Genomic DNA, 574256 nt, shown 5'->3' with positions numbered 1-574256 from the left:
GAGGATTGTCTAGCAGCAACTATGCAGGAGAGGGTGCTTGGTGTGGGCAAAGGGACATGTATTTATTTTTGGAAATGGACATTGACCATGTTCAGAATCTTGCCACAAGTGATTTCCTGAGCAAAGCTGCTGCTAAAAGGGCAGGATGAATTTGAGGAAAACCTGACAGGGAGCGTTATGTCAAACTAAATCAAAGTATTTGCTCCCCTGAGCATTCACACACTTTCAGGTTCAATAATCCTGAAAATTGGAGCAATCAATCTGTTAAATGTAACAATTTGTTAAATCGGTTCCCACGTCATGCTACATTTAGTGCTGGTCTACACACAAAACCCTACAGCAGAGCAACTGGAGAGCTTCTGTGTAGACATCACTTATAACCACAGGAGGGATTCTTCCATCAACTTAGACACTGCTTAGGGGTGTGGACGTTCTACAACCGTAAGTGATATAGTTAAGATGATCCAGTTTCCTAGTGCAGACCAGGCCTGAGTGTTAACTTCCTTTCCCCCCTTCCAATCTTGTATTTCCTGGTGCCTTCTCCACCCACTCACTGACCTCCCCTCTCCCAAAGAGTATAGTCCACAGTGAGAGAAGGATTTTCAGGAATAATTTCATGTAGCGCTAAGCCCAATTACTGCTTCCTTGCTCTCCAATCCTTCCTACCCTGATCCAAAGCAGCATCTACACACAGTGGATAGCTATTAACTGCATCCACCTCTTTATGTCTGCGGTGAAAATCTAAAACATTCTCGTGTTGAGCTCTCCAAGGGATATTGTCATAATTGTGACCGTCTTGTTCTTTCATGTGTATTATCTATTAAAGAATCCATCCAGGACAAGCGAATAGTGGCTCCAATTTTGCCACTAATAAAATTTATACTTACCCATTGCACATCCCTGCTTTGTTGTTGTTTTTAATACCTTTCTGCTAATTAAAGAACATCATGGTCCAATCTCACCTGCACATCAGTGACAGCAGCTGGACAAACACGCTGATGAACCCCTACGTCCCATATCAAGTTTTCCCTTTATTATGCATGTTAGATCTCTCTGGTCCTTTATTGAGCTCTGCTACTGATGCGTTATGTGAGTTTGGGCAAGTCACTTCACCTCTCTTTGCCCTCTCTCTCAGATCTGGTCTGTCAAAGTATAAACTAGCTGGGGCAGGGGCTATCTCTGTGTCTGCATGCCTCCTAATACAATAGGCATAAGGATATGACCAGTCTTCTGAGATTTGCAGACTGGTGAAGGAGGAATCCATTGGTCTGTTCCATCCACAGTTAAGCTCGGGGGTAGCACACAATGGCCAAAAGAGACCTTGGCTCATCTGTCAGACCACAACCAATGGCCTTTAGGGGTGTGGGAACTTTTGCAAATCTCACCCCAAGAATCTGAAACCCAGGAGGGAGAACCCTGGCAGCTGTTCTCTGGAGCAGCAGCATCCCCAATTAGCAGAGAGAAAGCATCACAGTGAATTAGGGTTAAAACTGGGCTTAGGAGCCAGAAGTTCCTTGCTTCCCGTTTTGGATTCAGGCCACCAAACTGTAGCTGCCTCAAAGTCAGTACATCAACCGGAAATCACTATGGAGTAGCCAGAAATTATTTTAGAAGAATGGAGACACAGGCCACTCTCCATCAAAGGGGAAGAGAGAGCAGAGACCAGGTCTGGAATGAAAGGCACATGGCAGAGGAACCAAACTCTAGGGTCAAGTCCTAAGGCAAAACCCTGACTTCAAGAAGGAACCACGTTCAGATCTTTCTTCTGTCCATTTTTTTCTGCGTATGATTTTCAGAGCTAGTTCGAAAGACCCTGGTGACTCACTGCCCTCTGGTTCTGATTAAGGATGTTAAGTATCGACTAACCGACTAAATCGAACAGTCGATGCATTTTTTGTATTGACTATTCGGTTAGTCAATAGGGCGGCTCCGCCTCTGAAGGGGCGAGAGCGCCGTGTGGAGCCTGGGGTCAGCACTGCCTCTTGGGAACACTGCGGGGAGCCTGACGCTGGGCTCCTCGTGGCGTTTCAATGGGGCAGCGCAGCACAGAGCCCAGGGTCAGCGAAGGAGTCCCCAGCTGATCCCAGGCTCCATGTGGCGCTGCCGCTTTGAAATGCAGCAAGGAGCCTGATGCCGGGGTCCCCATGGTGTTTCAAAGTGGCAGCGGTGCGTGGAGCCCGGGGTCTGGCCCCAGGCTTCAAGTGGTGCTGCTGCTTTGAAGTACCCCTTCCTCTTCCCCCCTTGCTGCGTCTTTCTGATAGAGACAGCGGGGGGGGGGGGAGAGAGAAGTGACTAGTAGACTACCCAATAAACATTTGCTCACTGGCTAGTTGACTAGTCCTTCACATCCCTAGTTCTGATCAGCACGGTGAGCAGAAAGGCCTTTGTGATATATTTCACACACAGAGGGTGCTGTGGGAGCTCGCACCATGTGCCAGAGAGAGGTCATCCAGGTTGAGAGAGCCCCGTCAGTGGACCAATGCACCAGTGTTTTCTCTTGACACAGATTTTTTAAATAAATTTTAAATAGACTATGTAAGAGCGACTGGAATTAAAAAATACCCCCCCCCCCCCCAAGAAAAACAAGAGAGCGCCACGTACAGAAACAATCTGTATTGGACCAAAATAAAGGGGAAACGGCCCCTTTGGTATTACAGAAAGGAAGGACAGAGCTATTTACACATAGTAAAAAAGACAAGAGTCTACAAAAGTGTGTAATACTGAGATACAAATGTATAATATAGTGGCACAATATGTTATCAACAAAGTTAAAACAGTACCTCAGAAAAGAGATAGTCCAAGGGATGGGTTTTTTGTGGGGTTTTTTTGTTTTACTTTGATTGTGACTGTTTTGTTGCATGTATTTTTGCATTTTGTAAAGGCAGCCTGTGGTATTTTTGTGTGTGTATTGAGTGTCACATGCTAAGCCATAGAGATCTGTGAGAGCAGAATGGTGTGAACATAGAAAAGATCAAAATCATCTACAAAACAGTTCAGAAGAGAAAAATAAAATATAATCCGAAGCGATTAGTGTTCAAGATACACATGGTAGGGTTTCACAGGCAAGACTGGGAGAATGGGGGAGGAGGAGGGGAAGAGATTGCTTTCTTCTCTTGTCCAGAGTTAAAAGGAGTTAAATTGCACTGTTAATCATCTTAAAGTCATGTCCTTTCAATAAGACAGCGAGTCACAGTTAGTCCCCAAATCCATTGGATTAGTTGGGAAGGGCAAAGTGAAGTGGGAAAGGCTGCCTAGGAGTTACTGTGTCAGAACATTGTGGCCTCCTTAGACAACCCCTTTGGGAAGTGCACCCAAGGCAACAGGTGTCCACAGGCTTCTCTGCGCTTTGCTGAACCCTGGACAGAACCAATAATGTTTCTCCTGGAATGAAATGAACAACTCCAAGCCCTAGGCAGAGACGCTCCGCTCTGCCGTGGGACTTAGTGCTGAGGCTGAAAGGAAGGGCTCGTCATGTCCCGCCTTCCTCTTCCAACAGGGCCTGCGGGAGAGCAGCCAGGAGTGGCGCAGCCCTTCTCAGAGCTCATGGCTCCCACGTGGCTCTCCTAAGTGACATGGCTGGAAATTTACCTAGTCAAGTACCAGCGCTGCTGAGGCAGCAGCTTGTGCCCCTTTGGGACGCACAAACTCAACTAAAGCCACTCCCGGAGGCACAGTGGTGTCTTCCAATTCACCCTCCTCCCCCTCCCCGCTGCCGCCTCTCTCAGCGATGCGGCCTCAGCGTCAGCTCCTTGCGCTCACAAAGGGCCTGCCCTGCCCCCAAGCTTCAGCCTGCAGGGCCGTGTTTCTGCAATGCACAGCTGTGCCCCTCCTGTAAAGCAGACGCCGTCAAGCACCAGTCCTTTACGGTTACCAAAAGAGATCCACAAATGGGCTTGTGCACCCCTGCGCTAACAGGGACCATCTGTGTCCGTCTGAGCCCACAGCCGTTCATCAGGGCTCTAAAGTCTGGCATGAGGAAACATGGCGCCCTTGGCCAGCAGCTAAAGGTCACCAACAGAACCACAGAGGGGCCTTTGTAAACATATCTCAGAACGGTCCGTTTCATTAACTCTCCCTACCCCCGAATCTGTGGGGCTAGTGTCAGGGACGTTGTCTGTGGGGGAGGGGACGTTGTGCCCCCAGGAAAGCCGGGCATATCTTGCTATTTACACACTCATCCTCATGAACAATGGGGGCAGGGGAGGGAATGAAACTGCAACAAGAATTCTCCAGGGAGGAAGGCAGAATATTAACAGCCATCAGTCCAGGTTCCACCTAAAGCTCTGTCCAAAAGAATAAAACACTAGAAAAAGGCCTGTGGTGATCTCCACATTTAGCCCTGTAGTCCACAGGGCAAGAACTCCACAGAGCAGAGGGTTCTGAGTAGGAGAGATGCAGGGCACGTCGGTGAACGGCAGAAAAGTGCACCTTGGGGAACACCCGACTTGAGGCAGTAGGGCTGGGCCTTTTGCACATCCGTGTACTGAAGGCCCCTGGGTTCTCTGTCAGTTTGCCATTGCGCTTCAGCTGTCCTCTTTGCAGTTGGCTTTGGTCCGTTATAGAAGAGAGAGAGAGAGAGAGAGAGAGAGAGAGAGAGAGAGAAAAGCATTTCTTGGCTCCTGCTACCTCTGAACAATATCGCTGATTTCTTTCACTGAGCTGAGAAGTTTGCTAAAGTCCTGCGTGGCCGCAGGGCCGCTGCTAGCAGTGGCTGGACAGATCTGGAGCTCCCGAAGGTTGTTTTCCAGCTTGTTGATGGCCTCGCGGAAGGCAAATTTGTTCCGCATCTGCTGGATGGAGTCCACGTAGCTCACGCAGAACGTGTAGAGGTTTTTGCCGGCCTCCAGAACGGCGCTGTGGCTTGCCATTTGTTCAGAGTTCTTGCTGATGGCGATGCGCAGGGCCTCGGTGCTTTCTAGTACCACACCCTTGGTGATGGTGCCACTGGCTATCCTCTCTGGAGGCTGGCGGGTTTTGCGCAAGGAGACTCTGGTGGTGATGAGGGGGATGAAGGCTGTGGAGGTCGGCTGGTCCCCGCTTGGGGCAGATGGTGCAGGTGCAGAAGAGGGGGCTGGGGTGGCAGTGGTCAGCAGCAGCTTCGTGGAGGACTGTGGCTTTGGTACGGAGGGGATCACAGGCTTTTTTGCCCCTTCCCCTAGCTGGTTTGCCTTGGCGGCATCACTGCTAGTGGGGTCTGCAACCTGAGTCAACAGTTTAGATTTAGTACCAGCCCCTGCCTCTGCTGCTGCATCATGGGTGGGGTTGTGGGATGGTTTTCCAGGCTTCCCAATGGAAGCTGAGGAGAGGGGAGGTGGAGGGGCCGGTTTCAGTTTTGACACCTTCCCCTTGTCCTTCCCCGATGACTCGGAAGTCTGCTTGAGCCGCCTGAGCCTTGGCTCCTCGGTGGAAGCCTTGCTCGCAACCACAACCCCAGCAGGGCTGGGTCTGACAGCAGGACCTTGCTCTGGCTGCACAGTGGAACCTAAGGCACTGGCTTTGCTGCCATCGTCCTTGTGGGCCTGGCTGGAGGAAGGAGTGCTCACAGGTTGCCTGCGGACAAGTTTTGGTGTCAGAGAGGGCGGGCTGGAGCCAGGGCTGGATTCTGGGTCTTTGAACACATCGTCAGTTGCCTCTTCGTTTTTCTTCAGCAGCCGTGGAGGGGGCGTCACCGTCCCCCTGACGGCAAGATCCGCCTTGTTTTCATTCGCCCGCTTCCGTGGCAGGGCTGGCTTTTCGCTCCTGTGCCCGCCAAAGGTGGAGGAATCAAACTGCCGCCCCGTGGACTGCAAATCCCTGGGCAGCGTCACGGATCTCCACTCCGTGTCCTTGGCTCCATGGGGCATGCAGGATGCTGAGCAGGACCTCAGGAAGCGCTTGCTGGCATTAGAACTACACTCCTCTTCCCCCGTTGCCGGCCGGCTGCCCGTCATGCTGCTGGTTTTCTTCCACAGGTGGGGGGACAAAAAGACCGAGTTCCCAGCGATAGCTCCGTTAGTGACACCAGCCCCATTGCTCGGGCCTTGGCACTTGGAGGCCTCGATGGCGTCTGCAGTGGGTGCGATGAAGGCTCCATTGCTGGCATCCCTGCTTTCATCCTCGCCCCCACCCTTGCGGTCCGAGGGGCCGTCCATCTCCCGGAAGGAGCTGCTCCGTTTCGGAGGGGCAGGGGCCGTCTTCTTCTTCTTCTTGATAAGGGCACTGAAGAGGTTGGTCTTTTTGTCTTTTGGAAGCAACCGCTCATCTTCGTTTAAACTGCTCTCCAGGGCAATTCTTTCCTTCCGCGGGAGCAAGGGAGAAACAGCAGGTTCGTGCTCCGGAGGGTCTGCAAGGAACAAAAGATTGGCCTCAGCTTTGCATACAGAAATACAATGGCCTGCTCTCCTTGGGGGTCACAGTGCAGCGCCTTGCACAACGGAGAAAGAGCTGGCTCCCGTGGAGCTGCTTGTAAAGGAGTAGGGAGACGCGTTTCCCACTCACAGGAGAAATACCTGAAAACGACTAGGGGGTTAATACATTGGTTGGGAGCCCTGAAGGTCCCAGTATTGGAACAACAGGGTGTCTCGGTCACAGGCCAGGCATTAGACTAGGGGTGCTCAGACAGCACCCCAATTCAGGGCGGGAGCTTTCAGGGGTTGTAGGCAGTTACAGCTTGAGTAGGCAGCAAGAGGGGGAGATGGAGCAGGACTGAAGAGAATGTTGCATAGTCATATACTGGAAATTATCCGGGGGGGGGGGGGGGTCAGATTCTGCTGGAGAGGCAGGAGGAATTCTTGGAAAAAAGGTTAATTTCAGGATTGCGATGTCACACTTTTGGGATGTGTGTATTTAAACCATTCATATCCGAACTACCCTGGAGAGAGGTTAGCAAAAAGGGCTTTTAAAATTATTTGGAAGTGGACACCCCTTCCTGAGAGCAGATACGGGCATGTGAGCTCCTCTGCTCACAGCAGAACAAACATGAAAGACGTGTCTTCAGAACAGACTTTTTAGGACTCAGGTTTCTAACATCCCCTCCCAGGGGCAAACACCTCAATAATCAAAGACTTAAACTCAATGTTTTTCACGGTGCACTTGCTACTGATGGGAAGTGAGGTACTCTAGGTACCTACTGTAAAAAGGATGCACAGTAAACACAGCGTGTAGGCTCAGAGATAGCACCAAGACTCCTCTTCTCCAGAAGAACCACCAAGCGCCTGCATTAAATTAAAAGCCGCCCCAAAGAGGAATTTCAGGGGTGGCCTCTCTCATGCATGTAGCACATGTGCATATGCACCTCTTCTCTTGGAGGTGTATTAAAGATCTCTGAGATCCAAGTACACAGAACAGGCTGCTCACTCCCGACGGGACAGCTGAACTGGCACATTTAACAGGAGCTGTCAAGGACCAAGAGATCAAATGTTTATTGAGTTCTTTATTTTTTAAACTTTGCATTTTAAAATGCTCTGGATACAAATTAGCTGCCTATGCTTGGTGTTTTGTCATTGTTTCAGCTGTCTCAAAATGGAAACTGCACGCTTTGAGAAACTGACTGAAAGGTTGTTTAATGTCATGGTAGATTCTGTAAATACCTCAGTGTCCCTTGCTGAAACTATATTTGATCTCTGCCAAAAGTAATACCCGTCAGTGTTTCAAACCAGATACTTGGTATGGCGGAGAAATACTTCCCACAAGCAAGTCTGTACTGCACATACCAGAGCTTTGATCCTGAGCAGTGATCCAGCCTCTTTAGACCACCCTGGGGATGTAAAAGGGCTAGCTCCCAGGTCAATTCCTGTCTGCTGGGAATTCCCCCGGCACAGAGCAGCTTCAGGACAGTACAGGGAGTCCTACCCTATTCCTCTGATAGCTCCTGGCCTAGGGAGATACCAGGGTGAAGAAGAGGGTGTGGTCAAGAGTATTCTGTGCTCTGGCCCTGCTCCGCTGGGCAGCAGCTGTAAGCTAAAACAGCCCTCAGGGCTGCTCTAACTTACGGCAGAGGCTGCATCAGACCCTGAACCAACTAGAAAACTAGGAGATACAGATCTAACACAAAGAGGAGATCTCCCCCTTCCTGGGTTGCAGTATGCACTTCAGAATTCCCCAGGGCACTACTGAGTGCTAGCAGGCTACAAGAAGCGCTAGCAGATAGAGCATTGGTCTCCAACCTTTTTAAGCACGAGATCACTTTTTCAATTTAAGTGCAGTCCAAGTTCTACCTCAAATATAAATACTCTTGTCCCGCCTCCCTCCTGTCCCTTCTCCGAAGCCCCACCCCTGCTCACTCCATCCTCCCTCACTTTCATCAGGCTAGGGCAGAGGGCTGGGGTGCAGGCTCTGGTCTTGGATTAAGGGATCTGGAGTGTGAGAGGGGCTCTGAGCTGCTCTTGGGGCAAGCAGTTGGGATGTAGGAGGGGGGTTCTAGGGGCAGGCTCTGGGACAGTGTTTGGATGCATGGGTGCTCAGAGTGCAGGAGGGGGTTAATGACTGGGGTAAGAGTTCAAGCTGGGGGCTCCAGCAGGGCCCTGCCTATCTCAGCTCCTGGGTGGTGGTGCAGTGGGGCTAAGGCAGGCTCACCCCTGCCCTGGCCTTGTACTACTCTCAAAAGCAACCAGCAAATGTTCTCCATCCCAAGTCCTGTTGTGCTCCCTCTCTGCTCCACGGAGAAAGGATACAGATGGGAGGGGGCACCTTGACATCAGCATCCTCCTCTCCCTCCCTGCCCTGCGCAGAAAGCAGAAGGCTCCCCAAGGGAAGGGGCAGGTCCAAGGCAAAGGGCAGGAGTGTGAGGAAGGGAAGCTGAAGTGCCAGCACTTGACAGCCTCTTGGCCAAACCAGTCAGGATCACCTGCTGGAGGCTTCCCGATCTACTGGTTGGTGACCACTGAGCTAGAGAATCGAGTCCCAAACCCATAGTGAACCTAGGAAGAGAAGTGCCTGACTGCAGAGGACATAGCCAGAGAGCTGGTACCTATCACTAGGCACATCTTTCCCCATGTTCTCTCTGGATTTGGGCTTCCGTTTTATTTCAGTCTGTCTCCTGGGAGAAGAACAGCTGTAGCTAGCACATACCACTTTCCGCCTGTCCTTTGGGGTGCCCCATCTCCACACTCTCACTGGCATCTTTGCTTTCAGCAGCTCTCCTGAACGATCTGGTTTTGGTGGGCAGTTCTGGAGCCTGGAGGACGGCACCCATTACGCTTCTCATTCCCTTTTTCCCCAACTCCTTCTCCACCTCTGAAAGGCAAAGAAAAGAACAGTCACAAGGAAAGTGAGGGATGGCAATAAAAAGTAAAAATACTAAGCTCTAAAGGGATAACAGGGGAAAAGACAAGCTGGCAGCACCTGGGGGAAGAGGACTCAGCCAGGGGGATGGCCTGTGGATAACAAAAATAATACAACAAGCAGCTCCGTGCCCGCTCAAGCTTTTGTACACTGGGAACGTACAAGGTTACAATGCATCACTGCAAAGCAAATGCATGAGGATGTTCAGATAGCGTATTGCTCTAAGTTGCAATGCACTTAGCCCATCTCTCCCATTGCTAGGCACAGTGTGATGAATGGAGCAAGTGGTCTTACCGTCTGATATGCTGGATTCTTGAAACATCGTTTCAAATGCTTGGTGGATTTCAGCAAACGAGGGCCTATCGGAAGGGCTCCACTGCCAGCCTGAAAGAATATTACTCCTCAGAATTTCTTACAAATATACATTAAGCCTCACAGTGTGGCTGTGAAGCTAGTGCAATGTCATCAGCCCCCTTTTTACAGACTGGGGAGCTGAGATTTAGATGTTAGCAACCCGATTTGAAGGCCACTGGGCATGCTCAGCTCACACAGACACCAATGGGAGCTATGTCTACACAACACCTCCAAATAATCAACCATAAAAGACATCCTGATGGCCAAGGGGACTAAGAAAAGTTGTCCCCTAGGCAATTAACAAGACCCTCTTCCCCATCCTAGGGCCAAACATGGAGGCACAATCCTTAATTTAGATTCCCAGGAAAGACGGGCCAAAGAAATGACTTAACACCATTTCCCCCAAGATCAGCACAATTTCCATTCCAAGTAGAGAAGAAATGCTCCCAAGCCAAGAATGGGTGACTTCAAAACATTTACATCTTCCTGGGTCAGCACAGTTTAAGATTGCAACCAAGTGCTGTATGTTAAATGGGAAACTAAGACGGGCTCCTTGTGCCACACTGTGTTTAACCATACCCTTGTATAGTGCTACTACGGCTTTGAAGACTTACATGCTCTCATGAGCTCATAGACTTTCTCAGGACAACCTTCAGGTCGCTCCATGCGATAGTCTTTCTCCAACAGTTCATACACCTGAGACAGGTCAATTCCAGGGTAAGGGGACATGCCGTACGTTGCGATTTCCCATAGCAGGACACCAAAGGCTGCAATAGAGAAGCAAAAAGACTTTCTTTCTAAAGAGAAACAAACAAACCAAAAATCTTGCAAGCTTGTTTTCTGTTCTCTGGCACGTAAACAAGCTCAGATTCCACGCTCAACTGCAGCTTGGAAATGAACGTAATCTAACCAGCTTTATCATCAACACAGACAAGTCTCCTGCAAAACAACAAGACAGAATTAGACTAATTTTTTATGTATCAGCTATCTTGAACCTGAATGCCTTGATATCCTTCAAGTCCTGTTAAAGGCACAATTAAGAGGCGCCATTGTGGATTAACTGAAATGCCTTCTCTGCTGCTCTGCAGACTCTCTGTAAATCTGACAGCTCTACTCATCTTTGTCCCCCCTTTTTCTTTTTAGGGCTCCCACATTCACTTAGTTCACTGTTTATGCGCTGCCCCCATTCTAGAAGCATCAAGACATATGGAGCAAGAAGCTGCAGACCCAACATTGTGATGGAATTCACTGTGATAATTTCCAGCTAGGCAAGTACTAAGTGAGACAGTTTGGTTACAAGGAAAGTAACAGAAGGTACCATAGCCAAATAAAACTAAGGTCCATGCCCTGGGTGTCTGATCTGTATTGGACTGTGATGAGGATATGAAAGCGCCCCATGGTTAGACAACTAAACTGCGATTCAGAGTACAACTGGATAGACCCAGCACCAATTCAACAACCTGCATGTAATTAGTTCCGTCATTGTATTCTGTTTTTAGCCTGAAGAGAAGGCAATTACACTCCTGCGTAAGTACAGAAATCACATCTTATTACATGATAAACAACCAAAGGCAATTTAAGCCAGGCACTTCCATGAGCATCTCTAAATTGTGTCCTCAGGCAGCGGAATGGAAGTTTGCAAATTCCTGCACCCATTGTCATTGCTGTGAGTGACTCGGCAAGGGCTCGCTTTATTTTGAGCCAGATCACAAGGCCCTAACTATTACTGAGTAGGATTCAGCCCATTATTAATTCAAAGTCACCTTATATTTTTATAGTACCTTTTCTCACATTATTTAAATGTACACGGGAATCCCTCCAACCACCCGCAAAGTACAGTAGAATCTTTGATGGACCGTAGCTGCAGAGTGGTTCATAGCAACAGTACACAGGCAGCAAAAACAAAAATCAATACCTTATCCAATAGTACTGTACCCAGAGCTCTGCCACCATCACCCGAACATTCACATCAACAATCCCCTTCCAACAGCCAAAGAATACAACCCTCTCCAAGCAGAGCTCTCTGGAAGATGAAAAGGGAGACCAGCCAGAAGGCCACTGGGCACTTCACTGCTGCCAAATTGATTTTACGTGGAAGGCACATGGGGTCAAATCCTCAGAAGTACTTGAGTGCCACTGACTCCAAAATCCCTAAATCACTTATGCAAACAGGTCTTGGACTCCTAAGTCACTTAGACATTGAAAATTTGCCCCTTAGATACTGGGATGATCAGCAGCAGAATAAAACTTCAAGATAGACTGAAAGAGCACTGGGAATTTAGCGAGTCAAAATGGATGGACTTAGGCTATATCATACAGGCTGTCTATTTTTATCGAAAGTACTCCAGACTCTTCAAGTGAATCAACATGTCTTCAAGTTTTCTCTCTGCTTCTCAACTCATTCAAAGAATCCTTTAAAAAATGTATGAAAATGAGCTCAGGGCTATCACTAGGCGCATAAAGTTTATGTTTAAACAGCTCAGGCTCTTAGTCTCATTTTAAAAGTAGCTTACAAAGCCTGTAACTTTCAACAGCATAATACCCCAAAGTACTGTGCAAAGGCAAGATTCAGCGCTGGCTCGAGCATCTATCCTGCTAACACGCATCTGCTTAATTTTTACATGTGAGGATTAACCTTTTGTGCATGAAGTTAAGTATGAATTTAAGTATTTGCAGGGCTGAAATCTCAGAAGGAAAAGTCCTAACCTACTAAAAGTGCATGGTACCTGGGTTTTCCTTCTAGGCCTCAAACTGAAACACTGAAGCAGCCCACATCTGAGTAGCTTGTGAGATCTGACAAGATCACACACCAAAGAGTTTCAGCCACCAGCCACCCTCATTTTGGGATATACTTGAAGAAAGAGTTTTTAATGTCCTGATTTTATAGCCAGAAAAGAAAAAAGCTGTCATCTGTCATGTGCATGTATGTATGTAAATTCTTACCCCAGACATCAGACTTAATGGAGAATTTGTTGTAAGCCAGACTTTCTGGTGCAGTCCACTTGATTGGGAACTTGGCTCCAGCATGAGCAGTATATGTATCACCCGTCATCAGCCTACTCAGACCAAAATCTGCCACCTTCACTAAGTGGTTCTCCCCTACAAGGCAGTTTCTGGCTGCAAGATCCCTAAGAAAATAGACAAGAAATAAACCATGAGGTCTTCACAATACAACACATTTAGCAGCAGAGAGGACTTTGCTTACTATTGAAGAAATCCAAAATGTTGTATGCATTTTTTTGTATTAGAGATGTACAAAGGAGGAGATTATTTGTTCTCTTAACTTTGCAAAGAGAGAAGATAAGCAAATAATACTTCGGCAAGGGTCCAGAAAACAAACCCTTTTTTAGAAAAAACAAACAAACAAAAAACCCTGACTTTTATTGAAAGTTGCTGTTGTCAGAATAAAAATAATCACTAGGTATATGATGATGAGGTACAATTCTACAACCTCTGGCAAAGGCTTTGACACCAACTACAAAATGTATATCCTGAGGGCCTGGATAGTCAAAGGTGGTCAACAAAGACAATCAATCTAGGAAAATCTGATAATGGAATACTCTCTGTGCCTCATCTATAGGATTCTGATTTGCAGAACAGTGGGCAACAATCAACTGAAATCTTCCTTCTATTTATGTACCAGTGTGAGAGGGACACACTGACTGCAGGTCACTAGCTTTCGTATAATGTTAATATGGTCAAAATGCATTACGTATTTAAAATTGTGAAAGTACATGAAAGCATTTCTGCTAGTAATGCATTTTGTAAAACCCACCAGATTTTATCACATATTGTTAGAAAGTGATTCCATTAGCTAACAAGTCTACTTTATATCTAAGCAAGATCCATTCTATTTACTCTTTAAAACATCATTTTCAGAACTCATTAAAAAAAAGTACATTTTACCAAAGGTTCGTTAAGCTGTCAGGTCAAGATCTGAATATCCCCATATCAGTGTTGATTTCTACAATGTGGGTGTAAATAAAAACTCCTCTTTATAATCTCATTCCCACTCCTGCCTGATTCATTCAATAAGGTCATAGTCCAGCATCTGAGTCCATGGATGGGAACTGTGATGACACCCTTGAAATATCTGGGCAGAAGACTGCGGGTGTGGCAGATTTTAAGGAAGAAAGCTACTATTTTCTTAAGGTATTTGGGTTAACAGCAATAATGGGAAATGAAGCGCACAAGCATGCAAACAGGATTCTGCAAAACATTTTGTAGTTCACTTGCTACATTCTGAGAGAACTACAATATTACAACAGCATAAATCAAAAGCCAGAAACTCAGATGCCGCAAATAGGGGTTAACTTTGATTGACATGCACGTGACCCTCGCTCTCATGCAGCATATGAAATGTTTGTTGTACAAGGAACCTCTAGCATTTCACACATGATCCTCATATTCGTCTTTATGAAGTTATATGTACAGATTTTATATTCCAGTTAATTGGGTAGGAAAAGTCACAACTGTGGCATGGAGAAGATCTTGTACTGTATTCAATAAAACAGCAAAGACTTTCATGCCTCCATCCAGGCTATGTCATTACATTGCTAGGAGGCCATTTCTTCAGACAAAGAATGCAAAGCACTAACCATAATTGTAGCTCACTTAAAGGTCAAAATCTCCAGACTTAAAGACTGCACAGATGCTTAATACAGAGATACACGTTATTGATGCAATAATAGAAAAGTATTGCAAAGCAGATGAAAACAGGGAGAAGGGACAAATAAAAGCCCTATGAAAAGGCAGCAAGGTAGCTTTGCTGGGAACCCCAGTATGAGGATAGAATGTCAACAGTTTTGGAGAAGAGGTCATTAAGCTGACCGTTAATTTAACAGGAACGAGATGATTTATTTCACAAAGAGTCATGATTTTTAGGAATCTCTGTATGAGCCTTACCTTTAAATGACAGATGGGCCAATATCTGTATTGATATCTTTACAGTATGGGTAGGTAAGAACAACCACCATGGAAGAATGGCAGTCTTGAGACTGCCTCTTGTAGCGGTTTTCTACCGTGCATCTCGAAATGCAACACATCACGGTGTTACTTAAGTTATAAGACATATTGCACCCAGATCCCATATGGCTATACTCTGAAATTCAAGGGCTTTCTGGAGCTTGAGAAGTTGGTGAACATTCAGTATCATTCTTACCTGTGAATGAAGTTCTTCTTCTCCAGGTATTCCATGGCTGAGGAGATCTGAGTTGCCATGTACAACAGCACCACAGCATTTACCTCTTGCCGGTTACACTCACGCAGATAATCCAACAGATTCCCATAAGTCATGAACTCTGTGATGATGTAGAATGGAGGTTCCCGTGTACACACGCCTATGGGACACAGTTTGGAACACACTGAGTTCCTTCTGGAATGTGTATGTCTACAGATTTTATCCTTTGGGCAATTTATAAGTGTGTGGATGGGGGGAGAGTGAAGGAGAAGAGAGTTTCTTAACTGGTTAGTAGTCTGGTTTATATTTCCTGCTTTAGGCTCTTGCATCTTACATGAAAGGATGAAGAGATAAATATAATCAAGTGCTACTTTTACAAACTGTGAATTTTGCCAGAGAATAAGCGTCTGCAGCTGAAGTCTTGGTATAGTAAAAGAAGCTTATCTGCTCCTTAACATCCATATCACTACACAAGGGTTTAATTCAACTCCCTTTGGTTGGTATTTCTATCACTTACCTAATAATTGCACTAAGTTAGGATGCTTGATCTCTTTCATTACTGCAGCTTCTTTTAAGAACTCCTCTACCTCCATGGTGTCCTCCTGAATAGGAAAAGAAAAGCTTCAGCAAGGATAATATGCACAATGTGGAAACAGATTTTAACATGTGGACTGAAGAGTCACTGCGAACTGTAAGTGTAGGCTGTGACTATCCCCAAACTGTTCCTTACTGCAGCTGCATCATGTTGCTGGGTGTGGACCAATATTTTTTTTAACCGGTCTACTGTCATTCTTATACCATCAGTGGCTTTTGGTACAAAAAGCTATTTCCCCGTTTGTGGTGGGCCCCTCTCTTGCAGGGAAATAAGCCGCTTAGAGAAGCCCATTTCGAGTTCATATCTTAAGAGAAAGACTGACAGCACTTGCTCATGCCAGAAGAAATAGAACTAGGATGACAAAAGGCAAATGAGGCAAGACGACAGATGAAAAGAAAAGGAAAAATGCTGCATACACAGATGCCTGAGGCAAGTATCTTGCATCCATTATGGACCACCATTTCAATTACTCAGAGTCTCCATTGATTGGGTCAGTGACAACTGACGGCGGTTGCTGCACAAGTGAAGAGTGCAGGTTTTATGGCTCATGAATTTGTTCCTAGCTTTTAGAGTCTAATCTGTGATGTAAATACTCTGGCTAGATGCTATTGCTTATTATTTGTTGAGTGTCATTAACTTGCTCGCAATTACACAAAACAAAGGAAGACTGTCTCTGTTTGATGCCATATATATTTCCAAAACAAATGTGCATTGGAAGGCCAAAAGTCCATTTCAAAGTGGTTCAAAAATATATTTTTGAATACAACTCTTCTTTCTATATCAATGTTTCTTTCAATGGTGGATTAATGCTGATAGGCTTCACAGAAGAAGTGTCTGAAAGAGGGATTGCAAAGGGATTTGCTGCTGCTGGCAAGGTTGATAACACTGGGCATGGCTGCTGCTGTAGACCTAGCTGGTACTCAATTTCGTTGTTAGCGCTGATAGAGGTATTAAAACAGCTTTACTCCTTCATTTACTGTTTGTTACAAATTGGTACTGTTTGATTGGCAGCTGTAGTTTCTAGGGACGTTAAAAGAACCTACAATGGTTAATCGGTTAAACAACTCGTTTAACCAGTTAACCACTGGCCATAGGAGGTGGCTGCTCCAGTCTGGCGGGGCCTTCCATGGGCAGGGTCCAGTTGGCTGGGCCAGTGAACCGGAATGCTTACTTGGGTAACTGGTAAAATGATGCCTGGTCCGGGCCGAGCAGACCCCTGCCTGCACTGTGGTGAGATTGGCCTGGCAGGAGTAGCCCCCACCCAGGGTACAGTTGGCTCAGCCCAGCCCGAACAGCCTGTGAGGTGATGCTGTGGGCCCAGCCAGACTAGAGCAGCCCGCCTGGCCTGGTTAAACATAATGCTTAACCGATTAATTTTTTAACTGAAATTTTACATCCCTAGTTAATAATCAGAGTTTCAGAATGATCCTAACTATGTTTCTCTGATGCATAAATTCCACCAAGATCATTCTGCATAGACAATAACTATTCCTGTGTGTTAAATTATTGTAACAATTATTTGTTTGAAGACTAGTGCTCATGAAAGGTACCAGATGTATCCAATTTCAATTTCCAATTATCTCAAGCCACAGATCAGGTATAGCAGTGTCACCAGCAGGACATGCTTCCTTAGCACAACACAGCAATGTCTCAGCTTCAGAGGCGACTGGTAAAAGGGGGCCATCAGCCATGTGACACCCCCCCAAATCCTGGGGAAGGGCCAGGATAACCCCACTCTGCTCTCTCCTCGCTCCTGGCTCTAACCTTCCCCTTGCCAAGCAGTGCGGCCCACGGGACTAGCAGAGCTGGCATCAGTAGCAGAGGTTCGCCCCCCTCCTGCACTCACCAGAAGCTGGGCGGGAAGCAGAGCAAGGCGGCTCCAGCTTGCTCTGCTCCTCAGCCGCATTGCTCGGCTTCCTACTGTGAGTGTGGGGGTGGTTCTGCCCCTCCCCCTGGTGACACGTCCAGAGTGAGCTGGGGCCATTGCTTCGCTTGCCCTGCTGCTGCCGATGAGTGCATGGGGAAAAAGAGTGACCCCCTACTGCTGGTGCCAAGCCCACCCACTAGTTTTTCCCACCAGCTACCAGCTGGCCCCTTGCCTCTACTGCCTATGGCATTTGGGGTGTGTCGCCTATGCTCAACCCTGACCTGGAGAAACCCAGGGGCATAGGGTAGCTAAGGCTGCATGACCATCAACTCACTGGCCTCTTTGCTGAAAAAATGAACAAGGGTTTAACTATGTCAGTCGTGATAGATGTAGACTAGACATCTCTGCACTACGAAAAGGACAGAGATGATCATCTCATTTTACCATGGGCAATGAAAATGCCTTTACATGGCAATAAGGGCATTTTGGTCCTTAGCAGCAGCTGATTGGCTTCAAACTAATGGCCTGGAGTTTTGGAAGCTTTATCTCCAATTGCCAATCCATTCCCCAAGCTATCATCCTCCACCAATTACATTGCTTTTCTACGATCTCAGATCTGTGTGACACACCACCATTCCCAAGTTCAGGAAATAAGGAAGGTGTCTCAGCCTTAACAAAGAATTTTCTTGTTTTAGTGAGCATGTGCCATCAAAGCTATGACCTTGGCTTACAATCAGAACCCTTTCTGATCAACGGCAAAGTGCCCTGTCAGTTCAGTGACTGACTGAGAGGCTGCTCTGTAAGAACTAAGCCTAGTAAGTGAGTTAGTTCTCCATGCAAGGGATATGCCATTCCGCTCATGGCTTTAAATCAGATTGCAAACTGGAATAGCCAGCCACTAGTGAATATTCTTTCAACCCCAAACTACACTGGTTTCTCTTGGCATCTTAAAATACTCAATCCTATTCTGCACAGGATTCTTGATTTTCCAATGGACTATGCTAGGGGGCAGTGCACAAGCACTAACAGATTCTCTAGCATCATGCAATTATACATGCTAGAAGCAGAGGACATGTCACTTTGGGTTCTTATTTTCTTTCTACATAAACTTCTTGGTTAATCAGGCTCTGAGCTACTTCTAACCACTTTAAAGAAGACTGGGTTACAAACAGGATGTAGTAAGATGCAAGGAAATAATTCATCAAGCACTAAGGATATCAGAAGAAGCAATGATGTATTTTCCCCTCGTTTTTCTTTTCATTATGATTTCTACTATGCGGATCTGGGGCAGGGAGAGAGACAAAGAAAGGCCAAAGAGGTTTGGGAAATATGCTCTTAAAAGACAATAAAATGAATGATTTGGTTTTCTCTAAAGAAGCCACTGAACACATGTCTCCTCCTGCAGGAGTTGGAATATAAATGTGAGGTATTAAATATTCCCTGAAACTTTGAAGATAGTCATAATCCTATCTGTCTGAGGTAGACTGATGGATTTAAGGAAGGTGGATTATGAATTTGCTTTTAAGTAAGGTTTAGTGTGCATAATTTCAGATTACCATGTTTCTTCAGTCTCTTTTAGGGTGTTGTAACATTTCCCAGGGGAGAATGCAGCTCTGGATTACATTATGAACCATTTTCAGTCATTAAGTATTTACTTGGCATATTTGAAACAGTCACAGTCCTTATTAAGGTAACTGTTTCTGGCTCACAGACATGGGAGATTTTACGGGATAACAAACTGTGCCTTTGTTGCTGGAGGTTTTCATCAAAGCAAACTAGAAAGGAATGCAAAATTATTTGAGGTAAGGGGGGGAAAATCTGAAAACGTCCCTTTACTCTCAAATACCACAACATCAAGAAGATTGGGGAAGGCTACAATAAACTCAGTGTTTCAGGAAAACAACTGGTGTCTCATTATTCCTCTAAATAGACATTTAATTCTGCTTGTCAAATCCCTATTCTAGCAGGACTATGGGATGCAAGGAAAGGCTCTTCTCAGCATTCTCCTGTGCAAATGAGATATAATCACACTTTAACACTAGGTGTCACTCTCTCCACATATAAACAAGAAAGGAGACTTACAAAGTATTAGTTCTCTTGATGAAACCAAGTGGAGACAGTAACACTTCTAACAAGAATCTTCAAAACCAACCAACCACCCAAATGATCACCTTCTGAAACCATAACAACCCAGGAACGCGCTGATAGCCAGAATTCAAGGGGTTAAAAAATCACTTTTCCGAGGTCCAGGAAGCATTTTTTTCATAGACATGTATTCACATTTCTCTCCATTTCATATTTCTAACATGATAGCTTTCATTTGTTATTGCTTCTGTAGCACCACTCCACACGGCAAATCTAGGAAGGATGGCAAGGTGTTCATCTTGCATCTGAATTCCTAAGAGTTTACGCTAGGTAGATGGAAGACACTAGGGGATCCCCGCATGCTTTTATAAATGACAAAAATCAAATCTTAGTGCCTCTGAGTTAGGTAAGTAGTATCTGCAATGCACTGATGGGAAACCAATGCATAGAGAGACTAAGAAGCAGAGGCAGGAACAGAATCCTGATTCTCTTACTTCTAGTCCAACGCACTAACAATTTAATCTATTTTACTTAGTATAGGAAGTTCTTTCCCCTCATCCTAAATCTTTTAACAGTGAATACGCAATTCTTAAGTGTACAAGGAACTCATCTCTTGGGAAAAGCACATGATGTGAAGTATCAGTGAAGCATGATCTCTAATTACATCACCTGTTTTACATCCCACAATAATCTTTACAAGTCAATGTCAGTTATGTCACAGCTCACCTTTGAAGCTCTCATTCCCAAAAATGTGAGAAACACACACATCCAATACTTTAGCCTGGTTATTGGACACAATAAGGTTTTGCCTATATTACAAGCCTGAACAACATTATTATAAGTCTGACTTAGTTGTAATTATTGTGTAATCTTAGAAATTATTTAATTGGATCCTTGGAAAACAATATAGACCAAATTTTGTATCCACACAGGACTCTGTGCACATAAAGCAATATCCACAGATCATCAGACTCTAATATACAAATAGTCCAGCACTCACATAAGTATAAAATAATTAGAAGAGGCTGACAAATGCAGTTAATTAAATAGCCACAGATGTTCTAGACCAGATGTAAGCAAAGAAAGGATTTCCAACAATTTGCATCATCTGACCCTGATGGAGAAAGACAGACAGAGTGCTGTCAAAGAGCCAGGCTTATGAATGGGTGGCATAAGACTTGCATTCTAATTAAAAGGCTATGAATGTTTTAGTTTCTACCTTTAATGTTTTCACAGCCACTGTAAGGTTATATTTCTTCCAGACTCCTTCATAAACTTCTCCATACTGGCCACCTCCAAGTTTGTGCTTCATGGTGATGTCAGTTCGCTCAATCTCCCACTTGTCATAGTTTGGCGACACTCCATAGATAGTGGGCTTGTTGCGTTTGGGTGCTGGGTAGTGTAGAGTGGTGATGAGCCCGTCTGCTACAGTTGAATGGTGATGGACCAACTCTGCCAAAGTGTTGAAGCGGCTCTCTGAGGAGACATACAGCTGAAAAGCAACCACAGGAGAGGTTTTTCACACAACACAAATAAGGTGCTGATAAAACTGCTTTCACATGCAAGCACATTATATTTTGCTTTCCTATTACAGTTGTTTACGGCAGGCCTGCGGACACACCATCTTAAGCTGCCACATCTGGTTAGATTTCACAAACTAAGCAGAGTTGAGAATGACAAACATTCAGATGGGAAAACCTCTGATGAAGGTGACCAAGCAGGCAATAACCTTTCCTCTGAGTCAATATGGATTCAATAACCTCAAATACCCTACTGCTACTGGAAGTGCTCTCTTTCGAAGGAGTCCCTGGTCACTTGGAGTCATTTAAAATCCTATGTGCTTTTCTGAAAAATGGGACTTTTAGCCCCGATGTCCTGGCCAAATTTCTACTGGGGCAATGACATTCCACCTGCCTAAATTCCCTTTGAAGTTTCAGGAGAACATCATATTCCTCCTCACTCTTGCACTATGTAATTGGATAGTGCTGCTGTGAGCATTAAACAGCGGGACTGTTCCAATCCAGTGACGACTGCAGAGGAACACTACGCTGAGAGATTTTTCTCGATGAGAGGTGCAACACAGATGTGAGACGATCACCACCGAACATGAGCCTCCTGTGGAATGCTGTGAATGCCTCTTGCTAGGTCTCTTACACATTTAGCAAGCCTGATGTATTTTAAAATTTAAAATCCTTTACAAATGTTGACAGAAGAGTAACACACTGCATTCCCAGTATTCCAATTCCAACCCAACTCTGCTTCCAGGGCTCATGGAAGCTAGTAACATAGGAAAATGATGCTGAAGGGGAACAATTCACTCCACCAGCATTCTGGGCTGGGCTGGAAGCAGCATGCTGAAAGTGGCAGAGTTTAACTGACAGACGAAGCCTCGTCATGGAGCCAATTCAAAAACCCAGTCTTGCAGGAGGAGGAGCCTATCAGAAAGGGGAGATGCATCAGGCGCTGGGAAGCTGAAGGGAATCAGATGGATAGTGAGATCTGGCATATCTCTAGTTTAAACCCCACCAATCCTACTGGGCAGGCTCTGGCTTTCTGGATCTGTGTTTAGGACAGTGAACCTCAATAGGGGAGGCACTGGGCTTGACAATGTCTCTCTGAGGCTATGTCTAGAATGCAAGCTTCTCTCAGAAGAAGCTTTTCCGGAAAAGCTTATTTCGAAAGAGAGCATCCACACAGCAAAAGTGCAAGGAAAAAGTGATCTGGTTTTTCTAAAGATAGCATCCACACTGATTGGACACTATCTCGCATTTAAGTTGTGATTAGTATGGACAGAAGTGGCCACCTGGGCACTTGTGTTATTTCCTGGAGGCCTCTTCTGCATCCAAGTACCCCTTTTTCCAAAAAAGCTTTTTCAGAAAAATGCTTCTCTCTCTTAGAAAGAGGTCTACCGCTGTTGGAAAACACCCCCTCCGTTCTTTCAACTTTCTGTCGAAAGAACGCAATTGCAGTGTGGATGTAAGTAAGGTTTTCCTGGAAAAACGCTGCAGTGTAGACATACCCTGAGTGAGTTAGAGAAGGTGTGAGAGGGAAGAGACTGGGAATAAGGAGAAGGGGAAACCAGACAGCAGTTGCATAAAATGAGGAAGCCTTATGGTACAATAAAGGCATTTCCCTCTCTCCTTCCCCACTCTCCCCCCATAAAACACACAAACAAGTCATTCAAATGATTAAATACATATAGTGATTCTTAAAGTAATAAGCCACAAGGGGCAGAAACTGCCAATCTGCATCTACCAGTGCTTTAGGGACTTATTTGCAACAATGCAAAAAAAAAAAAAGGCAAAAGCTCAACCAGACATCGCATAACCCCAGAGGGTAAAACTGAAACGTGTAATCTGCAGTGATGGCCCCAAGTTCTCCTTCTGTCTCTTTACAGCCGCATGAGTCACAAACAGGTTTTGCTGTTGCAGTCCTTTGTGGCTATTATCTTTCAGGCTAAACCGGAGTAACAGGAGCCTTGTCCTCTGTAAAGTTTCTGGGAAATGTGAACATCTACGCAACATTTGATACCTAGAAGGTAACTGTGCTGTAAGGACAGTCTCCTGCACTGATATGAGGCCATAATCTTTGTCTAAAATGGTACTTCCACTGAGGAAATATCCTTTGAACTCCTGGACAAGAGGAGAGGGGCATAAGTACATATATAACTGCTATTCTTTCCAGAAAACCACTTGAACGGAAGCCACAAAATTAACTGTTCAGGGGATAACACGATGACTAATGGATACACTTAGACATTCAGAGCTGGGGAGTTTTGCATAGTGAACCACGGAGATCTACATTTCCTTATTCTTCCTTTTCTTTAGCTGCCTTTGTCATTACTAAGAAGTCTGCTTCTACAGAAGGTGGAGTAGGCTAAAAGGGGACATTTTCTAACCCTCTACAAAAGTCAAGAGAATATTCTTCAGTGTAGTGTGAAAAAACCTTCATAACAGACGAAGTGAAAGCACTTTTAGCACATATAGAAAAATGAAACAACATAAACCATGCATAGCAGCATAGCAAGAAACAGCCAGCTGGTAGTGGAGCAGCCTCAGGCTGGACTAGGACTCCTTTACGAACAACCCAGATCCTACAGCCACCTTATTAAGCAGATAGTATGTGTATAAAAACAACATCTCCCCTGATCTTAACCATTCAGATACCACACTAATGGGTGCAACAAAGAAAGTAAATAGACTATAGTTCAAAATCCATCCGGCATGCAGTGTGCCGACAGCCCTTTACATTAAAAAAACCTGTGCTCTTGGTCTTACATGTTGGCTTTCATTTTAGAGCTTCAAAGCACTTTATATGCAGGAATTAAACTTCACAATATTCCTGTGTGGCAGATATGCCAATTTTACACATGAGAAAAGTGAAAAACAGAAGTTAAAATCATTTCCCAAAGGTTAAATGGAGAGTCCAAGACAAAGCAGGAAACAGATTTCCAGATTCCTTCACCCTCAGCTCAGACCTCAAGGCCACACTTTTAGCTTGTACAAAATTTACTATTCATGAGTGGATCCAAATAAAAACTCACTGTACAACTGTTCTGTACAGAGGGCTTTTCTAACCTCTGGATGTTCAAGTCCTAAATTCAATTCTGAATGCTTTACTTTCCATCAGCACTAATGGAAACAAGAATTATGCTGATGTGTTCAAATCTACATCTGGAATTTGTGGCATGCATCAGAAGAAAATGAACAGCAGCTACAAATAGCTATGCTATGCAATAAGCCACATAAACATTCTGACCAAGTATTCGCTGCTACCTCTCTCTTCCTCAGAGCTCTCCCCGCAAATATTCACCCAACCTGTCTGTCAAAGAAATTGCACCAGGGACCCACTGTTGCTGCTGATAGCAGCCCTTGTATACACATAATGGATTTTAGGCATCTGCGCTGTGTGGGGTCACATGGAATGTTCATATAAATTGTTTACTGGCTGCACTGCTGATACGCTGATCAGGCAATCTTGTATATCCTCAGAAAAACACTAACGCTGGCCCTGCTTCTGCTTGCACAGATTATCTACCCCTCTGCAACTTCTGTCACTAACCTACATTACCTTCTTTGCTATGGCTTAATGTTCACCCACTCCCAGGAAAGTCTCAGTGGATTTCAGGGCAGAGCCATCCTGCCTTCTGATGCATACTTAACCACAATACATTTCATTACTCACAACAGCAAAAACAAATTTAAAATATATAAAAATCACCACAGAATGAAAAGTGCACAGGTAGCCATGATAAAAGCCACCATAGGTTTCCCATCAGGTTCACGCACTGGAAATCCAATAAGAATCAGAGAGAACCATATAAGAGACACAGTCCTGTGACCCTATATACTGAGAATGACAAGATTTTAAAGCTAGATCGACAATGGCATTTGTTTGATTTGGGTACTGAATAGGAGACTTGGCCTCAAGCACAACCAAATTCAGCAAAACCAAACTCACTGGCGCATGGATGTGGCTTATGCTAAGCCTAGTTTCCCTGAGCCAACCACTCAGGAAGGGACCTTAATGTAAAGCAAATATGGGCTGAGTGAAGATGAGCCAGTGAAGTGGGAAGCAAAGACAAAACTCCTTGAAGATCTTATTTTCTAAGTTGTTAACCCCACTGGATTTGATTTAAATGGTGCTAAACTTAAAAAGTAGTCTGAACCTTTCCATACTCTTCCATTTTCCTTTGAAAAAAGTTGAATAAAAGCTGTGCTATATAGAAGGCACATTTTTATGCCAAGCAACAGTAGTTCCACACATTTTTGTAATACCTCCTTCTCCTGATACTGTGTTCACTCAGTCACAGGATATGATCCCACCAAACCCATTCATCCTAACTGTAGTGCTTGCAATATTAAATTCCTCAGATAGGCTGACTAATAATACATACAGCAAGATGAGAAGGCTCCAGATACCCAGAGAGCTGAGGGGAAGGCCTTTGCCATTTGCTTTTCTTTTGGTGAGAGATGATTTACTGCCAAGTAGTAAATACAATTTGATACCCAGTAGTTCAGTGTGAAAGTGTCTGGTCTGTCACAGTTCAGTATCACACATACCACCTTACCTTCCCCCCTCTCCTGCCATAGCTTTTGGATTTCACATGACTTTCAGGGATAGGTTTGTTTTATTGACTTCTGCTTGCCGATGCCTATTCTCAACAATGTCAATTAGAACAACTCTGGGGAAAAGAAACCATTAACCTGCTTAGTATAGATCTAAGCTGATTACCTGAGCTCTGCTTGACTATTTCTTGGGATAAATAGCACTGTCAAGATGCAAACTTCCAAACACTAAGCCCTGAAAAAGCCACCATGGGGATCATGTGGCATGACATCTTGTATTTAACTAAGCATGGAGCTATGCTTATTTGCAACATATGAAGATCTGGTTCAATACCTTCATAAATGAGCAACACACATCCCAAGTACCAACTTGGAAAGAAGCAACAAAAAACTTCTAGACACAGAAGTAAGACAATATTCCCAACTAGGGAGGTAAATACTGTTTAATTGGTTAATCAGTTAAACATTATGTTTAACCAGTTTATTGATTAAAGCAGGGAGTAGGGCGGCTGCCACCCCGCCATGTTCCCAGTGGGCTGGAACATTACCTATGACCTGCTGCAGCTGGGCTGGAGCGGCTTCCCCCGGCCATGCCTGGGTTGAAGTGCTCCCCTCACCCCCACCCGCCAAGTGTAAGGGCTGCTCCAGCTGGCTGGTGGAAGCAGCCCCTGCCTATGGTGGTGGGCTGGGCCCGCCACAGACATGGGCTGCTCCTATGAGCTGGGTGGAACAACCCCTGCCTGTGGTTGGCAGGGAGTTGTTCCAGCTCCTATGGATTAACTGGATACACTGCCACTTTTTTTTTTTTATTCCTCTGTAGGCCCTGTCTACACTGGGCCAAATGTCAGAAAACCTGGTAAGATTCATCCATTAAGACTGAGGCTTATTGGTTAAACAGTTACCCATTCACATTCCTATTCCCAACCGTCCTTTAAACTTCTTTCACAGAGCTTGTCTATGTGAACACTTAGGATTAGGGATGTGAATGTGTACCCGAGTATATGGTTAACTGATGAGCCTGAGCTCACTGATTAACCCTCACGGTTACACGTAGCAGCACCCCCTCCCCTCCGCTGCTACCTTTGTATCATAGGCAGCAGGTAGGAGTGCGGGAGAGGTTGGAGCTGGTGCCCATGGGGAGTATGCTGGTACAACAGCAGCAGCATGGGGGAGTTGGTGCTCATGGGGAACTGGTTTAACAGCTGGCTCCCTGTGAGCACTGGCTCCTGTCTCCCGCCTGTGTGTAAACGTGTAATTGCTGAAAATTTCAACGTATACACAAATAAATGCATTTTAACATCCCTACTTAGGATAAGTCTTTACTGCACGCTAACTACTGGCTCAGATTCAGTTTGGAGTCCAAGCTCCATTTCTGTCAAAACTCAAATGGTCTGACTTTGGTAAGCAAGCAGTAAGGACCCGGATTCTAGAACACTATTGAAAGAAGCAGGGGGTCGGGGAAAGAAAGACCCGAGTCCTTCTGTGATCTGGATCCATCATTTTGCAGGGAAGTTAAAATGCGTTTACCCCAGTGGTCTCCACACTTTTTACGCCCAAGATCATATTTTAAATGTCAGAACAAGCCAATATCTACCCCATCCCTTCCCCAAGACCCCACTCCTTCCTTGAAGCCCTGCCCTCTCTGTGCTCCTCCTCTCCATCACTTGCTATCCCCAGCCCTTATATACTCTCAGGGAACGGCTACACTGCCACTTTTTTTTTTATTCCTCTGTAGGCCCTGTCTACACTGGGTCAAATGTCAGAAAACCCCCTTCTTTCGGAAGCCCCCTTATTCCTCGTGGAGTGAGGAATACAGGGGTTGCTAAAAGAGCATGTTTGCTCTTCCACTAAAATAAGCAAAAGAACAAATGTGTCCCTGGATATGGAAGAGTTTTTCCGGGATACCTCTGGTATCCCAGAAAAACTCGTAGTCTAGCATACCCTCACTGGGTTGAGATAGGAGGTGTGGGAATAAGGGATTTGTGTGTGGAAAGGGGTGAGAGGTGCAAGCTCTGGGAGGGAATTTGGATGCAGGGGGATGTGGAGAAGGGGATGCTGGCTCAGGGAGGGGGCTCAAGGCGGGGAATGTTGGGGTCAGGTGCAGTGCTGGGGTGATGAGCAAGCCACAGGCTTGTGGCTGTGAGGGTGCAGAAGTTTGGGTTGGGGTGTGTGAGGGGCTCAGGGCAGGGAGAGTGGGAGTATAATGGGCTCAGGACACAGATTTGCGGTGTGTGGATGGTGCAAAAGTGTTGTGGCAGAAGACTGGGGATGTGGGGGTGCAGGAGTTTGGGGATGTGAGAGGCTCAGGACAGGGGGTTCCAGTGGATGACAGGCTCAGATTTGGGCTTGGAGGGGCAGTATAGGAGCGTAATGATGCTGCAGTCAGATGAGGGCTTGGCCCCAATTGGGGGTTTGTTCGCCAGGTTTTATTTTTAAATAAAATATTATGTCAAACACAAAAAGTTTCAGCATTGTCTTTATTTATGAGAGGGGCAGGGATCCTGTTATGAGCCAGGGGCCACTAACCCACAGAAAAGTCAGTTGGGGCCACAAAAGTAAGATGCAAAAAAATCCAAAACCTCCCAAGCCTCACTAATGTGGCCCCAACTGTGCTGGTAGGGGCAGGGGACAAGGTACCGGGGAAGGGTGCTAGTGGACACTGGGGCAGGTGGCAGGGTGCTGGTGGGTGCTAAGGCAGATGACAGGGTGCTGCGGCAGGAGACAGGGTGTTGGTGGGGGCTGGGGACAGGATGCCTGTGGGTGTTGAAGCAGGGGACAGGGTACTGGGGCACGTGGCAGGGTGCCGGTGGGTGCTGGGGCAGGGAACAAGGTGCTGCAGCAGGGGGACAGGATGTTGGTGGGAGCGGGGCCCAGTGCCTCCTCTTGGGACTCTTATTTCCCTTCCTCCCCCCATGTGCAGGAGAAGGCAGCCCCTGGTACGTGCCTCCTCCTGGGGCTCCTATCCCCTCTCTCCTCCGCAGGGGAAGGAAGTTGCAGCGTTTGCCTTCTCTGCGGACTCCTACCACCTCCCCTCCCCCCGTGCAGGATGTCCCTAGCATGCCACAGACCTGGGTTCTTGTGACATGCCGGCTGTTTGAGGGAGGGGGAACAGCCAGCACACTTCCTGAAAGCCTGGAAGTAGCGCGCAGCTGCAGGACTTCCATCCACCCCACAGGAAGCTGGCGCCACCTCCATTGTCACTGGGGTAGCATTAGTGGGGCTTCTTGAGGGTGGGGGGAAATGGGGGTGGGGCACCGAACACCTCGCAATCCTCTGGTCGAACCTTCCCTATTGACCAGTCAATCGCGATTGATGGGTTGGTGACCACGGGTTTACACGCAAGAGGGCGCCACCCCCTGGCTGCTGCCTCTGTATCAGTGTGCACAGAGGAATGGGGGGAGGGGGGGAAAAGAGGGGACTGCCTATAACTGTGAAGGTTTACTTGTGAGCCCAGATCATTGGTTAACCGTGTACGTGTTTACACTATCACTATTTTGTGAGTAAGACTCGAGAAGCGATTCTTTCACTCTACTCTGCACTGATTAGGCCTCAGTTGGAGTACAGTTTCCAGTTCTGGGCACCATATTTCAAGAAAGATGTGGAGATATTGGTGAAGGTCCAAAAAACAACAAAAAAAATGATTAAAGGTCTAGAGAACATGAGCTATGAGGGAAGACTGAAAGAATTGGGCATGTTTAGTGTTGAAGAGAGAAGACTGAAAGGGGATATGACAGCAGTTTTCAAGCATCATAAAGGGTGTTACAAGGAGGAGGGAAAAAAATTGTTCTCCTTGGCCTCTGATGATAGGATAAGAAGCAAGGGAGGCTTAGGTTAGACAGCAGGAAAAACATCCTAGCTGTCAGGGTGGTTAAACAATGGAATAAATTGCTTTGGGAAGCTGTGACTCCATAACTGGAGATATTTAAAAGCAGTTTTGATAGACATCTATCAGGGATGATCAAACGGTGCTTGATCCTGACACGAGGGCAGGGGAATGGACTTGACGATTTCTCAAGTTCCAGTTCTAGTGTTATATGATTCTATCCCTAGTGTGGACACAGTTCAAGCTGCAGATAGATGGTCTGAAGTACAGTATGGATACATTATCAGGGCTGAGAGATTTGCGTTAAAGCATGGTACATCAAAGAGTGCTACTTAGAGCGTGGCAGCAAGGGTCCCCATGAACACATAGTAGCAGTAGGCTAGTGTGAGGTACATACAGACTAGTGTGAAACCCCAGCTTGCCACAAACTAAGTGTTACCTATATATGCTCTAAGTATATAGCATAGACCATTTCACTTTGCTAATTTCAATCATGTGGAGCCTGGCTGCATGCTGAATGATGAGAGAAGAGGAGAGGAAAAAGGAAAAAAACGCAGTACCCACACATTACCTTGCAAACCTTATCACATTACCCTAATTACAAAGCTTTCATTAAAGCAGACAAACAGCATTTTCTTTAAAGAACATTTGCTTTTCTAAAAGCTTCTTTCATATTTTGTTTTGCACTGTGATGAGTTAGACAAATAGAGAAGCCATTACACACTCACTGCAGAAACTAGTTTGTTTTGCTGACCTGATCCTGCATCAGTGAAAATCAAATAAAGTTTTGTCATTGATATCAAAAGGCGCAGGCCCTTACTGGGCAAAGGAAAGTTGGCCTCGACCAGGACCACAGAATCTCTTGCTGCTGATTTTTTTTTAAATGAATTTATTTTTAAATGGCAAAGGATCTTTCAGCTACTAGAACTAGATGCTGACAGCAAGGGCCTCGGAGAACAGCAACAGCTAGACCCCCCCAAGTTATACTGCAACATCCAATTTAGAATGGATTTAAAGAAATACTGCATGATGCAATTTGACCTCACATTTAGATTAATTCAAAACAATATTTTCCAAAACAAGCTGATTACAGCAGCACTTGCAAATGCACAAGAACCTGAAAGTGAAAGAGACAAGAACCTGGCCATAAACAAAAGTGAAATTACAGTGCTTAACCTTCCTTTCATTATGTAAGATGAAATGCAGAAGACTAAAAGCAAAAAATGAGTATATGAAATAAGAACTCTGTGGCTGTATTGGACCTGGAATATTAGAAAGGCGCAGTGGGGTACTGGAACAACTTTTATTGGTGAGACGCAAACTTTTGAATTGACAAAGAGCTCTTCTCTAGGTCTGGGATTCCAAGTTTGTTTAAAAGTGTCATTTAACAGGGATTTCCAGACCCAAAGAAGAGCTCTGTGTGGATCTAAAGCTTGTGTCTCTCACCAACAGAAGTTGAACCAATAAAAGATTACCTCACCCACCTTAACTCTGTAATGATAGAACATGATAGTTTTACAATTATTTTGGTTCCAATAACCTGAAGTGGTTACACAGATGAGACTATTTTTAAAATACATTATCTTTAAACTTGACAGTGTCTTTTAAGCCCAACTTGCAGTATTAGAATCAATGGAACAAAATTCATCTCTGATACAACTCCACTCAAAACATTAATGGAGTTACATGGCCCATGGTTTTCACGACTGAGATATACTCATATTTTTTAGGAGTTTGTTAAAGGGAGAAGGTTTTCTCAAAGCTCTGCTGCCAAATGGTTATATCATCATCTGATGTGCTCCTTGTTTAGATGTTGTAGGTCAGTATGTAGGACCTGATTTTACTCCTGCTAAAGTCAATGGCAAACCCTTCAGTTGATTCTGTGGAGGCTGTACTGGGCCCTTTCTACAGCTGGCAGCTGAAGTGGACCATAATGGGTTTTTTGTTTCAGTTTGTGAGGCTTAACTCGTACCTTTCCATCAGAAGCAGTGTTTATCCTGTAGTGGTACACCCTTCCCTCATATCTTAGTGATATAGACCTTTGTCCTGGGCTGCTCTCGCTCTCGCGCACCAGAAAGCTGCCATTGATTCCGCTGCTCAGGAGGTACTCAGCGGCATTGCGTGACACTGGTCCATGGTACCAGGAATGTTTCTCCAAACTATTCACTGGGGTGATGTAGTTACTTGGCACCCAGCCCTGCCCATTCTTCGTTTGGGCCTCACACCATTCCCCGTTATGATTGTAGCCCAAGACACGGAGCTTTTCACCTTCACATAAAAACAAAACATAATTAGACATGGCAAATCTGGGATCCGAGTGTAAAGCTGTATTCCTTCTGGCTCTCACATCATCGTCCAAGATTCTGCAATCAGAACAGAAGTACTGATCCACAAGAGACTTAGGCATGTACATGCTCAAGCATATGCATCAAAGTCATTGGGACTACTTGCATGTTTAAAGTTACACATGCGCTTACATGCCTTGCTAGACTCAAAGGCCTAAAGTTAATGCATGAACCAGAACAGAACCCAGCAAACTCTGCCTGAGCTACATTGGCTCTGCAGGGCTAACAGATGGGAGAAATAGGAGATTAGCAAGGCAAGGAGATATGGTTTCAAGTACACACAGAGCAAAACCTCTGAGTAAGAAGCAGATATTTTTATATTGTCACTTTTCAGAGAAGAGCTCATTTTAATGAAACAGTTATAAAGCTACAGACCATACTCTAAAAAGAACTAAAAAACCATTAAGGTTTAATCCATCTTTAAATCCTTGCTTCCTTTGAAGGGTTTAATTTTTGTATACAATTTTCCTCCCTCAATACATACTTTAAGCAGACTATCTTGTTTCAAAGGCTCTTTGTGAAAGGTTTTCATTTGTTTTAGGACAATTTCCACTACAATGATTACACTGATGTGTTTCATAGGGATTATAAACTCAGATATTCCTGACTGACTTGATTTTCTTATTCCTTCTCACAGATGCTCTAAAGCACCCTCTGGAGATATCTTACCTTTAGTTATGCTGAGAGTGTTGTCTCCACTCGCCACAAAATCATACAGTGCAACAAAAAGATTGGGGTCATTTTCACCAGGACCAGACAGGAGATTTTCCTTGGAGTTCCAACGGGCCGCTTCACTCAGACCCTGGGGTTCAAAATCTGATACTACTGGCCTCTGAAGGGCTTCTAGAATAAAAGGGAGGGAAAAGGGAGGGGAAAAAGAAAAAATAGGTTCATTCTTGCTGATAAAAAGCCATCTGTTTTTTTCACCCATGAGTTTCTTGTTTATTTCATTTCTTAAACATCTGTGGTCCTTATGCATAAATGGGCAGAGGGCAAAAATGGTCACTACCTTAATACAAATCTTATGGAGCATATGAAGCACTCTCATTCCAAAGCTTTATGCCATAGGGTCCCCACATTCTTTACAGTAACATGCAATTTCCCTGCCTCTCCCAAGCCATGGTGAAGAGAGAAGGCATCTTTCCTCCCTCAATAACTTTCTGATCACATTGCCTGTCTGCTGCTTTGCGAGTCAATTGGCTCAAACAGCTACAAGAGGCCAGACTTATTTATTTTTAAACAAAAGTAAATCTGCTAATTTTTCCTCAAAAATAAAACATCAACAATCCCAAATATCACACACAGGACGATGATTATGGGACACAAGTATACATAAGTTATCATCACAAATACTTCTTCCTAGCTGGTCTTCACTGTTAAAACTGTTTTTAAGGCTCCCTGTACAAAGTGGCACTTTATACTGCAGGAGCAACCCAAAACTTCAAGCCCATCCAATCACAGCAGAGAACCTTGAACCTGAAGTGGCAAACCACCTATCAGAGTGGATTAGTTCAGCATACACCCAAATCCCACCCTCCTTCCACAAATTAGTTCACATGACAGCAATTTAGAGGGGGTGTCTCCAGCAAGGAGTCTACTACACACTTTTGCCAGTACAATAATGTCAAAGAGGAATGTGATTCTCCATGACATGTTTACACAAGCAAAAAGCCGTAGTACAGATGCAGTGATACAGTGAGAAAGTCCTTTGACAGTATTGCTTATTTTGGTTGAGGAGCTTGTATAAACTATTCTGGGAAACCCTTTCAAGGGTAGATTGAGCCTCAGAGTCAAGCTCCAACTGGGAGATGCCCAAGACAAGGATGGGGAATGGAATGCCCTTGGATCTGAAGAAAACTGTTCAACATTTCCAAGAAAATACCAGTTCTCTCATCCTCCCTGCCTCCCTTTTATGCTGGATGGAGCTCCCAGAAATCTTTTGTTCGGGTCTCCTTCCTTCCTCAGTTATAACCATTGCTATTACAGCCAGCTGGAGTTTCTCAGGTGCAAGTTGGGCATAGTAATTTGGGAATAACCCCAAACTTTTGGAAACATGATTTTGAAGCACCCTAGGAGCTATTTACAAAGTGAACCAAAACTGGTGAAAGGGAGGATCAGACACACTAGTGGAGTGCATGTGCAGTAAGTGTTAAGACATCACAAAATGGCTAAAATCAAGGCTTCCAGTATGGCCTGCTTGCTTTAAGTACGTGGAGGTAAAAATGTTATTATTCACCAACTGACAAATTCAGTAACTTCAACATGTTGGTGCATGTCAGCAAGATAGATACATATATGCTTAGAGTCTATAGTATTAACAGAGTTTATAGTAATCATTTGGACTGGGTAAGTTCAAAGGTATCTATACACATAATTAAGCCTGTTTTCTTAGACAAATACTTTCAGTTGGGAAGTAAATCCATGTAGCAGATCAAGAAGTCAAATAATATTGCTTCACAAAAGGAAAAACATAAAATGCTGAAAGGTAAAAAAAAAATGATTTTGAAAAAGCATATGTGAAGCTCTGTTTTTCCTTCCTTTTTGTGCAATGCTGATACATAGTTTAATGTTTTGGCCTGCTTTAATAGGGACAATAAAGGAAGAAACAGAAAATTCACTTTCAGAAAATTAAACTATAATTTTACCATGAAAACACTTTGATCTTGTCAAGCCCATTAAGCTCCCTTATCAAATTCAGGGTGCTGCTCTGATTGGAGTTACTCCAAAGTGAGTTACATCATCAGACTGGTAAACACCTGGAATAAACAGATGGCAAACAGCTGGAGGTGACTGATACACAACAGAAGTAAGAAGTGGTTCTGTGATGAAAGAGTTGCTCCTCCCCCCATACAGTGCAAGCAGTATTACTTATGCTGAGGGATAACCTCAGATAGGAAGGAAAATGCCTCCTGTTCAACAGGAAGGCAGGAAATCCAAGATAGTCTCACCTTCAATTAGAATGTGACTGAGGCCTAGCAGGGGATTTGCTTGTGCTTGCCCATAAATCAGGATGCTGGAGTGATGGCACAGTGCCCCAAATCCTCTTCTCACCCCCAGTCCACAGTGATGTCAAAGCTGATTCTTTATGTACAGATACCAAGTTACATGTTTCATTTCAGACCATCAGACAGTGTCAAAACACTAAAAGCTTAAAAGCAACTAACAGTAACTTACAATGCTAAAGTCTAAAAACTAGAGTTTTTTAATACTACATGTTTGTAAGCACCATCTGTGAGAAGTTTTTCTGTGGGGTAAGCCTCAAACCTTCTATAACTTTCCACTAGCCTGGGGACTGGTTAGAAAAGGATTACTGAACAATCTGTAAATTGCTGGCTGGGCATTTTCAATTATTTTCTTTTAAACTGGGAGAGTATTAGAATAGAAACATTCAAAAAGTCTCCCTCACCATATAATTATAGGAAACAAAAAACAGGACTGTGTAGCACTTTAAAGACTAACAAGATGGTTTAATAGGTGATGAGCTTTTGTGGGCCAGACCCACTTCCTCAGATCAAATAGTGGAAGAAAATTGTCACAACCATATATACCAAAGAATACAATTAAAAAAATGAACACATATGAAAAGGACAAATCAAATTTCAGAACAGAAGGGGGATGGAGAGGGGGAAGGGGGGGAGGTAAATGTCTGTGAGCTAATGAACTCAGAACGCGAGTATGCAAATGAAGCCTGGGATATTTAAATCCTAGGCTCATTTGCACTTCCAAAGTGCTTGATTTGCATCCCTCTGTCGGCAGAGGGATGCTGTCTAGACATAGCCTCAGTGTTCTGTGCTGTTATTTAGCACAAATCTGCCCCTAAATGTCCTCTAACAGCCCAGTAAGTAATGGAAGTATTGGTAATCCTGCTAGACAATATTGACCTCCCGTGGTCCAGAAAATTCTCTGGTTCAACACTGGTCAGATCCTGAGGGCACTGGACTAGAGAGGTTCCACTTACATATATATAACAAGATGGATACCGCCCCACTCCCTTGGTATCTTCTTGACTCATTAACTATCAGAACTTCACAGTGGGAGTCACACAGAACACAAATGAAACCCCTATTCAGAACACTGGGTCTAACTTATTAAGGAACAATGGAAAATAATACAAGATAAAGCTGACAGGCTTCAACAGTCCATATCTGACACAGAGATAGACATATCCTGTCTGGAATTCTGAATGTCTAAAAACTCTCTGCAAGACAATATTATGTTGTGATTTTCACTGTAGCATAGACCTGTTCATGTTCTCGCCTGCTGGCTGTGGCCTTCAACCTCTCCTGCTTGCTGCTCCCTACCCTTGGACCAATCAACTTTTTACTTTGGTTTCCACCTCTTGGAAATACCACTCCAACTTTATAACAAAATCCCTTCAATAGCCCAAAGTACCTTTTCAAATGAGATAATTTGGAGCACGGACTACATCTCGTTGTACAGGCAGTCCCCGGGTTACGTACAAGATAGGGACTGTAGGTTTGTTCTTAAGTTGAATCTGTATATAAGTCGGAACTGGCATCCAGATTCAGCCTCTGCTGAAACTGATCAGTTTCAACAGCGGCTGAATCTGGACACCAGTTCTGACTTACATACAGATTCAACTTAAGAACCCCAGGCATCCCCAAGTCAGCTGCTGCTAAAACTGATCAGCAGCTGATTCCAGGAAGCCCGGGGCAGAGCAACTCTGCCTCGGGCTTCCTGTAGTCAGCGCTGGTCAGTTTCAGCAGTGGCTGACTTGGGGACGCCTGGGGCAGAGCAGCTCGGGTGCTGCTGGGTTGGTCCAGTAGCGCGGCCGCTTCTCGGCGCTACTGGACCAACCCAGCAGCACCCCAGCTGCTCTGCCCCAGGCGTCCTGATTCAGCCACTGCTGAAACTGATCAGCAGCGGCTGAATCAGGACTCCTGGGGCAGAGCAGCTGGGGTGCTGCCAGGTTGTTCCAGTAGCGCCAAGGAGCGGTGCTGCGGGACCAACCGGCAGCGCCCCACCTGCTCTACCACAGGCCCCGGGCTTTGTTCCACGTCTCCCTGGTCTGCTGGGGGGGGGGGGGGGGGAGGAGGCACTAGCTGCGTCCCCCCCTCCCCCCCCCCCCCAGCAGACCAGGGAGACGCGGAGCAAAGCAGCGGAGGACCCGGGCCGGACCGCGGCGCTTCCAGATCAGCTGGAAGCGGCCGCGGGTCCGGCCCTGGGTCCTCCGCGGCTTTGCTCAGCGTCTCCCTGGTCTGCTGGCTCCCCCAGCAGACCAGGGAGACGGGGAGCAGCTTTTCTCGCCCCGGAGGAGGCAGGCGGCGGGACCAGGCGTCCCGCCGCTCCAGTCCTCCGGGGCGAGAAAATCCCCGTTCGTAACTGCGGATCCGACATAAGTCGGATCCGCGTAACTCGGGGACTGCCTGTATCTGTAAAGCACCAAGCACTCTCTTCAGTTACAAACATCCTGGGCTGGAACCAAAGATGGGAGATGAAAAACTTTATAAGGCAGTATATCAAGCCGTTCAGCCAGGCAGATCCCTCCTTAACTCTGCTGTGATGCCAATTGAATGATATCAGCTACCAATGACAAAGGAATCGGTGAATTGAGACTACTGCTTATTCTGCAAGAACTCACCTTATTACTACTTTGTTGTCCCAGTGCTCCAAGCCCTCCTGGTTTTCTATTTCTTTCATTGATGTGTCCTGTCACAGACCTGTAAGTTCTCTGGGTTAGGAACTATCTTTTGCTGCTACCTACCTATACAGTGTGGGGCCCAAGGTTCTACTGTAGTACAAATCTCCACTGTGACCAACAACATGATTGATTCTTTATAGCACCCTTTTGCTGGGATAGATGCCCACATACAGACTAAATAAATACATTTTAACAACTGTGGCAGTTCTCTTCAGTCAGGTATTTGCTACAACATTTTCTTCATTTCTTCTAAAAGAAGCCTCTCTCAGCATTTACGTTAATGCACTAAAAGATCTAGTAGTCTTAGCAGTCTCATTTACTGCTAACTTCAGGTAGCAAGTCACTTTCAGAGACCATGTATAAAAAGAATTCTTGGATGCAAAGAATTCTGGTCTAGACCAAAGTGAGCAGATTTCCTTAATTTAAGAATGGAGTCAGGAAACAAAAACGGAAGCACAGCATTATAACAGCCTTTCAAAGCTGACAGCTGGGGAGCCCCTTTGGGAAGGAAGAGATCTCACATCTTCCAACAAACTCACTCCCATGGACTTCCAAACACCACTAACACTTTTTCACATGATCATGTGAGTGGAAGAGTAGTTACTTATCTCCTTGTGTTAGACTGTTAATCTGAATGGTTCCCCCTCTTCTTGACTCCCCAAAAACATCTATGATCAATGACACACAGACTGAATAAGATTAAATACTACTGAGTTTTGTACGTACTTGATGGCTGTTTGAATAGCTGCTTCTTTATTCCCCACTATTTCCTTAGTGGTCACTCACAGATTCTCTCTGCTTCCTGGAATCTTTTTTTAAAAAATCTGTAAAATAGATCCTTCCACAGACAAGGGAAATTTCATGTTTTATTTCATAACCCAACACATTCAGTGAGTTCACACTCAGCCTATCCTGTCAACTAGTTTTTAGCACAATCTCATATAACCTGCTGTAACAAAGGCTTCTACCATAAAGTGTGCTGCCAGTTAACATTTTGCTAGTCCGGTCTAATATTGTCAATACAACAGTTGTTCACCTGAAATGTCACCTAATTCTAAATGAATAGAAGGGTAGATCCAAACTTCCTGAACTTAAACAATTTTATTTACATTTAGTCACACTCTTCCATATCTGCACCATTGTAACTACACTGGTTGAGCTATATATCTCTAAAAAGTCATTCCCTTTTTTCCCACAGGGGGAAGGTGAGACAGTCTGCACTGCTAGGCACAGTCAGAAAAAAGGAGTGGATAATCTCAAGCAGTGTTTCTTAAGCTATGTTCCCCTTTATTTGGCACTGATGAGGCTACATCTGGAGTACTGTGTCCAATTCTGGGCCCCCCAGTACAGAAAGGATGTCAACGCATTGGAGAGGGTCCAGTGGAGGGCAACCAAAATGATTAGGGGGCAGAAGCACATGACCTACGAGGAGAGGCTGCGGGATTTGGGCTTATTTAGTCTACAGAAGAGAAGAGTGAGGGGGGATTTGATAGCAGCCTTCAGCTTCCTGAAGAGAGATTCCAAAGAGGATGGAGAAAGGCTGTTCTCAGTAGTGATGGATTAAGTTACAGTGGGGGAGGTCTAGCTTGGATATTAGGAAAAACTATTTCACTAGGAGAGTGGGGAAGCACTGGGATGGGTTCCCTAGGAAGGTGGTGGAATCTCCATCCCTAGAGGTGTTTAAGGCTGGGTTTGACAAAGCCCTGGCTGGGAAGATTTAGTTAGGGTTGGTCCTGCTTTGGGCTCTTCCAGCCTTAGGATTCCCATGATTCTATGACACTGGCCAATGGGAACTGAAGGACTTTGCTAGGGGGCAGAGGCAGTGCATGAAGTCTCCTTCCTCCCATCCCATCCCATCATCCAGCTGTTTGAAGTGGCACGGGCTGCTTTGTAGTAAGGATCCCAGTGAACAGTGTTTCTTCTAAGGTGTGCACCTGCGTGGCCACGCACACAAAATTTTAAGCCTGACCACCTCTTTCACATACCAGCCCTCACCTTCCTGCTGGACCTGGAAGGTGAGTGGTGTGGCTGCTCCCACAGCCGGGGCCACATGGCAGGTGAGTCCAGGAGGCCACTACTCTGGCTGGGGCTGTATTGGGGGCTATGAGTGGGTTGGTGTCTGCCGCCGGGGTTTGGTGCCATGGAGAGCGGGGTGCTGCCGACGGTTGCTGCCCAGGGCTTGAGGAAGTGGCTGCATGGCAGGCGGGCAGCTGCTCCGGTGCCAGAGCTGTGTGGCTCAAACACTGGAGTCGGGGTGAGGGACAGAAAAGACAGCATCAAATAAAGCGAGAGCAAAATCATCGTTTCTTCATTCTTGAGTGGGACTGATTCTGCTCTCACATCTGTAAATCAGCAACATGATAGGTATGTGAATAAATGTTTATACTTCTTTAAAAAAAACACAAAATAACATTTTGGGAGCTGTTTTACTACAGCGCTAGTTTTGGAGTAGTAATTTACTCTGTTGGTAAATTTATATTCTGATGCATTAGAAATGGAATCACACTGTTTTTAATGGTCTTTGCAGACTAAAATATAGGGTTTTTACGAAGGATGTTAAAGACTAGTCAATTATCCAATAAGCAAATGCTTATCAGATAGTCAGTCGACTAATCGATTCCCCTCCCTTACTGCCTCTATCAAATAGAAGCAGCAAAGGGGGGGGGTAAGGAGGGGTACTTCAAAGGGCAATGCCGCAAAACTAAGCCTGGCTCAGCTGTGAGGTGCTGCTCCTTTGAAATGCCAACGTGGCATTTCAAAGCCCGCTTCCGCTTGGATCCTGGGGTCAGCTGGGGACTCCCCAGCTGATCCCAGGCTCCATGAGGCATTTCCATGGAACCCAGAATCAGTTGGGAAGTCCCCAGCTGACCCCAGATTCTGCGGAAATGCGGTTTGGAACCCATGGTCAGCTGGAGAGTCCCCAGCTGATCCTGGGTTCCGCTGAAATGTCGCACGGAGCCTGGGATCAGCTGGGGAGTCCCCTGCTGGCCCTGGGCTCCATGAGTGCGCTTTCACTTTGAAATGCACAAGAGTCCCCAGCAGGGACATTTCAAAGCTGGCATGCCCGCGGGCAACCCAGAGTAAGCAGGACTTCCCGCTGGCTCCAGGTTGCACATGGTATTCCACATTCCTCCTTTGAAATGTGGGGCTCTTGTACATTTCAAAGGAGAAATGCAGAAGTGCATATCAACTAGTTGAAGAGTCAATGGAAATCCCATCAACTACTAAATTAACCGCAATTTAACATCCTTAGTTTTTAACAGCTGTGGATGGTATGCTTAATGCACTTGATACTAGACTTCATTCTCCAATAGTTGTACTGAAATAAAAGAATCTTTAAAAATAGAAGGAAATTGAGATTTACTGTAGTAATCATAAGCAGTGGAATATGGAAAATCTAAATATTCTTCAATATTGCACAAAGCAAAGCCACGGTCCATCTCACATATACATCTCTGTATTACTCTTAGCTTTAAATGTAGTGTTGGGTGAGGATAAAGGCTGTTTGACTATAAATCAGAAACTAGAAATTGCTGGTTGTGCTTCTAATAGTAACAGTAACAGCGCAGGTAGGAGGAATGCTGTGCAACTCTTCCTTGAAACATTATTCATCTGAAATTACTGCGTGCTTGGTGCTCTCCTTGAAACTATTGACAGTGACATTTTTACTACTAAATGCAACTAAAACTGTTGTCAAATGCATTCTTCATCTCCCAGTACTGGTACAAACATTATTTACCAGTTTACCATAAGCTTCTTGTGCTTTTGACATAAATTATGTGTGTCACAATAGTGCTCATTTCTGGTTACTCTTCCCAATACAATCCAAAAGACACATTCCACTTTCCTCTATAGCTATAGAAAGTAAAACAAGTCCTGTATTACATTAGTGTAATTTTGAGTCTGCGTGTTCCTTTGGAAGACCCAATGAATTAACTGTAGACTGTAGAATAAATAGTTCTCCCCAGCTGGTGGTGTCTTTAACTATACACTGAAGACATCTGTCTAAATACTAAACATGAATTGGCCCAATGATGGCTCAGGTACATGTGACTCTGTTATTGTCAGCGTGTCGCACAGGGTTCTCTGCAATTTTAGGCTGTTGCAGCTCAGCTGTCTGTCAACAGGCTTGGCTGCGTCTGCACTGGCAACTGAACGACAAGTTTATGTCCTTGAGAGGTGTTACCCCACACCTTCCACAACAAAAGTTTTGTGGTGGCAGGTACCAGTGTCATCAGTATGTGGTGTGCAGGAGTGCTCTCCTGACGACAATGTGAATTCCACTCATTAGGGGTGGAAGTATTTTTTCAGCTAAAGAGCGATCGACAACAGCTACACTGTCCGACTTTTACTGGCACGCATGTGTTGCCGTCGATCCCAGGAGCTAGTGCCCCATCGGCCTGTTGGTGTGCGTGGAAACATCAGTTTCCTGGAACTCAGTGATTCTAAAGGACTTGCAAGGGGTGCTAGCCACGGCTGCCACAGTATGAGTAGTGCTGCAATGTGCTTATTCTTGGCCTCCTATGACCTCTATGGAACTATGGACAGTGAAGATTTAGGGTAGCCTTGAGATTAATCTAACATACTGAAAACTTGGCAGCATTAATTTTCTTTTTATTTGACTTCATATTAAATTAACATTTAAAATCATGTACCTTGTTAATTATCCCTTGGTTTAGTATTCTTTCTTCCACAACATTTTAACAACATGGGTGCCATGGTGGCACTCATCCGAACAAGTGCACATGACCCCAATATTGGTGCACAAGACAAAACTCACTCCACTCATGGATGGAAAATCTTAGTGGGAACACTGCCTGTGAAGCAGCCATGGGCTGGATCCGGATGTTTGATGGGCCTGATCTGGCCTGCTGGCCACATCTTGTCCACCTCTACTCTAGAGATTTAAAAATGAGCTTCCACAGAACACACACAATTTATAAGTTTCAGTAAGTATTTTACATAGCACAGCATGCCCTACTAACCAAATGGGTGACAGAATGAGTTCCAAGGGAAAAAGCCACATCTCCACACCTATGAATGGGTTTAACTGCAGTCATCTTCTGAGAAATGTGAAAGCATACACACACACTGGCGAAAAAGTCCTATTGGGTTTTTAACTCCAACCTTCTCCCATCCCCAACAGCACAGGAATGAGCCAGAAATGTATTTTCTAGTATTCTTTCCAGTCAAACTTAAGTGTCTTCCCAGTGATATGGTTTCCAACCATTTCCTCTGGGAGACAATTCCATAGTTTTTATAGGATTCATCATCAGGATGATTCTGGCATTTTCCCCTTTCTAATTTCATCATATTAATTCTGCTTATAGCCCCTTGATACCATGACAAAGAATTCTTGACTCTTGGCATGAAATAATTTTAGACAGGCAATATGACACAGAGGCTAGGACTTAAGACACCACATGGGAGACCTGGGTTTTATTCCTATCTCTGCAACAAACTTATCATGTGATCTTGGATAAGTCACTAAGGGTAAAAAATTAAGAAGTGCCCAAGAAGTGCCCAAGTCTTAATGGACGTTAATGGGACTTGGCATTTCCAAATATTTTTATCCACCTCTGTTAAGATGAAGACCAATGATGCTCACTCACATCTGAGCTACAAAGAAGAGCACTATGTAAGAGCAAAGCAGAATGGCAATTTTTATTCCTCCTTTTGCATTTAACGTACATCCTAGACAGAGTGGATATGCATGACCAGCCCCTGGAAGATCAGTTTTATATCTGAAATAAAATATAATTCTCCCCATGGCATTATAATACCTTCCTCATACCAGCCCAATGTGGAAGGGTAGCAAGCAGCATCCAGTTATGTAATAAAGATGTGACAAGACTAGTGCCACTGGAGTTAGTGGATATCTACTGGCCATAACAATATGAGACACACATATCAGAACCATACTGGTGGGGGGAGCAGAGAGGTCAGGGGATAGAATGGGAAAGGAGGAGACAGACACATGCTGTACTGGTTTGCAACCAAAATTATTTGATTGGATAAAGCCAAATGAAAGCACTTCAGTGGACAGCAGTGGCCACGTAATACACTTTATTTGTTCCAAATATATTCACCACAAAGCCAGACTTTGTTCTGAGTTATTCCAGTGTAAGATCCCATCGGGCTGGAGCAACCCCTTCCCATAGCGTGGGGGGCCGCTCCAGCCTGGCTGTGGTGGATGGGGAGGCTGCTCCAGCCCAGTGGGCTGGAACACCCCCTGCACCTGCCCCAGTTTAATCTGTTAACCGGTTAAACATAACATTTAACCAGTTAACTAAATGGGATTTTACATCCCTACTGCAGGTGGGACCGCCCTAGTCCACCACCTAATGACAGTTTTCCAGACCAGGGAAGGTCAAGGCTTCCCGCTGCAGGCTTGCTGCCTCCAGCCCTGCTGGGGCTGTGCTTCCTGCCCAGGGCCATGGCTACGGTCCCCAGCGCACTCACCCTGGCTGGGGCACTCACCCTGGCAGTGCTCTCACTGCCAGCACAGGCTGCATTCCTGGGCTCCAGACTGGGCTACGCTCCCAAGCGCTAGTCCTGCTGCCTCTGGCTTGGGTGTGGCTACGCTCCCCAGTATGCCGGCCCGTCCAGGACTGTGTTGCCAGCCCCAGCCAGCTCTGCTGTCTCCAGCTGGGCAGGGCCACGCTCCCTGCTATGCCAGCCCTGCTGCCGCTGGGACTGCGCTCCCCACCACCAGCCCAGGCTCTCTGGTTCAGCAATATCCAGAGTGTCCCGGGTTTTAGAAATGCAACCTGTACTGTTTGCTCCAAATAAGACATCTGACTAAAAAGAAGATCCATATAATCTGATGTTTGGGAGTTTAGAAATCACTTCTTCGGCTACCTTAGAAAACAAAGGATTTTACCAGAATGCACAAAATAGTTATCCCGGTTATAGAGAATGTTTTTGGGTTGTAAGTAAGGTTTCTGCTTTTTAGCACTACAACCAGAAGCCTTCCAAAAAAGGAAGAAAGAATATTTTAGCCCCTATTTGGGACACAGACACACTCCATTTTTCAAATCAGATTGACACCAGTACTCACTATGCCTCTGTAAATTGGCAAAGATTTGGTCAGGGAGGGGAGGTGAAGCAGATGACAAATGTATCTTTCACACACACTTTAAAATAATATTTCCTAGTGGGAATAATGTCGTCTTTTAGCCTTACCATCATCTACATGGGGTCAGCACTTTGAATCCTCCTTCATTACAGTCTATCCTGAAACAGTTATTCAGCATCTCCTCTGATAATTAAATGCTTTTGAATGACATCCACCTGTATAATTTTGGGTCTTCCAAACCTTCTCTGATCCTCCACTTCCTAAATTTAACATCCTGCTTCCTATGCATTCTTCAGAGCTATGCCTGAATTACCTTAGCTTTTTTACAATTAATACTTTTACAGTTAATACAATTAACACTTCTCATTCATTTGTTTTGAACATGATCTATCCTTGTAACTCCAAGTATGAATATTAACATTTTAATTTCCTCTCTATTCAAGATCTGTTTACGGTCTTGTAGATCTGACTTTTTCAGTTTGATAGGGATCCTATCAGATCACTCCACTCATTTCTCTCCATTTAGTTTATGTCTTTCGAGTTGTACATACAAGTTCATTGTAGAATTCACCATCATCCTCTAGTATTGAATCTAAATACATGTAAGCCCACTCCTACATAGCAGTGCACTTTGAAGCAATATCCAATCCTTTCTAACTACCCACAAATATGCAAAGGGGACTCATAATGATCTCCATTCCTAGTAATTAAAAGATCAACAGAGAAGTCTCCTACAACTTCAAGGCCATTATGCAACATTTCTGATTATTTACTGACACATGAACAGACAAACATGCACACAGAGAACAACAAGAATTATAGTGGTTCCAACTTAGTATAGTAAATACCTAACAGTATTATGTCTTAGATTAGGTTGGGTTTTTTTTAATACAAAAAAATTATGACTATTAGGTTTTTATAAAATATTTTCATGAATTTGTTAATAATTTAAATGAAGACAGGTTCATTCTGTTATATTCTCCTGTAGTACTCTCAAGCCACACACTATAGCATTTTCATTACCCTATCTGAAAGAAATACAGACAGTAAATAGCATCAGTACAGAAAAATGAGTTGCCTTTTTTCAAAAAATCTTTACCTGAGTCTAGACTGCTGGCGCATTCTTTCGAAAGTAAATTGAAAGAATGCGGCAGTTTTTTCGATCATAGTAAACCTCATTTTACGAGGAAGAACGCCTTTTTTTGAAAGTGCTCTTTCAAAAAAAGGTACTATGTAATGCAAACTGTGCTTTTTCGAAAGACAGCATCCAGACTGTCTGGGTGCTCTCTTTTGAAAAAGCAGCTTGCTTTTTCTCAAGTACTGATTGTAGTCTAGATGCTCTTTCAAAAAAGCCTCTTTCAAAAGAGTCTTGTAGTCTAGGCGTACCCTAAGTCATATTTTTCAGGCATTCTTAGTGACACAGATGAGCAATAACTGCTTTCCTTCATTTTAGATATGATATTCAACCAAAGTCCCTTAAAAAACCCAAAACCAAGCAGTTTTGTTTGACTATGCTTCAAAAAGAGGTTCTCAAACTGAGCTCAGAGGATCACCAGAGGTCTGTGAGCTCTATGGTTATAGGTCATTGGTGGTTCACAGAAAGTCCCCTCTAAGGTCCCCAATTATGGAAGGTTTTCTGTCTGAAAATGAATCGATTATTGAGAATAAAAAAGAAAGACTAGGTACGTGAATGATTACCTGGTTACAGTTAACCGGCAGGGGCAGAGCAGCCCCCGTCGCTGTAGGGCAGGGGGGCTCCAGGCTGGCCAGAGCAGCCATCTCCACCTATTCTCATTTAACAGTTAATTGGTTAAACTTTATGTTTAACTGGTTAACTAATTAAATGGGAGTTTATGTCCCTAAAAGAGACACAGAAGAGCATCTTGTTGCTCTTAAGCAACAGTTTGTAGATAACTTTCCAGTAGAAGCTGAACTAAACCACTGGATACATAATCCTTTCAGAATTGGAATCAGCCAACTGCCCTCTAGCTTGTCCAATGAGGCACAAAAGTGCTTGTTGGAGCTTTGTCACAATGAAACATTATGATTAGAATTTGAAAGACATTTCCTAATTCATTTTTGGATTCACAGAACTAGAGAGAGTACCCAGGAACTTGCAGACAAAGCAGTATGTTTTATGATGCACCTGCTACTATGTACCTATGCAAGACAGGATTTTCATCACTCAAGTCCAATACAGAAGCAGAATGAATGTTGAACATGATCTAAGGCTACAGCTGACAAACATTACACCTGACTTCCTTGAACTATGCTCACAAAAACAGGCATATCCATCGCATTAGAAAGGTAAGACTACTAATATTAAAATACCACTTGTATACTTTTACTTGTAGGACGAAAACATTAATTTTTTTTTTTAATATAGCACTTTTATCCAAAGTGCTTTACAATAGTTAGCTAATGGTAGAAACAAAATCTGGAAACATCATTAAGTGGTCTGCTGAGACCCTCGGCAATTTTCAAGTGGTCTATAAAAAAAAGTTTTGACAAACACTGCTTCAAACTCAATGTAGATTTAGGGAAAACATGACATTTAAGATGAAGTTCAGTGGTATAAAAACAGCTATTTCAGAGTCACATGACCTACAATACAAGGATAACACAATTACATTGCTTCTCTTTTTTGCTGAGCATCTGGTAATGTTAGAGAGCACAACAAAATGGGGTTGCCAGTGACGGCACTATCGCAATTATTTCAGCAGGTTCAACCATCAGCAATGGTCATTTGATGATCAAATCAAAGCCCATCCTTCTGGGTGAGCTCACAGACAGGGCTGGTGGGAGGCATGTGTAGTTGATCCCTGCATGTGGCCCCATGCTTTATTCTTGGCCAAACTTGCACAGACGGTGGGTCCTGAAGCTGTGGGCAGTGCATGGTGATGGTGACCCTCCCCCTTCCCAACCCTTCTAGCCCACAGGAGAAGAGAAGGAGGCTTCTGCAAATGTTGGTGGCACAGGCAGAGTTGGGGCCCTGGGCCCGGGCCACAATGCCCCATTCAAAGTAGGCCCTGCAAATAATCACACCAGCCCTGCTCACTGAGCAGTTCTGTATTAGCATCTCATCCTAGGCAGATAGGTTGGCAAGAAAGTGCAACGAACTCTACAAGACAGTGCAGTAGGAAATGCATCGCCAGGTGTAGCTGCAATTGTTTTCCCATTCAACAAATATAAGCCAAGAAAGCACAAGCTTACCAACTGCTCTTCACCTCTCCTCCCCCCATATAATTCCATATGTTAAGATAGGGATAGCAGAGGAACCCTGATTGGGGTGGAGGGTGTATGTCCTGTGGCACTTTTTTGCAATGTAAGTGGGGAATGATAGAAGATGGCACCCAGCTTGCAAGGAATCAAGAGCAACAGTTCATAATTTATGGCCCTTGAGATATATTCCTCTCCTGGCTCTCTTCATAAAGACAGTCTTACTAGACTATAGGCTCAGGTGAGGACCTGCTGTTTCTATCAAAATGATCAAATCCTTGAATAGAACAGATGGCCTCATTCTTTGTGTAATACAAGCATATGGTTTGCACCTGTCTCTCTGGAATTTGTGGTTTGGATATCCCACCTGGTACTCCAATGAGTCCATAAGACAGAAATGGAACCATACAGAAACAGATACCTTTCAATTCTATTGCAATTTTAGATAACTTTCTTCTTAAAACACTTGATCAAGGCTTTAAGCTTCAGAAATGGATGGCAGGAATCCTACTCCCCCCCCTCCCCCATCAGGCTCTTATATTTCCACTCTTTAATCCCCATCCCAAAAGCAATGCAGAACTGATCAGGATTATGTTGCTATCTGTATTCCCCAACTTCTCCATCCCAGCAAGAGAGTAAATATTATTAAAATGTCAATTTAAATGCTTATTCATGTCCATGCTGACTTCAGCTTCATCTCAGGCTGGACTGGGAAATAAATTTGGTCTAGATATCAGTTTTCTGGAAGAGTGTTTAAACACTGTTTCCAAACTCATTTCCCAGTCCGCTGTACAAAATGAATATATAGATGCAGCTTTAGAGAAACTGAAGGAAGGACATAATTTATAGTGTCAGGAGACCACCTCATAATAATTTGGTCTTGTGTGTGTGCACCAAGCCAAACAGCAACGTAACTCCATTTGGAATGATAAAGACAAAGGCGGTAGTAAATGTCTATATCATCTTTTTAACATGATTTGATTGTATCTACACATGCAAGATCACATTGTACAACAGTGTAATTTGAGCATGTAACACCATCCCTCAGTGGTTAACTTTTTGCTGGGAAAATAGGCCCTAACATCTTACCCACACTATAAAAACTATATGGAAGGATTCAGCTGTACTACAGTTGTAGCCCAATGTGGTTCAAGTCTTCCCATAGAAACAGGGCCTAACCATGCGAACAGGTGAGTGCTAACAGGGAGTTTAGAGAGGGAGTTCTCCAGGTAGAGGAGAAGCAGATACAGGACTCTTGAGGGGAGTGTGTGTTGTGTTTGGGGCTTTCTTGCTGAGCTTGTATTTGTGAGTGAGGGTTGATGTGTGGGGTTTTTTGTTGTTTTTGTTTGTTTGTTCCCCTGTGTTTGAGAGTGAGGCTTCCCCCCCCCCCCCAACTTCCCCTTTGCCCTCCCCCTCCCCTTCATGGAGTGTGTGCTGTGATTGGCAGGTGGAAACTGTTGGCTTCTAATTAAAGTTTGAATTCTAGAAGCCTCTGCTGATTGGCTGAGCCTTGGTAGGGGGAGGGACTTTCAGGCACTCCAGGGCTTTATAAGGCAATGGGCAAGCACCAAGGAGCTTGCGAACAGGTGAGTGCTAACAGGGAGTTTAGAGAGGGAGTTTGGAAGGAGGCGAGGTTCTCTTGCCTTTCTTTTTAAATCCCTTCTCCAGGACAGCAGCAATGGATGGCGATAGGTGTGCTGTTGTTACCTGCACAGCGTGCGCCATGTTTGTCTTCCTCCCGGAAGAAAGAACAGATTTCATCTGCACAAAGTGCAAGCTGGTCGCCATTTTGGAAGAAAAAATTAGAGGACTGGAGGCCCAAGTGTCAACCCTACGCTCGATCAGAGAGGATGAAGACTTCCTCGATAGAAGGCAGCATTTAATCCTTCAAGCATGGCAGGCAGAGGAGCCAGAGAGGGCAGTACGTGACCAGGAAGAGAACTGGCAGCATGTAACTTCTAGAAGGGGGAAAAGGCCAGCATGGGAATCCCCCAATGCTATAGAGGTAAGTAATCACTTTCAGGCTCTCTCCACAGGCTCTACAGTGCTGAATGCTTTGGAAGGGACCTCACAAGGAAGAAACCAGAAGGGAACACTATCTACTGGAAGGCATGGGATGCGTAGTCCTAGGGATGGGGGTTCCACGACCACCACCCCGAAAAGAAAACAACAGGTGGTGGTGGTCGGGGACTCCCTTGTAAGAGGGACTGAGCCATCCATCTGCCATCTGGACCTGGAATCTCGAGAGGGGTGCTGCTTACCGGGAGCTCACATTCAGGATGTGACTGAGAGGCTTACCAAATTGATCAAACTTTCGGATCGATACCCCTTCCTGCTTCTCCACGTGGGAACTAACGATACGGCCAATAATGACCTTGAGCGGGTTACTGCGGATTATGTAGCACTGGGAAGAAGGATCCAAGAATTCGGAGTGCAAGTGGTGTTCTCGTCCATCCTCCCTGTTGAAAGGAAAGGACTGGGTAGGGATCGTCGAATTGAAGACGTAAATGCGTGGTTGCGCAGGTGGTGTCGCAGAGAGGGCTTTGGGACTCTGTTCCGGGCACAAGGATTGTTAGGAAGAGATGGGATCCACCTAACAAAGAGAGGAAGGAGCATCTTTGCAGGCAGGCCTGCAAGCCTAGTGAGGAGGGCTTTAAACTAGGTTCGCCAGGGGATGGTGACCAAAACCCTGAGGGGAGTGGGAAAGTCGGATACTGGGAAGAAATGCAGAGAGGAACGAGCAAGAAAGGAGGACCCCTGATTTGAATGGAGAAGATAGGGCGATCAACTGGTTACCTGAGGTGTAATGCGAGAAGCCTGGGCAACAAACAGGAAGAACTGGAGGCCCTGGCCCAGTCCAAGAAATATGATTTAATTGGGATAACAGAGACTTGGTGGGATGACTTGCATGACTGGAGTGCTGTCATGGAAGGATATAGACTGTTCAGGAAGAACAAGCAGGGGAGAAAAGGAGGAGGAGTTGCACTATATGTAAGAGAGCACTACTATTGCTCTGAACTCCAGTATAAAGAGGGAGAAAAACCTGTTGAGAGTCTATGGGTTAAGTTTAAAGGAGCAAACAACAGTAGTGATGTTGTGGTTGGTGTCTGCTACAGGCCACCGAATCAGGTGGATGAGGCTTTCTTCAGACAACTGAGAGAAGCTTCCAAATCGAAGGCCCTGGTTCTCGTGGGGGACTTTAATCACCCTGATATCTGTTGGAAAACCAATACAGCAGTACACAGGCAATCCAGGAAATTTTGGAGAATGTTGGGGATAACTTCTTGACACAAGTGCTGAAGGATCCAACCAGGGGCCGTGCGCAGCTTGACCTTCTGCTCACAAACAGGGAGGAACTAATAGGGGAAGTGGAGGTGGGTGACAAAATGGAAAGCAGTGATCATGAGATGGTAGATTTCAGGATCCTGACCAAAGGAAGAAAAGAGAGTAGTAAAATACACACCTTGAACTTCAAAAGAGCAGATTTTGACTCCCTCAGAGACCTGATGAGCAGAATCCCCTGGGATGCTAACATGAAGAGGAAAGGAGTCCAGGACAGCTGGCACTATTTTAAAGAAGCCTTATTGAAGGCACAGAAAGATACCATCCCGATGTGTAGCAAGAGAGGCAAACATAGTAGGAGACCGGATTGGCTTACAGGGGAAATCCTTGGTGAACTTAAGCACAAAAAGGAAGCTTACAAAAAGTGGAAACTTGGACAAATGACCAGGGATGGGTTTAAATGTATAGCTCAAGAATGCCAGGGGGTTATCAGGAAGGCGAAAGCGCAAATGGAATTGCGACTGGCTAAGGATGTGAAGGATATCAAGAAAGGTTTTTACAGGCATGTTAACAAGAAGAAGGTGATCAGAGGGTGTGCGGCCCCGACTGGATGAAGGAGGTAACCTAGTGACTGATGATGTGGGGAAAGCTGAAGTACTCAATGCTTTCTTTGCCTCTGTGTTCACGGACAAGGTGGGCTTCCAGACTAATGCGCTAAGTGACTCAAGATGGGATGAAGATGGACAGCCCGTGGTGGGTAAAGAACAGGTTAGGAACTATTTAGAAAAGCTAAACGTACACAAATCCATGGGTCCGGACTTAATGCATCCGAGGATACTGAGGGAGTTGGCAAATGTCATTGAGGAGCGTTTGGCCATTATCTTTGAAAAGTCATGGAGATCGGGAGAAATCCCGGATGATTGGAAAAAGGCAAATGTAGTGCCCATCTTCAAAAAAGGGAAGAAGGACGATCCAGGGAACTATAGGCCGGTCAGTCTTACCTCGGTTCCTGGAAAAATCATGGAAGGGATCCTTAAGGAATTCATTTTGAGGCACTTGGAAGAGAGGAAAGTGATTAGGAATAGTCAGCATGGATTCACAAAGGGAAAGTCATGAGTCTATGATTAGCTTCTATGATGAGGTAACTGGCTCTGTGGACGTGGAAAAGTCAGTGGATGTGATATACCTTGACTTTAGCAAGGCTTTTGATACAGTCTCCCACAATATTTTTGCCAGCAAGTTAAGGGAATGTGGATTGGATAAATGGACAGTAAGATGGATAGAAAGATGGCTAGAAGGCCGGGCCCAGTGGGTAGTGATCAACGGCTCGATGTCAGGATGACGGTCGGTTTCCAGTGGAGTGCCCCAACGTTCGGTTCTAGGACTGGTTTTGTTCAATATCTTTATTAATGACCTGGATGAGGGGATGGATTGCACCCTCAGCAAGTTTGCGGATGACACTAAGCTAGGGAGAAAGGTAGATACACTTGAGGGCAGAGATAGGGTCCAGAGTGACACAGACAAATTGGAGGATTGGGCCACAAGAAATCTGATGAGGTTCAACAAGGACAAGTGCAGAGTCCTGCACTTGGGACGGAAGAATCCCTAGCATAGTTACAAGCTGGGAACCAACCAGTTAAGTAGTAGTTCTGCAGAAAAGGACCTGAGGGTTACAGTGGATGAGAAGCTGGATATGAGTCAACAGTGTGCCCTTATAGCCAAGAAGGCTAATGGTATATTAGGTTGCATTAAGAGGAGCACTGCCAGCAGATCCAGGGATGTCATTATTCCCCTTTATTCGGCTTTGGTGAGGCCACATCTGGAGTACTGTGTCCAGTTCTGGGCCCCCCACTACAAAAAGGATGTAGATGCATTGGAGAGGGTCCAGCGGAGGGCAACCAAAATGATTAGGGGGCTGGAGCATATGACTTATGAGGAGAGGCTGAGGGAGTTGGGTCTGTTTAGTCTGCAGAGGCGAAGAGTGAGGGGGGATTTGAGAGCAGCCTTCAACTTCCTGAAGGGAGGTTGAAAAGAGGCTGTTCTCAGTAGTGACAGATGGCAGAACAAGGAGCAATGGTCTCAAGTTGTGGTGGGAGAGGTCCAGGTTGGATATTAGGAAAAACTATTTCACTAAGAGGGTAGTGAAGCACTGGAATGGGTTACCTAGGGAAGTAGTGGAATCTCCATCCCTAGAGGTGTTTAAGTCTCGGCTTGCCAAAGCCCTGGCCAGGTTGATTTAGCTGGGATTGGTCCTGCCTAGAGCAGGGAGCTGGACTTGATGACCCTCTGATGTCTCTTCCAGCTCTATGGTTCTATGATTCTATGCTTTAACACTGAAAGAATATTTTGTAAGGGACAGGTAGACAGCAAAATAGCAAGATGCCTTCCTGAAGCCAAGACATGAGACATCATTCTATAGGCATCTGACGGCAACAGGCAAGAATCCAATGGTGATTGCTCATATTAGCACTAATAACACTACATCATAGGATCTCTCACAGATATTAGATGACTTCAGGGAACTCGGAAGCATGCTAAAGAAGAATGGCCAAGAGATTTGCTACGAGATCCTTCCTGTCCCACAAGCAAAGGAAGACAGAAGTGAAAAGATACTGAAAGTGATGCTGGCTAAGTAGGTAGGGTGGAGGGCTTTGGTTCTGTGTAACATTAGTTTACCTTCTTTAGAGAGAAGGGGCTGTATTGTTTGGGTGGCCTCCAGCTGAGCAGATGTGGGACCTCTCTCTTCAGGAAGAAGCTGGCTAACGTAGTAGGGAACAGTTAAAATAATAGCAAAAAGAGGAGTGTAAAAAGAGGGAAGATCTCATCACAAAAATCAAGATGTTGAGAACAAAATTAATCAAGGAACCAAAGGACTCAAAAAATCCTTAACTGCCAAAGCTAGAAGCCCGGATAACAAATTAAAGGAACTAGAATTGCTCATTTACGAGCATAAATTCAATCTAGTTCAATCTAATGAAACCCAGTGGATGAGTCACACGATTGCAATGTTAAAATCAATGGTTATAATCTATTTAGGAAGATTGAGTGGGCAAAAAGGGCAAGGGAGTGGCGCTCTACATAAAAAATGACATTACCAGTTTCTGAATCATTGATAATTTTCATCGAAGTTATCTTGAATGCTTAGGGATCACTGTCCTAACAAATAAAGCACAAGATAGGGTATCAGTGTCTGCTATAGACCGCCAAATCATAGTAAGAAACAAGATGAGCATCTCCCTATGTACCTATGTATAGGAAAAAACCTGTGTGATCGGGGGGGGGGGGGAGGACTTCGATCATATTGGAGGTCTCATCCTGTCAGTACTAAAGCATGCTTGGTTTTTTTAAACAATATAGATGACAATCTCCTATGTCAAAAGGTGTGCTAACAACTCTTTACTAGACCATGTCCTAATAGATAAAAAGGAGCTAATCACAAAACGAAAAGTTAATAGTGTTCATGACTTGATCATATTTATACTGTCCAAGCAGAATAAAATACAAACCAACAACACACACACACACACACACACACACACACACACACACACACAGCTTTAATAGGCTCAGTTTCACAAAACTGAAAACAATTATGAGCAAACTGAGCTGGGAAGAAGAATTTAATCAGAAAAATGTATAAAATAATTGGGAATCATTTAAGAAAGATATCCAAAAAGTCACAACTGAGGAAGGCAGCTATAAAAAAATAAATTTTATATATAAATAAAACAAATGGAAAACCAGGAAACTGTTAGTAATTAATAGTTGGGAATTGCAGAAAATAGATAAGGGAAGTAAAGAGATACAAGAAGAAATCTATACTCAGCATTGTTAAGGAGCAGAGGGAGGTTTTATTTATATTGTTTATATATATATATATTTGGAACAGTGGCACCAATTCATTACTAGATGGAAATAATAGAATTATCAAATAATGCAGAAAATGCAAAAGTGTTCAATAAATATTTCTGTTTTGTATTTGAGGAAAAAGGATGACACAGCATAATTATATGATAATGATAATTCTCTTTTCATCCCACTAGTATCTCTGGAGGACAACTACTTTACAACTTTTAAATCAGTAGGTCCAAATAACTTGAATCCAATAGCTTTTAAAGAGCTGGCCAAAGCATTCACTGAATCATTAATACTAATTTTTTGTAAGCCTTGGAGCACTGGGGAAGGTCCAGAAGAAGGGAAGAAAGCTAATGTGCTATTTTTTAAAAAGGGTAAAATGGGTTAGCCTGGGAAACTATAGCTGTCTGTCTGTCTGACATTAATCCCAGTTAAGATAATAAAACAGCTGATATATCTCAAATATTAAAAGGAGGGTAATGTTATTAATACAAATCAACATGGGTCTATTGAAAATAGATCCCGTCAAACTGAACTGATTTTTTTGGTAAAGGTAATACTGTTGATGTAACATATTTATATTTCTGTAGAGCATTTAACTTGTTACTACACAACAGTTTGATTATAAAACTGGATTTCAAAATTAATAAGGCGTATATTACATTAGTTAAAAACTGTCTAATACATCTCAAAGTGCAACTGTGAACAGGGAATTATCAAGGAGGTGTGTTTCCATTTGGGTGCTGCAGGGTTCAGTTCTTGCCATATCCTATTTAATATTTGTATCAATCTGGAAGAAAACAAAATTATCCCTTATAAAGTTCACAGAGGACATAAAAATTTGGAAAGTGGAAAATAATGAAGACAAGTCACTGATTCAGAGGATCTAGATCGCTTGGAAAAATATACATCTAGGAACAAAGAGGCCTTACAGGATGTGGACTCTGTCCCAGGAAGCAGTAAGTCTGAAAAAATGTGGGGTCTTGGTGAATAATGAGCTGAATATGAGCTCCCGGTGTGATGCTGTGGCCAAGAGAGATAATGAAGTCCTGGGATGCATAAACAGGGTAATTTGGAGAACAGAGAATTATTTTTCCTCAGTATTTGGCACCAGTGTGAGCACTGCAGGAACACTGTGACCAGCACTGATGCCATAATTCAAGAAGGATGTTGATAAATTTGAAAAGGTTTAGAGAAGACCCATGAGAGTGATTAAAGGATTAGAAAACAGGTCTTATGGGTGATAGACTCAAAGAGCTCCATGTATTTAACTTAAAGTTCAGGGGTGACTTAATGAAAGTCTGTAAGTACCTACATGGGGAACAAATATTTAACAATGGACTCTTCAATCTGGCATTGAAAGACATAACATGATCCAATAGATAGAAACTGAATTCAGACAAATGCAGACTGGAAATAAAGCACATATTTTTGACAGTGGGGGTAATTAACTATTGGAACAATTTACCATGGATTGTTCTGGATTCTCTGCCACTGACAATTTTTAATCAATAATGTATTGTTTCTAAAATATGTTCACGGAGTTTTTGGAGAAGTTCTCTGGCCTGTGTTACATTGGTCAGACTAGATGATCAAAATGGTCCCCTCCGCCTTGGAATCTATGAGAACAGTTTTAAAGAAGGGTGCTGTATACCTGGATTGCTAGAATTAGTAGTTCTACAGAATAGTTCGGCCCTGTCTACATGGGCCAAATGAAACTTTTATATCCAAGTCTATCCATTACTAGATCTCTTAACATGATAGTTTTTAATTAACACAGAAAATATCTTATTAGGAATGGAAAAAGAAAGAAGCCGGGGAAAGTGAGATTAGAAGTGATGGAGGAGAAGAGGAGAAATGCTTCTGCCATTTGTTCTTGTTGATAGAGCTGAATGAGTAATTCAGAACCAAACAACATATCTTACATATTCAGACTTATTTAGATATGTGCAAGTAAATAATATTTCAATTTGATTTCTTAACAGAAATTATTCATGGTTTTTTCATCTTTAAATTGAGAATATCTCTCTGGTGAATCTTTGAATCTTGAGCAACAGTTGGTTATGGTTGGTCAATTTAAGACACATGGTTTGGTTTTCATTCCCTGATTTGATAAATGAACATACTTCCGGAATTCATAACATTTGAACTTCAGTAGCACTTGGGAGACTTCAGAGATGATCAGGGACCCATGCTCTAGTTTCTTTATAAATATGTAATAAAGACAATGGCTGTTCTGAAGAGTTTATAATGGAAATAAGACAAACAAAAATGGGAGAAAAGAAATATCCCTGTTTTATAGATGTTATTAAGTAATTTGGTTAAGGTCACCCAGGAAGTCTGTGGCAGAGCTAAGAAACCAAATCTTTTAATTCCCAGTCCAGTACCTTAACCACAAGGCCAATTCTGTCTATCAAAACATGAATACAAATTTAAAAATTCAGTTTCCATAAATGCATGTTACTTGGAAATTTGCTTTCCATAAGCATTCAGGGAAGTGAAACTCAGTTGCATAAACTCTTTGAGGAAAGCAAACAAAAGGCATACGAGTCTGACCAAAATGAACTAAAACAATTCAACCGAATATTGGGAGAAAATATTTTTCAGTATTCATCCAGCTCTGCTGATTAAATGTAAGACACCTTCCAAGCATCTAGGCTAATTTATATTTCATTCCTAACTTCAATAGCAGCTTCTTTCCTGGCCTCTCTTTCCCCAAAATAAGGGGATCAACTAGTGCCATAGGTCCTTTCTGCAGGCAAAACTAAAATCAAGGCCTGCAGATATGGCTGTGTTTATTGTATCAGCAGTAAGATCCCTTGAAAATTTACAACCATAAATGGCAGAACCATGTTCCTTTTGTATACTGTAGTTAATGAAAATCACCTGGTTTTGAAAATACATGGAGCCACAAATATCGTTAAAATTCCCCTCATTCTCACAAATAAGAATTAATTAGCTCAATCTAACTTTGAAAATTAAAAAAAAAAATCTCTCCATTCTAGCACCAACTTTAAAGTGGAGGAAGGACTTCTGCGTTAATGTCCACAACCACACAATCTGGCTTCTTCTTTCACAAGGCAGAGCTACACAATATACCAGAGGCCTAAGCAAAGGGATTCCAGCCTTCAGGAATCCAGCTGTTAGGCCTCAAGGAGCCAAGACTTCCCCCAGAATCCACTTCAAACAGCAACAGTTTTGAACTTACCTTCCAAATAGCAGCTGGAGGAAGAGGAAAGTCCTTTTTTCGATTTACAACCCACCAATTTCAAGCAAATCTCCAACATTTTCATTTGTTAGTTTGGCTTCGGCTTGTGTGTTCTCTCCCCTCCCCCTTAGGTTTCACATACACAAAAGAGAGTTTTCCCGTTAAGAAGTCTAAAAATCCAGCACTTTTAAAACCATGAAAAGAATAAGCCAGAGAGGCAGATAATCCAGAGAGGGCCCATAGTACCTGTCCCAGGAACTTTTAACTCAAGTTTTGCTCCCCTCTTGTTAACTCTTTTGGCGGGAGAGGGGAAAAAATCCTACTAAGTTGGAAGCAGTTACTTGCGGCAGCTCCAAAACTCTGCCATTCCTCCCCTTATACTCTGACTCCGTTAGGCACTTCGTGCAGGCAGAACTGCTTACGTTAAACTGCCAACAAAGGGCCCCCTTCAGGCTCTGGCTGTCTGACTTTGTGACATCAGATAGGCTAGTAACGCCCACAGCACACTTAACCCCTCATTGTTCCAACTTGCTTATGATTCAGGTCGACAGCAGTCATTTCCAAAGAACTTCTTCAATCATTTCCAAAGAACAAATCAGCAAGTCTTCCTTGCCCTGGGATCAATGACAGCAGCATCTGAGGCATTTCCTTACAGCCCAGAAACTCCAAACAAAGGGCTAATTATTATTATTTATGTAGCTCCCTTGGAATATATGGGAATTCACAGTAGTAAGAATGCACTGACTGACAGAAGACAGACAATGTCCTAGCACCAGAGAGCAATTGTCCTTTGTATGACAGTTTGAATTTTACTCCTATCCAGAGAAGCAATCCTGACAGTCGTTCCCATTCACCACAGTGTAAGTAGAATGCAGGAGAGGAATAGCAAAATGCAGGACAATGTAGCACTTTAAAGACTAACAAGAGGAATAGGAGAGGAGAGGAATAGGCATTCCCCAGAACAGACAATTCTGACACCACTGTAATATTTACCTTTGTATAGACTCACACACCTAGACATGAAGTAATTCTACTTTTTGAGTACTGATTACGTACTTAGAGGAGAAACACTTCTAAGGATCTCACCCACCCTTAACATTGCCTTGCTTTGCAAGTTTGTACAAGGTATGGTCCTGCTTGTTGCTCCCCAGTTTTGTATTTGTAGTATTTCCAATCAACCTGTGGCTCAGCTCCTCTGTTGTCTACACTGATCAACATCTCTTTCTTTAAATACATACATACTTTTACATCATTCTGCGCCATTGGGTTTCAAACTGTTTTCATCTGTGGACTCCTAAAAATTTTTGAGTGGAGGTGCAGACCCCTTTGGAAATCTGAGAGATAATCTGCTGACCACCACCACCTCTTCCATCCACAGACCACAGGCTGAAAACCACTGTTCCGCCGGGACAACGCTCTTTCGCAGACCCCTTAGCCTGTGGACCCACATGAGTTCGGGGACCACACCTTGAAAACCACTGCTCTACACAGAAGATACAAAATGGAATATGCATAACACTGTCTTTTCTCTAATTCTTAAAAAAATATTTCAACAGTTCACAGGGGTAAACACCATCACAATGTGTGGAGCACGGCTGTTGCAAACATGATTAGAGCTCTTGGGAACCACCAAGCAGACCAACCCCAGCATGATTTCACTTTTTGCCTCCATGTGTTCCCTGCCCTGAAAGCTTCTCTCTGTATTGTTTTAGTCAGTAATCATGCCAAAATAAACTGAACTATTGCACTTCTCCCTTCCCTCTAAAGTTTTCAAACACTGAATATTTCAAGGGAAACTCTGCATGGCTCCAGCACTGGAGAAGCATGTATCCAACACAGCTAAAATACAGCCCAGATTCTCCATATATGTTATTTTACAACATTGTTTTGCTACAGTTCTGATCTGTGGAGATGCATTCTCAAAGAGCACAGCTTGGAAAGACAATACCAGTCCCTCAGAGTATAACATTTCTAAAAACTGTAAGAAACACTTACTGAATACACCACCTGTGGCATTATTTCTATAGCATAAATCACTTTGCACTCATTTCTGGGTTTACCCACAGATCTCAAGACATGGTTTAAAAAAAAGAAAAGATGGGTGAGTACTATTATCCCTGTTTTATAAATAAGTTCTCCGTGACTCAGTTTCCTTAAGCGACTTACTCAAATTCAGTTTAGAGATGTAAAAGGACAATCAGCTAACTGGGTTATGCTTACCAGTAACTGGTTAATTGGTGGCTCAGCTGGGCTGGAGAAGGACCCCCACGCTACACTGTTTTGCAGCAGGCCTGACACAAGCAGCACGAGTGGCAGGAGCAGCCCAAAGCACACAATGGGCAGGGGACTGCTCTGGCCCAGCCGGACCCACCACATTGCACTGTGGGCAGGGAGCTACTCCACAGTTAACCGGTTAAACAGTGTTTAACCAGTTAACATCCCTAGTTTAGCCACTCCGTCAGTGGTAGAGACAAGGATAAAACACTAATCTGTTCACATCAAAATTGGAGCCCAGTCCACTGAACAGTGCTATCTCCCTTCAAAAAGGGGAAAAAAGTATTACAACTCACTTAAGGCTCTGCTTGAGCTTTGTGGAAATATATGAACTTAGCAAAGATGCAAAATGAACTGAGGTCTATCTACTTATTCAGATCCCTTTTTTTCCAAATGGACATCATATACCCAGAGGGTTTACACTTTTGAAAGCTGTACGCTATTGAACTGTGAGAAGGGTTAAACCATGAGATGCGGAGAAGGGTTATGTAAGACACACAAGTGACCCAGTCATCACATGCTGATGCTAGGAGTATCATGTTTAGGGAACTGCTATGGAGTAGCAACACAATCTCCTGTTGTTATGCTTACTTAAACTGACCTATTCTACTTTTCCATGTCATGAATCTTCTCTAACATCCTACTCTTTCAAATGCAGCTAAAGAAATGCAGACTTCTAGTGCAATTACCAAGACAGCCCTCATTAACACTCATCATCCTCATTATGAATAAGGTAATGCAAGCAATGCCAATGGAATAAATAAGGATTACACTTATTTGAAGTGAAGTGGTTTGTGTTCAATGCACTAAAGCCAGGTTTCAAATTCTCTTTCTTCTCTTCCTTATATCAACACCTAAACACACTTCTGAAGAGAGCACATTCAATTCCCTATTATTAAAATCTGAAAATTTAAAATGGGTGGGTTTATTAATGATTTCTGAATAGTTTAAGTTTCTTTTTCAAGATCACAGATATTTCCATCTAGTGTAGTAATTTTAGTTGTTGAGTGGAGTACATACATGGATATTTGGATGTTAACTAATGTAATTTCAATTCCTGACATTTCATTCTTACTATGCATTTAACAAATGAAGATTGAGACCATACTGACACAATATTATTACATAGCTCTAGTTTGCTTGCTCTAGATGCAGTAATTTAACTATATTAAACTGAAATTAATCTAAACTTCTTTGTTTTGTTCCTTTAAAGCACTTTCCTTGTTAATCATTGCATCCACACAGCTGTGCCCTTGTTCAAATTAACAGCAGATACCCCATGGTGCAATGTTCATTGGCTCAGCTCTGTGATCCTTTTCACAGGGCATTGTGGGATGAGTATTGGAAATTAGGAGTTTTGTGACTGATAGGGGCAGGATCTACTTCAGGGGTGGGCAATAATTTTTTGCTGGGGCCCACTTCAAAAAATTGTTGCATCAGAAGGGGTGGGGCCTCAAAAGGAAGAGGAGGAGCCAGAATGCTTCAGGCTTCCCCACCCACAGACCATGATTAGTCTGGGGTGGAGGAGCCCCTTTGCTCTCCCTTCTCACTAAGCACCATGCCCCTGGCAGTGAAAGGAGACTTCCCATGCTCCCCACAACCCCAGGCCAATCAGGCCCTGGGGGTGGTGGAGCACGCGAAGCCTCCTCCTGCACTGCCAGAAGTGTGCAGCACTTCTAAGTGCCGCGTGCTCCTCACAGGACAGGGGCAGGGCAGAGGAAACTTCGCACACTCCTCCCGCCCCCAGGCCAATCAGGATTTGGGGGCAGGGAAGTGCGAGAAGTGTCCTCCTTCAAAAGTGCTGCATGCTCCTGGTAGGGCAGAGGAAACTTTGTGCGCCTCCCCCACCCCCAGGCCAATTAAGGGGAGCGGCAGGGCCTCTGCAAGCTCAACCCGCTTGGCGGGAGGCCCTTTGCCCACCCCTGGTCTAAATAAAATTCCTGTGATTAGTCTCTGGCTTCCATTAATTTTGCCACTGCTATTTTTGAACTTCTGTCAGGTAGCATGGAGGACCCATTGCAGTGTACCATGATCATGACACTAATACAAACGAGATGATGCACATGTTTTGGTTAATAATGAAAGCACACTGGAAAAACAAGGGAACCCGAAGTGCTTCCATACGGAATAGTTAAATTGGCAATGGGACCAGCTCAGAAATATCTTCATTCTGGTGATGTTTCTCCACCATGGATTAAATGTGCTGCTCTCCAAAGAGGGCAATTTAGTCCAGGACTTCTGAAGGTGTCTACAAGAAAGGCATGGGGGGTGGGGGCATGGTAGCTATAATGAGTATGTGAATTCACTACCTGGTATCCAAGAGGATTATTCATGATTGCCTGCCATCCTTTTAATGGAGAGATAACATCAAGTCAAGATGACCCCAAAGCAATGATTGGATGGAAGAACACAGATAGGTCAATCCAGGTGTGAAGCAATGCAGTGTGGAATAGTAACTGACGGCTGCCAGAAGTGAAATAGTTAGGAACGAACACACTCAAAGTGGAGTTACCTCTGTTCCAAGATTGCCAGGACATAATACACCAAACAATTTGGTTTAAAAAACATATTGTGTATGGACGCTAGGCACTTTGAGGTTAATGGACTATAATTATGCCAATGCAACACGGTAGGGAAAAAAAGGTTACTTACCTTTATAACTTTGTTCGAGATATTTTGCTCACATTCATTCCAATAGGTGTGTGCGTGCGTACGTGCATGTTGCTTGCACAATTGCTGGAAGATTTTTTTTCCCTTAGCAGTATCCATTGGACTGGCTGTGGAGCCCCCTGGAATGGTGCTTGCACGGTGTGGTATCTAGGGGTACGTCTAGACTACATGGCTCTGTCGCCAGAGGCATGTAGATTAGGGTACCAGACATAGTAAAATGAAGCGGTGATTTAAATAATCGCCGCTTCATTTAAATTTACATGGCTGCCGCGTGTCCAGACTATCGCGCTGAGCCGACAAACAGCTGATCAGCTGTTTGTCGGATCAGCGCGGCAGCCATGTAAATTTAAATGAAGCGGCGATTATTTAAATCACCGCTTCATTTTACTATGTCTGGTAGCCTAATCTACATGCCTCTGGCGACAGAGCCATGTAGTCTAGACGTACCCTAGGACTCTGCCAACCTTCCTTTCCCTTAGCTTCTTCGGGTATGTCTACACTTGCACCCTCTTTCGAGAGAGGGATGCAAATGAAGACATTCAAAATTGCAAATGTAGTTATTAATAACAGGCCCCACTCTTTAGATGTGGTGCGGAGTCTTGGGAAGACCACAGGTAGGAAAACGTCCTGGTTGATATGGAAGTGTGAGATCACCTTAGGCAGAAAAGCTAGGTGGGCACTGGGTTGCACTGTATCCTTATAAAAGGCAGTGGATGGGGATTCGGAGGTAAAAGCTTGTAGCTCTGAAAGCCTTTTGGCTGAGGTTATCGCCATTAGTAAGGCTATCTTCAAAGAGATAGGACAGGTTGCCAGGACTTCAACGGGGGAGGCATAAGCTAGGACAGGTCCAGGCTGAGATCCCACTGAAGGATGGGTATTTAACCTGTGGATATAACCTTTCCAGATCTTTGAGAAAGTGTCCTACTGTGGCATGGCGAAGAGGGATCTGTCCCCCACCGCCGGGTGGAAGGCTGAAATGCTGTTTTGTTGGAAAACAGACCCACACTTTGAATGGAAGATCCTGGATTGTGTTCTGGACTTCCATGGGGGAGCTCAGATACTTGGAGTCATACATTGTAGCGCATTGTGTGAAGGCATGGATGGAGGACCACAGCACTACACCATGGTTCAAGTAGCTAAGTCTAGCAGCGCCTGGAGGGAGGTGGGGGCCACAGTTTTGTCCTCTTCCAAGACTGCAGTGAATTCGTGGCATGAGCCTGTGGGGAGGAGCTCCTGGAATTTTGATAACATATTCTAGGAGCTGTATGCACTCATCTCAATAGAGCCTGTTAATTCGATATCCAAAGCTGGAGCCTGCCAGTCGAATACCTTACGGACAAAGAGGTACAGCTTGTAGGAGTCGTTCTATCTGAGGGCTGGTCCTGGCTGTCCCTGCCTCTCCTTGTGACTGTGTCGACCACAAGTGACCCTGGTGGAGGGTAGGTAAACAAGTGCTTGTACCCCTGCTGGGGAACAAAGTAGTGTGACTCAACCCCTTTAGTCAGTGGGAGAGAAGCTGGGCTCTGCCACAGCACCTTAGCTGTAAGACTGTATAGTTTTGATTAATAGCAATGCCACACTGGACAGACCCTCTGGGCCATGTCATCTATGATTGGGTCCGTATTGTCTACCGCCTCCTCCACTGGCACACTGAGGTTGTGGGCTACTCACCTCAGGAGGTCCTGATGTACTTTAGCATCTGGGGCAGGAAGGGAGGAGAAAGTGCCCATGACAGCCTCGGCCAGCAAGGAGAATGACACTGCTTTGGGAACTGGGTCCTCCTGATCTTCAGGCACTATGGTATTCCCAGGGACCTTGGGTGCGTGAGTTGCTGGTGACACAAGGGACTGGTGTGGCTGGATGCTCTGGCAGCACCTGCACCAGAACACACTTGGGCTCTTTAGGATGGTCCAGAACAACCAATGTAGCCAAAGGTGGCTGACGGGACGAAGAAACCGCTGCCCTCGACACTGGGCCCCGACATTGATAGTAGGCCCAGAGTGTCCTGAACAGCCACTGCTGACAGGAGCCTGCCATTAGGGGGCCAGGATGCCTGCAGTGCTGGGGAGCTTCCCAATGGCGGTGTTGGAAATGGTGCCAAGAATAGGAAGAGGAGCGGTACCAGGAGACAAATAACTCCATCTCTGACTCTGACGTGCAGAGACGGACCAAGATGGTTTGGTGCCTGAGGGCGCTATGGGGATGGGGAGCTGGTACCAGCATGAGCTGGAATCTGCACCAGCAGTGTCAGTGCCAGTAGAGAGGTCTGCAGTGATGGCGGTGCTGCTGGCTGGGTAGACACAGGGGTATGAGCCGAGTGGTGCCCCGCAGTGGGTGCCACTGCCTGCATCTGTGCCCATGCTACATGCCCCTTCATTTAGATAAGCTGCTTGGCAACCTCAAAAGTATCCAGAGTGGAGAGGAGGTCCAGGTCCTCCTCCAGAGCTAATCGTACATGGGAGTAGAGCAAGCCTAGACTCAACGGTCCCGTCTTCGACAGTCAACAGTGCCAGGAATGCTGCCCTGTTCTTAAGGTGTCCCGACAAGGGACGCAATGAAGTGAGGTGACTGCTGATCTGCCTCTGTCTGACCCGAACTTCTTGTGTGGCACTGGGAACTGGGAGTGGTGTCACACTGAAGAAACAGCCTTATAGGTCTGGGACCCATGCCAGTATTCCTTATGTCCCTCTTTCTGTGGTGCCAATGAAACCTACTCCAAGGCCAACACACAATGCACCAAGAGGCTAGTGTTGGGTCTGGCATAAAGGGGCTGAGTGCCAACTCCACAAGCATGAGTTTCAAGCACTGATCCCTCTCTCACTTAGTCCTCAGCTTGAAACTCTGGCAAATACTGCACTTATCTGTTAAGTGTCCTGCACTTAAACACTTAAGGCAAGCAATACGGGGGATCCCTCTGGGGACAGGCTCGCCACAGGCATCCCAGTGCTTAACCTCCCATTGTATTCCCAGGAGGAAAGAGGAGGTTATTCACCTCAATAGTAACTGATGTTCTTCGAGATGAGTGTCTCCGTGGATGCTCCACATTAGGTGGGTGCGTCGCTGCTGAGCCTCAGAGTGGAGATTTCATAGCAGTGTCCCTGGGACCGCGCAGGCATGTACCAGCAGTCGCATGCTGTTAGTCTGCAGGCATCACACAGGTCTGAGCCCTCCTCCCCCCACTCCTCAATTCCTTCTCTACCCTGAAACCATCACTTGAGAAGGACAGGATCCTGAAGTAGAGGTGAGGAAGGGAGGGTTGTGGAGCACCCATGGGGACACTCATCTCGAAGAACCTCCGTGAGTAACTTCCTCTTCGAGAGAGAGATGTCCCCGTGGGTGCTCCACATTAGGTGACTACAAAGAGATTTCCCTTTAGGGAGGTAGAGACTTTGGATCCGGCAAAAAAGAGGTGGAAAGAACTGCCTTAGCTAGTTACAGGTTGGAAAGAAGTCCTTGCATAAGTGCGTAGTGCTTTGCATGGTCGAAGGACCATGTGGCAGCTGCATATGTCTCTCTTATGGGTACTTTATGGAGGAATGCTATTGAGGCAGCCATGGCTCTGGTTGAGTGTGCCCTTATGCTATCTGGAGGTGGCACATCTGACTGTGCATAGCAAAGCTTGATGCAATCCGAGATCCAATGGAAGACTCTCTGTGATGAGACGGCATGGTCTTTATTGCAGTTTGCTACTGAAACAAAGTCTGGGGGATGCCCGGAATGGTTTTGTTCGCTGCAGGTAAAAGGAAAGAGCTCTGCGCAGGTCAAGGGTGTACATTTTCATCTCAAAAGAGTTGGCATGTAGTTTTGTAACAATATGGTTTTTCTGTAGCCATGTTGGAAGGCCTGTGGTAGGCCTGAACCAAAGCCTTCTTCTGCATCCAGACTGAAAAGCAGCAGCCATTAGCTGTAAGGCCTAGTCACAGACTCACATTCCATCTAAATTGCATTAAAAGTGTCACACCAGGTTGTAAGAAGGGGATTTTGTCCTGTTAACTCCCCCACTGTCACCAGATAAAGAAACAGATTTCAAGATGGATAAAGAAAATTTAAGTAACACCATTCTGTCTGGCAAAAAACTGCTTATTAATACTTGAGGTTGTGGAATCCTCATTCTATAATCATTGTCATTACACTTTCCTATTTGTTTGTCTGCTTTAGCTCTGTCTGGTTTGCAACTGTTTCTGTCTGCTGTATAATTAATTTTGCTAGGTGTAAATCAATTAAGGTGGTGGAGTATGATTGGTTAGTAAAATTATACTAAAATAATTGGTTAAGGTATAGCTAAGCAGGACTCAGGTTTCATTATATAAACTGGGGTCCAAGGAGACCAGGAAGAAGATCAGAAGTAACAGAAGCAGAAGGCTGGAAGAAGACCAAAGGGAGACAAGGAACACCAAGAAGAAGGGGGAAGACCTGGAAGAAGAACTCACCTCCGGGAGACAGCCTAAGCCCAGAGAGACTAATATTGCCTGGCCAACAGAGGAAGTCTGCCAGTACCAGAAGTGGTGAGCATAACACTGTGTGCTTAGCATGTGTATTCTACTTGTTTGGGAATTGTCAATAAATAGAGGATAAGAATATTACTGTGTGAGGCTCTTTCAGTGGCTAAAGATCCTGCAAAACCCGCAGAAGGTTGCACCCTAAGCCCTAGGAACTGGGTAAGGGTGGGTGTGTAAATTAACAGGGTTGCACCTTGAGCCCTAGGAACTGGGTAAAGGTGTGTGTCCCTTCAGTGTAGTAGGGATACAGAAATCTGTGTGGGTAACAGTTTGGGGAAGAAGGTGGGGAGGTGTATTGTCTGTCTGATGTGAAAGGACGAGTGTACTTTTGGGAGGAATTTGGGATACATATTAACTTGTCTTTAAAAAAGGTGATGTATGGGGGATCCGCCAATAGGGCTGTGATCTCTCCACCCTGTCTGACTGAGGTAATAGCTACGAGGAAAACAGTTTTCATGGACAAGTATAAAAATGAGGTGGTCACCAATGGTTCGAAAGGAGGTCTAGATAGAGCATTCAATACTAAATGCAGGTACCATGGTTGCATTGGTGGAATGATACCTGGATAAAGGGCCTGCAGGCCCTTTAAGAACCTCCTGCTGAGTGGATGAGCAAATATGGACGAATCGTCTATCTTAGAGTGGAACATAGTAACTGCAAGGTGAACTTTAATGGAGCTTATCATGAGGCCCTCTTGTTTAAGGTGTAGAAGACAGTTGAGTATAGTGAGTGGAGGTTCAGATGGCCATTGAGAGAGCCTGGGTGAAGGAGGAGATGCCTGATGCAAGATAAGTGGATCGGTGGGGTGCAGGACATCGCCACTAGGAAGGAAAACCATGACTGGTATGGCCATGCTGGTGCTATAAGCATGAGAAGAGCCCTGTCCCTCCTTATCTTGTGAACTACTCTGTTCAATAGGGGTATAGGAGGAAACGCATAGAATAGGTGGGATGTCCATGCAATGAGAAAGGCATCTTCCATTCACTCCTTGACTATTCCCACCCTGCAACAGAATAGGGGGGATTGGCTGTTGGACTGCATGGCAAATAGGTCTATGGTAGGGTGATTCCACAGGCAGAAGATGTCTACCAATATGTACGGTTTCATTTGCCACTCATGTTCGACCAGGAGGGCTCTGCTGAGTGCATCTGCCATTGTATTCAGGGCGCCAGGAAGATGCACTGCGGTGATAAATGTGTTGTATTTTAGGCACCAGCTCCTAAGTGCTATGGCCTCTGTGTAAAGTGCTTCAAGATCAGTCTCCGCCCCGATGATTTAAGCATGAATGACAGTTCAGAGGATTCTCTTTCAAGTGTAGTCTTAAAAGGCCTTTGAAGCAGGATGCAGGTAATCAAGTCGTTGAGACAATGTCCTTTCTGGTTGAAATGGCAAGAAACTGTTTTTTCTTTGTGATCCTGTCTAATATCTGTTTTGTGGGCATTGATCCTTTGGCGAAGTGTCTGAGACGTTTGTCCAATATACATAGCAGACGGACACTTTCGGCACATGATAGCATACATTATATTTCTGGATGCGCAGGAATATGTGTTCTTGATCTTATAACTCACTTGGGGTATGTCTACATTACCACCCTAGTTCGAACTAGGGTGGTTAATGTAGGCAACCAGAGTTGCAAATGAAGCCCAGGATTTGAATTTCCCGGGCTTCATTTGCATATTGCCGGGCACCGCCATTTTTAAATGTCCACTAGTTCGGACTCCGTGCCCGCGGCTACACTCGGCACGAACTAGGTAGTTCGGATTAGGCTTCCTATTCCGAACTACCGGTACACCTCATTCCACAAGGAGTAACGGTAGTTCGGAATAGGAAGCCTAATCCGAACTACCTAGTTCGTGCTGCATGTAGCCGCGGGCACGGAGTCTGAACTAGCAGACATTTAAAAATGGCGGCGCCCAGCAATATGCAAATGAAGCCCAGGATATTCAAATCCCGGGCTTCATTTGCAACTCCGGTTGCCTACATTAACCACCCTAGTTCGAACTAGGGTGGTAGTGTAGACATACCCTTGGTTAGGTCCAATAATGGTATCAACAGAGTGAATATGTGGACAAAGCTGGCAATGGGGTTTGTTGCAAGGGAAGGTACCAGGGTTGGTATTAGTGTGGTACGTCCTGTGGTTGTTGGTAAGAATCATCTTGAGGTTAGGTGGCTGTCTGTAGTAGAGTATGGGTCTGTCTCCCAGAGCCTCTTGGAGTTTAGTATCCTGTTCCAGTATAGGCTGTAGTTTATTGATAATGTGTTGGACAGGTTTAAGTTGGGGGCTGTAGGTGATGACAAGTGGTGTTCTTTTGTTGGTTTTCTTGGGTCTGTCTTGAAGTAGATGGCTTCCAGGTATTCGTCTGGCTCTTTCAATTTGCTTTTTTATTTCTCCGGGTGGGTGGTTGAGGTTTATAAATGCTTGGTAGAGATCCTGAAGTTGCTGTAGTGGGAGGCACGGAGGCTATCAGAGGCTCTGAATCATGCCTCGGTGCCGCGAGCAGTTGTTCCACATCAGGCACCTCTGTGGTGGACACTGAGGTACCGGAGATGCCTGTGATTGGCGCCGCGCTCTCGTGCTGCATTGGCAAGATAGTATCAGTGCCGGACAGTGCTGCAGCTAATGAGGCAGGTAGTGCGCGATTTAGCACATGCGTGCTGTTTGTTTCCGCTGGGGGTTCCAGAGATGCCACCAGCGTCATACATGCTGAGAACTGCTTCGACGCCGTAGCCCCTTGAGGTGCTGAGGCGGCTCGCTTTTTGGATCGCCATTACTTGAAATCCTTGGTCCAGATCAGAAGCTGGGCTAAGCGCGTTTTCCAGCAAAAATAACTTGAGGTAGAGGTCTTTGTCTCTCTGCACCTGCGATTTTAGCTTTGTGCAATGAGGGCATTTCTGAGAGATATGCTGCTTTCCAAGCCATCAGACGCATTGTGAGTGACTGTCCGATATCGGGATAGGCTCTTTACATGAAGTGCAGCGCTTAAACCCTCATGATCTAGGCATGCCTATGGAAGCAGTCAGAGACTGCAGGAAGGGATTAACTGGGAGAAAAAGAAAAAAAACCCTTATACTAATCTAGTTTTTTGTAACTAATGAAGTAATCAACTATTTAAAACTCACTAATTAACTACTATAATGAATTTAACTGGTTTTAAGGAGTATAATGATGTAGACGCAAAGAAGCTAAGGAGCACTGCTGAGTCCGTCTGTAGCCGGAGGCGGTAGGAAAGGAACTGAGAAGTGGGAGGGAGGGGCTTGCGCATGTGCACTGCCTGCAGCCTAACAGCACGCAACTGCCGGTACACGTCAGCGCGGCCCCAGAGACACTGCTATGAAATCTCCACTCTGAGCTCGGTAGTGGCGCACCCACCTAATGTGGAGCACCCATGGGGACATGTCTTGAAGAACACTCCTGACAGAAAAAATGAATAAGGGATGGGGGAGAACCCCCAGTGAGAAACTATTAACTATTACTGGAACAATTAACAACTAACCAACCACATACAGAAAAGAGGGGGAAAACCAGCTAGGGATGTCTTGCAGAGCAAGAGAACAAGTGCTCCAAAGAGTGTCACCAGTGGTAAGGAGGAACTGAGGGGGCATAGGGTCAGCAGAGCCCTATATACAGTACCTTGTCATGCAGGCGCTATTCTAGGGGGCTCCACAGGGGCATGGAACCCAGTGTAGGGTCATGCCTCCCGCTCTGCCTGCCAGGCTACCCTGGCCCCTATGCCTCCTCTCCTCTCCCCTTCTCTCCCCTCCAGCATGCAGTTGTTGCACGGTGACCACAAGGCTCCAGCTGCTGCACGGGTGAGGGTGGAGGGGCTGAACTCTCACTGCGCGTGCCGTATGTTGCCGACCCCGTGCAAGGCAGTATTAGGGAGGATTAATTTGTTGAGTGGCGAACACTCTGTGATCCTTGGAAGGCCAGAGCAACAGAACTAGAAGAGCTTTATTAAAAATATACCTCTTAATATGCCCCTGCTCCAGGGCTGCGCTCCACACAAACAAGACTAAACTGCCTTATAGCACAGTCAAAGAATTACCATATTAAACTGCTCTGCTCTGACATGGAAAGTTTTACAGAGCAGGTGGACCCGATAAAAAGGGATTTACAACAGAGTTTAACACTGGAGCCCTCCACACACCAAAAAAAAAAAAAAATAATTGTCCACTCTGATCATGGAAACCATGCTAAATCTATGAGCACCCACTAATGTTTTAACACACAATTGACGTGTTTCTTCTCCTTCATGAGCCAGTCCAGTCTTCTTTTAGACACTGATTTTACTGTAAGGTTCAACTGGGGATCTCAAACTTTAAACCTTCCTCAAATTGCTGCGCTGGTCTGCCTTTGTCATTTTTTGGCAGCTACTACGGTCTCTGATACTGGGGACTAGCAACTCAGGAGCTGTGGTGGAATTAACTCTGTCTTGCAGCGTGATCAGTCCCATGCAGCACAGAATTCTTTGTCTGAGGCAGACCAAATTTAAATCAGCTTGCAATGAACAAAATGTCAATGCACACTATGCATAATTAAGTAACAGGAACTTCACGTTTATATGCCGAGGAGAATATGGAAAAGTCTCAGACTGGACTCACCATGATCAGTGAAGTAAAAGCTAGCACAGATCATATGAGGTGGCCAAACTTACTGACCCTCTGAGCTGCATATGATAATTTTTAGAAGTTTGAGAGCAAGTAACACTGCACGGGGCTGGAGCGCCAACACCTCCCTCTCCACACTGGGCAGAAGCCTTTAGCCCAGAGGTTTCCAAACTGTGGGGTGCACCCTACTAGACGGGTGCAGAGAAATGTTTGGAAAGGCACAGTGTGTCAACCCCTCCCCCTGCCCTGGCTCCTGCCCCCATGCCTGGCTTGGTCTCCAGCCATGGCTCTCACCTGCCACCCCACTTCCAGCCTTCACCTCTGGCTGCAGTTCCGTTCTCACTGTGGGGCCCAAGCAAGGTATGGGGGCAGGAGCAGAGTTCCACCTGGCTGTGGCCCCAGCTCCTGAAAAATTGTCGGTCCACTACCTTAGCTGCACTCTTCTGCCACAGGGTAGAAGCGACACACTGCCTCTGCCCAGTCTGGTCGGCAGAGAATGGGGTCGGGGGGGGGGGCACCAAGCAGCACTTTCACTGTAGAAGAGCAGCACGCAAACTATGTTCCCACCCTTCCCCCCATTATACAGCCTGCCAATTAAAGGCAGACAATCTCAGATTTAAACCGTATCTCTTAACTGCTTTCTAGTCCTGATAACTACTCATTGATGAGCTGTTAACACACAAATCATTTCCCATGAGATTACTGTTTTAATGCATACTCAAACATTCCTTGCTTAATGCTCATCTAACAGTGGGGTAGCCGAGTCTAGCAGCACCTTAAAGACTAACAAAACATGTAGATGGTATCATGAGCTTTTGTGGGCACAACCAAGCTACTAGACTATTTGTTGTTTTTTAAGTTTTTCCTACAGTAAAAGGTAATTTTGCTTGCAGAAAGTGTTTTAGTTCTAATATCCTACCACCTAACCATAGTTTGTGAGAAAAGGCTTTCTTGGCATTCTAACATGCTAAGTATCTATTAGTTTGCCAAACCTTTTGGGTTTGTTCACAGAGGTAGGGCATGTCTACACTAGAAAGTTAAGTTGATCTATTTTAGGACAACTTACAAACCCGGGTTCGCACTGTCCTCCTCCTGTCAGCTGTATATATCCTCACCAGGAGCATATATGATTTGGGCATAAGCTTTTGTGGGCTGGAAATCATGGCGAAGTGAGTGCCAGTCCATGAAAGCTTATGCTGAAACAAATGTGTTGGTCTTTAAGGTACCAGAGGACTCATCCTAGCTCAAATGAGGGCATGCAGTCTGGGCTGGAAGCAGGGAGTTCAGGGGCCAGACAGGTTTCATGATGGAGCCATTAAATTGACAAGAATGACAGCCAACAGCTGACATAAGTAACAGTGTCTGCTCTACACAGATACTGTCTTGCCCGTTCCCCCCCCCCCCCCCCACACACAAATCCCATGCCTCTGGTGAAGGTGAGTTATGTTGGTGTAGTAGGACACTCGCATCAGTGGGAGCAGGGCTCTGGTGTGTACACTGACATATTTAGGTTAATGTAAGCTGTCCTACGTTAACCTAACTGTAGTGTAGTGCAGTGCAAGTCCAAGAACAGGGCCCCAATCCATCAAGGTGCTAAGTGCCCTCAAGATCCACTGACTTCAGCAGGAGATACAAACTCATTACCTTGCTGGTTCTGGCCCATCAACTAACAACTGAGCAGAGGAATCATTATACACTCCATAGATTCCACTTCTTTTTCTGGAATTCACACCCCCATGCTGTCACAAATGAACCACAATACGAAGACTCAGGATAGAGGTTTTACTCTAAAGCTGAGTAGCAGCAGAGTGCAGAGGGACTGCAGGCCTGTTAATTTAACTAAAGAATTCCTCATCAACAACATGGAAAAACCCTTCTTTTCAATCTCTTCCCGTAATGGTAAACATGGGACTCTCTCACTGCCATGCTTATGGTCTGTTCACACTGACCTTCTTTATAACAGAAAGATTTGTACAATTTTTGTAACAGTGCAGCTGAATCACTGGTAGAGAGGGTGTATGCACTAATGTAGATAGGGCTCAGATGTTTTTACTAACACGCCATGAAAACTTGCTCCACTGAAGCTTCTTGCCACCATCTTCTAAGAGCACTACATAACTCTTCCTCTCCCTACCTGTCCATTCTTGCACAAGAGGCAGAAGGACCTGGAAAGTGGGGGGAAACAGACACCTGAACTGTGGTCACACACCCCATACCATACCACATTGCTCCCCCCCCAGAGGTCCCGCTCCTTCTCCTTAACCCCGTGTATCACTCCTTCCCTCTGAGCCCCTGCACCCTGTTTACTCCTCTTCACCCCGTCCACCACACTGTTTGGCCTTACAGCCAGTAAAAAGTGAGAGGCCATGGCTCCTGGCTCCTCCTGTTCTGGGGCCTTGCAACCTTGTCTTGTTTCACAAGTCTTGTCTATTCTGCCTGATGCCAGTGTTATCTGCCTTCCTTCAAGCTTCTCATTCAGACATCTGTGACCTGTATGCAGTTGCATGCATGAAACGCCTTTCCTAAGTTTATCCACAGACCACTGTCTCTTTGCTGCTTTCACACTCCTCACAGATCCACTTAGACTGCAGCCACTACCAAAAACAGATGACTTACAGGAAGTGTGAGGAGTAATACTGAATACTTTATACAGTCTATTAGCGAACATAACCTCCTACTTCTGCTCTAACAACTCTACACATAGGTACTTTAGTTTGTGAGCTCCATGGGGCAAGACAATGCTTCCTTTGCTGTTGGAAATTGCATGGGTACTTTTGGGAAGACATAAAATAAGTTAAAGCACACAATCATAATGAAATGTTAACAATTTTGGACTTAAATTTTCCAGGAGGCATTCTAATAGGTGAGGCTCAGAAAAGAATCCGGAGCTACTAATCATGCAAATAAAGCACACCAAGCAGTTCAACTGAAAAAGGAAAAGCTTTTACAATACAGCATGTGTATTTGTTGCTTTTACCTCCTTCATCTAACAGATGTTTGTTATTTGCAGTTCTCACAACTGAAGGAGTCAGTTGACAAATGGTGGGATTATAGACATGGGCTGTTAACTCTGAAATTCCTTTCAAGTAACATGCCAGAATCCTTGTCTTCAAGGTGGTGGCAAAGGGGCTATGCCTGAAGCGTAAGTTCTTAAGTCACCATTTCATGATACTCTGAAGTTAGAAAGGATGGGTTGTCAGTAAGAAAGAAAATTGCCTTCAGTATCAGCGTTTGAAGCCTTTAAGGTTTTAAAACCGAAACCAGACATGGCTTTTCAGGTTCACTAAAAGCCTTTTAGTGTCTTCCATTGAAAAGACTTTTTAAACATTTGCAGACAACGCAAGGAAAGAGGATTTTTGGAATTTCTAGCATCAAGTTGGAAGTAGTTCTGAAAGGCATAAATCACAAAACCACACCTTTGTTGTACTGACTTTGCTTTCTTTATCTGGTCAGCACATCAAATAAATAGTTAAGAAGGAAGTGGGAGAGTGATGTGGATAATTGTTGCAAGTTTGGAGATTTTGTTCAAGTGCATGCTATAACATTTGCAGAAAATGAAAAAATAAGTTTTTCCAATTAAGCATTGACTCTTTGGTAACAATAGAAACACTTCTTGTAATTTAAAGAAAATGAGAAGGAAAAGGAAGAATTAAAATGAAACACACCAAAGGGGTTGAAACTGAAATAGGGTTGTCCAAAACTAATGGGTTCATGTAAGGATCATAGTTTAACCTTGCATGATTTATAGTACAACAGCACACACAACAAGCAGCAGAATTGTAAAAGTGTGGTTGAGGCTTGGTGGTGAGGAAGTAGTTAATTTCTTCCATTCGAGGGCAGAAAAACCTGCCAAAGCAGAGGACCAGGCCTGAAAGATCAAATTACATCTGAGGAGGGGGTGGAAGGGGAGAATGAGGAAAGAAAACAAGTATTCTGAACCTCTGCACAGTATTAGACCCAGCAGGGATTAGGAGGAACATGGAGGAGCCAATATTTATCCAAGTTATCTCCAGGGCAGCTGAAATGGACTGTAAACATATATGCTGTTCTTCTTATTAAAATATTTTCAGAGGTATAGGAACCAGAGGCTGTAGCTGGCATTGACAACTATTGTACAAAAATTACTTTTTAAAAATTGTTTGCATGGTTGAGGATCTCCACAACCCTCTCCCCCCCACCCTCGCATACACATTTAATTGCTATTCATTTTGTCCTCAAGGTTAAAAAAACAAACACTTAAAGAGGAAATGAATCCAGCAGAGTGCTCTGCTATTAGTTTGCTCAACAGCACTATTACCATGTACGCACACAAGAAAGTCAAGTTTAAAAAAGCAAAAGCGTTTGAAGAGAACATACATATTGATAACGTATACAGACCTGGTCATCAGTGGTGCATACCAAGTGCCTAATGCTTTTCCAGGGCTAGACAAGTTCTACCCTGGAAAAGCATTAGGCACTTTCTCATTAATTTAAACCTTTGGCTGTTTCAGGAGAAAACAGAAAACAGGTCAGTGGCCAGTTGCTTGCAAGCAAACGCACAGCTGTGAGGTTTGAGAAGATTCTGACCACAATGATAAGCCATCAGGGGCATAGTTTCAGTCTGAACACTTCTGTTGCACTTTCTTCCTCACCAACTGCTGAGAGACCTCATTGCCTAAGTTCCCAAATACACAAAAAAATAAAAATAGTTGACACATTTCCACTTACCCCAAGCAAGAACCAACACTAGAAACAGTTACAATGCTTTGGCCCTGAAGATTCTCAGGATAAATTAAGTCACATAGGAATAGACAATTTTATACCTCCAAATACAATATGAACATTTTATCTATATTTCATGACAGCAAAAGTATGAGCTCAAGAAGCTAACAGCAACCTCCAAGCACAGGTTCACTCCTTGCCAATAGTCCACTCAAACTAGTCCTTACATATTAATGCAATGTTTGCTGGCACGTCCAACAAGAATTAAAAGAAAACATATAGCTAATTGTAGCAAATTTCAAATTCTCATCTATCTTTAAAAATCCCACAAACAATCTGTTCATAGCTCATCTGTATTTGGAGACTTTATGGTAAAAAGTAAATCACGTGGATCATCATTCTCTTGGTCCCAATCCTGGAAAGGATCACACCTGGATATACTGTACAGTACATTATCAGTGGACAGAAGCCTTTCAGGACCAAGGACTTACATGAAACAAAAAACAGGACTATGTTGCACTTTAAAGACTAACAAGATGGTTTACTAGGTGATGAGCTTTCGTGGGCCAGACCCACTTCCTATCTGTCCACTGATAATGTACTGTATATTCCTAGTGGGTCTGGCCCACAAAAGCTCATCACCTAATAAACCATCCTGTTAGTCTTTAAAGTGCTACATAGTCCTGTTTTTTGTTTCAGCTAGACTAGACTAACACGGCTACATCTCTATTACAAGGACTTACATGTTTGCTAACTTTTTAAGAGGCTTGCAAAATGGCTTCCTTTACAAGTCAGTGCTTTGCATGCAGAAACTCAGGGCTTACTTAAGCCTTTAACTGAAGTGTGTGTACAGTCTATGAGAAAATGGAGGTGAAATCAAATCAGGATGATTGTAAACTAAAGATTTTTTTTACTACATTGATATTTAAAAAAAAAATCAGAGTACATATCTTGTTTCAGACTCTCACAGATTTACATACAAAATTTCAGTTTACCTGAAGTATTAATTATTTATTATTTCTAATTTGAGAAACTGAATAAATACTTCTTAGAGGAAAAAGATTCTGCCTGCCTGTGGCAATGCTCTCCTTCAAATATTTCAGCATTTTATTTAGTTGGCTGGAGACAATATGAATGTTATAGTATTCATGCTGGAAATGCGCAATGGGGAAGGATCAGTATTTCACTTTGACTGGTAATGTTATTGAGACTGTAGCTAAAAGGAGAAAATTTGAGAAAAATAGCAGCTACTTTATTGTCAAAGGCAAACAGCAAAAATAGACAACTCTTGTTCACATGCAAATTGGGGCACTGATGCAGAAGAACTGTTCATCATGCTCCCTTATTATTTAGCGAATTGGCACAAGGAAAGCAGTTCAAATGTGGAAAAATGAACCAACAAAGATAAAAATCAAGAGAATATACTTTAAATCTCTAAATAAAGCCTTAATGGAGAAAAATACAGGTTCTAAATATTGTAGTCTTGTGCAGAAGTATACTGATCTTGTCTAGCATTATTTTCTGTGTGATACATTGTTAAAAATGAAACAGAGGTCCACGGATATAACTGAAAAAAGTCCTTTAATTAATCTTCTTCCAGAGTGAGTTTCTTCTGTGGAAGTGGCTAAGCTTTTGATTTTAGGTATCGAAAAATTGCATGAGGACAAGCAGTAGGTCCATATCAGATCTTAACTATTCAGAAAATATGGCATTGAAAGAAAGGATAAGAAAAGCAAGGACAGAGCCTGAAAATAAAATCAACATTCTGATCTTTGAAAAGTCAAAACTCTATACTCCAGCTCGTGAAGAAGATGAGATTCTTTCCTTTCACCCTCTGGCTTTTCCCTACCTGTCCATCATTAATCAGTCCCATTCACATGGCAGATCCTTTACATGTGGTCAGAGAGTTACAGCAGTTGGTATAAATGAAGAATGTAGATTCTTCCCGTCCACATCGTACGCAGAAAATAAAGTGAAGGATAGAAATATAAATAAATAGCAACATCAGACATCCCAGAGATTACCTGACTGTTCCCCTGCTGGAACATTTCCACAGTTTCCAACTCTTACATTTTAGACTCAACTGAGTGACTTAATGGTTGGTTTCCAAGAGAAAGAGATTTCTGAAATCTTACACAAGTAATTAGAAACAAACTAGTCAAGTAAAATGCCTAAATCATTGTTCTGAATACCTGATTTGTACATGCATTGTTCTGAATACTTGATTCAAGTATTCCGAATAATGCATCTTGGAATTTTACCTAACTAGTTTACTTCTAATTACTTGTGTAAGATTACAAAAATCTAATTTTTTTGGAAACAAGTCACGACGTTGAGATTAAAATGTACAACTGTGGTACACCTATTTTGGTGGCATTTAATCTCTCTCTCCATATATATATAAAAAAATAGTTTTTCCAGCTGGGGGACAGAATTACATCATCATGCTCTCATACTCTCTGGTGGCGAAAGCCAGAAAGAGGGGGGAATGGTGAGCCTAGCAAGCACAGGGCACAGCCTGCAAGTTATTCATTATTTAAAAAGATAATCTAGTCTTTATGATTGTGAAATTAACCTTCCAAATATGAGTGAGTGCAATGCTATCTTCTTGAGTTTGTGGGCAGTCTCTTCAAACCAAAGCTCGTACATATGTGCCCTAAATCTATTCCTCTTAGATGATGAGGTGTTGATTTTTAACAACCAATTATATGCAAACAGTATTAGCTATGTTGTTGCTGTTGTTTATTATATCCCAGCTACTGTACTTATCCAGAATGGCTGGACATCCCAAAAGTTAAAAGTGGAAAAGACCCATTAAGGATTGCTGCAGCAGAAAGGCAAAGAAGCTGCAGCTTTATCACTACTTTGTAGGACTACCCCTCTCTGCCAGTTTGAACTGAATTAATCGATTAACCAATATTTAAAAATATTTAACTTCAAAGTAGGGATTGTTTTTTCTGCAGCTGAAGGAGGTAAGCATAAAACCTTTGAATGCAGATGCAGCATCCAACAAAAACATGAGACTGACCGTCATTGCTATATGAAGGGACTGAGAAGGATTACGGCTCATTTTATCAACCATTCAGAGAATTTTAAGGGCACAAAATGTGTGATGTATACAGCCTACTTTCATATGAATCACAAGAAGCTGCATCCAAAGTTCAACTAGAATCTAATGTCTGCATAGCTCCAAACCAAGTATGGTGAAGGAAATTGCTTGAATTTCTAGAGAGCTATGTGACTGAAATCCAGATATGTGAGAGGGCTGCTATTTATTAAAACCTTTTTGAAAGCATTTAAATGTGAGAGACCTGTTTTCACATAAGGAGTGTCACTTGCAACTATCCCTGCAGATATTGTCTAAAAGTTGCATAAAGTGCTGTCTGTGTATATGATGATATATATACATCCTACAGTCCTACAAATAAATGCATGGCTTTTCCCCATCTCTGATCAAAATACAACATATTCATTCTAGTTTTCATACCAGTGACAAATTTCAGATAAACTGCAGAAATACATTTCTGGAAAGGCTATAAATTATTAGTGTATGCTTTCATTAATGCTATCTTGCTGTTCTTACCCTGTATCACCTATACTACATCCTTAAAAGGCTATCAAATCCAGGTATATGGAGAAATCACCCTATACATTTTAACTACTGGTATGATAGACTGTGCATCAAGCATGCTTAGCTTTTTAAATAGCTAATTAAGTCTGCAACATGATAAAAATTGACATCACACACAACAGATCAGACCCTCAGCAGTACTGGGTTGCCAATATGCTACGAAAGGATGGATCTATATCATCATGACTTTCGTGGGTGTCTGAAAAAAATGAAAGAATAATGTAATGTGATCTTACAAAGCAATTTCTAATTCCACATCAATTTTTACTATATTGGATTTAATGGCATGGCTTTACTGCAAATTCAATTGCTTATTTTGGATCAAGTGCCTAAGCTTATAGGCCCCTACTCTCCAGTGTAGGGATGTTAAATATCAGTTAATTGAATAATTGATTAACTTCATGAATTCTTATTCGTTACTGACTATTCTACAATCCCCAGGGGTGGCAGCCAGTGCACTCCAGCCACACTCCCGAAGAGCCCCTGCCACTCTGCACTGCTGCCTCTGATACATGGCTGATACTCTGCCTGTATCAGAGGCAGCAGTGTGGCATGCCTGGTGGGAGCTGGTATGCAAGGGGAGTCAGTTTAAAAACCAGCTCCTCTCGTGAACTGGCTGCCTGTCATGCTGTCTGTCTGGGAGTGGGGGGGGAGGGGGTGTGTGTGTGTCTGAGTTTAGGGTCATTTGTTTGCGGCCTGCAGCGTGGTTTGGGTTTACAAAGGGCTCAATATGCGGCCCACAGGTAGGATCCTTTGAAAGAAACAAGCGGACAGGCTGGATGAAACAGATGGGTACTGGGTGTTGGCATTTCTAGCCCCCAGGGAGGTGGTGCCAGGAGCGCTGAGGCATTGTGGGAAGTACTTTGTATTCGTGTCTGTCAGTGTGAAAGAAGCTATTTGCATATATATTTGCATGCATATGCAACCACACTTAAGTTGCGGCCCTCAGCATGTACTATGAGTATCACTGTGGCCCCTGGGGCTTCCAAAGTTGAGTAGCCCTGGTGTAGTCTATAGCGTTAACCCAGCGTTTCTCAAACTGTGGGTCCCGATCCCCCGGGGGGTCACGAGAAACTTAGAGGTGGGTCGTGAGCAACTGAGAAGGTGGTTGCAGCAAAGGAGAAGGGGGTCGTGGTATCACAAGTTTGAGAACCCCTGCATTAACTTATATGTTTTTGCTTATTGGTTAATTGACAATACTATTACATCCCTACTCCAGTGTCAAACATTCCGTCTTGTATAGATGGTCTGCATGTCTTATATGGCGTTTAAAACCCAAAGTTACAATACAGATTTAACACTAAGTGATATAGTATAATGATTCACTGTACTTCAGTTTCACTACCTGCAAATCCCAATTGGGCACATTGTCTCAAGATATTTTTGGAAAGAGGAAAAAATACAACATTATGAAGAAATAAAGGTTTTGAGTTAAATCACCAAAAGTGAGGAAATCCAGAGTTAAGGACAACTGCTCTGTTAAGCTTCATGTCTGGATTTCTTTGCTTTTGTTGGTTTAGCTCAAATCCTGTATAAGTCTGTACAACTGGAAGATGTCCAGAGGATTTTCATAGAGTGACATTGAGTAAATCTTAAGGGAGATTTATTAAGGGTGCCAGATTATCCCATTTCAAAAACATCCCCCTAAGGAATAGGAGAGGATGGAGAATAGAAATTTACTAGAAAACTTTTGGAGCTCTGGAGTCAAGGAGGGATGAGACCAGCATTTCACCTAGTGTGGGCTGATGAAAGCGGTTGAAGATCTGTTTGTATAGAATTGGATAGACTTTGGTTCTTTGTTACATCGACTGTCAATCCCCAAATAGGATATTTTTTTTAAAAATGGATTTAAGGATTAAGCATAAAACTAGGAGTGCAAATACCTAGGTTTTATTTCCAGCTCTGCCACAGACTTCCTGCGTAACTTTAAGTAAATAAAATACTCTTTGTGCCTCTTTTTCTCCAAACATAAAACAGGGATAATACAACACCTTTGTGATGTAGATATGTATTTCATTAACAGCTGCTAGAATGTTCTGAGATCTCTGGATACAAGATAATAGGCCATAATAAGTATTGTACTACATGCCAGGTTCCAGCTGAAAAAAACCTGTGTCATTACTTCTCAAATGGAATTTCTATTTTTAAAATGTTTACATACTTCTTGCTATGGCTACATGACTATGACACAAAACTGGATATAAAGAATAAGAACGTAAATGAATGATATTGTGATATTGAAACAAACACTTGCATGAGTTTCAAAGAGCAAGTTGTAACTTAAGTTGCAACCATCAAAGGATCTGAAATCAAAGGATAACTGCCTATTTCTCTCTCATGAAAATGCTTCTTTTGTATCTAAGAGGAAGTGAAGATTTTCATAGGTAAGAACCCTCAGAAAACAATGTCATGGGAACAAACAGAAAGCAGATATATTCAATTTCAGACAGCAAGCAGTTCTACATCAATGTTTCGGGCTGCCCAAGGTCTGAATTTTATAAACATATGCTTAGGACTAAAAAGAATGTTGTACTGTAATGACAATTGCTCTAGTCTACTGTATTTGTGAAGATTTTAGAAAGTCAATTAAATGACAACTGGTTAATTGGAAAATACAAAAGGCGTCCACAAATGCTTGTCAATATTGATTTCACAATGCCCTTTTCAGAGTCTGCTCTTCATAATTGCTTTTTCTTATGATAGTGTAAGAAGCTAGGACAACTATGAGGAACAGCTTATTCTGAAACCACTTCCAGGAATAGGGTTTGTTTAAACAAAACGTATTAAGTGAAACCAGCTGTATTAAGGGTCAATGCCATCTGAGGCTGGATGCTGAAAACTAGCCATATTACAACATTTGGGTAATTATCCCTTGTTTTTAACATGAATAATCGTAACATGGTGATACTACTAAAGGGATGATGAATGCTTGCATTTGTGGCAATTGTGTATGCCATCAAAATGTTTGTCATATTGTTAAAAAACTGAATTAATAATGTCATTACCCACACCATTCCTCTAAGCACAATGCTTTCCCCATTACCATTCACCAACCATCCTATCCACTACTACTGTACAAGAAGTAGTCAGAAAGGGGTTATACAAAAGATGCTGGCTCTCTCTCATCACAATGGGAGGGCAGGGGCACTCCCCAGTGACTGGATCAGTAAACCCTCCCCAAAAGTCAGCTGACCTGCACACACGAGATTATGCTTTCAGAAGAGCTTATGGCAAAAAGGCACTTGACTAATTAAAATAGCAACTCTGTAGAAAGTTGATTGGTTTGAAACTTTAAAAAGTGGAGACATAAAATAATCAACAATGTAGTTATACTAATTTCACTAAAATCAGTTACCACTAGAGCTGAGCATGATGGCCACTATCAGGGACAAGGCAGACCACTGCACTCATCCAGCACAGCAATTTCTATATTATTAGCCATTAGCTATCATCATTGAAAAGTCATGGAAGACAGGAGAGAGTCCAGAAGACTTTTAAAAGGGAAAATACAGTGCCCCTCTATAAATAGGAAAATAAGGACAACCCAGGAAACTAGACCAGTCAGCTTAATTTCTGTGCCAGGAAAGACAGTGGAGTAAATAATTAAGAAATCCAACTGTAACTATCTGAAAGGTGATAAGTAACAATCACCATGGATTTGTAAAGAACAAATCATGTAAAACCAACCTGATAGCTCTCTTTCATAGGATACCAAGCCTTGTGGATAAGGGGGAAGTGGTATGGTACACCTAGACCAGTGGTCCCCAACGTTGCGTGGCTGCCGGGCGCCTGGGGGCAGGGCCACGCACGTGCCGGGCGCCCAGGGGCGGGGCCACGCAGGAGCCGGGCGCCCGGGGGCGGGGCCATGCAGGAGCCGGGCGCCCGGGGGTGGGGCCACCCACGAGCTGCGCGCCCGGTGGCGGTACTGCGCATGTGCCGCGCGCCCGGGGCAGGGGCCGGCAACGCACCCCGGGCCGGCACCGCGCATGGGCTGCGCGCCCGGGGCCGCCCACGAGCCACGCGCCCCAGGCCGGCACCACACATGTGCCCTGGGGCCGGGGCTGGGGCCGCCCACGCGCTCCGGGCCGGCCCTGCGTCCCGGGCCTGGAGCCGGCACCATGCGTGTGCCGTGCGCCGGGGGCGGGGCCAACCCAGATATTCCAGCGGGCGCCCAGAAATCCCCCGGCGGGCGCCATGGCGCCCGCGGGCACCGCGTTGGGGACCACGGACCTAGACTTTAGTAAAGCATTTGATACAGTCTTGCATGACCTTATCAATATACTAGAGAAATACACTGTAGATGGGAATACTATAAGGTAAGAGCTGGTGTGCTAGATAGCTGGTGCATAACTGGTTGGATAACCATTCTCAGAGAGTAATCATCAATGGTTCACAGTCTTGCTGGAAGGGCAAAAGAAGTGGGTTTCAGCAGGGATCAGTTTTGGGACCAGTTCTGTTCAATATCTTCATCAACAATTTACATAATGGCGCACCGCAGTCATTTTCAAACTGAGATCCACCTTGCAGGTGGTCCATGGCTCGAGCTCAGTCCCCGTCTCCCGCTCTGCAGCAGGGAGCCTGCGCTAGTGCTCCAACCCCTTTTGTTCCTGCACCCTCCCCCCTGGCTAGGCACCCTACCTCAACCTTGCTCCTGCACCCTCCTCTCGGGCCAAACACAGTACCCCCAGCCTACTCCTGTACCCTTTCCCCTGGCCAGATAACCTACCTCCACTCTGCTCCTGCACTCTCCTCCGGCCCAGACAACATACTCCCAATCTGCTCCTACACCTTTCCCCTCCTCCCCAGCGAGAGACAGTACCCCCAGCCCACTCCTGCACTCTCACTTGCTCCTGCACTGACGCTCCTGGCCAGACACCCTACTTGGGCTCTGCTCCTGCACCCTCAGTCTTGGCCATACACTGGACTCTCCCTTGCTTCTGCACCTTCCCCCCTACCCAGACATCCTACTCCTAGCCTGATCCTGCACCTGCACTCCAACCCCCTCCTACACAGATACTGCACCCTCATTCCTATTCCACTCGCTGGCAGCCCTGTCCTGCACACTGAACCCCTCATTCTGGCCCCACCCTAAAGCCTGGGGGGGAAGGGTTCCACAAAATCCACTAACCCCAGAAGAGTTAATCTGGCCTATGGGAATCCCTGAACCTCAGTCCTCCCTGTCCCTGCCTACTACCATAGGACTGGAGTGCCAGAGGAGTGAGGTGTCTCAGCTGGAGGCCACATCAATGAGGGTTGGGGATTTGGGGTTTTTTTTTTTTTGTGCTTCTCACTTGTGTGGTCGCTGATTGATTTTTCTGTGGGTCAGTGGCCCCTGACCTAAAAAGGTTCCTCACCCCTGCCATAAATTATGACAATGTTGAAACCTTCTGTGCAGGACATAAAATGAAATGTAATAAACATGAGAAAGCTAAAGCATTTAAGTAGGAATAAGAGATCCTCCGGAAAAGGGCTTTATTCTGGAGGATCGCGCCAGTCTGGACGCTCTTTTCTGGCTTTTCCCCAAGCCGGAAAAAAAGCGGCGGCCATGTTTATTTAAATCCCGCGGGGGAAATTTAAATCCCCCGCGGATTTCCCTATTCCAAAGTTCGAAATTAGAATGCCTCTTCTGGAGAAGGGGCCAGTGTAGACGTAGCCATGGTGATCAATATTCCCTATAAGTCGTGCACTTGTGTGGCCACTCAGGAGAGATTCAAATGTCGCCCAAGTGATTAGCAGAGCACCCACAGCTGGGTTTTTTGTTTCTACTGGTGGTGCACATGGACCACGGGTTGGTGCACATAATTTACTCTGCACATAGATGAAAACGATCAGAGGGAACGCTGTTGGTGACCCAAGTGTCATTGATCGCAGAGTGGCAAAGCTACTATACATAGGGGAGCCTGGTCTCCAAGATCTTGTCGATTTTGGCAGAGCTTCCTATTGGCAACTTTATCTGAGCATGCTCTGAGTCATGTGATCAGGAGCAAATAATGTCCAATTAACTTGAAAAGTACTTCTCAATGGCTCATCAATGTAGTCAAACTCTAATCAAATACTGCAGCTGTGAAGAGAGAACCATTAATCGTTTTACTCTGGAAACCAAGGGATGACAACGGAAGTAAAAGCTGCGACTCCTCTGTTTTCACCAAAACCACCTGCAAAGGGGAGGCCAGGAGAATACCTGTATTTTTACATTTACATGCCTACGTGTCTTAAGGCCAGAAAAATTTTAAGCAGAGATGTATGTAATGGCTTCAACATAAATCCAACTATCAAAGTCAAATTGCACAGCTATGATGTAATTAAACAGCTTTGATTATGGGCATGAGGTCAAATTTGAAATGTGGTTTTAGGTTGAAGAAAAACCTTTAATAGAAGGTGCAAAAGTACAATTCAACTACTTATATAAATCTCAATGTTATACATTTTTATTTTTTACTCAAAAAATATACAAAAAAATCATATAGTGCTGCATATACACTCCTGAACTCCAGATCACTCCTCAATAAAGCTGAGTAATCAGGCCAGCATGATTATCTGAATTCCGCATTAGTCAAACCCAATCTTTCGTGTACTACAATATGAAGATACAATCACAAAACTGATAGTGAATATTTGTAGTTGGAATGCTAGTGTATGGTTGTTTAAACAATTAATAAAACTGGGTTTATCAGTTAATCCCAATGACTATACGCACACACACTCCCCCCTTCCCTTGCTGCCTCTGTAGCAGAGGCAGCAAGAGAAAGGGGAGGTAGAAGCCAATGCCCATGGGGAGCTGGCTCCCACAGAGGCCATGTGTGTGTGTGTGTGGAGCGCAGGAGCTAATACAAACAGGGAGCTGGCTTTTAAGCTGGCTCTCCATGAATGCCAGCTCTGCAGAGCTGGGAAGCAGCAAGGGGAGCACTGGCTCTGTAAGCCACCTCTCCCCCTACACCCACACATTGCTGCCTCTGTATCAGAGGTAGCAGCATGGAGGGGACCAGGCAGGAGCTGGTGCTTGCAGGGAGCCGGCTTAAAAGCTGGCTCCTCAGAGCACTGGCTCCCGCGTGTGTGTGTGCCCGCCTGCCCACCCCCCCCCTCGCACGTGTAAGTGTGGAACTGCTAAAAATTTAAGCAGTTACAGGTTTACAAAAAAAACCTCACCATAGTTAACATCTCTAATTTGTAGTGTTGATAACATAGTAGAAGAACAGGCTACACAAATGTACATCCAAAAGAGAGTTTCTGTATATTTGATAGGACAGGGATAAACTGGTGAAATGGACAAATATTCAGCACAGAAAATCTATAGAGCCTAGCAAGTAGCTCTTTGGACTGGTTTATTACAGAGAGAGTTAGAAGTCATGTGCCAGGTATTCAAAAGAGATGAGATCTGAAATGAGTTAAGGGCAGAGAGATTATGGCAAACCATATGGTTTAGAAAGAATTCTAGCCTAGTTTCAGATCAATGTAAGGAATAAGTTAGAAAAGATGATGAGTTCAGGGAAGAAATATCTGTTGATATGAGGCCCCTAAGAAATGCATATCACCCTCTTAGCTAAGTATTAAGAGTCCACCATATACATGGGCTTTTCAAAAGTGCCTGCAAGAATTAGGAGCCCAAATCCCATACTTAACTCCTCTAAGCTGCCTGAAGTTCTAAGTCTTATTTAACAAGGACCAAAGCCTCCTCAGAGGGTTGGAGGTTTTGGAAATTTCCAAGGCGGCCTTATATTTTGATCTCAATAGTCAGACCTGGTCTCATTCTGATCTCCAGCAAAATTTCACATGATGAAGTCGAAGTTGTATCAAGAAAGTTATTTCCAAACAGTGAAAGAGCCTTACTTTGATGTGACTGAAAAATCTCTTGATGCTAACTAACAGGGCACTTCCAGCTCACTCCATTAACCTTATTAGCACCAGGACTACAATTGACAGGTAATTCTTTCCCCTCCCTTTCCCTTCTTATTCTGAGGTCCCCCTTTTTTCAAACACTCAAGATCATCTCATCTGAAGAAGTGGGTTTTCCCCATGAACACTCATTCATATATTTTTTCTCTCCCTACAGAAAAAGAAAGAAAGAAAGAAAGAAAGAAAGAAAGAAAGAAAGAAAGAAAGAAAGAAAGAAAGAAAGAAAGAAAGAAAGAAAGAAAGAAAGAAAGAAAGAAAGAAAGAAAGAAAGAAAGAAAGAAAGAAAGAAAGAAAGAAAGAAAGAAAGAAAGAAAGAAAGAAAGAAAAGAAAAGAAAAGAAAAGAAAAGAAAAGAAAAGAAAAGAAAAGAAAAGAAAAGAAAAGAAAAGAAAAGAAAAGAAAAGAAAAGAAAAGAATTTTCCTGTGGGACAACAGAGTAATGTCACATGCATCCTCATACTGCCCGTCTCCACCTCCGTCCTCAGCCGCTTGCTATGGCCAGCCTGGGCGCTATTTCCTCTGGGCGTGGGCTACTCCAGTTCTGGCTCCCACTTCACACCCTGGGGGACTGCACCGCCTGGGAGCAGCTGCTGGGGCTGGGTTCCGTCTGCCATCTGAGCCCACCCCCATCAACCCTGGACCCGAGGCGGATCTCCTCCCCAATCTGAGCCCCTCCCTCTCCCCCAGGCCACGCCAGGTCCCCTCTGCCTACTTAACCCGATCTCCACATGGGGCCATGCTGGGTCCCCTCCACCATCCAAGCTCACCCCCATCCCTCCTCTGGCCCAAGACAGGTCCCCTCTGCCATCTGAGACCCCCAGCTTCCCCCCCAGGCTGCACCGGGTGCCCTCTGAGCCCAACCCCCTGTTCCCAGGATGCCACGTGTCCCCTCTGCCATACGAGTGCACCCCCCACCCTCCTAGGGTCGCACTGGGTTCCCTCTGCCATCCAAGCACATTTCCCGTCTGTCCCAGGCTGTGCCAGGTCCCCTCCGCCATCTGAGCCCGATTTCTTCTTGCCCCCCGAGCCACCCCACATCCCCTCCACCATCTAAGCCTGAACCCCCACAGGCCGCGCCAAGTCCCCTCGACCCCCCACAGCCACCCCGTGTCCCCTCCATCATACAAGTCCACCCCACAGCCCCCTCACCCCTTCTACTGAGACCCCACACCCCAAGCCCACTCCTGCCCCCTCCCTCCTGGCCAGACATCTACCCCCAGCCTGCTCCTGCACCCTCCCCTGCTCTTGCACACACACACCCAGCCAGACACCTACCCCCAGAAAGGGGGGGGGTGAATTAAGCAAGCAGGGGGTGCAGCCCCCTAGTGAAACTATATATATTTGATACTACAGGCAGTCCCCGAGTTACGCGGATCCGACTTATATCGGATCCGCTGTTACGAACGGGGATTTTCTCACCCCGGAGGACTGGAGCAGCGGGACGCCTGGTCCCGCCGCCCGCCTCCTCCGGGGCAAGAAAAGCTGCTCCCCGTCTCCCTGGTCTGCTGGGGGAGCCAGCAGACCAGGGAGACGGGGAGCAAAGCGGCGGAGGACCCGGGTCTTCCGCCGCTTTGCTCAGCGTCTCCCTGGTCTGCTGGGGGGGGGGGGACGCAGCTAGTGCCCCCCCCAGCAGACCAGGGAGACATGGAGCAAAGCCCGGGGCCTGTGAGCAGGTGGGGCGCTTCCGGTTGGTCCCACAGCACCTCTCCTTGGCGCTACTGGACCAACCTGGCAGCACCCCAGCTACTCTGCCCCAGGAGTCCTGATTCAGCTGCTGATGATCAGTTTCAGCAGCGGCTGAATCAGGACGCCTGGGGCAGAGCAGCTGGGGTGCTGCTGGGTTGGTCCAGTAGTGCCGAGGAGCGGCCGCGCTACTGGACCAACCCAGCAGCACCCGAGCTGCTCTGCCCCAGGCGTCCCCAAGTCAGCCGCTGCTGAAACTGACCAGCGGCTGACTACAGGAAGCCCGAGGCAGAGTTGCTCTGCCCCAGGCTTCCTGGAATCAGCTGCTGATCAGTTTCAGCAGCAGCTGACTTAAGATAGGGACTGTAGGTCTGTTCTTAAGTTGAATCTGTATGTAAGTCGGAACTGGTGTCCAGATTCAGCCGCTGTTGAAACTGATCAGTTTCAGCAGCGGCTGAATCTGGATGCCAGTTCCAACTTACATACAGATTCAACTTAAGAACAGACCTACAGTCCCTATCTTGTACGTAACCCGGGGACTGCCTGTATATATATTTTTTGTTAGTCTCTAAGGTGTCACAGGACTACTCATTTTTAAAAACAGTAGGAGTTATCCTGTTTGGGAGTAAGAAAATGAACTTGTGAAATTGTATCTGTGGGGCAGACAAACCCCCAGTTATTCCAGAATCTGTGAGGCGAAGCTTCCTGCAGACTTGATCTTCAAAAAGAAAGGATCTTAGCCAAACTGGTTGAGAACACTGTATGTGATGTAAGAATCTGGAAGATGCCAGGTGAATACCCTGCTAGTTAAGTTTAGGCTCGAGAAAGTTTGCTGGGATTCTCTTGTGTGTTCAGTATTCTTATTTCCTATCACTTAAATATCATGCTAAGCACAGGTGGTGGCAAGCAACATGTGACGTCTGCTTTTGTTGTTTAGGTGGAGGCAACCTGCGTGTTACAACAGCCAACATCCCCATATGAGGGTTACAGTCAAACACAGGTAAACTGAGGGCAGTAGATTAACCTGAAGCTGATGAAAGCATGAAGTACAGGAGTTAAAGTTCTCAGGTGAGAAGGAAAGAATTAGTCTCTTCGCTAAGTGTAGACAACATCCTTTCTATAGGAGAAATCTGAGTATCCTTAGACAGACAGAAGTAGAACACCTGCCTGAAAGTTTAGCTCCTTTTTAATAATCTGTGACCTGATGTCCAGGGTGAGTGGTGAGATCAGAATACCAGCAATTTACGAAGTGTTTGTCTCTCCCAGTGGTTATTACCTGGGGTGTATGCACCCCCTGGGGGTGCGAGGCATGCCAGATTTTTATGATATATCTTAGGTTTAAAACTGACCTACTTCAGCAATTTTTAATAAGGGGTGTGAGAACATATGTTGAGAACCAAAGGGGTGCAGGCTGCCATAAGGTTAAGAACCACTGGTCTCTCCTATCATAAGAGAACCTCACAGATCCACAGTTTGCTAATCAACAGATACCATTGCACCTGGAAAGACTGCATACATTCTCCATTTTTCATCAAAGATTTAGTGGCAGCAACAGTGCTCTGATTGAAGTCTTATATTACCAGAACTTCATTACATTTATAAAATATGCTAGAGCACATTTACTAGTATACAACTATGTAAAATACTTATCACAATGGCTATGAGTTTGCCGTGACAATGACTTCCCTAATCTCTATGTCACTTCTCTGGAGAGTGTTATATAATCAAATCAGATTTTTCTATCCTCCAGAAGAGAGAAACAGAGAACACCACCACAAATGTTTACAAATTTGTTTCATGTATCCAAAGTGGAGTGAGCATTTAAAAAAAAAAAAGCATTTAAAATTATTAAACACATTTAAAAAACTGTTTTAATAAAACAAATAATTTGACTTTTCTGATAATTTCCAAAGATAAACACTGACTTTTTAAAACTAAAATTATGACTCTTCTTGTTCTTTACTACAGCAACCAATCTATCTTAATCCAGAAACTAAACTAAATTATGCTTGTCTAATTTTATAGCATTTCTTTATTTACTTACTAATTTACAATAGGTCCCCCAGGCTGTGTGAATTACGGAAGGCTTGCTAATATATGCTAGGCAGGAGCAGAGTCAGGATGATCTTGTGGCTGGGCTACCGGACTGGGACTCTAAAGACCGGAGTTCAGTTCCTTGCTCCACCAGTCTTCCTTCCTACCTTTGACTTGAGGTAACTCACTGAACTTCTCCATGCTTCAGTTTTCCCATACACATAATAAGGATCATACTTGTCTACGTCAGAGGTGTTGCAAGAACAAACTTGCTTACATCTGTGTGCTATTCAGATACTAGAGATGAGCAATGTAAGAAAGCCTGTAAATAAAATGAAGTATTATAAATAATGCACCGAGAACACCATAAGAAGGATAAAATCATGAGTCCTTAACCCTCACTAGCTGCAGGGCCTGAGAGTGCTTAAGGAGCCGTGTCAGCTCTTGAAGGCCAAATGTCTTAAATGAGCTCTCATGAGCCAACATTTGCAACTGCAGACACTGGTAAGTTCTGAAGGAAGTGGTGTCTAGCCCCTTTGGCTACATGGAGGAAGGATATAAAGAGGAGCAAGAGCCCATGAAAACAGCAAATGTTCTTGTGCTGTATACATCATGGACAGTGGTGCCTCAAGCAACAGCTTCATCTGTTGTAACTAGGGTATGCAATTATTTAAGTCTTTGCAGAGCTATACTATGGCTCTGTAATATGATTAAACACAGCTTAGCCCCCCTCTTGTGCCTCAGCATAGTTATATGCATTGCAGAAATAGCTCCAAATTTGAAAGTGGATGGAAAAGGTTAAGGAGGGGCGGTGGAAAAAAAACTGATTAAGGCTGGAGCACTGCCTATTTGTGCTCCTTTCTCCCTTACCCTGCCCTCACCCCCATTCATTTACATAACAAAAAACCCATTATAAAGAGTTCCAGATCATCCAGTCTGCCTGCCTGCATATCACAGGCCACCAACAGCACCTAGTAACCACACACTAAACCCAACAATTGAAATTAGACCAAAGTAGAGATGTTAACAAATGTGTTTTTTGTAAACATGCAACCGTTGAATATTTTAGCAATTACACATTGACATGCAGGGGGGCAGGCGGGAGCCGGTGCTCACAGGGAGCCAGTGCTCCTGGTGGAAGCTGGTTCCTGACTCCCCACCCTCTTCCCTCCACTGCTGCCTCTTCCCCCACCACTCTGCACTGCTACCTCTCTATCAGAGGCAGTAGTGCAGAGGGGCAGGGGGGCTCTGTGGGTGACAGTGCTCATGGGGAACCAGCTTTTAAGCCAGTTCCCCCATAGCACCAGCTTCTCTCGTCCCTCCCCTCCCCTCGCATTGCTGTTTCTGTGGGAGGCAGCGGAGGGAAGGGGAGAACTGGTGCGTACTGGCTCCTGCCTCTTAAAGCCAGCTTTCTGTGTGTACCGGATCCTGCCTGTCCCCTCTGTGGGAGGCAGTGAGGAAAGGTGGCTTCCCATGGGTACCAGCTCCCACCTCTCCACCTACAGAGGCAGCAAGGAGGGAGTATGTGTAACTGTTAAGATTAACCAATGAGCGCAAGCTTATAGGTTAATCATGTAACTGGGTACACACTAGCCCACAGGGGACTAGAACAGTGGTGGGCAACCTGTGACCCACCCTGACAAGCTGTGTGTGACATAAAGCTACTGTCAGGGCTGCCAAACAGGTTGTTTGCCTTGCATCTGCAGATACAAGCTTCCACTGGCTGGGAATGGTGAACCATGACCAATGGGAGCTGTGGGCAGCTGTACCTGCAGATGCAAGGTAAACAACTTTGTCTAGCGGACTGCCAGCAGCTTACCCTGACAAGCCATGTGCAACCTGCAAGTTGCCCACCACTGGAGTAGATGATGATGTTCCACAGGCAGAGAACTCAGGGGACTGTGTGTCATGTGATGACAGAAAAATGAATAAGAAAATTTCACAGAGATTTCCTGAATGCCAAAACACTGAGTATAGTAGCAAGTATAACAAGTTTAACACCCTCTTACAGCCATACACCCTAGTCCTAGGTAGATCACTATGTTAAAAAGCTTCCATTATGTTTACAATGGTAAAGTCCCTATTAAACTTCTTTGTCACCAGCATATTTTGTGAATTCAGTATAACACCTCTAAATGAAGCAGTAATCAAAAATACTGTATCTTTAAACTCCATCTTTGTTTCCTTTTCCAAGTTTCTGTTTGGGATTGTTACAGCTCCCTTGGGACTGCACTGACTCATTGCATTTTCTGGATGACGCAAGTGTGCTTTTCTGCACAACTTCAAAACAGGCTGCAAACATTTCCAGGCAAAAGTTGGCGGCTGAAGAGCAAGATAATCTGGGTGATCTCGTAGAGCAGGCATTGTTGCTATAAAGCAGGGAGCAGTCAAGTTTCTTCCTTTACTGAAAACATATTGATCAGTGGCAGTTTTACTCCAGGGAAATACTACTAGGAACGTTCACATTTTCATTCTGAAATCCCAAATCCTGTTAAACAGCTTTACTAGTCCCAAAACACCGAACCCTCTTGGCCATCCAACCAGCACCCCTGTATCCATTTTCATACTCTAGTGTCTCTGAGGGGGGCTGAGTATGTTGTCATTCCAGCTGCACTTCTCCCATACCCAGAGTACCGTCTCTCCAATTTGTATCTGCTCTTCAAATCCTGCTGTAAACTTACAGAGCCTGTCCTGAGTTTTCTCCATCAGAGTGAGTGCCGGGTTCCCAGCTTCTCACTCTACTCATCAGCAAAGGTAGAGAGAGGAAGTAGATGGTCTTATTCCTGGAGAGAGCACTGTGCCTGGTGTCCCTCAATAACCACCTGTCTGGTAGACTTATCAATGTGTGGGTTCTGTAGACGTACTGCCAACTCCTCAGGAAGTGAATTCAGTGGAAGGGAGGTGGCATCTTCAGTGGAGCAAGACTAAATCCCATGCACTTTCTTTTTACTGAACTTTTCATGCTTATTGCCTTTACTCGCTGTATCTCAGGTGTAAGAATTCTTGCCCACATTATTTCTGCTGGAACTAGTGAACAGCAAAGGCAGAAAAATCCTAGGTTTGTGCTTTTTGTTTGTGCTTTAAAATATATAAAAGTGGCCTGAAAAGTTTTAGAATCTGATTTTTTTTTTTAAACACAAGAACTTCAGGTCTCATCTACACTGGAAGACTCTGTGGTGACTGCATAACTAGCAGACAACGGTAACAAAAGTGTCAAAAAATTGAGCACCGAACAACGGAGAAAGGAAGAATTTTTAGTCAGAATAAATAATTTTAAATGACCACAGCTTTTTAAAAATTCTTCTTTATCTTCCATAAGACCTGCTACCTTGTTCTGAGTTTGGTGCCCCAGAAAGCAGCGCTCCGAACGCGGATACCAGTGAAAGTTGGCTTTGTAGAAACTGAAAAATGCAAACTACCTACCTGTAAGAGCCTCAAAGTTTCACATAACCACACATTTCCCCAGAATCAGCACTAATCCAGAATGATGCATTCTTGGGCAAACCAACTTGAATCTAAGTATCACATTTCCTAGAAACAAAATATATATACTTCCAAGTCAAGTTTAAAATCTATATCCTCAACATCCTCCTCCCCATATCCTGATTCCTAAGATACTTATATATTTATGTATTATGTATTTATATATTTATGTAGTTATTTACTTCGGAATTTTGTTGCTCGCCTTTAAAGCAACAGAGAGGAGAAATGCAATTAGAAATACACATGCAACTCTTTGACATGAGCACAGCATGGTGGTGTCAAACAACAAAAATGTAATGGATTTTCTCAATGCTTGAAGACTTACATTTTTTCCAGTAAAAACTCAAGGGACATTTTCAGATCTAGTTTGTAAAGCAAGGCCTTACTGAGGACAGTGATGAGAAAAATATTGGAAAGTATGATTCATGAAGGTGGATCACCACCACCACCACCCTTGGGAGGAATTTAGTATGAGTATGCACCACAACCATAGCTTTATAAAATGATTTAACTCCAATCAGTCAGAGCAGTCTCAAGGATAATTTATAAGGATGTAGTGTGGTCTGATGTACATGGAACTGGAATGAAAGCCAAAAGACCTGGGCTCTATTTCCAGCTTTGCCACCAACCAGCTGTTACCTAACAACAATCACATAACCTCTGTCTTCATTTCCCTTCCCAAGTTTTGTCCATTTTGCCCTCTTACTATGAGTTTGTACACCACCTAAATGCCAAAGAGCCATCAATCTCTAGGGTTTACTGTACTATAAATTATTAAACTAGAGTGACTGGAACACTCAAGCATTCTAAGAAAAGGACCAAAGGCAGGAGAGAAACATGAAGAGATTGCGTAAAATCTCTTTTTCCTTCTCCTCCCACATCCCCTATTTATTTAGAAACTCGACCTTTAATAATTCCATTCATTTGAAGAAGTGGGTTATGCCCATGAAAGTTTGTGATACCATCTACATATTTTGTTAGTCTCTAAGGTGCTGCAAGACTATTTGTTGTTTTTTGGATAAAATAAGGTTCTTCTGGGAGCTTTACAACTTGACATGGTGGAACAATTTCTTCCTCAGAGTCAAGGGCTGAGGAAGAGGAACATCAATGCTGTAAAGTAACTTTGATAGCTCTGTGAATCCCCTCAGCTCCAGGATAGGAGAAAGATGACTGGCATAATTTAAAAACAACAAATCAGCTTTAGTGAAGTTTCAGCCCTGTCATCTTTGTAATCAACACAGGTATTCAAATGTATTAAGTGCACACTACACACACTATAAAGCCCCAGTTGTGATTGCAATTTGGTACTTTAATAGTAAACAAAATCCATAAACCTCAGTATATACTACCAATTGTGTTACTTAGGATCAATTTTAAGTCAACGCATTTTTTATTCTTCATCTACTGGTTATATCTTAAGCTAAAGGAAATCCCCTTCATAAGCTGTGAGGACACCAGTCATCCTATAATGATTTCAAGGGGTATTTTAAAAAATCCTTTGAGTTCCTCTCTGAGCAGAATATCCATATAAATTAACTGTGTTAACAGGTGACTGTGATGATCCAGGGACTGCCACCAATGGAAAATGAAGTCCCTTCTGAATTCAAACACTGAGTACTATTGTGGTATGGTTTACCGCATTCAGTTCAATATCATTTAGATAGCAAACACTTCAAACTTAGGTGGTGGTTTTGTCTCTATTAATTATATAGTCTAAAGTCTCACCCAACCAGAGAAAACAAACTGCAAAATTACATGTGATGGTTTGAGAAAGTGGATTCTGAGAAGAAGAGAATTTTATTAAGAAGTTTTAGATTCCAAAGATGGAAGCAGAGAGCCAAATTCTGCAAGCCTGACTTAAGAAAAACATCATCTGAAGTCAAAGGGTGTTTGCACTGAAATAGGAACAAAGGAATTTGGCTCAGCACTTTACTCAAAAAGTCATCTAATCCCAAGACTTTAACTATAAGCAAGCTGGAGGGAGGAGGAGACCTCGCAGGAAGACTGAGCTTGCCTAGTAAACATCTGAACAGTTTGAAATAAAGGCTATGCTATTTAAAATGAAGCTGTTGCTGCTTTTCCAGTATCTTTTCCTCTGTTTATCTCAGTTGCCATGGCTGCACTTGAATCATCTGAACAAATTGCATACACATGTCCCGGGCCACGCTATTTCCATTCATTCCACAACTCCAGATCAACTTTCACTCACCTGGCAGCCCTGCAGGCCAAAGTCATCATGCCCCAACGATGAGGAACTGCTTCATTGACATCAGTGATTATTAACTGATTTTGATTCCAGAACAGGATGACTTGTTAATACTTCAAGGGAACAGCTCAGTAACAGAGTGCAAAAAAGGAGACACACAAGAAAATTCATACATCCTGTGGACATGTATTACTTGTGGACATTGTGGACAATGGCATGATTGTCTGTACTTTCAGCCCGTTTATGTAGCAGCACTGATCTTAAACTGAAGGGCTATTTACTTGCCTATCTGGGGCAAACTGGATGAACAGAACTAAAATAAAATTTTCTTCCAGTTATAAATCACCTCATTCTACTGCGGGGAAAGCATATTGTCCTATTCCAGCAACCCCATATAGTTCAAATATACCCCAAGTATATATTCCAAGTAGTGAGAAGGATGAGACACCACCTGCCAATTGAGAATAAACCTCATGAGATGGGTATTCCAGATTGGTGAACATGATGTTGCTAACCAATATAGAACTCAGAGAAACTTTACCACAAACACTGTCGGAAAACAGAGACAACCTGAATTTTCTGAAACAGTACAGATAAGATCCATTTTCTGAAAAACACTCTCTAAACTAGAAACTCCGCAAAGATGAAGTGTGTCCCAAATCAGGAGTAGTAAGCAGTTACAGGACTTCCCCTGTCTACCCATCTTCTTTTGTCCTCTCCATAATATTAAGGCAAGGGCAAAGAACTGATTATGTTGGCAAACAGCGGCTGAAAAAGAGGCACTGCAGACAGAGCAGTCTTTGCATAGACATAGAATAATACTGATGCTAGAGACTGAGGGGCAAATCATAGAATACTAGGACTGGAAGGGACCTCGAGAGGTCATCGAGTCCAGTCCCCTGCCCTCATGGCAGGACCAAATACTGTCTAGACCATCCCTGATAGACATTTATCTCACCTACTCTTAAATATCTCCAGAGATGGGGATTCCACAACCTCCCTGGGCAATTTATTCCAGTGTTTGACTACCCTGACAGTTAGGAACTTTTTCCTAATGTCCAACCTAAACCTCCCTTGCTGCAGTTTAAACCCATTGCCTCTTGTTCTATCCTCAGAGGCCAAGATGAACAAGTTTTTTCCCTCCTCCTTATGACACCCTTTTAGATATCTGAAAACTGCTATCATGTCCCCCCTCAATCTTCTCTTTTCTAAACTAAACAAACCCAATTCCTTCAGCCTTCCCTCATAGGCCATGTTCTCTAGACCTTTAATCATTCTCGTTGCTCTTCTCTGGACCCTCTCAAATTTTTCCACAACTTTCTTGAAATGCGGTGCCCAGAACTGAACACAATACTCCAATTGAGGCCTAACCAGCGCAGAGTAGAGCGGAAGAATGACTTCTCGTGTCTTGCTCACAACATAACTGTTAATACATCCCAGAATCATGTTTGCTTTCTTTGCAACAGCATCACACTGCTGACTCATATTTAACTTGTGGTCCACTATAGCCCCTAGATCCCTTTCTGCCATACTCCTTCCCAGACCGTCGCTTCCCATTCTGTATGTGTGAAAATGATTGTTCCTTCCTAAGTGGAGCACTTTGCATTTGTCTTTATTAAACTTCATCCTATTTATCTCAGACCATTTGTCCAATTTGTCCGGGTCATTTTGAATTATGACCCTATCCTCCAGATTAGTCGCAACCCCTCCCAGCTTGGTATCATCTGCAAACTTAATAAGCGTACTTTCTATGCCAATATCTAGATCACTGGTGAAGATATTGAACAGAGCCGGTCCCAAAACAGACCCCTGCGGAACCCCACTTGTTATGCCTTTCCAGCAGGACTGTGAACAATTAATAACTACTCTCTGAGTACGGTTATCCAGCCAGTTATGCACCCACCTTATAGTAGCCCCATCTAAGTTGTATTTACCTAGTTTATTGATAAGAATATTATGCGAGACCATATCAAACGCCTTACTAAAGTCTAGGTATACTACATCCACCAATTCTCCCTTATCCACAAGACTCGTTATCCTATTAAAGAAAGCTATCAGATTGGTTTGACATGATTTGTTCTTTACATATCCATGCTCGCTGTTCCCTATCACCTTGCCACTTTCCAAGTGTTTACAGATGATTTCCTTAATTACTTGCTCCATTATCTTCCCTGGCACAGAAGTTAAACTAACTGGTCTGTAGTTTCCTGAGCTGTTCTTATTTCCCTTTTTATAGATGGGCACTATATTTGCCCTTTTCCAGTCCTCTGGAATCTCTCCTGTCTCCCATGATTTTCCAAAGATGATAGCTAGAGGCTCAGATACCTCCTCTATCAGCTCCTTGAGTATTCTAGGATGCATTTCATCAGGCCCTGGTGACTTGCAGGCATCTAACTTTTCTAGGTGATTTTTAACTTGTTCTTTTTTTATTTTACCTTCTAAAATTACCCCCTTTCCACTAGCATTCACTATGTTAGGCATTCCTACAGACTTCTCGGTAAAGACTGAAACAAATAAGTCATTGAGTATCTCTGCCATTTCCAAGTTTCCTGTTACTGTTTCTCCCTCCTCACTGACCAATAGGCCTACCCTCTCCTTGGTCTTCCTCTTGCTTCTAATGCATTTATAAAACGTCTTCTTGTTTCCCTTTATTCCCGTAGCTAGTTTGAGCTCATTCTGTGCCTTTGCCTTTCTAATCTTGCCCCTGCATTCCTGTGCTGTTTGCTTATATTCATCCTTTGTAAATTTGTCCTATTTTCCATTTTTTATATGACTTTTTTATTTTTAGATTATTCAAGAGCTCGTGGTTAAGCCAAGACGGCCTTTTGCCATATTTTCTATCTTTCCGACACATCGGAATAGCTTCCTTTTGGGCCCTTAATGTCCCTTTGAAAAACTTCCAACTCTCCTCAGTTGTTTTTCCTCTTAGTCTCAATTCCCATGGGACCTTACCTATCAGCTCTCTGAGCTTACCAAAATCCGCCTTCCTGAAATCCATTGTCTCTATTTTGCTGTTCTCCCTCCTATATTTCCTTAGAATTGTGCACTCTATGATTTCATGATCACGTTTACCCAACCTGCCTTCCACTTTCAAATTCTCAACCAGTTTCTCCCTATTTGTTAGGATCAAGTGTAGAACAGCTTTCTCCCTGGTAGCTTTTTCAACCTTCTGAAATAAAAAGTTGTCTCCAATGCAGTCCAAGAACTTATTGGATAGTCTGTGCCCCGCAGTGTTATTTTCCCAACATATATCTGGATAGTTGAAGTCCCCCATAACCAATCTTTGGCTTCGGATGATTTTGTTAGTTGTTTAAAAAAAGCCTCATCCACTTCTTCCACCTGGGTAGGTGGCCCGTAGTAGACTCCTAGCATGACATCACGTTTGTTTTTAATCCCTTTTAGCCGAACCCAGAGACTCTCAACATTTCCGTCTCCTATGCCCACCACCACTTCACTCCAAGTGTGTTCATTTTTAATGTATAAGGCAACACCTCCTCTCTTTTTTCCCTGTCTATCCTTCCTGAGCAAGCTGCACCCTTCTATACAAACATTCCAATCATGTGTATTATCCCACCATTAAAGATTGCTATCCTCTATCATCAGAGAACATGGTATGGACTTCATCAGGGTAGGCTGGTGTGGACCTTAAGGTGCAGAAAGAAAATTCTTGGGAGTTTTAGTGCTGAAGACTCTCTGTCTGGAGTCATATTGAATGGAAATTTGAGAGTTGCTCCTGCAGAATCACAGGAGACCCTCCTGCAATCTGACCCTAGCTAAGTGAGAAAATACTTCTTAGAAGCATACCAATGGCAAGTTATCTGTGCTCCTCAATCATACAGCAGAAGAGAAGTGGATCTTGGGATTACAAAAACCGGAGCCCCACAGTTACACTGACATTCCAGACATTCAATGGCATCAGTCCTGGGAGTGTGAGAAAGTTTAAAAAAATTGAGAATCTGACATACATAAATTAAAATCTTGGGGCCAAAAGACTCCCAGCTATTTACTGTCCATCCATGGATTTCAAAGGAATTATACTGATTTACATCAGTTGAGATTTCAGACAATTAATATTTAGACAATGTTTCTAGCCATCTAGAGTAATATGAAGCACATACACATTTCAAAATGCAGGACAATGTAGCACTTTAAAGACTAACAAGATGGTTTATTAGATGATGAGCTTTCGTGGGCCAGACCCACTTCCTCAGATCAAATATCTATTTGATCTGAGGAAGTGGGTCTGGCCCACGAAAGCTCATCATCTAATAAACCATCTTGTTAGTCTTTAAAGTGCTACATTGTCCTGCGTTTTGCTTCAACTACCCCAGACTAACACGGCTACATTTCTATCACTATTATACACATTTCAGAGAGCTCTGCAGGTTTCTGATTTTACTGACATGCTGCAGGATAATGGACCGTAATTGACATGACACCAGTCCTCTGGTATGGTAACTATTCTTAAGCACACACAATTGTAGGATCTGAAGCAATCTGATCCTAAATTCCTGACATTGCAGATTAGCTGCAGGACTGTATTTGTTAGTAGGGCTCTCCTGGCACCAACAGCATGAAATTAACTAGAATAGCACTATCCTAGATAGTCTGATGTATCCTGGGATAGACAGCTGAAGCACAGGTATGAATTAACTGCTCATACTGATTTTATTCTACTGTTGGGCTGATCAGGAAGAGAGAGAAACTATATTGGGGACAGGAAGATGAAGTGAGACAAAACCAAAATGGCAGAGAGAAGGACCAAACAGAAGATAAACAGAAGGGTGTATAACGGGGCAGGAAAGTTACGGCCTACCCAATCTGGCCCATGGGCCACCCTCCGGAGACCCTGAAGCACAGAGCTGCCAGCAACTTCAGAGCAGCCCCGTGTCAGTTTAAGCATCTGGCTGCTCTCTGTGACTCACTGCTCTAGTTATCAGAGGGAGAGGGAGTCTTCTGGGAAACCAGCCAATGGGAGCTGAGATTTTTTGCAAGGGGTGGGAGCAGCACATAAAGCCTCCCCTTCCCTCAGGCCTCCAGAGCAAAGATCTACAGGGAGCAACCCCCTACCCTCCCCCTTCTGCAACTCCCCAGGACCAGAATCTCCTGCCTCCATACCTCCTCCCAGATCCTGCCCCCAAATTCCAGCCAGTTTAAAAACCAGCTCCCCTTCTGGACTGGCTGCCTGTTGCCCTGTTCTGCTGCCTCTGATTCAGAGGCAGCAGCATGGGGTGGCAGCAGCTCCTGTCCGAGGTGGGGGGAATCTGAGCTCCTGGACATGGTACAAGCTGAAACTGAGCCAGGCTGTCCACCCACCTGGCTCCTAATACACTTTAAATGCAGAGCTGCAGCAGGAGTAGGTCCCAGGCCCAGTATGAGCCAGCACTGAGTCAGGCTGCTGGCCAACCTGCTAAAAAATTTACTAACGGGGAGGGGAAGAGGAGAATGCATGTAATAGCATTAACTTATAAGCTTTTGTTTATCAGTTAATCGACTGCACTATTACATCCCTACTGTCAGTGAGGATTCCTATAAGCAACACTCCAACAATAACAGAAACATACTACTAATTTGTTCTACATAGGCATTCATTAGTATTTCAATTTTAAAAAGATAAGTTTAGCTTCAAATTTCCTCTGGCTTTAACTTATTTCTTATGATTGTTTCAAAAAGAGCTAGCGATGACAACAGAAATGAACAAGGACTAAGGTTTTTACATATTTTACATTATGTAAAAACATTACAACACTCAATTTTCCTCCTTTGCTCTCTCTTTATACACACATACTGTGAACCTGAATTGTTTAGGAAGGCGGTAGGTGCTTGGTCCTGCCATGAGGGCAGGGGACTGGACTTGACCTCTTGAGGTCCCTTCCAGTTCTAGTTTTCTATGAGGTACAAACTGAAGGCTTATGCTGCTAATAGTAAATATTGCACTGTTCAAAATACCTTTTCAAGTAGTGATTTTTATTTTTATTTTTGAAGGATGCCACCAACTGGCAGAAATCATGAACTGCCACTATAAAATGAGCAATACAAAAATTCCATCTGTGTTTTCTACATCTTTGGAACAAAAAAGGCATAAATATTCCACTCTGCGTGACACCAACAGGAGCATAAAGATCAAAATAATCAACATTTCAACATGTTATATGCACTAACGCAAGTCTGAATCTTGTGACATTCCCCTCACCCTGGCCAAGGCCTAGATGTGTAACACAATGTATGACCAAAAAACAAAATAAGCAATGCAAAACAATTATTCATGCAGGAAACATGTTGTGGGATTCAGTCTTGTCAAGTAAAAAATTCTCTTCTAACCTCAGTTTCATAATTATTTACTTCCAATGTAAATGGTTTTCCACAGTTGAAGTGAGAGACAGGACATTTGTATGAAACGTAGGTAACTTTGGGACTCTGTTGAGAAGGCAAACAGAGCAACATTAGTTGTCGTTATCAATTTGCAAAGTAATAGCTTTCTATTTGAACCCACAATGCCAATCAAAATGCAATTTACTTTATATAATATGCAATAATGAAGTTATTTCTTGTTATGCCTTCTCTCTATCATAGGACATGTGGGCAAAACCAGCTTTTAACTTGAAAATTTTCTTTTACTAAAAGAAATTATTGCTTAGTCTTGGTACCGAAATTATCAACAGATCAACTGCCACACAGGGCTTCCCAAAAGAAGCATCTAACCCAAAAGTGAGGAAGATTACTCAATTCCACCATACACACCATGCTTTCCTTTAGGAAGCATCAATTAGTTCCAAGTTCTCATAATACATTTGCACTGAGTGTGTTGAGCAATGTCCACCCCACATATCAAGGCCCAAACCCAGCAGTATGGAAAAATATTTCTAACTATAAGGGTAGTTAAGCTCTGAAATATGCTTCCAAGGGAGACTGAGAAACCTTCATTGGTGGTTTTTAATAACAGGTTGGACAAACACCTGTTGCAGATGGCCTAGGTTTACTTGAAACAAAGAACAGGACTATGTAGCACTTTAAAGACTAACAAGATGGTTAGGTGATGAGCTTTAGTGGGCCAAACCCACTTCCTCAGATCAAATAGTGGAAGAAAATTGGCACAAATTTTCTTCCACTATTTGATCTGAGGAAGTGGGTCTGGCCCACGAAAGCTCATCACCTAATAAACCATCTTGTTAGTCTTTAAAATGCTACATAGTCCTGTTTTTTGTTTCAGCTACGCCAGACTAACACGGCTACATTTCTATCACTATTCTAGGTTTACTTGGTCCTGCTCACTGCAAAGGGCTGGAACTGATGGCCTCTCCAAGTCCCTTCTAGCCCTACATTTCCACTGGACTACAATTAACGGTGAAACTCCAGTGTGGACATGTCCAGCAATGAGTAAGGTCTATGGTGCTACTGCACCAAGAGCGTGTAAGTAAGTATTGTCTTTGCAAGTTACATCTGAAAGTGATGGTGCATGCCTGCTTATACTTAACTCCCTTATTGGTGCAATGTTCTGAACAGCATAGGCATAACATGGCAAAAGCTAATTTAGCTAATCAGTTCTGAGTAGTCACTAAGTTACCCTGTAGGGACACTCTGGGCTACCTACACTTGCTTTTTGGCAAGTATTGTTAGATCCTTGGGTTCTACATTTCAAGACTCAATTACTGTTTCAGGACTAGGGTAACTGTGGGTTAACTTCTAAGGAATTATTTTGGTTCTCTTTGGTAGCTCCTCTGGACTGGACCGCTAATCAATTTCTTCAGCTGGCAAGGTCTGTGGAAGATTTGTTTTAAGACACAATTTCTCAACCCTAAAACGGGCTCACTAAAATACATTAAAAAGCTGTGTGGCTGGCTGAGCTCAGCTGCACGCTCCAGACATAGCAATCTGATAGGAGGCCACAGCACTGCTCAGGGTTGATCCAGCTGCCATTCTGTCACAACGACAGGGCCAAACCTCAGTGGCTCTCAGACTAGGGATGTTAAATATTGGTTAATTGAATAGTCGATTAACCTCATGAATTCTTATCAGTTACTTGACTATTCTATAGTGCCTGGGGGTGGGGCCAGCAGCCAGTGTGGAGGAGCCCCCTGCCACTCCAAGCTGCTGCCTCTCTATCATGTAGTCTATAGCATTAACCTATACGCTTTTGCTAATCGGTTAACTGACCACACTATTACATCCCTATCTGAGACTAAATGCATCAATCCTACTCACATAAATTAGCGGGGGGGGGATGGTCAAACCTGAACATGCTGTAACCTCAGTCCAGGGCAAGAAGTCAAGCCCAACTCTCAGAACAGAAGATAGGAATGTTAGATATAAAGTAAGTGAATAATTGCATAACCGCATCAAATATTAGCAGTTACACTCTTATTCTATAGTCCCCAGGGCGGGGTCAGCAGCCAGTGTGCTCCCGGCCCCACTCTTGGGGAACCCCCTGCCACCCGGCCCTACTGCCTCTGTATCAAAAGCAGCAGCACAGGCTGGCAAGCGAGAGCTGGTCTGTGAGGGGAGACAGTTTAAAAGCCGGCTCCCCCGAGCACCGGCTCCATGGAGCCAGCTTGGCCCTCCCATGCTACTGCCTCTATTCAGGAGAGGTTGTTGCAGAGCAGCCTCTGTCTGCAGTGGGCCTGGGCTCGTCTTAGACAGAGGCTGTGCTGGATACAGAGGCATCAAGGGGGGTTCATGTAATCGAAAGGATTAACCAATAAGCCATCGGTTAATCATGTTGTTGACTACATGTTGATATCCTTTGTAGGAAGGGAATGCTTAGTGTCATGCTCTGCATTAAGTACCAGCCCCCCAATATACACTGCACCCCTCAGATAAATGATGCCCCGTGTTCCATATTACATAGCCTGCCTCCCAGCTTAGGCCCCCTGATGTACCTGTCACCCATAGGGGGAAGTCTCCCCCACTGCTATACAACCCATCCTATCCCCCAATCTCTTGGGGGATAATCCGATGTACCCCCATATCCTTCTCCCCCATCATCCTTTACCCCCAGGATCCCAAATCCTCCCACCTCTCATTTTCTCGACCCCACTGAAGGGGCTCCATATTTTATAGGTGTCTTGGATTGCAGCCCCTCCCCCTAGTAGCCGGTGGGAGAGTTCCCCGTGAGCAAGGTTTGGGGGGGGGGGGGGGGAATCAGGTCTCAGGGCATGTTCAGGTCATTGCAAACTACCAGCATTTACATATGAGTCTTGAGCCAAAAAGGTTGCGAACCACAGTTCTAAGCCATCTTTCTCAATCTAAGGCTCAGATGCTACCCCATGCTATATAGGGTCTTCTGCTCCTCAGTAAGCAGAGCTCCCCAGGAGATGTACTAGAGGTCTTGAAGGAGAAGCATGACAGAATTCAGCCTTGTGTTACTTGTGTGGGGGGCAGCTGCACAACTTCCAGTGCTGCCTAGTACAGAGGCAGAAGTATGTCACAAAATCTGAAATGGAAAAGGCAAGTGACAGAGGGTGCCAAACCTGCTTTTATAATTATGAGCCTAATTAGAGAATCGGGTGGGGAAAAAAAAGGATTGATACATGGCATCCCCGAGCTGAAGAACAAAGGGACCCAACTGAGTTTACAGCTCAAGTTACCTCCCCCTATCCCTTCAATTCTGAATTGGCACTCATGCGTAGTGTGTGACCCTGGATAAAACCAGAAAAGAGGACTGTCACCAAAATGGAGATAAAAAAGCATTAAGGAGTGAAATTGGATAATGCTAAGCTAGTTACTGTGGTCAGGCTTTAATACTGTCTGGGCTAGAGAATACTAATGAGTTTTTCCATTTTCTCCAGGTTGAGGTCCCTGTCCTAGAAAAGGCATAAGCAGTAGACTCTTTAAGGACTTTCTACAAGACAAGTGAGTTCAAGTCTCCTGAAAGGTGTGAGACAGATAGTCCTCAAGACCCATGTTCATTTATCTACAGAATAAAGCAGCAAAGACACTGGCAAGCAAGCTTCCAGAAGCTGCCATACTAGTGTGCCTTAACCCAGACCCAAAATAACAATTTTGAGCAATATGAAAGTAAGGACTAAAAGGGCATGGAAACTGAACTGAGTTCTTGCCTAGGACAAAGTCAGTTGTGCTTGTGTTACAGGCTTCACTACACTACAGACTTGTCTGCTCAGTTCAGTCATTACTGTATCTGCACTGACAAAAACCCACAGTATAGATACACTGCCCTATGTAAAATCCCATTTAATTAGTTAACCAGTAAAACTTTATGTTTAACCAGTTAACTGATTAAACGGTGCAGGCGGGGTGAGATACTGATCCAGCCTAGGTGGCGTGGAGTGCCACAGACGGGCGCTACTCTGGACTCAGCTGCAAATAAACGTTCACATCCCTAATGTAAACCATGATTTTCAAACTGGAGTAAATCTCACAGGCGCAAGGCACAGTTTGTAATGGAGCACTGCGCCTACATTAGAGATCTGCACCAAGGCAGCTACACAGATGACTAAAACAACATTCATGACAAGGCCAAAGATTTGCACTGAGACCCACCAATTCATTCCACGTAGACCATGAAGCATCAGAGAAAGGATTTTCACTCATTAACTAACCTAGCCTGGATTAAAATTAGCAACCAAGAAGCAATAACCAATCATTTGAACCGTCCAACCTTTATGCAATTTAGAAAAAATAAGAAAATCCCTTTACCAAAGCAGATTTGGAGCCCTGAGAGAGTTCCTCAGGGTACAATGTAACATTGCGTTCAGGCCTTTGGAAAAAGCACCAAAAGCAAAATAAAATATTTAGAGCCCCAACATTTCTGACACTATGTTCTCCATAAATGATACAAGACTGACGAGTCTGAAAATGATTGTGTGTGACATGAGGCCCAAATGTGTCTGTAAAAGAAATATTGATTAACTAGGATTATACAGACACTGTAAATAAAAACTCGGTTAAGAGAAAAATAGTGCAAGCACAGTTAAAGATTTCTCTTTGCTTGAGAGTAGAACTGGCCAATCACTCTGGCTTTACTATTTCAAACCAAATCAAGTAAAAAGGGCTTGGGATATTTTCTCAACAAACTTTTTAATGATGTCCAATCCAAGCAGGGATGTTAAATTTTGATTAATTAATTAATCAAATAGTCGATGGAATTTCCATGGACTATTCTATTAGTCAATAAGTACTTCCATGTTCCACCACTGAAATGTACAAGAGCCCCAGCAGGAGATCTTGTGCATTTCAAAGATTGAAACGCTGCATGGAGCCCAGGACCAGCAGGGAGTCCCACTGACCCTGGGCTCTACATGGGCGCTTCCGCATTGAAATGTACAAGAGCTGGGGCCCCAGCTCTTGTACATTTCAGTGGTGGAACATGGAAGTACTTATTGACTAATAGAATAGTCCATGGAAATTCCATCGACTATTTGATTAATTAATTAATCAAAATTTAACATCCCTGCTTGGATTTAGCTTGTGGAATGCAGCAGGGGTCACATTCCAGAACGGGTACCAGCACATGCCACACGTTTCAGTCTGGATGGAGGTTTCTCCAAAATCCTGGGAAACTCACAGTAGGCGATGACCTGCACCCACTTGAGCCTCATTATGCTTAGTGTATCCCAAATACAATGGGATAAATTATGTCAGTTTTTTGCTGTGCCCTCTTGTACATTTCAAAGTTGGCCGCTGCTGCACCCCTGCCCCCTCCCACAGTGCTGGAGCTGGGGGGAACCAGCTTTTAAAGGGGGGAGGGGTGAAGCGACAAATCAACTAGTTGATTAGTCGCTTACATCCCTAAATCCAAGAAGTATATTCTTTATCTAATCCTAATGCAAAATAATTCATTCTGCTTTCCTTTTTCTGATTTTTAGCAAGGTTCCTGCTGTCTACTGAGAGCTTGTCTACACAGTGTTAACTGTGCAGACTGCAAAAGCGATGAGGAGCCCTGTAGCACCTTACAGACCAACAGATTTATTGGAGCATAAGCTTTCGTGGGCAAAGACCCACTTTGTCGGATGCATGCACTACATGCATCTGATAAAGTAGGTCTTTGCCCACGAAAACTTATGCTCCAATAAATCTGTTGGTCTGTAAGGTGTCACAGGGCTCCTTGTCACTTTTGCAGATTCAGACTAACACAGCTACCCCTCTGATACTTGTGCAGACTGTACTTTCTTGGGGATCTATGCCCAACACTCCTTCCCCACCTTGAAAACACACCATGATCTGAGGGTCTGGAGAGATCTGTGTTTGCCTCTAGGATAACAAGGAAAGTGGCAAGTTCTGATCAGAGACATGCATGTTAGTGAAACGTTACAATCTTTATCATGAATAATACAGTCACTGCATTGTTAATGGTTACTTTTCCAGACCAGACCTTGAGAAGTCAGGCAAGCTCACCAGGAGACAGATTCCATCAACTAAGGGAAAAAACCACTGAAGATGATCTGTTCAAGGATGTGTTGAGCCATTCTACACTTCAAACAGAGAAAAGGGAGTGAAGAAGAGCTATGGAGATGTGAGAACACAAACCACTGAGCGCATGCTAAAGCTTGTGGAAGACCACAATGAGATCCTAAAGTGACCTGAACTGAGTGAATAGAACCAAAGGCTTCCCTGTCAGCACATGCAGAACATCAACTCATCTAGATGGTTGCTTAGTTTTACAGCCGTCTAGAGCCCCTCCCCCAGGCCACAATCCTCTCCTGAACCCATATCCCTTCTTGGACCTCACACTCTAAGCCCCTGCCCTAGATCACACACCCCCACATACCCCAATTCCCTACCCCAAGCTCCCTTCTGCACTCCAGCTCCATCCCAGACCCTGCACCCTATCTATAGAAGTGCAGCCCTTGACCACTTGCCAAAATCTTGTAGTGTCCCACCCATCAAAAATTATTGCTCGCCCTTGAGCTAAAGCACTGGCTCCTCCCTGTGGCTCCCAGCAGTTTGTCATTGCTTCTCCACAAGGCACTAGCACCTGGAAGCTACAAGGAAGGGCTGCTGAGGTGGAAGTGGGAGCATCTTTATGGGAATGTTACTCATACTATTGAGGTGGTCAAACCTTAACATTTTGCCTCCCCAGTCTCAGCAGACACCAGACTCTGGCAAAAGCCTACCCCCTACATAGGTCAGAAGCCAAGCTCGCCCCCAGTTTGGTAGATAAAGAATGGGGAGGCGTAGGGGGTTCTGAGAGCCATATTTTAACTGTAAAAAAGCCATATGTGGCTTGTGAGCTGCAGTTTGACTGCCCTTGCAATAGACTTTCATAAATAATCACGGACCCCACCTTATAACAGTATTTCTACAGCACTATTATAAATACCCAGATAAGAAAATTATCTCTATTCTTGAAGCCAACAGTTAACGTGTCTAACTTGCAATGGGCTTTTTCATGTAGCAGCCATGCTGGGTTACCATGGTTCTCAAGCATGACCATGAACAAGCTAGAGAAAGGAGGTGGGGAGAAAAAGGCCAAATTATGCCTGGAATTAGCTTGTGGAATGCAGCAGGGGTCACATTCCAGAACGGGTACCAGCACATGCCACACGTTCCAGCCTGGATGGAGGTTTCTCCAAAATCCTGGGAAACTCACAGTAGGCGATGACCTGCACCCACTTGAGCCTCATTATGCTTAGTGTATCCCAAATACAATGGGATAAATTATGTCAGTTTTTTGCTGTGCCCTCTGTCTTCTAGAAAACAACTTGTGACATGACTGATTGGCACCAAGCTTACCACGGGACTCCTCAGTGATATTTTTCTCAATAATTCTGCTGATGGTATGTAATTCTGTCCATTGCTCCAGCTTCATGCAAAACATTATACTTTATGCTTGTCTTGTATCAACATGAGAAAATTGCTATGTAATAAGAGGGGCTTTTAAGCCTTATACACATTGTTGGTGTGCAGATGTACTGCAGTCATTTCAGATGTGAATTTTTTGGGAAAATATAATGTTTTTATTTTTTTTTATTTTATTAAACAGATTAAACAGCTGAAGACTAAGCAAGCACTAAACCTGAATTCTAATCTCATTACCACAACATAGCCATCTATTGAGCAATGGTGCAACCCAATTACTTACAATGGGCAACAAGTAATCTGCAATTGCAATAAATGCGTTTATGAACATATTAAAGATGCTGTGATACTGTGCCCCATATTTTTATGCTAATGCGTTTTAATATGCGTTTTTATGAAAATGCATAACTTTAATATGCTTTTTGCAAAACAGGACAGGTATCCTATCATTTAAGAGCATGTAATCCCCTGAATGTGTATATTCTATTTGTGTGCACTAAGGACGTGCAATTCAGATTAATTGGCTAATCGAACAGTCGATGCAATTTGCCTCTGAAGGGCACCTCCGCCTCTGAAGTGTAGCAACAGCCCCAGCTGGCTCTGGGCTGCACATGGCATTTCAAAGCAGCAGCACCATGTGGAGCCCAGGGTCTGGCCCTGGGGCTCCACGCGGTGCTGTCACTTTGAAGTGCCCCCTCCACTTGCCCATCCTTGCTGCCTCTTTCTGATAGAGTGTCGACTAGTCATTCACATCTCTAGTGTGCAAATATCTTTCTTGTATGTGAAGTTAGAAATATAAAGTGTAAACCTGTTTATTAATCTAGGTCTTTTAGTAAAAGCCAGTAGTGATACTTAAGGAACTTAATGGCCAAATGCTCAAGATAAGAATCAGTGAAGAGTCTCGTTTTTCCTATAAGCCAAAACTATGGTTGGTGCTACAAAGACATGTGACCATGCCAGCTGGCATTGGAAACCATCTTGAACTTGGTATTTTTTCTAAGGGGTTGGGGGAATGGAACAAAGAGTTCCCACCCTGGGGAAATTCTATTAAGGAACGGGGAACAAACTATGATTGACTTCAGCTGGCTTCAGAGTGCACCTCACAAGAGGACATATGGAAGGATCTGGAAAGAAAAGAACTCTAAAGAGGGGGAAAGCTTTTAGACCCAGTGGAAAAGAGCAGCTCTGGCCTGAAAAAAACTTCACCTGAAATGAAAAACAGAGTGAGAAACTATGATTTGTAACATTAGTTGGTGTGTTTTGTTTTATTCTAGCTTAGTAACTTACTTTGATCTGTAAGCACTTGAAACCATTTAAATCCTATTTAATAAAATCACTTTTGTTTGTTATCAAACCCAATGTAAATAATTGTTACGGGGCGGAAGAAGGGGACAATAGCTAGGCATCTCTCTTTTTCACTGATAAAGGGAGCAAACTTTACGAGCTTTCTTTGTGGAAAACTTTTATTTGGGGGTTTGGTCCCATTGGAGCTGTGCTCCTGGGTGCTGTCATGCCTCTGAAACTGAGCTCTCGCAGAGCTGAGCTGTTCTTAGTTTCTGTTACTCTGATAAGGGCTGTTTCCCCAAATCCGTGCCTTTGCTGGTGGAGATCAGAGTGGGAAGGGCATCCCAGAGGGCAGGTAGGTAGGCTCAATGGTATGATCAACCCATCAGTTGACAGCCTCAAGGACATCTCTGTGACCCAACCCATCAAAGATGCTGCCCAGGAAAATTAGGCAGCATGCCTAAATTAGGGATGTTAAATTGCAGTTATCTGGCTAATTGCATAGTTAATACAATTTGTATTGACCACATGATTAGACGATAAGAACAAATCTGCAGAGCTGCAGCAGGGGTAACTCCTGGAGCTGGCTCAAACCGGGACTCAGCAGCCCCAGCTCATGTCGGCTCCAGAAGCCACCCGTGCGGGAGCTCTGCATTTTAAATGTATTAAGAGCTGCCGAGACCGCCAGAGCAGCCTCCCTTATTCCCCCATACTGCCTCTGATAGAGTCAGTGGTGGGGAGCACGGAGCACAGTCTCTTGTCTTCCCCCCACCCCTTGCTGCCTCTAATACAGAGGCAGCAAGGGGCAGGAAGCGAGTAGTTGAATAGTCAACTACGTGCTAACATCCCTAGCCTAAATACTGTCCTAGTTTGTCAGCCCCTGTGCTGCTCTTAGCAGGGATCTAACACTTAGATACCTGGCATCACTGACCATTACCTAGTGTTGAAGAGGCAAGTTTATTGACATTCATTTATATTATGTTAAGACCTCAGGGACCAATATTCAAGCAGAACACTATACACACTCGAAGAGATATTCCCTCTGCCATATTCAGAGGTCTTATTGTCTTCACTTCCAAGGCAAGGAATAGGGTATAATTTCCCTAAGTGACTCAAAAACAGAAACAAAGTTATACATTATTTCCTCAAGATGACCTGCTGTGTCCCACCTATTCCAATGCACATTAGGATAAACTAAGTGACTGCTGAAATCTAATGTAAAATGACATTTAATTCTGGGAAAAATAAAGTGGACTGTTTACATAAGGTACAATACACTCCTTCAGCTAAATTGTAATCAAAAGAAGAAGGCTGTATGACAGGGCTACTTAACACACGGTGTTTGCAGCCCATGGGTGGGAGCCAAAACAAAAAAATAGTCAATATAATCGTCTTCTGTTGATATGTGTTTTACTAGTTAAATTCCTGGATTGTCATTGCTCATTAAAAGTGCTGGAATATTGGTGGAAATTGGGTAAATATTGCATTTTATTAATATCAGCAGAACTGACTTACATGGGGCCTATGTGTTGTGTAGCCTTGCCTTAATCTTTGTATTCATAGAATCCTAGGGCTGGAAGAGACCTCAGTAGGTCATCGAATCCAGTCCCCTGCTCAAAGCAGGACCAATCCCAACTAAATCATCCCAGCCAGGGCTTTGTCAAGCCGAGACTTAAAAACCTCTAGGGATGGAGATTCCACCACCTCCCTAGGGAACCCATTCCAGTGCTTCCCCACCCTCCTAGTGAAATAGTTTTTCCTAATATCCAACCTAGACTTCCTCCACTGTAACTTGACCTTCCCCACTGTATTCATGCCCATCAGTGTGAAAGAAGCTATTTGCATATATTTGCTTATATCTGAATGTATATGCAACCACACTTAAGTTGCGGCCCTAGGCATATGTTGTGAGTATCATTGTGGCCCCCAGGGCTTCCAAAGTTGAGTAGCTCTACAGTATGATGTTAGAAATTCCTGGTGATTCTGACACAGTGGTTTATATTTCTTAGGATGATTAATTGGGAAAGTTTGGATACATCTGATTGTGCATTTTGCTGGCAGCCTTTCAAAATAGAACCTAACCATTACCAAACAGCAAGATCCAAACTGTGACCGTGACCCAAGTGAAATTACTAAACCAGAACTAAGTGATAGGGAACTACAGAAAACAGAACCACAATCCCCAAAAAATTCTGGCACCAAGAAATGCAGAGATGCTTAAACCTAGTACAGAGCTCTACAGTCACTATTAAAGAAGTAAAACATGACACAACAGAATGGAGAATTTTAGCCTAGAGTCCTAGCAAGGACGTACTGAATTAGGCAATGTGGCTTAATCGACTTGCTGCTTAACACTAATTCTCCTATGGTGAGAGAGTTCAGTGGATCCACATTCAAAATGTGGTTCTGAACGATCACACTAACAGCTGAAGCCAACATGCAAGAAATCACTTGCTCTTTTTGTTACTGGAGGTGACAACGACGTGGCAGGAAGATCACGAGAAGAGGAAAAAATTGGAATATCAAGAATCCCTGTCACAATGAATGTCTAACCTAGAAAGAAAAGAGAATAAACTGGACTTCAGTTTTACTACAGCAGTTATAAGCTCTCTCATTTGGAAAACTTTAAAAGAAGCATCATTTCAGCTACACAATAGAAGATATCATGTGCTGAATAAACAATATTCATACCACAAGGACAAGTGTCACCATTAATACCGTTCCTGCAAATACACTGTACATTCACTGTCATGGGGACAGCTGGCTGTATAGAAGGATTTAACCAAGTTTCAATTTCTTCTGTCGACTGACAATATCAAGTCCAATCCTATACCAGTCCTCTATATAGTCAGTTTCCAGGAATATCATTTAATTTCACTCCCAAGCCTAGAATATCTATAGAATCAACGAGAAGTGATGGAAACAACTGCAAACATGACTGATCGCTTTCTTTGTTCACAGTATCGCTAAGATGAGTCACCCCTGGGTTTCATGGTCAGTAATGACCCAATTTTTAAGTTCTCAGCATTTTACCTTTACATCAGGGGTGGAGAACCCAGATCCAGCCCATGGGTTCTGTCAATCAAGGGGAAGGAAGAGCTATGTGCACTGCAGAGAAGTGTTCCCTGAAGGCACCACTCTCTGTCATTCACATTGGACGGGAATCCCCACCCCAACCTGCTCTTACACCCTACCTCCTGCCCAGGTCCTGCACTCTCACCACCCTCCCACACATGGAACACCTGATTTTTGGCCCAGTCCCATAGCCCTGGGGGGGGGGGGGGGGGGGGCGCACAAAATCAAATAGCCTCAGGTCCCCAGAATCATAGACTACTAGAACTGGAAGGGACCTTGAGAGATCATCAAGTCCAGTCCCCTGCCCTCACAGCAGGACCAAGCACAGTCTATATTGGGGTGGGCAAAAGGGGCTCCGCGGGCCACATTCGGCCCGCCAAGCAAGTTGATCTGGAGCTAATCAGGGGCTGGAGGCAGGAGGAACACATGAAGTCCTGCCCTGCAAGGGGCTCAGCACTTAAAGTCAACTGCCAGCTGCTGCTCGGCTCGCAGTTGACTATAAGCGTGGCAATCCCTTGCAGGGAGTGAGAAACTTCACATGCTCCCCCTCCCCAGACCCTGACTGACCTGAGGGTAGCAGGGGGGAGCACACAAAGGCTTCTCCCGCGCCAGAGGTACGGGTATCTAGAGGGAATCGCCAGCTGTTCCCCCCCCCCCTGCTTCTCAGCTGGGGGTAGGTATGTAAAATCAGTTTAAAAAACACTAACTATGTAACCAATTACAATTCAATCAGTTATGTAGTTAAATGCTCCTGGCCCTATGGGCTCCCAGCTGCTGCTGGGTCATGGGAGTTTAGCTAGTAACTACAAATGATAAGCATTAACTTATCAGTTAACCGGTTGAACTGTTAGAGCCCTAGCTGGGGGGCACATTTCTCAGGAGTTTTTTCTTTGATTCTCACTTGTGTGTGGCCTCCGACTACAGATGAAAAGGGCTAACGCATTACCTGATAATCATTGCCTGACCAGCAAGCTTACGGGGTAACTGGTTAACCAGCATATGGCCCAGGTGAAGGGCTGTGTCAGCACAGCCAGGCCCGCTGCACATGGTGGGCTAGTTAACATGTTAAACATATAATTTAACCGGTTAAGATTTCAAATGGGATTTTACATCCCTGCCCCTGACTGATTTTTTCTGTGGAGCAGTGGCCCCTGAGCCAAAAAAGGTTCCCAACCACTACTTTACGTATTTCGTCAGTACAATGTACAGCTACAGTAAGACATGTATCTATGTGATGCATGTATCTAAGTGTCTAGACCAGGGTAGTCAATAGGTGGACATGGGCCAAATCTGAATCACCAGATGCTTTTGAACAGATCCAAAAAATTTTTACTTACTTATCATTGGTATTGATATTATTCAATTGTTTTCTCTGGAGTCTGGCCCTTGACCAAGAAATGCGGGCCCTGACAAAAAAAAATTGATTATCCCGATCTAGACCATTGTGAGATCAGGAGTAATTCAACCAGGCAGCACGCTTGCCCTCTGGCTAATTTGTATGCAACAATTTCGTTGCTGATATGAGGTAGGGATGTAAATATGCTGGGGAAAAAATAACAGGCTAAATGATTTAATTGCAATAGCAGACCTTCTATTGCACTTTTGAAACACCCTTTTTCGAAACAGCAATCGGACGCGAATATGCAAATGAAGCACAGGTATTTAAATCAGCACTTCATTTACATTTTCAATGTGGCTCATTTACATCCTTCTTTGAACATAGGGATGCAGTCTAGACGAGCGCTAAGCGCTGGCGTGCAGGCAGGCTGGCTGGCTCACTGCTTCTAGCGCAGAGCTGCAGCAGGAGTTGATGCTGGGACCCAGTGCAAGCAGGGACTGAGCCAGACTGTCAGCCTGCTAAAATATTTACTTGCAGTGCTACAGGGGTAGGGAGTTGCGTGCAATCAATAGCATTAACTGATAAGCACCTGTTTATCAGTTAATTGTTTAATCAAACTTTACTAACACATCCCTACGACACACACATCAGCCCAGCCACTCAAACACCAAAACCAACATACCCAGCACATACAATAACCCTGACCACAACTCTCAATTTTGGCTTTTTTTACACATATGATTTTTTTTTTTTTTTTACAACAGCACAGTCCTTCAGCAACTAGTTCACATTATAAACCAACACTATTCATCTGAAAAAAAGCAAATGGAGACAGTCCTTGATCATAGTAAAATTGTATATGCACAAAGAGAAAATATAATCTGAGCTTCAAGGCCAACACCACCACACCAACATAACTATTTAGAAAAAGCTATTATGGAAACTTGTGGGAAAATGATAAAGATCACATTTTAGAAAGCAATGCTAACTCAACAGCCATTTCTCCAACAGCATGGGAGTAAAACGCATTGCAGTATGCTATCATTAATAGTTATGTTTATCTGCTAAACAGCAGTCTAGTACTAGATATTTTCTACAAATTCACTGCTGATGTCTAAATGAAGTGGGAATTTTTCAGGAAAAAAAACCCACACATGAGTGCAGCCTTTAAGGAATCCTACTGGTTCAAGTTGTAGCTTTAATCCAGCAGTCTAAGGTTTGCATACCATTACCACTGATTCATATCAATAAAGATAAGTTTCCAGTACCCTGAAATGCCTGCATATACAAGAACACTGTGGTGAAGGGAGCCATAAAGCACAGCATCTTTCACAATCAGGTTGGCCAAGCAGAACTAAACCAAGGTTTAAAATATTGCTGAATACTGAATTCACTCTACCAATTCATCCTGGGGCCTGGGGAAAGGGAACAGAATGCTTAGGAGAGTTAGACAGGCTCAGCGGGACAATGTTTCCCTTTTTTCCCATTTTAAGGTCCATGGGTTATTTTGTTAGCTTGTTTTATTTTAAAAAGTCATTTTTTATGTAGATCTTGTAACCACTGAATTCAAACTGAGATCAAAGGGAATTATTTAATTGTCATCAATGGGCTCTGGATTATGCACCTAGAGATAACAACAGAGTTTGTAGAAGTGTAAACAAATCAATTATTAGTTGTAGCACACATTGGCCCCTTCCATGACATCTTTGTCCAAGCAAGAACTTAGGGAGACCTGTGTAGTGACACAATGGAGCACAGGCTGGTCAGAGTGGAAACCGAAGGGTACAGCCACACTGTAATAAAAGATCCATGGCACAGTAGTGGCTGCCCACGTAGCAATCTTGGGCACGTGGGGTTTGGGCTACAGAGCTATAAAATTGTAGGGCAGATGGCATGTCAAGCCAGAGCATAGGTTCTAAGACCCCATGTGGGAAGAGGGTCTCGAAAACCTGGGCTCCAGCCCAAAGACCTACACTGACTCGGACTCTGCAACTCTGTGCCACAAGTTATTTTACCTCAGTGTTGATGTATCCAGAGAGTTTGGCAGAACTAGGGGAGCAGGTATCCAGCAGCTGAAGAATCACCAAAATTCCACCCATTCTCTACCATGACTGACACAACAGCAGCCAGTTATCTGAAATTGTTGCTTTTGAGACACAGGGTACGTCTAGACTACATGCCTCTGTCGCCAGAGGCATGTAGATTAGGGTACCATACATAGGAAAATGAAGCGGCGATTTAAATAATCGCCGCTTCATTTAAATTTACATGGCTGCCGCGCTGAGCCGACAAACAGCTGATCAGCTGTTTGTCGGCTCAGCGCGATAGTCTGGACGCGCGGGTGTCGACATCAAAGGTATTTGTCGACCATCCAGGTATACCTCATCCTAGGAGGCATACCTGGGTGGTCGACAAATACCTTTGATGTCGACACTCGCGCGTCCAGACTATCGCGCTGAGCCGACAAACAGCTCATCAGATGTTTGTCGGCTCAGCGCGGCAGCCATGTAAATTTAAATGAAGCGGCGATTATTTAAATCGCCGCTTCATTTTCCTATGTCTGGTAGCCTAATCTACATGCCTCTGGCAACAGAGGCATGTAGTCTAGACGTACCCAAAGTGAGACAAAACTAGGAAAGCTTTTTCAAAATCTCTCCTGTTCAAGAGAGAGATTCTCCTGGTCAGATGAGGGAGACTGCATATTAGCTAGTCTCAGAACAACAAAATACTTGGACAGCACACAAAAAGTGCTCCTTTCCTCTCCTGAGAAAATGTAATGATGATGGCAAAGTGTTTTTATCAACTCCCCAGACCGTAGGAGCAGACACTACACCATTCGTCAATATGAGAATGAACCATGAGAACAATCGGAAATCCATTAGCAAGCTGTGCTTACTTCCATCATTGCCTAAGCACTAGATCAGATGTCAGAGAGCCGAGTGGGTTACATTACATGAGAAGGACAAGAGGATCGGGGAATTGTTTCAAATGGATAAGATACTATTACAATTTTTAGATTTTACAAGTGTGAAGGCAGCCAGTCCCTATTCGCTTCCTCCCTTAAACATATTAGTTCTGGGGCAAAGGCGGCGTCTAGCAAAACCAAAAGAGAAGCAAGGATTGTTCTTCATTATTGCCAACTTGAATTAAAAATATATATATTTTTAAAGTAATAAATAAACAAAAACAATCAACTCTTGGGTTTGCTTGCTTTCTGGGCCTTAAGGGTTCAGGTTATTGAAGCTTTTCTCCACAACAATGAAGGGTAAAATGTCTGGGTTTTAATGGAAGCTGAGCTATTCTCTCAAACTCAGGAGCTAAAACTTGAATACCTGTCTAGACTGCAAAGTTCATAAACTCACAAAAATTAGATAAACTGCTATTCACTGAACAAAGTCGTCTTCCTGTCTGAAGGCATCTGTTTGTTACCATGTACGCCTACTCCTCTGCTGAACAACATACTGGCTTCTTTAATACAGGCCTAGAAGGCTACTTTGTATGTGACATTAATATGGCAACACACAAAAGGACATTCCGAGCTGAAACTACCCTCAATCCCAGTCACCCTTCTCCTTTTAATTAAATGTGATCAGGTCACTTAAGAGATACAAAAGATCAAGCTCACATGCCTAATTGTACATTAAAAGTAAGTATCTTTACCATCTCTCCGCTTCAATTTACAAGAGATCTGAAAATCTGTAGATACTTTTGGCACAGTGATCTGAGTAAGCTACCTTTGAAAATATTAACAATGCATTGAAGAGTGAAATTACTTGTTCAGGTTAACTACATTAATGTCCTACAGATTACTGAAATGCTGTAAAAGGACAGTTAAGGCAGGTTTGAAACCGTATGTACTCGGAAGTGGGTGGAAGGGAATAAAAAAATTAAGTATTCTCTACTGCAACTGCTCCAACTACAAGATGATTTTCATTATCTTTCATCTGCCAAAAAAACAAATTAAAATATCAATCAAATGTAGCGATCCAGGTAGAAACCTCAAACTGCATCTCTTCCTCCACAGCAACAATTATTGTGTCATTGTTCTCAACTTTCTGATTTCTCCAAATGAGATAAGAAATGATTATAGCGGAAAACACAAAACCTCAACAACAACAAAATCTCATCTTCAGTACCTGAATTACTTCTGAATCAAGATATCTATACTCCTAAAACTAGGAAACAATGAAATAGAATTAAGGCTGCCGGCTTTTCCATTATGGAACAACAGTCATAAAAACCACCATTTGGAAAGTCTTAGCATTTTCCAATTCACTAGACTTTTTATTTTTAAAATAAGGATTAGTACAAAAGTTATGAATTATTTTACTGAAACAATATGGCAGAGTTAGATCCTCATGATAGACTCCTGAACAAATGTAAAATTAAATCAATATTATTCTACCAGAAATCCAATACTGATACAATACATGGCTTTTTACACGAATGTGTCAATGTGTCATTTACAGATTAAACTTCAGTGCCTTCCACACATGACTGATCCCAGCTGTATTCATGTAAAATAATCATCATTGGTAGCATCCAAACTGCTGAAGGTTGAGTTTATTTCAGGACAAGCCAAAACAAAATGCATCCCCCAGGCTCTAAACATCTTCACAAATAACCAAAAAGGCCTAATGAAGTCAAAGGAAAAATTTCTCATTAATTTTAATAAGGGTTAGGCTAAGGTATTTGAAAAAGAACACCCATGACTCCATGTGAAATCAATGCAAGATGCAAAAGCTTGGCTCCTTTAAAGCAGTTGGGACCCACTATCCTCAACAGCAAAACAAACAAACAAAATATCCCACAATCACACAACACATGAAACAGATCAGCAACTAATGTCCTCCCCTATGCCTGCAGAATACAACAAACAAAAATAATTCCATCTTTATTCTAACCCCCTTTCCTGGTAGCCCACAACTGCTTCATGTAGAGCCTTTTACATTGAGCTTTTTAATATGAAATTAGTATGAAAGTTATTATGCTTGGTCTCAATTCACAAGTGATTTTTGTTTAAAAACATCAATCATTTTGTGGCTAGGTATGCCGAATACACAGATTTACTCCTAGATCCCAAGAAAAAGGTAACCAGGTGTCCCCTATAAGCTGAGTGCTAATTGCCGCCCACCTGACTAGCAGAGCACCCACAGACGGCAGCATGTATTTCTACTGGTGGTGCATATCCAAACATGCCTCTGTGAACATCATAAAATTTATTCTTGCGCACAGCTGGAAAAAATTAGAGAGAACATTGGTTTGCACCCTGAATCACACAAACAGCTGAATCTAGTGTTGTAGACTCTCCCAGAGACAAATAACTGAAGAAGTTTAAAGAAATTAATTTCAGTAGGTAAAGCTGTAAGCTTTTAAAGTCAGCACCTTCATTTTTCTATTCTTGTCCGTAGCCTCAAAAAAAGGATGCATCTTATAGGTGCACTGGAATTTAACAATGCAGAGATATTGCCTCCAACGCAGATACCTTCTCTACCCTGCACAGCATCCAGAATAATGGACACTCGATTTTGAATGGGGTCAATAGATACTAGTATAAGGTTAGTGTTTAAGACTATTGATATATATTAATTGAATTAATGGTTATGTATTAACTCTAGAAAAGCTGGCACTCAAAAGGCAGGAAATTCCAAACGTTTTTTGCCACAGTGTTAAAGTCACATTGTAAACATAGTATGTTGCACTTCTGCACCATTGGCAAGTGGCTTGCTTGGAGGAGAGAGAGGAACTGCAACTGCCCACACTTTTCCCACTATAATCCAATCACAATCCAGCTGATTCAGCAGCTCAACTCCCTTTGTTGAATTCCTAAATGTTGAAATTGACAGGAGGCTCCAACATCCTCAGGTTGCATTCACTAGCCCTAATCTGTTTGTTAACCACCACCATCAGTAACACATTGTTTCTTCTCTACCCTTATAGGCAAACAAGACCAAACTGACAATGATAGCATTAAGACTGAAAAATGAAGCAGTGTTAAAGACTATTTTTGCATTTATTTGATGCACATTTGGACTTCAATCCTGTAATGGGATCCAAGAGGGGAGACCTTTGTATCCACATAAAGCCCCAGTGACTATACTCCACCCACATGGTTCAGAGTGATGGACAAAGCCTTATAATGTGAGCGGTGGGTAATACAGAGTCACAATTTCCAGCCAAAGATATTTTTAATATTTTAATGTGTGTCAGTAGAGATAGTAGAATGGGTTTAGATACTTTGCTGGTTTAGAAATAGGCTATATACGTTGTTTTTCAATATCTTTGATTTTTTTTAAAATGCTCATTACAAAATGAATTAAACCCTTTCTTCTTTTAATTCAAGTATTCCAATCCCTTGTATGTGGCGCTCACAGCAAGTATGCTTTAAAATTAAAAAAAGGGAGAGGGGGAATAGGTTGATAATAGAATACACAGCCTTTCATCTCTACTTTCATCAGTTGGAACCTAGCCCAGGTTGGTAGAGATCAAATATTACTATCATCCGAAATCTGGTTGGTAGCAGATGTGAAACAAACTGGGGATTATGGTTCAGTTCCTAAAAGACAGCTGTCTTTGTTAGGGATGTTCAACATCGTGTAATTGAATAGTTCGGTTACACAACTATTTGACTGTCCTTGGGGGTAGGGCTGGCACCCTATTAGAGGTAGCAGAGTGGGGTGGCAGGCAGAGCTAGTCCACAAGGGGAGCCACTTTAAAAATCAGCTCCCCTCGCGGACCTGCTGCATACCTTCCTATGCTGCTATCTCTGATACAGAGGCAGCAGCGCGGGATGGCAGCTGCCCCTGTCCATGGGGGGGGGGGGGGGGGGGGGTCTGAGATCCAGATGGACAAAGGATGCTGCCGTGAAGCAGAGCAGCCTCTCTCCACAGAGAGCTCTGACCCCCTGTGGACAGGGGCTGCTTCAAAGCAGTCTCACCTGCCCCTCCCCTTGCTGCCTCTGATAGAGGCAGCAGAGAGAAGGAGGGGCAGGTGGCACCCCGGAACCAGTGCTGGGGGGAACCGGCTTTTAAGCTGGCTCCCCCCTAGCATCAGCTCCTGTGCCCCACTGCATCTGTAGGAGGCAGCAAGGTGATAGCTAGGCAGGTTCATGGAATTGACATGAAGGGGAGCTGGCTTGAAAGCCTGTTCCCCTCACCCTCCACGCCGCTTGCCTTTCTAGCAGGTGGATCCGGTGCTCGTGGAGAGCCGTGTAGTTAAGAAGATTAACCAATAAGCGTAGCTTATCGGTTAATCGTGTAGTTGTCTACACAATGATATCCCTAGTCTTCATCAAAATCCACGAACAAAATAAACCATCACCCTATCAGAGACAGCTGGGAGTAAGGCAAATGGGTAGGAACAAACTGAAATGTTCCCTAAAAATGGTCGCTTCAGGCCATACATGACGTTATACATAGGGTGCATGGGCAAATGTGTGCTGCTGCCTGGCTGCATGACCATGCAATGAAGAGTGACTGGTTTGTGAGGACGGTCAATCTAGCGCCTTTCACAAGCTCTAAATTCACATAAATACGTCATTTTTAAAAGGAGAAAATTAGTTTAGCGTAATTCTACAAAGTTATTTCATTTGGTTTTTCTCCTGTTCATTTATTCCAAGCTGGTGCACCTTCCCTTGGAGAGGTTATTAGCTCTGCTAATGGCCGCCAGCACTCATTTAATTCTTCTTAATGAATGTATGAGTGAGTAGCGGAAGCTATTATGTAGAGCTTAATAAAGGGCGGGAAGGAATTTCCTAAAATTTATTGCCGCAGGCTGCTGCTTGAAGATAAAAAATAAATGGTAATTGCTTGGAACAGGAAGAAGGAGGAAGATAAAAAATCCCTAGATATGAGGTACAAAAACACCAACTGCTATGAACCAAGATCTCAAAGCCCAGAGGAACACGATGGCCTCCTAGTACATTTTTTGATGTTTAAGACTTTTTTTTGAACATGGATTCTGACTCATAAGCTTGATCTCAACTAAAAGGATTTTTTTATGACACTGGAAGGATAAACATTCACCTAGGAAAGAAGAACAGATAGTATTAACACACATGGCATTTTATGAAAATGCGTTTTATAGATTAGCACAAAGATGGACAGGTCCAAGGACATCCAGAGCGCTTTCTGGCCCATAAAAGCACAGCCATGATACTCGGGATCATATTCTGACATCGCTGCCTAACATTTTATTAGTTACAATTCAGTGCCTTCCCATCACCATTACCCGTTCTATTCTCCACTGTTTTGGGTTGTGTGGGTGAAGAAAGGGGAGTAAATGCAGGTTGGATGTGTGTGCTACCACTTCTTCAATTTCTGTTATTGTTGGTAAAAATCAATAGACTGAATAGAAAAGAAGTGTCTATCCTGGAACTTTAAGTGTTTGTTGTACATTAAAATGCTGCAATCATACTGTCATCCCTACAGTGAACTCTAGGTCAAGTCTCAACAACTGGAAAGAACAAAGTGGAAATCAAAGACTCATCCAGTGTAATTGCAATCTGAAAGAAAAACACAGGTTTTCAAAACTATGCTTTTGATTATGAAGCACAACATTTTTCAGTCCATCTAACTCACTCTGAACTTTACACAGACTATAATCCAACCCTACACAAGTCAAGGTAAGAAAACTTTGATCAATACCTCTGAACCAGAAGACTAGCTTCATAGATATGCTTTGGAATTTACTTCCTGTAAATAATAAGTGATATACCTTGCATATTGTACCAAATGCACAATAAGAACTCAGCCTACTGGCCAGAAACAAAGAACTTGTTAAGAGCTATGTGTTACTTAAGGAAGCAGCAAGTTGAGAGCACAACTCCTTCATCCCACACAGAGCAATAGCCTGAAAGATGTAGACCAATGGGGAAAATATATGCAGACTTATTTAAAGTCAAGCCAGATCTCATCTACAATTTTGCAATAAGACGACACAAGAAGAAGTTACTCACCCTGTGAAATAACGACTGTTCTTCGAGATGTGCCTCGTGGGTGCTCCTCTCTGGTTGTAGGGTCCCACCCTGGTGCTGTGAATCGGAGAGCTATCAGAGCCATGGTCCACCAGGCCGTGCATGCGTGGCTGCCCGTGGCGGCGTTCACGCCTTTGATGTGTTGCGCACGGTCCGGCTCACTCAATTCCTCTCAGCCGCTCCCTGAAACGAGAAAAATGAAAAATTCCAGAGCGGGGAGGAAGGGTGGGTCATGGAGCACCCACGGGGCACATCTCGAAGAACAATCGTTACTTCACAGGGTGAGTAACTGCTTCTTCTTCGAGTGGACCCGTGGGTACTCCACTCTAGGTGACTTCGGAGCAGTACTCGAACATTAGCGCGCTCTGGAATTAAGGTTTTGAATATCCGTAGCCACTGAGGAATTGGCAGCAAATTGGTTTACTATATTGTAATGCCTCATAAAGGTAGAATGTGAGGACCATGTTGCTGCTCGACAAATGTCTCGGAATGGAACACCTCTGAGAAAAGCTGTAGTCATGGCTATGACTCTCGTAGAATGGGCCTTAGGTGAACAGAGAAGAGGTTTGTTACGTATGGAGTAACAGGTTGTAATACACAACACTATTAATCTTGCAATCCATTGGGAAGTGACTGGTTGTTCCTTGGATCGATCCGCTAATGATACTATTAGGTGGTCCGATTTCCTAAAGTGTTGCGTTCTTTCGATATAATAAGCTAATGCCCTCCTCACATCGAGCGTGTGCAACAGTGCGTCTTCTCTCGAAGCATGAGGCTTGGGATAGAAAGAGGGAAGAACAACCGGCTCGCTGATGTGGAAATCCGAACAAACTTTTGGAACAAATGCTGGATGAGATCTCAACGTTACTGACTCCTTAGTAAACACCGTGTAAGGAGGTGATGACACGAATGCAGCTATTTTGCTCACTCTGCGAGTTGATATAATGGCAAGCAGAAAAAGCAATTTTGTGGTTAGAAGCTGTAATGGTATCATAGCTAAGGATTCAAAGGGGGGGGGGGGTGTCAGAGAATCCAAACCGAAGTCTAAATTCCAAGAAGGTGGTGGTGGTCATTGTGGTAGGCTGAGGTTCGTAAGTCCCTTCAGAAACCTCTTTGTGATGGGATGAGCAAATACAGAGAACCCATCCTGACCCCGATGAAAAGCACTAATTGCTGCTACATGCACTCTCAGCGAGGCTATTGCAAGCCCCGTGTCATGGAGGTGCAAAATGTAATCAAGTATCTGGGATATTCCTGCAACGTGAGCATCCCTGCCATCACTGCCACACCACGCTTCAAATCTGGCCCACTTGGCGAGGTAGGTCTTTCGAGTAGAGTCTTTTCTGCTGTGTACTAATACTTGCTTGACTCTCTGAGAGCATGAGCGTTTAACTGGATTGAACCAGTGAGCATCCACGCCGTGAGGTGTAATGTTTCAGATGAGAAAGGGAGCCGTTGTCCTGAGTCAAGAGGTCCGGAAGCAGAGGAAGGGTGTTCGGTGTCCTGATGGACATCTGGTGGAGTATTGAATACCAAGGCTGCCGTGGCCAAACTGGGGCTATGAGGATTACTCGAGCCCTTTCTATAGTGATCTTTTCCAGGATCCTGGGAACTAGGACGATCGGGGGAAAGGCGTATAGTAGTGACGTTCCCCAATTGTGAAGAAAAGCATCTCCCAAGGAGTGGCGTCCGATCCCTGTCCTGGAGCAATAATTGGGGCACTTGGCATTAGCAGCAGTAGCGAACAGATCTATTGAGGGGAACCCCCATTGGGCAAAAATACCATGCAGAATGTCTGTGCAAAGTTCCCACTCGAGGGCGTGGGGAAAAAGCCTGCTGAACGAGTCCGCAATAGTATTCTGGATGCCCGGCAAATAGGTGGCTGTCAGGACGGTATTGATGCAGATACACCAGTTCCACAAGTGCATCGCTTCTATACAGAGGGATCGGGATCGAGCCTCTCCCTGTCTGTTCACGTAGTACATGGTGGCAATATTGTCCGTAAGGATCTGACGGTCGTGTTCCTTATATGGGACTGAAAATGCTGACATGCATGACGCACTGCTCTTAACTCGAGAATGTTGATATGTAAGAGCATCTCCCACAGAGACTAGCGACCTGGAACCGTCATGTGGTCCATATGCGCTCCCCAGCCAGTAAGGGATGCATCTGTTATTTGCTTCAACAGTTGTGGACGGTGAAAAGGAATGCCCACCATAAGACTAGTCGACTTGGTCCACCACTGGAGGGATTGTTGTACATGTGATGGTATCACCACCACCTTGTGAATGCTGGCCCTCACCAGAGTGTATACTGGAGTCAGCCAGTGTTGAAGGCAGCGAAAAATGTAACCTTGCGTTTTGAACAATAGTTTTTGAGGCAGCCATGTGTCCCCGTAGTTGTAACGACACTCTGATGAGAATTGTTGCGGCATACGTCAGCGTGTGAACAAGATCTCGAATGGCGGCGAAACATTTGGCAGGTAAGTAAGCGCGCGCTGTTCTCGAGTTGAGCCTCGCCCCTATGAAGATCAGATCTTGTGTAGATTCTGGCGAGGATTTTCTGCATGTTTATGAGTAGACCCAGAGTGTGAAAAACCTGAGAGGCTGTTGTCACCATGTGTTTGGCCTCTGAATATGTTAGGCCTCTTATGAGGCAGTCGTCCAAGTATGGGAAAACTGTCACTCCCAGTCGGCACAAGTGGGCATCCACCACCGCTAAGGTTTTGGTGAAAACTCTGGGTGCGCATGCCAAGCCAAAAGGTAGTACTCTGTACTGGAAATGTTCTTGACCTAGCTGGAAACGGAGGAAACGCCTGTGTGCCACATGGATCACTATGTGGAAGTAGGCGTCTTGCAGGTCAAGGACTGCAGACCAGTCCCCCTTGTTCAACGATGGAATGATGGAATTTAGGGTCACCATCTTGAAGCGATGTTTCCTGAGGTAGTGGTTTAACTTGCGTAGGTCCAAAATGGGTCTCCATCCTCCTGTCTTCTTTGGGGTAAGGAAGTACCGAGAATAAAATCCTTTTCCCCCAGAAACTGACTTGGTACGCTCTCTACTGCACCGATATTCAGAAGGCGCTGAACTTCTTGCTTCAGCAAATGCTTGAGAGAGGGGTCCCTGAAAAGGGACTGGGTAGGAGGAGTGGTGGGGGGAATGGAGAGAAAGAGGATGGAGAGACCAGATTGTACCCCTCCAGTACCCACCTGTCCATGGTGATATTGGACCAGTGAAGGAGGTACTGCTTTAAGCGATGGTGAAACAGGTGTAAAGAGTTCTGTGGTACGCTGAACGTGGGAGTCGTGCTTGCATCCTCAACGGGAAAGTCAAATTTGCTGCTTAGGTGCAGGTTGATTGGATGAACAGTTCGTTTGAGATCTCTTACGTTGAGGACGCTGCCGGAAACGCTGATTGTCTGGGGACGTGACTGATTCTTATTGAACGCATAATCGTACCTCTGTTGGTAAGGATAGTAGCGCTTACGTTTATAGGGAGGTGTGTACATTCTCAAGGTATGTAAAGTGGTATGGGAGTCTTTGCCAGAATGAAGAACTTTGTCGGTGTTACTAGCGAAGAGCTTTTGTTTATCAAAGGGTAGGTCTTCCACTTTATTCTGAGGCTTCCGCGGGGTTCCGGCGGATGATAACCAGGAAGACCGCCTCATTGCAACCCCCGCAGCCATGGCCCATATAGCCGTGTCAGCCACATCCACGGCCATCTGCAAAATAGTATTACAGGCTACATATCCTTCTTAGACTATGGCCTTCAGTAAGGGTTTCTTGGCATCATAAAGATATTGTAGTAGCTCCGTAAGCGGAGTAATTATCAAAATTGTGGTTAGAAAGGTGGGCCATATAGTTTGCGATTTGTAACAATAACGTAGCTGAAGAATAAACCTTTCTTCCAAAAACGTCCAATTTTTTATTATCCTTGTCTTGGATTGTATTCTTATATTGAGGAGCCTTAGCCCTCTGCTGTACCGCATCAACTACAAGGGAGTTGGGTTGAGGGTGGTTGAAAAGGAAATCTAGTCCTTTAGCGGGTACAAAATACTTCCTATCAACCCTCTTACTAGTTGGGGCAGTCAATGTAGGGATCTGCCGTATTTCATCTGCCACTTCCATGATGGCTTCATCGATAGGGAGGGCAATTTTTGCCCATTGTTGCCGCCGCAAATTCTTCAAAAGACGATGTTTCTTCATGGGAACATCCGTTAATTGTATTTCCTGTGTATTTGCAACTCTTTTGAATAGATCCTGGAACTGCTTCAGGTCATCCAAGGGAGAAGCGTCATCTGGAATCAATGCTTCATCCGGTGACGACGAGGAACAGTCAGCTGGAGAAATGTGTGGCTGATGATCTTCTGCCTCAGACAGTTGGCCCTCTTCTGGTTCTGAGTAATCATGATGGATGGTTAAGTTTTCTGACAGAGGCGATGAAAACAATTGCTGTGGACGCTCAGGTAAGTGTTGCACAAGGTGATGGACGGGTACATGAAGAATCCCTATAAGATAGGGTAGCGTGTCCAGGGTGGGGGCGGTCATATTCAGCCCTATGGTAGCACCCATAGTAATGGTCAGACAGTGCTGGCGAGGAGTATCTGGAGGATCTTGAACTGCGACCGCCTAGGTGATCTATGCCTTGGTGACCTCCTGGGGGAGCGAGAACGCGATGGGGAGCGTCTTGTTTCTATAGAGACCATGTCCTTGTGGGAAGGTCTTCTAAGCACTTGGTAAGATGGAGAAAGGCTATAGTCCCAGTGCCTTCGGCACCTGGGTGGAGAAGGAGATGGTCCTGGAGAGAAGGTAGGTGACGGGGAAAGCATCCTGTAAGTTTCTTTTCCCGCAGCTTTGCAAGGCAATGAAGCCCTGTCAATTTCATCTGCTGGTGGAGAGCTCGGTGCTGAACGTGGCTGCAGTGCCGCTGTATCTCCACATAGGGGCGGCGTTGGTGGTGCCGAGGAAGAGCCCACTGCTGGCAGATCGGACAATGCCAGCAGTGCTGCCTGGGAGACTTGGCGGCTCGGCACCGAGGGGTTTAAAAACGCCGCAGCCGGCGCCTCTTGGGCAGCCATTGGCGGTGCCGGCTTTTGCGCTCTTGCCGATGTGGCTTCTGTGCGGTTGTTGGAGCCGGTACTCCTGCTCCTTGTGATCCCGGCTCAGGTGATCTCCTCGCTCTAGGAGCCTGTTGCTGTCCTGGGGCAGCTGTCCTGGATGCCTTGTCAGGGCATCACATTTTGGTGGTGGCTGGCAGCAATCGAGCTGGGGACGCTTTAGTCTTTTTCATAACTGCTGTCCCGGGAGACGTTGCCCGGTGTTTCTGGGCTGCTGTGCGTGAGGCAGGGATGGCATTGGACCCTAGCGCCTTTCCGTAAAGAATCAGCTTCAGGCGCAAGTCCCGATCCTTTAGTTCCCTCGCCGTTAGTTTGCTGCAGTGGGTGCATTTTTGGGGGACATGCATCTCACCCAAGCACTTGACACAAGAATCATGGCCATCAGATGCCAGCATGGGCTCCCGGCAGACTGAGCACTTCTTGAAACTGGGGGACGCCGGCATACTGAAGCAGCGGGGAGAGAGAAATTGACTATTTGACTATGTACAATCTCTCCTATGCTCGTCCCCCCGGTGCTGAGACTCAGGCCGTGGTGGGCTTTTTTTTTTTTTTTTTTTAAACAGATAGCTGTAGAGACTGTCCAAAGTCTGTAGAAAAATTGTTGGGTTTTTTTTTTTTAAACTGATTAGTTTAACGAAGAAGTAAGGAAGGATATAGTTCTGAAACTATTTACAAATGTGAAGGCTCTGAGAGAAAACCGTTGGAAATAAAACTGACAAGAAAGCTCTCATTCGCAATTGAGGGCGGCTAAGAGGAACTGAGCAAGCTGGACCGTGCGCAACACATCAAAGGCGTGAACGCCGCCTCTGGCAGCCACGCATGCGCGGTCCGGCGGACCATGGCTCTGATAGCTCTCCGATTCGCAGCGCTGGGACAGAACCTGACACCTAGAGTGGAGCACCCATGGGGCCACTTGAAGAAGAAGTCTTTTTGCAGTCCTGCATAGCCTTTCCAGAATGCAGTGGGGCAGAAATGGCTAAATGGAACTAGAGGAAGAAGTAGCCAATTGGAATGCCAAATCATTGGCTCTCCTGTCACAACATAGAATAAATGGGGTGGAGGACTGCCTATATTCAGCAGTCAATACATTCACCCAGGATCTTTAAAGATGAACAAAAGGGGGGAAATGGGCCTCTTTTTTGGGGGAAGGAAGTTATCTTCTTGATCATAGATGTAAAGCTTTATGATTGGTTTTTCTAAAAAAAATTGAGGCATTTTTACATTAGAAATTCAAGTCCTGTGTATCCTGAACAATATCATAACTGGAAAACTTTGGGAAAAAAATGTGTCTGACAAAATGGGCACTGACCCACAAAAGTTTATGCCCAAATAAATGTGTTAGTCTTTAAGATACCACAGCCCTCCTCATTATTTTGTGAAATACTGACAATAAAAGAGTCAAGACAATGAAAGATGCTCAACTGAGAGGGGAATGGATTTTTATTCAAGCCATTTTAAATATTTTTTTCTTTACAGCTGTTTAAATTCAATTACTAATGCTCTGGAGAAACATGTACGGTTAAAGATTCGATGTCATTGACCCCTTTGATGAAGATATCAGATCTAACAATATACATCTTTGGGGACACAGGCCTCCAGAAAAAAACTGGAAAGATCAGAGTTCACATCCTGCCACTTAAATTAGTTGAATGTACTACTTTTTACACCAGAATATGCTGGGTGAAAGGTTTAAATCATTAGCTTTCTTTTTCATTGGAAAAAAAGTCAAGACTATTATGATTGGAGTACATAGAAATATTTGCTAACAAAATTAAAATTGAGTCGCCCATTCAACCGTCATTTTAGTGCAAAGAAAATTTTTACTGTTACAAATCACAAAATAATTCAAATTAGTTAAGGAAAGAGAAATGGAAACTTTACGAGTTTCTGATTCAAATTTACTATGTATGGTTATAATTCAATAAAATTTATAATGTTTAAGTTGAAATCCTACAAATTTAAAACTGTTCTTTTACTTCCCTTTTGCAAGCACATTAATAAAAAAAATCTATTGCATATATATAATTTCTTGAAGTTTCCTGTAAGTGTAATCTACGCAAAATTACTTTGCATGGTCAACAATGGGCCTCACCTGCTAGTTTCTGATATTTTTGAAGTAAAATATAAAAAGGGAGGGCAAAGAGAAGATTACAAAAAATACACCTTTAGGCCTGCCTTATGCAACTCAAAAGAGCACAAAAAAGACATACACCCCATTTATCTTTTAAATCCGTGGTCACCAACCCATCAATCGCAATCGACTGGTCGATAGGGAGGGCTTGACCAATTAATCGTGAGGCATTCGGGGCCCCTCCCATTTCCCCCCAACTCCAAGAAGCCCCACTACCAACCCCCAGCGACAACGGAAGTAGCACTGGCTTCCTGCGGGGTAGAAGGATGTCTGGCAGATGCGCGCCACTTCCAGGGTTTCAGGAAGTGTGCTGGCTGCTTCCCCTCCCCCAAACAGCCAGCATGGTATCAGAACCCAGGTCTGTGGCATGCCAGGGAGTCCCAGGAGGTGGTGCATGCTGAGGACTCCCTGTTCCCTGCCCCCAAAACCCCTCTGTTCCCTGGCCCAGCACCCATTGGCAGCCTGCCACCTGCCCCGTCATCGTGTCCCCTTCCCCCACCGTCCCCTTCCCCCACCAACACCCTGTCCCCTGGTTCTGCACCCACTGATACCTTGTCCCCTGCTTCAGCACCCTATCCCTGCCCCAGCACCCACAAACACCCTTTCCCAATACCATGTCCCCTGCTCCCATCAGCACAGTAGGGGTCACATTAGTGAGACTTGGGGGGTTTTGGAGGAAGAGTTTTTTTGCATCTCACCTGTGTGGCCCCAATTGTCTTTTCTGTGGGTCAGTGGCCTAAGAGATATAGGGCATTTGCCTGGGGAGCACAAGTTGGTAGGCTCAAGTCTTCCCCTTCTACACCTCCTCCTGCATCTAAATTCCCTATCAGAGAACATAAGAATGGCCACACTGGGTCAGACCAAAGGTCCATCCAGCCTAGTACCCTGTCTGCTGACAGTGGCCAATGCCAGGTGTCCCAGAGGGAGTGAATCGAACAGGTAAATCAAGCGATCTCTCACCTGCCATCCATCTCCAGCCTCTGACAAACAGAGGCTAGGGACACCATTCCTACCCCCTGGCTAATAGCCATTAATGGACTTAATCTCCATGAATTTATCTAGTTCTCTTTTAAACCCTGTTATAGTCCTAGCCTTCACAGCCTCCTCAGGCAAGGAGTTCCACAGACTGATTATGCGCTGCGTGAAGAAGAACTTCCTTTTGTTTTAAACCTGCTGCCTATTAGTTTCATTTGGTGGCCCCTAGTTCTTATATTATGGGAACAAGTAAATAACTTTTTCTTATTCACCCTCTTCACACCACTCATGATTTTATATACCTTGACCATATCCCCCCTTAGTCTCCTCTTTCCACGCTGAAAAGTCCCAGTCTCTTTAATCTCTCCTCATTTGGGACCCGTTCCAAACCCCTAATCATTTTAGTTGCCCTTCTCTGAACCTTTTCTAATGCCGGTATATCCTTTTAGAGATGAGGAGACCACATCTGTACACAGTATTCAAGATATTCAAGATGTGGGCATACCATGGATTTATATAAGGGCAATAAGATATTCTCCATCTTATTCTCTATCCCTTTTTTAATGATTCCTAACATCCTGTTCGCTTTTGTGACTGCACACTGCGTGGACATCTTCAGAGAACTATCCACAATGACTCCCAAGATCTCTTTCCCGATTAGTTGTAGCTAAATTAGCCCCCATCGTATTATATGTATAGTTGAGGTTATTTTTGCCAATATATATTACTTTACATTTATCCACATTAAATTTCATTTTCCATTTTGTTACCCAGTCACTTAGTTTGGTGAGATCTTTTTTACATTCTTCACACTCTGCTTTGGTCTTAACTACCTTGAGCAGTTTAGTATCATCTGCAAACTTTGCAACCTCACTGTTTACCCCTTTCTCCAGATCATTTATGAATATGTTGAATAGGATTGGTCCTACGACTGACCCTTGGGGAACACCACTAGAGTTACCCCTCTCCATTCTGAAAATTTACCATTTATTCCTACACTTTGTTTCCTGTCTTTTAACCAGTTCTCAGTCCATGAAAGGATCTTCCCTCTTATCCCATGACAACTTAATTTATGTAAGAGCCTTTGGTGAGGGACCTTGTCAAAGCCTTTTTGGAAATCTAAGTACACGGATCCTCCTTGTCCACATGTTTGTTGACCCCTTCACAGAACTCATATATATTAGTAAGACATGATTTCCCTTTACAGAAAACATGTTGACTTTTGCCCAACAAATTATGTTCTTCTACGTGCCTCAATTTTATTCTTTACTATTGTTTCAACTAATTTGCCCCGTACTAACATTACCAGTCTGTAATTGCCGGGATCACCTCTAGAGACCTTTTTAAATATTGGTGTTACATTAGCTATCTTCCAGTCATTGGGTACAAAAGCTGATTTAAAGGATAGGTTACAAACCAGAGTTAATAGTGCTGCAATTTCACATTTGAGTTCTTTCAGAGCTCTTGGGTGAATGCCATCTGGTACCAGTGACTTGTTACTTTTAAGTTTATCAATTAATTTCAAAACCTCCTCTAATGACACTTCAATCTGTGACAAGTCCTCAGATTTGTCACCCACAAAGGATGGGTCACGTTTGGGAATCTCCCTAACATCCTCAGCCGTGAAGACTGAAGAAAGAATTCATTTAGTTTCTCCGCAATGATTTTATCATCTTTAAGTGCTCCTCTTGTATCTCGATCGTCTAGGGGCCCCAATGGCTGTTTAGCAGGCTTTCTGCTTCTGATGTACTTAAACATTTTGTTATTACCTTTTGAGTTTTTGGCTAGCTGTTCAAACTCCTTTTTGGCTTTTCTTATTACATTTTTACACTTAATTTGGCAGTGTTTATGCTCCTTTCTATTTACCTCACTAGGATTTAACTTCCACTTTTTAAAAGATGCCCTTTTATCTCTCACTGCTTCTTTTACATGGTTGTTAAGACACGGTGGCTCTTTAGATCTTCTACTATGTTTTCAATTTGGGGTATACATTTAAGTTGGGCCTCTATTATGATGTCTTTGAAAACTGTCTATGCAGCTTGCAGGGATTTTCCTTTAGTCACTGTACCTCTCACCCTTTCCCACATCCAAATCCCTCATTCCCACCCCAGAGCCCACACATCCTGTCTTGACCCAGTAAAGGTACGGCTAGACTACAAGAGTTTTTCTGGGATACCAGAGGTATCCCGGAAAAACTCTTACGCGTCCAGGGATGCATTTGTTTTTCCACTTTTTTTTAGCAGAAGAGCAAACATGCTCCTTCGGCAACCCCTGTATTCCTTGTTTCAGGAGGAATAAGGGGGCTTCCAAAAGATGGGGGTTTTCTGACAGTTGGCCCAGTTTAGACAGGCCACATGTTGGAAAAACCTCTTCCTACAGAAGAATGGGGGAAAAAAGCAGCAGTGTAGCCATACCCTGAGGATACGTCTAGACTGGCATGATTTTGCTGAAATACTTTTAACGGAAAAAGCATCCATGGCCAGTCTAGATGCGATTTTGCGCAAGAAAGCCCCGATCACCATTTTAGCCATTGGGGCTTTTTTGCGCAAAACTGTTCTTCCCTGTCCACACCGGTCCTCTTGCACAAGTATTCTTGTGCAAGAGGGCTTTTTCCTGAGTGGGAGTATGAAAGTATTTGCGCAAGAAGCACTGATTTTGTACATTACAAAGTCAGTGCTCTTGAGCAAATTCAAGCAGCCAGTGTAGACAGCTGGCAAGTTTTTGCGCAAAAGCGGCTTAGCTACTGTTAAGGTAAGAAATTGCATGTGTAACAAGTTTCTGAAGAATATTAAGCTTAGCTGGTATGTTTTGTTTTATTCTGCTTAGTCACTTAGGGTATGTCTAGACTACATGACTCTGTCGCCAGAGCCATGTAGATTAGTTTACTAGACATACCCAAATGAAGCGGCGATTTAAATAATCGCCGCTTCATTTAAATTAAAATGGCTGCCGCGCTGAGCTGATCAGCTGTTTGTCGGCTCAGCACGCTAGTCTGGACGCTCCGTAGTCATCAAAGGCATTTGTCGACCGCCCTGGTAAACCTCATCCCACGAGGCATAACGGGGCAGTCGACAAATGCCTTTGATATCAACCGTGGATCAGCGCAGCGCGGCAGCCATTTTAATTTAAAAGAAGCGGCGATTATTTAAATCGCTGCTTCATTTGGGTATGTCTGGTAAACTAATCTACATGGCTCTGGTGACAGAGCCATGTAGTCTAGACGTTCCCTTACAGTACATCTAGACTGCATTGCTATTTCAGGATATCGGAAGTATTCCGAAATAGCAACGCCGCATCCAAGAACATTTCCAAATATCAGACGCACTCTTTTCCCATCCCTGTAAATCTCATTCTACGAGAAATAAGGAATGGCTTGAAAGAGCTTTTTATTTCAAAATTTGGCACTGCATACATGTGCCAATTTTGAAATAGCCTCTTTCGAAATTAAATCGAAAAAAGATATGCAATTTGTGTAGCGTAGCGCAAATTGCATATCTTTTTCCGATTTAAGAGTGCAGTCTAGATGTAGCCTTACTTTGATCAGTCTGTGATTACTTGCCACCATGTAAATCCTACCATTTATACTTAATAAAAATACTTTTGTTTATTAATAAATCCTATTGTTACCATAGGAGAGGGAAATAGCTGTGCATATCTCTCTCATTGATATGGGGGGACAAACATTTTATGAGCTTGCTCTATATAAAACTTTATACAGAGTAAGATGGATTTATCTAGGATTGTAGTTCCATTGGGGGATGTGCACCTGGATGCTGTGTCAAGTCCCACTGAGCCTTCCCAGAGCTGAGCTGATCTCAATGTCTGTATTATTCTGCTGTGGGCTGTGACCCCAACTCTGTAAAAATGCTAGAGGAGACCAGAGAGTCAGGCTCAGCAGGACAGGCTGGTAGGGCACCCCAGAAGTTTCATGGCAGGCGCAGTGCTATTTCAGCACATCGTGTAACAGTTTCAAGGGGATCTCTGACCCAACCCCTCACAGGGGTCACCTATAGAGAGCATTACAGGCTGGCATAGCTAACACTTTCTTTATGAAAACCAAACGACCTGCCCTTGACTTCTGTCCGTGTTGCTATTTATTATGTGTTAACATGCTCAACCTCATAAAAGGCATATCCCATGAAGTTGCCAATATAAAGACATAACATGAAGTGCACTGGGAGGAACAGAGGATTCAACGTGGAAGACTGTACTTCCCCACAACCCTGCCATACTATATTTCATCTTTCATATAATGGTTCAAAGGATCAAAATTGCAGGGTTTGTAAAAGTAGTCCTTCTGAGGAGTGATTAGAAAGAAAGGGATTTTTTTTCTACTTTTAAAAATCAATATTTATAGCCCTGTGTCAGAGCTATTTATGAACTTTCTGGGATGCATATTGCTGTTTCTTATCACCACAAGTAGGAATATGGAATCTCAGTCACTTCAGAAACAACTGAGCACTGCTGAGTTCCTTGCACTACAAAAATATGGGAGCTTCTTAACACCAATATGCACATTTTACCTATTCACAGAAAATTTTTCTGAAGGAGGGGGGAGAGGAGAAAAGCTGAAAAGAGCACTCACAATTTCTACAGCAGCCCTTCAGGTGAGAGGAAGGAAGAAAGAAACAGTTGAGCATGGAAGTGATTTTCTTTCCAGAGCAGGAATTTCCATTTTAGTGTGTGCAAGAACCAGATATGGAAGAGAAAGCGTAGGCAGTACAGGGAAAAGGAGGCATCAAGGACCTTGTCATTGTTTTTATCTGTGGAACACAATGTATCAAAATAACAGGGGCTCCATCATCCAGGATAGCTCATAACCAACCACCCACACAGCAGGAAACAACAGGCCAGCTCTGCAGAAAAGTGCTGAACATTTCCCTCATTACACTCTACTTTTACTTATGTGTATATCTCATAAAACAGCTCTATGCAAAGTTCTATCAGGGATTAGGTTCTTAAACTAAACTTTTTAAATAGCTCATATGTGACTATGATTTAAATAAATCTCTCAATAGAGAAGTTTTGATGTGAACTGGATCAAATGCATTAGCCTCTCAAATCACATTTGGCTTCACCCATTCAGGAAAGGTCCAATGTGCTAGTTTCTGCAGTGAAATACACACATGCAGAAACTAACAGCCAAGCAGAAACTCAGTAACCTTTGTATCTAGGCAGAAATCAGTGCTCATGGTCACACTGCAAAATCAAGCCCAAGACTATAACTGGGGGGAACATATCAGGATTTAGGGGCATTCAGAGAGTTGGGGAGAAAATGTACTTGGTCAGACCATTCTCACTGTGCCTAACAGTACTTCTCTTATGAAGTGTCAAATCCATAGGGGTGGGTTGGAAGGGTTTTTAAATAAACATGGAATTCTCTCCTCTAATATTTTTGTCCAAAAAGGCATATTTTTATAACTTCCCACTCAGCATCATTCTGTAAAAAGTTTAAAAAATCATATTCTTAGTTCTTCTTGACTTAAGCATCAAAGCATCACCTCAAGTTATTTGCTCAGTATACATCTAACAGTACACTGCTGGGAAGGAAGCTGCAATACTTTCGCAGCACCTCTTGTTCTGGAAACACAACCTTGGGGTACATGCACTTTTACTAGATTGCAGGATGGAACCATCGTACAAGCCAAAGTAAACAGAAGGTGAACCCAAACCACACAATCACACTGTAAGATTGCATTAAAAGGTTTCCAAGGTGGCCAGGTGCTCCTTTACTTTAAACAGGTCAATTTTGCCTCTAAAATTTTCTAAAGTAGTGCATTTTTAAAATTTAGCTGCTAGCAATTTCAATTTTAGAGTCATAAAAATGTACTTGTTAATAATTGAAACCTAAAATGCCTGCCCTATTTGCTATAGTCCTTAGTCCCTTTCCCCAAAGGGCTCCATTTGCCTAGGGGGAGCATTTCACTGCCTGCCTCAATATTTAGAAATAACTTCAATGGATGAAAGCACCATAACCATACAAATGGTATCATGTTTTTGCTGCCTGAGTTTAAAACCAGTGACATCCCAAAGAACAATTTAGAGCAGCTTAATGGTTATAATATTTCAGTCAAGACCCATGCACTCCAAATAACCCATAGTTTCAACATTTCAGCCACAAAGTCTACCATTTACCAATAGACAGACAATTTTCCACCATGTCTTCCATGACTCATTAAGACTAGGATGATGAGACATCCTTACTACCGGATGATTCAAACCCAACTGTGGCCATGATATGTGCATCATTCCAGGGCTTTCAGATCATCACGTTTGAAGGTCCTGCTGCAGCCCACCACTTCCTAATTTGGAAATGGTGCTCCTTGCAAGGCTGTCTGAGCAACAGAACATCTGTAGGCTTTACCCTGACCTGTGCACTCTTAGTTCCTTTGTTATTCGATAAGGCTAAATAACATGAACTTGAGCAAAATAGTTTTGCACTGATCTGTTGAAGTAAAGTGAGAACCATTGTTTGCTACATTAAACTGACTATTACACCTTTAGCTTCGAGTCCTTACCTGACATAAAAGTCAGCTTAACACTATTTAGTTTAATGTTCTTCAAGTCCTGTGTTCATACCCAGAACTAGGCAAAGCCATTATCCCTTTGAAGTTCCCAAGTCCATCAAGTGATGTCTGCTTATCACCAGAACAGTTATTCAAGCTGAAATGCATGGTGCCTGTACTTTACAGAAGCAATTGCTAATTACAGCAACCAAAATGATTAAAGTGTTTAAAGCTAGCAGTTGCCTCCAAAATCCAACCATTATTATTCTAATCTGTCCTCTGCATGGCTCAGAAGATTACCTACTTAAATAAGAAATGTCATTAATGCTGTATATTTTGCTAACCAATCCAAAAAGCTTTAGCACTCTGTGGCCTCCTTCAGACATATTTTTGTTGCAGGATCAGACAGAAACCACAGATTAAATTTATGAACTGAAATGCAGAAAGCCACAGGGAAAACAACAAAGAAACTACTACATCACCCCAATCCACAAAGAATACCTTGTTGCTTCTGTACTGATCCAAAGACAGAGCAGGGCAAAATGAGGTATGGTCTTTTTTACTAAGGACCTAACTTGGCTGGTCAAAAAATTCCATATCACCTTTCATTAATATCTCCAGTAGTAGATAACCAGACAGGACACGCTCTCAATGACTTAACCACCTGCATCCTGCTACAAAGACCTTTTACATCTGCACTTGAAAGGGAATCCTCTGAACTGTCATTCATGTTAAAATTCGACACTCTCCAAAAAGGAATGAACAAACACTCAAACTATCTTACCCGTTACCAAGATAGCTTCCCCAATTATCATCTCTAATACCATTAGCTCACAGACATCCCACTCTCCCCACCTGTAATATCATCAATTCACAGACACTTACCTTCCTTCCTTCCCCACCCCCTGCATCCCCCTCCTGTTCTGAAATGTGATTTGTCCTTTTCATAGGTGTTCATTTTTTTAATTGTATCCTTTGGTATATATGGTTGTGACTATTTTCTTCCACTATTTGATCTGAGGAAGTGGGTCTGGCCCACGAAAGCTCATCATCTAATAAACCATCTTGTTAGTCTTTAAAGTGCTACATTGTCCTGCATTTTGCTCCAGTAGTAGAATTACTATACCACCTAGGAGTCCCACTCAGACTAGATTGTGCTAGATCGGGGTGGGAAATAATTTTTGGCGAGGGGCCACCAAGATTTTGGAAAGTAGTCAAGGGTTGTACTTTTCTGTGGAGGCGGTGTGGGGTCTAGGATAGAGGTTGAGTGAAGAAGGGTGCATAGGGTAAAGGATTGGGGTCCAGGAGATTATGTGAGGTCTGAGAGGGAGTTTGGGTGAAAGAGGGGGTTGTGACCTGGGTCAGGGGATTAGGGTGTACGGTCAGGGAAGGAGTATGGGTGCAGGAGAGGATTCTGGCCTGGGGGAAGAGTGCTGAAGGGGTACAGGGTCTGGAAGGGAGTAGTGACCTGGGGCAGAAGGATGCAGCAGGTTTGGATGGTGACCTGGGGGAGGGAGTTGGAGTGCAGGAGGGGCTGCGGTACCAGAGGCGGGCTTTGGCTGGGAGGCCCTTACCCATGGGGCCAGCAGCTGGGAGCAGGGCCTAGCCAGCGGGTTGGCAGCCATGGCACCCAGCCAGCTAGCTGGGGATGAGGGGTGCCCAGCAGCTGAACCCCACCAGCAGACAGGGCAGCTGATCCTGGCAGGCAGACTCGGGCCCGGGGGAGGGGGGGGGGAACGTCCCAGAGGTCTGACCGCTCCTGGTACCACAAACTCTCTTGTTTGGGACTGCTCAGGTCCTGAGCATGATACTCATTTGTCTCTGGGATTTCAAGACAGATAATGAGATAACTTTGCAGATATTTATGGCAGGCACATGCCCAAGCATGCTGGGCAGCATGGAGAAAAAGAGAGAGTTACTCACCCTGTGCAGTAATGTCTGTTCTTCGAGATGTGTGTCCCCATGGGTGCTCCACTCGAAGTGTTGGGCTCATCCCGGCACCACAAACCGAAGGATTTTCACTAGCAGTAGCCCCCACCAGACCGCACATGCGCGACTGCTGCCTCACGCCACTTAGCTGAGTGTGGTCCAGTCTTGTCGGTTTCCTCCCAACCGGAAGCATCTAAAAAGAGATAAACAGAAGCTCCGAAGCAGGGAGGAGGGTGGGACGTGGAGCACCCATAGGGACACACATCTTGAAGAACAGACATTACTGCACAGGGTTAGTAACTCTCTCTTCTTCATCGAGTAGTGTCCCTGAGGGTGCGTCACTTGAGGTGAGTACACAGCAGTGGTCCAATGCTACACCTGTGCTTCAGGACTTATCGCCTCTGTGCTGTAGACAAGACAGCCTGGGCCACTGCTGAATCGGACTTCAGTATGTTCGCGAGGGCATAATGTCTAGCAAAGGTCAGAGTAGACGACCAGGTTGCTGCACGCCATATGTCCCGCAACGGTACTCCCTGAAGGTAGGCAGCGGATGTCGCCATGCCTCTGGAAGAATGGGCACGAGGTCGGCTCGGAAGAGATTTGTTGTGTAGGGCATAACATCGTGTGATGCAAGCGATGACCAAGCTGTGCAGAGAGCTGTTTGCCCTTGGAGCACTCGGCTGTGGACAGGAAAAGTCACTGAGACTTCCTAAAGACCGGTGTTCTGTTGAGGTAAAAGGCCAGCGCTCGTCTGACATCTAGGGTGTGAAGGCGTGACTCTTGCAGCAAGGAATGAGGTTTTGGATAGAATGGCGGTAGGCGTATGGGTTCATTTATATGAAAAGCAGAGTTGACCTTTGGCAGAAAGGCTGGGTGCACACGAAGTACCACACCATGGTTGAAGAAGAGCGTGTACAGCGGGTCAGCCGAAAGAGCCGCTAATTCACTTACTCGGCACGCCGACGTAATGACAAGTAGGAACGCCACCTTCATCGTGAGCATCCGAAGATCACACATTGCAAGCGGTTCAAAGGGCGGGGGGGGGGGGGGAGGAGAGGGAGTCAGAGTGTCCAATACTAAAGGCAAGTCTCATGGCTCCGATGGGATCCTGTGAGCCAGATATAGATTGTCGAGCCCCTTCAAAAATCTTTTGGTGAGAGAATGTGTGTATACTGAATAACTGCTGACAGGGAGACGGAAAGCCGAAATTGCCGCTAACTGCACTGAGGGAAGAAATCGCCAACCCCGCCGTCTTTAGGTGCATCATATAATCCAGCATCTGCTGGATAGACACCAAGAGAGGATCGAGATCTCTCGCCGAGCACTACGACTGAAAGCAATACCACTTCTGGAGGTAAGTCTTGCACGTGGTATGTCGCCTACTGATAATCAACATGTGCCTCACCCTCCTGAGAACAGATCAGCTCGGACGCTTGGAGCCAGCTAGGAGCCACGCTGTCAGGTGCATGCGCTCGATGGCTGGGTGGATCATTGCGCTGTGCTGTTGAGATAGTAAACTCAACAGTTCCGGTAGTCATCGTGGTTTGGCAACCGACACTCTCGATAATTGTGTTAGCCAGGTCTGTCGGGGCCAGAAGGGCACTATCAAAATTACTGTTGCACCTTCTGACGCTATTTTCTCCAGCACTCTTGGGATGAGTGGGAGAGGAGGAAAGGGATAGAGAAATTGGTGACGATTCCAGTCTAACAGGAAGGAATCCCCCAAAGAGCCTGTGCTGACGCCCGCCTGTGAGCAATACTGATGGCACTTTCTGTTGTGGCGAGTGGCGAAGAGATCTACGTTGGGGAAGCCCCGAAGTTGGAAGAGGTTGCGAACGACTTCGGTGTGTAACTCGCATTCATGTTGGGAGAGGAAGTGACTGCTGAGGGTATCGGCGATCACATTGTCCTTGCCGGGAAGGCATGCTGCCATCAGGATGAGACCCTACTTAATCGCCCAGTTCCACAGGCATACGGCCTCTGCACAAAGGGGGCGGGAACGTGCACCTCCTTGTCTGTTGACATAATACACCGTGCATGTGTTGTCGGTGAGAATCCGTATTGAGCGATGTGTAGAGGAAATGTGGAGGAATGATGTGGAGGAAATGCTTGCAAGCATTGAAGACTGCTCGCAACTCGAGGAAGTTTATATGTTGCAGCGATTCCTGGGGCGTCCAGAGACCCTGAGCTTGGTGATCCTGCAGATGGGTGCCCCAACCGAGCAGGGAGGCATCTGTCGTGATCTGCAATGATGGCTTCTGGCCATGAAAAGGGACCTCTATTAACATGTTGTTGGGGTCGTCCCACCATGCCAGTGAAGTCCGGACCTGCTTGGGAATAGAAACTGTCCTGTTTGTGCTGTGCATCCCGGGTGTGTATACAGTGAATAGCCAATGCTGAAGACTGCGCAGGTGAAGCCTGGCATGGAGAACCACATATGTGGTAGCCGCCATATGTCCCATCAGCTGTAGACAGGTAAGTATGCGGGATTTGGGAGAAATTGATACAGCCTGTACCAAATCCTGGATTAGCTAGAACCTCTTCATGGGTAAATGTACCCTTGCAGTCAGGGATTCGAGTCTTGCCCCGATGAACTCTAGGTTGTGATTTGGTGTGAGGAAGGACTTCTTGAAATTGATTATGAGTCTGAGGACCTTGAATATAGTGGTGGTAGTGGTAACTGCCCACGTGGCTTCGTCGAAAGTGGGAGCCGTTAGCAGGCAGTCATCCAGGTATGGGAAGATTGTAATGTTGAGGCGCCGAAGGTAGGCCGCCACTACCACGAGGGTCTTGGAAAAAACTTGTGGAGCCACCAAAAGTCCAAAAGGTAGTACTTGGTATTGATAATGATCGGTTCCCACTATGAACCGAAGGAATCTTCTGAGAGCAGGATGTATCATTATATGAAAACAGACATACTGTAGATCGAGGGATGTGAACCAATTCCCTTTATTGAGAGCTGGAATGATCGAAGATAACGTGACCATTTTGAATTTTTGCTTTCGCAGATGACGGTTGAGCCGACGTAGGTCCAGTATAGGCCTCCAACCCCCTGATTTCTTCTGGATGAGGAAGTAATGAGAGTAAAATCCTCTCCCTAGAAACTGGATTGCCACCCTCTCCACTGCTCCTATGGTGAGCAGATGAGAGACCTCTTGTTGAAGAAGAGTCTCGTGAGAGAGGTCCCTGAAAAGGGATGGGGAAGGGGGGAGGAGGGAGCAGGAAGAGAGTTGAAGGGAACAACGTATCCTGAAGTGACTGTCGTGGACCCACTGGTCGGTGGATATAAGAGACCACCGATGTTGATAAGGCCTCAGGCGATGATGGAATAGACCTTGCACATTGCTCGGAGCCTCTGTCAAAGGGGTGGTACACAGTCCATTGATCAACACGTCAAACCTGCTGCCGACCCTGCTGTTGGACCGGTGCCTTGCTAGGTTGTCGTCGATGCTTTTGTGGACATTGCGTTGGTCTCTGCTGATCGTATGGTTTGGCCCAAGGTGTTGCGTAAGAAAAGGGCCTTTGCTTGTTATAGGGCATGTATCTCTTATACTTATATGGAGGCGTGTACATCCCCAGTGTTCTCAAGGTTGTGTGCGTATCCTTGCCCGAGTGAAAGACCTGATTGGTGGACTGAGCGAAGAGTGACTAGCGATCGAATGGCAAATTTTCCACCTTGGATTGTAGCTCTTTTGGGACAGTGGCCTGGTGTAACCAAGACGCCCGGCACATAACTACGGCTGTAGCTATGGTTCGGGCAGCTGCATCACTTATGTCAAGCGCTATCTGCAACGTTTGTTCTGGCAACTGTGTAGCCCTACTGTATCACCGCCTTCAAAATTTTACACTTAGAGTCCAGCAAGAGTTCGAATAGAGGGACTAGTTTCAAATAATTATCGAAATCGTGATTCACTAATTGTGCCGCATAATTACACATCCTCAGAGCTGAAGTAGCAGAAGAATATACCTTCCTGCCTAAAATGTTGAGGTGCTTATCCTCCTTGTTGCTTGAGGTGTTTTTGGCCTGAGTCGTCTTCGCTCTCTGTTGTGCAGCGTCCATAACAAAGGAGTAGGGCTGAGGGTGTGTAAACAAAAAGTCCATGCCCTTTTGGCTTATGAAATATTTCTTGTCCGACCTCTTATTGGTTGGCAGTGACGTGGCCAGAGTCTGCCAGATGTCATTGGCAACCTCCAAGATAGCCTCATCAAAGGGGAATGCCAGCTTTGATTCCTGGGAAGGTTGCAGATTTTTCAACAGCCGATGTTGTTTTTGCTGCACATCCGTCGTTTGAATCTCCTGGAATTGAGCAACCCTCTTGAAGAGCTCCTGGAATTGCTTGTGGTCTTCCGTGGGACACAAGTTACCGGGGACTACCGCATCATCCGGCGATGAAGAAGAGTGATGAGCTGGAGAATCAGGGCTTTGGTGTTCCTGGTGAGGAGTGCGGTTGTGTTCATCCTCCTGATAGACTGAAGTCATGTCCTCCGCAGGGGTTGGTGGGACAGCAGAAGGTGGAGATTCTACTGAAGCATGTGGCAACACAGGTCAACTGGACCGCGGCAACCGTGAATGCGAATACCTTCTATGGAGAGAAGGGTGCTTGTGATAGTATTGATCATACTGTCGTCTGTGGTATGGGCTTGGGGAACATCTCGGAGAGTGCCTTCTCAGTGTCTCATATCGACGAGAATATGCCGAGGGTCTTGAAGATCTTGGTGAAAAAGATCTCCTGGAATAGCGAGAGGGAGATTGAGAGTAGTACTCTCGATAATACCGTCGTGGCGATGAGGTGACTTGTAGTAACGGTCTCTGGCCGAGGCATAACGGTGAGCGTGGTTATGGCTACCAGAGTAAGACGAGGTAGGTGAAACAGGTCCAAGTGAAAACATCACACGGTCCAGTGTTAAAGATGGTGTTCGGACCCGTGTTGTCTTGTGCTGCGCTTTGGTCGGCACCAAGCAGTTGAGAGGAGACAACGGTGCTGACCGCAATGTACTGGCAGGCAACAAAGCAGCCTCCATAGCCAGGTTGATGATTGGCTGGAGGCTTGGTGCCGCTGGAATAGCTGGCTGCAGGACAGATGGAGGCAATGTCGGTGCCAAGGACTGCACAGTAAGGGTGCCCTCCTGCAGCGCCAACTCTGGTGCCGGTGCTTCCGCCATCGGGGAGAGCGAAGCAGCAGAAGACGACGCTGGCACCGCTGCTGCGGGTGCCGGCACAGCTGTGCTCATCCGCACATGCATGAGAAAAGCTGGTGCCGGGGTGTCCATTGCTGGCTTCAGAATGGCTGTTAGAGCCATTGCCAGCACTGACTCTGCCCATGAGCCTTTTGCAGGTGCTGGGGTAGAGTCCTTGCCATGGGCTAAAGTTGGGGCCGAGGAGCTACGGCCCTTGTCCGTCTTCGCCACGAGATACCTCGGCGAAAAGCCAGAGGTTCCCAGTCTGTCTCTGCTGCTCAGTCTGATCACCGTCTTCGGAGTCCTGTAGGGGGTCTCTTGTGCGGGGCGATCCTTATGTGCTCCAGCGGAGAGTGACTCGGGCATCTCTGGTGTCTGGAGGGCTTTGTTAAATAAGAGGACCCTCAATCTTAGCTCCCAGTCCCGCCTGGCGCATGCCGTCAGCTTAGCACAGTGGCTGCACTTTACTGGGACATGTCTGTCCCCAAGACACTTAACGCACTGGGAGTGCCCATTCGATGCCAGCATGGCATCCTGGCACTGGGTACACTTTTTAAAACCAGATGATCCTGACATAGTCCTTAATTTCAGTCAGAGGCATTTTAACTCAAGGGAAAAAAAGGCTTTTTTTTTTTTTAAACTGAACCGGACAACAACTAGCGAGAAAAACTACACTAACACTAACAACTATAAGAAAAATAAGAACAATCTGAACTAAACTAATCTCCCTTTCTCCTCAGACAGGAGGGGGAGCGTAACCTAACTCTGTCTGCAGCCGTGGACGATTGGAAGGAAACTGACAAGACTGGACCTCACTCAGCTGAGCGGAGCAAGGCAGCAGTTGAGAATGCGCGGTCCAGTGGGGGCTACTGCTAGTGAAAATCCTCCGGTTTGCGGCGCCAGGATAAGCCCAGCACCTCAAGTGGAGCAGCCTTGGGGACACTACTTGACAAAGAAGTATGAAAATGTAACAAGTGGTGAACCAATATAAGCAGCTTATATTTGAGGTAGCAAAATACAGGACTATGTAGCACTTTAAAGACTAACAAGATGGTTTATTAGATGATGAGCTTTCATGGGCCAGACCCACTTCCTCAGATCAAATAGTGGAAGAAAATAGTCACAACCATATATACCAAAGGATACAATTAAAAAAATGAACACATATGAAAAGGACAAATCAAATTTCAGAAGGGGAATGCGGGGGGGGGGAGGTAAACATCTGTGAGCTAATGATATTAGAGGTGATAATTGGGGAAGCTATCTTTGTAATGGGTAAGATAACTAGAGTCTTTGTTAAGACTCCTGCGCAAAGTGTCGAATTTTAGCATGAATAACAGTTCAGAGGATTCCCTTTCAAGTGCAGTTTTAAAAGGCTTTTGAAGCAGGATGCAGGTAATTAAGTCGTTGAGACAATGTCCTTTCTGGTTGAAATGGCAAGAAACTGTTTTTTCTTTGTGATCCTGTCTAATATCTGTTTTGTGGGCATTTCTATCTATATTTGATGTGACAGAGACAGAGTATTCAGTGGAGGGATTCAGAGAAGTAACAGGGTCAAAGCAATGGGTTAGGAAAAATATTTTTACAATAGCATTCTGAAGGAATATTAGAGGAGCAAGACTGTATCTGTCAAGGCTAGAGAAGGATGCAGCAATTATCAAGATGCAAGATGATGAGAGTCATATCTATATATGTTATATGGAAATAATTGGAAAGGTATTGATATAGCCTGGATGTAAGGATCTGAAAAGAGGTCAGGAATGGACCATTACGGGCCCTACCAATAAACATTTTTCTTCACAGATGTGGAGTATATAGAGATAAGCAACATATACAGTGATAGATGATCATGCCTGCTATTGTAGGGGTAATTATTAAATTACGCTAGCATCTAGAGGCCACATCCCCACTATGCTAAGTATTGTTCAAACATATAAGAGAAGATCCTTGCCCAAAGAGCTTACAATAGCTACATAAATGTCAGCACGACACATAATCCTGAAGGAGCTTTTCTCACTGCCTACAATTAACTCTCCAGAAAAGGCACCTTAAATCGGTTTGATACCTTAGAGATCTTCAGGAAGTGTTCATTTGGTAATACAGTAGTACAGTAGGAAATACCATAAAAAGCATATAGAAATTGCATGTAGTAGGCTCCACTAAGAGTCATCAATATATAAAAGTTAAGATGGAGAGAACCTTGAGTTAACTCACAGGTCTGTATCAAATTATCAATATTTTAATAAAATAGTATTTGTCCATTTAATTTAGTAGTTTCTACTGGAACATTCCAAACTATTTGCAAATATTAAGCCCGCACGGATATAACACACCACCTCTTTCTCCAACGGCCATTGCCATCATTCTGGATAACCAGGAATCTATAGTTTTAAGCCAACTTTATACCTGTACAGTTTTACAGAGGATAGCAGGAGGCTTACAATTAATAAAAACAACACACAAATTCACTGACTGTGCATATTTCGAGTCCAAACTACACTGCTAGACACATTAATCTTTTTCATAATTATTACCTCCCTAAAGAGAGAATTCAGTAAGATGGATAATTACCAAGCTACACAAGTTCTGTAGGGCCATGAAACGACATTAATAAGAGTACAGTAGATTTTTGAAAAATCAATGTTTTTAATTTATCAGATTTAAATAAAATCAATAAAATACTAAATTTCATTTTAAAATAACAGTTATAATTAAATCTTATCACAAACATGCTACACCTAAATTTACAGTCTCAAAAATAAATGAATGGCTCTAGTCTGTCCAGCCTAACAACCAGCTCTTGCTTCTTGAATGTTCCAGGCTTTCACGTTCTGTTTCTCAACAGACTTACATGTGCAAAGGCACAGAATCCTAGAACCATAGAGCTGAAAGAGACCTCAGGAGGTCATCAAGTTCAGCCCCCTGCTCTAGGCAGGACCAATCCCAAGGCAAATGTAGGCTGGATAGGGTGGTTAGTGTTCTGTACTTATGTGGTAGTGGACTTGGGCCAAGCACTAGGGATGTTAAATATTGGTTAATTGAATAGCTGATTAATTCTTATTGGTTACTCAACTATTCTGTAGTCCCCAGGGATGGGGCCAGCAGCCAGTATGCTCCGGCCCCACTCCCAAGAAGCCCCCTGCCACTCCACGCTGCTGCCTCTATTCCCCTATACTTTTGCCTCAAAAAAACTGTCATAGCTTATGGGCGTAAAAAAGACCTCATCTAGGAATAATTTTAAGAAATTTGTTCCCTGGGTAAAAAGGGAAAATATGTCAAGTGTAAGTAGTGCAAAAAGAAAATGCAGGGCCTACCTCGAAGAATGAAACATCATAAGAGAAAAACTGCTTATTAGGAGAAAACGATGTGAACAAAGATGTGGACATGTCTGAAGAAGAATGTGGATCAATTCTGCAATATATCATTCTTCAATACTCTTTGTCTTTTAGTATAAGTGTGATTTAACAAGCAAATTCTCAAACTATTTACTATATTGGAAGTTGCATACTGAATTTGGTAGTCCTAGCTCTTACTGTTTAGGATGGGGTGGGGAACCTAAAGGCTCAGGGACCAGATGTGGACCCTGGCTTGCCTGGATCCTGCCTGCAAGGCTCGGGGCTCCCCCATTCTCCAGCCTCCCTACCATCCTCCCGCACACAAAACCTACTAGCCTGGGCCCTCCTAGGTTATGGTTTGTGAAAGGAATGTGGGGAGCATCATTCCTCTTCTCAGTTAGAGGCCACGTCAGTGTCAGGGTTTGGTGGGGTTGGTTTTTGTGGGGGGTTTTGCTACTCACTTGTATGTGGTTCTCACTTGTACCTGGCTGATTTTTGGAGGATCAGCAGCCCCTGACCAAAAAAAGGTTCCCCACTCCTGGTTGAGGAGGACTTCTTGAACAGATAGAAAGACAAACTCATGCACAGACAAACTCTCTCAAATATATAGTATATTTCCTAAATTAATAAAAATCAAATTATCTGAAAATATTACACGAAGCGTACTCTCTTAGATGTTGTAAAATGCTGTACTGAGCTGTAAATTAACATGTTTTAGTGATCAGACTTGCACATTGTTTGAATAAATGTGAAGAATTATCAGTGAGAAATTTGATTCAAATCTTTTTTTGGTGTTTTAAATCAATGATTTAAATAGCCTTGATTTAAATCAATTCACCCCGAATAAGAGTAAAACTCCACAATAGCTTCACTGTACCTTCACTCACCTGTGATCAGACTTCTGACTTTAAAACAATACTAACATGATGGGTTGAACTGTGCCCTCCCCCATAACACCCATGAATCCCACTTAAACACAAGTTTAAGTCTCCAGTATTGTTGAACTCTTTAAGCATACTTATTATTACAAAAATGTTTATAGAATCACTGTTCACAAAGGAGTGGCTCAGCGTACTGTACAAAAAAAGTAAAATATAACACAAATACTGAAATATTTTAAAAGTCAAATCATGTAATAATTAAATAGGATGGGGAGAGGAGATGATAAGCAGGTGGCAGAAATAAACTGAAGACAGTGTAGAAAAAATATTTTTAAAATTGTGTTTCTACTGTTTAAAGTAAGCAAGAGTAAACTGAAATGTATGTTGTTGCTCCCATGCTCCTGTCCGCAAAAACCTTATAAGTGAAAAAGCACCATCACTTTACAACCTAAAAAGCAGCAGTTCAATCCCTTAGTGCAAACAATGTCAAAGAGATGCATTATCAGAAAAAAAGGCCTCAAACCAGACAGGATTACGGGTTTTAAAAGTAATTATTGGAGAACTATTGAATTTAAGGTCTTATACAATATTCTTTCAGCAACTTTTAAATCAAATGCTATTATTAAAAAACCTGATTGCTCACTATCTTCTAATTCATGGTTGTCACTTCTGCCCCCAGATCTTGCCATTAGTTTTTGATACCACCTTTGCCATATACCTTTCATTAAAGAGCTACAGACTGTTTTTATCAAAACAGAAAATAGTCTATTTACTATACAACATCCAGAAAAGTGGCTAGATTTTTTTTAATTTCTCATAGTTCATTTAAAATGGAAGATTAAATTAAAAAAAAAACACACACCTATAGTTGAGTTTACTACAGCATATCCTCACTTACAACTGCTGCAGTCATAAGAGTAACTGATGAGATCAAGAACATAACACACAGCCTCTTAGGGGGTCATTAAACATATCTAGCAGTCAGCAGAGATGATCTTTTGAAAACATGCATTTTCAAAACAATGCAAAAGGAAATATTTTCAGGAAACCTGAACTTCCAAATTATTTTACGCTTTATTCTTCTATCCCTGACACTCCCAAACACTTGAAAAATAGCAGTATTTTTTCTAGACACAGACAAGGAATTACCAGTGATTAAAAATTTTAGCAATTCCTACAACAGCTGTACCGATGTCTCTCTTTGTGAATCAGAACTGATCAGACTATTGGTTACATTGTACTGCAGCAAGTTGGTTTTTGCCTTCAGCAACTCAGATGATGGATGGGTACAGTAAATACAGCTTCTCCTTGTACAGCATTTATATGACAGGAAATACAGGGAGCATATGCAGCAGTTCCTTCACACTTCCAACTGCTGTGAAAATCTGACAGGAAATGTACAGGAGGTCAGGGAATGGGAAATTCCTGCATTTTATCAAACTTCACTATCCCAAAGATATTTAGCATGCATAATTAAAGGGCCACAGTCACATGAAATCCAGCACAGTCTTAATTACGTGTAATGCTCACAGAGTCCATTCTTTTTTATTCCTCATAAAAATATGCAACAAACCCGAATACAATGATGTTCAGTACAGAAACTATTTGATAGGCTTTAAGAGAACAGAGCTAACAAGATTTGATTTGCTGTATTTTACAGGATAAGTTTATTCAAGAGGCAGACTGGACACACTCATGTCCCTGAACATACATATGGAGAATGCTTTTAACTGACACAGCAAACATAACGTAGGAAGAAAAGTTAGTCCAGAATATAAATGAATTGTAGTATATCAGCACAGCAGCATTAATGGATAAAGATTACTCAAAATATTCATATGTAGCAACACAGTTATTTAACAAAAGTGATTAAAATAAGCCCTCATAATTAATGATCTACAGAGAAAATCTACCATTCAATAAAAATGACAGAGCAGAGATATGTTACAATTCTGATCAGCTAGCTTTTAAACCCCTGGGTGAATTCTGATCTTGCCTATCAGTAATTTATTAAATCAGTGGAATTAAACTGTTGTAAAAACAGAGAGCATGCATTCCCCACAGGAAAAGAGAATGTAAAGACAGACATCCTGGAAAGAGAACAGCAAAGCAAGGTATGGGCAGACCTGACTTTGTACATAGACTTTAGGTAACACTGAAGGCTAAATCTCAAGGAAGTTTAAATTTGGAACTATTAAGCACCCAGCAAGAAGCGTCATTCTAGATTTGTACCAAATCTTGCCCTCTGTTGTCTGCAACTCCTATCAATGTCAACAAATTCACACTGAGCATTTAAGAACAGAACTGGGACAAAATACAGTTGCTTAGGGCAGGTCTACGCTACCAGGAGAGAGAAGATCCAAATTATGTAACTTCATCTACATGACTAGTGTAGCTGAAGCTGCCATACTTAGAACTACTGACCTCGCCATCTTTGCTGTAGTAGTGCATCGACAGGAGATGCTCTCCCATTGACGCCCCCTATGCTTCTCATTGAAGTGGAGTACCAGAATTGGTGGGAGAGTGACCGGCAGATGATTTATTGTGTCTATAACAAAATACAGGACTATGTAGCACTTTAAAGACTAACAAGATGGTTTATTAGATGATGAGCTTTCGTGGGCCAGACCCACTTCCTCAGATCAAATAGTGGAAGAAAATAGTCACAACCATATATACCAAAGGATACAATTAAAAAAAATGAACACATATGAAAAGGACAAATCACATTTCAGAACAGAGGGAGGATGCGGGGGGGGGGGGGGAAGGAAGGTAAATGCCTGTGAGTTAATGATAGTAGAGGTGGGGAGATGTCTGTGAGTTAATGGTATTAGAGGTGATAACTGGGGAAGCTATCTTTGTAGTGGGTAAGGTAGTTGGGGTCCTTGTTCAGCCCCCTGCGGAGAGTGTTGAATTTTAGCATGAATGCCAGTTCAGAGGATTCCCTTTCAAGTGCAGATTTGAATGTCTTCTGAAGTACGATGCATGTGATTAGGTGATTGAGACAGTGTCCGTTCTGGTTGAAATGGCAAGAAACTGTTTTTTCTTTGTGATCCTGTCTAATGTCTGTTTTGTGGGCATTGATTCTTTGGCGAAGTGTCTGAGACGTTTGTCCAATGTACATAGCTGACGGACACTTTCGGCACATGATAGCATAGATTATATTTCTGGATGCGCAGGAATATGTATTCTTGATCTTATAACTCACTTGGTTAGGCCCAATAATGGTGTCAGCAGAGTGAATATGTGATTAATATTTCTGTCCAATATTTAGTGCTTCACCTTCCTTTAAACTAGAAATGCAAGCACTTTGATATGCAGACTGACTCCTACAATTCAAGTCTGAGTTCCACTACTACAGAAACAGGATTTGATAAAATATCCAAGAAAACCCTTTGTAACTTCTGCTTAAATTTGTTTTATTTTTACAATACTCCTCAGTGACTCTCTGAAGATATTGTAACGCATCTGGCATGCACATGAAAGGAGACTTTTAACACTTACTAATGCAGCAACAGTAAACCCACATCACAAAAAAGTTATGGGTCAAAACAGTGGCTCTTTGTAATATCAATAGATATAGTATATCAAAGACAAGCCATTCCATATCATTAGGGTTCTATCGAATTCAGGGTTCATTTTGGTTCAGTCATAGGCTCTTATAATCAAATTTCATTATTTCAGCTACTTAAATCTGAAATGTCATGGTGCTGTAACTGTAGGGTCCTGAACCAAAAAAGTAGCTGTGTGTGTATGGGGGGGGGATGTTGCAAGGTTATTGTATGGGGGGTTGTGATACTGCTACCTTTACTTCTGCACTGCTGCTGAGCAGCTGGAGAGTAATGGCTGCTGGCTGGGACCACAGCTCTGAAGACAAAGCTACCACCAGCAGCAGCACAGAAGTAAGGATGTTGTGGTATGTATGGTCTTGCCATCTTTACTTCTGTGCTGCTGGCAGGGCACTACCTTCAGAGCCGGGCATCCAGACAACAGCCAGCATTCTCCAGCCACCCCGCTCTGAAGTCTGCACAGGAGTAAGGGTGACAATACCGTGACCCCCCTGCAACTCTGTCTTAGGCCAAAATCCCAAATTTGAGACACTTAGGTCTCCCCTCTGACATATGCATATTATGAGGCAAAAGCACACAAAAGACCAGATTTCACTGACTGAGACACGTTTATGGCTGGGGATTTGGTAGGGTCCCACTTATAGCCCACTAGAGTATTAGGATGAAGGATGTACTGCCTAGAATGGACTGCCAAGGACTTACAATTGTTTGATCACTGCCTGGTCTGGTCCACCTGGCCTCTGAAAGTTCACTCTCTCTCTACTATAACCTCAATATTAACTTTAATGAGTTTTATGACAAAAACAACAGTATACCTCAAAATCATGCATTTTTCTACACAGCAGAAAAAGGAGGATAATATAGCACTAGTAAAATCAAAACATAACCAATTCAGATTCTAAATGTAGCATAGCATAATAAGCTAACTAGGTACACTGCATATTAGGGATGTTAGTGTATAGTCGTTTAAACTATTAACCAATAAGTCTGGGCATATCGGTTAACCCAAACAACTACTCCAAACGACTATACTCAGACACACATTCCTTGCTGCCTCTGTATCAGAGGCAACAAAGCAGGGGAAGCGGGAGCTAGTGCCTGTGGGGCTTAAAAGTCAGCTCCCTGTGCACGCTGGTTTCCACGGAGCCAGCAGCGCAGGGAGAAGGGTGGAAATTGGTGCTCAACTGGAGTCAGCTTAAAAGCCAGCCCTCCACAAGTACTGAATCCTGCAGAGCTACCTGCCCCTCCACCCCTGCACTGCTGCCTGTGATAGAGGCGCAGCAGTGCAGAGGGTAAGAAGGTAGACAGGAGTTGGTACATGTGGGAAGCCAGCTTTCAAGATGCTTCCCCACACATATCAAGCCACCTGCCCCCCATGCTGTTGCCTCTCTATCAGAGGCAGAAGCATGGGGCAGGAGGGAGAGGGGAGAAGGGAAGGGAGAGGTGAGAACCAATAGGCGCAGGGAGCCGGCTTTTAAGACTGCTCTCCACACATGCCCTTTCTTGTTGCCTTCCACAGAAGAAGTGGGGGGAGGGCAGGCGGAAGCCACCTGCCCCGAACCCTCTGCGCTGCTGCCTCTGTATCAGAGGCAGAAGTGGGGGGGAGAGGCAGGTGGGATGCCAGAGCAGCCTCTGTCCACAGGGAACTTGTGCCCCCTTGGACGGAGGCTTCTTCCACCCTGCACTGCTGTCTCTGTATCAGATACAGATATAGAGGCAGCAGCATGGAGTGGCAGGGGGCGCCCCAAGAGTGAAGCCGGAACATTTTAGTAACTAAACACATTAATCACAGGCATTAATGCTGAGCTGCCCCTTTGAAGTGCCACTCCAGTGCTTCGAAGGGGCAGCACATTAGGAACCTGGTATCAACTAGGGTTTCCAGCTGACCCCAGGCTCCATGCAGCATTGCCCCTTTGAAATGCTGGAGCGGCACGTCACAGGGGCAGCGCAACATGGAGCTGTGGATCAGCTAGGCACTCCAGCTGATCCCAGGCTCCTAATCCACTGCCCCTGTGAGGCGCCGGAGCAGCATTTCAAAGGAGCAACACAACATGGAGCCTGGGATCAGCTGAAGTGCTCAGGTGATCCTGGGCTCCGTGTTGTGCTGTCCTTTGGAAATGATGCCCTGGTGCTTCAAAGAGGCAGCACTGCAAGGAGCCCTGGGTCAGCCAGGGTCTCCAGCTGATCCGTGGCTCTGCCTTGCACTGCCTCTTTGAAGTGTTGCTTCGGTGCCTCAAAGGGACAGCGCTCCACAGAGCAGGGGTCAGCTGGGGACTCCAGCTTATCCCAGGCTCCGGCAGTGCTGCCCCTTGGAAATGCCACCGCTGTGTTTCAAAGGGGCAGCACTAGCTGAGCCCAGGATCAGCTGGGTACTCCAGATGATCCTGGACTCCTACAGTGCTTCCCCTTGAAACACAATGGCAGTGTTTCAAAGGCGCAGCTGCACAGAGCCTGGGGTCAGCTGGAGACTCCAGCTGATTCCGGGCTTCTGCAGCACTGCTCCTTTTAAATGTTGCCACAACATTACAAAGGTGCAGTGCACGCGACTAATTGCAATTAAATTTTTTTATTGCTCGATTAATCATGATTAATTTTTTTAATCGTTGACAGCCCTAGTTCATATTCATAGCCCACCACTGAGTGAAATATAAAATGAAAACTGTATAAATGATGTGAAAGAAGTCAGAGTACTAACGCTGAAAGAATATTAAAAATACAAGCAATGTTATCAGTAAGACAAGAATTTTGTATAAACTTGTATCGTTCTTTTGAAATGTTTTATGAATTTTTATGGCAATTTTCCATGACAGATCCCTGGATGCCTTCTGTGAATAACTGCTACAGGTCAAGAGTCAAGCTAGTAGTGTGGCTGGTTTCCTGATTAAAATACCAGGAAACATTCTCTGTGTTCTCCTATAACAAAAGCCCAGTCCCCACAGCAAAGATTCTCTAGCTGCTTTCTCACCTGCTGTATCCACAATTTCAGCAAACAAGGAAAACTACAGGTTGCATTAGCTCATCTCCTTATACAGGAGAACTCTTGTAGATTACCTTTCCACACTTTCATTGTCCAATCTTCTAAAAGGCAAGGCAGCATATTTTGCCACTACCAGAAGGTGTGAAACAATTCTTGTATAAGCTCATTTCACATTCAATTTACCAAGTTAAGTCCAGATGTTTGAAAAAAAGCTCACAGACAAAATGAGATGAAATGCCCTTTTAAGACAATAGAGCAATACTGATTAAAATGTTTCTTCCCTCACTCCCCCATCTCCTTTCAGATAAAACCCTCTCCCTCAAAGCAGGCCAGGGGTTTAAACAGGCAGTTTCTCTTTTAGAGCATGTTTGCATTAATTATAGGACATATGAGGATAAATCACAGATATAGAACATGAAAGATAATGAAAACACCATGAGCCCAAGTTTAATTCTTAACTACTAAGACGGTCTTCTTTATACACATACAATGAGGTGAAGAACAGAAGAGATAGTCTCATATTCAGGGCTTCTTTGGGAAGGTCCCAACATCCCCTCTCCCCCATTTAGTTTCAATTGCTTCCAAATGAACCTTGCAGTAAAGGCAGTTCATGCAGCACAACCATGCAGAATAACTGCACAGCAGGACTTCTCAATAGCAGTTGGAAATCAAGTACCACAGTATCTCATCAGTCTAGAAGGTTTCATGCTGCTAAGAGACTTCTTAAGCTACAGAAGTGCATGGGAACCATCTACAGCAGTGGTCACCAACCAGTAGATCAGGATCTACGCGTAGATCTTGGAGCCTCTGACATGTGATCCTAACTGGTTTGGCCAGGAAGCTATCAAAGTGCTGGCACTTTAGTTGCCCCTCCACCCACTGTCATGCTGTGCAGAGTGCGGGAGGGAGACGGGATGCACGGATGTCAAGATGTTCCTCCTCCCCCCACTCCTTTTACCCTATCTCCACAGAGAGAGAAGGGGATGAAGGGAGCTTGGCAGTGCAAATCTGTCACTCACACAATGTGTCTCCCTCTGACATTCTCACAAACACACAGTGTCCCTCACTCATCTCCCATCCCAGCACATACATGGGGGATGCTTGTTACTACTTTTACAGCTTACAAAGTTTGTTAGTTTTGGGTTTTGACTGGTCTGTGCATTTCATAATTTTCATTTTGTTCTTACGCTTAAATTTAACTCTTTGAGTAGTGAGTTCTAAAATGCCTAACCTGTTGCAGTTGGATTAATTATCTCTATGGTAATTTCTGCTCTTGGAAGTGGTTGGCATGTCCCTGCAGCCCCTGAGAAAGGTAGAGCAGGAGGTTGCCACATGTTGTCCTTGCCTGCAGACACCACTCCTGCAGCTCCATTGATCAATAACAGAGAACCATGGCCAGTAGAAGCTGTGGGCTCAGTGCCTGTAGATGAGGAACAGCACATGGCGTCATGGGGTCTTTGCAGTACATGCTACTTGCTTTCAGGAGCGGTGCAGGGTCAGGAGTAAGCCTGCCTTAACCCCACTGCTCCACCACCCAGAAGCCATCTCATGGTTAAATGGTGCCCAGCCATAGCCTGCTTCCTGAACTCCTGTCCCAGCCCTGAACTTCCTGCCCCAGACATGAGTCTCCCTGCACCCAAACTCCTTCCCAGAGCTTGCACCCCAATCTCCCAACCTGGGCTAAGCCCAGAGCCCCTCCCACATGCCAAGCTCCTTGGCTGAAGAGCAGAGCCTGCACCCCAACCTCCTGCACCCCAACCAGTTACCCCAGCCTGGTGAAAGCGAATGAGATTCGGGGAGGAAGGGAGATGGAGTGAGCAGGGTGAGGCCTCCAAGAAAGAGCAGAGCAGGGATATGGCCTCAAAGAAGCAGCATGAGGGAAGTGGGGCAAGGGTGTTTGGGTCTGGGATAGATCTTAAATTGCATTTAAATTAAAAAAGTGATCTTGTAGTTAAAAATGCTGGAGACCACGGTCTGCAGTATACAGTAAAATTCCAATAAGCCGGCACCTTTAGGACCCAGGGGGTGCCGGATTATCAGATATGCCGGACTATCGGAAGGGGGGGCTATGAGGAGTCTGGGGCCAGATCCCTCATAGCCCCCCCTTCCGATAGTCCGGCTCTGCCCCAGGCGTCCCTGATTCAGCCGCTGCTGTCAGTTTCAGTAGCGGCTGAATCGGGACACCTGCAGCAGAGCAGCTAGGGTGCTGCCGGGTTGGTGCAGTAGCGCCGACCCTTGGCGCAGCGAGACCAACCCGGCAGCACCCCAGCTGCTCTTGGGGACGCCTGGGGCAGAGCAGCTGGGGGGCTGCCGGGTTGGTCCCACAGCGCCGAAGAGCGGCGCTACTGGACCAATCCCACAGCACCCCAGCCACTCTGTCCCAGGTGTACCCAAGTTAGCTGCTGCTGAAACTGACCAGCGGCTGACTCCAGGAAGCCGGGGCAGAGCAGTTCTGCCTCAGGCTTCCTGGAGTCAGCCGCTGATCAGTTTCAGCAGCGGCTGAAAAGGGGACAGCTGGGGTGCTGCCGGGTTGGTCCCGCAGCCCCGAGGGGCAGCGCTAGGGTACCTACCCAGCAGCACTCCAGCTGCTCTGCCCCCAGCTTCCCCGATTCAGCCGCTGGTCAGTTTTAGCAGCGGCTGAATCTGGGAAGCTGGGGGCAGAGCAGCTCCAATGGTCCGGCTGCCCGGAGCACTTTCAGGTTCCTGATGGTGCCGGACCATCAGGAGTGCCGGACCATCAGGGTTTTTTGTTCAATGTAAGTTTCTGGGCAAGGTGTAAAGATCCTAATAAAAATGAAGTTTCTCTTTGTATTGTAGCATTTACCAATAAAGAACGTATATAGTGTTAGCCTATGGAAAAAACAAAGGGAATTAAATCCAGAAATTTATACTAGTTAAAATATTAATACTCCTATACTAACACTGAAGTCAAACAATGAAAAGGTTAAATCTCTCTTGATAAAGAAGGCTAAATGCCACACATCGGACATATGGTTTTTTTTATTACTACCCCAAATCTACATATTAACATCCAGCAAACCTAATTCTGTTCTTAGGTATGCACTTGGACTTCAGTTCATTTGTAAAGGAACTGAGCAGCTGATGACCAAGGGTAAACAAAGGCTCCATGTGTGCAAAAAGAACAAGTCAGAGTTATTATGAAAACTTCAATTTTGCACTTCCTGACATGAGTTCTGTAGCATTCCGTGAAATGTAATTTGTATTTAATATAAAATGGCTGTATTATATTCAACTGTCTTACATGCATAAGATAAGTAAATAAGCCACGTGTCATTCCATTTTTATTGCGTGCCTCTTAAAAGCTATGGTGGCTGTATACCAGCTGAGAAGTCCCCCACCATGGACAAAGCTTCAGCTGCCTATTTAAGAGAGATGTAATGTCCCTTTTGTATCGTTCCAGTAGAATGGATGACCTTTAGATGGGCCAAAGGTCTGATCACTTGCTCTTTTAAACATCAAGAGCATCTAAGACATTATTGGCATTATATAATGAACAATAGCTAAACAATGGAATTGCTCTTATTAAAGTTGTTTTGATGTACATTGTTGATATCCAACAGTACTTATACTTTAATCACATTGCTAAGTAACTAACAGTGCATTTGAGATTTTAAACGTTGTGAAGCATTCCTGTAGACATGACTCTGTCAGTCTTACATTAAATAGAACTTAGCACTGAAAGTAGTTCTGCTTAAATCAATTTGATAGCTTATTAAATAAGGCACTACTTGATGGAAGAGTGACCAATGTGCCATACATAATATCCACTCAATGGTACTCTGTTCTTTGTATCTTTAAGGTTGACAGAATCATTTTTAAAACGCATAGACTGACATGGACTTTGCTAAGAGATTTATAAACAGAATATTAAAAATTGTTCAGTAGGTCACCTTTGTGCAGAGGCCAAATATAATATTCTTTTAAACATACTTTGCTGAGGCTGATAAGCCACTCCAACTGCTCCTCTCTCAGCTATCGACTAAGACATAGGTCCCTTGTTTGAGACCTTACCTTGGGTAACGCAGCCTTCAGGTTCTTTTTAAATGTGTTTATACAATAGAAGATGAGACGCTTAACTTTCTGAGACCAGATGGTGCACACACTATATGGTAGAGAACATGTATACACTGATTTAGATCTTACAGGAAACCATGTAATGAAAATACCAAAGAGAAATTATATCAAACAATTTTATTTTAAAATCCTAAAAAGGATCTCAATGTTTTTATACAATATGATCCACAATCTTTTACTGGTAGGATTTGAAATAATGAATCATTCTCTCACAATATACCAAAAAAGGCAGTACAGACAGATTATGGACTATTTTCTTTTACACAGCAAGAAAACTGATACCAAATTTGAGAGAGATGGGGAGCACCTAAACTATTTTTCCCCTCTCTACAACCTAAACAGCTAGACTATTTTTTTAAAGTTATATATAATTCATTCCCAAGAAAAGATTTTGTAGGCAAGGTTTCAGCCAGGAGCTGTTTTATGCCCAGTTCTCCCCCCTCTCCCCCAAAACAAAAAAAAAGGAATGAGTAACTAGACACAGCAAAGTGAAAAAGATTCAGGGGGGGTAGCTGTGTTAGTTTGTATCTGCAAAAATGAGGAGTCCTGGGGCACCAATTCATCAGATGAAGTGGGCTTTACCCATGAAAGCTTATGCCCTAATAATTCTGTTAGTCTCTAAGAGGACACAGGTCTCCTTGTTTTTTTTGTAGAAACAGCAGCAGTCTTAAATACTACTATGCTACTGAGAGCCTCTTCATATACTCAGAGGCTACATCTACACTGGAAGCTTCTTGCACAAGAACTCTTTTGCGGAAGAGTTCTTGTACAAAAACTCTTCCAGAAGAAAGCGTCTACACTGGCATGTGCTTTTGCGCAAGAGCATCCATGCCAGTGTAGATGCTCTCTTGCACAAGAAAGCTCTGATGGCCATTTTAACCATAGGGCTTTCTTGCGCAAGAAATTCATGTTGCCTGTCTACACTGGCCTCATGCGCAAGAACAGTTGCGCAAAAGGACTTATTCCTGAATGGGAGCGTCAGAGTTCTGGTGCAAGAAGCCCTGATTTCATAAATTAGAACGCCAGTTTACTTGCGCAAGAACACGCAGCCAGTGTACACAGGCAGCAAGTTTTCGTGCAAGAGCGTCCGATTTGCGCAAGATCGTGCCAGTGTAGACACAGTCAGAGGTATTATAAGGGAAGATGCTTTTCTCATACGGATAAGCAAGACTGAACTTTTGCAGGCCCCTTAACCAATGTAAGAATTTTGAGGTTTCCTTTCAAGATACGTACTTTTTTTAAAATCAAGACATTGAGGTTTCTTATGGACATATGGAGTATTGCCATTATAGACAATACTTTTTCTTGTAAACGCACTGGGTTCTTCTGTCCTCATGTCTTCCTGACAAAAAGTTATCTTTTGATCTATTCTTGTTAAATGATCAAAATTCAGGATTTCTGCCTTGTCTCTCAGATCAAACACCAAACATGATTGGAATACTGTGCTACTTGCAGTTTAGTGCTTTGTTTCTTGCTCCATGCCATCTGAGCTTGAAGCTCTGTCTAGAGAAGCAGAGAGGCAACAGAGATGGGACACATATGTGTATTTGATTAAAAAAAATAAAGTACTTGGTTTGGAGTGTTTCTGCAATGGGAACATGCCACTGATATCAGAGCTGTTGTAGCTTTATCATCCAGCTTCCCAAGAATTAGGTTCACTTTTCAAACAATCACTGCATAGACACATTGTATGGGAAGAGGGGAGAAATACAAATCATTTTTAATCATTGATGATTTTAATATTTTAACACACTTACTATTTCCACAGCATCTATCTGTAAATAATCCTAAAAATGATATTGAATTTTCTGGATCTTGTGGCCTTGGGAAATTCACAGTGAAGAAGTTTCGCAAACTAAATGTCCTTACAAAATAAGCCTCGGGCACATTTATTTTGAGAAACTTTTTTACCTGCTATTTAACTGTGTTCCCAGAGAAAGCAAATATTTCAGAGTTATCTGAAGTACAAAAATGGCAAATATTGATCTGTCTCATGCTTGAACAAAGTTACTCTGAGTAGCATAAAAATGCTAAATAACCATTGTCAGAATCATATTTTCTAGCTTAGTTAGTACCATGCTGTCTCAGAAGATCTTCTGAATTCAAATGTGCAGGATAGAGATTTAGTAAAAACATTTCAGCAACATATTTTTCTTTCTGTCTCTCTCTTCTAATGGGAAAACATAGCTTGAAATCTAATCAACTGTACAGTAAAAAAACATTTAACCAGCCACAAAAGCTCACTATCTTGTTTTCTTTTTGGGGGGAGGGATAAAAATAATATTTCTCTGTCCCCCATTACCGGTTCAAGACCCCCACAAACTAGGGTGACTAGACAGCGAGTGTGAAAAATTGGGACAAGCAATGGGGGGACGGGGAGGGTCCCTATAAGGGGGGGAAAAAACAAATGCAGAGACTGTCCCTATAAAATCAAGACATCTGGTCACCCTGACATAAACGTAAGGTGGTGGTGGTACTTGCTTCCAGTCCGGCAAGATGCTTTGCACAAGCTAGCACTCCAAGAGCGTCATAATAAAGGACTGAGACCTCACTGGCTACCTTGAAGCCCAGAAAAACTGAGCATCCACAAAAGTTGTCAACTACACAATGTAAAATCAAAACAATTCTCTTTATCTAAGGTGTTACTAGTATAGTAAATCCAAGTGTTTCAACGGAAGTGTGATATATTTCAGTTGCCCTTCAAATAAATGCAAAAAGGTTCATTATGACATTCTAGAGTCAAATCATCCAAATCCTTTACTAAAAAAATTCAAAAGATTCAAAAATTTGAAACCTAAAACCAAAAACATTTTTAAAATATCTGTCCTAAGCAACATTATGAAGAAGTTGCTTTCCTTGCTATTAGCTATACAAGAAATCCCACTGGGGTTTCACAAACCTGGGAAATGGCAATCTAACCATGACAAAAAAAAATCCTTAATAGCTGACCATACAGAGAGGTCACCAGAAACCTTAGGGAGCAGAAAAGGGAAAACGCAAAGGCTAAAACCCTTCTTTTTAAAACCATTTCATACAATTTAATAAATTAATATTGTATCCTAATATGCTAACTAAAAGCAAAAGGACCACAAATCAAAACACCTACCATGTTCCACGAAGACATTGCAGTGTGGGCCTCCATGCCTAGATGATTCTTTCTTCCCTGCTCCTTTGATAAAATGCAGGGCAGGCAGACTTGGCCTTCTCTGGTCCCCAAGAACTTTTCCAGGCTGCTGCCCCATAAAGTAACAATAGGCAATCTTCCCCAGAACAAGCAGTGTAAGGACTGAGATCCCTGATCTTCCAGGTTGGCTGAGAGTTTGCAAGTAAAATATTTTAGGTGTGTGCGTTCGTTGTGTTTATCACATCAGCAAACAGCTCACATTAAGCAGAGTTCAGTCAGGTGCACAGATTCTTTCAACACTTTAGAAACTGCAACAAGATTCTTCTGGTGCCTTTATGCAAAGCTCTGTTATAAGATGTTCCATTTATTTAGCAGTTACAAGTGTTACCAAAGTTTCTTGTTTGTAATGAGTCTTCCACTGAGTAAGTGGGAGCTACTTTATCTTACCAATAAGAAAACCACATATAGGGCCACCCAGGGCAGGAAATAGTCATTCCCATTGCAATCAGTGTCAGGATTTCTTTTTTTCCTTTTCTTTTGCATAGCACTTAGTTAATAAAGGCCAAAAAGCCAGTGATTTGGCTTCAAGTATTATTAAAGTGAGAGAGAATCAACTGTGTCAAAGTCATTTTAGATTTCCAATTAAACAGTTCAAAGTCTTTGAGGATCCATAATGACCTTTGAGTAAGGGGGATATTTCAGAGGAACTTGCAATCATTGAAGACCAATAGGTTTGCCTTCTCTGATAAGTTTTCTGCTACCTCTCCAATGCTCTGAACAAAGTGAATGGGCACTTCGGGATCATTTTGGAGCAGAAACAATAACAATCATTGTGACAATACAAGTAATGAACTACCCATCTGCACCAGCTTGCTGCTTATAAGGCAGAGAAGCCAACCCGGGCTTGTTCCTAATTGTTCATGAAAATACAAATGCCATTCTACTTGGTCCAGTCGATGCTGGTGGCAGGAAAGAGGCGCTAGTCCAGTGATGCTCTCCAGGAGGAAGGTTTCTGCACAGCAGCCAGAAAAGGTCAAGTTGGGGTGACGGGGCTGGCTTCATCCCAACTGGGAGCCTAGCACTGCAAAAGGCCTACTTGGTGAATTATGTAGTACGGCTCTGGCTCCTAAGGCTTGGCAAGAGAGTCTGAGGCCAAGAACCCTAATCCCCACAGGCCCTGAATGGCCCCCAAGGGCCAAGGATTCCAATAGGACAAGGGACAGAAACCCCGGAGGGGGTGTCGAACCCCAGTCTGGGGTGGAGGAGAAGGAGCAAAAGGAGACAAAGGGGATGAAGCTCGCTCTGGTGGGGGGGAGGGACGATCCAACACCCCCGGTGAGGGAAGAGGACACACAGCGGGGGGGGGGGGGGAGTGTTAAGGCCTACTCCGAGGAGGGGGAAAGTCCCGTGGGCGGGGGCGGGGAAGGGATTAAGCCCCGGTCGGGGGGGCCCCAGCGGGGCAGGGAACAAGCCCGCCAGGGAAGCGGGGCCACTGACGGGTCAGGCGGGTGACGGGGGCGATTCCCCCCACCCCGGGGGGCGGCTGCGAGTCCCCGGCTCCCCCCGGCCGGTCACATCCCCGGCCGGCCGCCGCCTCCTGCCGGCTTGTCGCCGCGGGGCTCTCACCGGCACCGGGCGGGGCGAGGGGGTCCGCTCCCGGCGCGCTCAGGGCGAGAGGAGCCCGCGGCACACGGCGGCCATGACAGGAACCTGCTAGCGCCCGAGCGAGGCTGCGAGGGGCGGGGCACGCAGCGGGCGGGGGCGGGGCTTGGAGGGGGCGGGGCGAGGGAATAGGGGGAGAGGAGAGGGGGAAAAGGAAGGGGGTAATAAAGGGGAGACAGAGGGGGGAGGAGGAGAAAGGGGGGAAGGAAGGAGGGAAATGGGGTAGAGGGGGAAGGAGGAGAAAGGGGGGAAGGAAGGAGGGAAATGGGGTAGGGGGGAAGGAGGAGAAAGGGGGGAAGGAAGGAGGGAAATGGGGTAGAGGGGGAAGGAGGAAAAAGGGGGAAGGAAGGAGGGAAATGGGGTAGAGAGGAAGGAAGGAGGAGAAAGGGGGGAAGGAAGGAGGGAAATGGGGTAGAGGGGGAAGGAGGAAATAAAGGGGACACCAAGGGGGAAGGGGAGGGATCAGAGGAAGGAAAGGGGGCCTGGCAGACATGTTGATGCACTGCACAGTATCAGGCCCACCAAGCAGGATTGCCCACCATAGCCCTAATTACACCACCTCAAAGGGGTGGCCATGTTAGTCTGTAACTTTAAAAACAACCAGTGGTCCTGTAGCACCTTAGGCTACATCTAGACTGCTGCTTTTTTTCGGAAAAAGGTACACAAATTGCGCACTGCAACTTGCGTACCTTTTTCCGATTGATTTTTCGGAAGAGGCTTTTTCAAAATTAGGTCCATCTACACGGGGTCAAATTTTGGAAAACCTCCTCTTCTGGAAGAGCCCTTATTCCTCATAAAATGTGGAATACAGGGCTTCCGAAAGAGTGTGTCTGCTCTTCCAAAAAAAATGTCGGAAGAGCAGACGTGTTCCCTGGATGTGGTGGTATCCCAGAAAAACTCCGTAGTCTAGACATAGCCTTAGAGACTATCAAAACTATATAAAACCTTGAGCTTCTGTGAGTAAAACACAAGCAGTCCCGATGGTTTGTTGTTCAGGTCACGTGTTCTCGCTCTGTGCTCTCTGTCCTGGCAACATCATGCATTTAGGAGACACACCCTCCCTCAGGTTGCTTCCCGGGTTGGATCTCTCACCTGACCCATCTTACACACCCTTTCCAAGGACTTGTCTACCTAGGGAAAATGACCAAAATAACTAGTCCGCTTTGAAAGTAGATTAAGCTAAATCAGGAAAGGCACACTTTTATATCAAGAAAAAGAGTGCCCCTATAGAGAGTTATTCCAGAATAGCTATCATGCTTTAAATTCACCCTCTACTTCATTTCAGGACAACTTCCCTGTGTAGACAAGCCATAAACTTCACCTTGCATTTGGTTACAACTGGCTATACAATACTCTATGGCTGTTTAGGGGCTAACCTCATCTATGTTGTCTACCATGTACCAACAAAGTCCACTGTATCCTACCACACTCTACCCATTGTTCCCTATAATTTTGCCTTGGGCATCTGGCAACACAAGGTTTACTCCCTGACTTGATTTAGAGGTACCAATGAAAGCCCTGCAGGGGATTATTTCTCTTGTCTCACTGCTGCTTATTTGCTCTTCCCAGAGCATGGGCTGCAAGCCTGATGTTTCTTTTCCAAAACCATGAGTTCAGGAACCTGCCCACATTCTCTGAATGCAGCCATCCAGCTGAGCCCCCTGAGTACATCTGTTTTTCTATGCTGTTTGCAGGGTCTATAAATCCTGTTGTTGGCTATAGCAGACATTTCGATTGTCAACTCCTTGGGAACTGCTCCATCTCTGTTTCAGAGAAGGACAAACACAGCGACAGTGCTTAAAGATTGCCAGGTTTCTGAAACAATCAGTTCCAGGTTTTAAACTCATGAAGGCTCATGAGCCTGCCCATCCCTAGGGTAGCTCAGAGGGAAGGCTCATGGTCCTTCATGAAAAGACAGTGGTTTTCTTTCCAGCAGTGATGGATCCTCCTCTCACAAAAGCTGGGATTTCAATTGTACCTAAGGGAGTTAGGTACCCATTTTAATGGGAGTTGGACACCTAACACTCTCAGACAGACTCCTTTGAAAATGGTAGCCTAGGATAATTTCCCTCTCAGTGCAAATGATAGGGAAGGGTAGGAATCAAAGGAACCTACTCATACAAAGGAATATGTTGGTTCAGGAATTGAATAAAGAGAGTACGTGAACCCAGAAATGTCCTTTGCAAATGGCCTTCAGGATTTAGTTGTGGATTTAGTGAACTAGCAGGATTTGCATAGACCACTGGCGACCTCTACTGACTATTTAGAAAAATATTCGAACGCCTGAAAGGAAAGAACCCCTTACCTGCTGATGCTTCTGGTCAGAGGCCCCTGCCCAACAACAGTGGGTTCATTACTTAGCTTCACAGCAATTAACATGTTCACACATTGTCATCTATTTGACAAGGAACCTAACAGGTGGAAACTTCCTATGCTAAAACCAAAAGGAAACAAAAACTCGGACCTAAAACAGATGGGCTGGATTTTGAACTAACTTCTCGTGCATTTCTGACAGTGCCTGCAGATAAATAGGTGTGCAGAGGCGTAGTGAGGGTGTTATGCGCCCGGGGGCAAAGGAAAAATTTGCGCCCCTCCCTCCCCCCCCATCGCCATGTGGCACAGCACCGAACCTGGTGCACAGCTGAGGGGAACTTGTACTACAGTTTGGGGCCGGGCTCCCGCATGCACTAACCCGCCGGTGGAGATGGAAGAGGGGTCGGGCTTGGAGCAGCGAGGCAGGCAGGAGGCTCCAGCTGCCGGTGGCAGGCAGAGTAGGAGCACGTGAGCTGAAGGGATAACGGAGGGAGCAGAATGGGATTAAATTGGAGCCTTCCTAGCATGGTGCCCAGGGGCAACTGACCTCTCCGGCCCCCTCGCTATGCCACTGCCCCCCCTCCTGCAGATCTATCATCTGATGCATGTGCAAGATCTGTGAGAGCCGTCCCATGAATCTGCAGTTAGTGTCTGTGGCGCCTGCTTCTGGGTGATGTCTCAATGCTGCCACATTCACCTCCAAAGAGGGGGCTTCCCAAAGCAGGCCCTTGCTACTGACCCTCAAAGCATCCACAGGTCCAGTCTCCTTTCAATGGGCCCACTTCCCAGGGCTCATTGATCTCGGATCTGGCTTCCATCCCCTCTCCAACCTTTGCAACTGCCCAGAGGTGCTCACCTTCCGCCTTCTACATTCCCACCTCATTCACCCCACAGGGACAGTCTCTGCCTCACTAGTCCTAGGGACTATTCTACCAAGACGTAATACAAAGTTTATATGTAAAAGGACTCACTACAAAGCTAAACACTTCAATGAGAGAATGATTAATACAGAGACATGTCTACATCTGCTGCAGGGAGACACCTCTGCCTGCCTCCACCCCTCTCCCCCCAGAGTCTACAGCCCCATTGCAAAGCAGGGGAGGGGAAGAAAAGAGGCTGAGGCCCATCCAATGGGACCGAAGCAGTCATGAGCAAGCCATGCCCGGGAGCCATTCTCCTGTCCACTGCTGGTGCTGTGTTGCTTCAGGCACGCTGAAATGCAGTCACCTCTAGGGTGGGCTGGACAGCTGTTTAACACCTGCACAAGGTTTCAGGCAGGGATCAGTGCAGGCTGCCTTCCTGCAGAGCCCCCATCAGAACTAAGCCTCCTGGCTTAGGAAAAGAATAAACAGGAGGTTGGAAATTAACCCGCCCAGTCTCATGTCCCCTAGGCAGGGACTGAGCCATCTACATTAGGCCCCAGCTGAAGTATCATGTTCAGTTCTGGGCGCCACATTTCAGGAAACATGGAGAAACTGGAGAAAGTCCAGAGAAGATCAACACAAATGATGAAAGTTCTAGAGAACATGACCTATGAGGCAAGGCTGAAGGAATTGGCTGTGTTTACCTTGGAAAAGAGAAGACCGAAAAGGGACATGAGAGCAGCTCTCAAGTATCTAAAAGAGTATCATGAGGAGGAGGAAGAAAAATTGTTCTCCTTGGCCTCTGAGGTTAGGATGAGAAGCAATGGGCTTAAATTGCAGCAAGGGAGGTTTAAGTTGGACATTAGGAAAAACTTCCTGCCCATCAGGGTGGTTAAACACTGGAATAAATTGCCTAGGGAGATTGCGGCATCTCCATCACTGGAGATATTTAAGACCAGGTTAGACTGATGAGGGATGAGGTAGGGCAACTTGTCAGGGATGAGCTAGGGCAACTAAACTTTGGAAGCCCCAGGGGCTACACTGATACTTACAGAACATGTTGAGGGCCTCAACTTAAGTGTGGTTACATATGCAAGAAAATATATACAAATAGCTTCTCTCACACTGACAGGCATGAATACAAAGATTAAGGCAAGACTACACAACACACAGGCCTCATTTAAGTCAGCTCTGCTGATATTCATAAAATGCAACATTTACCTGATTTCTACCCATGTGACAGCACTTTTCATGAGCAATGACAGTCCAAGAATTTAACTACTAAAACACACATCAACAGAAGATCATTACACTGACTACTTTTTTGTTTTGCCTCCCACTTGCCAGCCACGTGTTGATCCCCACATAAACCCAAACTGCACCGCGGGGCGCAAACGAACTGGCCATGGGCAGCATACCATGTTATTAATAAATATTTTTAAACCTTTACCTTTTCTGTCTGCTGCCATGTCTCCTCTCCTTGCTCCATCATCTCCCCTGGTGCCTGCTGCCCCCCAACTCCTCACTCTCCTTTGCTGGCCTGACTCCTGCCCTTCTACGACCTTTCCCCCTCCACCAGCCCTTCTCTCCCTCCTGTGCCCACTCCTCCAGGTGAGCTACCCCTCCTCATCCCCTCTTCTAACACCTCTCTCTACACACCTGCCCTGCCCCTCGCCTCTGGTGCTCGTCCCTTCCCTGCAGGTGTCTGCCCTTCTGCTTCACCCGCAGAATACCCTGGCACCTGCACCTTCCCTTAGCCCTGCACCCTCCTGGTGCTCCCCCTTCCCTCACTGCCCCTGCCCCTTTTGCCCTCTTTTTCCCTGATGCCCACCCCCTCTCCACTCTCTGCCCCCATTCCTCTCATGCCCCTGTGCCCTCACACGACTTGCTCCATCCCCACCTTTCTCATGCCCACCCCTTTCAAGCCTTCTCCCAGCACCTCTCCCTCCCCCTCTAGACCATAATGCCCTTCCCCTCTCCTCTCCTCTCCCAGCATCACCCTGTCCCCCCTCCCACTGACACCTCCCCTCCTGCCCTTTCCCTCATTGTCTGAACTTGGCCCCTTGCCATTTGTATCTTCCCTCTCCCTTCCACCTCCACACAAGCTCCTCCCCTCCCCTCCCCACAAGCCCCTTCCTCTCCCACCCCTTTCCCCTAGTTTTCCCCCTGCCCTGCCATACCGTACCATACCGTACCTTCTGTCTTCCACTTTGTGGGCCTGGAGTCTGCACTCAGGCCCCAAAAGTCCCCGTACTCCAAACCAGAAGCTAGGCTGGCACCACGCGGCACCAAGCACTTTTAAAGTCCCAGACCGTGATGTCACGTCACGCCCGGGCGTCTCCCCGGTCACCTGGAAATGCTTCACAGCATGCGCAGGCAAGGGGCAGCTGACAATGCTGGCATGGGCGGCGAGTTCTATGGCCATCCCTCCCGGCTCCGGACTGTCCCTGCCGTACGCAGCGTGCACGGGCAAGGAGAAGCCAACTGAATGCTGTGCATGGCAGTGATGGCCCAGGGCCAGGGGGATGGCCATAAACTTGCCGCCCATGCCAGGTGAGCCTGAGCAGCGTGCACTTGCTCTCACCTCGGCCTGGTGTCCCCCTAGCATGGTGCCCGGGGGCAATTGCCCCCCCCTGCAGCCCCTTCACTACGCCTCTGTAGGTGTGACCTAAATATGAGTGTGAGAGGAAGTCGGGGCTTATGAAAGACAAACTGGGGCATGGAAGGTCCTCTTATAGCAGAAGCACCATACAGGCAAAGACCATTGCACCTTTTCTTCTTCCTCTAAAAACAGAGCCTAAAAATTGGCCATTTTGATAAGAGATCCACTCAAGACACCCCACACACTCCTTGTTTCCTTCATTCCTGAACCTGAGCCTGCTGGTGACAAGAGGTTGTCCCATGGTTACAGAAGAGAGCTGGGAGGAAAAATGGTCCTGGGTTCTCAAGCCAAGCCAAGCAACTCAGTCTCAACTGGCACTAATCTCATTTGGAAATTGATTTCTCACACAGCCTTCAAACCACATTAGCTAAACCACTTTCAATAAGGTTTAACCCATCTCCAAACCCCCTCCCTCTGAGAACCATTATGGGTTGTAGTGTGATGCTGCCAGAGGTACAGAAATATGGCAATATTTTTACATTCGACTTTCAAATCAAGCTATTGCTGGATGGCAGCTGACCAAGCCCCCCTGGGAGGCAGAGAAGAGCAGTAATTTCACCCCTCAGCCCACTTTTAAACCAGGTTAAGGCACTGAAAGTGGTTTAAAAGCGGAGAGGTCAGAGAAGGATACAGGGTAGAATGTGGGTAATTCACCTGGCCACCTTTTGCTGAATCAACAAGCTTGGAAAGCAGGAACCATTGCTGAATACTGTCTTGCTAATTATATTGCTCCACACCCCATGGCATTTGAAAGCTACATATTAAAGCTCTGCAAAAAAAATCCACAGCAGCAAACAAAGGCTTGACTGTCAGTGACCCAGGTAAAAAAATATAATCAGCTCTCTCACAAGGAAAATAAATGTTTCTAACCAGCTCTAGCAAGCACAGGCTAACAGTGTAAGGACACCCCTCTGGTTAAGTCTTCTTCAGTGTTTTCCTCCATGAATACTTGAATGGCAGAGGTGCTTATATCATTCACAGGCTGCAGGAGGTAACCCAGGGGTGGGCAAAAGGGCCTTCATGGGCCAAATCCGGCCCACCAAGCAGGTGGATCCGGCCCACGGAGGCCCTGCTGCTCTCCTGCCCCCAGGCCAATTAGGATCTGGGGGCAGGGGAGCGCGCAAAGCCTCCTCCCGCCCTGCCAGGAGCACATGGCGCTTTGAAGCACCGCACACTGCTTGCAGGGCAGGGGGGGAGAGCAGAGGAGGCTTCGCATGCTCCCCCACCGCCAAGCCAATCAGGGCCTGGGAATGGGGGAGCCGTGTGAAGCTTCCGCTGCTCTGCCCCAGCCCTGCAAGAAGCCCGTGGCACTTCAAAGTGCCATGTGTTCCTTGCAAGGTGGGAGGAGGCTTTGCATGTCCCCCCGCCCCCAGACCGATTGGCGTAGGGGTGTGTGCCTAGCCTCTTTCAGGGCATGGGTACCTAGTGGGAAGTGGGGGGTAAAGGGACTCCCCCACCAATCATGGTCTGGAGGTGGGGTATCCCAACCCTTCCCCTTTAGGCCCCGCCCCTTCCAGGGTGGCTTTGAAGTGGCCCCCAGGCAAAAATTATTGTCCACCCCTGAGGTAACCTGTGCTGCAGACCTATTTGCTATTTTAGTGTCATCTACAGACATTCCCTCCCAGCTTGATGATGTGTTGTCAAGTTTAGTAGGAAATGCCTTCAAAGCTCCTATGCAAATAACAAGTCTGGTGACTGAAGGTTCCCGGGCTTTGCAGCATGGAGTGCATTACACTGAACATGCAACATACTCGTTTAACAGGTATGAGCAGGAAAATGCAAGAGGAAGTTTAGTGCAGCAGGCTGTAATCTGCAAACTTGAGTGGAAGCTGCCATCTAGTGCTCAGACACAAGCAACTGCAGGGGATGCGGAACAGAAGAGGGAAAGAAAACTGAGGGGCTTATTGCCCATAGAAAGTCTTGGAGCAAAGGCTCCTGCAGAAAAGGATTTGACAGATGATTTTCACTGTCAGATATTAAACGACAAACAGGGCAAGTGTCTTGATTCTAGCAATGGCTTTTCACATTGCAGTGGACCCATCGCAGCCAGCCCTGTGCTTGTACAAGGGTCACAAGGACTGACAAGTATTTCCAAGCACTTTTTCAAGGCAGTTAATTCAGTCTCTGACCCCCCTTTGAAACAGCAGGCATCATCCCCACTTTACAGATGGAGAAAACTGAGACACAGACAGTGGCCAAGCAGGAACCAGAACAAGAGCCTTGACTCAGGGAAACCAGCTCTAATCTAAGGATGTTAAATATCAGTTAATGGAATAGTCGAGTAACCTCATGAATTCTTATTGGTTACTTGACTATTCTATAGTACCCAGGAGCAGGGCCGGTAGCCAGTGCCTCTGGCCCCACTTCCAAGGAGCCCCTTGCCACTCCTTGCTGCTGCCTCTGTACCTGGCTGCCTACTGCCCCATGCTGCTGCCTCCGATACAGAGGCAGCAACACAGGTGGCAGCAGCCCCGATCTGGGGGAAGAGGGGTTTGTGCTCCCAGACCTGGCGCGAGCTGAAACTGAGCCGGGCTGCCTGCCAGCCTAGCTCTTAATACACTTTTAATGCAGAGCCGCAGCAGGGGTAGGTCCTGGACCTGTCGCTAGCCAGGACTGAGCCAAGTTGCTGCTAAAAAATTTACTTTGGTGGGGATGCGTGTAGTGTATAGCATTAACCTATAAGCTTTTGCTTATCAGTTAATCGACTACATTATTACATCCCTACTCTAACCCTTCACATCACACTCTCTTGTGAATTCCAGAGGGGACCCACCTTTAAGGCATGACAGGCTCCTGCCATCTCCATCACCTCTCTTGGGACAGCATGGACAGGCTGACCTCACCTAATTCCCCCAGGGAACTTTCAAGGAAGCGGCAACTGTGTATGAATCACTGCACGCAATGCCATGCTGAGCATGCAAACAGCACTCAGGGCAAAGGGCAGGGCCCCAGAGGTGGCTGGAGGGAAATTCATGATGGAGACTGGGTTGGAGGAGAGGGAAAGGCAGTCAACAACACCTTAGCAAGGGATGCTGCAGCCATTTCTGCACAGGCAGGATGGAAATGGGACCCAGCAGGATGGATTGTGGCCACTGACGTTCTTGTGTACAGGGAGGACTTGAATTGAGACTCCATAGTTAGCGTGACCCATACATCACAGTGAGAGACAAGTTCCTACAAACAACTCACAGATTCTCTGACAAAAGCATTCTTTATTGATTTTTTTAAAAAATAAATCTAGTGGGAAACAACAGCTGAAGCTCAAAGTATCAGACCTACAAAATAAAATGTTGGGGATCATCCCTTCTGTGCATGGGATGGAAAAATGCATTTTGCTCTGGACTCAGAAGATCAAGACAGGCATCCTATGAGCACTCAATATGCAGTGAGACGGCCACCGGTCACCAGTGGGTTTTTGTACCATTCTGTGCACTCTATTGTAAGCACAGAAAATGCAAGTACTGAACATTCAATTCCAGTGTGTGTTTGGAAGATGGCAGAGCGATTCACGCAGCATGCTGACATATCCGTTCACAGGCTCTGCAATGAATCCTGTCATTTGCAGATCTGTAGCTGCTATGTGGGTCTTCAGGGGAAAATGCGTCTCTTGAATAAAGGACATATTAGTAGAGCTCCCATCACTGTCAAGATCAAACACTGCTAGGCCTGTCTATGTGATACTTCTGGAGGAGAGGAAAGGACCATAAGGCAAAACAAAATACCCTGTTTCCTCTGTCCTCTAACACTGTGGACCATATTAGGGATACTTGAGAGGCAATTCCCCACCAGGGCAAATAATCTAGCGAGCGACATCCCAATAGCAGCCACTCGTCACATTTCTCCATTCTGCAGGCTGAGGGGTTTACATCGCCCTACAAGCCAGAAGGAATCCTGGAAGTGAGACAAGGGGAGTCAGGACAAGGGAGCTCTGGAATGACGTTTGGAGGATATGGGCAATGCACAAAGTTGGGGAGACAATGCTCCTTCCCTCATCCTTCCAGTTCCAACAGCCTCTGCCGAGTCTCCAGCACAATCTCCTGCATCACCTCTGGTTTGAGAATGTCTTTGATCTGCAGTGATAAGGAGAAGAGCAATGTTTGCAGTTGCAACCCCTGCAAATGAAGTGGACAGGGACATGCCAGGTGCAAAGGGCAATGACATTTAGACAGATGTTAATGGAAACACTGGGGCTGTAGCCCAGGTAGACTACTGGCAACAATCATGACACATGCTCCAAGTCCTGACAGCCAACTTACTCAAGGGCACAAGAAGGGAACTCAGCGAGTCTTGCCTGGTTTGTCAGATACCTACTGAGGAGTTGAGGGCAGAGACACCACATGCTTCATTACTTAAGAGGGAGGATTGTATTGGAAGTGGAGCGTGACTGCATGTCCTATTGGGGGTGGGAGGCTGACATCAGACGTGAAAGCAAGAGACATGGTAAGTCTCTTGTCTGTTCAGGGAGGGCAGGAGAACAACAAAGGCTTGCTGATTAGATTGTTGTGATAGCATGTGGCATGAAAATCATTAACAAATCATGGGGTGTTGACTGCACCACATCCAGCTACAGAAAGTCTAAAGCCAGCAACCTTCCAATATTGGAAGGAGATATGAATATGGGAGAGAAAAAACAAAACTCTGGGCTTTCCATCCATTGTATGAGAGACAGGGCTGTCTCCTCCGCCTCACCCCACCCTACCCTGGTGCAATTCCAAACCTAGGGATCAAACAGGAAGGGGCTTCTCTTTCACTCAGGAAAGAAAACTTTGCCATTGCTAGTGAAGGAGGTAACTGTCTCTATGGAGTTCATGATAAATCTTACCAGATGCAGGAATCGTCAACCCATCCCCATCCCAATCCGTCCACAGCCATTTGGTTCATGACAGGAGACATCATGTTGTGATTTCCGACAAAGATCTTGCATCCCAGGAAATGAAGGCATGCACTAGCCTACTGCCTTTGCCGTAAAATGTGTGGTCTGTGCAAGTGAAGAAAGGGAGTGAAGAAAGCAGCAACTGGACCCAATACCTGATGGGGAAGGGAGGCCTCATAGCAGTACACAATGCTGGTATCGTAGAGCATCAGTTTCTGAGCAACCAGAGCCAGGATGCAGTTCCGGAGACGTGAGATTACCTCCCGGTCATGTAAGGGGACTGGCTAGGGGGGCAACAAGGACAAAAAGGAAAAGAGACCGAATGTGAAAAAGAAAGGGATGAATTTGCAGGGGACCACTAGAGATCTATGACAACGAAAGCTTCACACTCCAAGCCTAAAACTACATCCAGTAACTTGTATCATCTATGTCATATAACTTGTCCCAGAAAGTGAATTCAAGTGTCTAAGGAGGCAGGGGATAATAGTCATTAGAGCAAGGACCGGAAGCCAGGAATCTTAGGTTCTTTCCACACTGCCAGGGAAGGAATGTGGTCTATCAGTTATGGTAAAGAACTACTCTACTGCCCATGACATGCTCCACTATAAAAGAAGCCTAGATGTCCAAACAGACAATTCTTTGTCTGAAGATTCCTCCACCCCCCACCACGAAGCTACGCAGCTGTCTCTGTGCAAGGAAAAGTCCCTGGCAATCACCACACACAAGCCCATTCACCCCACATAGGCAGTACTAATGGAACAGTCATTGTTTTTGCTAGGATGCATGTGGTTTACTGGTCAAAAGGGCGAGGAAATCACCTTGCAGTGCACAGTGCATTAGATATGTGAACAAATCACAGGCGGGGAGGAGATTATTGAGCCAGCTGTGGTCTAACGGCGGTTCCTGGAGCCTTGCCTGCTCCCATGGTGCTGGCTCCCTTCCTTGTTTCCAACTTCCAATTCACACTAGCAGACAGCTACAGATATAAATATTTCCTTCGCGTGTTCCACTTAAGGAACTGCTGCCGTGTCCCCCGGGACATGCCGCAATCGTGAACAGGAGGGGGATGCTGCTGTGACATTTCATTCACATGTTTGCAAGCCCCTAGGTAAGCGCTTCACCTGCTTTACCCAGGGTCCTGTTTCTTGGTGCCAGGCTACTGAAACACAGCTTGAGAAGGTGGCCTTTTGAGGAGCAACTAACCACCCCAACACCTTTGAAATGCTGGCTCCTCACCTCCAGATTGGTGACAAAGCCCCCTGCCTCTTCATCCTTCTGCTCAGGCGTTGGGTAGATCCAGATGAAGCCATTGTTGCCAAGAATCACGGAGGCGCCACAGGGCAGATCATGGAAATGAGTCTTCTGGCGTTTCACAAGGGAGGGGGAGACCTGAACCAGCACACCCTGGCCAAGCTGAAGAGCATGACACAATGTGAGATGGGTGCAGCCTGACCACCGACACCAATTCCACTGGTGGCTTGGGAGCAGGGTTGACAATGTGCCCCAGGGGGAGCTGGCTTCAGGGCCCCAAGAAAGGTAGGCGCCTATAAAGCGCGGGCTCCACTGGTGATTTAAAAGGGCCCGGGGCTCTGTCCACTGCTGCTGTTGAGGTAGTAGCAGCCAGGAGCCCTCACCCCTCTTAAATTGCTGCCTCTTTTACTCCTCCCTCCACCCAGCAGCCCTGTCTAATAGCCAACCAAATACAGCCTGGTGTTTGACTGTCTCCATCTGGGAAATGGGGATATCAACCCTGCCAGCCTACAGCCTAATGGGAGATTGAACTAATTCCCAAACAGCGCTTTGAGGACAGAGTGCTATAGAAACATTCAGTGAGAGAAAGTTCTTGATCATTCCGACATGCCACCCAGCCCTCCCGAAAGGCAACAGAGAAAAGGAAAAGTCAGAGGCAGCTTGGGACAAGAAGTGCTGTTGAAAAGTTTCAGCTGAGAGTGTTTTTTCCCCATGGGTCCAATATCCAGCAGGGGGATCACACTAAGTATGTTAAAGACTAGTCAACTATCCGATAAGCAGAAGCCTCTAGATGGAGGCAGCAAAGGGGGGGGAAGAGAGGGTACTTCAAAGGGGCAGCGCTCCCAGCTGAACCCAGGATCAGCAGCACCGCCTGGAACCCAGGGTCAGCTGGGAACTCCGCAACTGACCCCAGGTTCTGGAGTCCCCAGCTGACCCCGGGCTCCGCATGGCATTTCAAATCAGCAGCACAACATGGACTGGGGACTCTTGTACATTTCAAAGCTGTCACGCTTGTGTACAGCCTGGAGTCAGCAGGACTTCCAGCTAGCCCTCGGGCTGTACCGCGTTTCTCCTTTGTAATGTACAAGAGCCCCAGCAGGGGCTCTTGTACATTTCAAAGAGGAATGCAGAAGTGCCTATTGATTAGTCGATGGAAATTCCATCTACTATTCAACTAGTAAACTGACTGAAAATTAACATCCTTAGTTCACACTAACTGCTGCTAGGGACGGTCACAAGCCATATTGACAAGATTCATTTCACACCAGGGGACTCTGCATTTTGTTTCACTTTGGGCCCAGGTCCCTTCATCTTCCCAGCCTGCAGACATAGTTTAATGACATTATCCTGTTCTTATCTAGAACACTTTGAGAGCCATCTCTGCTCTCACTTACACTGGTGTACAGCCAAACAAATTGCGGTGACAAGGAAAAGCAGCAGTCTGCTTGGTAACTCACCTTCCCATATTTCAGGCTCCGTGTATGCAGTGACACAGCCCCATCAGAAAATACAGCCTGGACTTCTGCCTGGTAGGGCTGCTTGAGGAAAAGAGACATCTGCCTCCGGCCAACCTTCATTCCCCCACCTCCCATTGCTTCCACTGGGCAACCACACATGAAATGTTCATGTGGAGTTTCCCTTTACCACATAACTCTCCACCAATTCCCAGCAGTGCCATCTGATGGTACTTTCCTTGTCATTTTAGGCCAGATTAGGGGCTCAAAGCTCAAACTTTTCTTTTGGCCTCACAGAGGACTGTACAATACAGGCTATGGAGTCAGAAAGCGGCATCTCTGCCCTTAAGACAACACGAGCCCTCAAGCGTAGGTCCATCCCCTGGCTCGTACACCAACAATTAGTCCCTAGAAAGTGGGAAGGGAGGGCAAATGTGCAGAAGAAGCAAACTGCAGGTGAAGGATTTAGGGAACAGCATCCAGACCAGGAGTAAGACCAGCCTGGGAGACTGCCACAAAAGACAAATATGGAGTCTAAGTTTGAGTGTCTCCCACAATGGTCAGCAGATGATCTCTGCCTTCAGGGATGGTGGGTACGTGCTGTTTCTCTCTGGTAGCCATTCTAAGACAGATGCCTTCTTCAAACAAGCATCCCGGAACAGGGTGTGAGCCTCATGAAGAGGCTGCCCAGTGCCCCTGACCATCATACACCTATTTTATAGGCAAAATGGGACCTTAAGTCAGACAGAACTTGGCAGCCCTGAAGGAGAGTATAAAACCCTGTCCCACCTATTGCAATCGGTGGTGGTGGAGAGAACTCTTGGATCAGGCCAAATATATGAAGAAGGAAGGCTCATTTTCTGATGAACACAGAGTGTTAATCTGCTGGCATCTGCCTATGCACCCAACACCCACAGGCATCTCCTGCCTAACAGGTAACAAAGAAAGGATACACTGATAAGATCCCCTTCCTGTAGATAGTCCCTCATTGCAAGCTCATCCTCTGCTGATCTCCTCCTCTGAAAAGCACAAAGGGTGGAAAAGTTCTGTGAAAGAGTAATGATACCCCATCTATTTTTCTTCCGCCCACCACACAAAGCTCTGCCACCACAAGCTATGGGGCACAGCCTCATTAGATCAGCACGAAGAGCACCTGCCCTGCCGCCTTCTAAGGGATACGTTGCTGCTGTTCCATTTTGATTGGATAAAGCACTGGAGAATGTGCTGTAGGAAAGATCCTGCCTGGCAAGGATGAGGATAGCTGCCTGGACAGGACCCAACACATCTCATAGACTTTAAGGTCAGAAGGGACCATTGTGATCATCTAGTCTGACCCCCTGCACAGTGCAGGCCACAGAATCTCACCCACCCCTCCCAGAATAATCCTCTCACCTATATCTCAGATACTGAAGCCTTCAAATACTTTGAAGACCCCAAGATGCAGAGAATCCTCCAGCTGTGATCTGTACCCCATGCTACAGAGGAAGGCGAAAAACCTCCAGGACCTCTGCCAATCTACCCTGGAGGAAAATTCCTTCCTGACCCCAAATATGGCGATCAGCTAAACCCTGAGCATGTGGGCAAGACTCACCAGCCAGACACCCATTCTATCTCAGAGTGCCATAACCCAGAAGTGCACAACATGCAGCAGCTACAGTAACAGATGCACCAATCTGAGGTGGTTGGTTTCACTGAGTATGTCTGCACTCCAAGCTGGGAACGGGACCCTGAGCTTGAGCAGACATACCAATATTAGAACTGATTGAGCTAGCATGCCAAAAATGCAGCTCACGCAGCAGGAATAATTGGCTGAGTACATGGCTATTGCTTCTAGGAGGCACGCACTCAACGCTGCTGCAGCTACACGCTATTTTTAGAATGCTAGCTCAATCAGGGCAAATCTGGGTAGGTCTCCTCCCAGCAGGCCTGCCAAGGGGGGGCAAAAGGGACAAGTGCCCTGGGACGCCTAGCTGCTACTGCGACAGTGGCAACAACTGATTTTCAGGCCCTTTAAATTGCTGCTGGAGCCCCGGGCAGTGTGCTCCAGGTGGTGCTGAAGGGCTCACAGGGAAAGGCTTGCCCATAGGTCTACCCCTTCTGCCTGAGGTCCCACCCCTTCCAGTAGCACAGAGCCAAGCCCCCCACCTTGCCCAGGGGTCTGGCAATTGTCGGCCCCCTGGCTTCTAGCTGGGAATTACACCTCTGGCTCAAAGCATAGTCCAACCCACTGAGGGTATCAGTTATGTAGATGTGACACTTAATGGGATGAGCTGCCTCTGTGCAGAACGTCCTGGAAAGGGGTACAGCAATTAACCAGCAGACTTGCAAGCATAAATGAATTAGCTGGACTCTTGCAACAGCAACTGTGGAAAGAGATACACAGCCTCGGAGCTCATCTCAGTGCCTAGCTCCTCACATCTGCTGCTGCTGAGCAACAAGAAAGTGATCCAGAAGCACACTACTTGGGATTTCACTCACTAGCTCCCCTCCTGGTAGGTTCATGGATGAGAGAAGCAAGACTGAATCCAGCCGGGCATTGGTCTCCACCTTCCATCGTTTCTGTTGAACCTGAGACGGAGGTGAGAGAAATTCCTCTCTTTGTTATTTTGAAACATCAAGCATGTTCTGATCAGTGGAGCAGGACTTTCTATGGCCTGTATGACCACAGTCCCCAGCAATCCACACCAACCAAAGAACTTCATAGAGAAATGAAGGGGTATAAGTGATGAGATTTGTTCTGTTCTCTAAGTGAGAATACCGCACCTGGTACATACATCCACTAAGAACATTAACAGGGAGTCTCAAGCATAGATGTAGTACATAAAACCACTTTTAAATTAATTTTTAGACCCAACTTAGGGTACGTCTATACTGCATGACTATTTCAGGATACTGGAGGTATCCCAAAATAGCTACCCCGCATCTACACAAGCTGCCCATTATTTTGAAATATTTTTTCAAAATAACGGGCACATAATTTTCACCATCCTGTTGCACGAGGGTTAAGGGATGGCTCAAAATAGTGCATTATTTTGAAATCTGGTGCTGTGTAGATGCACCAAATTTCAAAATAAACTATTTCAAAATAGATTCGAGATAAGATACGCAATTTGCATAGCACAAATTGCGTATCTTATTTCGAGTTTAGGGTGCTATGTAGATGCACCCTTAGGGATGCTAGCGTGTAGTCATTTACACAACTGATAAACCTAGGATTATCGGTTTAATCCTAATGACTACATGCACACACATCCCTTACTGCCTGTATCAGAGGTAGGAAGGGGGGGATGTGGGATCTGGTGCCCCTGGGGAACTGGCTCCTGCCCTGCCCCAGCCTGCAAATGTGTATTCACTGAAAATTTCAGCAGACACGTGTTTACACAAATAAATGCATTTGAACATCCCTACTCCAACTAAATGTTACATTACCAGTGCACCTTTAGTCAAAGAAGCTAGTATCATCTCCATTCTACAGATAGGTAGTGACTGCCTTAAGAACTCAGAATGTCACAGCCTGGAGTAGAAATCAGGATCTTAAAATAGGAAAGTCCCAATTCAGTACGGTGCTAAATTCCCTCAATACCCAGTGGCAGGCCCTAAAAAGCCTGGATGCAAAAGTGCTGGGTGCACTAGAAACATCATAAATCAGATATAGATGCACCAATGACCGTCCTCTGTTGTCACTATGAAACCGTACTTCTCACTAACCCTCTTTTGTTTTAAATGTCAGGCAAGTGTAATTCTAGTTTTAGTACATTGTCAGGGAAAACGAGTCTTCCACAAGGAACAGCAGCCAGGATCTCCTTCGTCTTACCTCTGTGATTCTCCCAACCACAATGTCACCAACTTCCCCGTTATATCTGGGAGCAAGAGAAAAAGGGAAATTCTATTCAAGCAAACCTCTTCCCGGAGTAGCTCAGATACTGCTTGACTTGGGTACTCGTATCAGCATGACACTGATTAAAAACACAAGCAGGGCCAAGCTGGCAAGAGTCACAGCACTGGAGTCTGTGCAAACTGCAGCATCAACGTTTCCAGTACTAACATTTATTATTTATAACTGGGCTCAAAACAGGAGTTAGTGGATGAAATGTTCTGACCTACGTTACACAAGTCAGATTAGATGGTCCAATGGACCCTTCTGGTCTGACAATCCAGGAATAATATGGTTACACAATCCACTGATCTGGTGTAGATAGAAGCATTGATCTGATAGAGTTTGACAAATTCTACATTCACCCCCAACCCATTTCCAAATGTCTCCCACTGTTGGACACACACTGAGACCATCTGTTGGCTTATGCCCTGTTTCTCTAAGTCTTTAAGTGGGAAACACATTGCTAGGAATTGGAATATCCCACACAGAGGGAACATTTGATTTTTAAATAGGTTCAAAAAATGGCTTTGGTCTCAAAGCCTGTTCTCACCTGGTTTTCAGAGCTTTGACACAGATCAGTTTGTTCACTCTCTCAACAGCGCCTGCGACAGATGCTATAAGTTTCTCATCTCCCATATACGTGCCATGGCCCCTGCCGTAAAAGGATACATCAAACATCCACACACATCTGCCATCTCTACCACCCTGGGGTTAGCCAATCCATGCTTTCACACCCCAGGCTTAAAGTAGCCCCAGAGTTATTAGGAGAAAAGAGTTCCCAAGCTCTCTGAAATTAAAACAGGAAAGAGAAAGGAAGCTATTTCTCCACCACGGGAGGGATGAGATCTGTCTCTCTCTTCCCCATTCCCAGTGAAGGGTTTGTGAAATAAAGATACTTTCATGTGGTGACACCGCTTAGCCTCCTTCCTCAGGTACACAAATGGTGCAGCTTTTAGTGAGTCTGATCAGTTCCGTTCTCAACACAGCTCTACACAGAGTGATTAGGACCAGCTCTAAGCATAAGGCAAGTAACAGTCTGGGACACTGAGAAGTTTACATTAAGGTCTAAAAGGGCCTAATCCAGGGTGGGCAATAAGTGGCCCTCAAGCCAGGCACAGTTCACCATGGTTAACCCCTGGTAGGTCGCCGGACACTTTATTTACCTACGTGTCCGTGGGTAAGGCCACTTGCAGCTCCCATTGGCTGGGAACAATGTGCTGTGGCCAACAAAAGCTGCAAGCAGCCATACCTGCAGATGCTCAAGCCGCTTATTGTCTGGCCTAACCCTACGCTTCATTCACCAGTCAGGTGGACTGGAGGGGAAACCCAAGCAAGGCAAGCAACTGTTCAGGGCCTCCCAGAATAACCACAATGACCCACGGCGTGAACTCTTCCTTGGGGCCCCATTCCCCAACCCTGAGGAGAAGTCATTTTCTGCAACTGGACTCTAGGGGTAGAATGGGGCAGGGAAGAAAGAGCCAGAGCCATAACAAAGATGGGGCAAGCAGGGTGCTTACCCCAGGCACATCATAATCAAGAGCGCAAAGAAAGGATGTTAAATTGCATTTAATCAGTTAATTGAGTAGTTGATGGAATTTCCATCGACTACTTGATTGGTCAATAAGGGGGAAACTGCAGAGCTGCAGCAGGGTTAGCCTGCTGCAGCTCTTACTACATTTAAGAGACAGAGGCATAGCATCTGGGACTGGGCACAAGCCAGAACAACCGAGTCCCGGCTCATGCCCGGTCTCCTGCTGCATCTCTGCCTCCCCTGCCCTCCACGGAGATGGTGCTGGGGGAACCAGCTTTTAAGCTGGCTCCCCTCCACAGCGCTAGCTCCTGCTCCCCCCCTTGCTGCCACTGATAGAGGCAGCAAGGGGGGGAGGAGAGAGACGTGACTAATGACTTGACTACCCAAGAAGCCTAGGCTTACTAAGTAGTAAACTATTCGACTAGTTGCTTACATCCCTAGCACAAAGCGTAAAAATAATAAGCTGCAAAAGTAAAAAGTGCGACACATGCTAACTTAAGGAAGAGGGGGGTGCATAATGAATATTTTGCCCCAGGCACAAAAAATACCTAATTACAGCACTGGAAAGAGCAGCCCTTCAAAAAAAACTGGGACTGAAGGAAAACTCTGTTAATTCCCAACAACCCCTGCCACCAGGATGGTGTGAGGGAAGAAACCCTCTCCTAAAACCCATTTTTACAGGTAAGGAAATTAAGGCAGAAAGAAGTGAAATGACTTGATCAAGAGAACCCAGGGTTCAGAAATCTCTCATTTGTCCAGGATGTTGGGGATTCAGAACCACTTTTGTTCACATATCATACAGGGACCATGCCCATAGCCTTAGCTGCTGGAATGGGTGGGGATAAAGGGCTGCCACAGGGATGCAGGGGGACAAAACACCCTGCCCCAGACCCTGAGGACGGAGATCGGGCTGCACCCTAGCCCCCTGGTTGGGAGATAAGAGACCCTGCCCCACAGCCCATGCAATGGGGGGGGGGACGTGCCACAGCCCCATGTCCGGGGGGATAAGAGACGCTGCCCCATAGCTCATACCACGGGGAGGGGATAAGGGGCTCTGCCCCACAGCCCATGCAATGGGGGGGAGGGGCGTACCACACCCTATGGCCCTGCCCCATCCATAGGCTCCGTCTCTGAGATAAGGGAAGGGCCCCACCGGAGGGAGAAGAAACCTGGGGGAGGCCCCTCACCTCATGTAGCCCGTGTCTGTGGTGATCGTGTCCCCCGGAGCCACCAGGTGCTTGTCGCTCCCTCTTGCCTGGCTCTGGCCCGCGAGCTTACGGGCCACCGGCAACCGAACCTCTATTGCCGCCATCTTAACTCCTGGCCGTTTCCTTCGGCTTCAGCGCCCGTCCGAATCAGCCGTGCCCTCCGCCATGTCTGTTACTGGCAACAGCACGCGCGGGGAGCTGCCCTGTTGGCTTGGGGCGTCGCCATCTTGAATGAGGGCTGGACGAGCCTCAGCAGCGATGAGGCTGGGGAGGCCATATTGGATCTTGGCAGGGGAGGGGGGGATAGTCTTCGCTGCGTAGGCAGGACTAGGGTAGGGCCATGTTTAGTGTTGGCAAGCTGCCTAGGCTGTGGTGCCCTCTAGTGCTGGAGGGGAGGTGTTAAGGCTACAGGAAGATGCCTCCTCCCCTAAGAGAGGCCACATGTTGGTACGTCCCAGAGACAGTATTTCATAGGAACTCTGTGCATTGGGTGTATTCGCCCCCCACATCCCTATGGAGCCCACGGGCCCTATACACATGCCCAACAGCAAGCAGGCGCCTGCCTGCCAAACCTTGGGGAGCGGCAAAGCAGTGTTGCCAACTCTCATGCTTTTGCCACTCGTCTCAATTCTCGTGCTAATGATTGTTTTCCTTAAAGTCCCTGCTCGGGTTGCCAGGTTTTGAACTGGACAGTCCAGAATTTGAGGTTTCTGTCTGGTAAATAAATTGAGAAAATACCAGACCTATAAATGTCCGGTATTTTCTAATCAAGTTAGTTGTATTATTATGAGTATCAGTACGTAGCTGTGTACTGCCTGGCTGGTCGACACGCTCACACTGCGTGAGTCCACATTGCGTGAGTGTGTCTAGCAGCCAGGCAGTACGCAGCTACGCAGTAGAGAGGGGTCAGGGCCGGAGCGGGGTTGAATCTCCGGAGCCGGACTCGCCCGTGCACCACGCTGGGACCGTGCATGGGATGAGCAGCACCCCGGGATCTGCATGTGCCCGGGCCAGCCCCACTCCCTGCCAGCCGATTCTCTCCCCCCCCCACTTTCCCCTCCTCCCCCATCCCAGCCTGCCCTGCTTCCTGCTGGCCGGTTCTCCACCCCCCAGCTCCCCCAGCCAGCCCTGCTCCCCCCCCACCCCTTCCCGGCTGGTCCCATCCCCTCCTCCGATCTGAGATCAAGTGTGCCCGGTATTTTTTTTGTAGACATCTGGTAACCCTAGTCCCTGCTCCTTCAAACCAGATCCCAAGCACTCAACAACCCTTTCATGAGCTGTCACTGTCTACTCAGATACACAGCAGCTGTTTAACAGCTCAGAGCACTGCTACATGGCCATGTAAGGCAGGAAGTATCTGACTCAGTGGTTCTCAACCTATTTACCATTGTGGGCCACACATGCAGCTCTCCATGTGCTACATGAGCCACATCCATGATGTATATACTACCCGTATGGCCTTGAGGCAGATGTGTACAGATTGGGATGCAAGTGGCCCATGGGGTGAACGCCACTGGTTTGACTCAAACTGCAAGAATGTATTATCTACATAATATAGAAAGGAAAAAGGATGTAATATTAAGAAATTAATTTTTACAACTAAGAAAAATCAGCTCTTTTCATTTTCCTAGCCATACTGTCACTTAGGCCAGGTCTACACTACTCCAGAAAGTCAACCTAAAATACGCTACTCCAGCTACGAGAATAGCATAGCTGGAGTTGACATTCCTTAAGTCAAATTTCTGCAGCATCCCCAGTGTAGATGGTTGATGGGAGAAACTCTCCCATTTACTTCCCATACTCCTTGTGACCCAGTGGAGTGCTGGGGTCGACAAGGAAGCTATCAGCAGTTGAATAGGCAGGTCCTTAGGAGACTTGCTAAATTGAATCCTGGAAGATCCATCTCCAAAGTCTCGATCTCAGGGTAAGTGTAGACCTGGCCTTAGGGATTTAAGAGAGAGATCATACTATGGTCATCAGCCAGTGCTTCCCATTGCATTAAGTTTAAATGCAGCACAGGCTTCCATCTGGTAAGCTAAATTATCTTCCCCACTTGAGTAGAGGGCTATATCAAACAACAGCTGTTATTATGATTAAATATTTGCACTGTGATAGCACCCCGAGGGTCCAATCAGGATAAGGTCACCATGGGGCCAGGCACTATGTAAACATAAACTGGTACATGTTCATAAGAACGAGATTGTGGTATTTCTTTCTGCGATTCTGCTGCTGTGCTGAATTACAGAGTGGGATTCTGTTTTCACCCTGAGAGCGGTGTTACTCCTAACAGCTCTGCTGTTAGAGAGAAAGAATCAAGTCCGCACATTCCAAAGTTAAGCTAAAAAGATTTGTAGACCTGATCTTGCAAAGAGAACCATTTGGTGATACCCACATGTATCCTAAGCACGGTGGACAGGAATTGATTAGGATAGCAGCTGTGCACTGCCTCTAGAACATGGTATGCTGCAAACAGGCCCTGTTCAGCATTGCAGGGCACTAGCAAATCTTGATCTGTGATCCATGGCTGTGTTTGTCTTTAAAGGCTAGTTAATTCCAGAAGGAGGTGGGAATAGTCCTGTGTACCTCTGCAGGAATTTGTCTTCATCGTCATATTCCCTTTACACCTCGGCTGTGTCTACACTGGCAAGTTATTCCGGAAAATCAGCCGCTTTTCTGGAAAAACTTGCCAGCTGTCTGAACTGGCCGCTTGAATTTCCGGAAAAGCACTGACAATTTAATGTAAAATCATCAGTGCTTTTCCGGAAAAACTATGCTGCTCCCGTTCGGGCAAAAGTCTTTTTCCGGAAAACTGTTCCGGAAAAGGGCCAGTGTAGACAGCACAGTAGTGTTTTCCGCAAAAAAACCCCGATCGCGAAAATGACGATCAGGGCTTTTTTGCGGAAAAGCGCGTCTAGATTGGCCACGGACGCTTTTCCGGAAAAAGTGCTTTTCCGGAAAAGCGTCCTGCCAATCTAGACGCACTTTTCCGAAAATGCTTTTAACGGAACACTTTTCTGTTAAAAGCATTTCTGGAAAACCATGCCAGTGTAGACGTAGCTCTCTGGTAGTTAGGGCAGTGATAAAACTCCTCCACTCCTGTCTGTTTCTGGCAAGTCTTTCAATGGCTCCCAAGCTGTGCCCCATTTTTTTCAGCTCAGCTTCCACAGCCCTTTGCCATGTTGTTTTCAGACAGCCACATTTTCACTTGCCTTCAAGTGTCCATCTTATTGCTACTCTGGTGATAGAATCAGTTTCCATCTGAAGCACATGGCCAATCCATCTCCAGAGCCTCCTGGCTATGATGGTGCTTGGCTTCACGGTGTGAATAGACCTTGGTTTGAGATTGTTCTGGGTCAGAAGATATGAAAGATTGTTCGGCAGTGGGTTGTATGGAATGAAGACAGTTTGGACATGTGATACTTTCTCATCCCCCAGCATTCTTCCCGCTAAAGTAATGGTGAAAAGACGCTGCGTAGACACTTCTTGAGTTTGATTTTGGTGTTGGCATTTTGATTATTTTCTGACTGTATTTAAACTCCTGGAGGGGTTCCTGGCTTAACTGAGTCTGTTCAGATGCCCTGGCTTGTTCCTACCATCCTGGCTGATGGTGTTGCTCAAGTATGTGAATGATTCTAGATTGGTGAGAACATGATCCTCCAGCTGTACAGGTGATGGTGTGGCAATATTAAAAGTCATGATATTTGTCTTATTGCAGTTGATTTTCAGTCCAATTTGCTGGCTGAATGTGTTGAGTTGAGTTGTTTTTCTCTTGTTGGTATGCGATCAAAGAGCAAAATCATCTGCAAAGTCCACGTCTTGAAGGAATGCAAAGGGCCAGCCTATGGTGCATTCTAAAATCATAGGGAATCCCTCTCCATATAATCAACATCATCAAAAACTTCTGTTCCAACTTTATGTAACCCAGAAGCACTGAGATCACTGGGAAGGGCGAGTCAAATCCCGGATGAGCCTCTGCTTGTAGAGCTGACGAGCCCAGGTTGTCTGTAGGATTGAACCAGAGACATTAAGGGCTAAAGCCTTGGGGCTCGACCACATGAGCTAAAAAGCTATCTGGCGCTTAGTGAAGGCTGTATAGCAGACATCACTCTCCCGGGTCAATGATTTCAGTGCCTCTGGGTTACATGTTGATCACAGAGCTCCGTTTGAAATCAAAACAGGACTATATCTGGGATGTGTCATGTCTGCAATTCCCTTCAATATTGTTACTGAAGACAAAATTGAAGAGGAGACAATTGGATAATGCAGCATACAACAGAAGATATGCCAAGAGGCATTAAATGGACACCCATCTCGTCCCTTGAAGACCTGATCTTCGCAGGTGATCTCACCCTCCTATCACATATTCAACACCATAAGCAAGGAGAAAATGGGTTCAACACACTGTGCTTGCATATCTATTAGTGCCTTGTGTCTCTGGCTCTGTGCACATGCATATGCATAAATTGTTTTTTCCATATTTTAAAACCATCATCTTTCTAGATGCAATGATGGGTCTTGAAAATAATTTATCTGGATTGAGCAGTATGCTCTGTCCAAAATGCATGAAACCGATGCTAGATTTTAAGGCCAGGAGAGAGGCTATTTTGATCATCTAGTCTGACCTCCTGTATAACAGGATCTTTTGTTCATTTCACTCAGCTACAAGCTAGGATCCTGTAAACCGTACAGGGGTAAAAGAAGCAAATTATCAATTATACCCACTAGGAGAAGCTCCACTAGCCCTTTCCCAAAACCATCATTATTCTTTCCTAGCACATACAGAGAAAGAAAACTCCCAAACGAATAACCTTCTAAATGATAAATGTTCCAAGTAATTTTTATTTAGAATACAAGCGAGAGAGGTACAAATGTATTTACAGCTGTGTACATATACCATCAAATAATATATAATATCAAAGTTTTGTAAATAATATTTTACATAAATATTTACAAAGGTAAAGTGACAATCGTTTCCTGGAAGTAAAACACGGTTTGTGAAAACTCTATACATCTTATACTTATAATTAATAATATTATAATAGGCTTTTTAAATTTTAGTTCACAAACCCCTCTTATTGGGTTCATAATGGTGACAGGACTCAAGGGGGCGCTCCGGACTGTATTCTGGGTAGGGTTTGACCAAAGGAATTACTTCTGTCTGGTCTCCAGAGGGCAGTAGAGGTAAGAGTCTAATGGACCCTACAGCTACGGCTATACGGAAGATCCAGAGGAGGACCATCCATGCAATGCGGAAGGTGGCCTTGGCAGGGTGAGCGGAGTGTGGGGCATTTCTAACCAGCCCAACTCACACGTATCCTGGAAAACTGTTTTTGTTGACACTTGGCGACTTGCTTGATTCTCCCTTTCCCGAGCATAGAATGGGGCAAATTTTCACCAACAGCCTGATGCTGCAATTGCCACTTTGCATGCCCACATGGCTGCCTGGGCGGAACCTCAGATCTGTGGACTGTGTGCAATAAACTTGTGCACAGCTTAGCCATGAGACCCGGGGCTTTGGTTTTACAGGCAGGGATGAAGCCTCTTGAAGATTTTGAACTAATTTGCTTGAGTCTCTGGAAATTTACAAGAGATTCTGCCCACTGGTGCTGCTAACTGTGGCACAGTGGACCAGCTGGGCATGGAACATAGTGGGTCAGCTGAACTGGCATGGGGACCAGCTGGGGGTCTAGCATGGACGCCAAACCAAACAGACATGGGGGCAAGAATGGAGCCTGGCCCCGTGATCTTTATCCATACTTTGCCTCCTCCAACACTTACATCAGAATAGGGTTTGTACATTTCCCCAGTGCAGACACAGCTTGGAGGCCAAAATTTCCATTGGTGTAAGCAGGCACAGCAGCATTGACTTCAACAGAATGGTGCCCACACCCAACAAGCAATGACTCCGGCCTTCCAGCTGTACTAGCTTAAATAGAGAGGAAAGCCATTTTTGTTCCCTCCATCCAACTGAATGAAACACAAAATCCATTGGAAAATGTTTCCCAAATCAGCATTTTGGCTCTTTCTCCCCCACCGCATATACTGGAGTCTTCATATTAGAGTTCATGTTATTTTTAATTCTCGGTGGGTTTATCCTCCTAAATGCATTTATGCCACTCATGGCCTGATGCCAAACATCAGGGATAACAAAGCTTATCACACAGCCTCCTCTAGGGCTGGAGCCCTGATGCTCCCTGCCCCAGACTGATCAGCTGGGAGAATGGATCATGGGGCTGGGACCATGTCGCACACGAAGCCCCAAGGGAATGGCAATGCTCTAACAGAGGTGGCACTTTGTCAGCAAACTGTTTAATTAAGAAATTGGCCTTGACCCCCGTCCTCACTGCCTCTGCCCCCCTCACTGCCTCTGCCCCCCTCCCCCTTCCCGAAGGGCTGAAGCCAACAAATTCCTCAGCGTTATCAGTGCCAGTCTCTGACAGCTGGAAAAGGCTGCCCGAGAGCTGGCATTTCAAGAGCAGCTCACAGCACCATGGTAGGTATGTGATGTGCCAGGGAGGCAGGGTGGGGCCCGGGCAAGGCTGGGGAGTGAGACTGCAGGGAGGCGTTGGGAGGTCGGTGCCTGGCGCTCTTCTGGTGAGCCCGGAGTCCAGCGAGCTGGGAGTAAGCACTTTGGCACACCTGGCACTTGTAGGGGCGCTCGCCGGTGTGCAGGCGCACATGGTTGCGGAGCGTGGAGGACTGACTGAAGCGGCGGTTGCAGAAGCGGCAGACAAAGGGTTTGTCCAGTGTGTGGATGCGCATGTGGGAGCGCAGGTTGCTGCGGGAGTTGAAGCCGCGGTGGCAGATCACGCACCGCATGCGGCCGGCCGTGCTGGCGCCGGTCTCCACCGTGTGGAAGTCCTCTGCGGAACAAAGAGCGGCACAAGCAGTCAGCCACTGCCCTCTGCTCTGCAGCCAGAATGGGACTGCCTGGCCTGAGTGATTCATCCCCTTCCTCGCGCCTGTATGGTGACTTCATGGCACTAGGCATTCTCATGGTTACGGCACAATGGCTTTGTCTACACTGCAGGGTTTTTGTGCAAGAAGCTTTTTGCGGAAGAGATCTTCTGCAAAAACTTCTTGCGCAAAAGCACGTCCACACCTCAAAAGCGCATTGCAAAAGCGATGTGCTTTTGCACAAGAGAGCGTCCACACTGCATGGACACGCTTGCACAGGAAAGTTCTGATGGCCATTCACAAAATGGCCATCAGAGCCCCTGTGCTTTTTGTGATAGATTCTTTTTGCACAAGAAACCCCTGGTGAGTGTCCACACACACCTTTTTTGCACAAGAATTCTTACACTAAAAGGAGTATGCCTCGTAGAAGGAGGTATACCTACACCGCAAAAAGCCCTCTGTTCTGTTGATTGTAGATTTTCTTGCACAAAAATGTGCTTGAGGTGTGGGCGCTCTGTGGGTTTTTGAACAAAAACCCTGTAGTGTAGACATAGCCTTTCAATAAAGAGAGAGGCACCTTGGTGCATGGTGGCAAGATGGGACAAGCTCAGTAGCAATGGCCCTGCAGCAGGTAATGACTTGATAATGAATAGCCATCGTTACAGCAAGCACTGTGCAACCCCACTGCATCTGCCAGCCAAAGATCGCCAAGCACTTTGCAGGCACTGACCAGTTAAATCTCTCAGCCCCCTGAGTGCTTTGGGGATAGGAGCCAGGTGTCCAATGTCTTAACCACAAGCCTTCCTTCATGCAGGGCCGGCTTGAGCCATTCCTGCACCCCGGGCAGCGGGCGCACGATTCATGCGTGGCTCTGCCCCTGGGCGCACGGCGCATGCGCGGCCCCGCCTCCCGGCGCGCTGCACACCTTACAGCTGCAATCGGGCGCACGGCAGTTTTAAGGGGCGCCGCGCAGACCCCAGCCCCGGGCGCACAGCGCCCCTTACAGCTGCCATCAGGCGCCCCCCAGGTTGGCGCCCTGGGCAGCTGCCCGCCTAGCCTCCCCCTTAATCTGGCCCTGCCTTCATGAGGGTTGAGTCAGCAAAGCAGGCAAGCAGCTGTGTCCTGTCTTTGAGACGTGGGCCTGTGCAGTGCTAAGCTGTCTCTCCAGGCCTGGGCCAGGCAACGCCTTAAGACAATAGTTTAGATTCAAATCGTGGCTGGGCGTCAGAAGGAAATAAGATGTGTGGTTTCCATCTCGCCCTTCTTAGGATGTTTGTTCACTTCCCAGAGCCACTGCCCCCTCCATGGTGCTGCTCTGGAGGAGTCCACGGGTAGAACAGCAGGGAGCGGGTGTTGCAAGCCAGATCTGGGGGCAGGGAGCAAGCCTGCATCACACCTGGCAGCACTTTCAAAGGTGCGTGCACCCCAGCCTCCCACACTCACAGAGCAATGCCAGTGCCTTGTTGGGGGGCAGGGCTTTGAAAGGAGCCGCTGCCCATGGAATTCCCAGCGCACCAGCTTAGGGGAATCCTTGATCTCGTTCTGTATGGGTGGAGAACGCTTCCTCTGCCCATCCAAGCCCTGCTCTCCCTCACAGCAAGTCCATGGCTGCACATGACCTGCTCTTCCTCCCATGGACTCAGATCATTCACAGCCATCCCCTCCTCTGGAAACTGCACAGAACCGTAGCAATGCTGGCCAGGGCTGTCTAAAGAGCTCTGCACCTGCAGCTGGGGCCAGATTTTCAGAAACGCTCCTGCTAGGTGCACACAGGCAGCTGAGGTTCTAGGAAAATCTGGCTGGCTCACGGTGCAGGTTGAGCCCTATCGGCAATCGAGTTGCGGTTGTGTGGCCTGAGCTCTTCTGCAGCCCTGATCCCATGCACATATGGAGGGTGTGAAAAGCAGCAGAGCTGCAGGATGGGAGGGTGAGAGTGAGGAGGGGAAGTGGGGCAAACCCGCCTCTTCTGCTCAGGATCTATAATGCAGAGCTGGCAGGAGCGTCCTTTTTAAGGCCACTCAGAGCAGGCTGCATGCAGCTCACTCCTTTCCTCAGTGCTATGTTCTAGAAACTGTTGCCCTCCCACCCCTTGCATTCTGCAGCCTGTTGGACCTGGACCTCTAAGGGTACATCTACACTGCGGAGCTATTACCGGACACTGGAAGTCTCCCGAAATAGCTATTCCATGTCTATTGAAGCAGCCCGTTATTTCGAAATAGATTTAACATGGAATAGATTTCGAAATAACGGGTGGCTTATTCTGGCGTCCCGGTAACCCTCGTTCCACACGGGTTAAGGGGCATTTCAGAATAGAGAGTTATTTCAAAATGTGGCACCAAATTACAAAAGAAGCTATGTCGAAATACACTCGACATAGCGCAAATCGCAAAACTTATTTCACACTAAGGGTACGTCTAGACTACATGGCTCCGTTGACAGAGCCATGTAGATTTGTTTGTTCAGCAAAGGGAAATGAAGCCGCGATTTAAATAATCGCAGCTTCATTTAAATTTAAATGGCTGCCCCACTCTGCCAATCAGCTGTTTGTCGGCAGATCGGGGCAGTCTGGACGCTCCCCTATTGACATAAAAGCCCTTCATCGACCTCTCCGGTAAACCTCATCCTACGAGGCATAACGGGGAGGTCGATAAAGGGCTTTCAGGTCGGCGCGGGAGCGTCCAGACTAGCGCGCTGAGCCGACAAACAGCTGATCAGCTGTTTGTCGGCTCAGCGCAGCAGCCATTTAAATTTAAATGAAGCCACGATTATTTAAATCGCAGCTTCATCTCCCTCTGCCGATCAGCCTAATCTACATGGCTCCATCGACGGAGCCATGTAGTTTAGACACACCCTTAGGGCGCTGTGTAGACGCACTCTAAAATCCCTTATTTCTAGTTCATTCGCTCCAGTTCTCTTCTCCATCTGTCCCACAGGCAATGGCAGAACAAGTAGAAATGGAATCCCAGACAAGTTAAAGGCCCCCTGGCACGGGATCTTGGGAGAACAGGGGTTTGTGTGGGATTAACGAAGGGGTGGCTGGATAGCTCTGGGAAATCAGTGACTTGGCAATGAGCCTCCGCTATAGTCAGCACTTTCTCTTCCCGGCTGCCTGGCTGCTCCACTCCCCAGACAGGGAGCCTCCCCCCCATATGGCAGCGATGAACGAAGGCCTCTCTCACTGCTGCACGGGGCTGCCCTTCGGCTTTATGGGTCCCTATGCAGTACTATTAAACAGACGCCCCTATGCTGGATAGCAGTCGGGGGGAGGGGGATTTTTTAGAGATGTGATTTTATAATCTTCAGCAACACACTAAGGAAATATTTTTAAAGCAAATTTTAAACTAAGGTCCTGTCAACACACAGCACATTCAGAAACTGACCGTATGTACCCAGGGCTGGCAAATGCCTGTGAAATGGCTTTGTTGCCCCTTGAATGGCTCTTTCACAGCTTCTGGCAGCCCCTTGCCACTTTTAAGTTATCTAGATCCTCTCTGGGGGGAAGCAGAGTCCCAGAACAGGGATAGGAAGAGGCCGGTGGATGGACACTATGACCCCCATGGTGCCCCCAGTTTTAAGGTGCCCCACACAGCTGCATATTCTGTGTCTGGGTAAGGCCGGCCCTGCTGCTGGATTTGGGCCACAGGCTATTCGGGATGGCTGGCCTTAGGAACGCTGCAGGCAAAGCTGTGATGGCCCTAGGAAGTCAGCATGGGAAGGCAATGCTAAAACTCACTGATGTCTCTGGCATAATTTCAGAGGAGCCTCTTGATCCTGCTGAGCTAAGAAGCCTTCATTCTATAGTGGGGCTCAGGAGGATCCCAAGAAGAAAAGCACAGCGCCCGCCCTGTCCGCTGTGGTTGCTTTGAGGACCTCCATGGAATAAAGGGGGGGGGGGGGGGACAGAAAGGTGCCGGCTTCCCCACAGCCCCCCAGGTGAGGCAAACAGGAGAGGATCCAGGTCTTGTGAGCTCCCACCCCCTCACAAGCCAAGCGACAGCCAGCTCAGCTGGTGGGCATAGACGGGCCAGGGGATGACAGCAGATGTGCATTTGTGAAGGTCATAGTCCTATCAAGGGCTACATACCATGCTTGTTCTTCTTCTGCTCCTCCTCCAAGCCCGGCACACCCGGAATCCCCAGGAAAGTATTGTGGGAGTTCCCATACCAGACCAGCAGTTCTTGGTCTGGTGGAATCATCTGCAGGGAAAGGAAACACAAACAGGGTGAGGGTGAGAATAGATCGTTCTGCTTGGTGCCTCCATGATGCTGGGGCCAGAGGCTTCCTTAGACAACTAGGGCAAAATTCATCTCTGCTGTAACTCGGGGGTTACAGCAAAGAGAATCTGACCAGGGGAATCAAGAGTGACTCTACGCGGATCCCTGGAACTGAGAGGTAAAAGACAGGAATTATGGCACATGATGGGAACTGTATGTGACTCAGATCCCTAGTTCCAATATCCCGCCCATGCACCTAGTGGAGGCAGACACACAGCCCACAGACTGGACAGCAGCCACAGCAAAACAGACCAAGACTGAGTGCGACAAATTGACCTGACACCTCCCTCTGGCTTTGGCAACTGGACAATGGTGGCCTTAACTTAGAGTCCTCGGCTAAGACCAGAGCCCCATTGTGCTAGGTGCTGTACTTACACAAAAGAAAAGACACTCTTTGCCCCAAAGAGCTTACAGTCTATAGAGAAAGAAACACAAACGGAGGGGGGAAACTGAGGCAGGGTGCCATGATCCAGTGCTGCTCCTAAACATTTTGACCCAGATTCTCCTTCATGCTGAGATCTGCTCCTATGGGAGAGGAGGAGGGAGATCTATCAGGTCTGGCTCTGTGCTGGGCTGAGCTGAGCTGAGGGGCTGCTCTATCTTACATCAGCTGAGCTATGGCAGAGCACAGCTCTTCTCTGCTCCCATCAAGCCCCCTAACTACCACCAAAGGAGCCAGTGGGTGGGAGGGAGGTGAGGAGGGAAACACCTGCTGGGGCTTTTTAACCAAGGATGTGGCTCAGATAGGAAGTGCTTGGGTTGCCCAGGGCATGGCCAGAGAAAAGGCTTGTGCATCTGTTAAGGGGCAGTAGGTCTGGTGGGAAGATGGGTCTAAATCGGGGGGGGTGGAACCTTTTTTGGGTCAGGGGCCGCTGACCCACAGAAAAATCAGTTGGGAGCCACACACAAATGAGAAACAAAAAAAATAAAAATAAAAACCAAACCCTCAGGCTGTGTCTAGACTGCATCCCTTTTAAAATAAGGAATAAGGGATCTTTCGGAAAAGGCTTTATTTTCCGAAAGAGCCGCGTCTAGACTGGCGCTTTTTTTTGGCAAAGCTCTGAGCTGGAAAAAAGTGGCAGCCATTTTTATGCAAATGAACCGGGGGGGATTTAAATCCCTGCTTTATTTGCAATTGCGATGTGTCTGATTTGCATCCCTTTTACGGAAAAGGGATGCAGTCTAGACACAGCCTCAGTGGCGTGGGCCCCAACTGAGAAGGAGAAAGACGCTCCGCACATTCCCCTCAGACACTGGAGCCTAGGCAGCCCCAGGCTAGTAGATTTTGTGTGCTCCAGCCCCACAGGGACAGCTTGGAGCCCCAGCGTGGGCTCCCCAATGCTGAGGAGGAATTCCGAGTCTTGGGGGCCAGATCCAAGCAAGCCAGGGGCCAAATCCAGCCCCTAGGCCTTAGGTTCCCCACTCCTGGACTAAATTCTCCTCAGATTCTAAACTCTTGGGGACAGGGGCAGGCTGTTAGTTCTATGTTCATACAGCACCCAACGCAAGGAGCTCCTGGACCATGGCATTACAGCAATAATACACAACACTAAAGCAAGGCCTTGGATTTCCACAGCATGTCAGTGCAACAAGTAGAGTCTTGGGCAGCAGCCACAAGGACATTTAAGAAGCAAGGTTAGAAAGCTTCTTTCTTGCATTATTTATTTTGGTGTTTACGTCAGTTTATTTTCCTTTATCCTTCATTTTTTCCAATGTGTCTCAGGTTTGGGGGAGAACAGTGTAAATCTGCATTGTAGAGCTCAGGAGACCATGGGGGATTTTTGTACCTGGGAAGCTGTTTGAAAATGTAGGGTAAGCAAATCTGCTAAAGTTACCCATCAAGAACTAATTAATCTGCTTGGCATTTATAGGGGTGTTGTTAGGTTTCAGAATCAACACCCAACGGAGTGGAATGAGGCAATTCACACTGGTCAGAGCTGCTAGTTCGGATTGTCAGACGTTGTTACACTGAATCGCACCTGCTTCATGCTTTAAGGTTTTCTTTGCAAATCGTGTGTTAGAGATTTAATTCTGGAGCACAATTTTGCAGCCACAGAATCACTGAATACACAGGGACCTACTCATATTGGCCCCAGTTCAGCAAAGTACTTGAACAGGCTTCTAACTTTAAGCATATGAGGAATCACTCTATAAATAAAGGGAGTTGCCCTTAATTTATGCACTTGCTTAATGATGAATAGCTGTCTCTCAGAGGGGTTGAATAGTATGAACTTGGAAATAAAGTGTAGGTGTCACATTCTGGCATGCAGTCAATCATTTTCCATCCCATTGAAGATTAAAATAAATAAAAGAGAAGGGGTGAACTTAAGGGCGTGTGTATTTCACAGTGCATATGCACTGGTGTGGATGAGAGCTGACAGGTGTGTGTTAGTGCAGAGAAATGTGTGCAAATATGTGCACGGAGGCAATCAGGATCACTCCCATGAATCTCACAGCTTTCAGCTGGAAGGTTAAAATGTGCTGCCTCAGTTTCTGCAGCTGAGGAAGATAATGAAGGATGAGAAAGGGCGGGGGAAGGGAAAAAGCAGCAGGAGCTGAGGTAAACAAAAATGTTAAGAATAAAGGTAATGAATTATAAAAATGCCACCAGTAAGCCTGCCTGGGAGAGAGGAGGAGGGACAGAGAGGCTTTGGGTCATTGCTGGAGTTGGTTTAACTTTGTGGGAGATGTTCAGGCATACAGCAATGTAGTTGTCATGAAAACACACTGTATGTCTCTGTGTGCTGGGAAAAAGCAACAACACGAGTGTGTCCTAGTGTGTGTACACCCATGGAAAGAGCACAAGATGTGGGGGTGAGAGAGAACGGAAAGAGTATGCGTGCACACAGATGAGAGAGATGCAGTGTGCTTAATTAGCTGTATTTTTGAGTATATCACTGCTTTTTCTAGCCTCGCATCCCACATCTGCTGGATTCCTGCGAAATGGATGTTCTTTTTTAATGACACATAATCATCTATGAAAGCATTGCTCTCCATGGTACTATTGCAAAGATTAGATCACCGTTTAGAGAGCAGAAACTCTATCATTAAGGATTAGGGGCCCAATCCTGCTGCCTTTATGGGATTAGCCCGAGGGTCTATTCATGAGAGTCAAATCTACAAGACTGGGCTCTTACTACCATCTCCAGACAGTCACTCTGTGCTGAAAATTATCACTCAGAACCTTAGTCGTGGAATTCATTTTTATTTTAAACCCACAATTGGATTTTGTGATGTTCCCAGAGGGGTTCGAATGATTCACTGCTCTGAAAAAACAAGGAGTCCTGTGGCACCTTAAAGGCAAATAGATTTATTTCAGCATAAGCTCAGCAGAAACCCACTTCATCAGAGGCATACAGATTGCATTCATCTTTAAGGTGCTGCAGGACTCCTCGTTGTTTTTGTAGGTACAGACTAATCCAGCGACCCCCTCTGAGACTTGTCACTGTTTTGAGACACTTTATTTGTGCTTCAGTAATTCAACCATAGCTTTGATGTAAAGGGTATGGTGAGTGAGTTGTACCTGCATTTGGAATTTCAAAGGGGGAAAAACAGGCAAGGTATCAAGGGTCATTCAGTACCTATGCATGGACAGAGTGTTTGCACTAAATAACCTATATTTAGTAAATGGGCTTCGGTACGGTGGCAGAATAGAGACAATGGCTGTAAAAGATATGGCAGATCCACCCTCCTCTAGCGGGTTCTTCAGAGGGATTCTAGGGATGTAGATAAGTAGATCAGAGTAGATGTGGCCCACTGGGTGAAAATCCATTTCTCATATCCCTTCCCACAAACCGATACTCAGTAAATAGTGACCCCAATGCAGGCTGATCCAACATTCTTTGTGACACCCTTCCCCCCAACACCTAATGATTTCAGGCAGAATAAACAGAGTAATAGGAGCCAATTTCAGAGCGTGATCACCTGTGGTGCTGTGCGTGTGGATTGTGACTGGGCATGGGATGCTGGAGTGAGGGAGGAATGCAGGATCGGGATCTAAGACCCAGCTGTTAACATCTGTTCTCTTACATTTCCAGGACATATTTGATTTCCCTCCCTCCAAACAAAATTCATAATTAACCCCATCTCCATCTCTCCCTGCTGAGTGATCCTAGTGATCCTGCTTTATTTAATTCATTAGGAGTAGGAACAGACTCATGTCAAGCTCCTGCCTCACATACCAGTCAATGTCTGGATCCCGGCAGGTGCCACAGTGGGATGGACTGCTGGGTTTAACTGGGACATTTATTTCCTTTGTCAATTGGAATCACAAACTCTTCCATTATTTTAACTTAGTTTTTTAGGGTTTTTTTTTTTTTGTGATCTAAAAGAACTGAACAATAGCGTTCTGATGTTTGTAGAATCATGGATTCAGACATATGAGAAGCATGAACTGTGTTTTACTGTATATCTGTATTAGGCATTATATACTCATGTAACTATCTTCATTCACACACAAACATATTAGAGACAATCTAAATATAATAGATCTCTGTTTTAAGGATTATCTGTATTATATTATTATTATTCTATTATACTATTTCACCTTGCAGTATAAAAACAATGATTAAAAGCAATTAAATATCTTTTACTGTGAGCCACCTTTCCTGCAGCTTGTCCAGAGGAATAAGGAATTTTGGATCAGCTCTATGTAAAAACCTGATCTGTAATTTTTCCATTAGGCAAACAAACCCTCGTGTAAGGAATGTTACGTGATAAAAACACTTAGCACTCATGTGTCCTGGATTTACACAGGTGAGCTGTGTACGGTTCCTAGCATGGGGCAGTGCCTTCACTTCAGAAAGCGGGTTACAAATGCCCAAGGTGCCTGCCACAGAAAAGGAACAATTTTTTCTCTTTCTGTACCAGCCTATTTGACTTGGGCAAATTACAGGCCAGAATGTGCTATTCCTATGTTGGCAGAACTCCTATCAGAACTCAGGGGGAGTTTTACCTGCCTATGGGGTGCAGAATTGGGACCCAATAATTTTTTTGTATTTCACATTGCAGGGGATGATCTGTAAGGTGCTGGGGATGATGGTCACCACCCAGCAAAGCATGTGCCTCAACTTTAGGAGCATTCAAGGCCCTAAAACTTCAAAGGTACCGTGCACAGGCGTATAGCACTTAAGTGTTCTGCTGGTTGGGAACCAAAATGCTCGGCAGCACACAGGGAGCCCCTTGCACGTTCCCTTGCACTAGCGTGCGACTGTCCGACCCCAGATCCCTGGCACTGGCTTTGTTGGCCACATGTGGCAAAGCGCAACACAGTGAGTGCAGGCTCATATTCCTCTCCCAGCTAAGAGAGCCTCGTCTCCTGCGCCAGCACTCCTGTTCCTGGAGCATTTGTTCTTCTAGACCCACAGCTGGAGAGTCATGCCAGAGCCAATCTGGCCATGATAGGCAGGTGGATTCAGAGACATTCTCACCTCTGCCCCGCTCTGCCATCTGAATTGTAATACGGCCCATATTGGGCTCTTCGTCATCCAGCATCCTAAATGTGGCAGCCTTGGAGTCCAGCAGCTTGCGGAACTGACTTACAAAGGCTTTGGAATGCACCTAAACTGGGCCGGGGGTGTGGGACATGCTGCCTTCAGCTCTGATATTGTTAAGTGCTCACAGGCCTGCCTGTGCATCCCACTAGCACTGGTTGGTTCTGTCGCTTGGGCAGCCTGGCTCGTGAGGCTGTACCCTGCAGGCAGGTTTTGTGATAGAAGATGAATAGCCCTAATCTCTCCATGCCACTGTATATTGTGGTGCTTCCGGGAAGCAGGATCGGGGCCCCATTGTTTTGGGCACCGCACTATTGCTGATGAAAAGTCGATCCCTGCCTCAAAGGGCTGACCTCCACTAACCAGAGATTTGGGCTTGCCCAATGCCGTAAATTGCACTTCTGGGAGCCTGATCCTGCACCTCTTTAGCCAGTCAACACGCCCACTGAAGTCAATGGGTATTTTGGCTGAATCGGGACTTGCAGGAGCAGGGATCTGCCTCGTTAACTTGTATGCCCAATGCTTTAATTTTAACAAGAACGTAACCAATACGTTTTAGGTTAACCCTTCCTGATTCTGAATTGGCCCAGGCACAGACCCTGAAGCAGGCTCAATTAGAGGCAATGGCAGAATCGTGTCCCCATTAGAGGCAATGGCAAAAGTCGCATGGACTTTAGTGGGAGAAGGAACAGACCCCTAAGGTTTAACATCTCAGTCCTCGGCACAGTCCTCCAGCAGGAAGAAAGCCCAAGTCTTCTTTCTTTTCTCTCTCCCCCGCATTTCCTGCACACCCACATGTACTCTCACACACGTGTGCACACATACGCGCGTGCACTATGGATCAAGACTGAACTGAAATGGAAGGAAAAGAAAAATCCCAACGCCCCCTCCCTCCCCCACAAGCACATGCAATGGCAAGTGCACCGAGCCGCCTGCCAAACTCCGTTCTCACGGGCACACGTGTCATTCTCAAACAATGCCACATTGATCCCTGCTGTTCTCCAGAAGGCCTTGATGCCAACATTTCTCCCTGATGGCAAAATCCCCCCTCTGCAAGCCGCTAACCTCTTCCCTGCTGCCTGAACTAGCCCCGGAAGACGGAGTCCCGACAACCAAGGAAGGACGCGTGATATGGAGAATGCCACTTCCCTGCTCCTCTTCCCCGGCTTCTCCCCAGCCTCACTTACCTCAATGGCCTTGTAGAATATGCTGTTCCCAATCTGGATCACTTCCAAGTTCTGCTCCTGCTCATTCCTGGCACACTTGATGTAGGTCATCCAGCTGCGGTGGTCTTCCTGGCTGGCGTCGATGAAGTAGCGGACCGTGCCGTCTTCATTGAAGACCTAGGGTGACGAGCAAGGGCGTGGTACATGAAGAGCCTCGTGGCTGAATGCACTGCCCCAGTCCTTCCAGCCAGCTCACACAGGGATGACCCAGGGTCTTGTGTGATGCTGGGAGAAGTCAGAGGCCTCAGGAGATGCTCAACCCTGGGGCAATGTGGCAGGTTTGTAGCAGCGGGAGGGTGTGTTACTTGTCACGGCAGGGGATGGGGTTAATTAGCTAAGGGGGCAATAGCTAGGAGAGGTTGTCAGGTGTCGGTAGCTCCTCTTGCAAGGTGGAGAGGCTCGGGGAGGGCCATAGGAAAGGTAAATCCTGGGCATGGACAGGCAGGGCTGAGTGCAGACCTGGCCCATGGAGTCTCCTCCTCAAGACAGCTGTGTCTGACCAGTGCAGGAGGCAGGAAGTAGTCCTGAAACCCCGTGTGCTAGGGTAGGCAGGGGAGAGTGGAAGCAGTGAGCCCGGCACCGGCTGCTGCTGGCTGCCGTAGAAGGCCCTCTCACATCTCGGGCTAGCAGAGGTAGCCTGCCTTGGCTCAGCCTTCCCCTGCAACACCACAGTCCATGGGCTGTGGCCCAGCTGAGAATGGCAACTGCCATCTCGGCTCCACTTCAAGACCTGTTATTCCTTCCCTCTGCTCCAGGGAGCCACCTCAGCCAGGACCTGAGGAGCTGAATCAGGGGACCCTTGTCTCATTTGGATTTCAACTTTAATACATGACCCTAATGCCAAGGGGAAACCTAGCAGAGGGGGTGGCACGTCCTGAGTCTTGGAGGCCAGTGGGAGATTGGCCTTTGGTGTCAATGGGTCCAAGGCCAGGTCCTACGTTAGGAGGATCTAAGCAAAGGCTCTCGCTTGTAGCACATGGCTCTCCTGGGGAAGCAGCAATGCCCCAGGCTACACCAAATCACAGCCTGGTATATTGTCTGTGTGGATCAAGACACCTGATTCTGATCCCGCCCATGCTGCTTTTGCACCCATACGACCTCAGCGGAGTCACTCCGGATTTACAGCAGGGTCCTTTGTACCCGGCCCTAAAGTCCGTTCACAGGAATGATTCTCAGTTTCTGTTGCCGCAGCCTCTGGGCTCAGCCCCACTGCCACAATGTGAACTGGGCAAGCAAGTTGTCTAGTCACCAGGCCTGAAGTTTGCAGGCTGGAAGGACGGAAAGGGTGGGGAGAGACTTTGCTAGGGGACAACGTTATGTGTCAACTTCTTGTCTATTGTCCGTGGGTCTTGCAACAACCAGGGCTGCCCCCGTGCTCTTAGGAGACCCACCCGAGGGTAAAGAAGGTGCAACAAAGGCAGCAAACTGGCCTGAGCAGCATTCCTGGCAGGGAAAACCCAGAGCCAAGGGGCATACTGTGGGGAAAGTGAGGCATTTGGAAGGGGAGGGACATCAGCTGGCTGTGCTGGAGATGGGCAAACTCTCTGGTGAGCTCCACTGATTAGCTGGGAACAGGGACAAAATCTGCCCTCCCCCCCCCCCCCCCCCCAGCTCTCTAGAGGCACAAAAAGAGGCCAGCTGAGGTTTGGGGCCGGGGCAGGAGGATTTGGAGCCTCGCCCAGCTCCCAACGAAACTGATGGAAAAACTTCATCGGAGTCACTGAGTCGGATCGGGCCCGGCCGTTCCAGGCGGAGGGGGATCCTGCATGAACACGCCTCTCCCCTTACCGTAATTCCCCTAGCTACAGCCCCGGCCCCTGCGGGTTCCCACGAGCTGCCTCGTACCTACAGCGATGTGGCGGAGCCCAGCGCAGCCTGAGCCGCGAGGGCTCCGCTGTTCTCACGGGGGTTCGTGGAGCGGTTCCTGGCGCGCTTTGCAGGAGCGGCTGAGGCTTGATTGAAAACCCCCGTGGGGTGAAAACCGTCTGTCGGGAGGGGGGGGGCTGCAAACTGCGCGCCCGTTCGGCTCAGTTCCCTCCCGCTGGCCCAGAGGCGCCCACAGACCCGCTTTCCCTTCGGGGCCGTCGTTCCCCTGCGGGTAAAACGCAGCCAGCGGGAACGGAGCGCGGGTTTTCACTCAGGCCCAGCGGTTGCGGGACTTGTGTCGCCGCTGCGCCCGGGGCTGGCGTGGCCCGTGGGAGGCACCTCCAGCTCCCGCTACCTGTCTTGGTGCGGGGAAAGTTGCTCCAAGGAAACCTTTCCCCACGCTCGTCGGGGCCCTGAGTAGGGCTACAGGGAAATGTGAGTCTGTCCTCCGAGGGGAATTCTGCGAACTTAACACCCCCCGCTGGGAATAAACCCTGTCCCTTCACGGGCAGTGCCAGCGCCGTTGTGGGACACTCCAAATCCACACCATTGCCCCTGCCCCCTTATTCTGTGGGGAAACTGAGGCATGCCGAAGGACAGGGACATGACTCGGTCACAAGGAGCCAGGGAGTCCCGGTTCCCTGCCCCGCGTTCCGGAGCGCACCGCAGGGTGGTGAATTATTCTGGGAAGCGAGGCTTGTGCGCGGCAAGTTGCGCGCATAGGCACACATTGCGCGGGCAGGACGGGGACTAGTTGGACACGAGGGGCTCTCCCTCGCGGGGAGGGGCTTTTCTCCCTGCAGCGCACAGAAGGAGCGAGGTCGTTCGTGCCCCCCCCCACACACTCTCTTCTTTACCTCCCACATGAGGTTGTTGTTCTTGCACAGATCCACGTGCTCCGGCGAGATGACCCTGCCGGTGAAAGGGCCCATCTCGGTGCCAGCTTTGATCCAGGTCTTGGAGAAGATGCCCAGCCCTTCCCCGGGGATGGAGCTCTGGGCGATGATCACTTCTGAGGGCAGGACCAGGCTGGATAACTTCTGCACCTCTGCGGGGAGGGGAGAGAGAAGAGGGGGTTGGAGAAGGGGGAGAATCCGGGCTCGCCTCTGGCCCCTCCCGCCCGTCCAACTAACCCCGACCCTACCTGTGACCGTCTCCCGCACTCGCTAACCCTCACCGCCGTCCCCCCTTCCCGCAAGCGGCGCCGGACACCAGGGGTCTGTGCTCGGGACCGAATCCGCCCCCGTCCGCGGGCAGGCAGGAGCGCTCCCCTTCCCTGGAGACAAGGCACCACAGCCCAGCGAGGGGCTCCGAAGCTGAGCTCCTCTCCCCGGTCCATTTCAGGGAGGCGATGGGGGCTGGAGAGGGCCTCCTGCCAGGGAGGGAGCTTTGTGGGGCAGAGGAAATGGCCGAGGAATTGCCCCACTCGCCCTCCCTGTGGAGATCCCAGCGGCTAAACGCACAACACCCCCCCCCCCCCTCCCGCACTCACCAGCTCCCTCCCCGCCCGCCTCCCCTCCTGCTTCGGACATCGCAACCCCACTTCGCCGCCTCGCCTGTGGCCCCGCAAGCCGGCTTCGAGCGCCGCGCCTCCGCAGTGCCCCATTCGCACCCTACAAGTCCTTACAAGCCCCCCCTCCAAATGAGGCATGGGGGGGTACCTGGGAAAAGCAATGTGAGAGCGCGCCGGGCTGAGAAAGGAGGTTAAATGGTGTCTATTGCAGCCGGTCCAGCAATTTGTCACGCTGTTAAAGTGATCTGCATTCATTACGCCCAACTAGAAAGCAATGGCTAATTCTAAATTCATTAGCCCCCGAAGAATGCTGTAGCGATACACTGCGCCTGAAAGGCGCGAGGGCTTGTTTAAAAGGGCCCAGGAATTCCTCTTACAAAATGGGGAGATTAGATGGTTGGACTAATGTGAATGGCAATGGAATTAGTCTTCACGGTAAATTAAGAGAGGAACAGAAATCCTAGAGGGGGAAAGGGAGCCTGGACGCCCCATAGATGCCAAAAGCGAGAGAAAATAGCTTGTCCCCGAGTTGATGAATGGGGCATAAGAACTTGAGACATCTTAAAGAAAGGAAACTTCACCCCGTCCCCGCCCCTGCCCCCTTTTTAAGGTCTTGGTTTAAGTGGGAACTTTCTCAGGTCAAGCCCAAGTTAACTAAATGAATTAAACCCCTCTTCTTTCGCAGTCAACTGCTATTACACGCCTAATAAGACCTTAAATGCCAGGGGCTTAGCGCTTCAATGGGCGGCGGGGAAACGCGGAGCCTAGTGGGGAAAGGCTGGAGGCAGGAGTGGGAAAGTCAAAACGCCAAGAAGAGCGGCAGGGAAGGAGACCGGGGGGCTTGGGAAAGAGCCGGCTACTGTCCTCCGGGGGGTGGGCGCAGACGGGCCTCCGAGCCAGCCTGGCGTCTGCAGTGTGAGCCCCGGAGGGGCTGCGGCCCCACCAGGGTGTCAGAGGCCCGGGGACCGCGCGGGTGATGCCCGCAGCAGCAGGACCAGGCGGGCGCTTTCTTCCTTGCCTGGAGGGGGGGTCCCGGCCGCCCCCGTCCCTCCCCAGCCGCGCCGGAGCGCAGGGACTCACCCCCCGAGAAGGACTGCGCCAGCACCTCCGCCGTGAAGGCCGTCCTGGGGCTACTGTGGCTGCCCTTCTCCTCCAGGAGCTGCTCGCCCAGCACGTTCCGCCAGCGGCCGTAGAGGAAGCTGTGCAGGATGTCCGACGTGATCACCTCGGCCAGCGACAGCCCCGGCGGCTTCAGCCCGCTCTTGAGCACCAGCGCCTCGGCGGGGAGCACGGAGCCCATCATGGGCGGAGACCCGGGGGCGCGGCGGGCACGGGGGACGTCGAGCGGCCGAGCGCTGTGTAGCCCGGGGCGGTGGGCGCCTTGCCTCTGGCGGCCGAAAGCCCCGACAGATTCCTCTTGGCACAGCCGCGGCGCCGGGCTATATATGAGCGGCAGTGACCCTCCTAATTGGTTATTAATGACCCCCGACGTGGTAAGAGAGACTTGTTCTGCCAGGCTGAGCCAAACCTTCCGAGACCCCCCTCCCTCCCCCGGGGTGGGGAGAGGGTGGGGAGAGGCAGGGAGGGAGAGACAGGCAGAGGCAGCGACTCACATCCCACTAGCAGCCCATCCGTGGGGAGAGGGAGCCGCATCTCGGAGGGACACCTGCGGCCGCCGCCCAGCCCTAGCGCGGCCCAGCCGGCTGCGGGGAAAGGGAACCCCACAGTCCTCACATGCACCACCCGGCGGCCGGGGCTGCTTTCCCATCCAGGCAATGAGGGTGCTGCGGAGAGAGGCGAACCCGGGCAGGGGCTGGGCTCCCGGCTTCGGAGGGAAGCCACCTGGCTTCACCTGGCCAAGCCCGGGGCGAGCCAAGGAGTTTCACTCCCCAGACACGGCTCGGGGTGGCCCCGACGCCCCTTGTGCGCCGAACCCGGTGCGCTCTGCGAGCGGGTCGCTGCCCAACGTCCTTCGGGGGGAAACAGTCCGGGAGGGTTCGCAGCGCAAGTGGCCACATCACAGCCCAGCCCTGCGCTCCCGGGGCGAGCCAGGGTCCCTTCGCTAATCGGGCCAAACGGATCCGGGGTCCTGGGAACTGGTTTGGTTCTGCCGAACCCTGAGGGGGGGGAACCGGTTCCCCAAGAGCATCCGGGGCATGAAAACAACCTGCCCTGCCCCCCCGCCCCGGCTGTGCCTAGCAGTGTCCTCCTGGCGAGCCCAAACGAACTTCCCCCTTGCTTAGCGAGCTCGGGAACAATTCCGCGCCCCGAAGCCCTAGACTGGCCTTGGAAAGCCGCATGGGGACCCACACATGGGTTCTCGGACAGGGGCTCGTGGGCTCGGGCTAACATGGTAGCCCCAGGCTCGTGGTTTAAAGCTTCCATTGCAAAGCCGATCTTACCCGGCTGGTCGGAAGATGGGTGGCGGCGGGGTGTGGGGGGGGGGCGGTTTATATTATAACAGGGGACGGGGGATTTTTTCCCTCTTTCGATTCTCCTCTTTCCGGCCGAAAAGCTGGCAAGCCCCGGCAAAGCTTTTGTTGTTAGCCCCGCGTTTCTGATTAGCGAGACCTAAGCCAAAGCCGCAGACATTTTCCCGTCTCCCACTTGCAGGTCGGAGTCTGTTTTTTAAAATCACCGACGCCGTAGAGACACGAGCCTTGGGCGCTGGGAAGCGACTAAATTCCACAAACGCTTCTGTTGCTAGAACGCGTTAAAAAACCCCACCGCCAGCGATTTGTTCGCACCCAGCCTTTTGAAGCTACCTGCTTACAAGAAAATTCTTTAAATCCGATTAAGAACCGCAGAAAGGGCTTTGTGCTGTGGCTGGGTTTTCATCTTTTAATTCGGAGCGCGAGAAGGCAAAAATAGTGTAAACCCTAAACGGCCGTTTAGACGGTTCCTGATTGCTGAGCGATTAAATCTGATTTCCTCCCCCAACTATTGCCTACACTCTGGGGACGCGGGACAGGGATCCGCTCACCTATTGCTTTCCTGGGGTCGGTCCCAAGATATGAAACTTTCTATCCTTCCATTTCCACGCTAGCGGGAAACACCAAGACGACCCGAGCGTGACTTTTCTTTAAGCGGGGATTTCGCAGGTGGGAATCGAGGCAAACTTGAAACGACCGGCAGAGATTCTGAGCCTTCCGGGCTCACCGATCTCCGGCAGTCCTTTCTAAGGAAAGTTTGCCCACCATTGCCAGCCAAAGAGCCGCTCGCGGTGAACAGAGGACCAGAGAGCCCGCCCGCTAGGTTTGGAAATCGCTCCGTTTCCCTGCCCGTTCACTCCGGTGTTGAACCGAATCGAACCGACTCCTGGTTCATCCTCCCGCCCGCAGAAGACCATAGAAAAACCTTTGGGGTTGGCGGGGTTGACAGTTCGCTCCGGAGTTGGGACGGGACGGAGCCCTGTTAGGGAATGCGGGGGGAGAAGAGGGTAATTAATAAGAGCGCAACGAGGCAGGCCAAGCGCAGCCCCTCTGCACTGGGTCCTTCCCGGAGTGCGACAGCTGGAACGGGGGGTAACTCGCCTGCAGCCCCCAGGCCGCCTCCTGGGACTGCAGCTTGGGGCGAGATCCGATCATTGCTAAGAGACAGAGAAGGTTCTCCAGCCGGGCCAGGTGAAACTGACACGCCCTGGCTTGTGCCTGTCTATTTCACTCGCCCGGCTCCGGCGGACCCCACTCCGGCACCAGCCCCCTCTGCAATCAGAGGCAGCTGCCCTGCGCATCGCTCCGCCTCGATTGTCACCTCGGCGGGGCAGGGAGCTGGCCTCACAGGTGCCCCAAAAAGCAGCTACCGCTGCGAGCCAAGACGGGGGTGCGTATTCCACCACCACCGCCAGGCCCGGGGCGTTCGGCCCAGCGTTAGCGAAGGTGGAAAGAATCCAGGGTGAGTGTGTAGCTCTGCCAGTGCAATCGCTGGAAAGGCCCCGCGCGGGCAGCAGTGGCGCTGGATCGGGCCCCCAAAGGCGAGTGAAAGGGCTGTCAAGTAGGGGAGCCGAGATGTTGCACGTGGTGCATCCAATGCAGAAACAGCACCCTGGCTTCACGTGCACTTTGGAATAAACCCCCGGGGAAATCCCTTGCCGGAACCAGCCCAGGGACCAGCCCAGGGAGGTGCCACCAGGAGCTCAGCTGGGCCCAGCTTCTCCTGGAGCGTTTCTCAGGGAAAGGGGGTGTGACTGCCCGTTGGGGTTTCCCCATCTCCTGCACCCCCGTAGTGGCACCAACAGACTCCACCAGCCAGTAGAATAGAAGTTTATTGCTTCTCCAGGATACAGCACAGCACAGATGTAACCAGGTTACAGGAACTGGGGCTAGGAGGCCTCAGTGCCCCCCTTGAGAGGGGGCGTGGCTGGGCCTTACAGCCCTGCCTCCTAGCCAGGGCTCCACCCCGCCTTCTTCCCATTGTTCCACTCCCTGGGAGATAACTGGTCCGACAGGTTCGGAGCCCCCTTGCATAATGACTCATCCCCTTCCCTGCTGGGCCCTGCTGCAGACAGGGGAGGTCACCCACAGCCCACTGCCCAGCACAGCAACCAGCAAGGTACCTCCCATTACGTCACAGGGGGTGAAACACGGGTAGAGTCCCCAGACCCAGAGACGCATCAGCCTGCAGGCCCCGTCTCCCCCCATGCCAGGGGGCACCTGCATTCTGGCCAGAACTGCAAGACTGGGAAGAGGGGATTATGAACAGCAATTTCTTTGGCCTTGCTGGGCCTTTGTCCTCCGACCTAGGAAATGCAGGTGCTGCTCTGTAGCCAATAGTCGCTCAGCAGGGAGACGGGGCAGAAGCAGGTTGCCTGCATCTGGATGGGGGGAGGCAACCTCTGGGCCCAAACCCAACAGCTGGATTCTTGTCGGGCAGGAAGCCCTCCAGCTGTTGGAGCCCAATGAGAAGGATTTGCCCTCGTTGGTCTTGGGTGGCAATGAGGACACAACACAGACGCCGGATTCAGCTCCCAGCCCCACCAATAAGACAGATACATTCAAGCTGTGGACAAAAAATCCCCTCCCACCCCAAGGTGAGAGCTTAGCCGGAATGCTAAGGAATGGATCCCTCGTCACGCAGTCAGGCAGCCCCCCTCTCATGTCAGGATCCTGCCCACAAGCCTCCTTAAACAAGGTCCACTGGGGCTAGTGGAAAGACCCCTCCCCCACTGATTTCCGTGGGCTTTGCATTGGGCCCCCAAACCTACCCGTGGACTGTTCACGCTTCTCTCTGTCCCCCTCGCAGCCCCACTCCTGCCACGCCTACTTCCTCTCTGCCTTTGCACACCCGGTCCACGGTGGGTGCAAGAGCCTTCTCCTCTGCAACCCGCCCAGCCTGGGGCAGCCTCGCTCCAGCTCCTGCGCGGTTTCATTTCCGAACTCAGAGGCCACCTTCCATCGATTTTCTCATTTGCTCAAGCCCCCGGTTCTCCCTGGCTGGTATGTGCGATGTAATCCTGCCGCTGTACTATTTACACCCTCCCTGCAAGGATTCTGGCGAATGCCTTTTGGAAGAAGGCCGTGACAATACAAGGAAATTGCCCAGTCATGCTAATCCAGTCAAGACTCGTTCCTAGAGCACGGAAGCCCTGCGCTCCACACACCTTGCTTGTCCGATTTCGTTGCAAGTAGATTATAGGGTCCTAAAAAAACCCCCAAGTTACACAAAAAGCTTCGCTGTACAAATGAATCGGTCCGGCAGGTTTTCAGGGTTCTGTATACAGAAGCAATTAGCCTACCAAACCTGTGGACATGTGAGCCTAGCTGTATGGGACATACCCATCAGGTGTTGGGCTTAAAAAAACCCCTTTGTTACTTTCCCACCGCTACAAGCAAGTGGGTCCTTTTAAACAGAGTCTTTTCTAGCGCTCAAGTTATTCAATGACAAAAGGTGTCTTTTAAAAACACGAGGGCATACTGTACAGCCAGTCAGGTTATTGTTAAACATCCAGCCCTGCAATGACTGAGCCCCTGAGATAGCTGGACACAGCATGCCCCATGGCCGGAGGGCGCGGGGGGGGGTTGGGGGCATCACTAATAACTCCAATCCAAAGCAATCAGACACACACACAAATACAAGTTTGCAGCGAACAAGCAGGGCCAGGTTTAACTACACTCTTTCCCCCAATGCACAGAAGGGGTGGGGAAAAAAATCTACCTTTTGAGAGTGGTTATAATCAGCCCCAGCTGTTTTCCAAACAGCCTTCCGTGTTCCAGGGTTTGTGCTGGGTTTTGTTTTCCCTCCCTAAATATTGTAACTATCCCTTCCTTTTAACATTTAAGAGGAAACAAGTTTAATATTCATGGCTGTTAATAGAGAAGGCCCATTATTACTGGCCTATTGTTCTGGGCAATACACAATGCTGCTTGTATTTTCATGTGTATATTCCCAAAGTTCCTTCTTAGCGTTTAGTGTGGACTTTAATATTCATGGGTGTTAATAGAGAGGCCCCCAGTATATTGGGACATTGTTGGGAGGTGTACATATTGCTCTGACTCTGAATAGCCAGAGTTCCCTTTTCTTTTGCTCTGTTTTGCAGGGTTGATGGTCCAGGAGCAAATGAGCACTTTTCCCCCCCTCTCCCCCTTACAGAGAGAACATCTTTATTCCAGCCCCAGACTTTCTGGTTTCCCATTCAGAACCCTCCGAAATAATGTCAGGCAGAAGAAAAGTGGAGCAAATCAATCTTTCATGGTCTTTTTGAGATCAATTTGACATCCATGGACTCTTCTTTTCTTTCGCAGCCTACAAGGGGATGGTCAGGATCTGGACAAGGTTGGGGTCTGATGAGGGGAGACATGGAATCAAATGCAGCAAAGAAAGAAAAGAAAAGCAGAACAAGAAAAGATTGCGGGGAGAGGGTGAGGGGGGAAAAATGAGGGTGAATGACAGTGCAAGAAAGGCGATTAGTGCCCGGCAGCTGCTTTTGGGGGGGTGGGGAAGGGAGGGAGATTTCGCCCCTCTTTCAGCCCCGTGCATGAATAGGATCCGAACAGAGCGGAGATTGATTTATAGTTATTGCAGTTGAACATTTATTGCTCTTAAAGAGGGAAGGGGAGAAAAGAGAGAAAAGGGGCCTGAAAAGCTCCTTTCTGTATTAAAGAGGTATCAAATGAAGACTGCTGAGATAATATACAGTGGCCAATGGGAATTTGATTTGCTTTAAAATTTAACTCTTTTGGGGCCGCAGCGGATGGACACATTTTGAAACATAACACTGGGAAGCACTTTGATTTTTGTACGGAGACAAAGCCCCGGCTTCTCCCTGTTTACTCCTCAATAGCTCTCGAATATCTCGTTAATGGTGCGTTCCCTACAATTACCAATTTATGAATGAGGGAGAGGGAAGCTGGTCCCCTCCCCCCTTTTTGTGCAGGGGAAAAAAACAACAACCCACAATCCAAATGAGATTGGATTCACTTTTTCAATCGCTGCCCCCTTTCCATAGGTGGGTTAAAGGGACTTTTCGTTTACCACTGACACCGGGTAACATTTCCTGGCGCTCTGAACAGATATTTGTTAGAACCTGAAGCACAGTTCTGAGTTAAAAGTCTCACCTTGGCTAGCCGGAGAATAAAACAGCAGGTACTTTTTCGATAGTCTTTACCTCGGGAAGGCATTTCAAAAGGGGGTAGATTAAAATAGTGCCCCCAGGTTTCTGGAGGGTGCCGTGAGACTAGGGAAGTAACACGAGAAGGGGGGAAAACCCTTAGGGGTTTGAATTTGTTTTAGTGCCATCAAAACGGAGCTGCTTTCTAATTTCTTTTCCTAAACAGCAGCAAATCGAGCTCAGTGTCGTGTTCCTGCGCCCTCGGACCGAAAGGAGCCGATTGTTAGATAGAGAGAAATACATTTTTACGAGTGATTGAAAGCTCCTTTCTCTTTTGAACTTTAGAAGAAAGTCTCTCGCATGGAAAGAAGTTTCTCCTCCCCCCCCCCTTCCTCTCCCTTAAACATCTGTTTGGAGAAATCCAGGCTCCAGGGCAGAGCTGATCCCTAACCCCCCTCCAAAGTCATTAAAAAGATATTAGTTCAACTGTGAAAAGTCCAGCACAGTTATTGATCAGGAGGGGAAAATAATTAAAAAAGATTTGGGATTTGCCAGAACTAATAATGGTAAAGGGGGAGGGCTACTGATAACCAAACGCCGGGCGTGCATTTAGTTCAAATGAAGTCTTTATGTGGCAGATCATTAACGCAGCCTTCCTTAGGAAAGCGCCCCTGTCTCTTCCAAATCCAGGTTTCTTTGGGGGCTGGAATGCGGGGGGAGCTCCCCCGATCGAGCTCTGGCTCTCATGCACCACCTCAGCCTCCAGCCGCTAGCTCCGAGTGGGGGCCCTGGATTTTTGGTTTGATTTCACGTGCAACAGGAAAAATAAAAGCAAAGCTACTTGGTAAGGGGGGAGGGTAATTCCGATCTGCTTTCAGCTGCCTTTGATACCCCCCCTCCCCGTTTAAAATAAACCCTAAAGGGGGGGGGGGTTGTTGCTGTTGCAAAAAAAAAAAAAAAAAAAAAAAAAAAAGTCGAACTGGCCCAAGTGTTGCATTTTCCCTCCTGCCCTGCAAAGTCCCTACATGTGTAATTTATTAAGCATTCATGGGGCTTTTCTTTCTCGTTCGCTTGCAAGCTCACAAAGAGGCAAGCTGCTGTTTTGGGGGCTTTTCTGATGGAAAAAGGGCTCGGAGACCCCTAGAACAAAAGAAATCCTGCAAATGTTTTCAATAGATTTAACTCAATGAGGAGAACAATTTGCAAAGCAAGGAAAGGAGGGGAGGGGGGAGGAACGGTGAATGCCCAGTGTTTGGGCTGAAAGGCAGGGCTGAATTTAATGGGGAGATATGGGCTTATTTGTTGGGATCAAATTTAATTAGCTTAGTACAACCCTCGAAAGACAAAGCGGCTTCAATATGGATCCAATCTGAAGCTCATTTGGGAAGCGGCGCTCCTGGAAAAGTCAAAAGAGAACGGGAGAAAGAAAAGCAAAGCTCCCAGAGCCTTTGGGGGCAAGGCAGGTGACTGGCACGCGCAAAACAAGGGACCCTTTTGGGCACAAGGCAGGATTCAAAAGGGGGCGAGGAAAATAGACTTTTCCTCAGGTTTTACCTACTTCACAGCTTGGAGGGGCCGCGGCTGAAAGGGCTGAATGGGGGGCGAGGAGGGGGAGGCGGTAAGGCAAACACAAGCCGGGAAGTGGCAGTTCAGTGGCTTTGGCGACAGCAGGGGGCTGGGTTATGGGAATGTGCCCAAATGTTACCTGCTCTAACAGCTGCAAACAAGGGACAGGACAGGGAGACCCCTCCCCCTCCAGCCCGCATGCCAGGCTCAGAAGCAGGCTGGGCGAGGGGCTGAGGGGAAACCGTGCATCTTGGGGATCAGGCAGTTTCTCAGGGAATGGGCCCCGGCTGCCCCCAGGTCCACTGCGCCTGGGAGTCAGATACAGTGATGGCAGGAGGCTGCCCCAGGAGTCCCCCTCTGCAGCCAGAGGAGCAAAGGGGAAGCGCTAGCCATGGGCTGACAGCCGGGTCCCTCCGGCTTCCGGGCACTGAAGGAACAAGCCCCTCCTGCCCCCCATGCCAGGCCGTGGGTCCTGCGCAAAGGGAAGGGGCAGCTGTGTGGGGGAGCAGGCCGGCAGTGCCAGCCTGGAAGCACACCGGAGGAGGAGAGGGGCTAGCACTGAGAGGGTAGATCTCAGGTTCTTTATTGGGCCAAGTGCTTGGAAGCCCCAAGTCCAGCCCCAAGGGAGAATCCAGCCACACCAAGGTTGGCGAACCCAACTCTGGGCCAAGGAGGCCCTGGAAGGTTACTCCAAGTCACCCTCTGATGGCAGTGAAGTGCTCTACAGCTTCTCAAGCCAGTGACTCTGGTCCTCCCTGCCCCAGGGCAAACTCATTTTAGGTCCCACCAAGGCTGGTCCCCTTCCCCGAGATCTGGGGGGCAGCCACACCAAAGGGTAACAGGAGATCCCCACCTCCGTGCCACGAGCCCAGAGGGTGGCAGGGAAAGGTCTTCAGACTGTCACAAGAAGCATACACAAAGTTTGCTGGGGATAAGGCAGATGTAGACCCCAGTGTTTGGGAGCAGGCATAAAATAGAGCGATGGACATCCCTGTTATGGACTTTCAAAGGGGCCTCTGAGAATTAGGTGCTCAGATCCCATCAAAAGTCAACGGATGTGGTGCACCAAACTTCCTCGGGCTCCTTGAACAATCCCACCCAGGACTTGTAACCCACTCTTTAGACCCCCCCCCCCAAAGCAGTATGTATGAGCTCTGAGTGGAAGGGTGGAGAAAATCCACAGGTGCCCCGTATCCATTGCCATTAGCGGGTGGATGCAAGAGGATGGAACAGAGATGGTATTGATCACAGAGCATTAGACCCTAAAATGTAACCAGACAGATGCTTGCTATCCAGAACTCATGTAGGAGTTAATAGCTCACAAGGTAACAAATGGCTGACTGTACTTGATGGAAATAAAGGGGCTGCCCAGATGCTAGGAAGCTGCCTTTGTTTGTAACACCCTGGAACACTGGTGTGGACCCTCATTCCCTTGGAGGAGACAAATGCACCAGCAGCTTTCCGACCCCCATGGACAAAGGTTTGAGGGGTCTCCAGGCTGGGCTGCTTCCCATTTTTAGATGGCACGTGGGTATCTAGCAAAGGTTTGACGGGCAGATGGTAGAAAAGTGCTTAAGAGACTGTAAGGATGTGGGGTAAAACTCAGCCCTGGCAAGCATGATAATCCACTCGCCAGTGAGATCACTAGCAAGCGGAGCTTTGAGCCATTGCCACCCCCTGCTGTTGAAACAAAACAGGTTAGATGGAGGCTAAAAGGTACAAGGTGAACGGATTTCCTGGGGTAGTACTGAGGTTCATTAGGGAATGCTCTCCCCTTCCATGAACTGTTAAGGGACCTATTGGATGGGGACCAGAGGCAGAAGAGAAAGGAAAAGGGCCTCTTTCTACTCCCCTCCTTACAGGCTCCAGGAGGTTCTGCTCCTCTCCTATATCCCCACCCCTTAGCAGAGCTTTTCCCCGACTCCTTTTCCAAAGGCGAGGTGCACTAGTTCGTCTGCGACAGGGTGAGGACTTGGTCACAAATACTTCTCCAGGCAGATGAGTGTTACCACCTGCCTCCCAGGGAGTTAGAATTAGGGCCTGTTTCCAAGCTGGTTACTGCTCAGCACCAAGCCCGGTGCCTCACCTCTGTGGGCAGTAACAGAGCTGAAGAGCAGAAATCAGCAGCTTCCCAAGAGCACAGGGATGGCAGAAAATGCCCAGACGGAGCAGTGGAGAATGCCTAGCGAGGTGGGCGGGTTCTGCCCCGTCCTCCCGAAAACTCCCCCTGAAAACTCCCCAAACCGCATCAATCATCAGTTTCACCAACACACCGTGCAAGCGTTTTCCCATTGGCTGCAATGGAGCCAGGATTTTGCCCCTAATATTCTGTGAAAGAAAGCCCCCTGGCAGCTTCTTTGTCCTGATTGTTAATGCCCTGCCCCCTATTTGCCCCCAACCTCCTGCAATAATTCTGATCACTGACACACGCGGAGCTTTGGCATCCCTCTCTCCTGCACCCCTGCCCACTGGTCACCTCTCCCCAGTGCATACCACTTGACGGCTGGACCATACAGCAACCACATACACCCACTCTTCTGTATGCTACTCTGCTGCTAACTCAGCAGCCTGTATATCCACCCCCATCATGCCCAAGGTTAACATACAGCCTTTTGCTGCTCCTCAGTTTATTATCCAGCCTGTTTCTCCCCATTGGGGTTGTTACGCTACTGCCCGTTGTGCTAGGAGCTGTGCCAAAGAGCAGCCCATCTACCCCCTAGCCTCGTGCATGCTCTGTGTACACCCAGCTTATTGTGCGTCATGCTCCTTCAGAAAAAAGCCTCAAGAGGCAGCATGGGCAGGCCAGGGCACTGAACTGGGACACAGGAGCCTTATGTCCTGTCCCAGCTGTGTCTCTTTGGCCTTTTCTCTGGTATCCTTTTGCCTGGTTTCTCTCTCTGAAGTGTGAGCTCTTTGGGGCATGTGTGTACAGCCCCTAGCACAATAGGGCGTTCGGGTCGGTGCCTCTAAGATGGAGCCGAATCTCAACTAGCAACATGCATAGCATCAGTCATCTCTATGCCAGCTTCTGAGGCTGCCTCTCTGCTATACTGCCTAGCTCTCTGTCCTCCTTCGTGTCATGCCCGGCTCAGCCCAACTCCACAGGGTCATGCCAGACAGCGTATTAGCAACAAATAAAATGACAGGGCCTTGTGCCACCCTCCTGCTCCCAAACCTACTGCCTCTCAACCTCTCTGCCTTCCCTGCGGCCCAGCTGGAGAGAGGCCTGCAAGCTCTTCCTTCTACCCTGAAGGCCCTTTTGCCACCTCAAAGGAAATAGGTATTCAAGTGTCACCTGTTGGAACCAATTCAAGCAAAATATTTAAAAAAAAAATCCAAGTCATTTTGCTTGTGGGGGCCTGTTCTTGTCTCAGGCCTTTGAGATGGCACCAACTAGCGCCGGCCCAGCCCAAGATAGTGGCGCGGCGTAGCCATTTAAAGCAGCTGTTTTGTTTTTCAAGTCTTGGCCCTCTTGGCTATAATGCCCTATACACACACTAGGGCACCAGCCTGATTGTACGGAGTTAGAAGGGAGCGGCAGGCATTACTTGCCTCTAGTTCACACAGCAGGGACCCTTGTAGCCAAAGAGAGATGCTCAACCTCCCACTCACTCTTCTTCAGTAGGGTTCCCAGGGTTGCTCTGGCAGGGGGTCCCGGGGCCACACCAAAGCAAGAGGGTAAAACACATCCCTGCAATGCTCCACTGGTTTAGAAATGAAACCCTTGTGTCCAGCCGGAAAGGTAACTTCTCTGCTGCCCAGTGGTGGCTTGGCTGGGGCTGGAGACAAAGCCAGCTCAGGTGACATGCTCTGAGCACCAACCCTCATGACCAGCTGCATGGAACAGTGAGCTGAGATGGGGCTGCTGCCTGGAAGGGCTCAGGCAAGTGCATGCAGCCCTGCGCCCTGGCTTTGCAGCCCATACTCCGTGCCAGGTGGATTTCAGGGAGCAGGAATGATGCATTTAATGCCTGGCCCCTCCTGAGAACATATTTCTCCAGGGCTTGCGGGGGAGCAATTGCCCTAAAAAGACCCTTTCACACCCCCCTATGCTGGGCTGGAAAAGGGCCAAACCAGGACATATGAAATCAAAAGCAAAGGCGGAAAGAAACAGGGCTAGGAATAGCGAGCAATTTGTGTGGGTTCAGACATCTAAACCATTCAGCGATATTAACACAACAGCTTGACTGGCTCTTGCCTGATCCCTGGGCAGTGAACTAATGAGAGCCCCAGGCCAGCAGGCTGGGGTTCAGTCTTAAAACCCACTTAATCGCTCTTGTTTTCATGGGCTTTTCCCCCCGGGGAGATCCTGGAGGGCCTAGTTGCTCACAGTGATTAGAGACCAAACGGGAACAGGACAGATCAAAGGGTGCAGATAGCAATGGGCAACGGGGACACGTGGTGGCCAATCTGTTGCCTCCCTGCAGAATCTCCCGCGGAAAGCAGGCCGTGCTTAGAGCAGGAGTAGTGGGACTCTGGGCCAGAGTCAGCTGTGAGGTGCATTCCACGCCAGTTTCAGAGCTGGTGTAAATGGGAAAGTGGGGTAACTCGCACCAGTTCAGCAGCCGGGCAAAGGAAGGGCTAGTCCTCAGCCTGGGGCACACTCCTGGGGGGTTACAGACATCGCATCTGGTTATACAAAGCGGAGTCAGGCCACACGCCCCCACGGAGAGCTGGATAATAGTTTGGGACAGGAAGTGACAACTTCCTCTCCCTGCCAAATCCAAAGGGGAGGCCAAATGCCTGGTGACACCAGTGCAAATTCCTAACAGTCACTGAAGTTGCAGGGAGGCAGCGGAGCAGAGTGGCAGGAGGAGCAAGGCAAAGCAGGAGAGAGACAAGACGTGTGTGTTAGGGGATTGGGAGCAGGATTTGCTTTATGTTACGCCCTCCTATTAGCTGCCTTCTTGCTGCTTCTTATCGCTTCTGCCCCTGCCTGCACCTGCTCTACACCGCACTGATGCCAAGGTGGGCCAAATGACCCGGATTTTGCCTTTTGCAACCAACACGGGGCTCTGAAGCCAAATCCAGCCTCCCAGGGATGACCGCCAGAGATCGGCCAGCAAATCCCGCCCCACCCCAGCAGAGCAGCTCCTTGAGGAGATACCAGTGGGGCTGCCTGTGCCCAGGGAAATAAAACCGAGTGGGACGATGCTGCTCTCAGTTCTGGCGGTGGAAATCCAGAGCGACTCCCCCGAGTGCAGTCGAATGAGTTAGGATTTACATGGCTGTAACTCAGAGCAGAATCTGGCCCCGGACTAGATCGGACACCAGCGTGAAACAGGATTTCCACGACACCAGGCCTGGTGAGTATTCGCCTGGGGCCAGCGGGTTCCGTACCGCGCGCTGAGAGACTCGGCACATGGTGCTCTCGTCTCTGAATCTGTGCTGGTCCCGGCCTGGTACCGGGGAGCACTGGGACTGCAGAGAGCGGGGGGGTGGCTCACAAGGGGACGCTCGGCTCTCCACGTCAGTCCAGCCCCCAACATCCCAGCAGGCCAGAGAACGGCTGTGGAGTTGGGAGCGTTGTGGGAGAGTCAAAGGAAGCAGTGTGGGGGGGGGGGGGAAGGGGTAGGAGTAGGGTCGTTGTCTCAGGGCCAGTGCTGATGCTGACCTCAGGGTCCCTGTGTGATGCTCAGTGTGCTGTGCTTCTGGAGTGGCTACCTTTGTGGGCCATACGGAAAGCTGAGCTCCTGGCCACCTGCGGCCATTGTATGTGGCAGTTTTCCCTTGAGCAGGGGTGGAAAATCTGAGCTCCCAGGGAAATCCTAGCCTTGGGAATTGCCTTCTGCTGCCCTCCATCCCTCCCAGGAAAGGAATTCACTTCCGGAACTGCTGCACGGCCGCAGTGCTCCTTGCGGGACAGGTGGGAATGTTCGCAAGTCTCCTGCGGGAGCGACCAGCATTCTTGGGCACCATCTGCAAATGGGCCCACGGCCTAGGCTCTCGGGAGGGGGGAGCAGAGAGGGGGATCGCCTCGCCTGCACACTGTGTTTAGAGGGAACCAACGTTCCCAGCAGCTTTGATGCTGCGGCAACCACACAGCCTCACTTGTTACGAACAACTGAGCGGAACGCCATCCCTCAGTGGCTCCGCAATCAAACCACTGGGTGTCCTGAGTCCTCTGTGATGAGGGGGGGGCCCGTGTTCCTGCTCCCCCTCCCCAGCCAGGTCACAGTGCACTGCACAAGTGGATTCCTAGGGCTGGGTCCTTCTGGAGTGTGCATTCCTGGCAAAAAGCGGCAGCCCATGGCTGGCCCGGCGCAGCACTACAATCGAGGGAACGCAACCGAGTCTCTGCAGCCACAGAGCTCGGGCCAGAAGGGACCCGTGAGTCGCAAAGGGAAGGTGGGTGCCTGTGTAAGCACCAGGCCGCCAGCGACGGCGGAGTAGAGTTACCTGAATAGCGCGACGATGTAGGAAAGGCTTAAAGAGAAACACCCAGCGACACGCTGCCCGGAGCCACTCACCTCAGACCATCAGCACCAATCCAGCTCCGGGTGCTGGCACTCCTCTCAAGGTGTCAATTCTTCTGGTGATATTTGGAGGTTCTCGTAAAACCCCAGCTCCTGGAGAGGAGGAACGCTAGAGAGACGGGGGCCGGAGCGGTTCGAAGGGCTCAGACTGGAAGATAAAAATAGAACCGGATGCCCGGCTGCTTTTTTAAGTTTGGGGGTTTTTAAGCCAATTTTCAGGTGCCTCCTGGATTTTTGGATGCTTAGATTTGGGGAGACTGCCCCAAGTAGAATTAATTGGCCTCCTTGTTGGTAATATCAGATAGGGCCAGGTCTCGGTGGGCTGAATTCCCTGTCATCCCCTGAGGGGAAGGCACTTTGTATAAGAAGGGAGGTGGGAATCATGCCATGCCATTGCCCACCCTGTGCCTGAACAGAAAGCTTCATTCCCCAGCTTCCTGGCTCCGGCCTACCTCACCCGTGCTTCCACAGCCATGCATGCGGAAGGGGTACAAACCAGCCAGACCCTTACCGCTGTGCAGCCCGCGGGACAGGCAGGGTGTAGCCAGCAGGCCATCTTAGATCCTTTGGCTGGCCAGGAAGATCTCTCCTCCCCAGGGCGGGGGCTGTGGAGATGTTCAGAGCCAAACCCCAACCTCCTTACTGCAGCCTTCTGCATGTTGGCTTCGCCACCATCCTTCTCACACGCCACTGTACAAAGGGAGAATGTGGCCCAACGCGGGGGTGGGGAACTGGGTTGGGGGCCGCTGAGCCACAGAAAAATCAGTCGGGGGCCACACACACGTGGGAAGCCCCTGGCTGAGGAGAAAGACACTCTGCACCTTCCCCTCCCACACCAGAGCCTTGGGGGAGAGGGGGTAGGAGGGCGGGCTAGTAGATTGTGTGCTCCAGCCCTGAGGTGCAACAGTGGGGAGAGAGGGCTGGAGTACCAGCATGGAGTCCCCAATGCTGGGGGGAAGCCCTGGCCTTAGCTTCTTCTCCCCGATCTAATGCAATGAGTCACTGGGAACTCCACCTCGGCTACGGAGTCTTTACCCACGTATGGCTGGGGACTGACCGCTCAGGGGCCCACAGCGGAGCAGACCACTGCGGAGGGAGGAAATACACACACAGGGTTGCAGGGAATTCTCCTTCACAGGCAGTTTTTAAAGCCAGACTGGCTGTTTTTAAGAGATGCTCTAGTTCAGTGTTTCTCAACCTTTTTTTTTTAAATAAAGTACCCTTTAAAAAATAAAATTAGAAGTACCCCTAGTACCTACAGCTTTCAGACACACAATTTTTTCCTACCATTGCAACACATTTATTTAAACAACTTAATCGCAGCCGGGCAGGCGATGAAATTTTTGGGTATAAAACAGTGTTTCTTAAACTGTGTGCCGCAGCAGAGACAGTCTGAGGTGTGCCACTGCCTCTTCACTTTTTATTTTTCTCCCTTCCTCTGGCAGAGACGGAAGCTCAGTTGGGAAAACACGTGCGGCAAGTAAAGGGGCCATGACCTTTTTTTTTTTGGCGCTCAACAATTCCCCCCCAGTGTTCTGCACTAAAAAAAAAAAAAAAAAAAAAAAGATTGTTTGGTGTTCGGCGGTCTTAAAAAGTTTAAGAAACACGGATATAAAAAGCACAAAAATAATAAAGTGCTGGAAAACTTACAACAAAAATTCAGTTTTCTCCAAATTTCAGTTGTGTTGAAGTACTTCCTAGACTTCTCTTGAGTACCCCTAAGGATACTGGTACCGCTGGGAACCAGCATCCAGGGAAGTGAGGGTGTGTCTACACAGCAGGGCTTACCTGGACATAAGCTCCGCAAATTGAGCTACGTCCACTGTGTAGCTTATTTCGAAATTGGGAGCGTCTACACTTGCCCATCACTTGGGAGGTTATCTGTGGATTGTCTCCCAGGAGAAGGCCGGTCCCTGGAGACAGCGACCAGACCGTGCAGCAGGAAACAGGAAATGCTTGGCTGGACTAACCCCTCCCTGGGCCCAGAGACACTGCAGGGCCCCCGGGTGTCCTTCCCATCTCTGGGGGTTAACCACATGGTGCTGCCCCCAAGCACACGGAGGTTTCAGGCATCACACACTGAAGTAGCTTGGAGAGGGCACCAAACGGGGAGCTGCAGCGAGCCGTGCCGTGCCGCCGTCAGCCCCGGAGACTGCTCTGTTTCCCGGGATAAAAGAGGCTGGGCCTATGAACAACAGGCACCCACATCCAACGTGCTGCTCGGCCATCCAGACAGGCTGGCGTTGCCTCATACGTCCCAACCCCGCCTGCCAAACACGTGAGGCAGAGCCCTGGAGAGAGCCGGCCTGGCCAGTGGGAGGGGGAGAGACTGGACCTTTCAGACTTATCTGCTGACAGGTGACCTTCTAATGATGCCGAGTAAAAGGAGCCATTATGAGCCCCCCTGCCGCTCCCTCCCCATTGTTACCCTCTTTCTCTCTAAAACAAACAGCGCGACGGCCTCTGCCAGCCCGTTGTAATGACTCCACTGCCGAGAAGTTTAATATTCCCCCGTGAATAGCCCATACAAGGATTCCTGCAGCTCCCCCTGAATTCTGCGGGGCAGGGCAGACAAGTGAGTGACAGGTGGGACAATGGGAAGGGACTGACTAATCCCCTGGGGGCTAAGGCACCTGCACCCCAGCCAGGCCAGGATTAAAGAGCGAGCAAGGCAGACAATCAAAAGATCAGAGGCGTCTTTCGAAAGGCCTTGAAATAGGATTTCCTTAAGTGATAAGGGCAGGGGTGGAAAGATAATCTAGTGGTGGGACCCTTAAGAGCCGGACAAACACATGCAGTACCTGTCGCCTTCTGGCATACCCCAAATGGTCCCGAAAGAGAGAGACCAAAGAATTGCATCCTTTCCGGGTTGTGCATTTCTTTGCTCTTAGACACCGTCAGCAGCTGCAGGCGGAGGCTAAGTTACCACAGAGCAGGAGCGGATGTTTTCAGGCACCTAAGAATTAATGAATTTATAGGCTCAGACTTTAGGGCCAGAAGGGACCAGGGTGCGTGATCACCTCATCGGGCCTCCTGCACTTTGCAGGCCACAGAACCAGCCCACTCTCCCATCGCAGATCCCCGACTTCTAGCGGGGCGACTAAAGCCCTCAAATCATGATTGAAAGACTTCAGGTTTCAGCCACTCACTCTTGCAAGTGTCTCCGCTTAATTTAAACCTAGAAGCGGCTTGTGCCCCATGCTGCAGCGGAAGGCAAAACCCCTCCAAGTTGCTGCCAATCTGATCTGGGGGAAAATTCCTTCCGAAGGGCTAACGTGGAGGTTAGGGACACCCTGAGCAAGACCCAGGCGTCAGGCACCGGGAAAGAATTCTCTCTAGTAACTAAAGTGTCTTCCCCATTCTAGTGTCTCCTCACTGGCCATTGGGGATTTGTGCTGCCAATGGGCCACATGCCATAACAGACTGTCCCATCGTGCCACTTCCTCCATAAACTCATCAAGCTCCTCCCTCTGCCGTTCCTTTTGGCAGGCAGCTCCCTCTAAGGGCCAGACACCCTTGGCTTGTGGAGGGCCGGCCTCTGTCCACTTGCTCTCATGTCCACATTGGTGTTGAACTGAAGGAACTGCCCCCTTGCCTGGTATTTATCCCTGCAATGGGCTTAGAGCAATCCCAGCTCCCCCACCTTCGCCAGGCTAAACGAGCCAAGCTCGGAGGTAGATTTTCCATTCCCAACTCATCCCTCCCTTGTGCGCAGAATCCTTCCCTTCAGCTTCCCCATCACAACAGCACCTCGCGCCACCAGAGGGGTTGTTTTGAGTGGGTGAAAGCAAGGGGAGAATTTACTTCAAGACAATTCCCTATCCGGCCCACTAGCCAGCTAGCCCCCACTTGGGGCTTTCAGTCTACAGTTAACCCTGTCCCCGAAATTGGCAGAAACCCATGGACAACATGCAGCACTAAACATGTCCCATCAGACGGGTTCTTTATGTTTAGTGGTTCCACTGTAACGAATTCCTGAGGGACACTAGATATTTATACGGCCCCGTACCTGAATGTCCGAGCCCCTCACAAACATCAGTGAAGCTGCCCCATGTAAGGTTCTTTGCTGGCCTCATTCTCTTCTCTCAATGGAAGAGAGAGTCCTTTGCAATCTTTAAGGAAGTGCTGTCCAACCTTAAGCACAGGGTCACTTTTTTGAAGTCAATCCAGGGCCTACCTCAAACCCAAATCCCCTTGTCCCGCTTCCTTCTTCACCAAGGCCCTACCCTGCTGACCCTGTGCAGATAACACAGTGATGAGGATAGAGGAACACCCTGACATCAGTGCCCCCTTCTGCCTCCCGCACCCTACACAGTAAGAAGGTGGCTCTCACGGGGCAGGTCCAAAGCAGAAGGCAGGAGCAGCAGGGGAGGGGCAGCTGTAGCGCCGGCACTTGGTAGCCTCTCAGCCAATCATCCATCACAGACTCCAGAATCTACTAGTTGGTGACCATTGCTGTAAGGTATTTATCCTCACGCCACAGTTGTGGAGGTAGGGCAGGCTGCTAGACCCATTCTGCAGATGGGGAACTGAGGCCCAGGGATTAAGCAGGTCTCCGTGTTTGAAAAGCTAGAGGCAGAGCTGTGCTGCTGAACTGCCTGTGTAGATGCTTCCTGTGCCGATGAGGGAGTTCCAGCCACTGGCGTAGGTGATCCATCCTCCTGCAAGGCAACAGCTAGGTTGAACAAAATTCTTCCATCAACCTTTCTGCTGGGGATTCGGGTTGGCTTAACTGTGCTTTTCAGGGGCGTGGATTTTTCACCCCCGCCCCCCAATATAGTCAATCCAACCCATTTCCTAGTGTAGACCAGGCCTTAGGGACTCACCCAACGTCACACAGGCAGGCTGAGACAGAACAAAGGTTTGATCCTAGGTCTCTCAAAGCAGAGACTAGAGCTGCGGCCACTGACTGATCCTTTGCTTAATGCTCACCATGCCCCTGCAAGACGTGGACAGTCATTCTCTTTGTACTGCTGGGAGGGTGGTGGCACAGGGAGATTACACACATCCTCAGTCATTTTAACACAGCGGCACATGCTCCTAACTTCCCAATCATTTATTTTTAAGCAAACATTTCCTAGTACTAAGTCTTTAGCCAGAAGAGAATTCTGGTGAACAGCTGGAGGAAATGCTCCTTAGCAGACTGAGTCTAGGCAGCATGGGAAATAGAGGGACCGGAAGCCTTTTTCTTGCACACAAACTTCCAGAAGAGCTGAGCTTTCCCACAGGGGCAGGGGTGGGGAACCTTTTTTGGGTCTGGGGCCACTGACCACAGAAAAATTAGTCAGGGGCCCCACACAAATGAGAAGCAGGGGGGAGGAGTGGCTGGAGCACCAGCGCTGGCTCCCCAATGCTGGGAGGGGCCCTGAGCTTTGGGGGGCCAGATCAAGGCAAGCTGGGGGCCAGATCCAGCCCCCAGGCCTGACGTTCCCCACCCCTGCTATAGGGTACGATCAGGCTGGCTAAGCCTCTGAAAATTAGGTTATTTTTAAAAAAGAAGAAATTCCATTGAAAGCCAAAACAATGATCATTTTAAAGTCCAGTTAAATCATTCAAATCAGGGACTATGAAAGTTGATGTTCATCTCACTTCTCTAATACCCTCACATGCAGGAACAATACCACAAATTGGAGACTGATTACACACAGTGTTTTCTACAATCTTAGATACACACCTAGTACCTTTCATTTCAGTCCAGATCAAGCATTGCAAGAACACACAAACATTCAATCACCACACTGCAGAAGCAGGGCAGTAACACAGCCAGTGAACTTGTGCTGCCACAAACATTTAGAATGAAAGAACATGCAATTACTGAAAGAGTTCCTCAAACCGCTTATGTTTCACTGATATGGCTGATTGTAAATATACCATTATTCTAATGCAATTAAATATTTAGTACTTGGGGGGAAGAGACGTACCTGCTTATGGAAAAAGACAATCATCTTTTCATTTTAACTTGCATTGTCTGAAACGTTTCAAGTCATGCAAAATTAAAGGAACTAATTTTACAATATTGGAAAGTACCCTGAAATAGATTTGCATGGTAAGATACTCTGTAAATAGAGCACAGTCCAGAAGACCAACTGGGTCATCATTAGCCTAGGCAAGACACTCAAGCAAAGTTGTCATTTACAAATGTACCTGTCAGAGGAAAAAGCAGAACAGGCTACATACTGCTTAATACACAGAGCTTGCTAATTAGCACTGGAGCATAAACAGAATAAAAAGGGCTCGTCACGAAAATGGTATTTTGGGAGTTGATTCAGTGCAAGAATGAAAATAAATACACATTACAAGATGCTACACCTCTACCTGCATCTACGACAGTAGGAAAGTGTGTTTGACAGGAGGGATGAGAGCAACTGAAGACTGGTTGCAAGAGCTCAAAAAGGTAGAAGTGAAGTTCAGGTTAAATGTTGCTACCTGAATTTTTAGGTCCTGCTGTGCCCTCATAAGGGCACAACTTCAACTTCTTTTTAAAACTACTAATTAGAAAGCCCAGCTGCTGATACAATTTTTGAAGGGGTGGCATTTTTTGAAATGAAACAAATTAAATGTCACAGGGGGTTTTGTGCTCATTTGGGCATTGGAGAAAAATGACAAACAAGCGAAGTAGAGTATACCTAGACTGAGGAAAAATGCCCCAAACCTTTGCAAAAGCAGCTTTTCCCACCTTTGACTGGCCAGCTCTAGCTAGCTCAGGTGTTGCATGTAACTGAAGCAGGCTCACAGGTTTCAGATATGATTTGCAAGTGCCTCATTTACATGAAACATCTTCCTCTGGTCCCCAGTACCTCCTTCCTCAGTTTCCCTGTCCCTTTACTTTCTCCCTTCTCTCCATTTTACTCCAAATATCTCCCCAACCTGGGCAGCACCAAGAACACCTGTCCCTGTAAAGAAAAAATCCTGCCTCCTTCCCCTCACTAAACCCTTCAAATCAAGCGTTGGGGAACTTTCTTTGGGTTGGGAGCCACCGACACAAAAATCAGTCAGGGGCCGCACACAAGTGAGAAAAACAAAAAACCAACCCTCACGGATGTGGCCCCCCAACTAAGGAGAAAGACACTCCCCACATTCCCCTTGAACACCAGACCCTAGGGGGCCCAGTCTAGTAGATTGTGCGCGCTCCAGCTCCGCGTTGGGGAACGGGATCGCTCGCACAGGCTCCCTGATGCTGGGAGGACACCCCTGAGCCTTGGGGGCCAGATCCAGGCAAGCTGGGGGCCACAACTGGCCCCTGGGCCTGAGGTTCCCCACTCCTGCTTAATATAGACAAGAATGTTTAAAAGTCCACGGCCAGCTTGCCAGAGGTACTGTAGTCCCAATAGACTCGGAATGAAGTTTAGGTGCTCAGCTGTTCTGAACATCACCCTACCCCCGCCCCCCCCCCACAACCTACCTCTTCTATTGCTCCCCAGTGGTCTCATGTTGTAGACTAAGGGGCGAGGACAGGCTCTGGCCACACTGGGTGCATAGACACAGGTATTGCCCAAAGGCTAGTCAACTACAGTGGCCAATACAGTAGCGTGGAAGATATCTTGCATTTGTCACCAGTCACAGCCCCTTTGATCCTGGGAATTTCAGAAAGGGGGAAAATAAAGAGGAAGGATGGAGCCATTGGTGGGTCCCAGTTTAACCAGGCACCTCTTAGGGAGGCCGGAAAAGGGGGAAGTGTGATTGGAAGCAGTCTCATGGCCACGGCACTGCCCTGGACCACTTCCTCTGGTCCTCACCCATGCCTTCATGAGGCCCACACAGGCCAAGGTGGGTTGTTTAGGGTTAGTCTGCACAGCAGCTCCCTGCGTGTGGAAGGGCAGATTTCATTACATAGGATCCCTTCACACCCTTCAGCTCCACATCCTAGAAAAAGACCCAAAAGTACGAGCTAACGCCCGGCAGCCAGTTTCATCAACTCCTTGTGCCAAGCACAAGAGCCAAACGGTTCCTTCAACCAGACCCTTCGAGCCACAGCAGTCACCTGAAACACCTCTCCCGGCCTACCGAGCAACCCAGAGGGAGCACCGGCAGGTCCAGAGCCAAGTTCCTTGGCTTCAGTGTCCCCAAGGCTTTGAGCTGCCCTGCCGGAAGGGTGGTTAGGGACACACCCAGGAAAGGTCATGGGAAGAACAAGAATTCAGGAGATGGAAAGCTGAGCAATGAAGCTAAGCAAGGCCCCAGGCCCTAGCCCTTAACACTGCTGAGCAGGCCACAGGCAAAGGTGGCACTGGCTTCACTGACCTTTGAAGAAGAGGATTCTCATTCAACATGAAACCACGTGGCAGTTACTGCATGGGTTCTATTCCCGTCACCTTTGCATTCGGTTTCTGTTTTTATGAGGTTTTGCAGCAATGAGGGGCCATCAACATGTGGGAGAAGTCGGAAGGGTATTTGAGATACTGGCTTCCAGGCCTCACTCAGTGCCACTTAGGACCATGGGAGAAAGACATTCTGCTAAAATCAGCAGCAGCCAAACCATCAACATGGACCTTTCAATTCTCCGTAGGTTTCTGAGTTCACCTCCATTGAGAGGATGGGGGCCATTCATGCATGCGTTCTAAAGTCCAGGGGCTGGTGAGTCAAGACACAAGCACTGCATCAGTTCGTGCTTCGAGTTCCGAAGTTCTTTGCAGCCATGAGAAGGAAACATTTAAAAGGAGACAAAAGCTCACAGCCTGGCACCTTGCCACAGATTCCACAACTACAGAACCCGACACTGTATACAAAGCTTGAGCCTCAAGAAAAGATTGGAGGGATTGGAGAAGCATGTGGTAGAGTTTTTGCTACCCTAGACAAAACCTATGCCTCTTCTAGACTCCTGGGTCTGATTTGCAAGTGTGCCAGCCAGCCCCAGAAACTACACTCTAGACTTTTCTGCCTGCATTTGTAGGGCTGATACAGAGGAAAACTCCAGTTTCCAGCCAAACACGTTAAACTGCTCCTGCACTAAGTGTCCCACTCTCTGATGACCATGCAGCAGTAATGGAAGACAACTGCTGAACTTGGTAACATTTCAAGCACATTAGCCTGCCAGGACACCAGACTGCTGATGAAAAACCAGCTTTGCAGGCGCCATCTTAATGACAGGCCAAATTTCAAAGGCTTGCAAACTATTTCTTTTCACTGCCCCACCCCCTCAATAAAAGGTTGCATCAGAAGGATATATTTCCATAATTTATAGTATGGGTATTTCACTGGGGAGACTTGCTAATCTGTACTTACAGATACATTTAAGAAAATGCATCCTCCCACAATCCTGTGCCATTTATGACTCTTGGCACAACCCGCAATACTCAGTCTTCAATTAATGGACACCTTAGGGTTCATTATCACACAATTGCTCCCTGTGAACCATGCCAAATGCTGTTTTGGCACAGAGCTTGGAAGATGAATTAGAAGGAAGTCTTCTCGGTAATGCCCTCTCCCCAATTCCCATTCCCATCATCAGCGTTTATGCCCTCCTCCTGCAACTCCCCCTCCCCTTCCAAGTGGCTTTTACTATTCCATCGTTCAACGTCTCTCTTGATTCTCTGGAGGTGTATTTAAAGATGCTATATTCTTTTCTTCCGGCTCTCAATACGCCTCCGAGTCACTGCTTTACAGATGGGATCTCTCTCTGCCCTCTCCCCTGCCAATTCTGCTACAGATGCCTGGGTGTTTGAGAAGGCAGTAGGGTGGACAAAGCGTTAAGTTGTAGGACATGAACATCACATAAAAAAGGGATTTATTTCAAGTGATACCAGCCCAGCATGAGTTGGTTGCAGCTAGAGAAAGTTGCCCTGCCTAGGAGATGATATTCGATGGTTAATGCACATTTCTATCCCAAGGACGTGAACTCCTTCCACCTTTTCGTTAAGAGGATGGCATTGCTCCGACGATCTGGTTCCAAAGAGCAACACTGCTAAGAGCACACGTGTAAGCCAAAGTATTCCATTTCCTAGCACAGAGGACAAAGTTTTGGGAGAAGAGCAACAGGTTCAGTAGATTATAAAACCAAGCTCTGTTGATGCACTAACAAGCAATACAAATATTTATGCAAAACTATAGACAAAAGCTTCTATGTCGTTCTGGTTTGTAGAAATCTTCCATTTATTAAATAAGATCTCTCTGGTCAGAGGCATTTACATTTAGAGTACCTTATTTTGGAACTCCTTGGAATTAAGGCTCTCAAGTCAACGTAACAGAGTTATCCAAAAGCATTCACATGAAATCATTTGGAGGTAAGTTGATGTGATTCACGCCAGGTACGCAGGCAGAGATGGGGCTTGGTGAAAAGAGGTAGCCCGTGCCCACTACACCTTCAGAGGAGAGTGAGCAAATTGAGTAAAGCAGACTAAAAATACTTCACCCACAAGACATCTTGTGGAAATTTTATTATATAGAGTGTAAAATGCAACTGTCAGTCAAATAAAAAGAACACTTTAACATCATGCTCAACATTATCCAATGGCATTTTTTTTTATAGTTAGACATTTCAAGCATTATAAGGAAAAAAATAAGTAAAGAACCCAAGAACAGTAACTTCAGTACATTTCAAAACGGAATGTCCCGCAGATCAATTAAAAATGCAAGAAAAAATAGCTTCAATTCCGTTTTTTTCCTTTAAAAATACAGTTATCTGTACAAGAAACACTACAGTAAACATTGGAAATCATATCCCTTTTATTAAATCAAAATTATTTAGCGCATACTGTGGTTAATACTAGATTCATTTATTTCTCTAGGTAATTTGACAAATATTAGATAAGAAAATATTTAAAAAGAAAAATGAAAAAAGCAAAAAACACCTTGGAATTAAAAAATAGTTACTACCTTTTATATGGTTTAATGTTCCACAGTGTTTGTTAAAGGTACTAATAGCAGATTCATTTTAATATTAAAAATAACAGTATTTATATTTCTGAGAGCATAGAGGAAGGGTTTTTTGTTTTTTTAAACAAGCTTGGAGGTCTTAGATACATAAATGCAACCAGCAATGGAGACATGAAAAATGTATTGCTAAAAAAATTATCACATTTTATATTACCCTTTAGAACTCTAGAAATTATACAAACCCTACAAAATACCTCCCCCCATACCTTGCCTGACAGCAAAACAGTAACTGTCTCAATACAGAATTCACATAATTAATTAATTACAATACATACGATAGTTCAGTTTTTTAAAAAAATGCAATAAAATCAAAGACAGCCAAGATACAAGAAATTAGAAGTAAAACATTTAATGAATTTACATATTTAAGAATATTTAAATACTGTTTAAAATTTTTTTTTAAGGATTTGTTACATACCACCTAAGACTTCCAAGCCACTCTTTCTGTTGCAACAGAAAAGATTGAAAATTAAAAAGAAAAAAAAACACACAAAAAACCACATGTTGAAATGTCACAGCTCTGGGGTGCGTTTTGGTGCCTGTAATGCTCTGGCTTCTTTCCAAAAGGAATCCCGGAGTTTTTACAAATTTGGAAACCAAAAAATTACCAGCATGTCCATAAGTTTAGTACATTACTAATTGTTCCTGATTCTTAGAAAAGTTCAGTATAGATTATCCTACAACTAGTGTTTCACAAACAAACAGAAAAGTCTTCATCAAAATGTTGCAAATCTAGAAACCTCTGTTACAAAAAGGTTTTCTTCCACAATGATTCCAAGAAAAAAAAAAATTGCCACAAGGACATTGTTCTACTGCTCCTGCATAGAAAGAGAAACAAAGTCAACTTAGGTATACACTTAAACTTATATTGACACAGCTTTGTCAGACAAGGCTAACCCTCTACCTCTCCCCCCCTCCCATCCTTGACCAACAGAGCTATGTCAGCAAAACCTGACTACAGATGCAGTTGTCTACGGACAAGTGCCTCTGCTGGCATAGCTAATGTTGTTCAGGGAGGAAGTTCTACACAGACAGAAAAAGTCTTATCAGCAGAGTGAATCTACACTGGGGGGGTTCTATCAACCTAGTCTCTGTAGTGTAGACACAGCCTTACTAAGCAGCCAGTTCTAAAGAGATCTCCCCAAAAACTCCACCCACCATATTTTCTGTTCTAACAAATGAGGATATATACCACACAGGGATACCTTCAGCCATAATACCTCTATCCCTGAGCTTCTCCTTGGGAATCCATGCCCCTCAAGTAACTTTTTATTTCTTTCTCCCCAGTCCCAGACTTTTCAATAGGAGACTGGGAAGGGACTCCATTTAATACTACATCTATATCAGCCTAATTACACTAAATATATCCTCCCACGGCTTTTTCAGCAAGTCTGGGACCCAAGTGAGCATGCAGGTTCCTGCACCACTGGTAATTACATGGCCAAATGTGTCTTTAGGAATTAAGAGTTTTAGTGCTGATGAAAGGTGCTGGACAGCCATACCCACGAATTAGCCACAGTTAACGTTTTTCTACACTGCCTAACAGTTTGCTTCTAACCAGACTTTGGGTGTGAAAAAGTAAAGTCTGAGCCTTAACATTTGTTTCCTTGCTCATAGTGCAAACAGAAGCACCAAGAGAGATAGCTGCCCATAGGAAATTAACAGACCAGAAAGTAATTTCCCACTAGTTACCATGCACCCATTACATGCTAATTATGGCTGGTAAAAGACTTCCAAGGGAGCAATTTTCATTATATTTTTAATTAAGACTGACACAAAGCGAGTTGAAGCGTGATCAAAATCTTCACAAAAGTTTTGCTGAATTTTTCTGCCAACTGTGGAGCTGGTAGAAAAATTGTGAAATGTCAATGAAGAACGAAGTACTAGTTGAAAAACACCACCTCATTTTCACACACTAGTAATAGCTTTGGGGCTCTATTGAAACAAGTGACTCAGTGGTAAAGCGCCCTGCAACTCATCACCACGCCAGTAAGTAATCTAGCTTTTTGACTGATTTTAATGCGCTATTCATAAAGCATCTTCATAAATTGCACGTGTGAGGTTCATACGTGCATCTTGCCAAAGGCCAGAGACGTTCATCTTAACAAGTCTAACTTTGCAAGCAACAGCCACTTCTGGCCAAAGAAGCTTTGATGGTAGGATTCAAAATGAGTCCCACTCCATCCTCAGCTGGAAAGATGGCAACTGAACTGCAGAGCTCGAGTGACAGATAAAGTAGATATGGAATTAGCTGCCATGAATGCACAGTACAATCACTTTTCTGGTGATGTGTTTTCCCATAGGACATTAGAACTGCAGACATCCCTATATATTTGCAAACACCTAATCCAGGCACAAGGATACCTAACATGCACATGCAAGTCATAGCCTGCATGTGGGAATTCAGAATACGGATGTGCCACCTGAGAGCTGGGTGAGCACCCTCATGAAAGGCTGGTCCACACATCTCGGAAATGCAGAGATCATAGCAGCATGTGGATTGTGAGGCAAGTGCCAAGGAAAGCCAGTTAACTCAGGTATTAAAAGCTTCCCATGGAGAGGTACAGTGGACTGCAGTTAGCTGACTGTCACTCTTTTGTAGGTGTGGCTCAGATATCACGGCAGCTGGTGGAATCTTCTTTGCCCAGGGGTAATGCTAGCCTATACTGACCCCTCAGAAAAGCAGCAGGAGATAACTCAGTGGAACACAAATACAGACCTGGCTGTGGGCCTGAGCTTGCCCTAGTGTCTGCCCATAGTAGGCAGCCTGCTGTCTGTAATACTCTGCCCAAGCCATTGTGTAGTCCGGCTGGGAACTTGCCTGAGAAGCAGCACTGGCAGCGTGACCTGGAGGACAAAAAGGAAACACAGGGAGTTGAGCACCAGCAAGAGCAAGCGAAGGCAAAGTTTGGTTTGCACACAGCATATGCACGTTTGCATACAGCAACCATCCCACTTCCAACAGGTGCAGACACCTGAAAAAAGCAGCAACAGCAGCTACCTGCCCATTGGGACAGAACAAGACATTTTAAGCAGACTTGCAGGTTATTAGTCGGTGTGGCTCTTTGGAAAGCATAACAAGTATTGTTCCCATTGTTCAGAGATCTTTTGCTTTGAAGTTCTGCTTTGTTCTTCCTTTGACTCCTTCAACTGAGGAGCAGCCACTAGCTGCAGAAGCTAGGGCACAAAAGATGCCAGAGAGGCATTCCGCTGAAAGGCCTACGAGAAGACACCTCCCCACTAGAGTGCTGAGCTTCCCTTCTACTGCAGAGAGAAAGCCCCCACCCTGCTTCAGCCCTTCTGTCAGGTCTGGTTATGGGTACATGCGCAAACATTTCCCTAGTACAGTCCAGCTTCTTCAGGTGGACCTGAAAGGGAACAGTCCACTGTGGAATGCAGTTCATTGGCCTCACCTTGCCTTGAAATGATGCAGCAGTGAGCAAGATTTCAAGCTCTCGGGGGAGACCTACATGCATCCTCACCAACAGAAGGACACAAAAAGGGACCAGAAGGGGAATGGGAGCTAGTAATGCCATGGGGCAGAGATAAGTTAATGGCTTAGAGCCAACTCTGTTTATAGCAAGAGTTTATTTCATCTCCAGTAGCCCTGTTTCACTCACTCTGTTTTTTGTAATACTCCTCCCACGCCTTGCTGTAATCAGGCTGGCTGTTCTGCTGCTGGCTCTGTTGGCCTGTGCAAAGAGGACAACAACGGGCATGTCAATAAGGAACAGATGACAAGTCTCTAGCTGTGACCTCTCCCGGCTCCAAGTCTATTGCCCAGGCCCTCACTATTCCTCTTCACACCTTGCTACAATGTGTGGTAGTCTTAGCTTGGCAAGAGCTATTTTAAAGAGCAAGGGTGCTTGAGTTGTCCTCATTTAAATCCTTTCCTCAGGGAGCAGTTCGCTAGTTTCCTATTTGGAGTGACCACAGAAGCCACATTGCCATTGCTGGACAAATACTTAGCCAGTCTGCAAACCACCTGATGACATCACCAGCAACCTCTGGAGAATTGGCAGAACCATGGTGGGAGGAGGAAGACTGAGCAGCACTGGCTGTGCTAGTGAGCAAGACCGCCTGTGTACTTGGCAGTTAAAATTCACATTCAAAAGAGGGGGAAGCTGGGATGAAAAAAGTTCGTACATCCCTGCTTGACAACCCAGTTTCTGCCAAGCCAAGCGTCGATTAGCGTGTCCCCCAGCTTGGCATCATGATGCTATTCCGTAGGTGCCTCTGAAGGGACGCTGAGGGGCTAGACTAGCCCCTGTGATTGGAAGCACACCACCAAGAGATGGCAATAAGACGATCTAGCTCGCAGCATCTGCCGATGCCCTATGGCCACACACAAGTGCTATTTCAGGCACCTTCCAGGGGCTACGTGTGCCAGCTGGTTGCAATACTCTGGATGCAGTCTTTAGCTCAGACTTAATGGAACCAGTGCAACCTACCACTTGTGAAGCGTGGCAAGGGAGCCGCAAAATGACCAACGCCATCCCACAAGGATGTGCCTTGCATTTGAAAGTGATCCAAAAACTCCACTTCCAGCAACAGGGCTGCACACTATGAAACAGGTTGCTCAGAGATGGGGGGAAGGGGAGGTCCCAGAACACACCAGTGCTACCCTAGCTGTAAGGCAATAAATGCAAACGGGTTTCCATGACTGTGCTGCTGTGCAGACACATGAATGCTTGTATCCCATCAACAGAAGTTGATCCAATAAGAGAACAACTGCCTTGCCTCGCACAAGAGAGCCAATCATTTCATAAAATATTCTGCAGTCCCTTGAAGCACATGCACCCTTTGGGGAAAAAAAAAAGTCAAACAATCCAGTTAATGGTCTCAGGACGTCTATGCTTCAACCAGGGGAGACGCCAGCCACCTGGGGCCGGGGCACCCCCCTTCCTTATTCCATTATGGTTAATGTACAGAATCTGCAGAATCAAGCGGTGCACTAACTAAAGAGCCATACAGACAATGTGGTAGTTAGAGACATAGCAAGGAAAGCCAGGCGAACTAAAATGCGTAAGTGCTACATGAAAGCCACTGCATGCATTAAATTGGTGGGGGAGGACGGGAGGCACAAAGAAAAAATGGAGGCAGGCTCTTCCTGGCCATCTAACTGCCTTCTCTCTCTATACACCATTCGGGGTGCTGCCCTGCACTGCAGCACAGGCTGAAGAGAGCTTTGAAGTGGCGGGGGCTGGAGGAAGGGCGAACATAATACACAGAGAAAGTGTGAAGTGGGTGGAGGAAACAGGGCTGCAGTGTCCTGTCCAGGGGCATAAAAGCGGGTTAAAAGACTTGACCAAAACTACAAGTCAAGACCTTTTCTTGCAGAGGTCAGGGCTGCCTTGACTGTCCACCTGCTAATGCCAACAAAGGACCTCCTTCAATGCCTTTTCTTCTAGGAGAATTACAGTCTGCAGTGGGCTGAAAGGACACGCCGCTAAATACATTTCACGGCAAAATGTTTTACCCGGCCAGTTAGTTTATTTAAGATGGGGGGGAAGTAATTAAAATCTAAATACAAGGGTAGGTTGGGAGGGGTCTGCCCCTCCTCCCACAAGGGAGGCTGCGCTGGTGAAAGAAGGGGACATTCTAGAATTTGTTCCTAGGAGGTCTGTTCCGAAGAGTGATTCATCCGGCTCTTTGACAATGCTAATGAGACCATGGAAACCAGGCAGCAGCGCTGGCTTTAGAAGAGGCTGGGAAGGAAATGGTCAGAAGCTGATTTGAGATAAACCCTTATGTGTAAAAACAAGATGTAGCAGACAGGTATTTACCTAGTTTCTTATAATAATCCTCCCACGCCTTGGTGAACTCCACCTGGCCTGACTGGGTACCATTGTGATCTGCAGCAGGAGAAGAAAGCAGTGAGGTCTGCTTAAAGCACAGCAATATCTTGTCTGTCCTCTCTCTTTACCAAGACTGCCTTCAGAGTGTGCCTGGCTATAAACAGGAACATGGAGGATTCTAAGTGGATATGGAACGGAACAGCCAACATTCTCATTAGGTTTAATAGAAGCAATGCAAGACATCTGACCCCGAGCACAGTAGGGATGGTACAGACCCCTGTTGGTGAAAGGTTTGTCCAAGGGATTAAAGTTTGGATGCTGCTGGAGTTCCAGGGGGCACTTGGGGAGTGAAGCAAGCACTTTTTCATCTGTGTCTGGCTTGCTGTTTGTGACTTTAGAATGCAAACTGGTGGCAGAGTGGCCAATGAACAGCCTTAACTTATCCCATTGGCTCATAGCCCAAGTATGCTGACCTTCAAGGTGCAGTGCAAAGCCCATCTTCTTCTCAAGCCCATGCTTAAGGAAGGGTGGGGTATATATAGAAGGGTTATTTTAGGAGAGGCTTTTTCCTTTGTAAGTAATTGCTCTTGGGATAGCAAAGCTTGTGCAGATTGTTTTGATGGAGAATGCCTTCCCTTGTTCTCATGGAAAATGTGAATTTATCTGGGATGAGATTATGTTTTTAAATGTACCCTAAGTAAGCATGTTTCCTAAATGTAAAAGTGAGCACACGCAAAGCCTTTTGACACGAAGGTAAAGATAAAAGCCTCCAGTATACGGGAACCATAAGGATGCTGGCCTGATAGCTCTTATCCCAGCATAGGGGCAAGTTAAGATACTAATGGTGCATCTTCCCTACTTCATTTAAATAATGTTGCACCTGCTGTTTTCCCCATGCAGAAGACTGTATTGAAAGTTATGATGGAAATTCTAAAATGCAGGACAGGCTGCCCTCCCATACTCAAAGCAAACTGAAAATAACTGCAAGTAGCATTTTCCTGGTATTACAAAGTACAGGTAGCAGGAAAACATTAGTGACCATTATTCTGATAACAGCTATCTGGTGAAGGAGTACATTTGAGTGCTTGCATCATTTAAGCTATTTGCACTACATAGCCACTGCAATTATCTATAACTCAATACCTTCTACACTGTCTGTTCCTTGGAGCAAGGACTTTTGTCTTTGAAAGTGTCTGTACAGAGATTAGGGCAATGGGCCCCGTTCCCTTTATGTTAGTATAGCATATGTATTAGAAATGGTAAGTTAGAAATCCCCTGCCATAGTGGTTCACTATGTACAAGATTCAGAATATTCAGAGATACATTTCCATGGCATCAAATTTTAGTGTCTGATCTTGGGAAACAGATTCAGCTTCTGTGCAGCACTCCAGGTGGGATCTATAACTGCAGTTCTACATCTTGATATGCTGTTAGTAGGAAACTGCAGGCCACAGACAACATCCAATCTTCAGATTATTTCTAAACCAAACCTAAAATGTAGAGAGACACTTGCCATTCCTGAAAAACATGGGAAATGCATTCCTGATTTTTAAAACTTAGGTTTTAAAACTTAGGTTTTAGATTTAAAAATGTACAGAAAGTTCTCTGAGCACATGAAAGGCCCCCAATCATTGCAACACAGATGAAGAGAATTTTACAAAGTTTCTGAACAGATTAACTTTTTGGCTGAAGGAAGGCATAAAGAGTTTCTGAAAGTAGCCACATCTTGGTTTGAAAATTTAGGCCTCTATAAAGAGGTTCTTAAAGTGAAAATGTCTCTACCACAAGAGCAATATTCACTTTGGGACTGCAGACAACTGAAGCTGGTGTTTGCATGAAAAGTACTGCTCCATGCATCAGAATGACAGCACAATGGCATTGCTGGAGCCAGCTAAACTAAGGAGGGATCTCTCAATAGCAGAATTATCTCCCACAATGGAAGTTAACCCCTCTGACCAATTTCGTTTTTACATTATGAAGGGACTGGAGGCTTATACAATTGGCTTGGGGTAATAGCCACTTACAAAGGCACCTTGGCAGCACTCTTGGCGAGGGAAGTAAACAGCTACAGACCTGCTTTTCCGCTGGTGAATGGAGGGAAGGACAGACCAACAGAAGGTTTGGAACTCTGACCAATGAAGAATTTATACAGCTTCATATAATTTACTTTTAGTCATGTGACATGTGTGTCCTTTTTAACTGCTTTAACCACCAACTGCCAGCATTTAACATCTTCGTGCTGGTCAGTACTTATAATCTTTTGGGGGGGGAGGGGGAAAAGGGGGCGTCTAACAGGAGATGCCATTTCAGTAAGGCAACATGTTCTTGGCCATAAGAATGTGGAACTAGCATGGGAACCAATCCTACCCTCTTCCCTCTACCCCACTGAACACTATCCTCCCCATTCATTGCTCCTAAAATCCCAAACTTTCCCTCAGGTAGTGAAACAAGTAGTGTTGGCAGCCCACAACAGCAGAGCAGGTGAGTGGCAAAGAGAATCAGGATAATCTGGAACTGAATGGGGGACTGCTAACGGGAGGGAATGCTGCTGGCCAGTGCTCAAAGGAACACAGAAGGGGGGGGGGGGGGGGGGGGGAGAGAATCTAAGAAGGTGGATAGGGTTTTGTTAGAGGGGAGAAGGAAGGGCATCTGAGTTCCTGCAGGAAAGAGGGGTGAGTGGAAGCTTTACACAAGCAGCTAACAGCAAAGAGCAATTTAAAACAGGTTGTCTGCGTGCCTTTGACTTATTGTCACACTTGTATGATCAGGAGCATTGATCTTTTACTCCAGGGTGCACCTCATGCACTTCTTTAATTGTATAACTTCTACCATCTTCCAAACGAGCGGCCTTGTGAAACCCGCAGCCATGTACTCGTGCGGAGTACAGATTAACTTTACCCTGTGCTAACCACTTACTTGGGACTTGCTGTCCAGGCTGTTGCCACGTCTGGTAGGTGCTGCTCCAACCCTGTGTCATGAATGCCTGAGGACCACTGTGGATTATAACATCATACATTGGAGCAGATGGACAGAACATGTTCTTAAGAGACTATGCACAAAACCAATAACAGCATCAAAATGATTATTGGGAATCAGCAGCTGCTAAGGCATGATTTGATATAAAAAGAGGGGGAACTCCTGAACAGTTCCACACTGAAGTAAGTGTGAAGGTCTGGCTTAAGTTACTGTAAAGAGAGCTGAATGAGGCTCCATCAAACCTCACTCAGCCTTGAGGCCAATGGTATCTATTGCTAGTTGAAGTTTCTTTCCACAGCCTTGCTGCATTGGCGGTGGGCATTCTGAGATGGGGGAGGAACTGGCAGCCCCAATTAGGAGCTGGGTTTCCAAGATTCATCTCATAGACTCATAGACTTTAAGGTCAGAAGGGACCATATCAAATCTCACTCATCCTTGGATTCTGAGCCTTCAGTCAGACTGGCTACATGTTTCCACTTATTCTTTAGCCTTCATCCCTCCATTTAAAAATGCTCCTACATCGCATTCCAAAGTACATTGTGGAAACTTACTTTTGATGAGGTGTAGCAGGTGCTTGGTTGAAAGGATTTTGACCAAAGCCACCAGGTCCACCCATGCTGGTACCCTGTCACAGAATCCACAAACACAAGGGCTTAATTACTTCCATCATAAAATAAATACAAAAAACCAGTGACTCTGTTTAGAACAAACCAGGTGTATGAAAGAGGAGCAGGCAGCACAAGCCACACCATGCAACTCCCGGTACTACAAGAGTCACCAATTATTAAATTCCCAGAAGCGGCTTAGTGAATGGGGAGCCCAATTCTGAAAATAGCCGAGGCACCCAGGAGCCTAAGTGTCTCACTGAAAGTCAATAGGACTGAAGCATCTATGAAAGATATACCCAAAAGTCACTATATGAACTCCAAGGCCAAACATTCTTATCAAGGGGTCCAGTATAAGGGCTATTTTTCAGTTTTACAAAGTCTCACTGAAATCTTTTTTCACCCAAATGTCACCTAATTAGTTCTTTGACTTGGTTCCATTATGCAGCAACACCCATGGATTTATAACAGGTAAGTTAAGAACCCCCTTAGAGCTGCTACTGTACCAGCAGTCTGTAGTATCACAGAGATCCTACCATCCTCTTTGTGCACTTCTGTGATCCCCAAGTAGCAACGTAACTCGGATTTGGAGAGAGGTCTGATTTTAGACACCCTTTTGGTACCCTACAAAGTCTCTTCTGGCCAAGCTTTAGATCTTTCATCCCTCTTACACAAAAGCAGCAGACCAGACTGGATTACTGAAACAGGCTCGTGACAGAAACATCCCAGGCTACAGTAAGGCCATCCATATTAATCGAGATCTACGGAAGCACCTGTTCACAAGTTTCAGGCTATCTGCATACAAGAATGTTGTTTTGAAGCCAGACTATCAACAGAACAAAATACAGATATTTGTACCCCATCCTAGCCAAACCTTTATTAGTAAACATACTACAACCCCATCTGAAACAATGTCAGAAGCAATACCACAGGACACTTACACCAACTTTCTCATCTATGAGATGTCTAGCAAGCTCAATTTGTTGGGGGACTCCTCTTATGGTGAATATTCGTACGCTAGGGTCTGTATTGGGAGGTGGATTTCTTTGCAGCTCCACGTGGGCTCCTGATTGCTGGTTTATGCTTTTGATATTCTCTCCACCTGCAGAACAGGGAAATCAAGGCATAGAAGAGATAAGCATTTTATTATCTGAAAGGATATTTTGAGGATTATTGTGATTTCCAAAACTAATTTCTACAGCTAGAATAGATTCCGCCTCCCCCCCCCCCCATGCTCATGCCTGTCGTAAGCAGCAAAGGAAATACTAAAGTGAATATAGACACAATCCTTTGGCTCACACCCCTCTCCATTTATTTTTAAATGTGCCCAGAGACTCTCAGTCTTTGCTTGCTCCATACCAGATGTCTGTCTATCTCCTACTGGGTCAGCCAACGTCAATGTCTGAAGAAGAGCATGTATTGCAGTGTCATTGCACACTTTGCTGGGCAACTAACCAAATTCACTATTATTGGCACCTATTTTGTGAATAACTGGGATCAAATATAATTATTCTTCCTTCTAATTCACCACCAGCTAATCGGTACAAAACCAGAAATTGTTTCTCGGGGGAGAGGGGAGGGAGGAAGAGACGGATACATGGTTATTCTTCCTGACTTTAGGCTACATGTTCACTGCCTATATCTTGAGCTCACTGTAAAACACACCTTTTTTAGCAGTGATGGCAAGGCCTGGTAGTTTTCCTATGGTTATGCAATGTTCGATAGGTGCATTCCTTAAAACTGTACCAGCTCCTTCAGCCACTTCCCAACTTGAAATGCAGCACAAATGGCTGCCCACACTTCTGGAACAACACAGGGTTCACATTCACCAGCTTATCACTTCACAGCTAGAGTTCAGGCTTGTATACATGAGGAAATTAACCACAATAGCTACTCTGAACAGCTCCCCATGTGGACACTTATTACAGACTGTCCACCTGCAGAATTATACAGGCTTTGAATTCAAAGTCTACCTGAAATAACTTTCAAGTGTAGACATGTCCTTTGGTGCATCTTTGGCAATAAAAGTGATGAGCGAGATTAATAAAACTAGGACTTTGCAGCTTAGAAAGAGACAACTAAGAGGAGATATGATAGAGGTGTATAAAATGACGACCAGTGTGGAAAGAGTAGATAAGGAAAAAGGTATTTACTTGCTCTCATAACACAAGAACTAGGGGTCACCAAATGAAGTTAATAGGTAGCAGGTTTAAAAACAAAAGGAAGTTTTTCTTCACACAATGTAGAGTCAAGGTGTGGAACTCCTTGCCAGAGGATGTTGTGAAGGCTAGGACTTTAACAGGGTTCAAAAAAAAACTAGATTGATTCATGGAGATCAGGTCCATCAATGGCTATTAGCCAGGATGGGTAGGAATGGTGCCTATGGCATCGGAAGCAGGGAATGGGTGAGAGGGTAGGGCAGGTGTGGGCAAGAGGTGGCAAGGGGGCCAGATCTGACCCACCAGCTGCTGGCCCTGGCCCGTGACCACCTCGCTGGTACTCTTACTACAGAGCAGCTCATGACACTTTAAAGAGCTAGCTGCTAATTGCTCTGGATGCTGGGGACAGTTGGGATAGCTTCATGCCCTGTCCCCGCCCCCAGCAAAACCTTAGCTCCCATTGGCCAGTTTCCGGCCAACAGGAGCTGAGAAATTTTGCTGGCGGCAGGAACAGTGAACAAAGTCTCCTTCTTCTCTCACTCCTTCCTTCCCTGTGCTGGTGCAGAGCCATGTGGAACAGCCAGCTCAACAGACAGGTATGGAGCCTCTCTCAGGCTCCTGCAGGGCTGCTGGTTAGGAGCTGCCTAGTAAGCACCTCCCAGCTAGAGCCTGCCTCTGGCACTCCACCTCCTCTCTCCCTGCAACTTCCTGCCCCAGGCCACCACCTCATCCTGCTCCAAGTCACCATCCAAACCTTCTGCATCCCCTCTCCCCAACTCCTCCAGGTCACAACTCCCTCCCAGATCCTGCACTTCCTTCTACACCCGTTTCCCCAGGCCAGAATCCCCTCCTGCACCCATAACCCTCCCCTCCGAACTCCTGTGCCCCAAGCACCCATATCCCCCACTCCTGGACTCTGTCCCCCAAACTCCTGTCCCAAGTCATAACCCCCCCCCTTCACCCAAATTCCCTCTCCGATCCCACACTACCTCCTGCACCCCAGTCCTCTATTCCAAGCTCTCTTCTACACCCCACCTGCTGTCCCAGACCTCACGCCCTCTCCATATAAGTGTGGTCCTTGACCACTTAGCAAAATCTTGGAGTGCCCCCTCATTAAAAATTATTGCCCACCCACAGGGTATGAATCGCTTGATGGTTACCTGTTCTGTTTACTCTGAGGCACCTGGCATTGGCCACTGTCAGAAGACGGAATACTGGGCTGGATGGACCTTTGGTCTGACCCAGTATGGCCGTTCTAATGTTAACAATGAACCAGCTCTCTCAAACAAGTGCACAGAAGTATTCTTAGGCAGGGTGGAGTGGGGCTAATGAAATCTGGTTTGACTTCATGAAAAAACTTGCTGAGGTCTCGGCGTCTTAATGACATTTGCTTAACAAAAACTTCAGCCAATGTTACAATGGTTCGATTCTTCTTTTGGAATTTCACAGAACTTTCAGATCAACCCCACTCAACTGAGAAAAGGGGGCAGGGAGAAGTTTTTGGCTCTGATTCCTGCAAACCTAGATAAGGTCACTAGCTGAAGTACACACTGCAAGGGACAGAAAAGGAAACTAAGCAGCAGTGGAGCAAAAAAGTTGATTAAAGTGTATCCATAAGTAGCTTCCCTCATTTTGCCAGCCTTCCTAAACCTAGCCCTGAAAACAACTTCAAGACAAAGTGTGGACATGGAGTACATTTGTTTTATTATAAAACTCCTGAGCTTTTCAACATTCTATACTCCCCTTTTGTGGGAAGAAGAGTCACCCTGAGGCAATTAACTCTTTCAAGATGCAGTTTGGGGGATTAGACAAGTTTTTATGCCATGTCTTTCTGAAAACAAAACAGATTACCCTGTGCAGTCTAATAGGAAACCATCCATTTCACAGCTGTGATTTGGAAAGTTGAGAGGAATTTTAAACAAAACTCTTGTTTCATTTAACATGGTGGGATATGTGCAAAGCAGACTCTTAAATCAGCTGAAAGTTTTGGGGTCTGCTTATGCCCTCACTAAGATGCCATATGGAATGGAAGAAAGTTTTACATGTTTAGCCTACACAGAACGGAAGAGAAGTTGGCATCAGTGACAGATGCCAATGTGAAAATTAAAGCAAAGCTGCTTGCAACCTTTTCTCCTGAACTCTAAATATCTTCCCTTCTGACTTGCTATCCTGGCCATGTAATCCATGTAAATGACCACGCTGTATTTAGTGTCAATTTTTTCCATAATTAGCATTTCACATTTAATTATGCAAATTACCAAGAGCAGAAATGTTTAGGGGAAGTTAATTGTGGATTTGTTTCCCACCAGCTTATTTTACTGTACCAGTGAAGTGAGTTACTTCTTAGCTTGGTCTCAAAAGGTTGAATGTTTGTTCCTCTAAACACTGCACATCCTTGGCTATTAGTTCTTTATCCTGCCCCCACCCTCTAACACATCAAAAGTTACTCTCCGTCCTCCACATTTGAGATATCTTCTCACTGTGCCTTTGGAGCACACAAATAAGATGAACCAGCCAACATGATGCTGCACAGTGTCGGAAGGAGTTTACCTTCCTTCATAATGAGGTCACCCGCTTGGCACATGGTGACTGTCTATAGACTTGGTTTGGCAGCTTGCTCCATTCTTCTACCTAATGGGGGGCAGAAATGATCCAGGAGTGGCCCCCCAGCTGGACGTGAAATCGTAAAGCAATTAATCAAACCTGCTAAAAGGCTGAGCTGACAAGAGCCGGGCGGGCCACGTTATCTGTCAATATTGCTGTATTTATCATGGAAATCCAGCGGGGCCCCTCAGAGGCTGCAGTTTGTTTCCAGGCACCAGGCACATAGAAAAAGCACTTGACATTTGTATGGCTCTCCCCTCCACCCTTCAAGTCGTTCAGACAAGAAAAGCTGCACCTACCCATTTCTAGAGGGAGAAAGTAGAAACTTGCAGTGAGCCTTAGCATTTCTTTATCAAGCTACAGAGTGCCAGGCTGATCAACCATGCCCATGTGGAAGAGAGACAGAGGTCAGTTACCGTACATACTATAGACACAAAGCTTGTAACAATTTGGCCTGACTTCCTCTTCCTCCTCTGACCCCATCAAGGACAGTTTGTAAGGTAACAAGGAATACTGCAGTTACTAACATCTACTCTTTTGTGGATATGATGCTCATGCATTCATCAGGGTTGGCTCCTGGAGGAGGATGGTCCAGAGAGGAGGGACTAGCTTGGAACTTGGGTTCAGGTACTTGTTCTGCCACAGACTTTCTGTATGACCTTGGGCAAGCCACTTGGGAATCTGAAGCACAACGAGGCTAACAGTACTGTGGTGTCAACAACATTGCCCTAGCGCACAAGGGTGAGGATAAACATATTCAAGATTATGAGGCCAGATAAGTACCTTTAAAAAGTCAAGATTACATGAACTTCATAGTCTGCAACATAAAAGGTCCAATTCTAAAAGCAGCCTATTTTTAGATTCATTAAGGTGTTTTTTTTTTTTTGTTTTTTTTTTTTACAAGTACCTCTCTGTTCCAAGTTATTTAATTCTAAACACACTGTCACACCAGGAATACATAAGGATTACTTTACCCCAGCTGGTGCTGCTGTATTGACATATCTTTTTCACTTGTACATTAAAAAACGAGTTAGTAAGAAAAAAGCCAAGACCCTCCACTGACACTAGGAAAGGGAGCTATATTTCCCAGTCATCCTTCACATCGGTCTTCTGACTGTTGCAAATGTTTGAAGAAAATGGTTAAAATATTATGAGATGATTTAAATGATTTATTCTGGGTCAGATGCAGTAGTAGAATCTCATTCACGTAGAAATTTTCAATTAAAGCGCAAACTTTGGGAATCTGCTCTTAATTTCTCTGTGGAAGTAGCACCTAGCGTTTTACTGGCTGACTCATCCAGAAATTTAGCGTCAATACTCCAAGTCCCACACGGCTAAACTCCATATATCCCCAGGCCTAAGTGTTTTAGAATAGAAGATTCCTACTTGGTCATCTACAGGAAAGAGTATTAACCGTGGAAAGAACCACCCTTCTTAGTACTGACATCCTGATGATGAAAGAGCAACAAATGCAGAAATAATGAGAGTGCGGGAAGAAAACTGACTAACATAGAAGGCTCTGAAAATTTGTGTCATTCATTTCTCATCTAAGATTCCCAGGAAACAAAGTTACAGCCATCAACAGCAAATGAATACAAACAGATAAAAACGAACAAACAGTACAAGTGTAAATACCCCATCATTACTGATAAGTAAATATTACACAACTTCAAGTGTTCAAAGCAGTGTACAAGCATCAATTATCAATACTCTGGAAGCCTAGGGTAAGTGGTCCCATTTTACTGATCAGGAAACAAAGGTACAATGGCATAACGATGTCAGTAACAGAGAAGTAGCAGAAAATTCACTATCCAGCAACAAAGAGGGAATCCACTCTGACTTAATTTACATTAACGCTGGGGACACTAAAAGCCTAATTGTGACTATACAAATGCTCACATTAAGCACAGATCATTCTTTTCTAAAGAGTATGGAGAAATTAAATACAATCTTGTTACTGCTGTAGTTAAAAATAAAAAACTAGATGCCAACATTAACTCAGGTCCATTGCACCAGTGCAATATTTCTCTTCCAGTTTTTTTCAATACAATATATTTACATTATGAAGCGTGCACCATAAAGGCGCACACAGTCAAGTTACAATTACTATTGGAGCCTTAGCCTTCCCACTGGCGATTGTTGTTTGAATGAGGCACAACTGTTCTAAAAAGGGAACACAAATGTTTGCATGACTTTCCATTTGTTTGGTAAACTTGAGTTCAATGAGTAGGACATCAATGTTCCTCTAGCTAGAGAAAACTACTGACTCTAGGCAAATTAAGGAGCCCGTAAGCATTCATGGGACATCTGCCCAGTCTATTACGCACCAGCAGATGATATTCAGTGGGTAGATTAGATCTTGCTGCTTCCAGAAAGACGTTAAACTTATAGGTGACTATATAAACTTGGCTACATGTAATCTCCATGTACAAGGAGATACATTTGCACCAACAAGAAATACTGGGCAACAGAGTGCAAGCTAAATGCAATACAAAAGGTACCACTCCAGAAATGCATCTATTTGGTCTGTCCCTCAGGAAACTTGCACTTTAAATCGCTCTGCTAGAAAGGGTCCTCAAAAGGAACTAAGTCTTTTCACGAGACAGCTGTTTTGTATAACATGTACACCTGACCCAATAACAGAGTATGATTTCTCTGCATGCAGAAACTCCCTCTCTCATAAATAAATGCCTAGAAAGCACATTTGAGACACAAAATAAGGCATCAGAAGGAAACATGCCTTAGTAGGTTGCTATGCTTACTAGTTACAACATGGGAAGAATGATCATGGCACAATTTTAAAATACGGAAAATACCACAGCCACCCCAGTAAAGTTTAGGAGCCCCCATTCAGAACCATCTGAAACAGATTAAAATTTCATGGAGCATCTTATCAGTAACACGTACCTTTGCCTATAACAAGGCCACACTTATCAGCTGGCACCGTATAGGTTATTTCCTGCATGCCGCCAGGTGTCCCAACACTCCAGTCCCCACGACCACGACCTCTTCCCCGGGCTACTGCCAAACTTCCAAAGCCATCTCGTTCCTTAAAGGAAAAAGCAGTATTTCCATCAATTTTTTTTTGGACCCTGACTCCCAAACATGTATTTCTAATTTGCCACATTACAAAAACAAATAGAGTTTAAAACTGCATGACATAATCAATACTAAACTAAGGAATTCCTGGCCTTCATTTTAGTATGTGAGATTCTGAAGCAGTTCAGAGAAGTGAAGTTAACGAAGGTCACAGAGGCCTTCCTGATTAGGTAGGTTGATTTTAGCAAGTATATATAAATGCATGCCTTCAAACACATAATATCCTTCTGTGACCAGCAAGTATGCATAAAACTCAAAGTCCTTTTAATTAATGTGCTCCAATCTGAACAGGGCTAGTTACCTAGCTTTCTTTAGAGCAAGTCAGAAACCTTAGCATTAATGCACACTGTTTGGCACCAAAAGCTTCATGGAAGCCAAAAGTTAACCCTTTCAAACACCAATTACATTAGTAACCACTGAAATCCCTCAGCTGCAATACGCAATGCTCCAAACCAATCTGAACCTCCAAACAACAGTCAAAATTCAAAGAAGTTTTAGGACAGTATAAAAGAATCCAGATGTTTTTATCTCCAATGTAAAGGCCCTCTGCAGTTATTGGCCAATGTCACAGAAGGTTCAAAGAGAAAGTGGCTGAGGAAAAGGTTTCCCTTAGTACGTAAAGAGGTTTTTAAATCATAGGGAAGAGCCACAAAAGACTTTTCTCCCCCACGCCTTACAGAAAGAGCAATGGGCCTTTTCAGAATAGAATAAGGATGGGTAAACCAGTGTGTAAACCCATAGCTAGAACCTATAGAAGAGATCTAGAGAAAGGAGCTCTGCCTATGCCGTTCATGTGCTGTCTTTCTGAGCATTTCTCACCCTTATCAAGTACTGTGATAGAAGCAAGGTTTTCCATATTAACCTTACCCCTCAACACCATACTTCCCCCTAATTGGGATAGAGAAACACTGATTTTTTTGAAAACGTGAAAGTTGGATTTTAATGGCTATTTACTCTAAGATTTTCTTTTTAAAAATAAACCTGATTTAAAATGAAATCTGAATTTAAATGAAGGATTAAAGCCTAAAATTATAATTTCTTAAAATATGTAAATAGAAAATAAATATGCTGAATCCACAAGCCTAATCAGAAACTTAATTCAAGGTTGTTTTTCTATCAGAAAACAACTAGAGGAAAAACCATCTAACTTGAGATCAAAATTTATATAAATACAGCCCACAGGCCACATGCTATACCCTGACCCTCTGGGGAGGGAACAGAGGCTATGCAACTGGTTTTGCTTTGTCACAGACAACCCTGCAAGATGAGAAGAAATTGAGAGGATAATGACATGAACTAGGGATATTAAAATGCTTTTATTTTGGTACTTACTGGCTCCTGAACTGCTCCTCCATGCTGCTGCCTCTGACACAAAGGCAGCAGGGGGGGAGGGGGGAAGAAGGGGGAAGAGGAAGGGGAACGCCCTGCTTGTAACCATGTAGGTTAACCAATGAGCTCTGGCTCATTGGTTAACCATTTACGCTATCACATTCCTAACACGAACTTGACACTTATAATGAACATTCCTCCTAATTTTTTCCATCCATACATGGGATAATTTTTTATGTGCACCACCAACAGAAACAAAACCTAGCTTTGGTGCTCTGCTAATTAGCTGAGTAGGATTGGAACCTCTCCTGACTAGCCGCACAAGTGCCTGGCTTACAGAGAACACCGCTTATCATGTATAGGTGCAATACTTGTTTGGACACAGCATTCATTTGAAGACTTTAGTATAGTTCGGGGAATAAAGGAAAATCTAGCGGAAACTGCAAAATATTTTTGTAACAACCATCTTGCTTCAGCATCACTGAAGATAGGAGGATCCAAACTAACTCTCCCCTGAGATGAACAATGGAATTCAGGGCTTTCTGAAAAGAGAACAAAGTTGCCTACTCAACCTCTGTTCCGTCTTAGAGGGCCTTCAGTCATACCACCATGTCTACTATGTACTTCTCATAACTACATTGCCCATTCTCTCTTAATATAGGTGTTTGCCTCACTGGAGTCTACAGACCCACCTGTGCCGTGAGAATCAGTTCATTGATGATATGAGCTGCATGCTGACACCGATCAGGAAGGCCCATGACCTGTGCGACTCTTTCAGGACTAATCCCATCATCTGTGGAGTGAGAGTAACAAAACTTAATTAAAGAGAGAAAAATGCCCACCCGTCAAATGAAGTTTCCCTTCCATAAGGTCACAGCCAGTGTTTTCCCATAAGCAGATCAGTTGCATTAGACCCGTCATCTGTTGTCTTTACCTTTTGCCCTTCCCAACTCACCTATCAAGCCCTGCTGTTCATCTTAAAGAAGCTAAAAGAAGCCTGAAAGACTGCTATAGTCTACAGTACTCTGATCCAGAGGAACTGTGAATTCATCAAGTTCTGATCCCTAAAGACCAGGTACATCTTAAGTAGAGTTTTTTGAAGCCAGGAAACAAGATTTTCCATAATACAATTAGCTACAAGGCCAAGACACTGTGGCCATAGCGTCTAATCTTTTGCAAATTTCTTTCCAATCTCACAGGCCACAAGCAGAAAATCTCTAAAAACTGCACGACGAACCAAGGAACTTGTATGCCATATCTAAATTAATGATAGAATGGAACACTAAAGCTACAGCTACACTAGGAACCTTACAGCAGCACAGCTATACAGCAGAACAGCTGTGCTGTTGTAAGGGCTCCTGTGCAGCTGCTCTTTGCTGGCAGGAGAGAGCCCTCCTGTAGGCAAAATAAAACCACTCAATAAGTGGTAATAGCTTTGTGGGCAGGAGAGCATCTTCCACCAACAAAGTGCTGTCCACACAGGTACCATGAGGAAAACTTTTGGTTGGTTGGCACGTACATTTTTCCACACACTAACTGACAGAAGGGTAGTACAGTGCCTAAGTAATTCCAAGGAGACAGAAAACTAAGCTGTTGTAGACTAGCTCTAGGCAATAAATGTTGGCAGTCCGTTTGGCACAATTCTCACACAAACCTGGTTTAAACTGAATCCTAACGCCAGCATCGTTCTGAATTTTTTTGATCATTTCTCCATTTCTTCCTATTACAATTCCAACAGCAAACCTGGGCACAGAGACCTGATGGGAAAGGCAAAGCAGTGTGAAAATTTAGACTGTTTTACTCACATACTATGCCAGGTTAAGTGAAGCAGTTCTAGGCAGTAATGTCTCACCCCTCTGAAGCACAAGTGTATGGGCAATATCCGTGCATTAAAATTACCACTAGCCATAAGCCCCTTCCCAATCAGAGCTATCCCTCTTCATCTCAAGAATGGCTTTTCCAAAACACAATTTTGGAGGAGATGGAAGTGCCACCCCAAATCCAAACAAATGCCCTCTTCTGGAGGATGGATGTCATATATTATAAGGCAGGGAGCATTATGAAGAAAATAAATCTCATTGGCAATGTTTGAAATTGAATGGTCTCCATTCCTCACCTACCGTGTGGGGAGGTAAACCATAAGCACTTGTGAAAAGAACATACCTCTATGCTGCCTCCTCCCATTCTAGAGCTGAAATCACTCCGTACGCCTCGGAAATCTGCCTGATCTTTCTCTCGGATGATCTCCAGTACCATTTCCCTTGCTTGCTGTGGGGAAAGAAACTATGGTTACCTTTAATTGAGGTCTATCCCCCTTCCCATCTTGGTGCTTGGGACCTTATTGATTAGAAGGCTTCTGGCAGAATAGCTTCTTCTATTATGCCAACAAATTCCTTCACTTGGAATTTTTTACCATTTTACTGAAAATTGTATTTTGTATTGCATTCTCCTTTCCTCATTACCAATTTGACAGCTTTTAGGAGGTAGATCCCCATGTACAAACATGGACACTTGTTTCTAAAATACAATCTTAACTGGGATTTAAGGAAATTCAAGACCCTTGCTACTGATCAGAACTCAAACCCAAAACATGCCATGGCAGAAGCTATGATGGCGTGTTAAGCAGCAAGTCCACAAGAAGATGGGGAGGAAAAGACAGAAAAGAAAAAAGAAACATAAGCTACCTAAGGGTATGTCTACACTACCACCCTAGTTTGAACTAGGGTGGTTAATGTAGTCATACGAACCTGCAAATGAAGCCCGGGATTTGAATTTCCCGGGCTTCATTTGCATGTCGCTGGGCGCCGCCATTTTTAAATGTCCGCTAGTGCGGACTCCGTGCCCGCGGCTACACGCGGCACTAACTAGGTAGTTCGGACTAGGCTTCCTATTCCGAACTATCTGTACGCCTCGTTCCACGTACAGGCAGTTCGGAATAGGAAGCTTAGTCCGAACTACCTAGTTCGTGCCGCGTGTAGCCGCGGGCACGGAGTCCGCACTAGCGGACATTTAAAAATGGCGGCGCCCGGCAACATGCAAATGAAGCCCGGGAAATTCAAATCCCGGGCTTCATTTGCAAGTTCGTATGACTACATTAACCACCCTAGTTCGAACTAGGGTGGTAGTGTAGACATACCCTAACATAGTGAATGGTAAGCACTGGAGAAACACTCTGGTAACACTGGTCTACAATTTTTTAGAAGTCGTCTGCTTCAGAGATAAAGTGTGCTATTTATTATGTATTTTGATGTGCTGAATTCAAATATGACAATTAAAACAACTGATTGGCTACTGTTTCCAAGATATTTAAGTTTTTACATTTTACGTCTATGTATATTGTGTAGATAGTAGAGTTTTAATCATAAATTGTAAACCTAGGTCTTTTCATGTGTTTATGGTTGCTTTACATGGTAATATTTCACCTGTCCTGTTTATGTAACACTTTAAAAATCAGCAAAAGGATTATATAAATAAAATGTATTATGAAACAAAAGGCAAAAAACTATTATGTACATAGTTTAGTCCTATTCAGTGTCTACTCGGCGCTTCTTGGCTTGTCTCTTGTATTCATTAAATGGAGCATCTCTTGTCACTGTCCAGCAATAGTCTGCAAGCATTGATGGGCTCCATTTGCCCTGATAGCGTTTTTCCATTGTTGCAACGTCCTGGTGAACTCGCTCGCCGTGCTCGTCGCTCACTGCTCCGCAGTTCGGTGGAAAAAAGTCTAGATGAGACTGCAAAAAATTTATCTTTAGTGACACATTGCAACCAAGGCTTTTGTATGCCTTGAGGAGGTTTTCCACCAACAACCTGTAGTTGTCTGCCTTCTTGTTTCCGAGAAAATGTATTGCCACTAACTGGAAGACTTTCCATGCCATCTTTTCCTTGCCACGCAGTGCGTGGTCAAATGCATCATCTCGAAGAAGTTCACGAATCTGAGGACCAACAGAGACACCTTCCTTTATCTTAGCTTCACTTAACCTTGGAAATTTTCCACAGAGGTACTTGAAAGCTGCTTGTGTTTTGTCCATGGCCTTGACAAAGTTCTTCATCAGACCCAGCTTGATGTGTAAGAGTGGTAACAAAATCTTCCTTGATTCAACAAGTGGTGGATGCTGAGCACTTCTCCTCCCAGGCTCCAATGACTGTCGGAGTGGCCAATCTATCTTGATGTAGTGGGAATTTCTTGCACGACTATCCCATTCGCAGAGAAAACAGCAGTACTTTGTGTATCCAGTCTGCAGACCAAGCAAGAGAGCAACAACCTTCAAATCGCCACAAAGCTGCCACTGATGCTGGTCATAGTTTATGCACCTCAAAAGTTGTTTCATGTTGTCATAGGTTTCCTTCATATGGACTGCATGGCCAACTGAAATTGATGGCAAAACATTGCCATTGTGCAGCAAAACAGCTTTAAGACTCGTCTTCGATGAATCAATGAACAGTCTCCACTCATCTGGATCGTGAACGATGTTGAGGGCTGCCATCACACCATCGATGTTGTTGCAGGCTACAAGATCACCTTCCATGAAGAAGAATGGGACAAGATCCTTTTGACGGTCATGGAACATGGAAACCCTAACATCACTTCCCAGGAGATTCCACTGCTGTAGTCTGGAGCCCAACAGCTCTGCCTTACTCTTGGGTAGTTCCAAATCCCTGACAAGCTCATTCAGTTCACCTTGTGTTATGAGGTGTGGTTCAGAGGAGGAAGATGGGAGAAAATGTGGGTCCTGTAACATTGATGTTTCAGGACCAGAAGTTTCATCCTCTTCCTCTTCCTCATCTGACTCAAGTGAGAATGATTCTGGTGCATCAGGAACCGATAGTCCTTCTCCGTGGGGTACTGGGCGTATAAGCTGATGGAATGTTTGGATAATGCACAGTCCACTTTTTCTTCTTTGACACACCTTTCCCAACTGGAGGCACCATGCAGAAGTAACAATTGCTGGTATGATCTGTTGGCTCTCTCCAAATCATTGGCACTGCAAAAGGCATAGATTTCCTTTTCCTGTTCAACCACTGGCAAAGATTTGTTGCACAAGTGTTGCAGCATGTGTGTGGGGCCCACCTCTTGTCCCGATCTCCAATTTTGCAGCCAAAATAAAGATGATAGGCTTTCTTAACCATAGCGGTTATACTGTGCTTTTGTGATGCAAAAGTCACTTCACCACAAACATAGCAGAAGTTATCTGCACTGTTCACACAAGTATGAGGCATCTCTGCTCACTTTGGCTAAACAGAAATGTGTCCCTTTGCAAAATCAAACACTGATAAATAAGAGAGCACGACACTGTACGATTTCTAGAGCTGATATAGGGCAATTTGTTCAGCTGAGTGATGCAAGCTTCGTTATGATTGCATCATCCATGACTTCTATGAATAACATGATGCAATTCATATCATGTATGACGCAATACCATCTTCAGATTGCATCATTCATTGTTTTGCCTAAAAAGCAAGTACTGTTCAAACCCAGTCATAGATTTATTCATAGATCCAGTCAAAGATGTATTTTTGTCATTTCTGGTTTAAATTGAGATCCCTTCCCTTTATAACTCACTTATCCTCCACCATTCGCAAGTCAAGGATCGTATATACTGACCCAATAGCATATCTTGAAAACTAGAGCCAATCAACAATTTTAAGCATCATTTTCGGTCTCAGTGACCCAGAATTAGTAAAGTTTGACTACATTTATTTCAGAAGCATTTTGGCCGTAGAGCAGTATAATCTGAGAAGATCTGCCTACATAAACAAGTCATCTTAGGTTTGTTTCCAATGGCCTTTCAAAGCTACCATATAGCCCAGATAGTAAAAGTGTACATTACTACGGGCTTGTCTCCTCTTACCAGGAGAGCAGTGCTGCATGTGATTTAGCACTCAGGAAGAATATGGAAAATACGCTAAAGCACATCTAGCATGGCAGACAGAGGTGAGATGCATTCAGGTTGAAAATGCAAGATGGCTTTTAAACCTGTGTTACAAATCTACACTTTTGTAATGCTAAGTTTAAATAGTTTGACTGAAAGTTGACTCATGACCTGAAACACTATCGTTATAGGTGTTTCTAAAAGCACCTAAGACTATTCAGCTCCAATGGAGGGTGAGGTGCAGTAGGGGTGGGGGGAGAATCATAAAAGCTGAGTGCCTTTATGGCAGGACCTGAAAATCTAATTTTAGCTCTTGGGTGCAAAATATTCCTATACCAGCATTTTAATATCTCAAGGATTGTCTAACTATCAGTGTGTCAGAATCTAGTAAAAATGTGCCCATTTCACAGAAGTACCTCTTAAGCACAACTTGTTGTAACAGGTAGCTCTAAACATCCATTATGAAGCATCTTAACACCTCTGCTGGGATCAGGGGATTAAGCTCGGAAGACTGTGTTTTAAGTAGAGCACCTAGCACATCAGAGCACCTCAATGCTACTGGGGCTCTACATAAATATTGAATAAGCTTAACCCTTTAGTGCCAGCAACTGTTCGGCTTTCAGATTACAAGTGTTATTTAGCTGAGATATTAAAACAGTCTGCTTACACTAGAGCCTTTTCTGTAGCGGAGTGCTGGTACCTACTTTCCTCAGTAGGAGTTTAGAAAGAGCAGCAGCCATCATTTTCTAACATAGCATCCACAGATTTAGTCAACCCCACTCCCAAGCACCATTAACAATTCCACCATGAAAGGTTCCCTTAGTACAATTATGAAGAATCACACAAAGTGATTTTATTCCATACCTGTACTTTAAAAGCATCCCCAGTAATACGCAGAGGTTTATCTGCTCCAGTTGGTAACGGACCATCTTGGATCATAACCATTTTCACTCCTGTCCGCTCCTGCAAAACCCACACAACACATTAATAAGCATAGTCCCTAAACAAGAGTGAACAGTGTCTAAACTTTGGTCACTAAACACGTGCGTCAGATCAGAATCTTTTCAGCATGCTGTTTTTAAGCAAACTATGGTACTCTACTATACAAAGACCATAACTGTTCTACAGTCCCAGTACAGGACTGCAAGGAGGTGCGTTTCTTACCACACCTCATTCTAGTATAGAAACAACTGCAAAAAAAAGAATCCAACTTCTGTCTTCCCATCCAGGTGTAATAGTGAGATGAGAACCTCTCTAAAACACACAATTACTTGGTGTGTCATATACCTTTGGATGATACAGCCATAATTAAACTTAACAAAAATCATAATAACTATCTTAGCATAAACATATTTCTGAAGCCCTTTGTAGCTCTTTAAAGATTTGAGACATATACCAAGATAGAAGAGAAAGTATTTCCAGGAACACTGATTTACACACACAGATGTTTTAGTGGGGGTGGAGAGAGTGGAGATTAAATTCCAATTTAGCCTCCAGAAGTAATGAAGCTGATGAAACATATCCTAAGGAACACAACAGAAGTCATAAGCAGCTTCACGAAGGCACCTGAATCTTGACCTGCAGAGCTAGATGAGGGCCCCTCCTAAGCAGAGCTGAGTGCTTCCCTTATGTAAACAAATCTCCACTAGGAAATTAACTGAGGACAAGCTCATTCCTTTTGAAACTCAGAGCTGGATCCGAACCCAGATCCCTGATTGTGAAAGACTAATATGCTACCCTCATACAGGAGGCACTAGAGGCTCTTTATTTTAAAGCACTCGTCCTTGATCTCTGTTGGGTCACATGCCACTTTCTTAAGTTGTTGTGAAGTGAATGGATGGAACCTCAAGCAAACGTACTACTAGTGATACATGCACTTTAGTTTGGGAACCTCTAATCTAGAGGAACTTTGCTAAGAGAAAGTTCCTTGAAGTAAAATCATCTTGCACACCTGCAACTGTTTTATTGTTTCGCCTCCTTTGCCAATGACTAGACCCACTTTGGATGCTGGAATCAGAATCTCCTGGATTGTACTGTTGCCATCAACATCGTTGTGAAAGCCAGGTCCATTCCGACAGCGATCTACTATCTGTCCCAGTAGCCTCTTTGCTTGTCTTTGAAAAGAACCAAGGGAAACAACCATTAGAAAACACGGTTTGATCTGCCTAAGAAACTAAGAACCACTGGAGTGAGAGACATTTGGGGAGAGGAGAAGTGAAGAGATGAAAAGAAAACCATGGTTAGCACAATGGCTTTTATGCTTTGGAATGCCAATCACCTATTGGAACTTGGATTTAAGACTTTTGATGCTTACACATTTTTAAAGCATTGGCATTCACCACATCTTGGATGTATCGCATTCAAGAAGAACCTCTATTGCCTACCTCCCCATTTTATAAATCACAACTGCAGTCTCATTTCCTGAGAGACAGGCAGAGAACACAAAAGATTAGATCACCACCCTCTGATTCAACAGAGCCACAGGTGAATTCTTTCTTTTCAGCTTGCTCTCGCCACACAACACTGGCCAGGGTTTGTTTGCAACCTCCCATCCTGGCTGGGGCTGCTACGGCTGTACAGAAAACGAGGCAGGGGCCTCGTATAGCAACCTAGGGATGCTAAGAAATGAGTAATTTGTTAATTGTGTAGTTGATAAAAATTTTGTTGACTACACAATTAATCGATAAGGGGTAGCACTACTATCACTCTATGCCGGCTCTTGCCAGCTCTGGCAATTACCCCCCTGTGGCTCTCCACTACAAGCTGGGACTGAGCCAGCCTGCCACTGCACTGGCTCTTAATGCTGGGACCAGCGTCAGCCCCCATTGCGGCTCTGCAGTGTAAAGCATTCAGAGCTGGCTCAAAGGCAATCCTAGCTCATGCCAGAACCCGGCATCAACCCCCGCGCTAGCTCTTAGTATTTGTGGTGCAGAGCCGCAGCAGGGGTTGATGCCAGTCCCGGCACCAAGAGCTGCTGCGCAGGCAGGCCTGCTCAGACCTGGCTCATGCTGGGACCTGGCATCAACCCCCGTTGCCACTCTGCACCACAAGGACTAAGAGGCGGCGTGGGGGCTGATGCCAGGTCACAGCACAAGCTGGAACTGAGCCAGCCTGCCCCTATCCCAACTCAAAAATTTACTTATGAGAGGGAGGAAGTGTTGCATGTGGGCAACAACATTAACTGAAAAGCACCCACTTATCAGTTAACATCAGTTAGTTGATTACACTATTACATCCCTATGCAACCAAGAAACTAAATGTTGCTTGTGACAGACGGATGATAGGGCTAGGAGGTTGCTCCCTGGCAGCTTCATAGTGTGTGAACTGACAGACAGTGGCTTTCCATTTTCACGTTAATTGCTACCATCTATGTGCCCCTTCACTGAAGAGGCTGGAGCCAGGTCACCAATCCCCCATTTTCACTCCCTCTTCCACTTAGTATCCAACAACCCTATATACATCAGGACTCTGCAGCATACCCTCTTATGCTGAATTCACCTGGGAGTGTCAATTCAGGAGGTGAGGGTCTGATGGACTGTATCCAACAGCACAGCATCCTTGGGCCTCAATCAGGAAGTGAGGCAGGAGTATTTTGAATTAACACTTTTTAAAAATATTAAATATTAATGAAACCCTTAAATTAATCAAGTTTATTTTTGAAAAGAGACAAATTTTAAAAAGATAGGGCATGTTTAAACAGAGCATCACCCACCCTCTGTTTTAATGTTTTCCTTACAGTCTCCATCAAAATTAATTTTATTCAAAATTTAAGGCCTTTATGAATAATTAAGATTTTTTTAAAAATAACAATCCAACTGCTAGGAATATTGCCCTATTATTGAATCTCCTTCCTCATTCAACTTCAAAAGTCTAAAGAAGTGGGATCACTTGAGACAGCCTTGGTTATGAGTACATGTTTAGTTGCATATTTCAGAACTTTACAGTGTTAAGATCTGCTCTTACCCATTTTTCCCCAAGTATCTCATCAGGCATTACAGCTTTTTATTATTTTGCTCTTGTTCTGAAATATCCTTTGCTAGAGGGAAAAAACCACCTCAATACCAGCGAAACTATATTGTTTGCCCTATAATGTGTGCTTGACTATTACACTTATTCTGGTTCAATGCTTGCAGAAGTATAGTAGAGTAAGGGGTCTTAAGCATTCTTATATCTCTTAGGAATGGAAGAATAGTGAAAATCTTCTCTTGAGAGAGAGAGACAGACAGTCTTTGTGCCTACATATTGTATTAATTAAATGCAACTCAAAGATTTCCAGATGGATTTTAAAAAACCCACCTACCCAAAGGTTGGGGAGAGAAAGAGCAGCTCCATATGTTAAGTGTGTTCCTGTAAGCCTGAGGATCCTGGATCCAGTCCCAGCAGGAGGTCCTCAACTGGTTTGTGAGAGTCTCAAACTCAGCTCCTGGGAAGGGGGAGGGAGGAAAGACTGTCCCTAAAGTTTCTATAGGCCTATAGAATAGAAACCCCTGCTGGATTGCCAAATGGGTCTCTACCATGCAGGGACCAGAGTTCAAGTTTTGAGTTCAGTCCTTCACTTCTGGCTGGCAGCAACGTGGAAGAGGCACCCGGATGTACCACACGCTGCTCTACAGCAACACCTCCAGTTTTTTCAGGAGTGCACCTGACAGGCTCTGGGGGCCTCGTGCAGCCCCTCTTCAGCTGGAAAGATGCCCATCTTGGTAGCAAAGTGAAGGGGAGAAAAGCAACCTTTTAATGGCTTAATTTAGTATCCTGGAAACTTGCAGTTAGTCAACTGCATCCTAAGTGCCCTAATATCAACCCTGTGAAGTGGAATTCCATGGGAATTTCTGCAGAGGGTTCAGCAGATTGTAACTAATAAGCCTTGGAAGAGTCAACTCCTCAGTGTTAGACCAAGTAGTTCTAGAGTCTGGTGACCCTAAAGCTTCTATAGCCCAACATTTGCTGGTTGTGGCTAACCAAATAGCAGCACTGATAGAACACAGTGGGGTAAGGAAGAGGAAAGGAAAGAGACAGGAAAAAAACCCCAAATGAGACTCACTCAATGCTCTCTGGCGTTCCGGTGAGCACGCAGGGTCTCTCCGGCATCCCACCGCTGTCTGCGAAGGGAAGAACATCATGACAGGGACTGGATATTTCACAACTCTTGAACAGCAAATGGCAGCAAGCCAAGCAGACAGATACAAGCAGCTCAGGTATAGCCTACATAACTAGCTCTTTCAGTGGTAACAAGAGGCAGTAAAATCTACATTATCCTTTATGGATTGCACATTGCAAGAGGGGGGTTAGAGACAGCTAGTCTCAAGAATAAAGTGCAGCCTCAAAGAACACCCAGTTCTTGAATGATGCAATCAGGCTCAATACCTAATTTGAATGCTTGGCTACAATTCATTATAATTATGTATCTGGAAATATGGCAAATATTTGCTAAGTGTTTATTTATTCTTCAATCACCCTGCATGTTCATTCCTGCTTGAGTATTCAGTCTTGCTCCTGTGGGATCTTAGGCCAATACGATTATGGTGTTTTCCTACACTTAGTAAAATTGTATATCCCACATTAGCTTTCTTTTAAATGTCACACTCCTAGTAAACAAGTTGTTACACTCAATTGAACTGGATTAAAAAAATGGACAGGTGCTTCAGTGACCATAGGGCAGCACTAAAATGATCCCTTTGCATGTAGAGCATGTTAATGAAAACTCAGAGATCCAGGAGCAACATATTTCAAAGACAAAATGGATGTTTCCTTTATTTTCCTGCCAATTAAGAACACAGAAGATAATATTTTGCAGTACCACACTTCAGTTCTCCCCTGGGGAAAAACAAGACTCTCTTCACAGCAAATGGTATAAAGCAAGAATACACAGCATGCCACACCAGACTGGTCCAGTCTCCTTTAGGAGGAGATAGATTCCATCAGGTTCAACTCCTGACCTCTTGAAATGTCAGTTTCCAAGAACTGACAAGACTAATCAATTAAATATAATCCACATCTGATCTGTTGAAAGTGCTGCTGCATGACAGCCCTATATAGGAGCATTTCCCCGTCTCTGTAGGAAATACCATGGACCACCCTTTAACTTAAATTGTATCTGCTTCTTGATTAGAGGTGATCGCTTCACTTTGTTCCCAGAAGTAACTAATAGATCAGTTTTCTGTGCTAGTATTGAAGTTAGTCCCAAAATAGAATTTCCTCATCCATTATTTGGTAACAGGTGATAACACATAAGACTGTGATGCACAGCCAGGTCTTCACATCTACTGGACACACCATATTTCAATGCCCCACTCTGCTAATTTTCTACTACACACAGTAGCTCTTACCTGGAGCAATCTGAATTTTGCAGCCAGACTCTGCCTGGATCCTTGAGATCTGCTCACCGCCCCTGCCAATTACTGAAACAAGTTCAACAAGTGTCAATTTACTGTTGTCCTTACCAAGAACAGAGTATCTGCTACCTTTACTCCATTGCAACTGGCAGTAAAGGAGAGATTGTATTCCAAAACTGTAAAACAGGCTTCCAGACAGACAGAAAGTCAGTCTGAGGGTAGAATCAATAATGTTGTTGCTGAATTCTAGTAACTGTATTTCCTTGTAAATACAAGTGTTACACTGAAATGTGAATACATGGTAGGGAAAAATAAGTCACTAAGGAAACCAGTTCAGGAACACTATTTTAAGGTTACTGCCCTATGACATCTTGAATGTCAAGTCTGGTAGGAAACACATGGCTGTCCTGATAATTTTGCAGGCAAAAGCACAAGTATTTTGATTGTTGCTTTTTTTAAAAAACTCACTGTCCCTCCTTCAAGAGCATTTTGCTGGTCTGGATCTACACTTTAATACACCCAGGCTTAATACTGAAGTGCCATGCTAGACCTCAAGCTAAAAGTGAAAGCTAGCCTACATTAGATCTGCTGCATCACTGGATGATGCTTGTGTTCCACATTATGATGCTGGGGCAGAAGATGCACAGACAGCCATAGATATCTGTCCCAAAGAGTACCATAGTGGACTCATAGGAGGTCAGCCAAGTCTAACAAGTAGAGGACCCTCAACTGTGCAACCTGTTTCTGCTAGTACCTGTGTGAGCTTGAATCTTTATCGCCCTTGTTAATGTGTGACATGAAGCAAGGTTTTGCCCAGGTCTCCTTCCAATGGAACTACAGAACCACACTCTGAATGGCCATCATCTGGCCCTCTACAGAGATTAGGGTGGGAGAGATGGAGTGGGTAACAATGTCACTGCTTTAGAAGACAAATAAATAATACATGTAATTAAAATTATGCAGATCCTGAACAAACTCCACTCAGAGGGTGTCCACCCAAATCTCCGGGCACCTTTGACATGTATTAAAAATACTATGCAACGTGACATCTGACACACATATGTAACAGCTGGCCAAAACGGGCCGGACGAAGATATGGAATAGTGGGTCCTGTAAAAGATTAATTTCTACTCTTGTTGAATTTTTCTGCAGAACTGAACCAGAAAGAATGTTTTCAATTTCAGCGTCATGATGGTCATCCTGGTTAGCCTACATGTAATGGCAGAAAACATGGATTTTCTTTCCCAGTCTTCACATACTAAGCAGAGCATTTTGGGTGATGCTCCTTTGCCAGAGAGATGGCATGCTTGAATCCAAAGGCTATGGAACATGCCATGGCAGTAGGAAGTGACACATGGATTCCAGCATCTGAAGAATAAAGGCGTTAGCTAAAGAGAGTCATGACAGCGGGAGGATTCCCATGAAAGGAGAAACAGAACAGCTGAAAGAAAACAGAAAATAGGACGAAGGGAGAGAGAACATCAGAGCTGCAAGAGTGAGGTGGAAAAAGGAAACAATCAGGAGAAAAAGAGAAATCCACCAGTGGAGGAAAGTGCATGCCACTTATTTCTCCCTGCACTGAGTATACTAGGGATCTATACAAGTCCAACCTATCTTAAATGTGAAAATTCAACTTTAACTTTAAAATGCCCCCTCTGCTCCTTTCTCCAGCCTCAGACAAAAGAATACTTAAATGCAGTACCTGGTTCTGGTTACAGGCAAATGGATTCACTCTTGGCAAATCACTATGTAGTTTGGTTGAGTAATTAGTGGTTACTGCCAGAGTTACCAGAACACCAGATCTTCTGAAATCTGTGTCTCCTGCCTTTCTCCCCCCTCAAAAACCTTTAATTCCATATTTATGCTATAAAACCTTTATCAGCAAAGAGGTAGTTTCTATCTGGGTTAAGTGCAGAGCAGTGTGGCAGACACGGTTTAAGTTGTCATTGTTATTAATAAGCAAGATTTTTCAGTCAGTAAATTCAAAGTGGCACTGATTTAACTTGTGTGCCTTATTCCTCACCCACAGTAAACATGGTTCCTGAGAAGAACTTACATTTTTAAACTGAATTCAGAACAGAAAAACAAAAACCAGTAATACTTACTAAATCCAACCATTTTATCAGGCACTTTGAATTCTTCTGTTATTACTGTCCTAAAAATGGAGATTCAAATAGTTACTGCAAAGAACAGTTTAGCAGACTACCCTTGACCTCCCACAAAAGCTAGCCACAGAGTACAAAGTGCTGTATGTAACAATAAACACTTAAGCTATAATCATAACCATTTAGGTTAGAAGTGACTCTTAGAGGATCATTTATTAAACCCCCTTCTTTTTGGGGGAATTGAGTGAGTTATTCCTAAACTCGGAAACATTTTAAATCAAACCTTGATTAGCTCCACTGAAGCTGATTCCTCTCCTTTGGCTATCATTGTGCCAAACAATAGGCAAATAGTAAACAGGAGGTAAATCTGACCTCAGTTTGACAAAATGACGCTTCAGACCATTAATTCTTTGCCTGTCATTACCTTAGACTAAGTCATCCCTGACATCTAACATCCCTTTCTGTATTTGTAGACAATTAAACCTCCCCTCGGCTAGATCTTCTCTGGATTTAACATAAGTAGTCCTCAACTCTTCCTCATAGGTCTTATTTTCACAAACCTTTTATAATTTGTATCGTCTCTGCAACACTCCATTTGCCTATCTTAAAATGTGATGCCAAAAACAAGTTTTCCATCTGAGGCCTAATCAAGCCTTGAGTAGAGCAGATTACCTCACTTGTTTTCCATGATATTCCTGTTAAACACAGCCCAATGAACAGGGCACTTGCCTTTTTTATTAGCACAAGATTCATCTGAATCTTCATAAGACATTTCTCAACTCTTCATATATTAAAACATGCACAATATCCAATTTGATACCTTTGAGAACAATTAAATATCTTTGGAGGAAGTTCAACACTGTTTTCTAACAAGGTCTCATACAATATCTTATAGTAATATTAGATTTAGACCAGCCAAGGGAAGAATAAGAATATGAATTTCTGAACTTTTCCCCAGCTGCATCATTGATAACTGTGACTGAGGACCTAATTTGTAATAGGATTACCTACTGCACTATAACGATAGTATCCCCCCCATACCAGATTTAGAATATCGGTCACCCTTACTGTCAGACAGCACGGTGATGCCATGGTTAGAGTCTATATTTTAAGTGAATAGTGGTGCTGGAAGAGAGTAGGGATGTGAAATTTAATCAACTAGTCGATGGATTTTCTCAGTTGACACCAACTACAGCTCCCATGCTTAACTCCCGCCCCAGGAGCTAAGGGGCAGGGAAGGCAGAGGGGTAGCGGGGACCAGGTGCTGATTCCTGGCTGACGGTTGGTCCCCACTATCCACCTGCCTCCCTGCCCCTCACAGAGATTGTGCTGGGGGGGAGGGGAGAACTGGCTTTTAAGCAGTCTCTCCCCCCTCCCCCAGCACCGGCTCCCCCTATATCAGCAAGGAGCGACTAGTCAACTATCCAGTAAGCTTTTGCTTATCAGATAGTTGACTAGTTGCTTACATTCCTAGAAGAGGATACTAGTTCTGCTTAAAATGAGATCCTCTGTTTGGAGAGGGAATAGGCAAGGCAAGGGTCTACTCATTGTTCTAATAGCCTACTTCAACTTGAGTGTAACAGTACCACTGCTAAGTTCTGGAAGGTTGTAAGTCTCCATATCCATTCATTGCCGTTTCTACTGAGACCTTAAACAGATTACAGTGGTAGTGTCCTGCCATCAACGTTTGGAATTTAAGGGGTCTGAGCAAGAGGCAATTTCAGGAGTTGCAACATCACTATCCTCTACAGAAATGCAAGACTTAAAAACCCAAGCATGACTTAAAACAGCTTTCTTCAGTCATGCTAATCCAGGCCTCACAAGGAGTCATCTGAGGGGGTCATATTTTACCAGCAAAAACAAGAAAAATTCAGTTGCCAGCTCAATGCTTGATTTCACTTCCACTACTAAAAAAATGTGTTATTTTCTTATGCTCAGTTCAACAGATTTAGACGAAGCCAAATCTAAGCCTTCCTTGTGAGCTCTTTTTAAGTGTGCAGTGTCTCAAAAAGAGTAGGCAAAAACTGCAGTCTGGAAAAAAAACAGAGCCTATAGTTTTCCACGTTTTCAACCTCTGACTTCCTAGCACTCTAGTACAGATGGTGGATCAATAAACAATTAGAACTAATCAATAAATAATAAAACATAACCCACTGCTTACCTTTGATGTACCAGGGCCCCTAACTGGTTACCTACTGTGGCAGAGAGAAGAAAAAGGGGGAAAAAAATCAAAGCATTAGCACGGATAAACTAACTTCATCCCTATAGAAAGAGTTCTTACCATTTCATCAAAAAAAAGAAAGAAAAGCAACACAGTAATTTAGGTTCAGTGGCTGAAATGAATGTGTTATGTGGTAAGAAACAGGAGGGGATTTCTTGATCAACGCAGTCAACAACCCAATGTCCAGCTGAACACAGGATAGGAAATTGATCTGCATGTCCCCATGCTGAGAGTCATGGGAGAAAATCCTGCCAGTCCAAACTCCTGTAACTTACCTCCTCCCCCTTCCCAAATTAAACCCAATGTAAAGATCAAGCAGATTGGTCCATATTAAATTAAAAAAAATCAAAAAGCCAAAACAGATTTTGAGATTTAGTTTAATCAGAAGCATTAGAGATCACTTGCACATACTTCTCTCTGTATCTCTTATCTGTGCTCCATGGAGCCCACTTAAACGGAGACCTGTTAAAGGAATAGGTCTGTTAAGTAACCTTGTGTCACCCACATTGTATCCGTTTATCACATTTTCAATGGAATACACACATTTCAGCCACATGTACAGTTGGTGGCTTATCTCTATTTAATCCTCACCTCCTCAACTAACCTCCCCCATCCAGATCTTTTTGCTATTTTTTTCACCCCACCCCAAACAGATTAATCTTCCCTCCAGACATAGCTATAAAAAATATGGTGCCACTGAAGACAGGGGCCGAATGAAAACTCTTCTGTGTGGACTTCACTTGTGTCAAAGTTACGAATTTAAGTCATTTACTTCCAACAACTAGAAGACCATTTTGATTAAGTATATGCTTGGAGAGTATTGCTTGTTTCATCTGTTTTCACCATCAATCACCATATTAATTGTGATCATATTTTGTTCCAAACTTTGACAATAATGTGCATTACGGAGTTGTCACTCAGCTGAGTGACAACAGGAAAACTGGTGCACATCACATTTTTCAAATATAATAGAAAAAAAAATTCTTTGCAATACAGGCAGTCCCCGGGTTACATGGATCCGACTTACATCGGATCCCTACTTACAAACGGGGTGAGGCAACCCCGCACTAGCTGCTTCCCCCCAGCAGACCAGGGAGACGCGGAGTGGCTTTTCTCAGCAGACACCTCAGCTTGAGAATAAAGGACTGAGGGAAGTGAGGTGTGGGAGAATAAAACTGAGCTCTGGAGAAATGTTTGGCTAGAGTTTCCCCTACAATATGTACCAGTTCCGACTTACATACAAATTCAACTTAAGAACAAACCTACAGTCCCTATCTTGTACGTAACCCGGGGACTGCCTGTACTGCAGGCCATGCCGGTCCCAGGATATTAAAGAGACAGGTGGGTATGGTAATAGCTTTTCTTGGATCTGCTACTATTGGTGAAAAGAGACTAGCTTTGGAGCTCATGAAGAGTTCTTCAGGTCTGGGAAAGGTACTCAAGGTAGGTCTACATTACAAATTTACATCGACACAGCAGTGCCACTATAGTGCATTTGGTGAAGGAGCAGTAAGCCAATAGGAGAGAACTCTGTCATTGGCTTCACTCCATCTCCACGAAAGGTGGAAGGTTGGGTTGGGACACACTGCAAAGTAGAGATATAAGCAACTAGTTGAGTACCCAATAAGCCTAGGCTTATCGGGTAGTCGAGTCACTACTCGACTAGTTGCTTCCCCCAGCCCCTGTTCCCCCCAGCACTGTCTCCACAGAGGGGCAGGGGAGGCACAGGTGCAGCGAGGGAAATAGCACGAACAGGGACTGAAGCAATTCAACTGCTGCACCTCTGCCTTTTAAATGTAGTAAGAACCCCATGGGGATCTTAATACATTTAAAAATCAGAGGCACAGCAGTCAGGACCTGGCCCAACCGGGAATTACTTCAGACCCCGCTTGCCTCAGCTTCCCCGCTCTGCACTGCCATGGGACTCTTACTACATTTAAAAGGCAGAGGCAGAGCCGGGATAGTGAACACCCTCCCATCAACTAATTGAGTAGTCAATGGAAATTCCATTGACTATTCAATTAGCTGATTAATTGTAATTTAGCTTCCCTACTGCAAAGTAGGAAAAACATCCAGCAAAGCTTCCTACAGTACTTCACCTGTGCAAAAAACTCTAAGGAATGGGCTATTTGCTCCTAACAACTAAAAGATCACTTTTGATTATGTTAGTTGTGAAGGGTATTGGTCATCACAGGAGTGGAGGAAAGAATATAGGTTTTGCATGTGGTAGGGAAAGATCTGATGCCACTCTGTGTTGGTTGGTATGTCTTGGGATGTGAGGACCTCACTTCTGAAGAACATGGCAAGGTTGAAGGGTTGTCTGAAGCAACACCAGAGCAAAACACAAAACAGATAAGGTTGCATAACAGATGCAAAAGCTGCAGATGTATTCCACTCCTACAATGATCAATATGCCCATCATTTTCAAGATCCATAGGTTCTACATATGGTGTACCTATTCCAGTACATTAAATATCCCAATAGCAAATGCATGAATGAAATTAGACAATCACTATGACCCCAAATGAACTGTGGGAGAGAAAAAAAAAGAGAGACAAAAACAGCATATCAGCAACCACTTTCATCTAATGAATTACTCTATATCTGACCTCACAGTTCTCATCCTCAAAGAAAATCTGCACAACACCTTCAGAAGATTAGCCAGAGATCTTAAATTCATAACTTTTCAAGACACAACAAGTCATGGGCTCAATAAAGACCCTGAATTTATGACTTATTACAACAACCTGTAACCCACCTCTGACTGCAGAGCTGTTAAGTGCCCACCTCCCCTCCTCTTGCAACATGTGCAAACTCTATGCTCAGCAATGTTCTTCCTAGTATTTAGCTGTGGCACTCAGAGTACTTTTCACAAAGCAGAAGAGTTCTGTAAGCTCAAAAGCTTGTCTTTCACCCATGGAAGCTGGTCCAATAAGAAATATTACTCCACCCGTATTGTGTGTGTCAAAAAAATGTATTAAATCTGTGACCAGGCACACTCTTTGGATAAATAAAATAAGCAAAGAGTCAATACCATATTTCTGTTCTGTGTCAATATCTTGATAATGGTCCTGGACCTAGATATTGACAGAATATATATTTGTATTATATTCTTTAGCTCAGAGGTAAGACAACTGCTGTGTTATTGACTCCTTAGATTTACTTTTGCATATTCTCACTATGAATATAAAATGTCCTAATTTAACAGTTATCAATACTGCAGTAGAAAAGTTGGATGATGTAATGGGGAATATTTGCTCTTACTGATAAAGGCACTATCACACAGAAGGGCAGAACAAATAAGATACATGTTTATATACTAAATCCAGAAACATACCATCGCGTCCCAAACTGTTTTAAAAACATTCTCGCAACAAAAGGGCAAAAAACATTATTTGTATTACCACTGCACTAGGAGCATTAGTATGGAGCACAATACTACATTATTCCAACAAGATGGCAGAAAGAGCAGTTCCTTTATTGCCAATGTTGCGGTTTCACATTTCTTTTTTAAAATTTCTCAAACTGGACACGACTATTAAAATCACAGCAGATTACGAAATACAATTGTATCCCAAAAACCTTTCCACCAGTCCCCAACTTTACACTGATAATTAATAGAAGCTTCCATTTTGTAACATTTTGTAAATTGCACTTGGAAGAAAGTACTGCTTGGGGAGATACTGTTTTGTTCAACAAGCGGAAGAGCTTATTTAAGTCATGAAAATAATGTGTTACCCATCTGTAGTCTCCCTTGGAGCATTTATCTGCATGCTGAAGGGGTTAATTTGTAAAGTAGATTTCCTCACATTACATAAGGGAAATTGGAGGCACAAAGAGGTTAATGCACCTACAAAAAGTCTGTAACAGAAGAGTAGAACCCAGATTTCTTGACTCCTAGTTCAATATGGCTTAAGCACAAGGCTACCACATTTTCCCCGTCCCCTACCCAAGTACATGAAATGAGGAGAAATGCTATGAAAAAAAATTACTCCCCTTTGAGAAAATTATTAGCCCATAGTTTCAACAATCTGAAGTTTCATTTTCTTAAACATGCCCATTTTACTCTGAAAAAGACTAATAAAGAAGCAAGTCTGTGGCAGAATGCATGCACTGAAATACAAACTGATGATATATTCTAGGCAGAAGGCACCATCTTCTGCTTAATGGCAAGGAGGAGGTTGAATACTGACAGGCCACATGTGTGTCATCCCCCTCCTTTACATCTCTTGGAGTACAATTTGACTCTAACTACAGTCATTTTACCGCAAATAAGGAATGTGAATGAAATCAGCCCAATTTCCTGTTAATGGCACCTGCTGGTTGATAACTCTACATCCTGCTTTAGGCTTCACCTTAACTGAATTCTGCCTAACAGATACTAAAAAAAAAAAAAAAAAAAAAAAAATGCAGATTTTATTTTTATTTTCCATCGTATAAAACAATGCAGTGCCTCCCACTAAATTAATGTGCATGTTGGGAATATAGAATCTTATAGAAGAAAATATTACTCACAAGAATAAAACGATAACAATGTGTCACATGCAGACGCTGAGGAATGTAAGGCTGCAAACTATGCTTTAGGATTCTGTGTGCACACTTTTATTGAAGAAGATCAGGAGTGCTTGGATGCTAGGGGTGAGAAGTGTATTTTTCCCCAAATAGTTCTGTCTCCAATTTTCTCCCTAATGAAGCCTTAACGAACTCTGATCACTGGGGAGTTCTGCCTTTCTTCCACTTGTTAAGTATTATTACCACTAATGTAAAGTGTTCCTTACTGCAAATAAAACATTTGCATCTTTTTGGGAGCACTGAAATGAGGGAAGAGGAGACTGGGTTTGTGTTCTGACTCTGCCACAGAGCCTTTTGACTGTTTCAATTCCCCACCTGCAAGACAGAGATAAATACCTCCCTTCTTTCACCCTTTGTTCTTTTTTGTTATGATACGAAGTTCTAATACAAGGTTGGCATCTACTGTGTGTCTGTACAGCACTTAGCAAGATAGGGCTGTGATGTTGGTTGGGACCTCTACTCGTTATTTTAATACAAATAATGTGAAACACTGGATTTACTTTGCCACTTGAAGCCATCATCAACATTTTGGGGGTGGGGCGACATCTCTAGGATCCTTTCATCTCCTCCTACCAATCCTCTTTGCCACCTGAGTAATAGCAGTCCTCTATCTGAAGGCTGAGCACTGGTTCTAAATCTTACCGAAATCACTAAAGAACACAAAACAATCCCTCACAGGCCCCACTGGACTTAAAATGGAAATGACAAAGTAGAGGGTCTGATCTTCGATTTCTAAGACTCAATATGCTGCTACTAGCCAAGCTACCCCATTCCTATGAAAAAAACAAACTTAAATTGTTTGGTGCTATAAAATGGTTAAATTATCCATTAGCTAGAAATATTCTGGCAGCACAACAGTAGCAGACAACAGACTATGGGACTGAGTCATAAAAGCTCAATTCTATTCTCAACTATACGTTAACATGCAGGAAGAATCATTTAGAATACATCACCTCCCCAGTGTCTACACTTTGGAGCAGGGGTGAGAAACCTTTTTTCTGTGGGTCAGTGGTCCCCAACAAAACAGTCGGGGCCACACACATGTGAGAAGCAAAAACATATATCAACTCACTGACATGGCCCCCAACTGAGAAGCAGAAACAAACAAACCAAAAAAGACACTCACCTCACTCATGTAACTGAGGGCATCAAGCTTCCTCTCACTCTCCAGCCCTCCTTGGGAAGGGTGAGGGAAGGGGGTGCGTCACAGGGCTGGATTAACTGCTGGGAGCCTATGGCTAGAAGATTTTTAGGGGGGAGGAGAAGGGAGAAATCCCAAGCCTTGCAGACTGCATCAAGGCAAGCTGTGGGCCTACATCTGGCCATAGGTTCCTGATCCCTGCTTTAGAGCACTTTAGATTTACAACCCTCCCATGTGCATTCCTCATCACTAAACTCGGGATAAACTTATCCTGGCAAAGCACTTCAAGATCTACTGAACAGAGGTGCTATGTAAGTGCCATGTAAAAGTTACAATGTGTTTGTGCAAAAACACCCCCCCCCCCAGTTTTGCCTGTGTTACCATAGTTCTTAGTTAATCCCCTACACTGTCCAAACCCCCTGTGTGAAGAGAAACATGCACATTTCAGAGTACTTCCCAGGGAAAGAAAATAATGAAACTGAAAATCACCTGTTTCAGGCTCCATTTCCAAACCATAGCCTAGGTCAGTGTAGCCAATTTATTGTAGATTAAAGTTACATTAAGGTGTGTGTGTGTTGGGGGAGGGGTAGTTATGCGCATTGTGTTTTCTAATACTATGACAAATCTCTTCTCCCTGAAAAAGCTCTAAAAGCAACAGAGCATCATTTGTTTGAGACAATTTCATACTCATACACCAATCAGCAGTGCTGGCAGCCATTTACAGAACGGTATAGGTCTGAGTCAAGATTTCCCACACACTGGCAGTTCATTCCCACATTCAGCTATTGGAATATTCAATTCAGAGAATATGCAAGAGCATTCAGAAAGCACAAATGTAATTTTTTAAAAACCCCACAAAGTTCTGTGGTGAAGCTGTAGTGGAGGTAACTGCATCCAGCCATGAACATGCAGCAGAGAAAGAACAATACCTGAGCCAGGCTTTTTTTTTTTTTTTTTAAAAACATGACTAGATTTGTTTTGACACTTACCTGGGAGAAGAGATTTAAAACACCATTTACAGTTAACCAGTTAAACAGTATGTTTAACTGGTTAACCGGGATCCCATGGGTAGCAGACTGCTCCAGCCAAGCCCATTGTACTGTGGGCTGCTCCTGCCAGGCGCTGTTAACCTCGTAAGCATACTGGTAAGGTGAATGCTTACCAGGTTAACCCTTTATATCCCTACCAGAGAGGTTTACACAACCCTCCCAAAACCCATTTATGAAAGTAATCTGAAAAGCCCTTTTGTGTTGATGTTTCCAAAAAGTGGTCCATGGATCACAGGTGCTGTCCAGAAACTATCTGGACAAATAATACTGGCTGCCCTTTTTAATATAACAAACTTTTCCATCAACATCACCAATGAAGATATCTCAGGGATATTACTCAGTTGTAGATGGAAAAGGATATCGTACACGTAGTTGGGAGACAGCTGATTGTTTATCAGCCCCTGTAAATCACAGACTACCAAAAAATTGAAAAACTCTGTCTTAGAAGTCTCTATTTAAAAAACACAGTGGGAGTTCTACGCAGACGCTTACTAAACTGGGCCCCTAGTTTACTGCAGTGTTACAATTTTCTCATCCTATTCTTAGAAAAGGCACTCACTTGAGATAGTAAGTATTAAACAGAAAAATGATTATTACTCTAAATAAAATCTAAGATTATTAAAACAGAGAAATATTTTCCCTCCCCTCCCCTACAATGTCATAACTTAGTGAATTTCACAGCTTTTGCATTTAGTCATTTTTATATTTTACTCCTGCACTTTCAGTCAATTTCCTATTTGTTTGGGTGGTGTTACACAGAGTATTTTTTTAATGACATTTGACTGTAAAACCAAAGATATACAAACGAGTTAGGGCAAGTACAATATATGAATCTTAAAGAAAGCTAGAGACCATATTTCAAGCACAGCATCCCTTTAAACTAGAGTAACATCTGTATTTCTATCCACTGTAGATAGACAAAGCCTACATGAACAAAATCCACCAGAGGACAATGCCTCTAAAACTTTCTGCTTTGAAATTAAATAATGCCCACTATAGGGAAGCATCTATTTGAATGAGCCTTTCAATTCCATTATAAACTCAACAGCCAGGAATCAGCAAGGTCATTACAGAAGCTGAATTTGTGCTGCTGAGGTTATTTAATAGCACTTAATCAAATTTTAGAGGCATTTTATAATTTGCCAGTAAAATATCCTATGGGCTTAAATTTACAGAACAGGGTCCAATGAGATCACTTTTTTTTTTTTGGAACTATAAGTCTTTGGCCATTTATGTATGAAGGACAGATTTATGTCCATAGTCAGGGCTTGACAAATGGCGGCGAAACCTACTCGCCAGCCCCACACTGCTCGTGTGCAAGACCCTCATTGCGCATGCGCACACCACCAGTGAACGGGGCGACTGGCTGAAATCTACTCGCCATGGGCAAGTAGATTCAGTGATTTGTCGAGCCCTGTCCATAGTACATAAATGTATTATGAACAAAAACATCTGTTTCAGATGCCAGTTTGCACATTTTAATTCTGATTTAGATTTGAATAAATGCAGGAACTGCCATATTGGACCAAATCAGTGAGCCATCTAGTACAGTATCCAGTATGTCATAAGCCACTTCAAGATGCTGAAAGGAGATCCAAGAATCCCAACAAAATCTTAGCAATGGTTATGTTGCTGGTGTGATGAGACCACTGCTTAATATGTCTAACATTGGCTCATTGTACTCCCCTGTCTGTATTAGGGATGTAAGGGTATGTCTAGACTACATGCCTCTGGCGACAGAGGCATATCGATTAGGCTACCAGGCATAGGAAAATGAAGCGGCGATTTAAATAATCGCCGCTTCATTTAAATTTAAATGGCTGCCATGCTGAGCCGATCAGCTGTTTGTTGGCTCAGCACGGTAGTCTGGATGCTCCGCGGTTGACATCAAAGGCGACCTCCCAGGTAAACCTCATCCCAGAAGGCATACCTGGGAGCTCAACCAATGCCTTTGATGTCGACTGCGGAGCATCCAGACTACCATGCTGAGCTGACAAACAGCTGATCGGCTCAGCGCGGCAGCCATATAAATTTAAATGAAGCGGCGATTATTTAAATTGCCACTTCATTTTCCTATGCCGGGTAGCCTAATCTACATGCCTCTGTCGCCAGAGGCATGTTGTCTAGACGTACCCCAAGTGACTAGTTGACTACCCAATAAGCATATGCTTCTCAGATAGCTGAGTAGTGACTCGACTAGTCACTTCTCCGCCCTCCCTTGTGGCCTTAAAAGCCAGTTCCCTCCAGCACTGTCTCCGCGGGGGCAAGGGCGCAGCGGGGAAACAGTGCAAGCGGAGACTGAAGCAGTCCCTGTTCGCGCCAGGTTCTGACTGCTGTGCTTCTGCTTTTGAAACATAGCAAGAGCTGCTGAAGAGCAGCAGGAAGCATGGGGAAAGCGTGCCCCGTTTTCCAACCCCGGTACTCTTGTTATGTTTCCAAGGCTGAAGCCCTGCAGTCAGAACATGCTTGCTCCGTGTTCCCTGCTACTGCCTTTTAAATGTAGTAAGAGCAGTGGAAGGCTCTTACTACATTTAAAAGGCTGATGCACAGCTGGGATAGCAAGCGCCCCACCTCCACCTTATTGACTAATCAAGTAGTTAATGGAAATTCTATCGACTACTCAATTAGCTGTTTAATAGAAATTTAACATCCCTAGTCCGTATCCATCTGCTGTCTCTTGTTCTATATTTAGACAAGTTCTTTGGGGCAGGGACTGTCTTTGTTCCATCTCCTGGTTCATAGCATAGTAGGTGCTATGATGATACAAATACATAATAATGTAGTGGACGGTTACTGAACAACCTGCATCAGGAAAAGTTTCTTTCTAATCCTCAGTAGTCAGAGGTCAGCTTGTGTCCTGAAATGAGAAGGTATACCTAACATTTGTCATTTAACTTTACTAAAACTGGACGTTTTTGCTATCGATACAATACCTAATCCTTAACCAAAGTCTGATAAGCATTTGGCAGCGATGGTATTGTGGCAATGAAAATATATGAACACTGTATTCTAACAGTGGCCATACTACTGGCTAATATAAGAAGATAACGTTTAGTATTATTCTCCATCTCAATACTTTTTGAACATTGCTACTCACTAAGCCAGGCCTGGGCAAAACACAGCCTACAGGCCATATCCAGCCCGCCAAGCCACCAGATCCAGCCCATGGATGCTGTGGGGAGCTCCCTGCTTGCCTCACCCGCACGCCAGTGAAACACAGCTGCGGGGAGGTTTTTCATTAAAAAATGTGGGTCCGGAGGGGAGGGGGGAAAGCTTTAGGAGCTGCTCCTGCCTCCAGTACAATCCCACTGGCCGGTTTCTGGCCAGAAACTGGCCAGTGGGAGCTGCTGGTTTCAATAACAAGCAGCCACAAAGCCAAAGAGGCTCCAGAGCACATCGCTATAGCCTGTGCGGGGGCGGGGCAGGCAGCAGTGTTTCCTCTCTAAGAAAGACAGCCGCACAGCTTCATAGCTGATTAATCAGCCCTGTCCAGTCAGAGGCTCAGGGCTGTACACAGGGAGTTGACTGACTGGATGGAGCTGATTAATCACCTGTGAAGCTGTGCTGCCACACACTGACTGGCAGGAGGCTGATTCAGGAACAGGCTGCAGGCTGGTAAGTCTCCTGGCCAGCCCCTGCCTCTGGCACCCAGCCCCTCCCTTCCCTAATCCTCTACCCCCACTTTCCCCCCCATTCCACATACCCAAATCCTCTGCCCCCTGCCTGCACCCATATCCCCTCCCAGATCTGGCACCCCAGTCTCCTGCCCCAGATCATAGTCTCCTCCTGCCCTAGCTCACAACACAAATCCCTGCACCCCCTCTAGTATCCCTAAGTCAAATCCAAACCCCTGCATCCCAGTCCAGTGGCCCAGGTCACAACTACTTCCTTCACCCAAACTCCCTCCTTTATCCCAAGCTCCCTTCTGCACCCAACCTGCATCCCAAAACCCCATGCCACCTCCATTAATATCATGGAAGACTACAGCCCTCAACCACTTCCTCCCCCCCCCCCCATCCCAAAATTATTGGCCACTCCCAGATTTCCCTTAGTAGTTATAGTTGATTTAGAACTAAGTCAGATGTATGAGTAGTCAAAATATTGAATACAGGCAGGAATAACTTTAAACATTTCAACAAGTATGGCAATTGTTCAGTATACTCTGAGTTTAGTTTTGAGATAGCAGTTAGGTAGGGAGTAACACTAGAAAATGTTATCTGGTTTGCTCTCTTTCTAAAATGGAGCACTTCCATGGATCTCACCTCCATTATGATCAGGACTAGTGGGACCTTAAGAAGTGAGAGAGGAATATCTGAGGTTTTAATTCCTACACGAGAGGCCAACATCTTTCCCACTTCTGGAGTAAAATCACAAAATTGCTTCAGCGGAGACCATCACCGAATGCTGGACACAGAACAGCCAGCTTCCCAATCTACCATCATAAAGCATTCAATTACTGCTACGCTTAGCACATGTTAAGTGACAAGTATTATTTTGCTTGAATTATGGACACACTCCAGGCTTTTCTACAAGCTTGCAATTTGTTTCACAAAGCCTATCAAATACCTTTAATAGACATGGCCATGTTTTTGGGGAATTGTTCCTACTTCATAATTACAGAAGTGACCATCAGTTTTGGTCTACTTCCATGAAAAGGGCAAATTAAAATTATTTCATTTGAATCTGACATAACTGAGCTCATTTTTGCATAATACCTTGTTATTTAACAATGCATGCAACAACAAGTTAAAATCAAATCTAGGATACTTTAATAAAAGGCATGGCAAAAAAGTGCCAGAGGGAAATGTCTTACTTGCCAAATACAGACTAGGTGATTGTGCAACATGCAGGAATTTCCAGTCCAGAGACTGATAAAGTGTGGAGAGGGATTCATTCTTCTCCTTTTCCCTCCCCAATGCAACTGGTCTGTTAATTTCTTCATTCTAAGGGCATAAATACATGCCACAATCTTATTTTGGCAGATTAGTGAAGCAAGTAAACATGCAGAATTTATTATTACTATATGACTGATATTTACTTAAGGATAAGATGATTAAAGTCAGATTTGTTTTTACAACCTTTTTTAGACAATCATCCCTCACACTTAAATGTAGTAAGCTTGGTATGTCAGTGCCATTTTCACTTTAAATAAGCTAAATAAAAGGAGAACAAGGCTATCAGAGAAACTAAATGAATTTTGCGCATTGGTCTTCATTGAGGAGGATGTAAGAGATTCCCACACTGGAGATATTCTTTGTAGACAAAGCTAAGGAACTATCCCAGACTGAGGTGGTTTAAAGTCACTAGGACCAGATGGTATTCATCAAGAGTTCTGAAGGAACTCAAATATGAAACTGCCGAACTATGAACTGTGGTATCTAATCTACTGTTTAAAATCAGCTTCTGTATCAGATGACTAGAAGATAGCTAATGTAACAGCTACTTTTTTAAAGGCTCAAGAGGCAATCCTAGCAACTATGGGCAGGTACGTCTAATTTAAGAACCAGACAAATTGGTTGAAACTACAGTAATTTAAGAACTAGGAAAATTGGTTGACACTACAGTAAAGAACAAAATTATCAGACATATACATCAACACAGTATGCCAGGGAAGAGTCAACATAGCTTTTGCAAAGGGAAATCATACCTTGCCAATCTATTAGAATTATTCAAGGTAATCAACAAGTATATGGACAAAGGCGATGCAGTTTATACTTGAACTTTCAGAAAGCCTTTGAGAAGGTCCCATACCAAAGGTTCTTAAGCAAAGCAAGCAGTCATGGGATAAGAAGGAAAGTCCTCTCATGGATCAATAATTGGATAAGTATAATCAGTTTTCTCAATGGAAAGAGTGGGCTACAAAGGACCTGTGCTTTTCATTTTACTCGTAAGTGACCTAGAAAAAGAAGGGGCAAACAGTGAGGTGGCAAAATTTGCTCATGATTCAAAATTACTCAGTCAAGTCCAAGCTGAGAAAAGTAGTAAAGAGTTCTCACAAAATGGACAACAAAATGACAGATGAAATTCAAAGCTGGTAAATGCAAAGTAATGCATATTGGAAAAAGAAACCCAAACACAAAACAAAGGATTCTAAATTAACTGGTACGACTCCAGAAAGAGCTGTTGATAGTTCTCTGAAAATATCTGCTTAATGTGGAGAGGCAGTGAAAAAAGCAAACATGTTAGGATCAATTAGAGCAGTGGTTCTCAAACTGTGGTTTAGGATGCCAAAGTGGGTCACAACCCCCTTGGAATGGAGTCATCAGGCTTGCTAGGAGCTAGGGACAAAGGCCAAGACCCACCACCTGGGGCCAAAGTCAAAGGGCTTTAGCCCTGATGATAGGGAGCCTGCGTTCAGAGCACTAAGTGTGGCTGAAGCCTTGTGCTTCAGCTTTAGCTCCACTGCCCAGAGCGCGAGGCTCAGGCTTTGTCCCCCCAACCCGGGACAGTAGGATTCAGGCAGGGCAGAAGCCTGAGCCCCCTTCTTGGGTCATGAAATAATATTTCTTGTCAGATAAGGTCATGATGCAATCAAGTTTCTGAAGCTCTGCCTCAGGACAAAGAAAAGAGAAAATATCACAATGCCACTATATGAATCCATGGTATGTCACACCTCAAATTCTGCATTCGAGGCTGGTTGTCCCTTCTACAACAAAAAAAAAAGTGCATAGAAGGGCAACAAACATTATTAGGGGTATGGAACAGCTTGCACAGGAGGAGAGACTTAAAAGACTGACACGGCTCACCTTGGAAAAGACTATGGGGCAATAAGAAACAGTTCTATAAAACTGCGAATGCTGTGAAGAAAGTGAACAAGGAAGCGTTATTTACCCATTCACGACACTAGAACCAAACATATCACATAGTATAGTCAACCAGATGATGTTTTAAAGGCCAAAAGTATAACTGGATCAAAAAAAGAAATATATAAGTTAATGGAAGATAGGTCCATCAATGGCTGTTTGCCTCCCTGACCATCTACAGCCACATGCCCATTAACCTCTGACTGGACAAAAGGGGATGGATCACTGCATCTATTCATTCCCTCTCAGGCATCTGGTACCTGCCATTGTTGGAAAACAAGATATTGGGCTAGATGACGATCAGCCATGCTGAGTCAGACCATTCTTACATTCACTGAAGTAAAAATATTTTTCAACTCTCACTTGAAGAAAAGTGAGGCCTTATCACTGAGCACTGTAAGGAGCATAATTCTGTAATGGAGGAACCCTCATTAGACATATATGCCCATAATCAGACATGTGTTTTTGTTGAATGCAATCTTCAGGGGAGATGAAGCCTGGAACTACTGGCAAGGAAAGAGAGACTATTACAGTTCTACCTGGGTCAAAGTGTATGTGGTAAGCACTTACGGTCTAGTCAAACACAAACTTTTGGTTAGTCTAGCTAGGAAACTAGTAACACTCTGAAGAGGCCCATCTTGGTTACAAAAGATAACCAGCAAACTGTTCAAACCTGGTTAAGTCATGTGGGGCTGCATCTGCTCCACACCAGTACACAATATTCAACATACAAGTGCTATTTCAGATATTCTCAACACTAATGCTGATGCACCCCAAATTGTACCTGATCATTTCTGGATTACACTGGTTCATTTTTGACTTTGCAGCTACCTTCTCAAGTCAATTATGGAAGGACAGAGTGTGGTTGAGTTTCACTGAAGGCCTTCAGTTTAGTTATTCACAAGGATATTTTAAACAAATGAATATTAATGCAACATAAGGATCAGACAAGGGGGTCTCTCTAGTCCAGTATTGTGACTCAAACCACGGCCATAACCACATACATCGGAGAAAGGTTTAAGAAATACTTTAGTGGAAGCATAGGAAATAACCTGCCCATTAGGAATATCCATATCAGTTTCCTCTCAAGTCTCTCTTTAAAACTTGTCTGTGCTAAGATGCATACATAACCAGCTGTTGTACTGTGACTGCTGCTCGTTATACTTGCCAATCATCTTATAGCTATAAAACAGTAAATGGTATTGTACATAGGCTATAAGTAATTTCAGGCAGCAACTGTCGTTTTGTAACATGTACAATGTCCCTATAACACAACAGTGCTTCATTTACAATACAACTGTTAAATACTTGGCTAAGTAATGTAATTCTCTAAAAACTAGCAAACTGATAATATTACTTGTAGAACGTATCATTTTATCAATATAGTAAAAAAGGTGATGTATACACTGAGCAAGGCTAAACAGCACAGGAATTCTTATGTAATCTCTACACATAGTTGTCCACTAATCTCAGATACTTTTATGACAAATGCAAAACTGATCCCCAAGTTCCATGTCCACAGATGACCACACCTGAAAGCTATATCACAATAACTATTGTAAAAAAAATAGCCAGCTTACCTCCATCATCCAGTGGCCTTTTTTGTACTCCATAACCATAGACAGAGGGGTCCACCAGTGGCGTGGAATTATTCAAGTGAGGAATATCTCCAATTTTAGCAGCAATCTGTTGAAGTAGATTAAAAAAAAATTAGCATACCTAAAATATCAGCTATAGCAACTAAGTTCTTTGGTACTAGGCTGGGACTTAGGAGTCTAATTCCCCGATTTGTGACAGACTTTCTGTGTGGTGTCAAGTAAGTCACTTGTCTCTCTGCCTCATTTTGTCACCTGTAAAATGGAAATATTAGCATGTCTTAATTCATAGGGGTGTCGCAAGGAAAACTTCATTAAAGACAGAAGTGTACAGATACCAAAAAAAGGGGGAGCCAGAAAACCAATAAATGTGGGGATATTTAATATACAAGACTACCCTATTTTCAAAGGGATTTTTGTTAATAAAGAGCAGCCTGAAGTACATGAAATGATGCTTCAGGCAAAACCTAATAATTGCTGAAATGTCCTATTCCATATTGTTCCCCTCATTCTTTCCCACAGAAAAATATTTTAACAGGCTCTGCATTAGGAGTTAGATGGAGGATTTAGTTCAGTGGAGAATAAGTAGCAGAAAAAAAATCCAATACAATCAGTATTGATATCAGAATATTACTAATTGGGATTTCAGTAGAGAATAAGCAACAAGGACAAATTAAAAGCATCTTTTTTTACACCGATGTTCTCCACGATAAAGAGGAGATGGAAAAATATAACCAGAGAAGTTTCTAAAATGTAGTTTTCCAACACATCTACAAGGATTCAAAGTTGCAGACACTACCAACAGCTGCAGAGGAAAAGTCACCCATCTACAACTAGGACCCACAGTAAAGTAGAAAGCTCTTTGTAACATGGATTTCTACTACACTAGGATTTTTTTTTTAAAGTGAACTGAAAGAGTAAAAGCCATTGTTATATGAAAATGGCCTTCAGTTGTCTTCACCCCTCTTAAAAAAAAAAAAAAAAAAGTAACAGTATCAGGAATGCAAGTTCTTGATTTCCTCCTTTTTTCTATCAGATTTTTGTAATCCTGAGACGGTACTCTTGCATGCACAACTAAAAATTAAACACAAGCAACTGTTACCCAAATTGCATCTTTTCTAGACCCTGCTGAAGAGAAAGGGAGGGGCTTAGCACTCACTTCTTTTTAATATGTGGAATAATGCAGCTCTGCATAATTTTGTAATTACTTAAGACTGGTACTAAACAACTCAGATATGGCGGGTGTCAAATAAACCCACGGAATTCATGTAAATACAACTTTAGAGGTCACATTAATATGTGCTGGGTCTCAAGGTGCCTTCTCACATAATTTGCTATATTCCATACCATGGCATGTTTCTGGCCCTCCTTCCATCTGCTAGCCTAGCCCTCTCTTGGTTGCTTTATTAAAGTAATCTACATTCAAGCAATACTTCAATAGTGAAAAAAAATTATTTTATATATATATATATATATATATATATAAAAAAAAATTTAAAAAGACAATCTTTCTAAATTTGCACCAAATGAGTAAAAATAAAGTTTTCAGCTACCAGTTCAAGAGACAGATTGGATCCAATCTGTCTCTTGAACTGGTAGCTGAAACCTTTATTTTTACGTTTTTGGTGTGCTTTTAGAAAGATTGTCTTTTTAAAAAGTGTATTTTATATATATATATATATATTTTCTCTTTTTGGTCTTAAATGTAGTGTGTTTTCACTACTAAAAACTGCAAGGTTATTGCCCACCCTGCACTCAGGAGCAGCAGGAAAGAGCCGCCCATCCCAGCTCAGGCATAGCTCTGCTTCCACCCCAGTGCTCTGGGGGCTCAGCCCTGTCTTCTCTCCCTGACTGAAAAATAAAGATTAGTATCAGTCTTTGGAATCTACTAATAGCTCCCATGTAGTAATTTATAATTCACAAAACTGCAATAGTTGTTCTGCCAGTCCAAACATACTGTCACATTACTGATATATTTTAACAGGTTCACTGAGAACAGTTTCCCATTTTAACAGTTATTTTGTTCTTTTTTTTTCCCTCCAGTTTCCACAACTGAATTTATACTTTAAATAGATCAAATCCTGTCCTTTGGCACTCCTGTGCTATTTCCCAACCACCCTGCTAAGAGTAAAAAGAAATATACACAATCTAGGGCAGATTTTGGCCCACAGAAACTAGATTAAAATTCAAAGTTAGTATTTTCACCATGCACATTTCTTTCAAGCTGGTCAAAGCTTATGAAAATTTTAAAAATATATTTTTAAAGATTGCTGATGCAGAGACCACTGTCCAATCACTTACCACAAGAGAAAAAAAATCAAAATCAAACTACCAAGTAAAGCCTAGGAAACATTTAAAATGGATATAACAGTTACCATATGTTTTAATTTGTCTTTAAGTTACAAAAAGAGCCACATTTATTACTACAGGTTTTGCAGGAAGATAAATGAAACATGCTGAAGCTAGGAAATTAACAAAAGCAAGCAGCCAGTCAGATAAGGGCTAGGGATGACCTTGAGTAATGTACTGCTAGCTACTGCTTTCACCCCTCTAGACGTCATTCCCTATTCCCCCAATATAAAAGCTTTTATTCAGTATAATTCTAAAGTGTTGTAGAAATAGCACACAATCAGAAATTATTTCTATGATTGTCCTGCTTTTGGGATTTGTCTGGCCATTCAAAGCCTGAGCTACACATTTGAAGAAGTACAGTCACGGGAAAAAGTGATAGTTATATGTATTTTATTAACAAAGATAAAAATAAAACTATTTTTAAAATTCAAGTATTCCTAGTAGTCAGTGAAACGTGAATTGTACCTTTTAGACTTTTGTATTTATGCCTCTGGTGTATCCTTCTTTTACAATATTATGAAAGGACTGAAAATCCAGTAGTGTGTGGTAGATGAAAGTTTTGATTGCAAGTGTGGTGGGATCTAAAAAATCAACTTCTACAGAATTTAGTCTAAGATTCTAGCTTATGGCTAACAACAGAATCTTTCAGATGTTAACACAGTACAAGTCATTGAAATATTATTGCCCTGAATCTTCAAGCAATTTCAGTGCCTCTGCTGCTGCTCATGTTTGTCAAGTAGAATACGAATGATAATATATCAGTTTCTCAGCTGCTATCCAGAACCCTGCGAGGGGTGGTGAAACTATCCAGAATAATGTTAATTTTGTGTTACATTAGCTCAGAAAGCTAGCTGTGGCAGCAAAGATCAGCTATTAAATCATTCAAAGAGACTCTACTACAAGAGAAAAAAAAAGATGCCAGGGAGGAGAGAGACCTTACTTCCCCTTTCCCTCATCTAGGAGACTAGAAATGGGGAAAAGGGGCAGAGAGGTATCTCGCTCCAAAAGGAGTAGTGCAAGTATTTCTCCCACCCTTTTTATTTAAAAAAGGCCTATAAGGCAGAACCTGATATGAAAGATGTAATTTACACACAGAACCCACGATAAAAATCCCAGAGCCCAAAGTTGGCAGGACAAAAGCTTACCAGGCCATTAACTGAAGCACATCACTGACATGACTGTCATTTAAATCTCTGGCTAGTGAGTATCTTGCTAGTTTCTCAAATTAAGATTTGTATGATGAAATATTATCATGCAAATCACTTCACAGCAAAAGTACCATGTGCATGTGGAAAGGTGACTAGCATTCAAATAGAAATGATTTACTATAAGGTGAGACTGTCAAGAAGGGAAGGGGGATGAATCACCAGGAATATTTATTAATACAAGTTACATTACTTAAAGGAGTAGTACAACTGTACTAACCCACAAAAGCAATACAATTCTAAATTACAATATCAGCTGCCTCCATATGAAGGCTAGCTAATGCATATGTAAATTAATCGACTAATCTAAGTCTCCGTATGGAGGGCAGGCAGAACACATCTTAAAGCCTCAACATACATTGGAGGGGTGGGTTTTTTTGGTTTTGTAGGTTTGAATCTGAAATGTGATACTATTAATATAAAAAAGCAATATCTAAGCATGAAGTTACTAAGGCTGATCACCCAGGAGTACTGATCTGAAAATTAGTCACTCACAGTACTGATGGTACAACCAAGATTTACAATACTGTGACCCATTCAAGAAGTGAAAATGGACCTCCAGTGGATTTAATAGTCCTATATGCAGTTTTAGTTCAAAATTAAATTTAAAACCACAGAGATACATTTACAGCAGTAACCCAGGGGCCAGAGCTGAGTTGTACCAGGTCTAAGGTTTGCTTTATTTTTTTATTAAAGTGAACACCGTTCATAAAAACATATATTGCTGAAATCCACCCCATTACATTTATCTACGGAATAGGGTATGGCATGGACAAGTACAGTCAAACTTCCCTAATTTCAATCAAGATCTTGGTCACCGTTTCTAGGGACAAGACAGCAGAAGTTGTCTCTGCCCAATTCAATTCTTGCCCTATGCCAACAATGCTTAAAGTGTCAACTGTGATTGTTGGAGTAGTGAGGCACACAAATGCCCACAAGTACGTGAACCAACACCACATACCTCATTGCATAACGATCACTGAGACCTCAGTGACGATTTAGTGCCATCATACCTGCGCATGAACCAAATCTACTTGTACTCAATTACTAAACTCCCTTCACAATCATTAAGCTAGATCTTGAGACCAAGTTCACTATTTTTTTGCCCAGAATCAACAATTTCCCCTATTATACTGAATAAGGCTGTCAAACCAGGAAGCATACAGTCATCCTACAGAATAGAAAAATCAGTGACAACTACAAAAAAATGAGGGAGCCCACATTTATCAGAGAAATAGGAAACTTCATTTGAAGCAGATGATGTTGGAAACTTAAAGATAGCCTAGAATATACTGAGTTATTCTAGTGTAAAGGGATACCAATTTATTCATTCCCCTATAAAATGCAAAGAATAGCCAATTTACAATTAATGAGGGCTCTGATTACAGCAAAGTTTTATATTCCATTTTCTCTGGATATGAGTGTGTGGAACAATCCTACCACAAGTCACAAATTTGACAGTGCAGCCACATAGGACAGGTAAGCAACCAACTTTCACTATATACATGAGTTGGTGCAGTCGCAGAAATTCCCCCTTCCCATTTAACTTGTTATTGATCCAGTGAATGGTGCATTTCAATGTGAGTTCAGTAGGTTTCCAATGCAGTACTCTGTTTCCCTTCAAAATGCCATACATGATGAGCAAATAATGAAAAACTTTTCTTCCACCTGAGCAGCAGGTTGTCCAAGATCAAATCCATTCATTACTTCAGAACAGGCAGAAAGTCTCAAGTACTCAAAATGAATTTTTGCAGCTGGAGGCCTTCAGTAAAAAGTCAGCAAGATTATGACATGCGTCTCTACAATACAACAGCCTCCAAAGATTAACAATCTGATGCTAACAGGAAGACTCAGTCATCAGCATACAGTCAAGTCGACACAGCTGTTACAGTCACTGAAAAATCTGATTTGCAGCTTGGTCTAGGTCATCGCAGATGAGAACTATCTATTGCATATTGCAAAACATGACACAGATGTGATGTTTTGAATCAACAGCTGAAAAGCAGTAGGAGGCAAATAATTTTTGGATTTCTGAAAAAAAGTAGATGTGCTATCTAGAATTGCCAGTGTCTTTGCACAATTCTCTGAAGATTAGATAAAAATCAATATTCGCTACCATATTAGTTTATGAGTGAATTGTACAAAGTGGTGAGCCCTTTCATTTCATTAGAACAATAGCTCAAAAAGGTTTTATGATCCAACTCATTTCTCCAGGAGCTTCTCAGTTAAAGAAAAAACACAAGTATCTGGGCAACAGGAGATCTTTTCCCCCACCACCCCAGTAATACTGGAAAGTGACAGTAAGACCATACAGAATCTTCAAGACTTGCTTCTAGTAGTTAGCCATGTTATGTCCTGTTGGGATGTAAATAATAACCACAATGAACAAGTTGCATTTAACACCTGCGATAAATATGGAATGAGAAAAATGAACATACACGGCAATGAATTTTGCACAATTAGCAAAACTGATAAAACAGTGGTCCCTTGTCTTTAAAATCATGTTCATAAACTTGCACCTTGCTAGGGAGCACCATAGTTTCTCAGGAACCCTAGATTTTGTGCTGAAATATTGTTTGGATTTCTGTAACCCTCTCCAGTCATCTTTGAATGTGTGTTCTAGAATCACAGAAGTTACACTTTACCACCTCTTTCGGGATGGACGCCAACTCCCAAATGATAATAGTAGGTCCCTTAAATATTAAAATTGATTTGTCTAAACTAGCCTAGTGTATCCTTTTTAAATAAAAGTGGGGAATACTTATTTTTATTAACTGTGCCAAATGTTAAAGGTAACTTTTCATGCAAGTGGCCTCCTGTGTTGTAAATTCGTATTTTTTTTAAAGAAATAGCCACTTATTCTGGGTTATAAACTCAGTCACTGAACTGGAAAGTAACTATATGTTCAGACAGCCCACCGAACCTGCACACTCCAGCTGTTTGACCTCCTTCAACCTTGCCTGCATACACCCTGCGTAAGGGTCTATTTCCCACCCCACACTTCCTAAATGTTACGGGGAAGGGGGCAGTTTTCAGGAACACTTTCATCTCCTGGGTGATGAAAAGTGCTGCACAGACACAAACTCGGGGCGTTAGTTTTCACAGAGAAAGGTTGGGCAAGTGGTGGACAAGGCCTGAGAGCGCCACGGGCCTCGCCTCCCCGGTTCCTCACACCCTCTGCCCCAACTCCGGCCATCTAGGGTGCCTCCAGGGCCCCCACCGCTGCTCCTGCCGCTCTCCCGCCCCTGGCGGGCCGGGAAGGACCCCGCGCGAGCACCCCAGGCCCTTCCCCAGAAGGAGGCGCAGACGCCTGCGCCCCTCGCGCGAGGCTGCTGCACCCTCTGCCCCGCTGGCCCCCTAATCGGGCCGCCCCGCGCCCTCTCCCGCCCCGAGGCCTAGCGGCGGCGCAGAGGCCTCCTCCTGTGCCCGGGCTCCGTTACCTGGCGGACCCGGTGCAAAGCGTCGGCGAAGCCCTCGGACTTAATCCCCACCGGAGCCGCGCTCTGCCCCTGGGCCAGCTCCGCCATTACACGCGCCAGCCACCCCCACCGCTACCGCCGCCACCGCTCCGTCCTGCCTGCCTCTCTCCGCCGCCTGGGCACCCGTACCCGGAAAAGGAAAGGCCCCAGACTTCCGCCGGAAACAGAGAGGGAAAGAGACAGCAAGCATAGCCGATAGGGAGCTTTCACAATGACGTCAGCGCCCCGCCAGAATGAGGCTACTTCCGGCGCGTGCAGCTGATGCTCGGGGACGGGGCTTCTCGTGCTCTGCAGGCTGGGTGGCTGCACATGGCTCCCTATGAGGCGGGGCAGTGGCGTGGACCTAACCCAGCACTAAACCCCTCCCATGGAGAGCCTGTCGGTTTATTGCCCTTATCTACAGCATTGCTCCTTAGCATCGTAATTATTAATCAATATCACACACTTATGCCACGCCAGCAGAGATGGGCACCCAGGGGCTGCGTCTAGACTGGCAAGTTGTTCCGCAAAAGCAACTGCTTTTGCGCAAAAACTTCCCAGCTGTCTACACTGGCCGCTTGATTTTGCGCAAAAGCACTGACGTTCTACTGTCCGAAATCAGTGCTTCTTACGCAAATGCTTCGACATTCCCGTTCAGGCAAAAGCCCTTTTCCGGAAATGTTTTTGCATAAGAGGGCCAGTGTAGACAGCTAAAAACTGTTTTGTGCACAATAGCCCCGAGGGTGAAAATGGCCATCGGGGCTTTCTTGTGCAAATCCGCGTCTAGATTGGCACGGACGCTTTTCCGCAAAAAGTGCTTTTGCGGAAGAGCGTCCGTGCCAATCTAGACGCTCTTTTCCGCAAATGCTTTTAACAGAAAAACTTTTCCGTTAAAAGCATTTGTGGAAAATCATGCCAGTCTAGACGTAGTCATGGAGTTTCTCAGCTTGCTACACTTTTGTCTGTGCAATCCCTAGGTCCCAGTAAGGCTCCCAAATCATGTCTAGGTCTCCGGGGAATCATAATGTGGAAAGATGATGCAGTGTGAATTCTGCTGTTCCCTTAAAAACAAAACAAAGAAAAAAACTTGTGGTTCTCAGTGGGGCACGTGTACTTCTGGGGTATGTTGGGGTCTTCCAGAGGGTACAGCAACTCATCTAGATAATTTGCTTAGTTTTATAACAGGTTACATAAAAAAAGCACTGGTCAAATCGGTACAAACTAAAGTTTCATACAATGATTTGTTTATACTACATATCTTTGCACTGACATGTAAGTACAATATATTTGAGATTATTTTTTTAATTTATGATAAAAATTAGAGCATTTTTTTTCAACAGCAGTGTGCTGTGACATTTGTATTTTTAAATCTGATTTGTTAGCATGTCGTTTTTAAGTGAGGTGAAAGACAAATCAGACTCTTGCCAGAGCTACAGTAGTTTGGAAAGGTTGAAAGCCACTACATTAGTGCCTGTGCATTGTAAATCACCATGTTTGGATGGTAGGACCCTTGAGCACAGAACCACCCCCCAGAGAAAGAGTATTTTTCCTTCATGAATACTATCCGAGGCTGAGATGAGCCTAAATTACTATTTCAGGATATATAAGATGCCTAAGAATGTCCAGTAATTCTGCTCTACTCCCAAATGTTTTTCCAGTATTCTTGCTCGCTCCTGGCATGTTTCTGGTTACTACCCACCTAAACATCCCTATTCCAAGCTATCCCAGGTAAGCAAATGGTAATGTTTCAGAGAGGAAGCCTTGTTAGTCTGTTTCAGCAAAAGCAAGGAGTCCAGTGGCACTTAAAAGACAAACAAACTTACTGGCTACATCTAGACTGGCATGGTTTTCCGGAAATACTTTTAACGGAAAAGTTTTCCGTTAAAAGCATTTTCGGAAAAGAATGTCTAGATTGGCACGGATGCTTTTCCACAAAAGCACTTTTTGTGGAAAAGTGTCTGTGGCCAATCTAGACACGCTTTAGCGCAAAAGAGCCCCGATCGCTATTTTCGCGTTTGGGGCTTTTTTGCGCAAAACAAATCTCATCTGTCTAAACTGGCCCTTTTGCGCAAAAGTTTTGCGCAAAAGGGACTTTTGCCCGAATGGGAGCAGCATAGTATTTCCGCAAAAAGCACTGATTCCTTACAGTAGGAAGTCAGTGCTTTTGCAGAAATTCAAGCGGCCAGTGTAGACAGCTGGCAAGTTTTTCCGGAAAAACTGGCCAGTCTAGACACAGCACTGGGTATTAGAGTATAAGCTTTCACAAACTACAACTCACTCCTTCAGATGCTGAAGGGGGGGAAGAAGGAGGGAGGGAAAACAAGAATGTAGAGATGGGAATATGACATCAATGCTTATTAAATCAGAATAGATGTGGCTCATCTCCAACAGTGTTGAGAAGTTGAGAGTACCTGAATGAGAAATTACCTATTGTAATGCAAGAACCACTCCATGTGTTTGTTTAGACTTTGGTTCAGAGTGTTAAATTTGCATATTAATTCCAGTTCAGCAGTTTCTCTCTGCAGTCTGTTTTTGAAGTTTTTCTGTCTGAGAATGGCAACTTGCAATTTGAAAACTGTGCTCAGGGAGGGTAAAAAGGTTCCCCAACTGGATTGTGGATGTTGCCATTCTTAATGTTTGATGTGTCCATTTATTCTTTTGCATAGAGACAGTCTGGTCTGATGTACATGTCAGAGGGGCATTGTTGGCATATTACATTAATAATTAATAGTGTGTGTGTCTGGAATCTCCAGTGAAAATACATCTTTCTCTTTTTCCCAGTACTCCAGTTTCCTCATGTCTTCTTCCCACTACTCCAGTTTCCTCATCTCCTCTCATGCATGTATCCCAAGAATTTGGCTTCCGATGCAGAACTATTCCAAGCCTATTAAAAGTGTGTTGAATTCCAAACTATGTTGCACTCCTGGGTTCAGAGACACTAAAATAGCCAGGTCAAAATCTGTATGGTTAAAAAGAGATGTCAACACTGGAATTTGTCATGTTTTAACAGGTGTTAATTAAGATTGTAAATGCCAGTATAGACAGGTGTCATATGGTCCACTCACTTCTGGTGGCACCTCCTCCTGGCCATCCTGGAAATTAGCTCTTCCAGGTATTTGACCCTCCTTTCGTGGACTCTCTCACACCAGTGGGTGGGGTGTGAAATGATGATTTTTTTAGAGGTGTGATTTTATGATCTTCAGCAACACACTAATGATATATTTTAAAGAAAATTTTAAACTTAGGCCTTGCCAACTAACACACTAAATTCAGAAACTGGGAATATATCCCTGGGGCTTGCAAATGCCCATTAAATGACTTCGTTACAACCTGAATGGTTCTTTTACAGGTGCAGTGTTCTGCTATTAGGTCTGGCAGGTTTTTTCAATTTTAAATTAACTAGATCTTCTCTTGACAAAGCAGAGCCACAAAACAGGGATAAGAAGAGCCAGGTGGGTGGATATTAAGACCCAAGGATGCCCCAAATTTTCAAGTGCCCTAAGCAGATGCATATTTTGCCCTGCATATCCAGTTCCTCTGTGTGCTTTGTGAGCTACATCCACATAATATACATACAGGGAATCCAACAACCTGCACAAGCCCCTAGGCAACAGGGGTGGGGGAGCATCTCTGTGGTCCCAAAAGGGGCAAGTCCAGGGGCAGCCAGCCCGCCATGTTGCCCAGGGTGCAACATGCACCCCCCCTTCCCAGTCCTGAGAGCTGCACAAAGCATGCAGCATGGTGCTCCAACAGCAATTTAAAGGGACCAGGCCCGAGGGCAACTGCCTTCTTTACCCCCTCCCCCTTCAGTAGGCCTATACATATACTACCTGTAGGTCTCGAGGCTGTCACATGGGCTGCAAGCCATTCAGGGGTTGAGACATACTGTGTAAGCCTCTAATGCACTACCCTCCTCCTTCCACTGAGTGACTGTAGCCTACTTCCCTTCATCCTCCTCTGTTCTCAGCTCCTGGACTATATTCTGACCCTTCCTGTTCCTTCTCAGGTGGGCACTATCAGCAATTACAGGGGTAGGGAACCTTTTTTGGGTCAAGGGCAGTTGACCCACAGAAAAAATCATTTGGGGGCCTCACACAAGTGAGAAACAAACACTCCCCACATTTCCCTCGCACACCAGAGCCTAAGGGGACTCAGCCGCGTAGATTTTGTTTGTTTCACTCCATGGTGGGGTGGGGGCTGGTGCTCCAGCATGGGCTCCCCAATGCTGGGGGCCCCCTGAACCTTGGGGGTTGGATCCAGGCAAGCCAGGGGCCATATCTGGCCCCTGGGCCTTAGGTTCCCTACCCGTGAATTAGGACCAGATTCTCCCCAGTTTCTCCACCAGGTGCAGCTGTGTGAAGTTAATAGACCTACCTGGTAGGGTTGTCAGATGGTTTAACCAAAAATACCGAACACTCCCCCCCCAAAAAAAACCACAATGAAAAAAATTCTGTTGAGAAAAAAAAGGGGAGACCAAAGTTGTTGTGCCAAAAAAAAAAAAAGGGACCCTGACAGCAGTTATTGAGCAAAAAAAAAAAAATCATCATAGCCCCTTTAAGAAGAGGCTTTTTTGCCAGCAGCCATTTTGTTTTTCTGTTTCAACCACAAGACCAGTCCGGGGGGGATCCAGAGGGCCCCGGGGAGGGAAGGGGGGGGATCCAGGGGCTGGGCTCGGTTGCTGAGTGTGTCGTAGGGTTGCCAGGTGTTTGGTATTTTCACCTTCGGGCAGGGAATAAAAATCAGAAAATACCAGACATTTTAGGTGTCCGGTATTTTCTGAATTTTTACCGGACAGGAGGCAGAAATACCAGACACCTGGCAACTCTACTACCTGGCCACCTTAATCCCTTTCAATTCTGTGAGGGGCAAGCTAAATGTAACGCTAGCAAGGAATGTTTGCATCTTGTTGGCATTAGAATTTCCAGTTGTATTTGTTAATGTGCGTTAAACGAGACTAAAGATTGAAGCATGAAATGTGTGAGAATGCAGCACTGTGACATGTAGAGAGATACACCAGTCATACTGACATCATGGGTCACTATACTTGGGTATGTTCTCAGTGGCTGACGGTTCTCAGAAGTGGCAGTCAGGGCTGGATTAACTCTTCTGGAGGTCTGGGCTATTTGATTTTGTGGGGACCCCTTGGCCCTGGGATAGGGCCAAAAATGAGGGATTTGGAGTGTGGGAGAGCTGCAGGTTTAGGTAGGAGGATGGATGTGGGCTCCAACTGGGGGTGCATGCAGGAGGGGGCTTCAGACTGGGGCCAAGGGGTTTGGAGTGTGAAGAGAGCTCAGGACAGAGGTTGGGGTGCAGATGCAAGGTCTGAGAGCGAGTTAGGGACATAGGGTGCAGGCGGAGGTTTGGGGTGGGGCAGCGGTTTGGGGTGTAGGATATGGATGGGAGTTAGGGTGCAAGAGGGAACTCTGAGCTGGAGCAGGAGGTACAGGGCACTTACCTGGGGCTGCTCCCCATTGAGGGGCGGAGCAGGTGGCTCAGCGTAGGCCGTGCTGTCCTGCACTCGCCTGCAGGTACCACCCCCCTCTAGCTACCATTGGCAGAGATTATGGGAGCTGCGGGAGTGAAGCTGGCAGAGGCGAGGGCAGCACAGGGATAGTGCTTCCCTGGCACTTGCAGTGCCGCCTCCTTTCCCCCCAGCCAGGCAGGACTGGATAATGCACAGGGCCTTTAGTGCCTGCAGCCCCAGGCCATGGGCTAAGGGGGCCTTGCAAAAAAATTTGGAATTTTGGTAGGGCCCCCATTAGCCTGGGGCCCTGGGCTGCAGCTCTTAAAGCCCCTTTCTTAATCCAGCCCTGGTGGCAGGACTCTGGGTGGTGAGGTGTTTGTATTCAATAGGTATGATCAGGGCTCGACAAACTTACAGTTTACTCGCCTGTGGCAAGTAGATTTCAGCCACGTGCCCCGTTCATTCGCAGGGTGCGCATGTGTAACCCACACACCTAGTGCGGTTACTGAGTACTGCAAGTGGCACCTAGACCACTGCAACAGGTAAGATCAAGAGACTTCTACAGCAGGAGCTGGGCGCCAGCTGGCTTTTAGCTCAGAGGGAAGAGGCTCCTCTAGTGAGGTCCCAGGTTCAAATCCGCCTTGGTGGTGGTTACACATGCGCAATGCGGCTCTTGCGCATGCGCAGTACGGGGCTGGAGAGCGGTTTTCGCCACCGTTTGTCAAGCCCTGGCTATGATTATAGATATCTCAGTCCAAGGATGCACTCTGAAAGTCTGAGCATCTTGCCTGTCAAGAATCCTGGACTATATGAGGACTTCAAAGGTACCTCAGTTTGGGGATATGTGCCTCACCCATGGCTCCAGACCAAATCCTGAGTTCTTACTCGGTCCTTAGTCAGACAACAGGCCCACTGAAATCGATGGGAAATTTGCTGGAGTAAGTAGTGAATAAGAATGCCCGGTTTTCACCACATCCCAGCAAAAGTGCAAAGATCACACCTGGATGCCCCAAGGTCAAATCAGTCATGGATGAAAGCAGAGAACATGCAAGGATCATTCTTAGATCTGGACATTCAAGTATATTTCACACACAGCCATTAAGCCATGCACAAATGATCCTTGTATTTTGACCAGTGCTAACTCCTCTTCTTGCTCTAACCTCACAAGGGGTTTTATGCAGAGCAAGTAGCTTAGGACGTATGCTTGTTGGAGCAGGACCATGTGTTCTGTGTTTCACACGCCACCGTCACTTCACAAATAATAAGGTTTCTAAATGATTGGATGCTCTGAAGCCTCCTGTAAGAGCTCAACAGACTTATTTTAATTTTTTCCCCAGGTTTTCATGGGTACGTTTCCTTCATGCTCACTATACAGTTTTCAGAATGATTAATTGCTAATTCTCTCTCTATAGAAAAACATTTTTCCTGTAGGACGCCAGAGTGTCGTCATGCTGTCACTGCGTTCACAGGACCCAAGCCCCACCCACTCCCAGCCTAGCCCTCCCCATGGCCCACATGGAGAGCTGGGGCTGCCTGCAGCCCCAGCCCTCCCCAAACTTTTGCCGCAGCCAGGGGGAAAGCTGTAGTTGCTGTGGCCTCAGCCCAGCCATCCCTGGCGGCAGAAGATGGGTTCTAACCCGGCACCTTATCCAGCTATTTACAGCCCACCCTGCCTGGGGCTCCAGTAGGGATGTGAAGAGCTAGTTGACAGGGTAGTCGACTAGTCGCTTCCCTCCGCCCCTTGCTGCTTCTGTCAGAAAGAGGCAGCAAGGGGTGGGGGAGAGAAGAGGGTACTTCAAAGAACAGCTCCGCTTGAAGTCCGGGGCCAAACCCCAGGCTCCGTGTGGCACTGCCACTTTGAAACGGGCTGTTGCTACACTTCAAAGCTGGAGGCACCCTATCGACTAATCGAATAGTCAATATATTCGATTAGTCAATTAGTCGATATTTAACATCCTTAGGTTCCATCCACTGCTGCAGTAGCCATGGTGAAAGCTGGGAGCCCTGAGTCCTTTTAGATCACAGGACCCTGGGCAGCTGCCCCTTTTGCCCCCCTCTTGGTTGCCCTGTGCAGGAAGGTCTGTCTTGCCTAAGGCCCTACCATCCTGTGCCAGTAACCTAGACAGGCTGAGCTTCTCCAGGCATCCCAGCAGGCACCTGTGTCTCATTGTCATTCCCCAAAACAATAGTCCATCTCTCTTGGGAGAGTCTCTTTTTAACCCTTTTCTTCTGGGTTCACCAGCCTCTTCCTGTGCCAGGCCAAACAGTTTTGTAGGATGAGGGCCAGGACTAGGGGCAGTTTGGGCACCAGTTTCCCTGTGCTTTTTTGGGGTGGCGGGGGGGAGGCGGGGGAGGACTCACTCTGTCTGGCTATTTATTTATTTGTGCTCAGCCATTGGATTGGGGAGTGCCAAAAATATTTTCCACCCCCACCAGCAAAACAGCTGGGGCCACCCTAGCATAGGCTGGCTGGGGAAGCAGCTAAATCAACAAAGCTTCTGAATATTCAGTGTTTGCTGAGAGGTAACTATCTTCAGCCACTGTTGTGCTTCCTGCTGTTCTCTCTCTCTCTCTCTCTCTCTCTCACACACACACACACACACACACACACACACACTCTTGCCTTGGGTTCCATTCTTTTTGCCCCCGTTACAATTATAAATACCTTTTAGGTTATAAAAGTGGCAGGCATTGTCATTGATTGCATTTGTACAGTGCCTAGTACATTGGGGACAGACCTGTTTGTGGTTTTTAGATGCTACTGCAGTATAAACGTTAGCTATTTGGGAAGCTAATTAGTATTTACAGTAATTAATACCTAATACACATTAAATAATAATAAAAAGGGCCCACATTTCAAATCTGGAGCCAAATTCCACCAGGGTTAGTGTCTGTTTGGATCTTTGGTTTTGGTCTGAACCCATCCCTAGTTATCTTGCATGAACTCTGACCCCAGGCGAGGTGCAGTCGAATTTGACTATGTAGCGTGGCAGCTCTTCTTTAGTCTCTGCTATTCTCCAGTTAAACAGGATGTTTAACGGAGCCCAACTTTAATTAACATAGCAGGCTGGGACAAAAGTCCTCTGTGAAGCAGGAAAAAAGGAGCAGGCAGAGAAATAGGATACCCCGCCATGGAGATAATGTCCCATGCCTGGAGATGAAAGGCAGTCTCCCATGGAGAAGAAGCCCCCAGGCTTGATCTATGGTTTGGCAAGCACTCCTCATTTATAGGGAGTGACCCAACACCTGAGCCAAGGTAGAGGCACCCTGCTCCCAAGGTGGCTTTTGAGAGCTGTTCTCATGGCATCACTCTTCCCCTCATGTCACAGCTTCCCATCGCATCTTGCCTTCCCAAGGTGGGCACTGGTTTGACACTGTCCTGGGTTCATTAGCCCCATCGCTACTTCAGCCCTCAGGACAATGGTCCAGACAGTGACTCTCAGTGCAATGAGATGGAGGCGCTCTGTAAGCCTCTGCAGCCACTCTCCCTCCCAGAACCGTCTCCCAGCTCCTACACCACCTCGCTCAACTTGTTGCCACTTTCCTCCTGCACAGCCAACTACCAACTCAGTAATCGGCATCCAATACTGCCGCACGCAGACGTGAGTCACGTGCCTCTGCTACAGCTGCACACCAACAACAGCCGCATGCCTCCCATATAGCCTCATGCCTCCCGTACAGCCTCAGACGACCTCTTGTCACTCTCCTCCTCTGCAGCCTCCCGGACAGCTGCTCACCTCCCACACAGTCTTGCTCATCATTTGCTGTCCATGCTGCTGCACGCTTCCCCAGACTTGGCTTAGAGCCTATTCTGTAAGAGAGAGAAAGAGAGAGAGAGATGTTGAGCGAACTACTAGCCAATCCTTTACTGTGCTGTAGAATCCTGACCTTTCCCTCTGACATAAAGGCAGAAGGTGGCCGCAATGGCGTTTCCCCTTAAGCCCACCATGATATTGCAATTAATGGAACCTAGTCTGGTATGCTAATAAAATCAGTGCTGCCAACACTCATGATTTTACTGACTGGGGCAGGAGTCGTCTCTTAAATCCCCCAACTGCTGGAATCATGTTATTACCTAAGAAACTCAGTTTTCTTTCTTTCTTTCTTTCTTTCTTTCTTTCTTTCTTTCTTTCTTTCTTTCTTTCTTTCTTTCTTTCTTTCTTTCTTTCTTTCTTTCTTTCTTTCTTTCTTTCTTTCTTTCTTTCTTTCTTTCTTTCTTTCTTTCTAATAGAAGTTTCTAGCCCTTCTGACTTTAGGGAAAAGCTTGAAAAGGTGAAACAAAGTCTCCAGCACCAGACGCCAAATAAAAAGAAGCCTCATGTTGCATTATTGTTCAATTTCTCATGATTTTTAAGCCTGAATTTTAGGAGCCTGACTCATGATTTTTCTGAGTGCTGAGGTCTGCTGATACTGTAAAATGGTGCACATGCCATGTGCCAGCTTTGGAATTACTTCTCCATGGTACATCCGGCCCAGAGGACTTGAGCTGTACTATTCTGAGTCCTGACCTTGCATGTGGGCCCACTACAGGATGGTATTAAGGGCTGTGTTTAACAAACAGGACCCAGCGGAGAAGGGAAAGAGGGCAAAAACCTTCTGAAAAGCTAAATTACACTGACAAAATGAGCATATGAAGGAGAATATGTGGAACTCAACAGTTCCTCTGCGCTCTTCCTGGCCAGGATTCATAGAGGTCAGGGCCAGAAGATCTGACCTTCTGTATGACACACGCCATAGAATGTCATCCAGTTATTTCATGTACTGAACCCAGTGACTTGTGTTTGACTGAAGTACATCTTCCAAAAAGGCATCTGGTCTTGATTTGAAGACTTCAGGAGAATCCACCACTTCCTTTCGCAGTCTGTTCCAGTGGTTAATCACCCCCATTGCTAAAAATTTGGGCTTCATTTCTAATTTGAATTTCTCATGCTTTAACTTCTTGGTTCTTGTTCTGCTTTCCTAAATAAAAAGCCCCCTCGCACCCAGTGTTTGATGCCAAAGACAGAGAAGTCCAGAGGGAGGGAGATGGCTGTTAACACCATGTTTCTCCACCCTCATGGAGCCACAGCTCTTCTCCCACACACACAAACACCACATCAGACCAAAGGAAAACTGGGGCACCAGGCCAACTGCCACAGAAGCCAGACACAGTTCAAAGCAGTGTTAACTACCCCATCCTTCCTGTGCTCTTCATGGTGCAGTTGTATTTCTGGTATATTGCTGTGGCTCTGTTTTTGTGGGTGGCCCCATGAACATCCTCAGTCATCCTGCACATAGCCATTTGGGGATGAGGAGGACAAGGAGGAGTCCCAGTCATGGAAAAGGCTAGGCACTGTACAAATACAGAATGGACAAAGATGCAGCCACCCCTCTAAATCCATGGCTTGGAGGGATTGCTTGGCTCCCACCATGGGTTTTTAAGTGGGGGAGGGATCACAGAGGCCAGAAAAAGGGGAGTGAGACAGGAGAAGGAGGAGCAGAAGAAAGCATTGGGCAGATAGACACTGTTGAGAGAGTCTCAGAGGGTTAGTCTGTAACCATGTTAGTTTCTAACTTTAAAAACAATGAGCAGTCCTGTGGCACCTTAGGGTACGTCTAGATTACAAGCCTCTTTCGAAAGAGATCGTCTGGACCAGGCATGTCAAACTCGAAGCCTACTGAGGGCCGCACAAACGAAAACTGATAGCTCTCAGGGCCACCAAAGAAAATGTACTTCTAGCGGAAAGTCATAATTATTTATTATTATAGATTGTGTTTTAGGTATATTGTATAATTTGTCAGGTCTTGTTTTAATATAATACAATAATCTGACATGTACAATTATTTGCCCATGTAAAATAATTTGTAATTTAAATATACATTTAAGGTACTTCTTAATTTTTTATATGATATATAACTTGTTTTGTTGAAATAAAAAAAAGTATAGACCGTGGTTAATCAAATAGAACAGGCTTCTGTGAAAATTTCAGATACTTTGTAAGTTTGAGATTTTGCATAAACATATAATATTCATGCAATTGCAAAAAATTGACATTTATTGATATAAAATTAATATACATTTTGTGATTTTATTTGGGAATAAATAAATAAAAAACAAAATGTTAACAAAATATTCCCCTCCACTCCCCCAGAGCCAGGCATTCCCCATACCCTTGGTCTAATCCAATCCCTCTCCGCTCCCACAGAGGACCTCCCTTCTAACCCAATGCCTCCTCCCTCCCCCAGAGCCAGGCACTCCCAGCCCCCCCCAACCTAATGCCTGAGTCCCTGAGCTGCCGCCGCCGCTGCCGTGCATTTCTTCCTCAGGCGCTGGGGCAGCGTGAGCACAGCAGCCAGCTGTGAGCAGGTGCTTGATGTCTATGCAGAGTGGCCCGGCTGGCCGTGAGCATTCGCTGGAGTGCCCAGCACAGAGTGGCCCAGCCAGCTGTGAGAACGTGCTGGGTGCCGTGCGCAGAACGGCTGGCGGTGATCTGCACTTGGCCATGTGCTCTGAGTAGCCAGTGGGCCGCACTTTATTCTTTTATAAGAATGTAGTAGCGGGCCGCAAAAAATTTTGATTGGGCCACATGTGGCCCTCCAGAGGCCTGTTTGACATGCATGGTCTAGACAGCCACAAGGGTTTAGAAAAAGCAAGCCACTTTTTCAAAAGAGACTACCCAGGCAATCTGGATGCTCTCTTTCAAAAAAGCCCTGTTTGTGGTTAAGAACACCTTTTTTTGAAACAGCTCTTTCGAAAAAAGGCATTCTTCCTGGTAAAAGTAGGTTTACCAATTTAGAAAAAACTGCTGTGTTCTTTCAATTTAATTTCGAAAGAACGCAACAGCAGTCTAGATGCAGGTGAAGTTTTTTCGAAACAAGGCCACTTTTTTCCAAAAAAACTCAGCAGTCTAGACACACCCTTGGAGACTAACAAATATGTCATAAATTTGGGCTTGAATAAAGATATTAACTGATTAACACACTACAAAGGCAATTTCCCTCGCCTTTGATATTCACATTTACACATCAAAACCTATGAATGGGATACATCCAACCTGACTCAATTAGCATCATTAATATTGATCCTACAATTGACAGGTAACTGCTTTTACTGTTGAGAGAGTAGTCTTTGCTAATTTACAGCCCACTATCACTATCTGCTTTCATTGAGATGAAAACCAGCCCAGACTCTGAGGGTGGTCAAGAGAGCTGCAGCAGCAGTAGCCCCAAGATCTGCCATGTGTGAACAGATCCCATAGAAGGCCATCAGCTTGGTGCTGGAGGGGGAAAGGGAGGTTAGCCACTAAGAAAACATCAGGCAGCAATTGAAAAGAAGGAAATTACAGCCCTTAAACACTTCCTGAAACAAATTTCTGATGTAAATCTTCCTTTTATAATAGTCACACACACCACACAAAGCCAGACGTGAATGATTTGAGGATGCATCTCTCTTCTTCATTCGTTTCCCTCCTACCATCCACCCCCAAAACACACCCCTTCCCTAACACACACACGCGTGCACACACACACACACTGAATTTATTGTGACAGCTGAAATTCTCTGCTCATCGGAGGACATTTGACAGGGTACTTAAAAAAAAAGAAGAAAAGGAAAAGTGGTTTGGTGTCTCGTGGAGGAGGCAGAGGGGGGTGAGGGGGCGGGGGATTTAAAGTGATACAAGACGCATAATTCAGGCTTCTTGGATTGCAAAAGCTCCTCTTACCAAAAGGGCCTGCTGCCTTTATTTTTATCCAAATGGCTCAATTACTGCAAAGCCCCACAGAGAAAATTATGGATGTTTGCCTCTATTTTTCTCGACAACTGTAGATATTTTGTTTTCCTTCTTTCTTTCTTTCTCCCCCCAGTGGTTATGAGGGGGGGAGGAGGGGAAGATGGTGAGGAAACAGGGGAAAGCGGGGGCAAGTGGCCCTTTTGAAACGAAAGCTTGGCTTGGAGGGGGGGCAGGGGGGAAGCTAGGCCTTGCAGGGGGACAATGGCAATTTCACACCGGCTCCTGCTCTCTGCTCTTTCTCGCCTTCCATTTTCTCTCTCTTGTGCCATGCCCACGCTCACTCCCTTTTCCATTCACACTCTCTTCCTTAAGCGTCTCCCACTCCTCCACTTTCCTTCATCCCCTTCCCCATCCCTTCTCCTCCTTCCCTCCCCACCGCTGCTGCCCTCTTCCCCGGCCTCTCTTCTCCTGTACACAGCCCCTGTGCCTCTTCAAGCCACCCTAATAGCAGCTTGTTTGGCACTTCACTTGTTCTCAATGAGAAAATACCCCTCCCTCTCCCTCTTTTCGCCTTGGTTATTTCCAAACCCTGCAATAGCTCCTTTGCTCAGGGCTGCGGGAAGTGCCTATTTTTCAACATTTCTCTTTGGCTTGTGTTTGTCATCCTCAGAATTACCGCTCCAGGGAGTCCAGTCAGAGCGCCACCAGGCCCCGCTATTCACACCGCTCCTGCTTCTTGAGATCATGTGGGGAGAAATTAGTTATTTATTGCGGGCACCACTGCAAGGCATTTATCTGCAGAAGTGTTTGTTTTGATTACCTGTCGGCAAAGCAGTCTCTGCGGGCAATGCTGCGGAAGTGCTGGCGGCAGCGATTCTGTGGCTAGTCCAGTGCCGGCTTCTCTCAGCAGGAGGCGCTGTGAGGACTGTGGCGAGGCTGGCGGTGAATGAATCCCAGCAGGAGGCAGCATAGGCAATAGCCTAGGAACTCTGGCTGTGGAAAGTGGTAACGACCCCATCCTAGCTTCCCTTGCGGGCATGATGCAGGAGCATGAGCTGAGCCAGAAGGAACTCTTAGCCTCGCTTCTTACCCTGCAGGTGAGGAACAACTCCGGAGCAGTGGCTCCAGAAAAGTTCATGAGTCCTCTGTTCCCAGGGTCTCCCAGTCTTCGCAGAGATGGCCTGTTGGTGCTGTCCCATTGCCATCTTGTCCAAGTAGGGCCACCATCCAGGGGAAACGCAGACACAGCACAGTCCATAACGGCTGCTAGCCCAGCGGTGCTGGAATGATTTTTATACTGGGGGTGCTGAGAGCCATTGAACCAAACTGTAAACCCTGTAAATGATGGAAACCACGTCAAGCCTGGGGGTGGGCAGCCCCTCCTGCCCCTCCTCCAGCAGCCAGAGCTCCACCACTATGTTGCTAATATCAAATACCTAGCTATAGTACAGTCCAGCCAGGACCAAGCTACAGCCCAGCACTATGATCTCAGGAAAAACATGTCTGCCAGGGCTCTGGACAGAGAGGAGGGATGTGAAGGAGGGTTCTCAAAGCACCCAGCCAGGAAAGAGGAGATCTGGAAAATGTATGGACTTCATTGCTGAATTAGTTAAAAAACAAAATAAACCCTCCCCCCTCTTCTGCCTGCAGTCCACCTCTGTTCCTGCTGGGGAAATGGGGTTAGGGTACAGGGGGTTCCCCCATCTGGCATGCCTGCAAGACATGGAGGCTTCCCTCCCTTCCCACCAGGAGCACCAGAGCGGGGTGGGCTCAAGGGTGCCCATTTTCTGGGGCCCCTGGGCACGGGCCCCATTGGCTCAGTGGTTAATCTGCTGCTGCTGGCCAGTGACCGGGGTGCATAGATGTTACTGCAACACCCACAAAATAAAATATGTAGCCCTGCATCAGGCGTCACCTTGTTTCTCAGTTTCTCTTATGTTGCCTGAGAAGGTTTTAGACAAACCAAAGGAAGGCCCTCGGGTGTCGGAATAAGAACGGCTACCTAGGGGTTATACGTGTATAATTATATCAGCACACCTAGTAACCCTGCCCATGTAGACACACCCTACGCTCCCTATTTCAGGTGCACTGCTGCTCAGTGTGGGGAGCTCAACCCTCATCTACCTCAGCCAGGAGCCCACGGGGAGTGGAATCCCAGATGGAGGACGAGCGGCACTATTGCATGTGACTGAGATTTTGCTGTGTGTGCGAGAGAGATGTGAGTGTATCCGAGGCCACAGGGGTCAGGGTGAGTGGGGTGCACAGCACAGGTATGGCAGTACCTGTGCACCAGTGCCTGGCTCTAGGGCATGGGGGGAGGAGGAATGCGCACCTACATGCATTCCTTGTGGAAAACATTCCCAGCTAGCAGGAGCCCTAGCAAACCACGAGCACTTTGACCAGAGAACGTCACCCAGGGCCAGCAGGAGCAGAGCAGAGCTGCTGGGTAACAAAGCGGGGAAGGCGCACACTGTATCTTTAAAGACAGAGGGAGAGCAGCAGCCGCCGGAGGAGGAGGAGGATGCCAAATTGGCCCAGTAGGTAGAACTGCTACTTAAGTGCTGTTGAGAAGCGAGCACCAGGAATTATAACACAGATGATAGTGCCCTGACAGCTGCCATTTGCTGCTGCGGCGAGTCTCTCTCCTAATGGAGTTCTAATGTAGTGGCCTCTTCACTGACAGTCGAGGCCAGAGATATGGGGTGCGTCTTTGTGTGTGTGACAGATGGGACCGTCCCGCAACAAACCTGTAATCCTTTGATTTCTGCTGCGGCTGGCTATACTTAACCCCCTCCTCTCCAAACGGGGCAGCGTCAAGCTCCCTGAACGTCAGACAGTGGCCTGGGGGTGAAGAGGGGAGAGACCCACAAAGGGGATGAACGAAGCTGCTTTGCCAGGCCATCCCCAGAGTGGAGAGGTTACCCGCCATAAACATTGGCAGAGGCAGCCCGTGAGTATAGGCCAACTAGGCCATTGCCTAGGGCGCTGTGTTAAACGGGGCGCCCAATGCTGACGTCACGCCATTGAGGGCTGTGGAGGTCACGCCATTGAGGGTTGTGGAGGCGGGGGCACCAATCATGCATTCCACCTGGGGTGCCAGCTGCCGGCAGCCCGCCTTGGGCCACCCCTGAACACGGGCGTGGCCCACCCAAGCTGGGCCCTGTTGCCAGGGCCAGCCCACAACATTTTGGCACCTGAGGCAGGGAGCTCAAATGACGCCCCCATACCCCCTCGCTTGGGCCAAAACTTTGAAAGGTCTCAATTCTACCTTCTTCCTGTTCTCCTCCTCTCATGGTTCTGCTCTGCTACCTACATATGCACCAGCAGCAGACACAATTTTCTACACTCTGGGTCCTAGTGGCACCCCCCACACCGTCTAGCACCTGAGGTGGCCACCTCAGTTCGCCTCATGGTAAGGCCAGCCCTGCCTGTTGCATGCTCTGCAGATGCCATGCCAGGGAGCACCCAAGTGCAAGGTGGGAGCGCAGAGAGTGTGATGCTGGGGAGTTGTCACCAAGCCAACTGTGGCAGGTTCAGAGTGTGCCAAGCAACCCAGATAGCAAAGCAGGGCTTTGTGAGTTCCTGTGTGGCCAGAGGCCCCCTCCTCCACTCCCATTCTGTTCTCCCCACTCTCGTTAGGGTTCAGTCTAGTGTCTGCTCCCTCCATTTCACATCCCAGCTCTCTCCCACATCATGGCCTGCCCCTCCATGGGAGCTTCCTTCCCACGTCCTGACCCTCCACTCCCTCCCAGTGTTTCCTCCTCACTTGCCCTTCACTGCATCTGCTCTCCACCACTCCATCGTCGCAACATTCCCCCCCCCCCATCTCTGCCCCATCTCCCCTGTGTTCCTCCCACCCTCAGTTCCATTTCACACCCTTGGGTGTCTCCAGGCCCCAGCTCCCAAGACGACTTGTGCATGGCAGGGGTTGTTTTCTGCCCATCAAAGCTCAGCCAAGTTGTCCAAAGCCATCAAAGGGATCTGGTGCCCGATGGCCATTAAGATGAATGCCTTTGGAAATAGTGCCCATGTCTTTTATTCATCTGAAAGGAAACCTTCTCTGACCTGCTGCCCTGCCCCAAGCGTCTGCCCCCACTTGTGGCACTTTGCCCGTGTTACTGAAGTAAGCCTCACAGGGCCCCACTTGGGGAAGAACAGGCAGAAACTGGTACCAGGAGACTAAGGCCAACAGTTCTAAATACAGTTTTGCTTTCCCACACTGAGGCTGATTTTTACAGGTGCTGATCACGCCTGACCCCCAATGCCGTCAGGAGGAACAGCCTGTGTTCAGTGCCAAGGCACACCAGGCACCAAGCTGAGCTTCCAATCAGGCACCCAGAGAAGCAGCTAGATTTCCAGACGAGCTCAATGTATTGTGGGAAAATCGGGCCCTCAGTGGCTTATGCTCGGTGTCTCCAAGTCAAGGAGACATCTAACACCGCGAGCTGATCTGTCCTGAAGTGACTTGCCCACGACGGAGTCACTGACAGAAATGGCATTAGGACCTGATTTCCTACTCTCCTCCGCTCCCCACCCTCGCTTGGGGCAGAGGCATGAGATGTAAGAGGGCTCCAAGCTAGGCTGCAGCAGCAGAAGCATGCCAGTATTACAAAACCAAACCGCCCTGCCGCATCCTTAGGAGAATACCGCAAATGGGGTGTTGAAAACCCTCTCCCCGCCATGTTCATGCACCAATCACACACCTTCACGTGGCAGGGGCGCTACAAGCCAAGTGTGTATTCCACCATCTGAGACGCTCCCTCATGGGGGATTTCCTTTCTCTCTTCCCATCTGCTGAGTGGTAGCTGCTTGGCTGAGGCTTGAGGGCTGCAGAGCCTGGAAGCGTAGCTCCGCGGCTTCCACACTGGCCTCACCAGCTTTCGTTTTTATTTGTCTTTGCAGAGCCATGGTGGGTTTTGCTCTGACAGTACCAAGCCGGGCTAGGTTGTTCGCATTTCGCCTTTTGAAAGGGCCCCGGGTTTGTTCCTTCCTCAAAGACCAGGACTCAGGCTCGCACCCCCTAGCGGCGCCGTTTGTGCTTGGTAAATAGCCCCAGTGCTCGGTGCAGAGTTTTTGTCATGGTCTGGAGAGGTCCCTTCAACGACCACGAATCCCAATGAGGGGACAAAATTCTCTCCTGGGAATAAAGTAATCAAGGCATCATGCAGGCACATTTTTCAGCTTCCAATGAACGCAGCGATGAGATTTGCTACCAGATTAACAGCCCTGGCAGCGGAGATCCCCTCCTTAGCCACAGAACAGGTAGGGCATGAGCAGCAGTAAGAGCACAGGCCTTCCCTTAGCCAACATGCCTCCTCCCTAGCTGTGAAGTTCGGGAGGGTCGGGGGCCAGAGGTCTACAGGCGAGAGAGGAGCCTAGCTGATGAGTTGTCCACTGAGTCTGCCCCCCTGGGGACCCAGCGAGAAAGGGGAGCAGTCCATAGTTTGGACAGTTGTCCATTAAGCACAAGTATGACACTGACCAACTCACTGAGCCCCCAGCAGCCTGTTAACCCTTCCCTGCCCCATCTTAGTGCCCTTTTAAACACAGAGACATTTTCTTAGCAATTTCAAGTCCTGTAGCTTGTTTTCCTGGAGACTTAGGGTGTGTCTAGACTACAGGGATTTTTGAAAAAACTTCCCCTGCGTCTAGACTGCTGCCACATTCTTTTGAAAGTAAATTGAAAGAACGCAGCAGTTTTTTTGACCGCGGCAAACCTCATTTTTGACGAGGAAGAACACCTTTTTTTTAAAGTGCTCTTTTGGAAAAAGGCGCTATGTCATGCGAACTGTGCTTTTTTGAAAGCGAGCATCCAGACTGCTTGGGTGCTTTCTTTCGAAAAAGCGGCTTGCTTTCTCAAAAGTACTGGTTGTCGTCTAGATGCTCTTTTTCAAAAGAGGCTTGCTGTCTAGACGTAGCCTTAGAGTGAAATCCTGGATCGGGTGAAGTCAGTAGCAAAGCTCCCACCGCTGATGTTCACAGGGCTGGCCCACAACATTTTGGCGCCTGAGGCAGGGAGCTCAAATGACGCCCACATACCCCCTCGCTTGGGCCAAAACTTTGAAAGGTCTCAGTTCTGCCTTCTTCCTGTTCTACTCTACCACCATCTCTGTGCATCTAGAGCAGAGAGACTACATATGCACCAGCAGCAGACAATTTTCTACACTGGGTCCTAGTGGAGGGCCCCCCTCCCCACAGTCTGGCATCTGAGGCAGTCGCCTCAGTTTGCCTCATGGTAAGGCCAGCCCTAGGTGTTCATGGAACAGGATTTCAGCCTTGAAGGGGGTCAGTCCAGACAAGCTCAATCCATTGGGGGTAAATCGTGTACTTGGTATCTCATGCTGGGCATCTGGTCAAGGAGACATCTAACGCCACAAGCCGATTTGTGCCGAAGCGACTTGCCCACTGTCAGAAGTGAGATTAGGACCCAATTTTCTCATCTCCTACACTCACCATACTCGCTTGGGGCAAAGGCGTGAGGGGGCTACATGTTGCTGGATGTAAAAGGGCTCCAAGGCTGTTAAGACTCAGGGTCCCCATTGCTCTTTTTGGAGGCCTGGGGGCCTGACGTCTTAACAGTCTTGTTTTCCCACTGTTCTATTGGGTGTTTTAGTCAAAAAGCCACAAACATTATGGAAGCAGCTTGGATAAAGATCTCCACCCCACACAGTTCACTAGATCCCACTCCCTCGATACCTGTGATGTCACAATCCTCCCGGATCGCCTATTGTCCACAAACTCTTCCTGGAAAGCAGAGTGGACCAGGCCTGAAGACTAAGCAAGAAGAGCAGATACTACAAACAAATATACATTTTCAGGACACAAAGCAGCAAAAGCACAGGGCATGAAGCTAAAGGCGAGGTCACAGGGCGAGTTTGTGAAACAGTCGGGATTAGAACCTACATTCTAATTCTGCAGCACATCCTTCCTTGTCAGCAGCGATGTAGGCTGAAATGGAGTCCAATTCTGCAAGGTTCTGAGCACTCTCAAATCCCATTTACTATTCCTGGAGCGGAGGGCTCTTAAAACCTGCCAGCTCTCGGCAGGATCGGGCCTCCCAAAAGCAGCCCAAGAAATAGAGCACTAGAGTGGGTAGGCACACAGCACAATTAGCCAACAAGTGGCTGTTTTGTGTAGGATTGTTGCTGATGTGTGTTAAGTGGCTTTCTGAGAGGAAAATGTTAGGCACTAGAGAGATTGACAGACAAAAGGGGGAAATGCATTAGGTTTTATTGGTCTGTTTTGAACACATCTGACATCACGCTATTGAGCAAGTTCGGCTCGGCTTTTGGGAAATGAAAAAAAAAAGAAGCTAGAAGAGGAGGGGGAAAAAGAGAGAGAATAATCCAGACAGGCAAGTGGTAGCATAATGGCAGGAGACATTGGAGCAAACTGTGGCAACCAGATGGGACCCGAGTGCCAATAAAATATAACAGAATTAGCAAACTCATGCATTGTTCCCAGCAGAATGCGCGCCACTCTCCCTTTAATAGCTGCCTATCTGTGATATAATACAAGTTCTTTCAGCTGTTAAGCCGGCCAAGGACAAAAATCACTGGTAAATAGCGAGAAAGACTGAAAAGCAGGAGGCAGAGTTCCTGGTAGAGCCTCCAGCTAGTTTCTATATTGGCTAGATTCTATACAGTCTCAGATTGGCTGCAGAGTGGGTGAAAACCCCGCAAAGCCAGACCCGTATTCCCTTTTGCCCAGGCCCCAGCTGCATCCCGCCTTTGCTGATATTACATGAGGATAGTTGTGCCTGTCATGTTCTCCACTGCAACCCAGTTGGATGCATTGGTCAGCTCTTCCAACTGGTCAGAGACATCCCTCAATGCACGGGACTTCTCTGGGCCTAGATGGGGCCAGACTAGCTGGGAAGGATTTCAGCAAAGGCTGGCGCGTTTGGAGGGAAGAAACCGGGCTGGAGGAACGTTACTTACTCAGGGCTCAGGAGAGCATGTGCTGGAGTCAAGGGAAAGATTTTCACTGACTTCCCCGTTTGCTGAGTCAGGGCCCCACATTTCCAGGCCTGACATCACTGGCCAGGATAGAAATATGGATGGAGGTTGAGGGCAGGACTTGAATCAAAACTAATTTCTGCTTTCTCGCCCCCTCAGTCCTACACTCTGCAAGCCAACAATTCAATCAGCCTCTTCCCTAAGCCAGACCTCACACGCGCCTGTAGCCAAGCGAGGGGCACATGACCAGCGAGGCAACAGGCAAGAGGCTTCCAGCCAGAGAGCTTTGCTAGGCCAGCTGGTAAGAAGATGGCAAAGACCTAATGTTCCTTCCTGCCCAGCCATTTTGCCAAACCCATTGGTTTCCTACCCTCTTCCAAACTGTGGACAGGATGCAGTTTATGCTTGGTGAAGTCTCGGCACGCTACAGAAACAGGAATAGGGAGAAGGCACTATGGTGAAGAAGAAGGTGATCAGAGAGGGTGTGGGGCCCTTACTGGATGAGGGCAGTAACCTAGTGACAGATGATGTGGGGAAAGCTGAAGTACTCAATGCTTTCTTTGCCTCTGTCTTCACAGACAAGATCAGCTCCCAGACGAATGCGCTAAGTGACGCAATATGGGATGAAGGTGGACAGCCCTTGGTGGGGAAAGAACAGGTTAGGAACTATTTAGAAAAGCTAAACGTACATAAATCCATGGGTCCGGACTTAATACATCCAAGGGTATTGAGGGAGTTGGCAAATGTCATTGAGGAGCCTTTGGCCATTATCTTTGAAAAGTCGTGGAGATCAGGAGAGAGCCCACATGATTGGGAAAAGGCAAATGTAGTGCCCATCTTTAAGAAAGGGAAGAAGGACAATCCAGGAAACTATAGGCCGGTCAGTCTTACCTCAGTCCCTGGAAAAATCATGGAGGGGATCCTCAAGGAATCCCTTTTGAAACACTTGGAGGAGGGGAAGGTGATCAGGAATAGTCAGCACGGATTCATGAAGGGCAAGTCATGCCTGACCAATCTGATTAGCTTCTATGATGAGGTAACTGGCTCTGTAGATATGGGGAAATCAGTGGATGTGATATACCTTGACTTTAGTCTCCCACAACATTCTTGCCAGCAAGTTATGGGAATGTGGATTGGCTAAATGGATGGTAAGATGGATAGAAAGCTAGCTGGAAGGTCGGGCCCAGTGGGTAGTGATCAACAGCTCAATGTCAGGATGGTGGTCAGTTTCTAGTGGAGTGCCCCAAGAAGGCTAATGGCATATTAGGTTGCATTAAGAGGACCATTGCCAGCAGACCCAGAGATGTGATTATTCCTCTTTATTCGGCTCTGGTGAGGCCACATCTGGAGTATTGTGTCCAGTTCTGGGCCCCCAATTACAGGAAGGATGTGTATGCATTGGAGAGGGTCCAGCGGAGAGCGATCAAAATGATTAGGGGGCTGGAGCATATGACCTACAAGAAGAGGCAGAGGGAGTTGGGTCTATTTAGTCTGCAGAAGTGAAGAGTGAGGGGGGATTTGATAGCCGCCTTCAACTTCCTTAAGGGAGGTTCCAAAGAGGCTGGAGAAAAGCTGTTCTCAGTAGTGATGGATGGCAGAACAAGGAGCAATGGTCTCAAGTTACAGTGGGGGAGGTCTAGGTTGGATATTAGGAAAAACTATTTCACTAGGAGGGTGGTGAAACACTGGAATGGGTTAACTAGTGGAGTCTCCATCCCTAAAGGTGTTTAAGTCTCAGCCTGACAAAGCCCTGGCTGGGTTGATTTAATTGGGATTGGTCCTGCCTTGGGCAGGGGGCTGGACTTGATGGCCTTCTGAGGTCTCTTCTAGTTCTATGATTCTATGATTCTGTGAGAGAGGAGAGAAATCCAGCAGCCCACGGCCCAGGACGTGAGATACTTGGCAAGCTGGAGGCCTCTGCATAGCTCAAGATCTTTAAGGCTGATGCCATGGTTATATCTGGCCCTGGTGGAGTGCCAGCTCCATTCCATAGCAGGGGCAGGACTCTTCAGACATTACCACTACTCTCCATTGTGTTATGAGCAGCATGGCATCAGCCCCCACTTTACAGCCCTGCAGATCTCCCCCAAAGCGCTCTCTGTGGCTTTGTTTCTGTAGTGTTCTGTATTAACAGGTAGCTTTAGTCCAAGGCCCTTTTACCTGCTCACCCAGCCCTCTCACAGGAAGGCAGCTGACCTGTAGTACTGCAGTCTGAAAGCCTGGCATGACATAAGAACAGCCATACTGGATCAGACTAAAGGTCCATCTAGCCCAGTGTTCTGTCTTCCAACAGTGGCCAGTGCCAGGCACCTCAGAGGGAACAAACAGAACAGGGAATCATCAAGTGGTCACCCATTCCCAGCTTCCGGCAAACAGAGGCTAGGGACACCATCCCTGCTCATCCTGGCTAGTAGTGATTGATGGACCTATCCTCCATGAATTTATCTAGTTTTTTTTGAACACTGTTAAAGTCCTACCCTTCACAACATCCTCTGGCAGAGAGTTCCACAGGTTGACTGTGTGTTGTGTTGTGCTTTGTGTCTGTTCCTTTTGTTTGTTTTAAACCTGCTACCTATTCATTTCACTAGGGGTACGTTGACGGAGCCATGTAGATTTGTTGTTTTGGCAAAGGTAAATGAAGCCGCGATTTAAATGAGCGCGGCTTCATTTACATTTACATGGCTGCCGCGCTGAGCCAACAGCTGATCAGCTGTTTGTCCGCTCAGCGCGCTAGTCTGGACGCTCCGCTGCCGACATCAAAGCCCTTTGTTGGCAGCCCCGGTAAACCTCATCCCACGAGGAATAACGGGGCTGCCAACAAAGGGCTTTGATGTCGGCACGGGAGCGTCCAGACTAGCGTGCTGAGCGGACAAACAGCTGATCAGCTGTTTGTCGGCTCAGCGCGGCAGCCATGTAAATGTAAATGAAGCCGCGATCATTTAAATCGCGGTTTCATTTACCTTTGCCTATGTGTCTAATCTACATGCCTCTGACGACAGAGGCATGTAGTCTAGACACAGCCTTGGTGACCTCTAGTTATTGTGTTACAGGAAGGAGTAAATAACTCCACTTTTTCCACACCATTCAGGAATTTATAGTCCTCTATCATATTCCCACCGTTGTCATCTCTTTCCCAAGATGAAAACTCCCCCCTGTCATAAAGGACTGGATGGGTCAGAGCTGTAGACAAGATTGCCTAGCCTATGTTTGCCCAGTGCTCAGAACAGGGTAGTGCCAGTCACATCAGGGAGCCCGGGCACCTCCCCCGTACGAATAAAACAATAATCATGTACATGTGTTCAGTAGAGGACGCCCCCTGCAGTGTAAACACTTCAGAAAATAAAGCAGGAGTCAAAACATGAGGGATCTTGTAGGAACATAACCCCTGCCCCAGCTGTGTGCAGATAACAGGGAGATGCACAGCTGGCCTGAGGAAAGTGAAGTCACTTCATGTCCTCCAGCTGCCCCACCCCAATACCAAGGGAGCTCCTCTCAGCCCCTTAACCATCCCACCCTTCGATCCTGGCATAAAATGATGTGCCTGAAGCTGCACTTAGGGCTTTTGGTCTATTGATTCCCCACTCTGCAAGCACTAAAATGACCTGGCTGGCCCGGACAGAGGTATTACAGCTTCCTCCCTATTTAACACCCATGGCAGAGGAATTGGGACTTTTGTTAAACAATGGTTAACACAGTCGGGAAAGCGCTTTGCCCCTCTTCCTTCAGCGCAGGGCCCAAATCACTCTGTCACAATATGGCCAACCAGCACACAGGAAACTCAGGCAGGTTGTCTTACCCCAGTTCTTTGAGCTGCGAATGCAAGCAAGTTGGAAACTCCCCTCCACTCCCCAGTCTCAATCTTCCTTATGGCTCAGCCAGTTGGGGCATTGGTTCTGGCTATAGGGGCTGCAGCTGTGGGGCTGTGGGGCATGGCATGGCCCTGCCCTCAGGGGAAAGGGACATGCTGGCAGCACAGGTCTGGTGGGCCTGAGAACTGCCAGTTTGTAAATAATCCCCTTGCACTGGCCTGGGCGGAGCAAGGCTGCCCCTGCCATCCATGCCCCTTTGCCTCTGGCTGCCCCCTGGCTCTGGGGACTGGCGTCCCAATGCCAGGCTCCGTTACCCCCCTGAGGGCCCACAAAAAAGCTTGGCTCTGGGCCCACAGAAGGTTAATCTGGCTCCGACTCTGCCCATGGGCTCTGGAGGCTTCTCACCCCCGGGGAGCTCCAGGCACGCAGGAGCAGGTGTGGGGCTTCAGCAGAAGTGCATGCTGGGGACTGGGACCACTGGGAGGTGGGGGGCCACCAGGGATGGGGGCTGCTGAATGGGGCAGTCAGGGGAATGAGGGTGCAGCCGGTGATAGGAGCCACCAGGGGGCCACCAGGGACTGGGGGTACTGGCGCGGGGGAGATAGGAGCTGCAGCCGGCAGTGGGGGCTGCAGGGAACTGGGCTGCTGCAGAGATGGGGGCTGCAGACAGTGGGGGGCTCCAGGGAAAGGGGCTTCAGCCTGCCAGTGGGGGACACCCAGCTCTGCAGCGACATGGGGCTTCACGTTGGTGGCGGGGACGCCTGGAAACAAGCTGTTTTTGTGGGAGAGGCATAAGGATCTTGTGCAAAAAAGGGTTTTTTTGTGCAAAAAGGAAACATCCACCCTGCTTGTTTTTGTGCAAAAAACTCTTGTGCAAAAATCGATCGAATAGATTATGCAAATGAAGCATGATAAAATACTAATCAGAGCTTCATTTGTATACTCTCTGCCACCAAAAGCTGGCAGTGTAGACATAGCCTGTGTTTACGGCCAGCTACAGACAGAAGGCTGCTGTGGCTGAGCTGACCGGGGGACTCAAGGACCAGCAGGGCAGTGCAAATATGGGACAATTTGCCCCTTTAAAAAAACATAAGAACATAAGACCATAAGAATGGCCATATTGGATCAGACCAAAGGTCCATCTAGTCCAGTACCCTGTCTGCCGACAGTAGCCATTGCCAGGAGCCCCAGAGGGAGGGAACACAACAGGTAATCCCTCTCCAGTCATCCATTTCCAGGCAAACAGAAGCTAGGGACACCATTCCAACCCATCCTGTCTAATAGCCATTGATGGACCTAACCTCCATGAATTTATCTAGTTCTTTTTTTTTTTTTTTTGAAGCCTGTTAAAGTCCTAGTCTTCACAATATACTCTGGCAAGGAGTTCCACAGATTGACTGCACGCTGAGTGAAGAAAAACTGCCTTTTGTTTGTTTTGAACCTGCTGCCTATTAATTTCATTTGGTGACCTCTAGTTCTTATATTGTGGGAATAAGTAAATAACTTTTCCTTATTCACTTTTCCCACACCAGTCATGGTTTTATAGACCTCTATCATAAAACCCCTTAGTCTCCCTCTTTTGTAAGCTGAAAAGTCCAAATCTTTTAAATCTCTCTTCATACGGGACCTGTTCCAAACCCCTAATCATTTCTGTTGCCCTTTTCTGAACTTTTTCCAATGCCAATATATCTTTTTTGAGATGCAGTGACCACATCTGTATGCAGTATTCAAGATGTGGGTGTACCATGGTTTTATATAGAGGCAATAAGATATTCTCTGTCTTATTCTCTCTCCCTTTTTACATGATTCTTAACATTCTGTTTGCTTTTTGGACTGCCACTGCACACTGAACGGATGTTTTCAGAGAACTATCCATAATGACTGTAAGATCTCTCTCTTGAGTAGTTGTAGCTAAATTAGTCCCCATCAGGCTCTGTCTACACCACAGTCATTTTTTTCTGATAGTTTTTTCAAAAGAGGCTTTTCCAAAATTTGGCCCATCTACACTGGGCCAAATTTTGGAAAAGCCTCCTCTTTCGGAAGAGCCCTTCTTCCTCGTGGGCGGAGGAAGACAGGGTTTCCGAAAGAATATGTCTGTTCTTCCACAAAAAAAACCAGAAGAGTAGACGTGTCCTCTGGACGCAGTGGAGTGTTTCCGGGATACCAGCGGTATCCCAGAAAAACCCCGTAGTGTAGACATAGCCTCATAGGCGGTGTCTAGATTGGCATAATTTTGTGCAAATACTTTTAACGGAAAAGCATCCGTGCCAGTGTAGATGCTCTCTTGCACAAGAAAGCTCTGATGGCCATTTTAGCCATCGGGCTTTCTTGCGCAAGAAATTAATGTGGTTGACTACACTGGCCCTCTTGTACAAGAATACTTGCGCAAGAGGGCTTATCCCTGAGCAGGAGTGTTGGAGTATTTGCACAAGAAACACTGATTCTGTAGTAGATTAGTAAAGCATGATTTCCCTCTACAAAACCATGTTGACTTTCCCCCAACAAATTATGTTCATCTATGTGTCTGACAATTTTATTCACTACTATAGTTTCAACTAATTTGCCCGGTACTGACATTAGATTTACCGGTCTGTAACTGCCAGGATCACCTCTAGCACCCTTTTTAACTATTGCTGTCACATTAGCCATCTTCCAGGCATTAGGTACAGAAGCAAAACAAAAAAAAGTCAGGACACCTGGAAGAGAGCTTAAATAAGAGACAGTCCTGGTAAAAATGGGACGGATGGTCACCCTAATAATGTCACTCAGACAAGTAATCCCATTCAAGTCAGTTACATGAGTAAAGTGCACAGGTGCTCGCAGGATTGGGACCATGCAAAACTCCTCATATTGGCTTCCAGGGATGTGGGGGAAGGGAAGGTTTGGGCGAGGACAGTGCAGGGGTAGGAGAGGTAAAGGCATAGCAGGAAACGGCACGAGCGGGGGCTCTTGTACATTTCAAAGTCTCAGGCGCTGCAGGGAGCGTGGGGTCAGTCCACTGCTGGCCCTGTGCTCCCTGCGGGGCTTCTGCTACAGTTCAAAGGTGGAGGTGCCCTTATAGACTAATTGAATAATCGATAGAAAGCCCTGTACCCGTCTCCACAGAGTAAACAGGGCAGGGCCTCAGAGATGGGGTGAGTGGAGTAAGGACCTCAGAGAAGGGGCGGGGAAGGACGTGGGGCCAGGGTATTGGGGTTTGATTCTGTATTCACTTAAATTCAAAAAGTGATCTTGTGTTTAAAAAGGTTGGAGACCACTAATCGAGGCTGATTTCCTGCAGAAGCCCGGTCAGAGAATTCCACTCAGGAATTCCTCCACTGAGCCCAACCACCAGCTGGAGTTGAAAAAGCAGCAATGTCAGACCGGAAGCTCTTTGGGGCAATGCACATTTTGTTAGCTCGTGGTGCTAAAGGGTCACATTGTGCCTGTGCTGCATGATGATATGGCAAATAATGGACATTGTTATTTGCTGGCATAGTGCAATAAGTTCTGGACCCAGAGCACTATTGTGCTGGATGCTTGACAGACATAATAATAGTTGCCATTGTCATCAGGTCGTATGGAAACAGCTCTAAAAACCTAAAGGAATTTAACGGAGATTTGTAGATTCTTCCTGTCCCAGCTTTTGAACCAGCCTACAGAATCCAGGGGGGTATAAAAGCTGGGCTTACATTCAGCCGGAGCGGCTCTGGTAAATACGTTCAAACAGGGGCGGATGAGGGTTTTGTGGGGTCTAGGGCAGCACAGTTTCGCAGGGCCCCCCCCCCCTCTTTGACACGGCGCATGCGCGGGGCCTCTTGAAGCGCAGGGTCCTGGGTAGCCACCCCGCTCGCCCTGCCCTATATCCGCCACTGCATTCAAACCTTCCGGGCTGAAGCTCTGAGCCACAACTCCTCCCATGGGGGATTCTGGGAAATTCTTTGAGAATTTAAGCCCCAGATATGAGTCTCTATTAAGTTCCGTGGGATGGTTCCCTACAGAAAGGATTCTGTGTTCTATTAAATTCTAGAAAATACTTCCATAAAGGACAAGGGCTTGTGCCTTTTGTGTTGGGGATGCATCTCAGAGGCACATGCCTAGGCTCCGCACCAGCCCAATGTAAACCAGCCCCAGGTTGCAAATAAGCATCTAGCCAGTATTTAGACTTTTGAAGCGAGGGAACACAGCATCTTGGCATCTCCGCCCCAAGCTTTGCCTAGAGTAGCCAGTCAACCTTCGAAGCCCACAGAGCTTGAAAGCTTTCCAAGCCCAGAACCTGAAGGTCTGCATGCTCCAGACTCCTACAAACCCTGCAGGTCTTGTCTGGGCCTTGCCTACCCTACCATGGCCGCTGGCCTTCCCATTCCAGAGTCCTCCAGAGAAAAGCAGTCCAAACCAAGCCAAAAAAAAAAAAAACAGCCGGGAGGCTTATGGTTCCCTCTTGCAAACAAGCAGAGGTCAGGGTGGGGTTTCTACGAGCCCCCCCGTCTCCCCTTTTTTATGGAAATATTGATCGAGATAAACCAGGGAGCCGTGTTACATCTCCTGCCGAGGTCAGGAGTTCAACAGCACAGCTGGCAGCTCGCCCGGTGGCCACGATTTAGACCTCCTCCATGCTTGCCAACAGAAGTTGTATTTGGTGGAGGTTTTCCCTTCGTTGTCTCCCTCCCACTCCCCTGGAGAGCGCTGGATGGGGAAATAGATGGCGGAGAGGGCTTGTGAAGCTTGATACAACTCCTAGGGGCAGGGGCCAAAGTGCTTTCGCCAAGGGGAGCTAATAACAAATCGATGCGGGGCTACCATGACACGCTGACCCTGCTGCTAACACACGGTTTTAATGTGTGACAGTAAATCTGTGTGGTGGTCCCTCTGCGAGGGAGGGGCAGCCGCGGGGATGGGGGAGGAAGCTGTGTTAGTACGAGGTGGAGAGGCAGATGGAGCTGGGGGAGGCCCGGGACATTGACATTACAGCTTGATTCGTAAAGAGAAATGCTCTTAACGAAACATGGTCAGCAGTGAGCCTGGCTCAGGGGACAGTGGCTCTCTGCAGGTGTGACTTACACACCTAGTGCGGTTCACTGTCCCGTCTAGTGGCACTTAGACCACTTGCAATGAGCGATAACAACAAGGGACCTCTACGGCCTCGGCTGAGAGCCAGTTGGCTTTGTAGCTCAAGCTGTAGAGGCTCCAATACTACGCTCCAGAGATCAAATCTGCTTGGTGGTGGTTTCACAGGTATGGGCAGATGGAGGGTCTCCAGGCTGGCAACCCCACTAGAATGGACCTTCTCAGAAGAACATTGTTGGGGTGGGGTTGCTCCTACTGCAGACTTGGGGCCCTGTGACTTGCACTTGTGTCAAGGCACCGTCTTAGCTAACACTAAGCAGGTGCAAGCCACCATCTGAGGGCCTCTCCAGCCCAACTGCTTGGAGAAAGGCCCATCATTCCTCGAGTGCCAACCTCTCCCCCTCAGGCGAGTCTGAAACCCTTGGGAACAGCTCCTTAGCCATCAGGAGGAGTGCACGCCATTGGTCCTGGGGATCCCCATCTGTAGCCCAGCACTGGGACATGAATGCTCAGGCCCATGTGGCTACACGAGACCAGCTTGGCGTCAGCAGGAGCTGGAGCCGACTGTGCAGGAAATGGGCAGTGACCTGTGGAATAGGATCTTACAGATATAGGGCCAGCTCCTGGACTGCTCCCCCATCCCTCTCGTGCCACAGGAGAGCTTACAGAGGCAGCTGGGAATCCCAAGGCAGCATGTAGTAAGGAGATACCTGCCCATACCTATGCTTGCCTTGGAGTCTTCTCTGTGGAGGGTGGAATTTCCCCCTCCTCTCAGCTTCTGTGTCCGGCCTCCAAGCTCTCTGCAGAACACGCCAGTGCTTTCAAGTTGAGAAAACAAGCAACAGTCCCAGAGTGTCCTTCAAACTCTCCTTGAGCCTTTGCCGTATCAGTCTGCAATGTGCACTGCCAGCAGCAATTCTAGGCCGCGGCTCCTTCTCCCGGGGTGGGGGGGGAGTGGGAGGGAGCCTGCAGGCTCAAGCCAACACACGCTGCAAAGCCCCTTGAACGCTCTCTCTATAGCAACCCCTTCCTAGGCCTTGCATGTCTCCAGCCCGCTGTTCTCCGATTTGCACACCCCTCCTTCTTCCCTGGAGTTCCCTGTGGTTGCATCCTTGGGGAGTAACTCTGGGGGTGTCCTACCAGGCTGCCTGCCTGCAGCAGAAATCACTCAGGCAACTCCAATCAGCTCATGAGCCTGCCCGGTGCCCACCACACCCCATTTCTGCCACCTACCTGGCACAGTCATCCCAGCTGGCTCGGGCGAGTCTACAGGCACCCAGACTTCCCCCCAAACAAAGACAAGAACTTTGCATCCTGCTGCTACTTCCCTTATTTGCACCACTAAAGGTGGCTGTGCAAGCACATGGGCTCCAAGTCCAGCAACTGGAGTGCACAGACAACACAGCCAGCTGCACCAGTAACGCAGGGGTCCAGCTGCATTGGTAAAGCTGATCCAGGCGTGTAAGGTGGGCGACAGCAGGCGGGGGCTCTCCTACTCTAATACGCTGTATGACAAAGAGGATATTTCTCAGAAGTGCCTCGGCTCCATTCACTTTCAGGGAGGAGACTTCGGCACCTAACTGCCTACAGAGCAGTTAAAGATAATATGATACCTACCTCTTTGATGTCACTGTTCATCAATCGCTCTCAAAGCACTTCACAGTCCTGACTATATTTACCTTCTGAATGTCCCTGGGAGGCAGGGCAGTGCAGTTTTCCCATTCCCAGCTGGGAAACTGAGGCAAGGAGAGACTCAGTGATGTGCCCAAGCTCGCACAGCAAGCCTGTAAGGGAATTGCATCAGGGCCTCCCAGATCCTAGGCTAGCCCCCTAACCACTGCGTGGACCTCATTTAGGAGTGTCTATGTAACCCACACCCCCACTAGGTCTATACTGGCAGCTTCTTGCACAAGAACAGCTGTTCTTCCGCAAAAACTTGCTGGCTGTCTACACTGCACAAGCAGGCTTCCAGAAGTAAATTTATAGTACAGTGTTGTAAAACAGGGCTTCTTCCGGAAGAGTTATTCCTCTCCTCACGAGGAATAAGCCCTCTTGTGCAAGAGCTCTTCCACAAGAGGCTTGTGTCGACAGGCAACATGAATTTCTTGCGCAAGAAGCCCCTATCGTTAAAACGGCCATCAGAGCTTTCTTGCACAAGACAGTGTCCACACTGCCATGGGTGCTCTTGCACAAAAGCACATGCTAGTGTAGACGCTCTCTTGTGGAAGACTTTTTGCACAAGAACTCTTCCACAAAAGAGTTCTTGCACAAGAAGCTGCCAGTGTAGATGTAGCCCTAGTGTGGTTCACTGTCCCCTGCAGTGGCACCTAGACCACAGCAACAGATAAGATCAAGAGGCCCTTACAACCTAGGCTGAGCGCCAGCTGGCTTTGTAGCTCAAGCTATAGAGGATCCTATACTAAGCTTCACAGGACCCAGATTCAAATCTGTCTGGTGCTGGTGACGTCTACACCTATGACAAAGACTCATTTCTGTAAATGCTCTGTAGCCACTGCTGCTTGGGTCTCGAAGTGCTTCCTTCTGTAGCTCCCCAGCCCAGACAGGCTCCGGAGACGCCCCATTCAGAATGGGGGACCCGCTGCAGCATGCTCAGGAGAGCGCCTGGACGCTCAGCAGTGGGAACGTTATGGCCTTGGCCTCGCTGGAGACAAAACAAAGCATCTCCCAGCACCACAGCAAGGGGACCTTTATTTTAGTGGAGGGAGTAAAAAACCCCCCAATCCCTGACTCTACCCCAAATCCTCCAGCACCTCCAAGACACCGTTTTTCCGCGGAGAAGGGGGGCGAGCCCTGGTACTTAAGCTGCAGTCCAGCCCAGGTAATTACATTCACCCGGCAGACTCAGGGGGCGCGATGTGCTTCTTCACATGCACAGAGCGGGTGTGTCGCTGCACATCGCTACGCCCCTGTCGCCTTCCACCCTAGCTGGGGCAGCATCTCACTGAGGTGGGAAGCCAGGGTAGTTGAGGGTAAACTCGAATACCCGCCATTCCTCATCGGGGGGGCTAGGGACATCTCTCCTTGTTTGGCCACTATGCCACGGGGTGAAGTTCTGTCTAGTTCGCCATCGGCTTCCTCCAGCTTTTGGCTCTGTGGGGGGAAGGTGCTATAAATAGGAATGTCGGCCATATAATGGCTCCCCCTCCACAGATACACTGCGACCCGCCTGCCCTGCCGCAGTCTGTTTTCATCACGCTCTCCTCCTGCCCCTCTGCAGTGACCCACAAAGAAGCCATATCCTGGTCGCAAAGGTTTCCCCATAATCATGTGGTTTGAAGCCAGAAGCAGTGGGGAGAGAGGGGGGGAGAGAAGGCCAGGGGAGAGCAACCCATAGAAGCAGCTCATGTGACCGCAAAGGTCACCTCTGCAACCTCCGGGAGCACCCATGTGCCCTGAGAACCCGAGAGGCAGGCAGTAAGTGAGCGGAGAGGGGGGAGGTGCCGTTAACAGCTGGGGTCTCCAGTTACCAGCCACCATACCTGGCTCTCCTGCAAATAACCACGACTCTCATGCTCCCGTCCGTGGGGCGGGGTGGGGGGAGGGGCAGGCCAGAAGGAAGCCCTCACAAAGCCCCAGTAGGTCACTGACCACTGCTATTGAGTGACCAGATGGACTTTCCCGCTCTGCGTTTCCAGCCTCCTGTGTAGGCCTCTTGTCTCTTTCTGGGCTGCCGCGGAGCTTTGACTGTCTGTCCCCTCAGGGCAGCCTTTTGTAACGGGTGTGCAGATCTGCCCTTGTGTCGTTCTGATCCCAGCCAGCCTTCTCCCTCCACCGCCCATGGCAGCGTGTCCCAGGAAAGAGTATAATGGGCTCTTTCAGGCCTCTCAGGCCCGCTTTGGGAAACTCCCAGGGAGCAGCAAGAGGGAGCCTTGTTAAATGTTTAGACAAAGCCACCTTGTTAAGGGGTTTACAAAGACGCCCCCTCGCCCCGCTCCCCTGCGAAGCCTTTGGCTAAATGCACCCAGCTCCACCCAGGGCTTTTGCTCTCGTGGCAACGTAACACACAGTTAATCGGCACATCAGGCTGCAGGCCTGGGAACCGTGCAGGACTCGGGCATCTCGTGGTCTCCTGTTAACCGTTCGGGGCCCCTTTGCCCAATGCAGACACAACCCAGGTGCATTAGACGCAGGGTAACAATTCAAAAGCACCCAAGTCGTGTAAGTGCCTCCGCTCCATTTTCAGTCGTGACTCCTGAAAGCCAATGGGACTTAGGCTCCCAAATTCTAAGTCACTTCTGACAATGGGTCTTGGCTCCTAAGCCCCTGAGGTACATTTGACGTGAGTACCAAGAATCTATCGGTTGCTATTATCATCTGCATTCTGGTAGCCATTGCCCCAGCATGGGAAGCTCACTGCACGAGGTACGGTGCTGACATGGCCCTGCCCTGAAGACCTGGTTTACAATCTAGTCGAGATTACCCAGATGTCACCTGACTTCCGTCAGTTCTGCAGAAGGCGGTAATTACAACACTACTGTGCTACTTAGCAGCATTAATGCAGGATTTTTCATCCCTGAGCTCAGAGCACTTTAAAAAAGCAAGTGAGACTTACTGTCCCCCTTCTACAGCTGGGGAAACTGAGGCATGGAACATAGGAAGTGACATGGCCAACGTCACACAAGGGGTCATAAGCAGAGCTGAACCCACCTGGCTCCTTGAACATAAGAACATAAGAACGGCCATACTGGGTCAGACCAAAGGTCCATCTAGCCCAGTATCCTGTCTACCGACAGTGGCCAGCACCAGGTGCCCCAGAGAGGGTGGACCGAAGACAATGATCAAGCGATTTATCTCCTGCCATCTCTCTCCAGCCTCTGACAAACAGAGGCCAAGGACACCATTTTATCCCCTGGCTAATAGCCTTTTATGGACCTAACCTCCATGAAATTATCTAGCTTCTCTTTAAACTCTATTATAGTCCTAGCCTTCACAGTCTCCTCTGGCAAGGAGTTCCACAGGTTGACTATACGCTGTGTGAAGAAGAACTTGCTTTTATTACTTTAAAACCTGCTCCCCATTAATTTCATTTGGTGTCCTCTAGTTCTTCTATTATGGGAACTAATAAATAACTTTTCTTTATCAGCCCTCTCCACACCACTCATGATTTTATAGACCTCTATCATATCCCCCCTCAGTCTCCTCTTTTCTAAACTGAAAAGTCCCAGTCGCTTTAACCTCTCCTCATATGGGACCTGTTCCAAACCCCTAATCATTTTAGTTGCCCTTTTCTGCACCCTTTCCAAGGCCAAAATATCTTTTTTGAGGTGAGGAGACCACATCTGTACACAGTATTCCAGATGTGGGCGTACCATAGTTTTATACAGGGGCAGTAAAATATTCTGGGTCTTATTTTCTATCCCTTTCCTAATAATTCCTAGCATCCTATTTGCCTTTTTGACCGCCGCTGCACTCTGTGTGGAAGTTTTCAGAGAACTGTCCACGATAACTCCAAGATCTCTTTCCTGATTTGTCGTAGCCAAATTAGCCCCCATCATACTGTACGTATAGTTGGGGTTATTTTTCCCAATGTGCATTACTTTACACTTATCCACATTAAATTTCATTTGCCATTTTGTTGCCCAATCACTCAGTTTGGTGAGATCTTCTTGGAGTCCCTCACAGTCTGCTTCTGTCTTGACTATCCTAAACAGTTTGGTATCATCTGCAAACTTTATTACCTCACTGCTTACCCCTTTCTCCAGATCATTTATGAATAAGTTGAAAAGGATTGGTCCCAGGACTGACCCTTGTGGTACACCACTAGTTACCCCTCTCCAATCTGAAAATTTACCATTTATTCCTACCCTTTGTTTCCTGTCTTTTAACCAGTTCTCAATCCAAGAAAGGACCTTCCCTCTTATCCCATGGCCATGTAATTTACACAGGAGCCTTTGGTGAGGGACCTCGTCAAAGGCTTTCTGAAAATCCAAGTATACTATATCTACTGGATCCCCCTTGTCCGCATGTTTGTTAACCCCTTCAAAGAACTCTAACAGATTAGTAAGACAGGATTTCCCTTTACAGAAACCATGTTGACTTTTGTCCAACAAATTATGTTCTTCTACATGCTTCACAATTTTATTCTTTACTATTGTTTCGACTAATTTGCCCGGTACTGAAGATAGACTTACCGGTCTGTAATTGCCAGGATCGCCTCTAGAGCCCTTTTTAAATATTGGTGTCACGTTGGCTACCTTCCAGTCATTAGGTACGGAAGCCGATTTAAAGGATAGATTACAAACCACAGATAATAGCTCAGCAATTTCCCATTTGAGTTCTTTTAGAACCCTTGGATGAATGCCATCTGGTCCCAGAGATTTGTTAACATTAAGTTTTTCTATTTGTTCCAAAACCTCCTCTAATGACACTTCAATCCGGGACAGTTCCTCAGATTCATCACCCACAAAGGACGGTGCAGATTCAGGAATCTCCCCAACGTCCTCAGCCGTGAAGACTGAAGCAAAGAAATCATTTAGTTTCTCCGCAATGGCTTTATCGTCCTTGATTGCTCCTTTTATAGCTCAATCATCTAGGGGACCCACAGGTTTTTTAGCAGGCTTCCTGCTTCTAATGTCCTTAAAAAACATTGTTATTTCTTTTTGAGTTTTTGGCTAGCTGTTCCTCAAAATCTTTTTTTGCTTTTCTTATTACCTGTTTACACTTGATTTGACAGTGTTTATGTTCCTTTCTATTTATCTCACTAGGATTGGACTTCCACTTCTTAAAAGATGCCTTTTTGTCCCTCACTGCTTCTTTTACATGGTGGTTAAGCCACGGTGACTCTTTTTTAGGTCTCTTGCTATGTTTTTTAATTTGGGATATACATTTAAGTTGGGCCTCTATTATGGTGTCTTTAAAAAGTTTCCATGCAGCTTTCAGGGATTTGGCTCTAGTCATTGTGCCTTTTAATTTCTGTTTAACTAACCTCCTCATTTTTGCATAATTCCCCTTTTTGAAATTAAATGCCAGGGTGCTGGACTGCTGAGGTGTTCTTCCCACCACAGGAATGTTGAATGTTATTATATTATGGTCACTATTCCCAAGCGGTCCTGTAACGGTTATATCCTGGACCTGATCCTGCGCTCCACTCAGGACTAAATCGAGAATTGCCTCTCCCCTTGTGGGTTCCTGCACTAGCTGCTCCAAGAAGCAGTCATTTAAGCCATTGAGAAATTTTATCTCGGCTTCTCTTCCTGAGGTGACATGTATCCAGTCAATATGGGGGTAATTAAAATCCCCCATTATTATAGAATTCTTTATTTTGGTAGCCTCTCTAATCTCCCTCAGCATTTCTATGTCAGTATCGCTGTCCTGGTCAGGTGGTCGGTAATATATCCCTACTGCTAATTTCTTATTATTGGAGCATGGAATTTCTATCCATAGCGATTCTATGGAACATGTTGATTCACTTAATATTTTTATTTCATTTGATTCTACATTATCTTTCACATACAGTGCCATTCCGCCACCCACCCGGGTGCTCTTACCACTAGACCACACAGCTCTAACAGGCCCAAAATATTTATCTGGAAAAACTCTCCATCACGCTAAGAAATCTGCCAGAACACAAGAACTCTTAGAAGGCTCTCGTGGTCCCATGTTAGCCTCACTTGCTCATACACTAAAAGCAAAGCAGGCTATCCATTGAACAGGTGTGCTGCCACCATGCTCCTGCTCACTGGTAGTTGCACCAGGATCCGCTGCAGATGACAGGCTCTGGGTCAGTCAGCTGCTGAGGAGGCAGATGCGAAGCAGTTACTCCAGCTCAGAAGCATGGTAGTAACCCCATTGCCCTCCAACTGCCAGAGGCAGGGCTAACCCCGGGGGCAGCGGATACCTGGAAGAGGTAGTCACGGGCTGTGCCCCTGAACAAGAAACACCTAGGCTGGCCAGGTAAAAAGCATTCCCCTTCTTTAGCTCTATGGGTGGGTATAAGAGGCAGGGGAAGGCATGGCCTTCCCAAGCTGCCAGGCATGGCCCCGCCCACACTCCACCGCCTGCTTCAGCATGGCTCCCGGGATGCCGCTACGCTGAGGCTGGGACCCGTGTGCCTCCTGCCCTCCCCATACTCCGGGGCAGGGGAGGCTGGGACTCCGCATCCCCCATGCTCCAGAGCTGGGGTGGCTCCTGCAGGGGGGTTGGAGATTTGCCCCTGCAGTGGTGGAGAGGCTTGGCTACTGCAGGGGGCACGAAGAGGCAAGCTGGAGGGGGCCCTTCCCGCAGCCAGGGTTGCCAGATACTTTCACCAAAAAATCCCTAACCCGGCAAGAAAAAAAAAGTCACTGCACCTTTAAATCCCCGTGCTCCCCACTCCCTCTGCCCCCGCTGGAACCACAAGTACCGGACTGTCGGGGCAAAAACCAGACACCTGTCAACCCTGCCTCCAGCCCTAGGTTCACCCACCACCCATGTTTAGCTCTGAGTTTGAATGAGCACCAGCTGCTCGGCTAACCCTCAGCCAGCGCTGTTGTGGGGGAGGCTATGGGGGGAAGCCACCTCTTTCCTCATTACCCAGAGTTCTTTGGAAGGAGACACTCCGGCCTCTGTTGTGCCCATTGGGTGGCTCCTCAAATCCCCATTGCTGCAACGGAGGCGGCGCCTTACTGCTCTGGGGCAGCGGGTCAGCCGCACCCGGGTGGACCCTCTGCCGGGGAGAGGAGCGCTGCCCATTTCCTGGCTGTGCATGACCCTCAGGCTTTCACAATGACAGGAGCCTCCTGTTCCTTTTAGAGGGGCAGCACCCCCAGCACAGCACAGCCCCCATGGTAGCTCTCGGGGGGCAGGCCGTGGGTGGGAGGTGGCCCAGCGTATCCGACAACAGGAGTCGGGGGCGGGGCGTGTTCGTTCTGCTCTGGCTGGAAGGAACCGGCCATAAATTGGGCTGCTGCAGCTTTAAAAAAAAAGGTCTGTTCTTCTGTAAGCGGCAAGGCCCCTGGTAACCGAGAGGGAGAAAGCTGAAGGACACCTGCAGAGAGCCTGTACAGCTGGGGAAGATTAGCCTTTTCCACTAGACAAGACCCATTACCATGTTCCAATATACTATCACTTCCGCTAGGAGAGCCTGCAGATGAGATATCGATTGAGGTGACCCCGGATGAGTCCTTCCCTCTAGCCTGAGACGCTGCAGATCAGCCTCGCCAGCCGCAGGTTAAAGCCAACAGGAAGGCCAGTCAGCTGCCAATTACCCACAGCTCTTTGGGCTTCCGTGTGCAGGGCTGTCTGTCAAAGCCCCCCGCATGTGCCGCTGCCATGGGGGGGAGAGGAGGCTGGAGGCGCTGAAAGGAACAAACCCCAGCCTGGTGGGCAAGAGAGAGCGGCTCCCTGGATTCAGAAGCTGGCCTCCAGCAACATTTCCAGGCTGTGGATGGAAGAGAGACGGGTGAGCCAAAGGGCTCCCTCTAAACAGGGCCGGGTGCTGGAGAGAGCAAAGCCAGATGTTCTCCAGGGCTACATCATCCCTGCGAAATCTTCCTGCAGAGAAGATGCCAATGAGGGATTCATTAGCATAAGTCATGTTCTCATTAGCATATTTTCTGCCATTTCTTTCGGCGCAAGGGGTTTTTGCGCAAAAAGCAGCCGTGTGGACTTTTTTTTTGGGCGCAAAAACCCTGTTTTGCACAAGATCCTTACGTCTCCCCGGGACAGACATAAGGATCTTGAGCAAAACAGGGTTATTTGCTCAGAAAACCCCCAGGCCACACTGCTTCTTTTTGCACAACAACCCCTTGCGCCAAAAGAAATGGCAGAAAATATGCTAATGAGATTGCAACTGATGCTAATGGATCCCTCATTAGCATCTTTTCTGCAGGAAGACGAAGCCGGGGAGAGGAGAGCGCTGGCACTGCGGCGGGGAGATGAGGGAGCAGATTTCGACTGGTGGTGTCTTTACCGCAGCCTGGCTGCCCACGGAGTCTGCAGATCTGCCTGTGCAAGGTCAAAGGACTGAAGATCTGTCGGCTCACACCAGAGTGGGGCTCCCCGAGCTCTGTGCTCCTCCCAGCCCCACCGCTACACTGGGCAGCCCTCTGAGCCACAGTAGGCTCTCTGACTGCACTGTGGCTTCCCCTCAGTTGTGAGGGTGGATGGGTGTGGCAGGGAGGGAGGGACACAGCTAGGTGTCCTGTGCAAGGGGCTGCCTGGAATGGTTGTGCCCCAAACAGCACTCAACAGCCTCCGCTAAAGGTCTAGGAGCTGCCCAGTTCAACAGGAGCTCCCGGCCTGGGTCCCTGAGTAGAGCAAAGGTTTCTTGGGCTGGAGTGCTGTGAAAAAGACGCATTCACCTCGTAGCTTCCCTCCAATGTTCTCAACCCGGCCTCAATCCCTCTGTGCACTTACAAAGGGGCAGTGCAAATGCTGGGGCTCCGCACACACACGGGAATCGAGGGAGGAAGATTCCAGCCCCTCCCTAGGGAACCCATCCCAGTGTCCCATTAGAATTCCAATGTTCTAACTCCATTAGAGGGAACATTGGTTAAGTTGCTGAGCAAGGAGATCAATAGAGCCCTGCAAATCCGTGGAGATCCGCTTTATAGCTACAAGTATCTGCATCTGCAGATGTCAGGGCAAATATTCATAGCTCATTTTTGGGGATATGGATTAGGGATGTTAAATATCGGTTAATTGAATAGTCGATTAACCTCATGAATTCTTATTGGTTACTCGACTATTCTATAGCCCCCAGAGATGGGACTGACAGCCAGTGCACTCCGGCCCCACTCCTGGGGAATTCCCCCTGTCACTCCGTGCTGCCGCCTCTATATCAGAAGCAGCAGCACAAGGTGGCAGCAGCTCCTGTCCAGAGGGAGGAGGACTCTGAGCTCCCAGACCCAGCGTGAGCTAGAACTGAGCCAGGCTGCCTGTCCGCCTGGCTCCTAATACACGTTAACTGCAGAGCTGCAGCAGGAGTAGGACCCAGATCCAGCACAAACTGGGATTGAGCTGGGCTGCTGGCCAGACTGCTAAAAAATGTACTGGCGGAATGGGGGGGAATGTGTGTAGTCTATAGCATTAACCTATAGGGTTTTGCTTATTGGTTAATTGACTACTAATATGGATGCCAATGTGGACACAAATTTTGAGTCTAGAACCCTGCAAGTTTGTGGAGATCTACTTTGTATCCGCAGGTATCCATGTCTGCAGATATCTGTAGTTCATTTTTGAGGCTATGGATTCGGATACATATTGGCTGTGTCTAGCCTGGCAAGTTTTTCCGCAAAAGCAGCCGCTTTTGCAGAAAAACTTGCCAGCTGTCTACACTGGCCGCTTGAATTTCCGCAAGAACACTGAGGATCTCATATAAGAAATCAGTGCTTCTTGCGGAAGTACTATGCTGCTCCCGTTCGGGCAAAAGTCCTTTTGCGCAAAAGGGCCAGTGTAGACAGCTCAGATTTGTTTTGCGCAAAAAAGCCCCAATTGCGAAAATGGTGATCAGGGCTTTTTTGCGCAAAACCACGTCTAGATTGGCCACGGATGCTTTTCTTCAAGAAGTGCTTTTGCAGAAAAGCATCCATGCCAATCTAGACGCTCTTTTCCGCAAATGCTTTTAACGGAAAACTTTTCCATTAAAAGCATTTGCAGAAAATCACGCCAGTCTAGACGTAGCCATTTTGTATCTGTGCAGGACTCTAGAGATCAAGTCCTCCTCTGTGTAGGTCTGAGCAGACCCTTGGACTCAGTTCTTGGCTGGCTGAAATCAGAGAGATGTTGGCAAACTTGAAGGAGTTCAGACGCGAGCACTAGAATGATCCCCAGGGCTGGAAGGATTGATTTCTGGAGGAACGCTGAAAGGCGCTAGATAGTATGTAGTTTGCTTAACATGCTGTGACATCATGCTCACCAACGGCCATGTGATGTGCAGAAGGATGCAAAGGCATGAGAGTGATTCAAGGTGTCAGAGGCTGCCTGTCCGGAGGAATGCCTCCTAACAGGGAGATGCTGGACACTGTAGGACAATAGTCTCCAGTGGGCAGCAATGGAAGCTCCTTTGCTTGGGACATGCAAACCTCACTTGGCCAAAGCACTAGAAGCCCAGACACGCAGGGAATAATATGGCACTGGTTAGTGGGGGAGAAGGGTCCTTTCCATCTCTAGCTTCTACCGGTCTAAGAAAATTCTTCCTGGAGAAGAAAGTGTCTCCCTGCAGGACTCATGGGAATAATGTGCCTGGCCTCCCCTGTGGAGCACTTGGAGAGCTAGTGATGAAAAGCGCTAAAGATGAGCCAGGTACCGTTATCATTGACATTCTGCACCAGCCTTCTCAGTCCCCACCAAGTCCATTTTAGCAGCATGCACCTCACCCTATCCACAGGCTGGGAGCTGCTGCAGGGAGCCACCATCCAGTGTCAGCCCATCCGATTGGCTGAAACAGCAAAGAAAACAGTGAAGACTTTGAACCAAGCTGGCTTCCCCCTCCCTGCATTTAGATCGAGAGCCGCTGCTGGTGTTTGATGCAATGTGGCCCATTCACAACTTAAATTAACCCCCTCCCCCCTCTCATGGCCTAACCCAGTTAATACCCAAATGTCGTGGGATAAATGCTGTTGTGGCGCTATTTGATCAACACTTCAAACTACGGAGAGTACCGTGGTGCCAGGGACCTGAGAGGCCTAGGACATAAGTGCTGCTGTCAGACAGTAACAGGTTTCACAAAACATAGGGGACAGGGCAGCCTTCACAGGAGCAATTCTAATGAGCCTTTCTACGGTTTTGATCTAAAACAACCCTGGAAGGTACTATGCGTCAGATCTTCCAAAGTCCTCAGCATCCAGCATCTGCTCTTGTACCACTGTCATGGGGCAGACTCAGCACCATGGCGCCTCCAGCTGGTTGCTCTGGGGATTAGTGTGTTACTTACTGGATGCCTCTCTCTAGCTGGTGTCACCCCGTGTTCGTCTTTGACCAGGGCATCCTCTTCAGGACTCTGCCCTCCAGGGCTATGTCTACATGGGTGGGTTCTTGCATAAGAACGGCTGTTCTTGCACAAGAACCCCCAGCGTGTCCCCAGGGCCTGCCTGGTCTTGCACAAGAAGATTTACAGTACAGGGTCGGAAGAGAGGGATTCTTGCGCAACAGCTATGCTCTTTTCTAACAAGTATAAGCCCTCTTATGGAAGAGGGCAGAGTGGATGCACGGCAGGGGTTCCTTGTGCAAGAAAACCCTCTGGCTAAAGTGGCCATCAGAGCTTTCTTGCACAAGAGAGCATCCACACTGCCATGGATGCTCTTGCACAAAAGCACATGGCAGCATGGACACGTTCTTGTGCAAGAACCCACCAGTGTAGGCATAGCTCAGCCTCTCTAAGCCCCTTTTGGGGGGCGGGGGGGAGGGAGGAGAAGGAGGAGTTGTTGTTTACCCAACTGCACACTCCAGGGTCCACCCCCCCAGGGGCCACCCAATTCTTCTCCCAGGGAACACCCAGCTCCCCTTTACCAACCTTGCCTCAGTGACCCACTGCCAGTCTTCATCGAGCCCCTGCCTTAGGGCAAACTGCAGCCTATAATGGCCACCCATTTCTGGCAAAGGGGTGTGGACCTGCTGCCTTTGCCTAACTTGGCTGCTTCAGGCCCTACAGCCTAGGAGCTTGCTTGGTGAGAGCTTCCCCAGCCCTGCCATCCTTCCCCAGCACTGCTCTACCTCCAGGAAGCCACCTGCTTACCTAGCAATCAGGTCCTACTGCCCTCTCTCCACAGCAGCTGTCAGCTCTCTCTCCTACCAGGAGTCCTTCTTTATATAGCCCCCAGCTGGGCCCTCATGAGCCACAACTGCCTCAGCTGGGGCTTCGCTCTCAGCCCTCACTCAGGGCTGGGGTTTTGCCCTTAAAGGGCCAGAGCAGGGTAAGTGCCCTGTCACAACCACTAATGGTCAGATTTTTCTAAAGACTAGCACCCATGGTGTTAAACACGGCCGAGCGATCTGGGGCAACAAGAGCTGTCATAGTTAGCATCAGGATGATGTCAGGTCCCCATTGTTGACAAGACCACTCTGTTGTCATCTTTCATGGTTTTTCAGATGAGCCAATGGGCACTGGTGATGTTCCTGGACTGCAAAAGTAGGATCCATATGTTGCTCCCACAGGCAAATCTGGTTGTGGAGGGGGTGGGGTGATGGTGTTTTATTGTATGGCTACACACCAGAGTAGCAGGGTTGGACTGTCCCATGTGCTTGGGCCACCTACAGCATCCCAAGTCTGTTTGATACAAATCTCTGAATGGATCAATGACCATTTCAAGAGAGGATGGTCCAAGACTCACCCGCCTGAGCAAATAATGTTGTATCGCATTGGATAGCTGGCGGCTCCAGAGTTCTCACCGTGCACAGCAATTATTGCTAATGAGGGTGGATGATGAGACATCAGCCTGTGAAACCACATCAGTAGGAGTACACATGTGCATACCCTGCAGGGTCTCGTTCTTGTAGCACGGCCTCCAAGCCCATACCACAGGGGCTACGTGTAGACTGCAGGCTTCTTTCAGAAGAAGCTTTTCCGGAAGAGATCTTCCAAAAAAACTTCTGAAAGAGCACGTCCACACTGTCAAAGTGCATAGAAAAAGCAATCTGCTTTTTCAAAAGAGTGTCCACACGGAATGGATGCTATCTCACATATAAGCTGTGATTACTATGGGCAGAATGGCCACCACAGCACCTGTGCTTTTTCCTCTTTCCTCTTCTTTTGAAAGAACTCCCTCTTCCCCATCCACTCTTTGGCTGTGTCTAGTCTGGCCAGTTTTTCCGGAAAATCAGCCGCTTTTCTGGAAAAACTTGCCAGCTGTCTACACTGGCCGCTTGAATTTCCGCAAAAGCACTGACTTCCTACTGTAAGAAATCAGTGCTTTTTGCAGAAATACTATGCTGCTGACGTTTGGGCAAAAGTCCCTTTTATGCAACCCTTTTTAAAAAAAAAGTTTTGCGCCAAAGGGCCAGTGTAGACAGCTCAGATTTGTTTTCTGCAAAAAAGTCCCGATCACGAAAATGGTGATCGGGGCTTTTTTGCGCAAAAGCACGTCTAGATTGGCCCCGGACGCTTTTCTGCAAAAAGTGCTTTTGTGGAAAAGCATCCGTGCCAATCTAGATGCTCTGTTCCTAAAATGCTTTTAACGGAAAACTTTTCCGTTAAAAGCATTTCCGGAAAATCATGCCAGTCTAGACGTAGCCTTTTCCCCCGAAAGAACATGATTGCAGTGTGGATGTAAGTGAAGTTTTTTCAGAAAAATGGCTGTTTTGCCAAAAAACTCTCTGTAGTGTAGACATGGCCAGGGAGTGGAGCATGTGTAGCACCTGGCAGGCTCAAGCCCTTGCACCAAGCCACATTGACAGGCCCAGGCGGTAGCACAGCTGAGAACGGGAGCCAGGGAGATCTCTGATGGGATGGCATGGTCTCCCAGGAGGGCTTTTGGAGAGAGCGTGTTCCTGGAGTCCAGTAATTGTTTTCTTGGCATGGGGCAGCTGTGGGGGACGCAGGCGTGCGTAGGGATGAGGTGCAGGGAGAGCTGTATGCAGGGCAGTATACAATAGTAGAATCCGAGTGCACTCAGCCCAGCTGGGTGGAGCCCAGCAGTAGTGTAACACTTCCATTGCTACCTACCTCTTTACTATGCCCCAGCCACCCTCAACTTCCTGGGGAGTTAGGCTGGAGCCCAATTCCTCCTGCTCCAAACACACAGTCGCTTCCCCAGCCACTGAGAATTTAGCAAGAGTCAGCCCAGGTCTGGACGTTTATATGGAGCCCAAGAATAGCCAGAATGAATGAGAAAAATCACAGCCAGGATAGTAAACCTCCTGCAGCAGCACTTACGCCAGTTTTTAACCAGGGAGCCCAAGCTGAGCTCCAATATAGGAGCAGATTATCCAGCATCCGCTCCTATGGGGTTCTCACATCTTTCTCTGAAATACCTGGTCCTGGCCACTGTCAGAGACTGGACAATAGACAAGTGGACCTTGGATCTGATCGCGTTTGGCAATTCCTATGTTAGAGGAGACTCTCCATCAGCAGCTAGCAGTGTAGAGCCCGACACACAGCAGAGCAGTTTTAATGTCAAGCTGCCGCTGGCTGCCGTACATGCGCCATCCAGCAGGGTCATGACAGCGTTGCTCCCTCTACCCCAACCCGTTTGACAGCTGCCCTCGGCTGACTTTTCTCAGCAGACAGAAGCTGCTGGGGCCTGCAGGGGAAGTGCCACCCAGCAGTGCAGGAGGCTTGTCGCGCAGGGGGGAAAGCGGGGTAGGCCAAGGGCTTTGTAGCACTGATTAGCAGGCAGCCCATAACCCCAAACACAGAGGCTGTGTCTAGACTGGCAAGTTTTTCCGCAAAAGCAGCTGAATTTCCGCAAGAACACTGACGATCTCATGTAAGATTGTGAGTGTTCTTGCGGAAATACTATGCTGCTCCCGTTCAGGAAAAAGCCCTGTTTTGAGCAAATGCTTTTGCACAAGAGGGCCAGTGTAGACAACGCAGTATTGTTTTGTGCAAAAAAGCCCCGATGGTGAAAATGGCGATCGGAGCTTTCTTGCGCAAAACTGTGTCTAGATTGGCACGGACGCTTTTCCGCAAAAAGTGCTTTTGTGGAAAAGCATCCATGCCAATCTAGACGCTCTTTTCCGCAAATGCTTTTAACGGAAAAACTTTTCCATTAAAAGCATTTGCGGAAAATCATGCCAGTCTAGACGTAGCCAGAGCGTGTGAGGTCTACACTCCACTGTTCCGCTTGCTGCATGGCTGAGTCCTACCAGCTGCTCTCATAGACACAAGCGGGTGCTTTGCTCCAGCCCACACAGCTCCGGGAGAGGGAGCTGGAGTCGATTTGACTTCCAGCTACATCCCACTTGCACGACGGCTGCTTATTGCCAGGCTGGATATGAAGAGGCAGAGAGAATGCAGGTCTGTTGTCAGCTCCCTGCTGGGCTGGCTTTCTGGAGAAGGCAGCTTTGGGCTCATTTACTGAACAAGTTTTGACCCAAGAGCATTGGGCAGGAAGAAACACCAGCTGCCACCAGGCTAGCTCCTACCCTGCATCACTGTGCAATCCCACTCCGGGAGCAGGAAGGCACGTTGCCTGGCCTGACATATGTTTGATGTGTGCAGATCTGCCTATGGTTCTTCTGAGCCCCAGGCCTGTAAATACCTGAGCACCCTGCAGGTGATCGCGTGGTTCACCTCAGACCAATGTTACCCCCTTTTCACAGGTGGGAACGGAGGCAGAGACAGACTGAGTCACACAGGAGTCAATGCACTCATCCCTGGCTGACAGGATGATTGATAGGGGACTGTTCCAACCAGTACGTTAAAGCAGGCCCAGGGCTGTTTGAAATTGTGTTTGGGGCTGATTCAGCCCTTAATTGCCCCAGCCTCAAGACACACGTAAAGGGGCCTGGGAAGGCTCTCGCGGGGCTGAGGAGAAGTGCTTTCTGGGCTTTCTGTCCTTTGCCCTGACTCGGGAGCCTTCATTTCGATCTTGCACTTTCAGGTGGTGGTGGGTCAGTTTCCTCTGACTCGCCCCAGCCCTTCCAGGGCGTGGTGTTGACATGCTGGCACAGGGCTGCCATGCCAAGGCTGCCAAACAGGTACGACTGTATGTGAATGGGCCCCTCTCCCCAAAAAGAGAAAACCTCCTTTTTAAAGTGGAATTTAAATAAAAATCCCTCTATTAAGGAACAGACCATTCCTCGTGGTCTCTGATTTAGTAAAAGCCTTTTTTCTTTAATTAAACAAACCCCAATTCTGACCCTTTGCCACTTAAGAGGATAAGAGAAACAAAGAAATCCCCTTAATGACTTAAAAACCAAACAGTGCAAGGATGGTAGTTTTGCTTCCCCATCTTCTGAGGCCTTTTAGCATTCAGCCGAGAAGAAGCAGGTAAGTGGATTGTTTGGGTAGATTTTCCTCTCCCCCTTCCCACTCCAATAAAAAGGTACATACTGGGACAAAAACATGTGTCCTTCAGAGGCACTTAATCCACTGCAAACCTCACAAAGACTGGCTCGAGGAACAGTTTGGCCATCTAAGTGCAGGAGGAACAAACAGCAACAATAAAATAATAAAACCCTACTCGGCATAAAGAAACAAAAAGCTGGGTTGTTTTAATTTCTTTTCTCCCTCCTCTCCTGGCTGACCCCTTTTTATTTATTCCATTTCACTTGCTGCGGAAGCCTGTAACAAAGCCATCACCTCCACATCGACTCTGGGAGACGAGTTACAATTATAAATTACCAACACAATTAGTGCTAGCGCTTGGAAAAATTAAAAAGGGGAGTGAGAGCTCCGTGTGCTATTGATTGCTATTCACTCTGCTTTGCAGCGACCTTGCTCTGAAGACGATGATATTCCTTTAGCCTGTAAACCAGATTTAAAAAAAATTAATTGTAAATTAACAGGAATAACACGCATTTCGATTCAATTAATTTTGGCAGAATGAGGGGGTGTCAGGGCAAGCGTTTGTTAAGGCTTGTACAGTCTGATTTTTTTTCTCTGTCTGTTAGTGTAATTAATTGATCGGGTGGGGGGGGGGCAGAACATCATGCATTATTGTGGAGAACAAAGCAGTTAACAGGCGGTGGAAAAAGAAAGAGCCCATTATGTAAATATGGTGTGTTTCACGGCATTCAGGGGAGTTCACAGGGCCTGGGAGATAAGTAAAATACAGAGACTGGAGGTTCTCTAGGAGGCTGTAATTAGCCAAGGGTTCTGTTCCTGAGATGCTCTGAAATCGCTGGTGCCGGCCACGTGGTCCAGGTTGGGTGGAGGCACTTGAGTGACCCCTGAAGCAGGGGGGAGGGGTGATGATTGGGCGGGTTTCTTGCTGCCCGTGGTCGCACCTACTCGCTTGGGACAGCCTAAAAGGGCAGCCCAGCTTCCATGGACACTAGGTCAGTCAGCATTCGATGGGGGGTTGGCAATGAAGGTCTATGCTGCAGTCGGACCGCTTCACTCCTCCCTAGCAGGCAGCGACAGCGCTTATGTCTGCTTGGCAAGTGGAGGGGCGACAGCAGCGTGGGGCAGCTGACCTGCGCTAGCTTTGCTGTAACTAGACCCGGACCTCAGCCTGGCTAGCAGCCCGCGTCCCTATGTGGTATGGCCACATCTCCCTTGCTATTTGAATTGGGGCTAGCTCAAGGGAAGCAAGCACAGGGATGCCACCTAAGCTGCAGTCACCCCTCCATCAGCAGTGCAGACACAGCCCCGGGCCCAGCTGGCTAGAGGGGTGTGAAGCCGACTCTGAGGTGTTTGCTGATTAGGCCAATCAGCAGCCATTGGTCCAGTCCCAGGGCTAACCCTTGTGTGTTGACAAGGGCGGGCCACGGTTTGCACTAGGGATGCAACAGTGTAGTCGAGTAAGCAAAAGCTTATCGGTTAATGCCAAAGCTTATCGGTTAATGCCATAGACTACACTCACCCTCCTCCCACCCATTGCCAGGAGCAGCCCTAGACGAGCTGCTTGCAACTGGTGCCCTAGGCAAAATGCGCGATCGGCACCCCTGCCTCCAAAGCCCTCAACGGCTGTTTATCTTGGTGCCCTAGGCGACCACCTAGGTCGCCTGTATTGACGGGCCACTACTGCCCGTTGCCAGTAAATTTTTTAGCAGGCTGGACCTACCCCCGCTGCAGCTCTGCATTTAAAGTGTATTAGGACCAGGCGGGCAGGCAGCCCAGCTTAGTTCCGGCTCGTGCCGGGGCCTGGGAGCTCAGCTCTGCCTCTGGACTGGCAGCCGGTCTGCGAGGGGATCTGGCTTTTAAACTGGCTCTTCTCGCAGACCAGCTTCCTGATACAGAGGCAGCAGCATGGAGTGGTGGGGGCTCCTTAGGAGTGGGGCCAGAGTGCACTGGCTGCCGGCCCCACTCCCAGGGACTATAGAATAGTCAAGTAACCGATAAGAATTCATGATGTTAATCGACTACTCAATTAATCGATATTTAACGTCTCTAATGTGCAACAGTTGAGCTAACGGGGTTTAACCTCAGTTACAAACTGGGGCAAACCATGATTTGCCTGGGCAGAGCCACGCCTTGTGCCAAGGTAACCAGTACCTGCAGGAGGGGTTTGCACGGGGACAACTTGTACAAAGGCTGTGAGCACACCAGAGACAAGGCCTCAGGATGTACAAAAGCCCCATGCAGGCCAGGCCTCCTGGGCTACGTACGCACTGAACAATTATTTCGGAATAAGCTAGTCTGGAAGAAATACTCCGAAATAGCTTATTTCAAAATAGCGCGTCTACATCACAGGGCAGGCTCCCGTAATGTGGACACGCTACCTTGATTTAGAGCCCCGGGAAGCACTGGGGAATAATTACTTTGATTGGCCTGGGGGAGGAGCTATTTTGAAATAGCAGCAGTGGCACATCCACACTACTGCTCTTCCGAAATAGCTATTTTGGAAGAGGCGTTATTCCTCGTGGAATGAGGTTAAACGCCGAAATAAGCCGCCCGTTATTTCGAAATGATTGCAAAATAATGGGTTAGCTGCATCGACGCTCACATAGTTATTTCAGAATAGCTGACGTTATTCTGAAATAACGCTGCTATGTAGACGCACCCCTGCACCCCAAAAACAGGAGACCTCGGGGGCAGCCTCTAGGAAGGGGGAGTGTGAGGAGGAGGGGGCACAGGACTCCAGGGTCCTGCTGTTCTCTCTCCAGCACCTGATGAAAGAGAAAAACGGCGTTTTCGTTCCAGCACTCAGAGAGCTGACTAGTTCACACAGGGCTAAGGCTTTGGAACTGGCTGCTCTAGGGCTCTCGGGGGATAGCTACTGGGGGAGGATTGGCCAGGGCTCATGCCCGGAGGGTGACCATAGACTTTCCTGGAACCAGCCGTGTACCTCCTCTCCCATTGCCAGGTAAACTGTGGCTGAGCTCTGACCTCAGCCCCTGCCTCCCCAGGAGGGTTCCTGGCTGGGAATGGGGAGAGAAGCTCTCCATGAACCCATGTCTGCAGGTGTCCCTCGTATGCTGCCAAGCCCACTCCGGCAGCTCCCCGCAGGCCGGGCCCACCTGGAAATGGGATGTTCACTCTGGGGCGATACGAACCTCAGGGAGTTGATGTTGATGAATCCAGTAGCATCGGCAGGTTCATAGTCACCTTGTACGTTCATGCTGCAAAAAGGGGGTAGGGGAGGAGAGAAACACAGATAAACATTGGGACGTCCCTGGCACCACAAATGCAACCGGAAAGAGCTGCCACACAGCTGCCTTTTATCTCCGTCACGAGGGAGCGATGCAAACTGCCACCACGCCAGGTCTAAGATCCACCACCTAAGCAAGTGACCTGATTTTCCATCTACCATTCTCATCCGGTCCCCCTTGCGTAGCCCCAGCACCTTGCAGACTTGTCCTGCAGCTACCTTCCCCGCTTCCCTGGCCAGGCCAGCCTCACCGCCGTGTAGGCCCCAGGAGGCCAAGCGACTTCCCTTCTTCCAGCTCACAGAGGAAGACTATAGTGGACCCAGGTCTTTGGCTAGTACCTTAACCTAGCGGAGGGCAACGTGCAGTCGATGAACCGCATGCTGCCCATTGGGCTTCTACGTGAGGCCCACGAGACATTTTGTGGCTGTTGCCCACCTGCAGCGTTGCCAGATTCCGCTGGTTTCCATCCGTGTAGGTTGCTTCCTACCCGTATTACCAAAGGGACACGCACCTAAAGCCAGGGCACATGAAGTGAGGCGTGTGCTGATTGCTCATGGCACTGGCTGAGAGCCGGGCACTCCCGCTGCATCCAGTCAAAACGCTGCTCCAGTTCAATCAGCAGCCCTTGCAAATTCTAGCCATGCAAACACCATGCACAAGCCCTCAGCCCCGCCCTTTCTTCCCCAGGCCCTGTCCCACAGGAGCCAAGGCCCGCTCCCACTGGAGCACCATAGGGCGGTGGGTAGACCCAGCTTCCCCGACCCTGGAGCACAGGGAGGGTGGGCAGTGTGTGGGCCAAGCCTCCCTGCCCCCGAGCATGGGAAGAGCAGGTGGCACACAGGGAGAGCAGGCGGTATGCAGCTCCAGCCTCCCCGGCCTTGGAGCATGGGGAGAGCGGGTGCTTGGGGGCAGCAACACTCTGCCCCCCGTATGCCTACAGCAGGCGTTCAGTGGGCGGAGTACGGGTGGGGCCAGGCTGGCGGTTTGGGAAGTTTGTGCCTTCCCCCACCTAGCACACCTGCCTTCCCCAGCAAGCACAATTGGCAAAACAACGGTATTCCAGAAAACCACCTTGGTTAGGACAATCTGGAGGCCCACGGAGATGGAGGAGGGCCATTGCTGCCTCAGCCTCTGGCCTCTTCTATGCTGCGCACCCCTGCTTGCTAGCAATCCGGAAGGGAGTGGTGAGTATGCAGCTACCATGCAAGACAAACAGCTCACTCATTCCAAGGGCTTCCTGGGGATTTACGGGCCTGATTTCACACCCTCCACCCGGTGAACGCCACATCCCTTTGGAGCAAGAACAGGAGGGAGAATTCTCCTTCAGAGTGAGCCATGTGCAGGGCCCAGGTTCCACATCACCTCAAGCCAGTGGGGAGGGGGAAATGTTATTGCCCCTGCTTGACTGATGGGGAAACAGAGGCAAAAGTCTCCTGGCTGAAGAAACATGCGCGTCCCTCCATGTACATAGAAGTAGCGAACCGGGTCTTCGAGACAGCAGGGCAAAGCGATGGCAGGCGACAAAACAAATTTGCTTCGGAGCAAATGGGTGAGCAGAAAGGACACGGAGCCTCGCTCGCCACTGGACTGGAGTTGCCTTCTTTACTATTTGAATAAACTGCTTGGAGCGGTGACCGTCAGAAGAACCCACTTCAAAGGTAACGGATGAGTAGAAAAAGAGGCAGCAAGCCGCCAGCTCTTTCTCTCTCACTTCAGGCAAAGGAACCAGCCCTGTGACTTTGGGGGAAGAGCCTGACCTGAGAATTTGGCCAGCCAGCTGCTGACAACAGGGGGCCTACAGGACTGACGAGCCGCTGGGCAAGGGTAGGGAGGCCTGGCGCTGCACTCTCGGAAGGGGCATGGCTTTGGGCAAAAGGGGCTGGCCCCCGAGGCAACTGCCTCCTTTGCCCCACCCCCACCCATCCCTCCCATCGGTGGGCCTGGCTAACCAGCTCCTGGGCTCAGAGCTGCTGGGCCAGGACTACAGCTGTACACAGACACTCTGGGAGTGACCCGCATGCTGGCTGCTGTGAGCAGCCCAGGCTGAAAGCTGTAACAGCAATGCCTTGCCAGTATTGAAAGCCTTACTAAAGCAGGGCTACATCACAGCTATTCCCCCGCCCCCATCTGCATGACTTGTTACCTGGTTAAAGGTGGCGCGCGCGCACACACACACACACACACACACACACACACACACACACACACACACACACACATCCACCCCCTACCTACTGGCCACTCCTAAGCCTGTATATATGCACAGGCAATGCATGTGTGAGCAGAAAACCTGGGCCCTCAGCCTGGGCTGCACCCAGTAATAAGCAGCAGGTCAGAGAGTCGTCCTGTTAACCTGAAAGTCTCGTTGAGGGGGATCTCTCCCCCCTCAGCACTGCCTGGAGCTACTGGACGGTCTTGAAGGAAGTAAAACCTCTCGAGGCTTCTGGAGTTAGTAAAATGGAGCTGCAAGTAACCCCTGGCTCCTTTCCCGCCTCCCATGGAAAAGCAGCCCAGCCCCGAGCTTTCTGAGGCAGCACCTCCCTGAATTATTTACCGAAGCTACCGCTGTGCACATCACGATCCATCCCCAGGAACGAAGGCCCCAACGCTCCGCAAAGAGGAAACAGCCTCAGCAACACTGGAATTCAAACCAATCCAGTAACGAGGCCTGCCCTGTCCTGGCGCTCCCCTCACAGCTGCTTAGAATTAGGGATGTAAAATCCCAGTTAATCAATTAACCAATTAAATGGGGCAGGCAGGGGCTGCTTAGGCCGGGCTGGAGCACCCCCACCTGTGGTGGGCCCCACAAGGCAACATTTTTAATGAGTGGGAAGGGGAGAGGGGAGCACAGCAGACAGCCTTCTGCTCCATTGAAGTCTCCTCCAGATATGCTCTAAGCATGAGCCCTGTCCCCCACCAGCAAAAAAAAGCACCCATGTGTCCTCTCAATATAGCTGTAAATGGCAGCCACTCCTCTCCGTCCCCAGGCTGTGTCCCTGCAGTCTCCATCTGTACTTCCCTCACCCCAGCTTCTCTTCCCCCGCTCCTCTCCCCAGCCACCTCCCTGTCTGTCTATACCTCTCCCATCACTCTCCTCCACCACGGCACCATCTGTCCAGACGTCTCCCCCGCCACTGCACTGTCTAGACCTCTCCCATCACTCTCCCCCACCATGGTACCATCTCTGTCTAGACGTCTCCCCCGCCGCTGCACCATCATCTGCCTAGACCTCCTCGGTCCTTCTCCCATGCTGCACTCTGCCCCCGTCTTCATTTCTAACCAAAACCAATCATAGCAGGTTTCAGTCTCTCCACTCAAACCACAGCATTCCAGTGCCACTGCTGCCCAGGGAGGGTTCACGCTGAAGGAACAAGCAGCTTCTGGAGATGTAGAGCATCCTGGCCCTGTCCCCATGAGGCAGCCCTAAAGTCCTGGAGGTCGGCCAGCACCTCAGGAAATTCCAAAGACTGAGATCTGTTGCCCTCCAAGGCCTTGTCTGCAGCAGGATCCCTGGGAAATCAGCCAGGCTTGCACTAGGGCCAGCGGAAGCACTAAGTGTAGACTGGGACAGGGGGTTTCACCATGCACCCCCAGACCTGCCCCAAGCAGGGCTCATTAACAGTGGGAAAGATGCCTGAGCCTGCGCACACTAGTGGGCTCACTGGCACAGCTGCATCCGTGCAGGCACAACTGTGCATCAGGCAGAACTTACTAGTGCTAACCCAGTGCAGGGGAGTGACCCTGGTGCCCTAACGTGGCTGGAATGCCCAGGGGAGCTGACAGCCATGCCAGGCCTCTGGGCAAGGTTGGCAAGAGGTGGGCCCTTGGGCAGAAGAGGCAGGGCAGTGAGTGTGCCATTTCAGCCTCCCCCGCCCAGGCCTCAGAGCCCCCTGGAGCGCAGCTTATCCCCCAGTGCTCAGAGCCACTGGAGGGCACCATGCAGCTCTCCAGCAGCTGTTTAAAGGGCCTGGAGCTCTGGGTGCCGCAGTAGTGGTGGCGGCGGCACCTGGAGCCCTGGGCCCTTTCCAATCGCTGGGCCCCAGGGCAGCTGCCCCACCCCCGCAGCAGGCCTGGGAACGTCTCCTGATTTCCTCACAAGAGCTGGCCAAGAGGCTAGGGATGTAAATCCCATTTAAAAAGTTAACCGGGATGCTGCGGCGGGGGGCTGCTCAGGCCCACCTCACCATAGGCTGCTCCGTTCAGGCGGGGCCACGCCTGCCACACTCCAGGTGGGCTGAGCCCACTGCACTGCACCACAGGTGAGGGGCTGCTGCAGCTGGGCTGGGCTGAGCTGAGCCTGCACCACTATGGGCTGCTCTGGCCAGGTCGTGTGCTGATTAACTGGTTACCCCAGTCAACATGCCGGTAAAATGAATGCTTTCCAAGTAACCGGTTCAACCGGGACCGGCAGACTCACACAGCCACACGCTCCCTTAGTGCAAAGAGATGCAGCTCCAACCAAAGGCAATGAAACCGTGCTCACGTAACCCAGCTGGGGACCCAGCCCATCGGCCCAGCGGGGCTGCAGCTGATTTACCCCAGCTTGGGACCTGGTCCTTTTTTAAATCTTTGCCCTTTTGTGCCACAATATGAAATTTTAAAATCCCCCAACCACCTCCAATTGCCACAGCCAAGAAAACAAACCCAGCTAGCTTCCTGTTTCCTGCCATCCCAAAAATCACGGCTCGTTTCTCAGAAACTGCAAACCTTTAAAAAAAAAAAAAAAAAAAAAAAAAAAAAGAGTTTACAATGATTTTACCTCCCCTGACGGGCTACAGAAAAACCTCTGTGCTTTTATTTTTGCTCATTCGAGTGGTTCTGACCTGCTCTATAATTACGTTACTTTCTACCTACTGTGCAGAGGCATTTCCACGCGGTTCTACCTCTCACAGCTTTCTCTCGGGTTCCTGTGACGCCGTCACTCAAAAGCTTTCAAACCAGCGATGTAGAAATCAAAAAGAAAAGGAAAACGCTTGACGACGCAGTGAGAATAAGTGCCCCTGCTTTTCTCTCCCTCTCTCTTTCTCTCAGTCCCACCCCCCTCCATCCGCTATTTTTTCTTCCCTCTTTTTTTTTTTTAATACTTTATTCATTTAATCTCTACGAGTGAGAACGCGAGGCATAATGAAGGGTTGGGATGGATTATTAGGAGCTGTTGATTTCAAGGGGGAGGGAAGGAAAAATGCCAGAGAAGAGAAAGAGAGAAGATAATTTGACATTTACTCCGACTGTTCTAAACTAATGCGGGTGTATTTATGGCTTATAAAGTGTTTAGAGAGATTGAAAGGAGCTGGGGGAGGGGGGGGGGAGGAGGGAGAGAGACGACAACATAAAGAAAAGGAAAAGTGTAAAAAAAAAATATCGACTTCAAAACAAAACTCGTGCTTTAATGCTATGCTCGATGTGGAGGAAACGATTGCTGGGGAGTTAAAGCTGAGCCCCTGGCAGCTGCATGTGTTCGCACCAACTTGGATGGCATCTGGCGTGGGGGGGGGGGGCATTGGGACCAAACTCCTTGTTTTAAATCCCCCCTCCCGGCCCCCCTTCCTCTGCCACGCAGCCTGGATCCCCAGCTGGCCTCAAGGCAGCCCTGGGGTGATGGGAATTGGGCGAGAGCTCCCCAGCCGAGCTCTCAGGGCACTGCTGGGGCTGGGGACAGGAGACACAAATGCCTATGCCCCTGCAGCTTCACTCCTGGCTTCTGTGCTCCATGGGGCTAACTAAAGGGAGTTGTAATGCAATGGCCTGGCCCAGGCAGGTCTGTTACCAAAGTTGCAGAGGCTGAAGAAGGCGTCTTCCTCAGTGCTCCCCATCTGCCACTGGTTTCTAACATGCGCACTGCCACAGTATCCAGCTGCCAACGATACCCCATCCTAACCCTGTGTGCCCCCTCACAGCCAGGCTTCAACACTGCCCTGCTCCCCCTCATGGCTCCTCAGAGATGGGAAGTAACAACAACCCCTGCTCCCTGTGATCCATCGAAGCCGGTTCAGAACTGCATCTGCGGGAACACACTGGCTCTGTCGTTGCTGAGGTAACAGCCGCCCGGGCAGCACGTGGAGCCACAGTGCAGATCCAGGCAGCAGCCTGCAAAGGGCACCTCAATGGCCAAGGCCTCAGGCCCAGTACAGCCTGGGGTAACAGAGGCAATAGGAGGAGCCTGCTTTGGCTACCCAGTGCCCAGAGGCACCAAGACTACCCTGGCAGACTCAAGGAACAAACTGTCACCCTCCCCCATCCAAACAGCAGCACTGGACATCAGCTAGAGCAGGGCCAGAAGAGAGGAGCCCCGATGCCAAAGCACCCACCCTGCGCCTTTTCCCATTCCCCCACAGGTCACTGTTACCTCAGAGACAGGCCCGGGACCCAACTAGCCTTCAACACTGGGGAGCTCAGAACCTGGGTCTCGAGTCTGCAGCTAGGACCCACCTCCTCTCGCACCCAGGCCTGCCTCTGATAGCTTGGCAAGACAAGAGAATCCCAGACCTTGGCAGAACTGTGTAGCCCAGAGCCCCAGTTCCTTGTGTGTGCACTGAGGGAGCAGCTGCCCAGCTGGTCACATACCTCACAAGCTCCTCGTTGTACAGGGACCGTGGGGACTCTCTGCCCAGGATATAGACCTGGCCCTTCAAAGCAGACAGACGCACCTTCCCTTCCACCAGCTCCTGGGATTTGCTGATGCAGTGGCGGGTGTAGTCGCACTCCGGGCTGTACCAGAAACCTGTGGAAAGGAGGGAGAACAGAGAACCAGGCTCAGTCAGTGAATTCACCTTTCTTCCTCGGCAACTCAGAGGAAAAAATGCAGAGAGCTGGTTTGAGCGGCAATGCCAAGATCTCTGGACACCAGCCCATGGGGTTTCCATGGAGGCTCCGAACCTGTAAATCCAGGAAGGAGAACTCTTTGCTGATCGCTAGACCATCCTTCTGAGGAGAAAATGCAGTGTAGTAGCTAGAAGAGGGGACCAGGCTCTCAGACTCCTGGATTCTATTTTAGGGTATGCCACTGACTCACTGAGTCCTTGAGCATGCTGCATCACTGCTTTGTGCTTTAGTTTCCCCCTCGGTACAATTAGGCTAATAAAATCTACACCATAAAGGGGGCTATGAAGATTTTTTTATTAATGCCTCTAAAATGCGTCAGGGTCCTTGTCTGGAAGGTGCTCAGCATGGTAAAATATTATTATTAAATGCAACCAAAAAGGAGCAACAGGGGAGCGTCACCTGGAGACAGACACTCTTCTTGCACCAGAGGGCAAACGCTTCCTCGTGACCAGGGCTCGCCAGCCATGCGGTTCGGCATGCTGCGCATGCGCAGACCGCGCTGTGCAGCTGTGCCGGCTTGTAATCTACTCGCCACGGGCAAGTAGATTACATTAATTGTCGAGCCCTGCTCATGACCCACTGGAAGGTCAGCAGTGGGCAATAACAGGCCTGGGCGCTGCTAGCCAGGGTTCAAACCAGCAGGTTGCCACTGCTGTATTTACCTGCGCCTCCATAGGTACAGGCACCTCCAGCTCCCATTGGCCGCGGGTCACCGTTCCCAGCCAATGGAAGCGGTGGGAAGTGGTGTCCTCTTCCACGCTGCTTCCCGCAGCTCCCATTGGCTGGGAACAGTGATCTGCAGCCAATGGGAGCTGCAAGCACTGGTACCTGCAGACCCACAGGTAAATAAAGCGGCAGCAGCCACCATAGGATAACCCTGATGAACTGCCGCCATCTTATTGCCCACATGTAACAGACCCACAGTTCCCTTGCAGCTGGATGGGATGAGAGCAGCAGCAAGTCACACCATTCCCCCCGGATAGGGAGGGGCCACTATGAAGTTTCACCCAGATTTAGTGGGAACCAGCATATGGGACAGGCATGGAGGGCCAGGAAGGTTTGAAATGGGCCGAGCTTTGGGGCACTTTTGGGGACGGTGCATAGAATCATAGAACCATAGAGCTGGAAGAGACCTCAGAAGCTCATCAAGTCCAGCCCCCTGCCCAAGGCAGGACCAATCCCAATTAAATCAACCCAGCCAGGGCTTTGTCAAGCCGAGACTTAAACACCTCTAGGGATGGAGACTCCACTACTTCCCTAGGTAACTCATTCCAGTGCTTTACCACCCTCCTAGTGAAATAGTTTTTCCTAATATCCAACCTGGACCTCTCCCACCACAACTTGAGACCATTGTTCCTTGTTCTGCCATCCATCACTACTGTGAACAGCCTCTCTCCAGCCTCTTTGGAATCTCCCTTCAGGAAGCTGAAGGCTTCTATCAAATCCCCCCTCACTCTTCTTTTCTGTAGACTAAATAGACCCAAGTCCCTCAGCCTCTCCTCGTAGATCATATGCTCCAGCCCCCTAATTATTTTGATCGCCCTCTGCTGGACCCTCTCCAATGCGTCCACATCCTTCCTGTAACTGGGGGCTCAGAACTGGACACAATACTCCAGATGTGGCCTCACCAGAGCCAAATAAAGAGGAATAATCACATATCTGGATCTGCTGGCAATGTTCCTCTTAATGCAACCTAATATGCCATTAGCCTTCTTGGCTACAAGGGCACACTGTTGACTCACGTCAAGCTTCTCATCCTCTGTAACCCCCAGGTCCTTTTCTGCAGAACTGCTACTTAGCCAGTCGGTCCCCAGCCTGTAACAATGCTTGGGATTCTTCTGTTCCAAGTGCAGGACTCTACACTTGTCCTTGTTGAACCTCATCAGATTTCTGGTGGCACAATCATCCAATTTGTCTAAGTCACTCTGGACTCCATGCCTACCCTCCAGTGTAACTACCTCTCCTGCTAGCTTAGTGTCATCTGCAAATTGCTGAGGGTGCAATCCATCCCCTCATCCAGGTAATTAATAAAGATGTTAAACAAAATCGGTCCCAGAATCGAACCTTGGGGCACTCCGCTAGAAACTGACCGCCATCCTGACATCGAGCCGTTGATCACTACGCATTGGGCCCAACCTTCCAGCCAGATTTCTATCCATCTTACCGTCCATTTAACCAATCCACATTCCCTTAACTTGCTGGCAAGAATATTGTGGGAGACCGTATCAAAAGCCTTCCTAAAGTCAATGTATATCACATCCAATGACTTCCCCATATCCACAGAGCCAGTTACCTCATCATAGGAGCTAATCAGATTGGTCAGGCACGACTTGCCCTTCATGAATCCATGCTGACTATTCCTGATCACCTTCCCCTCCTCCAAGTGCTTCAAAGTGGATTCCTTGAGGATCCCCTCCATGATTTTTCCAGGGACTGAGGTAAGACGGACTGGCCTATAGTTCCCTGGATCGTCCTTTTTCCCCTTTCCTAAAGATGGGCACTACATTTGCCTTTTTCCAAATATCCAGGATCTCTCCCGATCTCCACAACTTTTCAAAGATAATGGCCAAAGGCTCCTCAATGACATTTGCCAACTCCCTCGGTACCCTTGGATGTATTAAGTCCAGACCCATGGATTTATGTACCTTTAGCTTTTTTAAATAGTTCTTAACCTGTTCTTTCCCTACCAAGGGCTGTCCACCTTCATCCCATATTGCGTCACTTAGCGCATTCGTCTGGGAGCTGACCTTGTCTGTGAAGACGGAGGCAAAGAAAGCATTGAGTACTTCAGCTCTCCCCACATCATCTGTCACTAGGTTACTGCCCTCATCCAGTAAGGGCCCCACACCCTCTCTGATCACCTTCTTGCTAACATGCCTGTAGAAACCTTTCTTGTTATCCTTCACATCCCCTGCGAGTCGCAATTCCAATTGCGCTTTCGCCTTCCTGATAACCCCCCAGCATTCTCGAGCTATACATTTATTCCCGTCCCTGGTCATCTGTCCAAGTTTCCACTTTTTGTAAGCTTCCTTTTTGTGCTTAAGTTCACCAAGGATTTCCCCAGTAACTCAATCCGGTCTCCTACCATATCTGCTTCTCTTGCTACGCTTTGGAATGGTTTCTTTCTGTGCCTTCAATAAGGCTTCTTTAAATTACTGCCAACTCTCCTGGGCTCCTTTCCCCTTCATGTTAGCATCCCAGGGGATTCTACCTGTCAGGGTTGTGGGAAGCCAGGTGAGTTCCTTGGAGTGGAGATAGGAAGGAGGGATGGGGATGGCGGAACTAGGAGCAATGCTTGAAAGGGTTAATCTGAGAAGGGGCACAATATATCCATGTGCAGAGACCGGAACCCACAATCATTTCCAGTGGTAACTCTACCCCGACTACCCTGAACTGGACAGCCGATCATCCCCACTTACAACCTTTCGCTCTGGAACACATACTCCTCGGCAATGAACGGGGGAAAGGTTACTTCAATGCCTACCACGCCAATGGCTGGGCTTCTGGAGCCTGGCCGGCTCCCATCCCCTTTATCTCAGAGCCCAGGCAGACAGCTCCAGCGAGAGAACAGGTGGCACCTGGCCTCAGGGCTTTATCAGGCAGGAGGATCAGGGCCCCTTATGTCCTGTGTCTGTTTTCAGGTAGGCTCACTTCCCCCGGCGCTTTCTGAAGCAATGCTGCTGCCTGTCACTCGCAGGGCACATCCATCTCTGCTTTTCCTCCTGCTCTCCTCTGCTGTCCCCGGAGGGAGATGACAGGCACATCTGTCAAACTTGATTGTCATCAGCACCCTCGCCCCCACCTCCTGGGGGACAGTCTGTGCAATCCCTTGAAAGCTGCCAGGGAAGTTTTAGTCTCTCCGCCTTGCAGACTCCCCAGGAATGAACTGAGCTGAGTTGGGCCGGGCGTTGTGGGATTTCTCATCTCTCTCCCCTCGCTGTTTGCGTTGGCGAAGGCTGCTGGCCTGTTTTCTGTACTGTCTGCTGCAGCATGAACTCCACTGCCCCGTCTGCTCAGCCTCCTGGAACCAGAGGGATGCCTCCAGGACTCAGGAGGAGAGTTGGTTTCCGGGAGCCATTCCATTTCTGGCTTCTCTGTTGGGGCTGCACTGTGGACTTGGACAGGGCTCTGCTATAAACTTGGGCTCAGAAGCACCAAACCCATGTCCCAGGAGCCACCAGCCACCTGTCAAATGAGAACGCTTTTGGCCACAACTGACTTGGGCTGGCTTTGAACCAGCAACCTGAAGGTGGAAGTCTAGGCAGGTCTCTTTACTACCAGTCCTAATGGCTTGGGGGCGGGGGGGAGAAGGGGGAAACACAGACTTCCCAGGCCCCGGGGCCAGATGTGCGTGTGGGGGCGGTTCCACAGAAGGGGTGAGGCCTCATGCAGAAGAGGCAGGACTGTGCCATGCTGTACCCCTCTCCAGGCCATGACCCTCCCCAAGCAGCCCTCAGAGCCACCCAGAGTGTGTGGCAGAGACCCAGGCCCTCTTAAATCACTGGACACTGAGGCAGTTAGTTCTTTGCCCCTCTGAAGACGGTCACCAGCTCCTAGGACAGTATCGGGTTTTTTTATGCAGGAGTCCTGGGTTTGATTGCTGGAGCCAGGCTTTTGTTCCTGGGGCTAGGAGGGTGAAATATTCCGGCTCTCAGGGGCAAAGAAGAGGGTACACAGCACACAGGTCCACATAGGAGCTCAGAAAGACGTCCCATCAAAGCCTACTTGACTGGAGAGAAGGTTGGTCACCACCACGTCCTTAGGCCTTGATTCCCCACGCAGAGAGAACTGAAACAAAACATTCCCAACTCCTGTCAGGGATTAGAGGACCTGGGATGCTGGGCAACTGCTTACAGGAGTGTCCTGTCCTGAACTCTGGCTCGTGGGGTGAAGGTTTGGAGGAGCCCATCATTCTCCACTTGTTTTCACTCTTACAGCATCAGCTGCAAGCCTGCCGGGCAAGGTAGCATCCAGCAAACTGCAGGATTTTAAGCCTGGGTCTTAACCAAGCCTGACTTTTGGGTGACTCGTGGTCACGACCTGGCGTCCGGTAGAGCAGCCTTTGTGGCCTGAATGCGTGGCCAGCTCAGGAAGAGGAGACAGCAGCAAGAAGAAATCACTGCTAGGAGTCGCCTCATGCCCAGGGCGTTCGGAAAGGCACCATGCAATAAGCTGAGCTGGGAATGAGTCTCTGAACGTGGCCTGCTTTACCTGGCATGGCACAGAACGGAAACACGTGGCAAGGCCGGGTTTTAGATGGCCTGGCTTAGGAGCATCGAGTGGCACGGTACAGTATGCGGAGGGATAGTGCCAGGTAGTTTAGTGTGGCAGGGTTTGGTCCAGCAAGGCATTGTGGGGTTTGGGATGGTGCAACTCGTCCTGGCACAGTATGACCTGGCAGCATTTGGTACTGCAGGGCTTGCTATGGAATCCAAATACCGCAGACAAGTCTGCTCCGCTCTGCCTGCTACTCCACGGGCCAACTCTTGCTGGAGGATGAACACTTGCTCCTGCTTTCTCCCCTTTCCCAGGTGCTGGGCTGTCCTGTGGCTGGCTGGCAGGGGCTCCCCAAAGGAGAGGGTGCCCACAACACAGAGCGCCTCTGCACTCCTCTCTCCTGCTACCGGGTGACAGCCTCAGGTCCTGCCTGCCTGCCATTCCTGTGCACTGTCCTGTCACTAAGCGAGCTAATTAGCCCATTAAGCCCCCTCAGTCCTAGAATAAAGACAGGGAGATGGGGAGAGAGATAGTGGGAGAAAGAAAGGTTCTATTTAAGCATCTTCAGTGATCCAGAAGTTTTATCTCTTTAATCTCTCGCTCAGCTCCCACACAGGTGCCCTCTCAGCTTTCCTTTCCCAGCTGGCTGTTGGGGTCTTGGGGGGAAGCCATTCAGGAAACAAAAAGTTTTTTCTCCTCCTTGGCCTCAGAATTGGGTTGGATCAGTGCAGCCAAAGCAGCGGCCTCACTATAAACGCTAAGAGTCGGGCGCTGTCCACCCCAGGGGCACCGAGCCGCCACCGAAACCACTCAGATGTTTGTCTCCTGGCAAGAACTGGCAGGTTTCTGGATTTAGGGAAGGGCTGGGAGATGGAGTTATTCCTGGTCTGTTATCAGATCGCCACCACTGGGTTGGAGCACGGCAGGCCAATGTTAATACATCTCCGTGAGTTATCCTGCTGTGGGGACACGTATGCTCTGATGGGACCACTCCCCCATCTCCTGTCTGTTGCTCTTGTCTCAAGGAGCGGGAGCCCAAATCTCGCTGGCTTCATTGCTCTGGCCCAGCGATATAGCTTGGTCACTCAGTTTGCTAACTGACTGACAGCAGCTCGCCTCGCGGCACCTCAGTGCTGGGCGTTCCCGGAACAGCTTTGCTCCTCCACCACGTTTTCTTGTGTAACCATATTTTAGGCTGTTTCTCCCGCACAAGTCACGGAGGAGAGACCCAGAGCCAGCCCACTGCCAGATCTCACAAGCAGGGCTGAGTGCTTGGATGAAATGGAGGCATCCCAAGGGCTGTAGGAGCTGGCAGCGCTCTCCTCTCTGGGTCAGTCCTAAACCAATACCCAGACGACGGTGCTTCTCTGATGCCATCTCTGTGACAAGCTGGGGAAGCCAGGTTCTGACCACATCCTGTCAATCATTTCCTAAGAGAGGCTATCTGTCTTGGTAGTGGGACCAAATCTTACCAACTTGGGTAGTTACACGCTGCCTCCCTGAATTCCCCTGGCAGTTTCACCAAGATGCAGGATTCTTCCTCGTTTCTTGTCCGAGATGGTTCCACAGTGTTGCTGTGAGCCTCTAATCAGCTGCTACTTTCCCGCCCGGACACGATCCTCATGCATCAGCCTGACAGTGCGCTAAAGCGCTTTGTGAGCCCTCCCCGAGAGGTGCCAGTGCACAGATGCCAAGTGGCACAGAAAGGCTAGAAATGCGGCTGCAAGAAAATAAACTTTTCTCTTGACAAATACAGTTAAAGCTCCTGAAATGTAAAGACCATCCAGGGTGTTTGTTTTTCCCCTGTAAGGAAGAAAAAAAATTTAAATCCAAGACACATTAAAATAATAACCAGCTGCTTAAATACTGGATCTGACATCTCCAGGTGCGAGGCACCCCCCCTCCTTCCTTCCCCCTTCCTCCACCCCCTACTGCAAACAAATTCCCCAGTGGAAGTGATCCGTCTTAATAGCCTTCTCACTTTGTAACTGCAATCCAGCTCTAATCATTTCAATCTGATGGAGCAAACAAGGTCTGTAGGAGACAATGGCATTTAAACACCTGGCTGTACCTGGCAGGAAGAGAAGAGCTGCAAGGTGGAGAAAGCTGTTGCAAAGTCACCTTCCCACAATGGAATCAATTGGGGGGGGGGGGCAGGGGGGGGGGAGGAGAGAGAGAAACACTAATTCTCTTAAATTCAGAGCCTGGTTACAATAATTAGGTGTTAAAGAAAGACAGAGCAACCTGAAAGCCAGGCCTCCAGCAGCCTCCCTCAGCTGGGTGGTAACCTCATCCCTGAAATATGGTAATGCTGCTTTTATGCCCTTTATTCCATGCTGAATTATTTATTATATCCATGCTCTGCTAGTCTAGGTGTAGCCTCCCTGATTCTGTCCTGGTTGGTCTGAGTTCACATAGGCCTGATTTAACCCAGACCAACAAATGTACTCTAAGGCTATGTCCAAAGGTTTCTAGAAAACTAGCTCTGCTCTAAAAATGTGAGGCATCTAAGGAAATGTCTACACTGCCACGCTAGTTTGAACTAGGGTGGCTAATGTAGTCATTCGAACTTGCAAATGAAGCCCTGGATTTAAATATCCTGCCTCCTTTATTTGCATGTTCCCGGGCGCCGCCATTTTTAAATGCCCCATAGTTCAAACTCCCTGCCCGTGGCTACTCCTTAATGAGGAGTAACAGTAGTTCGAATTAGGAGCTTTAATTCGAACTACCTAGTCCATACCGCATGTAGCCGCGGGCAGGGAGTTTGAACTACGGGCATTTAAAAATGGTGGCGCCCAGGAACATGCAAATAAAGCCCGGAATATTTAAATCCCGGGCTTCGTTTGCAAGTTCGAATGACTACATTAGCCACCCTAGTTCGAACTAGGGTGGCAGTGTAGACATACCCTTAGAGACTAACACAAATAGATAGTATCATGAGCTTTCATGACAAAACCTACGTCCTCAGATAAACTTGAGTCGAGCTCTGATCTAGCGGACAATGGATTCTAGTGGACAGTGGATCTAGCAATGCTATCACACTGTGCTGTACATTCGCCAGGTGGGGAGCCTTGTGTATACCCATAGCTCAGTGCTCCACTGGGGATGTGAAGTGCTTAGTGGACAAGAGGGGCCCGCCAGAGAAAAGGCTGTAACAGAACCTGGGGAGAAAACCCCCAAATGGTGAAGAAGTTTGAATCTGGATCCAAACTTTGTGGCTTGCTCCTGTTTCAGCAGCCCAGTCTACGGGTTAGAGTCCAGAGGTGGCTGTCAAGAAAACTGGGATTTATTCCTGACCATCAGGGCCAGATTAACTCTTCTGGGGGCCTGGAGCTAGTAAATTTTGGTGGGGCTCCCTAGGCTCCAGGGTGGGACCAAAATGAGGAGTTCATGGTCCAGGAGGGGGCTGTCGGGGGGCAGGGTGGTGGTGCAGGGTCTGGACAGGAGGCGGGACGCAGGAGCAGGCTAGGGATAAGAGTGTGGGGTCTGGGCAAGAGGGGGCAGGGGATTGGGGCTAGGGATAATAAGAAGTGGGTAATTCACTAATCGTGTAGTTGATGGAATTTTTATCAACAAGACGATTAGTCGATAAGAGCAGTTAAAGCCCCGGCTTGTGCTGGGTCTGGGAACTACCCCGATGAGGCTTCTACTACTTTTAAACTGCAGAGTCACAGCGGAGGTAGGTCCCAGACCTGGTGTGAGTCACGACTACGCTGGCTTGCTTGCCTGCCCAGCTCCTACTAAATTTTAAATGTAGAGCGGAGGCGGGCGTAGGTCCCCCCACTGTGGCTCTGCATTTAAGTGCAAGTAGTTGATAGCATTAAGCTTTTGCTTATCGGTTAATCAATTAATCGACTACTCTATTACATCACAGATTGGGGTGCTTAGCTGGTGCAGCTCCCAGGGGAACACATGGCTCCATGAGGCCTTATGCGTGCAGGCACCGCCCTGCACCACTCCCATTGGCCACAATTCCTGGCCAATAGGAGCGGCAGGGGAGGAGCCTGCAGGTGAGTGCTGCATATGGCTCTAGCTGAGGGCGGAAAGAGGGAGAACGGCAAGTACCATTTTCAACATAAGCCGCTTGGGTTAACATTTTCAGTGCCAATCATTTTGGAGGTTCCAGTTTTTAAGTGCCTAATTTTAGAGCTGATTTTCAGATGCACTGAGCATTCACAACTTCACATGAAATCCATGGCAGGTGGAGGAAAGGGATGCTCAGACCTTTTTGAAAATAACCTTTAATGTCTTTGTGGCTCAGTTTTGTGACCAGTCCAATGGGGTTTACATGGGTCTGGACCCCTGTTGAGTGCTTAGAGCCTCTCCAGAAGCACTCGCATTATTCACACACAGAAGTCTTGTGCTGTTTATCAGTTAAGGATGTCCATGAACAACCACACAACTATTAAAAATAAAACGAAACAAAATCTAGGAAGCCAGCAGCTAATCCTGAGCACCCAATGCAACAACCACAGACAGCTATTAGCTAAGCCGCATGGCCACACCTGAGCAGAGAAAGGTCACAGAGAGATTCAAGAGAAGGATCCAATATTTCAGAATTTGACTTTGTTCCAACTCAGAACAAAATTGCTCAGATTTCAAAGTTGCCCATGAAATGGAATGGAGCCCCAACTCTGGGACTTGCTCCCTGGCAGGTTGTCCCAGCACACCCTACTGCTAAGAAGTGGCTTCACAGGAACATCATCAAAATGAGTTGACTGTTTCAATTTCGATCCATTGGCAAATGCCAAAGAACAAAAATGTCTTGGAAATGTTTCCAGGAAACTCTACATTGGGCACATGTGCAACTACTGTCGCATTCACATAAAAATGCAACTTGCTCATAACCTTGACTCTACCCCTGGAGCCACACCAGCCAAAAAAGTTCCCTGGTTTGTTCCCTCCATTCCACACAAAGGATTCTGCAGAATTTTGGTCACACGGTTCATACTTCCCACAATCATGCCTTCAACTTTGCTGGTCTGGTTTCTTCGCTAGTATAAACCTAAAATATCACTATTGGTTTCTAACACAATTTAACTAGCATAGTTCTTGGATTTGAACAGATCATCAGCTGGTGTAAACCGGTGTAGTATCAATGGAGTGACCCCAGAGAAGAGTTTGATCACTTTCTATGTGAAACCATGGCAAGACCCCTGCCTGCTTGATGCTAGCACATATGGAGAGGTAACTAACAAATCCACCAGCATTCATGCTGAAAGCTCTCCATGCCTGAATAGGTTGCTGCCTTCTGATAAAGCAGCTTGGTGAATATCTCAACCGTTATGGAAAGGTTACTAGCTAAAAAGGTAATTATTAGTTTCAATTTTCTTTTCTAACAGCTGGTTGGGAGAAAGCCTGACTGTCGGATGCACAGTAAGGAAACTGAACTTTCATTTCTGCCGAAAAGCCAACAGACTGACAAGAACCCACGGGTCTGACAGTATTCTCGATGAGCTGCATAAAAGCCCTTTCCATTTACGGGGGTGGCGGGGACCACCCCAGAATTCTCCAAGTGGCTTTTTAATCCCCGTGGCTTCAGGATAATTAAGGTAGTTAGAAATAGACAACTCTGCCACTCTTTTCTTTTTCCCAAAATAAGGAAAGTAACGTACAAATAACCAGGGAGAGATGCTGCAGCAGAAAGAAAATTAAAATGAGGACAATGGGGAAGACTTTAAGAGTATCTTTCCTTCTGAATGGTACAGGGTAAAAAAAATCACTCCTGCAGAGGGCCTATGGCCCATTAAAGCCTTTAAAATAGGGATTAAGCAGTGTGTTGGTCTGGGTTTCTTAAACTTTTTAAGACCGAGGAACACCAAACAATTAATTTTTATGGGGAACACCAAAGATTTTTTGTTGGGGGGGGGGGGAGGTCAGGGGGGAGTTATTGAGAAATAAAAGGGTTGGGGAAAGTTACTGAGCAAAAAAAAAAAAAAAAAGTCACCTGCCCCTTTAAGGGCAGCCATTTCGAATTCTGTTGTTCTCTGTGGAACACCTCCGACTGCCTCACTGCACACCGGTGTGCCACAGAACACAGTTTAAGAAACACCGGTGTAGGTCCTAGCCAAGGATGAATTCCATCCCATATGCTTGTATGCATTTCTGGAAAGGAGGATGCAGATGGGGTCCGAAGGAGGAAGGAGGGCAGATGAAGGGGACAAGAGCACAGGAACACAAGACCTGGACATCTCTCTTGTTGGATAATGGACGGAGGGAAACCTCCTTTGCCAACTCTTGTTTTCTTAAAGCTCCAGCTCCTGGAGTCATGCTCTTTCACAGGAATTTCACAATTCTAGAGAATAGCTTGAAACATGACCTAAAGGTTCAGAAACAAGACAAATAAAAAGAATCCAACGTGTAGGGTTGGCAAATCCTCCAAGAATTAAACTGTCATTTTCCATTATGTCATGGGAAACCTCCAGGAATAAGTTCAACCTGAACCAGCAGCCCTACCAATATGTATCAGAAAAAAATCCCATGATTTTTTGGGGCCTGACTCCTGGTCTGAACATTGGGGTTGGCCACCAGGGGAAGAGAGGATCACAGACACTCCCAAAGGATGGGCCTAGAAAGAAAACATGGGTCCAGTCAGGGCTGCTTCAGGGGCTTCCACAGGTCATTAATACAGTGTTCTTGAGCATTACGTACCAAGAAGGGCCAGGCTCATGGCTGCTGTAAAGTAGAGGTTTGTGCCTGGGATGTTAAATATCAGTTAACTAAATAGTCGATTAACTTCATGAATTCTTATCGGTTAATTGACTATTCTATAGTCCCTGGGCAGCCCCTGTGCGGGGGGGGGGGGGGGGGGGAGGAGGGGTCTGAGCTCCCAGACCCGGCATGAGCCAGAACTGAGCGGGGCTGCCTGCCCGCTTGGCTCCTAATACACTTTCAAGGCAGAGCCGCAGCGGGGTTAGGTCCAGGACCTAGTGCAAGCCGGGACTGAGCTGGGCTGCTGGCCAGCCTGTTAAAAATGTATTGGCTAAGGGCAGGGGGTGGGGGGAACCGCATGTAGTCTAGAGCATTAGCCTATAAGCTTTTGCTTATCCGTTAATCGACTACACTATTACATCCCTAGTTTGTGCACTGTGTTTGGACTGTGCCCTCTAGTGGTTATGTTAGATTTAGTACTACTTAGTAAAGGAAATTACAAGTTAGCCTTTGCTACCCAGAATCCTTAGCCTGGATGTCTCAGGAAAGTACAAAATGAAGCCTGATGGATCATTAACAGCATCTGTCTTTTTTTTTTTTTTAAACTAATAAAATCTCTCACAGGTGTACCACATAGTCCCATGGCTGTGGCTTCACAAAAGGGTGCATGTCGCAGCTACCAGTTTATGGCAGTCAAATGTGGACTTTTCAGGCACGTAAAAACCAAACCCATCAGCATCCACGTTACAGGATTTAACAATCAAACTCGGGCTCCCTGACTTAGCACTAGCAAATGGTTCCACATTGAGCTGCAGAATGAGCACAGCATGAGTGGCAACATGGCCTAGGCCACTCCATTCTCCTCCAGCGCAGCCATCTCTATTCCGCGAGAGCCAAGGATATGGTCCTTTCCATCACTGGCCTCGTCTGCTTCAGCCCATGTTGGCAATGACTGAAGCTTGCTACCATCGGATGTCTGTTCCACTTGGGACCGACTGCGCTGGTGGTTGTGTGTTGCGTGCATGTCTGCTCGGAACTAAACAGACACCCATCATTTCATGCAGGATTCAGAGCAGACCTCAGATGGCAGCAAGTTTCCATCATTGCTAACCTGGGCTGGCATCGAATCAGTTACTTATAAGCAAGGGCAGGTCCGGCCTTAGGGCAAGGCAAGCAAAGCGGTTGCTTTGGGCCCCACGCTGTCAGGGCCCCACGCTGCCCAGCACCCGCCCACCTGGCTGCTTGCTCACTTCCCTGACTGGGAGCCGTCTGGCCACGCCGTGCAGCCAGTCACAACATGCCGGCTTGGACCCCGCAAACGCTTTGGCCAGGCCTGAGCGAGGGGGTTCATATTCTGTTCCCCCCATATTCTGTTCCCTTTCCCACGGTCTGATCAACAGCATAGCAGCCACGAATGCCAGTGATCAGCATGAGCGGCTGCCTGACAAACTGGCTGAGTTATTTCAGGTTTTTCAATGACTCTCTCCCCAACAAGCAGCTGTTCAGAGCTGCCTGAAAAGCCGAAACTTTGTTTCCTGTTTTGTTGTGTTGCTTCTGACGAACCAAATCCCAGGTCACAAACACGCACAGTGCCCCATTGTGGGCTGCATGCTGCATAGCACATCTCGGCCATCAGGAAGAAGCACAAGCCAAATACGGAGGGTTCGGGAGAAGGTTCTGACTTGCACATTTTTCCTCCTGAAAAGGTCTGCTCATGCAGAAACGCTGCCATCAGCCCCGGATTGCAAACACCCTAGAGATTGGTGGTTGTTTGGATCTGGAGGATCCTGCCTCCAGCAGTGGCCAACACCTGATGCTTTAGAGGAGGGCACAAAACTCCCATACTGCGTCTGGCAATTGCTACACAGCAATGGAGGTGGGAAGCAGCGGGATGAAGGGTGAATCCCTTTGTGACCCTGCGAGCAGACTGGCGTACATGCTGAGGCATGGGAGATCAAAGGGGGTAAACAGTCATAATGTGAATCAACCCTCTTGGTGGCCTCCCACAGCAGTGATAGAGCTAGAGCCTGACTGGTGCTCACGGAGAAGAACTAGAGATGACCTGAGCTGCAAGATTCAGCGCTGGGCTCGAGGGGCGTTCTGATCTGTGGCTTTATTGGAAACCCATTCCCTGTTGGAGTGCCTCGATACACAGGCATAACCCTACAGCTCAGATCCTGGTGGCAGTCCTGGGTGGCAGATGCTGTGGTCACAAGACTAGCAAACCATTCCCTCCCTAACGTTCCATGGAGTCACTCCAGAGTCACACCAGTGGAACAGAGGATGGCGCCTGATCTCCCTATACCAAAACCTCCAAATCTGAAAACTGCCACTCGGGCAGAGGCATCCAGTCAACGCACACTCTCAGCTGACTTTGGTAGGACTGCAGCTGGAGAAGAACATACACATCTGGGGGCCACGTGGCTGCAATATCCGCTAATTAGAGGGAGTTCAGAGAGAAGCAACTGAAGTCACCAGGCAGCTGGAGGGGCTGACTTAAGGAATATTTCAGGGGCTAACACGGACAACGTGGCTGCGTGACGACTAACGGAAGAGGAGGTGAGAACAGTCTAAGTGTATTATCACCCAGGAGAAATGATTGGGGATGGGTCAAACAGTGGAAACAGCTGGACTACAGATGCCCTCCTAAGTGTGAGTGCCACAGGAAGCCGGTATAGTCTCCCAAAGGCAAATATGGGCACCCCCATAGGTCAGACCCTTTAATGTTAAACTGGGCAGAAGGCTGTGCCCTAGGCAGGGAGATGGAGTGGGTAACAGAACAGGTCTTTTCCCCATCTCTACAAGGGGCCTCATATCCAGACCTAAATTCCCATCTCTGTTAAAGCCACAGCCATGTCACACAGTGCCAGGTGCCTCAAGTAGCAATGGGGTTTGCACAATTATGTGGGTGCACCGGGGAGGAAGGAGGGGGGGGGAGAAAGTCTGGTGGAGGGGGGGTACATACCATTGTACACCAACTCTGAGAATTTCAAGGCGAGTCCCTGCTTGATTTTCCGCACCTCCCGGTCCATGGTGAAGGCCTCAATATCTAAATGAGCGTGGTACAGGATCGTCCCCGCTGGGGTCTCGTAGATACCTAGCCATTTTTCCAAGCAGGGGGAAAAAAACAGAAAAAAAGAAAAAAACGAATGAGACCAAAACTGTCAGCAAATGACAAAAAATAATGACTTGGCTGACAGAAGGAGCTGTGCTTGAGCCCATTCAATCCCAGCTTGCTGTAAAATGCATCTGTCATTATATTCATGCTGGGGCCGAGACAGTCCACTCCGCGGCGTGCGGAGAAAATGTCTAGATTCCCCTCTTTGAAGAGGCACTCTGACGAGGCGAAATGACAGGGTTTAGGAGCCGATCCCCCTGCCGATGCATGCCCACCGGTCTGCGGCTGAAAACCTGTAATTAAACGAGCGATGCGGGGCACAAGCACGGGGAGATGGGGGCCTGAAAGACCCTCCGCTCCCCTCCAGAGGGGAAAAAAAACAACTGAGAACCACACATCAGCTGTGAAGAAATGAGGCTACCTGGGGGACGGGAGTGCAACCTCTTTTTGGGCTGTCGACCCCCCCTATTCTTTTCCCTCCCCCCTTCTGAATGGCAGTAGAGCTTCGGAAACAGCCACCACTAGAGAAGTTTAATTATTTTGACGACTGAATACTGTAGGGCCAAGCTGGTTGGGTTCTTCCGGAGGCCAAGGCAGAAAAAAAAACAACAGCTCCCTTTGTTCCAGCCTCTCTCGGCCGGATTTATTTTTGGTGAAATATGAACCACACCACTGGCCTCATTCACCTACCCGTTGGGCGCACACGATGCCTGCAGGTGAAGCATGTATATATCGCCACGTGTCAGACAGGCAGAAGGCCCACAGGTAGGCAGGCACACTCTTCAGGTACACATGCCTGCATGGTGACATGTGACACATGGACGCACCTCAATGTTTCAAGCGGCTCCAGTGCGATGGGCAATGCTATCTGGAGTATGGGTATGCAGTGCTGTTTAGGTTTGGCCCATCCACCCCTCTATAAATGAGGACAGAGAGTAAGTGGGTCCAAGTCCTGAGTAGCACTATGACTGCCCATACACCAGGTCGCGACGCTACTCAGATTCATGGCCTGCTCACAGTGGGCCCGGGTCAAAACACCCCTTTTGTAGGACAGGGGCTTGGAGGGTCAGAACGGGACAGTCCCACAAAATCCAGGAGCATTGAGAAGTATATGCAATGTACATGCTCACTGTCTGCAGAGCACACACAGCATACATATTCAAGAAGTGCACATGTACACACACACACACACACGCTCAATAAACATGCAGAATGCACAAACAGTAGGCTTAGCTACAAAACACATACATGTAGTATGCATATCCTCAAAACACATGTATACACACCCCATATACAAGGACACACCCGCCAGCCTTCTTTCCTCTCCTTCCCCATATTTCCAATACACAAGTGAAAACAGTGGCCTTAACTCATATTATTTAATGTTTTTGATCCCGGCAACATAGCCCTGGGATCACTGATTAGCTAAATTACTGCTGCACAACCAGCAGGGGGAGCTCACACATTGTGTTTTGTTATATCACCCTACAAAAATAGACATCTTAAAAAAAGCAGCAACAATGTCAAACTGTGGTGGCTCCAAAATATACCTTCTGCTTTAATCTCAGGGACTGCCTCTGACTAATGGCGCGCACTAGAGAGGTATTCAAAATCAGTTGGGGATGTCGTGGGCTTTAACAGCTTTACAGGTCAATCCAATACTGCACAGGGCTGATTTCACTTCCAGTAAAGAAAAATGTAGCAAAGTATTAATCTAACTGGCACATTCAGTGCAAACCAATGGGAGAATCTAGCTCCCCGCAAAAAGGGCATAGAAGCATAAAAGGAACCAAAGGAGGAAACTGCCTTTGTCTAAGATTTGCTGCTCTGTAGATCCACCAGGGCCAAGGGGCGAAAGAATGATTTTTGACAACAACTATATCATGCCAGATTGGATCATTGGTCCAGAACATCCCATCAGGGATGGTCTCCTTGGTGTTTTGTTCAGTGCTCAGCACAATGGGGCCAGGTTCAGGAGCACTCCTAGGTGCTCCAGTAACATGCACCATTAAAAATAAAATAATACCCTGCTTCCATCAGTGACAATACTGGAGGCTTCGGAGTTATGAGGAATCACCTCCGTCAGGCACCTGACTGATGGGAGAGGGGAGGAGTTTCCTTGCTGAGACCATGGATCATGGAGATTCCTTCCTGTGGAGATGCTCTGCCCCTTGATGGGGCACGTTGTCCCCCGGCGAGGACAGCTGGCAATCGATGAACCTGCTACAGTCTTAAGTACAAGGGAGGGGTATTTAGCTGAGGCAATAGCCACTCATGCATTGAGAGCCAAAGATCTCAGGGTCAAGCCCCATGCGGCCAACCCAGCAGGGGTGTGGGTGTTACAACCAGGTAAGGCCTGGACCCTGCATGGGGACTGTCCTTACCCTAGCTCACAAAGCAACCAGGCATTGAATTGTCCAGTCTTGCCCATGAAAGGGAAGAAGAGAGAATGAAATCCCACTGGAAAGCCTAAAACGTGCTTCTGCCAACTGGAGCTGGAGTCATGCCCTATGGCAAGGGGAGGTGTCATTCATTCCCACCTCCCTGCAGGTGATCCAACCAGGAGGCTCAATTGCTGCCTTCAGGCAAGTCAAGCAGGACACTCGCTGACTCAGTTTCTCCAGCTGGACTATGCCCCCCCTTCCATGATTAGTCTGCCTTGCCTGTTTAGATGATGAACCATTCAGCTGAGAGCTGGTCTTGTCACTAAGCAAGTGCCCAGTGCCTAGAACGACAGGGTCTCCAGCGCAATACACATAATAAAACATAAAACAAAGCAACGGGGGCACTAACTGGTACATGAGACTCTCTGGAGAGTGGCACATATTGGGCTTCGGAGAGGTAGCAGCAAAGCAACTGCTCCCACCAGCACACTCAAAAGCAACACGTAACACCAATAACACCATTAATATTCCTGCACCTTCCCTTTGAAGGTGTTAAAGTTAATTTGGACTGATCAAAAGCTTGTTTTTTGTGTCTCTTTCCCTCCCCCACCCCCATTTCCCTCCGCTAACAGCAGGGGACTCAGAGCAGATGAGCTGTGTCTGTCTGTTTCTTTATTATTTTTATTTGATTTGTGACAGAAACCTGATGCTAAAAGACTGCGGCTCCGGGTGCCTTTGACAGTCGGCGTACGAACCACTGCGCAAGGAGGGGAGGGAAGTGACAGCCGAGCTCCCAGCACTGCAATGGAGGAGACAAGAGACACCTTCAAAGTGACACTCACAGCGTCTCCAAGTGTCTATTTTCATCTCCCCGTGTTTACAGGGAAAAGACAGAGGTGTCAGCGGTGCAGCCTGGTGGCGCTTCAATCACACCATAATTACTGCTGAGAAAAGGGACGGGGAGGGGAAGTGGACGGGAAGAAGGGAGAAGGAACAGAGGCAGCTGCTGCTTAAAATTTTCTAATTTGTAACCTCTGCTGTCAGTTTACGGTGAACTGAACCATTTAGTCGTATTGACTGCGATCTGTCAATTTCCACCGGGATCAATGTGCTCACATTCCATGCCAGCTCCTGCCGAAGGGGGCCCAAAAGGGAAAGAGGAAAACGAGGGGGAGACAATATTGAAAGTGAACACCCCGCTGCCCTGTCCCGTGGGCGGTGCACAAGCCCATACAGACGGCAGACCTGGAGGTTTGACCGTAAGTTCTTTGGGGCAGGGCGTGGCATTTACTTGTTACTGTGGCGTGCCTAGGACAGCTGGGGCCACAGCAAGGAGGAGACCACACCTGGTGGCAGGGGAACAAGGGAGAGAGGGCTGAATCTGACATTTGGGGCTCTCGCTGGCCAAGCGCTTCCCAAGCAGGTATGGGGCTGAGCTACAAAGTCCATCTCTCACTGTGCAATCTCCCCAACGTGGGCATTACAATCTGGGCTGAGGGACGGACCATGCCTAGCTCTAGTCCCAAAGCACCATCCCCACCCCAGGACAATGGACTCCGTCATGTTGCTATGTTAACTGTGGCAATGCCAGGCTGCCCTGGTGGGGCCAGGCCAGCAGACAAAATAGCCTGTAAGTACGGCTATACTGCAACTGCAGGGACATCTCCCAGACAAGGTCGATGCAGGCCCAGTGGCCTGGACCAAGGTGGTGAGTTGACAGGAGCAGGGGAGGCTCAGGGCAGCAAGTAGTGGGAAGGACTAGCCATCCTGTCTGTCGAGCTAGGGGCTTGGGCAGGCCTGCATTCAGGCAAGGAGGAAACAAAACGCTCGGCTCTTGGCACAGGCAGAAGCCCGACCAGCCACTCCCCTCCCGCTTCCTCCCCACCGATTTCATTTACTTCCCTAATTAGCCCCCCTTCAGAGTTAAAAAGATAATTTGATAATGAGGCCGTGAAAAGCCGCACGAGGCAGGGAAACGACTCCCATTTGCAGCCTTCCCTATTGAGCCACCACGGCGCTTCGCTGTTTCGGCCTCATTGTCGCCGGCAGGCAGGCGCAGCGCCGCAAGCACGGGTGCTCGAAGCACTAGGAATTAGCCACCATCCTCCCGCAAAAACAAATACCAGCAGTTCGGGGAAACCAGGCTCATGAGGCTGGGGCCTGCTCGCCCTCTCCCCAAGTCCCTTAATGTCATCTCAGGAGAGGCTTTGTAAAAATCAGTGCAACTGAAACTGACCTTCCTGCCTTCCCCGGATCGCTCACTGGGATGGGCGTTAGAATTCCTGCAACCATGTCCCCCCCTTCCATCTCCCCTAAAGGGGCCACTGTGTGATGGCTGATAGGGGAAGGGGGCAAACCTGCCATGGGTCTGTGGGATGAATTTCATAACTCAGCCCATGGTGGCCTTGTCTTTGATGCATCCCTGGAGCCTGTGGAGGCTAGCATACAATTTTCTATCTGAGCTCCACTTGCCCCAGTCACTGCAGTAAGGCCCTGGATCCTGCAAAGAAAGTCACGGGCTCATGAGGAGCCCCAATGAAGTCATAGGGCTTTGCCCAGGCATAGGCGTCCAGCCACGTCCCTCATTGCTGAGCCAAGATCTAAACCAGCTGCCACGAGCTAGAGCTAACCCTGCTTCACTTGGACAAAGGAGGAGAAAGGACTATTGGGACGTGTAGCTCCCATAGGCCACTCGTCCCTACATATGAAAATAGGAGGGACGTGGCTGCTTGCAGAAATCCTGGGGTGAAATCCTAGCCCCACTGAAACCAATGGGAGCTTTGCGATGGGCTCCAACAGAGACAGGATTTCACCCTCTGCACGGACCAGAAGCTGCCAGCCTCACTCGCACTTGGGCACAAGTTGGGTGCCCCAGTCCAGAGCACCTGCCACTCTTGGGCATGGTTAAAATAGATTTTCAGAGTGACTCAACTGCTTGTTCCCATCTCTCCGGTTCCTTCTCCTACCGTGATCAGTCACCAAGACACTGGAGGCTAAAGAGAAGCTCCCTCCCAGTCACCCACATCCTCCTCTCCCGTGTCCTCAGTAATCGTACAAATCTAGGGGCCCTGATATCGCCATCTGGCACTTATATCACAAGGACCGGGCCACAACTTCATTGCACAGAAGCCCAGAAAGGTTTAATTAAGAAACTGTTGAAGGGCCAGCTGGGTAAAGACGGCTCTGTGTTCTCCTGTTCATACCGAAGGCCTGCATGCATGGCTGAGCTTAGCTATGGAATAGCTGCTACTCAGGCCTAGGTTCACAGGTTCCTGGCACCTGCTTCCTCCAGAACTTGTCCCGCTTCTTCTAAAACGAATGCCCCATTTGTTGCCCCTTCTCTCCTGCTGTGTCTGACTGTCCTTAGGCCAGAAGCTCTTTGGAATGGCGACCATTCCTTCCAGAGAGCCTGGGAAGCACCTGTCCTGTCACAATGCTAAAATAACCAACTAGTAATTGCTTTCTAATTAGTAATTGCTGCATGAGAAAGAACAGGGGAAAATGGCAATGACATTTCCCTCCGCCTCCCCATCAACACTTGAAATTGCCATTAAAAAATTCCAATAATCTCTTGAGACTGTGACACATGGATGGGAGAGGTGGAATTCATCAACACTCTCCGGGTATGTCTACACTACCACCCTAGTTCGAACTAGGGTGGTAATGTAGGCATACCGCTCTTGCAAATGAAGCCCGGGATTTGAATTTCCCGGGCTTCATTTGCATAAGCCGGCCGGCACCATTTTTAAATGCCGGCTTGTTCGAGCCCCGTGCCGCGCGGCTACACGCGGCACGGGCTAGATAGTTCGAACTAGCAAGCCATTCCGAACTATCTGTACGCCTTGTTCCACGAATGGCTTGCTAGTTCGAACTATCTAGCCCGTGCTGCGTGTAGCCGCGCGGCACAGGGTTCGAACAAGCCGGCATTTAAAAATGGCGCCGGCCGGCTTATGCAAATGAAGCCCGGGAAATTCAAATCCCGGGCTTAATTTGCAAGTGCAGTATGCCTACATTACCCCGCTAGTTCGAACTAGGGTGGTAGTATAGACATACCCTCCTTTCCTTGTTTTTTCCTCCCCATCAACATTTCCATCAGCTTCACTAATTCTCTCCCTGCCGTTGTCCCATAGAAGAATTGCTGTGATGAGTCCCCAAGGCTGCGTCCCATGATCACCAAGGTCTGAGCAACCTTTTTGTTGTCATTAGACTGTTTCAGCTAGGGATGTGATTTTCTATTAAAAAAGTTACACTGCACAACCTGCAGTATGACTTCATAAAGGGGTCTTTACCAATAGCGCTTATTCCCCAGCCCTTCTTGGAATAGCTATATCAATACACCTGAATCCACAAGGAGTGGTTGTAGCGGGAGCTGAATGATTATTAGAAACAAAAAAATCGGAGTAGAACAAAATGTTTCATTCAAACCAACACAACCCCCCCCCCCTCTAATTTTCCTCCTTATAAAAACAAAAACTTCTTAAATTTCTAAACTCAAAAAGATATTTTTTCCACCCAAAGCTATTTACCAAAATTCAGGCCAAGTTCATGAATCATTTAGGCTGACCCCAAAATGCTTTTAATAAACCGCTATTCCGAAACTACTCTTAATCCTTATGGAACAAGGTCCGCAGGGATGTCGGAATAGCACCCGTTATTTCAAAAGATATTTCGAAATAATGGGCACGCTGTCAAGATGCAGAATAGCTACTTTGAGACACCAGATAAATCCTGAAATAGCACTACAACGTGGACATACCTCTAGACGTGTGGCGCTATTTCCGGCCTAGGAAGGGAAGTAAGTTTACTGGTTTAAAGCATCTTTACACCATGTTAGTTGTTACTGGTGTAAATATATTGGGGAAAAATGCACATCCCTAGCTGATGAGGTTATGCCAGTAAAAAACTGGGCTATAACCAGGCCTGATTTAGCAAAGCAGCTCAGCATGAGTTTGAGGCCTGATCTTCACTATGGAGTGAGGCTGACATAAGGTGGTTTACACTGACCTAACTCTGTAAGAATTTACACTAAAATGTTGCTCTCACTGATGTGACTTGCCCCTGTAGCCTGAGTAGGAATTGTGGTGGAATTTAGGTGGGCAAGGCTCACCAATCCAATCAGAGATTCTTAGCAGACTACACCTCCTACACTAACTCCACCTCCACAAGAGGCACAGAAGTTAAGTCGAAGTAGTTAGATTCTGTGCAGACACGGTGTTGCTTACATCAACTATTGCTGTGTTTCAGAAGCTGTCCCACAATGCCCCATGGCCACAGTACAAATAGATACTAAGTGCTGCCAGTGTGGACACACGCCGCTGACATGAGGAGCCTCACATGGACATGCTAAAGTGATTTAATGGCTGCAGTGGCTGTACACCAGTGTAACTTAGGTTGACGCAGTTTTGTAGTGTAGACTTGCCTTAAATTCAGCTGATGTCGGTGAGACTAAGCATGCACATAAATACTTTGCTAAATAAAGATGGACACAGAATGGAGTCCTGGCCCAGGAGTAAGGCTACTAAGTGCTGTGATAATCTAAATAACGAAGAGTAATAAACATATCCTTCAATGTTTTGCATGGTCAGCAATGCTGCAGGGGGGTTTGCAGCATCACAGCAACTTCTAATGTCATGAAGATGGGATTGTAGCCCTAGTGTACAGGAGGCTGACTGAAAAGGAAAACTCTCCTGCTTACACCCAAACACACTGGTAATCACTCAGCGACGACACGCAGAAAACGGATATGACAGTTAAATGGGGTTTAGGGGAATTATTGAATACTGCAAGGGTCACTGGAGCACATCAGTGGTTCTTTAAAATAAAAAAGAACTTGACAAATGACTCAGTGTTCTGAGAATCACATACAAAGAGCTGGGTTTTTTTTTTAATTCAATTGCACTAACTAAAATCAATCTGAGGGGGGAGGATTGGCCGCTTGCAGCAGGACTTGCTAATGCACTTGTAAATAATTCCCTCCGGTGTTGATCTGAAGGAAGACTGAGATGGGTTTTATGAAACACTATCATAATATTAGCCCCTGCCTTGCCACCTAGGACAGGTTTAAATAAAGGGAGCGCATAAATAGATATTAATGAGTGTTAAAACACAAGGGAAAAGGATGAAATGGAGAGGCTCTCTAACTATACTGCTATTCAGCTCTGAAGGAGGCAGTTCTTGCTCCCGGAAAGTTTCAATTAAATTGTTTCTCACTGACAACCCCAGGAGTTTAAGAGTCAGATCTTCCAAAATAAATACATAAAAATAGCAAGGAGTTGGCTTACAAATCATGAGATTTAAAAAACATTTTGGGTTCTTTTTATTTGCCTTCTGAATTGCGGACCTTTAGAGGTCATGTTTCCAAGCTTATCCCTGCAATCTTCAGGGCTAGAAACTCACGTTTTTCAGTGAAAGCCGAGACGCTAACACAGTCCCCCTGATTCCAGGAGCTGGGGCTTGGAAAATGCTAAATATTGTGAGACCTTGGGATGAGAGTTGGCAACACGGAGTCCCCCTCCCTGACAAAACTTTTACATTTGTCCACTGATAACAAATAGTGGTTTAGATATTTTCCATTCCCCCTCTTGGTTTATTTAGCACAGGATACTAGAAGGAAGTTTCTTGGAGTTTGCAACATTCTATACTGAAGAGGAAAGTTAAAAGTCCTTAAAAATTAAATATTATTTCTAGACTCCAAGGTTCTCAGGAAAAGAAAGGGAGGTTTTAGAAGAGGCATGCTTATTTAGGTAGGAGGAAGTGCCTCTGGTCAAATCAAGGAACTCTCTCGCACACAGCACCCAGAAAACCCTTGCAATCACAGACCCCAATCCTGTGGGGACTGGGCCCCAAATGAAGCCATAGGGCCCTGTAATCCAACGGGCAATGGTTACTATTAAGAGAGGCTATTTTAGATAGCAAAGGCAATCCTTGATGACCACATGCTCACCTACATGAGCAAGCTGGAGGAACGCACTCATAGGGTGGAATCCTGCCTCTGTTGAATCAATGGCCAAACTCCCCTTCATTCATTCAGTGGGGACAGGATTTCATCCATACGGATTCATAAGCCCTGATCCTGCACTCTTCCCAAGCACTGCGGAGTAGTGAAGAGGAGCCAGCTCTTCTTTTTAGAGCGCGAGGTTCTTAGGGCTATTGGGGCTAGGGAATGGCAGGGAGTTGCCCCCGGGAGGCGCCTCTCACCTCTGGACTTCATGCCGATGAACCGATTCTCCACAATGTCTATGCGCCCCACGCCGTGCTTGCCTCTGTGGAAAGAAAGGACAGGAAAGGTAAAACAGGGGTCACAAGTTGCCAGGGGGTGCACAAGCCACAGGGAGGTCAGCTGGCTGGAATCGGCCCCTTCCGGTCTCTGCGCGAGGAGGGCTCAATTTAACTCCCATTGAGGTTACTGGCTTTATGGGAAGTTGTGGCTGGGGATCTCTGCTGTGGCCAACACTGTGATACCCAAGCCCTTCTGATATGGCCCCCCGAGACAGGGCTACCACCCTAGTAGATGGGCTATATCTTCATTTTCATTACGGCTTTTAATACAGTCCCACATGAGAGTCCATTAGCAAAGTAGGAAAACATGATCCAGGTGAAGTTACTATCATGTGGGAGCTCCACTAGTGGAAAGACAACGCTCAAAGAGTAATGATCAATAGTTCACTGTCAAGCTGGGAGGCCGAATGTATTTGGTTCCTGCATGGTTCAGTCCCGGATCTGGTACTATTCAAGATTTTCATTGAGGACTTTACATTGGAGAGGGGAAGCGTGTTCATAGTAAGTATTTGCAGATGACACCCAGATGGGCTGGGGGGTTGCAAGCACTTTGGAGAACAAGATTAGAATTCTCGTCAAACTGGTGAATTGGTCTGAAATCAGTAAGATGAAATTCAATAAAAACAAATGTAAAATACTACACTTAGGAAGGAAAATAATAATAATAATAATAACCTACCAAAGAGAAAAATAACTGGCTGGGGTAGTACTGCTGAAAAGGATCAGGGAGCTATGGTGGATCACAAACTGAATACAAGTCAATGGTGTGACTCTGCTGAGAAAAGGGTTAGTATCATTCTGGGGTGTTTTAGCAGGAGTGTCTATGTAAGACAGGAAGTAATCGTCACACTTTTTTCCACACTGATGAGGCCTTAGCTGGAGTGCAGTGTCCATTTCTGGGTGCCACACCTCAGGGACGAGGTGGATAAATTAGAGAGAGTCCAAAGAATAGCAAACAAACTTGATAAAAAGTTTAGAATACCTGACCTATGAGGAAAGATTTGTTAAAAATGAGCAGGTTTGGTCTTGAGAAAAGAAGACTGAAGGGGGCACCTAATAACAGTAGTCAAATATGTTAGGGACTGTTACAAATAGGATGGTGATCAGTAGTGTGTTCTCTCATTTTTTCTGTATGCAGAATAAATTTTGTTATGTGCACCAAGGCACATGTGGATGTGCACCACTAGTAGAAACACATGGTGCCGGCAGTGGGTGCTGTGCGGGTGCTGTGCTAATCAGCTGGGCGGCATTTGACTCTCTCCTGGGTGACCACCCAAACGCTCAGCTTACAGGGAACGCTGGAAATCAGCTTTGTTCTCCATGCCCACTGAAGAAGCAATGGGCTTAAATCTGCTGCATGAGAGATTTAGGAGAGATATAGGAAACCCCTTCCGCCTCTACGGTTAGTTATGCTCTGGAATAGGCTTCCAAGGGAGGGTGTGGAATCCCATTCATTAGAGATATTTAAGGACAAGTTGGATACACGTCTCTCAGGTACGGTCTAAGTCGGTGGTTCCCTACCTTTCCGAGCATACAGACCCCTTTTCAATCTATTAAAATTTCTTGCCCCCCTCCCCTTCCTGGGGGAGGAAAAAAAAGAGAAAAGGAAAAGTAAGGAAAGAAAAAGAAAGGTAAGGATTGGGCCCCATAGACCCCCTGCAGTGCTATCACAGACCACCAGGGGTCAGGCCCACAGGTTGGGAACCACTGGTCTAAGTTTACTTGGCCCTGCCTCAGCACAGGAGCTGGACTGGCAGGAGGACCTCGTGGTCCCGTTCAGCCCTACATGTCTACAATTCTAAGGGAGAGTTTCCAGAACAACCCCTGAGGTGACTTGAAATAGAACAGCCCCCTCCTCTATTGCTTACCCTGCCTCGTAGCTTCGTCACACGAAAGCTCAACTGTCCAGGGCTCAAATCACCCAGGGCGTGCCCCCAGTTATGGTCAGCACCTGGAGGGCAGTCACCAGCCTATAGCAGTGCTGCCTAGCCCAGGCCAGGACTGTTAGTCAGCGTGGGAGCTAGAGAGCCCAAAAGAGCCGTGCTCTGCTCCGTCCAGCAGCCTCCGTAAAAAGTCCCCTTTGCAGCCATTACAGCCCTGTTTCTTCTCTGGCACCACAGGGAAATGACATCTCCAGGTTATAACTTAAGAGAGTGGTCCCTATGCCCGCAGCCTCCCTCCAGGCCCTGAGAGCGTGGCTCACAAGGCACCTCGAGAGCCTGGAGTTTAATTTGGACTTTGCTGCACAGTGACCTACCTCAGGGGAGCACCAGGCCCAGCAGGGCGAGCCCAAAGCAGAGGTGAGGAGAGTGGGTGATGGCATTCCTCTCCCCTCCCTGCCCCGCAGAGCAGGATGAGAGCAGCGACTAGCACCACCACAGACCTACGCTGGCCCAGGCCCTCAGAAGTGTTTAGATAGTTAGGAGTTAGGCACCTAAATGCCTTTGAGGCTCCAGGCCAGCATGTCTGGCTGTGGAGTATATGTGCTGAAGCCATCAAAGCCCGGGCAGTGCTAAGGACTGACTAGCCTCAGCCCTCCTTCTGGGGGTGTGAAGCCCCCCCCCCCACCTTACCCTGGGGCCCGTTGGCCCTGCTGGGTGCAGAGGGTCTGGCCAGGAGGGAGGGTGCAGGAGCTGGCTGGGGTCTTGGCAGGTGTGTGTGTGTGAGGGGCGCAGGGGAAGAGGCATGAGCCAGTGGGAGCAGCAGCGGAAGCCTCTGTACAGCGTACCTGGGCTCTGCCTTTCCCTGGGAGCTTTCTCTTCCCACCAGCAGGCTGTGTCAGGAGTCACGTTGCCTCACCGTCCGCTGGGGACAGCTGGGATATGATCCATTATTGAGAATCCTCCCCTCTGCACCTTTGCTGCTTGGCCAGAGAGGGAAATGTAGAAGCCCTTCCCCCCATAAGCTGAGCCTCATTGCCAGTGTAAATCCTCCTTTCATCTTCCCGCTTACCCCTTGGGCCAGGAGATCCCCGAGTAACCGTGGCACAGCAGGCCACGAGACAAACACAGCACACCGGTGAGAGAAGGGGAGAGGGGGAGGCTGCCACCGCCGCAGCTGCATTCGCCCGTGGTGGAGTCATTTTAAAACCACTTAATTAACATTTAAAAAGAGAACTACATGGAAAAGTTCATTCGCATTCATCTGCAGGGGGATAAAGGCAGGGGCACAAAGGAGGAGCGGGATGGGGGCGTCTGTGTGGCACTTGGCAAAGGGACGGATGAATGGTTCCCCTGGGGCCTGCCTACTTCTGAGCCAAAGACGGGACCACAACCCTTTGAGAAGCCGTGGAACACAGAGCCGTGTGGAAGGTACCGGGGGGGGGGGGGGGGGGGGGGGGGGGGGGGAAGGGCAGAGGGACCTCTCTCATTTTCAAGGTGTACCCAGGGAAGCACCGTGCTCAGCAGGCCCAACGGGCCCCAGGGCAAGGTTTGGGGGGAGGGAGCGGGGCTGCAGCGGAGGCCCTTTAAATCACCTCCCGAGTGCCGTGGGGAGGCTCTGAGGGCAGGGGGTGGAGGGCAGATGGTCTGAGTGCTCTGGGGGCTGGCTGCCCCAGCCCCACCCCTTCTGGGAGAGCAGAGCCGTCCCTCCTCCCCACCTTGCGCCGGCAGCACCCCTGTCATCCGGCCCCCCAGTTAAGCAGTAAATGGCCCTGGAAGCCCTGTGAAGGTGGAATGTAGCTCTGTTCTCCATGGCTGGAAGAATAGCCTGTTTCAGGGACTCGACGACTGATGGAGGGGGGACCCCCACCACAGTTCCACAGGGGCACAGGGAGGAAGAGCCACCCAGCACTGCTCTACTCCCAGCGGCAACCCCAACTCCCGGCCTTTGACCCAACCCCTCAGCGTTGGCCCCTGACCACAGCCCAGCAGCTGCTTCGCACCCCACTTCAGCCCCTGCCTCTGGCCATGGCGCTCAGCCCCAGATCTGCCTTCAGCTCTGGCCCAGCCTTTGCCCCATTGCCCCACCCACATTCCCCCCCTTCCCCGGAGATGTGGCCCTGCTTCTAGCCCTGGCTCCAGGGGTGAGGTGCAGACAGGAGTAAAGGGGGCGCGCGATCCTGAAAAGTTTGGGGACCACAGCACTAGACCATGCTCCCTTCCCCACAAACTTCTATCAACTCTGTTTTTCAAATAAAAAGTTGCACCTAAAATAGTCCACAACTGGCCCAAAACCCACAGATGCCATCTGTTATTTGCTGGACCCCTATCCTGTGCACCCCATTATCGATCTTGAGTACCTCTCGCTGGGGGGCCAGAACGGCTTCTGTAAGTAAGTGTGTGCATGTGCACGCGCGCGTGCGTCCTTGCACGGCCCTCACAGCATGCGCATGCATGTCAATAGCAACTCTATCCGGAAGATGAGAGTGCAAGATATGGCACGAGCGTACAACACTTACGCAATTTCATTCAGGTAAACAAACAGCTCCAGAGAGGACTGGTGAGTTACCCCATCTTTCATGTTTGTGACCTTCACCGGGACACCTGTGGAGCAAGAGAGACATTCACAGAAGGGACAGGAGTGGGAGAAGGAGCAGAATCAGCTTTTTAATGTCAAGCACCCCTCTTAACATCACCCAGCGTACGTTAAATAGATGTGACAGATATGAACTCTAAATAACTTCTTAAAAAGGCATGTCCAAGCTGCCGCACTGAGGGGGGAAAGCCCTCAGGAGAAAGGAGAAATAAATAAAAAAGGCCATAAAAATGCTCCCCCCTCCTTCTGTCCTCCCTCTTTTTTAGGGCTGTGAAATTGCAACCAGGCCCTTAACTAATTGAATTTCACGCTCCGCTATTGTCTTATGCCACAGCACCTTCTGTCCCACCAGCCGCTGAGGCAGGGCCTGACAAACGACCCAGCAGCCAAAGAAGGGGGCTGTGTGTGTGTGTGTGTGTGTGTGTGTGTGTGTGTGTGTGTGTGTGTGTGTGTGTGTGTGTGTGGGTTGGGGAGGGGAGTGATGGAGGTGTGGGTGTGTACACACACACACAGCCTCTGCAGTGTCTATTCTGCAGACAAACCCAACACATGCTTCTAGTGATGTGCTTGACAAGAGCGAATGGGAGCCCATGGCAGGCCAGTCCCTGGCAGGCTGCGGTGAGGGCCGAGGGCTCCATGAATTAATTATTACACTTTTTTTTTTCTTTTAAAGGCGCTGGGTGGGAAGGGGGGGTCAGGTCTGAATAGAAAGAGGCATTTTCTTTAGCAGTGTGAAATGAGCAATAAATGTATTAGGAAGCTGACAAGGAGGCTGTGGGGCCCACAAAGAAAAGCTGTTGAGAGTTGGAGGCTTAATCTCCCCTCCATCTGCCCTTCTCATTACCATTTAGCGCACTATCAGTTGCCAATCAGGCCTCAATGGCTCCCTTTCTAGTCTTTATTACAGAGGCGCCCGCAAGAGCCACTGTAGAGTGAAGGGCCCTGTCAGCTTTCCTCATTCTAAACCCCCTATTTTCCAGGGTTTATCAACTCGGTTGTAAATTGCTATTAAATGTAAGTCTTGGCAATAATGAACCTTAAGCCCCTTCTCACCGAGCCCCCTCCCTCCCACCCACACCCTTCCCTTGCCCTCTCTCTTTCTATTATCATCGTGCACCGGGGTATTGGATGCAGTCCACCCGACGGAGAGCCGCCATTGTCAGGCCCGTTGTTGGAGAAAGCTGCTTAGCCTTCAAAATAGTTAATAATTAGATTAAAACTTCAAATAAATTAACTAGCAGCTGAATGGGGAGCTGGGAGGGGCTGCGAGGGAGGGATTCTTCATGCGTGGGGAGGGTCATTAAAATGGAGCAGGGCTCTCTGGATGGGCTGCAGGGGGGCTGTGCACAGACACACGGGCCCAAGACGGGTCCCCCGCTCTTTTCCGAGAGCCCGAGACGAAGGGAAGGCGAGACGTTCCCAAGTCACACGCTCGCCCGGCCTCGCTCCGTGACAAGATTCATCACTTCTCTAGCTATCTGTGTTGGACGCTCTCCAAGCAACGGCTGTGACAAGCCTCCCCCAGCCCCAGCCCTCTTTCAAATCAGAGAGAAGTCACCAGCCTAAAATCCACATGGCGAGGGGGTGGTAAGAGCCGAAAGAGAACCCAGGCTTCTCATCCCTGGACAACACGCTTCTCCTGTAGGTCAGAGCCCATTTGCTTCTCCCTGTACATGCAACTGCCTTGTATAAGAAACCATGCCCCTGTGCTCATGTATTGCTCTGTGGCCTCAGGAAATCGTGGCACTTAGCGTGCACCATTATCAGCAGAGCACTCGCCACGCCTAATTCTGTCTGGAGCAACTCCAGGGGAGTAGGAGGTGAGACTTCCCAGGGCACATCCTGCCCTCAGCTCCCAGCCTAGGCCCCAAGGAGAGTCACGTGGATGGAGCCAAGGGGAGAGAGCGCTTAGATCAACGTGTCTGCCGCTTTTCCTTCACGTGCTTCAAACTGTGCTTGAAGTCGGTGCTGCATATGTGGGAATGGATGGACGTCTCAGCCGTGTGTGTATCAGCTCATTTCCCAGGGCAGAGGAGCATGTACGTGCGACCACATCTTGCATGGCTCGGCACACACTCATGTGGGGACATGTCCATAACCTCACACCTATGTGCCACCCTAGCACGTAGCAGAACTGGAAGACCCATCTCTGCACTGACAGCTGCTGACATGAGGCTAGGGTTGCTAGATGGTTAAAACAAAAATACAGAACATCTCCCCCCCCCCAAAAAAAACCCACAGGGAAAAAATTCTGTTGAAGGGGGGAAAAAAAAGGGGGGGGTTCTCCTTGGTTGGCAGCCATTTTGTGCTGGCAGCCTTGCGGAACCAGGTAAGCATGGGGGCTGGGGCCAGGGGGCTGGGGATGTTAGGAGCTGGGGGGGGGGGGGGGCGCGAAGGCTGGGTGCTGAGTGTTTGTAGGGTTGCCAGGTGCCCGGCATTTTCACCTCCTGGCCAGGGGAAAAAAAAAATCAGAAAATACTGGACATTTTAGGTGTCCAGTATTCTCTGAATTTTTTTTTACTGGACAGGAGGTGAAAATACCGGACTGTCCGGGTGAATACCAGACACCTGGCAACCCTACATGAGGCGCTCTGGCAAGTAAGAGTAGTGAGAGCTGCACCAAGCCAAGTAAGCTGGGAAGTCAGGAAAGGTATCCCCCGAGCACAAACGATCAGGGTGGGAGCACTGGCCCTTCTCACTACCCAGAAAGAGGCATGAGCAGAGATGGGGGAAGTTTGGATTCAGTGCCATAGCCAGGCCTGGAAACTAATGGCCCCCTCTAGCTAAAATCAGCCTGGACCCATGTTCTCCATCTCCTCATTCAAAATCAGTGAAAGACAAAAGGCCAAAACCCTCGTCTTATCAAAATCCATTGCCCCCTGGTCTTATCAAAGTCCATTGTCATCTCTCTCCCCCACCCCCAACCCTCCCAAGGACTTTGAAGGTGGGCAGAAGCAGCTCCGTCCCCAAAAGAGGTAATCTGGAAAATAAAACCAGGACCCCAAAGCACTTACCCTTCTTGAATTCAATCTCTAGGATGTCTGGGGTATCTGGAGAGGTGGCAGGGTCTTTGGTTTTAGTATAGAGGCCTGGAGGTGCCTGATTCTGAGGGAGAGAGAAAGGACAGCTATAATTTGCTGCCTGCTGTAACTGTGCATGCCTGAAGGCAGTACTACCAGCTCCCAGACCACCTGGGGAGCACACTGGGAATATACAGTGCCCCTGAACCAGTGTGCTTTATACTCCAGGTTTAACCACACCCAAATGTCACAGACAGCCCTGACTTCCTCCCTCTCTCCAGTTCCACAATCTCCCCACCCTGGTGTGCAACTCACACCCACTCTGGATAGCACTAACACTATCCAACGTTAGAACAACTGAGCTACAGACAGGGGCTGAGGAACTTTCAACCGGCACGGCCAAACAGAGTTGGGTCCCTTTGCTCCAGCAGGTGAGGCTTTAAGAGCCGGTGGTCCCAGGTTTGATCCTTTTGACTCACTCAGGGTTTTCACTTCTCTCACCCTGTTCTAGGCCTGCCTCCTACCCAACTCTGGGCAGCCATAAGAACAGCCAGGCTGGGTCACAGCAAAGGTCCATCTAGGCCATCTTCTGACAGTGGCCAATGCCAGATGGCCCAGCGACAATGAACCATCAAATCATTCTTCCACTCTACTCTGAGCTGATTAGGCCTCAGCTGAAGTACTGTGTCCAGTTCTGGGCACCACATTTCAAAAAAAAAAAAAATATGGAGAGATTGGAGAAGGTCCAGAAAAGAGCAACAAAAATTATTAAAGGTCTAGCAAACATGAGCTATGAGGGAAGACTAAAAGAACTGGGCTTGTTTAGTTTAGAAAAGAATGACTGGGAGGGGACAGTTTTCAAGTGTGTAAAAGGCTGTTATAAGGAGGAGGGAGAAAAATTGTTCTCCTTGGCCTCTGAGGATAGGACAAGAAGCAATGGGCTTAAATTGCAGCAAGGGAGGTTTAGGTTGGACATCAAGAAAAACTTCCTGTCAGGATGGTTAGACACTGGAATCAATTGCCAAGGCAGGTTGTAGAATCTCTATCACTGCAGATATTCAAAAGCAAGTTAGACAGACACCTGTCAGGGATGGTGCTTGGTCCTGCCGCGAGGGCAGGGGACTGGACTCGATGACCTCTCGAGGTCCCTTCCAGTTCTAGTGTTCTAGGATTCTAAGTTGACCCCTCCCGTCGTCCATTCCCTGCTGCTGACATGCTTTCATAGCCATCTTTCAGCTCCCATTAAACTGCTGACCTCTCACTGGAACCATTGCACATTCTTCCTCCCCAGCTTGTCAAGCTATAGGCCGCCAGCCCTTTGAGGGTTGCAGAGAAGATGAGGGAGAGGGCTCTCACAGCTATCCTGGATGGAACATCTGGATCCCCCCTGCCCAGGGCTCTTTACTTCAGCTCCCTCGTGGTACTTATTTGTACACAAGTCCAGGTGTGCTCACCACCACCATCTCCAAAGTAGAAACCAGGGCTTGTACAGGCAGCAAATCTTGCCTAGCCAAGAGTTTTGATGTCATCACAAAGGAGAGCACTGGAGCTTAGTGAGGGCTTGGGAACAAAGGCTAGAGAAATCAGACAATTTTTCCCCTCAACTTGATCTCATCTTCTTCTTTGACGCCCCCACAGCTGGAGATGGAATAGCTGTGGAGGAACAAGTCAGGCAGGAAAAAGTGGGACTTTGGCAGAGAGCGAGCGGCAGAGCGCACACTTCCAGAGAGCGATGCAGACGTGGAGAATTGGGGTTTATTCTGCACTGACCGAAAAAACTAATGACTAGCCCTGACCCCAGCAGGTGCTCCTGCCGCATGTGCTTTTTTACAGTGTCCCCGAGGTTAATATGCCCAGAGGGAAAATAGAGGAACAAAGCAAAAACCCATTTCAAAACACATCAACCTTTATGTATATTTTTTCCAGATTTATAGTAAAGAGGCATCTTATCTCTTTTAAAGCTGGCCCAGTGGAAACAGCTCTCACAATTAGTTTATGGCTCAGGGCTTGGGTGATTCCAATGAATTGCCACATTTGGAAGCACGTACCCCAGAAAGCGTTGGGGGGGCGACCCTCTCTGCCTCCTGGAATGTGAATGTTGCTGCCTCTTGCAGCAAGCTTTACAATTTAGTGCCTCCCTCCTCCCTTCTCCCCCCGCCATCCCGTATATACAACTGGAGGCAATGGCCCTGAAATGCTTTCAGACCATTTGCAAACTCATGTGCTTAGCAGCTGACGTACCACTAAAAACTGTCCCCGATTTTCCAAGGTGCTGAGCACCAGCAGCTCCCATTATCAACTCAGACTACTTATTTAGTGTCCTAAATATGGATTTAGATGCTTTGCTTCCAGCATCCAACTTCAAAAATGTCGGCCTTGAATCCTTCTATGTACAGGCTTTTCAACTTCCGAACATTCCTTTTCCCATGATACCCAAGAGGAGGTTTTCCTACTTCAGAGACAGCTCTTGGGATCTTCTCCTGACTTGCCCTGCTCGCTCTAGACAGCTCTTCTAGTTTTTTTATATCTTGTGTCTGAAGTTACAGGCCATGGGGAGACCAATTCCATTCACATACCTGCGCCTCCCTGCCCCGGCAGGGTTTTATTTTATTTGCTAATGAACAGCCATTGGGTGGCACCCTCCACTAGTCATCCTCCCCCTCATCTGATGAAGCGGGTTTTTCCCACAAAAACTCATGATCCTCTATATATTTTGTTAGTCCCTAAGGTGCCACATGACTACTCGTTTTTACAGACTTGTTTTTACTGAGACTTTCCATTAGTCATGACAGACACTTTCTCAAAGCAGCCACCGTCTGAATGAGATGGGAGAAATGGCAGTGGCTTCCTCTTAACATTTCTTTGTTGTTGTTTAAAATGTGATTTAGGTGGGTAAGTTGCATTCAAACTATTAATCTCCAGCAAACCTGACTGGTACATGTCGCCGCATGGAGCTCTCCCACAACTGTCCCTCTGAGAATCTCCACATGGTTTACAAACATTAAACTAAAGTTAGCCCCGGTGGAGTAGGGGAGTATTATTATTTTACAAATGGGGGAACAAAGCACAGAAAGGCAAGCGATTTCCCAAAGGACACATGGCAAAGCAGAGGTAAAGACGGGAGGGAGACTCTGGTTTGGTTCCAAATTCCCCACCCAGTGCTGTAAGTCCAAATCATCCTTCCAAAGAACAACCCCAAAGATTCTATCCAGCCAGGACGAGCGCCATTTTAATAGGACTTGAGGATGCTCAGTATGGTGCAGGATCAGATCCTTAAAGGCTATTTTATGCTTTGATTTGGGGATGGGGAAGATTGGGGGAACTCGCTTCTTTAAAAATAAACATTTCTCTTTTCACTTTACTCTCCTTTTGCACTGGGGGAAGGAGGGTTGGGAGTCGGGGGGAGGAAGAAGAGGAGTTGGAAAAAATGCAAACAAATCCAAATCTGCTACGGGAAAATGAAATGTTTTGTTTCGAGACACCTCCCCTCCAAAGGTCTTTGGGGGGGAAATAACCTTTTTTGACAATTTTCATTTAATTCTAACCCTCTTCTTTTAAAAAATGAATCAGAAAAGATTGCAACCAGTCTTGATTTTTGTAACATTCTCAATTCACTTCAGTTGCCTGCACATCTCTTTTTCCTTCATGTCTCTCTCTAACCCCACATGAGAAATCAGAAATTTCAGAGCGACACACACTGACAAGTTTTATCCCTCTCTTTCAAGTTCTGCCGGAAGCTTTTCTCCTACCACTCATTTTCATTCATTCAATACGTGCGGCTGGAAGTCCGTTCAGATGCCAGATAGAGCCCCCGAGAGAGCCACGTTAAGGGGATTAGGTTCAAACCTGCTCATCTCACATGCGTCAGTTTGTCTATTCAGCTGTATTTTTCTCCCTGCATAACAATATTGGTTTCTTCCCTCTTGCCGCATTGCTCAATCCATCTGCACTGGTGCTACCTCATATGGTCATTGGTATTGGGGGCAAAGTAGTACAGGATTTCCCCAACACAACATGGTAGAAGTGGGCTGGTAAATTTGCCTGTGTAGACAAACCCTCCATAAGGAGACCTATACACCAGTGGTGGGCAACTCTGGACCCACTGGGGTTCTATGTGTGGCCCACGAGACAATTTGTTTACCACTGCCCATGCGCAGGGATGCCAGATTCTGCTGGTTTTGGTCTGTGTAGTTTTTTTCCAACCAATTTTACTAGAGTGACAGGCACGTAAATCAGGGGCGCATGAAGTGAGGGGTGTGCTGACTGCACACAGCATGGACTGAGAGCTGTGTTCTCCCTCGGCAGCCAATCAAAGCCATTCGCACACCCTGCAAATTCTAGGTGTGCAAGCGCCGTTAGAAAAACTGCCCTTTCCCTGGAGACTGTCTTGGTTACGACACTCTTGTGGGCCACAGACACCAAGGTGGGCCACTCATATGGCCCACTCACTAGCCTCGGCTGCCCACTGCTGTTCTACACAGGTTCCTCTTGCGTTCCACAGACCTGTCCCAAGGGACGGCCAACAAGCCACCTGCTTGCATGATGGAGGATCGCTGAGCGCCAGTCACTAGCACGATTCACCCTCACAGGGGGCTAAATCCAACACCCAACTAACAGCTCTGGCTCAAGCCCTGCGCGATTCATTACCCCAGAGGACAGACCTGACTAAATGGGAACGTGAGGCGTCCAGGGCCAAAGGGGACTACACCAGGAAGTGCGCAAGGTCTGGTGCATGTTGAGAATGAAGAAAAAGCCATCTCTCCAGAGATTTGCTGAGTTCTGTGGGAAGGGCACCGAGTACTTCTAAGTGCTGTGAACAAAGGGGGCTCAATAACATTTCAATATTTGTCCTTTAACATTAGACAGATTCTGTGCAGGTGAAAATAGGTGCAACTTCCTCCTCTGTTCACACCAGAAGCAAACTCTAGGCACACCAGCCAGATGCTCATCTGGTTTAAAATTGGTATAGACCCACCAAAGTCAGTGGCACTTTGCTGATCTGCACTAGATTTGGTGCATGCATTACCCACACGCAGATTAACAATGCTCAGAGGAAGCAGACCTCATATTCTCTTTAAAACCAGACAGAAAGCAATGCCATTATTTTTAATATATATTTTACCAAAAACGGTCTAGGATTTTCATGCCTCTTTCTTTATTTAAACAACATATATGCGCGTGCACATGCACGCACACGCATACACGCAGATTACACGGGCCGCAGATTTCAATTTTACATTGTCTGGCCTTTTCTAGCCTTGATCATACTTATTAACTAGACAAACCCTTTCGAGATGATGAAAAACTTTGAGTTCAAAAGGAAAGACAGGAGAGGGAGGGAGGAAGGAAAGTATTAAAATCTCTTTACTAAACATTGGAAGTCAAAGTCAGATAGTTTCCAATTTTCTAAGCCAACTATGAAAACCCCTATTAAATAAAATAACTAAATAGGAATAAAAGTGACATTTGGCTTGCATTCCATCATTACCGTGCGTGTCTGCCTTCTTTTTATTCTCTCTCCTAAAAGCACAGTTCAAATGACAAATAGTTTGTTGCAGTGTATCAATGCCTTCTATTTATCCATCCCCGCAGGGGGGCTAGTCCTGCAATGTCATCTTTAAAGGGAAGGAGGGGGGAGAGAGAGGGAGAGAGAGAGAGAAAGGAAGAGTGTGTATATGGGGGGGGGGAGAGAAGAAAGAAGCAAGAAAAACGGGACAAGAAGAGAAGAAATTGGAAGCAAATGGTCCATGAACTAACCCATGATGTAGAGCTATCGATGCCGCAAATGGTTTATTCATCCGGCTGATATTGTTGCGCCCGGGACTGAATGAACTCTTTCAGAGTGCCATATGAAGTTAAAGCAAGTAAATTTCTATCTTTCTCCACATTAGCTGCCTCATTGCCCTTCAATCGGGCCTCACAGAGGCAGAAAATAGCTCAACCATCTGCTTTCAAATCCCTCCGTTTGGCAGGTCTGAGAGGTTTGGGGCGGGGGGGAGCCTCGCAGTGGTTTGGCACCCCTCTTTTCTTCTAAGACCTTCTCCACAGCGATTAGACCCTCACCCTAGGTTTTCTTCCTGGGCTTAGCAAATGGGCTGGGGCGGAGGGGGAGGCCAGTGAAGTCACTACCCCTTTAAAATGAGAGTGTTAAAGTTTAATCCCTTGCAAGTGTCTCCTTGTGAATTCCATTGCTGGAAATGGCGGGTGCACAAGAGGTTAAAAGGGGAGCCAGGAAAGGGTTAAGGGAGAAAGGCAAGTGCCTCTAACTCCCTGACTGTTCTAAGCTAAAAAACAGGGTTCTTTCATCTGGCTTTGGGCACCAGTAACATGAGTGGAGTGACCTCAGGCCGGGCCTGTCTGGACAGCTGGGCTCAGGGTTTGACAGGGTCTCAGCCTCCAGACTGAGTGGCCCCATGCTGGAACGGAAGAGGAAGGAGGTGCAGCAACAGACACAAAGGCCCAGGCCTGGGATGCTGCACTGGCAGCTCAGGTAGGGAAGGGACCAGAGACCGGAACAGCTAGACTTGCTCCAGACCAGGACTGGAAGCACACTGGCAAAGCTCGGGGGAGAAGGGAAGGCTTGCCCCTAGCTGGCTCACACACACCTGGTGGCCAGGGGTCTGAGTCCCTTGCTCTGACTAAAGGCATTAAAAAAAGTCTCTCTACCAACCAGGACCACTCCTAGGGGAGAAGGGGGAGCTCACACAAGACCCAGTCTACCCACCATAGGGGCCTTTCGGGCCTTCCTCTACCCAGCAGCCCTCAGGCCCAGGAACAGGTACAGTAGCAGGGAAAGCTTCCCTGCAGCCTCAGAGCCTGACCCGGAAAGGCCTCATCTGGAGCAAGAGAGGGCTTCAGTCCCCGTGGCTCATTCAGGCCTGGGTGTGAGGCTGCTGACACAGAGGCCCGCTGGTGCCGCTGGAGGAAATGGTTTATGCGCACACTGGCCTGCTAGAAACTAGAGTGAGACCCTGCAACCCCTGGAGAGACGTGTCTGAGGGGAATTAACAACTGGCCTCGGCTAGATGGAAGCCACAACCTCGCAGCTCGAAGCAGCGTCAGTCCCCGGAGCCTTCACAGCTGTCGCTGTGTCTGTCAGCTTTGACGTCCCCAGGACGGGACCAAAACTGGAGACTCCCTCTTACCCAGGGCCATCCCCTCTGACAATCACTCATGAGTGGATGCACCAGCCTGGCCACAGGCCATGTGGCCCATCTCCATACACCCTTGTGCACTGGGTTCCTCTTCATCTCGCCACATCCTCCCCTCTCCCCGCTGCTTGTCTAACTGGTGCTGATGGAAGTTTCAGTAGTTCTCTAAGGGCGACAAGGCCAGTGGAGCATGAACTGGAAACACACAGCGGCCAGCAGGCAGCAAGCACTGCCAGTCCTGTTAGAACAGTCAGAGCAGGAGACATGCTTATCTGAGTGACACACGCCGCACCGGAACAAGGACAGCCCCTGGCCTGGGAAGGGAAGCTGTCAGCTCTCCCCAGGGCACAGGGGATAAGTCAGTTCACACGGGGACCAGTATCTGGAAAGAGCACGCCCGCCCAAGAGGAGTAGGAGGCTGGGATTGGGCTGCACTAGGGAGGGGGAGACAGGCATCCTTTCCTGACTGGGGAAGCCACAATTGGTGGGGGTTTAGCAACTGCCTGGGAGCCTCACCTGCCCAAGCCACTATGAGGCCTTGGCCCGTAGACATCAGATAAACACTCGCCCAGCCGTGCACCTCTGCAAATGCCTCACGGGACCAAGCCCCCTGGCAGAAGGATTTGCAGCGTGGTCAGGGGCGAGGAATGTTCTCCATGCTGTCCCTCAGCTGCCCCCAGCCAGCTCCCACACAAAGCCCAGCCTTCAGGGCTATGTGGCGTGCGGGGAGGGAATCTTTGCCAACAGAGAGAGAAGATCCATGCGTGGACTTTCCATCCTGGAAGGGAGTTTCCTCCTGAAGCCTTGCAGCCTCCAGCTGCCCATGACTCCCCGCTCCGTCTCCAGACAGCCCAGCCCTGCTCTGGTTTGCGGGCCTCCTCTCCACATCCCTTACTCTCAGCCCTGCTGAGAACCCACTGCACTAGCTGCGTCCAACATCTCCCTCTGTCCCCCTCGCACCTGGCTGCTTTCCCCTCACCACCTCCCACGCAAAGCCAGGTTCACCAACAGCAACAGCCCCAGAGGAGACAGAGAGTCCCTTCAGTGCCCCTACAGGGCTCTCTCAGGCTGCTCCTCAGCTAGACACTGTCAGAGCAGCCGCTCCCTACGGCGGTCTGCACCACCGAGAAGGTCCCCACACACCAGCCCCACACAAAGGGATTCTCTATTCCCACCACAGAGCTCCCCCTCTTCCCCAGCAGAGGAATCCCTCCAGGGGGCTTGCAACCCTTCACAACAGAGACAAGCGAGCAAGAGGAAGGCCCAGGCTGCACAACTGAGCTGCAGTGGAGGGGACAAGTTTCCAGAGTGGCGCATGGGCAGAGGAACGACCCCACATGCTCTGTCAGTCTGAGACAACCCCCACCACCAGCACCAGATGGGGACAGGGACAGCACATTGGCCGCTGGGGTGCATTCAGCAGCCGGCTCCCCTCAGTCAAGTGCCTCATCTGGCTAATTGCTTCTTCATTCTTTCCCCAATGACATTTTCTCCTTCAGTGTCACCCTGAAACGGCTCCTTCCCCTTTTCATTCCCGCAGCAATTAACGTACCGGGCGGGGGAAGGCGGAGGGTGGGTGGGGGAATGAATGGCAGGGCTCGGCCTCCCCGCCACACACGGCCTGCCGTGAAATTTCAAATTAGGCTGCAAATACATCACACGCCCCCAGCCCTAGTCACTGCCATGTAAAACCAGAGACGTAAAGGAGATGATCGATTACCTTGGGGTTCTCCAGGATCCCGGCCTCGTAGCTTCAGAGCAGAAAGAAAGAGAGAGAGAGAGACATTAACAAAAATCTACAGATCGGACTAAGATCTGCCCATGCAAACCCAGCAAGCACAGGAAGCTCTTCAAGCAGAACTAGACCCATAGGGTTTAGCATAAGAACTGTCAGACTGGATCAGACCTGGCTCCATCTAGTCTAGTATCCTGCCTCCAGAAGAGTGTCCTTAGCCTCAGTTTGCCAGACATGGGAAATGGGGGACGGGGGAGGGATCACTTGATGGTCACCTGTTCTGTTCATTCCCTCTGGGGCACCTGGCTTTGGCCACTGTCAGGAGACAGGACACAGAACTGGGTGGACCACTGTCTGATACAGCGTGGCCAGTGGAGCTGACAGTCTCGCTGGTCCCTGAGCAAGGTAGCGGGGGGTGGGTGGTCAAACAGTTCTCAGTAATACCCAAACTGCCCTGGCCCCCCAGCCCCCAGAGTCACCTGGAGCGCACCCTGCGGTGCTCCAGTGGAGATTTAAAAGGCCCAGGGCTCCGGACACTGCTGCTGTCACAGTAGCAGCAGTGGCAGCTGGGAGCCCTGGGCTCTTTTGAGTCGCCAGGCCCTGGGGCAACTGCCCTATTTGCCCCCCTCCCCCGCATCGGTGGGCATGAGTGTGGCTGTTCTTATGTGGCCATACCAGGTGCTTTGAGGGAAGATGCAATGAGTAGTCACAGACCCCCTCTAGCTGGGACTGACGGAGAGCGAGACCAGCTCTTTGAGCGGGACTGCAAGGAGCATGGCTCGCTCAACAGAGTACTGCTGCAAGCAGCGACTGGGGAGAGGCAGCAGGTCACAGCCTCACACCAGGGCAGGCTCGCAAGGACCAGCCCGAGACACCTGCTCAGACTAGCCATGGGCACCAGAAGAAACTAGACAGAGGAATGGTTTCTCTGCTGAAAAAAGGGCTGGGCAGTGGAGTCTCTCTCCATCCCATTACTAACCCTGACAGGGGTAGGGGGAGTGTGCGTACCTAATACGAAGAGAATTCAAGGGGGGGGTTGAATTCAAGGTCATTTTTCCATCAGTGGGCTCTAACCACTGACCAACTGAGGGCTCCTGGTGTGGAAGACAAGCAAAGTATCAGGGCACTGGGAGAGATGCTGAGCCCCAGAGAGAAGGGGCTTTCACAGACCGGCTTTGGTCCAACACACCAGGAGAAGGCAGCTGTTGTCAGATACCCAAGATGCATTGTCCTGCTTTGAAATGACTGCCCCAAGCACAGGACAGAGAATCAGACCAGGGTGCGGAGCCACCTCCCCCGCGGGAAGCACCCTCCATCTGCCTCACCTCACCTGATATGCATGAGGTTTTCATCCATGCTCCAGGGGCTCTTGGGAGTGACCGGAACTGGGATGCCATGTTTCTGCGGGTGAGAAGGGAAAACACGCTCAGAACCCCGGCGGGGTGAGGAAGGCAGACTGGCTCCTTGCTACCCAGTGCCTGGGTCCGAAAACACCCAGTGGCACCCCACGCTGCAGCTAGTTCACCGGGCTCTGGCCACAGTGTCAATCAAAGATTAGGGATGTCAGTGGTTAACCAGCAGCCCGGCTGAGCTGGAGCAGCTCTCCACTTGCCCACAGTGTAGCACGGTGGACCCAACCTGGCCAGAGCAGCCCTCTGCCCACAGCAGGCCTGTCCTGTCTGGAGTGGCATTCTGCCTGCCCCCTTTAAATGGTTAACCGGTTAATCATCATGTTTAACGGATTAAACGGGATTTCACATCCCTATTGCAGAGCCCTTGGAGCTTTTCTAGGAGACGAGGGCCCAGCTGCAGCGGCCGACCTCCGTCTCTCCTCAGAACAAGCGCCACGAGACCCAAGCTACTGTCCAGCTGGAACGGCAGCAGGAAGCGAGCACAAATCCTTAGGGCCACATCCAAGAGGGAGGGGTGGCAATTACCCCTTGGCAAACAGAGCTGAAGGAGCGGCGTGTACATCACGCTGGTGGGTAGGTAGATCTTGCCCGGCAGCGTTCTTAGTTCTGTTGATACCGCACGGTGCCTAGCCGGGTATCAAGCCTGACTCCTTGCCCAGAAGGCACCCACAAGGCCTGACGTGTGCAGAGTCCGCTGGGTAGTGGCTAGCAAGCAGGCCCTGCAGTGCTGTTGCACCGCTCAGCCCTCTGGCAACACCTTCCACCAGCAGAAGGAAGCCAAACAAATGGAGATGTCAGAGCGAAGAGGGACGTCCTTCCTTTGTTCTAAGTCAATGAGGCTGCTCACCCCTCCAAAACAGCTCACGCACCCATGCAGAAAGCCCCAGCTGCCCTCTCGCTGGTATGGAGGGGCAGGACTCGCACCCAGGTCAGCAGAAAACCACCAGGCAACTGACACGACCACACGGCTGCTCCCATGATCTGGTTGTGCCCCACGACCTGCAGCAGACGTGTCCTACAGGCATTATCGTCTGAGAGATCCTAGTATTGGCAGCCACCTTAGAGGCTCCCAAGCGTCCCCTGCACTCAGGTGTGCCCTCAGGGTGTACCAGGAAGCATCCAGGTAACAACAGGGATCCCCAGGGAGCCGCCAGGACTGAGCATGCGTAACACACACAGTGGGTGTGGTTCACTGTCCCGTAGAGTGGCATTTAGACCACATCCATCGAGAGATAGGAACAAGGAAATGCTATATCCTAAGCTGAGAGCCACCTGGTTTTTAGCTCAAGCAGTAGAGGCTCCTATACAAAGCTCCAGAGGTCCCAGGTTTGAATCCGCCCGGTGGTGGTTACACATCCGTCCCTGTTCCTGAACTCCCAGCATCCTGCAGCTCTCACTTGGATTTTGACCCTCGCTCTAGGCCTGGAACCCAGACACCAGTCCTGAGCTCTGGCACTGACCTGGGCCCACATGAGCTGCCCCGCACCCCCAGCCCCCACAAGTCCCTGACCCCATTCACTCTCCTTAGTTCCCACACACGTTCCTCTTCATCTGCCCACCTACCCGGCTCCTTCCAACCCCTCGGCACTCAGCACCCGCCTGCACCACAGGGAACAGCAGCACAGCTAGCATGCCACCCACTTCACACCAGCAATGACACTGATCTGGTGTGTGGGGAGTTGTGTGGAGGCCAGTGGCAGAGGGCAGCTTGGCTTCGGCTTCCGGAGCCAAGGAATCCCAGCCTCCCAAGAAAAACAGTCCAGCTCCCCTCATGTGGAGCCACACGGCTGGCCCAGGCATCTTTCCACGCCGCTGGGGAAGCATCTCTACTACTCCCCGCACTGAACTCAGCAGCAGTTCATAATACACGGAGAGGTCGGTGTGGGAACGGCCACCGCTGTACTGCACCACCCGACAGACAGACACCCCTCCCCCAACGGACGGACATGTCACCACAAGCTCTACACAGCTCACACACATACACAGTCCCTCACCCACCAGACTCAACTCCCTACCCCCTCCCGGCACAACGCCCAGCTCCCTAACAAGGTCACCAGCTCGCTCAATTATCTGATGACAATTCACTGATGAGACTGCTGCGAAGGCGAGGGGGAACTGGCATGGGGGGGGGGGAGGGAGCAATGCAACACCCAAGAGGCGGAGCTCAGATTACAGAGGAGCTGGGTGGACTGCCAGAGCCAGGCCTTGGTCAGCACTTTTCACTGTCACCCCGCGTTTCGTGGATATAGAATACAGCCAAAAATCAATCCCAGTGCTATGGGCTGAATCCTGCCGGGTCAAAGCTGTGGGGCTGAGGCTGGAGCAGAGGAGAAACTCCTCTTCCAAATGCTCACTCTGCCAGGCACGTGGCTTTAGGAGTCTTTTTGAAAGTAAGGGTGCGTCTGCACAGCACCCTAAACTTGAAATAAGATGCACAACTAGCACTATGCAAATGGCATCTCTTATTTCGAATCCGATTCGAAATCGCTTATTTTGAAACTTGGTGCATCTCCACAGCGCCACATTTCGAAATAACTCGCTATTTCGAGCCACCCCTTATCCCTCGTGCAACAAGGTTTACAAAGACGGTGAAATAGCGTGCCCGTTATTATAAAAAGACGGGCGGTTTGTGTAGATTAGGGGTAGCTAATTCAGGATACCTCTGGTACCCCGAAATAGCTGTGCAGTGCAGGCGTGCCCTAAGAGAAGAAAATGAAAAGAAGGAAGCTGAGGCTGGAATTTTCAGATGGGCTCAGCGCGCAGCTGAGGGAAGACCGACGTCAGAAGTCCAGCACGTGGGGTTCACGCTTGTGAACGTGTGGCTGCACAGGTTACAGTGCGAGCTGACAGAGCCCAACGAGTCCCTCAGATGGCTCACTGTTTGACTGCATTACTGGGCCCACACCAAGTCCCACTGTAGTCTGATTTCACCAAAGCCTGCTCCCAGTGTGTAGGATTCTCCCTCCCCAGACACCTCATTTCTCCAGGATCCCATTTCTCTGAGTGTTTCCATTTGCATGTTAAAGTTGATACAGAATTTAAACGAACCCAAATGAACTGCTCCTCTCCCCTCCGGAGAGCCCCCCTGTGCCCGTAGAAAGTAACAGTAGGAAAATGTTGCTGCAGTTGTCGCTCTGCAAACAGAATCCACATCCTATTCCTCATCCTATTCCCCATCCTATTCCTATTCCACATCCTATTCCCCAACTCTTCCCCCTGAAGGGAGAGAGCAATACATTCAAAGGAAGGGGTGATCAAGAATGTAGAATTGCACAGGTTTGTCTACACTTAAAAGTTAATTTGGATCAAAGTCGGGTCTGAATTAAAGCTCAATGGCTCTTCCTGAATAACTCCTAGAAGGTGGCTGGACACAATAGGGATGAGCGTGATGGAAACCCCTCTCTTATAAAGCCAAACCCCAGAACACTCCAGAGGGAAACAGAACCAAAACAAACCCTGGTTCCACCAGTGACCAACAAAGTAATGGCTCCCCTAGCAGCCAGGACATATGGCACCTAACGGGCCCAACCCACCAATGTCTTCCCTGCCCACGCTTATGGTGCGCAAAATCCCAGCGAAATTCCAATGACTGACACCCCAGATTGTCCACAAAGGGCTTTAATGGATGAAGGAGAAGCCAGTTAACACCTCACCAGGGGCTGTATCCCTTCTCTCTGCTCCAGAGGAGCTCTAAGGACCAGCGACTATTTCCCCAGGCCCATCAGAGGTGGGTAAAAGCCTGGCAGCTTGGGCACACATGGGCCAGCCAGGAAGCGGGTACGGCCATGGGACACTGGAGAACACCAGAAAGGGACACTGAACTTCCAACAGGCTGAGACATCCCACCCCCATCCTGAGTCCTGGACCAAATTCAAACACTGAGGAAACAGCGCACAATAGGACAAAACTGTGTGTCTGTGTCTGTATAGAACTGTGCACACACGTTTATTCCAGGCCAGGATCTCCAAGCAGACTCTGCCCAGCAGAGCCCCCCAAAACCTTCTCCCCCCCCCATCTCAGAGCAGGGTCCATGCAGCATGGCCAAGCTCCACAGCCTAACAGGGGACTCTGCTCACTCCAGCAGCCCCCCTGCCTGCTGATCGCTCCATTAGCTTTCAATTGTTAGTCAATTAATGCTCTTCTTTGTTAATTCTGAATGGGCCATCATCAACAGCACAGGGTGGCCCTGACTGGGTAATGCTCTCCGCTAACAGCTCCCTTCCTCTAGCCCATGCCCTTGTGCGCAGGAGAGCACCAACACTCGCACACTTGTTTCACAATGACCAGTCCTGGCACACACAGCCCTGCCCCCCTCCTATCTTCTCTCAGCTTTATAACCTTTTCCATCAGCCGCTGAGTTTTCACAGGTTAATGGCACTTGGATGGAAATATTCCCTGGGTTTCGGATTAGGGTGTAAAAAACATGCAGATCTGAAATCCAGACCAGGTTCCAATTTCCCATGTGTGTGCATATTTATTTATTTTAACTGTCGTAACAGTTGTCACTTTAAAGCTGCATTTGCCTTGGGATGCTTAGCCTGGTGTGCTAGAATAGAAGCCAAGATCAATTCAGGAGCCTGATTCTGATTTCACACCAGGTTTAGGCTGGCGTCTACCAAGTTACTCCCAATTTAGACACAAGCCTGTAAACATTTATGACATGCTCAGATAGTCCCACTTGGATCTAAAACTGGACCCTACGAGATTGTAACTGAGAAGAAAGGGAGGTTCTCTGGGCCAGATGCTCACCTGGTATAGGTCAATCTAGTTTCATTGATGGTGACGGTTTGTACTAGCAAAAATCTAGGCCCTGCATATTTTAAAAATATCCTTTTTCTGGTTGCTAAGCCTTAGGGGTCAAGTTTTCCTTCACAGCCAGGAATGCTAGAAACATGATTTTAAAAAGAGAAGTCGAGATTCTCCTATCTTATGCCCCAGGATCTGAGGCATGAACAAGCCCCCCAAATAAGCTGAGCCTCAAAATAAAGTTAAGAAAGTGGGCACAGCTTCTGCCCTTTGTATACTTATTGCATTTCACTCAGCTCTGACATTAAAAGCTAAATCTGAACGAATGTAATCCAAGGGTATTATTTGATGAAAGCCATCGGTAGTCATCCAACAGATGTTGCTCTCATATTGGGACAACTTCACTGGGATTAGACTGGTCTGTTTTACTTCTGTTTAACATCCGTTTCACTTACTTTTACTTTGACACTAACCTCATGGTCCTGAATTTGGATTTCCAGCAGTGTAAGGAAATGCTCAAAAACAGATTAAAACAAAACAAAAACACACAAAAAAACCCCACAAACAAACAAAAAACCCAACCAACTCTCGCCTGTGTTCAGTGTAATGCAAGACAGAAGTGACACTGTCTCTGAGTTAGATTTCCTAAAGCAGCCAGTTCATCACCTTCTTTCAGAACCAAACTAAGTGGACAGCTTCAGATTACAACCAAAATACTAATTCAAGGGCCTGATCCAGTAAACACTCCTGTGATATCAATGTTCAGAGGAGGAAAGCTATATCTGTATGCAAGGCCCTGATCCTGCCATTCTTTACTCACGTGCTACACTTTACTCACATGAGCAGTAAAAATGATCAAGGGTCACGTGGGCCCAATTTTCATCTCACAGAGACCTCCCCTGGGACCCAGGTGAGTTAGATTATGCACAGGCAGGATTGGGCCCTGCAAGAGGAGGCGAACAGCTGATTTCTTCAGATGTGAAGGAGAATGAGAAACCCCTTTTATGTTTACATTAAAGAGAGGCCAATAGCTCAAGTATCTCTGAAAGCTGTTTGCAACCCTGTCCTTTTAAATAGGGCCCCCAAACTGTGTTGGGCTGTTGAGGGGGACGGGGGGGGGGGGCTGTTGCTTTTTTAAAGAGACACATACTATTTTCCATATAATAAAAACACAGCTCTCTTCCTAACTCTGCTATTTGACAATTTGTTTGGCAACATATGGGAAGCTCTTGTAAACTGCCTTCTTAATAATAAAACAACAGATGGCAAACACAATCCTCAACACGCAGCACTCAGGGGTTTAATGGGATGCTGAGGCCGCGGGTCTCTGCTGTTAGCACTCCATGCGGCAACTCAGCACCTTGGCTTCGCAGATATTATCCAGCCAGACTAGACGGCAGCTATTTAAAAACTGAAGCAATTTTCTGGTTTATGCACAGAGCTGCTTTTTCCCTTTTGATTGATTGAGCCCAGTTGTCAAGCATTTCCATGCCGTCGCTAAAAAAGAAAGGTACCCTGGTGGGCACTTAAGGAACCTGATGAAAAACTTCTAATATGTTTTATTGCAACTTGTACTTCAAAAAGGAAGGGATGACAAAGGGAAAATGTATTTGCTTTGTCTATTACACAAGCCATTGAGCTGGGACCAGTTTCCTTGGCAAATGGATTACAATTAACATCCAGGTAATTACGGCCATTAAAACACCACACACTCACACAAGCCCTTGCATCCAGGAACAACAGGAGAAATCTCATGCAGAGCCAGCCTTCCCACAAGGGACATTAAAGATTGTGCTCAACTTAATCCAGAGCACCCTTACATTGCAAAATAATAACGAAGACTCCCCCGACCCAGCTCTTTCTTGGTGCTTTCCAATGGCACAGCTCCAAGTGTTTTACAAAAGGAAGGCAATGTCATTACCCACATTATACAGAGGCACAAGGGTGACTTGCCCGAGGTCACCCAGCTGGTCAGTGGCACAGCCAGAAACAGAACCAAGATTCCTGAGCCCCAGACCTGTGCTCTATCCATTAGGCCACACTGCATCCTGACAATTAAAGGCAGACTAAGGAGAGGTGTGTGCTTAACGTTCTGAAAATCCAGATCCATTTCTCAGCCACAAACCCTGGGTGGCTTTGAGCAGTCAGTTTAGGATGAAATCCTGAAGCCAGGGGCAAAACTCCCATTGGGCCAAGATTTCACTTAAATCAACCTGGGCTTGGCTGCCCGCTGTCTGCCCCATGTGCCATCATTCACCCCAGCACACGGTGGATGTAAAACACTACTGCCCCGATTCCACTCCACAGGGGTGTGAATGGCTGCACATGATGCAGGGCAACAGAGCACCTCAACATCTTGACCTCAGCTCCCCATCCATACAAGGGGGGAGCTGGCCTTCCTTGCTCCCATCCTCTGCCTTGTCTAGTTAGGACAGGGAGACTGGCGGGAGGGGGGCGGGGAATTGTTTCTATGCAGAAACCAGCACAACAGGGCCCTGGCCTTGGGTCAGTGCCTCTTAATGCTGCCTTCCAAAGCAACTAAAATTAATAGAATGGGGGGGGGAGGGAAATCAGACCATTGGAATTGCCGCCAGCTGCCATGCTGGAGACCTGGGGTCAGTTCTCACCTCTTGCCCTTCAGGGGAGGTTTTGTGGGCAGTGTGCTAGGAGCCCGGTGTGAGGGGAGTGCCCGGGTGTTGCCCAAAAGGGTCCCCTGCTGGCCAGTTAAGGAACACGACAGTGACTCTAATGTCTCCCTGGCCTGGCCAGAGTCAGAATGGCCACTCAGGACAGCGAGGGCGGAAGGGGTTGGGGGACAGGACAGAAGCCTCCCCATGGGGGCAAAGGGCGAATGGCTTGAGGCGGAGGGGCGCAGAGGACACCACAGAAGGGGGAGGGTACCTTGGCATAGTCCATCAAGTCGTTGCGTCCGCGGAAGCGAGTGTAGAACTCCGGCATCCTCCAGGGGGCGATGATCTGGGGGGAGGGGCAGAGAGACAGCGGGCTCAGCGAGGTGGCCTCCGCGGCATTGCGAACCCAAGCCAGAGGGGGGGCGGCCAGCTCCTCCATGTCCCCCACACAGTGGGTTGTTCCCGAGACCCAGAGCGGCTGGCCCTGCTCGCGCCCGCGGGCCAGCCCAGCCATGCAGAGAGCCTGCCCCACAGAGCCCCGGGCAGGTCTGCACTCATATTTATTTATTTAAATATGACTCTCCCCTACAGGGCAAAGCGTGTGGGGCAGACCCACGTGGCAGAGAGTGGCACTCTCCTGGTCAACCACAGCGAGGGGGCTGCCAGGCATCTGGAGGTCGGGCAGGAGCAGTGCCGAAGGGGCCTTCATCCCGCTGAGTGCCAGTGGCACAGGGCTCAGACTCCCTCCAGCACCTGCCTGGCCTGATCGCCCTTTGCCCCCAGGGCAAAGCGCCGGCCCACAGCCAGGCCTGCCTGGCAAACAGGCAAACCCGCCCCGCCCCTGTGCAACGCAAGCAGTGATGGGGGAGGCGCTGGATGGCAAGCCCTGGAGCCCCCAGGCTGCTGTCGCCACAGAGCAGGCAGCAGCAGCAGGAGCTTCCTTCTTCTCAAGCGCCTCAACCCTGAGGCAGAGGCTGGAGCCAGTGGGGGCAGAGTTTAGGCTCTCTGCAGAGCTGCCTTTAAGATGTACGGTGCCCTCCATGGTGGAGGAGGGGGAGTGCATTCAGGACTGTGGATGCGAGCAGGGCAGGAAGGCATAGACGCAGTTGGGAGGTGCTGCAGCACCCCGCATTTTACACAGGGTCGCGGCTGCCACACCCAACGTCTCAGTTGCCACCCAATGCTCCACTCCCCGCTCTGCGCTTGCTCCCAGCACCCCTATCCCTGTCTGGGTCCCCCCTTCTGCAGACATGGCCCCACTCCTGGCCCCAGCGAGGCAGAGCAGGTGAGTGGCGGCTGGGTGCAGCCCATGGGGGCCAGGGAATGGCACTGCCCACTGTACCTGCTTGATGTCCCCTCCTGGCGCTGGCCCTAGGCATATACAGCAGATGCCTAAGGATGGCCCAGGTTCTATGGCCCATTCAGGCCTGTGCCCCACCACCAAGGGACAGAACGAACACCCCCCTCTCCTCCCCGAGTTCATCTTCCCAGCCGCCAGATAAAAGCCAGTGTTTTATTGCTGCTGAGCAAAGCTAGCTCTGAAGCAGTGACACTTCCCACGGTTCCCTACTGCCAACTCACCCGTTTCCCCCACCCAAAACTAACACCAGAACCTCATCCCACTTCCAGGAAGAGCCCTCCCTATGGAGCTTCCCCCCTCATCTGTGCGGCACTGCTTTTGGTCTCCTCCGGGCCTGAGCAAGAGAGGGACTGAGTCTGCCCTCGCGAACGCCACCGTCTGACTGGACAACTCCTGCCTCGCACTAGGACAGCGAGATCAGGGGGTGGGACAGGGCACGGAGAGGTATTTTACTGAGAACCAATGAACACCCAGGTGAGACCAGCTCACGAAGTAGGTTTCACAACCACCCAACAGGGTCTTTGGAACAGGAATTTTGTCTGTGGCTCTGTCTCCACCCACCCATCGCAGGAGCGTCCGTGGTTCAGATGAAAAAGAATCAAGTCAATCTTTGGAGCTTGTACGAGACCACAACCAAAGCCTGTTCCCTTTTGATTCTTCGTATACTCCCCTCAAACATCAGCCAGATTTGCCTCTGCACCCTCCCTCAGACCAGCCTGTGTGATGAGATGTCCTTCACCTCATCATTACACCCCAATCCCGGACAGCACTGAAAGAAACTCCAAACAGTCTCGCCTCCCCTCCCCCCCCCCACAAAAAAAAACCCAACGGGGGCTAGTTGGATAAATTTCAAAGCAGAGGGTGAGGCAAGATGCTTCTCATTGCCTGAAGCGCAGACCACATCCCATCCGTCAGTAGAGATTTCCTCTCCCCACACAAAGGTGGAGTAACCCGAGACCCATCCAAGCTGCCAGTGTAACCCTAACAAGCAGCTGAGGGCGGCTGCCTTGTTACTGTTTGTTTCACAGCACTGTGGCGTTTGGGGGTAAAAAGAGGTCAATTAAAGATCATTACGGCCCCCTCACATGCCAAAACGTCACCTCCAGCAGCTGGCGGCTTGTTAAAGAGCAACTGAGTCACTCGTAGCGGTGTTAAAAAAACAAAACTCCCCACAGCAGTTTAGCCAGAGACTTTGCGCCTTTCCTGTCCCTTCTGCAGGGCTAGCAAACACACGGACAGTGCTTGTGGCGCCAGATCCTATGCCACCACCTGCACGTTAGGAAGCATCAGCAGGAGGAAAGGGCCTGGCGGCTAGGCCAGATCCAGATGTTTTTATGCATGTGGCATTTAGTGCTCCAAAGACTATTCAGGACAAAAGGGTTTTCCCCCAGGCTTTGAGAAAAGCCTGGAGCAAGGGGATTTGAGAGTAGTAACTCGGTGAAGTCTGAGGGTTATTCAGCAACATCTCACTTGGTTGTGACGATGAAAGAAAGGCCCCATGAGGAAACCTCTTTGGGTCCGATCGACACCCAAGTACAGATGCTTTCTGGAGCCCAACCTACTAAACTAAGAGCTAGGTCTAAACTGTCCCCAAGATCACGTCCTGGGGGTTTGGTTCTGGTCTGTTTCTATACAGAATCTTACAACCAGACTCTTGCAGGAGGCCCATGCTATCAGAAGAGCCTCTTGTGATTTCATGATGTTTCTAGTCCCATCCTGAAGCTGGCCCTGCAGAGGCAGCTGGGAATGCTACAAAGATTAAAGCCAACTTATTCCAAACTCAGAAAAAACTCAAGATCAGAGGTTCTGAACAGGGGCGGGGGCTTAGATTCTATCCAATCGGATTTGCCAGTTTCTGGTCAGCTGACTAAGCATGGTGAAAGCAAAACTGGGCTGGTTTCCTTATTAAATTTCTTGGGCTCCTTGAAAGCCCCAAAGATGAGGGTTAATTGCTGCCTCCCTGCCCCACCCCAAAGGGTTCCAGGCTTTATAGACCACCTAGGCAACTCTGCACAATATACTCACTGGAGCAGCTCCAAAAAAGTGTTTTCCAACCCAGATTTTAAAAGGGGCGGGTGGGAGGGTTGGGTACTTACAGGTTTTCCATTGTTCATTGAACAACCAAATCCAAAACCTGAATGTTAATTAATTTCCCCAGACAAATTTTTAAAAGTTATTTTTTCCAATGTTCCCTAACTTCCTCCTCCTCCTCCCCCACTTTCCAAATGGGGAAATAAAAAAAGAGAGGAGGGGGACACATTTTGGGGTGGTGTTGTTGTTGAAAACAGACACTTTCAGAAGAAAGAAGCAAACTAACATTTCTCTCATTGCAAAGTGGTTTTGAAGTAAAGTTCCGAGCAGCGCTCACTTGCGCACCAAGCGGGCAGCTGTGCTGGCACAGGGAGCCTAGTGCCTGGCATTCGTTTCAAACCCTGCAGCTGGCCAACACAAAGCAACGGGGGGCATCCATCCATCCAAGGGAAAGAGCGGGAGATGTCATTCCCAGGGCTGCCAACAGGGGAGAAAGAGGGCAACTGCCCCATGGCCCAGCGATTAAAAAGGAGCCAGCGCGCCCAGCTGCCGTTACCATGGCAATGGCAGCAGCCAAAGCCCTGGGCCCTTTAAATCGCCGCCGGAGCACCGGGCACCGCGCTCCAGCGGTGCTGAGGGCTGGCTGGGTGGGAAGAGTATGGTGCAGTCTGGGTGGCACTGAGGGCTGGATACCCCGCCCCTTTCGGGAGTGCAGAGCCTGCTCCCCTTCCCCCCGGGGCCCTGACAATTCTGTTGGCTCCCCCGGCCATGCCAGCCTCTGCCCCATGCAAGTTGCACCAGTGAACATGAATAGACCCTTGTGCAGAGGGCAAACCTGACAGCCAGATGCTCCAGACCGTTTCCCACCCCAGTCAGACATCCCAAAGGGAGCCCCTTACATGGCTGTGCTCAGTGGGAGCTGTAGGCCGAACACCTTACCTTTATCTGAGGGCACAGGGCGTAACAGGTGAGCTCAAATCGAATCTGGTCATTCCCCTGAAACAGAACAGAGGGGAGATTAGGGTTGGCCCCGACGCCTGGCTGAACCCCACCCTGAGTTCAGACTTAGGGGGAAGGACTGTGATCTTGGTCCTCACCCTTCCAGCCATGTACGAAGGAGCCAGCCTACATGGAACAAGCCTGTGGTCCCCACTCGGAGCTGAGGCTCAGCCTCCGGCCCTTGCTCGGTATCCCTGCTGGGGCCGAGGTCTAGGGCCACACCAGCCATCTCCAGAGGCTCAGGCTTGGACGGAGAGGATGTGAGAACATGAGGGCACAGCAAAATCAGAGACGCTGTGTGGATTTCCCAGCCCATAGCAAGAGCAAGTGAGGGGCCCAGTCCCAACCCCACTCAGGGCCAATGACCTTCCCTGGAGAAGTCCATAGAGGCCAAAGCCCAGCAAGACCCAAGGGGTGGGGAAGGGTTAAGGGAGGGACTGGTCAAGTCTGAGGATCTGTCCCATCTATTCTGCATCTTCTGCTCTACTCTCGGTAAATGAAACAGGGTGGAAAACTGCGTGTTTGGATTGACCAAGGGAAACTACAAAACTGGAAATGTTCCACCAGGACTAGGAAATATGCAGTTATTGGACAGAAAAGGGAAAAACTGACTTGGAGAAAGACGTGAGGGTGGGTCTGTCCAGGGCCCCTTTCCCCCGATATTTCCTGAGTAGGTAGCCACTAAGTACATCACTGTCAGAGCAGCCAGAGAGACCCAGACAGTATCGGTCTCCAATTAACCTCCCCTCTCCGTCAGCTCTAACCCAGCTGGTTTAGAATGACTGGAGGAGATGAATACTGGCTCTGTTCCACGTCGCAGCCACATCGCCCCGTGCGTCTCTGCCCCGGCACAGTGTGGAGCCAGGAAAGTCAGATATGGCCTCGCAACTCACTGTTGTGGCCAAGTCACTGGCAAAACACACGTGTGCTGGCACATGGATGTGCAAGTCCACTCAAAGATTGAGGCACCTGGATCCCCTGCCATCGCATCCAGGACCTCAACTAGGGATGTGAGATATCATGTAATTGAAACCTTACAGGTTACACGACTATTCGATAGTCCCTGGGGATGGGGCTGGCAGTCAATGCACTCCTGGCCCCATCCCCAGGGAGTCGCTTGCTACCCCTTGCTGCTGCGTCTCTATAAGAGGCAGCACAGCAGGGTGGCAGGTGGGAGCGGGTCCGTGAGGGGAGCCAGTTTAAAGACCAGCTGCCTGTTGCCCCACATTGCTGCCTTGATACAGAGGCAGCAGGGCAGGGTGGCAGCAGCCCCTGTTCGTGAGGGTCTAAGCTCCTCGCGGACAGGGGTTGCTGCCAGGGACCAGCCTCTGTCTAGTAAAGACCTGCTAAATCAAACACCGAGGGCGCCCCTGTTGATGCCAGCACTCATCGATTCACAAGGAGTTAAGGGAATCTTTTGCTCCCATCCGTCTCCTGTTGTGGAGACTGTGCTGAAGGTCAAATTAAGGTGCGTTGACTCCAGCGACACAATTAACATAGCTGGAGTTGCACATCTTAATTTGACCTTCCAAGTAAGCATAGCCACGGCCACAATGTAGCATAGGAATAACCTTTTTTTGGTTTAGCTTGGGTCACTTCCAAAGCAAAGCAACGCTAGTAAATTGCCCCATGTATTCAAGCCCTGAGACAGATTCCACATCTGTGTAGCTTGAATTCATCCTGACTCAGCCACATCCCATATCACAGGATGGGCAATCAACCGGTACCAGCATCCTGCGGTGGGTGGGGATGGCCGCACAGCACCAAGACGGTCTCACCAGCGCGGGCCAGAGCACGGACGGGGGAACAAGCCTTCACATCCACCTAGACAGCCGCAGTGCCCACAGCACAATACGCTTCTTTTACCCAAAGCTCTGGGGTTTATATGTTACTTTCAAAGGCCAGATTTTCCCCAGCTCGCTGAGTTTCCCAGCACACACCAATCCCTTGGCCAACCCAGTCCTTGGGTGCCACATGCTGCTGCAGTCCCCCATTCAGCCTAGTACAGCTGCTTGGCTCTAAACCGGACCCACCCTTGTGACGGGCCCTTCCCCGAGGACAGGGTTATTCCTAGGAGCCCAGGCAAGAGAGATGGCTGAGGATTTGGACACCCCTTTGTAATCACTTTTTGCCAGCAAGCCCCCTGGTAAGGGCTTCCCGACGAGGCCAGGAACGCTGGGGAGGGAGGGTCTGAGCAAGTCTGGGAGCTATTAGAGCTTCTAAGGCTACGTCTAGACTGCCGCTTTTTTTTGGCTAAAGGTATGCAAATTGCGCTCCGCGATTTGCATATCTTTTTCCGATAGTTTTGTTGGAAGAGGCTTTTCTGAAATGTGGCCTGTCTACCCTCGGCCAAATTTCGGAGAAATCTCCTCTTTGGGAAGAGCCCTTCTTCCTCATGGCACAAGGAAGACAGGACTTCCGAAAGAGTGTGTCTGCTCTTCCAAAAACATTTAGGAAGAGTAGACATTTTCCCAGGACATGGTGGAGTTTTTCCGAGACACCAGAGGTATCCCAGAAAAAACTCTGTAGGCTAGACATAGCCTAAGAGATGAAAAGTGACAAAGACCCAAATAACCCAACACGGCAGACAGCGAGGACCCTCCCTCTTCCCTAGATCCTGGCAGGCTGGTTACATTTGCTGCAGTGCCAGGAGCCCCCGGGGACTATTACACACACATGCACATATACCACAGCACTCATTTCCCTTACAGGCCCAAAACAAGCCCATCTGCTCCCAAGACAGGGCGCTGCAGATGGTGCGCATTTAAGATGCTGGAGCCCCTGCTGCCGTCTCAGCCGGGGATGGCATGCTCCCGGGTCAAGTTACCAGCACTCGCCCCTGCTACCCGGCTTAATGGATGGGGAGGGGGGGAACGGAGAGGCTTGGCAGCGGCTCAGGGTGCAACTTCCTGGCGGTTTGTGGCTGCTGGACAGGGGCTGGTTTGTGCCATGCCAGAGAACAGAGGTGACATTTTAACAGGGACGTGAGGTGCATCCGTACAGAGGGGAGGGATTTCTCCCCGGGGGCCACATCGCTCAAGCGCGCCCACTGGTGGAAAGTCAAAAGAGGTGCGAAGCGGCGGAGTCTCCAACCAGAGAGCTTGGGACACGCGCACAAGGGGCTGCACAGGAGGAGATACAAGGATGCTCCAGCAGGCGCAATGGCTCATTTAGCCCCGTTTCCAACATGGGCTAGTACCAGGTGCTTCAAAATGCCTTAACCCCTCCCCAGCCACAGGGCATGCACAAGGCAGGAAGAGTCTCCCTGTTCCCCACTGACAAGTAGAGTTTTGAGAGCCCTTATCCTTAAGGCCATAGGAGGAGTGCAGGGCAGCCATCCCTAGTGGGGGGAGCATCCTTTGGCCCAAAGCCCCCCTCCTCCTCCGCTCCCTCCTGCTCCCATTGCTCCCCTTCCCTGAAGCCCCCCTCTCCTGAGAGATAAGACCCATGGAATTAGCTGATTGCTGCTGCACCCACGTGTCAGGCGAATATTCCCCGCCCATAGCTGGTCGCCGCTGAAGAGGGTCTGGGAGCGCAGTGGATCACAAGTTGACAGGAAGCAACAAAGGGGTGCAATTGTGAAAGATTAAGATAAGATAATTCTGGGGTGTATTAACAGCAGTGCCACATGTAAGGCACAGGAGGCCACTGTCCCACTGCTCAGGTCCAGTGAGGCCTCCTCTTGATGCGGCGGCCAATTCTGGGCCCACCCCTACCCAGATGTGGAGAAATTGGAGTGATTCCAGAGGAAAGCAGCAAAAATAATAATAAAAAAAGTTTTTCAAAACAACTGGGCACATGTAGTCTTGAGAAAAGACAACTTGGGGGGAACCTGGGAACAGCCTTCAAATATGTTAAGGGTTGTTATGAAGAGAACAGGCCTCAGTCCTTCTCCTTGGCTGACCCAGGCAGGACAAAAGTAACTGGTTTAATCTGCAGCAAGGGAGATTTAAGGTAGAAAGTTTTTCCTAATGTCAAGCCACAAAGACAGGGTTACGTGGTCCTGCCCCAGCGAAGGTCTAGTCCAGCCCTGCGTTTCCACAGTCCTTTTCAGAATCCCTTTGCTTCTCTACAAACTCAGGAGGTCTCTCCACCATCAGCTGCAGGACTCTGAAATGACCACATTTGGAAGCACGGAATTTGCATAATGACGACTACAGAGGAGAGCCTCCAAACCACTCTGTCTCCCAGTCCCTTCTTGCCATATGTTGCCCAAACACTTCCCAGAGAGAGTCAAACCTGGCCAATGACAAGCGGTAACTGCGCATGCATATTTAGGGGAGCAGAGACTGCAGCAAGCAGGTGTGTGTGCGGTGGGGGGGGGGGGGTTCCCCAGTCATGCAACATTTCCTTTGTTGCAATTCACCACTGGGGTTCGTTAGGGCTATGGAGGACAAGCAACTTTTAGCTGAAAGGGAAATGGAAATTGACCAGCCCTGTGAGAAAGCTCCAACTCTTCTGTGTTGGAAATAGTGACAACCGCTTCGCTCGCTGCACTGTGCCTGTCCTGTGGTCTCTGTCTGCCTCTCGCGGGCAAACTGCATGGTAACTCTCCGTGAGCTAGCGACACCTGATTCCTGCCTTTCAATGCAGATTTCTAGCCCCCTCTTGTGGTAAATGCTGGCCAGAAAACTTTCTGGATCTGGTACCAACATCTCTGCCCCCTCTCTCAAGAGCAATGTAGCCAAGAGAAACCAGCTCCATGGCTCGGAGATTGCTCCCACCATCGGCATTCACAGACAGAGGAGGGGGAGAGATTTGTGGTTTTTAAACAAAATGCCTCCCGCCTAGATCAGAACCAGGGGACCCAGGCTCCTCCAGCTTCTCCTACTGCACAGGCACAAGAGACCAGCCAAAGCCAAGAGTGATGGCAGGGGCTTTGCAACACAGAGCTCAATGGGGCAGCAACCCCATGCACAATGCCTAGCACCCTTTCTCAGGCAAGCTCAGAGCGCAGTACAACAGATGGCAGTATCATTAACCCCACTGGGCAGCTGAGGAAACTGAGGCACAGAGAGGGACGTGACTTGCCTGCAGTTATGCAGCAGACCAGTGACAGTCAGAAACAGCTCTCCTAAGTTCAAGACCTGTGCTCTATCCACTAGGCCACACTTCAGGTCAAAACAAACCTTTAGGCTTCCTACTAACATCCCACTAGAGTTTCCTCAAGAATGCGACTGTATTTTGAGCCTCTGGAGAGCATAAGGCATGCTTTAACTCTGCATTTCTCAACCTCACTGGGATGTGGCACCTCTGCTTTTTATGGAAATTGAATTGGCATAGGCATAACTCAAATATGCATTATGCAAATTGGCAGGGCTTGACAAGCGGCGGCGAGCCCTGCTCACCAGTCACACGGTTTGGCATGCTGCGCATGCGCAGACCGCGCTGCAGCACTGTTCCGGCTTAAAACCTGCTCTCCCCGGGCAAGTAGATTGACTAATTTGTCGAGCCCTGCAAATTGGGACATGTAACCTATACATAGAGAGCTTGTAATCCCCCGAATGTGTATACGCTATTTGTGTGCATGTAACCTTCCTGCACATGAAGTTAGAATTATAAAGAATAAGCCCATGTATGTACCTAGATGTGCTAATGAAGGTGATTAGCAGTATTCAAGGAACTTGATGGCCCAGTGCTCAAGGCAATGATCTATAAATAAAATCTTGTTTTTGTAGGACCAATCACAATCCAGGCTTACAGGAAAAAACACATGACCATGCCACCTGGCGCTAGAATCCATCTTGAATTTTATACTTTTCCACAAGGGTATGGGGAATTGAACAAAGACGACTCTCCCGGGGGAAATTCTATATAAGGAACAGGAAGCAAAGAATGATAGTCTTCAGCTGACATCGCAGACCACTTCCCACCCCGAGAGGTTACATGAAAACACCCGGAAATAAAAGAACTCTAGGGAGGGGTTAGAAGCTGCTAGACCTAAGTCAGAGAAAAAGATCATCTCCGGCCTGAGGAGACCATTACCTGAAAAGAGAACTCTGGTGAGAAGTTATAATGATTTGTAACAACTTAGTGCATTAGGCTCAGCTGGTGAGTTTTGTTTTATTTTGCTTAGTAACTTACTGTGATCTGTTTGGGATTTAAGTGGTTGCAAGTGATAACACTGTTATACTTAGTAAAATCACTTTTGTTTATCATCATCAAGCCCAGTATAAATAATTATTACCAGGGGGCAGGGGAGGAGGCGACAGCTGTACATCTCTCGATTTAATTGATAAACGGGGCGAACATCTTTTGAGCTCACTCTATATCGGGGTGGGGAACTTTTTTGAGTCGGGGGCCGCACACAAGTGAGAAGCCAAAAAAAACCCACAAACCCAAATCCTCACTGCCGTAGCCCCTTACTAAGAAAGAGAAAGACATTCCCCACATTCTCCTGCCACAGCAAGAGCCTAGAAGGGCCCAGGCTAGTAGATTTTATGTGCTCCAGTCCCAAGGGGCTGGGACACTGGTGTAGCTGGAGCCTCAGGGGCCGGATCCAGGGAAGCCAAGGGCAGCTTCCAGCCCCCTGGCCTTAGGCTCCCCACCCCTGTTTCATATAAACTCTATGCCCAGTAAGACAAATTTATTTGGGGTTTGGCCCTATTGGGGCTGTGCACTTGGGTGTTGTGTCATGTCCCGGCGACTGAGCCTCCCAGAGCTGGGTCCTGGTCCCTCCGCCTCCCCCTCACTGGGGGAGACCAGAGCTTCTCTAACAGGTGACAGTCCCAAGAGGATCTCTGTGACCCACCCCATCACATTCACCTCGGCACGGGGAGGGGAGGAGCAGCTCCTCCCCTCTCCCCCAGTGTGGCACAGCACTCAGCGCCAAACCCAGGGACTGCTTTACCAAACGTACATCGGCGTGGTCCAGGCAGCTGCCCAGGCCATCCACGGCACTGGCAGCCCTGCAGACTTCCCAGGTGGCCCTACACACCTGCAATGGCCCCAGTAGCGTAGCTGGCACACCACTGCCCATCCCCCTAGAGCCCTTTAAAATAACCCTCGCCACACTCCATGATTTGCAATTTCCTGCCTAAGGCGGCAGGTGAGGCCTGGGGAGCAAGGATTCTACTTCACCCTCTTCTGTGCAAAGACAAGTTCCTACCTAGAGCCGGGTGCAAATCAGAGTTGCCATCCTGGTGGAAAATCCAATTGTCCCAGGGCTGGTTTAGACCCAAATCAGGACAAAAGGTTGAAATACCCGCAAAGGGATGAAACTGCCAGGAGGCCTGCAGTGCCGTAGGCCTCACAACATTCAACAAGCTGGGACACTTCATCCATTTGGGTTTTTTTAAAGGGACAGCTCCCCAGCCAGCACTAGCTAACAGAAGGTGCAGAAAAGCTCCTAGCCACGAGCCCTAAAGGAGTGACTTGCTTCTGTGACTTCATGCAAATCATGTTTCTGTGCGTCGGTTTCCCCCATCTATAAAGTTGTGTTAGGAGTTCCCTTCTCCCCTCCCCCTATCCACCAGCCGCGCAAAGGGGCAAAGAGGGTTCATTCATTCATTCCATCTTGGCAAAGCACCCGGCACTCTTTAAAAGGAAGGCACCGAGGGTTTATCTTCACGCCTACAGATCAATGGAAGGAAGCCGCAAAGGACTGGGGGCTATTGCAGCAGAGAGTTCAGGGATCTGTCAGACAACCAGGGCAAGCTTCAGGGTCGGTTTTCGCTATTTGGAGAAACCCAAGCACCCAAGCCCAGCCCAGCTGCCAGGCAAGGGTCTGTCCTTCCTTTACCTTCCCAGTGGCTCCATGGGAAACAAACTGGGCTCCCTCCTTCTGGGCGATTTCCACCTGCTTCCGGGCGATGCAAGGCCTAGCCAGCGAGGTGCCCAGGAGATACCTGTCCTCATACAGGGCGTTGGCTTGGACTGCTGGCCAGATGAACTCCTCCACGAACTCCCTGCTGACATCTTCGATGTAAACCTGCACCAAAGAGACAGCCCCACGCAGTGAGGGTGGCCCAGGGCTCCTGCTGGGATAGGGTGTTGCTGGGGGGATGAGAATTCATTTATTCACTGGCACCCTGCTCCAACCACCTGCTTCTGAAGTCTTCCATAAACTTCACCCATACATCCTGGAGACAAAGGGCCAAATTTATCCCAGGAGAAGCATCACTGAGACCAGTAGAGGATGACACCAGCTGAGTGTCACCCATGACTCAGATAAGCATCTCCCCTTTTCTAGGCGCTGGTGAAAGCTTCTGGATCAATAGCTCTAGAAACCAAAACCCTTTTTCTAGCCCTAGAACAGAAACCTCCTGGCAGCAGCACATGCTTCCCTGGGTTACCTCCCTCCCCTAGGAACAGGTGGGAATGACACCAAGCCCTGGTCTGGACATGAAGCAGTGACACAGACAGAAAGACTTGGTATAGCTGGCCGACCAGCCCTTCGCCCCACCAGTCCTGCAATGACTGCTCGTCCTTAGTACAAGAAGAAAAATGAAGGAAAGATGGAGGGAAAACAGGGAAGTGAGAAACGGAGAAGAAAGGTGCCCAAATGTGGCTGTGAAGAGGACTGTACAGAATTGAAGAAACGAAGGAGACGTAGTGAGTGTGGAACGTGGCTCTGGGAAGCTGGCTTTGTGCAGTGCTGCTTTGCATTTGGGATGGATTAGGGGCCCGGCCATTTAGAGAGGGAAATCTCTGAAAACATTTCTGACCCTGGGCAAAGAGGAGGAACGACGCCCCATCATCCTCATCCTGAGTGTGCTATTTTGAAAAGCCGGCAGGTATTTGGGGCTGGCGATGGGGCACGGCCCCACAGGCTAGAGACAGCTATGCCCTAGAGGGGCACCAGGGCTTGTGTTACCTTTCTGGCTCCCAGAGCTACGGCCTTCTTTCTCGCCTCTTCAAAGTTCTCATTTTGCCCAATGTTAGCCTGGAAGTGAAAATGAGAGAGAGACTGAACTGTAGGCCCCAACGCTGTCAGCTTGCACCCCCACCCAGCACCCAGCTGGGTTCCCACCTCTCTCCCTGGTACAAGGCTCAAGCATTTCAAGGCACGAAAGAGCCGACAGTCATCTGGGCTCTTGCCGTAAGAGGATGGGGAGGAATCTCCCCATGGACACAAGGTTGGAGGCTGTGGAGATTGATCAGCGCCAGAGGTTAGAACGCAGAACAGCCCAGCCTTTCTAGCCCTGCTTTTCCTGGTCATTCTGACCAAGCTGGACTAGGATGGGGGAAGGGGGAGAGGGAGACCAGGCCCCCAGAGGTGCCACAAGCCACATCTTGTAGGTTGCCCTGCTCAGGAGACCCCTAGCTCACCAGTTGCCCAGTGGGGAATGGCCTTCATCCCTCAGACAGTCTGGATTGAGCCGCCTGCCTGGCAGGGAAGGTCAATCCACCGTAAGGGACTATTCTGTCTCCTCTCCCCCAGCAAACTCCTCCCAGCCTGAGCAGGGCCACTGACAGCTGCACTGTTGGATCCTGTTAACATTGCATGAGGAACAATCATAGAATCCTATGTGTGTCTGCCCATAGTATCTGGAGCTAGGACTCTCCCTTCATCCCACTAACCCTGCCATGCCCCAGCAGGGGCTAGGCCGGATGGGAATCAGAGTTATTTTGTCAGGGAAATTCCAAGACTGACATGTTTCCCCGTTCCATTATGGCCTCTTAAAAGCGGCTTGGGTTTTTTTTTTAAAAGGAATTTCAGACTGAAAAATCGTTGCGAAATGAAAAGTCAAAGCAGTTCATCCCCAAACAGCCAAAAGGCTCCGCTTCCCTTTTTTACTAAGCAAAATTTCATCGACGTCGCTTAAAATTTCCATTTCCTTGCAAATGGGGGTTTTCACAGAAGCAACATTTCAGGGCAGCTCTAGCTGGTTTCCCTTCACCGTGAGTGCCTGGACACACCTTGAAACCAGACAGGCCCAGACTGGGCAGCTGGGCCCTGCAAGTCACAGTCCTCACCCCCCCCCCCCCCCAGGACACTTTGGACAGAGAAAGCGGGGGTGGGGGGTGTTAAATCACATCACAATTCTGTTGCGCCCAAGAGCGCGTCATTTCCCTGCTGCGGTGGTTAGATTGTCACCACGGGGGCAGAGGCTCACAGAAGCCGGGGCGCCGCCTCGAAAACGACCGATTTCTGACAGCCCCCACCATGCGGGCTGATGGGGCGGGGGACAAAGGGGCCGCTGCTACTGCAGCAGAGATGGCAGCAGGAGCCTCAGGCCATTGAAAAATCGCTGCCAGAGCCCTGCACAGTGTGCTGCAGAGCCCTGGGCAGCATGCTGTGGATGGTGCGAGGGTGGGTAGTCCCAGCCCCGCCCCTTCTGCCTGAGGCCCCGCCCCTTCTGCCTGAGGCCCCGCCCCTTCTGGGAACTCAGCGTGGGGTGGGGGTTCCCTCTTGCCAGGGGCCCGATGAGTCTGCGGGCTCTCCTGGCTCCTGCTATTCAGCAGAACTCAAAAAAGCCCACCCCCCAGGGGGACGCAGTGGCTGCTTTTCCAGAGTCGGTCGCACCGAACCTGCTTCACCCCCTGAAGGAGACGTGCTGGAGATCGTGATGAAAAGAAAGGGGGAGGAGGAGAAAGGAAAGGGGGAGGAGGGGGAGGAAGCACGAGGCGAGAGGCGCCCAACACGTCTCTGCAGAAAGCTCCTCACCAGATACGCGATGACATCATAGCCTTGCTCCTTCAGCCACACCAGGATGCAGGAGGTGTCCAAGCCACCGCTGTAGGCAAGAACCACTGTGCCCTTGGACTGAGACATCGAGTCTGGGGAAAGCAGGGAGACCCAGTCACATCCGCACCGCAATGTGGGCTCATCGGCGCTCTGCCATGGACAAGGCCTCAGCCCAGCAGACAAGCTCCCCTCCAGAAGTGACCTCACAGGGTTAACATCACAATTCCCAAGGGAGACAACAGGATCAATCAGACAGAAACCCCGCAGCCTCCTGCCAGGGGCGCACACAGCAGCCTGGTTTATTGCTCCGGTAGCAATGCAGTGTGAGCCTGCAAGGGAAACTGGCCAGGGACCCAGGGGATGAAATGTACTTAGATTTTTAAGGAGCTGTTGATGGGGTCCTTCAGTGAAGCTCTGGGGAAAGCAAGGAGTAAACAGTCCCCTTAAACACTCAGGAAGTGGCAGAGACTGGTGGGGTGTAGTGAGCCAAGGTCTCTGTGAGCTATGGAGAGGTTAATAGGTGTCTTGGTAGGAGGGGGGCTCTTTAATACAGGCATCCTTCCCATGAACCCTATGAGCAAGGTAAGTGCTGCAGTGAATCTGGCATGTGCACCATTGCCCCCCCACTAGATAAAATCAGAACTGTCCACTTGTGTCATAGGCCCCATACTGCTAGTGGAGATTCTCCAGGAAATCAAGTGGAGACTTTCCCTGTCATTGCTATAAAGCTGAACACACCCCTGGCAGGCAGCAGATTAACACCTGGGAAGTCCCTGGTAGCTGTGGACTTGGGAGCACATGGTTTAAATACTGGAGCCTCCTTCAGCCTGAGCTTGCTGGTTTACGGCGATCGTGTTTTATTGACTTGAAGTGACTGAAAAGCGAGTTCCAAACTCGGCAGCGGCGGAGATGCACAGGAAACAAAGCAGCAAGTGAGCCAGACACATTTCTGAGCAGCTCTCACCCCCGCGAGGCCCACGCATGTCACTTAAAGAGCCACCAGGCTCAGAAGAGACTGGAGACAGTAGAGTGGAGTCCAACGAGACGACGTTATAAATAACCTCGCTGGAGGGTACTCAGGAGGTCACAGAGTGAATAACCTAACTGGGTTTTCATTACCCAGGGAGTGATTTAACTTCTGTCCTTTATTTGCTGCTGCTTTCTTGGGCCCCACTGTTTGCACCCACACCAGCGCAGTCACAGCGGCGTGATCGCATGCTGCAGGCGCATCTCTCCAACACAACGCAGGGCTCGCTGGGTGCCTCTCCCTCTGGTGAATTGCCACAGTCAGCTGCATGGCCATAAACCCCACCCTGCTTCAATGTAGAAAGCCGCCCCCCAGCGCTAAGCACAGCGTGCTATCCTCTGTGCACATTTCCCTAGGGTGTCTAGGGACTTCAAACCCAGCTAGCAGGCTCCGAGGCTTGTTTCCTATGCTAGACGAAGCCTCTCTCCTCGTCAGTCTGATGACGGGGGAGCAGCACAGAGGCCGACTGATCACCGAGTCCCTCGACTCCACCCAAGTGCCTGCTTTGCATGAAAACTGCAGCCAGGCAACAGCGCAGAGACCATGACAGAAACAAGACAGGCAATCATCAACCGCTTGGCCTGTTACCTTGGCTTTGACAGACGACCGGGAGTCCTTCCTCAAGCACTCAGCAAACGTTCTGAAACAGAGGAAAGCATAGGAGATGAATATATCCAGCCTCACGTGCGGCCTCTCAGAAGAGTAACGTAGACAGAATCAGACTCAGGGCCAGGCATGCCAGCTGCCTGCCCCGAGCCACGGCAGGGCCGCAGCAGACTGGACACGTTTTGCATGGGTACATGACCTGGTTTCTGGTCCTACTTGCAACTGGAGGCTCTGCTCCACCAGGACAGCACACTGACCCTGCTTCCTCCCAGCAGCCATCCCCCTTCATGCCACGCACCCAGCCATGCTGCAGTGGGGAAGGGGAGATGCAGGCATGTGGTGGCAGCATAAAACAGAATCCAGAGACTGTCCCAAGAAACACCCACGCACACCAGCGCCTCCGTGCCTGCTAGGGAAAGACCCTAAATAGAGAAACTGAAGCAAGGGCTGAGGGGGCAAGGACTTGACCAAGGGGACTCAGGCCTCATTTTTTACCATGTTAGAAGCCATGGACCATGTTGGCCACCATTTCTCCTTTGTGTGGACAGGCAGCATTTTAAATCACGCTAGCAGGTCCTAGCGGATCCCAAGGTTAACTACCAACCTGCTGGCAGGGAATCCCTTATTCCACAGTGAGCGGGCAGCAGGGAACGCTCTGTGTGATTGGGATAAGCCATCAGAATGTGGATGGGAGACCAAGTGCTGCTTTTGGGGGCCATAGGAAAATGGCCCTTTCTGGAGGGAGGTGTCTACACTTAGAGCTGGGTCTGACTCCCAGTTAAAGGAGTCATAGTCCTGTGAGGGCGCTAAAATCAGAACCCAGCCGTGGCATCATGAACAGGCAAGTCCCCGAGCAGGCGCCCATCCGAGACCCCAGGCGTGTACTCGGGGCAGCAGGCCTGTCCCGGTGCTGCAGTGTCTCGTTGGGCTGGGAATCACACTCCCAGCGCCAAGCACTGATGTACCAAGGACTTACTCATCTGTGGCATGACAGCCATGGTACCCCAGTTCTGCCATGCTCAGGGGAATGAACATCAGGGCACGTGTGCGCTAGCTAGCCCTACCCAGCATCTGCTAGTGGCAGAGAGGCTGAAAATGCTCATTAACTCGCAGACATGCTGGTGGCAACGGGCCAGTTCCCACAAGCCTACATCTCTGCTACTCACAAACCTACATCTCTGGGACAAGATGGGAATTTTGCAGACAGTCCCGGTTCACCCCAGGCGGCTGCCCTCAGTGGGAACTAACATGCTTTCAAGGCTTGGTGCTCTGACAGGAACAGAGGAGCTGGCACCGGCTCACTGTGAAACAAGCCCATCCCCCCCCCCCCACACACAAACAGTTCCTGATGCCAGTGCCGGGAACGAGCATTTCATTCATGATTCCGCGCAGTGAGTGGCGGAGCAGGGAGTGTCTGTGCTGGTTCAGCTTAAAACAGGAAATTGCCAAGCCCTGGCTGAGTGCCCAGAGTGTGGACATTCTGGCAACCCCATCACAAAGTAACTTTCACTTCTTCCTGGAGGCAAGGGGCCAAAGCTACTGGTGACATAAAGTCAGCAGAGCATCACTGAAGCCCACGGCGCAATGCCACTCCATGCCCCTCGTGAATTTGGCTCCGGGCTCGCAGTTTCTAAATGAGAAAGTGGCAGCTTTAGTAACCAGCACATCCCAAATGCCCAGCAATGACTCAGCTTCCCCTAACCTCCTTCCCTGAAGCCTTCCTGATTTCAGCATTAGCCAGCCACTCCCAGAGCAGGTGGGAGGCTGAGATTGGGGGGGGGAGGGATTTTCAGAAGAACCCAAGACACCAGCTGGCATCTCACCAAGCCTTTTCAGAGAAATATTTTATATCACAATACAGTAAAACTCCAATTGTCTGGCAGCCAGTGGTCCGGCACTCCCGACAGTCCAGCACCAACTGGAACCCGGAAGTGCTCCAGCCAGCCGGACAATTGGAGCTGCTGTGAGCCCCATGGGAGCTCGTGGCTGGGAAAGGGAAGGGGAGAAAAGGGGAAGGGGATTATACCCCTGTGACAGGTCTGCCGGGACCTACACTGCGTCCGGCCGTGAGAGCTAAGTCCCCAAACTTGCCCTGTTCCAGCTGCGCTCAGCCCTGCGCCACCGCTGAGAGTTTCTGGGAGGGGAGCGGGCTCCCCACCCCACAGACTGCAGTAGTTATCGCCGAGCAGGGGGGTGAGGGGCGGTGCTGCGGAACCAACCTGGCAGCACCCCAGCTGCTCAGCTCCGCCGCTTCCCCAAGTCTGCCGCTGCTGAAACTGATGAGCAGCAGACTTGGGGAAGCGGCGGAGCAGAGCAGCTAGGGTGCTGCTGGGTTGGTCCCGCAGCGCCGCCCCTCACCCCCCTGCTCAGCGATAACTACTGCAGTCTGGGGGGTGGGGAGCCCGCTCCCCTCCTGGAAACTCTTGGTGGCTTCGCAGGGCTTCCCCTGCCTTCCTGCAAAATGGCGGAGGGTTCGCCCCTCGCCGTGCCGTTCCCCGCCCACCCCCCAGACGCAGTGCAGGTCCCAGCAGACCCGTCATAGCCCCCCACCGGAGTACCTCCAGATACTCCGGCATATTTGATAATCCGGCACCACCTAGGCCCCAAAGGTGCCGGATTATCGGAAGTCTACTGTAATTCTTGGGTGCACCTTGTGTCCCTTTTGCTTGGGTGGGCCGTTTACACCCGGCCAGGAGCTTTGTTTCTTAATGGACCAAGTCCCCACAAAGACAATATTTCTCTGTCATAAAATAGTCCCTTGTTTCCTTAAAGTTAATTTAGTGCTGGGGGAAAATGCCCTGGACAACGCAGCCCTGCCTTTACCCACAGAAAAGGGATGGGACCCAGAGCAACCAATGCTGGGAATGAGGACGGAGCTAAGCCTCTGTTGATCTGACAGTCTTTGGTTTCTCTTCTGAGATTGCCAGCAAAAGGCGAATTAGTGCCAGCCATGGTGTTTATGAGGCTGACCATCATATTGTTAGTATGATGTATATTTGCCCCCGAATAGATACAGCAGTATGCATTAAGCAGAAGTAATATAGCAGTTACATAGCCTAAATAGGCCTAAACCTTTATTATAGTCCTGTTCTCTTACGCCGAGTATCCCACAACACTTTTGCAGGAGCTGAAGTGAGCTTTGGCATACGCAGATGGGAAACATGTCAAAAATCGAGATATTCGTTCCGTCTTTTAGGGTAAGCTAGGGAAATACTTTCACTGACCAATATCTGAAATGCTAGTTTCCTAAACAAAGTTAAGAAAGAGACAGAACAAGTTAGGAAAGTGGAACGAAGGGGTTGGATTTCTGTGATGTAAAAAACCCATATACACTGTGCACCATCTAAACCATTTTGGGAGCATGCTCCTGTGTGAGGTGAATGCAATAGTGCTAGGCCTTTGTCTTCTAAGAACTGACCTAAGACATCCTCCTGCCCCGCACAACACACAACCCGAACTCAGTCAACACAGGTCACCCATCAGAATGTTTATTTCTCCCCCCCCCTCCCCCCCCGTCCCTCTGCCACACCCCTCGCTTTTGACCACTACTGCTCATTCTAGATTTGAACAGTGGGCACAGAGACATATAAACTAGAACCAGCAACCTGAGCCATGCACTTCCCATCAGCAGGGACACAATGTAACAAATATCTCTGCCAGCCAAAGGACAACACCTGCCGCAGTTCATTGTCCCTGGCAACTAAACTTACCCCACCAGCTCACTAGGTCACAGACAAAGGAGCCAGCCAATGGAAACAGTTTTTGGTGCCCGGGTGGCCAACACGCTAGCCACATGTGGCTATTTGGCCAGTTGAATTTGGCTAACTAACTCACAAAATTATTTACATTTTCAGAATAATGTGGCTAGTTCACTACAGCAGTGGTCACTGCTTCAGAACTGGTTGTACACCACGGTTTTAGTGAGGGGTACAAACTCACAGTCTAGGAGTTAAAAAGGCCATCCCCAGTTATAATTCCTGAGCCATCCCAGCCTCTATTAACTTCCTCTGATATACCCATCCAAGCCCAGAATTAGCAAATATATGCCTGACACTGACTGGTCTCCACCCTGATCTCTACTGGGTTGAAATGGACAAAGTTCCTGTTTATTGAAAGACTCCTGGGATCAGGAAACTCAAATTTCAAACTCCCGGCTCCAGGAGGGAGCTGCCAAGGTAAGCAAAAGGGACCCTGCTAGTCACACGTTTCTCTGCAATCTCAACAAACCCAGCTTCCTGGGGCATGAAGATAGGAGTCACCCATCCAGGATGCTCACGCTTGTTTGCAGCCCCTGTTAAGAGAGACGGTTTTACTATCAAGAAATCATTTTCCCAAAAGAACACATTGGTTAGCTGCAGGGGCCAGATTCTGAGGCCTTCAAACTCAAGTGCCTCTTTCAAAAGTTTGCCTGTTCCTGATTTGAATTCTCTACTAACAGGCACAGCCCTTTGTGGAAACAATCTTTTCTGCCTCCCAGACAACGTTCTCAACTGCAGAATAAACAGGTGGAGCAAGCAAGCCCCTTAGCAATAACAGTACTTAGTTATTTGTATCACCTCAACCATTTACACATAGGAGTAAATTCACAATTATCCCTGAGAGGTAGATACTATTATCTCCAGTGGATGGGAAGATTACACCAGAGAAATTAAGGTAAGAATATTGTGGGTGCTGGGCTCAAGATAACCAAGCCATGAGATTTCCTGAAAACCTGGTTCTCAAGGACATGACAAACCAAAGAGGAGATGCATGTGCTAAAGTTGGGAAGAGAACCCAGGAGTTCTGGATCTCCTCATGGTGCTCATGCTAATAGGCTGCATAGATACGGCAAGAAACACAGGGATGATTTTCATGAAACTGTTCTCCCTAATGAAGGGTCAGGGAAATGCAGAGAGCTGGGGAGATTTGGAACAGGGTTGTTCTCTACACAGTCTGGTCACCTATGTTACTGCAAGGAGGCAGTGACTCAAAACTTCTTGCACCCGGGGATCATGCCAAGAAAGGCTGAGCCTGTCCAGGAAGGGAGAGGTATTTCCTGCATTTCGTTGAGTTAAAGTCAAGAGAGAAAGTAAAGCAAGACCCACAGTAAGGGAAAGTCTCTCCCAACATTGCCTATTGTTCTATAGCCACTTCCTTATAACCCAAATCACCCTGCTGATGGGAACTTCTACAGCAAAGTGTATACAGTGTACTAAAAAGAAATGTTCCGGGTATACTAGAGGAGCTAAAATAAACTAGAAAAATTAAAAAAAAAAGTCTTGAAACTCTGGCATCAAAGGAAAACTCCTACCCAGGCTATTTGAAAAGGCTGTCAGGTCATGTCATGTCATGTCATAGAACTCATGATTTCAACAACCAGCCCTACGCAAGGGCACGTCTGAGATTGCTTTCTAGACACACCTGCCTGTCCACCGCTCTGCCAGGCTAATTGCTATTGGCATGGAAAGTGAAAAGTGGGTGGTGGAAATACCCATATGGAAAAAAACATCCTCTCCTACTATTATTATTTGTGTGGCATCCCTTTACGCGCCCACCACTGGCCAGGACCACACTGTGCCAGACGCTGGACAAACAGAACAAAGGTCAGGCCTGCCTCCGAGAGCCAGCAGTTGAAGGCCATGCCTACACCAGGAATAAGGTTTGTGTTGTAACCCATGTGCTAGTCCTGAGCGTTTATCTGTACCGACATGCTAAACCTAATTAACCCATTTCCACTGGAGTGGAAATCCTGACGCTACTGCAGTCAATGGCAGAACTTCCCTCAATGGCAACGTGTCTACAGTTGCAGATTAGGATTTTAACTCATTTTAAAAAAGCACTGGGAGGGGGCAGGGCTTGCCTGGCCATGCCTCTGCCCAGCAGTGGAGGCTGGCTGGGGACCCCTTGCCAGAAGCACCATAAAGACACCGTAATAGAGGCCCAACTTAAATGTATACCCCAAATTAAAAAACATAGCAAGAGACCTAAAACAGTGTCACCGTGGCTTAACCACCATGTAAAAGAAGCAGTGAGGGACAAAAAGGTATTTTTTAAGAAGTGGAAGTCCAATCCTAGTGAGATAAATAGAAAGGAACATAAACACTGTTAAATCAAGTGTAAAAATGTAATAAGAAAAGCAAAAAAAGATTTTGAGGAACAGCTAGCCAAAAACTCAAAAAGAAATAACAAAATGTTTTTTAAGTACATTAGAAGCAGGAAGCCTGCTAAAAAACCTGTGGGTCCCCTAGATGATCGAGCTATAAAAGGAGCAATCAAGGATGATAAAGCCATTGCGGAGAAACTAAATGATTTCTTTGCTTCAGTCTTCACGGCTGAGGATGTTGGGGAGATTCCCGAATCTGCACCGTCCTTTGTGGGTGGTGAATCTGAGGAACTGTCCCGGATTGAAGTGTCATTAGAGGAGGTTTTGGAACAAATAGAAAAACTTAATGTTAACAAATCTCCGGGACCGGATGGCATTCATCCAAGGATTCTAAAAGAACTCAAATGGGAAATTGCTGAGCTATTATCTGTAGTTTGTAACCTATCCTTTAAATCGGCTTCCGTACCTAATGACTGGAAGGTAGCCAACGTGACACCAATATTTAAAAAGGGCTCTAGAGGCGATCCTGGCGATCCTTTAGTACCGGGCAAATTAGTCGAAACAATAGTAAAGAATAAAATTGTGAAGCATGTAGAAGAATATAATTTGTTGGACAAAAGTCAACATGGTTTCTGTAAAGGGAAATCCTGTCTTACTAATCTATTAGAGTTCTTTGAAGGGGTTAACAAGCATGTGGATAAGGGGGATCCAGTAGATATAGTATACTTGGATTTTAAGAAAGCCTTTGACAAGGTCCCTCACCAAAGGCTCTTGTGTAAATTACATGGCCATGGGATAAGAGGCAAGGTCCTTTCTTGGATTGAGAACTGGTTAAAAGACAGGAAACAAAGGGTAGGAATAAATGGTAAATTTTCAGATTGGAGAGGGGTAACTAGTGGTGTACCACAAGGGTCAGTCCTGGGACCAATCCTTTTCAACTTATTCATAAATGATCTGGAGAAAGGGGTAAGCAGTGAGGTAGTAAAGTTTGCAGATGATACCAAACTGTTTAGGATAGTCAAGACAGAAGCAGACTGTGAGGGACTCCAAGAAGATCTCACCAAACTGAGTGATTGGGCAGCAAAATGGCAAATGATATTTAATGTGGATAAGTGTAAAGTAATGCACATTGGGAAAAATAACCCCAACTATACGTACAGTATGATGGAGGCTAATTTGGCTACGACAAATCAGGAAAGGGATCTTGGAGTTATCGTGCACAGTTCTCTGAAAAATTCCACGCAGTGTGCAGCGGTCAAAAAGGCAAATAGGATGCTAGGAATTATTAGGAAAGGGATAGAAAATAAGACACAGAATATCTTACTACCCCTGTATAAAACTATGGTACGCCCACATCTGGAATACTGTGTACAGATGTGGTCTCCTCACCTCAAAAAAGATATTTTGGCCTTGGAAAGGGTTCAGAAAAGGGCAACTAAAATGATTAGGGGTTTGGAACGGGTCCCATATGAGGAGAGGTTAAAGCGACTGGGACTTTTCAGTTTAGAAAAAAGGAGACTGAGGGGGGATATGATAGAGGTCTATAAAATCATGAGTGATGTGGAGAGGGCCGATAAAGAAAAGTTATTTATTAGTTCCCTAAATAGAAGAACTAGAGGACACCAAATGAAATTAATGGGGAGCAGGTTTAAAACAAATAAAAGAAAGTTCTTCTTCACACAGCGTGTAGTCAACCTGTGGAACTCCTTGCCAGAGGAGACTGTGAAGGCTAGGACTATAACAGAGTTTAAAGAGAAGCTAGATAATTTCATGGAGGTTAGGTCCATAAAAGGCTATTAGCCAGGGGATAGAAATGGTGTCCCTGGCCTCTGTTTGTCAGAGGCTGGAGAGAGATGGCAGGAGACAAATCGCTTGATCATTGTCTTCGGTCCACCCTCTCTGGGGCACCTGGTGCTGGCCACTGTCGGTAGACAGGCTACTGGGCTAGAAGGGCCTTTGGTCTGACCCAGTACGGCCATTCTTATGTTCTTATGTTATGTTCGTAACTTGGTTCCTGGGCGCCTGTCAGCAGCATGATTTCCTAGTGAAGATGAGGTCGCTTACGTGCGTACAGCACCTAGCACAACGGGGCCCTGGCTCATGACTGGGGCTCCTAGATGCTGAAATAAAACAGAGCAACAAGCATCACTAATGGCTTGGGCTGGTGACCGTGTTGTTAGAATCACAGAATCCCAGGGCTGGAAGAGACCTCAGGAGGTCGTCAAATCCAGCCCCCTGCCCAAGGCAGGACCAAACCCAACTAAATCATCCCAGCCAGGGCTTTGTCAAGCCGAGACTTAAAAACCTCTAGGGATGGAGATTCCACCCCCACCCTAGGGAACCCATCCCAGTGCTTCCCCACCCTCCTAGGGAAATAGTTTTTCCTAATATCCAACCTAGACCTCCCCCGCTGCAACAAGCCGTTGCTTAGAGTGTGACCACTGCTGGAGGCTGGAATTGTTAGGACAGATTTCTGCCGCACGTGCACTGAAGCATTCCCTGACCCTGCCTCCTCTGGCCAGCGAGGCTCTCTGCCAGCTTCCTGCTCCAGACTCATTTCTAGGCATTTTTTCTCCTCAGAAATGCAGCCCCAGGGCAGCGGGGAAGGACTGTACCACACCTCCCCTTCCCAAGCGCCTGGACCTGGCAGAGACCCAGGCCCAAACATGCGGAGAAGCCACTCAATGTTCTGGTCTGTGCCCAGAGGAGTTACTGGAGCCCGACTAATTCACCGGGTGCCGTGTCCCCTTCATTTTCCGACAGGAGAGGCAAGAAAACAACAGAGCCGCCCACAGGCTCGGGGGGCTGCGCTGGGGCTGGAAGGAGCGGGGTCTCCTGGTGAGCCTCACAAAAATGAAGGGACACTGAAGTGTGGGGGGTCCCCTTCACCAGAACATGCCCCCCTGTTACTCCAATGCTATGGCACCTCCCCAGCCTTCCCCCACTGACCCTCACCCCCTCCCCAGCCTCCTCCCGATGGCCCCAGTTCCTGCCAGTCTCCCCCACTGACCCTCACCCCCTCCCCAGCCTCCTCCCGATGGCCCCAGTTCCTGCCAGTCTCCCCCACTGACCCTCACCCCCTCCCCAGCCTCCTCCCGATGGCCCCAGTTCCTGCCAGTCTCCCCCACTGACCCTCACCCCCTCCCCAGCCTCCTCCCAATGGCCCCAGTTCCTGCCAGTCTCCCCCACTGACCCTCACCCCCCCCAGCCTCCTCCCGATGGCCCCAGTTCCTGCCAGTCTCCCCCACTGACCCTCACTCCCCCCCAGCCTCCTCCCGATGGCCCCAGTTCCTGCCAATCTCCCCCACTGACCCTCACTCCCCCCCAGCCTCCTCCCGATGGCCCCAGTTCCTGCCAGTCTCCCCCACTGACCCTCTCTCTCACCAGCCTCCATCAACTGGTCTCCACTGACCCTCGCGCCTTCCACCCCCTCCAGATCTCCACCCCTCCCCGACCCCCCACTGACACTTCCGCTGCCCCAGCCTCCCCCACAGCTCCCCCCCCGCCTGCTCCCACGGAGCCCCCACCCTTCCCCCAGCCGCCCCCCGTTACCCCGAAAGGCTCCGCTCCGCCTGGGCAGCCGCTGCAGGGATCAGGCGCGGGCAGCACTAGGCAGAGGCGCCGCCGGAGCATCCCTGTTATGAAGCGCGGCGGGGCGGGGCCAGGCGGGGGCGGCTCCTGCCGCGGGTGAGACGGGCCGGGCGGAGCGACTCGCCCCGGGGCTGAGCCTGGCCGGCCGGCGCGCGCTACGGGCAGTGCCCACGGGCGGCTGCTGCTGCGGGCAGGCGCGCGGCCCCCAGCCTGGCTCGGTGTGTGCACCGGCCCTTCCCAGCCAGACGGGAGGAAAGTTTGGCCTGGCCGAGGTTCTGGCCCAGGGCGGGCTGTGCGCCGGGTGCCAGGCCAGGGCAGCCCAGCACGTGGGGGGCAGGCTGCCTGGGGGCAGGCAGGGGTTACACATGGGAAGGGGACCCGCTCCTGCACACGTAAGAACGGCCACACTGGGTCAGACCAGAGATCCATCCAGCCCAGTCTCCTGTCTGCCCACAGTGGCCAGTGCCAGGTGCCCCAGAGAGAGATCAGGACAGGTAATGACCAAGCGATCTCTCTCCTGCCATCCATCTCCAGCCTCTGCCAAACAGAACCCAGGGTATGTCTACACTAGAAAGTTAGTTCGAACTAACGGACGTTAGTTCGAACTAACTTTCCTATGCGCTACACTAGCGCTCCGTTAGTTCGAACTTAATTCGAACTAACGGAGCGCTTAGTTCGAACTAGGTAAACCTCATTTTACGAGGACTAACGCCTAGTTCGAACTAGCTAGTTCGAACTAAGGGCTGTGTAGCCCTTTAGTTCGAACTAGTGGGAGGCTAAGGCTTCCCAGGTTTCCCTGGTGGCCACTCTGGCCAACACCAGGGAAACTCTATTGCCCCCCTCCCGGCCCCGGAGCCCTTAAAGGGCCACGGGCTGGCTACTCACTTTGTGCCAGTTGCAAGGCTGCCAGCACCCGTGCCTGCACAGCCTGCACCTGCCACAGGATGAGCCAGCCATCCGAGGGCTCCCAGCCCTCCACTGCTCCCCACGACCAGCCTGGCGGCTCCCGGGAGCCTGCCCGGGGGCGCAAAAGGCGGGCGCCCGCCTGGTCAAGTGCGGAGATCGTGGACCTCATCGAGGTTTGGGGGGAAGCCTCAAATGTCCACGATCTCCGCACTAGCCACCGGAACGCGGCCGTCTACGGACGCATGGCTGCCAGCCTGGCCGCCAGGGGCCACCAGCGCAGCCGGGAGCAGGTGCGCTGCAAGATTAAAGACTTGCGGCAGTCCTACTCCCGGGCCTGCCTGCCAGGGGCTGACCCGGAGGCCTGCCCCCACTTCCATGCCCTGGACCGCATCCTGGGGCCTCATGCCGTCCCTGCCCCCCGGGACGTGATTGACCCCGGGGCAGAGGGACCGCTCCTGGACACCGAGGAGGAGGAAGAGGGCTCTGAGAGCCAGGAGCCTGCCGCCAGCCTTCCCAGGACCCGGGACCCCCGAGGCACCCCACAGAGCCGCTCGCCTGCATCATCAGAGGCCGGGGAGGCGTCCACCTGTGAGTACCCTCGTGTTCCCCTTATGTGTACGGGGGGCTGGGGCGAGAGGGAGCCCCGGGACCGTGCGCCTGGGCCTTGCCCACTACGGAGCAGCAGCTGGGGATCCTGCAGGGGCCCTGGCCTTGCAGAGGGGAGCTGGGTTTCACACACCTGGGCCCCTGGGGTAATTGACCGCTGGTCTTCTTGCACCACAGCTGCAGCACCGGGGACTGCAGGGCGCACCACACCGCCTGCAGCAGCCGCCCGCGCCCGGGCAAGCAGGACAGCCAGGAACCAGGAGGACTACCAGAGGCGGCATCTCCGGTTCCTGGACCGACAGCTCCGTCTCCAGGACCACTGGGTCCAGGAGGACCTCAGGCTGCGCCAGAGGAGTCTGGAGGCCCTGGAGGAGCAGGGCCGTGCCCTGCGAGGCCACCTCCAGAGCCTGCTAGACCGCTTTCCATTTCCTCCTCCCCCTGCTCCCCCTCTTGCTCCCCCTCTTGCTCCCCCTGCTCCCCCTCTTGCTCCCCCTCTTGCTCCCCCTGCTCCCCCTCTTGCTCCCCCTGCTCCCCCTGCTCCTCCTGCTTCCGCTCCTGCTTCCTCCACACCCCCTGTCCTCTCTGCCCCCCCCTCCACAACCATTCCCCACCGACGCCCCCGGACCCGCAGTGTGGCGAGACGGGAGAGGCACCCAGACTCCCACCCCTGAGCTTTCCTTTCCCTTCCTCCCTTCCCTCCCCTCCCCTTCCAGCTCCCTCGTCCCAGGTTTCCCCCTCCCTTCTCCCACCTTCATTCCTCCCTCCCCCACCCCAGTTCTCTGAAATAAACAGACGTTTTTGTTGGAAAAACAGGTGTCTTTATTGTACAGTAGATAGGGAGGGGAAAGGGGAAGGGGGGGGGTAGGGTGGAAGAAGGCCCCGGTGGGGCATGCAGGGAGAGGTCAGTCCTCCTCCTCCTCCACCTGGAAGCTCTCCCGCAGGGCTTCCCGGATCCGGATGGCCCCCCGCTGGGCTTCCCGGACGGCGGCGGTGCGGGGCTGACCGTAGTGTCCAGCCATGCGGTCAGCCTCAGCCATCCAGGCTGGCAAGAAAGCCTCCCCCTTCCGCTCACACAAATTGTGGAGCACACAACATGCCGCCACCACGGGAGGGATGTTGTGCTCGGCCAGGTCCAGACGGGTGAGGAGGCATCGAAAGCGGGCTTTCAGTCGCCCGAAGGCCCCCTCCACCACGATGCGGGCCCTGCTCAGCCTGTTATTGAAGGCCTGGCGGGAGGGATTGAGGTGTCCCGTGTAGGGCTTCATGAGCCAGGGCTGCAGTGGGTAGGCGGCATCCCCCACCAGGCAGACGGGCATGTCCACGTCCCCGACCCTGATGTGGCGGTCGGGGAAGAAGGTCCCGTCCTGCAGCCGCTGGCACACGGAGGAGTTCCGGTACACCCGGGCGTCGTGTGCTTTGCCGGACCAGCCCACATTTATGTCCGTCAACTGTCCCCGGTGGTCACACACGGCCTGCAGGATGACGGAGAAGTACCCCTTGCGGTTCACGTACCGGGACGCCTGGTGTTCCGGGGCACGGATGGGGATGTGCGTCCCGTCGATGGCCCCCCCGCAGTTGGGGAAGCCGAGGGCGCCGAATCCCCGGATGACGGCATCCGGGTCGGCGAGGCGGACCACCCTGCGGAGCAGCACCCGGTTGATGGCCTTGACCACCTGCGGAGAGAGACACAGCAAAGCGTCAATCAGTGGGGCGCCCGGGTGGCTGGGAGCATTCATGCCCTGGCAGTGCCCCGCGCCCCACTCCCGGAAGCAACCCCCCTGGCGGCGTGTAGTACGGCCGGGACAGCCCGACCCCTCCGGTGCGGGGCGCTTTCGCCTCCTCCCGCCCCCCCCTTTGTCCCTGGGGCGGCCCATCCCCTCCTCGCAGCCCCCCTCCCCCCCGGCTCGGTGGCCGACGAGCGCCGTACCTGCATGAGCACTGCTCCGACAGTGGATCTCCCCACGCCGAACTGGTTCCCGACGGATCGGTAGCTGTCCGGCGTGGAGAGCTTCCAGAGGGCGATGGCCACCCGCTTCTGGAGGGGGATGGCGGGCCTCATGCGAGTGTCCCTTCTTTGCAGGGCAGGGGCGAGCCACTCGCAGAGCTCCAGGAAGGTGTCCCTCCTCATCCTAAAGTTCTGGGTCCACTGTCGGTCGTCCCAGCGCTCCAGGACGATGCGGTCCCACCAGTCGCTGCTGGTGTCCAGACGCCAGATGCGGCGGGGCACGCCGGTGCCGGGGTGCCGCCGCGGCTCCTCCACGGCCCCCAGGGCGGCCAGGCGGAGAGGCAGGGGGCTGACGTTCCCCAGGTGGTGCCAGGCAGCCTCGAGCCATTGCTGGCAGGCTTGCAGTAGCAAGTCCAGAACGTGCACCAGAAGGTGCAGGGCGAGCCGTGGCTCCATGTTGCCACCTGCGGCAGTACCCCCCGAAGGGAAGCACCGACACAGACGGGCACAGAGACCGACGCTTTGCTGTCCCTCGGCGAGGTTGGCAAGCAAGCAGGAAAAGCTGAGAACCGGCTGTCCAGGGGGGGTCCCTTTAAGCACGAGCCTCAGATAGCCTCAGACAGCAGCCACACAAAGCAACTGCTGACCTGATGCCCTGCCAGAACCGGTTTCAGCTGCCCTTAAATGCCCCCCTGCGTCCAATCAGTGTGGACGCGCTAGTTCGAACTAGCAAAACGCTAGTTCGAACTAGTTTTTAGTTCTAGATGCGCTAGTTCGAACTAGCTTAGTTCGAATTAACTAATTCGAACTAAGTTAGTTCGAACTAGCGCTGTAGTGTAGACGTACCCCCAGGGACACCGCTCCTTACCCATCCTGGCTAATAGCCATGAATGGAGCTAAGCTCCATGAATTTATCTAGCTCGTTTACAAATCCTGTTACAGTAAAACTCCATTAGTCCGGCATTCAATGCTCCGGCACCATTAGGAACCTGGAAGTGCTCAGGGCAGCCGGACAAATGGAGCTGCTCTGCACCTGGCTTCCCCCATTCAGCCGCTGCTGAAACTGACCAGCAGCCGAATGGGGAAGCTGGATCGGAGCAGCTGGGGTGCTGCCAGGTTGGTCCCGTAGCGCTGCCCCTTGGGGCTGCAGGACCAACCCGGCAGCACCCGAGCTGCTCTTGGGGAGGCCTGGAGCAGAGCAGCTGGAGTGCTGCCGGGTTGGTCCTGCAGCACCAAGGGGCGGCACTATGGGACCAACCCAGCAGCACCCCAGCTGCTCTGCCCCAGGCACCCCTATTCAGCCACTACTGAAACTGACTAGCGGCTGATTCTGGGAAGCCTGGGAAAAAGCAGCTCTGACTTGGGCTTCCCGGTGTCCCCAAGAGCAGCTGGGGTGCTGCTGGGTTGGTCTCGCAGCGCCGAGGGGCAGCACCCCAGATGCTCTGCCACAGGCGTCCCCGATTCAGACGCTGCTGAAGCTGACCAGCAGCGGCTGAATCGGGGACGTCTGGGGCAGAGCTGGACTATTGGAAGGGGGGGCTATGAGGGGTCTGGTGTGGCATCCCCCCCACCCCACCCTAGACCCCTCATAGTCCCCCCCTTCTGATAGTCCAGCATATCTGATAATCCGGCACCCCCTGGGTCCTAACGGTGCCAGATTATCGGAAGTTTACTGTATAATCCTAGCCTTCACAACCTCCTCAGGCAAGGAGTTCCACAGGTTGAACGCCCCTTTTCTGCCGCTGCTCTGTTTCCTCGGGGCCATATTGCGTTGACCAACTGTGCCTAGCTGGGGAACCTTCGCCAGGGGATGACCATTGCATATTACACAAAACACCAATGTCTCCCTTACCTTGTGCTCTTCTGCCGGCCTGGAGCTGTCTCTCACCTGAGGCTTGGAGACTCTGTGGGGGGAACACCTCTCTTATTAGTTTGCCTGTAGCGCAGTGGGGCCATGATGCCTGACTGAGGGCATAACATTACTATAGCTGCAGCTATAGACAAGGAATGGAAAAACATGCAAGTAGAAATCCACCTCCAAGAGAAAAATAAACATTTTGCCATGCGCCCCTTCCCCAGGCAAGCTCTCTGGCAAACAGTGTGCTCCAGTTTGGTGGTTTCATATATCAGCAAGTGTATCATCATTCACCATGGACTGGCACAATTTTCTTTAGCCCAAATGCACTGCTCATTGACATGGACAATACTAGTAAAACTCTGTACGTACACACATGGCAGCTTCCAGCTGAGAGTCTCAGATATTAATGAATTGTGGTCTCATGTGGATTGTCAAAGGAGAATTAGCCCGACAGAAAGTTTAAAGCCTGAATTTTCTAGTGGCCACTTGTTTCGTGTGGCTAGTATTAGACAGGGCTTCACTTCCTGAAATGCAAGGTACGACCCACTGGAGCAGTAGGCCAGTGTCAAACAAAAAAACCAAACAGCTGATGGTTCTCCCCCAACCTCTGCCCACAATCCAAGCTCTACCCACATCCAAAATGAGACTGCAGCTTGTACAGATCTTCATAGTACTAGCCCTCAAGATTTGTATGCCCATCAGTGTGGTGTGTGCTCAATCTCCTCTTTTTTTGCTTGGTGAATTCACCTGTGTTTTAGGTAACAATATGGACGTGTCATTTGTCATAATTAATCTTTGGAGGTAACACATCAATCAAAACGAACAGATTCTGTTTCCACTGTTGGACGTATGGTTTTAGCTCTCTCAGACATCACCAGATGTGGGTACATCTGCTTCACATTTCGGCGGCTTGTTTCATGGCCACAAAACATTACAGACAGCTTAGATGCTGAACCACGAGATACAGTCACAAGGAAAAGGGACCTGGATTTAGGCCAATTTAGCCCCTGGGTTGCCATTGCTCAGCACCTAAGAAAATCAGGGCCTAGATGTCCTAATTGGTCAAAATGGAGACCATCAGAACTAGTGTCTACTTTTGAAGATGTTAGCCTTTGGTGACTTGCCCACAGTCACACAGTGAATCTGTGGCAGAGTTGGGATTAAATCCCGGATTTTCTGAATCCCATGCCTTGCTTTGGGTGAGTCACACTTTCCCCGTGCCTCAGTTTCCCCATTGGTAAATGTGACTCTCTCCATAAAGTACTTTGGTAGCCGTGTGTCACGTGCTGTATACGCAATAGTTACAGATCACCTGTAAAACGGGAAAACTACCTGTAAGACGCTGAGCTCTGTGGCGGAATAGGGCTAAGTTTTATTATTAACCACAAGATCAATCTTCCTGAGCTATCCAAGGTCACAGGTTCTTCCCAGCTGAATACACACCTGTCTGGGTCTGGGAGGCATTTTTATTAAACAGCTGACAGCGTTCAGAGCTGCTTATTCTCCATGCATGCTCAGTGCTCGCCCTGTCACAACAACACTGCTTTCTTGGTTGCAGACTCTTCATGAAGACAAATGCAGCTAACTAGCCACTCCTTCCTCTTCTCTGCTGCAAGAGGAGCAGCAGCCCTGCGCCCTCTCCCATTAGCCCTGGTGAGCTGCTGTTACCCTGGTCGTTGCCAGCCAGCATGGCCCAATTGCTGGCATGCTGTTGTAAGGGCCTGCAACCTACTTCCAGGACTGTCAGTGCATTGGCATTTCTCTCCCTGCAAAGGCAGCAGCACATGGCTGCTGTGCCACGGGCCAGGACATTGCTTCCAGCCGTTGTGACTAGCTCATCTGCAAACACTGATTTGCTCTTGTCTGCAGTTGGCGGGGGAGGACGGGACGAGGGGAAGGGCAGCTGTGCGGAATGCTCGAGACCAGTGGTTTCTACCTGACAGTTTATGCTACCCAACTCGCTGCCACGACAGTAGTGAGCTGAGTAGTGAGCCAGGTAGTTGCAGAGACAGGGTCACACTTGTGCCAGCACAGATGTGCATCCACACTAGCCATGCTGCTCTGGGCGCTGTTTGTCCCCTGCCCTGGCTGAGCAGAGAGGCCACAGGACTGAACGGGTCTCGCTCTAGGCTCTTACCTAGAGGTGACGCTTTCCAGGCCAGATGAGCATACGAGGCCACACGTGGGCTGTTTGCTGTGCCTCATCCCTGCTGGCCCCCTTCCCCGGACAGCCAGAGGGCTTCAGTCGCCAGAGGCATCCATCAGGTGCCTTTCCCCAGCGCTGAATTCACTGCAGGGCCTTGCAAAGCCAACCAGGAGTTAAATCAAACATCCATGGAGAAAAAGAAATCTCTCTTTGCAGCATGAACTCTACAGGCATGTCCCGGGGGTCAGGCCTGGCTTCCTTTGCAGACTACATCTCTTCCAAGACAACGAGCTAACCCAATTGGGAAGTCGTTAGGGAGATGGTGTCTTGATGCCTAACTTATGAGCCCCGGATGTTGTCATTAATTACATATGTTCTGAGGTTTCTACTTATCCGCAACCTGGCGCATCAGATGCATCTTAGCTACCAATGATAATATTACCAGCTAGCTCTTATCACCAGTTCATCTCCAATCACACTGCAAAGCTTTTAACAGATGGAAAAATTGAGGTACAGTGACTTGCCCAAGGTCACACAGCAGTCCAGTGGCAGTCCAGTGTGCTATCCTCTCAGGGTACATCTACATGGCTCTCAGGGTACATCTACATGGACTACATGGCTCCGTTAACAGAGCTATGTAAAGTAGTTTACTCGGCATAGTCAATGAAGCGGGGATTTAAATAATCGGCGCTTCATTAAAATAAAAATGGCCGCCATGCTGTGCCATCGATCAGCTGATCCGGAACAGCGCGGCAGTCTAGACGTAGTGCGGTTGACAAAGGCTTCCCTTGTTGACTGCGCCACGTTTAGACTGCCGCGCTGTTCCGGATCAGCTGATCGACGGCACAGCGTGGCGGCCATTTTTATTTTAATGAAGCGGGGATTATTTAAATCCCCGCTTCATTGACTATGCCGAGTAAACTACTTTACATGGCTCCGTCGATGGAGTCATGTAGTCTAGATGTACCCTCAGAGACAGCAGGTCCAGGACTCACACTGCTATGGGCAGGTTGAGGGAAAAGGACAGTTCCCTTTTGAAAACAAAGCAGGAAATTCCCAGGTAACATTTTTAACCTTCATACTCCCCTAGGAACATTTGTTGGACCCATCTGGCCAACCCCCTAGACCCAAGATGGCGCAGGGCATGCAGGGACCTGCAGTCTCTGCAGATTAGCCCTCTGCTTTGGAGAGAAGGGCAACCTCACCCTCTTGTTTTAGGCAGCATTAGGTATGTGGCACCCACATTCCCAGCACATTGGGGGTTTTTTCCACAGCCAAAGGCAGCCCCCTCCGGAACATGGCCACTTCTCTTGTCCCAAAAACACAGCAGCAGCGGGGCGTAGAAGAGGGAGCAGTGAAAGAGAGAACCCCCCATCCCATGCTGCCAATGACTGCAGTGGCATTAATACGGATTCCCTGTTCTACTGTATCCTTGCTGGCTGGGAGCTGGGGGGGGGGTCGGCTGATGTTATCCAGCACAGAGCATGGGGGGGTTGGCATTGCGGGGGTCAGGTGACTGGGAAAAGGGGAAGCGTCGGCAGCAGCAAAGCAACGGGTTTCAATCATCCAGCTAATGCAGGATCAAGCCTGTCCCATGTAAACGACAAACATTCCCGCTCCCAACACACCAGGCAGCTGCACAGGGCTGGAGCCATCGCAGGAGGGGATGTGTTGAAATCCCCAAAGATCTGTCATGACTGGGTTGCTTGACTTCAAAGAACACACTCCCCCCCTCTGCAGGGCGTTGGGGCACTGGGTGACTCAGCGATGTGTGAGTATTGGCAAATCACAAAGACCCAGGCCAGGCCCTTGCAGGGACAGCAGCACCAATGGAATAGCCTTGCAACCCCCCAAACCCGCGTGGACCCGAGTCCAACAGTCAGCTTCGGCTCAGGGCTGAAAACAAGCTGACTTCCTTGGGTTTGGGTCATCTCCAATCACCTGCCTGGGGGTTGGCCCGGTTCCCGGCTCCTACCGGTTGCCACCGCCTCACTGCAGCTGCAGGGAGAGAGCTGACAAGTCGCCGCGCTTCTTGCTCTGCAGCACTCAGAGCGCAGCCGCCACCACGCCGACCCCCCGGGCAGGAGGTGAACAGAGGCTGCTCGCAGGCACAGAGCCAGGAAACTCTCCCCAGGCAGAGCCCATGCACGAGGCAGGGGGAGTAGTGCTGACGCAAGCCTGGGTCAGGCCTGAAAACGATGCAAGCCTCTGGGGCCAGGTTCAGGTTATCGGCGCGCAGGTCGCGCTCTTATACCAGGCCTGGCCTGAGCACCAGGTAAGCCCACTCCAGGCACAGGGCCCAAAGCAAGCAAAGGGTTAGGGCGCCAGCTCTAGCAGACACTGACGGGACCTTCACCACAAGGCTCAGCCCAGCCTCCCTCCACAGATGCAATTTCCAGGCTAGTCTAAGCATCCTATTGCTGCAACCAACAGGCCTCTGCCCACTGACTCCAGGGGGTGGGGAGCCGGCCCACAGGGAGGGTGGTTTCTCTGGCTGGGCATGGGATGTGCAAACACCTTTTCCTCTGTGGGCAGATGAGCCCAGTGGTCTCAACCTGATCTCAGATGGCCCCAATTTGACCCCCCCCCCCCCGATGACCCTAAGAGGCCTCCAGAGCGGGCGCCCCTCCTGCTGAACGGGAGGCCGATGAGACATTCTGCATATTGCTAAGGCAACAAACAAGCGGGGGAAGGAGACTTTCCACCTCCTGTCTCCATCTCATACACCCGGTTACGTTGCAGGTCACCTCTAACCAGGACCCAGAACCCCCTTGCCGGTGCTACTGCAGAAGTCAGTGCCACCCACCAGTGCTGTGAGCAGACAGCCCTGCTCCCTCCGACCCAAGGTGGGGCCCCTCCCCAGGAAGAGGTCTCACACCCCTGCAGGCAGCTTCGACCCAGCTCACAATGGGAAGAGCAGATGAAATCTGGGAAACTCGTGTACGTGCTACATTCCGGGGCTCGCCTCCAGCAACTGGCTCCCTGGACACGCCACAGAAGCTAAAGACCCTCTGTTCCTGCAGCTTATTCCCCCCCAGGTCATAACTGCACTCGGGGCCTGATCCCGCATCTTCCACAGTCACTGATACACCCCACGTTGGTTTCAGTAGTACGGGATCAAGCTGGGAGGCGTGTGGTGACTGGCGCCCTGTCGCTGCCACAGGTGACAGTCGCTATTAGCCAGGATGGGTGTGAATGGTGGCCCTAGCCTCTGTCTGGAAATGGGTGACAGGAGATGGATCACGTGATGATTAGTTGCTGTGTTCATTCCCTCTGGGGCATCTGGTATTGGCCATTATCGGCAGACAGGACACTGGGCTAGGTGGACCGTTGGTCTGACCCAGTGTGGCCATTCTTGTGTTCTTATGAATAAGTTTGGGCAAGTCATCAGGGCTTAATTTGTACTGGGCTTGGCAGTTGCTAGCTCCGGCACCTCTGGGCTTGGCAGTTGCTAGCTCCGGCACCTCTGGGCTTGGCAGTTGCTAGCTCCGGCACCTCTGGGCTTGGCAGTTGCTAGCTCCGGCACCTCTGGGCTTGGCAGGTCCTAGCTCCGGCACCTCTGGGCTTGGCAGTTGCTAGCTCCGGCACCTCTGGGCTTGGCAGGTCCTAGCTCCGGCACCTCTGGGCTTGGCAGGTCCTAGCTCCGGCACCTCTGGGCTTGGCAGTTGCTAGCTCCGGCACCTCTGGGCTTGGCAGTTGCTAGCTCCGGCACCTCTGGGCTTGGCAGGTCCTAGCTCCGGCACCTCTGGGCTAGCTGCATCAGTTATGAATGTCAAACAAACAAACAAAACCCCACCTGTTTGAGCTCTGACACTTCTTTCATTAAAAGTTAAACATGGCAAGTCACTCACCTCCTGGTGCCTCAGTTTCCCCATCTATAAAATGGGGACAGATGGCACTGCCCTCCTTTGGAAAGCACTGTAGAGGAGCGAAGAGGTGTCACTACCATTGTGACTACCAAAGCCAATGGGAATGTCTGGAACTGAGGATACACGAATGGGTCAGAGACTGAATCGGGCCCCCAATGCCAGTCTGAAATCCGAAGCAAGGCCGCCACGCGGTGCAGGAGGAAGATGCCCTCACACAACACGATTGTTTTACTCACAAAATCACCTTTATTTGGTACAAAACCAGAAATAAATAAGTTGGCAGAGAAACCAGTATGATAATTTCATTATAATAAAAGACCGAGCACAAGGGACCCAATAACCTTTCCATATGCGGTGAGCGATACACCCTTTAGCCCCGCGACTCCCTTCCCAGCCCTGCCACATCAGCTGGGCTTTTTCACCCTCTGCATCCCCCAGCGCTGTGACAGGCTATTTAGCCGTCACACTCCCCTAGGAGCAGCTGTTTGACCCGTTTGGCCAGCCCCCTAGACGGTACAGTGCATGCTGGAAGCAGCAGTCTGCATGTTGGCAGGGCCACAGCTGTTCGAGGAGCCTGAGCGCGCACCGGGTGGGGACTTAGGTTCTCTGCCTGATTTTGGGCACTGACTTGCTGGCGACCTCTTGGGGCCTCCGTTTCCTCTCCCACCCTTGAGCAACGGGGCTGCAATCTCAGACGGGGACTAGCTGCTACCCCAATGCAAACTGAAGAGTTATGGCCTGGTATCTCCAGCATCTCTCTCAGGCGAGTCACAGGCTTCTCCTGAGAGCCAAGACCTAACAGCCGCCTGGCAGCTTCCCCGGCCGGGCTCTCAGTATCTCAGCTCTGATTGCAAGCAGCTCTGTTTGCTCAAAAGCTGCATGTGATACCAGGCCCAAGGACAGCCACGTGTTGCAAGAGACAAGTGCCAGTAGCATCTGATGTTTACACCCCTCATCTCCCAATGGCAGAGCCTGAGCACACACTCCTCTGCTGAGCTAGGAGGTGAAGCGATGGGGGCTAAGTCCAGTCAACGGGAGGTCAGTGTTTGGGGGCCTCAAACTGTCTTGGCCCTGGTCCCACGGGTCAGTGCAATTGAGCTCACCAAGGGATTACGCCACTGGGCTGGGAGAAGGGGGCCAGCTTTGGTGGGATGTATTGCTGGAGGGTTCATCACATGACATAACCTTTAAATGAAGGGTTAATCTTTAATTCCTGGAGACTCCGGGACAATCCTGCAGGGCTGGCAACCCTGGCTGGGAGCCAAAGGAGGGGTGCTGTACAGGAACCAGAGGGGCCCTCCAGCGGGGCACGGAGCTGAGGGCAGGCAACAGGCCCTGGGCATCCCAAGCGCACACACAGGACGGAGCAAAGGGAGAAGCTCCTCTCAGATGAGCTGAGTGCGCCTGCCGGGAGATGGCCCCAGGAGCAGAAGTGGAAGGAGACACTGTCTGGCAGGGTTTGGGGCATAGGATCAGCACTTCCCCACTTCCCCTGCCCATCCCAGCGCCCCCTGGCTGCCATTAGTAGGGGTAGGGTGAGACGGAAACGAGGATGATGAACACACTCCATGCCCGCTGCTTGCCATGGGCCAGGGCCTGCACCTTCAGCCGATAGATGCCGGCGGCGTGGAGCGGGCGCAGCGTGGAGAGGACGCCCTGGCCTCTCTCATCCCGGAGAGTGAAGGGGCTGCCCGGGTCCTTTTCCAGCAGCGTGAAGACGGTGCGGTTCTGCAGGAGGCTCCCTCGGGAGGAGGCGGTGAGCTGGACAACATCGTGCCCGGCCGGGATGCCAAAGGGCAGCGTGAGAAGCTCGTACTGCAGGGTGAAGGGGCCTCCAGAGCTGCGGCGGAAGCACACTCTGCCCGAGAGCAGGCAGGGCAGAGAACGCGGGTGAGATCTCTGCTCCACAGAGCCGTCTGCGGCCTGAGCGTAGGGCTGGCAGCCAGGACGCCTGGGTTCTAACTCTGGCTTGCTGAGTGGCCTTGGACAACTCGCTGAGCCAGTCCGTGCCTCAGTTTCCCCCCCCCAGGAAAAGCAGGGTCAGCCCTGGCACGTCTCAGCGCTTTGATGTGGGACAAGTACTATCAATGCATTAAAATGGGCGTGTGCCCGTCTGCACCCATGGGAAGCCCTCACCACCCCAACTCGACAGCAGGGCTAAGAAGAACCCTGGCGGGTGGGTCACTCCAGGAGAAGGGGTACAGCTGCCCTACTTGGGCACCTCCCCCAAAATAACTTCTCTCCCCTTACCCTGGGCTGGCGCCTCTCCTGTAGCCGGCGGGGCAGGGCGCATCCAGGCAGTGGGAGCCGCCCCGCGTGTTAAAGCACAGCTGGTCTGGGCTGCAGTGAACCCTCCCCTCGGCGCATTCGTCTATGTCTGCAGAGGAGAGAGGAGAAAGGAGGGGCGTGAGGCCGGACGGGTGTTCAGTGGCACAGCCCGGACTCTGCGCATGTGTCACACTCTGCAGCCAGGCGAGCGGCTGCGCCCTGAGGAGCGAAGGGATTTCTCCATGAGCCCACAGCAACGAAGCTCCCCCATTTCACCCACCGGCTCTGTCGCGGGGGGGGGAGCTGCAGGGTCCGCTGGCCGCAGGCCTCTGCCCAGGGCCCCCGCCCTCTGACTCGCATGCCCCTAAAGCGGACAGTGCAGGACTTTACTGCACCCGGGTCCAGGAAGAAACGTAACCTCCTGGGGCTCGGCTGAGGGCAGCAATGGCTCTGTGCAGGGGGCAGAAGGACCATGGCATGGCGAGCTAGTGGCTTGAGGACAGGCATAGCAACTGTTTGAAGCCTGGCGCTGCCCCTGCCATGCAGCGGGCCCCTTGGCAGCTGGGTGGGGATTTTGCGAGAGCAGCCGGAGGGGGACGCGAACTCCAGGCTTTGAAAGGGCAGGAATGGAAGTGGCAGGGAGAGAGGGAGGGATGGACAGAGGGACGCACACACAGGCTCCCACACACTGACCGCGGCAGGTTTTTCTATTGGGCAGCAGCCGGTAGCCGGCAGGGCACAAGCACTGGTAGCTGCCCTCGGTGTTCCTGCACTCGTGTTGGCACAGGGTCCGCACCCGACACTCGTCAAGGTCTGTGTGAAAGAGGAGAGGAGAGATTCCAAGTCTGGCCAAATTGCGCATGGCAGGGTCCCCCCGAGCAGCATGACCCCACCCCTCCACAAGGCACAGCCACCGGCACATCCCCACAAAAAGGCAGAGGGCCCCTTTCCCCCCCTCCTGGGGGTCTGGCCAGAGAAGCCCTACTCCAGCCCCTTCAGCGCCAGGAGGCACGGCAGGGAGGAAGAGGGAAGTGGGAGCTCGGGGCGTGAGTTCTAAGGACAGGCCTGAGGGGCACCCAGACTCTGCACGACCCTTCTGGCAGCCCAGGGCCTCTGCCGCCGCCGCTGTGCAGAGCTTTGCAAAGCAGACGTTGTCCTTTGGGAACTGGACCGATGGCACCACCCCCGTCCCTCCTGACAGCGAGCCAGTGCCACAGGCTTTCACCCCCCCCACCCCCCCGCTGAGCTGGAGCTGGGCCCGTTCCAGTGGCATCGCTCCAAGACTCCCCTCCCCGCCATGTGGCCTTACCAGTGCAAAGTCCATTCCGCCTGGTGAATCCCGCCGGGCACGGGGCCCGGATGCCAGGGCTCAGGGCGTTACCAGGCTGGCTGAAGGAGAGCCGGGTGTAAGAGCCTTCCCCCGGCCATCGGCTGCTGGGTCTCAGCCTCTGCACCCGGCCCCCTCTGCGGCTGCCACGCGTCACGTTCCCTCCGGCCTCCTCTGGCCCAGCACAGGACTTGCCATCCTCCCGCAAGGCCTCCCCCGGCGGGCACAGGCATTTGTAACTGCCCTGGAGGTTGTGGCACTGGAAAGCGCATGGCGGGGGCACCCGCTGGCATTCGTTTATGTCTGACAGAGAGCAGAAAGCCAGCGTGAGGTCAGGGAGCCCAGCTTGCGGGGCAGAGCAGTGCTGGCTAGTGGCTAGAGCAGGAACTAGGAACCCGGGACTCCTGGGCTCCGACCCTCAGCTCTTGGAAGCAGTGTTGTCTCATGGTTAGAGCAGGGAGCCTGAGTTTCTATCCCTGACTCTGCCACCGACTTGCTGCGTGAGCTGAACAAGTCACCGCACCTGCCAACTGCTGAGTATCTGCACTGGCAAAGGGAGGCTGATTCTACTGGGTTCCTAGCGCCCGCGGGGGCTGTCGGGGCTAATGAAAGGAGCGCTCGGCGGTCCCCAGGGGACAAGACACAGTGCAAAGCTTTCTCAGCCGCCACACCTGCACCGGAACACCGGCCTCCTGCAGGGCTCTCAGCCTCCCCCAGATCCACACCTCTCCCCCTTGCCTTCCCCAGGGATTCCCTCTACAGGCGACGCTGGACTGGAAGGGCTGGGCGGGGCAGAGCTTTTCCTGGAGAGAACTGGCTGTTACTCCAAGCAGCAAACCCGTCTCCAGGTTCGCCCAAGGTCACCAAGAGTCAGTACCAGAGTCAGGCCCAGCCCCACTCCCCCGCCCCATCAGAAATGCTGCCTCCCCGGCAGTTCTCATGGCTTGGCAAAGGCTGGCAGGTCTGCGTTACCCAAGCAGGGTCGGCCGGTGCCCTGGGTCCTGTAGCCGCGGGGACACATGCAGCGGTGCCCGCCGAGGGTGCTCTCACAGACCTGGTTGTAGCGACACGCGTGGGTTCCCTCGGCGCACTCGTCCAGATCTGGGGGGAGAACGAGGGGACAGGGCTCCCAGCATGCACGTCACCACACAGCAGCTAAAGCCAGGCCCCCGCCTCACACCTCCCGGGCTGAGACACTGGGGGGATCCCTGATCCCTGGTCACTGCCTGGGACCCGTCTTGTGCCCAGTCTCCTGCTCCGCTTTGGCCTGTGCTGACAGCGGGGCCGACCCAGGGCTCCCTGGGGGACGGGAGTCCTTCCCTGCACCGGCCAGGGTGCTGGAGCAGGCCCAGTGAAAGCCAGTCAATGCCCAGAGTGGGGCTGGGGGGCCCAAGCTGCTGGCACTCGGCACTTGTCACCCGGCAGTTCCAATGGAGGGGGAGGCAGGTCGTTGCCCCCATGGGCTACATGACATGACCTCGCGGGGCCAAGGGGAAGGTCACTGACCCCACCAGCCGCCAGAAGCACTTAGGGGCCTGGCTCCAGGGCTGAAGGCTGGCTGGGGTCACTCAGATTAACTCCCCTCTCTGCTAGGCGGGGGGAGGAGCTGGCTCTGCTCCTGCCACTGTCCGACAAGGCAGAGGACTCACCACTGGGCCGTCCGTCTGGCCCCCGGTACAGCCCGGCTGCAGAGCCTGAGAGAAGGGGCATGAGCCAGGCAACGTGGGGAGCCTTCCGAGGCACCTCCCTCCCCATGGGCCAGGCTGTTACCCTCACACCCCGGCTGTGGAAGCCAGCCCCACAGCGCATCAGATCCCGATAGGTCCCCACCAGGTTCGCACACTGCTGCTCTGGGCGACAGGCACGGGGGCCCTGACCACGTCTTGGGAGAGAGCCTGGCGCCAGGGCAGCTGCCTCCCCCTGGGGGAAGCCTCTAGAGCCATCTGGCAGCCTCCCCCCGGGCTCAGCGTGAGTAGACGGGCTGCAGGCTGCTCTCCTGTTACCTGCATGGAGGGAGGAGCTGAGCTGGAAGAGCAGCTCCTGCATGGCTGGGTTGAAGGAGGATTTGATGGCCCTGGCCTGGACGCGCTGCACCGGGAAGGGCTGCCAGCCCCGGGCGGCGGCGTACTCAATGCTGTGGTTCCAGTGGATCTGAACCGGGAGCCCGTCCTGCAGGAAGCTCTGCACAGACTCCACGTGCAGCTGCCCGGCCCCCGTCTGCACGTGGCGCTCGCTGAAATCCTGGGAGGAACAGAGGGAGATGGGCGGGGGGGGCTGTAACTTACATTTCTTACAGCTACTGCGGTGTCACACCAAGGGGGTCACAGGGTCTGGGGAGAGAGGTGCGGGAGTCGGGGCAGGGGCTTGGAGTGTACGTGGCGGAAGGAGTGCGGGGGACTCGGCTTGGGGCAGTCCCGGTTGTGGTCAGTTTCCCTGCCCTGCTGGCTGGGAGCAGTGGCTGTGGGGCCACACCTGCAGGCAAGGCAGGACACAAAGACCCCCTGCAGCTCTCTTGCCCACACAGGCCATACACCCCCTGCCTGTGCTGCTTTCAGCCGGCCGTGGGGCCAGCAGGACAGGCTGGGAGCCCCACACTGCCAGCCGGAGCCCAGCTGGGAGCACGCGCCTCCACCTGCAGCGTCCCACGCCAGCCATTTCTTATCGGTCCAGAGGACAGGGCGCACCGGCCTGCCCTCACCTCTGGAGGGCCCAGCAAAAGTCCCAGGGGCGGGAGGTGGCGGAGGGGATCTCTCGTTGTGCCATCAGCTGTCACTGGGAACAGGGGCGGGCACCGCAGGGGCCAACTGGGGTGCCTGGGGTGGCAGCAGATGTGGGGGGTGGTGTCCCGGAGCTCCGCACTCACCTGGAAAAGCACGTCCGCATCAGCGACGCTCTCCGGCACGAACCCATTGACCACGGCGTCGAAGAGAAGCGCCCCGCCTGCGTCCAGGCCTCGGGCAACGTGTGCGATCCGGAGACGCTCCCCTGCAGCGACAGCGGGTGGCCAGGTAACGATCCAGCCCGTGATGATTTCAGACAGACCGGCGCTGGGCTGCACCAGGCTGCACCGGGCCCAGCAGGGGCCAGCAGTGAACTTGGAGATTTGAATGCGGACTCCTAAACCCGGGAGCACTGGGCCCAGAGTTACCGCTCGGGCGTGTCTCTGCCCCAGCCACACGCTGCACAGCCGCAGGGCTCCCCAGCAGTGCCCCGCTTCCCGCGGAGTTTCTGGTTCCAGCGAACCCGGAGCTCTCACGTGGAACAGGCCACGGCGTCGGTTTTCGCTAGTGTGAGGGGAAGGCTAAAATACCACAGGGGTTGGGGCCAGAACCAATCCCCTAAGGCAGAGGTGGGTCACTGAGGCTGGGGCAGCGCCCTGCTCCAAAGGCTCCCGCACTCCTCCGACACCGAGTGCAGATGGCTGGGATGGAACAAAGCCAGGAAGTGGGCGGTGCTGCTTGTGGCCTGGGGTTTTGCAGTGACCGTGTGCACCGTGTCAGCATGCCGCCGCGGGCTCTCCCCAGGACACTCTCACCTGTGGCAAACTCCACTTGGGACTCCTGCCGGAAGACACCGCCCGTCAGCGAGAGGCCGTTCCTGGCCCCGCCGCTCTGCCGTGCAAAGGACCAGTAGATTGGAGCCATGACAGGGACCAGGACTCTCAGCAGCGGCCCTGCGAGGTGCGGCGGGAGGGCACGAGGGTCAGTCCCTGCTCAGTCAGTGCTCTCCCGAGGGGTCACAGGGCAGCCAACTCCCTTCCCGGGGCATCTGTCACTCTGGCCTCAGCAGTTACATGTGGGGCAGCAGACTCAGAGGCACGGTCCTGTTCCAGCATGGCACGCCCAGCTCCGCAGCACCGGGAGCCATTCGCCTCGGGGGCGCTAGCCCTGTTCCGCTCTCCCGGGGAACGCAGAGAGGGAGTCTGGGGCTGAGCACGCAGGGGTCCCTGCCTGCTAGCCCTGTGCTCCAGGGGACAGGAGCGTGGCCGGCCCCTCAGAGGCGCTGAGCACAGGCAGCTCTCACGAACCTCAGCACTTCTCATACCAAGGCAAAATGCCTCTGTGCCGGGCCAAGCTCCCCCATAAGTCAGCCCCTAGATCCCTTTTGTGAACCCCGGTGGCTCTCCCAGGCAGGCACCCCTTGTCTCTCTAAATCCTGGCCCAGATTACATAGCCAGGGAGCAGACTGCTGGCCACATACGTGCACAAGTGGGAGCAGCAATATTTACTTCCCACCTCCCACCAGCGCTGGCAAAAAAGCCACAAAGCTGAGTCGCTCCCTGCCACCCACGCCACAGGCAAGCGCATGGTGCAGTGGGTATTGCTGCCCGCTAGTCACCCAGCTTTACATCCAACTTCTTGCCATTTACATGTGCATTGAAATCTGGTGACGTATTTGGTGTTATGGACACAAGAAAAATCCCCAGGGGTGTCTCCTACCGACAGCTGGTGGGATATTCCCGATGCTGCTCCGCAGGGTGGCCAGGCCAGTCCGGGGATCCTCCGTCACGCTGGCATTCAGAGAGGCAATGCCAAATTCTTGGTCGTTGATGATGCCGATCAGACTGCCCCGGACTCTGATGGGCTCTCCTGAGGGAAGGGGGACAGGGCGGAACGAGGTGGGAGATGCACACTAAGCCTCTAAATAAAGGCTCCTGGGGAGGAGCAGAGACTTGCTCTTGCACTGGCCGGGGAGCAGGAGGGACCTGGCTGCCAGGGGAACTGGAGGCTTCCTGACTAGAGCAGAGCTGGGGAAAGGCAGGCAGAGCTGGGGAAGCTGCCAGGCTGCAGGGCCTAACGCAAGGCCTCAGGGTATGAGGGCTGCGGGAAGGCAGCCAGGATAAGCAAAAGCAGCAGGTCCACACCCCCTTGCCAATGATGAGGGGCCATTTCAGGCTGCAGTTTGTCCCTGTGGCAGGGGCTAGATGGAGACTGGCAGTGGGTCACTGAGCAAGGTGGGCAGAGGGGGATTGAGGGTCTCCAGAGGGGGAGGACTCCAGCGTGTGGGGGCATGACGGTTGGGCAGTACCCTGGTAGGAGGATGCCACGGTCTGGGAGAGACATGGACCCTGACCTAGAGTGGTGACTAACGGTAACAGCGGGGAGACACCAGCCAGAAGGAGGCAGCTCCGGCACCCAACATGCTAATTCCCTGAGTGACCAGCAGGAGGCGCCCTTGGTGGTGAATCTGCCGCGTGACACTGCAATACGCTGCGGTACCGTCTGCCAGGCACACATCAGGCCAGCGTTTGTTTGCCTTGGTTGCAGCAGGGGGAGTTGATCCATAGGGCAGCTGGCGTTCACAGGACCAGCCTGGATTTTATCGGTGCACGTCACACCCGTGCGCCCCCAAATGCGCACACACGCAGGCACATCCCTACAAAGCAGTACGCACAGCCACACATGAGATCTCTCAGTCACATTCAGGTTGGTTTCTGTGTTGCACATGACCATCTTTGGCCTGGGTATCATTGGCTCATCCTGTAAAGCATCTGGGCTGTGCCATGCCCCCTATTACTGCTAATCAGGCGGTTGCACTGGTAATGCAGCGTGTGGCCTCTGCCTAATAGCAGGACTGTCTTGCCTGGGTCAGATCTGTTCACTGAGAAAAAGCAGAAGCCAGCGGGCCCTGGCATTTAGCAGGTCTCTCGAGACAGAAGGCTCAAAGCACTTGGGACTGACCCAGCAAAACCCAAACGGCACAGGCCAGCCTGCTGCGGGGTGGAGGAGCCGCCTACACAAGCCTTCATTGCGGCTTTGCGGCCTGAATGCAGCCACAAGATGCCCTCAGCTCTACGCCAGGGCTATTCGCTTGCAAAGAAGACGAGCACCCGGAGAGGCGGCGGGATACAAACGAGCACAACGGTCGGTTGTCCCATCTGCCAGGGCCATTCCCCAGCACAGCACAAGGGGAGAATCGGTGATATTCAAAGGCAACATGGTTTAGTCTATTTAGACTAGGGATGTGAATGATTAACCAGTTAGCCACCACGCCTCATGCTTAACAGGTGACACTTACCAGTTCTGGGTAACCGGTGGGGGCTGGAGCAGCTTCCTACCCATTCCGGGCAGGGGGCTGCTCCAGCCCTGCAGGGTCTGCTGTGGGCAGGGTCGCATCCCAGGTCTGCAGTGGGCCCGGCCCAGGCACACTCCAAGCAGGGGGACTCCAGCCCAGCCACGGCAGACCGGGACCGGGGGGGCCACGCTCCAGTCCAGCCCTTCCCTTCCCTTTAATCAGTTAGCTGCTTAAACTTTACATTTAGCCAGTTAATCAATTCAATAGGATTTTACATCCCTAGTCTAGACACATCATGCAATAAACCTGCACAACTCCCCGCTGCAGGATGTTACAGAAGACGTATTTGCCTTTCATAGGAATAAGCATAACTCCGGCATTACTGCAAAGCAGGTGTCCAGGGTAAGGGCTGGTGCAGCAGCACACCTGTGAGTCCTAATGCTTCACCAGTCAGCAGGGAGGCGGAACCAGGAAGTTCCTCCCTGCCCAGCTGCATTATTGTGTTTGCAAGGGAGGAGGAGGGGAACACTCCTTCCTTCTTATGCATCCGGGACTGGCCAGGGCCGGAGACGCCTCACAGCCCACTGCCCCAGGCAGGGAAACAAGGCCCCTGTTGGACTGGTCACTGCCCCAGACACCTCACAGCCCACTGCCCCAGGCTGGGAAACAAGGCCCCTGTTGGACTGGTCACTGCCCCAGACACCTCACAGCCCACTGCCCCAGGCTGGGAAACAAGGCCCCTGTTGGACTGGCCACTGCCCCAGACGCCTCACAGCCCACTGCCCCAGACACCTCACAGCCCACTGCCCCAGGCTGGGAAACAAGGCCCCTGTTGGACTGGCCACTGCCCCAGACACCTCACAGCCCACTGCCCCAGGCTGGGAAACAAGGCCCGTGTTATTCACATCCATGAACTCCCAGGAGCGCTCAGTGGAGCACAGGGCCCTAAATACACATTTGCAAATGCTACACTCACATTACATCTCCCTGCTGACTGAAATCTTCCCGAAAAGCCCCAGATAGGCCAAGAGAAGCCAGGCCAGGGAGCCCCCAGCTCTTCAGGGCCATCCCCTCCCCTGAGGTGGGAGCCTGCCCCCGGTCCCCTCACACCCAGGGGGAGAGGTGTCTCTCAGAGCACTGCAGGGCCTACCCCTCCCCTTAGGCCGGAGCCTGCCTCCCCCTCTCCTTCCTCCACACAGGGGGAACCATGTCTCTCAGAGCACTGCAGGCCCCCCCTCCCAGCCCTGCACAGGGGGAGAGGTGTCTCTCAGAGCTGCGCTTTGTACCTGGGCCCAGACAGGGCGGGCACAGCTCCTCCGCCACATCTTCCCCTGCAGGCCTTGCTGCCAGTCTGAGGGGGCGGTGGATGCAAGAAGGGGCACACTGGCCATGATAGCCCTCTCCACCAGCCAAAGAGCACCCGGACCAACTGCCCCAGTTGCCCACACATTAGGGCAGGGGGCAGGGAGTGTGGCAGGGAAGGGAGCAGACAGGGCAAGATGGATCACTGAGCAGATGGACAGACAGACCTCTTTCCCCAGCTGTTACTGAAATAAATCCAGACACTCAGACACACTGGCTATGTCTACACTCACGGCGTCTTGCGCGAGTAATATGCAAATGAGGCTAAGCATGGAATATCGCTGAGCCTCATTTGCATACCTAATGAGCCACCATTTTTTTCAGAAGAGGCTCTTGCGCAAGAAGGAGCGTCTACACTGCCCCTTCTTGTGCAAGAAAAACCCTCTTGCACAATGCTGTTACACCTATGACTTTTCAGGAAGAACGGCCTTGCGCAAGAGGGTTTTTCTTGCACAAGAAGGGGCAGTGTAGACACTCCTTCTTGCGCAAGAGCCTCTTCTGAAAAAAATGGTGGCTCATTAGGTATGCAAATGAGGCTCTGCGATATTCCACGCTTCGCCTCATTTGCATATTACTCGCGCAAGACGCCGTGAGTGTAGACATAGCCACTGGGTCTAAACACCCCTGGGGACAGGATCTTGGGGGCCTTTCTCCTGATTTAACTCTTGGGTCCTCAGCCCCAAGTGACGGCCTTGTACTATAATTGCCTCCCTTCAGAAAGGGAGGTTTACGCGGCTTTTCAATTGGAAGAAGATATGCAAATTCCTGCAGAATTTGCATATCTTCTTTTGACCGTTCCCTGTAGTCTAGATGAGCCCCCTGAGCTCACTGCCAATATGACGCTGTTTGCCCACCCCCCTAGTCTTGCAGCCTCCTCAGGAACCCGGCCTGCTCCCTGCTTTTGAGAAGCCCTGCAGGATCCTAGGACACTATGGATAGTCTGGATCACGGGTCCGTACCTCGCACTGTCAGGAAGGCCCGGATGACAGAGGATCCCATCGGATTGCGTGCAACACACTCGTACCGCCCCGCGTCCGTCCCCTCCACGGCGCTGATCAGCAGCGTGGCGTTGGCCAGGACCTGGACTCGGTGGTTCTCCTGGAGGGGTTTTGTTTCTCTGATCCACTCCACTGTGGGAGCTGGCTCTCCCGTAGCCTGGCAGTGCAGCATCACCTCCTCCCCAGCACTCACAGTCATGTCTTGAGGCGTCACGCTGAACACAGGGGCACCTAGAACACCAGGGGAACCCACCCGGTCACTGCAGCACCCAATGCCCAGCAGAGTCCCTGCCTGGTCAGTGGAGCTTAGACCAGAACAGCAGGCCTGGCATCCAGCTCCCAGCTGCCCCAGAGTTCAGAGCAGGTGGGGTAGCTCCACCCTGAATTATTCTGCGGGGCTCCCAGTCAGTCACCAGGATCTCTCAGATGTAACCCGGACTCTTGCAAGAGAGATGTTCCCACCCATTCACACTGGATTTTTGAGCTGGGTGGGCCTGGGAGATTTTAGGGACCTGATGCTTCTCCCTCAGCTTGGTTTTGGGGCAACCAGCTGGCACTGCCATTTTTTTCTTCTTCATCTCAGGCCTCTGCTCACAGTCTGAGTCAAAGAGTGTAAGACCAGGAGTGACACCTGATCGTCCAGCCTGACTTGCGTTTCCCCAGCCCCCAGTACCCCCACCCTTAACCCAACGCGTGGAATTGGTCCAACACGTCAGGCCTCAGCAGAGTGTTACTGTGCACCAGGGCAGCGAACGGGGGCACCGAGAGGCACCACTGCCCACGGCCTGGGGCAATAGCAGGGAACCTATCAAGCAGTTTGGCCATTTCCCCTGCAAACCAACACTCTTGCAAGCACGAGGTCGATGTTGTCTGTGAGGCTAAAAGACCAGCCACCCCCAGGACGGACACTCACTCTGCAGGGCGAGGGTGACCTCCTTCTCCACCACGCCCAGCTCGTTCTCCGCCATGCACTTGTAACGTCCCGCGTCGTCGTGCTGGGAGGAGGGAAAGCAGGCGCATCACCATCTTGCCCAAGGCAAGGCTGCTCTCGCGACTTCCCAGGAGTCCACGGGGGTGCAGCGGATTTGCATAACCTCTGGCAAACTGGTGGCCCATACGCCATGTCTCATCCGGCTCCTGTCAAGGGGGAGCACTGCAGAGCCGGAGCTAGCCCCTGTCCAGGGTTCCCTTGAGCAACAGATGCCAGCAAGCAACCTGGCCTCTGTTCTGAGTGAGGGTGGAGAGAGAGAATTTCTTTAGACCCCAGGAGTGGAGGCCGGCTGAAGAAACCACGGCAAGAGTTACCCAGAGGGAGAAGCTACTTCCCACATACACCTCCCCCAGGTGACCCTGCTTGTTCCCAGGCAGCAGAGCGCTCCAAAACGCCACTAGTCCCAGCTACAACATAATCCAGCCACGCGACTCAAAGGAGGGAAGGAAACATCTGGCAGCACCAGCGAAGAGGGAAGGAACAAGCCCAAGCCCTCTCTCACACCCCCTGCCAGTCTCCGGCAGCCAGCGGGGCGGCTGTGACTCACCACCGTCCCGTAGATGGCCAGTGAGCCATTCTGGAGCTGGTGTAGGCGGGGGCTGCCCAGCAGGGGGCGCCCGTTTTTATTCCAGTGGATGAGCGGAGCAGGCTCGCTGTAGGCGTCGCAGTTCAGGAGGGCGTTGCCCCCGAGGGGCTCCACCTGGTAGGCCCTCACTTCGCCCCGCAGGACTGGAGCCCCTGGGGAAGGAGAATGGGTGGGAGACAAAAGTCGTGCCTGGCCTGGGCCAGTGGTGGACAGTCTATGGGTTGCATATGCAGGCGGATCCGAACCTGGGCCCTCTGGAGCTTAGTGCATTAGCCTCTACAGCGTGAGCTAAAAGCCAGCTGCCCCTCAGACAAGGCTGTGGAGCTCACTCATTCTTCCTCTGTGTCAGTGGCCTCAGTGCCACTAGGCGGGATAGCGAACCACACCTAGGTGTGCATGCATGTGTGTGCTACATGTGGCCCATCCGGGTTCTGTGTACGGCCCACGCCTCTGCCCCCTCCCTCCGCTGGGGGCCCTGCATTTACCAGTCCTGCCCCTCCCTCTCAGAGCTCGAATGCTGCAAATCACTCTTGGGGTCACGGTTAGTGCACATGCACAATTTTAATCTTGCCCACAAAGATGAAGGAGGGACACTCCCTAGCCTTGGCTGCCCACCGCTGGCCTGAGCTATGCGCTCCCGGAATGGCCAAGGCCTTCGGGACGTGGCCAGAGACGCCAGGCCAGGCGCTGATCTCCGTGCCAGTGGTGTGGCTCCACGCAGCGGAGTCTGCTGACCACAAAGGCGCTATTCCAGGCTGCTCCTCCCCGCGCACCACGAACGAGCCGCCTCACCTGTGCCGGCACCTTTCACATAGATGAATGCCACGGCCTTGACGCTGCCCACGCCGTTCTCGGCCACGCAGGAGTAGGTGCCGCTGTCCTCCTGGGTGACGGCCTCCCTCTGCAGCATGCTTTGCCCGTTCCGCTCCCAGACGCCCGCTGCCAAAGGGAAGCCACACTGGAGGGTTGTGCGGATAGGTAGTGGAGACGGCACCCAGTCATCTGCAGCCCTGGGGGCCTGAGAGGTGAATGGGGAAGGGGCTGGAAGGCTTCCCGCCCACATGCTGGAGTCTTGCTCTCCCCTCTGTTCCGGGGGAAAGTGAGAACACGGCCCTGGGCTGACCCCCTCGCTTCCCTGCTGGCACACCAGGCAACACGGCCACACTCTGTACTTGTTCAGAGCCTTCCCCATAGGGCAGCCCCACGCTGAGGAAGAAAATGGCAGCACATCCCTCCTGCTGAGTAAGCTCACAGGGCACTAGGAAGGCGCACTAATTAAATCTTGCACGCTGCCTCCCTGGGTATTCTTAGCCCTTTGGGGGGACCGAGGCACAGAGAAGTCCTGTGACTCAGCCAGAGCCAGAATCTACATAAAACCAAAGCAGAGTGTGAAGAGCTTCAAAAAGATCTCACCAAACTAAGTGACTGGGCAACAAAATGGCAAATGAAATTCAACGTTGATAAATGTAAAGTAATGCACATTGGAAAAAATAATCCCAACTGCACATACAATAGGAGGGGGATTCATTTGGCTACAACTACCCAAGAGAAAGATCTTGGAGTCTCTGTGGATAGTTCTCTGAAAACATCCACTCAGTGTGCAGCGCAGTCAAAAAAGCAAATAGAATGTGAGGCGTCATTAAAAAAGGGATAGTGAATAAGACAAAAAATATCTTACTGCCTCTATATGAAACCATGGTACGCCCACATCTTGGATACTGCATACAGATGTGGTCGCCTCATCTCAAAAAAGAAATATTGGCATTGGAAAAGGTTCAGAAAAGGGCAACAAAAATGATCAGGGGTATGTCTTCAGGTCCCATATGAAGACATATTAAAAAGATTTGTAGTTTTCATCTTAGAAAAGAGGAGACTAAGAAGGGATATGATAAAGGTCTATAAAATCATGACTGGTTTGGAAAAAGTGAATAAGGAAATGGTATTTACTTATTCCCACAATATAAGAACTAGGGGTCACCAAATGAAATTAATAGGCAGCAGGTTTAAAACAAACAAAAGGAAGGTTTTCTTCACTCAGAGCACAGTCAACCTGTGGAACTCCTTGCCAGAGGACGTGGTGAAGGCTAGAACTTTAACCGGGTTAAAAAAAGAGCTAAATAGATTCACAGACGTTAGGTCCATCAATGGCTATTAGCCAGGATGGGTAGGAATGGTGTCCCTAGCCTCTGTTTCTCTGGAGGTGGGTGGCAGGGGAAGGATCACTTGGGGATTCCCTGTTCTGATTCCTCCCTCTGGGGCATCTGGTATTGACCACTGTTAGCAGTCAGGACACTAGGCTAGATGGACCTTTGGTCTGACCCAGTATGGCCGTTCTTATGTTCTTACGTTCTTATGTTAATCTACAACAAAACCCAGCAGTCCTAATTCCCTGCTCTAACCATTTGACTGCGCTCCCTCCTGTGCACTGCCCTGCACTACAACCTACAGCTAGGTCTGCTCCCTGCTGGGGCCTCTTCTCAAAGACATCAGTGCAGCCCCTGATCCCTGCGCGTTAGTTCACCTGCTCTCTTACCTCTCCCCCACACGGGGTCTCCTCCTTTCTTTGCACCCCTGCTCCTGGCTCCCACCACCCCCATGGCAGTTTGCCCAGCTCACCTCTGACCGGTTTATTGTTGAGCAGCCAGGTGATGTGGGGCATTGGGTTCCCCTTAGCGACGCAGCCAAGCCTCATCCTCTCGCCCCTGTTCAGCGTCTGGTCCCTTGGCAGCTCTGTGAAGGTGGGAGGGATGTGGACGGAGAGCTGGAGCTGCACCCTGGCTTTCCCGGCAGAGTTTTCTGCAGTGCAGGTGTACGTCCCGGAATCCCCTCCCTGCAAGGGGAGAAGTTGGAGCGAGTCAGTGGGGCACCGCTCAGGTGAGGCGCTGCACCCCACAAGTGAACCGAGCCTAGAGGGTTCGGGGTGTTTCCCCATTCCAGCCAATGGGTTGATCCTCCCCTGTGAGCTAGCTTCACAGAATCCCTCAGGTTCCCGACAGTACCTAGCCAGCTGAGAAAACAATGAGAAGTCCTGTGGCACCTTACAGACCGAGGGTATGTCTACACTACAGCGCTAATTCGAACTAACTTGGTTCGAATTAGTTCATTCGAACTAAGCTAATTCGAACTAACGCGTCTAGAACTAAAAACTAGTTCGAATTAGCGTTTTGCTAATTCGAACTAGCATGTCCACATTAAGTGGACCCTGAACCGGGCTTAAGGATGGCCAGAAGCAGTGCTGGCAGGGCATCAGAGGAGGATTTAGAGCGTGGAGATGTTGTCTCAGGCTAGCCGAGGGCTGCGCTTAAAGGGTCCCGACCCCCACCCCGGACAGACAGTTCTCAGGAGTGCCCCGCTTGCAAAGCAGTCCTGGCTTGGAGTGCCCGGAGTACCCACACTGGGCACATCACAGCATTCGGCCATCAGCCCGGCTGCACTTGCCGCAGGCTGCCATCTGGGGAGGGGGGGCAATTGGGGGGCTGCAGGAGAGCTTCCACCCCAAAAGACCGCAGAGCCAGCCCAGTCCTCCCCATCGGGGGCGCGTACCCCACTCCTCCATCACCTCCTTCCACTTACCCTTCCCTAGCCCCTTTTCTTGATGTACAAAAAAAAGGACAATTGTGTTCACAAATGGAATCTGTCTTTATTGAACAAAACTGGGGGAGACTGGGAAAAGGAGGTGGGAGAGGGGAAGAGAGAGGCTGGGAGAGGGGAGGGCAACTAAAATGATCAGGGGTTGGGAACAGGTCCCATATGAAGAGAGGCTAAAGAGACTGGGACTTTTCAGCTTAGAAAAGAGGAGACGGAGGGGGGACAGGATAGAGGTCTCTAAAAGCAGGAGTTGGGTGGAGAGGGTGCATACAGAAAAGTTCTTCATTAGTTCCCATAATAGAAGGACTAGAGGACACCAAAGGAAAGGAATGGGTAGCAGGCTTCAAAGTAGTAACAGAAAGTTGTTCTTCACAAAGCAAATAGTCAACCTGTGGAACTCCTTGCTGCAGGAGGCTGTGAAGGCTAGAACTAGAACAGAGTTTAAAGGGAAGTGAGATCAAGTCATGGAGGTTGGGTCCATGGAGTGCTATTAGCCAGGGGGTAGGAGTGGGGTCCCTGTCCAAGGTTTGGGGAAGGCTGGAGAGGGATGGCACGAGACAAATGGCTTGGTCACTGTCTTCGGTCCATCCCCTCCAGGGTCCCTAGGGTTGGCCGCTGTCGGCAGACAGGCTATTGAGCTAGATGGACCTTTGGTCTGACCCAGGACGGCCATTCTAAGCTCAGGGCTCAGGGTCGGGGGTCTCAGTGGACCCCCTTGATTTTCATGCACACCTGCTCCTGGGTGGCCAGGCTGGCAGCTCTCCTGCCCAAGCCGGCCACTTTCCTATGCCTAGTGCGGAGATCGTGGACAAGGTCCACGATGTCTGCACTAGCCCAGGTGGGTGCCTGCCTCTTGCGGTCCTGGGCAAGCTCCCGGGAGCCGCCAGCCTGGTCCCGGGAAGAGGGGGAGGGCTGGGGGGCATCGGGTGGGTGGCTCGATCCGTGCCAGGTGCAGGGTCTGCTGGCTGGGTGCTGGCAGGCTTGCACCTGGCACGGGCACCGTAGCCAGCCCGTGCCCCTTTAAGGGCTCCGGGGCCGGGAGGGGGGCAGAAGAGTTTCCCTGGTGTTGGCCAGAGTGGCCACCAGGGAAACCTGGGGAGGGCTAGCCTTCTACTAGTTCGAATTAAGGGGCTACACACCCCTTAATTCGAACTAGTAAGTTCGAACTAGGCTTAATCCTTGTAAAATGAAGTTTTCCTAGTTCGAACTAAGCGCTCCGTTAGTTCGAATTAAATTCGAACTAACGGAGCGCTAGTGTAGCGCCTATGAAAGTTAGTTCGAACTAACATCCGTTAGTTCAAACTAACTTTGTAGTGTAGACATACCCCAACAGATTTATTGGAGCATAAGCTTTCGAGGGCAAAGACCCACTTTGTCACATGCATGCTGTAGTGGAAATTTCAGAGGCAGGCAAAAATATACAGGCATAAGAAAAGAGTTCCAATCAAGAGTAAGGTTAGAGATAATGAGGTCAATTCATTCCACGAGGAGTAACGGTAGTTTGAACTAGGAAGCCTAGTTCGAACTACCTAGTTCATGCCGCATGTAGCCGCGCTGCACGGGGTTCGAACCAGCCGGGACTTAAAAATGGCGGCGCCCAGCTTATGCAAATGAAGCCCGGGAAATTCAAATCCCGGGCTTCATTTGCAATTGCGGTATGCCTACATTACCCCGCTATTTCGAAATAGGAGGGTAGTGTAGACATACCCCTACTGTGTGTCCAGGGAGATGGAAGTGTTCTCCTCCAGGCTTTTGTATATACCATTCCAGATATTGGGAATATCCCTTTTCTAGATGTTCCCTTTCCTGTCTCGGGCCTGGGAGAACTACATGGGAAAAGCCAGAACACACACTGTCCCCTCGAGGTGCTTACCTGGGAGTCCTTCACCATCAGCCCCCCAGATGGCAGCAAGGTGAACTTCCCCTCCATCCCCGGCACTGGGACCCCATCTTTGGACCAGGTGACTCTGGGTTCAGGGACTCCCCGCGCTGCACAAGGCAGAAGAACAGGCAAGCCCTCCAGGATGGACAGCTCCAGCTGGCCAGCCTCAATGACTGGCGGCACTGGAAAAAAACAGAGTGGGAGGCAAAGGATCCCTCATCTGATGACAAGGGTTCCCCTCCCACAGCTACTTCCCAGCGAATGCCCGGAGTGAGCCAGCTTTGACTGAACAGAGTTTGCAGAAGTGCCCTGGAGTGAGATGCCAGGCCGGCCCCTGGCGAATGCAGCTGCTGGAAGTATCTGCCAGTCCCAGCCTGACCGCTCTGCCCGGTGCTCCTCTCTTACCCTCTGCTTCTCACCCTCTGCCCTGCCTGCTGCCCAACCACCCCCATCTTCCCCTGCGCTCCCTCGCCGTGCACGGAGACGAACGCAGCATTTGCAGCACCCGCCTCTGTGCTCTCGCAACCCAGACCAGAACGCCCACCTGCGTGGGGGAAATTTGGACCCACAGCTCAGCCTGTCTCTAGTAACAGCAAGTTGGGACCCGTGGCTCCCAGGTGCTGGCTTAGCGACAGCACAATTCTGCCACTGAGCCTCCAAGCACAGTAAAGCTGGAGCGTATCCCCATCCAGCACTGGCAGGGGATGAGAACGGTGACCAAGCTCTGCCGCGGGGCACGACGGAAAGAGCAGGCTAGCGAGGCTGCTGCTGCCCACCCTACCGCCCACCTCAAGCTGGGAAACCCCAAGGGAGGTTTTATTAACAGATACTCGTCACCTCCCCAGCTCAGAGCAGCTATTCCAGCCAGGCCAGTGGAAGAGGAGAGCACGCCCTGCGGGACAACCCCCCGCCCCCTGTGTTTTGCACGTGGCTCTGGGTTTGCTCCAAGGTGGGTCCCCAGCCACACTCCTACCTTGCACGATCAGTCTGGTCTTCCCCAGCGCGGTGCCTGCGGGGTTCTGAGCCACACACAGATAAACCCCAGCGTCCTGCACAGAGGCCCGGGACAGATGCAGATGCCCATTGGGGAGCATCTTGAAACCGGCTCCTGCCACCAGGAAGCAAAGACCAGAGAGGAAAGGGACGTGGCAGAACTGAAGCGCAAGAGCAGGAAGGCTGGCCACTGGCCACACCAGCCCAAGTGACCGAGTGGCTGACGGCACACAGGGACCACGTCCTCCACGTGTCGCATGCAGCCTCCTCCGAGGTAGCACACAGCGGCTTCGCTCGGGAAGCGAAAAACCCACCGGCAGGTGGACACAGAGTGTAATGACTCTAAGTGGCTTTTAGCAAGGACACCAGGGCTAAGGGAGATTCAGAACCACGGGCTGTTGCAATTTCCAGCTTGATGGACTGGCGGCGCCCCTCGCTGCCCTCTGACACCATGCAGGGTGCACCAAGCAGAGTGCCTCTCACTGCTGCAGCCAAAAGAGGTCCCGTGAGAACAGGGGAGCTAGGGCAGGAGAGGATGGGGGATTTGGAAGATCCTCAGACAGTTTGTTATCCAAGCCACTGCCACCCTGGCAGAGCCTGGGATATCTGTGCTAAGGTCCAGCAGCGTCACCAACCCCTCAGGGACCTTGCGGCCGCAGCAGTGACCGGCATAGCAGCCCTGGGCTCGGCTGGCTTAGCGGCACCCAAGCTCACCTGCTGGTATGTTGATCCCTTCCTTCTGCCATGTGATCACGGGGCGCGGGAGCCCAGAGGCCTCGCAGGGCAAAACCACAGCAGCATTGACCCTCACCTGCACCAAGCTGGGCAGGGGCTTCACGGCGGGAGGCTCTGCAACCAAGAGGGGGAACGGCGTCTGAGCCGGCTCCTTCGCTCTTCCAGCCACCATGCAGTTCACTTGGGTGGCTCCCGCACAGTCTGACCTGGCTGCTTTCCCAGCCTCCAGGGCTTCATGGTCAGCACCCACCCTCCCACAGCCTGCCTCCCCCAGGGCCCCTTCACAGTCCTGGCTCCCCTGCAAGCCTGGCACCCCCCTCCCCTGGGCTCTGTTCTTCCCGCAGCCTGCAGTGGCCCTGGCCTCTCCGGGTACCTTGCACTGTCAGTAGGACGTGCTTGTGTGCCACGCCGGCGGTGTTGCTGGCCGTGCAGGTGTAGCGCCCGGCGTGGATTGGCAGGGCACGGCTGATCTCCAGAGCCCCTAGGACACAGGAGAGTAGGTAATCGAGGGGGGAGGTGAAGCGTGCCCTCTTGGAGGCTGGGCACGCTGCCCCCTCCCCCACCTGCACCCCCATTCGTGGGCTGGTGTTTCTGATACCTGTTGGCAAGAGGCGGTAGCCGCTGCCTCGCTTTCCCAGCTGGGCTCCATCTTTGCTCCAGGCCACAGCTGGTGCTGGCACCCCAGAGGCGTAGCAGGTCAGAATGGCCGGGGCCATGCGGGTGGCCGTGAAATCCGTGCGGTCGTCTGCCACCGTGGGAGGGACTGCGAGCAGCGGGAGGCAGGGTGAACAGGGCTGCACATGACGAGCCGGAGCCAGACTCCCGCTCTGGGACGAGTCGAGGCTCCGGGGAGCACGTGCGAGAGCCGCCATCCCAGCTGGCACTGGGCCGGGAAACCTCCAGAATTCAAAGCCGGAGCTGCTGCAGCCTCAGGCACAGAGCCAAAGCCCCTGAATGTGCATGCAGCCCGCACCCCGCACACTCCTCCAGCCCGGTCCCCCAGAGGCCATGGCCCTGGGTTCGCTGAAGTGGGAGCGCCCACCAGGCTGGCCATGCAGGGGGAGCCCGGGCTGGAGCTCAGTCAGCTCTTCACACTTGGGGCAACAGAAAGCCCATCCCAGGGCGAGACCCAGGCCTGTCCGAGCGACTTACCCTGCACAGCGACGGTCAGGAGCCGGCGAGCCTCTCCCACCGGGTTCCTCACGATGCACTCGAACTGCGCCGAGTCCTGGAGGCCGGGGCTGGCAATCAGCAGGGAGCCAGAGGGCAGTAACCTGGGACACGGAGTGCATGGGGAAGGGGAGTCACTAGATCCCACCCCCCTGAGGTCAGCAATGCCCCGAGCACGTGAGCACAGCGGTGGAGAGGGCCAGGCCCAGCTGCGTCCAGTGGAGAGCCTGGGCCCGATGGTGAAAGGAGCATTGCAAGGGATACAACGGCAGCAGAGCCAGCTGCTGAACCTGCCGCACTCTGCACACGTCCCTGACCAACCGCGCTGCCCACAGCCAGCAGGGCGAGCCCAGCGCCGGTACCTGTATGGGCTCTGCGGGAGGTCCACGTCCAGGGGCTCTCCATCTTTCTTCCAGGTCACGTGAGGCTTGGGGAGGCCAGTAGCTTCGCAAGCGAGCGAGGCCGGGCTGAGGGCCGTCAGGGTGAGGTTGGAGGGCCCCGGAGCAATGGCAGGGAGGACTGGGGAGGAGCAGAGACAAGTGCGATCAGATCAGGAGTGGAGTCCAACCAGCTAGAGGCCTTCCTAGAGGGAGGCAGCATTAACGAGTGGGGAGCACAATGGCTTGGGCCTGCCCAGCAGGAGGCAGAGGGACCCCTGGGAACAAAGGGGAAAAGGGAGATGGTGGCATCTAGAGCAGGACTGTCTGAGAGCCCTGCAGCGTAGCTGGCTCCCAGTGCACCATGCTGGGCTCCCAGGGTCCTGCTGCATTCCCGGCTCACTCCCTTCCCTCGTCACGCTCCTCTCACCTAAGACTCGGAGGTCCAGGGCCCGTCGGTCAGACCCAGCAGGGCTAGATGCCACGCAGAGGTAATACCCTGCGTCCTGGACCTGAACTGGGTCTATTCGCAGAGAGCCGTCCGACAGCAGCTCCAACCTGAGGGGAGAGAGGAGAGTCCGTCAGGCCATCGACCAGTTTGGGTCAATGCCTCTTTGAGGGAAAGCATCAGACAAACCGGGAAATAGCCGCCATGGGGCAGGAGAACACTTGTCAGCCTAGGCAGGCCCAGAGGCAGCCACTAGCACAGAGACGTCGAAGCACAGGGCTAGGAATCAGGGCACAGCTCTGTCCACAGCTCGGCCACTGATCTGCCCACTTGACCCTGGGCAAGTCGCCTCATCTCCCCGTGCCACAGCTCCCCCAGCTGTACAGCGGGGGCAATAAACGCCCCTGCCTCAAAGGCCTCTCTGAAACTCCATTCCTCACCATTTGTGAGGGAACCCAGTTATAAACCTGAGCTCACGGGGATGTGCTAGGGCTCCACAGACAAAACAGATGGGAAGTGGCTGCTTTCCCACAGAGCCAGCAAGCCAGGAATGGCAGAACTTGGCTGTGGAACGGCCCTGGGCCCCAGGCAGCAGGAGCCGGCGTGCGTACCTGGGGCTCCCGGGCGGCAGCAGGAGCCGGCGTGCATACCTGGGGCTCCCGGCCGGCAGCAGGTGCCGGCGTGCGTACCTGGGGCTCCCGGCCGGCAGCAGGAGCCAGCGTGCGTACCTGGGGCTCCCGGCCGGCAGCAGGTGCCGGCGTGCGTACCTGGGGCTCCCGGCCGGCAGCAGGTGCCGGCGTGCATACCTGGGGCTCCCGGGCGGCAGCAGGAGCCGGCGTGCGTACCTGGGGCTCCCGGCCGGCAGCAGGTGCCGGCGTGCGTACCTGGGGCTCCCGGCCGGCAGCAGGTGCCGGCGTGCGTACCTGGGGCTCCCGGCCGGCAGCAGGTGCCGGCGTGCGTACCTGGGGCTCCCGGCCGGCAGCAGGTGCCGGCGTGCGTACCTGGGGCTCCCGGCCGGCAGCAGGTGCCGGCGTGCGTACCTGGGGCTCCCGGCCGGCAGCAGGAGCCGGCGTGCGTACCTGGGGCTCCCGGCCGGCAGCAGGTGCCGGCGTGCGTACCTGGGGCTCCCGGCTGGCAGCAGGTGCCGGCGTGCGTACCTGGGGCTCCCGGGCGGCAGCAGGTGCCGGCGTGCGTACCTGGGGCTCCCGGGCGGCAGCAGGAGCCGGCGGGCGTACCTGGGGCTCCCGGGCGGCAGCAGGTGCCGGCGTGCGTACCTGGGGCTCCCGGCAGGCAGCAGGTGCCGGCGTGCGTACCTGGGGCTCCCGGCCGGCAGCAGGAGCCGGCGTGCGTACCTGGGGCTCCCGGCCGGCAGCAGGAGCCGGCCATCCTTTCTCCATGTGATCTGCGGTGTGGGCAGTCCCTCGGACTTGCAGGGCAGCAGAGCTGACTCATTCACAGTGGCACTCACAGCCAAGGGGCCTGGCTTTATCACAGGGACAGCTGCAACAAAACAACCCCAGGGGGCAGACTGGACGTAACAGTACGAGAAGTTACGGAGTTGGTGCTTCGCTGTTCTGCTCTTGGGCACCCCCTTTCCAGGAGCAGCACCCAGCACCCTTCCTCTCGCCTGGTGCCATGGCCGGGGAGGAAGAAGACATTTGGAGGGGTTCCAATGTTCTGGGGCTGGGGGGATCTGAAGCCCCTCCTCCTTTCACTTGCTCCTACATTGGCCTGGCTTGACATGAGTAATAGACCTGTGGGAGGCCTCATTTCTCAGAAGCCAGGGTTAGGGAGGCAAAGCTGAGCCGGCGGCGATGAGTGTCTGTGCTACCGAAGACAGGGAAATGGGCCAGGAGCAGAGGGACTGAGCTAACCAAGGCCAGGGGAGGGAACACCCGAGGAGCCATGGACCAAGAACAAGGCCACAGCAACGGGCAAGGTGACTCAGGTGTGAACACAGGAGGTAAAGCAGGTCGGAGACGGACAGAACATGCTACACAGGGATTAACCAAGCCAATGGCAGGAGATGTGTAAATGGAGGGAATCCAAGAGCCTACCCAGCCCTCTCCTTATGGGACGACAGCCTATGGATTAACAGGATCCTGTCCCACGGCATATCCCACCACCCCAGCTCCAGGAGGGAGCGTGAGAGCCAGGGGAGTCTGAGTCAGCCCAGCTCCACTGCCTGTAATGGAGGCCAGTGACTGAGCGTGCCTGAGGATCTGAGCCAGGAGGCTCCCCCTTCCCCAGAGGCCCCTGTGGCTCTACTCACTGTGGATCTCCACATGGAAGCGCAGGCTGGTTCTCCCCAGCGCGCTGCTGGCCGTGCAGCTGTATTCTCCGCCGTCAGGCGCTCCCACAGCCTGGATCTGAAGGAAGCGCCCCTGGGCCCGAAATCGCACGCGGGCATCCTCCTGCCGGCACCCGGAGACAAACAGCCCATGAGCAGCACCGCCCTGGCCGCAGGGTGCATCCGACCGCAGGTTTGACGAGCAACAAGTCCAGTGGCCCTGGTTCAACTTCCCAAAGGCAGCATCACACCACTGAGCAGCCGGAGCCGAGCCAGGCGGGGGCGGCCGATCCAAGGGACACAGGCACCGGGCAGGGATCCCATGGGCAGCGGCTCTAGGCCCCCGCTGTGCAGTGACGGGAAGCCACCTGGCGCATTGGCAGAGCCACTGAGAGTGGGAGGGAAACTCCGGCCCTGAAATGGCCAGGGAGGCGGGTTGGGGAGTTACACCCAGCCTGGTATGTGCGAGAGCCAGCAGACCCCCAGATACACACCTGCAGCAGGGACCCCCCTCGGCGCCACTCGATGCGGGGCGGCGGGTCAGTGTCCACAGGGCACTCCAGGGTGAGCTGCCCGCCAGCCAGCGCTGGGACAGGGCGCGTCTCGCCGGAGTGCTGCGCGGTAGCAGGCGCTGCAGGGACACAGGGTCAGGTGGGCGCTAAAGGGGAATCGCGCCCACGAGCAGCCCAGAGCGCTGGAGAGAGCGCTGCCCCCAAACGGTAACACCCACCTCCCACCCAATGCCCCAGCCCTCACTGCTCGGCTTTGCACGAACCCTGCATGCAGTTCCCCAGCCCTATGCTCCCGGGAAAGCGTTACACCCCCTTTGCCCTTCCCCCTCAGCCAGCCCGGTCGCTGATCCAGAAGGGTGGGCGTGTGAGGGGGCCAGGACCTGCATGCCCAGCTCTGGTCCTACGAGGCACCCACCAAGGGAGAGCAGTACATCCCCCCCCCCCCCCCCCCCGGATATAAAGGCACCAGCTCCCTGGCCCCAGCTGCAGGCCTGCCTGCACCTGGCTGCTTTCCAGTGGCGCTAGTCCTGGCCCCACAGAGCTTGCTGCATGGCAGAGATGGACACCAACCCTGCATTTTGCCATTCGACCCGTCCCATTCCCACAAGGGGCACGTTTCTTTCGGGGGCACCATCGGTTCCCTCCCTGGGCAAAGGGACACCGGCACGGGGACCTCCCCTTCCCCGGCTGCTAGCGGCTGATGTGGCCTCTGCCCTGCACCCACGACCCTCCTCTCCTGGGCGGCAGGAGTTGCTTGCGAAGGCAGTGCAAGCATGGGGCTGGCTGCCGCTGGCCTGCTTTCCAGCCACAGGGCTCTGGCAGTGTGATGGTACCGTGCGTCTTGACCCAGAAGCTCTTGCCATCCTCCCCGGCAGGGCTCGCCGCCAGACAGGTATACAAGCCGGCATCGTCTGCCTGCGAGAGGCCAGAAGGAAGGAAAGATCAGGGGCAAGTTCAGGGAGGCGGGGGTGGAAGGGGAGGGAAGGGGAGAAGTCCCCACCTGCACACTCTCTATCCGCAGGGAGCTCCCGTTCCCGGGCCTGGGGAGCAGCCGTCCGTCCTTCTCCCAGGTGACACGGGGGGCGGGGATGCCCGCCGCGGTGCACAGCAATTCTAAGGGCGCGCCAATGGCGGCAGCGATCTCCGTGGGCGGGGCCAAATCCGCCAGGCGCGCGGGCTCTGCAAGGCAGACCGGGGCTGGTTTCACCGCCGTGCTCTGGACAAGGCGGGCAGGCAGAGGGGAAGGCCCTTGGGGCTGGTGTTAGTGGGAAGGGAGGCGCCGGGGTGAGATGGCCTATAGTGCCCAGAAAACTGGAGAGTTGAATGGGGCACCGGGGAGAGAACAGACTGGGCAGAGCTGCTGGCTGGGGCGGCAAAGGGGCAGTTGCCCCGGCGTTCAGAGATTCAAAAGGGGCTGGCGCACCAGGCCCTTTAAATCACCGCTGGAGCCCTGCTCAAGGCTGAGGGCTGGGTGGGGGAGGCGCATGCTCTGGGGACACCGAGGAATGGCTGCCCTAGCCCCACCTATTCTGCCTGAGGCCCCACCCCTTCGGGGGGCCCCAGAGTCGAGCCCGCTACCCCATTGCCCAGGGCCCGGTGATGTCTTGTGCCCCAGCTCCTGCCCCCCAGCTCAGCCCTATCAGCCCAGTCTCCTTGCCTGCCCCCCATCCCTCCTCCTGCCCCCCTCACCTCCTAGGCACATACCCACGACAGAGAGGTGGAAGTGCTTGCTCACTCCCCCAGCCTCGTTCTCAGCAACACAGGAGTAGACCCCTGAATCGGCAGGCTGCACCGACTCCAGGTGAAGCCTCGTGCCTGGGCTGTTGGGCACCAGGTTGTTTTGCAGAGTCAGGGGCTCGCCATCCTTCAGCCAGGTCAGCGTGGGCAGCGGCGACCCACTGGCTGCACAGCTGAAGGTCACAGAGGAGTTGGTCTTTGCGGTCACGGCCTCGCTGCTCTCCGAGGGCTCCAGGGTGGGAGGTGCTGGGGGAGGCAGAAGCGGCAGGTGTCTGGAGCTGAGGCCAGAGAAGGCCTCGCCTGTCGTGTTCAGCTCACACCTTTGCCCCCCTCCCTCTGGGATGCTGACAGCCTGATCAGGGGCCAGGCTGCCCAAGGCAGCAGAACAGAGCGTGACTCTGCCAAGCGTCATTCGCAGCTAGCGGAGACACCTCCAAACACCCTCTGCCGCAGTGGCCACTGGTCGGCTGTCCGGGGTCTGTCCCAGCTGTCTGTCCTGCCACTCCTCCAGCCTCCGGACAGGAACAGGCGGGTCCTCGTCTCCAGCCAGCTCACCAGCCAGCACTTGGACAAACTCTCCCTCCACGTTGGTTCCCCACCACACCCTGCATTTCCCTGGCTCATTTCTTCTCCAGCAATCCCCTCCAGCTAATTAGCTACCCCCCCGATCTGCCTGTAACCAATTTCTCCTCCCCACATTTCCCAGCCCGTGTCTCCTCCACCCCCCTGCCCCCCACAGCGTGCATTTCCCCAGCCCCTCTCCAGGCTTTCACCTTCTTTCCAGCTGAAAAATGATGCTGGCTTGCGCCCGGCCTTTCTTCCTGCCTCACCCCAGCCGCCCCTTTCCCGAGGCTTTGCCCTCCCCAGCTGGCCCCTCGGGCACACAGAGGAAGGACATTCTCCTCATACCCTGGATCTGTAGGACGAAGCTTCGCTCTGCGACTCCGGCCCGGCTGGCTGCAACGCAGGTGTAGATTCCAGTGTCTGAGTCTTGCACAAGAGAGATCCTGGCTCCCAGGGTGGGGAGGGGGAAAAGGATGAGGAATCAATTCAGAGCACTCTAAGGCCAGCTTGTGGCTTCTGCTCCCACCCCCTTGCGGGGCCACTGCCCAGGGACAGCTAGTGCACCCAGCATGGGATACGGCCGCCTCTCCAAAACGCCAGAGACGGCAGGTGGGGCAGACAGCTCCTGCTGCATCCCCAGCACCTCTGAAAATCAGGGCCCCTTGATGTTCACCACTTGGACAAAATGCAGCCACCTTTGGAGGGGGCAGTGGCAGCCAGGCAGGGGCCAGGCATAACGGTGCATGGGTACAGGGGGAGGGGTTTGGCCAGAGTGCAAAGCACCCTGGGAATGCCCTCTCTTACCTGAGGAGGCGTCCTGCAGAAAGCAGCCTGACCCGGTGGGAGAGAGGGAGGGGCAGTCCGTCCCTCAGCCAGCTGATCTGCAAGGGAGGGGACCCCCGGGCTTGGCACTCCATGGTAACCAGCCTCAAGGGGACACTGCGGATGACCTCAGAGTCGTTGGCACCTCTCTCGATAGTAGGGGGAACTGGGGGGGGAGAAGGGGTCGGAATTGAGCAGATTAATCTTAGCAGCAGGGCTTTGCCCCTAGCCAGCAGCAAACCTCCCCTGTGCCAAGCACCACCCAGCATGCTTCGCTCACCCAGGACGTTCAACACATGGAGCTTGGAGTCCTCTCCCGCCCTGTTCTGAGCCAGACAGGTGTATGCCCCTGAGTCGGACGCCTGCAGGCCCTCGAGGAGCAAGGAGCTGCCGTCAGGAGACAGCCTGCACACACAGAGGAGACTCAGTCAGTCAGCAGAACCCACCAGAGACACCACAGCCTTGCCTGGTATCAAACCTGTGTCTTGCGAAACACCGCCCCCCCACCCCCCGAGATAAAGGATCTAACTAGCCGGCATTATCTTTGGTGGATTTGAACCTGGGATCTCAAGATAGGAGCCTTTACAACTTGAGCTATAAAGCCAGCTGGCTGTCAACTTAGGCTGTAGAGTTCCCTTGTTCTTATCTCTAAGTGCCACTGCATGGGACAATGAACCACACGAGGGGTACGTCTAGACTACAGGCCTCTGCCAACAGAGACATGTAAATTAGACATACCGACATAGTCAGTGAAGCAGGGATTTAAATATCCCCCGCTTCATTAGAATAAAAATGGCTGCCGCGTTGTGCCAGCTCAGCTGTTTGTCAGCACAAAGCGGCAGTCAAGACAGGGATCAGTCGGCAAGGAAAGCCTTTGCCGACCAATCCCTTATGCCTTGTGCAACGAGGTTTACAGGATCGGTCGGCACCCACCCGACAGCCGGGTGCATCAGCCCCACAGCAGCTGCTGGTTTGAGTCAGGGAGCCTGACTCCCCCGCACAACTCTGACCAGCACTGCCGGCTGCGGCGCCCCTGGGACTTTGGGAAGCAACCAGATATGTGATGCAGGCCGCAGCCGGCAGGGGAGACCCCACGGGGGAAGCCAGGCCCTCTCCTAGGGCCTCTAACGTGATCCTCCTCAGTAATATCGATAAAGGCCAGGACGCTCATGGCCATGCAGGCTCCGCTCCCTGGTCCCAAACACACTGCCTGCAATGGACAGTTGCAGTGTGTCGTGTGAAGAAATACTTCCTTTTGTTTGTTTTAAACCTGCTGCCTGTTCATTTCATTGGGTGACCCTTGGTTCTTGTGTTATTGGAAGGAATAAATAACATTTCCTTATTTACTTTCTCCACGCCTGCATGATTTTATAGACTGCAATCATATCCCTCCCGATTCATTTCTCTTCCAAGCTGAATGGTCCCAGCTTATTAATCTTTCTTCGTATGGCAGCCGTTCCGTCCCCCTATTCATTTTTGTTGTCCTTTTCCAATTGCAAGGTATCTTTTTTGAGATGGAGTGACCAGACCAGCACGCCGTATTCAAGATGTGGGCCTCCCCTGGGATTGCTATAAGGCAATATGATATTCTCTGTCTTATCCTCTAGGCCTTTGCTAATGGTTTCCAACATTTTGTTTGCCTTCTTGACTGCTGCTGCACGTTGAGCCGTGCTGCCCTCTGCACCGCCTCGCAAGAGGCATACCGGAGGCGAGGGGGAGCAGGCAGTTCCAGTGGTCTCCCATCCTTCAGCCACGTGACGTCCGGCGCTGGCTGCCCTTCCACTTCACACTCCAGAGCCACCCTGGTGCCCTCCAGGACGCTGCGTTCACTGGGGGTGTCTGCGCTGAGGATTCTGGGTGCCACTGAGTGGAGAGAGAAGAATGTGAGGGGAGAGCGGAGGAGTTACCTGACCCCTTTCCAGCCCAAATCACATCCTGAATGCTCCCCCAGTGGCTCCATCTCCACCCCATTCAAGTGCAGCCTGCAAGCCGCAGCGCCTCACGGGGCCTACCATGCACCGAGACGGTGAACTCCTTGCGCGCCTGTGCCTCAAGGCTCTGCACCAGGCAGGTGTACCGGCCCCCATGGAACGGCTGCAAGCGGCTGAGCTGTAACTGGCCGCCCCGGGACACCACTCCCTGCTCCATGCTGCTCTCTGCGGGGGAAAGAAAGCAAATCATTCCGAAACAAGCACAGGGTTTCCTTGCTCCCTGCCTCAGGGGAACAGCTGCTCCACCTCGGGAAAGGAGGCTTCCCTCATTTCACATGGGAATTCCCCCCAGCGGGACTTTGGGACTCCATTCTCCTCGTCCTCAGCCTGGGATGACCCTGCAGCACTGCCCAATGCTAAGAACTTTCTGCTTATGGGCATGAAACGCAGGGACCCTGGTTCAGCTGATCTCCTGGGGCACTAAAGCTTCACTGCACAATATCAAGATCAGGCTCCTTAGATGCTGCCGCATTTCCCCTCCAGCCTATGGTGCTTTTCTTAGGGATTCCACCGTTCAGGTGGAACACAGCAGGACTGGGGTAGCCCCAACTAAAGCCAGAAATCCTGGTACTTGCATTTATATTATCTAGAGGCTTTAATTCTGCAGGGATCTAACCAGCATGCCCCTCAGCGAGTTCCACTATCTCAGAGCTGTGACGCCACAAGGGAACTAGGGTTCCCTTGTGTCCGGCTTCACAAACAGGTCCCCAAGGTTTTGCGAGCATCCATGTAAAGCACGCACTAACTCTGGCCCATGAACATGCCCTGAGATTTTCCTACATGCCCCTTGGGGTTTATTTCACAAATGATAATGCACTTCTGTCACTGCCTGAGAGCTCAAAGGACTTCACACACACGAAGAGCCAGGCCTCATCCCCACCCCCTGTGAGGGGGGAACCTCCACTTTAGAAAGTGGGAAACTGAGGCACAAAACAGTGTGACTCACAAAGCAAGTTGGCAACAGAACCCAGAAGTCTGCACCCACCGTCTTGTATTTGAAATCTAGAAACCACCCCTCCCAGCTAGGAGCTCTAGCTGTATGCACTACAGTCAGCTCGCACCAGCTCTGCTATCCCAGAAGCCTGCCAAGCCAGCTGGTGTGGCAATATGGCCTCCTTACCAAGCAACGCCCCATCTTTCAGCCAGGTGATGGAAGGAGGAGGAACACCGACCGCCTCGCAGTTCAGAACAAGGAGGCTCCCCATGGCTCCGTGGACTGTCTCCTCATGCGGGTTCTTGATGGCTGGGGGGACTTTGGGAGCGAAACAGAACACAAGGGAAGACTCAGTCGCTGCTGCTGGGGCTGAGACACGTGGGTCCCACTGCGTTTGCGGAGATCACATTGGTAAAGCACAGAAATGGAGCAGGGCCCCTCGCCCATCTCAGCTCAGACACGCAGGAAACGCCACTCAGCACTTTCCCCCCCAGCTCCCACAGCCAGGGTGAGTGCCATTGTCCCCACTGTACGTGTGAGGAACCTGAGGCACACAGACAGGCAGCAGAGCTGGGAACAGAACCCAGGTCCCCTCAGTGCTGCCCCCTGCTGCGTCTCCGCTCAGCACACCTCTAGCAGGGGCTGCCCCTGCACAAAACACTGACATTGAAGTGACTCCTGTCTCGGGTGTCAGTGAGAGGAGGGTCTGGAGCTGCACACTGGCTCCAAGCCCCACCCCCACCCCCGGCTCTGTGGGGAGGCTGTTACCATCATCATCCTTGGGGACTGTGCTCACACTCCCCCCGGCCTGCATTTCCCAGCTGTCCTGGCCTCTGAAGTCAGATAAAACCACAGACTTAGCCACCTGCATTCTGCTACAAAGACCTTTTACATCTGCACTTGAAAGGGAATCCTCTGAACTGTCATTCATGTTAAAATTCGACACTTGCCAACAAGGACTTAACAAGACTTTGAACTTTCTCACCCATTACCAAGACAGTTTCCCCAATTATCACCTGTAATACCATTAACTCACAAACATCCCACTCTCCCTACCTTTAATATCAGCAATTCACAGACACTTACCTTCCTTCCTCCCCCTTCCAACCCCCCCGCATCCTCCTTCTGTTCTACAATGTGATTTGTCCTTTTCATATTTGTTCATTTTTTTAAATTGTATCCTTTGGTATATATGGTTGTGACTACTTTCTTCCACTATTTGATCTGAGGAAGTGGGTCTGGCCCACGAAAGCTCATCATCTAATAAACCATCTTGTTAGTCTTTAAAGTGCTACATTGTCCTGCATTTTGCTTCAACTACCCCAGACTAACACGGCTACATTTCTATCACAGAACTTACAGTTACTCCAGGTGAGGGATCCCAGTGCAAGGATGTGGGTATTAGTGGGGGTGGGGTGAGGTGAGATTCCAGTGCGAGGGCATGGATGTTAGTGGTGGGGGAGATCTCAACATGAGGGTTTCAGAGTGAGGACTCAGTTTCATGTGTTTTGTAGGATTCTGGTCTCTGCCTGGGCTCCTGGACTCAGGGGGGAGACACTGTCAACTTTTATGTACTGTACTGCCAGCCCCAAGAGTTCAAAACTCAGGAATCAGCCCCCTGTCCCAAAGAGAGTGGCTTCTTCAAATCACAGATACCAATGCACTTGGGGATCTTTTCATATGGCATCGGGTGTCTGAAGTCACAGGGAACATTTTCTAGCTTTTCTCCACAAACCATTAGACCTAAATTCTTCCTTGGGGGAAAAAAAAAAGAAGGCTGGGATTCTCTTCTAATACTATGCACCAACAAACAAGCATGATGTCAGATCGGTCACAGTCGATGGTGGTGCCTGAAGCATCAGGTAGCCAAGTTCCCTGATCTGGTTTAATTCTAATAATGTGGCCAGGGCTTTCCAGAAAAATAAAAAAGCCCCAATTAGAGGCTTGTGATTAAATCAGGAGCGTTGGCATCATGGATGTCTAGTCAGTTTCGCAACATAAAGCCCTCTCACGGGATCTGAAATCACCCAGGGGCGGCTGGTACAGCCAAGGGACATGGGAGGGGTAGCACATGGGCTAGCAGGAGGGTCTGGTAGACACGCAGGGGAAAGTGGGAGGGAGAAAACATGGAGACCTCCATCCCCTGGAGACCTGCCAGAAGGGGGTATCTGCCCCCACTAGGAGGATTTAAGGACTGGTATTGGGCCTAAGGTAAATTGAGTTTGAGATCCCTGTTTTTATATATAAGGGTATGTCTAGACTACAGGCCTTTGTTGACAGATCCTGTGTGCTTCTTATAAGCATAACAGAGAGGAGCCCAGTCTGGACCTTGCACTCAGTGCAAAGAGCAGGCTACAGACCATGAACATGAGTAAAAACTTGCCCAGGGAGGAGGGAGGCATGTGAAACACAAATGCTCCATGTTGACTTTATCCTCAGGCTAAGAGACTGGTGAGCAGAACGGCTTGGGAGGTGGCACAGCTTGGGAGGGGCCCGGCCCAGGAAGCAAAACAAGCACAGAACCGCATTCTGAACGCGGGGAAGTCGTGATTGCCTAGCGGTTCCCACCAGGCCAAGCCTCAGTGTGCTCGGTGCTGTGCACACACAGTCTAGGGGTAGGTCTCTGCTGCAGTCTCTGGGTGGGATTGCAGCTTGCGTATATACACCTGAGCGAGCTTTCGCACTGGGGCTGCCACAGTGCACGGTTCAGCATGGGCTGTACAGTCTCTGCTGAGAAATGTTCTGCTTCAACGTCACTCCTCTGGTACTGGGGACGGAAGTGACTAGCCGAGTGAGTACTCAACTAGTTGCTTCCCACCCCCCTCTCCCACCCTCCCGCTGCCTCTGTACTAGAAGCAGCAAGGGGAGAGTAGAAGCCGGTTCCCCCCAGTACCATCTCCACAGTGGAGGAGAGGGGGGCAGGGGAGGCAGAGCCACGGAGGTCCCAGGGGTGGCATGAGCCAGGACTGTTCAGCTCTCGCCGCCCCCAGGAGCTAACCCCACCGCAGCTCTGCATTTTAAATGTAGTCAGAGCACAGTGGGCTCTTACTCCATTTAGAGTGCAGAGCCACAGCGGGAGTGCCCCCTCCCCTTTGACTAATCAAGTAGGCGATGGAAATTCCATCAACTACTCGATTAGTTAATTAACTGATACTTAACATCCCTATCTGGTACCTGAGCTAGCTAGAGCACAGGTAACTCACCTATGTCTATACAAACTGCAATCACACCCCGTAACTGCAGTGTAGACAGACCCTATGATGACAACCCCTGCCCCAAGGCTCACAGAGCAGACCAGCAGGAACTATATGGAGCAAGCGTTCAAAAAGCAGAAGGGTCCAAACCTGCCTGCAGAAACCACACCAGCAAAACATGCAGTTGCAGCACCACACGTTCACGAGACCTACCCTCACGTTTGCACTTGCGTTTACCGGGTTTGTGTGTGCAATTATAACTGAGCTATTTGGCACCCACCTTTTTTTGCACACAGAGTTTGAGCCTCCATTTGTGAAAAGGTGCTGTACATATATCTGATGGTTATAGCTACCGCTGTCTTCCTAGCTTAGATAATCATAGGTGAGCCACTATAGGATCTAGGCTGAGTCCTTTCAAACCCCATGAGACCCCTTGCAGAGTCCTCCACACGCCTTAGGTCTGCCTCCCAGTGTGGTGCTAAGAAGGTAAGGGAGTAAAATGGGATGGATGGAGACAGAGGTTAGGGATAAACTCATTGAGAGAGCGAGAGAGAGTGATGAGCTACTGGGTGCCGGGGTATCGAGGACTCGAGGGACTGACCAAGAAGGACGTCTAGAGAAGGGTCCACTTGAATTACTCACCTTGAACTGTGAGAACAAAGCGCTTTTCTGCAGAGCCCTCCTGATTCTCCGCCACACACACGTAGCTGCCAGCGTCAGCCACCTCTACTGACGCCACCTGCAAAGGGAAAGCAGAGCCCTCTGAGATGGCTAGGAGAGGTCACAGGATTTGGAGCAGCAGCCAAGCCCACAGTTGAGTCCTGTCCCCTCCTAATGCCCAGGTGGAAGCTCAGCCACATGCAAGCAATCCCCAGGCAGTGCTCAGCGCTGTGCTGCTACCCCTCTCCGCGGCAGCGGGTGAAGTCAGCAGGGCCCCCCTTCCCCAAGGGCTTGATCCCACTGGTGACAGAAGCGAAGCTGCACCAGCTCCTCCAACGATGGGTGTGTTCTGCCGCTGCTCACCCACTGCAGAGCCCGTGGGGCACAACACTGACCTGCAGGAGTCTGCCACCCTCCAGAAGCTGGTGCCGAGGGCTAATAGTGAAGGGCAAGTCATTGTGGAGCCAGGTAATTGCAGGCACAGGGTCTCCGGTGACTTCGCATTTCAGCTGGGCCGTGCTGTTTGCAGCCACTGTCACCCCTTCTACCGACTCCTCCTTGTTCCCATGGATTAGGGGGGCAGCTAGGACAGAAGGGAACCTGTCAGTTACGGGCTGTTCACCTCCTAGGGGTCTGAACTAGGCAAGGTCTCAACAGCCATCACCCTTCCATGTCCCCCCATTCGCCCATCTACCCTCCCACTCATTGCACTTAGGTTTTGTCCTGATGCAGAGGTCCGTCATCTCCCTGCTTGGGGCCACTGTGAGTTAGCTTCAGAGCGGGGAAATGAACCCAGGAGCCCTGGCTCCTAATATCCTGCTCTAGCTAGTAGGCAACACTCTCTCAGATATGCAAGTGTGGCAAGAGCTCCAGATTTCCCTCCCGTGCTGAATGGTGTGGTCGGGGGCAGGGTCTGTCTCTAAGCCTGGCCAGCCCCTCGCAATACGAATGATTATTTATTATGTGCTCCCCACCAGCCTTTCCCCCCCTTTGGCGGGAGTCCCAGGGATCGATCTCTGAGCCTGCCCCCGGTACTCGCCTCAGGTCACCTCCCGGCTGTGGACGATAGCCAAGAGTGATGCTCTTCAGAGAGAACCTGATTAGCAAGAGCTCGGGGCCAGGGCCAGAGTCTGCAGTCCACACACCTCAGAAAATAACATGAGGGGCGCCACTCACAGGGGCTTGCCAGCTCTGAGTGCTCAGCCCAGCCCAGCTGGAGGGGGTACCATGGAGACCCGGGGGAAGGAGGCAGCTCGACAAGGTCATTCAGGGTCCTGTGCTACCCCACCTTCTGCCAGGACCCAGAGGGGATGACCCATTGGTTAGACATGCCCTTGTGGCTACTCACACAGAACTAGCAGCTCGTAGTGCAGCCAGTCCTCTCCTGCCTCATTGGCTGCCTGGCACGTGTATCTCCCAGCATCCTCGGCCCTGACCGCAGGGATCTGTAGGATACGTCCACCTGCCAGGCAACAGAGCATTGGTGGGGACAGGAACGGCTCCTAGGAAAGCACTCTTCTCCTAGAGAGAGACCTAGAGCAGTAAGCTGCTTTGCGCATGGGACAGGGTCAGTGAACCGCTGAGGACATACATGCTGTCTGTGCCGCCAGCATCATGACTCACTTTGGTAGCAGAATGTGCCATGTCCCCCCAGTCCCCCACTCCAACAACCCTACCACAAAGCTAATGGGTCTGGGCCCAAGGGCATTGGAACCTGGTAGAATCACCCTCGTTTATCTGGCCCTTTTGGAGCACTCAGAAGGGTGCCGTACCGTGGGAGTGGGAGGAAGCAGACACTTTAAAAAGGCAACACAAGGAGATGTGAAGAGGGCAGGCAGATGGCTAGAGAGATCCCATTGGGGGGACAGTCACATTTCTGTTGCTGGCCCCTGCACCGTCCCTGTTGCCGCTGTCGTACATTTCATGGGATGTTACCAGAGCCTGAATATCTGGCAGCAAAGCAGGTCGCGCCACTTGGAACATGCAGTGGGGCATCCTATTGGACAGCACATGTACATCACCTGGGCATGCTGGAAGGTCTGGCAACACAGGCATTGGTGCCCTTTAGCTGAGCACACCTGAAACATCCGGCAGTCAGGACAGTGCATGCCCACAGGGGTGTCATAGCCATGAGGGATGGCCAGCAGCCTGGGGACTAAGGGTATGTCTACACTACCACCCTAGTTTGAACTAGGGTGGTTAATGTAGTCAATCGAAGTTGCAAATGAAACCCGGGATTTAAATATCCCAGGCTTCATTTGCATCTTGCCATGCGCCGCCATTTTTAAATCCCTGGTAGTTCGCACTCCGTGCCCGCGGCTACACGAGGCACGGAGTAGGTAGTTCGAATTAGGCTTTCTAATTCGAGGAATGAGGAGTAACGGTAGTTCGAATTAGAAAGCCTAATTCGAACTACCTACTCCGTGCCGCGTGTAGCCGCGGGCACGGAGTCCGAACTACCGGGGATTTAAAAATGGCGGCACCCGGCAAGATGCAAATGAAGCCTGGGATATTTAAATCCCGGGCTTCATTTGCAACTTCGATTGACTACATTAACCACCCTAGTTCGAACTAGGGTGGTAGTGTAGACATACCCTAAGGGGTTAACTATGTCCCCTGTACCTAGCCAGGTAGCGGCCAACCAACAGTAATGCAGGTAGGGATTTCAAACTGAGATAAAGGAATTTTTAACTTTTCCTTCCTTTGTCTGAGCCAGTTTGCTCTCTAGATACTGAGGGAGACAGAAGACCTGTCTCTCTCCAAGAAAAAGACTCTTCATAATGTGTAAGTAGGGTAAAGTCTAGATAAATCCATCAGGCTTTATTGTTTTCTGTTTTGGGAATTTGGATCTGATGTCTGTGCTGTTAGAAATGGGTTTTCCTCTCTTTTTGTAACTAAGTTTTGGCCCATGGCGGAATCCTCCATGAGTATGTTAACTGGTGGCTCTTACCTTCTAGCCATTCCAACCAACTATGCTTGTAACTGGGGTTTTGTCTTGATAATAAAAGTTCTTTCTATTTTATTTAACCTGGTATTGGTTAATTTTTGTGTCCTGGTTTTACTTTAGGGCTGAGGTTTCCCAAGTGACCTCTTCCCTGGTTTCTTCGGAATACTTGGGTGGTGGCAGCAGTTTGTATTATGCAAAGTCCGGGTATTAGGATTTTGGGGAAGCTTTTGTACCAAAGCCTGCAGAGAGCAGGTTTTGGGGTGCTTTTGTGGGCCCCCACTTCTGCATTTATTGTGCCAGAGTGGGGCACAGCCTTGACAGGGGCATACCTGGAATGTCTGTTAGCACAGCAGATGTGCATCGCCTGAGCACATCTGGCAGACTCTAGCTGGCCACACCTGGACTGCTGGGAGCATGTTAGGTGCCTGGCAGCTGTCAAGTAGTTAAATGAAGCTTTTGGAGTTCTCTGGCCACTCTGAAGTTTGCATCAATAAGCCAAGCGTGTTACCTAACAATACTAAAACCCTCTCCGCAGCAGAGAGGGGCTCTCCATCTTTGTACCAGGTGAATTTCGGGGGTGGGATGGCATTCGTGTCACAATACAGGGAGGCCGGGCTGTTGATGGTCACCTCCCGGTGCTCCATCACTTTTCTATCCTGGTCTTCCTCCTGGTAGCGGGTCTGGAAGGCCGTGTTGGGATTTCCCTGCTTCTGGAACATGGGGGGCACTGAAAGAGAGCAAGCAGCAGCAATCAACCTGCACTGTGGGCGGAATACACTTCCATAGTGATCATCCTCCCACCTGTCCCGTCTAGCGCTCCACTTCCTGCACTGCACGGGGTTAGCCCCTTTATGCCTTCTGCTTCCGGGCTCAACTTTGCAGCTTGGCTCAGCAGGGATGCCCTGGTTCTGTGACCAGCGACTTGCCTTGAATGTGCACCCTGAAGTCCTTATCATCTTCACCCACTGGGTTGGTGGCAAGGCAGGTGTAGCGCCCTGCATCCGAGACACGGGTGGGTCTGATCCGAAGAAGCTGCCCATCGCTGAGAACTTGTAGACGACTGTCACTCTCCAGCGGCTGGCAAGGAGACACCCAGCATAAGCATACAGGGGAGAGGGAGGAGAAGGCAGAGTTAAACCTGTCTCGTGGCGATTAAATGCCAAGATCACAGTCCTGAAAACAGCCACCAGAAAATACAGAAATCCATCCCCCATGTCTTACAAATGGCGCCTTCCCTTCCCAGCCAGCTGCACACTGCTCTTCCTCCAACAATAGCTACCTGGCTCTTAATCTTGCAGAGGGTTTCAGTGCCTTAAGCAAGCGCATCATTTCATGCCAATCAGGGTAAAGATCATGAATCTGAATGAAAACAGAATGCAGAGCAAAGAATGGCTCCTCCCTGCCTGCCCTGGTGTCAGAAGTCACCAGGGGACAGCTCTGGAGAGCACACCTGCTCAGGGACAAATAAAGGGGCTTTTTTAGTTATTTCTAGGCATCATTAGGCAAGGACCATGCCCAGCTGCAATGCAGCTCCCTGCTCTAACAGTGGGAATGGGCCAACCTGGCCAATCCCTATTTCCTTTCGACCCCAGAAGCCTGACCAAATAAGAACAGCTGCCCAGCATGAAAACAGCCCTTCACTGCAGACCCCAGCCTTTCCCACTGTAGCCCTATTGATTCTGGCCAACTGAAGTTCACTGATTTCCCCCCCCCCCCCCCCCACACACACCCCGGCCCTTGGTGCTGCCATTGGAAGGCTCCAGACTCTTTAGAAATGGTTATGAGGTGTCACTAGTGACACCAGCAGTTCCCTGCCTTTTCTTTAGCAATCTCACCTGCCCATCCTTGTACCACTGTATGGTCGGCTCAGGCACAGCCCAGGACTCACATTCTAGTGTCAGGGTGTTGTTGACCTTGGTTTTCACCTCCTTCACGCCAGATTCCCCCAAGGAATCATCTTTAGCAATCCAAGGAGGAACTAGGAACCACAACACATGAATAGAATCAAGAGAAGAGAACCATCTCCTACCACACCTACCCCTCCTTCGGTCTAGCCACATGGGCAGTGCCATGCAGGCAGACCAGCTGCCAACTCATACCAGGGCCCCTACGCTTGACTGAGCTGGGAATGGGTGACAGGAGAGGGATCACTTTGGGTACGTCTAAACTACACGGCTCTGTCGATGGAGCCATGTAGATTTGTTGTTTTGGAAAAGGGAAATGAAGCCACGATTTAAATGATTGCGGCTTCATTTACATTTCCATGGCTGCTGCGCTGAGCCGACAAACAGCTGATCAGCTGTTTGTCCGCTCAGCGTGCTAGTCTGGACGCTCCCCTGCCGACATCAAAGCCCTTTGTTGGCAGCCCCGGTAAACCTCATCCCACGAGGAATAACGGGGCTGCCGACAAAGGGCTTTGATGTCGGCAGGGGAGCGTCCAGACTAGCGCGCTGAGAGGACAAACAGCTGATCAGCTGTTTGTCGGCTCAGCGCGGCAGCCATGTAAATTTAAATGAAGCCGCGATCATTTAAATCGCAGCTTCATTTACCTTTGCCAAAACAACAAATCTACATGGCTCTGTCGATGGAGCCATGTAGTTTAGACGTACCCTTTATGCTCACTTGGGGTATGTCTACACTACAAAGTTAGTTCGAACTAACGGACGTTAGTTCGAACTAACTTTAATAGGTGCTACACTAGCGCTCCGCTAGTTCGAATTTGAATCGAACTAGCGGAGCGCTTAGTTCGAACTAGGAAAACCTCATTTTACGAGGACTAACGCCTAGTTCGAACTAGCTAGTTCGAACTAAGGGCTGTGTAGCCCTTTAGTTCGAACTAGTGGGAGGCTAGCCCTCCCCAGGTTTCCCTGGTGGCCACTCTGGCCAACACCAGGGAAACTCTATGCCCCCCTCCCGGCCCCGGAGCCCTTAAAGGGGCACGGGCTGGCTACGGTGCCCGTGCCAGGTGCAAGCCTGCCAGCACCCAGCCAGCAGACCCTGCACCTGGCACGGCACAGAGCCACCCACCCGATGCCCCCCAGCCCACCCCCTCTTGCCGGGACCAGGCTGGCGGCTCCCGGGAGCTTGCCCTGGACCGCAAGAGGCGGGCACCTTCCTGGGCTAGTGCGGACATCGTGGACCTCGTCCACGATCTCCGCACTAGGCACAGGAAAGTGGCCGTCTAGGGCAGGAGAGCTGCCAGCCTGGCCACCCAGGACCAGGTGTGCATGAAAATCAAGGGGGTCCACTGAGACCCCCGACACTGAGCCCTGAGCTTACAATGGCCGTACTGGGTCAGACCAAAGGTCCATCTAGCCCAGTAGCCTGTCTGCCGACAGAGGCCAACCCTAGGGACCCTGGAGGGGATGGACCGAAGACAATGACCAAGCCATTTGTCTCGTGCCATCCCTCTCCAGCCTTCCACAAACTTTGGGCAGGGACACCACTCCTACCCTCTGGCTAAGACTACTCCATGGACCCAACCTCCATGACTTGATCTCACTTCCCTTTAAACTCTGTTCTAGTTGTAGCCTTCACAGCCTCCTGCAGCAAGGAGTTCCACAGGTTAACTATTTGCTTTGTCAAGAAGAACAACTTTCTCTTACTAGTTTCAAGCCTGCTACCCATTCCTTTCCTTTGGTGTCCTCTAGTCCTTCTTTATGGGAACTCAGGAAGAACTTTTCTGAATGCACCCTCTCTACCCAACTCCTGCTTTTAGAGACCTCTATCCTGTCCCCCCTCCGTCTCCTCTTTTCTAAGCTGAACAGTCCCAGTCTCTGTAGCCTCTCTTCATCTGGGACCTGTTCCCAACCCCTGATCATGTTAGTTGCCCTCCCCTCTCCCAGCCTTTCTCTTCCTCTCTCCCACCTCCTTTTCCCAGTCTCCCCCAGTTTTTTTTCAATAAAGACAGAGTCAATGTTGGAAGAAACGTTATCTTTATTTTGTACATCAATAAGAAGGGGGGCTAAGGAAGGGTAAGTGGAAGGAGGTGAGGGAGGAATGGGGTACGAGCCCCCGATGGGGAGGACTGGGCTGGCTCTGCGGGCTTCTGGGGGTGGAAGCTCTCCTGCAGCCCCCCAATTACTTCCTCTCCCCAGATGGCAGCCTGCGGCAAGTGCAGCTGGGCTGATGGCCGAGTGGTGTGATGTGCCCAGTGTGGGCACTCCGGGCACTCCAAGCCAGAACTTCTTTGCAAGCGGGGCACCCCTGAGAACTGTGTGTCCGGGGTGGGGGTCGGGACCCTTTAAGCGCAGCCCTCAGCTAGCCTGAGACAGTATCTCCACGCTCTAAGTCCTCCTTTTATGCCCTGCCGGCACTGCTTCCGGCCATCATTAAGCCCGGTTCAGAGTCCACTCAATGTGGACTTGCTAGTTCGAACTAGCAAAACGCTAGTTCGAACTAGTTTTTAGTTCTAGACGCGTTAGTTCGAACTAGCTTAGTTCGAATTAACTAATTCGAACTAAGTTAGTTCGAACTAACTTTGTAGTGTAGACATACCCTTGTTCTTTTCATTCATTCTGGGGCAACTGACACTGGACACTGTCAGAAGACAGGATACAGGGATAGATGGATCTTTGATCTGACCCAGTGTAGCCATTCTTATATTATGTCCACAGACACCGGACAAGCTATTGTGGAACATCAGAGGATAAAAGACTTTGCCGATTCCTTCCCTGACATCCATGAAGATGAACGGCTCTTCAGAAGGCCGGGAAGGCAGATGTGTAACTTAAGCTAAGCCAGAGCCTGTTGCAGCACATGGGATGGATGACACCTTGAGTGGGAGCAGGAGGCAAAAGAAGTGGCCAGCAAGGAAGGATGGGTGTTGCTACTGGATATAAACAGCACTCTGAGGGTGCATCTACACAGCACCCTTCTATAGGAAAAAGCTACGCAATTTGCACTACGCAAGTTGTGTAGCTTATTCCAAGTCTAGGTTGAAAGAGCTTATTTTGAAATTTGGCTTTGTGTAGACAGCTCCAAATTAAAAACGAAGGCACTATTCCGACAAATCCCTTGTTCCAGAGATGCCAGAATAGCACACCCATTATTTCAGGAAATAGTGGGAGCTTAAAGATGCGGTGTTGCTATTTCAGGATACTTCCGGTATCCCGAAACAGCACCGCAGTCTAGACGTACCCTCAGCGTAGGTAATGTTGATCTACCATAGAACATATCCCTCCCAAGCAGCAGCAGGAGGACACACTGAGAGCTTTAGCAAAGGGCAGCTAGGACAAGATCCCCTTTGGGACCCAAACAGTACTATCATAAAAGCTGTGGAAACGTCAGGCACACAGAGCATGCATGGTGCAGAAGGGAAAAAAGCAGCCATGGGCCAGGTCTGAGCAGTACTAGAAACACAGTGCCTTGGCAAGTGCTTTAGAGAGGGGCTTCGTACATACCAAGGACCCTCACTTCATAGCTCGTCACTGCCTCCCCGAGCTCACTGGTGACGACACAGGTGTACCTGCCAGCATCCTCTTCCTGGACATTCAGAATCTGGAGCCCCCTGCCACCTGGTCAGGGAAAAGGACCTTCCATGATGCAGCCCTTAGTCATTCAGTTAAGAAACAAGGAGGGGAATCCTCCCAACTAGCAACCCCTGAGTTGCAACACAACGCAGCACAGGGGATGAAAAGAGCGGCTGCTCACCACAAATTGCGGCTGCCTGTCCAAACACAGGCTGGGCAGCAGCATCTTCCTCAGAGGGCCCTGGTGCCCTGACTCTGAGCTGCAAAGGCCACGTCTGCAGCACAACCCGCAGGCCTATAAACTCGCTGGAGTCTTGCGGACCCAGCCCCAGCAGGCACCAGCTCCAACAACGGGTTTGGGAATGTCAGCACCCATCCAGTAAGGACGTGGCCCCCGATCCTCTCAGAACCCTGGCCCATTCTCACGCTGAACCAGATTCAAACCCAGGCCACGGATGCAAAAGGCTCCATAGCCAGCCCCGAGCCCGTGTGACCAATCAGGAAGCAGTTATGTGAAGTCAAGGATGGGTCTGAGCACCCCATTTGCTCACATTGATACGTTACCAGAGAGCAACTGGACATTTGTGGATGCTTGGAAGGGAACCTCGTCCTTCAGCCAGGTGACGGTGGAGGAAGGATGGGTCAGTGCCCCACAGGGCAGGGACACTGGGCTATTGATCACTACGGTAACATCGTCCGTGGCACTCTGGTGGCTCGCTCCAGGAAACGTGGGACTGACTGTGGGACACAGAGATAGCTTTTGCATGGAGAGAGCTCATGTATCCAATTTCCAAGACTGGCATTAGCATCCCATCACGGCAGAGATTCTCCCCCACTTCGCTCCGCCCACCACAGAGTGTGCAGCGCTCAGCACCTCCGGCTGCCAGCTGGCCGAGTGGGCACTAAAGTGGTGCAAACAGAACTTCAAGCACTGATGTAGACAGAAACTCTGGGGTGGGTTCTACCCCACCCAATGCCAGTGGAGGTGAAATAAGGCCTAGAGCACAATGGCCAGGGAAACTGTACCAATGGCCACGGTTACATGCTCATTGCTAACATGGCTCCATCAGAAACATGGACACAACCATTCCCCTGGCTCAACCAATTGCTCAAGGCCCCTGGCTCTGTAGGGTGCTGGGAACTTCTTGCTAAAAGACCAGTGCCCACGCTGAACTCTGTAGAAGCTGTGAGAGCTCAGCACCACCCTGGATCAGACCCAGAAGGAACATGGTCATAGCTGTGAATCCCGTCTCCCCCAGACCCGATCTGAGAATGCCCACAGCATGCATCTGCTCTGTCCTTACCTAGAACACTGAGCTGATAGTGTTTGGTTCTATCAGCCACGGCATTGGAGGCCACGCAGGAATAGCGGCCTGCGTTGGAAAGGGTGGTTTGGTTTATCTGCAAGACAGATCTGTCTGGGGATATGTCATAGCCGTCTCTGCTAAGCACAGGGCTGCCGTCTTTTAACCAAGTAATCTCTGGTTTGGGATTGCCTGTAGGGCAAAAGGGGAAAGAGGTGAGAAAGCCAGGCTCAGCCTTGGCTGCAGTTTGTCACATGGACGCTCAGCCATGCTGGAGCGAGCCAGACCAGTGCCTTAAACCTGGAGCACAGTTCTGAAATGTTTTCTCGCCAGCCACGCTAGGGTTTGAGAAAGCCTCGGCGGCTGGCAGAGTGCTGGATGTGCCCCAAAAGCAATGGGGGATAAACTGGCCCTGTATGAATTCAGGCTGGGAATTAGAAGGCGCTTTCCAACCCCTGGAGCAGCGATGTTCTGGACCAGCCTCCCACTAGGAGTAGTGGGAATCCAAAACTGGGCTAGCTGGAAGATGGAGCTTGATATGTTACTAACGGGGTTGTATGATGCAGATAGCAGGGCCTGGATTCAATGATGCCGGAGTCTCTTCCAGGCATGGGCAGTGAGTTCTATGTAGGGATGTAAAAAATGTAAAAATATATTAACCGTGTAACCAACCAAAATTCTATCAGTTACGCAGTGAACCAGGGGGCTCCAACTGCCAGTGCTGAGGGGCTGCTGGCTCCCGGACTGAGACGAGGTGTGATGGGCCCAGCCAGGTTGGAGCAGCCCCCTGCCTGCAGCACATGGCAGGGGCTGCTCCGGCACAGGCAAGCAGCAGTTAACTGGTTACCAGTAAGCTTCACCCAGTAATGGAGATGCTTATTGGGTAACCAGTTAACTGGTTACCCATTTACATCCCTAGTTCTATGGGGCCGTGGTGCCTGGGCACCAGGAATATTCATGACCTGGGACCCAGCTCTGGTAAAGTTTGGGGCTGGGTCTCTCCTACAACCTCATTAGTTGCCCTCGTGTGCTCCTCCTGTGTGTCCCCTGGTCCCACCTGCCACCCCCAGGTGATTTACAAGGGCCCAGGTGCCTCCTGCCACTAATACAAGCAGTGCAGTAAGGTTAGAGCAGCTGCTGGCACACCACTGCAGCCCCTGCATAGGGGAGCGTGTTCCTGTGCATCCCTGCAGCCTGGGGAGGGTGGTGGTGGTGTTTGTCTCCGCACACTTCCCCCAACTTGAGCGCCCCTGTAGCCAATAAGCTGCCAAGGGTGGTGTCTGTGGCCAGAAGCACATGGAGACCCCCTGGATTCCCATGTAGGAGCTACTGACAGAGGGGGTGCCCCAGGTAAGCACGGCATGTCCCATCCCTCCTGCTGTGCCCCATCCCCTCCCAGAGCCTGCATCCCAATCTCCTGCCCCAGCCCCCAAACTCCCTCCTAAAGCCCATACCTCTCAAACTCTCTCCCAGAGCCTTACGCAGGTGTGTGGCGGGGGAGAGTTTGGGTAGGGAGAGGGTTGCAAGCTTTGGGCATTCTGGGCATCACCAACATTTCTGCAAACCTGCCATCCTGCTTCCAGCCCTACATATGGCCAAGAGGTTTTCCTATGGTGAGACAGGATCTCTCATCTGTACCTTACCCAATGCCAAAGTTTTACACTGATAAATGGTGCCTAAGCGCCATATTCCATCTCTTTCCCTGGAATAGAGGGATCAGTTCTATGAAGGGTTACTGAACAGGCATCTTCCTCTGTTCGTAACCAGAAGAAAAAATAAAAAATGTGGCAACAGTATGTTGGTGTCAAGGTAGGTCCTCCCTCTCCAGGCATTTCCAATGCAGCCAGCTCTACAGTACATGGGAGCCAGAGCATGGACAAGTTATTTTCCCTAATGAGAAAAAGGAATCAAATGCACATGGATGGCTAAGTCACTTAAAAAGAGCCCACCCTTTGCTTAGATACTGGGCAGCAAAGTGAAAATGTATTCCAGTTGGCGTGCCCATCACTGTGGTGTCTGTGCCTCATGCATAGAAATAAAAATGGTCCCAAATGGGCACAGAGGGGGCATGGATAGGGTAACTATTTACCGCCCCCCTCCAGGAAAGAAATGCGAAAGGAAATCTAGCTCCATCTGGGAATGGCTGGACCATCTTATGCCCTGCTCTGATAGCTAACGAAGACAGGCCCTACAGCAGCAGCAGCAAGAACAAAGCCTGAAGCCAATACTCTCCTCCTGCCTTACAATCCAAATCCCTTCCAGATCCCCAGGAATCCAGTCTAGAGACCAAATAGCCTGAGCTGATCTCTGCTGTTGCACCAGCATGTATCTGAATCGCAGCCTCAGGATGCCTCAGAGGTAGAGGCATGAGAAACCCAGTGACAGATCTCTGGGCTACTCACTTGGCACCGGACCATGTAGAATGCCATTGGGCTTTCCAGAGACAGGGGGAATGGAGGGAGGCATGGAGGAGGTAAAGCAGGGTCTGAGGAGGCTGCCCTGAAAATGCAGGCAACTCTTATTTCAAGTCCCTTTTGTGACATCAGTACAAAGCTGCACACTTCCCTTGGGAGTAACTAATGTAAATGGACAGAGCTAACAAATAGGCCAGGTAGGTTTGTTTTTTGAGTCATCTGTGTTATGTTGGAGCCTCCCGGCCCCAATCAGGATTGAGGTGCTCGGGGCTGTGCAAACATGAGAGACATTCCCCTTCCCCCAGAGAGGTATACTCAGATCAAAAGGCAGCAGGGTCACAGGGACCAAGGCCACACACAGCAAGTCAGCTGCAGAGGTAGGAAGAGAGGCAGGTCTGTGTCCAGCCAGTGTCCCATCCACTAGACCACATGCGCTCTATTATCACAGCTTTACGTCTCAATTACCCACCCAGAGCACTAGAGTTAAAACTCCCCCTTGTTTTTCTCAGCTGGGACCTGTGATACTCACCTCTTGCTATGCAGGACCAGCTGACAGACTGACCCTCGGGCACTTCAACTCTATCTTCCTCACCCGCGTTCTCGATGCTGGGAGGACCTAGAAAGACACGGAGGGGGGGAAAGACAGGATGATCTTCTCTCCAGGAGTCTGACCACACCAAGGCCAACAAGATGCTACTTCCTAGGGTATGTCTAGACTACCGACAGAGGCATGTAAATTAGACTACTCAACAGGGCCGGATTAAGACTTTTACAGGCCCTAAACACTGATAAGATTATGGTGCCGCCCCATATATAATTCAAAATAAAAACAATACTATATCGTAAAATCTCATTTTTTTTGGTGCCCCTCCTTTGCTGGTGCCCTAAGCATGTGCTTAGTCTGCCTATTGGGTAATCCAGCCCTGCTACCCGACATAGTCAATGGAGCGGGGATTTAAATATCCCCCACTTCATTAAAATAAAAATGGCCGCCATGCTGTGCCGGCTCGGCTGATCGTCGGCACAGTGTGCGTGTCAAGACGTAGATCAGTTGACAGGGAATGCCTTTGTTGACCGTTCTCTTATGCCTAGTGAAACGAGGTTTACAGGAGCGGTCGACAAAGGTGTTCCCTGTCAACCAATCCGCATCTTGACTGCCACGCTGTGCCAACGATCAGCCGAGCCGGCACAGCGTAGCGACCATTTTTATTTTAATGAAGTGGGGGATATTTGAATCCCCGCTTCATTGACTATGTCGGGTAGTCTAATTTTCATGCCTCCGTCGGCAGAGGCATATAGTCTAGACATACCCCTAGAGAGCCCCTGGAGCAGAGAGTTTGGAGATTGGAGTACATGAAGGGCCATATTCCAAGGGTTTGTGTGAATTGCTCTCAGCTTCTCCTCTACAATCCCCACTGGAAACCTTGTAGCAGGAAGAGCATCAAAAGCCAAGGGGACAAAGGAAACAGAGACAGGTCCCAGAGCATAACCCAGGTACCTACAGTGTTACTGGATCAGTGCTTCATCCGTACCTACGACCTCCACATTGAAATCCTTCCTAGCTTCCCCAGCGACATTGCTCACTATGCAGGAATAGAGGCCTCCATCTTGCGCTCGTATGCGCGTTAGCCTCAGAATCCATCCACCTGGAAACAAAGGGGAAAAGCCCAGATGGCAAAGAACAAACTGCATTGCCAGTGACAACCCAGGGCTGTGCCCAGGGCTGTAGCAACTCTCAGAAATTGCCTGAGCTGGCCTGTCGTAGGTCTCTCATTCACTCATCACCGTAGCAACTGGACACCCTCCTCAGTGTTACAAGGACATATGAGGGGTCTACACAGGTACCTCAGTGCTCTGTCAGAGTGCCGCCAACTAGCAGTGTCCACTAACCCCAGCAGGGAGTCCGTCCAAGCATGGCGTCCTCTCATGTGCTCTTTCCTTACAAGTAGTTTCTCAGACCACACAGAGGGCAGGTCTACCCTACCACTACGGCCTAGGGTCTCTCTCTGTATAGCTACAGTTTCCATAGTAACTAGGCACCAACTACCAGTGAAGGCCAGTAGCATTACCATCCACCCTGCACAAGGAGAGTAGAGAAGAGACTTTCGCCCTCCAAATCACAATTCCCATCTCAAGCTGCTCCCAGGGCAGCATGCCACATGCTGATCCTCTGCACTAGGGAACAAGCAGTGTTTATAATCAGAGACCTATCGCAGCACAAAGTCCTAGTGGAGACAAGGCAAATCAGTGCTAGAGACTGTGTGTGTGTGTGTGTGTGTGTGTGTGTGTAGACAAGGCAAATCAGTGCTAGAGACTGTGTGTGTGTGTGTGTGTGTGTGTGTGTGTGTGTGTGTGTGTGTGTGTGTGTGTGTGTGTGGAGACAAGGCAAATCAGTGCTAGAGACTCTCTGTGTGTGGGGGGGGGGGCGTGGGGACGAGCTCTTGCTGGACCTCCACTAGGGTGGCTGTCTTCTCATAAAGAATGGATCCTTCAACCCTTCCCCCAAGCTCAAGCCTCTGCCCTGCCCCCATTCCGCTTTTCCCCCAGTCTCTACTCTTGAGCAATGCTGGGAGCCAAGAGAGTGGAGAGGGCTAGAGCCAAGTTAGTTTGTTTCCCCCACTGCCGCTGATAAGGACAGGGGCAGGCGCCAGGCCCCCTGCTAATCAGGACACCCTGGACCCTACGGATCTGCATCCCCCTGAAGTGCTGGGTCCAGAATGATTGCCCTGAATGGTCCTATGGATGTCCCTGTGTTATCCCAGGAGCTATCACAGAATAGTTTATTTCACTAGAGCTCTTTCTGGTCAGTTCCCCCATAGCTGAACCCTGCCAGCCAGAATAATCCGCCAGCAACGCTCACTTATTATTGCCTCACCTGAAAGCAGGCGTGTGCGCTCGCCAGAGATGATGGGAGAGTTCTCTCGGGACCAGCTGACTGTTGGGGATGGGATGCCTGAAGCCTCACAGATGAGAGTCAGGGCGCCATGCAAAGAGACAGTGATGTTGGTCACTGGCCCTGCTCCCCTAACAAGCTCAGGGGGAACTAGAGAGACAAAGGGATAATCTTCCATGGACAAAGCCATCGCCACGGAAGCAGGAAAATAAGCACACTGAGGTCCTGGGAAATCCCGCTTACCCTGCCTTCCAACTATGGACCCAAGTTCTAACGGGCACCAGGCGGTATGCCCAAAAAATATGCCTGCCCCCATGGTGCCTTCAGGACCCAGATCTGTGCCACAGAGCAGCTCACTGCCAACGTAGCTGCCAATCGATCTGCACATCCAAATGGGAATTGGTGGGGTGGCAAGTGCACAGGCAGCCAGACAGGTGAGCCAGGCTCTCTGAGAATGCCACTGTTTGAAATCTTGGTCCAGGGAAAGCAGATGACTTTGGCTCCTGTTGCTCTCCTTGTCATTTATCCCCCCCTTGCTGTTAGCTGCACAAACAAGGCCTGGAGCTTACACGGAACTTCACTCACCCCTAATGCTCTATCACATGCATGGCAGATTTCCTCATGCATCATCAACATTTGCTTCACCCCGCTCTCAGACCCATCCCCCCCAAGGTCCCAGAACCAACTGCAGAGCTGCTGCCTGCATCCTTACCATGCACAGCAAGCTCAAACTTCTTCTCCGCCTGTCCAACTGCATTCGCCGCAAGACAGCTGTAGCGGCCTGCATGGCTGACCTGTGCCCTCTGAATATGCAGCTTCCACCCCTTGTCCTTAAGAAGAAACTCTTCCCCGTTCAACACTGGCTGCCCATCTTTCACCCATGTGACTGTTGGCAGTGGCGATCCTGTGGCTTCGCATTCTAGTGTAATCTCACTGGCCTTGGTCACAGAAACCTTCTTTGGGGCTTCACCGCTGCTTTTGATCACAGGCAGAACTGCAGGGGAGAAGAGCACAGAGCAGAGACACGGTACAGACCTGGTGGGTTTCAACTCCTTCTGGGTTTCCTGCAAGAGGATGTCAACTGCAGCAAGCGAACCTGCCAGGGACAGTTATGAGTCATGCCAAGGACTAAGACAATCCAGACCCTGGAGTAGGATTCATAGATCACCAACTGTCTTTAAATACGCCACACTACATGGTTATTTTGGACCAATAGCTCCCAAAGACTGCCCAGCTGAGAGCACATCTGTTGCTTGCCAGGAACCCAAGGGCAGCACTGAGTTTGCAGATCATAGCTGGCCTCCTCAGCAGGAGACCACAGGTCCAACATACCACGTGTGACCTGGCCACTTGGACCAAGATGGAGCACAGCATGCTGGGACGTGGAGTCTCTGAGGGCCCCACCTTGGCAATAGAGATGAGAGACTCTGTATGAACCATTCAGTCACTTGTGCTCCCTAAAACCATTAACAACGACTGACTTACACAGGAGCACTGGTTGTTATTCTCCATCCAGCGATTCAGCCCCCTCCCTCCTCCCCCAGCACCTCTTTGACTCACCATCCACCTCCAGCCGGTGTTCCCTTCTGCTGCTGCCAGCCACATTGCTGCACTCACAGGTGTAAGATCCCTCATCTGCCATCTGCACCTTCTCAATGTACAGCAGCCTCCCTCCTGCGGAGATACGTGCGGGACGCCCGAGGTCCAGGGGCAGGGGTGTACCTGAATGGAGGGTGGAGAAGAAAACCCAAGTCTCTCCTTAGGACTCCAGGCAGGGCTGGCTCCCAGGTGCACTGTCCTATAAAGCAGTAGTTTCCAAACCACAGGGCATGACACAGCTCTGGGTCATGGAACATCAAGCATTGGGGCTCATTGCTTCAGGGGGATCCGCTAAGGCAGCTACCTGCCTGTCCTGGCCCTGCAGACTGCGCTGCCTCAGAAGTGGCTGGCAACAGGCCCAGCTCCTAAGTCGGGGGAGACGGGGAAAGAGCTCACAGACTTCTATGCACTGCCTCTGCCCTGAGCACTAGCTCCGCACTCCCACGGCTGGGAACCTGCTGCTGGCTGCTTCTGGGGTGCAGCATGTTCTGCAGTGCCAGGAGAGGCAGGGAGCTGCCTTAGCACCCCCGCTGCACTACTGACTGGGAACCACTCAAGGTCAGTCCCTCCTGCCAAAGCCCTGAGCTTCCCCAAAGCTGGGACCCTTCCAAAGCTCTCCTCCTCAGCCCCACCCTGGCGCCCACACTCCATCAAATTACGTTGGGTCGTGGGCATCAACGATTTTCTTCAACTGGGTCATGAGAAAAAACATTTGAAAACTGCTGGTATAGAGGATCGGATAGTGGTTACACTGAAATGCCCGCTTCTAACCATGGAGACAAACCTGAGACTGCTTAGGAGCCAAATGCAGCCATTCCACAGGGGCAACTTCTTTTAGACATGCAGGAATCATAGAAACAAGCCCACACCAATTGAAGTTGGCTTAAATCAATGTGTATCCCCTGCTTTGAAACCAAGCCTGGAACCATGTAGCCCACTGGCTCAGAGCCCGGCTGTGGAGCCGGCTGGTAGCTCTGCTAGGTGATATCTGCGTGGGCAGGTGTTAAGATATGAACACAACCCTACCATCCTTCTCCCAGGTCAGGGTGGGGAAGGGGATCCCACTGCACTCGCAGGACAGGCTGACGGACTGTCCCTCCAACACGGACAGGGTAGCAGGCTCTTCCGAGGAGAACGAGGGGGGAACTGCACAAGACAAAAGAAGGGTATAACTCCGAGTACAAGTGGCGTCAGAGCCTGGAGTTCCCAGCTTTGAAGAATGCAGCAGAGTAACATAGTACAGAAGCAGTGGTGTGTTATGCTAGCTAGATTCCCAGGGGATTTAGCTCTGTTTGCTACTCCCTGGCTTGCAAGTGGTGGCTTTGGCCAAAGGAGAACAATGAGAAATACATGAACCCTGCCTAGAGCTCTGATTGGTAACCAACCTGCTCAGCCACACACACATTTAATCCCAAATGCTATGATCAGTCACACTGATTTGCACTTGGAGCTACATGGAAAGAATAATTTCCAACCTTCCAGCTATTAAAAACCAGCATTAGTCTCAATCATTTAACTCTCCTCCAGCATATAACAGTTTAGAAAGTATACTGTGCCAGCCATGGAGTGAAATAACCTTCAGACTGGCCGGCCACACTAGTATAGACAGGACTAGTAGCATGGACTATTACAATAGTAGCTGGACACTTCCCATTATAAGCCCCTGTTTTCAATTGCTTAAAACTTTGCCAAACTTCAACCACTTCTGCTAAAATTTTCTTTGCCAGATGTTTGCCTTCAGCTGATTATTATTATTGTTTGGGGTAATTTCAGCCAAAATGGCGTACCTGTTCTCAAGGATGAAACTACAGAAGAATGTTGCCCAGCCTTAATTCTGGTATTTAACGTTTGAGTTCTCTGATCTTAGTAAGATTTTTTTCAGTGCAGATTTTTGTGCGTGTGAAACATCTACTTCAGGTAGTTATAATTATTAAAAGTAAAAAAAAAAATGTTCTAACACAGCTGAGCTGCCTCCTCCACTTCTGGAGGCTTAGCGAAAGGCTCTGCGTGCAAGTGCGTTTGAGGAACTTCACATGAGCCGTTCATATGTTGGGAGAGGATGTGCCATGCATAAGAGAAGGATTTTAGCATTGCCAGAGCAGATCCCAAAGGGATGTGGTCTCCTTACAGGACATTGGAATGATCTTAATGCAAGGTTTCACTGGCCAGGAGGTGGAAAATAGGTATCACTCCCCACCTTTGGGAACAGGCTGTGTGCATTACAGACGGCACTGTCTTCACGGGATGGACAGAACCTAATGAAGTGTCCAAACCTGGATGCATCACCCACCCTCGCTATAAAGATCCAGGTAGGAACAGCTGGAGTGGGGAGGGCCAATGGTATTTCTCCTTTCCATGGGGCCTGTATTTCAGGGGAACTTCAGATAACGAGAGCCGCAGGCTCTTAAAATCCATCACAGTTACAAGGTGTTTTCCTGGCCCTTGTAAGAGGTGGCTGTACTCTGCTGTTTGGTTAATAGGGAGGAATGCTCACAGACAGCGACACTGGGGCATGGGGCCAGCGAATCTTCACATCCCTGCAGGGGATCTTTGTCCCCCTCCCATGTCTGGAGAACACTTGGCTGGTGGGGTGCAGAGCTCTTACCCCAGACGTTGAGGTTGTAGTGCTTCGCTGACCGGCCCAAGCGGCTCAGCATCTCACACGTGTATCTCCCCGCGTCGCGCGCCTGAGCGTGCTCTATCTGTCAAAGCAAGCGGAGCTGGGGTGGGATCGAGGGAAGGGCAAGCAGGACGCTGCTCGCCCAAGGGCAGCAGCAGAAGTACCCGACCAGCCTAGCAGCAGAGCCAAAGTCCGCCCACAGCCCAGGCCCATTGTCCAGGCAGCTCCTGGCAACAATCCCCTTCGTTCTGGCGCAGTGCTGCAGCCATTCTCACTGGGCCCAGCGAAATCAAGGGCCAAGGTAAGTGCTGGCTCAGCACAAGGACTCTCCTGTCTGCGGAACGGGTGAGACGGTGGCAGGCCCATTTCTCCATGATCCTGAGCCACACGTCACATGGGAAGTGGAATTCCTGCCAAGGCCAGCCAGGGGAGACCAATGAGCCAGGTGTACAGGGACAGACACATTGACTGCTGAGTCAAGTTCTCTGCATCCCCCAGAATAGTCACCTGGAGAATGGCCCCATCTGCAGAGAGTCGAGCTCTGGGGTCCTGCGGGAGAAGGTGCCCGTCTTTCAGCCACTGGAGCACAGGAGAGGGGGCGGAACGGCTCTGGCATTCCAGGGTCACAGTCCGGTTGACGACGACTGACATATTCCGCTCCTCACCAAGGCCATTTGAGGGCGCTGAAAGGAAACATCTGTGGGGTAAGATGAATGGGGAAATGGCTCCTTCCTGAGGCCAACGCCAGGAGCAGGGCTACTGAATGAACCTAACAACAGATTCCAAATCTTCACTCGCTCCTTCCTCCCATACACTGGATCGTAACAGAGAGGCCAGCGCTTAACTGGCAAGGTGCTGGGGCTCAAGCAATATTTTTATTTTCATAACTGACACAGCAAGCCTGGCAGCGCCGGAGCCAGGAACCGCCAAGCCCAGTGGCGCCGGAGCCAGGAATCGCCAAGCTCAGTGGCGCCGGGGTCAGGAACTGCCAACCCCAGTGACCCTGGAGCCAGGAACTGCCAAGCTCAGAGGTGCCAGAGTTAGGAACTGCCAAGCTCTGGCACAAAGGAAGCACTGGGAAAGGCTAGGCCAGGGGTTCCCAACCTGGGGTACACGTACCCCCAGGGGGTACGAGAAGCTTGTCAAGGGGGCACGGGGAATATTTGGTAAATAACTAGATTATCCTAATTGAAATATTCCAAAAGTAGTAGTGAAAAAAGTTGTGGATTCTAGAGTCTAGAATTTATTTCCTTTCATAGTGAATAGAGGGTACAGGAAGGTTTACTAAAAGAGGGAATATGGGGACCGAAAAAAGGTTGGGAAAGCCAGCCCCATGACAGCACCCCTGAGAAGCAAATGGCCCAGCGGGGTTTGCGGGTAACTGATATTTGCAGGGCTTTAGCAAACAGCCAGATTGGCTTCTCTGAGCCTTGCAAGCTGCAAAGCAGCAGCAGCTCTAGGAAAGATGGAATCACAAAGGCAAAGGAGGGGGACGGGGGAATTGGGGTCTGAGTCAGAGTCCTTGGCCGGGGGAGGGGTCAGAGAGGGCCGTACTGACCTTGCACCTGCAGGACAGCATCCCACCTATCCTCTCCCACAGCACTGATGGCCACACAAGAGTACGTCCCCGAGTCCGAGGCGCGCACGCTGGGCAGGGAGAGGATGCGTCCGCCAGACAGGATCTGTGCCGTCCCCAGAAACAAACCAGAAAGGGACCAGTGAGCAGAGAGAGGTGCGTCCAGCCTACGGCCCAGCCCTTGGCTTTCCCACACACCAGGATGGGGACCCACAGAGCTGCACGTGCTGGGAGCTTGCACTAGGCTCACCAGCAGGTACCCAGGCCTTGGCAAGAGACTCTAGACCCATCCTCTTCCCCCACCATCAAAACCAGGGAGGCACGGGAGGGTCCATGTCCTACTGCAATGTGCTGGCCCTGAGTCACGTGGCAATGCTGCTCCCTGCCAGCTCTCACCACAAACCCTCTGTCACCCCTCTGGGCCAGCCTGCCTTGAGCCTTCGAGCACAGCTTGCAGCAAGCGGAGAAACAAAACCTGAGCGGGGAGCAGCCCGGGAGGCAGCTCTGTGCCTGAGGCCCGGCCCTGCCAGGGTGGAAAATTCCAACAGAGGAATGGGCTGGGCGGCTGGGCACTGTGAGCACAGGCCTGGAAGGACAGACAGTCCCTTCCGGGGGCTCTGAACTAGCCATCCACACTGACCTGCAGTTCCCTGGGTGCCGCGCTGGAAACAGGATTGCCGTCTTTCAGCCACACCAGCGTGGGGGCAGGGATCCCCGTGGCTTTGCACGCCAGCTCCACCCGCTCGCTCGGCACGGCAGTGACAAAGCTAGGGCCAGAGGTGATCCGGGGAGGCACTGGGGGGGGGGGGGAAGGCAAGTGCTGAGCATCACAGAAACTCCAGGAGACCAGCAAGAGAAAGGGAAGGATAGGGTAGGCAGAACCACTCAGAAGAATGAGGTTTGTTGCTCTGACTTCTTCCCTCAGGACTTCCCATTGGGGTTAAAATCCCAATCACCGGTACAAGGCTGGGGGAGAAAAGGGAGGTTCTGGCCCTGACGGGCGAGGTATTCAGCATCCCTATTGAGAGCAGGGGCAAGCCAGGAGGGGCTGGATTCTGCCTTCTCGGGGAGCAAGAGCCACATTTGATCCCAGGCCAAAGCCTCCAGCAAGAGCTCAAAGGCCTTGAATGAGCCGGGGGTTCTGTGGGAGCTGGTGAGTGACAGGCCCTGCTCTGGGGCGTGGGGTCACGTGGCGAGATGCTGTGCTTTACATTAGTAGGGGTTACTGGAGGGTTACCAGAGTTACTGAAGTGGCTGGGTGGTGCAAGGCATTCTGGGACGTCACACAGTCATTGCTAGGAAGGACATGGGGGAGGAAGGTAAATCGCATGGCTCAGAAGAGCCTCTGGCTCTGAATTGCCCAGCACGCTAAACAAACCCTCCTGCTTTTGCTCTGATATTTTGTTCCCTGGTCCACGCCCTCCCTCCCTCCTGAGAGCTGGGAGGGACAGTGAGCACGGCCCAGGGAATCTCTCCAGCCGAGAAGAGACCCAAGCCCACAAACATGCTGGTCCCTTCCTGGCTCACTGGGTCACTCACCAGTCACCTGCAGACTGTAATGGAGCTGGCTGCTGCCCGCCACACTGGATGCCACGCAGCGATAGCTCCCTGCATCTGAGACCTGAGCCCGCTCGATCCGCAGGCGCCTCCCATCACCCAACAGGACGAGGCCTGGACTGGCTGAGAGAAGCTGGGGCCCCTTGTACCAGGACACTTCTGCAAGGGAAGCAAAGGAGGTGCAGGCTGAGTGAGTGTCCCAGCCACCTTCACCACCCCACGGACCTGCCTCATCAGGGGCTTAAAGCCTTTGCCACTGCGTCTGCGATAATCCAGGGCTGGGCAAGCCAGTCTGGCCGCTCCCCTGCAGGATTCTCTGACTCCTGAGCCCTGGTCTTCGCTCACATCTGTTTAAGAGAGGGATTTGCACTGGGCTCTGGGGGGCTTGGCTGTCCTGCTGCAGCACCTTGCAGCAGGCAACACCAGCAGCGGGCATGGTGGTGTGGATCAACGTTCAGTCCCCTGCTCTGGCACATGCTATGGCAGTGAGATTCAAAGGCACACCCAAGGGAGTGACACACTCAAATCCACAGTAATTCAATGGGGTTTGGGTACCTAACTCCCTTTGGCTCCTTTGAAAATCCAGCCTTGGTCTCTCTGTGCCTCAGTTCCCCTTTATCCATTTGCCCATTTGCATTGTAGGCTCTGTGGGGCAGGGAGAATCTGACCGTACATTTGTATAGCAGGGGCCCAAGGAGATCTGGGGCCAGGACAGTAATCTATTACAAGCAATCATGGAGCCCTTTAGCGGGTGCTTCCTGCTGTGGGCTCGGAGGTAGAATCACAACAGGGAGGAGAAGTTCCATGCGACCGGTCCAGTGCCTAGAAGATCCCAGAAGAGAGGGCTAAGATGGGATGGGAAACCAGGCCAGGCAAATGGATGCTCACAGGACGGAAGAAGGGTAGAGGGAGAGGAGTTGCCTTACTCGGAGTGGGCATTCCAGAGGCCAGGCACTCAAAGGATGCCGGGAAGTTCTCAGGGACGGTCTGGTTCACCTCTCCAGGTTCAATGTTCGGAGGCACTGCAAAGAAACATTCCATCAGCACGGCTGCTCTGAAAACCCCACTTAGGGCCGCGAGCAGGTTCTCACCAGACACAGCTCAGGGAGGGAGGAGGCTGGGAGGGGGAGATTTGATGCACACAACTGTGCCTGGATACAGCAAAGGGGCTGGGAGTCACCCTGCTGGGCCCCATAACCAGCTCCGGGAGGGAGTGCTGTCTAGCAGTTACAGTCAGGGGGCTGGTAGTCCCCGGACTTCTGGGTCCTATACCCAGTTCTGCCACTGAGTGGCTGGGAGGCCTTGGCCAAGTCACTGTGACTTTGTGAAAGGGGAGGTGACACCGTCTCCCTCACCAGGGTGCTGTCAGGGTTAATGATTATTGGTAATGCACTAGGGTTGCAGGATGTATGGTGCTATATGAACAGCAAGTATTGCATTGCTACTGAACGGGGTCAATTTCATTCACAGAGAGAGAGAGGGAGGGAGGGGATGGGAAGAGACTGATCCCGTTTGGTTCATCCTCAGGCCGGGGGTGGCTCTGATGGCCGGTTGCAGCTCAGGGTGCTGACTGCCAGGGTGGAGCTGGGGCTAGATTGCTGGGTGCAGCCCGTCCTGTCCTTGTCTCCTCACCCAGCACCTTCACCGTGATGTCTCGCCTCCCCTCCCCCGCAGGGTTCGTCGCCACACACGAGTAAACCCCTTCGTCCGCCACGTCCACCTTTGTGATCTAAGGGGGAGAGGGGGAGGACAGGAGGGACTAAATAGTTAGAGTCTTGCTGCACACAAAGGCACTACCCACGAGCACAGTCACATCCTGCAAAGAGAACAGCTCAGAACAGCAACTCAGAGCCATGGCCACTCAGCAGTCTTTCCTTCCTCCGTAGCCCTGCCAACCCAGCCAGGGCACCTCCAACAAACACGCAGCTCCCTGCTGTGCTAGCCCTGAGTTCCCCCACAGCTCTGCTACTGCACCTCCATCCTGATTTCAATCCCCGGCTATTCTAGCTCTCAGAGACAGATGTGGCCTTAGCCCAACATGCACTAGGCTGGGACCACACTTGTTTTCAGCTGTGACCTAAGCCCAGCCTGGAGCCAGGACCCCAAGGGCTTGCATGTTCACATATGATCTTTGCAGCACCCCATCTGCTCCCTGCCCGTCTGCCTGGGCAGCAGCTGCACCCACCCTACCTGCAGAAGGCTGCCTGTTGCCTGGAGAGCAATCCCATCCTTCCACCAGCTGAGGCTGGGCGCCGGGACACCGGTGGCCAGGCACTGAACCTCCACCGAGTGACGAAAGGCAACGCTGACCTCCTCTCCGCCCACGACGCTGACCGACGGGCGCTCTGGCAAGAAAGGAGGGGGGGAGGAGGTGGTGCCACATGCGCACGTGCCAGTCTCACCCATGGGGAGGTGGATGAGCCGACACAGGGTGTGAGTGGGTCTGTCATAGCGAGCCTCTCCTTCAGCTTTGGAAACTTTACCGGCTGTCTCCTTCATATGTGAGGATGAGCCTCATGGGACGCACCAGATCTCTGCCCTGGTGACTGTTCCCGCCAACCTCTCCCGCCTGGGACACACATGATTATGCCACCCCAGTCCCCAGTAGTAGATGCCGGTGCACTGTGACCTGCCCACACACACTATGGCTACGTCTACACTGCAGGCTTCTTGCGCAGGAGCGCGTCCACACTGCCATGTGCTTTTGTGCAAGAGCGTCCATGGCCGTGTGGACGCTCTCTTGCACAAGAAAGCTCTGATGGCCATTTTAGCCATAGGGGTTTCTTGCGCAAGAAACCCCTGTTGCCTGTCCACACTGCCTTCTTGTGCAAGAGGGCTTATTCCTCGTGGGGAGAAGAATAACTCTTGCGCAAGAAGCCCGCTGTTCCAACGCTTTACTGTAAACTTACTTGCACAAGAACGTGCGTGCAGTGTAATGGCCATTCTTGCACAAAAAGCCTGCAGTGTAGACGTAGCCTGTTTGTCTAAAGAAGGGGTGGGCAATAATGTTTTATGTTGGGGGGGGGACACCCAAGATTTTGGCAAGCAGTCAAAGGCCACAGTTTTCTGTGGACGAAGTGCGGGGTCTGGGACAGAAGGTGGGTGTGGAAGGGAGCTCAGGATAAGAGACCGGGGTTAGGAGGGGATGTGGGAACCGAGAGGGAGTTTGAGTGAAGTAGGGGGTTGTGACCTGGGGCAGGGGATTGGGGTGCAGGGTCTGGGAGAGAGTATGGGTTCAGGAGAGGATTCTGGCCTGGGGGAGGTGTGTAAGGGGGATACAGAGCATTTGGGTGGTGACTTGGGGCAGGGAGTTGGGCTGCAGGAGGGGGTGGGGTGCCAGGTGCAGGCTCTGGCTGATAGGCACTTACCTAGAAAGGCGTTTCTGGCCAATGGGAACTGCTATGAATGGACTGTGGGCAGGGGCAGCACGTGAAGTTACTTCCCACCCCCAGACGCATCGCAGAGAGGAACATCAGGGGAACTGCTTTGAGCCTGGAGCTGCGGCAGGCAGGGAGCCTGCCTCAGGGTCCCAGGGGGGCAGTCCGTGGGCCAGATCCAAAGGCCTGATGGGCTGGAACTTGTCCACCCTAGTCTAGAGCCAACCAGGGAACCTCCTTCAAGAGCAAATGGCTGGGGTGGGCGCCACGCTCATTCCTGGACCCATGACCCTGGAGATGCAGCATTCCCAGCAGGCTGGCTGAGACCTTCCTCCCCAGCAAGATGCCCCCTGTGCCAGTGCTCAGCCTGGGACTTGCTTCTCCGACAGGCAGGTCGGGAAAGTTCTGCTCACCTTGCACGGACACCTGCACCTCAGCTCTGGCTCCGCCCACCTCGCTGCTGGCTTCGCAGGCATAGAGCCCTTCATGGCGGAGCCCCACCTGGGGAATCCAAAGCTCCCTTCCATCCTCTGCCTTCACCACCCCATCCAGCTCGCCGATTGGCTGGCCATTCTTCAGCCACCTGGCAGAGAGACTGACAGGTGAGTTCCTACCAGGGGAAGAACAGCGCCCCCCCACCCACCACCTAGCAGGAGGCTTGTCACCCACCAGGCAAGGCAATTAACAGAGAAACAGGGAGCTGAAGTGGCATCAAGGGGTGGGATCACAGAGCAACTAGCAGGGTTTGCTATGGGAGAAGCACCTTCACTTCCCCATAGTACACAGGTTATTTCACAGATAGGGTTGCCAGATACCGTCCCGAACAATCAGGGAAAAATTGATTGAGCAAAAAAAAGAAAAGAAAGGGGTCGCTGCGCCTTTAAATTACCGCGCTCCTCATTCCCCCCACCCTCGCAGATGCAGACAGCCATCTTTTTGAGGAAAAAAAAGTCCACTGCGCCTTTAAAAATTACCATGCTCTTTGTTCCCCTCGCTCTCACAGACGATGCCAGCCATCTTTTTGAGAAAAAAAGGCTTCTGCACCTTTATATTACTGTGCTCCTTCCTCTTCCCGCCCTCACAGATGCCACCAGCCATCTTTTTGAGAAAAAAAAGGCCACTGCGCCTTTAAATTACCACACTCCTCACTCCCCTTGGCCTCGCAGATGCCACTGGCCTTCCATCCGAGGAAAACAGAAAATACTGGACATTTTACATGCTGTTTGTTTTTTTACCGGATGGAAGGCCAAAATACCGAACTGTCTGGGCGAAAAGCAGACACCTGGCAACCCTATTCACAGAGGTGAAAGTAAGCGGGTGCGCCCTGGTACGCAGCTCCGGCAAGAGCTGGCTGAGCCATGGCAAAAGCCGACAGAGAGCTATTTAAGGAGCTGGCAGGGACCCAGGTTGCAATAGGACGGTGCCTGTAAGAAACTGCAAACTACTTTCACCCCAGTATTTCAGCATAGAGCCCACTGGCTGCTGTGCTCAGGACAGAGGGAGTTACTCCGGGGAGAGGAAGGTGAATCAGCACAACACCCTTCATTGCTCACAGGAGGTTTCCATCAGCTTCCCCAGCAGGCCGATGACAGGGGCATTCACCTGGGTTGATGGCGCTAAGGTAGAGCTGTTATGGGACAGTGCTAGCTGGGGCACGTTTATACCCCAAACTAGAGAAGAGTGGGGCAGGAGATGGGAGGGAGCCATTTAACAGAAGAAAAAGTCTAGAGTAAAGGCTTAGCTCCTCCGTCCCCACTGGGTCACTTCCACTGAGCAGATGGCATGCATCCTGCATTCCTTGAGACCCCTGGGGCTGCTGAGCCTGTTCTACAGCCCAGCACTCAAAGGGTTAAGGGGACAGACAGACGCCTCAGGATGACCCATGCTCGACCCCAGGAAGGGGTTTCCTTGTGCACGCCATCTCGGTACTCACTGGACCGCGGGAGCAGGGAAGCCAGTGGCATGGCAGGGAATCCTCAGGGAGTCATTCACCATTGCTATCACATGACCTTCCCCTTCGCCAATCAGCAGCTGGGGAGGAGCTGAGTGGAATAAGAAAGCACAAAAGAAAAGTCAGCGGAGAATAAGAGGAGTCCAACCCAACCCAGACTGTGACCCTATTATAGGAGCAAATTCATCCCCAGGGAACTGCCAGAAGATCCGGGGGGCGGGGCACAGTTAGTATCCCTGGGGATCCGGAAGCAGTCGGGAGACTCAGCACAGTTAGTATCCCTGGGGATCCGGGAACAGTCGGGGGACTCAGAGAGCACAGTTAATATCTCTGGGGATCCGGAAGCAGTCGGGGGACTCAGCACAGTTAGTATCCCTGGGGATCCGGGAGCAGTCGGGGGACTCAGAGAGAACAGTTAGTATCCCTGGGGATCCGGGAGCAGTCGGGGGACTCAGAGAGAACAGTTAGTATCCCTGGGGATCCGGGAACAGTCGGGGGACTCAAGAGAGAACAGTTAGTATCTCTGGGGATCCGGGAGCAGTCGGGGGACTCAAGAGAGAACAGTTAGTATCTCTGGGGATCCGGGAGCAGTCGGGGGACTCAAGAGAGAACAGTTAGTATCCCTGGGGATCCGGGAGCAGCTGAGGAGCACAGTCAGTTCCAGGGATCTTGAGGGCAGCCAGGGGGCTGCAGTGAAATACATGACAAAAGTCATCCCAAAATGGCAAATCCATTCAGAGCTCCTCCGTGCAGTCAGTTCTTCCCCAGCCCTACCCAAGGCAGCTACCATGCTCCTGGCCTTGGCCCTATCATGACACAGTAGCCCTCTAAGAATGCTGAGCTGCTCCCCTAGCCCTGTAGCGAATGCAGTATCACCGCGACCCCTCCGAGAGCCTTACCCCGAACGACCACCCAATAGTGGCTCGCCTTCTGCCCTGCTGGGCTGCTAGCTAAGCAGGTATAGCTCCCTCCTGAGCCCTCGGAGACACTTTCGATTCTCAGCACCACACCGCCTCCCAGGAGCTGTGTCCCGTTGCTTTCGGCCAGCGGGAGGCCGTCTTTGAGCCAGGAGAGGGCAGGTGGGGGCTGGCCGCTGGCTGAACACTCCAACGCCAACAGCTGGCCCACTGCTGCCTCCACAGTTTGGCCTGCTTGGCTGTTGCCGTCAATATCCGGTGGCACTGCAGGGGCAGGGAAGACAGCGGGCACTAGCACCAGGGAGGTGGAACAGAGACACACCTCACCCGTCACTGCCATTGCCGGTGTGCTGTTACCTGTGCGGGGTGGGGGGAGGTCCAGGAAGGGTGGGATTCTCTGCTGGGGAAGCAGAGGGACTGGATGGACCAGAGACCCCACACCATACAGCTCTGCCCAAATGCTGGCGCCTGGAGCAGCCCAAGGCAGGACCAATGAGGGGAGAGGCCCAGGAAGGCAGCAGCGCACCTGCCGCTGCAGGAGGAGCTGACAAGCATGAGGGGAGCAGCACCCACCCTCTGCACACGTCACTTTCCTAACACTGCTCCCTGTGACCATGGCAATGAGCCCCATGGACCGTCGGCCTCGACTGACAAAGTCCTGGCCCTACAGCCAGCGCTGCCTAGTTTGTCGCCTGGGAACAACGGCCAGGTTCTGTTGCACTGCCCAGGCTGCTGGGGAGAACAAGCGTCGCGGGCCCCTCTCCCTCTCCAAGCACATGGCTGGGTGGCCCGGGAAGCCTTACCATACACCGCCAGCCTCACAGCCTTCTCTGCCACCCCCGCAGGGTTGGTGGCCCGGCAGGTGTAGAGCCCCGCATCAGACACCTGGACCTGGCCGAGCTGCAGGCCCCGCCCCCCACTGGTGTACGCTGCCCGGGCGCTGGAGACGATGGGGCGCTTGTCTTTGAACCAGGTGATGCTGGGAGCCGGTGAGCCCCGAGCCTCGCACTGGAGCCTGATGGGGTGGTTGAGCAGGGCCACGACTTCTGCCCTTTCGCTGGACCCCAGGATGGTGGGTGGTGCTGAAAAGGGAAATGAACGTGGAGAGTGAAATGCGGGTGACCCCAACAGGTCCAGCTCTCTCGCTCCTCGGGCACAGTGCTCCGCAAGGGCAGGGAAAGCACATCACACAGAAGCCATGGCGGAGCCACAGCTGGTCCTGTCAGGCTGGACTATGTCAAGCGACTCCTAGAGAAGCAGCACTGTCCCGTAGTCTGCCTCCAGCGGTGGCCTGGGAACCCAAAACCCTCTATACTCTATGGCTACAAGCAGGTGAGCTCCCATAACACGCCTGGCTGAAGAGCTCTTTTCTGGTCCTGCAGGCAGTGAGGGAAGGGTGGAGGCTCAGGGATTGAGGGCTGGTGGTGAGGAAACAGGAGTAAAGGCGGTTTAGGTTCAGGGCAGCGCATTGGCACAATGCAGCCATCACCCACTGGGGAACACAATCAAGGATCCTCACCCACTCCAGCACACTGCTGAGGAGAAATAAGGATCTGCAGGCTACCGGCACATGACCCACTGCTAAAACCACAAGACATCCCCAACGGGCAATGCATAATCGGATCACCAATTACTTAAACTAGCCTTGGCCTCATGGACCCTGGAAGAAGAGTCTGGGAGAGAAAATCTCTCGCTGGTACATTTCTGCTGCAGCTCAGCCTGGGCAGACAGACTTGGCCAGCAGGGCTCCTGCCAGGGCAGAGAGTTTCAGTGGTGACTTGAGCTAACACAGTGAGGGAGGTCTAGGTTGGATATTAGGAAAAACTATTTCCCTAGGAGGGTGGTGAGGCACTGGAATGGGTTCCCTAGGGAGGTGGTGGAATCTCCATCCCTAGAAGTTTTTAATTTTTGGCTTGAAAAAGCTCTGGCTGGGTTGATTTTGTTGGGATGGGTTCTGCTTTGTGCAGGGGGCTGGGCTTGATGACCTCCTGAAGTCTCTTCCAGTTCTGAGCCCTAATGTTCTTGTTGCTACTTTTAGCGCACTGTCTCCCCTGGCTCCCTCCAAATGGCAATGTAGACAGATTTCTTGTCACACTCACCCCCTTCTCTTTGCAGTTCTAACAGCAGGCTGCCGAGGAAATTCTACTTTGGGAACTTACTGTAAATATGCAACTGGAAAGTCTTGGTTTGCTGGCCAGCCTGGTTGAAGGCTAGGCACTGGTACCTCCCTTGGTCTTCCAGCTGGCTGCCCTGGATCCTCAACACCTGTCCCTGCTCCAGGAGCTGGATCCGAGAGTCCAGCAGGGCAAGAGGCCTGAGGATACAGAAGCCGTACAAATGCTCAATTCAGAACCAGGCATAAGACCACAGCCAGAGTGCTGAGCCTGCTGGATTTAGGCCCAAGGGTGCTAGTCAATCCTGGGAGAGTTTATACTTATAGGCTACGTCTACACTGGCACCTTTTTCCGGAAATGCTTAATACGGAATACTATTCCGTTTTCAGTTTTTCTGGAAAAGGAGCGTCTACATTGGCAGGCTGCTTTTCTGGAAAAGCCCTTTTTCCGGAAAAGCATCTGTGGCCAATGTAGATGCGCTTTTCTGGAAAAGAGCCCCGAGCGTCATTTTCGCGATCGGGGCTTTTTTCCGGAAAAGACTACTGGGCTGTCTACACTGGCCCTTTTCCGGAACAGTGTTCCGGAATAAGGACTTATGCCCGAGCGGGAGCAGAATAGTTTTTCTGGAATAGCGGCTGATTTTGTACAGTAGATCGTCGTTGCTTTTCCGGAAAAGCAAGCGGCCAGTGTAGACAGCTCGCAGCTTATTCCGGAAAAGCGGCTGCTTTTCCGGAATAAGTGGCCCAGTGTAGACACAGCCGTTTAGTAACAGTCAGGCTGGGGAAAGGTGCAGGATAGGAAGACAGGGAGGCCAAGACCATCTATTTGCCCACAGAAATGGGGCAGAAGTAGCAAAAGCTCCCCCACATCTGTCTCAACCCTGATGCAGCTTCGAGAGCAGAGGGGGTGTCTGATCATCAGGCTCTCTGGATGAGATCAGCATCATCACCATGTGCTGCCGTGTCACAGCAGAGCTTTTCCCCAGTGGGAGAGCCAACTTGGCCTGCAGGAAAGCCTGCAGCCCACACAGATCACATCCTGTGTGCTCAGCGAGGCCTGTGCCCGGGAGGGACCCTTGCTGGGGGGAGAAGCAGAGCCTGTCCTTGGACCTTTGTGCTGAGGCTGCCCAGGGTGGGCTCTGAGATGGCTGTTCTGCGGCAGAGGAAGCTGCCCATTACAAGCCGATGGAGAGGTCACTGGGTTTCCAAAAGCACTTTGTGTTCCAGGAACCCATTCGAAAACAGCATGTAGGCCAGGTCCCAAACACCAGCCCGGCTTACCCCCATCTAGGGCCTCAGCCCAGCAATGCACCAGCTGATAAACCAGCTTTCTGCAGCCTCTAGCTGACCTGAGCTGGCCAGGGAGCCTCAGCCAGAGATTGGCAACAGCCACTGTGCACTTACTGGCCATCCTTCATCCACTCCACCTGGGGAGGTGGCACGCCCGTGCTCCGACACTGCAGCTCCACCTCAGAGCCCACCAGCACTGACACGTCGGGGGGCGACCCCAATCCATACACCACGGGCGAGACTAGGGGAGGAAAGGAAGGGGGAGATAATGGGAGAGCCACAAAGACAATGGCCAAGGACATAGGTGACGAGGGGCAGACTGGGGCAGGGAGGGATAGTTTGATAGGTGCACTACACGGGGATTAACAGCTTTATTGCTGTTTATAAGGTGCGTGAAGGTCTGGAAATGCATGTCAGTTTCACTGTCCTCCTCCCGGACACCTCCCAAATGCAGTCCAGAGTAGGGGTGTAAAATCCTGTTTGTTTAACCAGTGAAATGTGATGTTTAACCAGTTAACTAATTAAGTGAGGCGTTGGTAGGGGCGGCATGGCCGGGCTGGAGCAGTCCCTGCCTGTGACGCGGCTGGGTTAGATGCAGATAGGGGCTGCTTTGGGCGGCTGGAGCAGCTTCCTGCCTGCAGAGGGCTGGGAGCTGCTCCAGGTCCCACTGGTTAACTGGAACAGACAAGCATCACCCTTAACCTTTCACATCCCTAGTCCTGAGAGACGCAGAACACCCATCCCCCGGCACCCTATCAGGCAGGTTAGCAAAGTAAAGGCAGAGGGCAATGGAAAGCCTCCGTACTTCCTTAATGCAGTGCAGCCACTTCCTGGCTTCTCACTAAGCAGAGGCTCAGCAGAGCTTCTCTACTTTATCTCCTCATTTAGCATTGTCTTCTGCTGTCATGTTATGAACGCGACACCCCCGGCCAAATTCAGACCTGGTGTAAGAGGACGCAATTCACAGGAAGCCAATGGAGTTGCACTTGCTTACTCCAAGGTCTGAATGTGGCCCAAGGATTCAACCTCTGGCCTGCACCCTTGCTGGCTTTGGGGAGGTGAAAGAGTAGCAGCTGCCAAGGAAGTTCAGCCCTTTTCCAGAGGGGCCGTCAGCATGCTGGCTGGTTAGGCCTGGCAGGGGGGCTGGGACACTGGGATTAGTGTCTCTCACCAGTCCCTAGAGAGGCTCTGCTGGCCCAGCCAGGGATACTTTTGCCTTGGACAGAAGAAGGCTCAAGGACCGGGACTCACCAAGAACGAGGATGTGGAAGTGTCGTTGGGCCTCACCGACCCTGTTCACAGCTCTGCAGGCGTAGGACCCTGAGTCCTCCTGCCGCACCTTGTGGAACTGGACGGACTGTGCTCCACTGAGGAAGCGGAGGCTGCCACCCTCTGTGAGCTGGGGGAAAGAGATAGAATTGGGACAGGGTCAGAAGCCGCTTTACCCTCTGCTACCTGCCACCCAGAACCAGAGCAGAGCACTTGACTTCCGCTGCCATTCTCCAACCCAGGGTGGGGACAGCTCCTGCTGACGCCATAGTGCCCACTGGCTCTCTTCGCCCGCAACTTACCAACTGCCCATCCTTGTACCATGTGACAGTAGGAGCTGGGATGCCAGAAACATCACAGTCCAGCATCAGGGGCTGGCCGGCCAGGATGGAAACATTCCTCTGAGGGCCACCACCTCTCAGCTCAGGGGGTGCTGTGAAAGGAGAGGAAGAGCCCCGTCGGGAGAGGAACGAGCAGAGCAATGCACTGCTGGCTCACCGGGCTAGTGCACACCCTTCAACAGAACCTGCCTCTCCAGCACAATGGCAGAGGGCTCGCCTGCAGGTCCCATGTGTGTCCAGAAATGGACTCTCCAGGTGCCCAACGACCTGAGAACGCTGCCAGCAGCCCTGTAGAGCAGTGGTCCTCAACGCCGTGTCCGCAGGCGCCATGGCACCCGCTGGGCCATTTCTATGCGCCTGCCAAGTGATTGGGTCCACCCCAACCCCGGGTGCACGGCACAGGGGCGGCGCCAGCCCTGGGCACGCAGCACATGGGCGACCCTACTCCCAGGCACGCAATGCATGGGTTGTGCCAGCCCCGGGTGCACAGCGTATAGGCGTCCCCGCCCCTGGGCATGCGACATAGGAGCGGCGCCAGTCCAGGCGCGAGGTACATGGGCGCTGCTGGCACGTGGGCACACGGCACAGGAGCAGCGCCGGCCCCGGGCATGCAGCTCATGAGCTGTTCTGGCCCTGGGTGCACGGCATATGGGCAGCCCCACCCCTGGGTGTGCGGCATAGGAGCAGCGCCAGCACCGGGAGTGCGGCGCATGGGTGGCGCCGGCACCGGGCAAGCGGCGTATGGATGGCTCTGCCCCTGGGCGCATGCACGGCCCCACCCCCAGGCACCCGGCGCATGAGTGGCCCTGCCCCCGGGCACCCGGCAGCCCCAAAAGGTTGGGGACCACTGCTCTAAGGGGTGAAGCAACCTCGGCTGGATCACAGAGGGCACCCAGCGTGCCTGGGGCTGGCTCAAAGTTCCTTGCCGCATTTTGGCAACAGGACTGGACATGCTGATGGAGGTGAGGGAGTGGAGAGAGGCTTTGCTGAGCCACAGCCTATCCCGCTGAGCTGACCATGCCCAGAAAGCCAGGCACTGGGGAGCTCAGGGGCTGAGCAGCCACCAGGACCCAGTTGGAGTCAGTGAGAAATTCTCAGGTAAACTAGTTTGTTTCTGCATCTCCTGGCTCTGCAGCCTGGCCTGCATCCTCCCTTCTGTGGGAGGAGCTGTCCAGGAGACCCTTTTTGCCCCAGCACTGGCGGCTTGTGGCTTTAACATGATGCCTGAAGCTTCCCAATTCATTTGTCCCTGCCACCCCTCTGCCTGTCCGCCCCTCTCCCCACATGACACAGGCATAGAAGGCAAGTGACCTAGTGTTCCCCAGGGTAGGCGATGAGTACAATTAGGACTGGGATATCAGAAATGGATATGGGCCCATTCTGCCACCCCCCGCACTGGACAACCCTCCTCTCCACCTCCCAGTACCGGGATCTGCTCCCTCCATGCAGCTTCCTCTCACCATAAACCACAAGCTTGACTCTCCGCTGCACAGAGCCGGCCTCGTTGGTTGCCCAGCACGTGTAGTCTCCACTATCGCTGGGCAGCACAGAGACGATCACCAAGGAGCCCTCCTCCAGCACCAAGGGACGTGGGAAGCTGCCCAAGAGCTCAGCAGAATTCTTCAGCCACAGGACAGACGGCTTCGGCACGCCTGTGTGACAGCCAAGGCAGGGGAGTGTGGGCCAGCCAGCTGCAGCTCCTGCTAGGCAAGAGCGACTCGCACAGATGCCCATTTCTCGATGCCCCAGTCACACTCCCACACCCCAACGTTTGGCAAAGTAGAAGCCGCAGGGTGGGTAACACCTGTTAGAGGAACAGCTGCTGCCTGCAAAATCGAGATTTCAGTGGACACCCCTAAATCGTAGGGCTGTGCTCAGACCAAGGGGGAGCCATCTGAGTCCTATCTTGGGCAGTAGCTGGCTCCGGCTGCTTAGCCCGTGACTGCCAATCCCAGTTCCATAGTGCCGCTGGTGGTCCCTGTCAGCACTGGCTTCAGTGGCCAGCTCAGCCCACATGTGAAATGCTTTGTACAACCAGAAGTTACTCCTAGAGCCCTAACAAGCTGGTGGTCTCCAACCTTTGCCAGTGCACACCATGCTGACAGCCACTAGGAGGCGCTCCAGGTACACGTTTACTTCCTAACTCCTTCCCTCCCCTGCAGCACCAGGCTCAGCTAAGGGGAAGCTAATAGCACAATCTCCCAGGTGGACAGGGGGCTGCATCCCCTCCTGCCATCCCCCCCAGAGAGCATTGCCTGACATGCCTCCCCCAGGGCAGACCCTTGCCATGCCATGATGGCTGTACCCTGAGGCCAGAGACACTGTTATCACCCCGTTTCCTGGGGTGCCCCTGACTTACAGGGGTGGTTGAATATTCTCATTGCAAGAAGCACCACACCTTCCTAGCGCGAGTGACTTGTAGCATCTCCCTCCCATACAGCATGGGACCGTCTGCCCTCCCGCTGGCCATTGTGGTGCCCCCCCTTGCAGAGCTGCCCAGCGGGCACCAAGACTGTCTCCTTTCCTGCTGCTCTTACATGCACCCAGACTGTTCTGGGCAAAGAAGAGCCCAAGCTCCTACAGAAGCAGCTGGAGAGGAGGGAAAGGAGCCAGCACTGCCCAAAAGGGTCCTCCAGGGTCTCTAGGGCTGGGCTAGATGGACCTTTGGTCTGACCCAGGACGGCCATTGTAAGCTCAGGGCTCAGGGTCGGGGGTCTCAGTGGACCACCCTGATTTTCATGCACACCTGCTCCTGGGTGGCCAGGCTGGCAGCTCTCCTGCCCTAGACGGACACTTTCCTGTGCCTAGTGCAGAGGTCGTGGACGATGTCCACGATGTCCGCACTTGACCAGGCGGGTGCCCGCCTCTTGCGGTCCCGGGCAAGCTCCCGGGAGCCGCCAGCCTGGTTCCGGGAAGAGGGGGGGGGCTGGGGGGCATCGGGTGGCTGGCTCGAGACGTGCCAGGTGCAGGGTCTGCTGGCTGGGTGCTGGCAGGCTTGCACCTGGCACGGGCACCGTAGCCAGCCCGTGCCCCTTTAAGGGATCCGGGGCCGGGAGGGGGGCAATAGAGTTTCCCTGGTGTTGGCCAGAGTGGCCACCAGGGAAAGCTGGGGAGGGCTAGCCTCCCACTAGTTCGAATTAAGGGGCTACACACCCCTTAATTCGAACTAGTAAGTTCGAACTAGGCTTAGTCCTCGTACAATGAGGTTTACCTAGTTCGAACTTAGCGCTCCGCTAGTTTGAATTATGTTCGAACTAGCGGAGCGCTAGTGTAGCGCCTATCAAAGTTAATTCGAACTAACTTTGTAGTGTAGACATACCCTTATTCTAGAGCCCTCCCCACAGCTCAAGGACTTGGTCTCTTACCTTTCACTGCACAGGGAAGAGTGACATTCTCATGCAGTACTCGTTCTAGCAGGACATCTGCACTGTCGTTCAGGTGGGGGGGCTCTGGAGGGGACACAAGTTGCCCTAATGGTTTATTTGGTCCCGTTTGTGACTCTCAGGCCTAATCCCCTAGAGGAGAGTTTGGTCCCCTGAGGTCTGGCCCCTTTGCAGACTCGTCTCAGGGAAAGAGGAGCAGGGTAGGAACGCTGCAGATCCTGGATGTTAGTCAGGTTGGCAGGAGCTAGAGTGGGAGCCAGGATCAAGGCAGGATCCTCGGAGCACCAGATTCCGGGCTCCCCCAAAGACACCCCACCCAGCTGGGCTGAGACAGGTGCTTACTCGCTCTGTCCGAGGAGGATTCAGCCCAAAGACCTGCTGGCGGCGTGTGGCAGCATCAGACCTTCCATCCATGTGGAAAGAGAGAGGAGAGGAAGGGCACCTTGGAATTTGGAAGGACCCGGGCCCCATTTCATCTTAATCTGCCTGGAGGAGACACCTCACTCTCCTTTACCCCTGCACCTTTACCCCCAAACTGCAGACTGTGCCTGAGGATACTACGTGACTGGCCAGTGGGCGTTGACAGGCCTGTTCTGTGCCTGACCCGGCGGACACCAGTCTGTTACAGCCCCAGCTACAGAGCTTTAGCTGTGGAGGTTCCCCGGTTCACTCCTTACGGTGGGGCAAGATGGCAGCCATTACACAGCAGCATGTTACCTCACGGAGTGCAGTGGAACTGCCACATCACCCACCCACACTTCAGCACTCACCCAGCACCTCCACCACAAGCTCAATGGCATCGTCTCCAGCGCTGCTGGCCGCAATGCACCGGTACCACCCTGCATCAGAGACCCGCACGTCCAGGATGCTGATGGCCCCATCAGGCCCCTCTAGGAAATCCTGGTCGCCCACCCTCAGCGGGCTGCCATCTTTGGTCCATCGGAGCTTGGGGACTGGATTGCCGTGAGCCAGGCAGGGCAGGTCCAGCGTGTGACCCACTAGCACCTTCAGAACCTTGGGGCCTGGCTGAATGCGAGGAGGCACTGAAATAAAAATAACAAAGGGGAAGGGGAGCCCGCCAAGCAGCAATGTAAACAGATCTTAGACTCTCCTCCAAGCCAGGGATCTCAGACTCTGGGTGGGGTTAGTATTATTAGATACCAGGAGGCTGAAACTGAGGCAGGAAGAAGTAAAATGACATGCCCAAGTTCTCAGTAGCAGAGCCAGGACTAGAACCCAGGAGTCCTGAGCCCATGTTCTCTGCTTCAAACATCATCACAGTGTTTCATTTATTTAATATGCTGCTATACCTATCCTCATAGAGCTGAAGGGATACTTAAAGGTCATCTAGTCCAGTCCCCTGCACCATCCCTGACAGATTTGCCCCAGATCCCTAAATGCCACCCCCCAAGGATTGAACTCACAACCCTGGGTTTAGAAGGCTAATGCTCAAACCACTGAGCTATTCTTCCCCCTTACCCTGTCACTACAGGAGGGGTCACGCCCCAGTGCCCTCTTTGTGGCAGCTCTAGCCATGTATTTTTCCATTCCAAAAGGGGCTGCTTGAGACTGCTGCAAGATCAGCTCCTCTTTCAACAAAGCTTCTGCAGAGAGGACTGAGCCATTCTAGATGGGTGTGTATGTGGGGACATGTAGTGGTGCTGGCGAGAGAAGGTGGATTTGCTCTCTCACAGTGACAAAGGCCTCTACTGGGCTGAAACAGAGAGGGGAGGGCTTCCCTGCCTTACCCTTTGGATCTAATGGCCACTGTGGATGTTACTGAATGGAAAGAAGGCCCCCGGCCATGTGAGCATTTACAGCTGGCTTTACAGGCAATGCTTGAGATCAGCATATGGCCTCAGGCAGCCTCACCACTTTGTGAGAGACACCGGCCAACAAAACCACTATTCCAGGTGCAAACTATAGTGTACCGCGGTGTGAGAGGGAGAACCAGCAAACCAGGAGTCTGGACTCATTGTGGGACTTTGGGCAATAGCTGTTAACTGCTGCATGCCTCAGTTTCCCCCTTTGTAAAACGTGGGGCTTCCAGGGACCCTGCACAATGGGACTCTGAAGAGTGCTTAAGCACAAGAACCCGCTCAGAGCAAAGCATTCTCCTCCCCCAGATCCCTCCAGCCACAGACCGTATCTGCTCCTTACAAACACAGCCACCCCATCGTCCCAGCCTGGCCCATGCTGCTGCAGCTGGGTGGGTCACGAGACCCGAGCCAGGACATGCTGCTGTTCGGCTGAACATGCAGAGTGTTTGTGCACATTCAAACACTCAGCACTGAGCTATTTTTAAAGCAGGCAGTGACACAGGGCACCTCACCGACATGAAGCCCGACTCTGGCCAGCCTCAGTCACCCCAAAACGGATGAACAGTGAGTAGAAACCCAAGTCAGAGTGTTGCCTCTTGAAGAATCTTGGACGGGCTCTCCCAGCACAAGTGACAAGGGAACCCTCCACCAAACTACAAGGGGGCTTTACACCTTCATAGAGAGCATGGTGCCAGCTCCACCTTGCCTGGTAGAGCAGGGGAGCCATCCATCGGCACTGCGTAGATGAAGTAGGTTCGAGCCATGGGCACCACTGGGGGGAGCCCAGTCTATGGACTCATGATAGGGACAAGGGAATAGAAAGAAATCCGATGACCATGTTTAAGTCTCAGCTTGACAAAGCCCTGGCTGGGATGATTTCGTTGGGGAGGGGGCTGGACTCGACGACCTCCTGAGGTCTCTTCCAGCCCTGGGATCCTAGGATTCAATGAAACAAACACCCAGACCCAGTCAGGACAGCAGATGGTGGCTCCTTAATGGCTTTAATGTCTCCTGCCCTTCTAACTCCGAGGCACAGTCATCCCTTTCCATGTTCTGCCTGCAATGCTTCAGGGCCAGCAGCAGGATAATTATGTTAGCAGCTGCTGTACACAGGCCCCCGTCCAGCCCTCACGTAGCCCACTGGCTCACGACCGTGCCAGTCTAGTCAGGAGACTCCATCCGTCCATGGGGCTGCACTGACACACAAGCAGTGGTGTGGGCCGGGCTCCAGCGCTAAGCACAGCTCCCACTGGTCTCAGAGGGCAGTAGCACTGGCCCAGGGCGGGTTGCCCTCTAAGAAGGACACTAGGGTTCATTAACACTGGGAAGTTAACTGGCTGTGTCCTGGAACCTCTCTAAACAAGTGACCTGATGACCAATTTCAAGGGACACCAGAGACGCCAACTTCTGATTTAGCGGGGGGGGGGGGTGCGTGAATTGAGCCCCTCCTTTCTGCCCCAGGTCCCACCCCTATTCCACCCCTTTCCTCAAACTGCCACACACTCTCCTCCCTGAGCACAGTGCATCCTTGCTCCTTCCTTTCCCTCCCAGAACCTCTCAACACCATCCACAGGAGGTGCTGAGAATAGATCAGCAGGGATGCTGGTGGGTGGGAAGCACTGGGGAAAGAGGACAGAGAGGGGAGCTTGGGTGCCAGTGGGTGCTGAGCCCTGGAGCACCCACAGAGTCAGTACCTATGACACAGATGTGGTGGCACAGCTAGAGTGACAGTGACACAGCTGGGGTGACACAGCTGGGGTGACAGTGACACAGATGGGGTGACACAGATGGGGTGACAGTGACACAGATGGGGTGACAGTGACACAGATGGGGTGACACAGCTGCGGTGACTGTGACACAGCTGGGGGCAGGCAGCATGTCTGGGAAAGGGCCCTGCCTGCTGCCTGATGAAGTGCTGCCAGTGCACCCAACGACATGGCCCTGGCTTCTAAATGGCTTTCCTCAAGCCGTGCTCTCTCCGCTCTAGCTGTCCCTGAGCGTCCCCCCCCCTCCACCCCCTCCGACCTTTCCAGCCTGCTGCTGGAAGCCACTTTCTAAGCAATCGATTTCCCAGCTGGACCGGAGGCCGACGCCCCTTTTTCACTCCCTGTTCTAACCAAGAGCCCTTGGCCCACCCTGCGTTAGGGAGCAGGGATGTTATTCTTTGAGCAGAGGGGAGCAGGATCCTCAAGCCCCTGTATTCACTGTAAGCAACACTGTGGCACAGAACGCCCAGCTGGGAAAGACCCAACAGCAAACACATCAGGTCTAATGCACAGGAACCAGCCTGGGGCATAACAAGGGGCAAAGGGACAGCCTGGCCCATGCTGGGAACCAGTGACGTTTCCTAGGATGTGAAGTAGATACCAAGAGAAGTGACCCTAGGAGGCTCCCCCAGACTCTGAATCACTAGCCCAGTTTAAACCGAGCCCCCTCTTTTCATCTCCAAACATTGCTACCTCTTCCCCTTGATGCCCAAAAGCCAAGGTGATGGGCTCCACACGCACTCCCTTGTCAGCTGGGAGGTGAAACAGGCAGCTCCAAGTATCCCCCATGATGGGAAACCATCACCCTGCAAGGGCCTCCTGCTTCTTGCTGGGCATTTCCAGTCTAGGGCACAGCAGGCAAAGGGCGTGTAGGATGTGAGCCCTTTCTCCTCGTGCAATCCCCATACCTCCACATACACACTCCATGACCTCTGCCTTCCATGGGCAGCGACAGACCCTCCCACATGACAAAAGGCTCTGCTGGAATAGGTACCTTGGACTTCCAGGTGGTAGCTCAGCGAGGTGTTCCCAGCTGGGTTCATTGCCATGCAGGTATAAAGGCCGCTGTCAGTCACCCTGGGCTCAGCCAATCGGAGGGAGCCTGAAGGGAGGATGCTGTACCTAGATCAGAAAAGAACAAACCAACCAGGGCATGACGATCACCCTAAAGGGAAGCCCGCCGGAGCTGAGAGAACAGCACATGGTCCCTTCTCTGCCTGGGTCTCCTTGCAGTTCTCTCAGCAGCCAGAAGCTGTACGTTGCTGAAAGACGACAAGCATCAGAGCCAGGGAGGAACCCTTGACAGTCAGCACCCAAGGAGTATTCCTGTTGTTTGTTAGGGCAACCAGGAAAGGATCCTATTGCCTGAGCACAGTCAGCACCATCAGCACTGCACGGACACAGCCCCTGCCCTGAGGAACTTGCAGTCTCTGATGGTGTGAGGTGGGGAGGTTCCTACTCACTCTGAAGACAGCCCACCTCCAGAGGCCATATATACCTCCCTGCCTGGGGCCAGCACCAAATTACCACCCTCAGCAGAACCTTGTCCTCCAAACACAGCTCTTACGGCATCCCTCCTCTGCCACCCGCCAGCCCCTTCTGCCCCCGAGTCACCCTCCAACCCAGCAATATCCTGAGCAGAGTCAACAAGACTCAGCCGTAGTTGCCCTGAACCCTTAGGCAGGGTCTAAGCGCCAGGCAGCAGGGGACACAAGAGGGGAGTGTATGCCGAGTCCTTGAAACAAACACCAAAGTCCAGATGCACAATGCACCAGATGAGCATTGACTGGGGAACAGTCCTCAGGGAATTAGGAGGCCCACGGGGCTCTCATCTGTGGTGAGATGCTTCCATGCTTGGCTCAACATGCTCAGCTCTTCCAGATGAAGGAGGAAAGCCGAAGCCAAGCTAGCATGAGACAGCATCACAAGGAGCTGCCCTTGGACGGGGGTCATTCCTGAGGCTACTTGAGCTGCCCCTGGAGATGAGCTATTGCAGCTGGAGCTGACCACACGTTCCCCGCCAGCTGTGACCCTGCCTTTGTCAGGGATCCTGCAGACGTGACATCACCACAGCCCACATCCACAGACTCCTTGCTGTGTGCTCCCATCCATCAACCCAGCGAGCAATGAGAGGGAGCTGTCCCCAGGCAACAAGCAGAGCCAAGGGGGAAAGTGTCGGGGAGACTGAACGCGGCCAAAGGAACTCAGACACAAGAGAACGAGGAGGGGAAAAGCTCCGCTGGGAGGAGTTAAATCAAGGCTCCTTCCATGCAGCAATTGTTGCTGTTTAGGAGGAGGATAAAAATTAAGGGGAGTTTTAACAAACAGTAAGACGGGGAGTCACGTTCCCTGTTATTAACCCCAGGACCAAGGATCAATGATCCAATGTTGAAAGAGCATCCTGTTAGGATGCTAAGACAGTTTAAACAGAGGTCCCAGCTTATGAGGATTAACCATGATTTGCTTAATCAGTATGAACCTAGGAAAGTGAATGGTGCTTGACAGCAAGATCCAATCTCTCTCCAGACAGGCTCTTCCCCGCACTGATGGAGAAACTCTTGACTCCTCAGTGTAACCAGACTCAGCTCTGCTGATTTCACTGAAGGATGAATTTGGCCTGCCAACATTAAACCGTATAAACAGAAATTGTCTCAAATCTCACATCCTGCCACAGATAAGGCTATTACTGTGCCCAGAACTGCTGCTGTCCCTGCACATTTGCTGCATTTAATTCCTACTTTTGCAAATCCTGCTGCATATGAGAAAAAATATCTAAAGCCCATTTGCTCCATGGTATTGTGTGCTGTTAAACAGCTGTCACTTTCCAGCCCAGACACAGCTGCATTTCAGTGTCAGCTGAAACAGTGCGAAGCTCTTGCACCAAATTCAACCCGGACATTACTCCATTGAAGTAAATGGAAATACAGTAGGCATGAATTTAGTCCATTAAGATTAACTTAATGGGAAAAAAACAGTGGAAGGTGAAAAACAATAAACCATTAGTGTCTGCTATGGAGCAATGAAATGAAAAGCAATTACCTCCTACTTCCAATATATTACCATACTCAGGCCAAGTGCTGTAGATCATCACCAATATACTCCAAGGAATTTCTTCCTGGGAAGATAATTTTCCAAGACTTAAGATACAATGCAGGGCTTTGAGGCAGGGAAAGGTGGGAGACAGAGATGGGAGGTCCACCCACCCACTCAGGCAGGACTTACAATAAAACACCTGTCAAGGTGGCAGCTCCCCAACATTTGGACACAGGGAAACATCTCTGGGTGAGTGGTATATGACTATTCCACCCATGAATAACCAGTCAACTGGCAGTTTCCAAGACCGCAGGCTGGCGAGAGGAGAGTTTGGTAGAAAGTTTCCTCAATGAAGTCTCCATCATTAGATTTCATTCTCATATGCAGATTCTCTCACTATGACACTAACCCACCTTACCGCAGGTAGGCCCTTTAGCCCGCCTGCCCCAGCTCCGCCTGACGAGAGCCAACTAGACCAGGGGACCCGGGACTCGAACCCGCAACCCTCTCCTTCTCCCCTCCTTCAACATCCCCCCACGCACACAAAAACATCAGCTCCTACCCCTGGAGGAAGGCACAGGCCTATGCAATGATAACTGCCTGCTGAGAAAAGGAATCAGCTGCGTATCTGTAGTGACTGGCCCAAGCACTGACATTCAGTCAGGACTTTGGTTTGGCCTGTCAACATGGGATCAGGATCCAGATCGGACACTGGAGAAGTTGGGGGGCGTGGGGGAGAGTCTGAAATGCAGGGGTTTGGCCCAGGATCCACCACTAATTTACATGAGGATGCCATAAGGGACTGAACAGCTATTTCACTCATGGGAGACAGCCAGTGGATGAAGTCAGAAAAAGAAGGATGGTCCAGTGGTTGGGGCACTAGGGTTCAAGTCCCTGCTTTGCCAGACTCCCTGGGAAACTTCAGGCAAGACACTTCCCCTCTCTGTGCCTCAGTCTCCCACCTGTACAATGGGGATGATGGCACAGAGGCACTGAGAGCATGAGGGGCTCAGATACTAGCTCATGGGAGTGTCTAGAAAAGCCTCCAAGAAATCAGGGAGACTGGGAGCGGTTGGTTACCCTGCAGCCTTCTCTGCTCTATGTGCATCACTATATGGCTTCTCCTTGGATGCCCAGGTTGTTGGTGGGGCTTCCCTGGGACTCCCTGCAGCTAGCCAGCCGCAATCAGATTTTACTTTCTTAAACAAAAGGCCTCTCTCCACCCTGGAACCAGAGTTATACTCCTCTGATTTCAGTGGAGCTGAAATTTGGCCCAAGCTGTTGCTGGGAGGACAAACAAGTTGTCCGTTTTGCACTTTCAGGCCCAGATATTTCCATCGTGGCGCTTCCGCGCCTCAGCTCACCTTGAACTTGCAGAAGCAGACCCCAGGCAATTGCCAAAGCAGCAGACGAGCAGGGATCACGCACGGATGGCACAAGCACATCAGTTATTCAAGGTTCAAGCGAAGACCATGCCCTGGTCGAGACTCTCTTGTATGTTCCAGGCAAGATCCTTGTCGCAGAACCGCGCAACCCTCGCACAGGGAGCCCCCTCCTCTGCAGCGCTCCCTGGGTTTGCTTTCAGAGGCTCACAAGGCTTAGAGCCAGATCCTTGTGCAAACGAAGGCTACTCGTGGGAGCAGGGGACACATTAGCTTTGGCAATAAAAATCCTGTAGCACGCTGAGCACTTTCAACTATTCACAGTCAACTGGAGCCCTGGTTTGGTGCCCAGCTGCCCCAACTGGGCCTTTAGATTGAATGATAGGTTGAACCTCTATAATCTTGACTTCCCTAGTCCTGCAGCACCCCTGGTCCAGCATCATCAGTGATCCCCAGAGGTGCTCCGGAGCTGGAGCACTCATGGGGAAAAGCCGGTGGGCTGCAGCCAGGAGCATTGCCGGACTAGAGAAGAGCAGAGCCCCAGAGCTGGTGGCCAAGAGCAAAGCCTTGGAGCCCCAGCTGCTGGCAGCAGAGTCCCAGCAACCTAAGGGAGCAGAGCCCCGCCACCCCAAGGACTGGCAGCCAGGAGCAGAGCCTCAGCACCCCGAGGGAGTGAAACCCGAGTGCCCAGCTCCTGGCAGCCAGGAGTGGAGGGGCCAACATTGATCTCCCCGGGCCTGACATATTTCCTGGTTCAGGACTGGTCAGGTCCTGAGGGCACAGGATCAGGGAGGTTCAACCTATACCTTTCAGGTAACCCAGTGGCTTTCATGTTGGTCTCTGTGGTCTTCAGAGAACACCCCCTGCTCTGTACGGAGCCAAACACAAAGAGCCCAGCTACAGCCTGGAGGAACCGGAGTGATACATGCATGTGTGAAGGAGGCTTTTCACAGCTATTTGGCCAGAGGATGATAGTATTTTAATTCAATCCCAGCTAAGAGTCACAACACACACTAAGCAGGGATTAGCTGTGCAGTAGATCTGCCCCGAGCACTCTGCTGACCCACAATAAAACACACTTCAACAGGCTCTTGGCACACAAGCCCCGCTGTCGCAGGGGTTGAGTTAAGCACATTCAGATCACATCACCCAACCTTTCCATTGGCTCCAGAAACATTCCTGGCATTAGCTTTGAGAACATTTCTCCCTTGCTCCGCTACCTTAGACGTAACCATGACAGCACCAGCAGGAATGCACACAAAGCCAGATGTGCCGAAGGCGGGGGGGGGGCGGGGGGGAGAAGGAGGAGGGGTGCCAGGATGGGACATGAAAAGCAGCCTCCTCCCCCACCACAAGACATATGTGCAACTTAAGCCCCATACGTATCCAGGGGTGTATGCACTTCGGCTTAATGCGGGTTGAAAGCAGATGTTCCTTCCAGACAGATGTTAGGATCAAGGGCTGGCAGGGCTGAATCCAAGAACTCTCTCTGGCTCTTTTCAAGGACTGTGTCAACTGCTGATATCATCCTTCAGCGTTTGAGTCTAGGGGGTGGCAGATGTCTCCAGCCAAGCACAGTCTAATCTCCGCTCACAGCAACCAGCAAAGAAAGCTTTCCAGTTCCAAGGGCACCAACCTGGTGAGATGCCAGCTCTGGGTCCCAGCTCCCTCAGATGGAACCAGCGGCTGCACCCACTTACTGACAGTGTTAACAGGGCACCTGGCTTAGGCTGGGCAGTTATAGGACTTAAAACCACATTACGTACCAATCTTTAACCTTCACCCACAGATGTCAAATGGACGGTTACATTCAAGGAAACAATGCAGATTGCACATCTTCTGCACTAGAAAACCACTGCCCCTCTGCTACAGAAAGAGAAACTGAGGCAATTCGCCACGCCCATATACAGGAAAAGCACAGAGTGGAACCCATATCTCCTGCCTTCCACTTCCCCAGATCTAACCACTAGATAATGCCCCCTTCCAATGAAACACTGCAGACTGCTCAGCCATATCAGACCACCTCCATGGCCGAGAGGGCATCACATGCATTAGAAAGACTTTGTAGAAAAGCCCCATTCCACTTCAGTCTCCTACCATAAATCCATTGACATTGATGCAATCGCAGCAGGGGCTAATTTGGCCTGTCGCTACTAATCTCGTCTGTGTACAAAGGGTCCCAAGATCTTAAGAAGAACACAGATAAAGCTACAGGGCCCCTAACAATGAGCCCATTGGGTTTCCCCATCTTTGCACCTTCTAGCCAGTTCCTTACCTTCCTGTGGTAAGAGGCAGTGCCCGAGATTCCTGTGTCCATACGACCAGCGGTGATGGGTACCCTTGAACGACACAGGGCAGTGTCATTTCCTGCCCAACCACAGCTGAAATCCTTATTGGTCCCGTTGACTCATGCGATCTGTTGCTGCTAATCCTGGGCTTAGCTGCATTGGTGGGACAAAGAGGGGGAAGTGAGATTGGCGTCCAGGCTGAAGAGCTGTTGGGTCCTGACTCCATGAATTTAGCACCAGGGAAAGGTGCAGGGAGATGGGCTTCCACGGAGCTACGTCACTGCAGTGCTGCACTATGCACAGCAATAGCCCCTCGGGACACAGGCCGTCTGTATTATCACTGCCCTACCCAAGCCTTGGGCCCAGGATATTAGCAGGGAGACACAGCCCCAGACCCAAACTCCTTACGCTCGCAGGCAAGCAGTGGAGTGGGGGGGAAGAAAGTGCAGAGAAGCGAAGTGACTTGCCCAGGGTCCTACAGGCAAGTCAGCCACAGAGCTGGGAATATAGCCCAGGTCCCCTGATTCCTAGAGCAATGCCCTATCCACTGCACCACGCTGCCTCTGCACATTCCCTAGAAGCCCCTGGCACAGAGCAATAGCTCCTGGCAGCAGTGACAGTCCTGAGGGATAGGTGGGGCTTGCTCACTATGCCTAGAGAGAGCTGGAGGCTCAATCCACAATCAGGGAAGGGAAGGAAACGTTCACTGGAAAAGTGTCTCTTTCTGTCAGGGCAGAGGGGGCTCAGGGAAGGGAGAGAGCCAGGGAGAGGCTGAGGGAGTCCCAAGGTTCCTATCCTGAGCTCCCTTTCTGTCAGCCCAAGGCTCTGCGGGCCATTTTAAAAGGCCTTGGCTGGGTCTTCCCCAAGCAAGCCGACTCACTGTTGACAGAGAGCTGGAGTTCCTGGTGGGCAGAGCCCCCCAGGTTGGTGGCCGTGCAGACGTAGACACCCGACTCTCCAGCAGAGGGCAGGGGGATCAGGAGGCTCCCGTCACTGGAGATGTGGTAGTGGGGGCTCCGGGAGGAAAGGGGCTCCCCTTCCTTTAAAGGCAAAGAACAGACAAAGCAGGGGAATTAACTGAGTAGCCAGCCAGGGGATGGGGGAGGTAAACAGGGAAAGAGGAGCTGGGCTGGTGCTTTTAACCCTTCTCTGTCTGGATCTCTTCAGCAGTACCCATCTCCACAGCTCCAAAGCACTCGCTCCATGCCAGGTAGGCACAGGGCAGCCTGAAAGCCCGTCTCCCTGGCTGTGTCGACACATTGTGCTAGCCATGACTCAGCCCTCAGTGGGGAACCCCGGGGTAACCACAGCCAGCTGGGACAAGCTGACACAGGCCAGTCCCTGTCTGCACCAGGCAGGGAGCACCATGGCAGCCTGTGGGAACCAGTCGACGTCTATCACAAGGCGCCTCCTCACGGAGACCCTGCAGCAGCCAGCAAGCTGAGATTCCTCCGCCAATACACTGCCAAGCAGGGGCAGATATAGGGCGGGGCGGCCGCCCCGGGCCCCGCGCTTCAAGAAGCCCCGCGCATGCGCCGTGGCAAAGGGGGGCCCCGCGAAATTGGACTGCCCTGGGCCCCGCAAAATGATCATCTGCCCCTGCTGCCAAGAAAGGGTCATCTTTCTGCCCCCCCCCCCCCCCCACCCAACTTGACAAAGCATCAGCAGCCTCCACCTACCTTTGTCCAGACAATGGTGGGGGCAGGAACTCCACTGGCATTACAAGGCAGGGCTACAGCCACCCCCTCGTCGGTGGTGTAGAGCGCAGGGCTTGGCTGAATGCTGGGTGGAACTGTAAAGAGAGAAGCACCCACCTTAATACTGCTTGAGAACAGCAGTGCAGGATCAGAGCTCAGGGCTCAATTTCCAAGTGCTCCACACTCGCAGCGCCAAGAGATCTCAGCGCCCTCTTAGCCATCTAATCCAGGTCAGAGCTGTGAGCATGCTCAGCAAACAGTAGCTCCTGTGGCGAGTGGCCTGGTTTTCGAGGGAACCCAGGTCCCTTTCAAAAGGCCATGCCAAGGCCTTTGGAAAATCTGGCTACTTATGGGAGGACAGCTTTCGAAAATAGCTCAGCTCTCCTGGCCAGACGTGCCCACACAGGAGAAGAGCGCTTCTGAAAATCTAGCCCCAGCTAGGAGTGTGGGGCCCTTCAGAGAATTCCACCCTTCAAGCTGAGCTGGTCTAGGCAGCATGGCCAGCCCCATAAGCCTCACTACATTCTGTACGTCCATGTCTTTCAGTTAACTCATCTAGGAGTTTTACAGTCCCCAGTTTGCTGGAGTCAGTGAGCCACCACAGTCTACTTGTTCAGAACCGAATCCACTTTTCCAGGCTAGTCAGATGTCCCAGAGCTGCCCAATAACAGGAATTGTCCTAAATTACTTTAACTTTACAGCTCTGTAACTTTCTGGCTCAGGGGTGTGAAAACACACCCACACACCCACACCCGAGCGCAGCAAGGTACAGCGCTATCAAACACCAGTGTGAACCAGGCTGCAGTGCTGGGAGCCGCACTCCCAGTGCTGTGACTCCCCTCACAGAGGTGGTTCGCATGCAGCGCTGGCTCGTGCCGCGGCCATGCTTTCAGTTTAAAGTGCTGCCCCTGACAGTTGCTAAGGAAACCGGCTCTAACAGCACAGGTTCTGCTCACCTTGGGTATGTCTAGACTACATGCCTCTGGAGACCGCCCCGGTACACCTCATCCCACAAGGCATAACGAGGTGGTCGACAAATGCCTTTGATGTCGACTGCAGAGCATCCAGACTAGCGCACTGAGCCGACAAACAGCTGATCAGTTCAGCGCGGCGGCCATTTTAATTTAAATGAAGCGGCGATTATTTAAATTACCGCTTCATTTTCCTATGCCGGGCAGCCTAATCTACATGCCTCTGTCGCCAGAGGCATGTAGTCTAGACATAGCCCTTGAGATAGAATAACTGCTCCTTTAAGTCAGCGGCAAGAGCCAGGCCTCTCCCAAAAGGCTCCGGGGTGCTCTGCAGGAAACTGGCAGAGGAGGTGTGCACCCAATATCCAGCACAGCAGCCACCTGCACACACTGTGACACAGCAGCATGCAAAGCCGACACAGAGATGTGCAGTCTGTAAAGCCCAGATCTAACCCGCTCACCGTGGATGACGAGAGTCACGTTTTGACGGTGAAAGCCAACAGTGTTGGTGACCACACAGGTGTATTTCCCAGCATCCTCCTGGAATGCCGGGTCTATATGGAAACTTCCGTCTGCGCGTACAGAATGGCGACTGCTTGGTATGACCTGGGAACAAAGAGAAACCATGAGTCAGGATTGATGGTCAATTCAACAAGCATCACACACTTGTCCTTCTGCCTTCAGAAAATATATAAGGCCAGATCCCCAGCTGGTACCAACTGGCATGACTCCATTGATTTTAACAGAGCTGTGGCAATTTGCACCAGCCACAGTTCTGGCCCTCTGACAAACTGGAGGGAGCTCAGAGAAACCAACACCAGGGGGTTGCAAAGACCTGGGGGAGATGAACGGAGCGCAGTAGGGGTACGTCTACACTACATGCCTCTGTCGGCAGAGGCATGTAGATTTGTTTATTCAGCAAAGGTAAATGAAGCCGCGATTTAAATGATTGCGGCTTCATTTACATTTACATGGCTGCCGCGCTGAGCCGACAAACAGCTGATCAGCTGTTTGTCGGCTCGCCGCTAGTCTGGACGTTCCCTCTGTCGACATCAAAGCCCTTTGTCGGCAGCCCCGGTAAACCTCATTCCACGAGGAATAACGGGGCTGCCGACAAAGGGCTTTGATGTCGACAGGGGGAACGTCCAGACTAGCAGTGAGCCGACAAACAGCTGATCAGCCATGTAAATGTAAATGAAGCCGCGATCATTTAAATCGCAGCTTCGTTTAACTTTGTCTACAACCCTAATCTACATGCCTCTGCCGAAAGAGGCATGTAGTGTAGACACAACCGAGGTTTGGACGGACCCCACAATGACAAAGGAGAGACAGTACATCTGCCCCCAGTCTCTGAGGGTATGTCTACACTGCCACCCTAATTCGAACTAGGGTGGCTAATGTAGACATTCGAAGTTGCAAATGAAGCCCGGGATTGAAATATCCCGGGCTTCATTTCCATCTTGCCGGGCGCCGCCATTTTTAAATCCCCCTTAGTGCGGACTCCGTGCCCGCGGCTACACGCGGCACGGAGTAGGTAGTTCGAATTAGGCTCTCTAATCCGAACTACCATTACTCCTCGTGGAGTGGTAACTCTGGCTGAGGGGTAACATCTGGGGATCGCCTGGATATTCTCCTAAGTCTTTTCTACCTCTCACTTTGAACCATCCCATTGAATAACACAATGACAGTGTTGTGGCACAATTCAACCAGTGCTATGCAGACAACGTCCCTCCGATTTCTCCACAGTGCTCGACTCACCATTCTCACCCCCCACTCAGCAACTGAGACAAGGGATTCAGCACTCACCGGCTGCCCATCCTTCAGCCAGTGTCGGTCTGGAAGAGGTTTCCCAGCCAGGATTACACATGGCAGTGAGACGAGCTGACCCTCCCGGGCATGGATCACGGGGGCCCCGATAGCTATCTCTGGGGCAACTGGAGAAGGAAAAGGCTACATTAAATGGGGACAAGCTGGTTTTAAGAAGCCAGGACAACCGTTCTGCTTCTTAGTGTTTTACAAATTAGCCCCCTAGATGAAAAATCATTAATACGAGTCTTATCCATAGAGCCCTGCAAATCAGCGGATATCCATGGATGTGGCTGACCATGGCTCATTGTTGTGGATACAAATTCAGATATGGACACAAATTTTGTATCAGTGCAGGGTTCTATTTATCCAGCCTCTGAAAACAAACAATTCTTGATGTACATGCCAGAACAGCCACAGGGGCCGACCCTCATACCTATGGATTTGGCCATAGGTTAGAGCATCTACTCTGTTCTCATGCAAGTTCCTCACTGCCCTCTGCTGGGAGGAACTTTGGATCTGCATGCGTATGAATAGTTGGGTCATTCCCTATGGCAGGGGTGGGCAAGACAGCTTCCGTGGGCCAGATTTGGCCCACCAAGCCCTTTGATCCAGCCCACAGCTGCTCTGCTGCTCCTCCGCCCCCAGGCCAATTGAAGCCCGGGGACGCGGGAGCACGCAAAGTCTCCTCCCTCCCACCAGGGGCGCGCAGCACCAGAGGAAACCACCAACTGTTCAAAACAGCTGGCGGTTCTCTCTAGGTGCCACACGCTCCTGCAGGGCAGGGCCGGGGGCAAAGACTTCATGCGCTTCCCCGCCCCCAGGCCAATCAGGGTCTGTGGACAGGGGAGCATGCAAAGTCTCCTGGCCCCACCCCTTCTAACCAAGGCCCCCGTCCCTTTCAAAAATTACTGCCCACCTCTGCCCTATGGACATTTCTATTGTGAATGGTTGCACCCACTAGCAGCCCATCAGAGCACGTAACTACTGAACACTTACAAATACACTGGCTTCATGTGGGATCATGTTCCCCCACTAGTGGTTGGCCCCAGTGACTAACAGCCCAGTTATTTACAGCACAAGGAATTGATCTTTTGGCAGACGTGCCAGAACCCTGTATTCTTGGCGCAGTGAAGGTCCCAGTTCGATCCCTACTGATGACATCCCTGTATGCGGAGGAATTTCCCTACTATACAGTGCTGCTAGAAATGGGCCAGAGCCACATCTCTATCTGGATCTCATTTCCCCCCAAGTTCAGGTCTGGGAATTTGGTTCGGCGTAAAGCCTATCTGTCTTCCCAAGCGTGTGGGGGTAGAGAGCTGGGTAAATTTTCATCTCGAGGCAGGAAAGCATGGACCTAAATGTCAAAGGACATTCTGAGCCAACAACCATTGGAATTCCCGAGCTGCATATTCCAAAGGAGCCCTGGGGTGGAACAAGAGAAACCACGCTGCAGCCATTCCCATCATTGCAGGGAGTGACGTGCAGACAGTCAGCCTCCCGGCTCAATGCTTTCACTTGCTTCAGCAATGCGACAAGGCTAATAACGAAGACCCCAAAAGTGAAGACTGCTGACCATGTCCGGTGACCATGAGCTTGACCTCAGCCTGGATCTTCCCAAATACATTCTGTGCTTCGCAGACATAGACGGCCTGGTCATCCAGTGACACACCTGGGGTAGATGAAGAATGACAGTCTGAGCAAGGCAATGCAGAGAGGTTCAGCTTTATCTCTGAGCTCTGCCAGAGAGCTCACCTCACCAAACCAATGGGCTGCCTTAAAAGCAATCCTGCACTGTCTGGCATCATCCCTTACACCTGTGCAAGGTGGGTGTGTCATGATTATGAGGGTTAGACAGCAGCCTGGTGATTAAGGGGTTAACTACACCTAGCCAGGTGGAGTGACCAGTAGGAATGTAGGTAGGACTTTCAAACTGGGACAAAGGAATTTGGGTTTTTTCCTTTCTCCCTTTTGTCTCTCTGGGTGAGTTCTCTGCAGCTACAGAGAGGGACAAGCATGTCTCTCTCTCTCCAAGACACCATTCTCCATTTCCTGTAAGTAGGGTAAAGTTTAGGTAGTTTCGTTAGGCTTTATTGTTTTAAGGGTTGGGTATGGGATCTGAGATCTGTCACTGTTTAAAAGATGTTTTGGTTTTTTCTTTGTAACTAAGTTCTAGGCCCATGGAGTTTCTCCGTGAGTATATTTTGTTACCTTTCCATCGAGTCATTATGCTTGCAACAGGAATATTGTTGTAATAATAAAAGTTCTTTCTTTTCTTTTTATTAATCTGGCATTGGTTACTTGTGTGTCCTGATTTTTATTTTAGGGGTGAGATTTCCCAAATGATCTTTCCCCTGATTTCTTTATCAATATTTGGGTGGTGGCAGCGGAAGTTTTATTCCCAAGATCTAGGTTTTTAAGATTTTGGGGGAAGTTTTATACCAAATCCTGGTAGATAAGGCTTTGGAGTACACTTGCTGGCCCCCACTTCTGCATTTATCATGCCAGAGTGGGGAAGGAGCCATGACAGGGTGGGACAGGGGCATGTCACTATGCTAGGGGTGTGACTCAGCACTCTTGTTACAAAGCACCAGCTTCTTCCCCCAAGTGGACTTCTGTGGGAGATCAGTGCTCAGTGGCTTCACTGAGGCTGGAGGCTGATGAGCAAATAAGAACAATCAAGTTTATGTCCACTCGAATGTTGCTGCCTAAGGCTGTACTGATGAATTGGTGCAGGGGACCTAATAAACAACAGACTCATGCTTATACACCTGGAAAGCATCCAGCCAGCTTGTGAAAATCCAAAAGGCAGAGGAGATAGCCCTGGTACAGGGTGTACCATGCTACCAAGTCAGAACAGCGGCATCTCAAGCCTTATGGATAACGGGGAAGTGGTAGATGTGGTATAACTAGACTTTAGTAAAGCATCTGATAACAGTCTCTCATGACCTTATTATCAATAACAATACAATGTAGATGGGGCATAACTGGTTGGATAACCATTGAGTGTAGTTATCAACAGTTCACAGCCATGCTGGAAGGGTATAATAAGTGGAGTTTTGCAGGGATCAGTTTTGGGATCAGTTCTTTTCAACATCTTAATCAACTATTTAAATAATGGCATTGACAGCATGCTTATAAAGCTTGCAGATGAGACCAAGGTGGGAGGAGTTGCAAGTGCTTTGGAGGGTAGAGTTATAATGCACAATGATTTGGACAAACTGGAGAAACGGTCTGAGGTAAATAGTGTGAAAGTCAGAGTAAGGACAAATGCAAAGTATTCCACTTAGGGAGCAACAATCCATTTCAGACATACGAAATGGGAAGTGACTGTCTAAGAAGTACTGCAGAAGGAATCTAGGGGTCATAGTGGACCACAAGCTAAATGAGAGTCAACAGTGTGACACTGTTTCAAAAATACAAATATCAGTCTGGGTTGCATTAATAGGAATGTTGTGAGCAAGACATGACAAGTCATTTTCCACTCTACTCTGTGCTGATTAGGCCTCAGCTGGAGTATTGTGTCCAGTTCTGGGCCTCACATTTCAGGAAAGATGTGGAGAAATTGGAGAAGGTCTAGAAAAGTGCAACAAGAATGATTAAAGGTCTAGAAAACATGACCTATGAGGGAAGACTGAAAGAATTGCTGTTTTTTTATTTTGGAAAAGACAAGACTGAGAAGGGGATGTATTAAGAACTTTCAGGTACCTAAAAGGGTGTCATAAGGGGAAGGGAGAAAAATTATTCTCTTTAATGTCTGGTGATAGGACAAGAAGCAATGGGCTTAAATTGCAGCAAAGGAGGTTTAGGTAGGACATTATGAAAAACTTCCTGTTAGGGTGTTTAAGCACTGGAGAAAATTGCCTAGAGAGGTTATGAAACCTCCATCATTGTAGATATTTAAGAGCAAGTTAGATAGACATCTGTCAGGGCTGATCAGATGGTGCTTGGTCTTTCTGTAATGCAGGGGACTGGACTTGATGACCTCTTGAGGTCCCTTCCAGTTCTAGTATTCTATGATTCTATTATCTCACACTCACTTTTAAGACCATGTTCAGGGCAGTGGAGAAATAGGGCCACTGGCTAACAAACATAAGAGACAATGAGCCTGTGCAAAGTTACTTATGAAAGCGCGCACACGCACAGGGCACCTCAGAGTGCAGTTACTAAAGGATGCAAACACACAGAAATCATACAACAAAGCAAGGGCATAAGACCTAGTCCAATTCCCCACAAAAATGCTTATGTGTGTACACACAGTGACAACATACATGCAACACTACACAAGAGAACAATTTTTACATCTTTTGGCAGGTGATACACAAAAATACTGCATGCACCCAGACATGCAGCCAATGTGTACACACATCCAGATATCCACGCAATACATGTGCACACACCCAGATGTGCACTAAGCTCTCATACCTAGGCACACACTAATACATCTATGCACAAATGGTCTCCAGTAGTCCCAGTTCTCTTACTTTCCATGAAGAGTTCATCAGATGCCATATGACTGGAACTCCTCAACAGACCAGACTGGACAGTGACTGGTTGGCCGTCTCGTCTGGACCACGAAACCAGCGGAGGAGGATGTCCCACCACATGACATGCCAGACGGACGCTCTTCCCCATCTCAACAGACACATCCTGCGGGCGTTCTGAAAACGCAGGGGCAGCTAATGGAGAAAGCAGAGAAGAGTCTCAGATCCAGTCCTGACACCAGTTTTGTGCAATGTCTACATGGGATAATCAACTTCATTTTAAAGGGCATGTAGGCCTTGTCTGTGTTGGATGTTTGCCTTTTGGGTCATAGCCACTTCACACTCTAGCCCCTGCATACGATATGCACCCCATTCCATTTAAAATATGTTTTTTACATTAAAAAAAGTTTCCAACAGGGGAAGAACTTTAAATACAAGTTTAGCTGCAATGTATTTCACATGACGAATGATAGAGCATATAACAGCCAGCAGAACTCACAATGCCAAGACACACTAGGTATGCAACAGACTCTAGTTCGAACTAGCGGGGTAATGTAGGCATACCGCACTTGCAAATGAAGCCCGGGATTTGAATTTCCCGGGCTTCATTTGCATAAGATGGGCACCGCCATTTTTAAATCCTGGCTAGTTCGAACCCCGTGCCGCGCGGCTACACGCGGCACGGAGTAGCTAGTTCGGATTAGGCTTCCTAATCTGAACTAGCTGTACTTCTCATTCCACGAGGAGTACAGCTAGTTCGGATTAGAAACCTAATCCGAACTAGCTACTCCGTGCCGCGTGTAGCCGCGCGGCACGGGGTTCGAACTAGCCGGGATTTTAAAATGGCGGTGCCCCGCTTATGCAAATGAAGCCCGGGAAATTCAAATCCCGGGCTTCATTTGCAAGTGCGGTATGCCTACATTACCCTCCTAGTTCGAATTAGGAGGGTAGTGTAGACATACCCTAACAGGGTAGAAGGCTCAGTGTTTTGTATATGGACAGGATAATCTAGTACAGTGGTTCCCAAACTTTTCGGCATCATACCCCCTTTTTGATTTTTGAGAAACCCTCACCCACCCCCAAATAGCAGCAAAACTTGTTGAGGAAAAAAAAGGAACTGACCGGGGCCGAAAAACAAAAATAGCAGCAAAACTTCTTGTGAAAAAAAACAAACAAAAAACAAAAACAAACAAACCCACGGCCCCTTTAGTTGTTGACCAAAAAAAAAAAAAAAAGTTGCCCTTTCAAGAGCAGAGCAGGCATTGCCTTTTTAAGGTGGCCATTTTGAAGTCTGCCCCGGAATGCTCCATCCTCCCCCGGCCCCAGCCAGCCTGAGCTGTGCATGTTCCAGTGGATGCACAAGCCAGGAGAAACAGAAAACACCGGACATTTCACGTGCTATTTTCTGAATTTTTTTACCAGATGGACCAGGCTCTTTCTTGGGAGGGAGGAGGGAATTGACGGAGGGGGGGCTAGGTTGCCTCATGCTCCCTCCCGCCCCCACCCCCGGAATTTTTTCATGCCCCAGTTTGGGAACCTATGATCTAGTAGGTCTTGTTGTCTCTGCCATGTGATCATCATACTGACTGACACAATGACAAATCAATCCTGGTGAACCGGAGAGAAAGCAAATGGGACTTGAGTACTTCACCCGCTTGCCTTTTACTTCCATTTCAGGAGCCTTCGCTGGTACAATACATGCTTAGGATATCTACTGAGATGGGGAGAGCTGTAGACATGAACAGTCCTTTCTCCAGGCCATATGGATCTTCACCTCCATTGCCAGTTCTTGGCGAGGGAATGCGAATAAACATCCATCACACACTAAACCGCTGGCCACCCTGATATCTAAATGCCAGGATCTGCTAGCCAGTGATTTAACTGGTACCAGCCCTCTCATATCAATTCATTGCCGATGGTGCTTGGTTGTGCTACAAGTTGTGCTGCAACATGTAAGATGGTTTTGCATTTGTGGTGGACATAACAGAGGCAGAAGCTTTGCCAGGAACACTCCGGCAACTTCCCTCTTAGCTGTTTTATTTTTCTTGTAAATTAAACCAAGTACTGAAATCCCAAGGAGCACGGGGCAATTCCACATGGGTCCTAGTAGCTGTCACTGTGAAAAGCCCTCAGAGCCCAAGCTCCAGACCCAGGCTCTTTTCAGATTGTCCAGTTCCATAGCCATGGAGGGAGGTGTTTCACGGCAGCATGTCACGCCGCAGTCCCCACTCACTATAGGAGTTAGCAGACCTAGCTCCGTGCTCAACTGAATGTCTAAACGGCTTCAGATAAACATGGGGGGAGGAAATCACAGGAGCCAGAAGGAAAAGACCTGGTTGGCCACTGAATCTGCCTTGCAAAGCCCCACGGAGAGCTGTGCTTCAGGGGATATTTCTCACTGGGTTGCCCAGTTCCGAAGGGGCCCAAGAGACAGACTCCCAATACCCGTTTGGAGACTCTCCCATATCAGCGCCAGTCTCTGTTTCTTAGCCCTGCATTCCTCCCTTCACAGGGATGGGACTGGGGGGAGGGCGAGGAAGTACAGTCTGAGGGAAAGGGACCCTTCATTTCCCCTCAGCCCAGAGCCATTCCAAGCTCACTTGCCAATTTGGCTCATACAGTTAGCCCGAGAGAAAGGGGCTGCCCCAAAGGGCCTGATCCAAGCCCCTTGAGTCACTGAAGTCTCCCCACAGTGTGCACGGGCCTAGGTTCTATGGGAACATAGATGCTCTTCAGAGGCCACCCAGAGACACACACATCGCTCTGTTCTCCTCTCTCTCTCCCTGTGGGGCAGGTTTCTAGGCACTCACTCAGATGGGCACTTTAGGACCCAAATGCCAGAAGGCTACCTGCCAGTTAGAGCGTCCCTAGATCCTGCTGATTCTGTTACAGCTGCCATGTCTGAGAACTGGGCTCACAGGTTTTACCAGGCAAACCCAACTCCTTTACCTCCATTTCTGCCCAGAAGGAGGGCAGAGTCCTGCACTGCTACATGGTTGGGTTTTGCTGCTGTCCTGTTCTCCCTGGCCTCTCCACTAGCCAGCACAGAACAGCCCTAGCACCTGGTCCAGGCAAATCTCCCAGCCCCCGGGAACCACACTGGTTGAACAGCTAACGTGACAGCATTCGCTCCACCGCCTCCTTTAGAATGAGTCTAGCAGCTGCCTTGTTAGCACACGGCAGGACAGAGTCAGATACAGAAACCAAGCTCTGAGTCGGGGAACCTGCAGTCAGGACAGTGTATACCCCGTGACACACACCCCACACACATCAGATATAGCTGCCTTTCTGACACCAGTGCAGGCCCACCCACACCCCCACAACACCAGAAGCCAGACAAATGGTCCTGTCCCTACCCTTTCTCTTACCCCTTCCCCTTCCATCTTCCGCCCTGGTAAAACCTACACTCACTCCAGGACTCTACAAGCTGCTTTGCTCTTGATTATATTATCAAGTGGGAAACAACAGGTTAGTCAGGGGGGTGTCTGAAGAAGGCCTGCACCCCATCGAACATGGTGCACCTTGCTTTGAGCCCCTGCCAAGTCAGAAAAGATAACAGGAGCCAGCCTGTTTGGAAGGGGGGATTGATTCCTTGTCTCCTGTATTATTTCGGCTGCTCCTCCTCTCTAAGCAATGCTTAGGTGCGTCATGTCTTTGTTCTGTTCTTGTGTTCCACAGGAACACACACACACACACACACCCACACACACACACACACACACACCCACAGACAGGTTTCTGAAAACTCCCAAACACACCCTGTCTCCTCCAAAATTACCATAGCAGTTTCTAGGCTACTCACACCCCTCAATTCTTAATGAGCCCCAAAGAGTGGAAGGCAGTTTTTTCACTGCCAACATGAGGGGAGGTGTAACTGGCCAAATTCTTCCCTCCCAAGTCCCCTTCTTTTCCTCTCGGGGCCAGCAGGGGGCAGGCTGCAGGGACAGCACTGGGTACTAGAGCTAGAGCCAAGACTGGAGCCAGTCAGGTCCCGTTCTCACTCCGCGCTTTCCCCGGACTGCCATGGGCTTCAGCCTCTGGAGTTAGGGAGTAGCTGGCCAGGATCCCTCTGGCTGATCTAAGAGCATTAATAACTGGATCCAGCATGGCTCCCACCCAGGCTTCAGCTGCAATGAAGGGAGGTCGCAGTCCAAGGCCTCATGTTTGAAGAGCGTTCAAGGAAGACCAAAGAATGGGGGGTGAGTGGGAGGAGACTCCTCTGAGATTTCCCCGAGCTCCTGCCCTGCAGGAGGGGGGGGGGGGGGAAGAATTGGGAAATTTCTCCGAAAAGTGTCAACAACAGCAGGACTGAGAGTCACGCTACCAGCAGAGTAGTGGGTCCAAGAACGCACAGGGAGGGAGCTTGCCACATATCTCCCTCCCCACAGATTCGCAGGAGAGCATTTGCCTGCCCAGCCTGGCCGGGGTCTTGTTACAAACTGCTTTGGGCTCCACGGTGCAATGACACCACCCTGGTCAGATCCATGGGGCCTGGGGCTGAGCCAGGACACACTGACATGGAGAGGAAAGAGCCTTTCTGGCTGGTAAACAGGAACTCCATACCTCCCTGGCTAGGCATTTAGCCTCCTCTCCCATGGAGGTGGCAACATATCCCCTTGTAAGAGCCAGGAGCTGGCATTCCCCATTGCTGGCCAGCCAGTGAGACAGCCACCAGGCAGGGGATGCTGCTTTCACACCTCAGTGCTCTTTTCTGATTTTGCTGTCTGCGGCTAATCCTCATTGTACTTCAGCCCTGTCTCTAGCTCCCTGCCGCCCTGGCTGCAAAGAGAGAGTGGTGGAGAGCCAGCTGTGCTGTAGCAGCCTCAGCCAGCATGCCAACAGCAGAGCGACTGGACCCCCGAGCCGGGTGCGTGGGGAGTGTTGGCGAGGACTCACTCACTGCCTGAGGAAATCCCCCTCTGCTGCTGGCAACAGCGCTGCGGTCTGTACAATGGGAACTGCAGCTGTTCTGCACTTGACCAACGGGGGAAAGGGGCTGCGTAGAGGGCCCACTGGACTGTCGGGTTTCAAGACAGCTCAGCCTCCACATCCTCCTGCGGAAAGCCCTGGGACATGGAGCCAGCTCAGCCCACAGCACCGTTCACTCAGGGAGGGGTTCAGTCAATCACCCCGCCCATGCCTAGTCAGGCCCTCTGCTGCACTGTCTAGCAAGGGGGGACACAGAGTTTGGAGCTGAGAAGTTCTGAGTTTTCATCCTAAGACAGAGTCTGACCCAGAGTGGGTCTGCATCCCCCAGGGCAGGTCACTTAGGGTATGTCTAGACAGCGCCACGTAGCTCGAAGGAGGCTAAGCAATTCAAGCTACACCCATTGCGTAGCTTATTTCGAAACAGTCTATTTCGACTATCCTTATGGATAGACTCACCCGGTGCCATCTCCAGTGTGCTGGGCAGGACAGCCGCCAGTGGCAGCACAGTGGCACCATTGCGAGGCGTGTGAAGCGGCCGCAGCCGAGCTGCAGCAGGGCGTGCGGCCGGACATTGGGGATGGGGTCAGCCCAGGCAGAGACGTTGGCCCCAGCAGCCACGGCGCAGGTACGGTGGGTCATTTAAAGACTGCCACCAGACCCGGAGGGGGAAGGAGAAGCCGGGAGCGGAGGCAGCCCGGAGCGGGAGGTCGGACTCCTGTCCTCAGGAACATCGGGAGGAGGAACAGAGCCGGCCAACAAGGACCCGAGGCGGTAGGAAGCGACCCAGGGCGTGGCTACTGAGAAGCCCTGGGGTTGGTGCATTGTGGGAAACTTCTCCACCAACCCGACGGGGTCCATGACCCCAGTCCTTAGGGACATGGGTCAAGGCTCGGAGAGAGAGAGGGCCCGAGCCCCCCTACCTGCCTCGGATAGCGAACAGCCGATGTGGGACTCTCATCCAACCGTGGGCCGAGGGTTCAGAGCACGGGTGTAGCGCTGACAATGCAATAAAAGTGCAGGCACAAACTGGGTTGGAGGCTTCACCTTTTACACATGGAAACCGCTATTTCAGGTTATCGGATGTATCCCGAAATAGCACCGCTGTCTAGACGTACCCTTAGCTAGTAACATGAACCCACCGCCAAGGCAGCTGCTGCTCTCACTCCCAGAGCTTGTAACCAGCCTGTCTCCTCTGCTCTACCGGGCAGGACATCCTTTCCCTGCACCACACCCAGGCCATGGCAGATGCTCCAGTACGGTTGTGCTCACTGTGGGCTAGGGCTCAGTCCCATAAATCCCCTAGGGTATGTCTACATTAGCTCGTAAATTCGAGCTAGGTAGACAAATGAGGCGACCGGAGTTGCAAATGAAGCCCGGGATTTAAATATCCCCGGCTTTATTTGCATGTTCCCGTCCAGTCGCCATTTTGAAATTTCACTAGCCCAAACTCACTGCCGTACGGCTACACGCGGCAGTGAAATGTTAATTCGAACTAAGTCCTTAGTTCGAATTAACTGTTACGCCTCATTCCACGAGGAGGAATAGTTAATTAGAAGTAAGGACTTAGTTCGAATTAACGTTTCACTGCCGCGTGTAGCTGCGCGGCAGTGAGTTCAGGCTAGTGAAATTTCAAAATGGCAACCGGACGGGAACATGCAAATAAAGCCGGGGATATTTAAATCCCGGGCTTCATTTGCAACTCCGATCGCCTCATTTGTCTACCTAGCTTGAATTAACGAGCTAGTGTAGACATACCCTTAGATACTGGCCGTTGGCTGTTGGCCCAAGGGCAGTTTGCAGGTGTGAGGATACAAAACCATGTTTAGCAGCACTGAGCATGGCTGCAAAGTGTTTGATAGGATGGCTGGAGCCAGCCTGGAGGATACAGTGTGCACAGCAGGGTGCTGCAGGGCCAGGAGCAATGCACAATGACACTGCAGCAGAAGTCAGGAAAACCAGAGCTGGATACAGCTAATGGGAGGAGAGAGATTTCACTGCATTCCCTGCAAGGGCTCCCAATTACTGGGAGTGAATTTCAGTGGTGACTTATTTGTGTCAGCTGGGTCACTTGACCCTGGACACGGACCCTTTTAGACTTCAGAACCAGAATCTTCCCTTCTGGATCAAACCCTTCCCCCCTCTAGCTCAGAGCTAACTGATCTGCTGTCCTCTGGCTAGCTTGCCCTGTGCTTTCTGGCCCCTGTCCAGAGCCCCGCCTTTGGCTGTGATTCAGCCCCTTTCCCACTTTTGCGCAACACATTTTTGATCATGAAATATTTTCAGTTCCACCTACTCTGACCCCATCCACTTGCTTCCCTTTCTGCTTAACCACAGCACTGTCGTGCCATGTTCTTTCAAACCTCCAGCCCATCCGCATTCAGAGAGAATGACAGAACTATTGGCACTAATGGGTCTCATACACGTGACACTCCGTACCTCAAAGTAGCACGCTGGAACCACCCCACACTCACCGGTGGAGAGTGCAGTGATGCAGCTGAAGGAGCAAAGCAAGTGCTGCTGGGGAGCACGGGGAATGGCAGCACAGTGATGCACTTCTCTTGAGGCTATTTCCTGCTGCTCCCATAGCAGAGGGGGGCTGTGCTAGGGAACGACAGGGAGCGCAGAGCCATGTGTGACCCCGGGAGCAAGGTGCCAAGTAAGCATCCCCATCTCCCTTGCACCCAGACCCCGCAGTGCCCTCCCTGGCCCAGCAAATTCTTTAATCCAGAATAACCTGTTTCCCAAGGTTGCTGGATTAAAGAGGTTCAAGTGTACTACTAGGAGTGAAGGAGGGGGAAGCCCAGTGCCAGAGATGCACCTGTAATGGGGCAGAGAGCGGAGAGATCAACAAAAAGCTCAGTGTGCACACATGGGCCATCCCATCTTAATTCCTGTGATTTTTCTCACAGGAGTCTAGCGAGACAAGGTGGCTGAGGTAACATCCGTCACTTCACCAACTTCTGTTGGGGCAATAAAAGACATGACCTCACACACTTTGTCTATCCTGTGTCTGACATGGCTACAGCCACACCGCACACAACCCATCAGAGCTGGTCATTTGCCACAATCAGCTGGTTTTTCCTCAATAGTGTGAAGAAGCCCAGAGCTTTATGGGTCAAGACTTACAGCCAACTTCCAGCTGGATGCCATCAAAGGAGACCCCCACCTCACTGACAGCCTTGCAGATGTACTCTCCTGAATCCTCGGCTTGCACTGCCTGGAGCTGCAGGATCGCGCGATGAGCACCAGGCGGAGAAGTTGCCACTTCCTGTTCCCCTGGACAAGGAAAGATACGGAACATCAAGCCACTGCCTTGGCAGCTCCAAGTCCCTTCCTGCCTTCTCTTGCCACAAACCATGCTAGCCAATGGCGGCCCATCAATACAGGCAAACTAGGTGGTCGCCTACGGCGCCAAGATAAACGGCCGTTGCCGGCTTTGGAGGCGGGGGCGCCGATTGTGCGCCAATCGCACATTTCGCCCAGGGCGCCAGTTGCCGGCAGCTCGTCTAGGGCCGCTCCTGATGCTAGCCACGGGCAACCCTTCAAAGGGGTGGAGAGGAGTTTATTCAGATGCAGAACTGAGACTTGCCCGAATCATTTGAACCTGCAAAATGGAGCTGGAAATGTCTCAGGGAGGTTGACTGCCAGGGCAGGCTAAGGCGGGCACCCCAAACACAGCAATGGTACAATGCAGTGCCGAATGGATTTCTGCTGGCTGGCTAACCGGGTGGGGCTACTTGGCAGAGAGCAGACAGGTTCAGGGTCTCCGCTGCAGGAAGCTGGCTAGCCAAGCGAGGCTGCAAAGTGGAGTCCTTTGTGGAGTAAAAGGCGCAATGTGTCGGTGTTAAGATTGAAGGGGGGTATTTAATATGGCCCAATACCCTCCCCCAACTGTTGCACAAGTCATTGTAGAGAATTCCAGGACTACCTTTATACCATGTGATCTGGGGAAGGGGTACTCCAGAAATGTGGCACTCCAGCACTGCATCTTCTCCCAGCCGAGCCTGCACCACAGGGGTCACCGCAGCGATGTGGGGAGATTCTGTACCCCAGACACACAAAACAAAGGCCCCCACGCTAGAAAGCACTGTTCTGGGATGTCAGGAGCATGTGTAAGATAATCCAGAGACACCACATCCCTGGAGAAGGGACATGAATGGAGACGAAACACCAGGTTGGGAGCAGTGTTCCCCCTCATTCCCCCCGCCGCGAGCAGAATGAATGTCGTTATGTGCACTACGGAGGAGCTGATGCATGACACAGAGGTGATGTGCAACACGTCACCTTCATATTGGTGCATATAATAAAATTAATGTGGAGGGGGTGGGGCCACGGGGTTCTGAGTGTGGGGGGTGGCTCAGGCCTGGGGCAGAGGAGTGTGAGGTCTCTGGCTGGCTGTGTGAGCTCTCGGTTGGGGCTGGTGTTGAGGAGCTCAGGGGACAGAGGGTTGGGCTGCAAGGGCTCTGGCTGGAGGTGGGGCTGGTCTAGGGGGATATGGCATGAGAGGAGGTCCGGGGCCAGGCCAAGGCATGTGGGCTTTGGGCCCAGGGCACTCAAGCTGCAGCAGGAGAACAGGGCCTGGGGAGAGGCACCTAGTTCAAGCCATCCCTCCCTGGTCACCAGGCTGTAGGCTAGGTTGGGGGTGGGGTGGCCCTTCTCCCCACCTTGTAAGTGCTACACAGGCAGCTGCATGGGCACATAGCTTACAGGGACCTTAGGTTGGGAGCCCCCACAGTCCACCCAGCACCCCAAGGCCAAAGGCCTATGGGCTATGGCACGTGGTTCTGCAGAAATGCACTGCCACGCTTGGCAACAGATCGCAGCGCCCTGTCGCGCACAACCTGCGGATGCCACACACCAGAAGACTTGCTGAGGGTCCTCACCTAACCATGCAAATTCATTCTTGATGCTACAGTGAATCTTTTTTCCCCCTTGCCTGTCTGACATGTGATTCTCCCACACTGCCCGGCTCTAGTTTATGCCACTGATTATTTTGCCAGGAGCAGCCTAGGCATCACTATTTACAGGGTGCCCACGGCATGCTCGCCTCTTCACAGGTGGGTTTGAAGTAGGGATGTAAAATCCTGTTTAATTTGTTAACCGGTTAAGCGGGGGGAGGGCCTGGAGCTCCCCTCTCCAGAGCAGCCTCTGTTCTACTCCAGCCCTCACCAGTTACTGGAACCGCTAAGTATCACTGGTTAAGATTAACCGGTTAACCTTTCACATCCCTAGTTTGAAAGCAAGATCTTGAAGGTCACACAAAAAACTTTTATTAACCACTATTTGTATTACAGCTGTGCCCAGAAGCCCAATCAAGGCCCCACTGCGCTCGGCGCTGTACGACACAAGGTGACAGGCAGTTTCTGCCCCAGAAACTCTAGAGTCTAAATAGGCACAACAAAAGGTGGGACAAAAGGTGAATAAGTGGATAAGTGTAAAGTAACGCACATCGGGAAAAATAACCCCAACTATACATACAGTATGATGGGGGCTAATTTGGCTACGACAAATCAGGAAAGAGATCTTGGAGTTATCGTGGACAGTTCTCTGAAAACTTCCACATAGTGTGCAGCGGCGGTCAAAAAGGCAAACAGGATGCTAGGAATTATTAGGAAAGGGATAGAAAATAAGACCCAGAATATCTTACCGCCCCTGTATAAAACTATGGTACGTCCACATCTTGAATACTGTGTACAGATGTGGTCTCCTCACCTCAAAAAAGATATTTTGGCCTTGGAAAGGGTTCAGAAAAGGGCAACTAAAATGATTAGGGGTTTGGAATGGGTCCCATATGAGGAGAGGTTAAAGCAACTGGGACATTTCAGTTTAGAAAAGAGGAGACTGAGGGGGGATATGATAGAGGTCTATAAAATCATGAGTGGTGTGGAGAGGGCTGATAAAGAAAAGTTATTTAATAGTTCCCTAAATAGAAGAACTAGAGGACACCAAATGAAATTAATGGGGAGCAGGTTTAAAACGAATAAAAGAAAGTTCTACTTCACACAGCGTGTAGTCAACCTGTGGAACTCCTTGCCAGAGGAGGCTGTGAAGGCTAGGACTATAATAGAGTTTAAAGAGAAGCTAGATAATTTCATGGAGGTTAGGTCCATAAAAGGCTATTAGCCAGGGGATAAAATGATATCCTTGGCCTCTGTTTGTCAGAGGCTGGAGAGGGATAGCAGGAGACAAATCGCTTGATCATTGTCTTCGGTCCACCCTCTCTGGGGCACCTGGTGCTGGCCACTGTCGGTAGACAGGATACTGGGCTAGATGGACCTTTGGTCTGACCCAGTACGGCTGTTCTTATGTTATGTTACGTAAAGGAAGGATTATTATCCATATTTCAGAGATGGGAATGTGAGGCATACAAAGGTTAAATGACTTGCCCAAGCTCATACAGAGGCTGAGAACTGAATCCAAATCTGAATCCCACCCAGTGCCTTATTTGCAAACTCATCCTTATTCCCGACTGAGTATCTCACTGGACAGATGATAATTCTGAATGTGAAATGAACAGTTGGTCTTTCTAAAGACAGAGCAACTTCCTTGAGAAGGGAATATAATTACCTTTTGATTCCTTGGATGTACATTTTACCTTCTCTTTTTTATATATGGCCATTGCCTGGTTATTTCATACTGTGAATGTTAACGCTGAAGATTAATATTTTTACACATTCTCTTACAAGTTCCTCCTGTAACTGAGGTGGTAATATGATTACTTATTTTTTGGCTAGTATTTCCAAGTTAGCAAGATACTGAGACAACCACAACGATGCTTCTGGATTGTAATTAGGCAGGTGGAAACTTGTATTTCTGATCTTATCTTTCTGTAACAGATAACAATGTGTGCTGAGATTTTCCTGTGAAAATGATTTGCTACAACATATGCCTTGAAAAATGGGGAGCTTTGGAAACGCTGCAGTGGGAGCAGTAGTGGTGGGTTATTATTGTAACATGTTGTTATTGATCATCCTCACAGCCCCAGCATCTTGAGCCAACACAAGGGCTGACATTGAGAATGAAAGTAACAGTGATAAGTAACCAGACACTTTGTAAGTCGGCAGAGTGGGTGGGGAGGGGAACAGAGAGCCTGATGAAGGGGATGGGGTGTAATCTCTTTAGCAAGGGACTTGCCATAAAGTTCAACCATCCAACCATGCTTCCACCTCAGGCAAACACCAGGCATTCAAACCAGCTGTGCCCTGTCCACACACAGAATTGAGGAATGAGAATTGCGCAGAGAAGGGGAGGGGACAGGAATGGGGTGAACCATAAGACACAATAGAGTGGCTAATCTTAAACATACCCTGAAACTAGAAAACATGAATGGCGTTTAGCCAGGCAGCTCCCTGCTCACGATGGGTTATTCCTGAAGGGGACTAATTTTCAGTTCTTCCAGCAAAACCCAGAGTGAGTAACCCCAGAAAGGAAACGTGCCCTTGCAGGCCTCCATAGTGACTTTGTTGGTGATGGCCATGATCCAAAGCCCTTTTGCTTCAATTAATCAGGTCCTAGAGGGCAAGCATTTGTCTGGACCAAAGGGAGCTCAAGGCCATAGGTCTTGCAATGTTCCTTCACAGAGAGCCCTATTCTCCAGAGCCCTTTGTGACTGGTTTGTACAGCAGCTTGCACACAAGAGTCCTGTCCATGAACAGACCTGCAGCACACTACCACAATGCAAACAATATTAATAAAGACCCTCCTGGATAAGGGCCTGATCCAAAGTCAATGGAGTTTTCTCAGTGGGAATTCTGGATTAAGACAAGTTACAGGAGCTGGTACCTGTGTACTCTAACATTACTGTCTTCTCGTCCCATCCAATCGGACTGGCAGCAAAGCAGCTGTAATTCCCAGCATCCTCAGGAACCGCCTCTTTAATAATCAGAGTGCCTTGAGCATCTATGAGAAACCTGGATCAAAAAAAAAAAAAAAAAAAAGAGGGGGTTGAGGGGAAAAGGTGCCATAAAAAGAAAGCTCAGAAAAAATAAGAAAATAGAGCACTGACAGGTCGAGTTTGTCCCCCCAAAAAAGTGTAACTGATGTATCAGCTTCAGCAGACACAAGGCCTAACAACCAAAAAGAGCATTTCCACGAATACGTGAAAAAAATCAATACTTTTTTTGTTTTTCTGTAGATTTAAAAGAAAAAAACCCCAGCAAAAGTGCTCATGCTATGCCTGTAGCCTAAATATTTGCCACATGAGAAGGTGGGTGAACCTAAAAGTGAAATTTACCAGAAACTGACAATAAATAAAAGGTCAAAACTATGTTTATTTACACTGTTGTCCCCCCTCCCCAACAAAGGCTAAAAACGCACCAATAGCACAGAGTCAGTTTGATGCTAATGCGCTTTCACAGCCTCTACAACTTCAAGTGTTACTAGCAGCAGAGATAAGGAAGCATGTCTTTTTAAAATATATATATATATTAATTTTACCTAGACATTGTCATAATCTCTGATGTGCCAGTCATATATTTTCTTGCAGTTTTCCCCTTTTGCCTTTATCAACCCTCTCCAGGTACATAAAGTACCAGAAACCCTCCTCTGTTTTTGTATGGGGACTCATCTAATATTCCCCAAAAGAAGCAGAATGACACGGCAGGTAGGCTGAAGAGACCAAACATGACTCAGCAAACTCCTTTGGCACTGGAGAGCCTGCGTTAGCCAAGGAGGGGAAGACAAGGGGGTGCTGCAGCCCCCCAGCTCCAGCATTGCAGCAACAAAAAGATCCTGCATTTCATGACGTTAAGGGCGGGCCTACACCCAACACTACAGCCCATGCGGCCCATCAGCTATTTTAACCCAAGCTCTCACTGGAGAGCGGAGTCTGAAGCTTGCCCTGCTGCAAATGTGCTGTGATGCTGCACAGCTCCCGGAAGCAGCAGTATGTTCCCCCTCCTGCTCCTATATGTAAAGGTAGCTAGAGAGCTCCTTGCACTGCCTCCACCCCAAGCGCCACCTCCACAGCTCTGATTGGCTGGGAACATGACCAATGGGAGCTACAGGGGCAGTGCCCGCAGCTGGGGCAGCGCAGAGAGCCACCGGCTATGTCTGGAGGGAGGACATACTGCTGCCTGCACCATTGAGGCCCTCCCCAATGCTCCAACCTCCTGCCCGAGCCCTGATGCCTCCCCCCCCCCGTCCTCTGAACTCCTTGGTCCCAGCCCAGAGCACCTCCCTACAGCCCAAACCCCTCATCTCTAGCTGCACCCAAGAGTCTGCACCCCTAGCTGGAGCCCTCACTCCCCCTCCTGCATTGCAACCCCCAAATTCATGGCCTGCCATACAGTTTCCATACCCTGACGTGGCTCTTGGTCCAAAATGTTTGCCCACCCCTGCACTAGGGCATCAAACCTTTATCATGGAAGCTGGCCACACTCCCTCTGCCTCCAGCCCCTTTACCAGGATGGGGCTGATCTGTAGCATAACCTGGGTGGCAGCCACATTTTATAACCCGGCTAAAGGCTTTGGTCCGACTATGCTAGCTGCCACCAGCAGGGGGCCTGGAAACAACAATGAGAAGCCTTGGGCCCAATACACTGTGATTTGCACATGGTAGAAAAGAGGTTCTTCCTTGCCCCCTCCCCCTCAGCAGTTTGCATGGAGCCCAAGAGGGAGGCAGACGAGGCCCTGATGTAAGGTTACCTGCCGTCCTTTTCCAGGGCCCGGTCCCATCGTTTCCAGGAGATTCGGGGCGCAGGGTGGCCCTTCGCAGTGCAGTTCAGCCTCACCTCTCCACCCCTGGAGAACGACTGTGAGCTTGGGGCAACCCTCACCCGAGGGGCCTCTGCACACCAAGAAACACAAGGTATCAGACACCCATCACCTGCTCCCCCCGTCCAGCCACAGGGGGGACGCGCAGAGATAGTGGAGGGCAAGAAGGGAGGAGAGCAGGGGAACCCACATTCTCCACGGGCCCCCAGGCAAGGTGAGAGGGCTCCATACTCCTGAAGGAAAGGGGCAGGGCCCGGGGCAGCCAGCCCTCAGTGTCGCCCGGACCACGTCGTCCCTCCCTGCCCCCATCTCTCAGAGCCGCCCAGAGCACGTTGCTCTGAGTGCTTGGGCGCGGCCACCCAGGAGAGATTCAAATGGCTCGGTGCACATAACGAAATTTATTACACGTCTTGGTGCTACCTGGCAGAAGGGTTCCTGGATGGAAAAAATTAGCAGGAACACGGGGGTCTGAGAATCATTGTTCTATGGCAGCGTTTCCCAATGGGTGCTCTGTGGAAGAGCCGGCACTCCCTTTGCCCTCTTAAAGAGACAGAGCTGGAGTGTTGGAGTTGCGGCAGCGGCTGAGGTTTTTTATGTTTTTTTTTTTTTTGTTCGATGAAATTCAGCGCGGGCTAGGGGCTCTGTGGCCAAATAAAATTGGGAAACACTGTTCTAAGGGATTTCAGTCCCAGCCAAGGGCAGGTAATTATCTCGACATGAGACTCAGATAGCGCACGGAGACAGGCCAGCTTACCCTGAACAAAGAGCCAGATGGAAGCATTAGCTGTCCCATGGCCGTTATTGGCAGTGCATTCGTACTGACCACCATCACCCAATTGGACGCTGACAATCTCTAGCGAGAGGTTCTGCAGGATCCTCACCCATCCCTCGTTTGGCTGCAGCATCTTCCCATCACGGCTCCAGGTCAGATTATAAGCAAGGTCTCCTGAAACCAGGCAAGACATGACCACTCCTTCTCCCGGCAATGCTGTGATGTTCCCGGAGGGCACCAGGTACGGAGGCGGCTCTGCGTGGAGGAAAGCAGACAGCGGGGTCCAATTATCCAGGCTGCGAAGTACCCAGGCACCCCGCTGGAGTCACTCCCAAACTATCATTTGGAGGTTTCTAATGCCGAAGTGCTGAGCTCAACCATTAAAAATTGGAAGCAAAGCCCAGGGGCAGAATCCTCATTGCAGCATGTTCTGTGCAAGACTGGGGTGAGTTTTTCCCCTGCCCAAATGCCCACTCCAGTACTGACCTGTGACAGAGAGATAGCCACGAGCTCGCGCCGCCCCGGCTTTGCTAACAGCCGTGCACTCATAAAAACCTTCATCGCTTCCGGAAACCACAGGGATCTCCCAGCTGCTGGTCCCAGAATCCCTGGGGAAACCAAGCAAAGAAGCCACGTGAGACTGGAGAGGAAGCCACCAGCTCTCCTCTTTTGGTACTGGCTGCGATTTTCAAAAGCAACTGGCCATTTGCAGTGACTTAATTCTGGGCAGCTCCCCCAGAGGCCCTTGAAAGGGGCTGGACTGGCTGAAAGGAAATCCTCAGCAGTTTTTGACAACTGGGCCCCTTTAAGGGATCTCAAGCTGGACATCCAAGAGTGGAGGCATTGCAAAAGAAACTGTCAGTCAGTCACTTTTAAAACTTTTACATACACTGGAATTTTCCCCTAAAATCTCTCCCCAATTGCCAGGGCGCCAGGGGCACTAGCACAGCCAGGGCAGTTGGGGGTTTACCTCCATGCTCAGAGCTGGGTTACAAAGCACGGAGGCCAGCACTATGTGCTAGTTCTCTACCGCTCTCCCTAGCCGTTACACTGCAGCAGTGGGAGATCTCAATTCACACCCAGTTCCTTGTAGCCCTGCGTGCTGAGCATGTCTCATTAGCCTGCATGCAGGCTGGAGGTTCGGGAGCTCACATGTAAACACATTTCTCTTGCATTGTGCTGCAGCAGGAACGAGGAGCCCACTGGTAGCACATGGAAAACACGCTCCCAGGCACTGACTCTTCTCAAGTCTCTGTTCTATGTCACTGAGTACAACTGTAGAGCCCTGTGCGGATACAAAATGTGTATCCACAGCTGCATCTGAACCCGCAAAAATGAGTCGTGGATATCCACACCGACATCCGCAGATGCGGATATAAATAACTAGCTGGAGTGACCCAGTGTTGCTCGGTCCCGCTCTCCGCTGGCTGATTCGCTTCCCCTCCCCCGCGCCAGCCCTGCTTCCTGCTGGCCGGTTCCCCTCCTCCTGATCCCGCCAGCCGCCCCCTCACCCCGATCTCCCCTGACCAGCTCTGCTTCCCACCAGCTGCCCCCCTGATCTCCCCTGGCCAGCCCCATTGCCCCCAGCCCCTCCCCACCGACCAGCTCTGCTTCCCACTGGCTGCCCCCGCCCCCCACCAGTTTTGCTTCCCGCCGGCCGCTCCTCTCCCAATCTCCCCCGGCCAGCCCCGCTGCCCCTAACCCCCCGCCCCGACCAGCTCTGCTTCTCGCCGGCTACCCCCCTCCTGATCTTTCCCAGCCAGCCCCGCAGCCCCCAACCAGCTCTGCTTCCCACCAGCCACCCCTTCCTCGATCTCCCCTGGCCAGCCCCGCTACCCCCGATGCCCGCACCCACCAGCTTTGCTTCCCGCCAACAGCCCCTCCCCTGATCTCCCCCAGCCAGCCCCGCTGCCTCCAACCCTCCCCCCCGCCAGCTCTACTTCCCAGGCCCCCCCTTCCTCCGAGCCAGCCCCGCTCCCCTCCCAGCCAGTTCCCCCGCTCTGCCCCCGATCAAGTGTGTCCGGTTTTTTTTAGACTACCTGGTAACCATAGCCGCAGGGGGCAGGGTGGGTGCCCAAGCCATTGTGCACGTGGGGATGGGGCGAGTCCTGGACGGTGCTGGGGGCCGCAGGGGCGGGCAGGGGACCTAGGGTGGGCAGGGCTGCCCCTGCAGCGCACCACGGTGGGTTATTTTTTATTTTTACAGGTTGCGATCGGGCCCGATGGGGTCCAAAAGTACCTTAAAACCTTCTCCTGGAGGAAAGGTTATCCCATGGAAAGTATGGTTGCGGTAGCTCTTATAGTGTCCAAGTTATTAGAGCACAAACATACAGACATTCTCCTTTATATATTAGATAGAATCCTAGAACTGGAAAGGACATCGAGAGGTCATCAAGTCCAGTCCCCTGCCCTCCCAGTGGGACCAAGCACCATCTAGAATAAAGGGGATATCTGCGAATTTGCAGGGCTTTAAGTAACTGGAGGCCAATGAGAGAAGGCAGTGTCTGAGCCAGCATGGCAGCTACAATACCAGGGAACAAGCTGGCTAACAGGTCTTGAGGGCTTCAGTAGGAATTCCAGGATGGGAAGGAAATTTCCCTTGGGCTCCTCTGAGCAACCTATATTTTTGATCTATAATTAATACATGGGCTTCCCCACCACAGTCTCAAAGGCAGCAGCTCCAGTAACTCCAAATGGCCATTCTGGATAGTGGTCAGCAGCACCCGCCCCCAGCAGGGCAGCTCCACTCCAAGAAGACAGATAATGAAGAGTAATACAGTGGCCGATAGAGCCAATGGCCCATCCTGGAGCTACGTCCTATTGCAGGTAAGTCGGAAGAACATTAGTCCGGGGGGAATTTTGCAATTGTTGCATTTAGAGCCATAGCAAAATTGCCGAACTCCCCCAGGACTGGAACATGCAAGAACACCCGGTATAATACGTTGCCATGGAGAAAATACTTTCCTGTCTCCCAGTGTGGGCATCATTTTATACCCTGGAGCATGGTGATTGATAGCCCTTAAAATTAACATTCTGGCCAGTACTATCTATATTTGTATGTGACTAATGTGGGAAATTTACCAAGTAACAGAGGGTAGGTCTAGACTACATGGCTCTGTCGACGGAGCCATGTAGATTTGTTTGTTCAGCGATTAAATAACCGTGGTTTCATTTAAATTTAAATGGCTGCCCCGCTCTGACGATCAGCTGTTTGTCGGCAGATTGGGGCAGTCTGGACGCTCCCCTGCCAACATAAAAGCCCTTTATCGACCTCCCCGGTAAACCTCATCCTATGAGGCATAACAGGGAGGTCGATTAAGGGCTTTCAGGTCAGCACGGGAGCGTCCAGACTAGCGCGCTGAGCCGACAAACAGCTGATCAGCTGTTTGTCGGCTCAGCGCGGCAGCCATTTAAATTTAAATGAAGCCACGATTATTTAAATCGCGGCTTCATTTCCCTTTGCGGATCAGCCTAATCTACATGGCTCCATCGATGGAGCCATGTAGTTTAGACACACCCAGACTTACTGCAGTAGAGCATGAGACTTACATGAAAAGTTGATCCTTTCCAAGCATCTCCCCTCCCCGGCTCAGCTTCAGTCGGAAGGGGATCTCACTCTTGGCAGAGCACGTGATCAGCAGTGACCGGTTGTGGTAAGCCTGGATTTTACTGGGCATGTTCACTTTGGGTAGACCTGGATGGTAGGGAAAGGCATGGAGGGAGAGAGAGAGAGAGAGAGAGAGAGAGAGAGAGAGAATAGAACATTGAGAACTTGATTGGAGATAAGAGGGAAAAATACACGAAAAAGCAAACTGGTTCCTTATGCTGAAACAGAATGGTCTTTGCTTTAAAGAATGAGCAATCCTTGGATATGTCTAGACTACAGGCTTTTGTCGACAGATACTGTCGATAAAGCTTCTGTCGACAAAGAGTGTCTAGACTAAATCCAGTTCTATCAACAAAGCAAGACGCTTTGTCGACATAACAGTGTAGACGCAAAGGACAGTGTAGATGCAATAATGCCTTCCGTCTACAGAACTCTGTCAACAAAAGGCATTATTCCTTGTAGAATGAGGTTTACCGCGGTCGACAAAACTGCTGAGTTCTGTCGACGTTATGTCGACACTCAGCGGCAGCATAGCTGCAGGTATAATTTTGTTGACAAAAGTGGACTTTTGTCGACAAAACCCTGTAGTCTAGACACACCCCCGACTGGCTGCTGATGCTTTGTCCTGCCTACTCGCTATAGCAGCTACAGTGAGGGCCCCATTCTGTCTTCTTCTTTCAAATGTCGTGTTCAATGCTATATTTCTTTGTCAAAGTTGGACATCCAAACTGTACAGCTAGCAAGCAGCGTTGCTGGTTAGATTGTGGAGATCCTCCAGTAAGCCTGTACATTTTTGTGTTGGGCATTCTGCAACAATGTGGTGCATAGTTTGTGGACTGCCATGATCACAAAGTGGAGATGGCAACAAATTCCATTTATGCAGTAGATAACCGCACCTGCCCTGACCCGTCCTAAGCTGGTTTAGAACCCACCACAGACTCCGGGGAGGATCAAAACCTTTCTGCTCAGTGGTGGGATCTGACACAAGATGTTTGTTTGGGACGTCAACTTGCTGCCATTCAGCTCGCCATAATTCCTTACCATTGGCCGTGACTTCCTTCACTCACTGCCAGGGAGGCTTGCGGGATTTTAGATGCGATGTTGGAGGCTGATGGAGGTATTTCTGGATGAGAAGAGGTTGGTTGCTGTGGTTGATACATTGGTATAGTCTGCATTCCTGCTCCTGTCGACCGATCCTTGGTGGGTCTACGGCAGTGGGCTTTAAAGTCCCCATTATCACATGCATGGCACTGTTCAGTTGAGTGTTGACTAGCTTTGTGTGGGCGCTTTCTGACCACACAGGAGAGCAATATTCAGCAACAGGGTACCCCAAGGCTATTGCTGAGGTCCTCAAGGCAAGTGCTCCAGCTCCTCAACTGGTTTCTGTGAGTTTTCTTAGGAGGCTGATCCTTGGCTTTAGTTTCTCCTTTGTTTGTTCCAGATGGCATCGGAAGGAGAGCGTGTGGTCAAGTGTTATGCCTAGGTATTTGGGATGAGGCTTGTAGGCAATCTTTTCCCCACAAAAAGTAACATCAAGTTTTGCACTGGTTGCACAATCGCAATCTCTCAAAACTGTCAGCCAGATGCTAACATCCGCCTATTGATCATATCTAACTATCTACAGAAGTGGCGTCTCACACTGAATCCAAACAAAACTGTGGTTACAGTTTTTCATCTAGACATCTGAAATGCTGCCCCATTCTGTAATGGGGGAGTATATTCTTGCAGTATATTCTTTAGGCACTAGATCTTTGTATGCTCTGCAGAGTACTAGAGAAGGTGTGTTTCTGGTAAACAATGGAAACTAAGCTGAATCTCAAGCTGTGCAGAAACCTGTTTGTTCATGGTTCTAATTGCAGCTGTTTGGATTTAATAAATACTCCCTGTCTCGGAAAGGCTGCAGTCCCATAAGTCTATTAAGCTACTGGCCTCTCCTCTCTATGGATATGTCTACACTACCCTCCTAGTTCGAACTAGGAGGGTAATGTAGGCATACCGCACTTGCAAATGAAGCCCGGGATTTGAATTTCCCGGGCTTCATTTGCATAAACTGGGCGCCGCCATTTTTAAATCCCTGCTCGTTCGAACCCCGTGCCGCGCGGCTACACGCGGCACGAACTAGGTAGTTCGGCCTAGGCTTCCTAGTCCGAACTACCGTTACTCCTCGTGGAATGAGGAGTAACGGTAGTTCGGACTAGGAAGCCTAGTCCGAACTACCTAGTTCGTGCCGCGTGTAGCCGCGCGGCACAGGGTTCGAACGAGCAAGGATTTAAAAATGGCGGCGCCCAGTTTATGCAAATGAAGCCCGGGAAATTCAAATCCCGGGCTTCATTTGCAAGTGCGGTATGCCTACATTACCCTCTTAGTTCGAACTAGGAGGGTAGTGTAGACATACCCTATCTCTCTAGCCATTTATATCATACATATAAGTATAATACCTGCTTCACCCATGCTTTCAAATAGTAGTCTCACTCCTTGAGCCAAATAGAACAAACTTTTCCTACCCTTCTTTGTACGTTTATATTAAGCCTGAGACTGGCTATGCCTCCTCAAAACAGACCAGGTAGCTACAAACCTCCCTTTCAGAAAACAGCTAGGTTCTGTGCTCGTGGAAGGAAGTGGACAGAAGAGCCCCTCAAGATATGTGGGATTCTACCAGGGAGGAAGTATTAGAGAAATGCCCCAGCACATGTTCATTCAGAACCTGGCACATTACATAGTCTGTTCCTGGGTAATTTCAGACATCTGCTAGTAGGATGAATAAAAGTTGGTTGGCTATTTCTGATGCTACGTGGAGAGCTACCAAAAGGCTTCAAACCAACAGCTCCAAACCTCATCCAGCTGGGACCATACAAAACAATCACTCACCTGGGACCACACTGGTGTAGGCGACTCCAGACACACGCTGCAATGGGTGCCCATCTGGGTCTTCCCCTGTCACTTTCAACAAGAAGCTTTCTGTGGGTGCCTGGAATTGGGGTCCCACCCAGAGCTGATTGGAGGAGCCATTGGAGAAACGCCGCATTGGCAAGGAGATGACAGGCTGGCCAGAGCTATTATACAGCTCCACATCCTTCAGGTGTCCTGGGGACTCCAAGCCAGTGCAGTTAATCAGGACAGAAGTAGGAAGCCCTGCAGAAATGGAAGCAGAGGGCAGGGCAGCAGAGGAGACGGGATACATCCAGGTCAGAGTGATTGTGAAGCACTGAGTCCTTTCCTCTGCTACAGACATCACCCCCATAATTCCTGGGTCTTAGCAACCAGGCAGCTGACAACACTGTTGTCCCTGCTCATCAGTCCTGTCTCATTGTTGCTAAGGATCCCTAGCCTGTCTGCAGCCCCCCGTTGTCCCATCTTATACTTCGACTGCAGACGCCTTGGGACAGTGGCTGTATTTGTTCTATGTTTGTACAGTGCCTAGCACAATGTGGCCCTGTCTATGTTTGGGGCCCCTAGGCACTATCGGCATATAAATATCATGCCTCCTGATTCCAGGCTGGATTGCAGCAAGTTGTGCTCAAGGCTTCTCTGAAGGCCACTCAAGGCTTCAGCAAATGTGGAACGTAGCAACTTGCTCCCTGAGCCCAGCTGAGAAGTGGGACCCCACTCGTCGTAGGCTCCATTTGCTTTCCACCACACCCTATGTCTTATGGACATCACTGTCCCTGCCATGCACACACACACACACACGCGCCATGGGAAGCACAGGAAGTACCATGCACTGGCCGTTCCCTGGGATGGCTTAGGTTGAACGTAGGCTGGGAGGAAAAGCTGGCTCGGAAATCGATGGTGCTGACACCAGTGATTCTCACCGAGTGGCGGCCGCTGCTCTGGATCTGAAAACGAGACACACAGCAAATAGAGACATAACATCAGCCCGTGTAAAAAGGGGGTAGCTCTGACTTGGGAAGCCACCAACCATGCGGGACCAGAAGACAGGGAGGAAGAGAAAGACTGTAGTGAGCCACAGAGAGACCTTTTCAACAGCCTGCATTCTGAGCAAGCACATGCTTCCGTCTGCAGCCCTGAAGGACCACAAGAAAGTGACCGAACAAGCGGATTGGGGGTGGCGAAATCTTGATGTTCAGTGAGGCCATTGATTTTGATGGAGTTTCATCCTGACGCCAGTAGAGAAACTGGCCTTGGCACTTTAGAGATGACTTCAAAGTGCCCTTGGCAAGAAGTCCCATGCCCCTATTTATTCCATGCTTCATAGAGTAAGCCCAGTGGCCAGGCCTGAATGGAGCTGGTAGTAGAAGGGGAAAACAGCCCCTGGGTCAGTCTCCCCTTGTGCATCTGGAACAAAGTTTCTGCTAGAGACACAGCTCCCAGGGGGAGCAGGGGACTAGAGAGACAACACTCAGGTGCTACAAGGAAGGACACACACACTGGCACCAGAATGAGGCAGATGTAGCCTTTCCACCCCAGAGAGGGGACAGACCGGGGGCAGCAAGCTGGCGATGAGACACTAAAGTTGCACTTTGTATGTTTCTCCGTGTCTCTTGTCCTGGCCAGATACGAGCACAATGGGCGTGTGGAAGAACCTCTCAGGCAAAGGGTTTTGCCTGCTCTAGGATACTGGCCTAGATAGACCTAGCCCAGTGATTCCTTTTGCCTCCATCCTACCTTGACTGACCACACTCCTGGCTGGCGGGGTTTGACCGTCACCACCTTGGCGGAGTTCGGGATGTCCAGGTGTTCTTCCAGGCCCCAGCCCTTCTGAAGGATCTTGCCTGCACCATCAAGCAGAATCCATGGGTTAGCGCCTCCAGTTCCCTGCTCATGCGTCCCCAGGAGGGACACCCCAGCCCCGCCATATTCAACAAGCCAAGCCCAGCAGATCTGCCCAGAGAAAGGCAGAAGCCTGGTCCCTGAGCTGCCTGGTCCCGGGAGAAGTCTCAGTACAGCCTTCAGGGCTGCTTTCTGCTCAGTATCCGACCCTTTCGTAGCTCTGAGTGGCTAGACATGGACTCAGCACTGTATTTCCACATACAACAGGCCCAGGGAGCTCTCTTCCCACCAGGTTGTAGTGCCACTCCCAATACTGCTGCCCCCTCCATAGACCCTGCGCCCCTGGAGAAAACAACCTGGGATCCTAGCACTCTCCTACACTAGCCCTGCCACACTAGCAGCCCCTTCTCCATTTTTGTTGGTAGTTCCTCATCCTTCCCTCACCCTCTTCTCTAAGGAGGACACCTCCCCACCCAGTGGCCCTGCCTCTGCCCACCTATGACCACACGCCTGCCTACCCACGTCCTCCTTTGCTCATTTTAAAGGCTCATGGCTTCTTGGTCCCTTCCGTGGGACCCAGACAGTTGAGAGAGTCGCTCATTCACCGAAGCTGCCCTTCTACCTGCATCACTCCCTTCCCAGCCCCCATCTCACTCCTCTTTAAACCTAGGCCTTCTAGTCTCCCTCAAGCCCTCAGTGTTGTTTGCAGGCCCTTGGCTCACCCCACGCATTGACAATGCCCTGAAAGAGCCAGTTGCGTGGGGTAATTTCAGTGGCTGAGGAGCAGCTACTGTCGATCGGCATTCGTCAGCTGGCAGCTGGGAAGAAAAGCCCAGAAGGGATCAGGGAAAGGCAGCTCTTATAAAATTAAAGTATTAATTTAACATGGAAGAGAGACACTTGGGAGCTTGGTGAGGCCTTTGTAGCTCATTACGTTTTGCTGAACAGATTTTTGCCCTGTGGCTAGTCACTCTCTGAGCAGCTCCGTTTGGTTAGTCTCTGGTCTCAGTCTCCCTCACCAAACTTCCCCCCAGATGGATCCTCAAGAGGGATGAACTTAGGTCCCTTTTAGCTCTGTGCCCCAGCTCTCTGCCACTTGAGCCAACAGGCCTGCACCTAGCCAGTGTCGGCTGCTCACTGGGCTCTCCCTGTGGCCGGAACTGTCCTCTCCCTGCCTGAGGCTGGGACCTGCTCGCTGCCAGCGCCCTGGTACGTACCCGCCGGATCCCTGACTTCGATCTCTGGAGCAGGGCCGCTCACGGAAATGGTGACTTCTTTCAGGCTGGGGTCAAAGGGCACCCGCCAGGTGTGCTCTCCCCCCCGTTCGTGGTCTGTGGACAGCAGGTGGACTTTGGAGGCCTGGATAGCCTCTTCCACCCATTTCAGCACCTAGGGGGCAGAGGGGGGGATGAAGAGCAGGACCCCAGGAACGGAAGGCACCTCACATGGGGTCCCCAGAAGGCTCTCCAGTGTGCCAGCAGGGCACAGCCACTGAGATATGGGGAAAGGGCCTGTTGTCGGGGTAGTTGCCCTGGTTACCTCTCACCCCACGGTGCTGTCACAAAAAGGGCCAGGCACCAAGAAGACACACTGCGTGTATACAGAGATTAGTTCAGCTGCGTGAGCAGGAAGGACAGAGCCTTTGCTGGGTTCACCATAAAGATCTTGAGCAACAACTCGACAGGAGGCAAGGCCTGGCTCCTCCAGGGACAGCCCGCTGTCCCTTTAATGGGAACTGCACGTCCTCCAGCCATCATGATGCTATCATAGTGCACGGCGGGAGCTCTTACGGGGAAGAGAGCAGGCTAGGAAGGGCACAGATCTATATCAGAACCCCCACTACGCCCAAGGGCCGAGGCATACACAGACAGAGCACAGCATGTGCAACACGGGCACTCCTGAGACACCACAGGACGGGGCTGAGCTGGGGGGGGGGGGGACACAGGAGAAATGGAACAGCCAGAGCAAGCAGCACAGGACACAGCCAGTCTCCTTCCCCCCCTTGCTCACACCTGCCCCATCCTTTCAATTTCAGTTTCACTCCTCCCACAGTTTTCTTTGATTATATAAACCAGAACACCAAGCTGCTTGTGAAAGTGCTGCAGGTGGGGGAGTGGGTGCCAGCAGGGGTGACAAGTGTGGGGGAGACGGGACATGTGATCTCCCCCAAAACACCACTGGCAGGCGGGGCAAGGGAGGCTTGGCATCGAGGCAGAGATCGGGCTCCCCCCGCACTCACCAGTGACAGCAGGGGGAAGCAGAGCAACGCAGCTCCGCTTCCCCGGTTCCCGGCTGTGTCACTCATGGGGGGGGGACTGTTCTCCCCCACCCCCAGACTAACCAGCGGGAACTGGAGCGACATGGCCAGGAGCAGAGCGAGGTAGGGCCATGTCACTCCGCTGTCTCCCACTGCTGCTGGTGAGTCCAGGGTACCCGACCCCTGCTGTCAGCGCCAGCCCCCACTAGCTCCCCACCCTGCGTCACTTGGGGGAGGGGATTGGGGGGAAAGGGTCAGGACAAAGCAGAGGAGGGTGAAGGCAGGAAGAGATGGGGCAGGGGCAGGGCCTGGGACAGATCTGGCGTTGTCCTGGCCCTCCCCCAGGCAAGGGATGGCATGGGAAGGAGTCACGTGGAGGGGCGATCACATGGCCAGTGCGCTTCTTGTATCCTTCCTCCCCAGTCGCCCCTGCATGCGGAAATCCAGCCCCTGCTCCCTATAAACCCTGCACACAGAGAAGTGACAGGACGGGGGAGAGGGGGGACTACACATGAACCCAGAAATCCAACTCTGGTTCCTCCCCTCACCCAGGGCAATAACCAGGATAAGGGAGGCCCTTCCATCTCCAGGGCCGAGCTCAGCAGTCCTGAACCCAGTCTGCTCCTAACAAGGAAGGACGATGCCATTTTCAGGGTGATTGGACTCCCAGCTCCTGGCACTCCGGAGAGTCTGCTCCATGCTCGGTCACAGGCTTGTGTGGGCCCTTGGGCAAGCGATTAGTCTCTCCCCGCTGCAGCTTGCCACCTGTACAGTGGGGTCAAAAGTCCTGCCCTACCTCACTGGGGGATGGTGAGGAGCAATACACTACAGGTTGCGGGATACTCAGATGCCTGAGTACTTCAAGCAAAATGCAGGATAATGTAGCACTTTAAAGACTAACAAGATGGTTTATTAGGTGATGAGCTTTCATGGGTCAGACCCACTTCCTCAGATCAAACAGTGGAAGTGGGTCTGGCCCACGAAAGCTCATCATCTAATAAACCATCTTGTTAGTCTTTAAAGTGCTACATTGTCCTGCATTTTGCTTCAGCTACACCAGACTAACACATATCACTTGAGTACTTCAGTTTGCCTGTCACACCTTATACACAAATACAGGTTACAGTGGGACTTACAGGTTCCAATGGACCCTGCAGCCGGCCCCAGATAAGGGGAACAAGGAAAATAGTCTGCACAGAATCAAGGGCCAAATCCTCAGCTGGCATCACCTTACAGGGCTTCATGGCCTGATACAGCCTCTGAGGAGCCAGCCTTAATGGTGTATTCCGAACACGTGGGCTTGCAGGTGCTGGAGTAGGGAGGGAGGCAGGGTGCAGGGAAAAGGAGACAGTGGCACAGGCTGATCCTTTCCCATTACAAAGCAAACACACACACTTGCTGATGTTCGAGGAATTATAGAATCTGGCGTAATTATTATTGCCAGATGGCTCCCACGCAGCCGCTCAGAGCAGACGAGCAATTACCCTGCACCTTGCCCCCGGGAATACTTGTCTGTGCAACAGTCAGCAGCTGGGGAGGGGAGGGGAGCAGGAGAGCTCATCTCTCCCAAACTGTTGCTAATAATTAGACAAACACTCGGCTCCCACACCAGCCCTCCAAGCACTTCACAGACGTGCTGGGTTGGGACCATCAAAGGCAGGCATCTAAAGTCAGGCTCCTGCAGCCATAGTTAGGAACCTGTCTGATTTTCAAAGGTGTGGAGGACCCAACAGCTCCCACCAAGGTCCTGGTTTTAAAGTTTTGGCCTTACTCCTCAACTCCCAAGAGGGAGGTATAACCGCCACGCTACAGAGGGGGAAACAGAGCCCCAGAGCAGTGAAGCACGACCTCACCCAAGGTCATGCAGATAGCTCCAAGGCAGCCAGAAACAGATGGCAGGTCTTCTGGATGTCCAAAGCTCCATGAAGTCCCTAAGGGATAACCAACCGTCCGTGGCCCAGCAATTTAAGCCTCCCCAGCACTTCATCTGATGGCAGTAAAGACAAAAGAGCCTTGCACTGCTAACATGATGGCTGTGTCTAGACTGGCAAGTTTTTCCGGAAAATCAGCCGCTTTTCCGGAAAAACTTGCCAGCTGTCTACACTGGCCACTTGAATTTCCACAAAAGCACTGACGATCTCATGTAAGATTGTCAGTGCTTTTCCGGAAATACTATGCTGCTCCCGTTCGGGCAAAAGTCTTTTTCCGAAAGACTTTTGCGCAAAAGGGCCAGTGTAGACAGCACAGTACTGTTTTCCACAAAAAAGCCCCGATCGCGAAAATGGCGATCAAGGCTTTTTTGCGGAAAACCGCGTCTAGATTGGCCACGGACACTTTTCCGCAAAAAGTGCTTTTGCGGAAAAGCATCCTGCCAATCTAGACGCGCTTTTCCGAAAATGCTTTTAGCGGAAAACTTTTCCGTTCAAAGCATTTTCGGAAAATCATGCCAGTCTAGACATAGCCGATGAGTCCACCGGAATGAAAGGGGATCAAGCCAGCAAACAAGAGAGGCTTGTGATCCTCATAATCTCAACGCCCCATCCCCATCACTCCAAACTTAAAGGAGACTGCAAAAACAATCCACGTCCTCCATTCTCGCATGCAGGGCTGTGCTGGTCTCAGGATACTAGAGTGACAAGTTGAGTGAGGCGATCTCTTTTACTGGACCAGCTTCTGGTGGTGAGAGAGACGAGCTTTTGAGCTACTTCGATCTTTCCTTCCGGTCTGAGAAAGGTGCTCCGAGCATCCCAGCTCAATTCAAAGTGGAACAGATTGTGAAGTTAACACGTATTCCAATGGACCAATCAAGTGAAGTGGGTCATTAATATCCCTCCAGTCACAGGGGGAAAGATAAAAGACTGGCGGGGGAAGGGAGCTAGAGATTGTTGTAAGGAGCCATAAATCCCGTGTCACTGTCCAATCCCTGATTTTTAGTATCTGGCAAAGTTAAGAATTGAAGCTCCCAGGCTGGGCTTTAGATGGCATTGGGCAAGTTCCCTTTGCAGCTGGGGACTGAGAGGTCTGATAGGGAGCAATTGCTCTGTGGAAAGCCTTCATCCATGGTGTTTCTGTCTTTTATCATTTTTCTGCGCAAGGGCATTTGAGAGCTCAGATGCTCCCGAGGGACAGAATTCAGACCTTTTCCACTCACCTCCTTCACCTGGTGTTTATCCAAATGGAATATCTGCCCAGAGCTGGTAGCAGCAATTTCTTCATACACTCGGTACCCAGGGTGGCTTCTGTCCCCGCAATCTCCCGTTAGCACGAACACCACCTGCCACAGAGAAATGCAAAGTCAGAAAAGTCTGCCCAACCTGGGGAACTGCCAACCATCCTCACACCTCTCCCCCTGGCAGGAGGTTGGCATGCGCCAGCTACAATGTGAACAACTGTTTTGAGAATGCTCCATGTCTGTCTATATGACAAGAGTTAGCCAACAGAAGATGTACTAGCAGATGGCAAAGAATACATGGTGCTTAGGCCCAATACACTGGAGTGCTATGGTACTTGGCAAAAGGCTTCTTGTGTGCAGCTCTTCGCTACTTTGCGCATTCAGAGAGAGGGTGTTCAGTGGCTTGGGTGACACAGAGAAGGGACATTTCCCTGGAACGCAGCTGCCAGCCAGTAGCCAGACACTCACCTGGGACTGTTTGTGCTGCAGGAGCTGCAGCAACTCCTCCTTGCGCTTGTAGTCTTTGGCCCGAGCGTCCGAGAAGACGTAGATAAAGGATCCTGGGTGCGAGACCTCCACAGCCAGCTGGATGGCTCCAACACTCATCTCCGGGCAGTCCCCTCCACCCTGCAGCCAAAGAGCCCATTAGGAAACCCCAGGGATCCTGCCACAGCCCCAAGAGAGGGCCACAGGAATCACCAGGGAATGGGGGACCACTTCCATTAGTGAGGGGGAAACTTGCTGAGACCGTGTGCCCCATCGTACCCACTGCCTCATCTCCCAAGAGTTCAGGGAGCAATGCCTGCTCTGCCATGGGCTATAGGCTGAGCCAGGGCAGCCCCCTCGTCTGGACAGGACCCATTCAATTCCACTGGCAGGGTTTGCTCCGGTTTGGAGCATGGGGATGCTCCACAGGTGCACCTAACAGCTCTGCCTGGCTACACAGGTGCACAGCCCAGGCTGCTGGAATCAAGTTACAAGCAGGGGCCACACCCAGGCTACGTCTAGACTACATGCCTCTGCCGACAGAGGCATGTAAAATAGGCTACCCGACATAGTCAATGAAGTGAGGATTTAATATCCCCGGCTTCATTAAAATAAAAATGGCCACCGCACTGTGCCGGCTCAGCTGATCGTCGGCACAGCGCGCGAGTCAAAAGGCGGATCGGTCGACAGGGAACGCCTTTGTCGACCGCTCCCTTATGCCTCGTGAAACGAGGTTTACATGAGCGGCTGACAAAGGCGTTCCCTGTCAACCAATCCGCGTCTTGACTCGGATCAGCTGAGTGCCGTCGATCAGCTGAGCTGGCACAGTGCGGTGGCCATTTTTATTTTAATGAAGCCGGGGATATTTAAATCCCCGCTTCATTGACTATGTCGGGTAGCCTATTTTACATGCCTCTGTCAGCAGAGGCATGTAATCTAGACGTACCCCCAGTATCCAACCCCATGCTTCAGAGACAATTGGGGGCCCCCAATGGATTGATGCCTTTTTCAGACCTAAGGATTCCTTTTTGGAGCAGGTTATCAACGGGTTAATCAATGACTAATAGACACTGGAATGAGCAGTTAATTATAGACTGTCACAGAGACCACCAGGTTGCATGTAACCAGCTATTCGCCTTCCGCTGGTGTGCTTGTGACCCCGCAGAAAACACCCTCCTCCCGACAGCACTCTGCTTGTACCTCATATTCATCATTTACAAATGGACCGACCCTTCACACAAAGCATGTGCAGTGCAAACACAGGGTGACGGTGGGAGATATCAGCTCCAGGTGGCCCCAAAGCAGCCCAGCAACAGAGTAATCTCACCTCCCAACCTTCTCTGCAGTGTAACAGTTTCATCTCAAACACAGAAGAAAACAGAATCTTTCTCCTCACTTTCCCTGGGGACTGGGAGCAGATGCTCATTTAGGACCCAGCTATTATTTCACTTATAGCCTAGGGGACTCCAGCTGATGTAGCCCATAGACACGGGCGTTCAAGCCATTGCAGGCAGCTGGTTATTAACGACACAATAATTATACAGAATATCTTGCATTTACATGGTGCTTTGCATCTCAAAGGACCCTAAAGCTCTTTGCAGATAAACGCATTGCTCAACCTAGGGCTGTTGCTGCACTTCAAAGGCGGAGGCGCCCTATTGACTAATCGAATAGTCAATGCAAAAATGCATGGATTATTCGATTAGTCAATTACCCAATACTTAACAGACTTAGTTTGGGATCTGCAATAAAAACCTGAACCTTTCTGGGGAAAATGTTCAATGAAAAAGCCAAACAAAAACATTTTCAGCTAAACATTCTGGAGGAGGGGAAAACCATGTTTGGAACAACTGCAGTAACTCCCCCACTTGGACCCCAGATTTTGCAAAGAGCATCCAGGGATCTAGAATAGCCAGGAGTGGGCAAGGCCGCAGATCTAAGTCTCATCCAAAGACAGTACCTGCAGAAGCAGAGCACCCTGGCACCTTGCTGAGGCACTGACCACACCAGGCCCCGCCATCTCTCCCCAAGGGTCTCTCCAGAGCAGAAGGGAGTGGCTCTGTACTCTCCTCCGACCCAAGGAGCTCTCAGCATGGCATGTACATTGGGAGCAGCCAGGAGGCACAGCCAGGACATTCCCACCTCTCAGATACTTTCCAATAAATATTAGAGTGGACAATAAATATCTAGACTGGGCAAGCCTAGAGGCTGCTCTGCACCTGAGCTCCCAGTAGCCCAAGCATTACAGAGATGCAAGCCATCCCCTGTGTTTCCCTGCCCTGGGCACAAAAATGAATCTTCCTTAAGAGTGACAAGTGCCACCAGAATTCCTTGCTGCCCTGTACCCCAGGCAGCACAGGGCAGGGAGGATCCAGCTAGAACTGCTGAAGGATGCTCCTAATCATTAGGCTGGCTCCATGGCAGCTTGGCTTAAGAGTTACGCTCCTTGGCATCAGGGGCTGCTTAGCTACCTACTAAGGGTTGCATTCCAACCAAACCAGGTAGGTTTCCAAACTGGTCCTACACAGGTTTCCAATGTCATTCACCAGAGGCCACTGGCCAACAACAGGACAGATTTCAAGACAAGGCAGACAACTGTACCTGAACATAGAGACTGCGGAGCTCTCGCTGGAAAGCCTCAGGATCTGCCGTGAGGATCGCCGGTCCAACCACTGTCAAAGACATCAAAACAGCAGATATCAGCGCGTTCTCCTCTCTGGGCACAAGTCAGCAATCCTCTCTCTCTGTCTCTCCTCTCTGTCAGGTTTCCCTATATCAGCCACACCACCAGGTCTATGAGAGAGACAAGGCAGGTGAGGTAATGTCTCTCACTGTACCAACCTCTGTTAGTGAAAGAGACAAGCACTCTAGCTACACACACAACTCATCTCTCTAATATCCTGCAGCCAATACAGCTACAGCACTGCCAGTACCAAAAGGCCTGTGTTAATTGGACCCATTGCTGCCTTCACCCAGAAACGTGCCTCAGCTGCGATAGCTGTCTTTCAAAGGACATGCCTTTGCCACTGGAAAACACACTGGGTCTCCTTTAGTTAGCACGAGCAGAACAGGGCTGGTTTATGATGGCTCGACTAGTCCATGCCTTTCTGTGGTGGTCGCCATCCCCGCATGGCACTGACAGGTAATCTCCCCTCCGGAATCCCAAAAGAGCAGGCCTGTCACGAGACATTGTCTACATTACAGTCTATTTATGTCCTATTGGCATTGTAATGGGACTTTGTTACACATTGTGATGGGGCACAGCTGCCCCGCACCCTGGGGCCGCTGGCAACGGCTCTGTACGGGGCACGGCACAGCAGGGAAGGAGCCGGCACAGCGTGCCCCCACCCCACGTGGGGCGGATCTTAGCGTCCCCGCCCCTTCTACCGCCCGGCGCGGACCAGGAGCGGGCTCAGCATGTCCACAGGGGAGCATGCGCGGCATGCTCCCGGGCAGCCAGGGAGGGGAGGGGGCACGGCTGAGGCAGCATAGAGGTGGCGCCTGGGTGTGACGAAACACCTTGCTCCAGAGTTTAAAAAGAGAAGCGGCTTTCCTGCAGGGAGTCAGTCGCCCGGGAGGCGCGTCCAGGGGCACTGCGAGCGGCCGGGAGACCAAGGCAAAGGAGGCCTAGGTGAGGAGAGAGGAAGCAGCTCAAGGCAGGGCTCTCTAAAAAGCCTGCGGGTTGGCATGTTACGGCGGGAAGCCCTGCTAGCTGGACCGGACCACAATGGGCCCGCATCCTTAGGGCCCTGGGCTGGGGTCCTTGAGAGAGGGCAGGCCCAGATCCCCGTCTCCTCTACGCCTGAGATGAACTCGGAGGCGGAGCAAACAGCAAGACAGCAACAGCTAAAAGACAGGATTTAAGGTGGGCCAGACTCTCACGTCTGCGGGGGATGATGGTGGTGGGGCACGAGTAAAGGCCCAGATTGACTAGTCTGGTGGATACCTCATTACCCACATCCACGTGGCTTGGTCTTGCAAACAGGACCAACCTGTATGGTCAACATGTAGCCAAACTGTGGGGCAGCTCTGGGGGTTAGTAAGGCTGTAGCATCTCAGAGAGCCAGGAGATGTCTACTCTGCACACGGGGTGAGACTGCAGGACAACTAGACACCCTCAAGGGAGCTTCCCTCTAGCCAGGTCATGCACCAGAGCAGTGCAGCCAGGGCTATACAAGCCAACCTGCTAATGCAGGGAACTACTCAGGCACCATGCTGAAAGCCATGCTGCTGCACTTCACTGCTCTGGTCCCTGAGCTAACAAGGTTAAAGCTGGCTCAGGTGTCCCTACGCGTGCTGCAATCACACCCCCGACAGCCGTGTAGATGTACCCTTCGTTAACAGAGGGATGGAATTCAGGAGTTGCTGGCTCAGTCCTGTGCTCACATGACAAGAAGAGTCCATCACACTAAGGGTATGTCTACACTGCAAGGAGACACCAGCAGCTGGCCCATGAAGCTCTGATGGAGTTCTGGGACTCTACCACCTTGCAGGGGCCTATAATCCAGGTACCTGCTCAAGCCCAGACATCTACACTGCAGCTAAACAGCCCACAGTCTGAGTCACAGGCAGTGCAGACAATCCTTCATAGGTGTAGCAGGCATCTCCCCATGCTTGACCAGCACACCTGTGCAATGCCTTTACACTGTTAACACTCCCCTCTGGGTCCTACAGCTCTGGGTGAGATGGGGCACACTCCTGGGCTATGTCTACACTGCAGGCTGTTCTTGTGCAAAAATTTGTGGAGCATCTACACTGCACGCACGTTCTTGCACAAGTAAGTTTACAGTAAAGCGTCAGAACAGAGGGCTTCTTGTGCCAGAGTTATTCCTCTCCCACGAGGAATAAGCCCTCTTGTGCAAGAGCTCTTGTGTAAGAGGGCAGTGTGGACGGGCAACAGGGCTTTCTTGCACAAGAAACCCCTATGGCTAAAATGGCCATCAGAGCTTTCCAGCGCAAGAGAGCGTCCACTCTACCATGGACACTCTTGTGCAAAAGCACATCTCTTGTGCAAAAGTACATGGCAGTGTGGACACACTCTTGCACAAGACCTTTTGAGCAAGAACTCTTCCGCAAAACAGTTCTTGCCCAAAAAGCCTGCAGTGTAGACGTAGCCCTAAAGTCTACGATTCTGCAAGTAGCTAGAGCAGGACAGGTGCTTGCCTAAGCTCCCACATTCTACTTACTGGTGGTGGCACTGGGCAAGTCCCTGCAGCCCTGTCTACAATGAGCAAACACATCATGCTAAGACTAAACTCAACTTTGCCCTAAAGTAGGGCTGTCAATTAACGCCAGCGTTTAACGAAGGACAGAATTAACGCATTAAAAAAATTAATGTGCATTAATCTAGGGTTACCATCCCTCCAGTCCTCGTTTTCCCTTGTTAAATCTCCGGCCGGCTGGCTTTTTTAAATGGCAAAAACTGTCCGGGATTTTGCCCTGCAAAGGGGATCAGGGAGAGGGTGGCAGCACGTGCCTGTCAAATGGAACGTTCGGAGCCACATGCCCAGACCGTTCACAGCCGCTCTGCACAAGCGCCCCAATGCCTGAAGGGGAAAGCACATGGCTGAGGCGGCTCCAGTGATACCCAGGGAAGGTCCGATGTGGGGGGGGGGGAGTTGGCTCCTCCCACAGAGTCACCGCATTACCATCCGCCCTGCTAGGTTATGTCCCCAGTTCTGTGGGAGGGGTGGGGCACTGGGTTAGAGCAGGTGGGCTGGGGGGGTGGCTGGTTCTGGGGCAGGGCAGGGGCACTAGGTTAGACCGGGGGGGGGGGTGCCTGGTTCTGCGGGAGGGGTGAGGGCATTGGGTTGGAGCGGGGGTGGAAGCTGTATTCTTATTATTGCTTAACAGCACAATTAATCGAGCAATTGTTTTAATTGCGCGATTAATCGCGATTAATTTTTTTAATCGCTTGACAGCCCTACCCTAAAGTTAACCATAACCAGCTCCTAAAACATTATTAAAACACAAGTGCCCTTGCCCCAGCCAAGGGCAAAATCACATTTCACATCAAGTTAGCTAAAACGTTGGTAACCCAAAGCACTTCTGCAAGCCTATCGCGCCTCAGTTTCCCCAACACTATATGAGGGCTGTGCATTTTAATGAACATTTGCAGAGCACTCAGGGTGTGTCTAGACTACAGGGGTTTTTCGGAAAAAAGTAGCCTTTTTTCGAAAAAACTTCCCCTGCGTCTAGACTGCTGTTGTGTTCTTTTGAAAGTAAATCGAAAGAACACAGCAGTTTTTTCGACCGCGGAAAACCTCATTTTTGAGGAAGAATGCCTTTTTTCGAAAGTGCTCTTTCGAAAAAAAGTGATAGAAATGTAGCCATGTTAGTCTGGTGTAGCTGAAACAAAAAACAGTGCTACATAGTCCTGTTTTTTCTTTCAAAAAAAGGCGCTATGTAATGCAAACTGCTATTTTGAAAGAGAGCATCCAGACTGCCAGGGTGCTCTCTTTCGAAAAAGCGGCTTGCTTTTTCGAAAGTACCGGTTGTAATCTAGACACTCTTTTTTGAAAGAGAGCACCCTGGCAGTCTGGATGCTCTCTTTCAAAATAGCACAGTTTGCATTACATAGCGCCTTTTTTCGAAAGAGCACTTTCGAAAAAAGGCGTTCTTCCTCAAAAATGAGGTTTTCCGTGGCTTGCTTTTTCGAAAGTACCGGTTGTAGTCTTGACGCTCTTTTTTGAAAGAGGCTTTTTCTAAAGGATCTTTCGAAAAAGCCTCTTTTGAAAGAGGCTTGCCGTCTAGACGAAGCCTCAGAGACCCCCCTCCCCCCCAGCTAAACAATGCCATTGTCACGCAGAATTCTGGCTCAGCTCCAACAAACTGATCAAGCCCACTGCTTCCCTAGACCAGTTTTTTCTGTACATGAGACTGGAGGCCTCCGAAATGATGTCAGTGCTCAGACTGACTCCCACGAAACTGGAAGGCTCTTCCTTCAGCTTAACCAGAGAGATGGCCAATTTACCGAGCTAGGATGCTCCTGTTACAGCAAACCAGATGCCGGGCCTGACGGGTGATCCTAACCCCCATCTGTTTCCATGTAAATACAAACAGATGCAGCAGGACAGAGGTACAAAGGGAGCTGACGACTTCCCCTGGCCTTCCCCCCATGCCCTGTAGTCCTGCACTATTTCAGCTTTTTCCGGGGTTGAGAGAGACCCTCTGCTTTATGAGTGCCCTTTGTGGTAGCACAGAGAGGTAACCACTCAAAGCCCAATAACAGCAGCTCTAGGCCCTGTCTACAGTGTAACCGCTACCGTATCAGAAGACACTCGTGCAGGGCCTGTATTTAACAGTTGGTTGGCCTTGCAACATTTGAATTTAAATAAATTTAAATGTAAATGAATGGAGATGCCTATCTCCTAGAACTGGAAGGGACTTTAAAAGGTCATCGAGTCCAGTCCCCTACCTTCACAGCAGGACCAAGTACCATCCAACATAGACAAGGCCGATCAGCACAGTAACTCGGTTATTACCAGACTGGGGTACAGCCCTGGACAGTAGCCTGGCTCAGGGATATGGCTAACACACAGCATTACTGGGGCCTAGACGACAAGACCAAGACTTGCTGGGTAGTTGTTTCTGTGAGGGCAGAACCTTGCCTATGGTGTGACAGGAACAATGTGCAGAACGTGCAGAGCAGATGCTGTGGGTATGAAATGTTCCAGTTTGGAGCAGTGTGAGATACAGAATAGAGGAACAGGAACTTTCTCAGATCCCAAATATCCCCATCTAGATGAGCCACAGAGTCCACTGATTTATCTGGGTCCATCCTGAAGAAGAGTCACTGCTGATATCACGAGATGTTACAACCATATTAAATGGAGTCCACTCAAATCACTTGGCCTAGAATTCCTTGGGGAGCCATCTCCATCAGTAACCAGCGCAGAAACATGAGCAGTCTGGATTTAATGGACAAGCCAACTGTTCTCTCTCTTACAAAAGACAGATGTATTCCCAAAGATCAAGCGGATACGAGGCTGAAAAGAGAGGCCCTGTTTCTATTTTAAGGAACGTACACAGTAGATAGATGCCAATTCACTCTAAATCTCCATTTAGCGCTTCTGATAGCAATTATAATGTAAGGAACATTTGAATTAAAAAGGCTGAAGACAGCAGGAAAAGCTATTTTCTGTATTAATTTTTAGAAGAGAGCTTGTTCTTATGTGGTGAATGTTTAGCACCGGATGGAGGTGTATAAAAGTAAGGGCCTGTCAGAGGAACAACTTTCATCTTTATTTAATGTAGAATTTTGTTTTCTTCTTTACTATCACAGTTCAAATACACAATTATGACTTCTATCCCAGTTGTGCTCTTCAGCTGGAAAGATCTAGACTGCTCTGTAAATTATACAGCTATAAGGCATCTCTTCACACAGCCATTAAAATGCAGCCATCCCTGGGGTGGGTCCCAGTATCTGTAACAGCATATAGCAACAATAGTTTGGGACATGGATGTAAAAGAGAATTTTGAAGGAGACAGGACATAGTTACCCATGTGGCCAGGATTCCTGGAATTAACACCATAATTAATCCTTGTGAAAAGTGACTTGCACTCATTTACACCCACAAGGATCACATCACAGCCATTTGCAGTACAACCGGGCTCTTCACACCTTGCTGGTTCTTAGCTGGCTGGAGAAGTGTAAGGGTACGTCTACACTAGCTTGTTAGTTTGAGCTAAGTAGGGTAATGAGGGCAAGCGGAGTTCCACAAGGAGTAACGGTAGTTCGAATTAGGATCTTTAATTCAAACTACCTACTCCATGCCGCGTGTAGCCGCGGGCACGGAGTTTGGACTAAGGGGGATTTAAAAATGGCAGCGCCCGGGAACATGCAAATGAAGCCCGGGATATTTAAATCCCAGGCTTCATTTGCAACTCCGCTTGCCCTCATTACCCTACCTAGCTCGAACTAACGAGCTAGTGTAGACGTACCCTAAGAGTTCAAGCCTATGAGGCAGCCTGGGGTCGAATTCAAATTGCTCGCCTGAGGTAAAAGCCAAGTTGCCATGTCTTCACTGCAATTTTAAGCTGCATGATATGATCCAGGGGCCCAGCTGCGGGTGAGCCTAACTGGGCTGTGGCCCACTCACTTTGCATCCAGGCCAGCGGTGGACAAATACCAGCTGATTTGCCAAGGTTAGCCCCTGATGGGATGGCACCGCTAAATTTACTTGCATCTCTGCAGGTACAGCTGCTTGCAGCTCCCATTGGCTAGTGGATCACTATTCCCAGCCAATGGGAGTTGCGGCGAGCGTTGTCCCAGTCTGCACCACTTCCTGCAGCTCCCCTTGGCCGGGAACAGCAATCCACAGCCAACAGGGGTGGCGACCCTCCATATCTGCAGAGGTGCAGGCAAAAATAGTGGCAGTGGCCTGCCAGGGGCTAACCCAGGTGAACAGCCGCCATTTTATTGCCCACTCCTGATCTAGGCCCACCCCCAGGGGCTTTCACAGCTCCCTCCTGTCCTGCTCCACCCCCATTTTCGCCCACACACCCACCCAAATCAGGGCCTAGCTAAATGGACCCTTCTGGCCGTGCCACTGATGTGACCTGCACTAAGAGCACACTTTTAGCAGCATGGACACACTCTGGGTAGGGATGTAATAGCATAGTGGATTAACCGATAAGTAAAAGCGTATTGGTTAATGCTATAGACTAGATGCATTTCCCTCCCCCCTCTCCTTGCCAGTAAATCTTTTAGCAGCTAGCCAGCAACCTGGCTCAGCCCTGCTTGCAACAGGTCTGGGACCTATCCCCACTGTGGCTCTGCATTTAAAGTGTATTAGGAGCTAGGTGGGCAGGCAGCCTGGCTCAGTCCTGGCTTACACTGGGTGCAGGACCTACCCTCGTTTCAGCTCTGCATTTCAAGTGTATTAAGAGCCGGGCGAGCAGGCAGCCCAGCTCAATTCTGGCTCATGCCGGGTTCGGGAGCTCAGACTCCCCTAAACAGGGACTGCTGCCACCCCGCACTGCTGCCTCTTTCTCAGAAGCAGCAGCACAGGGCGACAGGCAGCCAATCCACAAGGAGAGGCCCTGGAGGTTTTTCGCCTTCCTCTGTAGCATGGGGTACAGGTCACAGCGGGAGGACTCTCTGCATCGTGGGGTCTTCAAAGTATTTGAAGGCTTCAATATCTGAGATATAGGTGAGAGGATTATTCTGGGAGGGGTGGGGGAGATTCTGTGCCCTGCATTGTGCAGGGAGTCAGACTAGATGATCATAATGGTCCCTTCTGACCTTAAAGTCTATGAGAGGTGTTTTTTAAACTGGCTCCCCTTGCGAACCAGCTCTCGCCTGGCACCCCGTGCTGCTGCCTTTGATACACTCAGGTCCAGACTGAGGCATGGGTGAGCCAGGCAGCTGCCCGGGGCGCCAACCGATGGGGAGCACCTGATGGCAGCTGTAAGGGGTGTACGGCATCCCTTACAGCTGCCATCAGGCGCCGCGCGCCCGGCTCCCACAGCACCAGCCCCACAGCACCCTTCCCCCCCACAGCCGCGGGGCCCTGCACGGCCCGGCGCAAGCACTAGCAATGGTAACCGGGCCGGGATGGGCAGCGCATGCACCCCGGGGCCAGACCCTGGACTGCGCACCAGCGGCCATGGCTGGGCCGCGCATGCGGCGTGCGCCCTGGGGGCAGTGCCGCACGCCCGGGCCTAGGGCGCTAAAAGGGCTTGGGCCGGCCCTGGATACACTGACTGCCAGCCTCACCCCGGGGACTATAGAATAGTCGACTAACCGATAAAATTCCATGAGGTTACTCGACTGTTCAATTAACCGAATTTTAACATTCCTAACTCTGGGAGTACCACCCATTGAATCTTCAATACTCCTTCCTCTCCTGCAGCACCCAGCCGCTCTGAGGTCTTCCATCCAAATACTGAGCTGGCCAAAGCACCCTCCGGTAATGAGACTGGAGGAAATTGCAGTCCAAGCTGCATGGCTGCAGATCAAGCAAGGACCTGAGGCTAAAGCAATCACAATGAGATATGGTAACGTGAGGAGAATCAGAGGCAGATTTGGGGAGGCTCGTCAGAATTCCTTCAGGAAATTGGCAGCTTCCATCATAGACCCAGGCTGTCTAGGTCAGACTGATGCTTTTCTAATTTAAACTGATACTTTCTCGCCAGTGAGGTCAGGCCCTGTAATTCCAGCCATATTAGCACAACCCTGCTCCAGCTGTGTTTGGAGCAGTTACCTCCCAGCTTTGTGTGTAGTGAATGCTAATGGGGCTGAAAAGCTGAGGTTCAGAAAGGAGACAAGGTAGGACAAAGTGGCCTTGAAAAGGTGGGGGACTTTGATCCTTACTAAAGGCAGCTGTTTGTTTTCATACTGAGCCAGGGTTAAGGGAAGCACATTGTACCATGTAACCCACACACCTACTGGGTATGGTTCAATGGCCCACTAGCGGCACTGAAATCACTGACAGAGACAAAGAACGAGTGCAGCCTTAGCTGAGAGCCAGCTGGCTTTTAGCACAAGCGGTAGAGGCTTATGCACTAAGCTCCCGAGGACCCCGATTTGATTCTGCCTGTTGGCATTGCAACTTCATACCCCAGTCCTACATCCTCAGTACCTGCCTTTAACAGGACCAGAACCTAGTCCCCAGAATGAAATGGGTTCAGTATGACTGGAACCAGTGGCTCTACATAAGTGCAATGCAACATATTATGCAAATAGAGACTGAGCCCCATATTACATAGCATGTCTTATATTGGCCCAGAATAACTGACTGTGGCTTAGCGCAATGCAGTCCTTTGTCTGGACCAGAACCAAGGATCCTAGTGCATTGCAAGGCATTGCCCTGGACCAGAAGTGCAGGTCCTGGGTCAGTACAAGGCATTTATTGAACCGGAACCGCCTTACCTGGGTCATGAAAGGGGATAAGCGCATAGTTGCTAATGGCTTTTGTGCTCCTGCTGAGTGTCCTCTCCAAGATCCGGGATGCTCCATCTATCACCTGCACCAGGTCGTCGTGCATGGAGCCAGTGACATCAAAGACAAAGGCCAAGGTGACCCCTCCAGAATGGGGGATGGGCTCTCCAAGGCCAGGGGCCAAAAGCAGCCAAAGCCCCAGGAGGAGACCTGCTGTGCGGTGCATGGCCTGGGCGCCGTCCAATGCACAGGCAATCCCTCTGCTCCTGCCCAAACCTTTGTGGGATTCCTTCCTGGGAAAATGCTCTCTCTCCAATTTGCCTGCCCCCCCCCTCCAAAGAACTGAGAATTGCTCCAGCTCTCCCTACTCCTAGGGCAAGAACAACTCCAGGCAGAGAAATCAGGCTGCCTTTCCCTTAGCTGCATCTAGAGGGGCAGATGAGAGCACCTAGCTGCTGGCACAGCTCCCCCCAGCCTCTCCATTCCTTCCTAGCTGCTCCCAGACACCCACTGAAACAAACCAACAAGTGCTGCTGTGCTAGTGTCCCCTGGCTAGACGGTGCCCTCGGACACAGCAGCGGAAGGGGGGCAGACAAGGCCAGCCCTTGGAAGAAGGGCGGCCACCGATAGCTACATGAAGGGAAACCTCCTCTAAAGTGCAACTTCTGCAAGAGAGAATAAAAGCACTTTCTGAGCAACTCCCCTGGTGAGGCAGTGGGTGGGAACTGGAGGAAGGGGCGATTGGATGCAGGTCCTAAAGCCCACATTATTCACGGACATCCTAGCCTGTTTTCTCCCCACCTCCCTCCCCGCTACCTCCACCTCCACCCTCCCCCTCCCCGCTCAGGCCAGAGGCTGAATGAGGACATGGGGCAAGGAGCGGAGTGGACGTGGGGAAACCTGGCCAGGAAGGAATGTACGCAGCGCAAAGAGAACAGCTGGGATGTTAGCTGAACTGTAAAGGGAGCACCGAGGAAGCGACACCAAGCACACCAGCGCTTTCCCCTGGAAACACCCAACAAGGCAGATCTCTGGAGGAGGCCAGCTAGATTTTCAGCAGACAAAGCCCCAAAGCAAGAGAGGCCTGTTGGATGCCTTCAACATACGTGCCTGTGGGATGAGGAGAAAGCCACCCTAACAACCTCCATGCTGCAGCTTACAGTGACTATCTTGCACATGGTAATGCACAGCACAGAGAACTGTAGGACACTGAGCCGGGTGGGGTGGGAAATGCATTCCATGGCTGTGAAGTTATGGATCATTTAAAGCCAGGGAACATATCACTGGGGAGGGGGAAGTGAAGGACCCTGTGGGCAAGATATGTATCTCCCCTTAAACTTTAAGAAAAGCAGCTGAGCTCTTCCAGATCTTGGCTGTGCAATCTGAGTAAGACACTCAGCAGTGGCTCAGCTCAAGAAAGGGGATTCAGGGATCAATCATTTGCTAAGGTCAGCAGGTGAAACAGTCAAAGACAGGGAGGAAAGAGCCCCAAGTAGCCAGTGTTTTCAGGGCTGCTTCCTGACGGTATGTCTACACTAGCCCCCTAGTTCGAACTAGGGAGACTAATGTAGGCATTCCAAGTTGCAAACGAAGCCCGGGATTTAAATATCTCAGGCTTTATTTGCATGTTCCCATCCGGTCACCAATTTTAAATTCCACTGGTCAGAAGTAACTGCCCGTGGCTACACGCGGCAGTGAAACGGTAATTCAAACTAAGTCCTTAACTGTTACTCCTCATGGACTTAGTTCGAATTACCGTTTCGATGAGTCGCGATGTCATTAGCATATTTTCTGCCGATGCTTTTTGCGCAAGGGGTTTTTTCGCAAAAAGAAGCAGTGTAGCTGCTTCTGTTTTGTGCAAAAAAAACCTTTTGCGCAAGATCCTTATGCCTCTCCTGGAGGCTACACTTCTTTTTGCACAAAAACCCCTTGCGCAAAAAGCATTGGCAGAAAATATGCTAATGACATCGCGACTCATGCTAATGAGTCCGTCATTAGCATACTCTCTGCTGCAAAAATTTGTAGTGTAGACAAAGCCTACAGATTTACACGTATTAGCTTAGATTTCGCGTTTAGCTTAATGCTGTCCCTAATCAGTTTAAGATAAACCAAAATTAAATCTGATTTAAACCCAAATAAAAGTGTCCACACGGCCTGCTGGCAGGTTTAACTAAACAGTTTTCAAATCAGGATACAAGTTAAACCCATGCATCTGTGTATGTCGACAAGACTTTAGTGTAGCAGGCTGCAGTAGGGCGGCCCCCAGCCTTCTGGTTTACTTAGAGATGTTTAATTTCTCCATCTCTGACTCCCAAAGCAGCATATACATGGTGACGGAAGTAAACAGAAGGGAGAGATTTATGGTAACATTAATCTTGGAAGAAGAGTCTTTAAAGAAACAAATGGGAACACTGGGACAGTGCCAGTGTTAGTGTTCACAGGCAGGGCTTGAAAGAGGTCCCAGATGCATTGAAAAGGCAGCCTGCTGGACAGAGGTTTCCAGGTGGGAACTATTCTTTGCATTGGATAATCACCCACCCCCGAACATCAGCCAGGAGCAATCAGCCACGTACTTCAGTCTGATTTCCTGCCCCACCCACAAACTGCCTCCAACCTGCCTTCATCTACCCACTTTGCGCACAACAAAATCTTGTCCACCAAGCTACAGCGAGAGGTGTTACCTTCCTACACAGGGATGCAACAGCTGGGTTGTTGGTCCCCTCTTCATGTAACAGGGCCAGGGAGGATGACACAGACAGGATGACGTAGTCTAGATGAACAGCCTCTCAGGCAGGAGGCTGTAACCATTTGTGTCTGATGCATTGCAGAGGTCATGCTTTCCAGATGGACACTGGAGGAATCTGAAGGGGAGCTGCTGGCACGAAACACCATCCAATTGTATTGTTTTACTTTGGAAGGCCTCGTCACAGCGACCCTGGTCTCTGACCCTGTGGCGTGTGGGGCAGCAGGCTGGCCCAATGCCTTAAGACGCTGCCTGGTATTATGTTGGGTTGTTTTCTATCACTCACTTTCCAAAACTGCTTGGGTGGCTAATTCCCTGTATTTAT

The 574256-nt window shown here is 49.2% G+C and overlaps 7 protein-coding genes and 1 long non-coding RNA gene across 29 annotated transcripts; 1 reads left to right on the top strand and 7 right to left on the bottom strand.

Annotated features, from left to right (window-relative positions):
• Positions 1-2598: 2598 nt before the first annotated feature.
• Positions 2599-167533, bottom strand: ABL1 (ABL proto-oncogene 1, non-receptor tyrosine kinase). Of its 7 annotated transcripts, XM_006128367.4 has the most exons (13): positions 57882-58418; positions 34526-34658; positions 34223-34333; positions 32247-32420; positions 31205-31500; positions 20561-20833; positions 15312-15396; positions 14777-14954; positions 12559-12743; positions 10230-10382; positions 9556-9645; positions 9049-9213; positions 2599-6322 (listed from the first exon to the last, which is right to left on the bottom strand). In XM_006128367.4, exons 3-13 carry the CDS (start codon positions 34251-34253, stop codon positions 4623-4625), a joined length of 3330 nt encoding a protein of 1109 aa, XP_006128429.2. In that variant the 5' UTR covers positions 34254-34333; positions 34526-34658; positions 57882-58418; the 3' UTR covers positions 2599-4622. The 7 variants fall into 7 exon arrangements, with proteins under 7 accessions (XP_006128429.2, XP_075761869.1, XP_006128431.2 ...); XM_075905754.1 differs by lacking the exons at positions 34526-34658; positions 57882-58418 and adding an exon at positions 165788-165912; XM_006128369.4 differs by lacking the exons at positions 34223-34333; positions 34526-34658; positions 57882-58418 and adding exons at positions 164251-164354; positions 165788-165909.
• An 8964-nt stretch (positions 167534-176497) lies between these two features.
• On the bottom strand, positions 176498-187712 carry EXOSC2 (exosome component 2). The gene is made up of 9 exons (XM_006128362.4): positions 187479-187712; positions 185311-185412; positions 184698-184743; positions 183362-183451; positions 181837-181902; positions 180887-180955; positions 179415-179591; positions 178334-178462; positions 176498-177375 (listed from the first exon to the last, which is right to left on the bottom strand). Exons 1-9 carry the CDS (start codon positions 187601-187603, stop codon positions 177295-177297), a joined length of 885 nt encoding a protein of 294 aa, XP_006128424.1. The 5' UTR covers positions 187604-187712; the 3' UTR covers positions 176498-177294.
• Positions 187713-192477: 4765 nt separating this feature from the next.
• On the bottom strand, positions 192478-210198 carry PRDM12 (PR/SET domain 12). The gene is made up of 5 exons (XM_006128361.4): positions 209848-210198; positions 208112-208302; positions 205350-205505; positions 198481-198592; positions 192478-194362 (listed from the first exon to the last, which is right to left on the bottom strand). The coding sequence occupies exons 1-5, from the start codon at positions 210068-210070 to the stop codon at positions 193980-193982; spliced, it is 1065 nt and encodes a 354-aa protein (XP_006128423.2). The 5' UTR covers positions 210071-210198; the 3' UTR covers positions 192478-193979.
• A 24497-nt stretch (positions 210199-234695) lies between these two features.
• FUBP3 (far upstream element binding protein 3) lies at positions 234696-292647 on the bottom strand. Of its 14 annotated transcripts, none has more exons than XM_075905894.1 (21): positions 292486-292630; positions 290714-291400; positions 285474-285579; positions 270740-270790; positions 270269-270302; positions 268108-268157; positions 265997-266068; positions 264712-264769; positions 261622-261784; positions 260535-260633; positions 255961-256065; positions 255452-255554; positions 254490-254590; positions 252277-252418; positions 245548-245708; positions 244553-244626; positions 243942-244018; positions 241014-241082; positions 238848-238919; positions 237947-238074; positions 234696-236045 (listed from the first exon to the last, which is right to left on the bottom strand). In XM_075905894.1, exons 2-21 carry the CDS (start codon positions 290747-290749, stop codon positions 236037-236039), a joined length of 1710 nt encoding a protein of 569 aa, XP_075762009.1. In that variant the 5' UTR covers positions 290750-291400; positions 292486-292630; the 3' UTR covers positions 234696-236036. The 14 variants fall into 14 exon arrangements, with proteins under 14 accessions (XP_075762009.1, XP_075762006.1, XP_075762007.1 ...); XM_075905891.1 differs by lacking the exon at positions 290714-291400 and adding an exon at positions 281904-282033 and having other exon boundaries at positions 292486-292508; XM_075905892.1 differs by lacking the exon at positions 290714-291400 and adding an exon at positions 281904-282033 and having other exon boundaries at positions 270269-270299; positions 292486-292508.
• Positions 292648-301512: 8865 nt separating this feature from the next.
• LOC142819352 (uncharacterized) lies at positions 301513-337568 on the bottom strand. 3 transcript variants are annotated; one of them, XR_012897229.1, is made up of 5 exons: positions 336168-337563; positions 334740-334871; positions 308427-308520; positions 306500-307014; positions 301513-301778 (listed from the first exon to the last, which is right to left on the bottom strand). It is a non-coding gene; the product is annotated as an uncharacterized LOC142819352 (long non-coding RNA). The 3 variants fall into 3 exon arrangements; XR_012897228.1 differs by lacking the exon at positions 301513-301778 and having other exon boundaries at positions 306427-307014; positions 336168-337568; XR_012897227.1 differs by lacking the exons at positions 301513-301778; positions 306500-307014; positions 308427-308520 and adding an exon at positions 330035-331871 and having other exon boundaries at positions 336168-337550.
• Positions 337569-340560: 2992 nt separating this feature from the next.
• On the bottom strand, positions 340561-426662 carry ASS1 (argininosuccinate synthase 1). The gene is made up of 16 exons (XM_075905955.1): positions 426555-426662; positions 416903-416954; positions 415267-415379; positions 413473-413541; positions 412399-412587; positions 404598-404654; positions 400539-400613; positions 392810-392880; positions 391465-391495; positions 382588-382678; positions 379497-379581; positions 375017-375081; positions 365283-365414; positions 350192-350348; positions 343532-343597; positions 340561-340838 (listed from the first exon to the last, which is right to left on the bottom strand). The coding sequence occupies exons 3-16, from the start codon at positions 415372-415374 to the stop codon at positions 340784-340786; spliced, it is 1251 nt and encodes a 416-aa protein (XP_075762070.1). The 5' UTR covers positions 415375-415379; positions 416903-416954; positions 426555-426662; the 3' UTR covers positions 340561-340783.
• Positions 426663-427171: 509 nt separating this feature from the next.
• LOC142819367 (uncharacterized) lies at positions 427172-428882 on the top strand. The gene is made up of 2 exons (XM_075905907.1): positions 427172-428087; positions 428283-428882. Exons 1-2 carry the CDS (start codon positions 427538-427540, stop codon positions 428774-428776), a joined length of 1044 nt encoding a protein of 347 aa, XP_075762022.1. The 5' UTR covers positions 427172-427537; the 3' UTR covers positions 428777-428882.
• Positions 428883-438132: 9250 nt separating this feature from the next.
• HMCN2 (hemicentin 2) lies at positions 438133-571551 on the bottom strand. Its single transcript, XM_075906051.1, has 91 exons — positions 571180-571551; positions 561906-561976; positions 559287-559445; positions 558798-558920; positions 554607-554778; positions 553285-553391; positions 552374-552494; positions 551527-551790; positions 548601-548745; positions 545538-545659; positions 545034-545306; positions 544211-544352; positions 542348-542475; positions 538494-538607; positions 537692-537841; positions 529637-529831; positions 526729-526824; positions 525153-525280; positions 523808-523952; positions 522358-522470; positions 521559-521718; positions 520666-520831; positions 514970-515097; positions 511160-511432; positions 510372-510455; positions 508467-508658; positions 506968-507098; positions 506648-506795; positions 505511-505637; positions 504153-504307; positions 502797-503075; positions 501976-502257; positions 501059-501167; positions 499539-499708; positions 497939-498093; positions 497381-497477; positions 496675-496770; positions 495731-495907; positions 494832-494986; positions 494174-494297; positions 493123-493298; positions 492601-492697; positions 491022-491141; positions 489957-490118; positions 489109-489390; positions 488379-488546; positions 487036-487149; positions 486033-486119; positions 483090-483281; positions 482350-482523; positions 481717-481830; positions 478150-478292; positions 477241-477391; positions 476823-477041; positions 474716-474829; positions 473763-473950; positions 473350-473446; positions 469700-469831; positions 468601-468744; positions 468292-468451; positions 466869-466993; positions 466571-466754; positions 466112-466209; positions 465170-465448; positions 464466-464644; positions 464299-464380; positions 463448-463584; positions 462936-463077; positions 462016-462163; positions 460646-460773; positions 460201-460357; positions 459821-459942; positions 459267-459431; positions 459042-459149; positions 458648-458782; positions 457914-458048; positions 456932-457122; positions 454087-454300; positions 452263-452409; positions 451432-451622; positions 450807-450888; positions 449855-450124; positions 445958-446107; positions 445054-445191; positions 444382-444503; positions 443522-443759; positions 442491-442619; positions 441501-441821; positions 440885-441004; positions 440174-440300; positions 438133-439781 (listed from the first exon to the last, which is right to left on the bottom strand). The coding sequence occupies exons 1-91, from the start codon at positions 571412-571414 to the stop codon at positions 439445-439447; spliced, it is 14346 nt and encodes a 4781-aa protein (XP_075762166.1). The 5' UTR covers positions 571415-571551; the 3' UTR covers positions 438133-439444.
• Positions 571552-574256: the final 2705 nt, after the last annotated feature.

Source organism: Pelodiscus sinensis, chromosome 22 (assembly GCF_049634645.1).
Source record: "Pelodiscus sinensis isolate JC-2024 chromosome 22, ASM4963464v1, whole genome shotgun sequence".
Lineage (NCBI taxonomy): Eukaryota > Metazoa > Chordata > Testudines > Trionychidae > Pelodiscus > Pelodiscus sinensis.
Note: the sequence above shows the minus strand (reverse complement) of the source record. Positions and strands in the feature narration are given on the sequence as shown.

What these genes read in the sequence shown, in the direction of transcription:
- HMCN2 (XM_075906051.1), bottom strand. Translation starts at nt 571,414, where the DNA reads ATGCACCGCACAGCAGGTCTCCTCCTGGGGCTTTGGCTGCTTTTGGCC. An exon ending in GAGGGTTTTAGTATTGTTAG is followed by an intron (nt 474,830 to 476,822) that starts GTAACACGCTTG and finishes GTTGCCTGGCAG; the next exon opens with GTGGACGTATCCTACAGATC. An exon ending in CTTTGTTCTCACAGTTCAAG is followed by an intron (nt 469,832 to 473,349) that starts GTGAGTAATTCA and finishes TCGCTCCCAAAG; the next exon opens with TCCCCCCAGCCATCAAGAAC.
- PRDM12 (XM_006128361.4), bottom strand. Translation starts at nt 210,070, where the DNA reads ATGATGGGCTCCGTGCTCCCCGCCGAGGCGCTGGTGCTCAAGAGCGGG. An exon ending in GGCGCAGTCCTTCTCGGGGG is followed by an intron (nt 208,303 to 209,847) that starts GTGAGTCCCTGC and finishes CCCTCCCCGCAG; the next exon opens with AGGTGCAGAAGTTATCCAGC. An exon ending in TATTCTACAAGGCCATTGAG is followed by an intron (nt 198,593 to 205,349) that starts GTAAGTGAGGCT and finishes CTTTCCCTGCAG; the next exon opens with ATGATTCCACCAGACCAAGA.
- EXOSC2 (XM_006128362.4), bottom strand. Translation starts at nt 187,603, where the DNA reads ATGGCGGCAATAGAGGTTCGGTTGCCGGTGGCCCGTAAGCTCGCGGGC. An exon ending in ACAGACACGGGCTACATGAG is followed by an intron (nt 185,413 to 187,478) that starts GTGAGGGGCCTC and finishes CTTTTACGGCAG; the next exon opens with GGGCCATGGCACGTATATGG. An exon ending in GCTTTGTCACCAATCTGGAG is followed by an intron (nt 178,463 to 179,414) that starts GTGAGGAGCCAG and finishes TTGCCCCCCTAG; the next exon opens with CCAGTCCCCTTACATGACCG.
- LOC142819367 (XM_075905907.1), top strand. Translation starts at nt 427,538, where the DNA reads ATGAGCCAGCCATCCGAGGGCTCCCAGCCCTCCACTGCTCCCCACGAC. An exon ending in GGCCGGGGAGGCGTCCACCT is followed by an intron (nt 428,088 to 428,282) that starts GTGAGTACCCTC and finishes CTTGCACCACAG; the next exon opens with CTGCAGCACCGGGGACTGCA.
- ABL1 (XM_006128365.4), bottom strand. Translation starts at nt 165,923, where the DNA reads ATGGGGCAGCAGCCTGGAAAAGTTCTTGGGGACCAGAGAAGGCCAAGT. An exon ending in CTATGAGCTCATGAGAGCAT is followed by an intron (nt 9,646 to 10,229) that starts GTAAGTCTTCAA and finishes ATATTCTTTCAG; the next exon opens with GCTGGCAGTGGAGCCCTTCC. An exon ending in CAAAGGACAGGCGGAAAGTG is followed by an intron (nt 6,323 to 9,048) that starts GTATGTGCTAGC and finishes TGTTCCTTGCAG; the next exon opens with ACCCTCCGGAGCACGAACCT.
- FUBP3 (XM_075905889.1), bottom strand. Translation starts at nt 292,572, where the DNA reads ATGGCGGAGCTGGCCCAGGGGCAGAGCGCGGCTCCGGTGGGGATTAAG. An exon ending in GGGATGCTTTTAAAGTACAG is followed by an intron (nt 256,066 to 260,534) that starts GTATGGAATAAA and finishes CTTTCCCCACAG; the next exon opens with CAAGCAAGGGAAATGGTACT. An exon ending in GGATTATTATAAGAAACTAG is followed by an intron (nt 238,920 to 241,013) that starts GTAAATACCTGT and finishes CTCTTTGCACAG; the next exon opens with GCCAACAGAGCCAGCAGCAG.
- ASS1 (XM_075905955.1), bottom strand. Translation starts at nt 415,374, where the DNA reads ATGTCTCAGTCCAAGGGCACAGTGGTTCTTGCCTACAGCGGTGGCTTG. An exon ending in GAAAACCTCATGCATATCAG is followed by an intron (nt 391,496 to 392,809) that starts GTGAGGTGAGGC and finishes TCTGCTCTGAAG; the next exon opens with CTACGAGGCCGGGATCCTGG. An exon ending in GGATCCTGGAGAACCCCAAG is followed by an intron (nt 382,679 to 391,464) that starts GTAATCGATCAT and finishes TCTCTCCCTCAG; the next exon opens with AATCAGGCACCTCCAGGCCT.